The sequence below is a fragment of the Anolis sagrei genome, chromosome 6, assembly GCF_037176765.1.
Source record: "Anolis sagrei isolate rAnoSag1 chromosome 6, rAnoSag1.mat, whole genome shotgun sequence".
Lineage (NCBI taxonomy): Eukaryota > Metazoa > Chordata > Lepidosauria > Squamata > Dactyloidae > Anolis > Anolis sagrei.
This window is the reverse complement of record NC_090026.1, coordinates 71,624,107-72,057,599: the sequence shown is the minus strand read 5'-3', so window position 1 is coordinate 72,057,599 and position 433,493 is coordinate 71,624,107. Positions and strand designations below refer to the sequence as shown.

General features: G+C 38.3%; 7 protein-coding genes and 2 long non-coding RNA genes across 13 annotated transcripts; 6 read left to right on the top strand and 3 right to left on the bottom strand.

Annotated features, from left to right (window-relative positions):
* The first annotated feature begins 404 nt into the window (after positions 1-404).
* AVL9 (AVL9 cell migration associated) lies at positions 405-41,701 on the top strand. Its single transcript, XM_060781639.2, has 16 exons — positions 405-615; positions 11,721-11,841; positions 13,710-13,795; positions 14,102-14,173; positions 16,062-16,151; positions 18,047-18,113; positions 18,646-18,686; positions 20,640-20,678; positions 22,285-22,354; positions 23,773-24,302; positions 28,976-29,110; positions 30,750-30,969; positions 32,396-32,513; positions 34,184-34,237; positions 34,683-34,771; positions 36,953-41,701. Exons 1-16 carry the CDS (start codon positions 421-423, stop codon positions 37,045-37,047), a joined length of 2,022 nt encoding a protein of 673 aa, XP_060637622.2. The 5' UTR covers positions 405-420; the 3' UTR covers positions 37,048-41,701.
* Positions 41,702-43,401: 1,700 nt separating this feature from the next.
* KBTBD2 (kelch repeat and BTB domain containing 2) lies at positions 43,402-55,374 on the bottom strand. 2 transcript variants are annotated; one of them, XM_060781637.2, is made up of 4 exons: positions 55,241-55,374; positions 49,960-50,491; positions 48,568-48,733; positions 43,402-46,086 (listed from the first exon to the last, which is right to left on the bottom strand). In XM_060781637.2, the coding sequence occupies exons 2-4, from the start codon at positions 50,127-50,129 to the stop codon at positions 44,551-44,553; spliced, it is 1,872 nt and encodes a 623-aa protein (XP_060637620.1). In that variant the 5' UTR covers positions 50,130-50,491; positions 55,241-55,374; the 3' UTR covers positions 43,402-44,550. The 2 variants fall into 2 exon arrangements, with proteins under 2 accessions (XP_060637620.1, XP_060637621.1); XM_060781638.2 differs by lacking the exon at positions 55,241-55,374 and adding an exon at positions 55,099-55,228.
* Positions 55,375-66,885: 11,511 nt separating this feature from the next.
* LOC132779655 (uncharacterized) lies at positions 66,886-76,509 on the top strand. The gene is made up of 4 exons (XM_060783329.2): positions 66,886-67,030; positions 69,364-71,247; positions 73,958-74,104; positions 76,232-76,509. The coding sequence occupies exons 1-4, from the start codon at positions 66,886-66,888 to the stop codon at positions 76,267-76,269; spliced, it is 2,214 nt and encodes a 737-aa protein (XP_060639312.2). The 3' UTR covers positions 76,270-76,509.
* A 2,379-nt stretch (positions 76,510-78,888) lies between these two features.
* RP9 (RP9 pre-mRNA splicing factor) lies at positions 78,889-93,065 on the bottom strand. The gene is made up of 6 exons (XM_067470187.1): positions 92,754-93,065; positions 89,440-89,470; positions 87,099-87,228; positions 85,674-85,765; positions 84,208-84,269; positions 78,889-81,229 (listed from the first exon to the last, which is right to left on the bottom strand). The coding sequence occupies exons 1-6, from the start codon at positions 92,978-92,980 to the stop codon at positions 81,052-81,054; spliced, it is 720 nt and encodes a 239-aa protein (XP_067326288.1). The 5' UTR covers positions 92,981-93,065; the 3' UTR covers positions 78,889-81,051.
* Positions 93,066-113,524: 20,459 nt separating this feature from the next.
* Positions 113,525-128,965, top strand: FKBP9 (FKBP prolyl isomerase 9). The gene is made up of 10 exons (XM_060781634.2): positions 113,525-113,890; positions 117,207-117,352; positions 118,314-118,503; positions 119,095-119,240; positions 119,951-120,140; positions 121,642-121,787; positions 122,751-122,937; positions 124,656-124,801; positions 125,240-125,403; positions 127,317-128,965. The coding sequence occupies exons 1-10, from the start codon at positions 113,667-113,669 to the stop codon at positions 127,494-127,496; spliced, it is 1,719 nt and encodes a 572-aa protein (XP_060637617.2). The 5' UTR covers positions 113,525-113,666; the 3' UTR covers positions 127,497-128,965.
* A 1,193-nt stretch (positions 128,966-130,158) lies between these two features.
* On the bottom strand, positions 130,159-164,199 carry NT5C3A (5'-nucleotidase, cytosolic IIIA). Of its 3 annotated transcripts, none has more exons than XM_060781632.2 (10): positions 163,947-164,199; positions 145,936-146,042; positions 140,730-140,828; positions 139,993-140,062; positions 138,228-138,274; positions 137,310-137,395; positions 135,260-135,349; positions 133,096-133,258; positions 132,030-132,230; positions 130,159-130,745 (listed from the first exon to the last, which is right to left on the bottom strand). In XM_060781632.2, the coding sequence occupies exons 2-10, from the start codon at positions 146,035-146,037 to the stop codon at positions 130,644-130,646; spliced, it is 960 nt and encodes a 319-aa protein (XP_060637615.2). In that variant the 5' UTR covers positions 146,038-146,042; positions 163,947-164,199; the 3' UTR covers positions 130,159-130,643. The 3 variants fall into 3 exon arrangements, with proteins under 3 accessions (XP_060637615.2, XP_060637614.2, XP_060637616.2); XM_060781631.2 differs by lacking the exon at positions 163,947-164,199 and adding an exon at positions 146,533-146,643; XM_060781633.2 differs by lacking the exon at positions 145,936-146,042 and having other exon boundaries at positions 163,947-164,173.
* Positions 153,659-156,911, top strand: LOC132779748 (uncharacterized). The gene is made up of 3 exons (XR_009631811.2): positions 153,659-153,904; positions 156,220-156,315; positions 156,824-156,911. It is a non-coding gene; the product is annotated as an uncharacterized lncRNA (long non-coding RNA).
* On the top strand, positions 157,965-160,236 carry LOC132779747 (uncharacterized). Its single transcript, XR_009631810.2, has 2 exons — positions 157,965-158,082; positions 160,136-160,236. It is a non-coding gene; the product is annotated as an uncharacterized lncRNA (long non-coding RNA).
* A 241-nt stretch (positions 164,200-164,440) lies between the features above and the next one.
* On the top strand, positions 164,441-394,741 carry BBS9 (Bardet-Biedl syndrome 9). 2 transcript variants are annotated; one of them, XM_060781629.2, is made up of 23 exons: positions 164,441-164,660; positions 169,238-169,361; positions 170,690-170,840; positions 171,819-171,883; positions 175,350-175,463; positions 187,775-187,949; positions 188,665-188,746; positions 190,588-190,768; positions 193,541-193,670; positions 204,301-204,482; positions 207,190-207,266; positions 208,553-208,606; positions 212,625-212,721; positions 215,575-215,679; positions 220,419-220,433; positions 223,156-223,296; positions 224,431-224,526; positions 229,617-229,789; positions 231,710-231,862; positions 254,065-254,247; positions 257,251-257,473; positions 282,704-282,814; positions 393,661-394,741. In XM_060781629.2, the coding sequence occupies exons 2-23, from the start codon at positions 169,250-169,252 to the stop codon at positions 393,699-393,701; spliced, it is 2,661 nt and encodes an 886-aa protein (XP_060637612.2). In that variant the 5' UTR covers positions 164,441-164,660; positions 169,238-169,249; the 3' UTR covers positions 393,702-394,741. The 2 variants fall into 2 exon arrangements, with proteins under 2 accessions (XP_060637612.2, XP_060637613.2); XM_060781630.2 differs by lacking the exon at positions 220,419-220,433 and having other exon boundaries at positions 164,442-164,660.
* Positions 394,742-433,493: the final 38,752 nt, after the last annotated feature.

Genomic DNA, 433,493 nt, shown 5'->3' with positions numbered 1-433,493 from the left:
TGTAAGCCGCTCTGAGTCCCCTGCAGGGTGAGAAGGGCAGCATATAAATGTAGTAAATAAATAATAGTAGCAGGACTTTCTTTCTATGGCGTTCTGAGGGTGCTGTCCCTTTAAGAGCAGAGCCCTGGCAACTGGTTGCCCAGAGGAACCAGCCTGAGGTAACAGGTCAGGAAACTTTCTTCTTCCTGTGGCCCTAATTTGGCCAAGGCGGCCAGTAACTTCCCTCGGCTATTGGACTTTGTGACTAGAGACCTTCACGCCCAGGTTCCTCGTTCTGTCCTCTCCCTCCCTCCCTCCTCGGGACTGGCTCGGCCTCCCGGCCCTCGGCGGTGACTGAAGTCCGCTCTCTTCCGGTTTCCTGAGCTCTCGGCGCGAGGGCTTCGGTAGGCGCCACTGCGCGTGCGCCCTCCTTCTTGGCGCATGCTCAGTGGCCGCCTCGCGCCGCTCATCCGGAGAGTGGGGAAGGAGCCTGTCAAGAGTGGAGGAAGGCAGGCGGCTCTCCTTCCCTTCATGGAGCGGAGGGGCCGAGCGCAGGGCGACCTCCCGCCCCGAGCCTCCAAGGGGCCCGTGCTGCATATCGCCGTGGTCGGCTTCCACCACAAGAAGGGCTGCCAGGTGAGCAGGAGGCAGGCAGGGAGGGAGGGTCTCTCGCTTCCCCATCACAAGTTCCCTTTCCCCAAGTCTGCGCCTCCAGCTCCTTCTCCCAAAGGCTGCCATTGGATTCCTCTGCTTCTCAGTTCCCTCCCCCTTCATTCCTTTTCCACCCTCAGGGCAAGATTTGGGAGTATTGCTTAAGACAGGTATCTCAGGAGTATTGTTTCTTTCAATCTGGACAGGTGTCTCAGGAGTATTACTAAAACAGGTATCTCAAGAGTATGATTCCTTTCAATCTGGACAGGTATCTCAGGAGTGTTATTTCTCTCACACTTTTGACTTCTATTGCTACAAAATATAGATCGGGTATTTATTATTTATTTACTTACTGTATTTGTATACCGCCTTTCTCAGCCCGAAGGCGACTCAAGCCAGTTAACAGGGTAAAATTCAATGCTTACAATATCATAAATACAATTAAAAACAAGACATATAATAAAAATTAAACATATCAATAAAATATAAATTCTTAGTGTCGCCTTGTTAAAAACGTTGTCCAGTCTCATTGTCGTCTTTCCATTTTTCTATGTCAGTTACTCTGCACTTGGAAACGCTTGTTCAAAAAGCCCTTTTAACATTTTCTGGAATGTTAAAAGGGAGGTGGCCGATCTAATATCTATAGGGAGGGCGTTCCACTGCTGAGCGGCCACCGCCGAGATGTCCCTGTCTTGTCTCCGCCAGATGTACTTGTGATGAAGGCGGTAACGAGAGCTGGACCTCCCCAGACAATCTTAAGGTCCTGGTTCATAAGGGGAGATGCGTTCGGACATGTAAGTTGGGACAGAACCGTTCAGGGCTTTATAGGCTAAAGCCAGCACTCTCAATTGTGTCCGGTAGCAAACTTGCAGCCAGTGGAGCTGGCGCAACAGAGGAGTTGTATGCTTCCTGAGCGCTGCACCTGTTAGCAATCTGGCTGCCATTCGTTGGACCATTCAAAGCTTCCGGACAGTCTCCAAAAGCAACCCCACATAGAGTGTGTTGCAGTAGTCTATATGGGATGTAACCAGAGCGTGGACCACTGTAGCCAGATCAGACTTCCCAAGGGATGGGCGCAGCTGGCGCACAAGCTTTAACTGTGCAAATGCTCCCCTGGTCACCGCCGAAACCTGGGGTTCCAGGCTCAGCGATGAGTCCAGGATCACTCCAAAGCTGCAAACTTGCATCTTCAGGGGGAGTGCAACCCCATCCAACACAGGCTATGTAATCCTATGCCCTGTTCGGCCTTACGACTGACCAGGAGGACCTCTGTCTTGTCTGGATTCAGTTTCAATTTGTTTGCCCTCATCCAGATCATCATAGCGGCCAAGCATCGGTTCAGGATCTGAACAGCCTCCTTAGTTGCAGGAGGGAAGGAGTGATAGAGTTGGACATCATCTGCGTACAGGTGACAGGTATCTCTTGACAAGAGGGCCAGAATCCTCCAAAATTGACTGCTTGGGTGACTGAGACAGTGATACTTCGGCTTTTCTGATCCTTAGGCAATCCCTCATAGCTCGAGGATGATTGTCTTCCAGATGTGGTGTCTTGGCGGTGGATCCGTAGGTGGCTGTGGAGCCCAGTTCTTGATCCACATGTTCTTCTGCAGTGAGTTTCCAGATGGGAGGCGGTCCAATCAGGGTTGGCTTGACACGCCTTCCTTTGGGCATGTTTCTCCCTTTCACCCTCCATTTGTGCCTCTTTGAATTTTGCAGCACTGCTGGTCACAGCACTGCTGGTCACAGCTCACCTTTAGTTAGAGTGCAATATGAATGGGTTCCTGAGTTAGTATGCTCAACAAATATCCCCCTTGTATAGAAAATAGAAAATAGAATTCAATGTATAATTGTATAAACTTGTTATACTGTTCAAGTTTACAGTGATCACAAACAATATTATATGAGTTTTTGTACAGTCACTTTGAAATGGTATCAACGTCGTGTCTTCTTATGTTGAGTTGCATATGAATCAGCCATCCACGACCGGTTTTGTTCTTTCTCCAGGCCTTCCTCTAGTGGACTAAAATTATTATATACATCAAAATTTGCTGCAAATATATATATTGAACATCATATACTGAAATACATTTGAAGTTACTTCCAAAGTTATAAACTTAGCACTTATTATATACATCAACATTTGTTGCAAATATATCCATTAAACATCACATGTTAAAACACATTTAAAGGTACTTACAAAGTTATAAACTTGACACTTGTTAGAGTGCTCAAGGGCCAGGACTTTCCAGTTCTCGGTGTCTATGCCACAGTTTTTAAGGTTGGCTTTGCCAATCTTTAAACCTCTTTTCCTGTCCTCCAACATTCCGTTTTCTGTTCTTGAGTTAGGAGTATATTAACTGCTTCGGGAGATGGTGATTGGGCATTTGAACAACGTGGCCAGTCCAGCGGAGTTGATGGCTTAGGAGCATCACTTCAGTGCTGGTGGTCTTTGCTTCTTGCAGCACGCTGACATTTGTCCGCCTGTCTTCCCAAGAGATTTGCAGGATTTTTCGGAGGCAGTGCTAATGGAATCGTTCCAGGAGTTACGTATGGCATCTGTAGACAGTCCACGTTTCACAGGTGTATAGCAGGGTTGGGAGGACAATAGCTTTATAAACAAGCACCTTGGTCTCCCTATGGATGTCCCGGTCCTCAAACACTTTCTGCTTCATTCAGAAAAATGCTGCACTCGCAGAGCTCAAGCGGAGTTTTATTTCAGTGTCACTGTTGTCTTTTGTCTAGAGGTGACTACCAAGGTAGCGGAAATGGTCAACATTTTCTAATGTTACACCATTAAGGTGTATTTCTGGCATTGGAGAGGGATTGGCTGGTGACTGCTGGAAGAGCACTTTGGTTTTCTCATCGTTCAATGACAGGCTGAGCTTCTCGTATGCTTCTGCAAAGGTATTTAGAGTAGCTTGTAGGTCTTCCTCTGAATGCGCACAGATGACATTGTCATCAGCATATTGGAGTTGTATAACAGATGTTGTTGTAACCTTGGTTTTGGCTTTCGGTTTGCTGAGGTTAAATAACTTGTCATCTGTTGGATAGATGATTTCCACTCCAGTAGGAAGCTTCCCACCAACAAGATAGCTGATTATTTATTTATTTACGATATTTCTACCCCGCCTTGTTTGAACCCGAAGGTGACTGAAGGCAGCATTATGACATAGGTAACTATTTGATGCCATTAAAACAATGTAAAAATTACAATAATTTTTTTAAAAAAAAATTATAAAATACGTACATTAAAACTTTTAAAAACGTATAAAACCACTACCTTCACTATTAGCCTCGTCATTCAAAAACATTGTCTAAGCCGTTTCAGTATTCGATTTCACATAGTTCCATGTTATCTATTGCACTAGGTTCCCAAAGCCTTGTTCAAAAAGCCATCTCTGTTTGTCCTTGTCTTTGTCACCCTGTGCCGTCTGCTAGATAGCAATAATTAAAAAAAAAATGCCAGGTGAGATGGACTCCCAAGAATGCTCTAAGCTTTCTTAAGGCTGCAAGACTTATAAAGTTCTTCCAAAGAAGGGAGAGAGCAACCAATGATTCTCTGTGCAGCAGTGGTGACCCTTTGGAGCGTCTTCCTATATGCCACTGTGCAATTACCAAACTATGTGCAGTTGCAGTAGGTCAGGACACTTACTATGGGACAGCAGTAGAAAGTCACCAGAAGTTTTTCATTCAGTTGTCGTTTCCTTAGGTCCTTTCCACACAGCTGAATAAAATCCCACATTTGCTGTTTTCAACTGGAATATATGACAGTGTGGACGCAGATAATCCAGTTCGAAGCAGATATTGTGGGATATTTTGCCTTGATACTCTGGGTTATATGGCTGTGTGGAAGGGCCGTTAGAAGTCTCAGGTTGTATTGTCTCTGCTGGGCTGTCTTAACCATTGCTGCTGTATGAATGGTCAGATCCTCCTTCACAGTGACACCCAGGAACTTAGGACTAGCCATGTGCTGCACTATGACCCCTTCTACACAGCTGTATAAAATCCCACATTATCTACTTTGAACTGGATTATATGGCAGTATGGACTCGGATAACCCAGTTCAAAGCAGATATTGTGAATGATCTGCCTTGATATATCATGGTCAATACAATCTCCAAAGCATGCTAGAATTCAATCTCCACGGCCAAAAGCAAACACCTTGATATATCAAGGCAGGTCATCCACAATATCTCCTTTGAACTGGGTTATTTGAGACCACATGTGGATTTTATACAGCTGTGTGGAAGGGGCCTGAGATGCTCTGTGGAAAGGCAAAGTAGGAGATCATGCCCAGCCTTCTGTTGTTTGCTTTTGGCCGTGGAGATTGAATTCAAGCACACTTTGGAGATTGTGAGTATTGACCATGAAAAACACTTAGGAGGGAAAAAAGCTCCACCCAGTATAATAGGATTTATGGTTATGCATCGGGCTCTGCAGTAAGAAGCATGAATAATAAAGGTGTGTTCTCATCAGCTAGTGTTGGGTAAGTCTGTGCCTATATACAATCTAAGCTTGAATTTGTATAATTATATTCCTGCTGTTTCTCTATAGCCTTGCTAGAAAAGTTCTAGTGAGGAAGGAATTACATAAGGGAGAAGAAGTATGATAATAATAATAATGTTAAAGAATTGACATTTCAATTGAATTTCTAAACGTTATTGTGTCTTTGAACATTCCCTGCCAATGATCTTATATAAGATGAGTTGGATCAAACCAATGCTCAATTTAATCTAGTGCCCAGTGTCTCATAGCTAGAGATTTCTGGGAATTCACATTCAAGACAAGTGTCTGTATGAGGTACTCTATAGGTTAAGATAACAGTAAAGCTGAGCTTCATTTGAAGTATGATGCCAGCCAGTGGTTTTGACTGGCATCTTGTTTTGAGTCAGATAACATTTTCTAGCTCCTAGTGGAAATGAACTGCAAAGTTAGAAATTTTAGGGAAGATTAAGAGAGGAAAAACAAAATGCTATCTTACCAGCAAATCCAAAATGCATTCCTTAACTTTAGATGTATTTGCTAAATGCTGTAGGACAAGGGGATGTCTATTTATATCTGAAGGATACGTCAGAGTCTGCACTCCTACACATGCTTACCTGTGATGGGAGTAAGCCTTACTGAATTTAGTGGAAGTTGCTTCTGAGTAGGCATATATAGATTATGTTATAAGTGGATATCTGTTTTAAGGCTGCATATTTTTCATGCTTTTAGTATAATTCGTCTTGGAATTGTCTCTCTATTTAAACTTTTTTTAAAAATTCAACCGTTGCTTTTTTGTATGTGAGTTCTGCTTATTCCATCTGCCATCAACAAGACTTGCTTCCTGGAGATGCAGTTACTCAATTGTCAGCTGTAATTAATGTTTTGCATATGGATGTGGGAATAGTTATGCAATCTGTATATCTTCCCAGTTCTTAAATTTCAGGACTCTGAACTTAGCTAAAATTGAAAATCTTTAGATTATAATTTAAGCAAAGCAAACAAATGAGTATTATCAGATGAATGCATCTTTCAGTTATCTGTCTTAAAGGCAAAATAATGACAATGGATGTACAAAGAAAGGATTTTTTAAAAAAGACATATGTAATAATAATAATAATAATAATAATAATAATAATAATTTAATTTCTTACCTGCCTTTCCTCGCAGCCCGAGGCAGATTACAACATATCTAAAAACACTATTTATTTATTTAAAACTTTTATATTCCGATCTTCTCTACCTCCATAGAGGGACTCAGATCGGCTTATATATAAAATACACTTATTAAAATGTGTGTTTTAATGCGCATATTAAAATACATAGAACAAAGATTAAAATGTAATAAACACAAGATGCAAATTGAAAATTTGTGATTAAAACTGGCTGGGTAGACTTGCCCCAGGAGAGATAGGTCTTCAGATGTGTTTTCAATCCCAACAGCTCATTTAGCTGTCAGATTTCTTCCAACAGGTTGTTCCACAGTCCTGATTAGGACATGTTCATAAAATCAACAAGGCAGTAATCAATGAATTCAGTGCAATTTGTGTCTAGGTAAGTTGAAAACCTCTTTGCTTGGTCACAGCTAGTTTGGTATTTATATTGTTGTTATGTAACTTCAAGTTGTTCTGACTTATGGGGCCCTAAGGCAGACCTATCTCTGAGATTTATTGGCAAGTTTTGTTCAGAGGGAGTGTGTCTTTGCCTTCCACTGAGGCAGAGAAAATGTGACTTTCCCACGATCACCAAGTAGGTTTCCATGGCCAAGTGGGAAGTCAGACCCTGGTCTCTGGAGTCATAGTATGGTCTAAACCACAACACCTTACTGGTTCCTTATTCTTTGTATACATTGCTTTATTTGATGGCTCTAATTTCTCCTGTGCATTGTATTGTCAAAGGCTTTCATGGCCGGAGTCACTGGGTTGTTGTAGGTTTTTCGGGCTGTATGGCCATGTTCTAGAAGTTTTCTCTCCTGATGTTTCATCTGCATCTATGGCAGACATCCATACCTCTGAGGATGACTGCCATAAATGCAGGTGAAACATAAGGAAAGAATTCTCCTGTGCATTGTTGTTAAATTTGTTCAGAGTGGTATACACTTTTTTTCTGTTGAGCACTTTGTTGACTGATACACGTTAGCAAAGATGTATGATTCTTGCATATTGTAAATGTTTCTTTAGAGACCAGTTTCCTTCCCTTTGCTTTAATAGTGTGGAAAAATGGTAAAGGAATCAATGGACCCTGAACTTCCTTTGTAGTAGTATCTTTAAGAAGAGTACTCAGCAACAATCAGAAAATTATCAAAACATATACTTTTCAAAGTGATTATTGCTTTTCCAATGAATATTTTAACCTAGTTATTTAATCTTTTTGGCCATTAGATTCTGTTAGATTCTATTTCCCTTTACTATCCAATACTCAGGGCCATTTTGTTTGTTTCCTCTGCGCGACAGTGTTCTATATGGATATTTTTTTTCTATGTGGATAAAGCTCAGTGGCTTGAATCCAAAGAACTAGATATCTAATTCCATGCTATTTGGATATTTGGACCTCATCACACTAGAGCAGGGGTCCTCAAACTAAGGTCCGGGGGCTAGATGTGACCCTCCAAGGTCATTTACTCGGCCCTCACTCAGGGTCAACCTAAGTCTACAACGACTCAAAAGCACACCACAACAACAACCCTATCTCATCAGCCAAAAGCAGGCCCACACTTCCCATTGAAATACTAATAAATTTATATTTGTTAAGATTGTTCTTCATTTTAATTATTGTATTGTTTTTAATTTTTATGCACTACAAATAAGATATGTGCAGTGTGCATAGGAATTCATTCGTGTTTTTTTCAAATTATAATCCGGCCCTCCAACAGTTTGAGGGACTATGACCAGGCCCTATGTTTAAAAAGTTTGAGGACCCCTGCACTAGAGAATGAATCTACTTTAAATCTGATTGCTGCCTCCTGCAGAATTCTGGGGTTTGTAGTTTAGGGAGGAGCCTTCAGCAGCCTCACTCAGCTACAAACCCCAGAATTCTGGAGGAGGCAGCAACCGGATTTAAAGTGGATTCATTCTCTAGTCTAGTGTGATGTAATAATCTGAGTTTATATTCATGAAACAGTAGGCTCTTTGCTATTTAGAGGAACACCAAACACAATTTGTGATACAGTATAAATTGTTTTTATAGTTCCAGTGAGTCTATAGTTGTCTTGACTCCATGTTGCTAGAGTCAGTTTATATTTTTTCTTCAAATTTGAAAAGCTAACTACATTATATACTCCTAAGTCTAGGATTTTTAATAAAAACCAACCCAAAAAAACTTTAGTCAACTAATCTATGGGTCAGTTTGAATACTGCATCTTCACTCTTATATAAAAAAGGAACTATTCCATTCTCTGTGAAGAGTTGCAAAGAACAGAACAAATCCATCACAGCAACAAATCCTTCTGTTCTCTGTTCTCTGTGTCTTGGCCTTTTTGATTGCTTGAGTTGGAATATGACAGCAGTGCCCGGAAGTGGCTGGCTGTCCAAGTTGGTCGGTGCTTTCCCTTCTCCATGCATGCAGTGACCCCCAACTTATTAGTGGGTCATAACAAAATCCATAATTTTGTCTCCCAAACCTGACTATTACTATTATTACTATGTTTATTGTGTTTACTTATACCCTGCTTTTTCTCTCTGCAACAGAGATTCAGAGCAGATTACAATAAAACCAATACAATACAATTTCAAACTTAAAATTATACAAACATTAAAATAGAATTAAATATTAATGATATTAAAAACAAACAGTTAAACTCTTTATAAACAAATCCTTATATATTGGGTAAACTTGTACAAAGTAAATACCGTATATTTATTTTCTGCAGCTAGTTTAATTTGTTTCACGCCCTCCCCATATGACAGGAATGGCAGACCTAGTTTCGAAAGCAAAGACTATTCTTAACACACACATCGCTTAGTAGCCTGTCCCACCCCCTTTTTACAGGTCAGTCATATGTTATCACTTTTATCAACTGTTCAGGGCAGCATTCCTTGAGAACACAAAACTGTAATTGTTTTTCAGATGATCAGTCTGAACCAGTTTTGCTACAAGGCCACTTCTGCAATTAGCTTAGTAGTTATTTGATCTTTGGGTGCTACTTGTTATTTGTGATATTGCCAGCTGGAATTACAATCTAGCATTGCAATAGATACTCAGTTGCTTCCTGTAAGAATGAAGATAAATCCAAGTTATCTTGCAGAGCTCATTAGTATAATGTGTGAAATCACAACATCTCTTCATTATCGCCTTAGCTATAAATATATTTTGCAAACACATTTTTGACTGTGTGTTGTTATTATTGAATTTATGCATTGTCTTGTTTTAAAATGTACACAAACTAGCTTGTGTAAAATCAATACAATCCGAACCAGGATTTTTAAAAATCAATGTAAAAATAAACGTTAGGTAAACTAACAGTGGTTTAAAACAAACATTAATCTTAAACAGTTGCAGAGTAGACAACAAAATCAAGATTCTCCAAAGGTCTATTTAAATACAGCTGGTTTTTGAAACAGGTAATAGTGGTGGCCCAGGTATACTTCTAGAAATCAATTCCACTTTCTGAGCACATAACCATGATGCTTCTCTTTTGGAGATCTACTTGCCTAGTCTTAGAAATTGAGGAATCTGAACCTCCAATGAGTAATGAGTGTTCTGATGGGTTTGTAAAGGGTGGATTGCGTCCTTGAAATAGTTGGATCTTAAATTATTTATGGCTGTGGTTTCTAATCCTGGTTTGCCTTGTGTAGTTGAGCTTCAACTCACAGAATCTTCTATCATGAGCGAGATATATGTACAACTTCTGGGAGATGGGGTCTGACAACATCTCTGGATCCAAGATTAGGAACTCCTCATTCAAAGTGAGGTTTAAAGATTAAAGACAGTGGTGGAATGAACTTTCAGGCAAACTTGATGCTCAGCACATCCAATTATACTTTGAAGATGCATTATTTCAGCATTGCAAACAAACTTGCTAGCAATGCATACAGGAGCACTTCCACTCCATTGTTCTGTGTATACTTGCTGTAGCCAAGTCTGGTTTTGTTGTTGTTGTTGTTCATTCGTTCAGTCGTTTCCGGTCCAAGTGACTTCATGGACCAGTCCACGCCAGAGCTCCCTGTCGGTCGTCACCACCCCCAGCTCCTTCAAGGTAAATCCAGTCACTTCAAGGATACCATCCATCCAACTTGCCCTTGGTCGGCCTCTCTTCCTTTTTTCTTCCATTTTCCCCAGCATAATTGTCTTCTCTAAGCCAAGTCTGGTTACAAGATTTATATCATTAAGAGAACAACAATCACAAAGAGAAGTTGATTTATGTGATTCGGCTTAAATAAATTGGATACATGTTAACTTATTGCATACTGATATAAAGTTTGAGCATTCTTTCTCCAAAATGCAAAAGTCTCCAAAATCCAACCTTGTCCATATCAGCTTTCTGATGGCTTTGTGTACATGAACTGTGTTTTATGCACAAACTTATTTAAAATATTGTATAAAATTAGCTTCGTGCTTTTTTTATATAGGTGTATATGAAACATAAATGAACTTTGTGTATATATTTGGATCCCATCTCCAAAATATCTCATTATGTGCATATATACATATATGCAAATACAGAGTTTCCGCTAAGTTACAGACAACCTGTAGTGAATGTATGCATTTGTTGAAATCTATTCCTGCGGGTAAGACATAATGCATCAATGGAAAGTAGTGAAAGATGGTTCGCTGCTTACATTTTTGAAAGAACAAGGTTTTATTGTGGTTAATTGCTGTCAAATCAACTTAGACTTATGGCAAACCTATGTATGAATGATCTCCATCATCAACTGCCCTACTCAGGTCTTGCAGACTCAAGACTGTGGCTTTCTTAATCGAGTCTAACCATCTAAATGCTGTCTTCCTCTTATCCGTAGCCTCCTGCCTTCACAAGATTGTCTTTTCTAGTGGATCATGTCTTCTCATATTGTGTCAAAAGCATGACCGTTTTAATGTACTTATCTTCTAGGGAGAGGTCAGGCTTGATTTGGTTTTTTTGGAAACATCTATATTTGCCCTTTTAATATTCTACATCTATAGAACTCTCCCCCAATATTTTAAAGTAAAATTTATAAATATCTGTAGAACTCTTGTTTCTATCAGCCTTCTTCACTGTCCAACAATATATAGAAATTTGAAAATATAATGGTATGAACAAACCTAAGGTTATATTCAGTATTTAATATACCTGCTTTCTATGCAGGTGGAACATGCAAATCATATGCAAAGTGCTTTGCTTTCAACAATTGTAACAATGTGTAGACCCTTGAAATGTATTCTGTTCCTCTAAGATTATTGGGAGGGGGTATTCCCAACCCTGCTGTCCTTTCTTTGGGTAAACAGCCCACCCATTGTTTTCACCCTAGTCCTTTGCCCTCTATGACCTACTCTTTGGGATTTTCTGTCAATTGTTTCAAGGAATAAATATATAGTTGGATTGCTGGTTCAGTTTAACATGTAAGAAATGGGAAGACTGGCTGCTTGATTTGGTGGGTGACTCATGTAATAATTCAAAAATTCTGTTTGCAGGTTGAGTTCTCCTATCCTCCACTCATCCCAGGAGAAAGCCATGACAGTCACAGTTTGCCAGAAGAATGGAAGTACCTGCCTTTCCTTGCATTGCCAGATGGTGCTCACAACTATCAAGAAGGTAAGAAGCCACCTTTGATGGTCCTATATGATTAGAATGCCTAACAAATATATAATATTGGTGAATATCTAGGCCTCACTGAGAACAGGGCCAAATACATGTTATTTTAATTACCTGGCTTCCAATAAAGTCAGGGCTCAAAAATACTCTTAATTATGGGGCAGTTCATCAGCATTGAAGTGTGTCTTGACTTGTTTTCATCTTCAACAAAAATATTTCCTTTTGATGCCATTGGAAGGAAGCTTCTTTATATAATGGGTGCATTGATTGGTGTTTTAAATTAGGTAAAGTATGAATTACAGGTAAATTTGCTACAGAAGAATAATGGGAAGAGCAGTTGATGTTTACCTGCTATCTAAAGTTTTACTAAATGTCACAGACAAATGCAAAAATAGGAGCACAGCTGCTGTCCATTCTGTTGCTGCAGCAACAAGCCATTAATTGCTAACAATTAGTGTGTAGCTTTTTTGGGCAGAAAGAGTTCTTGTAAGTTCTCATAGCAACAAAACTATTCAGTTGAAAGCATTTTCCTGGGTATTGCCGCTTTTCTTTGCCGGTTGGATGTTTACAACTATTGTCGGAGCTTGTCAGGCTGTTAGAAAGTGAGGAAACCATCACAAATGGCAGATGCAAATGACATCCTTGCAGCTCTTCTCCCCCCTCTTCTTCCCCCCCCCCCCCCCACGTGTTTGAAACATATGTCTCATTGTATATCTTGGGCCACCTGAACTAGCTTGTGAAAGAAGATTCAATTCCTAGTCCAATCTGCTTCTGTATGGACTGGAGAAGAAGTGCCATTTTGTCCTTCACCTCATATAGTGTTGGGCTGATTCTGGATGCTGTTAAGATATAGCAGAGCTGTTCTTGCGGGGGACGTCAGAAGAGGCAATTTGCTTGAGGTTTTCTGTTAGTAATACTGACAATTACGCTAAAATGTATGTTGGGCATGGAGGCTCTGCTGTTAAATGGCTGATGCATCAGAAGCTAACAGGTGAAAGGAGGGGCTGCTCCATTTCTAGCTTCTTTTGTAATTGTACCACTATGTCCTGACATCTGAGAAGAGGCATTTGTGGTGCTGAATTTCACATATTGATTGAATTGCCAGTTCTTGCTTTGATTCAAGTTCATTTATAGAGAATAATGGTTGTAGGGGGCGGAAACTCTGAAGAAGAATACATTTCTTCATCCCCATTGTTTGAAGTGTTTTCTCATCATCACCATATAAAATTCCATTGGTGGATGCATAAAATATTATTTTTCTATTACTGGGATATCCAAATATAGGCAGCTCCCAAGTTACAAATGTCCTACTTACATAGGACTTAGTAACATAGTAGCAAAAATGAGACAAGAAGAAGTGAGAGGAAATATGCCTCTAAGAAGGGAAATTTGCTCCTGAAAGAGTTATCGTGGGGAAAAGGTGTCTCCACTGAAGATTTCTCACCAATCCTTCTTTCCATGACAACCTGAAATTTCAAAATCCAATTATCACAGGAACCAAAAGTGAGGTAAAATCTTCTGAATAAGGGCACAAACAGCAAAACATACATTAATGGTGTGTTAACATTTCCCTAAGCTATCCAAAACTTTTAAAAATTTGGCTGCAGCTACACTTAAAAAGTTTCTGCCTTACATACAAATTCAGCTTAAGAACAATACCATAGAACCCATCTTGTCAGTAACCCAGGGACTGCTTGTATATACCCGTCATGTCCTGGTTCCACAGTGTGTCAGTTTTCCCTGGTATGTTACCATTATTGGCTAATTGTCAATTATGGTGGTATTGAAAAGTGTAACTCAATGGGAACGTCAAACTTTGATGTGATACTTTGCTATTGAGTCTTACCATAACCTTTCTTCTCTTTCAGACACTGTGTTTTTCCATTTGCCACCAAGAAGTGGAGATCGAAGCACAGTATATGGTGTCTCATGTTATAGACAAATTGAAGCCAAGGTAGCCTTCCTTCCTTCCTTCCTTCCTTCCTTCCTTCCTTCCTTCCTTCCTTCCTTCCTTCCTTCCTTCCTTCCTTCTGTCTCTCCCCCCCTTCCCCCTTCATAATGCATCATGTATTTGAGAACAACATCAGCCTGCAGGCAGCCTATTCTATTTCTATTTTCTTGTAGTGTTTCTTGTTTATAACTAAGTGGCCTTTTGTGGAAAAACAGCCAGACTGAGTATTTTATTTTCCAGTGAAAATGAATAAAAGTGTGACAAAAGCTTATTCTTTGCATCTCCCCTCCCCACATTCTTTTTTAAAAGGCACTGAAAGTACGGCAAGCAGATATTACCCGAGAAACAGTACAGAAAAGTGTTTGTGTTCTGTGTCAGCTGGTAAGAGATAGTAACATTTTTAGAAACAACTTCGTTTTTTTTAGATGTTTCTTTGAAAAGCTGCATGAGCACCAAAATCTCAGACAAAGGCATCCTTTCATAGTCATATCTCTGTGAAATGGAAAAAAATATGTTTGTAAACTATGAAGGTCCTGCATTCTAATAATACATCCCTTAGCATTAGTTTTTTAAAAACCTGTGTAGTAAATAAAATAGACACACAGCACTTCTGACTTTGAAGACACTTGCAATTTTTGAAAATCATTAAAATTTTGGGGTCTGTTACTGAACTGGTATGGAAGTGAGAGTAGAGAGTGGCTTGTCATGGTTATAGTTCTAAGTAAAGGAAATATAATGCGCTATGATAAGTTTCAGAACAGAGGTCTTTTCCAACATGACTCTTAAAGATCATGTGATGTAATAGCCATCTAATGTGAAAATCCTTGCATATGTGGACCCCAGATCTATTTTTAAGGTACAAGGGACCTCAACATTTTAAGATCAATTCAAGGGATGCTGTGGTTTTTAACTGAATATGTTTTAATGGTTTTTAACTGTGATTTTTAAAAATACTGTTTATATTTAATTGTTTTAATGTTTGCATATTTGTGTATTTTAAGTTATATGCTAATCCTTTTATGTTAAGCTGATTTGAGTCTCCTTCAGGAAAGTTAAAGCATGGTATAAAAATATTACTAGAATAACAACAACAGCAACGAGAGGCTGGTTGATATTTTGCTTACTTACAGAGTGAGGGTAAATTACTTTTTCTATCCATTATCATTAAAACATATGTATATATAGGGCCCTTCTACACAACCATATAACCCAAAATATCAAGGCAGAAAAATCCCACACTATCTGCTTTGAACTGGGGGCCTTTCCACACAGTCCTATATCTCAGAATATCAAGACAGAAAATCCTACATTATCTGAGTGTGGACTCAGATAACCTAGTTCCAAATAGATATTGTGTGATTTTCTGTCTTGACATTCTGGGATGTAGGGATGTGTGGAAGGACCCTGAGTTATCTGAGTTAACACTGCCATATATTCCAGTTCAAATCAGATAATGTGGGATTTTTTGAGCTGTGTGGAAGGGGGCATAGAAGACCCTTAGAAGTATAATGTATTTTAGAAGTACCATACATGTGTTCAGTATAGCTTACTTCATTATGCCTCGAAGGGCTCAAAAAAACAACAGCTGTCTTTAATTTCTTAGTGTTTGATCATTTAATTCACTTTTGACTTATAATTCCAGACTCTACTATATAGGAGTTTTGGTGATCTAGCTTTGTCAGATCGTTTCAAGACAGGGGGGCTTCAAGCCCATCCATCTCTCCATTCTGGGGTTCATATCTGCATCAGCATGAGTATGAAGCTTGTGTGGTAAATTACAGAGAAATGAATAAATCAGGCATCCTCAAACTGCGGCCCTCCAGCTGTTGGGTCTCCAACTCCCAGAAGCCCTAATGAGCTTGTTCAACTGTCAGGAATTCTGGGAGTTGAAGGCCCAAACAGCTGGAGGGCCACAGTTTGAGGATACCTAGAATAAATGAATATGGAATCAAGCTGTTTCTCATCCAGCACTTACTACCACTGCACTAGTTCTCAAATTTGAGCGGCATGGCACTATTCTATATTTACTGTTGTACTCTTCAAAAGTATATAGTAATTGAAGAAACTGTAAACTCTGATCAGATAGGAGCCAAGGCTGTCTTTGAAGCCAAGATTCTATTGAATAGAATGGCTAAAAGTCATTTTTTATAAATGGACCTTTGAGGGAAAATACAGTTATTGAGGATAATGCACATTCATGTGTACAGGATATTTCATATTTAGAACTGTATGCCTTTCTTGAAATAATGTGGATTTTTTTCCTTGCAAGCCTCTATATGGGCTTCTCCAGGCTAAACTACAACTCATTACACACGCCTATTTTGAAGAAAAGGACTTCTCGCAAATTTCAATTCTTAAGGTATGGTTTTAATGTACAAAAGTTTATGGATACTTGAGCTAAAATTAAATTTAATACTTGGTAATTCCAAGTGTGGTATGAATGACAGAGGATCTGCTTTATTTGTTTGATTACTACATATTAGCATTTTTAAGCTACTCTTTTTTTAAAATTGTCAACTCTGTCTGCCATTTGCTTTTAAGAACTTCGATCAGAATCCTTTTTAGCCCTGTCTGATGAGACTGAGTTCTCTCTCATCCAAACAGTGACAAGTCCTAACCCTTTTTAGTTTCTAAAATCAGGTGAGATCAATAAAGTACAAAAGTGGTATCATGGTAGGTAAAAAGCTACACTTATTGGAGCCCACAGACAGAATCAAAGGAAAGGGTCATTGCTGATAGATGGAGCATGTTCTCTTTAATCACAAAGTCCCAGATCTAATCCAAGGCATCTTCAAAAGGAAATGAGGAAGATCCCTACTTGACATCCTAGAACTGCACTTAGCACATGCCTTAAGTGGGTTGCATAAAGGTTTCATACAACAAAACTGGATGACCATTAGTGTTACTAAAAATCTGTTGTAAGGGGCATAAAGACCCTCCAACTTAGTATGCATGGGATAAGAGGAACTGTCAAAACACATTATCTTGCTTCTTTCCTCGAATGCGGCCTTCACTGGATCACAATTCTGATTCTAACCTAATAGAGATAACACTGAGGTAGATGACCAGATAATTTTACTGAGTATAAGTGAGCATCCTATCTTTCTAGAAAGAACCAGGCAACTAATTCTGGTTTACTCCCTTTTTCTCAAGTAGTCTCTTCTTTTATTATTCACTGCAGACTGCGTTCAAAAAAACATTTGTAGTGTAACATGCACAAAGAACTCCCATTGGGCATATGAGGGATCTGTGTATATTTCAAGTACCTCTTTGGATGCCAGTTCATGCCCATAGGAGCCTGTTGGGTAGATGTTCATGCCTTTAGTTCAGGGGTGTCAATTTATTTTCATTGGAGGCTACATCAGCCTTATGGTTGCGGTTGCCTTCTAAGGACCATTGAATCCATGAACTGAAAAGCCATGTGTGTGTGTGTGTGTAGACAGACAAATAGTGCTCAGTGCTCTTTAGTTTTCCCCCAGTTTGGGTTCCCAATTGTTATTGAATGAAAACTCCCATCACTTTTGATTATTTGCCATGCGATCTGGGGATAATGGGAATTGCAACGCAGTAGCACTTATCGCTTTGCGGTTGGGGAAAGGTGAAAGGATGCTTTAAAGTCAGACATCATATCCACAAGCCTTGTACTGACATTCAAACCCTACTATCCTAAGCAGAACAAACTACAGTCTTCCTGATATTCACAACTCCCATCAGCTCTAGCCATGATGTCTAATGATTTTTTGTGTGTGTCAGGAATGACATGAGAAACTGCACGTTGTTTCTGGTGTGAGAGAATTGGCCGTCTGCAAGGACATTGCCCAGGGGACACCTAGATGTTTTGATGTTTTACCATCCTTATGGGAGGCTTCTCTGATGTCGCTGCATGGGGAGCTGGAGCTGACAGAGGGAGCTCATCTGCGCTTTCCTTGGATTCGAACCTTCATCCTGTCAGTTTTCAGTCCTGCTGGCACAAGGGTTTAAACCATTGCTCCACTGGGGGACCCTTCTGTCTAATGATGAGGAATACAAAAACTGCAGTCCAGCCTCTGGAGGGACACATAAAATGAAAAGGAGAGCCACATTCAGCCCCTGGGTCTTGTATTGGATACCTGCACTTTTGTAACTCGTTTCAAAATAATGTCAAAACTCTTAGTATTTTATATCTTTGCTATACAAGGCTGACAAGATTTTTCATTTACTTTCTGGTAGGTATCTGTACAGAGTGTTGTTAATGCTTTATATTATTTTTTAAAGGAACTTTATGAACATATGAACAGCTCATTGGGAGGAAGCTCATTAGAAGGATCACAGGTTTATCTTGGTAAGTTACACTGACTACACATCTTAAATTGCTTTATTTTCCTTTAATCAAGTATAATCGTGCATATAAACTCTTACACCAAGTTGAATTGCCTCAATAATTTACTAATTATTGCAATTACCTTTCCCTTCACTCACGGGTAAAGAAAATTGCTTGACCACAAAAACTCAAAGATTTCCTTCTTTTAAGTGGGATTTTTGGCATTTCACTTGCTTGACTGCTTTCTTAAAATTGTGTTTATTGAGAAACAAAGGATGGATTATTAAAGGTGTATTAATAGCGATAGCAGAGCAGGTCATGCAAGTTTCCAACCTACTGTGTTTTTTCTCTTTGTGAGAAAAGGTAGCTGTCATTGGTGTTTACAATCAATTTATGCTTAAACAAAATAGTTGAGCATTTTCCAGTGAAAATACTTTGTCTTAAATACTACTAACCAATAAATATAAAATATTTTAATCCTACTGCCACCATATTTCCCCCCAAGTATAATAAATGGGATCATGTTCATCTTTTTTGCTCTCCATATTTTCAGGTCTATCTCCACGAGATCTTGTCCTCCAATTTAGACACAAGGTATGTTGTGAATTTGTGTAATGTTTACAGCTAATTTATTTTGTTTGTGATCTATAAGTATGTTATAAACACTTTTAACAGTATAAGCTACACCATGTTTTTTTAAGCATGTGCTGTTTTTTCCTTATTTTTTTCATGTGCAATCCACCTGACATTTATTTCACTTCCTGCACATATGACTCTATTAACTATACTACATGATAAGGGGAGCATTTAGTACTTCATACTATTATGTTTGATTTTTCAATCCAAAACAGAATGATTGTGTTCACCAAACTGGTTAAAGGGAATAGTATGATAACCACCCCTGACTGTTTGTGCCATGGATGTTTAATTACACTAGCCAACACACATTTTGGTACCTTTAATATTAGACCTGTTTTTGGTATATTTGACCTGATGATTTCTAAAATGGTACCAGTTCTCCCTGATGAGCTCTAGTTTTTGAGATATGGAACATATGCTATGTACAAGTCTTCATCTGCATGCCCACAGAAAACCATGATAACCATATATCATGGTTTTCTGTGGGCATGCAGATGAAGACTAGTACATAGCATATGTTCCATATCTAAGAAACTAACCCTGATGCAGTCTATCCAATGTAATTTTCTGAATAAGATCCCAAATAATCCCAGAAACGTATAAAAAACCAAGACACCAAGATTTTTTTTTTGCTGGCCTGTGTGATTGGTTGTAAATTGATTTTAAAGCTAAATTTGAAGTTCTGATTTATGGATTTTTTAAGATCTACATGATCTCGAGATCATGTAATTTATATATACTGTATACACTCGAGTATTAGCCTAGTTTTTCAGCCCTTTTGGGGGGCTAAAAAATCCCCCTCAGCTTATACTCGAGTCAAAGTTAGTTATTATTTTACTCTATTATTATTATTATTATTATTATTATTACATTTATTATTTTACTTTATTTATTATTATTTTACTCTATTATTACTGCTATTGTTACATTTCCATTATTTCACTCTATCATTATTATTTTTATTACATTTTTTATTTTACTCTATTATTGGAAGAATACGTAAGCACTAAGCACATTTACACTGAAGAAGATTAGAATAATGGTTTAATCAGAGTTGGACAGTCATAACTTAAATTACAGTTTTATGTAGGTATTCCAAAACATTGACCCTATGGATACCTCAATTAATGTAATTTTATTGGTATCTATTTTTATTTTGACTATACCATTAGCTGCTGCATTTCTCACCCCCAGCTTATATTCGAGTCAATACGTTTTTCCAGTTTTTTGTGGTAAAATTAGGCGCCTCGACTTATATTCGGATCAGCTTATACTCGAGTATGTACGGTATATATATATATATATATATATATATATATATATATATATCACAAACAAAATGTATAAGCATACATTCTTCTCTCTTTTTACAGTATCTTAGACAAAAGAATATGCCATATTATATCAATTTTAACAGTAAAAATCATCAAAAACATTTTCAATCATATTTCTTATCATTATTTTAAAATTTCCATTACAACTTATACTGCATATATCTCTATCACAAGAGATCATGTAGTTATAACTGAATTTGATAGTGGAAGCAGCTCAGAGAGATGCTTAATGTCAAATATGTATCCATTTTAGTGTGTATTAAACCTCTAGACCAAGTATGGAAATTGTGTGGCAGCTTCCAGCATTCTCTTTATAGAACTTCTCCTTCTAGAAAAATGCATGCTTTTATAAACTGCCTTATGCTTTTTGTATTTTTTTTACCCATTTAAGTTTTATAATAGAAAGACCAGGTAAAAAGATAATAAAATAACTTTTTTAATTCTGTGAGTTTTTATGAGGCATTTATGCAATACTAAATGGAAATGTTCAACAAAAATTCAACATATGGAATTATTGTTGATGTTTTCAGATATGTACATTGTTGTCTGTGTCTATGTTTTGTTTTGTTTTTAGGTCTTGATTCTTTTTAAGCTGATTCTTCTAGAGAAAAAGGTAAGAAATTCCCAACTCCTCAAAGCTGCCGGGGGAAAATGAAACAGGCATGTTAACTGAGTGGTTTATCTGAAACATATTAAAGATCTCTGTGAATAGATGAAGTGCGCAGTCCTACACAAACAGTGAGCTGATTTGCAGTAGCAACTGTTCTGTTTGCCTATTTGTAATGTTTCATTTGCAACAGCTGCCATGACAAAGGTAATTTGCCAAAGATATGTCAGCAGAAACCCAATACAAAATTCTTGGTTAGAAAATATGTAACAGGTCCAACTGGAACAGAAAAAAAAATAAAGCTGTACAAATGACTATAGGAAAGAAAACAACAAACAAATAAGTATGAGGACATACCTGAGTTTCTTTAATCATTGTCAAGCCATATCTTCTAAACAGGCAGTGCAATTACAGATTACACTCTGTACTGTTCTGCGTTTAGGTTTAGATTGCCACAATAATAGAGTTTAAATGAAAATGGATGAAGAAAAGGGTCAGCTATGTCACGCTTGTATGCCATGTGTGTAAGAAGTGATATGTTTGAACTCTTGACAAATCAAAACATATGAAAGCTCAGAAGAGATACTATTATAATTTCATATTTGTCTGTCTAATTCTGAAGTGCTGGGGCCTCCTGGAGTGGTTTCTTGAACCAAAGACAGGGAGAATTCTGAAAGGAGAGTATAGTTTGCTTCCTATTTCATCAAGCCCTGGAAAAGACAGTTCTTCCAGTACTGGGCGAACTTTGGCCCTTCAGGTGTTTTGGACTTCAACTCCCACAATTCCCAACAATCGATAAACTGGCTGGGATTTCTGGGAGTTGAAGTCCAAAACACCTCGAGGGCCGAACTTTGCCCATGCCTGGGATGTCCTACTTTGAGTTTTGGGCTAAGGGCATGGAAATAACCAGAACAAGCTTTAGTCTTCAAATGTCCCAAAAGAGGAGAGGAATAAAAAACACTCATGAGACAAATGACAAGAGTGAATATACTAGCACTTTATGTCTTTAACTCAGTCTCAGGCCTGTTGGCTGAGACATAGAACTATTTGCAGCATATAAATATTTACAGACCATATTACAAACAAGTTTGTTTACTCTTAGGCTTTGGATATAGATTTATTTATTATTAATGCTGGCTATTCCACCAATGAGCTTTGTGCTCAGTTAGATACATGGCTCTTTCACTTTCCCGTTTATGCTCATAACCATCCTGTGAGATAACTTAGACAGAAAGAGAGACTCACTCATAGTCAACTAGTGAGTATAATGGCTCATCCGGGACAAGAACCTGGATCTCCCAAGTCTCAGCCCAACCATCTCCCAAGTCCTAGCATCCTTGAATAACCTATTCAAAATGCTTGAATGTGAAGGGAAATCAGCAGTGGCTAGATGTTTATCTTTTAAACTTACTACTAGTAAATCTTCCTTCCAGAGTTTGAGAATTATACATGTTGCATGCATGTTGTCCTCTATAGCAAATAAAATCCAAATGTTTATATTAATGCTTTCTCTGGACTCTGTCAAATTGGATGTTATGAATTGGCATTCCTAAGGATTTCCTTCTTTTTGCCAAGATATTATTGTTTGTGATGTTATTTTTTCCCATTTCAGGTTCTATTTTATATCTCTCCAGTGAACAGGCTTGTGGGAGCCCTCATGACTGTCTTATCCCTCTTTCCTGGTAATTGCTTTTATTTAAGTTTATTGACCAGAACCAGTGGTTCCCAACCTGTGGTCCGCAAGAACAAAAATATGGTCTGTGGCCTCACCATTACTACACAGTTGTCTTGAAACCAAGTGGCAACGAGAGCGACTGGCCTTGCAAAACCCTCTTATAGTGCCGAGGCAAGAGGGATGTTGGGAGGGGGGAGGCTGACTACCCATGAAGGATTACTACTACCACATCAGCTCTAGATTATGAAATATGGTTTTCTATGGGTGAGCAGATGGTGACTACTGGGTGGTATATGTTCTGTATCAGAAACTAGAGCTGATGTAATATATCCAATGCAGTTTTTTGAATCAGCAACCCAAATAACCAAACCGAATCTAAAACCGATTCATAACCCTTTTGGTACTAATGTTGGAGAGTGGTCTCTAGCCAAAGTGGTGCCTGTTCAAATGGTCCCTGATCAAAATGGTCCCTGGTAAAAAAAAAAAAAAAAAAGGTTGGGAACCATTGACCTAAACATATTTATCACTAACTGTCCTCTACCATGCATTGCTGCGGCCCAGTATGTGTATATGTGTTTTATATGTGTATCTGTGTGTGTATATATTTGTGTATATGTGTGTTTGCGTGTATGTATATATATATATATATGTGTGTGTGTGTGTGTGTGTGGTTTTGCGCATGCGCTGTAATGTAATTTTGGGGTTTTTTTTACTTTTAAGTCTCTTCTGCTGTGTTTTTCAGTGTTTTTATGAGTGATGGTCACTCATTGGCCTGATAGGTGTATTGTGTCCAAATTTGGTGGCAATTCGTCCAGTGGTTTTTGAATTATGATAATCCTACAAATGAACATTACATTTTTATTTATATAGATAATAACAGACCTGGGACCACTGATTACCTTTAATGACAACATCTGCATGAATTAATGACTTAAGTAAATACATACAAGTATCCAAAACAGGAGATTCATGCTTTAATGGAATCCATTGTCCACTAGCTTGAATAGTATTAAAGAAATTAATGATACCCCTCTGTCAATTGTTGTTATCCATAATCCCTAATCTCCCCATGCAGAAGCAGTATTTTCTGGAATACTAACTTTGGGAAAAAGCAGTGCTATTGCTTTTGTAACTTTGTAGAAGCATCTGATTGGCTGCTAAGGATAAAAAAGGATGCTACACCATTTATATTGTTTCTTCACAAAGATGTAACATTTCCAAAAATTTTGAAGCCACACATTTTTCTTCAGTAAAAATGGAATTTTCTAGGGAAAAATCATTATTAGCACCTTGTACAGATTGACAGTCATTTTGTCACTTTAGAAATAGAAAATGCAGCGTAACACATTATCGTATTTCACATACTAAAAGCATGATTTATTTAGAAAAAAATACAAACTATGCTGAAATTCTTATTATTTCTAGGTATGATAGAACATGGTCTTACTGACTGTTCACAGTACCGGCCAAGAAAGAGTGTAACAGAGGATGTTGGTCAGCAGGACTTCCCCCCTCTGGATTATTACGTTTCCATGTCTTCTGTGGCACTTTCAAATACAAATCTTGGGATGACAGGGGAACAGCAGACATTGTCTGGAAACCAAGAGGGTGAACCTTTATTCCAGGCTGAGGACCACCTTCATGAACCCCAGGCCTCCAAGGACACTGAGCAGCATTTGAAGCCTCCATCCCGCACTTCTCCAGAATCCTCTGAAAGTGACTGGGAAACCTTAGACCCTAGTGTTCTAGAGGATCCCAATTTGAAAGAAGAGGAACATGAAATCCCTGCAGTGGCAGGGCAGACTGAAATCCTCCCAAAGGAATCTGCAATCTCTGAAAGCATTCCAATTACTGTGCAACCTCAACCTAACGCAGGCCATGCAGTGCTTGTTCCTGGACTTATATCCGGTTTGGAAGAGGACCAGTATGGCATGCCATTAGCTGTCTTCACCAAGGTAAGTTACATAATAAGTAGTAGGCAATGTATCAGAGGGTTAAGGATCCTGTGGCCCCAGGCCCACTTCTGCAATTTCCAAACTGCCCAAACCCCTCAGTTTTTTAAAGATATTTTTTCGCCTTCAAGCAACTCAAAATATGCAAAGCCTCTCCAAAATATACTCATATCTACTCAAGTATAATGCACACCTTTGGGGGGGGGGGGGCTAAGTTACATCGGTAAAATTGAGGTGCCCATTAGATTCAGTGGCACATTACAATTACACACCTAAACCTATCTGTGGTGTTGGGCAAGAGATCCTGGTTGAGAACAGAGGAGGGAGAGGCAGTGGTGACTGCGAAAAGGCTGGTAAGAAGCCAATGGTGGCCCCTAAAGGCCAGTGGGAAGGTTTGATGGAGGCACACTGTTTCCCCACACCAGGACATTGGAGGAGCAGAAGCTAGTGGTGGCTGCAAAAAGGCTGGTGGGGAGGCCAGACAGAGAAGTGTGGCTTCCCACTAGCTTTGTTGCAGCCACATCCTTCTTGCATTACATTTGACAACAATTTATTTTGTAATGCACACTTTCAAAATTGAGATGCACATTACCTTTGATGGCACATTATACTCGAGTAAATACGGATAGTAATTTCCCTTCCCTCACTCAACCCCACAGTTTACTAAACTCTCCAGCATTTTCCAAATCAGTCAAAAAGCCAGAAGTAATGTTACTTCCCTTTTAGTTCCAGAAAGCATGGTGATGTGGCCCACTGGACATGGAAGGAGGAAATACATTAGGATAGTTGCCTCCTCCAATCTAAAGCATAATAAACTTGGAATGACTTTAGATCATTATCATGAGTGAAGAGGGAATGAAGTGTGTCGCAAGTCAAAGCCTTGCATTATGGAGGTTTCAGGGAGAATAGGTCAGCCATTTATTATTTATTTATTTGGTTTACTTTTACCCCGCCCTTCTCACCCCGAAGGGGACTCCTGTCAGGAAGGATAAATATCAAAATGGGAAGCGGGGAAAAAGATGTTTTGCACAATACAGTGTTTTCAGCTCTTTGTATGTTAGGCAGCTCTGCCAAGAGTGCTAGTGGTGTCCAACTTTTTTCATTGGGTAGCTTGACCTAAGAAGGTATTTTTTTATATTAGAGAAAGCAAAGATGAATGAAGCAAATGAAGAACTTCACTCCGTCCCTTTGCTATGTCCAAGGGTATATTCATGATTCAGGGCTCCACTAAGATATAGCAGCAAATGCTGTCTCTGATACTATCAGATCTTACACCAAGAGTGTTTCAATCACCTAGCAGTGATTCTGGGATCTGTCTTCGTAACTCAGATTATGAATTAATAACTAATTTAAGTCCTTACTGCTGTAATTTAAATTGTCAGCATATACCGTATATATTCGAGTATAAGCTGGCCCAAATATAAGCTGAGGCACCTAATTTTACCACAAAAAACTGGGAAAACGTATTGCCTCGAGTATAAGACTAGGGTGGGAAATGCATCAGCTACTGGTAAATTTCAAAATAAAAATAGATTGCAATAAAATTACACTAATTGAGGCATAGAGCTTCTCATATCTTCTCGGCACAGCAACCCAGCTGGGTTGCTGTGCCGAGGGTAGAGGCTATGCGCCTTTCTCTCCTCCTCTCTCAGCACAGAGATCCAGCTAGGTTGCTGTGCCGAAAGGAGAGGAGGCATGCGGCTGGTAAAAGCCCTGCAAGGGGTTTCTTTCAGCCCCACACCTTCCCACCAGGACCCTCGAAAATAAGCCAAGAGAAGAAGAACTTTATTTTTATACTCTGCTTTCATCTCCCCGAAGGGACTCGGGGCAGCTTACATGGGGCCAAGCCCAAACACATGCAGTTAAAAACATTGCAAATAAAATATTAAAAAAAACATAAAACAACATTATAACAATAGAAAAACAAACTTCATAAGCAGCAACCAGAAGTACTTCAAGTCTTGGGGGGGGGGGGGGGGGGGGGCTGATCAATTAGGTGTATAGAGCATATAGCAACATAGAGATAGAGCAATTGTAACAAAGTCGTTTTAGCTTAAAAAGTACAGTAATCAAATACAGGAGCTTGATTTAGACCATGGTTGGGGACAACATATCAAGGGAATTGTCAATCGAATGCCTAGCAGAACATCCACGTCTTTAGTTCCTTACAAAACGTGGTTAGGGTGGATGCTAGCCTGATCTCCCTGGGGAGGGAGTTCCAGTGTCAAGGGGCCGCCACCGAGAATGCCCTTTCTCTTGTCCCCACAGCTGCACCTGAGATGGGTGGGACTGAGAGAAGAGCCTTCCCAGAAGATCTTAGATACTGTGTGGGCTCGTAGGGGAAGATACGGTCACGAAGATAGACAGGTCTTTTTCAGCATAAAAATATGCTCAAAGAGTAGACTTATACTCGAGTATGTACATTATGTCCAAATGACAGCAGGAGTGATATATCTGAGAAATTGTGAGCTATCTGGAAGATTTAGGCTCTGTTCTTGACAGCTATGGCAAATGCCAAGTAATAGCTTAATCCTCTTAAATTAATCTATGATAGTGGCTTTCAGAAAACAGAAAATGTAAAGCCATTAGGTTACTTGTTCAGTTATTTTACCTTCCTTCCATAAAGGTGGTTAATAATTTGGATAGTTTAAAACCAAACATTGAAAACTCAGTGTTCCCAATATAATGTAATGCTTGAAGCTTTCTCTTTTTTTACAGATTAATTGACATAGTCTCCAAGATTAAGTATTATTTTTAAGTAAACTCCTTTTCAGGCAGTTGAAAATTATTTTGAGTTACTGATCTTATTTATAATTTAAAACAATTATGTCTTCAAATGTATACTTTAAAATCAGTGTACAATTTACATAAAAGAACTTTGTTCAAAGACTAAGAAGTCTTTGAACAGTAAACTTTTCCTGGAAAATACTGGCATAGTAGATGGCATAAAACCAAAAAAACACTGTAAAGTAGAAAGCAAATGGTTTTGTTTCCTGTAATCTTAGTTTTGCTAAATGCTAGCTGGAAAACTTGAAAGCAATGTCTCTTTAGAGAAAGTTTATATACTTGATTTCGTAGGGTAACATTGTTTCATGCAAGGGACTTCCTATAATTCTTCTATGGTTGCTCACATTTATAAACATTTTTATCTCAACTATCACCATGGTGCCTCTAACCTCTCAGCAGAGGCACAATCAGCAGAGGAATTTTCCAAACCTTAAATCTCAATGCTGTTGTGTAGGGGATATTTTTAAATCTCTAAAGAGAGAGAGGTTCAGATAAAAGCTCATAGTTAAAAATACTCTGTACATTCGGTCCTTGTACCCATTGTTAAGATTTAGTTACTTTACTTGGTTCTTACTGTCAGATTTAGTCCATTTCAAATATACTGGTAACTATGGTTTGTAGCTAGATATGAAGTAAGGGCAGGGAATTAGTTCATACAAGGACGATGGGAAAGGGAGAACGGAAGCAGAACATTTATATAGTTACAAGCTATGATATTATTATCTATATAAATAAAAATGTAATGTTCGTTTGTGGGATTAACATAACTCAAAAACCACTGGACGAATTGCCACCAAATTTGGCTTCAAGACACCTACTAACCCAAGGAGTGGCCATCACTAAAAAAAATTGAGTTTGTCATTTGGGAGTTGTAGTTGCTGGGATTTATAGTTAATCTACAATCAAAGAGCATTCTAAACTCCACCAGTGATGGAATTGAACCAAACGTAGCACACAGGACTCCCATGACCAACAGAAAACACTAGAAGGGTTAGGTGAGCATTGACCTTGAGTTTGGGAGTTGTAGTACACCTACATCCAGAGATTATTATGCTCTTTTCCTGTGGACTCAAACAATGATGGATCTGGACCAAACTTGGCACAAATATTCCATATGCACAAATATGAACACAGATGGAGTTTGGGGAAAATAGACTTGACATTTGGGAGTTGTAGTTACTGGGATTTACAATTCACCTACAATCAAAGAGCATTCTGAACTCCACCAACGACAGATTTGGGGCAAACTTCCCACACAGAACCCCCATGACCAACAGAAAATACTTAAGGCCATCCAGTCCAACTCCCTTCACCAGGACAAGAAAATGTAATCAAAGTCTTCCTGACAAAGAGCCATCCACCCATAGAGATAGATAGATATGATTCACAGAGAGATATAGTATCATAGATTTGAAAGGGAACCTTAAAGAAGGACAATTATATGTTGCATGTTCCAGAGTAGGCAAACCAGACAACCTCCACATCAACACTGATAAAGAAACAACAAGAAATACTGTTTACTCACAAGCATAAAGAAATTACATATATTAGAAACCAACACTTTCTCATTACTTTATTTTCCAGATCACCAGACTGGGCCACAGCAACACATGGCAGGGGACAGCTAGTTGTTAATAATAATACATTTTATTTGTTACCCGCCTCTCTTCATGGCTCAAAGCAGGGTACAGCACAGTAAAAACACAACATAAAATGCACACACAATATATATACTGTGTGTGTGTGTATAAACACATAGCTGTAAAATACATGCAGAAAAACACATGCTGCAAAGATCAAAATAAAGTGGCAATAGAATGCAAATTCTAAATTCATGGTTCAAAATGGATTAGGCAGGCCTACCGAGTGACCTTTCCTTTCTGTTTCAGGGTTACCTTTGTTTGCCCTATATGGCACTGCAGCAGCACCATCTCCTCTCTGATGTAAGCATTCGAGGCTTTGTGGCAGGAGCCACCAACATCCTCTTCCGTCAACAGAAGCATCTAAGCGATGCTATTGTAGAGGTATAAATATTTTACATGTTCCTCAAATATTTGGACTGTGAACACATTTTGAGCAATGAGGGAAGCTACGCAGTAAATGTTATAAGAAGCTGATCTGAGAAAATTCTTATTTTCCAACAAGCAGAAATGTCTAGCACCACAAGGTTATATTACCCAGTGCTGCTCTTTTCTTTCCCTCTTCTGTTTCCTCTCTCTGCCCTCTTGCTTACTTTGTCTGTCTGGGTACTCTCATTCCATTTTTCCCTCTGCTTACTCTTTTCCTCCGCTTCTTAACCAGCAGCAGGATTCTCTATCTCTATCTCTCTTTCATTCTTTGATTAACTGCTTGAAAATGTGAGGATTCTACAGCGAAAGTATTGTGTGAAGCTGTCTAGAAACCTCCTGGAGAAGTGAACATTCAATTTTAACTTCTAGCTCTTGGATAGTTGGGAAAGGATAAGGCAGTCTATACTTGAAAAACTAAAGCTAGTGCAGCAGGCTGCAGGAAGATTTTGTGTGCATTGAACCATCAGAAAGCAAAGGTGTCAGTGTCAGGTACATTTGTGGACAAATTCAAATTTTGGAGTGCTTTGGATTTCTGAGTAAGGAATACTCAACTTTTAACTATAAGGACTTATTTATGAATAGTTGTCTGTTGCTTGTTGAAAGCTGTCCTGAGTCCTTCCTTGGAGGTTGAGAAGGACGGGGTATAAATGTTCTAAATAAATAAAATAAAATAAATTTATTGTTATTGTTATTATTATTATGCTCAAGAACACAGGATCAATTCATTTTCAGATAAACTGCTCATATACATTACAACTATAGTATAATAAAAATGACTACACAAGTCCTTTTTATTATTGTTTATTTTATTTAAAACATTTATATTCCACCCTTCTCACCCCAAAGGGGACTCAGGGCGGAGCACAGCATATACGCCACAAACATTCAATGCCGGGACATAGATTCACATACAATACAGAAACATTTAAAAAAAATGTCAAAATATTAAAATACACCATTTAAAACTGTTCTAGCCATCCACATCAAATCCAATTGGCCCTGTCATCTTTCCCACTGCCACTTTATTGCCCTGTCCTGAAAGCTTGGTCCCACAGCCAAGTTTTTACCATCCTTCTAAAGGACAGGAGAGAGGGGAGCGATCTGATCTCACCAGGAAGGGAGTTCCATAGTCGGGGAGCAATCACCGAGAAGGCCCTGTCTCGTCCATACCAATCGTGCCTGTGACAATGGCAGGATGAAAAGCAGGGCTTTCCCGGAGGATCTTAATTTCTGTGATGGTTCATAGGGGGAGATGCGTTTGGACAGGTAATTAATTGAGGACTGCCTAAACAGCTTGTATTAGTCATTTTCAAGTGTTGTTACATCTATATTCTGCTCAAGACTGAGTAAATGATTTTCACTGTATTCCCACAACAGTCTTGTGAGTTAATTCAGACTAAGAGAGGACCTGATTGAAGGTCACTTAGTGAGATTCAAGGCCTGCTGTAGAGTTTGATGGACTAGAATTGCTCCAGACATGAACTGTGGTTTATGGTATCATGGAAATGAATAGCTCCTCTAAGAAGAAGCTTGGTTTTCTTTCTTTCCTTCTCCCTGTTGGGGCTGTTTTTACACTTGGGATTGTTTTCAACAGATTGAGGAAGCTCTTGTCCAGGTACATGATCCAGAGCTCAGAAAGATTTTGAATCCTACAACAGCTGACCTGAGGTTTGCAGACTTCTTAGTGAAGCATGTAACTGACAACAGAGACGATGTGTTCCTAGATGGCACTGGCTGGGAAGGAGGAGATGAGTGGATCCGAGCCCAGTTTGGTTCATATCTCCATGCCCTGCTTGCTGCTACTCTACAGCCAGGTATGCCTTGAATGTATGACATAAATATATAATGCAGTTTTTTCAAACTAACTGACAAATGCTGAACATAAGAAGGATAAAAAGAGGACAGTAAAGAAACTAGAGAATGAATCTTGCCTGGTTAATATTTGCAAAGAAATTCTAATGCCATGTTGAAATGTACCCCTGCAACTAACAACCTCTCTATGTTTATCTATTGCCCAAGAAATCAGATATCAGTGATCAGAAAATTCTATTTTTTACAGGCATTATGTTATTCATGGATAGTGTCATACATGTATGAAGAATTGTGTGTTGTCTAAATTACATTCAGTTGCGTGTGCACAATATTTGAAAAAGCTTAGATCTTTCAGATATTTGGAACACAGTAGATCCCATCTCAGTTATACTTAACAGCAGATAAATTGCAATCAATGAGTCATAAATAAGTAGGTCTCCTGTCACATGACTAAAAGCATGCCTACAAAGAGACTAAGAAAGGCTGAGCCCTGTTTGATTTTAAAATGTGCTGTTACTTCCCATTGATTTTATAAATTAAACTTCCTTTTATCTCCAGTGATGTTGGATCTCTTGAGTATAGAATCTCTGCTGCAAAGTACACCAGAGTACGTAGATCAGATAGGGGTGCAGTGTAGGGGAGACGAGGATAGTTGATGCATATATCTATGGCAAAGCTACATGGGTTTTAAGTTGATAAATTCCTATATATTTGTATTCTATTTTAATAGGACCAGATGTATGTTGTATGTTGTGTTTGCACTGTCTGTTTTTGATAAGGCCAACTGGCTAATCAATAAAATTGTTGTTGTTGTTGCTACAAAACTACATATGGTGAGATGTCCATTTTCAGGGACTTTGATGTTCATGGCTATTGTGGCCATTGGGTTTGCTTTAGATTTGCAAAATAAAAAACTTACATAAACACTATGATTGTAGAGTGTATATTTTATCTTAATATGAGCCTCCATATTCAGAGATTTTGCAGCCAGAGATTCAACCATCTACAGCTTGCAAACATTTTTTTAAATTTGTATTGTTGAAGGCTTTCATGGTCAGAATCACTGGGTTGTTGTAGGTTTTTTCGGGCTATATGGCCATGTTCTAGAGGCATTCTCTCCTGATGTTTCGCCTGCATCTATGGCAAGCATCCTCAGAGGTAGTGAGGTCTGTTGGAACTAGGAAAATTGGGTTTATATATCTGTGGAATGACCAGGGTGGGACAAAGAACTCTTGTCTGTTGGAGCTAGGTGTGAATGTTTAAAAAACACCAAAAAGACAAATCTTGATTTTGCCATTTCATGAAAGGGGCACAATTTTATTATGCTATTGTATATATAATGAGATTTGAGCATCCAAGTACCCACTGTACATATGAAACACAAGAGTCCATAACTTTTTATTCATCAATTAACTTTTTGTTCATCAGACAGTGAAAAAATATTGTCAGATTTTGGAACAACTTTTGTAGCAGCTTGGAAGAACACCCACAATTACCGAGTATGGAACAGCAATAAACACCCAGCTCTTGCAGAGGTCAACCCTTGGTAAGAAACTGAAGAATTTGTGTATAAAAAGTGAGAAGTTAATGCTAAGGAATAATAAAGATTTTCTTGAAGTCCCCAGGGCTCTGCTTTGTTAGAATTTCCCCATAAACAATTGCAGGAAAGCCTAAAAATCATGATAGAAGAAATTCCTGTTTGGCCAGGATCATCAATTTCATAAGCATGGGAAGAAATATGGGCTTCTGTGTCCTTAATTATATTGGCCAGAATTTAAGATACAACAGAAGTTATTTCTCTTTTTGGTAGAGATACCCAGTCAATTTTTAACTTTGAATTTTAAATTCACATTCTATTTCTGTTGTGTTTTTTTGTCCCATGTATTTTAATTTCTGTATTTTATAGAAATATGTTTTAATATATGCATTTTAGTGAATATATTTTATTATGAGGATATACTTTAACTGTGCTATGCTCCACCCTGAGCTATGAGAAAAGGCAAAAAAACAAAATACTAATACAAATTATTATTGTATTATTATAAGTAGATTAGTAGGTTCTATAGAGAAGTTATGTGACTCCTGGACAAATGGCAATATGTGGGACACATAAAATATGGCAACCATAGTTACAGTGGGAATATCACCTTTCTTTGGCTAGCCAAATGTGACAGGTTCTCAGCCATTTATGACAGGAGCCCCCAGTGGCGTAGTGGGTTAAAGCCTCGTGCTGGCAGGATTGCTGACCGATAGGTCTGCGGTTCGAATCCAGGGAGAGTGGGTTGAGCTGCCTCTGTCGGCTCCAGCTTCCCACGCAGGGACATGAGAGAAGCCTCCCACAAGGATAATAAAGCATCAGACATCCGGGCGTTCCCTGGGCAACGTCCTTGCAGACGGCCAATTCTCTCACACCAGAAGCAACTTGCAATTTCTCAAGCCGCTCCTGACACAAAAAAAAAAGAGAAACATTTATGACTTCTGTCATTTGAGTCCTCAAAAGGACAAATTAGGATCTTAGTTGAGGCCCAGTAATTAACTGAAAGGGTCCCTAGAAATCACTTTCTAGAACGTCCATATTGTATATGCTTGAAATGCATTGAGTTTTTTGCACTTAGTTTTTGTTGAAAGCCAGGCAAAGCACACAATGGTATCTGCCTGGATAGTGGAAGTACAAGAAATTAGAGGTGTGTTTAGGTGAGTGTTTGTTTGTCAGCCTCTGAAGTATTCATCTAAACACAACACAAGCTAGAGAGAAATGTTTCCAAAATTTAGCTGGCCATCCCAACAAAAACCCACAATAATAGGAGAATGAATGCTATAGAGCCACCAAAGGAAGAAGGAACTTGAGGGAATGGCTTCATATAATGAGCTTGGAAGTTATTTTTGAACTAAAATTTCCAGAATCTTCCAGTTGGGATGGCTTATTCTGACAGGTAGATTCTGGGTCCTGTTTTCCTTAAAAAGTAAAATTTCCAAGCTCTGTATCTCATGCAGAAGGAAAAAAAGTAGAGAACTCATGACAAGTAGTTTGTAAATTGAAATCTCTCCTCCAAATATGTCTATCCAGATAGGAGTTGAGATATTTTAATGTGGTTTGGCAATAAGATAATGTTTTATGGTTCCTGTTACTATTTTTAATGCTAAAAATACATTTTAAATGTTAATTCTATTTTGTTTTCTTTCTTTCCTCACTCCTGTCTTCCAAAAACTTCTTAGTCACCCATTCCAAGGCCAATACTCTGTTTCAGATGTAAAATTAAGATTATCACAGTAAGTGCTATATCTATATATTCTTTTTAATGTTGTATTTGTAAACATGTGTATCATGTTAGTTCCTGCAAGCCTTAATACCCAGAACAGTAATGTCTATTGAAGTGGTGGAGTAAAGTTGTATTGAAATGTCTAAGCCCCCAATATTAAGAGAGTCTTCAAGGGGTGAGGAGGTAGGCCCCTTCTGCACTGCCATATAATCCAGATTATCACATCATATAATCCACATTATCTGCTTTGAACTAGATTATATGAGTCTACACTGCCATATAATCCAGTTCAAAGCAAATAATCTGGATTTTATGTGGCAGTGTAGAAGGGGCTGCAAAATTGCATCCATTTAAATACACGTGTACCTTTTATCATGTTTAAATATTGCCATCAAACACTTAGAAATAGAAGTATTTAGAACACCAACATTTACTATTGTTTTCCTCTTATTCAGTTCAGTTCAGAATAGTGAACGGGGTAAGAAGATTGGAAATGCTGTGGTCAGTACCAGTCGGAATGTTGTACAGACAGGAAGAGCTGTAGGTAAGAAACCCCATAACTGAAAATAAAAATTTTCTGATAGCTATATCTCACAAATGCTCTATTAACTGCTCTATTTTAATGACTTCTTTCAAACAAGAATATAAGTTTTCTATATCTGGAGGTAATTTGGGTGTATCTGTATATATATATATATATATGAACACAAACAATGCCGCATTGAGTATCAGAAGCAATTACTTCAAAGATAACTGAATTACACTGTGTCAAGTAGAACAGGAGAACTTAATGGAAAATGTTGCCCCATGTGATTGTGACAATAAGCCAAGGCACTGTATACCTCCAACTCATTCACTGTTTTCCTTGCCTGCCCAACTCAAGGCCAACAAATGGGTGCTGCATATCATGAGCCCAATGCTAACATGAGCCCTTGGCCAAATTACATTTGTAATTTGTGTAAATTATAAATGTATTATTTATTATTGTGTAAACTACCCTGAGTCCCCTTTGGAAGAGAGGCCGGCCTGTAAATAAGTTGTTGTTGTTGTTGCTGTTGTTGTTACATTGCCAAAATTGAGGTGTGCATTAGAATCATGCACATAAACCCAACTGTATTAACAGGGAGACAGAGAGGCAGAAGAGACTGTTCCCAGTGGTGGTGGCTCTATGAGACCCGGAGGAGGAGCACCTTGCAGGTGGCCCAGTCATTCTTGCCACTTAGCCACAGTTACTGCCTCCCAGGAGGTCCTCAGGGTCTTTCACCTGCTCGGCTCAGACTGGTCTCATTGACGAGGCCTTTGAAACCTCCCCCTCGGTTTTGAAAGTCTTGTGAATGAAGCCAGTTGGGAACCTTGCGAAGCTGGCAAATTGGGAGCATTACATTCAAGGGCAAATTGGGAACATTACATTTTTTGTAATGTGCACTTTGAAAATTGGGGGGCAATACACTCGATGGTGCAGTATATTCAAGTAAATATGGTAATTATATTTCTATAAATATATATTTAAATATTTATAAATATATACATGTGGCAATTGTGTAACAAAAATTGGAAAAAAATCTGTTCCTGGTTTGAAAGTGTTATTTCCTGTTTAATTGTGCAGTACTTACGTTAAAAATAGTTGTTATACTCCAGAAATTTCATTTTTGTAGCTGCCACAAACCATATTAAATTGGTAGAGACTCTATGAGATATTCATTGAAAAACTATAGCAAAATTTGCAGCACATAATCAATTTTATTTTGCAGTTTAATATTTTTTTCCATGTTTTAATGGTAGAACCAATTAGGAAATTATATTTGTCACCCAGGAACAAAAATCGTGATACATGGTGTTATTGGCCACTTGGACTCATGATCTCAGTACATATGCTGAGCTGCTTTCCCCCTTAGGTTTCACAGCAGTCAGTAACACTTCCTTTCCTTTTTATTGTCCTTTTTTTTTTTTTTGCCTTTTCTGAAGCCAGCTTGCTGTGGGATCAGACATGGGTCTATTTTTTCCACAATTCTATGCAAAATAAGTCTTTCCAGAACTTTGTAGAGGTGGCACAACAGGGAGATTGGTCTATAGCTTTTTGGGTCATTACCTGGCTTCAAGATGGCAATGACTCTTACTTTCCTCCAGATTTTGGGGTCTGACAGGATGTAGTGCAGTTGTTCATCAGCTCCAGCAGCCAGCCAGCACCTTGCTTTTGGACCAAAGTTCTTGATTTGTTCCATCCGTAGTTCATCCAGGCCAGCTGCTTTGCCATTTTTACATTTATTGAGAGCCATGTCCAATTCAGTAGATGTAAAGGGTTCATGAAGGTTGTTGTTCTCAATCTCTGATTGTCTAGCTATTGGTTTCTTTCCTACTTTGGTGGCAAAGTTGGGTTGTCCCTGACCACTAGTTATTACTGACTAGGGCTGATGAAAATTGTAGTACCATCTGGGCAATAACAGTGTGTCACTCCCTTTAGAAGCCTAACTTAATATAAAACAGCTTTAGAAGCATGCTTCGTTGTGCTGGTTGCTAATTGTTTATCTTCCTTCACAGAGAAAATCAAAGTTTGAGCATAATATAGTACAATAGCGACGCCTTGATTAATACTCTTGTTTGGCGGTTCTGTATATAATTCTGTGAGAGTAAACAATTGTTTCTGGGTTTATATCATCATGTTATTGGTTTCTAACTAGCCCTTCCCTCCTCCTCCTCTTCCCCAATCCTTCATTTTAAAATACAGGTCAGTCAGTTGGAGGAGCCCTCACAAGTGCAAAATCAGCCATGTCCTCATGGTTTTCTACTTTCACCCAGTCAACACACAGCCTTGGAGAGTAAGTGTTCGGCAGGGAACCAAATCCATGCGTATATTTTAAGGAACCAAGAGGATTTGCTTTTAAAATGCACAAGAATGTAGGTAGCATGAAGATGACGATGATCTTGGAACCTGTATCGCAGGATGTCACTTTGCGTTTTGCATTCATGCCTATTTGTGTTTTAAACCCAAGCCCTGCTGTAGGAGAGGCTTTATTTTCCAATGTATGCTGTTCTCTGAGTGGTGGTGATATATGTAAATTTTGCTGTATTTTAAGTCCAATTGTCTAGACTTTTAAAAAATGGAGCAGAATCGAGCTGAGTCAGACTTCTGCTTGAAAGAGAATATTCCGCTAAGAAGCTCATGCTTTACCATGTATAAATGCATGTACACGCACGAACACACACTTCAATTCTATATGCGGAAACGAGTACCTTTTCATTTCAGTGGAGCATATTTCCACAAACGTATGCAGCGAAGTGTAGCCTAACTCTGCATTTCTAAGCCACTTGAAAATATAATGAAGTGAAACAGATGAAATTTAAATGAGCCAAATTAAGATCCCAGGTCCAATACTTTAAACATCCATAAGAAAGCTGACAGAACCACCCTGATTATTTTGTATCTGCTTGTAATTGTATTTAAGTTTTATTAATTAATTAAGTTATAAAAAGCAGAGGATTTAAAAACTAAGTGAAAACTATAGCTTCATCATAACTTATACAGCCTATTTCAAACTTGAAAGAGTTGTCTGGGAATCTTCTCAGAAAAACTGCTTGCTCAGTCCATACAGGCTCCCTTTTTCATAATATCCATGTAAACTTTTTTGTGTGGTCTTTTTCCAGTCAGTGAGAGACACTGTGATTTCATGTTCCCTCTTGATTGACCAATATTCTTGCAAGTGTTAGGGGACTTTCACCTATAAGCAAATACCTACCTCTTAGGCACGATTTGACTCTTAAGATAATGAGTCAGTGGTGCATCTTTTTTGATCCTAGCTGCTATATATTTTTTTAGTTTGACACATGGGTTCACAGATCTGAGAAATAATTGCAGTATCGGTAATTATCACTCCCTGAAATCTAAGTGGAGAGCCTAACTCAGTTTGTGAGAGTAGGTCACACCTCTGAGCAAAACAGTAATGCACCAAAAGGAAATTATTTCCTTGGCCTAAATTGATTGTGCTACACACTGTAGTATCAGGTTTTTCAGCCCCCTCTTTTCCCTTCCTGCAATCCTTTAAAATACGGTTTCTGTTTCTCTGGAGACGCTCTGGCAAGATTGTGTCCCTCTCACTTGTATTCTTTAAAGCAGTGGTTCTCAACCTTCCTAATGCCGCAACCCTTTAGTACAGTTTGTCATGTTGTGGTGACCCCCAACCATAACCCTAACTTTATGAATCACCATGTAAATAATGATTTGCAGGATGTATTTTCATTCATTGGAACAAATTTGGCACAAATACCCGGTATGCCCAAATTTGAATACTGGGGCGTTGGCGGGGGGATTGATTTTGTCATTTGGGAGTTGTAGTTGCTGGGATTTACAGTTAACCTGAAAACAGAGCATTCCGAACCCCACCAACAATGGAATTGAACCAAACTTGGCACACAGAACTCCCATGACCAACAGAAAATACTGGAAGGGTTTGGTGGCCATTGACCTTGAGTTTGGGAGTTGAATTCGCCTACATCCAGAGAGCATTATATACTCAAACAATGATGGATCTGGACCAAACTTGGTACGGATACTCAATATGCCCAAATGTGAACACTGATGGGGTTTGGGGAAAATAGACTTTGACATTTGGGAGTTGTACTTGCTGGGATTTATAGTTCACCTACAATCAAGGAGCATTCTGAATACCACCAATGATAGAATTGGGCCAGAGTTCCCACACAGAACCCCCATGACCAACAGAAAATACTGTGTTTTCTGATGGTCTTTGGCGACCCCTCTGACACACCTTCGTGACCCCCCCCCAGGGGTCCCGACCCCCGGGTTGAGAAACACTGCTTTAAAGTTACTTCCATGAGCAACAAGAGCATTGGATACAACCTCTGGGTACAACTGTTAAACCTCCATCCCAACTATCTTCACAGACCTGAAATTACCTAAATGTCAGAGAGATAATAGAGTTCCCATGTAACTTGTGTCTACCACTGATGGGTGACTTCTAGTTGATATTAATTTATGATTCTGCTGTCAACAGTTAACTTTGCAGAGATTCTTGTTTTCTACCAGACGGTTTTTAGGACAGGCCCTGGTTACGCTAGGAAGGTCTTCAAATAAGCAGTTAGGACCATAGCATTTTCCTGTTCATGTACCACAGAAAAAAAAATCCCTGCCATTACTGCAGACAGCTGCATTACTTTGCACATGTAACACAAACATTTGTGGCCAGTTCTGACATTTTATAGATACAATTATAAAAGTTTCACTTATACATTCACACACCAACATACAATATTTGTACAGATGCGCTGTTTTACACATGTAACAGATGCTCTGTCCTTTGTATAATAAGCCTATTTGCAAGAAAGCAAGTTTCTTCCAAACATATCCTAATATCTGAAACAGGACTTAGCCAAACCCTTATATATTGAATAGAAAATGCTATTCTTTTTTCAGCCAGTAGTGCATTACTATAGGAATAAATTAAAATGTAGTTCAGTTACTCCTTCACTGGATATATAGAATAACTGGACATACCAATGCAATCTTTATGTAGTAAGCAAACTGAAGTAACAGCTAGGATCCTCTCTCTGGATCCGGGTCCTGGAGGGATTGAGAACTTTCTGAACCAGAAACCTCAGAGAGGGCTGGATGGGAGAGAAAGTTCCCAGTGGTCAAGATGTAGAGCTATGGTGAACTTCTGTAACCATCACTACAAAAATATACTGCATTTCTAGATCTAGGTCAGAGCTTGTATATTGCCTCCTTTTACTTGACAGTTGTAACATTTAATATCACATGTTCCCTGTATGTTTTCATACTTAGAGCACATCTTGATTACCTTGTAAATGAGGGCAAAAGCTCTGGAAAAATTGACAAAAGCATGACACATGAGATGGTTAAATCTAAGTTCATTATGCAATTTATAATAACCACCATTTTGAGTGAATATTCAGTATTTTGCATACTTCTAAAACATCTGTATATTTCAGTAGGGAAAAAATGGCAGTGCTTAATTGGATAAGTAATGTTGATGCAGTTTATAAAGAGTATTTGTGTTCTTGAATAGTTAATTGGCTACTTTATATTAAGGAGACAGTCTGATACATACTGAATTGTTTTAAGTACACAATGTGGTGTATTCAATTTTTGGAATAGCATACAGTAGTACATCCAGAAAAAAAAATTCAGATTCATCCAAACTAGTTTGTTTTAGTGGAATACAAAGGAGGGTTGATCTGAGGAGTATTTCTGTATATTCTATCAATTAATAACTTCCTGTTTGGATTGTGGGACAGACACGTTTTGTCTATTTTCAATAGAAGGTATTTGTTATAAGTTGTTTGAAGCACTTTGGATGAAAAAATACCAGGTAATATATAGTATTGTAGCACTGGAATTCATGTTTGCAGTAAGCGGATAAATGTAACATACAATTCTGCTTTTATAGTTTCTATCTTTTTTATTTAAAAAAAAAAACCTTGCTGCTTGCTGAAATTGTTGGGACATTTCAAGAAAGTGAGGTAAAAAGAGAATATAGTTTCATAGTACTTCTAGAGATTTCCTGAGAGCCAGTTTGAACTCTGAGCAAAATCGGTGTTGGGAGCATAGGGACAGCTGAGACTCAAATAAACACACTCCAGATGGACCCAGGTAGTAAAGTTTAAAATTACAAACTGCATACCTGTTCTAGAGATAATAAGGGGTGGTAAAAAATAAAAGTATGTGTAAGAGCAACTCACCATAGCCATGTTCTGTTGTTATGTGCCAGGTATACTTCAAGGGATCTGGGTATATTTAAGCCTTTCCCCAGTATTGTCACATTTCTCACATGGAAAGCAACATATGTTAAGAGTAGTTTTTGTCCAGGCTCTTGAAGCAACCAATACTTTACAACAGATCTTGCTCATGTGACTCACTTTTTTTTGACGGAAGGGATGATGGAGGGGTTGGGCATTCCTGTGCCACAAAGCATAACCACTGAACCATCTCTCTTTTTTTAAAAGAACCATCAATAACAACAGCCAGACTTGCTCGCATGTTCATTAGAGAAACTGATTGGGGTGCCAACACTGCATAGTGTATTTTTTCACAGCTTTTGCAGTATTATGCTGCTGTCAAAACTTCTGATCTTACACACAACTGATCAGGCTGCTGACTTATTTCTAGAGATTTTATGTTGTAGTGTTTCATACTACAGAAGTTTGCATCATGCATAAATGAACATTGATTTTTAAGCTCCTGCGACTATTTGGAGATGCGTACCATATTACACCATCAATTTCACAAAGCTGGCATTTAAATTGGTTGCCTAATCATGGATTAATGTTATTAAACACAACACAGGTTACTTCCCTTTCAATTTTTGCTGCTATCTGTTGTGGGGAAATTGTCATCTATTGTCACTGTGCAAAGAGTTTCTTGTGTTCAAAGATTAAATGCTTCTGCTGTATATTTTGTTCTATAGAAAATTATAAAAAAAAACCTCATTCAACTTCAGTGTCTGCCTGGTTATTAATTACCACTGCTAGAAGTAACATGTAGATATGTCAGAAGGAACTGGCAAAACTAGTTGGTTACCCCTTATCTAAGAAAACTATGAAATCCATATGGTTTCTATAGCTCATGGGTTGACTTCAAGGTGCATGCATATGGATTTAGAAGTGGCCTGAGAATTATTCTGATGTATGACTTTGGACATGTTTTCCTTTCAAGACTGGTAGAGGTTTGCTATTAACTGTGGTTTCATGCAGAAAATGGGGGACGGGGACATGTGGATATGGGGCAGTAATTCTGTATGAGAACTAATGATAAAGGACAAAAGAGAAGTATCTATTATAAGTCGTGGATGTGCATAAAAGCAACCTACAAACTCTGTTTGTTGTGAGATAATTTCCAGCAACCCATCAAATGGAGGGCTTCATGCTCCCCAATTCTAACCTATAACCTGAAATTCAAAAAAGCATTCTTAATATCAGCTATCTAAGCACTGACCAAAAATCCTAACATTTCCCCCTATTAGTTGCATTTTTGTATTTGCTGCATTACAATCAAATCATACTAAATAAAACTTCAAATGTATTCTAAAGGTGCTCAATGGACTCATTCTGAAAATGAGCTGTGAATATATGTGATGTCAAATATACAACCTTATTAGTGATTCTTTAAAGAACTATCTCACTCAGGATGTGGCTAGTTAGCTACAAATGATCAAATACTGTACAATCCTATCCTGTTATCTAAACAAATAAAGGACTAAATCCAGTTTAGAGTAGTCCATAGCAATTTGGTTAGGCAACACATCATTGAACTTCCATTAAACTGTAGTAATTAACTGGAACAATTATTCCCTATACTTTCTGTTGACAGAAAGGAACAGATTTACTCATAGTAACATTTACAACAAAACAAACTTTCTTCTTTGTGCATAAATTCAGCAAGCGGCAGGGGTGGGGATTCATAACAATCAACATGGGAAGAATACAAAGCAGTAGGAACTTTTCAGCTATGATTCTCTCGTCCTACCAAGTTTATCCTAGCTACAGGAGATCAATTCTTACTCTGTGTATAGTCCCCACAGTGTTACCTCTCATTCCAGTCCCAGGTTTGCTATCTAAATTTTTATTTTCTAAATTTCAAAATATCCAATAAAGTAAGCTTTGGTTCATGAAAGACTAAGTCACAACAAATGTGTTTTGCATTTGTAGGTAGCTCACGACTCCTGCCTTTGCTATTACAAATTAACTAGAGCACCTCAATGTAATATTTCTAGAATTATGTATTCTACTTTTAGTAGTACATTCAAGATGTGGTTGATTACTTTGTTCAGAAAAAGATGCAGCAGTAAATGCAGGTTGTAGCATTTCCTCAAAATTTTAGATGTGAAATTGTTTCCGCCAACATTGCAGATGGAAACAACAATTTCACATACAAATTTTTAGGGAATGCTACAACCTTTCAGTAGATTGAATAACGCAGGAAAGGATGCAGGAGGTATTTCCACTTCCTGTGGTCTTGTGTTTTCTGAACGGCTGACATTTATCTACCAGTACATTAGTAGAAAGTGGTTGACACAAATGTTTAGGGTCACTGGCAAGAGATATACTTTCACACACTTTGCCAATCATAGTAGCAACACACTATTGTGTCTAAAAAGTGTTGTAAAAACAGTCTTGGAAAAAAAACACGTGAAGAAAGAAGGATCAATTCAATTTTTTTAATAAATTAATATCATCCAAAATACAGTGCCAGAACATGATGCAGCTGAACATGCTAGTATGATCCATCATGAAGCACCTGTGCTCATGTAAGATTGGCGGCTCCCCGCTACTGCTAGTGGTTCCTGGGATTAATGCCAGAGCAGCACAAGTTTAACTGCTCTCCTGCAGAGTATTCCTGAACAGAATTTGCTCCCCTCAAAAAAAGTAAAGGAAAAAAAAGACAACTAAGGGATACCTATACACAGTCACACTACAGTAAATGCTTGTTATTAAATTAACAAAAATAAAGACCTGGTTAATCCACACTAACTCGTAGTTTACATTGGGGCAGGGGAAAACATAAGCAGCAGGAAGTAATATGCATGAGCCAATGTTTTTGAAACAATGTAGAGCTATTTACTGATCAAAAGCTCCACGCAAACCCGCACTAGGAAGGGCTGGCAATCAGCACTGCAAGCCCAGCAACATAAGTTCACACGTGGTAAACTATCAGCTGCTCGGAAGACCTGTATTCTAAATAGACAGGTATAAGTTAGTGAAAATACATGCACCTAATAATAATTACAATATTAATAATACAGCTTGACTGAGCCTGCAGTCATTTTGCCCTGCATGTCACTGAAAAATGGAAGATCTACCCTTCCTACCACAGGTAGATCCATGGGATTTGCTTCTTCTTTTACATGGCATAATTATACCAACACGGCTGCAACACAAGTGCAGCACATTCCATTAGGCCACACAATTTAGATAACTAGCACATAGAGAAATTTCCAGAACTCACTCAAATATAACTGGAAGATACTTTGAGCAATTAATATATCCTAGAGACAGAAGCTGCTTTTGGGAAATTTCCTGAACTAAGTCTTGACTGGACTAAAAGAAATTTAGACAATAAGCAGATGCTTTAAGCTTGCAATATACATATAGATCCCATCAGCTCTCAGAGCATTTTTATTGAGATTATGGAAGCGTGTCTGCTTCTAAATTCACTGATTTAAACTCAATGGCCACAAAAGGTTATGTAGGGCATACAGACAAGACAGCTTAAATGTTTCAGTTTCCAGCCCTCTTTCCTCAAAGAATTGTCATGATAACAAATTATAGGCATGCATTCTCTGATTTTGGGGCCTATACAGGTGGTAGTGTGACCATCTCTCCATCCAGCTCAAATTCATCAGCCCCATCTGGTGGAAAGAGATAAGGAGGAGGCTTCCATGGGGACTCTTCAAGACAAGATGGGTATAGCTTTCCCACAGTACACCGAAAGTCTTTCCCCAAATCCCAGAGCACCCGTTCAGATATGTGTTGGCGCAAGAACCAACGGTCAAGGTCCATATCATATTGGTAGGTTGCATACTTGGCTCTCTCATTCATATGGGTTTCTCGTATGAAGACACACAAAGTGTTAGAGATCACAACAGCTCTGACGCAGGGGTCAGAATACCGTTTGGCAGGGATATTGGCTGCCATCTGCCATTCATTTTTATTCACATCATAAACCTCCACAGTTACGGAAGACCCATCTACAGTGCTAGTCGGGAGCCGAATACCAGAGTTGCCGCCAACATGCAGGCCTCCAATATAAAATATTTTATCTCCAAAAGCAGCAGCTGAAGCAAAACATCTACTAGTTTGTCTCATAGCCATTTCAACCCAAGCATCGGACCTGGGGAAGTAACAGTACATCAGATTGTGTGCCATTACATAAATGCAGTTATGAACAGCAACTGCTGTATTCCATTGCCACGCACAAGGCAGTGGGCTTACCATGGTCCATTCATCTCTCTCAGTATCATATCTTTCCACAGTTCTTCTGTTGAGCTCTCCACCTACACTATCTCCTCCAATTGCATAGATGTGGCCTTCACAGCAAACTAGGGATGGCTTTATGCGAACAAACAGCATTGGACTCTTTGGAAACCAAGTGTTTTGCTGGGCATCAAACCAGTAAAAGCAATTCACAGTTCGGAAGGCAACCTGAAGTTTGCTTGTTTTACTGTGGTTGGTTTTTGTGTTTTTCAGTGGGATTTGTCCACCTGCTATATAAATATCATTATCAGGAGTTACAAGTGTTCCAACCTTATGCAAATCAGCAGGAGGGCTGCAGAGCTTGTAAACTTTCTCAGCCTGTGGGCTGTAGCATATTGAAGAGTAAAGACTACCAGGGTTTTCAGCAGCAGCTTCAATGAAGATCATCATTTCTTCTTTAGTCATTCCAAGTCTTGGTTTAAAAAATTTCGGCATGGATTTATATAATCCTTGAACCACTACCGATTTATCATTTGGTGGTAAGCCTTGAAACCAAGCTCTTTGTGTAACTTCAGAAAGCGCATCAATTCTTATTTGGCTAAGAACAGATGATAAATACTGTGATCGAGATTCTGTGTTGTACTCCAGCCACAACATAGCAGCTTCGCGAACTGTTTCCTCTTTTTCCACATTTAAATTGTCACTACTCAAAATGTCTATCAGCAGATCATGTGAGAGTTGTATGAAAGCCTCTTGGTGGTATACAGCAGTGAACTTGTGTTCTACCATCCGTTTAGCATTCTGTTTCAACTCCTCACAACTGAAAAGATCAGCAAAACTCAAGAGCCGCACACAGTTCTCTGCATTTATTTTTTTGATTAAGTATTCTCTACAGCGTTGTAACACATCTTCTACCTGCAATGAAAGGTCAATGAAATAAGATCAAACCGATGGTTAGAGTAAGTTCATATCTATCTGTAAATCAAGACAAAAAAGGAACACGTATGCAATAATTTCTATACCATTGGTATGGGATCTAGGGTTCAAATTGGAAAAGAAATAATGGGGCATAATCTGAAAAATTCAAGAATATGAATGAATTTTAACACGAGAGAAAATACTTGAAAATTATGCATAGATGGTACTATTATCCCCTAAAATTCCATAAAATTAATAATGGATTTCCAAATTATGTTGGAGAAAATGTAAAGAAATAGGGGATTGAAGCCACATGTGGTTAACATACTCAAAAGTATTAATTTTTTGGAATTAAATTCTATCATGGATAAGGTAAATAGAGGGAGAAACAGATCTTCTCCTATTTCTCCTTTTGCTAATCTTAGTTTATAACTTACACAACTTTTCCAATAGTGCTACAGCCCATACCCTATTTAATAATAAAACAATAATAAAACTTTATTTATACCCCGCCACCATCTCCCCAAGGAACTCGGAGCGGCTTACATGAGGCCAAGCCCAACAGTACATCAATAAACAAAGCAATAAACAAAAACAATAAATACAATACCATTAATATAAATCACATATAAACAATAACAAATAAATAGTAACACACAAGAATTTAAAAACCTATGGCTGGACCAAATGTAATAGTTTAAAAATTAAAAAATAAATGCTGGGCATGAACAAGGTAGGATATAACTGGTATAGGGTTTTCAAAGAGAGATGAGGGAACACAGTCAATCCCAAACAAACCAGTAGTAAAGTGCATTCTGAGGGCATATTGCTGAGAATTTTCCTTATTCTGGGAAGGCACACTGGAACAGCCACGTTTTCAGGCTCCTCCTAAAAACTGCCAGAGTTGGGGCATGCCTGATGTCCTTGGGAAGTGAGTTCTAGAGTTGGGGGGCCACTACCGAGAACTCATTCTTTATTGTCAAATTACCTAGTTTTTTTCAAGTGTTGACTATTTTGAATCTTGCAGCACATAACATGAGTAATGTTTGTTTACTAAATCCTTATTCTTGTTTTCAAATACAGAAATCAATCAGTAGAGCTCTTTTGACGTACACTGTTTATTAATATCTGGAAACCATTTATTGGCTTCATGTGTCAAAATAACGGCGAATTCAAACTGCCAAATGATCAAGAAAGACTGTGGATGAACAATTAGAAAATATATTACAACAATTATATGTAATGGATAAAGACAGAATAAGTAGTAGTGTAGAATTGGCACAGATGTATATAACACTATGTGAATGAAAGTGTGGGAGGTATAGATCTGGGAACAGATGATGTAACAAGACAATTGTGTGAAATGTTGGGGGAAAAAAAGTATGCAATAATTTACCAATTTCTATAGAATCAATCTCCCTGTGATTTATTAAGTAATGTCTGCTGATGTAAGAGCCTCACATCCAAAGCTACTTTTGAGATTGTACCACGAAAGTAGGGTGCGAAAGAGAAAGCATTCCCAATAAAGTAATGGGATCAGCATTGCTTTATTGCTATCGAGAATACGGTGTCAAAACATACATTAACTTCTTTGCAATCTCTGCATTCAAATGAGCATTAACTTCTATCAGGCTCTGTTGAGAGATTGCCAGACAGAATCTGCAGTAAATTAAGAAATGCAAAAAAGTCTTCTAACCAAAGGACAGTATGGCAGTAAATTGAAACAAAACAATCCCAAATGAAGCAGTTTCAACCCGTGTCCTTATTATGGGCAGCACAGTTTTTCAGACTTTCATACTTGCACCTTACAGCATCAGAGTGAGTATAAATGTCCAATGTCCAGTATGTTGAAAAGGTAGTATGTGGAGAGAAATAAATGGAGAATCAGTGCCTTTAGGCTGTGTTTGGACATCACAAAAATTGAATCAACAGGTACTGCTCCAGCAGGAAGGCAACAGTGCTCCATGCAGTCATGTTGGCCAAATGACCTTGGAGGGGTCTACGGACAACACCGGTTCTTCGGAGAAGAGTACCACCCCACAGAGTCGAACACAAATAGACTTAATATCAAGGGTAAACCTTTACCTTTACTTACTCTCACTTGTAAAAAGTGCAAACCGTGACTTTAAAAATGGTTAATTTTTTTGGTTTGTTTAGAAGGAAGCAAAACAGAAACTTCCTGCCTTGTTTATACAACTCTCTGCTTTGCCAGACAGAATCGAATCAGGCAATACAAAGGAGCATTCTGGTCATTTGTATAGACCAAGATTTCTGTAAATCAGTTTATTATGATGAGTAAATTTTTCTTTAGTGTGACAGAAATTAAAATTTCTAATACATCCAAAGACGCCTTTCTTTTTAAAAAATTATTTAGAACAAGTTCCCCTGAAAAATCTTGTTAAAATCTATTCATACAATTTAATCAAAACAACCAAGCACTAAAGAATGTACTTGCAATATAAATGGGGTCACTCCTACCTGTAAGAAGCAAGCTGTTTCATAAAGCTGTTCGACTGTTGTGTCATTTATTGCCAAATTACCCGTGTAAGCATAAGTTATTATGATTTGTAAAGTGGCTGCATCAACATTCCTCAGATGGATATGTGTTTGTTTGCTTTCACTCAACCCACTCATAAACATAGCCCTAAAGGATGAAAAAAACAACAAAACAATAATTACAGTAATCATCATTTCTATCTTAATTTCCCCAACTTTCTGGAAACCACAGGACAATAAAGCTCTGAATATTTTTTAAAATATGCTTTGATTCACAGTGTATGCATTCTAAGTTGATGGTGCACATAATCCCTTTTGAAAATTGACCACATTTCACTCAAGTATGTTTTAAATTGATTACATATGCCCTATCCAGTATATCAGCTTGACTTTCAATTTGGAGTGGAAGATTTCATATTCAACACTATGAAGATTATGTAAATCCCCAAATACTAAGGGAAAAATATGTGAATCATATCATCTGCTTTGTGGTTTTCAAGGTTTAAATATCTAAAACCATTCAAGTTTGTTCAAGCTAACAAAATGTACAGCATATCTTTACTTAAAATGTTCTAAAAATCAGAAGAATTTTAACTGAATGTGCAAGTTTGATTTGCAAGAATGTGCAATAATTCTCTAAAACCTTTACCCTCTTCTTTTCAATAACTTTGTTTAAATTCAAACCCTTACTGCAAAAGTAAGAACTTTTCAACAGGCAAGATCCCAAAATCATGCTACACCAGCTCTGTACACAAGTTGACCTTTGAGCAAGTATTTCTCAGCTAATGTTTAAGACTAAGGTCCAGTTCCTACTAACAGCCAAGGCATATAGGCTATTCCTGTGGCTGGATATGGAAGTGAGACTCAAGCTTTTATTCCTTCTCCACCATCTGAGCATGTATATGTAAAAAGAACCAACACACAGCAGTGTAATATAGCAAAGTTTGATTGCACTGCATGGATGGCCTACACGCCTAAGCATGGGCAAGTCAGCTTATTATTCTGATCCTGTTGAGATACGTATCAGTAAGCCTAACACATATATATCACTCTGCTACCTCCAAACTGCTCTCAAGCCAAAGGGCAAGAGTGCAGTCAGAACTGGCATTTTGAGGAGCCAACTTTCTGCTTCCAGAGTTTTCTACAGGCCATTACACTGCCAAAAATTCAAAACCCTAAAATCAAATGAAAAGCAATCAGAAGTCGTGTTATAGTTTTGAAAAAAATGGGCAGTGTTTTAATGTAGCTGATTATTTTAATCACTGAATTCACCCTTTTTTGTTGAAAAAGTGTGGCCTGGGAGAGTCTGGGTGGAATCAAGGACTGCAAAACACTACATTATCTCAGAAGTAAAATACTATTTTAAGTACTTACCTGAAATAAGAGCTACACGTAGCAAGAACCATCTTATGGCATGGGAATTCAGTGCCCTCAACAATTAAAACAATGTCAGTTAGCAACTGCTGTTCATAGAACAACTTCAACTGCTCCAGTAAGGATACAGCATATTCTGTGTTGATCTGCCTTTCTTCCTGGGTAGACATGACTGCATTCCATTCATATGTTCAGGACCAAAATAGAGAAGCCACTTTGTTTCAACAGGAAAGTGGTCAAGCAACAATTTCTTGAAAAACTCAGAAAAAAATACGGGGGATACTCTTTGAAGCCTTTGAAAACGGTATTAAGACATAGATGGACTGTACTTCTGGATTAAGAATACTTCAGATTTTGATACATTCCTAGAGTGGAATTTATTGACATGATGTCCATCTGTTCTCCTGAGACGTTCAAAAATGACAGGCGAGTTATTGATGGGATTTCCAGTGAGGCAGCACACAGGCAAACAAACAGAATTTTTGAGGTAGCTGTTCTTCAACCATCGCTCAATCAATGGCTGTACTTGTGACTAGAAGGGAAAAAATATGTTAGTCATTTTTATAAAGTCATCTAATTATAGTTCCATGTAAAAATATTTGTATCTTGTTAAACAATTACCAACATGTTTTTAACAATTAGCATTCTTGGGTATGTGAACAAAGGAAAAAAGTGAAATCAATACTTTCTGCATCTTTTAATATAATAAGAATATCTACAACAGAACGAATAGTGGTTTGAGTATTGGGACCATGTTTCAAATCCTCACCCAGTTCCAAAAACTTGCTGTTTGACCTTGGGTTTCACTCTCAGGTTAAGGCATTAGCAAATCGCCTCTGGCTAAATTGTGACAAGAAAACTCTATGATACAAATGCAAAAAAACAAAAACAAAAAAACCCCCACAAAAAACAGTCAACTTGAAAGCACATAAGTACAACACAATTTTTAAAAAGATACTGAATGAAGCTACAAAGAAATGTTATAGGATTCACCCAAGTATGTGGGCAAACTGGTTTTGCCTCTGTGCTTCCCAACAATCCCAACACTTTTGCATTTTCCCTAAAATATATAAAATGATAACAACCTGTGAATGTGTAGAGCCAACTATACTAGAAAAGGAAAAAAAGTTGTTGAGATATCTTGGTGCCAAGCAATTTACATTAATGACTAAGATCCAGCAGCCTCTTTGGGCTTAGAAATTAATTGTAATCAGTATAAATCAAATAGGATATTATAGTAGTATTTTCATATCCCACTTTCTCTCTCTAAAAAAAGACACAAGGCACTAACAAAACTAAAAACAATACAATATACAATTTAAAACCTAAAAAAACATACAAACACTAAAATAGGATTAAGTATCAAAACTATTAAAAATAAACAGTTAAAACAATTAAAGCCATCTCAAACCAACAAATAAACTTTAAAATACCATACAACACACTCTGGCTCAGTCTTAAAAACCTTCTGAATAAGGGGGGGGGGGGGTTTGCTAGCAAATATGTACGTTATTATGCATTAATATCTACAATCAAGCACATCTTAAGAGTGCAACTGATATATTAGTCAAAATCTGTAAAAAAAAATTAAAATTACTTAGTGGCACAGATCCAGAAGGTATCTCATAAACCAGCAGGCCACACCAACTCCAGATGGACTGGACTAACCTCAACATGATATCCATTCTTCCTCATCCTATCTTTGTATGCGAGGTAAATGTAGTGGGTAATGGTATCAAAAGACACAGACAAATCAAGAACTGCTCTCCACAGTAACCGAGTTCTAAAATGTATCCTGAAACCAGAATGAATGGGCCTTAGGTAAACAACTTCTGTGTTTAGTATTTATAGGCTCGTGTGCACTTCAAAACAACATTCCTGCATCTGGAACTTGATTGAGGCTGGTGTGACTGGATCATGCATGTCCTCAGCATGCTAAACAACTCATATTCCAAAACTGGAAAGAATATATTCACCATTAAATGGCAAAATGATCTTGCAGCTTATGTGCATTCTACTGATACCACTTCCAAGCAAGCCTGTTTTAGATATGATCATTCTATACATACACACACATATATGGTGGTGGTGAGTGTGTATTTATAAATAAGTTCATCCAGGTCACCTTCAAACTGTGAATAACATATAATCTGCCCCTAAAATGGAGGAGTCAAAACAAGAGAGTCAAATTAGGCAACTGAAGAGTTGTTTCAAGTAAGGGCCTACAACTACCTCCAGGATTGCAGATATACATACATAGACCCTTCCACACAACTTTAAAAAATCCCACATTGTCTGCTGTGAACTAGAATATATGGCAGTGCGGACTGAGATAACCCAGTTTGAAGCAGATATTGTGGGATTTTCTACCTTGATATTCAGGGTTATATGGCTGTGTGGAAGGGCCCATAGAACTTTAAAACCAGCAGAACAAGAGCCTATCACACACATAACTAGTCACACCTGTGTGATGCGCTAGTCTCTATTTGGCTTTTCTCAATTATTCAGCACATCTTTCAAAAAATTTATTACATTTCTACTTCAATGAACTCACTGAGATTTTAGCCAAAGGGCCCTTCCACACAGCCATATAACCCAGCCATATAACCCAGAAAACATTTTATATAACCCAGATTTTATTCAGCTGTGTGGTAGAGGCCCCAGACGGGACCTATATCTCAGGCAACAAGAAAGAGGACACGTCCTCGGTAGCCACCTTTGGAATTCTCTCCCCATTGAAATTAAAACTGCCCCTTCCCTGTTATCTGTCAAGAACCAGTTGAAAACCTACCTGTTCAAACATGCTTTTGACTAATGAATTCAATTGCTAATGACAGCAAGGTCGATTTGCAAAATATACTATGCTATTGATAAATCTGCACAATAATTGTAATTGGCTTTTAAATGGTTTAAAGCTTCATATTTATTTATACCTTATTTCTGAACGCTTTGTGTGATTTTTGTCTTGCATTGTATGTTAAATGTGCTTTGGTTTGCATTGTATTGTGTTGTGAGCCACTTTGGGTCCTGCTAGGGAGAAAAATGGGATATGAATAAAGATTTATTATTATACTAGCCATCCCCTGCCACGTGTTGCTGTAGCCCAGTTTGGTGATCTGGAAAATAAAGTAATCAGAAAGTGTTGGTTTCTAATATATGTAATTTCTTTATGCTTGTGGGTAAACAGTATTTCTTCCTGTTTCTTTGCCTGTGTTGATGTAGAGATTGCCTGGTTTGCCTACTCTGGAACATGCAACATATCATTGTCCTTCTTTACGGATCCCTTTCAAATCTATTACACTATATCTCTGTGTGTGTGAATCATATATATCTAATCTATATCTATGGCCCCGGTGAAGGCAGTTGGACTGGATGGCCTTAAGCATTTCCTGTTGGTCATGGGGGTACTGTGTGGGAAATTTGCCCAATTCTATCATTGGTGTGGTTCAGAATGCTCTTTGATTGTAGGTGAACTATACATCCCAGTAACTACAACTCCCAAAAGTGTGGGTCTATTTCCCCCAAACTCCATCTGTGTTCATATTTGAGCATATGGAATATTCGTGCCATTGTTTGAGTCCAAAGTGCTCTCTGGATGTGGGTGAACTACAACTCCCAAACTCAAGGTCAATGCCCACCAAACCCTTCTAGTGTTTTCTGTTTGTCATGGGAGTCCTCGGTGCCACATTTGGTTCAATTCCATCATTGGTGGAGCTCAGAATACTCTTTGATTGTAAGTAAGCTATAAATCCCAGGTACTACAACTCCCAAATGACAAATTCAATTTTTTGAGTGATGTTCACTCATTGGCCAAATTTGGGGTCAATTCGCCCAGTGGTTTTTGAGTTATGTTAATCCCACAAACGAACATTACATTTTTATTTATATAGATTTTCCAGCTGCATATTTTATCAGCTTTCCAAAATGCACACTTTAGCTTACATCTTGTACTTATCTCTGAGTAAACCCACTGTGGCCCAGTCTGTGTATATATGTGTGTATATGTGTATATATGTATGTGGCTTTGCACATTCATTGCAATGTATTTTTTTGTTTTTTGGCTTTTTAAGTCTCTTCTGCTGTGTTTTTCAGTGTTTTTATGAGAGATGGTCACTTGTTGGGAAGTCTGCCCCAAGTCTTTCGTTGGTGGGGTTCAGAATGCTCTTTGATTGTAGGTGAACTGTGAATTCCAGTCACTACAACTCCCAAATGTCAAGGTTATTTTCCCCAAACTCCATCTGTGTTCATATTTAGGTGTATTGAGTACTTGTGCCAAGTTTGGTCCAGATCCATCATTGTTTGAGTCCACAGTGCTGTTTGGATGTAGGTGAACTACAACTCCCAAACTCAAAGTCAATGCCCACCAAATCCTTCCAGTATTTTCTTTTGGTCATGGGAGTTCTGTGTGCCAGGTTTGGTTCAATTCCATCGTTGGTGGAGTTCAGAATGCTCTTTGATTATAGGTGAACTATAAATCCCAGTAACTACAACTCCCAAATGACAAAATCATAATTTTTTGAGTGATGGTCACTCCTTGTGTTGTGAGACGTTTTGTTGCCAAATTTGGTGTGATTTCGTTCATTGGTTCTTATGTTTTTAAGGTACTCATTATGCACAGAGCATTTATATATATATATAGATTATCTGATCCCAAGTTTTCTGTTTATCCCAGATTATCTGGCAGGGCGGACTCAAGCAGAAAACATGGGATCAGATCCTGGGATACAGGGCCTGTTTGGTAGGGCTTGTAGTTTGTAGTGACACAGCAGGAAACGAAAGAAAATCTACCCCTAGGAAGGGAAATTCACTCCTGGGAGTTTTCGTGTCTCCACTGAAGCTTTCTCATCAATCCTTGTTTCCACAAATGTTTCAAGACTCAATTCAGAAGAGGCGAAATCTTCCTAACTGGGGCGCAGAGAGCAAAGCAAATGTCCCAGGGGCCTCAACCCTTCCTGCCAAGGCTTCCCTTCCTGAAAGGCCACCCGCGCGCCAAACAAAGCGGCCTCGTGCCCGCGCCTCCCCGCGGAGTGACATTGGAGACAAGCGGAAGCCCCCTCCCACTGAGAGAGAGAAGCGTCTCCCAAAGAGGCCTGCCAACGCTCGGCCCCTCGCCCCATACATACATACATACATACATACACACACTCCTCGCCGCCTCTTCTCCTCAGCGGCAGGGGAGGCCGCAGCCTGGCTCCCGGGAAAGGAGGGGATGCAGGCTCAAGGGGTGGGGCCTTTCTTTGCCTCTCAGGCCGAGGCCTAGCGACCCTCCTCCCTCACTCACCTCCGGCCTGCGCCGCGGAGTCCCTCAGTCTTAGAAGGCGGGGGTGCGGGAAGGGCCCACGGCGCCTGCGCGCGCTCTCCTCCCCGACATCCGTTGGAGCGCCGCAGAGCGCACGAGCCCCGCGCATGCGCACAGCAACCGAAGCGGGCGGGAAAGGGAGGGGCGCGCGCAGGGGAAGGAAGCGGCGATAGAATCCAACTCCCACGCTCGGCGCGCATGCGTATCTTCTAACCGCCCCCCCTCTTTTCCTCCTTCCTGACGTCAGTGCGCATGTGCGGCCGCCGTTGTCGTCACCCGAAATGGTTCCTCAGAAAGAAAGAAGCCAAGGAATCAGGCCAAAGCGCCTTTTTTGCGGTCCTGCCCCCTGCAGGCCGACTGTTGTAACTGCAACAGCGATTCTCTCCACATAGGCGCTTAAGGGCCCTACCACAGAACCCAGGCCCCTTCCACACAGCTGCTTGGAATCCACATTGAACTGGGGCCCCGTCCACACAGCTGAATAAAACCCCAAATTATCTGCTTTGAACTGGAATATATGGCTGTGTGGACTCAGATAACCCAGTTCAAAGCAGATATTGTAGATTATCTAACTTGATTTTCTGAGTTAGATAGCTGTGTGGAAAGGCCCTAAAGGGCCATATAAAATTCAGATTATCTGCTTTGAACGGGATTATATGGCAGTGTAGACTCAGGGCCCTTCCACACAGCCGTATAACCCAGAATATCAAGACAGATAATCCACAATATCTGCTTTAAACTGCGTTATCTGAGTCCATAAGTAAAAGTAAAGGTTTTCCCCTGACATTAAGTCCCGTTGTGTCTGATTGGGGTGTGGTGCTCATCTCTATTTCTAAGCTGAAGAGCCGGCGTTGTCCGTAGACACCTCCAAGGTCATGTGGCCGCAATAACTACATGGAGCGCTGTTACTTTCCTGCACCTATTGATCTACTCACATTTCATAGAATCATAGAATCAAAGAGTTGGAAGAGACCTCATGGGCCATCCAGTCCAACCCCCTGCCAAGAAGCAGGAATATTGCATTCAGTGTTTTGAATTGCATTGCATTGCATGTTTTCGAACTGCTAGGTTGACAGAAATCTGAGTCCATACTGCCATATAATCCCATTCAATGTGGATTTTATACAGCTGTGTGGAAGGGGCCCCAGATAATCCAGTTCAAAGCAGATAATTTGTATTATCCACCTTGATAATCTGGATTATATGGCAGTGTTGAAAGGCCCTAATTGGTGGCCCATATGCTTCATTTTAGGCCTCTTTCACAACACCTGTATAAAATCCACATTGAACTGGATTATATGGCAGTGTGGCCTCAGATAGCCCAGTTCAACGCAGATATTGTGGATTGTCTGCCTGGATATTATTGATTATATGGCTTGAGTAAACACTGTCATATAACCCAGGGCCCTTCTACACAGCCATATAACCCAGAATATCAAGACAGAGAATTCCACAATATCTGCTTTGAACTGGATTATCTGAGTCCACACAGCCATATATTCCAGTTCAAAGCAGACAATGTGGGATTTTATTTAGCTGTGTGGACGGGACCAGAGTCTACACTGCCATATAATCCAGTTCTTCTGTGAAGGTGTTTAGAGTGGCTTGTAGGTCTAAACATCCTACAAGCCACTCTAAACACCTTCGCAGAAGCATACGGGAAGCTCGGCCTGTCTTCCAGCAGTCACCAGCCAACCCCACTCCAATGCCAGAGATACAGCTTAATGGTGTAACATTAGAAAATGTTGACCATTTCCGCTACCTTGGCAGCCACCTCTCCACCAAAGTCAACATTGACACCGAAATACAACACCGCCTGAGCTCTGCGAGTGCAGCATTTTTCCGAATGAAGCAGGGAGTGTTTGAGGACCGGGACATCTGTAGGGATACCAAGGGGCTTGTTTATAAAGCTATTGTCCTCCCAACCCTGCTATACGCCTGTGAGACGTGGACTGTGTACAGACATCACATGCAACTCCTGGAATGATTCCATCAGCGCTGCCTCCGGAAAATCCTGCAAATCTCTTGGGAAGACAAGCAGACAAATGTCAGCATGCTGGAAGAAGCAAAGAACACCAGCACTGAAGTGATGGTCCTCCGCCATCAACTCCACTGGACCGGCCATGTTGTCCAGATGCCTGACCACCATCTCCCAAAGCAGTTGCTCAACTCCAAACTAAAGAATGGAAAATGGAATGATGGTTGGCAGGAAAAGAGATTTAAAGATGGGCTCAAAGCCAACCTTAAAAACTCTGACATAGACATTGAGAACTGGGAAGCCCTGGCCCTTGAGCTCTCCAGCTGGAAGTCAGCTGTGACCAGCAGTGCTGCAGAATTTGAAGAGGCACAAATGGAGGGCGAAAGAGAGCAATGTGCCAAGAGGAAAGCATGTCAAGCCAACCCTGACCAGGATGGCCTTCCACCTGGAAACCAATGCGGGAAAAGATGCAGATCAAGAATAGGACTCCACAGTCCCTATGGGCCCACCGCACACTGCACACTGACCCTGGAGGACCATCCTACTCGGACAACAAGGGATCGCCTAAGTAAATAAGTAATCCAGTTCAAACAGATAATCTGGATTTTATATGGCAGTGTAGATGAAGCCTTAAAGGGCTACATGGCACTCTTATTCATATCTACTCTAAAGTAACTCCCTCCAAATTAATTAAAAGTTAATGGTAGGCTTGTAATGCCTGGCCACTTCCTTCTCATTCAATATTTACCAATCCTGAAGGGTTGTAACTCTCTGAAATTATTCTAGATTAGCCCATGCTAATAGCCCAGTGCTATTCACAAATGCACACTTAAGCACCCCCTTTAAATATAGTTTATACTAGCATGATACACCCATGTACTGGCTGTGTAAACACAAACAATGCTTGGGCAGATAGACATCACAACTGTCTTCACCAACAAAAAAAAAGACATACAGAAATGGCTAGTGTCATTTTGGAAATAACATTGAAAAAGCCTTTTGTTTTTCAGGTGCTAACATACTGATGAGTTAGTATAATTTAACCCATTAGGTGAGTCACCTACTTATGGTTTGCCTCTCCAAAGTCAGTCATGTGTGTCATTAACTCATAGTAAAATGTAGCATACCACACCCCAGACAGATAAGGAAGTTGTCTGTTTGTTGTTGAAAAATTGACAGCCCCCCTCCCAAAAGAGAGTCCCAGCGTGAGTTCCAAAATCATATGTGTATTTTGTTATATTTTCTATACTATGTGAAGTTTCACAATATCGAAATAGTAACATTTCCACCAGTGAAGCCGGGAAACTGTCAATTCTGATAGGGATTTGCTAACCTTTCACCAAAGATAATTGAAGAGGAAATGTGTGGCCATGTACCCCAGACAAAGAACCTATCCACAAATCCCCAAACAAAAGGGGTTTTGCTCTGTGCTACAAAACTATACATCTCTGTTTCTTCAAAATCATTTGTAACACCCACATGATCGTAACACCTTTGAGACTCACACATATATGTTATGTATTAAAAAAATAACTAGGTTGTGCTGGAGCATGGAATCATATGTGCATGCTTGCAGTCCGGCACTTTGCGAAACCTTAAAACAATATGTCCTGTTTGTATGTTTAGCCTGAAGAAGAGAAGGATGAGAGGAGATATGATAGCCATGTATAAATATGTGAGAGGAAGCCACAGGGAGGAAGAAGCAAGCTTGTTTTCTGCTTCCATTAAGATTAGGACAAGGAACAATGGCTTCAAACTACAAGAAAGAAGATTCCATCTGAACATTAGGAAGAACTTCCTGACTGTGAGAGCCGTTCAGCAGTGGAACTCTCTGCCCTGGAGTGTTGTGGAGTCTCCTTCTTTGGAAGCTTTTAAACAGAGGCTGGATGGCTATCTGTCAGAGGTGATTTGAATGCAGTATTCCTGCTTCTTGGCAGGGGGTTGGACTGGATGGCCCATGAGGTCTCTTCCAACTCTTTGATTCTATGATTCTATGCGTATGTTCTTGCGGGGCTTTTCTGGATCCCCACCAACTGTGAGATGGGTCCATCAGGAGGAGACAATGATAATTCCATCAACAGAAGTTTAAATCTCCATAGGGAATCAGAGATGAGTTGCTGCCAGACATCAACCTCATACAGGTAAAATCTGGGCTGACTTTTGACCAATCGGGGGAGGAAGCTGGAACTTTGAATGGTTCTCAAAGAGAATAAAACATCTTGTACTGTACTGCATGCTTTATGTCTGATTCTTTTGAGTGCAGACTTCGTTTCAGACATCCTTTCAGGCCTGAAAGCAATAAACCTCTGTTCCTTTTGCCTTCAAACAGCGTTTGTATGTTGATCTGGTCTTTGATGGCCTGCTGAATCTTGGCTTCATGTTCACAAAGGAAAAGTCTGCACCTTTGACAGGAGTTCTTTTAAAATAATTTATGTACCATGTGCTTAGAAGTAGAAGCTATCCCATATAATTCAATATTAAATATTGAAAGTTGTATATCGTTCCTCTAGAATTGTCAAGTCATAGGCCATCTCCAGGCGGGAGAGGAGAGTGAAGTTTCTGCATTTTGGGGCTGTGTGTAAATATCCAGCTCAGCTGGTACAGCGTGCCACGATTTGTGGGGATTGATTTGTTGCTGAAACTTGCAGAGACCCTTGAGTGGGATAGTGCTTGTGTATTTTTACTTACTGTATATACTCGAGTATAAGCCTAGTTTTTCAGCCCTTCTTTTAGGCTGAAAAAGCCCCCCTCAGCTTATACTCGAGTCAAGGTTATTTATAATTTTACTCTGTTATTATTATTATTATTATTATTATTATTTTAACTTTATTATTATTATTATTATTACATTTATTATTTCACTTTATTTTTGTTGTCATTACAGTTATTATTTTACTCTATTATTAGTGTTATTATTACATTTCCATTATTTTACTCTATTATTATTTTATTACATTTATTATCTTATTTTCTTGATTATTATTGGAAGGATACATAAGGACATTTACATTGAAGAAGGTTAGAATAATTGTTTTATCTGAGTTGGACAGTCTTATCTTAAATTACAGTTCGATGTAAATATTCAAACACATTTAACCTACTGATGCCTCAATTAATGTAACTCTATTTTGAAATTTACTAGTAGCAGCTGCATTTCTCATTCTTGCCTTATACTTGAATCACTACGTTTTCCCAGTTCTTTGTGGTAAAATTAGATGGCTCAGCTTATATTCGGGTCGGCTTATACTCAAGTATATACAGTAACTCTTCTTCCTTCCCTTCCATTCTGCTCTGCATCAACTGCTCTGCATCAACAAAGCAGGCTAGATTAAATATTTCTTATCCCATCACCCTAAATAGATAAAAATAAGAATTCTTTATTTCACTTTGATCTGAGAAAAGCCCATTTAGTTAAGATTTATCTTAATCTCTCAACCAGGAGCATACCTTCTGTGTGTGTGCTTAAGTGACAAGCTGTAAGTAATTACACTTGGAATTTAATGGCATGAGCAGAGACAGAATTTGACTTGGATACCTCAAAAAAGCAACGAGGATTGCCAATACCCATTAGAAGGAATGCAGAAAAGAGACACAGTTTTAGAGTAATTAAAAATATAGTTTTATTCTTCAAGTTAGCCTAACATATTTCTGCCTAGTAATATTTAATGGCTTTTTCTAGGGGCTGATCAAAGTTTATAGACAGAAAATGGATAATATATAAACAACAAAAAATATAACAAGATACAAAAATGATGGACCTGGCAGAGATGAACAAACTGACTATGCTTATTTAATTGCCAGACCCTCCCAAAATTGGCAGACTTCCATTAATTTCTTAAATGAAACAAAGGAAATAAAAATATTGTTTTTAAAAATAACACAGTAAGTCAGTACTATAGAGATGTAGGGACATCAAGAAAAAATAGGGAAAAGTAGTGACAAAAATATCAGGATCCCCAATTATAGTCAAAGGATCCTGAAAATTAAATCTACTATAAATAAGAAGATAAAGGATAAGAATATAGACTTTTTATTATGAAGAATAATTTTTGTGTACATATATCTAACATCAAATTTATGTAAAATGTCTCCGTTTTGAAAACACCCATTAACCCAGTATATGTTTATCTGGGTTAATAGGTGTTTTCAAAATTTCCAAATTCTACACAGATTTTGTCATACATTTAAAGAAGGTAGGTTAACAGTAGGAAAATAGTGAGATAATCAAAACTGGTAAAGATCCTATAACTCAGTCCTGTGGTTACTTACTTGCAAATAGTTCCATGGACTGAAATCAAGAAAGTTGAGGAATTGATACCTCAAATATGTATTTTATTATCAATCTTGCACATTCTGTGCTGGCTGTGGCTTCTGGGATTTGATCTTGGCACTTAATGATGCTAATCCCCGCAACTGCCATCAAGTGTAGACAGCGTGGGCTTCACGCAACAGGATCTTCAAAGCTTTGGGCACCTACATACTTCGAACTCTAATTGAAATCTGTGGGACCTCTGGGTGTTTTGAACCATGTTGTTGGTGAGTTCCCTAAGCAATCTGCTATCTCTTAACTCAGGCTTCCAGCTATAAACATGGGAATAACAATGCATTAGCTCTGAGCAATACTGGAGTAAAATGTATAAAGCATTTAAACACTCTAAATATGTATCTAAATGTTAAATGTATTATACGTATTTGGATTATACATATCTCTGAATGAACTCAATGTATATTTATTGTTTGCAACTGTATGTAGTTTTAGAGCAGATGATGGGAAACAATTGGTTCTCCAGATATTTTGGGCTGTGGCTCCCATTCTAATGTAGCCAGTGGTAAAGGATTACAGTAACTACAGTCCAAAACATCTTGAGGGTTCCCACCTTCTCTGTTTTACAACCAAAAAGTGTTTCATATGTGTCGAACTCAAGGCCCACAGGCCAAATTCGTCCCATCATGTTATTTTATGTGGCCTTCCAGATGCTGGACTACCACTCCTGTATTCCTCATAAATAGACATAATGACTAGGGCTGATGGGAGTTGTGATACACCAACACTTGGAAGGCTGGGAAATTGATACTTCTGTTCAGTGTTTGATGTTTTGTTTTATGTCTCATATAACAGGTTGCATTTTTATTTAATTTTAGTTGTTTTGACAATTTGTTTTTATATGTTGAGTTGTCAATTTTCGTTATTATGGATGAAGTGTTGTTGTGTTTGGGCATTGAATGTTCGCCTTTTATGTTTGGAATCCGCCCTGAGTCCCTCCGGGGAGATAGGGTGGAATATAGATGAAGTATTATTATTTGAAACACAACAAGATTAGTACACAGCAAACAAGATCAATATGCTGCCTGTTGTATTGCATCACACGCTGGACACTTCCCAAGTGTCTAGGACTGTGTGATGTTTTGCCTAATAATGCGTGCAGAGTAGGGTGGCCTTTTTGCAGCTGACAGATAGTGATTTTGTCAGCGCAGATTGTGTTTAAGTGCAGGCCAAGGTCTTTAGGCACTGCACGCAGTGTGCCAATCACCACTGGGATCACCGTGACTGGCTTGTGCCAGAGTCTTTACAGTTCAATCTTTGAAACCTCATATCGTGTCAGCTTTTCCAGTTGTTTCTCTTCATGTCTAGGACTGTGTGATGTATTACTACTACTACTATCAAGGCTGCAGTTTGTTCTATGTAGTCAGGATAGTAGGGTTTGAATTTGGATTCAAGGCTTGTGGATATGAAGCCTGACTTTAATATGTCCTTTAACCTTTCCCCAACCTCGAAGCCACAAGAGTGGTTGGGTTGCAATTCCCGTTATCCCAAGCCTACATGGTAGATAAACAAAAGTGATGGAGGTTGCTGTTCAATAATCTTTAGGGACTCAAATTGGGTAAAAACTAAAAACCACCAACCCCTATGTAAAAAAAAAAAAAAAACATAGTTGGCTCTCTGTATCCATGAATTCAGTGGCCTTTTGAAGGCAACCATGAGGCTCAATGAAAATGAGTTTGATCTCCTTAATTGATTCAGTGGAACTAAGTGATTACAGGACCAATGTAGTTATTTTCTTATTAAGAAAAATAATGGGACATTCCTGAGTCTTGAAGATCTGAGTATGATCTTATGGAGGTTTAGACACACCTGACTCCACCATCTTCCAAGTAAGTGTGGCTTGAGAGTGATGAAAATGAGCGAGGTGTGGTCTTAAATATTTGCAGGACCAATGCCTTGAGTATCAAGGAAAACTAATTTCAGTGATTCTGCTGTTGTGGCATTTGAACATTAAAAGCTGAGAGACTGTGACTGCATCTAGTCCTATATTATGCAGAGTAAGTTGGATCTAGACACCTTAAAATCAAATGTCTTAAGCACTATTAAGTCTGTTTAAGACCCAACTGTTCTTTGTTAGTTGCCTGTTTGGCTGGGAAGGACTTGATGTGCTTCAGGTGTTTGTGGAAAAACTCCCCCTTAAGAAAGATGGGAAGCCTCTTCTGATAGTTCTTTTCTGGGCTGTCTTTAGAGGAGGCAGCAACAGCATGGACCTTTGGTTTGGGGACAAGTACAGTAGGGGTGGAAAAGACTTAGCTTCCTAGAGCTTGTGTTGGGGGATTAAATATATATATTCAAGGTGGAGATAAAACTGGTTATGAAAGGGTGTGGGAAATAGGTGAGGATTTCAGACAGGAGGCTCTTGGCATTTCGTTGAGGCTAGCTGCTTGTTGAAAAGGTATTCATTGACTGTCTTTTGCTTCCAGAAGAGGTCTGTACATTTCTATTCCCTTTGAAAATGTACCATCTGCTTTTTATTCCTGCATAATCTTAGTTTTTAAATCCTTAAACTAGTTCTAAACTGTAGCTCCAATTGCCTATGCTTAATAAATTGTTCTGTGGGTAGCTGATACAAAGGATTTGCATTCTGTTAATTCTCAGCCTCAGAAGTAACGATAGTGGAGTAATACAAGGTGAGAACACTACTCTGAGTAGTGAAGAAGGTAGGCGTATATGCTGTAGTAAGTTTGTTATGAAGTAGTTACTTTGGTGATTGGCAACTATCAAAAATGATTTGGTAGTATTAACTGAATACCTTCCCAGGAGTTTTTCCTCTTGAATTTATTCAGAATTAATTCTGGATAAACATATGTGTACTTAAGCTTTTTAAAAAATCATGACTTATATATATTGCACATAATAAGGAAAGTACGGAATGTTGCCTTGATTGTACAATCAAACTGCAAACTACCTTATTTTCAATTTATATTGTTATTTATTGATATTTTTATTACATACATTTTCTGTTGATATTTTTATGACATACTAGCTGTACCCACCACGTGTTGCTGTGGCCAATTTTCCCTCCCTCTTTCTCTCCTTTCCCCACCCCCTTCCTTTCTCCCTCTTTCCTTCCTTCCTTCTTCTTTCCTTCTCTCCTTCCTTCTCTACCTTTTTTCCTCCTCCCTTTTCTTTTCCTTCCCTTTCTCTCCTTTCTTCCTTCTCTGCCTTTTTCCTTCCTTCCTTCCTTCACTTTTTGCTTCCATCCTTCCTCCTGTCTTTCCTTCCTTTCCTTTTTTTCTTCTCTCCTTCCTTCCTTCTCTACTCCTTTCTTTCCTTCCCCCTTTCTTCCTCTTCCTCTTTCCTTCTCTACCTCTTTCCTTCCTTTCTTTACTTTTTGCTTCCATCCTTCCTTCTGTCTTTCCTTCTCTCCCTCTTTCTCTTTCTCTTTTTCCTTTGCGTCCTCTTGTTTCTTTCCTTCTCTCTTTCCTTCTTTCTCTACCCCTTTCTTTCCATCCCTTCTCTTTTCCTCTTTCTCTCCTTTCTTTTCTACCTCTTTCCTTCCTTCCTTCGCTCTTTGTTTCCATGCTTCCTTCTCTATTTCTTTCTTTCCTTCTTTCTTCCTCCCCTTCCTTCCCTCCCTCTTCCTTCCCTCTTTTTTCTGTATCGTCATTTAGCTTTTTGTCATGTAGCTTTTCGAGGTTTTAAAGTCCTTTCCACTGTTTTTTTTTTGGGGGGGGGGGTTATGAGTGATGGTCACTCGTTGGTCTGTTAGGGGTGTCGTGTCCAAATTTCATGTCATTTCATCCAGTGGTTTTTAGTTATGTTAATCCCACAAACGAACATTACATTTTTATTTATATAGATGAAGAAAATATGTATTTGTGCTTTCAAGTCATTGTATGAAGACGCCCTTGAATTCCATAGGGGTTTTCTTAGGCAAGGTATACTCAGAGGGTAGTTTTGTCTGTTCTGAATGAAGCCTATAGCACCTGCTAATTCATTGGCCTTCACCCATCTGCACAATGTAATTAAACAGCTGTGGTTGACTGAGCTTTGCCTTGCAGAATAGGAAAAGGTGTTTGCTTGTGTGTCTGTATTGATGTTTGTGAAATAGCCATAGAGGATAGTGGTGGTTTGGACAATACTTCCTAAAATCTCTTAGTAAAGACTCCCCTTAATCAACTGCTAAGCATATATATAATCTCTATTCTCTGAACAACCTAGGAATCTAGAGAGAGATTAACAAAAAACTAGGTATTTTTATTAGGTTCACAAGGCTGCTCAAAATTCTTAAAAGCCACATAGAAATGCAAAGAGAACTCTATCACAAATCTCTTCAGCGGTTCTCCATTCACCAAATAAAGATAACACTTGCTGGGGATGTATGCCTCCACAGAAAACTTTCGGTTTGCATTAGCTGTCAAATAGTTTGGTGATAGTATGTGTTGTTTTTTTAAAGCAGCATTTCTCAATCTGGGGGTCACGAGGAGGTGTCAGAAGGTTCGCCAAGATCACCGGAAAACACAGTATTTTCTGTATTGTCGAAGGCTTTCATGACCGGAATCACTGGGTTGTTGTAGGGTTTTTCGGGTTATATGGCCATGGTCTAGAGGCATTCTCTCCTGACATTTTGCCTGCATCTATGACAAGCAACCTCACTACCTCTGAAAAACTCTACAACAACCCACAGTATTTTCTGTTGGTCATGGGGGTTCTGTGTGGGAGGTTTGGCCCAATGCCATCATTGGTAGGGTTCAGAGTGCTCTTTGATTGTAGGTGAACTATAAGTCCCAGCACCCTCAACTCCCAAATGTCAAGGTCTATTTTCCTCACACTCCACCAGTGTTCACATTTGGGCATATTGAGTATCTCTGCCAAATTTGGTCCAGATCCATCATTGTTTGGGTTCACAGTGCCCTCTGGATGTAGGTGAACTACAACTTCAAAACTCAAGGTCAATGCTCCCCAAACCTTTCCAGTATTTTCTGTTAGTCATGGGAGTTCTGCATGTCAAGTTTGGTTCGATTCCATAGTTGATGGAGTGCTCTTTGATTGTAGGTAAACTATAAATCCTGGCAACTACAACTCCCAAATGACAAAATCAATCCCCTCCCAACCAGTTTTCAAATTTGGATGTATTGGGTATTTGTGCCAAACTTGGTCCAGTGAATGAAAATACATCCTGCAGACCAGATATTTACATTATGGTTCATAACAGTAGCAAAATTACAGTTATGAAGTACGAATGAAAATAATGTTATGTTTGGGGGTTATCACAACATGAGGAACTGTATTAAAGGGTCGTGGCATTAGGAAGGTTGAAAACCACTGTTTTAAAGGGACTTTTGCTCAATGTCAGTTGTTTCTGTTTTTGTGGCCTAGAAAATGAACACTCCTGCTACCTCCGAAAGTGGGCCTTACTCCACAAACCAAAGACCCTTTTTTTATGCACATGCAACAGCACAACAGCGCTTCTCTAACCCATGGCTCCTTGGCCCTGTGTACAACCCGTATGGCATTCCTACAGCAGGTAAGGCAAAACAATATATGGATGATGAGCATTTGTGGGTGAACTGCACACCTTGCAAGAAGATACCCTATTTGGGCTTTCTATTTATTTTCAAGATGGGTCTTATACCTAGAATTTCCCTTCCTTATTTATAATTGACAGTGCTTTACAAAATATATTTTGTAGTTCTCTATTATTGCATGTTTACATGTGGCATTATAAGATCTCCTGGAAGGGATTTTTTTCCCCTTAGCGGTTGTATGGTAGCAATTTCTCAATGAATGATGAGTAATAAAGAGACGGAAATCTGATTTAAAGTGGATCCATGCTTTGGTGTGATGAGGCTGGAAGTGTCCCTCAGATATAGCTGTGTAGTGCAAGGTGGTCTTCCAGGTATTCTGAGGCTACAACCCCCATCATATCATACTATTGAGTAAAGTGGTTAGAACTGATAAGAATTGTAGTCTACTACCTGTTTTTTTTTAAAGAAATTAACCACAGCAATAGAATGTATATGTCAGCAGCAGTCTTTTGAATTGTGTTATTTTATTTATGTGATAATAGTGGTTGTTTTAATAATTTTATATGATATTGTTTTATACTCATGTACCATTTATGTTATATACTGAACTTGGAGTAACTTGTAAGCCACCCCAAGTCCCTTTTGGGAGATGGTGGTGGGATATAAATAAAGATTGTTGTTGTTATTATTATTATTATTAGTAGTAGTAGTAGTGCTACTACTAGGGATTGTATTTATCATGTCAGGAACAAACCAAACAGTTGTATTGCATTTTTTAACAAACAAACAAAGCACAAAGTTTACAAGCTTGGTAGTTGATTAAATGTCCTTTGACCACATGGAGTGCCTCTGGTGTTACTATAAGAAGGTCCTCCATTGTGCATGTAGCAGGGCTCAGGTTGCATTGCAGCAGGTGGTCTGTAGTTTGCTCTTCTCCACACTCGCATGTCGTGGATTCCACTTTGTAGCCCCATTTCTTAAGATTGGCTCTGCATCTTGTGGTTCCAGAGCACAGTCTGTTCAGCGCCTTCGAAGTCGCCCAGTTTTCTGTTTGCCCAGGGGGGAGTCTCTCATTTGGTATCAGCCATTGATTGAGGTTCTGGGTTTGAGCCTGCCATTTTTGGACTTTTGCTTGCTGGGGTGTTCCAGCAAGTGTTTCTGTAGATCTTAGAAATCTATTTCTTGATTTAAGTCGTTGACATGCTGGTTGATACCCAAACAAGGGATGAGCTGGAGATGTCACTGCCTTGGTCCTTTCACTATTGGTTGCTACTTCCCGGTTGATGTCAGGTGGTGCAATACTGGCTAAACAGTGTAATTTCTCCAGTGGTGTAGGGCGCAGACACTCCGTGATAATGCGGCATGTCTCATTAAGAGCCACATCTACTGTTTTAGCGTGGTGAGATGTGTTCCACACTGGGCGTGCATACTCAGCAGCAGAGTAGCATAGCGCAAGGGCAGATGTCTTCACTGTGTCTGGTTGTGATCCCCAGGCTGTGCCAGGCAGCTTTTGTATGATATTATTTCTAGCTCCCACTTTTTGCTTGATATTCAGCCAGTGCTTCTTATAGATCAGAGCACGGTCCAGAGTGACTCCCAGGTATTTGGGTGCGTTGCAATGCTCCAGTGGGATTCCTTCCCAGGTAATCCTCAGAGCTCGGGATGCTTGTCTGTTCTTAAGGTGAAAAGCACATGTCTTTGTTTTAGAATGGATTAGGGATCAGATGGTTTTCCCTGTAATAGGCAGTAAGAACACCTAGAGCTTCGGAGAGCTTCTGTTCTACCATCTCAAAACTCCCTGCTTGAGTGGTAATGGCACGATCATCAGCATAGATGAAACTCTCTGTCCCTTCTGGCAATGGCTGGTCATTTGTGTAAACATTTGCAAAATTTACTATTAGGGATGATAGCACATTAGCATTACAAACCGAAGGTCCCCCGCTTTTCAGTCACCTGGCTTGCTCCTGAAGAATTCAGAGAAATGTAGTTTAGGGAAGCCAAGGATCCTTCCAAAGGCCCTGTCCTAAACTGCATTTCCCAGAATTCTACGGGAGTGAACTGGGCGATAGGGAATTGAGTGCCTGCACATTATAAAGTTAATGTATCGTCCTTGAATTGCAAGGCCATAAAGTTGGTCATAGTGTCTCTGGCATTCTGTAGGAAAGAATGTTGCACTTATAAATTCTGGCTTGCGGGATCGTGTATGCAAATAATTTGTTCAAGGTGACATGTACTATTGGGGTTTCTCTGTTATAAAGCAATGGCTGTTCCATGGGGACATAGGCAGGAATTGTTCTATTGGGGGAAAAACACGTGTTTCTCTTCTTCACAGGCATAAGAAGCGGCAATCCGTATTTCCCATTATATTCTGTTCCTTTCCACGAGTATCCTGGATACATAGTCCCACAGCATCCCATGCATGTAAGAGTTAACCGAAGACCTTATTTTAACGGTCACCCACCCTCGCCCATGTTTTATCAGGCCACACGTTTCAGGCATTATGGCCCTGGAAAACGAACAGAGACCAAAGAAACACAGACTGATGTTAAGCAGACTGACAGTAAAGCAAGAAAACATCAGGACCACGGCATAGAAACAAAAGGTTGTGATGCTGGAAGTATGGCCTGTGTTTCATCAGCTGCTGGAAAAGGAAGTGAAAGTTCTTTAGAAACACAAGAGATGATTGTGTCTTCTCCTGTTTCAGACAGGGACTTTGCCAAGAGCTCTTCAAGTTCAGTACAGTTTCGAAGCCTTCCTCCACCAGGCTACGCCTTTGAGAAAGAAGAAGTTAGAATAGAGTATGCCAATGATGGTGCACCTTCCATTCAACTATGGAAGTCTGTCAAAGAAACAATCCCTTTGTATGATGTGGCAAAGAAGGAGAATGTAGTGCAAAGAGATGTGTTCGCTCTGAGTTCTTGTGAAGAAGTCATGTATGGGTCTTCTGAACAGGGACAATTGGTGCCCAGTATTTCTTACCCAGAGGAGGAAAAGACTCTAGAAGATATGCAGGAAGAAGAGACTCAATACAAAGCAAAGCTGGATTCAGAAAAACCGGGATCTACAAGTTATAGAGTAAGCACTCCTGTAGATGAAAGTGGAACAGTGCAACTGTCTGAATCAGCCAGACCTGACCAGCCACTTACAAAGCAAGATGTGCTAATGTCCAAACGATCCTCTGGTGTAAAGAGGTTGAGGAGTTCAAGAGCTCCTCCAGATGTGTCAAACCTTGTTCAACAAAGGGAGCTATTTCCATCTGGCATGGAAATAACAAAAGATTCCTATTTCCCAAAGAAACTGAATGAAAATGGTGATGTTACCAATAAAGACTGGGCAACTTCAGAATCAAGTGTGTGGTGTAATGAGTCAGAAAAATACCTTCCTTCTGAGAGCTGGTTGGCTTGTTTGGATAATACAGATGCTAACTTAAACTATGAAAAATATATGTCCCGAAGAAAGCGCCCAAGTATACTCAGTGTTACTTCTGATGAGATGTCTTCCATTGAAGAAGAGTCATCCATTGACAATGGAACCATGCCTTATTTTGTCCCTGACTACATGCTTCAGAAGGGTATGTGTACCTTCAAGAAAAGCACAGAGGGCTTGGGAAGAGAGAGAATTAAAAGTGGGGGCTCCCTCAATGAAGATGAGGAAGTGGAAGGGCATGAGAAAGCCAATATTGGTTATAGCCAGAATGTGAAAAAATGTTCAAGAGTCAAGGCTAAAGAGATCTCAAGTCGAACTAAAAAAATAGACAATATTTTCAAGTCTTCTAGCAGTAGGCAGCTCTATCCTCACAAGAAAAAGTCTTCAAAGAGCTTATCTCCATCAGAAGCTGATGACTCTGAAGAATACTGGGTAAAGGAACCAGAGGAGGATGAAGAAGAAGATGATGAGGAAGACGAGGAGGAAGAAGAGAAGGAATACTTGATTCAAGAAGCTGCACCTTATGGAAATTTGAACCCTAGTAAAAGTAGCCTCTACTGGACAAGTGGCCAGAAGGTGTTCTGGAGAGTCCCTAAAAATGTTGTGCCAGTGCATGCTCTTAATTTCCCATTACAAGAAAAAGTGAAAATATCGGGAGTGGCTACTAAATTGAAGAAGGAGCGAAAGCAAGATGAGGAACTCTGTGGTGATTTCAACTTCAGCCTGAAGAGGCCTACAGCAAGCCAGCTAGAAATGTTTGAACCCAGACGAAATTTGACACGTTATACAGGTAAGTAACAAAGTGAAATATATGTTGATATGGAGTTATAAAAGAAACATTTAGAGTAACATGCACATTTGTTTTTCACATATAGAGAGTGTTCAAAAATCAGAGAGCGAAGGAAACAAAAACTATAAATGTATCATACCTTAAAGAAAAAAAGATATTTACCGGGTTGTTGTAGTTTTTTTCGGGCTATATGGCCATGGCCTAGAGGCATTCTCTCCTGACGTTTTGCCTGCATCTATGGCAAGCATCCTCAGAGGTAGTGAGGTCACTACCTCTGAGGATGCTTGCCATAGATGCAGGCGAAACGTCAGGAGAGAATGTCTCTAGACCATGGCCATATAGCTCGAAAAAACCTACAACAACCCAGTGATTCCGGCCATGAAAGCCTTCGACAATACAAGATATTTACCATATATACTTGAGTATAAGCTGACTTGAATATAAGCCAAGGCACCTAATTTTACCACAAAAAACTGGGAAAACATATTGACTCGAGTATAAACTGAGAGTGGGAAATGCAGCCACTACAGGTACATTTCAAAATAAAAATAGATACCAATAAAATTACATTGAGTCATCAGGAGGTGAAATGTTTTTTTAATATTTACATAAAACTGTAATTTGAGATAAGACTGCCCAGCTCTGATTAAATCATTACATATCTTCAATGTAAATATACTTATGTATCCTTCCAACAGTAATAAAGAGACTAAAATAATAAATATAATAATAATAAAGTTAAATAATGGAAATGCAATAATAACAGTAATAATAGAGTAGAATAATAAATGTAATAGAGTAAAACAATAAATGCAATAATTATAAAATAACATAATGTAATAATAATCATAAATAGTGTAAAATAATAAATGTAATAATAATAATAGGGTAAAATACTGTAAATGTAATAATAATAATAAAGATAATACATGAAATAAAAATAATACTAATAGAGTAAAATAATAAATTACTTTGACTCAACTATAAGCCGAGGGGAGCTTTTTCAGCCTAAAAAAGGGGCTGAAAAACTAGGCTTATACTCGAGTATATACAGTATAACTGCTCTTACATGAGGACTACTTTTTGCTGTTAGCTCCTTATCATGCCTAAGTTCACAGTTGATCATAATTCAGCAGTTTCACCGCATTTTTATTTTTGTCAATTTGTTCCTATTAATGCAATTTCAAATTAGTGCCACCCTGGAAGTCTTCCCAGAAACTAACTTGAAATAAGTTCATTTTCTGGCTTCTGTTTCCAAATCACATAGCAAATGGCACTGCTTGCAACAGTATTTGTCCAGCTCTGTAGATCTCCAAGCTCTTCTGTTAAAATCGTAATTAAGGTGGAAAGGAAAATAATAAATTAGAGATGTGTGAAGCTTGAAATCGAATGGTCTGAATTATAAGGAATTTGTTTTCTCGTGATATACTACATTCAATGAGGGTGCCTGGGTTAACTAATCTTTCTAATAAGTCTGGGTGCGGGGATGCATTTGTGTTTAGTGAAGCAGTAATTATATAGTGACTGAGAAAGATTTTATATCTTTATGTCTTGACCAGAAAGATTACAAGAGGAAGAAAGAAGGATCATGGAGGATGATTACTGGATCAAAAGTCTTATAGCTGATGACTACTGGATGAAAAGTGGTGCAAGGCCCAAGTTTGCAAGCCTAATGCACAGTGGTCCCTCAACCACAGCCAAAAGCCGAGAAAAGGGTATGTTATTTTCCACTTAAACTAATGAACAAGAATGGTATATTTAAATAATCATTTACTGCTTTCTTCTGGTGATTATATTTCATTGTGGGTTTGCTTTCCAGGGGAGGGAAAATTCAATGGCAAAGAGACAGTCCAAACCAGTGGTTCCCAACCTGTTGTCCGTAGACCACCAGTGGTCCACAAGAACCAAAATATGGCCCGCATCTCACCATTACTACTACAGATAATAACATAGCCCACACATTTTCTTCCTTTGTGTCTTTGTTTTTAGGCCTGTTCCTGGGGTTATTTGGGTTGATTCAGAAAATGGCACTGGATTGACCACATCAGCTCTGATTATTAAATATGGTTTTCTGTGGATGAGCAAATGGCAACTACTGGATGGCATATGTTTTGTATCAGAAACTAGAGCTGATGTGATCTATCCAGTGCAGTTTTCTGAATCAGCACCCCAAATAACCAAACCAAATCTAAAGTTGACTAAAAACTGATTTGTAACCTTTTTGGTACTAATGTTGGAGAGTGGTCCATGGTCAAAGTGGCCCAAAAAAAGGTTGAGAACCACTGGTCTAAATGTACGAAGAGACTGAAAAGGGAACTTTGCATGCAAAATAGATTCGACACTAAACGTAAAATGAACAGTTAGCTGCAACCACTTGTGATTCTCTGGCTACTGACATGACTTGCCTTTTTGTGTGACTGATGCCTACACCATTTTGAACCACCTGGTCACAATAACTTTTCAATATTCTGAAAACAAGTTAACTGCAGTGACCCATAGTTGTTATTGTCTGTATTTTTGACTCATGGTAACTCTAAGGTGAACTTATTACAGGGTGCATTATTTTGTCAGACTTTGTTGTACATAAACTTGGTAACAAACTAGTCCATTTTAAAGAATTAAAGTGAATTTGGGGAGAAGGGAGAGTCCTAACTTGGCAGTGTGGAGTTGCCTGGTCTGTTCTAATAAAAATTGGTTCTCTTGACTGCAGATGTACGACCTGTTGCTGCAGACAATTGGCTTGTAGTAGATTCACCAAAGAAGAAAGGGGTGCATAAACCTCCACATAAACGTAGAAATACAAGACATGATGAAGACGTTCAAGAATGGGAGAAGCCAAAAACATCCCATCGCAAGGGTAAGTGTACTAGGCGACTGGAGCAAGCCTCAAATAGTCATGGTACCACTTCATGATTTTAAACTTTAAGTTTCAAGTTGTGACTGAATTCAGAGTATTGTGGGCTCTCAGCTGTACACTGAGCAAACTTCAATATATAAGGCCAAGGATGGGCAATTGTCAGAAGAGCTGCATTACGTGCCCCACAAACCCAGACACACAGGCAACCTTGCCAAAACAAAATCAATCTTGAATGCCTCCAAATGCCATTTTTTTCCAGCTGCAACAAACCACACTACTTTTGGTTTCATTCAGTTACACATAGAGCACGGAGAAGCAGCTGCATACCTACATAGGATTTCCTTGTGAGCCTTGCCTGTTGAGCTAATCAGAACTGAAAAAAGCCATTGTGTATCTTTTAGCCAAGCTGGAACTCCATTTTTCTGCTGTGAGCAGGTTTGAGAGAGACAGATCATGCTCCGGTCTGCTGGTGATGTAATTTCTCAGTGCTGACTCAGTTTTGACTCAAATAGCAATAAATGTTTACTTTCTACACACTTAAGAAACTGTCACTGATGGTAACCTTAAAACGAAGCAAACTTCAAATGTGGGGTAGAAGTATCTTGCCATTTCTAAAGCCACCATAAAATGAGGAGGTAATTTATATCTTTTCTAAAGAATAGCTAATGCTCCTTCAGGTGATGTGGCTCCCACTGAAATAAGTATTTTAAAAGGATGTCTTAGCTTTGTTGAAAGGGGAAATGATGCCAGAAAAGATGGTATAAGTCTGATGCCTTAAACCCAAGTGTTATTGAAGGATATAAGGAGAAAGGATCTCAGAAAGGGTGGTTTCTTAAGTCTGATGCCTTAACCTAGGTCTAGTTGAAGAATAGGAGGAGAAATGAATGGGTATTGTAGTAACTGTTTATTAATTGTGTAATGTCTTAGGTTGTTAACTGTTTCTATACTGTAGCACTGAATTTTTGCAGTTCGTATTTGTTGTGAACTGCTGTGAGTCGCCTTCGGGCTGAGAACAGCGGTATATAAGTAAGGTAAATAAATAATAAATAAATAAATGATCCCAGCAAAAGTGGTTTCTTAAGATCTGATGCTCTAAAAATGACAAAAAGGGGAGCCTGGGAAATTCTCTCATTGCCGCCAATGGGTTGGATCTTTCCAGAGCAAAAACAGATCTTTCAGCTGCTAGATTAAAAAATGGATTTTTGTCTGCTCCTGGTAGAGGCCTTTTTTTTTTTTTTTTTTTTTTTTTTTTGCAGCAAGGTTGCATCATATTTGAATAAAGGCTTCAGCAATGAGAAAATGGTCTTGGAAGACCACAAAACATGTCAAAATGTCACCTTACTCCTAAAGGCCAGATGGGACAAAAATTGGTCTCTGTGGGAGTTCTGACCTTTCCATGAATTGAGATTTGTTTATGTACATTCATACATGCAGTCCTCCTCCTGACCAAGCTTGCTCTGAAATGGTATCTTAGGAGGCCTATACCAAGTGTTTTACATTATTTGAATTGCCCTAAGTTGCCATTAGTTTTAGCCTCGATATACCTTGGTAGTGACAGAGCTTGAAAAATTTGTATTTCAATATAAAGTCCAGAATCACCTTTTCCAAGGTCTGGCTAATGTGTAGGGCTGCACAGTGAAAGAGAGATATAACTTTTAATGGCAAAGTTTATGAGCTCTGCAATTTGGCTCTTGGATTTTTAGAATAGGTATTGTAATTGTAATGGCCTTATATATGGACTGTGTTTAGGTTAGATATAGGATGCGTCACCAGGCATTATAGTTCCTATAATTCCTATTTTCTATGCTGGCTAGGGTTTACTACAACCCAACCACATCTGAAAAGTTGCAAGGGCCAAAATAAATTGATAGTCTGATAAAGTAGATCAATTGAATTAATTGGTTTTACAGAAGTGGCATGTCATCCAGCTGATCTCCTTTATCTGGTACAAATAGCTGTATTTAGTACAGAGCATAGCTGCTGTGGTCTATGAATTATAGATGAATCATTTAGTAAATTAATGTATATGAAAACATGAATGGCTAAAAATGAAAAGCCCCGTGAGTGTACTACTAGAGGGATTTAGTAAAAATGAATGCTAACATTCTGTAATATCTTTTTTTGCAGGGCGTGAAACAAGGAGATCTCTTTATAAAAGAAGATAATCAGAATGGTGAAATGTGTATATATTTGCCCATATTGTTCAGATGAGTCATTAGTAATTTTTTTTTTTTGTAATTATATTAGCAGGGTCAAAGTTGCACTTGAAGGATTCCTGAGTGCACATTTAAAAGATGTATAAAAATAAACTGGGCACTAAAAGAAAGGCATGGGAATGTAAATAAAACAATATTTAAGAAGGAAAATAAAGGTGAAATTGCACTAACAATGTTTGGTGAATAGTTTCTTGCGAATACATAGGTAGTCTAAGTAACATACCGTATTTGTATTTGGAGTTGAGTGAAGCTAGACTAACAGCAGGAAATGCAACCCTCATGGTCATTAGCTGGAAAATAACACCCCAATATATTCGGAACAAGACTGCCTGAGTGTTTTTAGTAAAAACTATAGGGATATCTGTCTTAACTGTAAGGCAAATTCGAAACTCCACCTTATGCCAATACTGCTTTTATGCCTCCCAAAAATGCACAAAAACATGTCCTCCTGAAACTTGTATCATTATTACACTGTTTTTAATATATTTTTATAGTGAATCTCCAGCCTTTGGGGGCTCTGAGTAGCAGATATAGGTATACATGATGATCACTTCTCATATCTTACCTGCACCTTTAAGAGCTGAAAATGTTTGAAGCCTATCAGTCAGAAATCTCCAATGATGGTGCAAATCCAGTCACAAAGTTTTAGCATGCCGTCTGGTACCATAAAGTGCATTACTGATATGTTATATGTATATGGAATATTGTTCTATATCATAGCAATCTCTCTTTAGGAGGGACTTCCATAGTTGTGATTTCATCACATGGAGTCCAGAGGTATCATTACATTTTATGTAGAATTTTCTAGCACATTATTATGCTTGCTTCCCTGCTCTGGTCTGCTTTCCAGTTCCAAAATTTGCCTCCTTGGGCCAGATAAGGTGGCCAAAAGGAACACCAGTATCCCCAAGTGCTTCTCCTTTTCTGCTCTGCCCTGGGGGAAGTCATTTAGAAGGGCAGGACTGCCCTCCTCAGCCTAGTGCCCTATAGACTGTTTACAACAGCCAACACCTTCTCTAATGCAGGTTGACAATCATGTGATCTTCCAACATAGACAGTGGTGAAGAATGGCAGGTGTTGCAGTCCAATAACTGGAGAGTTGCAGGATTCCCACTCCTGCGCTAGTGAATCTGGTATTCTTCTGGGAATCTTAGTTCAGTTTAGAGTGCATCTACACTGTCAAATTAATGCAGTTTGGTATCAATTTAACTGCCATGACTCAATGCTTATGCAATCATGGGAACTGGCATTTTAGGAAGTCTTTAGACTTCTCTGTCGAAGAGTGCTGGTACCTCACCAAACTGCAAATCCCAGGATGCCATGGGAGTTAAAATGGTGTCAAACTGCATTAATTCAGCAGCGTAGATGCATCCTGAGTGATCCTATTTATTTATTTATGACATTTATATGCCACCCTTCTCACCCTGAAGGGGACTCAGAGCGGCTTACAAGGTATATATTACATACAATATATTATTAGCATAGTACAATATCAGCATTAAGCATTGCTATATTGCACCATATCACTATATCGTAATATTATTAGTAATATAAATATATTATTATAATATATTATTATTACATTGCATTACATTATAATATTATAAATATTATATGTATATACAATACATTATATTATATTATTAGACTAGCACAAGAGACAAGATGGAACTGTCCCCTGGCCTCCCCTCTCTTCACTCTTGGCTGCATCAACTTCACAGGTCAGTTGATAGGATCAAGTGTCAGAACTCTCCCAAATAAGCCACTGTGCTAGGAGCAAATGTGACAGATAGGACAGGCGGATGTATTTTCTCCAAATCGATATCACTTGACTAGTCCCTGTATACTATGCCATATTATTCTAGTTTAAAAGAGCATAGAACTTTATGAGTAATTGACACCTATTACACTTTTATTTTCAACTCTTGGTGCAGTTTTGTCCCCAGGGCAATTGCTAATAGTGGCATTCATGACAGATGTAACTCTGAAAGGCAAAGGCATGCTATTTTTTTCTTGTAATCGGTCTTTCCATTATATCTGGCCATTGACTATAGGGTTTATAGAAAGTATAGGCCATAACTTAAGATTGCATGAACCAGGGATTTTTCTCCCCCTTTGGATCATTTTACTGAATAAAAACTAAAATTAGCAGCTGTGATATTGGTGAATTTCCCTAGGACTTCCCAGATTTGTGCTCTGCAATTTGTATAGCTATCAAACATAACCACAGAAGTTCTTTATTATTGTAATGGGCAAAGTAGCTGCACCACTATTACCATTTCAACTTCATTAGGTCTCAGTACTGTTGGCATTCTTGAAGTGACTGGATTGACCTTGAAGGAGCTGGGAGTGGTGACCGGGAGCTCTGGCATGGGCTGGTCCCTGAGGTCACGAAGAGTCAGAAATGACTGAACAAATGAACAACAACAAAATGTTTGGACCCACTTAAAACTACTTCCCAACCCTTTGTCACTACCACAAAGTGGCATACTTTACTCATATTATAGACTTCTTTGCTTGCATTTTCAACTATGTTTGTAGCAGTCAATAATAAACAAGACAATACAATTTTTAAGATTCCAAGACTGGTTTTAATGTTTGGGGGTTAAATTCTATAGGGAATCAACATAACCATTTAATGCTCTCATTAATTAAGAAAACAAGATTCACAGTATATAGCAATGCTGAAATCACAGCCTAGGTTTACATCTTGGCTACCTTTTCAGCTAATACTTCAATTTCAGGGGAGAACATTGTATGTAGATGTATACTGGTCAGCCTTTAAAAAGGCTTTTAATGATTTCACAGCAAGTATACATGAAATTTTCAAAAGTTACCATAAACAGTCTATCAGGAACTCATTTGACATGGAGGGTTTAAAGGTCTGTGCAACTTGTGATCCAACAAGCTGCACACAGAGTGACTCTTCTGCAGGGTTGCTTAGAAAAAGCCCTTCTGCATTATGTTTGGTAACTCTTCCAATGCTGCTTGACTGTGTCTTCCATCATCACTCAGCATTGGCTTGGAATCAGAGGACCTAAAGATGGTAGTGCACACACTGGCAACCTCAAGAATGGACCTTACATGTGTTTTACATTGGCCTACTGCTGTACTAAGTTCAGAAACTCCCAATTAGTTCAAAACTTCGCAGCCAGATTTGTTACAGGAACATCTAGGGTCACGTTAATCACCAACAGCAATAGATCACACCAATCGAAAGATTGGCAGTTCAAAATCTGGGTCTAGGTTAGCCCCTGACCTTCAGCCCAGCTTACTATCCACCTAAGCAGTTCTGAAACAGCTGTGAGCTGTGAGTAGAAAAATTAGACACCACTTAAGCAGGGAGGTATTTTACAGCATCATAAAAAGGAAATACTAGAAAATACCAGCAAGGAGGAAGTCTGTGATCAAGGACTCTTGTCATAGAGGATGGAGTGACAGCACCCCCCTGTGGCCGGAATTCAGCACAACCTCCAGGATGCCGAAGTTGGGGAAAATGCCAACATATACTTCTATCTGTTATCTGTCCTGTTTGCCGTGTATGTGTTCTGTGATCCACCATGAGTCCCCATTGGGGTGAGAAGGGCAGAATATAAATGCTGTAAATAAATAAATCTAGGAGTGAACATATAATCCCTATACTAAGGTCTGGCAATTAGTCTCCAGGCAAAGTACAGTGTTGTTGTTTTTTAACATTAAAGCCCTACATAGTTTGGGTCAAGATTACCTACATGATTGCCTTCACCCATATAAGCCACCCCATCCAGTTAAGTTCCTGGTGGACATTTACTCCAACCAGCCAGAACCTGAAGGCCGACCATCACCCAGAGAATGTTATCATCGGCTGTCCCATGATGGATTGATCAGCCAGAAGAGATCTGAAATGAACTGTTGGAATTTAAAACACAAATAAAGACCTATCTCTTACATCAGGCCTGCCAGTCAATTTCAACTATGAATTTTAAACTTATGTTTTGTGTTTTTTCTTCTGTGTATTTTAATATATATATATATTACACAGAAATGTGTTTTAATATGTTTCTTTTATGTGTTTTATGATTTATACGTTTTTAGCTATGTTGGCACCCTGCCTTGAGCCACAAGGAGAGACGGGTAGGAAATTAGATTATTGTGAGTATTAGTATTATTGGTGGGAGCTGAAGCCCAACAAGTGGAAGACTAAATGTTCTCTATCTCAGGCTTGGCTGCCCAAGCAGCACAACCTCACATTGTTAAAAAAAAGTGCAACTCTTGTCTATATAAAATTCAAAGTGTGTTCTTAAACTGTAGCAGAGAAACCAAGTTCTATGACTGGTATTGTGTTTAATCACACCATTCTGTTTTTTTTAAAGTTCTTTCTAAAGCTAACATTCAGCTGAAGGCAGTCAGTCCACACTAAATCACTTTATAGCTCTTGATACTTCATGCCTTTCTAGCCTACTCATCATCCAATCTTGTGCAATTTGGGATGGCAGGGCACACACACCAAAGCCACTTTCTCTGAGTAGCAGCTCTTTTACCAAGCAGCCACACTTAAAAAAAACACCCCTCTCAAAGATGCAAAAAAAATCAACATGGAGGCTCAGCGCGAGGACTTGGGGTATTTCAGAAATGACAAAGATGTAAATATGTCTGTGGTTGTGCCCTGAAACTTTCCAAAGCCCTTTGTAGAGGATCGTTCTTTGGATGCTTTACTGCACAGCATACATTCACTACAGAAGCAGTCTCTCCTCAAACTGATTTGTCCGATTTGGATTTGTGCTTTCTTTTCTTCTTTTTCTTCTTCTTCTCTTTCTTTTTCTCCTTCTTTCTTTTTTTCTTTGCCTTTTCATGGCACCCAGAAGAACTGGAACTGTCGCTGCTGCTGTCCGAAGTAGAGTCCTCCAGCAGCTGTTTCAACTGCTGTATTCTAAATGTATGAAATGGCCAGAGAAAGGTTATTTCCCCCCATTTTTTTCCCTGGGTGAATATGCTACTTGCTACATATTTACTTAGGTATCAGTTGTACATCATAAATAAACAATTTACAAAGTAAATGGGTCAGAGAAATCACTCTTGAATTGGCACTCAATATTAGATTCATTATCATTGCCTACTGAAATACTTTGTCAAGCATATTGTCACAAGATCTTCCAGCCTCATCCTCACCAATCTGGAAATAACACTGTTTACAATTCTTTAGTACAGAATTGGGGGCAATAAATTGTGAGGGTACAAAGAAGAGGGTCTTCTCTGCTGTGGTACCTGAAATATCCTCCCAATTGTTACTAATACGGCTCCGCCCCAGCTTACTTATCCGAACGTATATCTCTCTCTACGTTCCACCTCGTAATTTAAGATCTACTGGGGAGGCCCTGCTTTCAGTCCCACCGGCACCACAAATTCATCTGGTGGGGACGAGGGACAGGGCCTTCTCAGTGGTGGCCCCTCGCTTGTGGAATCAGCTCCCCAATGAGATTAAATCGGCATCTTCCCTCCTCACTTTTAGGAAAAAACTAAAGTCATGGTTTTGGAGTCAGACTTTGGCTAGTGAATTTAGCAGAACTTAGACACTGAACTGGACCACAGGATTATGACAATAGGAAACGGATATGTGATTTTGATTAGGCGACTATGTTAGTATATGAGTATGTGATTTTAATTAATGTTATTGTTAACTTTTTATGTATTTGATTTTATGTTGTTGTATTGATATTATGGCATTGAATTGTTGCCCATGTAAGCCACCCTGAGTCCCCCCTTGGGGTTGAGAAGGGTGGGATAGAAGCGATGTAAATAATAAATAAATAAATAAATAAATAAATAATACGGGTGTCATTCAATGTCATGTTAAAGCCTCTGAGGCCTAACTGATTCACACATGTGTTATGCAACATTGTGTGGCCAGAATCGAGCACAACCTCCAGGACGCCGAAGCCAACATAATACCTCTATCTGTTGTCTGTCTGTTTAACGACATTGAATGTTTGCTGTGTATGTGTTCTGCCCTCAGTCCCTTTTGGTTGGAATGCAAATGCTATAAATAAACAAACAAACATGATTTCATGTTGTTTTAACTTAAGTTATCTTGCTTTTAAATGATAAATTTTTAATGTTTTCACGGATGTTATTTTATGCCTTCCTAAGGTCATCAGACATAGAGTGCAGCAGAAAGTTAGTCAGGGAGTAGATACTATAAAATTTGGAGTAGCAAGTAATATACTAACTCCCCCTTTCCTCTGAATGCAGCTGAAATCCTAATAGCTGCTAATGGGATGGAAATCATTTTCCACAGCAACCATAACCATAACCATAATAATAATTATTTATTTATTCCCCGCTATCATCCTCCCAAGGGACTCGGTGCGGCTTACATAATAATAATAAAAAAAACTTTATTTATATACCGCTCTATCTCCCCGAGGGAACTCAGAGCAGTTCCCAGGTAAAAATCACAGAACATACAAAGTAAACACAACATAACAATAAGATTAACAAAACAAAATATGCATAAAAATTGTCGCCATAACACACATATATTAAAGGTAATCCTGCCTGTTCAAGGCAATTAATTTTTTTTTAAAGGCCAGTCCAAGATTTGTGCAAGCCCAAAAATTCTAGGGGGCCCGGGAATTAAATGCAATGCTATGGCAGGCAACAATAATATTAGGTACAGGTCAGTGGCTGTTCATTCCAGTGCCAGAGGAAATGATCTGGGTAATTGGTAGGAAGAATAAGGCCGTATTCGACAATGTATAGGGCTGAGTTAGAACTGGCCATTTTCAAAGGCTTGTTGAAACCACCAGGTCTTCAAGCTCTTATGAAAGGCAATAACAAAACAATCAATACAAAACAGTTAATATAAATCTCATAAACAAAAAATAAACGATAAACAATAACAATAACACACAAGCATTTAAAAATCTATGGCCAGGCCAAATGCAATAATTTTAAATTTAAAAAATAATGCTGGACGTGAACAAGGTAGGATATAACTGGGATAGAGTTTTCAAGGAGAGATGAGGGTGCGCAGGCAATCCTAAATCAGTGGTAGAGTGCATTTTGAGGGCGTATTGCTGAGAGTTTTCCTTATTCTGGGAAGGCACACTGGAACAACCATGTTTTCAGGTTCCTCCTAAAGACTGCCAGCGTTGGGGCATGTCTGATGTCCTTGGAAAGTGAGTTCCAGAGTCGGGGGGCCACCACCAAGAAGGCCTTCTCCCTCGTTCCCACCAATCGCGCCTGCGAAGGAGGTGGGAGCATGAGCAGGGCCTCTCCAGATGATCGAAGAGGTCGCGTGGGTTCGTACACAGAAATGCGGTCACACAGGTAGGCAGGTCCCAAACTGTTCAGGGCTTTGTAGGTAAGAACCTGCACCTTGAATTGGGACTGGAAAATGAACAGCAGCCAGTGGAGCTCCTTAAACAGGAGGGTTGACCGCCCTTTGTAAGAAACACCAGTTAGTAACCTGGCTGCCACCCGTTGTACCAATTGAAATTTCCAGGCCATTTTCAAGGGCAGGCCCACATAGAGTGCATTACAGTAATCCAATCGATCCCTGGTTTAATTTAGAATATTTTGGCATGGCCTGGTCTTGAATGAACCGCTGAGCTCTATTAGATATAAAGAAGAGTTACTCATTATACAAAAGAAAAGTGTAAAGGTATGTTATGTTGTCATGGAACATCAGCTATCAGCATTTTGGAGTCTCCTCTGGGAAAGAGTTAGAGGCAGGCCTGTTATGATTTCTCCCTGCACTTCAAATTTGAGCACTTCATCACTGCTTATCTTACAGATACAAAATAAAAGGAATTCCACATTTGAAGTTACTGTAACATTCTAAAATGTGTATTATTGGTTGTCATTATTATTAAAGAGTTTTAAAAGTGTAAAGACAAGCAAACGTACCGCATTTCTTTCTCATGTCGCTTATTTTCTCTTATTATATCATACATGGGGTCTTCATGGGCCTGGTGGGGGAAGGAAAATGAGCTCAGTTTCCAATACAGTTATAGCAACTTTTCAGGATTACGCAAAAAATAACCCATGTTTAAGATGAGCCTTGTGATTTGACTTTAATATTGAATTGCCCCGTCTAAGTAGTAACTATCTCTGTCCTATAATCATATACTCACTGTCCTTTCATGCAGGCAAGACGGAGGAATGGTGGCATTTATTATGACGGGCGCCAATCCTTTCGATCCTGCCTATCAGTATTTGTCTTGGAAATAGCAACCTTCCCAAGCCTCCACTAGTTATTTGTTATGTATATAATTGCTTACTGTGTTGTATTTGTGTATTAGTTTGCAATTTTACCTAACCGCTTGTTGTGGGAGGGGCTGCAAACCATGTGATCAGAACTAGACATGTTCACAACTCTGACTCCGTTATAGAGAGAGTAAAAGCCATTAGACCAGTAGTTCTCAACCTGGGGTCCCCAGATGTTTTTGGTCTACAACTTCCAGAAATCTCAGACAGTTTACCAGCTGTTAAGATTTCTGGGAGTTGAAGACCAAAACATCTGGGGACCCACAGGTTGAGAACCACTACATTAGACTCTTAGAGAAAGTATAAGCCATCTGTTATGCTTCAGATTTCAGTAGGAACAGAAGTATGCTTTAGACTTCAATGCAGGAACAGTATGCTTAGAAACTTATTAGAATCTCAGAACAGATAGATTCTTTGGATTATGGATTATTGGTTCTAAGGAAGATGCCCTGTGTTACCTACAGAAACTACTTAAAATTCTGTTGTAAATAGATTCATAAGAAAAGTGCCCATATGCTGTATACATGAAGTTTTGTGAGCAAACCAACTCTTACTTTTAAACAAGACTGTTTCTTTTGTCTCTTGAGAGCATAATTAAAAGGCAAAGATATTTTAAGGGAGAGTAGATTTTTTTTGGGCAACTAAAGGAACACTTCTGAAACTCTGCTGTATATATGTGTGTGTGTGTGCGCGCACTGGCATGTCTTTGTCCCTGGCAGTTCAAAGACACACCTAGGTACATCAGTTTAACAGCTGAGAGACTTTGTTGCCTTGCATGAATATTGGTGAATGTCATTTTTCCAAAAAGGTTGTGACTTCTAACAAGGTCATGTCTTTCCTGTGACCAGCAGTTTTCCAAAAAAGGTTATGAATTCCATTTCCCAAATGGTTATGGAAGTTCACATTTTCTAAAAATTTGAAACTACAGGATTTTTGCAACATGTTACATCATTTTTTGGCATCAAGGCCTGTCTTTGATTTATGTTTGAATATATAAGGTAGTCATACTCTCATATTGTTAAAAAAAAAAACCCTCAGACATGCCCACTTGGAAGACTTTTCATAATAATTATCATTCAATACTGATGCCACAATATTTTACTTACAACTCGAAATTGTTCTAATTTCTGGTTGCCTTTAATGAAGAATGGACATTCTTTATCCCCCGTTCGGTGTCCATAACGTTTACATCTCCAGCCTTGAGGAGAAAATAACAAGCCTTCTTTAAGAAATGTCAAAACATTGTGTAACAGAAAAGAAGAGGAAAATCTTCAGGAATCTTTTGTAAAAGAGAAAAAAAAATCTCAGTTCTTCAGAATTGCTTAACTTTAATAGAAACCAGGCAATTAGTTTAGTGAAAAGCTCCTTAACTTTCCCCTTTACTACATGTTGAGTAATAATACCATTCTCATGTGTATTTTACTCATCATTAAGTCACACTGAGTTGAAGGAATATGTTTCCAGATCACTGTATAAAAGGACTGAAGGCTCTTATCCTCTAATGAATGTAGCATTTATTGAATTTTCTTAGTGGGTCTGTAGTTTGTTTGAAGATTGTGTTTCTGATGAAGGGAAACTGATGAAGAAATACAACTTCTAAACTATGTACAGGCCACCAAGAAAATTCAACAAATGTTACATTCAGCAAAGGATAAGAGGGATCCTCTAACCACTGCAGGAATCTACAGTATATCATATTTATTATTTATTTATTTACTTTGCTTATATACCGCTGTATCTCAAGCCCGAAGGCGACTCACAGCGGTTCACAAACAGTAAAAACAGTAGAAACAGCAGTGGTTCCATGCAACATATAACAATTGACTTAACACATTATCCATAAATTACCAATAAGCAATTACAATGCACAATTATTACGAAAAACAACCGTACCCAATCTTCTCATCATCCAAGCGTAGTCCAGGTTCGTCGTCCATTGTTCCATTCCTATGTTCCATTACCAGATTGCACTAAATTACTCAAACGCCTGCACAAACATCCAGGTCTTCACCTTTTTGCGGAATACCATTAGAGATGGTGCTAGTCTAATGTCCGTAGGAAGGGCGTTCCACAGCCGAGGAGCCACCACCGAGAAGGCCCTATCTCTCGTCCCCGCCAGCCGAGCTTGAGAAGCAGGCGGGATCGAGAGCAGGGTCTCCCCGGAAGATCTCAAAGACCTGGTGGGTTGATAGGCAGAGATGCGGTCAGATAGGTAGCTTGGGCCAGAACCATAAAGCTGTGGAGAAGTCTACATAGGGACTACCAAATGCAGCACTGCCCAGAAACGAATCAATGAACATGAAAGGTACTGCAGACTTATTCAACCTGAGAAGTCAGCCAGAGCAGAGTTGATGACCCAAGCTGGACACAGCATATTATTTGAGAACACAGAAATGTTGGACCACTCTAACAACCATGTCAGACCACACAGAGAAGCTACTGAAATCCACAAGCATGTGGACAACTTCAACAGAAAGGAGGAAACCATGAAAATGAACAAAATCTGGCTACCAGTATTAAAAAAAACTCACATTGCATCACTTTGACCTCTTTCCCAAGTGGCATCCAGAGTCCTTTGGTGGGAGCATGTGCTAGGAATTCCCGGGCGTTTTCATTGCCAGGAACATCAGGAATGCAGTCCTCTGGTTTAGTCTCATCTTCCTGCACGAGAGAGAGGAATCCAAGAAAAGCTTTGAGGAAAAACCACAAAGTGGCAGGCAAAACATCTCTATTTGGGAGAAACACGTTGGGCTTGTTGGAATTCAACCCCACACTGTCCAAGTCTCAAGTCCTCAATGAGGAAGTTAGTCTAATATAGGCTAAACTAACTTCCCTTCCCCCATGTCTCCTGCGTGACAGTTAGGAATGTGTCTTTTTCCTCTCTCTTCTCTCTTTCTGCTCTCATTCTGACTGGTCGCTTAAAATGTATACTTTTCTAGTGCAAGCTTTTTGAATCTGACTTCTGTCTTACACTTTTAGTATGGAGAGTATGTGCTGTGTGCTTTGAGATCTCTCTATATATGCGTGTCAGAGAGATGTAGTGATTGGTGTTTTTTCCCTCTCTTTGAAACATTAAAAGAGATGGGTGTTAGAGTACATGAGAACCAGCTCTTAACTATGAAGAAATTTAGTTAGTTCTTCCACTGGATGAATTGACACCAAATTTGGACACAAGACATCTATCAGGCCAACGAGTGACCATCACTAATAAAAACTCTGAAAAACACAGCAAAGGGGACTTTAAAAGCCAAAAAACAAAATTTACATTGCAACACATGCACAAAACCACATATATATATGCAAACACACATATATACACATATACACAAATATATATACACACACATATACACACACACAAAACACATATACACAGACCGGGCCACAGCAACGTGTGGCAGGGTACGGCTAGTCTATGCAAATAAAAATGTAATGTTCGTTTGTGGGATTAACATAACTCAAAAACCACTGGGCAAATTGCCACCAAATTTGGCCTCAAGACACAGACTAACCCAAGGAGTGACCATCACTCAAAAATATTGATTTTGTCATTTGGGAGTTGTAGTTGATGGGATTTATAGTTCACGTACAATCAAAGAGCATAGTTCACGTACAATCTGAACTCCACTAATGATGGAATTGAACCAAACGTGGCACACTGGACTCCCACGACCAACAGAAAACACTAGAAGGGGTTGGTGGGCATTGAGTTTGAGAATTATAATTCACCTACATCCAGAGAGCCCTGCAGACTCAAATAAAGATGGATCTGGACCAAACTTGGCATGTATACTCAACATGCCAAAATGTGAACACTGGTGGAGTTTGGGGGGAAATATACCTTGACATTTGGGAGTCGTAGTTACTGGGATTTATAGTTCACCTACAATCAAAGAGCATTCTGAACCTCACCAATGACAGAATTGGGGCAAACCTCCCACACAGAACCCCCATGAACAACAGAAAATACTTAAAGCCACCCAGTCCAACTCCCTTCACCAGGCAAGAAAATGTAATCAAAGCCCTCTTGACAAAGAGCCATCCAGCCATAGATATAGATATATATATATGATTCACATACAAAGAGATATAGTATCATAGATTTGAAAAGGACTCCTAAAGAAGAACAATTATATGTTGCATGTTCCTGAGTAGGCAAACTTGACAATCTCCACATCAACACTGACAAAGAAACAGCAATAAAGACTGTTTACCCACAAGCATAAAGAAATTACATATATTAGAAACCAACACTTTCTCGTTACTTTATTTTTCAGACCACCAGACTGGGACACAGCAATGCGTAACAGGGAACAGCTAGTTGTAAATAAACCTTTTATGATTTTTAAGATTGGGCCCTGCATGTTTGCCTAAGCTCTGAATTCTTTACAGCCATAACCAACAGCATATCACGCTTTGCTTGCTCTGAGCTAATACTCAACTTTAAGTATCCTGTTTGATTTTTGGGTGCTCTGCTGTATATTTTAGGGTAGTTTTCTCTAACAGGGCACACTTTGCTTCCAATTCAGACCTATATTGTATATTGTACAATTAACACAATTTGACATCACATTGACATGGCTCAATACTGTGGAATCGTAGGAGTTGTAGTTTGGAAATATATGAGCCACATTTGGCAGAGAAGGCTAAAACCCTTGTAAAACTCCAGCTCCTAGGATTCAATACCATTGAGCCATGACAATTAAATTGCTATCAAACTGCATTAATTCTACAGTGAAGTATATAGACATAATATATAGAAATAAACTCACCGCAAGGGACTGGCAACCTCAGAAGGACGTTGAAAGGATGAAAAAGTTGAAAAAGATATGTTGAATTTTTAAAGTAAAACATTTACAGCTACTGACCTACCTTAATGAACCCTGGAGGAAGTTTCTCGTAGCTGAAAAACAGATTGAAAACATAACTTCAGTAACTTAATGGGAGAAATTGAATGTTGCCTGTCATTCTCTTCAGACTTCCCCTTTCCTTCCTGTCATCCTGTCAACAGCTGGAAGAAGAGGTGGATTTTTTTTCCTCAGCACTGATATATTTCTGTAATAATAATAATAATAGTAATAATAATAATAAACTTTATTTATACCCTGCCACCATCTTCCCAAAGGGGACTCGGAGCGGCTTACATGAGATGATACATTACAGCAACATAAAATATAAACAACAAAATAACATCACAATAAAATAAATAAACCAATCAAGTAAAATAAACAGTAAAAATAACATAATGGAAAATAAAATACAGTGGGCGGGCCAAATGCATGACATAAAATGATAAAACTCTGGATGAGATACAATGAAAAGGTACATTTGTGAGGGAGGAGCTCGTAGGAGACTGAACAGTGGAATTAGACTTTCAATAAGATGGGGGAAATGACAGAATAATCTGATATGGTTACCACTAGTACACAGTTACTTTAGTACTTTTAACTTAGATCTGTAATCTAAGGATAATATACTCTATTTCCTTTGTTGCTTTAGCTATTAGAGTTTAATGTACTAATTTGTATTTATGGTTTCGGTTTTATGACTGCGGTGACGCAATGGATTAAACCCTTGTGCTGCTGAACTGCTGACCTAAAGGCCGGCAGTTTGAAACCATGGGACGGGGTGAGCTTCCGCTGTTAGTCCTAGCTCTTGACAACCTAGCAGTTCGAAAACATGAAAATGTGAGTACATCAATAGGTATCGCTTTGGTGGGAAAAGGCAAAAGATGCTCCAAGGAGTCATCCTGGCCACATGACCAGGAGGTAACAACAGATGCAAACTCCTTGGTTTGACAATGGAAATGAGCACCTCACTCCAGAGTCGGAAATGAAAAGAGAAGTCTTTGCCTTTGTCTGTGTATTAGTGTCTCATTGTATGTCATTGTAATCTAGGAATGAATGATTGCCTGTGTCTGTTTATATACTGTAATCCACTCTGAGTCCCCTTGTGGAGAAGGGCAGAATATAAATAAAGTGTTGTTGTTATTATTATTATTATTATTAGTATTAGTATTAATTTAGTGTTTTAGTATAATAATATTTTAACATTTAGTATAATATTTTTTATTTATTACCTGCCTCTCCTTATAGCTCGAGACAAGCACATATCATCGTAATAAAATTATAATAAATAAATATATAAAATCATATAAAATATATTTTATTATTATTTAGTACAATGATATATAAAATAATATAGAAAATATCATATAAATATAATTTGTTATTTAGTATAATAATAAGAAAATAGATATAAATAAAATAATGCATAAAATATATAAAATATAATTTATTATTATTTAGTATAATAATATATAAAATACCATATATTATTATTATTAACTTTATTTGTACCCCGCTAACATCTCCCGAAGGACTCGGTGCGGCTTACACAGGCCAAGGCCCTCAATAAAACAACAGCATAACAAATACACAATAAAACTCAAGCAAACCAATAAACATTAAGCAATAAACAATAAAACATTAAACAATAACATCATGACACAGTTAAAACTAGGGCCGGGCCAAATGTAATGAATAAAAATTAAAAGTGCTGGACATGACAGATAAATGTAAGGATTTTAGGGTAGGTGCAATGTGCAGGCAATCTTAAATCTCTAATAAAGTGCGTTTGGGACATGATGCTGGGAGTTTCCTATTCTGGAAAGGCACACTGGAACAGCCAGGTCTTCAAGCTCTTCCTAAAGATGACCAACGTTGTCTGAGAGAGAGAGTTCTAGAGTCGGGGGGCTACCACAGAGAAGGCCCTGTCCCTTGTCCCCACCAAACGCGCTTGCGACGCAGGAGAGATCGTGAGCAGGGCCTCTCCAGATGAACAGAGTGATCGTGTGGATTCGTATACAGAGCCCAATATAGAACATATAATAATATATGTTCTATATTATTATTATTTAGTATAATAATAATAATATAGAACATAATATGTAGATAAAATATCATAAAATATAATTTATTATTTAGTATAATAATAATATAGGAAATAACATATAAAATATATGTACTATTATTTAGTATAATAATTTATTTATTTATTATATTTGTATACTACTCTTCTTGGCCTTCAGGCGACTGAGGGCGGCCTTTACGTGATTCATATTATTGTTCTTGTCTCCTGCATTTGCCATCCTTTGGGGACCCCTCCCACCAGCACCAACTGCCGCTCTGGGCCGGAGTGAAGAAAGGGGGGCCAGGGGACAGTTCCACCTTGTCTCCTGTGCTATTCTAATAATATGTTATAATATAATATATAATATATTGTATATCCATATAATATTTATAATATTGTAATGTAATGCAATATAATACTACTACTAATAATATATTATAATTATATATTTATATAACATGTAATATTACTAATAATATTACAGTATAATTGATATAGTGCAATACAGCAATATTTAAAACTGATATTGTACTATGTTAATAATATATTGTATGTATATATACCTTGTAAGCCGCTCTGAGTCCCTTTCAGGGTGAGAAGGGCGGCATATAAATGTCGTAAATAAATAAATAAATAAATTCTATAATAATATAGAAAAATATAAATTAATATAGAAATATCATTAAAAAAACAAAATTTATCATTATTCCGTATAACAATATAGAAAATATTATTTAAATAAAATATAGAAAATATAATATACAATATAATTTATTATTATAATAATAATTGTAGTATTTAGTATAATAATCATATATTGTATTTCTTACCTGCCTGTCCTTATAGCTCGAACTAGGGGACAACAGTGTGAAAACCCATCCTCATGATCAAATGCATTCAATGAAAACATGTGTGACAACCTGATTCTATAGGGACAGGGATCAAAATACATATTGCAAGTTGTCAGAGCTTGAGCACAGCTTAGTTGTGTTGTGTTGTGTGCTTTTTCCTTGTTTGCTTTGCTTTGGATGTTGGTTCCATGAGCTGAAACCCAACACATGCAGGTATGGGCAAGCTTCGGCCCTCCGGGGGGTTTGGACTCCAACTCCCACCATTCCTAACAGCCTCAGGCCCTTTCCTTTCCCCCCTCAGCCGCTTAAGCGGCTGAGGGGGGAAAGGAAGGGACCAGAGGCTGTTAGGAATGGTGGGAGTTGGAGTCCAAACCCCCTGGAGGGTGGGCCGAAGCTTGGAGGGCTTGCTTGAGTGCTGCTTACAAGGACTCCAGGTGCTGGATCTGCTGGATGTGCTGGGCATCGCGGCTCCGGCGCCGCTGCTCCTTCCTCTCCTGCCCTCCATGGCCAGGGCGGGTCTTGCTGCTGCTGCTGCTGGAGGAGCTTCGGCGGCTGCGGCTGGCGCTGGGCTCGGACTCGCTGCGGCTCCGGGCCCTCTTGGGGCTGCCGCTGCCCCTCGCCTCCCTCCTCCGGCTACTGCCGTGGGACATGGCGGGCCCCTTCTCCTGCCGTCACAGCCAGGCCCAGCCCGGGAAAGGCGCTTCCTCCGCCCGGAAGAGGCTCCCAAGTCGCAGCTGCGCCCCCTCGTGGTCCGCCGAGGGAAGGACCCAAGCAAGAGGACCAATGGGAAGGCCGCTTACAAGCAAAGTAGTAAAAATGTGAGCTGGACAAGACAACTGTTGGGGGGAGATAGAGAGAGATAGAGAGAGTGGTTGGTAGGTTGATAGGTAGGTAGATAGGTAGATAGATAGATAGGTTGATAGATAGGTAGATAGATAGATAGATAGGTAGGTAGGTAGGTAGGTAGGTAGATAGATAGATAGATAGATAGGTTGATAGATAGATAGGTAGATAGATAGATAGATAGATAGGTAGGTAGGTAGATAGATAGATAGATAGATAGATAGATAGATAGGTAGATAGGTAGGTAGATAGATAGATAGGTTGATAGATAGATAGGTTGATAGGTTGATAGATAGATAGATAGATAGGTTGATAGATAGATAGGTAGATAGATAGATAGGTAGATAGGTAGGTAGGTAGATAGATAGATAGATAGATAGATAGGTAGATAGATAGATAGGTTGATAGATAGATAGGTAGATAGATAGGTAGATAGATAGATAGATAGGTAGATAGATAGATAGATAGATAGATAGGTAGGTAGATAGATAGATAGGTTGATAGATAGATAGGTTGATAGGTTGATAGATAGATAGATAGGTTGATAGATAGATAGGTAGATAGATAGATAGATAGGTAGATAGGTAGGTAGGTAGATAGATAGATAGATAGATAGATAGGTAGATAGATAGATAGGTTGATAGATAGATAGGTAGATAGATAGGTAGGTAGATAGGTAGGTAGATAGGCAGGTAGATAGATAGATAGGTTGATAGATAGATAGATAGATAGATAGATAGATATGTAGGTAGATAGGTTGATAGATAGAGAGGTAGATAGATAGATAGGTTGATAGATAGATAGGTAGATAGGTAGGTAGGTAGGTAGGTAGGTAGGTAGATAGATAGGCTGATAGATTGATAGATAGATAGGTAGATAGATAGGTAGATAGATAGATAGGTTGATAGATAGGTTGATAGATAGGTTGATAGATAGATAGATAGATAGATAGATAGGTTGATAGATAGATAGATAGATAGATAGATAGATAGATATGTAGGTAGATATGTAGGTAGATAGGTTGATAGATAAGTTGTTAGAAAGATAGATAGGTTGATAGATAGGTTGATAGATAGATAGATTGATAGATACATAGGTAGGTAGATAGGTATATAGATAGGGAGGTAGATAGATCGGTAGGTAGGTAGATAGATTCATTAGATGGATGAATACTAGATAGATAGAGTAGATAGATTGATATATTAAATAGATTAGGTAGATCAGGGGTCCTCAAACTTTTTAAACAGAGGGCCAGGTCACAGTCCCTCAAACTGTTGGAGGGCCGGATTATAATTTGAAAAAAAAAACATGAATGAATTCCTATGCACACTGCACATATCTTATTTGTACTGCAAAAAAACACTTAAAATACAATAATTAAAATGAACAATTTTAACAAATATAAATTTATAAGTATTTCAATGGGAAATGTGGGCCTGCTTTTGGCTGATGAGATAGGATTGTTATTGTGTGCTACAATCAAAGAGCGTTCTGAACCCCACCGATAGAATTGGGCCAATTTTCTCACACAGAACCCCCAGAAAATACAGTGTTTTCTGATGTTCTTTGGCAACCCCTCTGACACCCCCTCGTGGCCCCCCCAGAGGTCCTGACTCCCAGGTTGAGAAACACTGCTGTAAATGGATGGCATTCAGAAACCTTAAATTTTTTGAGATCCCAACATTGATTTAAGTAGACCCCATTTGGGGTCAAGATCAATAGTTCAAGCAGCATTGCTGTATAGCACATTGTTTATGAAGTTTGTTGTACACACTACTCCTTTATTCTTCTGTCTCTGTCTGGGGTACCACATTATTTGGTACCACAATCATGAAGCCTACAGTCCTAATACCCACTTCCTTTTAATCTCATTATATATAATAGGACTTATTTCTAAGTAGATATGGATAGGGTTAGACAGCTGAGCTTGTTGCATCCCTGACATACTCTCTCATTTACTCTTATCAGGAAGAAAAAGGCAGTGTATTTCCTAGCAAATATCAGCTTCAAATGTGGGTGCTCATTGGAAAAAATGTTATTCTGTAGTGAGAGCTACTATAACAATGCATTGCAGAAAATCTAGTTTATATTCCTCTGAAGGCACCTTAAGAGGAATACCCCCTACTTTTCAGAGCAACTGCCCAGTTTGTTAAAGGGATACTTTATTATTATTACTATTATTATTATTATTGACACAAAAGCACAGTATGTCACAACAAAAGAGATATTTACGCTGGATTTCGTATCACAAAATCACAAGTCGAACACTTCCCAAGCGTCTAGGACTGTGTGATGTATTTCTGAATGATGCGCGCAGATCCAAGTAAGGTGGCCTTTTGCAGTTGACAGATCGTGATTTTGTCGATGTTTATTGTTTCCAAATGCCAGCTGAGATCTTTTGGCATGGCACCCAGTGCGCCAATGACCACTGGGACCACCTGCGCTGGTTTATGCCAGAGCCTTTGCAGTTTGATTTTGAGGTCTTGATAGCGGCTGATTTTTTCCTGTTGTTTTTCCTCAATGCGACTGTCACCTGGTATGGCGACATCAATAATCCAAACATTTTTAGGTTCTTGTGGGTTTTTTCGGGCTATAGGGCCATGTTCTAGAGGCATTTCTCCTGACGTTTCGCCTGCATCTATGGCAAGCATACTCTTGTGTCCTCTTTCTAGGACACAAGATTGGCACAGCATTATCCTCACTACCTCTGAGGATGCTTGCCATAGATGCAGGCGAAACGTCAGGAGAAATGCCTCTAGAACATGGCCCTATAGCCCGAAAAAACCCACAAGAACCTAGTGATTCCAGCCATGAAAGCCTTTGACAATACATCAAACATTTTTCTTTTCCACAACTGTGATGTCAGGCATATTGTGTTCCAGAACTTTGTGAGTCTGGATTTGAAAGTCCCACAGTATTTTTGCATATTCATTTTTTACGACCTTTGCGGGTTTATGACCCCACCGATTCTTTGCTGCTGGTAGGTGGTAATTGTGACATAAGTTCCAGTGAATCATTTGGGCCACAGAGTTGTGTCTTTGTTTGTAGTCCGTCTGTGCGATTTTCTTGCAACAGCTGAGGATATGGTCCATGGTTTCACCAGCTTCCTTGTACAGTCTGCATTTTGATGATGATGATGATTATTATTTATACCCTGCTTTATCTCTCCAAAGGAGACTCAAAGTGGCTTGACATAAAAGCATTAAATATACATTTATTAAAACAGAATTAAACACAAACAGCACTAAAAAAATTCAATTAAAATCCATCAAAACATATTCAAAGTTAAAACCACAGCACTTTCACTGTAACAGTGTCTTCCTAGCTGTTTGTAGTGATATCACAATCCAAATACACATCCCAAGATTAAAGGATGTTAGCCCAAGTTCAGCTGCGACCACTTTATAATGCTGTGCCAATCTTGTGTCCTAGAAAGAGGAAGAGAGAATCTTAATTAAGTAACATGTAAACCATATTTACCTTCTTTGTGGGGGTTCAGGTAAATAGTATCCCAATAACTGCCTAAATGTTAAATACTGCTCCATTCCACTGTACAGCATAAACTGCAGTTTCCCATGTTGCTGTGAAATTTGGCATTGTCCCTTTCACACTATGCAATTTAACACTATGATCCAACTGTAACCGCTATCGTTGTTTTCTGTGGAATATTGGGATTTGTAGTGTGGTGAGGCACTACAGCTCTCTAGCAGAAAATTATATTATGAAGCTATGGAACTGATGGGGTGAAGGTAGAGCATTCAGTGTTTTTTCAAACTGCTACAACTCTGTGGTGTGAAAGCGATCATTGCTTCCAGTATGAATGAAAAGTCATAGTGGCCACTAAGATCATACTGGGGTCTCTTTAGGCTTTACAGTATCTTTGAAAAATGGTTTAATAGAAGGATGGAAATCACATTCTTCTTCAGATATTGTTAGGCTGCAATGAGTTCCAGCCACAACAACCAAAAATGAGGAATGCTGGGAGTTGCAGTTCAACAACAGCTGGAGGGGTGTGCAATTCCCACTCCTCCATTAGATAATGTGCTGACATTTGTAGTTAATCACAACTGATGGAAGAGGGGAAAGGCTTGTGGCCCTGGAGACTAGGACTCAGAGCGATGAGTTCAAATAACAAGAAAGGAGATTCTACCTAAACATCACGAAGAACTTCCTGACCATAAGAGCTCTTCAACAGTGGAACTCACTGCCTCAGAGTGTGATGGAAGCTCCTTCTTTGGAGGCTGTTAAGCAGAGGCGGAATGGCTCCTCGTGGATTTAGTCTCAAGCAATGTACTGAACCCTACCTCCAGAATAAGGTGATAATCTTAGCAAAGCTCTTTTAAATTCAGACTAAAAGCCAACGTATATTTACCATTTTACTCACAAGGAAGCCACCAGTTTTGACAGTGCAGAAGACCTTTCAGTAATACTTTGCAACCCCCAACCCTAACCTCAACCCTAATCCTCTGCCCAAGCTCTACTTCACAGGCATTACATTTCAAATATACCAGTATTACCACAGATGTAAGGACTTATAAGCAACCATCTTATTTTTAAAAACCCACAGAAAATAACGTTGTGAAAATTAAATGTAGAGGCATCATAGATAAAACAAATCCAGAGGTACTCACTCTGATTCCATGGTAAGGGAAGGGATTCTGGGGCAATGTGGCCAGTGCAAGTTCCAGGCAATAGAGACATAGGGCCAGTATTGATACTAATGTGCTAAGAATTATAGTAATGAAGGCACATCTTTCCTTTGAGAGAGAGAAACATTCTATTAATTATCCATAATCATATTACTTTGGAGTCCTGTAATCATATTACCTTGGAGTCCCCAGCCATTCTCTTGTTTTGACTAGTAAGTCAGGGATAATTATCAGACAATTGACTAAAAAGTAGGAGCAGAGCTGCATGAAAAGCAGAAGCCAAGGAGACAATATAGGAAAGCAATAATTTGCATAAGGCAAATTATTTTAGGGAGGGAGGTGTCATGGTACAGGTTGAGTGTCTCTTATCCCAAATGCTTGGGACCAGAATCATCATCATCATCATCATCTTTATTTATACCCTGCCACCATCTCCCCAAAGGGGACTCGGGGCGGCTAACCTGAGGCCAAGCCCAGTATGTTGGGTTTTGAAATACCTGCATTGATATATATGTACACAATAAGATAGGGTTGGAGAAAGGACCCAAGTCAAAACATTAAATTTATTTATTTTATATATACCTTATGTAGCCTGAAGACAATTCTATACAATATTGTAATTAATGTTGTGCAAGAAGTAAAGATTGTGTACAATGAAATATCAGAAAGCAAAGGGGTCCCTATCACAGCCATCCTGAGAGTTTTGGATTTTGGAGTCTTTCTTATTTCAGAATTTCAGATAGACATAGGTAAGAATGTTTTATGCATGAATGTGGGATGCGAAGTTGTAAAGAAAGCTCATGAATCGGGACCACATAGCTGTGATCATCCCTTGTTGTTATATCAAATTCAAATTACAGAGATATGGTACTAGAACCACTTCAATTGCCATGGCAACATCCCATAGTATCCTGGTATTTTTGCTTTAGGAATTGGCCTTTGGAATGAATGAATTGTTTATTGTACCAGCTATAGGCCATGACATCAAATAATATACAACTTTAAAAAGTACAGTATACACTTTCCAATATAAACATTAAAACTAATTCAATAAACTAGCTCTTTCAAATTACAGCAGCAGTGACAATCCCTGCAGGCATGATAAAAATAACAAAATCTGATTTGTATTATCCCAAACCGTTTCCATTTCCATTTCTTGCTTCCGCTGTGTACTTTACAAATTTCGGAATTCTAGGTAAGGGATGCTCATTCTATACTAGTAAGAAAGAAGAGAACATGTAAAAGCGGGTAATTGGATGCTGTAGGAGATGGACCCAAGGGGTTCTAGGTAGATGTACATGATAACAAATGCCCTCCTAAAAAAATAAAAATAGAAATGCTATGACTCAAGTGAGGTGGATCTATTTTTACGGCTGTTGACTTATCTAGATTATCCAGACTGCATTTTCTGCTCCCTTTAAAGGGCGAGTTGCTTCTCCTGGAAGACAATTCACAATTGAAATAGGTTGTTGTAAGAGTCTCATGCTCTGTTTTAACATTACCTCCCCCACAATTTTCTAAACCACTTGTGGATTTCTAGCCACTTTCATGGGAAAGGGTTGGCATTATTGGCAGTCTGTACAGTCCCAGAGAGTTGAGTTTATTCGTATTATTCTCAAGTTTCTTTTTAAAGTATTCATACAATACTTCTGTTGTCTCAAGCATTTTTATGGAAATTCCCAGTACCAGCTGCAACATTTTATTCTCACCCTTGAGTGGGTTCCTTTCCAATTCTAGGATACTTTATAACAAACAAACAAAAATCTGTTTTCTTCCATTTTCTTATATATTTTTTCCCCCTAGAGTAGTAGCATGTCAGTTAAAAGGTTCACCGTAGCAAATCATTCCCCTTGTTTTGTTTTTTTAATTTTTGGAAAAACCCTAGCACAAGTCTAAGACATCACAACAAACATCCTCCCAGCAGTAGAATAAGTGGACACAAAAGAGTCAACAACTTGCAAGACTTAACACCCAACGACTTATATTACAAGAAATCACACTTGTTTGATCTGTCTGGATGAACCCAATTATCTATGGCAGTGGGTCACTCTTAAGGGCTGCAGCTATGTTTGAAAATGCTCTGTGGATCTTACCCATTTCACTGTCTGCTTCATCAGTGTCAGTATGAGAAGAGAAGTGGCAGATATAAGAAACTGCAAGAACAAGTTAACAGTTTTGTCACTAAATATTTTAGAAACCTCTTGCTGATATAACTAAGTACTGTATTGTATCATCATCATTGTAAGCTGCCTAAAGTCCCTATGGGGAGAAAGATGGAAGCTTTGAAAAAAAGTCACCCCTGGGCTTACTTTGGAAGAAGCTTTATGTGGAGTGTAGAAGATGCAAAATGTTGCTTAAATATTCAAGGCTCCCCTATTCTTCATTCAACACCTCCAAATGCCATATATAGTCGAGTATAAGCCAACCTGAATACAAGCTGAGGCACCTAATTTTACTGGGAAAATTTATTGACTCAAGTATAAGCCGAGGGTGGAAATCCAGCAGCTACTGGTAAATTTCAAAATAAAAATAAGTATCAATAAAATTACATAAATTGAGGCATCAATAAACATTTTTGAATATTTACATAAAACTGCAATTTAAGATAAGACTGTTCAACTCTGATTAAACTATTAGTCTAACCTTCTTCAATGTAAATGTGCTTACGTATCCTTCCAATAATAATAAAGATAGTAAAATAATAAATGTAATAAAATCATAATAACAATAACAGATTAAAATAATGGAAATGTAATAATAATTGTAATAATAAAGCAAAATAATAAATGTAGCAATAATAGAGTAAAATAATAAACTACTACTAATAATAGAGTAAAAGAATGTAAATGTAATAATAATAATAATAATAATAATAATAAGAGAAAAATAAATGTAATAATAACAACAGAGTAAAATAATAAATGTAATAAAAATAATAACAACAGAGTAAAATAATAAATAACTTTGACTCACGTATAAGCCAAGGGGGGGGGGGGTTCAGCCTAAAAAATGGGCTGAAAAACCAGCTTATACTCAAGTATATAAGGTAGTTAGTTTTGGATAAAAGGTATGTTGAAGCACAATAAACATATTGAACTGCTTTTATTGGGTTTTTTTTTTTTGTTACAAGAGGCTACTTGCCTTCTTTCCATGTTACTTTTGCTGCTGCTACCATTTTTTCTGTTAAAGTAATGTCCAGGAACACATTTACTTTGTTAACTGAGGTCTACTTGCAATAGACAGACAAATGACAATTCCCTCTATTTTTTAAGCCACCATAAGTTCTTGTTTAGGAAAAAAATGTGAAATAAATAAATGGATGGATGATCTGCATATGGGCTCATCTACACTAAATACTTAAGTGAGTTTCAAATTGCTATTGAAGAAAAATGGTTCTATCATGCATATTACATGAGAAATTCTGTAATCAATTTGAACCCAAACTAGTTCCAAGTTGAATTATAATGTAGAAATGCGCATAGTCACAGATACCACTGAGGAAATGAACACCCAAAAACATTTGTCAGTTCATTTTCTAGCTGACAAAAATGTGATTTGACTTTTTATGAAATCATTATTTTCTTACCACAATTCCAGACCACCATGGCGTTCCAATTCCAGCTTCTCCAAAGCAGCCAGTTACAATGATTGCAATTGCAGTTACCACCTGTAGTATCTATAATGGAAAAATGTTACGGATCAGTTGCAAAAGTCTGTATGCAAACCTCTAATCAGAAGGGTTTTGTTTTTGTTTTTTGTTTTTTTTTAAAACCAATACAATTTCTCTTGCATTTAAAGTCATAGCATCAGTTGTTAGAAGGAAAGTCTAATTGATTCTAAAGATCTTGATAGCAAAGCTACTGTCTGCGGCCCTTCCACACAGCTTAATACAATCCCACATTATCTGCTTTGAACTGGAATATATGGCGATGTGGACTCAGATAACCTAGTTCAAAATAGATATTATGGGATTTTCTGCCTTGATCTTCTGGGTTATATGGCTGGGTTATATGGCTCCCCTGGTTCAGACAAGATAATCTATCCTTCATTTATGATCCCTTGGGAAATCCTCAATTACTTTGTTATACAATATTGGAGGAATACACTGAAGGTCAACACTAGCCTCGTTTTTAAAGGCAGACCCATTCCAAAACAGATATTACATTATCTAAGCAGGAAATAAACATTATTCATTTATACATCACAGAAAGTCATTGTCTATCTCAGGCTACATAACCTGTGGCCCTTCAACTGTTTTGGCCTCCAACTCCCACAATCTCTGACTATTGGACACTTGGCTAAGGCTTCTGGGAGCTGGATGGCAAAATAGCTGAAGGACTAAAGGTTGGGCAGACCTGGTTTATCTTAATCAGGGTTTGCTATTTAAGTGAAACATTGCATGGCATATGACCAAATTAACAGTGAATTGTTGTCCCCATGTATGGCTTGTGTCTCCTATCTATTCTTGCTTTTGTTTCCAGCAAGTGTTATGGGCCAGTGAGAAAGTTCAGTTGCAAACTCAACCTTCTTGACAAGCCATGGTTTAAGAAAGTCTCAATGTATTATCCAACAAAGCAGATTTCTTAGCAGAGCTGGGTTTGTATATCACAACAAGCCAGATGTCAATAAATTAACAGTGGCTTTTCACAACAGTGGAACATTGTCAATGTGTATAAACATCAGCAGGAGATGCAATCCACCTCTTTGGGTATGTGTTCGCACACAAAGTTTAGGCAAAAATATGATAGTTGGGACCCTACACTGGTAGTGCACTGCGGGTCAGAATTCATGAAGGGAACATGTAGGCGAAATAGCGCAGTGAGTGAAAGACGCAGCTGCGAGGGAGGGAGGAGGTCTACGGCTTACACGTCCTGCCCTCCTGGAGCCCCGGCTTCTCCACTGTCAGAAAGTGGGCGAGGGAAAGGACAAGAAGAGGGGAGAGGGGGAATCCGGTTCCTGCCACTCTGTTTGCACTAGGACCTTGTAAAAACCTTCCCCAGCCACCAGCACACTTTCCGCCCTTTGAAGAAAGCAGCTGCAGCAGCTGGGAGCAGTCCAAGCGAACTTCCCTTCATGAATTCTGACACATGTTGCACAACCAGCGTATGGGTTCCAGCTATGCGTAGGGTCCCAGCTATCATACTTTTGCCAAAGTTTACCCATTTGCTGCAAAACATGCTAATGAAGTATTGATTAAATACTCACACCCGGTATAAGTGGTTTCCTTGTTGCAAATTCAGTCTTCCAGGTTTCTGGTAGATTATTGTTTGCACAAGTAGCTTCCATTTTTTTGTGTGGAATTGTTGCTGTAGAAATATTCATTTATTATGTGGGTGAGGAAAGGGATATCAGAGGATCCAAATAATTAAGAATTGTAAAAAGGAAGCTCAGAAATGCAAACTGAATGCAGGAGGAAACTTAAAGTCAATTGTGACATACAGTAAACAGAAGGTACATGAGAATAAACCAAAATAGATTGAGGATTAAATATGTTATATTTCTTGATCTTAGATTTAATTGAACTCGATATTACCTATGAGTAGAGTGTCACAAAGCATTGATATTAAACTGAGAAGAAGGCAAATTAAACAAGACAAACAATATTGAATGATTCAAGGGCATTAACTACGAGGGTTGAATGAAAAGTAATGCCTCCACCTTCGTAACTTGGGTTTGGATGGGAATATTTTCATAAATCAAACGCAGAAATAATCCTTAGAATGTGCTCTTTAACTACCACTATTCACTTTTTGACATAATCACCAAACAATTGGATACATTTCCGCCAACTATGAACAAGTTTTCTGAAGCCATCACGGAAGAAGTCAACACTCTGGAACCCATCATGCACAGATCTTCTGATAGCCAAGCAAAGCAATAATGTCACCCACACATTCCTGTGAAATGCTGATTATGCTTGAAATTTCTCTCTGAGTGATACGACGGTCATCTAGAATCAATCTGTCAACCTTTTACTTGTGAAACCCGGTGGTTGCTGTCACAGGATGTCCAACTTTTTGTCATGCAAGTCAGATGTTCCCACCTCAACATCTTTAAACTTACTGGCCCAATGACGCACAGTACTCACTTCAACACAATCACCATAAACAGCTTGCATTCTCTGATGAATCTCCTTTGGGGTGACACCTTCTGCTGTGAAGATTTCAATGACTGCATGTTGCTTAAGTCACATTGACCAACCATTTGCGCAGGGTTCCATACTTCGCACTTTAACAACACAACCATTCCCAGCAAAATGGAACTGTAGAGGAGAGTCTACTAAACAAGCCAGTACCTGCCGCATACCAGTACTGCCATCTGTTGAGGAGTTACGAAGGTGGAGGCATTATTTTTCATTCAACCTTCGTAACTTACAGCTCTAACCAATGGCTGAAAGCTGTGTTGATGTATGATTGACCGTAATAATATTATTTTTAAAGCTTATGCTCTGCTTTTCTCCACCAAATACACAAAAACAAAATAAAAAACATATAAGCATCTGTCAAATAGAATACCTGACTACTGTAAGGATCTAGGGTTGTTGATTTCATCTCCTATCTACCCCAGCAGCATGGCCAATGGTTAGGGATGGTGGCAGTTCTGGTACAACATCTAGAAGGCCACGGTCTTTGTACTACTGATTTCAAGGAAGCAAATTATGGGAAAGTACTATGTTTGTAACAGCATTTTATAGAACTGACCAGTATTGCACTCATTAAGGCTAGTTACATTACAGACTACTTAAATCAAGCATGGACTGAATCCATTTCCCTCCTCAAAGTTTTTGCAATAATATTTCAACAGCCACCCCAATTTTGCCTTACCAAAATTTCTTTTAGCCAAAAGAAAATTCAGTTAAGTACACCAGGGCCTGGAACAGGCACAATGAGGGAACTCTGGTTCCATCAAATTAGCAAAATTTCTGCACTTGTTCTGATCCTACTTACAGAACCAGCCAACAAAACTCAATCTTAACCAATAGGGACCCTCTTTGAAAGCATTAAAATACCAGTAAATAAACTTTCTGCAATACCTATAAAAGCACAAGATGGCAGGATAACCACAAGAAGTATTCTGGGAGTATTTGCCTACAACATAACCATATTAAGCAGATTATATTTCATTTAAGTCATTTAAGTTTTTGTCTTTTAAAAAAGGAGAAAGATAAAGTGCATATTTTTAGATTGAGAAAGCCTGGCCGTATTTGAATTTACATAACTACTGCATACCACTCTCACTTGAAGCCTAGTCTAAAGTATCAGGTTTGAGAGGAAAAATTCACTTTCAGTGCCAGTTTTTACATCTGGGGCATGTATCTCTAACAAAATGCCAGGATGTTTGTGGAAAGTTGGCTGGTATGTTTAAAATATCACCAAAGTGGTTGAAAGTAGTTCATAAGCTGCTGAAGAATGTAGCTAAACAAGTATTAATGATGTAGCTTTAAAGTGAAGATACTGCAACAAAGCATCACCCATCCACTACTGACAGCATGAAGTTCACCCAAACTGGTGAACAAGTGTCCATATGAACAGCCCTTGAGTCTCGTCCTTTTAAGGCTTTATGGCAGCAGAAGTGGCTCCCCTAATGAGCCTTTCCTGGGCATCAAACTCACGTTCTCACCATGACAATGGAGTATCAGATCACTCTTCATCAGTCTGACAGCAAAGACTAGATCCAGGATATGGTCTGCTTCATGTATTGAACCAACAACACACTAAGGTAGTCCAATGATTGTCCTGCTAGCCAAGAAGTTCTGTTTTGGCCCCTTCAGAACAGCTCCATATATGTTGAAATCCTCCAGAACCACAGTCCTTGGTTTCTCCCAGCCCAACCTCTGAAACCACCTCAGGAAAGGAGACTAATGGGCAGCATGGTAGCCAATATACTTGTCTTTCTTGGCTAGTATACAATAAAAACCACTAAAACTGTTGCTTAAATAAAATTGATTTCCTCATGAGGAAGATGGAATGTTTATGGATGAGGGCAACTCCTCCCCACAGACCTCCAACTTAAGTTTGTGCTGCACTGAGTATCAGGGTGGACAAAGCTAGGACTGATCAGCTCATCTAACCGACTCCACCCATATCTCTCAGATACACATGAGGTCAGCCTCTTCAACCATAAGTAACAGCCTCATCCCACTAGCGTGATGAGGTCCCAAGTCATGGATAGTAGTTGCTTTGTTATGGAACCCCCTGGCATCCAGGAACAGCACTAACCTGACATAGCAACCTGAATCGTGAGGGACTGGAGAAAAGACAGGAACGTGGGAGAGATCTTAAGTATTTGCCCCATCTTTCCCTTATCTGGCACATCCAATTCCCTTCTGTACCAACCGTGCCAAATAAGCTCTTGTGAGAGGTTCACCAAGGTCAGAAACACCTTACAGACATAAAACAACAACAACCCATCTCCAAGATATCTGATATGTAAGCACAGGTATTCCAAAACACAACAAACCCCAGATTCTATCCACTAAGATCGTTCTGAGGACACTAGGAACTGGAAAGCAGCACTGGACTCCTGTAAAACTTTGTCTCTCTCTCTCTCTCTGTGTGTATACTGTGTGTGTGTGTGTGTCTTTTAAGTTTCTTTGAAAGGAACCCCCAGTGGCGCAGTGGGTTAAACCCCTGTGCTGGCAGGACTGAAGACTGACAGGTTGCAGGTTCGAATCCAGGGATAGGCGGATAAGCTCCCTCTATCAGCTCCAGCTCCTCATGCGGGGACATTAGAGAAGCCTCCCACAAGGATGATAAAACATCAAATCATCCGGGCGTCCCCTGGGCAACGTCCTTGCAGACGGCCAATTCTCTCACACCAGAAGCGACTTGCAGTTTCTCAGGTGGCTCCTGACACATCAAAACAATTTTTTTACATGGGTTGTATTACTACTGTATGTGAGATTTTATTCAAACTGCATGGGGACACAATTAGTAGAAATGTTTACTTTCTGACTTTTAAACAACATTGTGCTTTGATAGGAGGTTGAACAGTTAAACCTTTGTTATAAAAGTTGTTTCTTTAATACAAATACATCTTCAAAGTCAAATTAGAATACTTTTCATTAAATACACTTTTAGTAAATCAATGTAAATGATAAAAGGCAATGAAATATATAAGTACTCACAGCACTCTGCCTCTCTCCTTTCTTTAGGCACAAGCAGAACCTTCTGAGTTTCCCTCTTATATATTCTAGCAATTTGTTTTCTAAATTTCCTGTATTGCAGTAGCAGGAGAATAACGAAAGTTAGTCACTGAAAAAACAAATGGATGACTGTTATGGGGATGAAATCATATGACACTTATCAGGATGTTGAAACTTGCTCTCAGAGAACATACCACAAGCGTACCCTGTTGAATAGGGAGAGGAGACTGGCGAGTTATATCTGCCAACAGGCTGATTTTGAACGCATTTTTACGTGTTTATTTCTGAAGATAAATGCACTTACGCTGCTCTTTGTTGGAGTGAAAGAACTATGTGGCTCCTCTTTCAAGTTTTAACCATATCTGAAGATTCCTATCTTCATGAAAATTGAGAATGACTCTTTTATATCTTCTTTTGCCAAAGAACACCAACAAATGGCAAACAATGAATCCTCAGCTATGCTTTCTTTCCAGTAGAAATTAACCTCTAAATTCTGGAACTGTCTAAAATATTACTTAAATACAGAACCGATTTTATGTTACAGTTCTGTTAACCCTAATTCTACTTCACTTCTCAGAAATAGTAGCTCTTTAAACATTTTATAAATATAGCATATATGTATCAGTTGGGGGACAGTATGAAATATTGATAATGAAAACAACACAGAATATTCAAGATTAAAAATCCCAGGATATTTTAAAGGCATGTATCTCAGGCTATCCAATGTGGAGGTTTTATTTCTCCTGTGTTCAACAGTATCATATTTGTGCCCATTGGAAACAGTTATTTCCAGAAGATAATGTGATGCTACTTGAGATGAAATTAACAATCTGCTGTTATTCGGTGTCGCGGTTAGTCCTTGGTTAGGCATATAATGCAGGAAGTGAGTGCACTAATGTTTGTATTCCACTAAGTGTCAGAGTGGAATATTTATTTATGTAACATGGTCTTCATTCCTTGTAATCTGTCTTTGTGCCAAGCTGCACAGAATAGATCAAGGAAGTTGGAACAGACTGTTTCTTCAGATGATACAGCATGTCCCTCTGGACAGTCTGCGTTTGGCTTTTTCTGCCACGTCACTCACTGTGTAAATGCTATGAATGTTTGCAGGCCACTGAACAGTTTCCATCCCTGCAGTCAGCTAAAATACAGCAGATTATTATAAACCACTGACTGCAAGCTAAATGCAGGCAAATCACAAAGCACTAAGCAGTGGAATAGCTGTCTGCTAACAGCTTCCCTATACTTACAGGCTTCATGTGTCACTGGCATGGAAGAATGGGCACATAATAATCCCCTTGTGCTTCATTTCAAGCATGACCAAAGAAAGATATTTCTCAATGTATTTGGGGTATTTAGTTTAGTTGGCCTATATTGGAATTCCTACAGTTGAATGCATCATTTGGCTATTAATGCCTACTGGTGTCAACCACCACTTATGAACTGAAACTCTTTGCAGTTGACTTTGAAAAATAGGTATGGATAGAAGCAGGCAGCAATCATATAATCATATCTGCCAATGGCACAATTTGTGCACAATGAATACAGGATATAGAACAGTGGTTCTCAACCTTCTTAATGACACGACTCCTTAATACAGTTCCTCATGTTGTGGTGACCCCCAACCATAAAATTATTGTTGTTGCTACTTCACAACTGCAACTTTGATGCTGTTATGATGTAAATATCTGATATGCAGGATGTATTTTCATTCACTGGACCAAATTTGACACAAATCCTTGATACGTCCAAATTTGAATACTAGTGGGGTTGGGGAGGATTGATTTTGTTATTTGGGAGTTGTAGTTGCTGGGATTTATAGTTCACCTACAATCAAAGAGCATTCTGAACTCCACCAACGATAGAATTGAACCAAACTTGACACGCAGAACTCCCATAACCAACAGAAAATACTGAAAGGGTTTGTGGGCATTGACCTTAAGCTTTGGAGTTGTAGTTCACCACATCTGGAAAGCACTGTGGACTTGGCATGAATACTTAATATGCCCAAATGTGAACACTGGTGGAGTTGGGGAAAATAGACCTTGACATTTGGGAATTGTAGTTGCTGGGACTTATAGTTTGCCTACAATCAAAGAGCATTCTGAACCCCACCAACGATAGAATTGGGCCAAAATTGGCACACAAACCCCCATGACCAACGGAAAATACTGTGTTTTCTGATAGTCTTTAGCGACCCCTCTGGAAACCCCTTGCGATCCCCCCCGGGGGTCCTGACCCCCAGACTGAGAAACAACCTCAGAAATATATTGCCACCCTCAGTAAAGCCAGCTCACTGAAATGGCTAAGTCGCTTCAAACATACTTTTCAAACAGCTGAATACCTAAAGACAGAAATGCCTAAACATATCAGGAGGGTATTCACTAGAACCAGATTTGAACAGACGGATACAATGGTTAAACATGGAAAGTTTAACCAAGTTCCATATAACGAATGATTCTATATCTGTGGGGTGACACAGATACAGAAATGGCAGAGGATATTACACATGTGCTGTTTAGTTGTATTTTGTACAAGAAAGAGAGAAATCAATACCTCAGACCATTCATTACACAGAAGACTCATTGGGATCCCCATATCAACTACATTTTAATGGCTTGCCAGAATGCTAAGATAACACACCAAACAGCCCTTTTTCTTCATAAAGCAAAGCAGCTGAGAACTGCATATTTGGAGGCGATTGGGGTAAATTGTAGGCGTGACGCAGATATTTGAACTGGATTGGGATTGTCTAGTTGGACTATTTTAACCTTTGTTTTAACCTTCGTTTTTAACTTTTGTGGTATGAAGTTTTACCTTGGCATTTTAATGATGATATATTAAAATAATTTTAACTTTTAACTTAATCAAGTTCTAATGTATATTAGTTCACTATCACAGGAGTCTTAGGATAGTGATTACTGTTGATATGGTCAGTGGACTAATCAATAAACGTTGTTGTTGTGTTGTTGTTGTTGTGAAAGGGTCACCTCCTTCCGATAAAAAATCAAACAAAATATAATACATTTAACATCATGCTTATTTGGTCTTTCGGCTGCCAAAATATTGAATAGAATTCCATCTCAGCAAAGACCAGACAATAGCCTCCCAAAGGAATTACATGGCATACTTCTTAGTTTGAAAAGCCATTTCAACAAGAGTAATTGAGTGGAAAAGGGATGCTTCACTCTTTCCCTGCCACCCATTTCCACGTCCCATTTGACTCCCTATATTTAAAAGGAATCTGCTGTACATGGAGCTTAAACTAGCACTGCACATAATACTTCGCTGTCCAGGGATTCACTTAGACCTAAATGCCCTGAAGGCACCAGATCTTGTCTGATGCTGGAATTTAAGCAAGGTCAGGCCTAGATAGCATTTGGAGAGGAAATTATTGGGGAATGCCAGGTGCTGTAGGATATATTTCATACAAAGGCAATGATAAGATGTGTTGTCGAAGGTTTTCACGGCCGGAATCACTGGTTTGCTGTGAGTTTTCCAGGCTGTATGGCTATGTTCCAGAAGCATTCTCTCCTGATGTTACACCCACATCTATGGCAGGCATCCTCAGAGGTTGTGAGGTCTGTTGGAAACTAGGTAAGTGACATTTTTATATCTGTGGGAGGGAGAAAGAAGTCTTGTCTCCTTGAGGCAATTTGGAGCCACGGAGTAGAACTTCACAAGTTCCTGGACCACCTCAACAGCATCCACACAAACTTCCAATTCACCATGGAAAAAGAAAATGAAGAAAAATTGCAGTTTCTAGATGTCGTAGTTATCCACAAACCCAATCAACAATTGGGCCACACAGTTTACAGATAATCTACACACATGAATAAAAACTCCAACCAGCACCCAAGTCAAAAAAGAAGCACCATTAAAGCCCAAAAAGAATATTTGAACCCTGCATTCTCCAAGGTGAACAGAACCACCTAATCTGGGCTTTACAGGCCAGTGGATACTCCACCACAGACATCAGAAGAGTTGCAAGACCGAGAACAAGCCACAAGAGAAAAGACAAAGATCAACCCAGAAAAAACATGTTCTTACGGTACCTCAAGGGAACCACTGACTGCATAGAGAACCTGATGAAGAAACACAACCCATAAACTATCTACAGATCCATAAGGAAATTCAACAAATGCTATGTTCAACAAAGGACAAGAGGGATCTGCCCACCTCTGCAGGAGTCTACTGTATACCATGGAGCTATGGACAAGTCTACATAGGGACCACCAAACACAGCATTGCCCAAGCACAAATCAAGGAACATGAAAGGCACTGCAGACTACTTCAATCAGAGAAGTCAGCCATAGCAGAGCATCTGATGAACCAGCCTGGACACAGGATATTATTTGAGAACACAGAAATGCTGGGCCACTTTAACAACTACCATGTCAGACTACACAGAGAAGTCACTGAAATCCACAAGCATGTGGACAATTTCAACAGAAAGGAGGAAACCATGAAGATGAAGAAAATCTGGCTGCCAGTATTTAAAAAAACCCTAAAAAATCAGGACAATAAATAAAAAGAAACACTCAAAAAGCCGGGAAATTCCAGAGGTGGTCCAGGAACTTGTTGAGTTCTTCTTCTCCGTGGCTCCAAATTGCCTTAAACAGACAAGAGTTCTTTCTCCCACCCTGCACAAACCTTATCTGCTTAGTATCTAACAGATCTCACAACCTCTGAGGATGCCTGCCATAGATGTGGGTAAAATATCAGGAGATAATGCTTTTGGAGCATGGCCATACAGCCCAGAAAACTCAAAGCAACCCAATGACAAGACATCTACCGTGTATTCACTGAAACCTGGCTGACAGTTGTTTGCCCAGTAGCTCTCTATGGGGCAGAGTGCTGGCCAGCAACAAAGGGCCTTTCCACCCAGCCCTCTATCCCAGAATATTAAGGCTGAAAATGCTACGTGATCTGAGTATGGACTCAGATAACCCAGTTCAAAGCAGATACTGTGGGATTTTCTGCCTTGATTTTCTGGGATACAGGGCTGTGTGGAAGGGTGCTTAACCTCATGGTTTTTTTTTAATTGTGTCAGGAGCAAACCAAAACAGTTGTATTGCATTAAAAACAAACAAACAAACAAACAAAACACAAAGTTTGCAGGCTTGGTATTCTATTGAATGTCCTTTGACCAGTATCTGGCCACTTGGAGTGCTTCTGGTGTTGCCGCAAGAAGATCCTCCATTGTGCATGTGGCAGGGCTCAGGTTGCATTGCAGCAAGTGGTCAGTGATTTGCTCTTCTCCACACTTGCATGCCGTGGATTCTACTTTGTGGCCCAATTTCTTGAGGTTGGCTCTGCATCTCGTGGTGCCAGAGCGCAGTCTGTTCAGTGCCTTCCAAGTCGCCCAGTCTTCTGTGTGCCCAGGAGGGAAGTCTCTCATTTGGTATCAGCCATTGGTTGAGGTTCTGGGTTTGAGCCTGCCACTTTTGGACTCTCGCTTGCTGGGGTGTTCCTGCGAGTGTCTCTGCAGATCTTAGAAAACTATTTCTAGATTTAAGTCGTTGACGTGCTGGCTGATACCCAAACAGGGGATGAGCTGGGGATGTCTCTGCCTTGGTCTTTTCACTATTGGCTGCTACTTCCCGGCGGCTGTCAGGTGGTGCAATACCGGCTAAGCAGTGTAATTTCTCCAGTGGTGTAGGGCGCAGACACCCCGTGATAATGTGGCATGTCTCATTAAGAGCCACATCCACTGTTTTAATGTGGTGAGATGTGTTCCACACTGGGCATGCATACTCAGCAGCAGAGTAGCACAGCGCAAGGGCAGATGTCTTCACTGTATCTGGTTGTGATCCCCAGGTTGTGCCAGTCAGCTTTCGTGTGATATTGTTTCTAGCACCCACTTTTTGCTTGATATTCATTCAACGCTTCTTGTAGGTCAGAGCACGGTCCAGAGTGACTCCCAGGTATTTGGGTGCGCTGCAATGCTCCAGTGGGATTCCTTCCCAGGTAATCCTCAGAGCTCGGGATGCCTGTCTGTTCTGAAAGGCACGTCTGTGTTTTAGATGGATTAGGGATCAGTTGGTTTTCCCTGTAATAGGCAGTAAGAGCACCTAGAGCTTCGGAGAGCTTTTGTTCAACCATTTCAAAGCTCCCTGCTTGAGCAGTGATGGCACGATCATCAGCATAGATGAAACTCTCTGTCCCTTCTGGCAGTGGCTGGTCATTTGTGTAGATGTTGAACATGGATGGAGCAAGCACGCTCCCCTGAGGAAGGCCGTTCTTCTGTTTCCGCCATCTGCTTCTCTGGCCCTGGAACTCAACAAGAGAGGTGAGAAGGCCGGTATATCAAACTTTTAAATAAATAAATAAATTCTCAACAAATGGGGCGCGTGGACGTTTCTGTGAAGCGCGGATTGCAATGTGGCGCGCGCTCTCTCTCCTCCTCCTCCCCCCTTCCTCCTCTCCCCTTGGAGGAAGAGGCCTGAATGGACGCGGAGGAGGGGTGGGCGCCACGTCGCCACCCGAAGAGGGGGAGGAGGGGGCGGGGCTTCGTCATTGGCTTTGGAGACTTCGCGTTGAGATTGGACGGGCTTCTCCTTCGGGCGGGACTTTGAATTGTTGCATAGGCACGCGCAGAGAGGCCGGCCTATCCAGCCCTGTGGGAGAAGCCTCGCCTCTGAGGGAAGCGGGGGGCCGGCGTTGGTCTCTCTCTCTCTCTCTCTCTCTCGGCCCGCCATGCCGTCCGGCCGCCCCCACTCGCCGCTCTTGCTGGCGCTGCTGGTGAGCTGCGTGGCCTGCCAGGCCCCGCCAGTGCCGGAGGAGGAGGCCTGGGACGGGCAGGACGTGCGGGTGGAGCGGAGCGAGGTGCCCCCTCAGTGCCCGCGCAGCGCCCGCGCAGGAGACTTCGTGCGCTACCACTACCTCGGCGCCTTCCCCGACGGGGCCCAGTTCGACTCCAGGTAGCCCGTCTCCTCCGGGGAAACGAAGGGGGAGCCTGTGGCCCAGGCTTGTTTCCTCCCTGGATTATCTGGTACTCTTTAGGACCCAGAAGAGGAATGGGCAAACTTGGGCCCTCCCTCCAGGTGTTTTGGACTCCAACTCCCAGAATTCCTAACAGCCTCAGGCCCCCTCCTTTTCCCCCCTCAGCCGCTTAAGCGGGGGGAAAGTCACATTCAAAGCACCCCGGCTGAGGGGGAAAAAGGAAGGGGCCTGAATTCTGAGGTGCCCAGAATTGTGTCCAATTCTGGGCACTACAATTCAAGAGAGATATTGACAAGCTGAAATGTGTCCAGAGGAGAGCGACTAAAATGATAAAAGGTCTGGAGAACAAGCCCTATGAGGAGCGGCTAAAGGAGCTGGGCATGTTTAGCCTGAAGAAGAGAAGGCTGAGAGGGGATATGATAGCCATGTATGTGAGAGGAAGCCATATGTGAGAGGAAGCCACAGGGAGGAGGGAGCAAGCTTGTTTTCTGCTTCCTTGGAGACTAGGACGCGGAACAATGGCTTCAAACTACAAGAGAGGAGATTCCATCTGAACATGAGGAAGAACTTCCTGACTGTGAGAGCCGTTCAGCAGTGGAACTCTCTGCCCTGGAGTATGGTGGAGGCTCCTTCTTTGGAAACTTTTAAACAGAGGCTGGATGGCCATCTGCCAGGGGTAATTTGAATGCAACATTCCTGCTTCTTGGCAGGGGGTTGGACTGGATGGCCCATGAGGTCCCTTCCAACTCTTTGATTCTATGATTCTATGAGGCTGTTAGGAATTCTGAGAGTTGGAGTCCAAAACACCTGGAGGGAGGGCCCAAGTTGGCCCATACCTGACTAGAATCATAGACCTCGTGGGCCATCCAGTCCAACCCCCTGCCAAGAAGCAGGAAACTCACATTCAAAGCACCCGGACAGATGGCCATCCAGCCTCTGTTTAAAAGCTTCCAAAGGAGGAGTCTTCACCACACTCCGAGGCAGAGAGTTCCACTGCTGAACAGTTCTCACAGTTAGGAAGTTCTTCCTAATGTTCAGGTGGATTCTCCTTTCTTATACTTTCTAGAAACTACTTTGATTTTTTTAGACATTTCTTTTAAGTTTCTTTGAAAGGAGCCCCCAGTGGTGCAGTGGGTTAAACCCCTGTGCCGGCAGGACTGAAGACCAACAGGTTGCAGGTTCGAATCCGAGGAGAGGCGGATGAGCTCCCTCTATCAGCTCCAGCTCCCTATGTGGGGACATGAGAGAAGGATGATAAAAACATCAAAAAATCATCCAGGCGTCCCTTGGGCAACGTCTTTGCAGACTGCCAATTCTCTCACACCAAGAGTCACTCCTGACACAACAAAACCTTTGAAAAGCTGCATGAGCACAGAGATCTCAGACAAAGAGATCTTACAATCTTATTTATTTATTTATTTATTTGCTATATTTATATACCGCCGTTTCTCAGCCTAGCCGGCGACTCAACGCGGTTTACAACATAATATAACAATCAACAGTATACAGTTAAAAGCATAAAAAACAAAAAACATAAAAACACAATTCATGCATCAATACCAATCCAGTTCGACTCTTAACTAAAAACGTGATCCAGTTCGTCATCCATGTTGCCAGTCCTTTAGTCAGTTACCATTCGTTGCATTGGGTTAACCAAATGCCTGCTTAAACATCCAGGTCTTCAATCTTCTTCGGAATATCATCAATGAAGGGGCTGATCTTTAGTTTGAATCATCTTTATTTCTGTTCTCTCCCCCATCTCCCCAAAAGGACTCTGGGTGGCTCACAGAATAAGTAAATCCAATATATAAACTATACAAAATGAACAACAAGTTAATAAATGAAAAACAAAATAAAATGAAAGCTGTAGTAATAATAATAATCCTTATTTATATTCCGCTCTAGCTCCCCAAAGGGACTTAGGGCAGATTCCAAACATAAAAGGCAAATATTCAATGCCTGAATACAACAACAATACATCCATGCTAACAAATTTATAAAACCCAATATATAAATACGAATTGTAACTTAACAAACTAAAATTATATAAAATGCACAGCCTTTTATAACAGACATAAGACAAAACATCAAATACCCAAGTATAGCCATAAAGCAAAGACTTCGTCCTCATTAAGGGGGATATTACAAATCATTTTCAAAGGCCTTCAATTCCTTAAAAATCGTGAGGGTGGCTGCTTGTCTGATCTCCCTTGGGAAGGTGCTCCAGAGCCAGAGAGCCACTCTTGAGAAGGCCTTCTCTCTTGCCCCACAAGCCTGGCTTGTGATGGGGGCAGGATTGAGAGGAGGGCCTCCCCCTCCCCAGATTCATAAAGGGAGATGCAGTCACAAAAATAGGCAGGACCTGAACCATATAGGGTTTGAATTGGGCCCAGAAGCAAATAGGCTGTTGGAAGAAGCAATCTTCTCAAGCCTCCTCTATGTGATGTTTTTCTGTTTTTATAATGTGTTGTTTTATAACATGAAGTATATGTCTTACTTTGATTTGCAGTTTCCTTATCTCTGTATACCTAAAGCAGTGGGAGGGGCTGCAGGTCACGTGACTGACTCCATGACAGTTTGTGTTGTGCCTTGAATGAGCTTGAGTATAGAAGTCTGTCAGAGTGCAGAACCTCATGTTAGGAAGTTTGAAACTGTTGAAGCTTGTGTTTTTATTTGAAAGTAAACTCTTATTAAAGAGAGCTGTATAAAGAAACATAGTTTATGAAGAACTGTTAAAGATTGTAAGTTCAAGATACAAACTCTGAAACATTACTGAAGTTTTTAACCCTTGACAAGAAATGTGCCAGGCTTCCAACTCCTTAAAAATTGTTAAATACATGAAGTTATCAGTACACAAAACTTGTTATCTTTAAAAGAAGTCTACTTGCATCATTGTCTGCTGAAAGCATCAAACAGAAACAAAATCTCTGCATGCTCAGCAAACATCGTTACCAAAGTTGCACAGGTGAATCGGGCTGTTACTCCTAATCAGTTATCCTTAAATAGTGATCTAGTCTATTAATCCTGATCCTTTTCAATCCTTTTCATCACAAAACAAAACTGCAGGGCAAAGTGTGGGTGTTTTTGGTGTTCCGCGACCTTTTTGCAAATTGGTAGAATGGAGCTTGTAGATCATCAGTAAATTTTCAGAACCTCTGAATTAGATAAATTAATGGAGGATTGGCCATCCATAGCTCTTAGCCACTGTAAATGGAGAAAAGAAAATTAATGTAAACAATATGTTAAATAAGTTACACATAAATATGTAAGTGACCTTTTTACATTTCTTTCTAGCTATGATAGAGGCTCCACATTCAACGTGGTTTTGGGTAAAGGTCAACTTATTCCTGGAATGGACAAAGCTCTGATTGGCATGTGTGTGAATGAGAGGCGTTTTGTAAAAATTCCACCCCATCTTGGATATGGAAGCGAAGGGGTTGGTAAGTATCATATCCTGTTTATAAAGCATGAATTTAGATGTTATGAATCAAGGCGGATTGAATAACTTCAACTTCAGTGAAAGGATGTTGGAAGTGATGGGGATGAAACTGGTACCAGCATCCCCAACATGCTATCATATACTGTGGTGGCTAGAGAATGACTCTAGAGACAACTGTGTTTGGCTCCGAGAGGTCATAAGAATCAAGGCAGTGTGTGAGGAAGAAATAAGATAAATGCTTACAGCACAACATATACTATTTTCCAACTCACCCTTCCTGTATTGTCTTGACTTTGAGGATCCAGTAATGCGAACCATCTAAAAATAGCACCAAAGAGTTTTCTGTAGCAGCTGCCCTCCAAAGCAAAACAGGCTCTTCTGAGTGTAGCAGGAGTGACACATTATCTGTCCCTATGTACCCACGCTTTCTACTACAGCTGGCCTTGTATGTATCAGTTGATCTGAAGGCATAGATAAGTTAGGAAGTTGAATCAGAGTGATGGAGCTGCTGCTTCCACATGTTTATTATAAAGTATGGACTTCCGAGCAACATAGGTAGGGCCTTTGGGTGTGATCCTGCTCCCTTCTGCTCGACATGTTTAGATCCACAGTTAAAGAAAGAAAGAAAGTTGTATGTTAGCAAAGGGGAGCAAAGGAAGAGAGGCTCCATTGTTCTGCTTCTGCAGCTACAGCCATATATTGGATTTAATCTGTAAAGTTTTAAATACACCATTGCTCCTTTGTCTGCATGTTATTGATAACCATATTGAGTACTATTTTTAGCAGAAAAGTAGGAGGTAAATTTTATAAGTAAATGAACATGGTTGAAAAAAGCCTTGATATTTCTGTTGTGAATATGAGATTTCTAGATAAGTTTAGAAAAGCAAGGACTAGTGCTTGGTGAGGACATTGAATTTTGTCTTTTGTTCGTATATTTTAAATAATATATTTTACATCCACAGCTGGTGTAGTTCCTCCAAATTCAATACTTCATTTTGATGTTCTTATGGTTGACATTTGGAATTCTGAAGATCAAGTTCAGATTCAAACTTACTATACGCCAGAAAATTGTACAAGGACAATCCAGGTGTCTGATTTTGTAAGGTACCACTACAATGGGACATTTCTTGATGGAACACTATTTGATTCAAGGTAAAGTTAACAGAACATTTTTATTTATTTTTATGGAAAAGTGCATACACACACCTTTATCTTTAGGAAACATTTTTGAGGATAGCCTTGCAGCAAAATACTACAAAATACAAAATCCATAAAACAGTGATACCTGAAGGCACATGCCACTGCTCACTTTGACCATGTGAGGATTAGAAAATCAAGAGCAGTAAAACATATGGACCCCCCTGCACTGACCATTAAGGCAGACTCAAGGCTTTTTTGTGACCCAATAGGATTGATAACAATTTGTGAGCAAGACCCAAAAGAGCTACTGCCTGTCAGAATGCATAATTCTGAGTTAATATATCAAATAGTCCAATGCAGTATAAAAATGAGTTTCATATGTTGCTCTAGCAACAAAAGCTTTAAAGGTAGAATGTGAATTCCTTCCAAAATTAGTGCTATTGCCTTGACTTTTGCTATGGTTTTATTAATATGAAACTTTGTTATATGCAAATCTATATAGTAGATTGATCCTACTTTACTCAAATTTTCCAAGATCTCATTCAGATGTTGGTAGAATGAAGCTGACCACTATAAGTAACTTGTACTTGTTTATATGTTCAGTCACAACAGGATGAGAACATATGACACCTATGTGGGAATCGGCTGGCTCATCCCTGGTATGGACAAAGGTCTCCTTGGAATGTGTGTAGGAGAAAAGCGCATAATCACAGTGCCACCATTCCTGGCATATGGAGAAGATGGAGATGGTAAATGCCAATATTGCTTAGACTCATAATCACTGAGAAAGTTATTATAATATATAAACTGACAGGAAATAATTTGAAAAAATGTGAATCTGGAGTGTTTTTATAGGAAGCAACTGTTCATTCATTAATCATAATGTTTGATTGTAGAAATGTTGCTTCTTAGTTTCTTAATAGTTTTCCAGCTAAATTATTAGAATTACCATTTTTTAACAAAATAATATCATTTAACATTTTCTACACTTTTTCCTTAAACCACAATTATTGATAGGATTTGTGGGATCGATTAGAACCATAAATGCACATCCAGCTGCTAATCTTAACTGGTAGACCAGTAAAATCAATGAGAGCATTTAGATGATGATTTGGACAAGCAATTAGGAATAATTTGGCAGTTGCAAGAAAACCAAGCATAATGATGGTACTTACAGAGGAAGGACTCGGGATATAGTTCTTCGTTCACTTCCCTGGAATGACATCCCAGAGTGAACATGCATATGCAAGCTTGGGCTGCAAGTAATAGTAACGTATTCTATAATCTAGATTGTAATAGGAGATGGTGTTTCTCACACTAATTAATAAATGTTGCTTTAGATACGGCTTTGGGGGAAAAATAAAACTTTTATGTTTGTATGAAATTGATATGTGGGCACATTATGTGTCATATTAGCAGAATTTCTAAATAAGTACACTGCTTCCCACTTTGCACACAGGCAAAGAAATCCCTGGACAAGCTTCTCTTGTTTTTGATGTGGTTCTGCTGGACCTTCACAACCCCAAAGACACTATCACTGTGGAAAAACAATATGTGCCTGAGTCTTGTGAGCGCCAAAGCCAAGTTGGGGACTTCCTAAGATACCATTATAATGGCACACTGCTGGATGGCACATTGTTTGATTCCAGGTAACCAGATAATTCAACAAGTAGTTCCTCCATCTACTCTTGGCAATCATTGGTTGCCTTTTGGCAGCTATCTTGAAAAATCTTTATGTAATAGAAAGGAAACTTAGAAACAACATTTCTGAAATTGGATAATTAATTCAGTGCACTTACATTTGATAGGAAACATCTTGAACTTTCTTATTTTGATTTTGCCTTTGCGACAAGAGATTAAAATAACAGTACAGAAACTGGTATTGTGCATTGTTGTTTTTTTAAAAATAGCTAACAGACAACAATGTAAAAAATTCAAGCATATGAAAAATTACAAGCATTTAGATAGTCTTCTTTTAGAGAAGGCATGGGCAAACTTTGGCGCTCCAGGTGTTTTGGACTTCAACTCCCACAATTCCTAACAGCCTACCGGCTCTTGGGAATTGTGGGAGTTGAAGTCCAAAACACCTAGAGGGCCGAAGTTTGCCCATGCCTGTTTTAGAGCAATTATAGTCTGCAAATTTTTGTGTTTTATATTGCCAAGTTAAGAGATAGTGATATGGTACTGCAATCTAATTTGTAGTAAAAAAGCACCCTGTTTTATGCATTTATACTGTTTTACACATAGTATGTCAATTATGCTAAATTAGAATAGGTTGCCTTTCTGAATTGTATGTACATACTTAACTTGTTACAGTGACATGAACTTATGAATATGCTGCTAGCAAGAGAAGTATTTTAACACATCGTAGTGATTAGAATTAAATTATTTCCCTGATGTTTGGAGAAAATTGCACCCAAATCACATCAGGGAAATAATTTAAAATTGGGAACTGGAAGGCTTCAGGGGAAGGCAGAGTACTTTGAGGCCCATGGAAGGGATCAGATGCCTCACTTTTCTCATTCCTGTTGAATGCTCATTTAAGTAGCAGCTTTATTATATTTGTGATTAGTTTCTCACAAATATTCCAGTTAGATGTTTGTGTCATAGGGGAAAAGACCTGCATTATCTCCATACATTCCCAGCCCCAGCACATGTATGAACAGGCCTTTCTTCCTCAAATCAAGTATTTCTGAAAATGGAAACTACATTCTTTTCTTAAGTATGGGACATCAGTCCCATACTTTTTGACTCCTACATTTTCTACACATATTCCCCAGCTGTTGACAGCAGATTTGTACAGTCTTACTGTAAAAAAAAAGTTTAACTCATCTTTAGCATAGTTAATCGCTCTTTAGTCCTTTCTAGACCATTCTTTCTGTGATGTTTTTGTTTCCTGTTTTGTGTTTTTGCTTCTGGTATTACTGGATCACTTTTTGTATCAGTTGCTCCATTATACCTTCGCCTTTCTTCTTATTGGAAAACAGGAGAGATAAACTAAAGATATAGTGAAAATTATTATTAAGAATGTCATAGAGAGCAATGTGCAGATTATAAAACAACTTAACACTATATTTGATATAGTGTTAAGTTAGCTTTCAATGTCTTGTTGCTGATTGTGGCCTCAATAAAGCAAAATGTTTTCTGTAGTTACTCTCGGAACCGAACATATGATACATACATTGGGAAAGGTTATGTGATTGCTGGGATGGACGAAGGCTTGCTTGGTGTATGCATTGGAGAGAAGAGGAGAATAACAATCCCACCTCATCTTGGGTATGGAGAAGAGGGAAGAGGTGAATATAGATTTGTATTTAGCACATTCTTTCCGAGTACCGCTGTCCAAGCATTTCTTTATTTACCATACTTGTACCCACCCTTCTCACCCCAAAGGGGACTCAGAGTGGCCTTACAAAGGCAACATTTTGATGCCACATATACATATACATATTGATAAATAAACAAATGGATTAAAATTCAAACCATAAATATTAAAATATCAATTAAAATCACACAATCCGAGTCATATTCCAGGACTAATCCAAGTTGTCATGTTATTTTGTAAGCTCATATTGCACTGCTTCAATTCACTGACCAAAAGCTTGGTCCAAAGCCATGTTTTTAGTTTTTTCCTGAAGGTCAGGAGAGAGGGGCTGGGGAGGGAGTTCCACAGCCAAGGGACCAACACTGAGAGGGCCCTGTCTCTTACCCCATCAGTCGTGCTTACGAGTAGCCTCTGAGGTGGATCATAAAGGGAGATATGTTCAGACAGGTAGAAGCTGGGCTAGAACAGTTTAGGGATTTATAGGCTAAAGCCAGCACTTTGAATTGTGCTCGGAAGCAGACTGGCAGCTACTGGAGCTAGCATAACAGGGGGGTTGTGTGCTCCCTATACACTTCTCCATTGGACCACTTGAAGCTTCTGAACAGTCTTCAAAGGCAACTCCAGATAGAGCATATTGCAGTAATCTATTCGGGATGTAACAAGAGTATGGACTACCATGGCCAAGTTTGACCACGGTCCCGTCCCCCCCAAATATCAGGTTTGATAGATATTGCTGATAGTCGAAGTAATCAATCAAACATTGGGGAGATCAATATGGGCTGAGTAGCATAGTTTTACATAGAACTATAGTATCAGCTTCACTCCTACATTTTCTACACATATCTTATTTATTGATACTTTTTTGAAATATGCTTTGTTTTAATACTTCTCTAGGAGCAAAGCTTTCTGTTCATGTTATGCCTTATCATTACAGGGAACATTCCAGGATCTGCTGTGCTGGTCTTTAACATCCATATAATAGACTTCCACAACCCTTCAGATTCTGTTGCTATTACCACCCATTACAAACCCAGTAACTGCTCAGTTTTGAGCAAAAATGGTGATTACTTGAAGTATCACTATAATGCCTCGCTCCTAGATGGTACTTTGTTAGACTCAACGTAAGTATCTAATTTATTATATAATTTTAGAGTATTCAGGCTTGGAGAATAATAAAGATAAATCAGTTTTTGCGGCTTAATTTTATATAATATGTGTATTTCATTAAAGCATGTTAGAGGGAAAGGTAGTGGAGTTAGGAAGGAATAAACTAGACCAGGAATGATGTCCCTTGAGTTCAGAGCTTCTTAAACCTGGGGTCCTGACCGCATTTGGGGTCCCCTAACTAAATTTGGGGGGTTGTTATGGGTGCCTCATGTCCCTTGCCACCCTGCTTTTACTTCTATAAAGGATTAGGTATAGAGTGTGCACACCATTTTTAATTCTGTGGCTGCCTGCTGAAGAATTTTGGGTTTTGTCATTTAGTGAGGCACAGGATCTCTCCAAACTGTATAAAAGCGCCTCCCTAAATTACAGACCCCAGGATTCTGCAGGAGGCAGCAACAAGATTTGAAGTAGTATGTGTGTCCTTGGGTATCTCCTTCTCTGGAACTGTTTAGGCAGAGGCTGGGTGGCCAACTGTCAGTAAGGCTTTGACTAGTTAGCATAGCAAAAGTGGGGTTGGATTGGATAGCCTTTTTTGGTGTCTTCCAGCAATAGGAGTCTATGCGACTCTGATAGGAGCAAGAAGGGGTTGAGTATGGCTCCATTTCAGGCCCATGGCCTGCTCTGCAACCTGAGACTTTTCAAGTTGGAGGCATGGACCCCAAATTTCTTTATTTGTAGTATTTATATTCCGCCCTTCTCACACCAAAGGGGACTCAGAGCGGATCACATAATACTTTCAGAATACGACAAACATTCAATGCTGTTATGCACTGACAAGACAGGCAAGGGTCCTAGCTAGAGATAGAAATATAGGCATACCCATCATCGACATCTTGGAGACTGTGCTTGGTTCTGGCCACGGAAAGGTGCTGTCATTCCATCTCCTGCCAAAAAGCTTTTGTTTGTAAACTTCCTCCTTGATTGGATCACCGGTATTTTTCTGGCATTTCCTTGTGGGTGCCTTTAAATACCTCCCTGTTTAAAGTGGTACCAATTTATCTACTCACAATTGCTGTTTTTGATCTGTTAGGTAGGGAGAAGCTGGGCTGAAGGTCAGGAGCTCACCCTGACCTGGGCTTCAAACTGTCAACCTCTCAATTGGCAAGATTTATTACTGCAGCTGGCAGTTAACCTGCTGTACTAAAGCCCGGCCCTCATTGTGGTTCACTAATTCAGTGGAAAAATTGAGAGCCAACAAAGTATATTTTGCCACTTGAGCCTGCCAGCAAGAATGCCAACATGGCATGAAAAACATCAAAGGTGTTCTATGCCTTGTAGTATCAAATAGTCATCCAATATTTAATTCTTTATATAAAAATATAAAGCATAGCCACCTCATTAGTATGCAAACTGTTTTTCATCTTTAATAAATGGTAACATTCTGTTTAGCAAAGAACGGGTTTAAATAAATTTCTGTATTATTTATTGTCAGTAAATGCTTTATTCGTATGACTATTTTATAGACTTATTACCCGGGGCCATGTGAAATGTTTCCATAAAAGTGGGGTCGCAAGAGGAAAACTTTTAAGAAGCTCCACTCTAGATATTAGTGGATGCAGATTATCACACAAAAATGATCACATGTGGGAAAATGCCAGAATGCCAGAAAGTGACATTCCAATTCTGTTGCCAGCATATTTCAGTTTGAAAACCATTATGTTCTTTTTTTCAGGGTTAGCCTTGGGAAAACTTATAATATAGTTCTAGGTTCTGGGCAAGTTGTATTGGGCATGGATATGGGTCTCAGAGATATGTGTGTTGGAGAGAAAAGGACAGTTATTATTCCTCCCCATCTTGGTTATGGAGAAGCTGGAGTTGGTAAGTATGTAATGTTTTGCATAGCTTCAATTGTTTATTGTATTGAAACTTAAGAGGCCAGTGGAAACTGATGCACGAACATGGTTTGCAATCTTCCAAATTGGGTTACAATAGTTAACTCCTGTGATGCATCTTATCTTTATTGTTCAAATATATTAATTGGTCCTTGGGCACAATGTTGGATTTTAATTGTAATACTATATACTGCAATTTGTTTTTAAAAATTGCTTAAAATTAAAACCTGAAGCATGCTGGGAAAATAGGGGAAAAATCCAACTTTTTTATCTCTGTAGGTAATTAATTGTATGGATGAAATAATATCTAGTAGCAGCTAGATAACTTTCCTTTGCTTGTAGTGTATGAATTAGATATGCCGCATCTCCATGCCCTCACTAGCTAAATTGGTTCCAATAAAACAATGTTACTTTTTTTATACAGAAGGAGAAGTCCCTGGTAGTGCCGTATTAGTTTTTGACATTGAACTGCATGATTTGGTATCAGGATTACCAGAAGGTTACATGTTTGTATGGCATGATGAGGTATCTCCCAAACTCTTTGAAGAAATAGATAAGGATCACAATGGAGAAGTTCTTCTTGAAGAGGTAAGATTTGGGTTTTTAAAATTTCTTTGCAAATATGTTTTTTGATAGCTGGCAGCAATACAATGAATGGAAGAAATTATATCTTGAATTAAGCCAGGGTGAGTGAACCTGTGGCCTCCTAGATGTTAATGAGATATTATTCCCATCAATCCCAGTCAACAAGAGATGATGCTGGAATTAATTTGGCTTGCTTCTGCTTTCAGCAAAGGATTTCTGTTTGGGTTGACATTGTGAAAGAGAAGGATTTCTGAAAAATGGAACCAACATAGTTGGACATTCTACATAGATGCAGAGATCTGCACATGCTTCCAGATCTGGTTCAACAAATCTGCACAATCAAGCCATAGAGAGTGTCTGCTTTAAATTATGTTCAATGGCACTGAAAATTATTAAAAAATCACCAGTGCTTTCACTGAAGATGTAAATTTTAACGCCCATTAGGATTTTGCTAAATACCTTTTGCAACTTTTTTGTCCAACAGAAGTGACTATATTTCCAAATTTTCCTATTTTTATCTTATACCCTGAGTGAGTCATGGTGAGATGGCAGAGGCTGTTTGAAGTTTGATGCCCTAATGAGTTAATCTTGGATTTCGACATAGTCTGCGCCTAGATTGTCAAATTAATTGAGTTTGATACCACTTTAACTGCCATTGCATAATAGTCTCCACATAACAACTGCACCCCCATTTTGGGGGAAGCAAAAATGGTATTGTTATGTTCCTTGCATAATAGTCTCAGAGCCCTTTGGGGCGATTCTCTTTTCCTTCCTTCTTTCTCCAAAGGGAAACCAGTTTTAAAAAAACCCTGAAATTGAGGTCTCTAGAACTCAGATCTTCTCTCCTCCTCTAAAGAGTTCAGTTTCAGATTTTGTAAACTGTCTTGCCTTCGGAGAAAGAAGGAAGGGAAGGGGAATCTTCCTTCCTCTAAGACAAGGATGTTTTAAAAAACAAACATGAATGGAGCTGTTTGTTTGATGCTAGGTCATCCCTCCAGCTCCTGTCTTGGAGGTAAGGCAGTTTATTTTTTTAAAAAAAACCAAATGGAGAATTAAAGGCAGACTTTTTGTGTAATAGTCACACTCCCTTTGGATAAAAAAGTGTGACTATTATGCAATAAAATACAGTATAGGCAGTCCCCGAGTTACAAACATCTAACTTACAAACAACTCAGTTACAACAGGGCTGCGACAACAGACGTGAGAGAAATATACCCCTAGGAAGGAAAATTTACCCCTAGGAAGGAAAAACTCTTGGAACAGTTATTATGGAGGAAATGTGTCTAGAAAGTTGAAGCTTACTTACCAATCCTTGTTTCTACAACATGCCAAATTTTTCAAAATATAATCTCTACAGGGACAGAAAGTGTCGCAGACAGCAAAACAAACACTACAGGGGTGTTAACCCTTCCCTATGTTATCAAAATCTCCATCTCCCCCTCTCCTATATAGGGCTGGAGTTACACTTAAGAAATGTATCTGTTCTGACTTACAAACAAATTCAACTTAAGAACAAACCTACATAACCTATCTTTTTCAAAACTTGGGGACTGTCTGTAGTTTCTTTAGGCAGCAGCAGCCTTTGGCAGAAAAGGCTAAAGGCCTTGTAAAGCTACAACTCCTATTGTCTCATAGCATTGAGCCATGACAACTACAGTGGTCTTGCACTGCATTAATTCTACAGTGTGTAGATAGTTTTGCTTAGAACAGGCATATGAAATTGACAAGATTTAAATATATTATAAGTGACATCACTCCCATTCATTTCAACAAATACACTTTAAGCTTGGATCCAATCCACTGCAAGAATTGGACTTTATCATTGTACATGAATGTGTGAGAGTACATTAAGATCCCAAGATATCAGTTGTGAGCATTTCTAAGAGTTTTACCTCCCTTTAATTTTTAAATCCTAGTTTACTACCTATATCGATGAACAAGTAAAGTCTGGCAAAGGAAAGCTAGCTCCCGGCTTTGATTCCGAAACCATCGTGAAAAATATGTTCACCAATCAGGACCGAAATGGTGATGGCAAGATTACAGCTGAAGAATTCAGACTGAAAGACCAGGAGCCAAAGGAGCATGATGAACTGTAGGGGAGTTTTTTTTATGTTTATAAGTGCCGAACTGCTGCTAGAGTGTATGCAGCACAGAAGTGGTTTGAATTTTGTGTTCATACCTTCAGGCAAGTACACCTGTTTCTATGTGAACTCCAGGTTAAGTTAAGTTATATAATGGAAAACCTTTCTTTCATGGGGTCTGTATTGTGCATTATAAAGTGCCTTCAAATTGGTTTTAGTGACTTTAGAAGTTTAGAAGTACACAATTTGAAACATAGAATTTCCGGAGAAGGTTGTGGTCCAGGGTACAAGATCAATTAAAAATTATCTGCATCTTGCACTGTTGGTACTCTTCAACCACATGCTTCTGTATCACAGATGTGCATAATCTAGTGTTTTAAGACAGATTCCTAGAATCTGCTCAACTAACAAAAACTATTTATTTTTGCTTAGTAAAAAGAAATCCTGTTTGAGGGAAATCCCCCTACTAATCATTTCGAAAGTCAATGCTCAACTTGCATATTACCAGTCTATAAAAAGTTGTATTGGTACCTGGGCTTTATGCTTGTCTTGGTATGGGCAACAAGTATAAAATATTTTATATAAAATATAAAAAAGTGCTCATCCTTTCGATGAAGGGTACAGAAAGTGCTTCCGTCACTTCTGGGCTGTCATGTACTCCATGGTCAAATTGATCACCTCCCAATGCTTCTTGGGGCAATTTGATCCTTGGGACCATTTCTGGGATACCAGAGGTTCCTCCACAAAACCTAAGTCAGTTTCTATTGAGAAAAAAACCCTCTGTTGATCTTGAAAAGGTACAGAGAAGACCAGAATAATAGAAAACATAGAAAATGTTTTAACACATCCTATGAATCATTAGCTATCTGAACAACAAAGTTGTTTTTTTCAGGGAAATTCAGATCAGTGTAGACCAGGCAGGGACTAACTTTGGTCCTCCAGGTGTTTTGGACTTCAACTGTTAGGAATTGTGGAAGTAAAAGTCCAAAATACCCGGACGGCTGAAGTTTGCCTTGCCTGATGTAAACTCATATAATGAAGCCCAATCTGCATTGTAATGGCAGTGTAAATAGAACCTAACATGCATATGAAACAGGTGGCTATCCATCTACTTATGGAGTAGTAACCATCAAGTAGGTTGAGAAATTTATTATAATTGGTCTTCAGGTTAAATCTCACACCTCACCTGCATTTTGTGGATGGGTTAATCTTTAAAGCAATGACAATAAATTATGGGAAAGGAACATAACCTCACTCACAGGGGCACTAATGAAAATTGACAATTTTATTTCCAGGGTAGTGAGAGTTCCTTTAACTTAGAATGGTGCTAGCTTTAAACTTGAGACAAGCATTTAAAATGGTTTTTTTTACAGAAAGTAAAGTTCTGGTTTTTTAAAACATATTTTGTAATACTAATATGCCACAAGGATTTGTCAAATGTGATAACATGCTGGTATTTTTATTAAATAAAATATTGACAGAAACCTTGTGCAAGATGCCTCCATGTATGTGTGAACAAGAGTGTGCAAAAGTTTAATGTTAACAATCTTGGTTTCAGTACCTTGTGAACCATGCATGTTGCTGGAATTGGAGCCAGACTTATGTGGGATCATATCATGTGCACAGAAGGAACTTTTTTCTTTGCCTTTTACTGGCCATCAACAAACAGAAGTCCTCAAAACTGATCACAGTTCATTAAGAATAGAAATTCAGTCTAAAATCTTCCCTTGCCAATATATATATATATATTAAAAAAAACAACAGAATTTCAGAACACAACCCCCACACCCTCAGATACGTGGAGCAATGCTGACATATACCTCCCACCTAGTTCCTTTTAAAATTGGAAGCCTTTAAAAACCCTTTTTAGAACAGGAAAGGCTAAAACGGGGAAATTGTCCTCCAGCTGCTGGTAAGGGTTCTTTGGGATGGGGGTACAAAAAAAAAAAGTAGGGATGCCTCAAAATGGCTTGAGAGTGCTTAATTTAGCACAATGACTGAACATTTTCTATCCTTCCCTCTGTGATAACAATTTGTCCCATTTTTTCAAAAATTTTGGAAGCAATAGCAGCTTTGAGTTCTCTTCTTTGTTCATTATATGTCCTCTGACTTGGATTTTTAAACTTCAGATTTGGATTTTCAGTATCACGTTTACGCAGATGACCCAGAAATTAGGTTACTGTGGGTTTTCCGGGCTGTATGGCCATTTTCCAGAAGCATTCTCTCCTGATATTTCACTCACATCTATGGCCGGCATCCTTAGAGGTTGAGGAGCCTATTTGTTTAAGTCTGTAAACAGATGGTTTACTGAGTGTTTCTTTTTGGATGACCACCACTGTGTTACGATTAATATGGATAAAATTGAGATCTTGGTGTTTCAACCTTGATTCATCTTTTAGACTTCCAACTGGAGAAGAATCTCATCTGTTAAGAGGTTGAAGAACTCCTATAGAGTTGTGTCCGAGGTGCTGAGATGAGCAGTGGATGGTGGGATGTTGGGGATTTTATGTACATTTATAGCGTTATGTTTTATTATCTTTGATGATATATGTTTGATGTTCCTCCCTTTGGTGGAAAAGGTTCTATAAACAAACATTATTAACAAATCAGACGCAAACACATCCTTGTATAATTACTATCATAAAACATTCTAGAAGAGTGCTTCAGGAATCATTAGTTATGACCAAAGGGATTTTAGGAATTTATTGTATAGAACTACTCTTTCCAGTACAAAAGAGTGAACAGAGAGCTCTTTTATATGTGCTCTACCATAAAGTATTTTTTTCAGGGTATACAAAAAACCCCAACTTTAAAAACACAAATATGCAGTTTAAAATAAATAAATTTAACTCTTTGAAAATTTACCCTTTTACAATTTTTCTATCAGGCTCCATTTCAAAAACATCCCTTTATTAAGCATGAATAAAAAATGAAATCCTTGGAGACTTACTAACATTGGAACCAAAAAATAAGGGATGCAGTCAAAAATGAAGTGTGTTTAACAGCAGCAAGGAGTGTCCAAATGATGATGGATACAGTATTCTTTTCAAACAAATTGCAAGAAAAACAGTTTCAGCGGTAATATTCCAAGACAGCGCAAGCAAACTGATCTGTTGTATTGCTTCCATGAGGATGAAAACATGCCAACTGCAATGATGCACGTTACAGAATCTTCTGTAGGATTGAGTTGGCCACATCCAAGGAATCATCTTTCACCAAAACAATGTCATAGGAGTCCATGTATTTTTCCAGCAATTCTTCAACCTAGTTATAAGAATGAAAAGCAAAGCCCAATTGTCAGAAAAGTTAATACCTCTAGAAACAGCTACAATTAACTAATGTTTTTATTTTTCAAAGTAGTAAAATATCTGTTAACACTAAGTAATGTAAACATTTTTTTGTTCAAAGGTGTATGTAAACATGTCTGAATACTCTGGGAAGGTTTTTAAATATAAAGCAAATCAAACCCATTATCATAATTCTGAGCTGTGGAATACCAATGAATACTAACTTGAATATAAACCATGCAGCCTATTTATATGAAATTGTACAGAAAAAAAACATTATAATGTTGTGTAACCCACCATCTTCCAAAACTAGAATGCAACACAATTTGCAGACATACAATAAAGCAGAGAATTGGCTGTCTGCAAGGACACTGCCTAGGGGACCCTCCAAAAACATGGCATAATTTGTGTGTGTGTCCATCCAAGCAGAAGTCCACCAACCTCCTACAACTGCCCATCCTGGTTGCAAAGCAATGAGACATACATTAGCTTATTTTGCAGTTTAATAAAAGCTCTTCTAATGTAGGTTCCAGCTAAGTTTTAAAATAATGCTACATCCATAGTCTGCTGTAAAGCAAGAGACAGTCAACTTGGATCTGTTTCAGTATGAACTTTAGGAAGGTGCAATCTGTCTCTCTTCCATCAGCCTGCTATTTGGGGAGCCAGACAAAGCAGGGATGGGTGAAGAAATGGGAAAATTAATGACTTAAGAGAAGAATGAGGATGACAGAAAAGGAAAAGACTGTAGCTGGCACTATCTATAAATCATATGCCCCCTAAAATGTTGCCCATCTTTAGCAGCCTAAACCAAAACACAATTTAGGGTGACCAATTAGTAATACATGCCAAAAACCTTAGTCTGGAAGGAATCTGGAAGCTTTCACTTTTTGATGAACTACAGTTTCTGCAGTGTTGGTTAGCTGAAACCAGTAACATCTAGTATGATGTTGACATGCTTGAAAATAATGACAGTAAATTCTGCCCATTGTTAGTTGGTGCAGACAACATAATAAAGTAGTAAAGCAAAAGCAAGACCCCTGGAACAATATCTGCAATCTTAAGTAAATGGCTTTACAATCGGACACTAAAATAAGAATCTATAAATATTCAGAAGACGCAAGAACAGTACCGGGCTAAAAACATCTGCCCTTGAATGTGCGATGAAATTGAAAAGACTCTGATCATAAAACTTGAAAAATGTAAGTGAGCCCAAACTTGCTGAAGTCAATTTTTGTGATGGACCAATAAGATTCATACTTACTTTATCATTGAGAAAACCAATCTTAAGAATGTGCTCAACATTTGCCACTCCATCTGCCATAGTTAAATCTCCTTGGGAGTCTCCAAGCAATATGATGTTGCTGTTGTCTTTCAATTGTTTGAAGTACTCTGTATTCTTCAAGGCACCGTCATGTTTGTTATAAACGTGAATTAATTCTCCTTTAAATCCCTTTAGTACGCCCTATAATTCATGACAAAATTAGCTCCAAGGTCATGCTTTACAGGTTTAATTCTCCCCCCCCCCCAGAATTCTCCAAATATTGTATGCAGTTTATCATCATGTGAACAATGCATTGTTAATTATTCATTCATTAATTAGTTCATTACAGAAATATTTTATTTGACTTAGAATCTGAAATCAGATTTAGATATTAACTTAAAAATAAAGAAATAATGATTTGGGTTGTTGTGAGTTTTTTGGGCAGTATGGCCATGTTCCAGAAGCATTTTCTCCTGATATTTTGCCCACATCTATGGCAGGCATCCTCAGAGATTGCGAGGTCTGTTGGAAACTAGGCAAGTGGGGTTTATATATCTGGAATGTCCAGGGTGGGAGAAAGAACTCTTGTCTGTTGGAAGCAAGTGTGAATATTGCAATTGACGACCTTGATTAGCATTAATAGCCTTGCAGTTTCAAAGCCTGGCTGGTTGCTGCCTGTGGAATCCTTTGTTGGGTGGGCCAGCTAACACCTCTCAACAAAGGATTCCCCCAGTCAGCACCCAGCCAGGCTTTTAAGTTGCAAGGCCATTCAGTGCTAATCAAGATGGCCAATGTCAGAAGAGAATGCTTCTGGAACATTAATTAATTTATTTCCTATATGTATGCCCGCCCTTCTCCCCCCCGAAAGGGGACTCAGGGTGACCATACAGCCTGAAAAACTCACAGCAACCCAGTGATTCTGGCCATGAAAGCCTTCGACAACACATATAATGATTTGTTTCTGACTGGGTTGAAAGATGCTTGAATTGTCTTCCTTAACAAATGATTTGCATAACATAAAAGTTACAGTGAATTAATGGTTTGAATTTGAAAGGTTTATACCTACATTTTCATCAAAATCCATGAAATTGGAAACTACTTTGACATTTGGATGATACACTCCTGCTTGTTGAATAACTTCTTCTAATACGTCTCCAATTCCAGCAGAAAATATGAATACAGGGATATTATGTTTATGGAGTTTATCGAAGAAATGTTCATATCCTTCCCTGTAAAAGAGAAAGGTTTTAATTCTTGTGGGGTTTTTTTTAAACCTGAGAGCAGTTTGTTCTTTCAATGCCAACATTGGAAAGTAATTGCTTTCTATTCAATCATTCTGCAAAAATAAGAGGCCATCATTCGAATTGTGAGTTCAAGCACTCAAAATGCATTATCAAAGGTTTGTTATCTTTAAAAAAAACATGTCGTTCAAATTTTCCATGGAAAAACCTACTGTGGGTTAATAATCTCCCTTTGCCTTCTATTTTTACAGACACAAGAGGTTAACTTGGTGAATATGTATGCAACTAGAGGCAAAAAATTGCTTCAGAAAGAGCAAGGGTGAGCAGGGATTAGGGCTATACCTTTCAGATAAAGATAAGAGGGGATAGAAAAAGAAAAGGTCAACTTGTTCATGCAACATCAGCTTTCCTATTCTTAAGGCCTGATGACAGGGCAGAAAGATGCAGTAAAGGTGACATCTTCACCTCTTTGGCAAAGAGGTGAAGCTTTAATGATGCATGAAAGTGGGGCAAAGAAGGTGATCCCAAAAATGTATTATTATTTATTTATTTAAAACTTTTATATTCCGTCCATCACACCCCAAAGGGGATTCAGGGCGGAGCACAGCATATACATGGCAAACACTCAATGCTGGGACACAAATTCACATACAATACATAAACATAAAAAAAGGATTTATCAAAATATTAAAATACACCATTTAAAACCGTCCCAGCCATCTGCATCAAATCCAATTGGCCCTGTCATCTTTCCCACTGCCGCTTCATTGCCCTGTCCTGAAAGCTTGGTCCCACAGCCAAGTTTTTACCATCCTTCTAAAGGACAGGAGGGAGGGGGCCAACCTCATCTCACCAGGAAGGGAGTTCCATAGCCACGGAGCAATCACCGAGAAGGCCCTGTCTCTCGTCCCCACCAATTGTGCCTGTGACAATGGCTGGATGGAAAGCAGGGCCTCCCCAGAAGATCTTAATCTCTGTGGCAGTTCATAGGGGGAGATGCGTTCAGACAGGCAACTGGGGCCGTTTAGGGCTTTATAGGCCAAAGCCAGCACTTTGAATTGTGCCCAGTAGCAAACTGGCAGCCAGTGGAGCTGGTGTAACATGGGAGTTGTATGCCGCCCCAGTTATTAACCTGGCTGCCTCTCGTTGGACTATTTGAAGCTTCTGAGCAGTCTTCAAAGGCAATCCCATGTAGAGTGCATTGCAGTAGTCTATCCTAGATGTAACGAGAACATGGACCACTGTGGCCAAGTCTGACTTCCCAAGTTTTAATTGTGCGAATGCTCCCTTGGCCACCACTGCAACCTGGGATTCCAGGCTCAATGATGAATCCAGGAGAACTCCCAAGCTGCGAACATGTGCCTTCAAGGGGAGTGTGACCCCATCCAGCACAGGTTGTGACCCTATACCCTGTTCGGCCTTGTGACTAACCAGGAGGACCTCTGTCTTGTCTGGATTCAACTTCAATTTGCTTGCCCTCACCCAGACCGTCACAGCGGCCAGGCACCGGTTCAGGACTTGGACAGCCTCCTTAGCATCTGGTGGAAATGAGTGATAGAGTTGGACATCATCTGTGTACAGATGGCATCGAACTCCAAAATCTCCGGATACACATTCAAATAGTGCAAAAGCAGAATAAACATAAAGAACTCAGCACAGTTCTGCTTCTATGAAAGTACTAACCCAGCCTCATTCAGATGATATGCAATCATAGCATGGGAAGAACAACAATGAGCACAGAGGTAAGGTGTTTGGAAGCATTTGCTTCTGATTTAGATTTCCTTCATTCTGTCATAGTATCCCAATTTGGATAAGCTGTGTTTATTATTTATCATGTCTAACTGAAACAAATATTCACTTCAAACAACAGTTTATGAAACTAGCATAAATGAATGATGGTTTTGGTGCATCTTTCTATTTCTAAAATTCAAAGGAATTTGTTTTCTCTTTTATTTTATAAAACTACAGAAAACAATATTAAAGGCTTACTTTAGCATAACATCGGACTCCCTCACAATTTCAGAAAGTTTGTCCTTTTGCAATCCTTGTTCAATAAGTAAAGCATGTGATTTGTTGTACCTAAAATGAAAAATAAAAACAGGGCAGCTTATACTTTATTTGTGTTTGTTTAGGCTGCACAACCTGTGGCTCTCCAGTTGTTTGGGACGCCAACTTCCAGAAGCCCTAGTCAGCTTTTGCAATGGTCAGGAATTCTGAGAGTTTGAAGTCCAAAACGCCCAGAGGGCTATAGATTGTGCTAACATTCATTATCTCTTATTGGAAACAGAAGATATTCATGGAAACATCTAAACAGCTATTAATTGTTGCTGAAGATATATACATAAAATGAACACAAAGAAGTCAAAGAACTTTTCAGCCAATGCTTCACAGATACACAAAAACTGCCTTGCACAACAAACTAAATTCTAGGTGCACATTGTTTTCAAAGTTACTCTAAAATTACTCTGAAGAACAGCTTGAATAATCGACCACTGAAAACAACAGCTCTAAAAAGGAAGTGTTACTAAAATGTTTCTAATTTTCATTTGCCTTTTCCACTGGGAAATAATTTACATATATTTATCACTTCCATAAGATGCCATTTAAGTGCATTTCATTTTTTTCAAAAATATTTTAGTACCAATAATAAAGGGTTGGTTCAGAAGAAATGTTTTGAGCCGCTCTTGATCACCTCCATCCCCTTCAATGTTGCCAGAAGGAGCTTGGAGGCACTTGTTTACATTTTACATTCAACACAACTTAATGTGCTATCGATACTTAGGTAAACTATGGTTCATTTTAGCTATTATTGGCTGACACAAATTAATCTTAAACCAGACTATGAAACTAGCTTGTTTTAATATATTTTATGAATTAAGATAAATGACGATAGGGTGACATAAAGTGTAATCGGTCTAAAACATGTGGAAATGTCCAGTATCCTCACAAACTTGCTTGAATCAGTCCAAGGCTTGCTGAGGATCACTCTCCAAATGTTAAACCATGGCTTAACATTACAGGTAAATGAAACCCTGGCATTCGGTAAAGAGCCCTTTTAAACATACCACCTTCCCTCTTGCATGCATCATATTAGAAAAGGTTTCTAAAATTGTCTTCAACTCTGACATCGAGAAAGTAAAAGGCTAATTTTGAAGTGAAGTCACATAATCCTGCCACATGATTGTGGGCAACAAAAGGGAACGGAGAAAAAATGAGAAGCTTTTATCAAATGTAATCTTAGAATTTATTTTATGATATAGCCAGTCCCCAAGTTACAAACATCTGACTTACAAACAACTCATAGTTACAAACAGGTGAGACAACAAGTAGTGAGAGAGATCTCACTTCTATGAAGGTAAAGAGACAGGGCCTTCTTGGTGGTGGCCCCTCGGCTATGGAATGCCCTACCTGCTGACATCAGACAGGCCCCTTCGTTGCTGGCGTTCAGGAAGAAGGTCAAGACGTGGCTCTATGAGCGAGCGTTTGGCTAAACGGTGCAACTAAACTTAAGAAGACGGCATATCGAACACTGGAATGGCATAAGGATATTGAGAACGGATTCTGATTGTATTGAGGCGTTGATAGGATAATTAATTGTTGTTGTCTGTTGTTTATGATGTGTTTTAACCACTTGTTATTGTTATGATAAATTGCACTGTGTAAACCGCATTGAGTCGCCGCCTGAGGCTGAAAAATGCGGTATAGAAATAAAGCAAATAAAATAATAAATAATAAATAATAAATAAAGTCACCCCTGAAAGATTTACCATGGTTTATCTATATGGCTGGAGTTACACTTTTAAAATGTACCTGTTCTGACATAAAAACAAATTCAACTTAAGAACAAACCTACAGATCTTATCTTGTTTGTAACTTGGGGACTGCCTGTACCCAGCATAACATTGAGGATAAAATGCATTTGAGCAGAGGAGTAATCAAAAGTGGGGTTCGGAAACCTGAGAAATTTGACAATTGAGAAATTAATATTACGAGTAGCAGAACCTACAGAAAGGGAACTGGTCACCTTTCATAAACTCACCACTCAACCATATAAGGATACTTTTCTTCAATGGTAAGACTAGGATCAATTTCAATAGCATAATATATTTCTTTCAGTTGGAGTAACTGAAAAGAAAAAAAAGTTATTCTTGATTATAATTCTTGGCATTTTTTGTGATTTAATTAATTTGCAGCCTTGATTCTTATATACTATATATTTAATTTCATTTCATTTCATAATAGTCTCCATTGCATAATAGCAGCATCCTCCTTTTTGGGGTTCCGGTTTTGGTATTTTGTGATTCCTTGCTAATAGTCAACCCCGCCCGTGCACCTGCAGCTGAGAGAAGCCCCAGAGCTAAATACGAATTTATTCACATAATTGTTGCATCCCACCTTTTTTAACAAAAAAAAAAGGGAAAGTGTGACTATTATGCGATGAAATACAATATTTTACCATATACGGAACAGGCAAATCCTGAATTTTGGTAAAGTGGCAATAGAAGAATATTGACTTACCCACTACTCTATGTTAAAGCTAAAGTTAAAATCAGGAAACAACAGTTGTCACCTAAAATATGTTTCATTTAAACTTTCTATTTTATAGTTCAAAAGTTAAGGTAATAATAACAATAAGTAGAATAAAAGTGACAAAAATGGCAACCATTATTTGAGACTTCATAATGACTAACAAAATTATTGTGGCACAAGCTTTTCTATATTTGAGCGTGCTTTTTCAGATGCATGAGATCGGGTACATATAGATGGTTAATCATAGAAATGCAGATACAAAAAGAAAAAGAAAAGAAGAAGAAAAGAATCCAAATAACCATGAAATCTAAAAGGTACACTTTGAGACAATTCTAAAAAGAGTTCCAGCAAATTATTCATTCACAACAATTGATCACAGAATTCCAAAGAAACTAACCACTCAACTCAGTTCCAGTTTTAGGATTACCTTTTTGCGACTTTCATCTGTTATGAGTTTACAGTTGTCAATGATATCTAAAAGATATTGAAAAAAAATATTAGAAACTTTGTTTGAGCAAACAATAAAGCATTCCAACTCATCCTTATTTTGTATAGTAGTCTGAAACTATTCAAAGCATAAGCATCACTATTGTTTAAACCAGGCCTGTACAAGCTGCGGCCCTCAGGTATTTGGGACTCAGACTCCCAGAAGCCCTAGCCAGCTTGTCAGATGGTTAGCTTGGAGCTGAAGTCCAAAACACCGGGAAGGCCACAGAATATGTAGGCCAAGTTTAAAAGGTAATTTAAAAATAACAATTAAAATAATAAAATCTAGGAGTTATATGAAGTTATGCACTCGAAAAGGAATCTAAATGAGGTTTTCAGAATAAAATTTTCTCAGCATCCTTCATTTAATAAGAATCTTTCAAATAGGAAACTCCTGCAAATGAGTAGGGATTACTATTTTTTCATAAATGGAGAGCAGTTAGAGACAAAGTGTAACTTAACATACATGAGCTAAGTAATAAAATGCAAAGGAAGGAGTTAGCAACATAGTGTAATATCTATGAGCTAAATTATTTATTTTGTATCAAAAGCATTGGATAATTTAGTATAAAATTGATAAAAATAGAAGAGGCACAAGCAGCTAAATATCTTTTGACCAAAAACAGGCAACAGCAACTGCATTGTCTGTAGCCTCAAACGATTCTTCCTCTGTACATAAGGCAGGTCATTGCAGACAAGCATAGAGATGTGGAGTTGTCTGTTCGGCTCCACAGTCACACAAGGAGGATGATTCTTCTAGGTAATGCCATGTAGCCAGGTTGTCTTTTGATCTGCCCACTCTACTTCTGAGTTTGTTCAGGGACTTCCAAGTTGCCCATTCTTGATTTGCCTCTGGAGGCAGACCTTCACGGGGGGCCATCTAATTGGGAATTCCTGGTTTAGCTGCCCAGAGGGATACTCTTGCTGTTGCTGGGGGAACGTTAAGAGGAGTTGTGGTTCTCATGAGGTTTTTCCTTGATTTGAGTCTACTGGGAGGAGGCTGATAGCCATGCAGTGGGTGGCTTTCACAGAGTTCAACCTTATTTCTCTCACAGTTAGCAGCAACTTCCCATCACACATGGGGGGGGGGGGGAGGGGAATACTAGCTAGCTTGTAGAGTTTATCAACAGGTGTAGGTTTCAGACACCCTGTGATTATTCTGCCTGTTTTAATGCTATGTTCACCTGCTTTGTGTGGGCAGACTTGTGCCAAACAGGGCAAGCATACTCGGCAGCTGAGTAACAAGGGCAGGGCTGATGTCCTTATTAATTCTGGATCTGCACCCCATGTGCTGCCAGTAAGTTCCGCAGGATGTTATTGCGTGCAGCTACTTTGTGCTTGGTGTACATGCAGTGTTTTCTATATGTTAGTATGCAATCTAAGTTGACACCAAGATATTTAGGATGGAAACAAAGTTCACACTAAATAATAAAAGGCAAAGGAAGCACTTAGTGATACAGTATAACATTATATGAGTTAAGTAATAAAATGCAAACATTTTAAAGATTACTGTTAAGTAGAGAGAAAACTTCCTTGGATCAAACATTATCTATTTGAAAACACCGTAAGACGATTAGCAGAGCTATACTACACATGTAACAAAAAGTTTATTTTGGATTAAATCATGCTTTTTCCTAGGTAAATGGGCTGTATGTCTAAATCTTGATGAAACAGGTCTTTTTTTATAGACAGTGAACAGAACTCACTATGGCATGTTGGACATCGTTTACCATTGTGAGAAAATCTACTCAACGTCATATCGAAGTCTGTAATTATCTGCAAAAAGATGAAGAACATGTTATTAGTACAATATTATATCTTATGCCCATCACTTAAAAAAGCAAGCTAATGCAATATTGGTGTTAAATCTAGGAGAATAAATCTTTCTGAGCCTTGGGTTGTTGTAGGTTTTTTCGGGCTATATGGCCATGTTCTAGAGGCATTCTCTCCTGACGTTTCACCTGCATTTATGGCAAGCATCCTCAGGTAGTGAGCCTTGATTCTGTACCTTGATCTCCTCTTCTCTAGTGATCATAAAGCCAAGTGTAAAAAATCACATCAGTTTTGATTAACTGCACCCTAGTTTTGCATTTTAGTTTGAATAAACTAAAGCTTACTAAAATTATTGAATTTTGAATCATAATTTGTGGAACTTGTTTGTTTTAGTTAACCACAGCTGATTAGCCATATGTTTAGGTTATTCTGTAGCTTCTAAACTTTTCCTTCCTGCTATAATTTGTCCTCTTCCAACAGTGCTACTATAACTGCAGTGTCATCATTCCTCAAAAGAGCCAATACTATAACAGATAAAATTACACTATTGATTTGTGCTCTTTTAAAAAATTGTTAATATAAGCATTATTAAACGTTTTTATTCTTTCTTAAATCTTAATTAAAAGCTAAGATTAGTATTTCATTTCTACAAATATGTTTTGTGCTTCACCTGAAGTTTGGTAGCTCCTCCCTTGATGAGGCCACAGATAATTTCTTCCACTCTCCCTGGGTCCTTGATATGGACAGTTTTTTTCTGGAATTCTGGCATCTAGGAAAAATAAAACAAGAAGAATGTTCCTTTTTAATGTTGTGTTGCTGTTATGCAGGAAAAGCCAGCAAAGGAAGATACATGCACATTAAAAAAAATCAGATTCTGACCCAGATAAATAAATGGAACACACAGGATGTTCAGACACTAAAAATGATAGGCATATTAACCTAAGCTTCTCACAACTTCTGAGCACTTCTCAAGTTACATTTTCTCAGAAATGTCTATTCTGTAATATAAATATGTTGCTGGCAACTGGAGAGGTTACTACGTCCAATGTCACTTCTGCTGTTATCAAGTTGGCAGCTACAAAATGAGTGTCCCAAGCCTTCTCATGGCTCTTGAACATGCTCCTAAAATGTATGAAAAACCATTTGCCAATACAAAAATATAATGTGCTCGTTTCATTTATTACATCTCTCCATAAACACTTATCTGAGATTATTCATGGTTATTATGACAGATATGTAAATTCCCTGAAAAAACAAAGAAAGCAAGGAGTCAATACTGATGGCACAAACTGTAGAGGGCAGGAAGAATTCAAAGCTTATAGACAAGATCCACATGGCTTCATGGAAAATGCTGTGAGGAACAGCCAGAACATTTTTAAAGTGGCAGTTGGCCCGAGAAAGGATTAGCTAAACATTGATTAAGTTGATATTGTACAAAGCAGCTGTTCAATTATTTTATCTCCTGACACTTAGGTAATGGACATTCATTTAGAATGAATACATTTGGAATACTGTACTAAAATGACATCACATGACAACATCCTTTAGGAAGGATGCCAAACTTCTTACTTTAACAGTACTTAACTCATTAACCTATAAGCGCTCAGTCTTAAATCAGCACATCATTATGATTGTACATAAAGATGCTTGACATAAGCATGAAAATATCCTGGGTGAAGTATATGAGTCAGTATTAAATGGATTCAGAAGTTGTATGGTATACGTTGGACACAAAGTTTGCACGTGCATAGCTGGTTCTGTGTTAGCTGAAGCTCCCCAACCATGGTATTTGGCCACTTTTTTCTCTATGGCCTGCATTTCAGAATACAATAAAACATCTGAGATACAATGCCTGTTTTGCTGAGTGAAGAATGAGAGACTGTGGATCTGAATAAGCATGGTTAAGGAAGAGGAAGGCTTACATGGCTGGGACATGTTAAGTAACATTCTGAGTTCCCCAACATCGTTTGTGTTGCTGTTTCCCAAATTACTGTTTCAAGTTGCTACAAAAGGATGTAGAAGTTAAATAGAAGAGACAGAGTTTAGAACAAACCCTTCCTTGATCACTTGCGTCAAGAAATGACTGCATTAAAACAGGAAACTTTGTTGACTGGTAGGCTAGTATGAACTTCACTTAAGACCTTGGATAGATGATTATTTCATTTCTTGCCTCCAATACAAAATCCAGCTCTATAAGATTAAGGAGAAGGAAGACTACACTTTCATATTACAGACAGTTATCTATGAAAGCTATCTTCTGAAATATATTGCATTACATTCATTTTAAGGCTTAAACCTAACAGAACATGTCAGTTAAAATTCAAATATTCAGTGGGATACATTACAAAAGATAAGGTAGGCAAAGATACATTTATATGTGTGTGGATATTTCAATATACAGAAGAAGAGCAATTACAATGTAACAGCAGGATAAACTGGATATTTTAAATATAAAATGAAATCAACATTGATTTAAATATTCTCTAGAGTAGACTATCATTAAGAGATTATGGAAATAATCTATCACAACACACTAAGTGAATCAGGGTCAACAAAAGGTTACACCAAATGTTAGTCCAAGATGCCACAAGATCCTGGGATCATGACACAGGCAGTAAGAAAATCCTATGCAGCTATTCTATCTTTCACTCTTTTATGATTTCCACAGAAAAGATGCAAATGGAAGAAGCAGGCAGAAAACAAATAAGAATTATTACTGGAGGATGAAGTTATTCAAAACTGCATAAACATCTGTGAATGAGCCAGAGCTATGATGTTATAAAATACTAATCTTTTTGCTGCAGTAAAAACTCAGCTAAGCATGGCTACCAAGCCAAATTCTCAAAATGCAGCTTCAGAATTTTGTTAACTCTAGCTAATGATAAAAATTATCTATGAAATATGACCAATATAGGTTACATTGTGTGAAATTTCACACAATATCTATAATGTAAACTTTTAACATAGAGTGAAAACTGGAAACAAAAAATGATATTCTAGAAATTATTACTTGGGACAGGCATGTAGCCGGGGGGGGGGGGGGGGCTTGGGGGGCTTCACCCCCCCCCCCGAAATTCTCATGGTAGTCCATGAGAAGGCCTTACTGGTACATTATTTTAACTGTTATGCTTATTCAAATCATGATCTGATCACCATGCTCAATAGCATGGGGGTATTGGGGTAACGATACAAAAGGTTTGCTAGGGTAGATCCTCTTTCACTCAGACTCAGCCTCCCCCGAATCAAATTCATGTCCTCCCGAAACAAAATCCTGGCTACGGGCCTGACTTGGGGTAATTGCAATCCTTTGAATTACTTGTCCAGGTAGCATGAACACAGTGTGGCAACTTCTGTTAAAAAGTTTATCAGTAGCACATCCTAGAAAGACGTATATGTCAGCATAAGATTATCTAAATCAGAAGTGGAGATTAGAAAAATATGGATACTTATCTCCTTATGGTATGAGGATATTTTAAAACATATCTTGCCAGTTCTATCCCAACAGGTCCATAGATACCTCTCACCAGAGCAAACGTTCATACATAACTTTGTATTTCATGAATTTGTAGGCTGAAGGAACACATTTATGCAGCAGAGTAGCACTGACAGTAGGGCACTGTCTTTCTGTACTAAACAGATTATATTCACAGCTGTATTTTTATTTTGTTGTGCCCTGTCTTGAGCCATGAGAAGAGGCAGGTAACTAATAATAATAATAATAATAATAATAATAATAATAATGGCTGTGTATTTTGTTGAGCACTAGTTAAAAGCATAACATTAGTTAATTATCTAGGGGGAAGAATTGACATTGAGCTAATAGGACACTGTTTTCGAAATGCCCTGAAAAAAACTCTCAGTGAAGGACAAGCAAATATAAACAGAGAGCCATGTAAGATTAGACTTCTGGTACATATAAAGTTCACACTTGCTTTGCCAAGTCCGTAACTGTTTATTAATGCTTCCACATGTGAAGAACTGTTTTAAATGCCTCATATGAAAGAACTAACTTGACTTGCATTCTAATAAATCTACTTTCGACTTCTGGTAGAATCCCTTCTCAGAAAGCTATTTACTAACTTAAAAAATATTTTTATCGGAAAGATAGGAATGACAGTATCTCCTACACAAACTACATCAAAACTGAAGGAATTGCAGGAAGCATTCATTGTGGTAGGTAATAATTACTAGTCGCATTTGCAATGTGTGACAATGTTAATATAAACATGCCATCAAATTAATGTACATAAAGAACCAGCATAGTATAGTGATTTGAGCGTGGGATTACAATTTTGAAGATCAGGGTTTGAATCCCCACTTAGCCATGGAAATATAGTGGGTGATATTGGGCAAATCACACTCTGGCCCTTTCCATACTGCCCCTATATCTCAGGATCTGATCCCAAGGCCCTTTCAGACAGGCCCTATATTCCAGAATCTGATCACAGGTTTTCTGTTTATCCCAGATTATCTGGCAGTGCGAACTCATATAATCCAGTTTAAAACAGAAAACCTGGGATCAGATCCTGGGATATAGGGCCTATCCGGAAGAGTCCCCAGATTATCTTTTTATCTCTGATTATTTGGCAGTGGAGACTCATATAATCCAGTTTAAGGATGATAATCTGGGATCAGATCCTGGGATATAGGGCAATGTAGAAGGGGCCTCTTTCAATCACAGAGGAGAACAAAAGAACCCACATTCCCTGAAAAACCTTGCCAAGAAACGCCTGTGATAAGACTTCTGTTTGGGTTGCCATAGGTCGGAGTTGACCTGAAAGTACACAACAACAACAACAACAACAACAACAAGTTACATGTTTTACAATTCTGCAGTGTAGTTGAAGAGTTCTGGGCTGCCTTTGGGTTATAGAGACTCAGATTAAATAGGATTGTGCTCTTAACTCTCCTAACTGTAATGCAAGATGTGTCCTTCATAATGCATTGGTGGTTTCACCTGAGGAGAGGGACTCAACAAAACTACTAAATGCGCTTCTCATTTAACTCATGGAAAATATTTCTCACAAATAAATGTAGTGTTCAAAACCATAAAACCTTGTAATTTAAAGGATCTATGTTATTACAATGCCTGCTTGCAGCATGAAGGTTTTTCAATACAATGGCAGCATTTGATAAATAGATAGCAGTTCTTTTGAAACTTTTACAATTTTTGCGCATGCCAATTGCAACAGTTTCACTTTGCTAAGCGCTAATAGTTACAAATGCTTCTAACTATGCCATATATATAATTTTGATCCAAAATTACAAAAAGAAGAGCAAGGGGTCAAATAATACTGAGAAGTTTCAGTTGGGTCTCTTGGGACAACATAATCCATTTTTAGATAACATCCAGTTGTGTCAAAATGACTTTAGATTGTATTGACATGAGAAATAAAGTCCATTGTTTTATATGGCCTGCAGTCACGGACATTTGTTATTTGCAAATTATTGATGCACACACACTCATACACACAAAGAATACAGGCACTCTGCAACATTTAATTGTTTTCCATTGATGGCATGATGCAATCGACAGAAATGTCATTCAAACAGAATTCTGAACAGACTGGATGCAAACTATGCAAAAATAATTCTGTATAGGCTTTAGGCACATTAAAGAAGGAAAAGAGTAAAAGGTATTTCAAAAGGAAACAGGAGTTTGCTAAGTCTTTTTGAGCTTTTTTCTTAAAGAACTGCCATATTTAAGTCTCTTGGTCTCAACATTTTTGATGTTACAAAACTAAGCTGTCTTGAACTTTGGATTTGCAACACTTAATAAGAAAAAAGGGTTGAAGTATAGTCTATGGTCATTTTTGAAAATGGGTTGTCAGAGTTTTCCTTTGTGCTTAGAAGATATATATAAAAAGAGAGAGTACCTGTGCGCTGAGCTTAGGGCACTCTTTCTTCTTCTTCTCTTGATTCTTTCCTACTGCAACAGCACAGGTCACAAGCAGACTCCAGAGATGCAGGACTTGCATACAGGCTGCCAACAAAAACCAAGCAAACCCCTTAAGAAATGGCCTGCCACATTATCCAATTCTAAGTAATTGTGTGTATAAATATACTATACACAGAGATTGATCTGAATCATCCCAGAATTACCTACATATATTTTGATGCATAAGCAGTTATAGGTAGCTCAGATCAACCCACAAAGCGATGCCCCCCTTTTAATTCACATTTTAAAATACCTGCAGAACAGTCTTGTGCATTAGGACTGAGATACAAATTGTATTGTGTTCAGTGGAGTTTACTCCATGGGAGTGTGCACTGGACTGCAATCTAAGTCGACAATCCCATGCATACCTATTAAGATATAAGCTCTGCCAAACATGGTACAATCCACCACTCAGTAAAAACCCGAAGGACTGAACAGCATTTAAAAACAGAATCTACAGCTAACATCAACATAATACAAAACACCACAAAGGTCACAACCATGGCTTGCAAGAATTAGCTCTATTACAACTTACCAGATGGCCTTGCTGAGGCAGCTGCTCCAGCCAAAAGAAAAATTCCTCTTGCTATGTAAACACTAATATAGCAGCACAAGGTGCAGCTGAGGGCGTCTCCAAAAGCAATCTGACTAATCCCTGAGCAACAAAACCCGATGCCTGTGACGTATGTCAGGAAGGCACGGCACAACAATCCAGCCTGTCATATCTACAGCTGATCAGTTGGGAAATCAACAACAGAATCTCAGCTCTCCAATGAACAGGCATTCTGATTGGAAATGCTATAACAAGAGAAAAGTCCCTATGAGGAAAGTAAAATCCCTTTTAAAAATGATTTCAATCTTAGTATCTACACTTCCTAATGTGCCATTCGCTGGGAACAACAGTATAGCTTTATCAATACATCATGGGTGCTCAGCATATTCACAGAGAGGAACTTAATCAAGAGGAAGTAAATTATGATTACTATCTATAATAATTCTAATTGAAATCACAGGATTGAAATTAAGAATGGTCAGTGACAGGTATTTGATATTTCATACTTTCCACATGAAAAACGAGAACATTTCAGGAAGCCTGAAAACTATCTGGTTTGGTAACTTCTGGGATTTCCTTGAGGGCAAATTCTTCTATGTATATTACCATAAATGCACACATTGAATAAATTGCAAAAGTAACTATAGAAAATATAACTATAGCAAATGAGGCATAACAAGTAAATATGGTAAAAGTTATTAGTGGATCACTTAGGTGAAAGCCCATCAAATCCAACATTTGTTTCTAGATTGGCCTATTAGATGTGCATATGCAGGACATGAGAACGAGTTTCTCTTATTCTGTTATTGCCCTACAGCAGACATGCAGAGTTACAATGCCTGCGCCACTTATTTGTGTTTTAAATGTTATGTATCTAATTTATTTATGGAGCACTTAAACTACTTTAAATACATTGCCATCAAGTACAATATATTTTGGGGCATGGTTTTAATGTACATTTTAATAACAACAACAACAACAGACTACAAGCAGAGGCATAACACCGTTGCTCAGATGATTCATTGGAACTTGTGCCACAAATACCATCTGCCTGCAACAAAGAACTGGTGGCATCACATGCCATAAAACGTTACAGAGAATGAACACATCAAGCTACTCTGGGAATTCCGGATTCAGACAGACAGAGTTTTGGAACACAACACTCCTGACCTCACGACCGTGTTAAAAAATAAAGTATGGATTGTTGATGTTGCAATCCCAGGTGACAGCAGGATTGAAGAGAAACAAATGGAAAAGATGACACGATATGAGGATTTAAAGATCGAACTGCAAAGACTCTGGCACCAGCTAGTAAAGGCGGTCCGAGTTGTAATCGACACACTGGGTGCAGTGCCTAAAGACCTTGGCGTGCACTTAAATACAATCGGCGCTGACGAGATTACCATCTGCCAGCTGCAAAAGGCCACCTTACTGGGATCTCCACACATTATTCGCCGATACATCATACAGTCCTAGACACTTGGGAAGTGTCCGACGTGTTATCCAATACAACAGCTAGCAGAGTGTCTGCTGTGGACTCATCTTGTGGTGTTTATAATAATAATAATAATAATAATAATAATAATAATAATAAATCTTTATATACCGCTTTATCTCCCGGAAGGGACTCAGGGCGGTTTCCAAGTATCAACACCAGCACATACAGAATCACAACATAAGCAAAAATAACAATACCAACAACATAAGCATAAAATTATCCCAATAACACATATATATTAAAAGAAATCTTGCCTGTTCTCCATACCTTTTTATTTGTTAAGGCATGGGAAGGAATGGGTTAGAACAATTAAACAGGCTGGGCCAAGACTGGTACAAAATCAAAATAAGATGGGCCCAGAATTTGGGTACAATACTGTAATAGGGTAACAAAAATAGCAGCAACGGGCCTGTAGCTGCTTATTTCCAGGGGGCTGTTAGAAGAATGACCAGGGTAATAGACAGGGGGTGCAAGGCCGTATCCGACAATGTCTGGGCTTTGCTAGCACTGGTCACTTTCAAAGATTTGTTGAAACTACCAGGTCTTCAAGCTCTTATGAAAAGAGGGAAGGGACACAAATAACAGACTTTTTCAAAAATACAAAGTTATATATAGCGTTTTAAAATAAATATAACTAAAGTGATTTATTCTGTTACACATGCAATTGATGTGATTTAAGATTATTATTTGATATATCTCAGAATTTATCATTCATACTAGTATATTGAAATACATTTTCTCTATATCATTTAAATAATTACTATTTGTATCATATTCTAAAGGTAAAAGGTAAAGGTAGTCCCCTGACATTAAGTCCAGTCATGTCTGACTCTGGGGTGTGGTGCTCATCTCCATTTCTAAGCCGAAGAGCCAACATTGTCTGTAGACACCTCCAAGGTCATGTGGCCGGCATGACTGCATGGAGCGCCGTTACCTTCCCGCTGGAGCGGTACCTATTGATCTACTCACATTTGCATGTTTTCGAACTGCTAGGTTGGCAGAAGCTAGGGCTGACAGTGGAAGCTCACGCCGCTCCCCGGAATCGAACCTGCGACCTTTCGATCAACAAGCTCAGCAGCTCAGTGCTTTAACCCACTGCGCCACTGGTATTCTACAAGTTATTAAAGTTATTTGTATTATTTCCATGAACAGAATAAGGATGAAGCAGAGTAGTTTAGTTTATGTGATTATACATTTCTCTTATAAATGTGGGGCTATAACATAAAATTATTTATTCTTGAAAGGTTGAAGTGTTTCTCATATATTTAAATAATACAACACCACCAAATTACTGTAATTGAATAAACAATGCAGTACATTCTAGAAAAATTGTATCTTTTTCAAGATAGGAAGTCCAGCTATCTGTCTCATAAATGATGTTGGCATGTTTTAATTTTATTATAACTACCATAACTGACAGTCATTATACAAATACAGGTATATTAGAACATCACCTTTGGTCTTTGCATGCAAGCATAAGGCCAAAGCCAAAATTTTGACAGTCTATAAATAGTACTAAAAAGTTGTTTTTTTCCAGCAGCTGCTAAGAGGCCCTCCCGCCATCTTTAACTGCCATACCACTGACTGCTGAGTGGGAAGGAGCCAATCTACCAAGCAGGCACTCTTCACCAGCCGCTGAGAGGCCCTCCCGCCATCTTTAACTGCCATTCCACTGGCTGCTGAGTGCGAGGGAGCCTGTCTACCAACCAGGCACTCTTCAGCAACTGCTAAGAGGTCCTCCTGACATCTTTAACTGCCATTCCAACGGCCGCTGAGCGGGAGAGAGCCAGTCTACCAATCAGGCACTCTCCAACAGCTGCTGAGAAACCTTCCCGCAATCTTTAGCAGCCATTCCATTGGCCACCGAATGGGAGGGAGCCAGTCTACCAACCAGGCACTCTCCAGCAGCTGCTGAGAGACGCTCCCACCATCTTTAACTACTCCAGGGTGGCCTTTTCCATTGACTTCCTGGCTGACTAGCGTTCTACTGAGGATCTGATTCCATCAGGGTGCCTATGGTCTCACGCAGACACGACCACCGGCAAGAGCAACGAGTGCTGCGACTCAATTGGTGGTTTCCCTGAGCTGTGCTCTACTCGGCCTTCTCTCCCACTGCCCAGCATCAACCTGGAAAGGTTGGTGTGACAGAACTGCTCTATTGTAGGGGCACAGGCTCACCAGCACTCCACACAACCTCTGCATGAGCTCAGGAGTTCCCCAAAGGCCTCTGGCAGCTCTGTAAGGAGGACGCCGCAAGTTGGATTCTGACTACAAGCCAAAGTAATAGGCGACAGAAGGTGCCCACGCTGCAGGGTGCTGTTGCCCTCCGGATCAGGAAAAGCTCTTTGACTTTAAATACCACACAGTTGAGTAGAAATGCAATCCGTTTATTGAAGATACTTAAAAAGCAGTAAAAGTAAAAAGCATTTTAAAGGAATAGGTAAATCCAATTAGGTAGGAAGGTAAGCCGGAACAAAATAGTCCAAGGAATTAGTCCATCAAAATTCATGAAAAACAAAGGCAGAAACTTCTATAGTAAAATCCAAAAACACTGGAAACATGAATCCAAAGCACTTGCACACATAATCATAAAAACAATGAATTAAAACCATGAATCAAAGGCACTTAAACATGAATCTTTCCAAAGCAAGGCTTCCAAGGAACAGGGACGAAATCTTGACTTGATTCCAAATGATGCTTCATCTGACTAAATATCCTGTACTTGGGACTTTTATCTCCTTGTTAAGCTATATCCCAAGTGGTCAGAAATTGGTTTCATTTTAGCCTTAAACCCTTATCTTTTTTTCTGAGCCTGGCAGAACGCCTGAGCCACTGATCTGCTTTTATATTTTGACTAGTAACATCCCGTCTATCTATTTGCTCATTAATTTCTGCAGCTGGGACAGGTGCCAAGCTGTTCTAAAGTTCCAAATCATGGGAATTCTCTGGTAGTAATTCAGGGAGAACACCAACATCTCCACACTCTTCAGGGACATTCTCATGAGAAAATACACTTTAAACAAGGATCTCCTGGTCATTCTCTGCATCAATATCATTGGAAACACCATTTCCTTCTCATTGCCATCATTTGCCACATCCAAAGCACCCTGATCCTTAAACACAATCACAGGCTGAGCTCCAACAGGGGCAAAGTTTGTTGCACCTGCAACGGGGTTGCAAGGCTTTTATCACTTTAACAGAAAATTAAAAACTCATTCTCACTAGTGTTCAAAGATCAATTATTCCATTGGTCTAAGCTGGTTAATAGAGATTTTCATTGGTTCTCTATAACTCTAACAAGCAGGTCAATAGCACAATTATGCTTTCACACCTCTGACCCTGATGGTCTACTTTTCTGTTTCAAACATAGACTTCAAGTGGCTGAGAGAAATTAGGGAGTGTTAGCTGGTACCAGAACTACTCATCCTTGAGAATAATTCACCTCTCTGTGGCAGTTCTTTATGTCTTATTTCTGGATATGATTATGCTTTGTGTGATTTTTGTCTTGTATTTTATGTTAAATGTGCTTTGATTTGTATTGTATTATATTGTGAGCCGCTTTGGGTCCCATAAGGGAGAAAAGCAGATTATAAATAAAGAATTATGATTATTAATGCAACAAAACTGGAATTAAGAATTGAATATCCTCAACAACAACAAATTAGAAATGGAGGCAAAAGCTGCACTCAGAACACTTGGGAGAAATAAATAACCAAGAAGAGCTGGCATGACAATAGAGCTGTTGCAAGCTACAGTGATGACAAGTCTGTCAACAAATATGAAATGAAAGAATGGCACAAAGATTGGAGATATGGCACAAAGATTCCAAGGTATGGCAGTTACCACAGGATCATAGCATTAACTTACCCTGAAAATAAAGTCACACTAAAAAGTCTAAAACAAACACTTTTATCCTACATGGAGCACAAAATGCCAGATGCTGAAGTTGGGTTTAGAAAAAGAAGCAGCACTAGGGATCATATTGCAAATGTATGATGGTTAGTACCACACATCAAAGAATTCCAAAATAAAATTACCATGTGCTTTATGAGCCTTTGATTGTGTCTGTAGACCATAAGAACTGTATTTGGGACAAATAGCTACTGCCAGAACCTAATATGCAGAAATGGAATGATTGGTCAGGCAAGACTGCATATCTCAAGCAGGTTGGGATATAGAGGAAGAAGGCACGAACATTGAAGGAATGAATATCAATATATTAAGTTATGCCAATGACACCTTATTACTTGCTGAAAATAGCAAAGATTTGAAACACTTACTGAAGAAAATCGAGGGGAAAAGTGCAAAGGCAAGTGTCAGAAACCTTGTGCTGGACATAAAGTCTAGATTTTTCAAAACCTTCCATAAACTGACCCTGACTAACTTGCAATGCTTGCTAAAAGACACAACTAATTTCAGTTATAAACAAAATCAACTTGACCTCTGGAGAAATTCTCACTTTCACATTGTTTATTAAAAACAAATAAGATTGTAGAGAACTATTAATCTTTCCACAGGAACACTAACAATAGTACTTTCTTTGTTATTAAAATACTGTTTGACAGTTTTCATGTAAACACTAGAAGAAGTTTTATTAGTACTTTTTTTTCCAACTGTTCCTTATATTCTCTTTTACCCAGGCTACCGATGGGAAACATGTAGTGAGCTAATTGCTGCTCGACTGCAACTCCCATCTGAGGAACCAATATAGCAAATGGTAAGCAATTAAACGAATTGCAACCCAGCATCATCAGGAGAGTTGCCTTCTTAAAATACTTTAAACTAGAACTACTGTGCTGAGCCATGTAACAGGCTACCTGTTTCCCCTTGGCTTTGTGCACACCCGCCTGATGCGTGAGACACCGCATTTATCTGTTACGGATTCTTCTATATAGCAGAGTGTCTTTTTTAGATTTAAGCTGGACATGGTTCTTGTCAACCAGAAAGACCATAAAGGCTTTGTATTCAGATTGGGGCTCTGCCTGGGCAAAACAGATTTTAGCCCTGGTTCACACTGGATGTCTGTTTATGGTTCGGCTTTAATAACGTAACTTTTTAGTAAAGATCTGTCAATTTTCTAAAACAGTTATAAGTAGGGTTCCCAGGTCTATACAATCTAGTTTCCTAAGATTTCAAGGCAAATATGTGAGTTCTAGAAATGACTTGTCTTTAATTGCAGAGTAGGAGGGCCCTCGGATGTTATAACAGGAAGTCCCAGGTAATCTCATCAAGCATAATACATAAAGATCCAACCTGAGTTGTAGAGTATCTGTTCAAATAAAAAAATCAAGTATAATTTGCTCTCTTATTTCTCCCCCTTCCCTTTGGGCTGAAGAATAGAGGCCAGACTCTAAGATCAGAAGCAGCCCACCAGATTTTGAAGTCTAGTGCTTAAGTGCTGCTTGCAAATGAGAGTACATCCATAATATATTCTGCAATACTAGGGTCAACTGATCCAACAAAATGACCTTTCTTGCTTGTGTCTCAAATGGCAAGTATTAGTCAGCACATTTGTGAAAACTAGCAAGACTTCAAGATGAATCAGTTTACAAAGTAGGACAGGCTAAAGGGGTATTCAGTCACCCAGCAATAGTATTTTTAGGCTTCTGAAGTTTACACTTCTGCACTCATTACAAGGAAGTAACTGGGATACACTTCTAGGATGGGTTTTCAGAATTTGAACTATCAAACACACTAGTAAAATACGGTCAGATTACATTCAATTAAGAAGGAACAACAGACCAATTGATTCTTCATTGAATGCTGATAAGTAAAATCCTGAAAAAAAGAAATAAATGCAAATTTTGTACAATGGCGAAAAAAGAGATATGGAATAAAGCTTAAAAGAAAATTAAGGTGAGTCAAAACGGTAAATATTGAAAGATTTAGTGGGGGGGGGGGGGGGGGGAATTGAGAACACTAACAACAGTTCTACCAAACAGTAAGAAAGTATACAGAAATATGCATCTGTGGAATTGGACTTAGCCTATGAACGTTAATGCTACCATGTTCATCTCTTCAGTTAGTCTATAAGATGTTATAAAAACCCTTTTCACATTGATTATTCCATACTAACATAGACATGTATTTGAATTCTATCCTCATGGAAACATTGGGAAGGATTGGTGTATCTGTGCATAACAAAAACAAGCAAACAAACAAACGTGGTTTCTTTTTCTCCTGCCTTACACAGACCAAGGAGACCAAACTACCTCAACTGATGGAAAATTAGTTTATTGAGTCGCATTTGAGTCTGTATCATACTTTTGATTTCTGTGATCAAAAAATCCCTTATATAATAGCTTGGAAAGTGATATTTTTAAACCATTAGTAATTAATTGTTGCTGTAAATGATTTTTCCAAACTCTGATCATATCTATATGGAAGAACATATTGTGCCCGTCGCCCTGTGGTGGAACTTCTGGCTTAAGTTCATTATAGAACTGCACTGGAGGCATACACATAACGTTTCCCTGTGCCCTGCTAGATTCTCCAAAGGGAAATTGTTGTATTCAAACAGTACTTAAGAAGCTTGCATAACAAGTGGGCCTAATATACATGTTTGCTGCCTTTCTTTTCTTTCCCTCAGCTTTTCAAGGGTATTTCTGTATAGTTGCTGGCAAAGCATTTTAGAAGGCATAAGGGCTTTGAAATACATAATTACAAAAATGGTGTTAGTAATCCAGATTATCCTCATGTGGATTAGAATTCCTTTTTGCAAATTTGGTACTCAGCCAACCCAAAATTCTGCTGGTCTTGGATACATTATGAATTCAGTGACCATCTCACTCAGTTTAATAGCCTTGGCTATGTTTTCTTTCTACAGGTGAGGCAGCATAACTTCCTTTTTTAAAATGCGCACCATTCAGTCGGTTGAAGATGTAGCGGTGCACTAGTGGTCTCATTCGAGAGGCGGGAGTATAAAGTTTTGTCCTGACACAGTTCAGTCGCCATCATGCATTGGAACAGTGAGGAGCGTGCTTTTGCTGTTGAGGTCTACTTTTCAAGCAGGTTTGGAGTGGTCGGCCCGCTCTCCAGATTTGGCCCCTTGTGATTTTTTTCTATGGGTCTTTTGAAACCCCATGTTTATGTGAACCGTCCAAGGACCCTACAAGATTTGAAGACCAACATCCAGGAAGAAATTGCCAACATAACGCCTGCTATGCTGGCAAGAATCATGACAAACGCCAGAAATCGGTTTACTCAGTGTATGGAGAATGGGGGATGTCACCTATCTAATTTGATCTTCAAAACTACGTAAAACAAAACTTTAGGTAGACGTCTACATTATATTTTTTTTCTGATTCATACAATGGGTTTTATTAAGTTTTGAAAAAAGGAAGTTATGCTGCCTCACCCTGTATGATGATAAAGGGAATATCAAACTGAAGAGCGGAAAGATACAGTCTGAAGACACAACAGCTCCCTCTACCAAATGTAACTTCTATTAAATGAGCATTCAGTTTCCACCATGGTCAGCCAAATACTGCTGGAAAGCTCACAAGAGGGAAACGAGTATACTAGTAACACTTCTTTATCCGTTTCCAACAACTGATATTCAGAATACTAACTCTGATCATGGAAGCGATATACAACCATCACATATGGCCTTATCTTTCATGAATCTGTCTTGCTCCTTTTAAAACAATGTTTTAAAACAAGTCAGTAGCTGTTGCTATATCTTGTAGCAATGTACACAAGACATGACTTAGGACATGTTAAGAGAAGTATTTCACACAACACACTGCTAAACTATAAACTATGACATTATATATGGTGTAAAGGGAAATGTTCCTCTTTACCTTACTATAATCAGGAAATATCCAATTAAGTTTAATTGAACAACCCTTGACTTTAATAAGATAAGGGAAAAGGGTTTTTCCCTCCATACTGTGTGCATAACATTATAGACCTCTATCAAGCCACCCTTGGGGCTGTAGCTTGACTTTATGGGAAACAACTTTGGACAAACAAGTGGCAACAAACTACAGAAGTCTTTTTGACTCAACATAGCGGAGCAGCTCACCTAATATTCACAAGCTCTTCAATTGAGCCTGCTCATCTCTTTGAGCAATCTGGGTTCATCTTTTGAGGCAGTTGTTCTTTATGTATTTGTTATATTCATCTGCTATTGAAAACAAAAATTCTTGAATGCTCCATTCTGGTTTCAGAACATGAAGCAGAAGATTATTGAGTCATCATGTTTAAAACAATGGTCAAAATAATGACTGAAATGCCCCACTAAAACTTATGTGGTTAGCATCAAGGTGAAGTCCTCTCTTGTTCCTTATTTCATTGAATTGAGAAAACAGCTTTACAACTACTTACTTAATTCCAGAAGAAATGTAAAATTTAATGGAGGTGTATAATTTTTATCCTAATAACGTAAGCCCAAGTTCTTTTTCAAATTGCATGCAATGTTCTGTGCTTATGTCAGCATATTCTTTGGGTTCTAGTGTGACATCACTGTTTCTATAGGAACTATTCTACAAATGTATAATCAGAAATAAACTTCAGCTGCCCAGCAATATTTAAGCTACAATTCATTTTTCTACTTTTGAACCACCCTGGAAATTTCTAATGGGAAATTAGGTAATATACACAAAACCCAATCACAGAAAAAGCATGAAAATATCCTGAAATGGATGTTTGTAATAGTATTGTTTCTAATGACATAAGGTTTGGGATCGAAACATACAGTGCAGTCCAATGTATTCAAAAATAAGTCCTATTCTCCAGGGCCACAGAAAACAAGCCTTTTTCCTCTTCCTTCAGTTGTGATTTAACTACAAATGTCAACATATTCTCTAATGGAGGAGTAGGAACTGCATAGCCCTCCAGATGTTGTTGGACTACAACTCCCAGCATTCCTCACCTTTGGCTGTGGTGGGTAGAACTCACTGCAGCCTAACAATATCTGAAGAAGAATATGATCTCCATCCCTGTATTAAACCATTTTTCAAAGGTACTGTGAAGTCTAAAGAGACTCCAGTTTATATAATTTCTCAAGCAAAGGGAAAATGTCTAATAGCTTCCTATCAGTAAAACCTATAGCTGCTAAATGGACAAGTACTCATTTGAATTATCTTTAAGTAGATACTAGCAGACATGTTTTAATATCAGTAAGCAGCAACACACTTCTTTTTACAATTAACCTTATTTCAAAATTAAGGCAAATTATTGTTCAAGATACCTGGCAATTACATACTTCTTTTCGGAAACATGTTTTACTAAGTTTAGTGAGGCTTACTCCCAGATATGGTTGCAATCCTTACGCGTTTAAACAATTCTAAACATTGAAACCTCGTCTATAGTCATAATCAGAATGGCAAGGAGGACAGACTTTTAGAAACCTTTCAGAGTATGTAAGACATATGAAGAATTACAGTATACATTGGCAAATTGGAGTCCTGAGATCCAGTGTGACCTTAGTGGCTACTATGACTTTTTATTCAAAATAAAATGGGAGCAATGATCACTTTCACAGCACAGAGCTGTAGCAATTTGAAAACACACTGAATACTCTACCTTCACCCCATCAGTTCATGGAATTTGAGAATAAAGTTATAATGTATTTAAAAATCCCCACAAACAAAGTTAAGCACTTGGCATTATACTACATTTCCTTTGACCAGAAACTGGCCACTTCGAGTGACTCCGGTGTCGCTGTAAGAACGTCCTCCATTGTGCATGTGGCAGGGCTCAGACTGCATTGCAGCAAATGGTCTGTGGTTTGTTCTTCTCCACACTCGCATGTCATGGACTCCACTTTGTAGCCCCATTTCTTGAGATTAGCTCTACATCTTGTGGTACCAGAGCGCAATTTGATCACCATCTTTCAAGTCACCTAGTCTTCTGTGTGCCCAGGAGGGAGTGTCTCATCTGGTATCAGTTTCTCATCTGCTTCTTGGCAGGGGGTTGGACTGGATGGTCCACAAAGTCTCTTCCAACTCTATGATTCTATGATCAGCCACTGATTGAGGTTCTGGGTTCTTATCTGCCACTTTTGGACTCTCGTTTGCTGCGGTGTTCCTGTGAGTATCTCCATAGATCTTAGAAACCTATTTCTTGATTTAAGACATTGTAATGCTGGCTGATATCCAGACAGAGGATGGGCTAGAGATAATAGTTATAACTTTATTTTTGTACGCTGGCTCCATCTCCCTGAAGGGACACGAGGCGGCTTACATATGGCACAATGTGCGTAAAACAATGCATAATAAACACACAATCTATATAAATAAAAAACAATGTTCATTTGTGGGATTAACATAACTCAAAAACCACTGGGCAGATTGACACCAAATTTGGACACAATGCACCTAGCAGACCAACGAGTGACCATCACTCATAAAAACACTGAAAAACACAGCGGAAAAGACTTTAAAAGCCAAAAAATAAAAATTACATTACAATGCATGCGCAAAACCACATATATATATACACACACAAATATACACACACATATAAACACAAAACACATATACTGGGCCACAGCAACGTGTGGCAAGGGACGGCATGCATACATACACACACACACACACACACACACACACAGTGATTTCACATTGTTCGAGGTGCTTATTTATATTGCTTCTTGTATTTTATTTTTATATTTTATTGTTGTTGTTTGTTGTTTTATTTGCATTGCTGTACTGTTGGGCTTGGCCTCATGTAAGCCACCCCGAGTCCCCTTGGGGAGATGGTGGCAGGGTATAAATAAAGTTGTTGTTGTTGTTGTTATTATTATTATTAATCTCAGTTCAAAGCAGAAAAATGTGGGATTTTCTGCCTTGATATTCTGGGATATAGGGCTGTGTGGGAGGGTCCTAAGTCCACACTGTTAAAAAAGCCAATACAAGATAAAACCAATAACATATAAACCAAAGTTGTCAATGCCTTGGTCCTTTTCATTACTGGCTGCTACTTTCTGATGGATATCATGTGGTGCAATACCAGCTAAACAGTATAATTTATCCTATACAACCCTGGCGATCAACGAGGTGACAGGTGTCACAGTCTGATCGCCCTCACATCCAAACAGCCACATCCACTGTTTTAAACATGGTGAGACATATTCCACACTGGGCATGTGTATTCAGCAGCAGAGTAGCAAAGTGCAAGGGCAGATGTATTCACTGTAGCATTTATTTATTTATTTATTTATTTATATCCCACTTTTCTCCCACACTGGGTATTCAAAGTAGCTAACAATAATGTATAAGGTATAAAACATACAGGCACATTAGGACAAAAAGGAAATAGATGTATTCATTAATAACAATTAAAACATAATAAGACAATTAAACCATAATAAAACACATTACAGATTGAAATACAACCAGGACTTCAGGTATAGTTAAAAACTAAATAAATATAAACCAAAGTCATTATTCTTACCATTGCCACTTGCCCATAAGGTACTGCACAAAAAGGTTCAGCCCCAGATGTTACTATAGTGCCTATTGCTCTTGTATTAATCTTCATTAAAGACCTGATTCCAGAGAAAAGATTTTATCTGACACCTGAAAGTTAGTATGGAGGGAGCCATTCTGATGACTTTCAGAAGGGAGTTTCAGAGCTGTGGAGCAACCACTGAGAAGACCCCCTCTCTCATTTCCACCAATCGTATTTGCGACAGTAGTGGGACTGAGAGAAGGGTCTCTCCTGTTGATGTCAGGGTTTGTGCAGGTTCATAGAGGGAGATGCAGTCTTTTAAGTAGACTGGGCCCGAGTCGTGTAGGACTTTATAGATCTTCCTTCATTATCGGGACCAGATGGAAGTCAGATGGTGCTAAATCTGGACTGTATGGAGGATGTCGTGTGGTGGTGAGATCTAGTCTCTGAATTTTCAAGTCTGTGCACTTTCATTTCAGGCGTCAGCATCCTGGGTACCCATTGTGTACAGATCTTCCAATAGGCAAACAAAGCAATAATGTGATCCACTAATTCTTGTGAAATGCCAATTATGCTTGAAATTTCTTTCTGAGTGATACGACGATCATCATGAATCAATCTGTCAACCTTTTGCTTGTGAAACGCGGTGGTTGCTGTCATAGGACTTCAAACACTTTGTTTGTCATGCAGGTCAGATGTTCCCACCTCAACATCTTTAAACTTGCTCACCCAACGATGCACAGTACTCACATCAACACAATCACCATAAACAGCTTGCATTCTCTGATGAATCTCCTTTGGGGCGACTCCTTCTGCTGTCAAGAATTCAATGACTGCACGTTGCTTAAGTGACATTGACCGACCACTGCGCAGGGTTCCATACTTTGCACTTTAACAACAACACTGTTCAATGCTAAGGCTTCCTGCCAAAATGAAACTGTAAAGGAGAGTCTACTGAACAAGCCAGTACCTGCCACATACCAGTATGGCCATCTGTTGAGGAGTTATGAAGATCATCATCATCATCATCATCTTTAATTACTTATTAATCGCCCTCCATCTGAGATGCTCCAGGCGATTTACATTGCAGAAATTATACAGGATAAAACACATACATACAAATATTAAAATTAACATGGGTCAAATGCTGTAGTAAAAAGCCAGGTCTTAAGTGCCAGGATAAAATGCCCTAAGTCGCGCATGGCTCTCAAATAGGGAGGCAAGGAATTCCATAAGGCAGAGGCAGAAATAGAGAAGGCCCTGCGTCTGGTGCTTTCCAAGTGTACTTCCCTAGGACTCGGTATACAGAGCAAATCGCGTTGGGATGGTTGTGGCGACCTCCAATGATGGTAGAAGGAGAGACGGTCTCTAAGATACAATGGACCCTGGCCATATAAAGTTTTAAAGATCAGGACCAGCATCTTATACAAACCACGATACTCAATTGGGAGTCAATGTAGATGCTGCAGCACTGGTGTTATATGGCATTTCATGGGCGTTTTTGTGAGTAACCTGGCTGCAGCATTCTGGACAATACGGAGCTTTCGGGTAGTAGAAATAGGAAGGCCAACATAGAAGGCGTTACAATAGTCCAGCCTAGATGTGACCGTGGCATGGATGACTGTTGCCAGAGCCTCATCCAACAGGTAAGGTGCCAGTTGCTTCGCTTGTCGTAGATGGAAAAAGGCCTGTTTGCTGGCAGCAGCAACCTGGGCCTCCATCGTCAGCTGCGAATCCAAAATGACACCTAGGCTCTTAATAGTAGGCGATGGAGATAGAGCAGCGCCATCAAAAGTAGGTAACGGATGGGTCAGACCTATTGGGCGGCCATGCCACAGGATCTCAGTCTTCGCCGGATTCACCTTCAGTCTGCTAGCACGTAGACAGTTCGACAAAGCCTCCACGCATAAGGTGAAATTGTCAGGTATTGACGTTACTCCAGGCTCCAAGCGCAACAGGAATTGGGTGTTGTCCGCATATTGATAGCAGTCCAGGCCGAATCTCTGAGCCAAACTGGCAAGGGGTCTAACGTAGATGTTGAAAAGAAGAGGGGAGAGAATTGCACCTTGGGGTACCCCGCATATTGAAGGTGAAGGCATTACTTTTCATGCAACCCTTGTATGCTTGAGTTGCCGCTCCCAAAACCTGCTACAGGAAATGTCCCCCCTTCTTGTTCAACCCAAGCTCCTTTGTCAATCACATAGTGCAGAAGGAGGAAGAGGTACTGCCAACTATGGTATAGGTGGTCCTCTGGTTGATGCAGCTGGCAGCGAATGAAGTGGAAGAGGGGTGGCAGTTGGGCCTCTAACTAGCCTCAGACAAATGTCAGCATTCTGGAAGAAGCATAGATCACCAACACTAAAACACTGATTCTCCGCCCTCAACTTTGCTGAACTGGCCATGTTGTCGAAATGTCCCATCACCATCTACCAGAGCACTTACTTTATTCTCAACTCTAGAATAGAAAACAATCTCTTAAAAAGAAATTTAAAGACGGACTTAAAGCTAACCTAAAAATGTGATACAAACACTAAGAAATGGAACGCAATTGCACTGGAGTGTTGGAAGGCCAGCTGTTACCAACTGTGCCATGATATTAAGTAAAGGTGAAGATTTTCCTTGACATTCAGACTAGTTGTGTTCGACTTTGGGTGTGTGTGTGTGTGCTCATCTCCATTTCTAAGCTGAAGAGCGGGCATTGTCTGTACACACCTCCTAGGTCATGTGGCCAGCATGCCTGCATGGAGCACTGTTACCTTCCCACTGAAGCAGGATCTATTGATCTACTCACATTTGTATGTTTTAGAACTGCTAGGTTTATTTTATTTATTTATTCATTTATTTACTTTATTTATATACCGCTTTTCTCAGCCCTCAGGCAACTCAAAGCGGTGAACAACATCGATACAAAACATCATGAGACAAGTATAGGGCAATTAAAAACAATTGTATTAAATCATTAAACATCAGTATAACAATAATTAGCGCCTCAACAGTAAAATCAGAATCCAGTCTCATCATCCATTATTCCGTATTCCTATGTTCAATTACACTGTTTAATCAAATGCTTGTTCGAACAGCCAGGTCTTCACTTTCCTCCGGAACGCCAGCAGTGAGGGGGCCGATCTGATATCTGCAGGCAGGGCGTTCCACAGCCAAGGGGCCACCACTGAGAAGGCCCTGTTTCTACTCCCCGCCAAGCGCGCCTGTGCTGCAGGCGGGACAGAGAGCAGGGCCTCCCCAGATGATCTTAGTGTCCTAGTCGGTTCATAGGAGGAGATGCGTTCAGAGAGGTAAGTAGGGCCAGAACTGTTTAGGGCTTTATAGGCTAAAGCCAGCACTTTGAATTGTGCCCGGTAGCAAACTAGCAGCCAGTGGAGCTGGTGCAACAGAGGAGTAGTATGCTCCCTGAGTTGCCTCTCCTGTTAGCAACCTGCTGCCGAACGCTGGACCATTTGAAGCTTCCGGGCAGTCTTCAAAGGCAACCCCACGTAGAGAGCGTTGCAGTAGTCTATACGGGTGTTTGAGGACCGGGACATCCGTAGGGATACCAAGGTGCTTGTTTATAAAGCTATTGTCCTCCCAACCCTGCTCTATGCCTGTGAGACGTGGACTGTCTACAGACGTCACATGCAACCCTGGAACGATTCCATCAGCGCTGCCTCCGGAAAATCCTGAAAATCTCTTGGGAAGACAAGTGGACAAACGTCAGCGTGCTGGAAGAAGCAAAGACCACCAGCATTGAAGCGATGGTCCTCCGCCACCAACTCCGCTGGACCGGCCATGTTGTCCGGATGCCCGACTACCGTCTCCCAAAGCAGTTGCTCTACTCCGAACTCAAGAACGGAAAACGGAATGTTGGAGGACAGGAAAAGAGATTTAAAGACGGGCTCAAAGCCATCCTTAAAAACTCTGGCATAGACAGTGAGAACTGGAAAGCCCTGGCCCTTGAGTGCTCCAGCTGGAGGTCAGCTGTGACCAGCAGTGCTGCAGAATGGAGGGTGGAGGGTGAAAAAGAGAAAGTGCCAAGAGGAAGGCGTGCCAAGCCAACCCTGACCGAGACCGCCTTCCACCTGGAAACCAATGCCCTCACTGCGGAAGAAGATGCAGAGCAAGAATAGGGCTCCACAGCCACATACGGACCCACAAGAATATTGGAAGACAATCATCCTCGGAAAGCGAGGGATCGCCTAAGTAAGTCTATACGGGATGTAACCAGAGCGTGGACTACCGTGGCCAAGTCAGACTTGGCGCACAAGTTTTAACTGTGCGAATGCTCCCCTGGTCACCGCTGAAACTGGGGTTCCAGGCTCAGCGACGAGTCCAAGATCACACCCAAGCTGGGAACCTGTGGCTTCAGGTTGGCAGAAAGAAGCTGTGGCTAACAATGGGAGCTCACCCAGCTCCCTGGATTAGAACCACTGACCTTTCGCTCAGCAAGTTCAGCAGCTCAGTGCCCCTGGACACAGGTGACTGGCCCCTCCCGCCTTCCCTCGCTCACCATCTCTATAATCTTGGTCTTGCGGCCCGTCCTCTTCTTCACGGTGAAGATGTACTGGGCCAGGACCACTCCTCCGACCAGGGCGCACACGCTGGCGCTGGCCACGGCTCCCATTCTGGCCACCGCGCTCTTGTCCATGGCGGGAAAGAGGAGGCACGGGCAGCACTGAAAGACCCGGCAAAGGGGCAGAAGTCCTCCCTTCCTTCGCCGCTTCCGCTCCCTCAGCCGACCAACTGTGAGGAAAAGGAACTGCCGGGTCTAGTGGGCGATACCATTCCGACCCGAGGAGGCTCCAAGTCATTTCTTTTTAATTGTCTCTTTAAATTTGACATTCAAAACCCTTTTGCCACTTTTGAATATCAGCTGGAAAACAACGACGGAATGAGCCTTACCGATAGTGTGGCGGACCTTTCTTATTCTCTTCACCTCCCCTTAAAAACATAATGGTACAATCCACAGCGTTCCCTCAGCGCACGGCGCACGGAGACTACACCTCCCAGAGTGCACTGCGCCGCCTAGCGCCTTTGGTTTGGAGGCGGGCGCGAGGCGGAGTCGCTATTTTGGTTTTGTGGGGCGCCATGACAACGGGAGGAAAGATGGCGGCGCTGAGGAGAGGCTAGGCTGCAGTTGCACCGAAGAGGTATTGCTGTTGCTGAGGGGAGCCTCAACTTTCGCTAGGCTTCCCTCACGGGCGGGAAAGAGGACCGTCTCTGGGTGAGTGGAAGGGACTCCTTGGCAAGCAAGCAGCCTCCCGAGCCTCTGCACGTGTTCTCGGTAATTCAAGGCGGCTTAGCAACAAAAAAGCATGGATTAACAGAGCAGCCTGACAGTCCAGTCTTGCAAATTGGTACCCAGAAGCGAGTCCCTTGAACAGAGCTGCAGCGACAGGAATCAGCGCCATGGGAGCTTAGTCGCAGGGTGGACGTTCACTTAGAACAGTGGTTCTCAACCTGGGGTCCCCAGATGTTTTTAGCCTCCAATTCCCAGAAATCCTAATAGCTGGTAAACTGGCTAGGATTTCTGGGAGTTGTAGGCCAAAAACATCTGGGGACCCCAGGTTAAGAACCACTGACTTAGAATCATAGAGTTGGAAGAGACCTCATGGGCCATCCAGTCCAACCCCCTGCCCAGAAGTAGGAATATTGCATTCAAAGCACCCCTGACAGATGGCCATCCAGCCTCTGTTTAAAAGCCTCCAAAGAAGGACTCTCCACCACACTCCGGGGCAGAGAGTTCCTCTGCTGAACAGCTCTCACAGTCAGGAAGTTCTTCCTCATGTTCAGATGGAATCTCCTTTCTTGTAGCTTGAAGCCATTGTTCCGCATCCTAGTCTCCAAGGAAGCAGAAAACAAGCTTGCCCTATGACTTCCTCTCACATATTTATACATGGCTATCGTGTCTCCTCTCAGCTTTCTCTTCTTCAGGCTAAACATGTCCAGCTCTTTAAGCCGCTCCTCATAGGGCTTGTTCTCCAGACTCTTGATCATTTTAGTCGCCCTCCTCTGGACACATTCCAGCTTGTCAATATCTCTCTTGAATTGTGGTGCCCAAGAATTGGACACAATATTCCAGGTGTGGTCTAACCAAAGCAGAATAGAGAGGTAGCATTACTTCCCTAGATCTAGACACCACGCCTGTAGCGAGGGGGTGGTTTTAGGGGTTCAACCCCCTCCCCGAAATGTTTCAGATTTTTAAAAAAACCTGGTTTACTCATGAATTTTAACTGGTTAACCCAATCCCCATGCTAAGTCTATGAGATGCAAAAAATTAAGAGTCCCTCCAGAACTGCAAGCACTATCTCAAGCAAATATTGACAATTTATTCACACTGTGATTACTTACAGCAATAGCCAATGTAGCGAAGCAACCAACTTTGGGGGGGGGGGGTATTGAATGTTCTCATTAAGGAGGCCAGACTTGGTGGAGGTGGTTGACTGGGGCGGAGCTGCAGGCTAATGAAGGCTACTCTGCCCTGTGTTGTGCTCTTTGCTTCAGTGTGAGCTAGGAGGCAGGTTTCAACCCCACCCCCCTGAGAAATTTTCAACCAGCCCCCCCCCCCCCCAAAATTTCAACCCCTCCCGAAATTTTCTTCTGGCTACGGCCCTGCTAGACACTATGCTCCTATTGATGCAGGCCAAAACCCCATTGGATTTTTTTGCCACCACATGACATTGTTGGCTCATGTTTAACTTGCTGTCCACAAGGACTCCAAGATCTTTTTCACATGTACTGCTCTCAAGCCAGGTGTTGTCCCCCATTCTGTATCTTTGCATTTCGTTTTTCCTGCCAAAGTGGAGTATTTTGCATTTGTCCCTGTTGAACTTCATTTTGTTGAATGAGGAGATTGCAAGGCCCCTTCCACACAGCTGGATCAAATCCCACATTATCTGTTTGGAACCGGGATATATGGAACGTGTGGTGGCTTCGCAACTCCAGGGGTTCTTGGTAGACACCGATTATCTAGAACCAGCGCAGTTTGGCTTTAGGCCAGGACATAGAAATGAAACAGCCTTGGCCACCTTAGTACAGGGGTCCTCAAACTTTTTAAACAGAGGGCCAGGTCACAGTCCCTCAAACTGTTGGAGGGCCGGATTATAATTTGAAAAAAACCATGGATGAATTCCTATGCACACAGCACATATCTTATTTGTAGTACAAAAAACACTTAAAACAATACTATAATTAAAATGAAGAACAATTTTAACAAATATAAACTTATTAGTATTTCAATGAGAAGTGTGGGCCTGCTTTTGGCTAATGAGGTAGGATTATTGTTGTGTGCTTTCAAGTCATTTCAGACTTAACTTGACCCTGAGCGAGGGCCAGGTTAATGACCTTGGAGGGCCGTATCCGGCCCTTGGGCCATAGTTTGAGGACCCCTGCCTTAGATTATCTTTACCAGGAGCTAGAAAGGGGGAGTGTGTACCTGTTGGTTCTGCTGGACCTCTCAGCGGCCTTCGATATCGTTGACCACGGTATCCTTCTGAGACGCCTCACAGAAATGGGACTTGGAGGTACTGCTCTGCAGTGGCTCCAGTCCTTCCTGGAGGGACGGTCCCAGAAAGTGTTATTGGGTGACACCTGTTCGATTCCACAACCATTATCTTGTGGAGTCCCTCAGGGTTCAGTACTGTCCCCAATGTTGTTTAACATCTACATGAAGCCGCTGGGGGAGATCATCCGGAGTTTCGGAGTACAATGTTATCTGTATGCAGATGACGTCCAAATCTGTCACTCCTTCCCACCCGTTACTAAGGAGGCTGTTCAGACCTTGAACTTGTGCTTGGCTGCTGTGTTGGACTGGATGAGGGCTAAAAAATTGAAACTGAATCTAGACAAGACAGAGGTCCTCCTAGTCAGTAGAAAGGCCGAACAGGGCATAGGGTTACAGCCTGTGTTGGATGGGGTTACACTCCCCCTGAAGACGCAGGTTTGCAGCTTGGGAGTGATCCTGGATTCATCGCTGAGCTTGGAACCCCAGGTGGCCAGGGGAGCTTTTGCATAGTTAAAGCTTGTGCACCAGCTGCACCCATACCTTGGGAAGTCTGATCTGGCAACAGTTTTCCACACTCTACCAGTATTTCAGTGGGAATGGTGGGCCTGCTTTTGGCTGATCAGATAGTCATGTTAAATCAGATTCTTGTTGTTGTGTAAGTTGAAGTTGTTTCAGACTTAGGGTGACCCTAAGTCTAAAGTTTAGACTAGGAGCCGAGAAAATGACCTTGGAGGGCCGCATGTGGCCCGTGAGCCTTAGTTTGAGAACCCCCTGGTCCAGTTCAAAGCAGATAATGTGGGATTTTTTCAGCTATATGGGCTCCAGTTCAAAGCTGATATTGTGGCATTTTCTGACTTGATATTCTGAGTTATATGGTTGTATGGAAGGGCCCTCAGTTATGATAATGCCAAAAGTTTATTTGTTACCCACCTCTCCTCACAACACAGTTAAAACACCCAGGTAAAATACACAAAAAAACCCACATAGATTAACTTTCCAAACAATTTGTCATGACACAAGAGCATCCTTAGTCTCCTCATTGACTCCGTGTTGTGGCACTTTGCGACACCATATTTTTTGAAAATTGCATTTAGAACTTTTTGGAAAACAACTTTTGGAGTACATAAATTTTATGGAGAAGCATGACCTTCCAGAGAAGAGCCAAAAACCCTTTAGAATAGAACCTTCTCTTGTGGTATACAACCAAATATAATTACACAAAGCATTGGTTTCAATTGTTAAACTGAATAACCTGTTATCTCTGCTCTATTAGGAAAACAGAGATTTGAAAGTGCATAAAACAGCTGAGCTTTAGAAATGTTTTTCAGTGCCCAAAAATATATACTCTCCCGTAAAACAACTTGTTTCGTATCATGCACCCAGGAGACAAAAATGAAGTAGAACTTAATGGTACGCTAGTATTTATAAAACAAACAACCTCCTTGATATTGCTGAAAAAGCCAAGCTCATTCTATCATTGCGCAAGGAACTTTTGCAGAACTTTCCCTGAAGAATTCCCACAGTTAGTTGATCTCGGATACTGTCCCCAATGTTGTTTAACATCTACATGAAGCCGCTGGGGGAGATCATCCGGAGTTTCGGATGATCTCAGATCAACTAACTTTCATTGGTGGGTTGGTGTTTGAAGGTAAACTACACTCTCCCCTTCCTGTGTATTAGAGAGTTGAGTGTGATTTTATTATAAAATCAATTATAAATTTGATTTTTAAGACTTTTCATGGAGCCCCTTCAGCGCTTTTGCAAAAAATGTTGAAAAGTGTGTGTTTAAAGTATTTGTTTAATGTGTCTTTCTTAGTGCTGCTGAGCCAAGTGAAGGATTATTGAATCTTTAGCCTCTTCTCTTTCACCACGTGCTAGATAACTGGAGGCAGGTATTAGAACAGCCTATTTGTGTCCTGCTGGATTGAGTTCCTTATCTGAAGTCACAAGGGCAACTCCAAGGCAATTACAGTAGAGATCTATATGGAATACATTTAATGACTTTTAAAAAGCTACTTGGGATCTAGAATGAAAAACACTACTAGGGCATCCGTAGACTGGAATATTTCTGCCTCTCTGTGACAACAGCTGCATTTTCAAATTGAGTTGTACTTGTTCTTTTGTAGAACATGAAAAAAGTACTAAAAACATCACTGTATAGTCTGTTATTAAAGAAAAGAAGTATGGGGAGGTTGAACAAGTTGTATAGTTAACACAATACTTTCATGCAGTATTCAGAAAAAAATACCTTATTAATGACAAGTTTGCTTAAGCATTTTGTTTTTTTCTCCAACTAGGCCTGAGGGAAGATGTCTTTATTTAAGGCCCGTGAGTGGTGGTCTACAGCAGTTGGCAACAATGAAGAATTTGATCAAGGATGTTTATGTGTTGCTAATGTTGACAATAGCAGTAATGAGCAAGGTAAGTGCATATTGCTAGATACGTAACTGATACTGTTTATACATGTTATTACTTGTAGCCACATGTGTCTAATGACATTTTCACAAAGTAGAGATTGCAAATTCCAAGTGAGTTTTTAAAAACTCACTTTTAAGAGTGTGGGGAAAGATGCCTTATTAGGCTTACTGGGATATAAATTTGTGTTGATATGCTTAGAATGAATAAATTGAGCCTTAATCTAGGCTCATAGCCAGCCAAAAGGCAGATCAGAGAACAGGGATTCAGGCTGTGCTGCATGAGACAACACTTTATCTGAAGGTATAGGTTCACAGGCTGAGTGTATTCCTGGAAATCAAACCTAGAGCCAGAAATCTTTAGTATTGGCAAGGAGAATATTTACTCAGTTAAACATGGTGAGGGTGTGAAAGTGGGCCTTCCTGTTGTTGCTCCTTTGTTCACACACTGCCATAACTTTGTTCACACACTGCCACTGAAGCCACAGTCATTGCTTCCCTAGGCCATAAATAGTGAGAGTATATGGCACATATTGGTGCCTTGCTTAGTACAAAATACTTTTTCAGAATTAATTTTATGCAACATTTCAATAGAGTCCTCTTGCTCTTTATTTTATTAGTTACTTTCAACAGTTTATGGTTTTTTCTGGCTGAACTTTTGCAATTACAATACAAATTATGAATAATACTCCTGCAATATTTGTAGGTGCAATATATTCTGCTTATTCCATTCTGTAGTCCCCTACAAAGTTCTTGCTTAAAAACCATATAATTGAATTCCCCAAAATTCTTAATATTCTGAGTAAGTTTGTGATTTTGTCGGGTTCTTGGACTGCAAGTTGAACAAGCCTGCTCTAGACTGCTGCCTTCTTTGCTGACCCTCTGTTGGCAGAAAATATTTTGTTTTTGCAGTCTTGAGAGAACTGTCTGTTTTTAAAGAAAGGGCCTTAACAGTGCACTCTATTGTGATTTATTTTTTTTAATTTTTCTAATTTATGTTTTAATTGTCTTTAATGTTAGAGTTTATTTTAATGAAACAACTTTTTTAAAAAAATATACTGTGTTGTTTTAGTGTTGTGAGTTGCCTTGAGTCTTAATTTTGAGGGAAAAGGTGGGCTATAAATAAAGTTAATAATGTTAGCTAAACATTTTTTTGCCATCTGATCTATTATATGTTTATTTGAAAGTAAGTCCTACTGAGGTTTTTTTACAGTGTATTCTAGAAAATACATGGGATTGCAATAATAGAATTCTGTCTGGTACAGAAGAACAAGGGTAACAGAAAATATTTTTGTACAAGCTTATTTTTATGACTTGGATACATTTATTTTTCAGATAAAATTATTGTGGGCAGTTATATGGGGTTTCTTAGAATCTATAATCCACATCCAATAAAACCAGGAGACTCTGTGCAACCTGAAGATTTGTTGTTGGAAGTGCAATTACGTGATCCAATACTGCAGGTGGAAGTAGGAAAATTCGTTTCGTAAGTAAACAGTCTTGCTGCTAATGATCATGCTAATTGGGAGACTCGGATGAAGGGAGTTTATCATCCCAGCTAATTTGGTTCTCTGGGGTAGACTAGATATATTTTGTGAAGTGTTTCGGGATTACTTTGTGGTAGTTACACTAGAACCAACATGGATTTTGGTACTTCATTTCTTGATGACATACTATATGTTACTGATGCGTCTGGCCTGAACTCTAGTAAAGTAAAGAGGATATCAGCATTCAAAAGGAGATAAGGAAGCATGTGAATCTGAAGTTTTCTTATTCCTAAATTTTAATGCTTAGTGAGATGGCCTCAATTTTTATTTGTATGGCAGTTTAAATATTAATAGAGATTTGAAATAAGAGATTAATTGCATTGTAATCAATGTAGAGAAATGTGCAATTTTAAAATATTTCATTAATATTTAATAAAATACAGAATATTTGTTGGTATTCTCAGTTTATAATGGTTGGGATGTTGTAGAGGTGCTCCAATACATTTCCTCCATATAATGAGAAAACTGCTGTGCATGTATGGTATATCATAAAATAATAGACGAGCATGGTTTTTCCCCTCATGCTCCCAAAGATAAAAACTGTTTTTGGAATTAGAAGGAAGTTGAGAGGCTTGAACATAGATGTAAATGCAGATCCTACGTTGGGCTTGTGTATGGTAAACATCTGCATATGAAACTATGCAGTAATTGTGCTACATAACCCATGTTGACTAGCAGTATTGCTTAATTGACCTAAGACACTAACTGCACAGTATATGTCCAGTCATTTCTAGAACTCATTGGCAGCAGAATTCTGGTCATAATTTGTGATGATTCTTGCATTTGCATGCTCTTTGAAATGCACTGTGTGCCAGAGATTTTAAAAGTTATATACTAGTGCCACTGATCTGCTACAATTAATGCAATTTTCTTTAAAAGGCATCTTACATTTTTTTTCTTTTTTCTTTTCTTGGCAGTGGTACGGAACTGCTTCATTTAGCTGTACTACATTGCAAAAAGTTGTGTGTATATGCTGTCTCAGGTAAAAAGCAAATGTCTTTAGATTATGATGATCATTCCTACCTCTTCCCAGATTTTCCTTGTTAAGCAGTAATAATATTTCAGATGCAGTTTACATATTTAGTATAAGCTATTGGTACAAAGAACAAACATGCATCCTGTTCTTGAGGACTAATAATAAATATTAATCTTTGGTGGGATACAATATATAAAGCGCATAGTAAGGTGAAAATTTTGTGTCAGTTGAACCCGTAAAATCCTTTCTAACAGTAGCAAATATGTTTACACGGAGAACTAGAGAGAGGAGAAAAATGTTTTTTGCTAAAGAGTACTGATTAGTAAAAGGATAAAAATAAACATGTAATACTTAGCACAGCAGGTGAATAATAAATATGGATACACTGTTAAATGTGTTACTCAGATCAGTGTTCCCAAATTTTGGTCTTCATTATGTTTTGGACTTCACTACTAGAATTACTGCCTGTTGACAAAGCTGACTGAAGTTTCTGAGAGGTGAATTCCTACATAGCTGGAGGGCCAACATTTTGGAATGCTGATCTGAGAGGCCACACACATTGCTGTTTTGATGCATCCATCTTCATTAGTCATTAGTTGTGCTCACGTGTCATTCTAATGATGTTGGGCTACAGCTCTGAGCTTCCCTTATGATTGTCTGATCTGGTTGAAGTGGTGGGAGTTCCAGTCCAGCAACATCTGAAGGAACGTACACTGCCTGTCTTTGAAGGCCAACCTGTGTCCCTCTATATCAGGCCTGCACAACATTTGGGCCACAGGCCAGATGTAGCCCACAAAGGGCTTTGACCCACAGAAGGCAGGCAGGGGAAGTGCCGATTATAGTGAAGGGAAGTCCTTCACCAGCCTCATACTGGTGAAGAGGGGTCGGGGCATACCAGTAGTCATGTGATGAGTTGCAACCAATTGTGATTAAGTGTGTGTGAAGAGGGGGGAGGAGGAGTGGCCCACATAAGTTTATTTTTAGAAGTGGCCCTTTACAACTGCCAAGTTGCGCAGGCCTATTTTAGATGTTTTTTGACTCCAACTTCCATTAGTCACAGTCAGCATGTCCAGTGGCTAAGAATTGTGAGGACTGGATTCTAAAATTATTTGGAGATCCTAAGAGTACTTATTGGTGATTGAAAGGATACTTTCATTTTTGGCCTATTCAGCATGACATTTCCCCATCCTCATTGTCATGAATAGGAAAACTTTGACTCTTTAGATCTTTTGGACTTCAACTCTCAGAAGCTCCAAAAAGTATACATTTTGAAAGATCCCTCAATGTCTACAAAAGTATTATGGTCCTACATGCTACTTCTGAATGTTAAAACTTGATCTTGCCATTAGCCATAGGCTAAATTGAAAAATTACGTAACTTGCCACTTGTATGATTTTTAGTGGTGGGCTTGCTCTGCACTATGTTTAGAACATTAGAGGACAAGGACATTTAGGAAGTTGACTTCATATGTTATCCCACAGAAAAATACAGTAGTCAAGATTATACAGTCAGCCTCCCACTTTCATGGTTTTTGTGCTCATGTTTTTGTGAATATGAAATGTGGCTCCTGGAGTTGGAGTTGCCATGTGATCATTCACATGGCAGTCCTGTCCTCAGGAGGTGAGTGATGGGGCTGTTTGGGTGGCCTGTGTGCCAATATTTGGAACAAAGATTTGTGATATGCAAGAAGCACCAGCCCTACATGCCACTTCACTGAGCCCACAGTTCCAGCTCCTCTTTCTTTTCCTGTGTTTTGCTAATCTCTCTTCTGCTCAACTAAAAGAGGGAATACTGGCAAGAACAGGAACACACTGAATAGGTGACGGATGAATAACCAGATCCTCCAGCTAAGTGATATTGTGGTAGACATGGGGCCAGTTCCTCCTCTACAGGTTTCTAGTTTTTCTAAGTATCTCCCTTCATTTGCTCAAGCTAAAGAGAGACTCATACCACACATGAAGTAGAAAATGAGGCATGATAAAAGTGATTAATAGCATAGCTGGGAGGCGAAGTCTAAGCCTTGCAAGAGCCTGTGATGGCTGACACTGTAGTTAAAATTCCTTATTCAAGTCTTTATCATCTCTGACTAGCTCTGGCTCTATTTCAGCTTTTCCTGAGCTTGGGTTGACTTGTTCGAACCAGACTCCCCCAGTTTCTCTCTTTACAGAGACATTATGACATATTGTAACTCTAAAATGTGTAAAATTACAACTAAAAAAGCCCCCACAAAACACAACTTTGAGCATGTTGTCTTTTTTCTGACTCACACCAGTCATATTCCTGACTTGTACCTCATATCGCTGGAAACGGAGAGCAAAGCTGCTAAGTCATTTGAGTGAATCTCTTCCATGGCATCTTTTACAACGAACTGCTGGAAAAGTTTAGATTTGTGATGATGTACACTGATCCAGTTGAAATCTTAAGACCAAAATTTCTCTAAGTTTTAAAAATGATGTTCTCAAAGATGTCCTTCAATAAGTGGAGCCATGCATGAATGTGTATATCTGTATATTTATAGATATAGTATTACACTTATTTTGCAATTAAGTTTTTCCTTTACGTATCAACTAGTAGGAAATAATCTCTGGAAGTAACAGAATTACTGGAGGAAATGCAGGGCTCAAGTTAGAATATTTCTTAACGGTTGAATGCTGTTGTCATAGTAATTTGATGTATTTTAAATTTTCATTCAATTTGTTGTAAGTTCAATTTAATATTTAGGCTATTATAGTATGTCAAGGGGCCCTGGTGGCACAGCAGGTTAAACCACTGAGCTGCTGAACTTCGGTCAGCAGTTTGAATCCAGGGAGCGGGATGATTTCCCGCTGTTAGGCCCAGCTTCTGCCAACCTAGCAGTTCGAAAACATGCAAGTGTGAGTAGATCAATAGGTATTGGTTTGGCAGGAAGGTAATGGTGCTCCATGCAGTCGTGCTTGCCACATTACCTTGGAGGTGTCTACAGAGAATGCCAGCTCTTCGGCTTAGAAATGGAGATGATCACCACCCCCCAGAGTTGGACACGACTAGACTTAATGTCAGGGGAAACCGTTATCTTTACTTATGAATGCCATATGGAGTAGCAGTACGTGATAAGATGCAATGTAGTGTTGAGTGCAACAGTATAATCATAGGTGAAATGTACATTATATAATCATGTATAAGTCTAGAAATTTTAGTAAAAAAATAAACCCAAAAACTTGGGCCGGCTTATCTACTGGTCATAGTGAATACTGTACCTTAAATCTTATAAAATGGAACCACACCCTTCTCTGTGTGGCAAAAGGCAAGAGTTCCTCCTGGGAGAACCTAAAAGATCATATTATTTTGCCCCAAAGCCTGTCCTCAACTCATAAATGAGGTTGATTCATATATAAGTATATAATCAGAGCATTATATTTTTCGTGACATGATTTTTGCAGAAAGAGGATAATTGTACAAGCATAATTTGTGTTTCCTTCTTTGTATTTAATAGGAAGCTTGGGAAATATTGAACATGGCAACCAATTTCAGTTAAAACGTATGTATGAGCACACTCTTCAGCGAACAGCCTACAACATGACTTATGGACCATTTGGAGGCATAAAAGGTAAATTCAAAACTAAGACTAAGTTATTTTCCTTTAATAACAATTACAGTTCTCTTTCAGATACTACAGGATGCACAGTGGGGAGATTATCTCTTGCTGTAAGGAGGTCCTGGGGCAATATCAGTGACATCTAGAGGAGAAAAAATGTTAAATTATGAGGTCTGCTCATAATAAACAAAACAGCTTTGTACATGCTACCAGGTACAAAGGGTAGGACATCACTCGTAGTAATATTATTTTCTAGGCAGTTGGAAATGGTGAGGTAAGCATGATAGGAATGAAGCATGCTTGGCATATCTTGCAATAAGTGAAAGGTGCTGTTTTTTAGATTACAGTATTCATAATCTCCTAACATCATGACCATGTTACTCAGTAGGCTGCAGGGGATGTGGAGCCAAGATTATCAAGAGTCTGGTACAGTATGGAGAGAAAAATAAAGATTACTAACATCATAAAACTATGCAAGATTGGATTTCATTAAAATCCTATATTTTTTTCTGGATGCTGTTCACATTTTAAAAAATCTTTTATTTAAAAAAAATGCACTGTGCACTCATAGTAACATTTGGTACATGTACTTTTCAAAAGTCCTGGGAGAAACACACATATAACCTAGGAGGTAAACACACTTTGGCTACAATTCCTTTTCATAATATATTAGTCATTCTATGTATGTGAAGTGAATTATTCATCATAGCACAGTGGACATGTTCAGCTGCCAGTAGTGGGAGCAGAATTATACATACAGCTATTGCACACGATAGCTTCCTGTCATTGACATACATTGTGCAATGTTGCTATATTTACAAATATTTATTCTGTATTGAGAGGATGTTAGTTTGCAGCCATTATCATCTTAAAGTGTACATCATGGTAATGCTGGTTTTCAGTTTATGTAAAATTATGCTGATCTCAGCACATTTCTGTTGTCATGTGTTCATGCATATTCTCACTGAAGTTTTCCACGGTGATCTTGGAAATATATGCCAAAATTGCCTGTAGTCTCTTTTTGATACCACAACACATTACATAATCTGTTGTATTTGTTTTAGAGCACAAGAAAGCGATAGAAATGAAAGAAAAATGTGAAATGATTTTTTAGAAACACAGCTTCATAATTGTGGAGTTGCACAATCATTTATTAGACTTCTAGTTTTATGTTTCCATTTCTGAAGAGCATCTGGGAATAAAACCTCACATTACTTTGTAAGGTACTGCCCCATGTCTTGTCACATTACCTTTTATGTCAATTTTAACTGAGTGTATAAGGTTGTGTCTGTCTTTATACTGTGCAGAAATATTAAACTTTGCATTGACTTCTTGCATTTTGTCGATTCACAAACTCAAAATGCTTTTAATTGCACTGTTACTATCTAATATACATCAGATGGTTAACACTACAAAGGTGCAAAATATTTATATTATAGTACAAATGTTAAGGGAAAAAACCAAAAGGGTGTTTGGTTGTATAATATTTCCTCTCCTGAGGTGATATTTTTGGAGCAGAGGGTCCCAAAAGAAAGAATGAAAACCTGAATTAAAGGCAAGCCAGCCACTTGCCCCACTTATTGTTTGTTAGTGATGATGATTGATGATGATGATGTATTATGTATCCTAAAAGTTTAAGCTATAGTAATCCTCTTGTAAGGACAGAAAAGGTTGAAGAAACACAGGCACAGCAGCAGGTAGTTGGTGGTAAAGGTAAAGGTTCAGGTTGAAGGAGAGAGAGAGTTTCCCTCCTACCGCACTGGCCCTTAAAATTAATATGACTGGAAGGAAGTTGTAATACACCAGGTTTGGTAATGTTATTAGGAAAGGAAAGGTTGAAACGGGCAGTTTTTGGATGAATTTATTTCCAGAGAGCCCCAAAAGAAAGAAGGAAGCCCTAAATCAAAGGCAAGCCAGCCACTCCTCCCCCTCCCCATTTGTTATTGATGATGATTGATGATTATTTGTTATAGATTCTAAAAGTTTAAGTCATAGTAAGGACAGAAAAGGTTTAAAGAAACACAGGCACAGGCACAGGACAGGCAGGCAGCAGTTGGTAAAGGTTATAGGAAGAAGGGAGAGAGTTCACCCCACCCTTAATCCTGTTGTGAGTGAATTAATCCTAAAAGTTAAAGTAAGTAGCTTTATTATAATATTTTGAAAAAGCTCTCTTCCTTCCCACACAAGTAACTTTCTTTCAAAATCCCTTCAATGCTGACTGATGGAAGATTAGAAATAAAATGAGAATGGGGTTGAAAGAGAGTAGAGAGAGACTGAAGGAGAGAAAGAGTTCCCCCCAGAAAAGAGACTGACCTGGCTGCTGCCAGCTGGCTGCTTTGCTTCTTTTCCACTTTTGGAGACGGAGAGGAGACAGAAGCAAGAGGCTAGGCTGACTGAAAGCCCTTTCCAATTCCTACCACCCAAACACGAACGCGCACCCCACCTACCCTCACGTTCCCGACAGTCCCATTAAAAATAAATAAATGGAATAAAGTAAGATTAAATAAATATAAATAGAAAAAGAAATAGATTGCTTTGCTTTCTTTTTGAGTCTGAAAGCAAGGCACTGGCAGAAGGCAAGCTGAAGCTAGACCTGTGAGCGGCAGCAGGAAGTCAGTTGCAATTGAGAAGATCTGGAGTACCTTCTCCTTCCAAAGCCCAGGTGCAACTGAAAATGGAGGTGGCCGCCCCTATGTTTATAGACCTGACATGTCACGGCTTTCTTCCCTTCAGAGTGGTTCAACAGGCAGCAGAGGATTGGGATACCCAATTCACTGTACGTGGCTGGCCGCAGCTTGCGCTCCATGTGGAAGAAGGGAAATCAAAAGCAGCAGTATTTAATAGCCTCGTGGTCTGCTGCATATGGGGAAAAATGCCATTTCAGTTGGACAAAAGAGCCAGAAAAGCTGGACCAACTGGAGTCCGTTTTTCAAAACAGATACGTACATACGTGAAAACTTTTGTCATTTTGTCATTTTATTTATGTGCATACATATATGTGAACACTAGAGGGCACTAATGTATTTCTTGATACTTAAAAATATATCACACCAAAGATTTTGGTGACAACTGACAAACTGAATAAAAGAAAGTACCTGAAGAGTGGTAGCATCATAACGATCAGGAAGTTACGTTAATCTCCTGCATGGAAAAGAACCCTTAACATTGAACTATGAAGAGTACTTTTTAATTTTAGCTTTGTTTACTGTCTTTATGAATGGGGATACATTGCAAGGTTGCTGGAATAGAAAATATGTGAATGAAATTGCTCAATACTGCAAACTTTACAAATTGCTGCCTCCATGGTGAAACTGTCCAAGTGTATGCTATTTTATTGACTGTATTTCTGTCCTGGCTTTTCTGCAACATGGGACCAAAGACAGTTTACAACAAAGTGGCTTACAAGATAAAACACAAACCTGATGAGTTAAAAACAAAGAAACTATCATATTAAAGCACCAATCAAGAATATAGAATTCAAAAGTACAGCACAGACACCCACCGAAAAATATTCATTAGCAATTTACCTATCCGATGTCTATTTTTTTAAAAATTACCTGATGGTGAATGGAGAGCAGAGAGGGTCCAGTCTAGCTATCTCTGGAAGAGGACTCCCACACTGGTAGGGCTGAAAAAAACTCCTTCTCTGCCCTTCCAGATAGTTTAAAATATGTTTTCCCGCACTTTACACTGGCATACATTCTACCTCAATATGTGTTATATGTGCATTTCCTGCCCAGTTTACCATATTGTTGCACTTTTCTGTGCTACTGTAAAAATGTATTTCACTCATTGAATCTGTACCTCAGCTATGTTTCTTTTAGCCGTATTGTTTTTATATTGCTTTCTATTGTGTTGTTATTTGTTTTATCTGATGTAATTGGTTAAAGTGTTTTACATGTGTGTTTTAATTGTAATCTTGAGTGTGTCCCTTGTAAGCCGCTCCAAGTCCCCTAGGGGAGATGATTGGCGCGGTAAAAAAATAAAGCTATTATTATTATTATTATTATTATTATTATTATTATTATTTTCAGATGTGTAAAACAGATGAACATGGAGGTTGCCGTACTGCAAAGAGAAGCACCTGTGTTTAGGCTGTTTCTTAATTTGAAGAATGTCTGTAGGTCACAGATGTGTCCTTAGAAGCGTTCTTAGAAAATGAAAGTAGTGGGTAGCAGTAGTGCAATGCTGGAAGAAAATGGTAAAACAAAACAGCAGTATCGACTAGTGGAGGTGATGGGCAGTGAAGATGGCTACTACTTTTAGTGTATCATGTATCTCATGATGCTTCAAATATAGAACCACTTCAAATGTGGACAACCCTCAAGCTTGGAAGAATGTCACCGTTAGAAAGAGACACAGGACCAGGCAGCCTCCTCAGAATACGTCTGCTCAGTGTTTTGAAACTTGAACTTTACTTCTATCTTACACTTAGAATCTTGAGCAAATTTCTTGTGTTTGGCCAGCTGAACCAATGGTGGTTGTCAGTTTCTGGGTGGACAATCTCTTATCATTACCTCATTTTTACAAGTCTGTCAATGTGTTCTCTAGATCCCAAAGACCAAGGGCTCTATTCAGATGTGGGCTGAGAACATCTCCCCTGTCTTTTGTTGTTACAAATGTCTTTGGTTTTGTTTCAGTATTGCTGAACTATCATGTATCTTTTATCATACCCATTTGTTTTTCATTCTTCGTAGTGGGCTTAATGCCAAAATCAGGAATTTGGAGATTAGATAAAGTATTTCCACATTGCGTTACATTGTTTTTACAGCATCTGGAATAAATAACTAGATGATAATACTGTACAACTATTGGTTAAGCCAATTCAATTCACCAGCATCTCCATATTGCATCTGTAAGGTGGATGTTCACATCATTTCTTATGGCTATGATTTCCTCTAGTTGTAATCAGTGGTTTGATATTTGAAACTGTAACAACTTGATTTGGTTTCAGTATATGGACTGCAAAATTTAATATTAAGGCAATAATTTCTAAAGTTAACACCACAGTGTAGGTCTGCAGTGTTCCTGGATTTATGAGTGGTTCATAGTGGTGGCTAGCTGTCATGGGCAGACTTTTTGCTTCTTCAGTTTTTATTGACCTGCATTTATAAAGCCACAATCATCCGGATCTTTGCAATTAGGGATCTACAAAAATCGTATTAAAATATTTCTGTGATGAACTGAAGATCAGCTCACGTAAATCTGGAGCAAAGTTCAATGTCTCTATGCATTGTTCTTATGTGTGTTTGCTTCGACTGTGTCTCATGGCTCCTCCCCCTCAATGTCTGTGCATGGGGATGGACTTTTTAATTTTTAGAAAATGACCATTGAGTGCTGTCTAGTGTTTTTAGGGCCACTCTGCAAATTTTAACACAAGTAGCATTGTAAGGACTTCTTATGTTATTGAAAAATATCAAATGGCTTCTAGAATTACACATCTGTTTTATGTTAATCCATGGATCCAGCTAAACAAAAGAGAAATAATAAAAAAAACAATTGTATTTTTAAAACAGTAGAAAATCTTTACAAGAAAAAAAATACAAGGGGAAAAAGTCTATAGAAAACCAAGCTTTTCTCAGCCAAATGTCTGAATCCACTTTACTTTTATTGTAGTTCAGCCTGGAGGCAAAGCATGTTTTGGTCTTAAAACAAAGAAGGTGCTATGAGGAAGAATTCTTTTTAATAACAAAGTACTACATATGTAAAAACCATGCAATCTTGTAACAGGAAACTTATAAGAGAGGTAAACTGGGGTTTACTTTTGCACAATTTTGCAAGGGTGGTTTTTATTAGGTGCTAGTTAGAAAAAAGATTATCAGCTGAGTTTTATGTTTCAAGGTTAAGTGTGTCTTTTGCTTCTATTTAAACAAGACAGTTATATAAATTTTGATTTGGATTTATCAACAATTTGTCTCTAGATCACATTTAACCATTGCTATAATACTCTTAAATATTGCCATTCAGTACACCATTATTAGATTTTTTTCCAAGAATGTAGTGCAGTCTTATGGAATCTCCTTTCTATTCTGTGTGCAACTGAATGAGATTAGAAGTTTTCATTTATGATTTGCTACAAACTGTGGTTTCCCATGCTGTTCAAAGAATAGGAGTCATGGTTGTTAATGGAAACCTTCTGTCTCCTCTTCATGTGCAGAGAGGAAGAAGTAGGATGTGTCAGAGGCACTTGCATTGCAGTGAGCCACTATTTCTTATATCTAAATATGACTATAGTAAAATTATTTCTGAAAAATTGAATTTTGTGAACTATCTTGAGTGTTTTTGCCATCTCAAGTTGGTTTCAAAATGGAGGCAGAAACAAAATATTGCATTTTCTTTTTTGTGGCAGGTTGTAAGTATTGCTTGGGTTTGAATATTTGTTATATGATCCTCAATCCATTGGCAAGGTAGTTGCTGGAGGAGTAGTAAAGGATGAAGTTGGACCTCTTTCTTTATGTCCACTTGTCTGATGGTAGTTATCACTGAAAACTGATCTTATGTAAGAGCAGTTAAGACGTTAGGGAATGTTAGGGGCGTTAGTGGAAGTTTTGCAGGAGATTGGCAGGGTAATTTATTCCTCATTCACACTGTGGCATCCTGTGAAGCTTTATCCAGTAATAAAACAAAATTATGATTTCATTGTAGATTTACAGGTCAGTGTGACTTTTATTGTATCTGAGTTTAGCTGAGATTTATTTGAGGATTTTCCAGGGCAAAATCCTAAGGGATACACTTCTCAAATGTATTCTCAGTGGGTTAAAATTATTTCTTGATTAAGTGCACCAGCCACTTTTTCCTATCTGTCATATCTGTCTGAAACAGCATGCTCCATGTTCTAATAAAATTGCATGACTTCTTCCCATGGGATTAGGGTCAATTAAAAGAATTACTAAGGAGTAAGTCTGCCTCCAAGCAGTTGATACATAACCACTTTGAATATATGTAATACATAAATATAAGCAATTTGGTTTAGCCAACTATTTATAAGGGACTACTATTTTATTGATTTTAAAATAATTATTTCCTAAAATATCAAAATATCTAAATTCAAACCTGCATTTTCATAATTGCAGTATGTGTTTAATAAATTAGCATCAAAGCAATAAACAGTAGCATGTGCGTGCATACATGCACATAGTACAAAGTGTTTTTTCAAACAATTTGATATAATAAAAATACAAAAAAAAAACCCACTAGCTGGTTAAAGTGTTTAGGTAAGGGGTCCCCAAACTTTTTGAACAGAGGGCCGGGTCACAGTCCCGCAAACTGTTGGAGGGCCAGATTATAATTTGAAAAAAAAAATGAATTCCTATGCACTCTGCACATATATTATTTGCAGTGCAACCCCCCCCCCCCCCAAATCAAAAAACAAAAACCCACACTTCTATATAAATAAAAATGTAATGTTCGTTTGTGGGATTAACAGAACTCGAAAACCACTGGACGAATTGACACCAATTTTGGACAAAAGACACCTAACAACCCAATGTATGTCCTTCACACAGAAAAATTGATTTTGTCATTTGGGAGTTGTAGTTGCTGGGATTTATAGTTCAACTACAATCACAGAGCATTTTGAACCCCACCAATGATGGAATTGAACTAAACTTGGCACACATTTCTCCCATGACCAACTGAAAATAGTGGAAGGGTTTGGTGGGCAGTGTCCTTTGGTTCTGGAGTTGTAGTTCACCTACATTCAGAGATCATTGTGGACTCAAACAATGATGGATCGGGATCAAACTTGGCACAAATACTCAATATGCCCAAATTTGAACACTGGTGGAGTTTGGGGAAAATAGAATCTTGACATTTGGGAGTTGTAGTTGCTGGGATTTATAGTTCACCTACAATCAAAGAGCATTCTGAACCCCATCAACGCTGGAATTGAACCAAACTTGGCACACAGTTCTCCCATGACCAACAGAAAATACTGGAAGGGTTTGGTGGGCAGTGTCCTTTGGTTTTGGAGTTGTAGTTCACCTGCCTCCATAAATCACTGTGGACTCAATGATAGATCTGGACCAAACTTGGCACTGATACTCAATATGTCCAAATGTGAACACTGGTGGCGTTTGGGGGTTATATTTGCTGGGATTTATAGTTCAATCAAAGAGCATTCTGAACTCCACCAATGGTGGAATTGAACCAGTCTTGGTACACAGAACTCCCATGAACAACAGAAAATACTGGATTTAGTCGGCATTGACCTTGAGTTTTGGAGTTGTAGTTCACCTGCCTTCACCACGCCGGCGTTCCCTGGCCACGCCCACCCAGCGCCGCTCCGTCAATTGCGGACACCCTCTGCTCCGGCCGCTCTGCTCTGCAGAGGACCCACCTGGGAGGCTTCTCCCTCCCACACAGGCAGAGCGGCCGGAGCAGAGGGTGTCCGCAATTGACGGAGCGGCGCCGGGTGGTCGTGGCCAGGGAAGCCGGCGTTCCCTGGCCACGCCCACCCGGTGCTGCTCCGTCAATTATATCTTCATTCTTCTATTCAATATTTGTATCAACTGTTATCTTCTGTCCTTTATTTAGTTCTTTGCTGTTTTGTTAGGTAGTGTCCATTGAACTAGACCAGTGGTTCTCAACCTGGGGTCCCCAGATGTTCTTAGCCTTCAACTCCCAGAAATCCTAACAGCTGGTAAACTGGCTGGGATTTCCGGGAGTTGTAGGCCAAAAACATCTGGGGACTCCAGGTTGAGAACTACTGATCTAGACTGATGTATGATTATTTACTAAACCAGCTCTTTCTCTCAGACACTAGAATTGTATGTATATGTTTCTGTGAGCTGATTTTTAAGCATAGGTGTCACTGGAACTTTAAGCAATCTATATAATGTTAATATCAACAATTATTATCGATTCGTGTAGCATATTTAACTATATTTAGCAAATATCAGAATGGCAAAGGAACTATAATGAATCAAAATACTCTGTGAGTCTGGGTAGACTAGTATAACAACTATAAATGCTCTTCATATTTCAAAAACAGACTGCCTACCTACTGGAGTATATGTAAACTTATATATCTGATCTGTTCTTGATGCTATAAACGATTACCCCTGGATTGAACAGAAGCCATATATGCTGTTTTATAATTTAAAAAATGTGTCCCACTATAGGAAAGTCATAACCATAGAACAACTGGCCTGTTTGAAAAAGGCTCTAAGAATTCTACATGCTATACTATAATTTTGTTAAAATTATTAAATTTAGTAATGGGAAGCATTTGTTCATTGATTTAAACAGTGGAGAGTTTACATATTCTAGAAAGATGGATGAGTTTTTAAGCAACAGGAAATTCTTAAAAATTACCGCCACTTGGAAATATAAAACTAGTTTCAAAATGTCAGGTATTAAATGTGTTGCGATGGGAACAAATAATCAAATTTAAGTTGTTAGTGAAACGTATAGCCAGAGGCTTAAAGGAGCAGAATATAATGATATGAGATATTTTGCCTTTGTCACGTACAGTTATAGAAAATTGTGAAACAAAAAATTATTATTTTATCTTAAGTCTTTTTTTTAGAGAAGCAGATGAGTTGTGTTACTGAATGATAGTTTTTGAACTTTATACTATATGTATACTTCATGGTTTTTTAAAAAACAAAATCCCCCCCCCCCCTCTCTCTATATATGAAAAGATTAATTTTCCTTGGTTAGCTATCTTCTTTTAGAAGTCATGATTAATGTGTTGTTTTATTCAATTTTATGTTTAATAAGGGAAGCAGGATTCTTTTCAAATGTGAGGGAAGTACTTTTTAATACGCTGATTTACGATTTTGTTAACTCGAACTGCTTGCTCTTTTTTATTAAAGCTCTTGGTATAATGGGAATGTGTTTCCGATCAACAGTCAGTAAAGGGATAAATAAAAAACCCTTCTACACCTTGAGATAGTGTACCATATGTTTAATAAGGCAGATGGATTTTTTTCTTTTAAAAACAGGGAGCTTTACTGGAAAGATCTGATTGATATATATGCTTGGATTTGCTTGACTCATTTTTAATAGTATCATACCTAGATATGCTTCAGCTGCAGAATAGTTACTATTAAGAAAGATATTTAGCAATACAGTAGGATTCTTGAGAATAAAAGAAATTTCTCAACCAAAGTACACAATTATTGTTAGGATTGTAAATAATTTAAACTGTAGTCTTGTTCCTGCTTGTCTTGGAGAAAGTTCCCTTGGAAACAACGGAGCTTACTTCTTTTTTTCTTCGGTTTTAAATAATAAAGTATACAAATCACACACAACTAACATTAACACAAAACATATAATAAATCATATATTTTATACATGTAATCTCTACGTTCACCCACCACCCATGAGACAAATATTCATCCTTAATATTAATGATTCTTATATCAATCTCTTCTCCAAAATGCTAATGTATGTTGATTTGATTTTACCCCTTTCTCTTTGACAAGTATGTATTCTAAGAATTCAGCCCATATTATCTCAAAATTATATCTTTTCGTTAATCCTTTAAAAAAAATTATTTCAGAAGTCAGTTTATTGTTTACTGTGATTCTTTATTTGTTGTTCATTCATTCAGTTGCTTCCGACTCTTCGTGACCTCATGAACCAGCTCATGGCAGTGCTTCCTGTTGGCCGTCACCACCCCCAGCTCCTTCAAAGTCAATCCAGTCACTTCAAGGTTGCCATCCATCCATCTTGCCCTTGGTCGGCCTCTCTTCCTTTTTCCTTCCATTTTCCCCAGCATCATTGTTTTCTCTAAGCTTTCCTGTCTTCTCATGATGTGGCCAAAATACTTCAACTTTGCCTCTACTATCCTTCCCTCCAATGAGCAGTCGGGCTTTATTTCCTGAAGTATGGACTGGCTGGATCTTCTCGCAGTCCAAGGCACTCTCAGAACTTCAACCTCCAACACCACAATTCAAAAGCATCTATATTCCTTCGCTCAGTATTCCCTATGGTTCAGTTCTCACATCCGTAGGTTACTACGGGGAATACCATTGCTTTAACTATGCAGATCTTCGTTGCCAGTGTGATGTCTCTACTCTTCACTATTTTATCGAGATTAGTCATTGCTCGCCTCCCAAAAAGTAAGCGTCTTCTGATTTCGCAGCTGCAGTCTGCATCTGCAGTAATCTTTGCGCCTAGAAATACAAAGTCTGTCACTGCCTCCACATTTTCTCCCTCTATTTGCCAGTTACCAATCATTATCAATTATCAATCATTCTTGTTGCCATAATCTTGGTTTTTTGATGTTTAGCTGCAACACCTTTTTATACCAAGTATAAATTTTGTAATCATGGCTATAATGTCTTAAAGCAATAACAAAAATTACTATTGATTCTTTATTCTGTCATTTTAATCCTATATCTCCAAAATTTAATAGAAGTGCCATATTTGAATTTTTTTTGTAGATTTATCGATAGTTTGTCATTAATTTCAACAAATACTTTATCCCAATTTTTTTCATACTCCCACCATAAATTTATATAAGTTTCGGTTTTCTTAATGCACCAGCAACAATTTTGTAGATTGTTTCTATTATTTATTTTTTTAGTACATTTGATGTCAACCATGCTGTGTGGATACAGACCTATGTTTTCAAAGAGCATTACAGGCCTTTGTACAACTCTCCTGTAAAATGAAGAACATAAATAAAACTTAGGATCCAATTTAAAGCCTGTGCTAGGACTTCATCAGAAGGAAGAAAGACTGTTCTGTGGGTAGTAAATATAGGATTTATCATCATTTGAACATCTTATTCCTCACAATGTAATATTGTGTATATAGAGTGTTGAGTTAAATGAAACAAACATGCTTCAAAGATTTAAAATGCAATTAATTTTTAACGATGGGCTGCTGGAGAGTAGTTCATAAGCTGTAGTGTACAATCAGGGACATGATGGTAATTTCATTTCACAATAGGATTCAGGACATTAAACTTTCTTCTCCAGGTGGTTCACTTCTCTCCTTTTCTGTTGGAACGGTTTGGTGAATAGATACAATTTTGCAGTATGTTGTATAATTTAGTAAGTACTCATTCTTCTTTGTGGTGTCTGTGGAATCACACCTATGGGTTTGTTCTGTGCATGCTCAGCCTTTCGGAACTGTCTAGGTCTTTTAGACTGAAATATTTTGGCGGTAGCCCCGCCCGCACTCCCCATGTATTGTAAATGCTTGTGGTGGAGACTGAGTCTCAGTTCCTTTTTTCCGCTGCTATCAGCAGTTATGCATGAAGTGGTAAGAACATACATGTGTATGTATAAAATATCAGTAACTATCCAGTTTAGTATTTTACAAAATAGAATGCCTAATGTAAACAACTTTGCTTCTTTCTTGTTTAGGTCGTGATTTGATCTGTATACAATCTGTAGATGGCATGCTTATGCTGTTTGAACAAGAAAGCTATTCATTTGGACGTTTTCTTCCTGGCTTTCTTCTGCCTGGTCCACTGACATATAGTTCTCGAACAGATTCCTTTATTACTATTTCTTCCTGTCGACAGGTTGAGAGCTACAAGTAAGTATTGATATTAAATATATACTGCTCTTTGTTCTTGTTAGAATTCCAGAGCCTAAAGCGTAGTTGGTCATTTAAAAAGTAGCATTTGATTATTACAAATAATAGCCCTCCCATCTTCTTCATTGTCATCTCAAAACCCTCTACAGATCACAAGGAAAACAAAAGACTCTTGAATCATGAGATATTCCTTCTTGGCCATTTATTGAGGCCCAACATCTGCAGTCCTACAAAAAATAAAACAGTCTAATTCTACTACAAAAGCAGCAGTTTTCCCCTTGTTGAAATTACAGTAATAATGAGATTTCATTATCCCATTGTTGTTGGAAAAAGGAATTAGTTGCAAGTTGTTTTTGTGTGATTAGTTGATATACAAATACTTGTGTTGGTTCTGTTCTTGTTGGGACTAACCAATGGGTTTCAGCCCAAATTTTTTATTCATATTTGATAAATACTAAATTTATATTTAAACATTACATTTAAATACCACATTCATATTCATAAATGAACCCTCGGAGTACTTAAATAAACCTTTACTAATATGATACTGACTAAAATACATTGGTTAACCTTTCCCACTGATTTTAGTTCATTCAGTGCTTTTCCACAGAATTTTAATGACAAAGCACAAAGACTGATTTTTAAGAAAAGTAAAACTCCATGAAACACTAGACGGCCACAGTGTTAAATAATTTATTTTCTTTTTTTACAATAGATATGAAGTGCTTGCATTTGCAAAAGATGCTGAGACACAAGAAACTGAACAACAAAAACTTGGCTCTGGAAAAAGGCTTGTGGTAAATCTGCTTATTCATATGGATGGTCAGATATATATATGTAAATTGCAAATGAGCTTCTGACTTAATATCAAAAATTCAGCTCAGTTCCTCTTAATAGGACCTGCTGAAAGTGCAAATATCAGATTGTTCTATAAATGGATGTCTACATTCACAATTTGTAACCCACCAGTGAAGCTTTCTTTTTCTAATAAAGAGTGTTCAACTTTTTAAGTTGAAGGCAGCTGTATTTTTAAAAATGCTTTTAATTTTAAAAGTATCTTGTCTTGAAGCATTACATCTTGCTGGTTTTAGCAAAGTAATAAAAATAATAAAAGCTTCACATTATAGGCATCAATATGATGTCTGCTCAAGTTTGTATTTTTGATTGTATTTATCCTGTTTTAATTACTCTCCATTTGGCATTTGTGCCATAATGGAGAACCGCCATTCTTTGAGTGAATTTAGAGGAGACTGAGCTTCTGAGGGAAGAAAGGGGGAAAAAAGGTTGGAGGAAGCATAAAACTTGGGATTCGTGACCCAGTTCCTTTCTCTTTTCATAATAATAAAAAATACATTATGTTGAAAGACTTTGCCATTGGAACAAAATGGAAGAGTCGCGTTTTGTTAAGGTACTTCATTAGAAGTTTGAGGGATTTCGACGCCTCCATTTCCTTCTGGTAGAAGAGGAGATACTAAAGACGTTTCCCTCAGTATCAACCCCGGAGGCACACCTCTAAAAAACTTTGGGAAATTTCGGGTGGATTGAAATTGGAGAACTAAAACCATTGTCACTATTTGCAGTCAGTCTGTGGTTAAGTTATAGAAACCCAGTATTTATAGCTTAATTTCCTATTATAGTGTTCAGCTTATGGTTGAGTATCCAGACTAAGATAGTTGTACTTGGTTGATATTGAAATCGGTACGGCAATTGCTAACTTGTTCAGTGAGGGTAATTGCAGTATTAAATAGATATCTTCCCACAGAAGAAGTGGTCCTCTTTCCATCTACTCTCCTGTAACTTACTGCATTCTGGTCTGATATGCTGCCAAGAGACTCTGGTCTGTAGATTTGGCCATACACAGGGGATATCATGGAGAGAAGGAATGAATCTACCATGGACGTCTGTTCTGTTGGTGGAAGTTAGAAAAAACCCATTGGTTTGAGTGGGACTCAAGCTGGATTTACTCTAGATCTCCCTATGTAAGATACTGTATTTCACAACATTATAGTCACCACCACGTAATAGTCACATCCCCTTTTTTTGGGGGGGGGGGCTGATTCCCCCTACCTCCTTTCTTTATCTGAAAGCAAGGCAGTTTTTAAAACCCGAAAAAGAGGTATCTGGAACTCAGATCTTCCATATTCTTCCACCTTCTTCCACCGAGCTTAAATTCAGATTTTGAAATATATATATATATATATATATATATATATATAGAGAGAGAGAGAGAGAGAGAGAGAGACAAAAAACAGAAACAGAGTTGTTTGTTCGAGACTGGATCGAGACTGCAGTAAAATACAGGTAGTATAAATATAATGCTATATCCTGGGAACATCACACTCTCTCAGTTTTAGGGAAGGGAAAGGCTCCACCCCAACAGATTTTGCCATGAAAATCCTATGTTAGGTTCATTTTGGGATCATCATAAATCATAAATGAATTGAAGGCACAGAACAGCAAAAACGTATTACAGCATTTTGTACACTTGTGATTTCATTTAATAGTAACGCATAATGACTGTATGGATGACTGTGGTATTTTTCTCATGTTGAAAAGCTATTTAATTCAAGTTCAGTTAAGCTACTTTGTTTTGCATAATATATTTCTGTCTGCTGTACACTTACTTTCTTTTTTTAAGGTGGATTGGGTTTTAAACATTGGAGAGCAAGCTCTGGATATATGTGTCATTTCAGTCAACCAACTTATCTCCAGTGTGTTTGTGCTTGGGGAGAGGAACTTCTTTTGTCTTAAAGATAATGGGCAAATTCGGTTCATAAAAAAGCTTGACTGTAGCCCAAGTTGCTTTCTTCCATATGCAGGTTTGTAAAATAAAACCAGTTTTTAAAAATTAATTTAATTTTGAATGGCATTAACATATTTTAACATTTCAACCAATGCTACATATCTTAAATTGTTTGTAATGCTCTCTCTAACTTCCTATTGAAACATAGAATGCTCAAGTCTTTAGTATATTCAGTTAGTTCATTATGTAAATAAGTGATTGTTCTGTATCAGTTTACAGCTATATAATTAGACCCCTGCCAAATGCATTAACTAAAGGTTTGTGAATACTGAAAACATCGTAGTTTTTAAAAGTCTCAGTGATTAAGGTGTTTTTCACACTCCATATCACTTGTCTTGTCTTTTTCCAGTTTCTAAAATTGAGTCAAGGAAGTAATTTTAAGTTGTATATTTCAAGTTAAGACAATGTAGGAATGTAAATAAACATCCTGCATATTTGCCCTTTGAGTAATGGATTTTTTTTTCTCACAAGGAATGCATGTTCCAAAAATAGCATGGAACTCTTTGTTATTAACTCTACAAAAATACTAGCCTGCCATTTTTTTTTACATTGATGCTGTTTATGTATTGGGCATGGAAAGGGGAAAGCTCATTTCTCTCAAAGAAATGCCTAGCTGGGTAGTTTTAAAAAAACTAAAAGAAAGGTCTTATGGATGGCTTTGGAGGAGTGGACTTTTCATTCATTTTGGTAGAGGAGGTGAGGAATGATCCCATGTGTACATGGAATTCTTGTTCTTTTATGGTATTATAGTGAGTTGTTAAATACAAGGGTACTGTAGGATCTTCTTAATTCAGCTGGTTTTGACTAAGGATTACTATAATGTTTTATATTGATATTTTTACAGAATATATAACATATATAATAATATTATTATGAAATGCTGTCATAGGGAGCCCTGTGAATGAGATACCTCCAAGTCACTCAATCATCTTACAGACTCTGAGCAGTTGCCTCCTTGATTGAATTTATCTACCTGTATTGCAGTCTTCCTCTGTTCCTACAACGTTCTACCTTACTAAGCATAATTGTGTCTTCTCAAGACAGTTATAACATTTGGGGGATGTTAGGGTGTTATCTTTTGGAAAATGTCATTCATAACCTTTTGGAAAACACCATTTGGAGATCATAACTTTTATGGAAAAGCATGATCTTTCAGGGAAGAGCCAAAAACCCTTTAGAGTGGAATCTTCTCTTGTGGTATAGAACCAGATATAATTATACAAGGCAATGGTTTCAGTTGTTAGACTGAATAACCTGTTATCCTGTTTCCTCTAAAATACGACATGCCCATAAAATGAGCTATAGCAGGATTTCTAAGCATTTGCACCCTATAAGCCATACCTCGAAAATAAGACATAGTAATAGGCGTGGCTATGTAGCGTACAAGGTCAGCTCCCCCTGTCAGGTCCCAGTCATTCTGTACTTGCTGAAAACTGTGGCATAGAGGGAGACATAGAAAGTGAAAGTAAAAGTCTTAGTAAAGTGAGGAGTGGGATGCTCTGCTCTCTCTCATCCCACACAAACGCCAGAGGATAGGGGAAAAGCTTCAGCAAGAAGTAGCAGCAATAGAAAAAGGAAATTTGGATTTTGCGACATGGATTCTCCCGGCTCGGCTTGGTTTCACTGGCACTTTAATCTATTAATTTATTGTTAAATTTTACTGATGATATTGCACAATGTTTTAAAATCATTTTATTGTGAATTGTAATTTTTATGGTATTTATTCTGTTAGCATCCTCTGATGTTCATGTGAGGCCGCATTGAGTCCCCCTTGTGGGGAGAAGGGCAGGATATAAATATATGGAATAAATAAATAAATAAATGTGCTACTGAGCCCAGAGAGATCATCCCATAAATGCAGAATGTTGTACCATACTTAATAAAAATAAGACACCCCATGAAAATAAGCCATAGTGTGTCTTCTTGAGGAAAAATAAATATAAGACATTGTCTTATTTTCAGGGAACATGGTATCTCTGATCTGTTAGGAAAACAGATTTGCCAGTGCATAAAAACAGCAGAGCTTTAAAAGTGTTTTTCAGTTGCCCAAAAATATATACTACCCCATGAAACAATTTGTTAGATATCATGCACTCAAGAGACAAAAATGAAGTAGATTTGAATAAAAATAATATATTTGGTTTACTCACAACCTTCATTTATTCAGCATACATAGGTACAAAAACGTACCAGTCCAGTTTCAGATATATTTGAGATAATTCACTGTACCATCCGACCAGGGTATCTCTCTTATTGCAAAACAACTATCAACAGGTTACATAGACAAAAGAGAGAGAGAGAGCATGTAGTCTGCAGCCCCTCCTACAACTTCTAAGGAACCATAGAGTAAAGGAACCTGCATACCAGAACATACATATGAAGAGTGAGCAACAGGATCATAGATAAACAAACATTTCTAGAGAAGGCTTGAAGAAAGTTGTCATTTCCAACACTATCTTTGCATAGAAAAACTTTTAATTGAGACTGATAATAAAAATAGGTATTCTAGTTTATCTAATCTTGTCTCTCTTTGTTGCAGAGTATATACAATTTCTTATTTACCTGTCAGCTGCTTGGTACTAATTATACTCATAATAAAATATTCACATTTATTGTGGTCTATAATTGCTGTCCTTTTTGTATTTATAATGGATTGAAATTGTATTTTTGAATATATTTGTAATGTGTTTACATTGCTGTATGTTCTAAAAAGTGACAAAATAGTTCAAGAATAAAGAAACATGGATGGAAATTGATAGATCTGTCTGTCTCTCTATTTACCTTATAGTCTCTGGGACGGTAGTAAACACACTGATTGGAAACCATAACAGTCTCCTTCATATTTATCAAGATGTGTGCTTAAAGTGGGCTACTCAGCTTCCTCATATTCCTGTTGCAGTAAGAGTGGGGAAATTACTGTAAGTATCCTGGCATAATTTTAGTTTACATTATTTTTGTAGTGTTTTTACTAGAATGCACGATAACTGATTTTAATTGTATTCTTAATTGACTGTTATAGCTGTACTGCTTTAGGATACTTCTAAAATGTTAATCTGCAATTCTCAAGGTAAAAACGCATATATGTTGCATGACAGCAGTGAGTCTGTGGTAAACAATACACTAAAACTTGAGGTAGGTCAGAACAGAACAATACTCTTGTTGATCCCACTACAGAGGTGTGTGCTTGCCTACAATAGGGGAGGTGAACACTAGCTCTCTCCAGCATATTAAAAATGTAGATGTATACGTTTGAACATTAACTGTTAAAGTGCAATCCATGTTACTATGGATTGCATATTCAGGCTTATGGATTTTGATGTGTTGATACTGGCCCACACTCAATGTTACAAGTTGCAGGACTGAACAACTTGGGGCCTCCAGGTGTTTTGAACTTCAGCTCCCAGAATTCCTAACTATTGAACAAGCCGGCAGGGCTTCTGGGAATTGGAGGCCCAAATGGTTGTGCATCTCTACGTAGGGAATATTCAATGGACAAAGCCTTCTTCAAAGAGGATGCCCATTCAGCAACAGGATAATTAATTCCTCTTATAGAGTCCCATGCCAATTTCAAGTGTTGCTGTTTGGGTTTATTGGTTTGTTGTTGTTTTTTTGCCATCCAGTAACAAGGTTTTGTTCATCTGACCAGTTACTTGTTTTCATATTGGCTGTTTCTACTAATCATTTCCTGTTTTGAGAACTGTTTTGTTTCTCCCTTACATAATTGCTTTATGAATAGATTGTTGAACATGCATCCACCACATAGCCTACAAGCACCTTTCTGGAGTGTCTTGGTAGTGTAGATTGCACTTAATGAAGCCAACTAGGGGCTCTTCTCCTTTCCCGCCACATGCACTGAACTTGTGGATGTATAAGAATAGTCATCTGGAGAGTAATCGTTACAGGTGAAAAATCTGAGGAATTCCATTGTTGCTGTTTTGTTTTGTGAGCAGAATTCTTTAAAGCTTGTTAGATCAGTTTAGAACAATGTCATGAATATTCATTTATTTATGACAAGGTTTCACTCACATCATCTTGCATTATTATTTTAAGTAGTTTTAACTTGTCACTTATGCTTTTCTTTTAACTCATACCTTCTAATGTTTATAGCATGGGTATTTATTTATTTACAATATTTTTATTCCGCCTTTCTCAAACTCGAAGGCGACTCAAGGCAGCTTACAAATTGGCAGCAATTCGATGTGTTGGGAGATAGAAGGGGGAGGTGCGTCATGGGAAATGTTTCTACTTACTTAGAGTTTGCTGAAGGATTCGAATCACTAATTTTGGAATATGCTTCCACGGAGTAGACTTAATTATCACAGAAGATAAAGAACATTACAATCTTTGTAGCTGTTTTCTTTTTAGATATGGGAGTTGATATATGGAAGGAATTTAGCTGTCAATTCTGTAGTTATGAAATCTTGAGGCTATTTTATTAATTAGTAAAAGCACCATGCTTGCCCTTCATGGTAGAGAGATTTTGCTGAAACATGTTAAAGACACCTAAATGTGCCTTCAAGAAGGTATTCATTATAATCGTTATCCTTATTATCAGGAGATGACAGGGATGGACAAGTTCATGAACATACATTATTTTTTTTGTGAAATAATATTCACAAAACAGTCTGCTTCTTCCAAAGTAATTTTGAAATTGTGTTTTGTCTTACTATAAATTTTGTTAAGTCTGCTGAATATATTTTAAAGCATTTGTTTTGATCCAGTGGTATGTTTTTAAAGCAGTTCAGGTTGCATCAGAGAAATCCCATTAAAAAACTAAAATTGAGCTGTCCATTGAGGGGTGACCTGAATTTCCCCTTGCCAATCAGTTTCGAAGAAGGGCTCTCCATATACAAGGGGTCCTCAGACTTTTTAAACAGAGGGCCAGGTCACAGTCTGTTGGAGGGCCGGATTATAATTTTTTTTTAAAAAAAAACATGAATGAATTCTTATGCACACTGCACATATCTTATTTGTAGTGTATAAAACACTTAAAACAATACAATAATTAAAATGAAGAACAGTTTTAACTAATATAAACTTATTAGTATTTCATTGGGAAGTGTGGGCCTTCTTTTGGCTGATGAGATAGGGTTGTTGTTGTTGTTTTGTGCCTTCAAGTTGCTTAGGACTTAGGTTGACCCTGAGCGAGGGCCGGGTAAATGACCTTGGAGGAGGACCCCTGCCATATATTGTCATACCTGGTGATTTGGATAGGGGAACAATACATAGGACAGCATAAAGCCCTTTTACTGGTTCAGTTCCATTATTTTGAGGCTCTTCTTCTGCTCATTGTTCTCAGGTTAGCAACACTTGAACTATAGTTTGCTTCTTTCTCTTGCAACTTTTTGTGCATCCCTGAGAGCCCAGCATTGCAGGCTCCTCTTCTGGCTAGCCAATCTCCACCAGTGAACTTTCGTGGAATTATGCTCATTCCCTCAGTCATTGATCAATCATTGATCAGTTTGGATCCTCTCTAACTTTATAAATACTCAAGCTCACCTTTGGCCTCCAGCTGCACAGTCCTAGAACTACTCTTATATGCATGTTAATATAAACATGTATACACATAATATATTGTTCTATTTATCAGGGCTGTTTCTTTATAGACTGAAATTTTTATGTTGCATGTGATTCATGGGTTCTTCTAACTCTTGGGTTAATTAATTGTGCTGATCCTTTAAAGTGGAGTGAGGTAAATACATGACGTTGGTTGACTTACAACTTGATGAACTCGGATCTCTGCTTCGTAATGTGTGAGAGTCCCATAGTTTAGTAGTGATATCTCAGGATAACTGAACACTTCATTTTTTACAGGGTTTTTTTGTTGTGTTAGGAGTGACTTCAAGTCGCTTCTGGTGTGAGAGAATTGGCCGTCTGCAAGGATGTTGCCCAGGGGATGCCCGGATGATTTGATGTTCTTATCCTTGAGGGAGGCTTCTCTCATGTCCCCGTAGGAGGAGCTGAAGTTGATAGAGGGAGCTCATCCTCCTCTCCCCGGATTCGAACCTGCGATCTGTTGGTCTTCAGTCCTGCCAGCACAGAGGTTTAACCCACTGCACCACAGGGCCCCCCATATTTTTACAGTACTGTTAAAAGAAAGGGGATTCTTTTTTGTAGCAACAATCTTCTGTGTGGTGAGGTCTGGCATAGGTGACAGAAATCCATGACAGGAATGGGAACTAGAAAGATAGAAAAAAAACCTGATTTTTATTAGAGAAGAGAAAAATGGTCAATCAGAAAGGGGGAACTCCAACAAACTATAAAAGAGAACATCAGACCAAATTGGTAGGTGGAGTTATTCTTGAAACTATTACATGTTCAGTTTTCATCATCCATATGGAGAAAAAAACACTTTGGTCTTTATCCCAAACCATCTGTTACTCCTTCTTATAGATGACATCATCACAACTATTAAAGCATCACCATATAAAAATAGCAAAACTCTCATATTAAAAAGGGAGAACTTAATATTTATTGAGGAATTTTATAGAAGAAAGATGGCAGGATTTAAAGTTTCCTTGAGTGATGCTAGTTTAACAGAACTTCTGCCAGTTACCGCACACATTAATAGTTGAATGTCTATATACACTTAGTGTTTTTAAAGAATACACTCAGTATTAAAATCTCTCAGTATAGCATAAATGGAACTGATTTTTTAAAATAAAAACCCCTAAATTTATTTTACATTAAAAGATGCTAAGGGATGAGGTACACTGACTTAAGTTACACATCCCTTCTGCAACCCTCATTGGTTTACAGCATCTTATTTAAGAGTTTGTATGCAATAATATACATGCATTCCTAAAGGTTCCATAGGTGTCTGAAAATAAGTGAAACAATAATTCTTTTCTTAATGAGCAAATGCTGGTCATGAAAAAAAGCTACCATTATCAAAAAATTTCTGTCTCACGTTAACAGCTTAATGCTATTAATGTTTGATCAAAAGTTAGCCATAATGGGTTCAGTAAAGCTTACTCCAAGAGGGAGTAGGCATAGAGCAGAGAGAGATAAACACAGAAAACGTTGAGGAGTTGCCTCGACTAAGAGGGAGGGAGTGGGCTTCCATGGTCCCACAAGGAGGCACTATGGAAGCCCAATCCCACACCAATTTCACTCTCCTTAAAATTAAGTTCTCTTTTTGGTTTGCTGGATGTTTTTTATACTTCACTTTTAAGCTTCTCAGTTCTCTTTTTATCCTGTTGTTATTTGCCACAGAGGAAGTATGTTTTTATACATAAATAATGTAGGACTGCATGGCTTAGTTTCCTGACTTTTTTTTTAAAGAAATGATTTATTCAGTGGTTTCAAGTGATCATTTCCACAACTACAGTTTTTGGAAGCTATAGTATAAGTTACATAGAATGCTGTACTATATATATATTTGTCTATATCAAATAGACCTTGTATTGATATAGTATTGTCTTAAAGCAGAAGAGAATAATTAGATACCAGGTAAAATTATTCTATTATTTTTTTTGGGGGGGAGGGATTAGATATTTTTGGAATTGTAGCAGGGGCATATGCTTCTAATTTAGAAGCTCTCTAAGAGCTGTTAATTAAATTTTGTAACAAGCTCCAATATCAGTTACATGACCTGGAAAGTGTAGTCCACAAGCAGTGCTTTTAGACATGACCCATTAATGGCTATGGTCTTTCACAGTGTGACTACAGTGGATAGCACCTCTGGTAAAATTGTACTTTGATTTAAGAATTAATGGAAAGTATTACACTATGTATCGGTATATTTGCAATTCTAGAGTTTCATCTTATGTAGACAGTCTTGGTGTGACTTTGACCCTGTTAAATGCTTGACACCTATTTAATTTAACACAGCAGACACTTCGTAAGTACAAATTAAGCTTTTTGGCTTTCTTTTGGTTTAGTCAATTTAATGAAACCATTTTATTACACAATATGGTGTTGTTATCACGAGTGGGTGGCAAAAGGCAACTAGAACTTGTTGGCCTATCCTTGGAAGGATTTTTCCAGTGGTTGATCTGAGTTGTCAAAAAAGAGAAAAAAACATTTTAATGAAGTGCTTTCTTTAAAGCTTTGGGAAAATAGTTCTTATGTTCATTTTCGAACTTTCGATCAATTGGATGGTGCTTTATATTTTCAGTCTTGATTATTATTCCTTAAACATGCAGCGTGGATATTATGTTTAGGAAATAGATGCTAGTCGTTGTTTAGAAAGGATTAACATAAGGCAGCAATCAAACAGACTTGCATTAATTATGAGAGAGATTATTAAGCTTATGCAACCCAGGTAAACTGCTATCTGTTTTGGTGTCCCTAACATTTTGGTGGGGGTCTTGATCCATAGTGCCTTTCCCCCCTCACTTCAATCTCCTTTCTGCTTTGAGTTTAATGCTCAATTAAAGCTGTTTCTACTCTAGAGGAGATAGGTGCACACACAGTGCTCTCTCCTTGAAGCACACAGCTTTCCAAGGCATTTTAAGGAGGCAACCCCACTTCCCAGGGAAGGAAGAGCAATTGACCTGGAGCTATCCTACCCTGGGCTTCCTTTAAAAGGCCCTCTCTTTTCTCTTGATTTTCAAGGCCTGGAGGGGTGCCTTTATTTTCCTTTGGCACTTTCTAGTAGCTGCCTCCTCCCACACTCCACTTGTAACCGAAGGCAGCTGGTTTTCAACAGCCACTGTTCTGTTGTGGCTGGAAAAAACATGGAGGCTGAGCCCTTGCCATTACAGGCAATCCAACTAGCCGAACCAGTCGGATTAGCCAAAGGGAACCGGCCAATCGAATCCGTGCACAAGCCTAATGACTGAAGCTCTTGGTTGCATCTTTTTTTAAAAATCAGTTATTGGATAGCTTTCAAGAGGCACAAATTCCCCCTAAACACCATATCCTTTTTGATTTTGGAAGCTAAGCATGGTTATGCATGGTAATACTTGCATGGGCCCTGCCATGGGAAACCAGGTGTTACAGACTACAGAGAAGGGCCCTACAAAATCATTGGTCTATCTTATGTTGACAGGCAAATTGAAGGCACATGTTTATACATATGAGTTTGAAAAGTCTGGGTGCTATTCCTGGCATTAGTATCAATCAAAATTCTTCTTTTCTGTTGTAGCTTGTCCTGTGAGGAGAGAAATACAGAGATAGTTATTATTTTCAACCCTACCCCACATGGCAAAAATCATTGTGGAGGTAGATTTTCATTGGGAAAACTGGGCAGAGGGAAAGAACTAAATAACTACTTCATAGCTGCTCTAAACACGTTGATGGGTCCCTGAAATAAAGAAACGCGGTGTAGGAATTAAAAAAGAAGCAAGGGGATCCAGTCAGTTTTCCAGTGTTATATATTGTTTGGTCCTTTAGTTATAGTAGGTGAACAGTAAGTAAAGATCATAGCTGAATCAATTGGTAACATAGACCAGATGAACTTAAGCCAATACAGAACTTGGCAGAAACATACATTTTTGTTTTATTAAGGAACGATATTATCAAGACATTAGGAGACTTGAAAGCCCCAAATGAACTACTGATTCAGTGTGAAAATTGGTTGGCAGAATAGGAAACCATGTGGAAGCTTCTGTATGGAAAGAGTAGAAAGAAAATACTTTATCTCATCCCTGCCCCATATTGAGTCATACACAGCGTATGGTTTGTTTCTGTAGTTATAACATTTTGCAGGATGTTCTGAAACACAGAAAAGTTTTTCATGGGTGAAAAAAAGTTTCTGTCTTTTAAAAAGCGAAGTTGAGTGTTAAGACTTTCAAATCCCAAGAATACAGACTCTAGTGGCAGTATGGATCAGTGGTTAAAATGCAGCTTTATATTCTTTTTATTGCCAGCTCCTTATTTGAACCAAGAGTGAAAATAGTAGACTCAAGGTCTACTTATAAATAGAAACACACACTAACTCCAATACTTTTTTTAAAATCAAGGCTTATCTGTATTTCAAGAACTGTATGGATTGTGAACTTGATTTTCGTTTTGAGAATGCCATGTGAAGAATTAGCAATTAGCCATCAATACCTAGCAACAATAATAGTAATAACTTAATTTTCATATCCCGGCTCCATCCCCCGAAGGGATTCGAGGTGGCTTACACATGCAACAAAATGCTCACAGAACATCAAAGCAAAAAACATCAAAGCAAAAACAATCAATTAAAACAAAAAAAATACAATTAAAATAAAACAATCAGATAAAATCCAATTAAATAAAACATAGGGGTATAAAAACAGCAGCCTTAAAGCTTTAAAATGAGACACATCTGAAGTTTTTAGACATAAATTACATTTGTCCCAGGATGGGAAATAGAATGGCCTCTGGAGAAATTTATGTTGTAATTTTGATGCAGTTTTGTTTCTAAAAATCCAAATGCTTAAATTATAGCTTTGTCTTCCTCTGAACATGTGATGTACTCAGGTTCATCCTATGGCTCAGTGAGGATTTCAATCCTGGGTCCCTTCCACACAGCTGAATAAAATCCCACATTTTTTGCTTTGAACTGGAATATATGGCAGTGTGAACTGTGATAAAACAGTTCAAAGCAACGGGCGGCAGCCAGATTACTAACTGGTGCGACTTACAGAGAGCAGTCAACCCTCCTGTTTAAGGAGCTCCACTGGCTGCCGTTCATTTTCCGGTCCCAATTCAAGGTGCAGTTCTTACCTACAAAGCCCTGAACGGTTGGGACCCACCTACCTGCGTGACCGCATTTCTGTGTACGAACCCACACAATCTCTTCGATCATCTGGAGAGGCCCTGCTTGCGCTCCCACTTCTTTCGCAGGCGCGATAGGTGGGGACGAGGGAGAGGGCCTTCTCGGTGGTGGCCCCTCGACTCTGGAACTCACTTCCCAAGGACATCAGACATGCCCCAACATTGGCAGTCTTTAGGAGGAGCTTGAAAACGTGGTTGTTCCAGTGTGCCTTCCCAAAATAAGGAAAACTCTCAGCAAGTTGCCCTCAGAATGCACTTTACTACCGGGTTAGGATTGACTGCATTCCCTCATCTCTCTTTGAAAACCCTATACAAGTTATATCATACTCTACTCATGCCCAGCGTTTATTTTTTAATTTGTAAACAGTTACATTTGGCCCAGCCATAGGTTTTTAATCCTTTTGTGTTGCTATTTTTTGGTTATTGTTTATATGTTATTTATATTAATTGTACTGTATTTCCTGTTTTGTTTATTGCTTTTGTTTATTGATGTACTGTTGGGTTTGGCCTCATGTAAGCCGCTCCGAGTCCCTTGGGGAGATGGTGGCGGGGTATAAATAAAGTTTATTATTATTTATTATTATTATATTGTGGGATTTTCTGCTTTGATATTCTGGGTTATATGGCTGTGTGGAAGGGCCCCTGGTTTCCAATCACAGTCCAACACTCAGATCACTGTGACATGCTGCTTTCATTACCAGCAATAAAATGGTCACTCCTTCAATCAATTTGTTTTACATGTAGTAATGTGGGGACATATGTGCCATGTCTACCTAGAATGGGACCCCCCCCCCCCCATTTTTCTTAAATTTCCAAGGTTGAATGTTCCAGAGCATGTAGATTTGAGTATGAAGAAACAACAGAGTAGAAGGAAAAAAACTAGGTCTGTTTGAGAGTTTAATAATCAGGGAAAGAGGTACACCCGATAGTTAGCACTTATACGACTCCTTCCAGCCATGCTACATTACCCAGGAATGGTCAAAAAGAATGTTGTAGCATTTTTTCTCAAAATCACAATGTTTATCAAGACCAAAATGGGTTTAAAGTGTAATTCGTTACATGTAACAATGTTGCTGTAACAAATCACTTCAAAACTCTGACAGTACAAAGCACAGTATCATGCTTTTATAATTCAGTAGAATGCAAAATATTCCAAGCCTCATTAAAATGGTATGGAAAACAAAGTCACAGAAACGAGCCCTAAATCATTTGCTAGTTTTTCTTGAGCTGAGTAGACTCATCGAATCCATTGCAGAATAATGTCAACACTTATTTAAATTTGATTCACTGGGACTACTTTTATTGGGGCTAATAACTGGATTGAGACTAAAGTGTTTACAGGTAAATTGTAACTTTAAAAAAAAACTGTAATGTGACCTCAGTGGAATAGTAGAACCAAAGAATCATGGAATAATGTAATCTAGGAATAGTAGTGATTAAAAAAAATAACAGGCAGCCAAATAATTTATGGATCAATTACTTTATTAATCCATCTGGTATGATGACTGCTTTATTTATTTGACTAAAAAGTATGTGAAGCATTTGAATTTGTTAATATGTTACATTGTGAGCAATTTGTTTTGTTAAGGGGACAAGCAAAAAGCGTATGCTATTTATTTTTGTCCAAAATCCAGTAAAAGGTAGATTCCAAATGACTACCATATGTGTAAAGCATTTGCTTTGAACAGTAAAGTTATTATAGATAGCAGAATAATTTGTTTCAATTACATTTCTTCAATATATATGTGTGTTATTATAACTTTCTGTTTTACTGAGGTAGTTTAGAAAATCTTCTATTTTAAAAAGAAGTAATTGAAACTGGTCAGTGTTTCAAATCTATAAATTTAATAGAGATCATGGTGTATAAGGCAAATACAGTAGTGGTAGAGAAATAAAAGTTAAATCCTCCTCCACAAATGGTAACCAAAACAACTGATAATGTTCTAATTTAAATATTTAGAAAATTACAGAAAGCTATCTGGATCAACAACAACAACAACAACAAAACTTTATTCAGAGCGGTTTCCAAGTAACATCATCATACAAAGTAGAAGTTCATTTTATTCTAAGTTCAAAATAAATGGCACTGTATTCTACTGTTCCATTCTTCTTTCAGAGTTGGTTCAAATAACTGTGTCGGTGCAAGTAATTGGGCTACTGTGATATCAGTCACTCGCCAATTACACTATGTGATGCCACAATACAAATCTTGACTTCATTGCTTTTTATCAATTTGATTAAGTTATTGGAGATGCAGATAATATCACTCACCTCTTTTTTTGGTTATATCTCAGTAAGATTTAGCCAATACCATGCAGCTTGGACGGGTACCTGGGTGTAGGAATGAGCTGGATATAAAAATTAAATCCCAGAAAAATGGAGGCTTTTTGAAAGAGTGATTTTCAGTCTGGGTGCTGTACAAATGAACTGTTTGGCATATTATAACTGAGTTTTTCTTGAATGAAGAGACCCCCGTGGATTACCTTTAGGGTGTCTTACAGCAGTGCCTCTGATGTGATTGTGGTTCATTTTTCAAGGTAAAGGAATTTTGTAGCATACTGTGTGTTTTTTAATGAATGTTTCATCTGTTGAAAGAGTGGAGAGGAATCTCCAAATCAAAGTTCTTCGGTGTAAATGAATGCCTGAAAAAACATATTTTAACAATAAGAAATTACATAAAATAAACTGAGTGCAGTTCTTTAGTCCTTCGAAATAGGTTTGGTGACATTTTCTTACATTAGACAACAATGTACTTAAAAATATTTTAGAAGCACTTCTAAGAAAAGAAAAGAGAGGCAAACATTAATGTTTTGTATTATTTTATGATGCTGTTCTGCTTTTTTCTTTTTGGAGCAGAAATCTGAGAGGAGTGATAGTCACACTGAGTGATAGTGGCCATCTGCAATGTTCTTACCTTGGCACAGATCCTTCTTTGTTTCAAGCTCCTAAAGTTGAAGCTAGAGATATAAATTATGAAGAATATGATGCAGAAATGAACAAACTGCAGAAAATAATTAGAGAAGCCAGAAAAACCAAAGGTACATTTCATTCTTTTCTTAAAAAACAACAACAAAACATTGATACAATGTATGCGTATCTCCCTGTTAAAAAGGAACTGAAGAAATTACATTCAATTCTTAATTAGATGAGTTTATTTTATTTTATTTATTTCTAGTATTTCTACCCTGTCCTTCTCAACCCCCGAAGGGGGACTCAGGACAGCTTACATTTGGCACAATTTCATGCCATTAAATATAACAAAACAATATAACATCAGTTAAAACAATAAATATAATATTAATTAAAACAATAAAAACAGCATTAACCACCATATCACCATTCCAGTCAAATTCCATATCCAAAGCACTATTTGTGCCTGCTGTCCAAAAGCCTGGTCCCAGAACCACAACTTCAATTTCTTCCTAAAAGACAGGAGGGATAAAGCCGATCTTACTTCGTTGGGAAGTGAGTTCCACAGGTGGGGGGCCGCAGCCGAGAAGGCCCTGTCTCTCGTCCCCGCCAGATGTATTTGCGACACTGGCGGAAACGAGTGCAGGGTCTCCCTGGGTGATCTTAAACTGCAAGGCGGGACATAGAGGGAGATGCATTCAGACAAGTAAGCTGGGCCAGAACAGTATAGAGCTTTATAGACAAAATCAGCACTTTGAATTGAGTTCGGAAGTGGATTGGCAGCCAGTGGAGCTGACATAACAAAGCGGTGGTGTGCTCCCTATATGTCGCACCAGTTAGTAATCTTGCTGCAGCCCGTTGGACTAGTTGAAGTTTCTGAACAGTCTTCAAAGGTGGCCCCACATAGACCACTGTTGTCTCCTTTTTGATGACCCACTCCTTCAGCTGTCTTGAATTATATCCAAAATGTGTATGTTCAACGTGTGGTCTGCTCTTTCACAATTTATTAAAACCAAATTAAAACTCAGTTTAAAATACCCCAAATTAAACGATACTAAATTAAAATTTAACCAATTGTTGACAGTGTGCTGGACTCTAATCTGTTGAATAAGCTAGGGACGCCTTTATTAAGTGACATGCACAGATATAAAGTATATGGTTTCAGAAAATGTATCAAGATAGTTAGATATAGGTCATTCAGTTTTTATTCTTACATAGAATATAGAATAAGTTGATAATATGCTAATATGTTAATTTTAAGAATATTATACTTAAGAGTATGTGTCTGTTGCACTGCAGGCCTGGAAACACCAATGACCACAGCACCACACAAGAGTTCAGAGTATAAGCAAACGGTTTATTGTAAAAACACATAAAATATATGAAAAATAAGGAATAAAGAAAGAAGCTGTATAATTAAAAAGGGTTAGCAATAGGTGATAACCAAACAATAATCCAAATGTCTCATGTAGATCCTGAGGTAACACAGTCTAGGAATAGCCAAAAAGTCACAAGTACAACAAAAGTTATACTTAGGCATGTCTTCCCTGTTCCACCTTTGGGGCTGTTTTTGACAACCCTTTCCTTTGGAGGCCTGATCACTCTGGCTTCACTTTGGTACAAAATTAAAAACGTGGTTTTCTTAAATCATGACAATCTAATGGTTTTATCAAAATCTGCACAGACACGTTATTTTGCATTCTTGTAACTTACCATAAATTGTTAAATTGATTAGTGTGTTTTAATGTGAAAATTATTATTTTTAATTTTAAAAAATATGGATTCTGTTTGCATGCCATTTTGTGATACAGGTGGCATATTCTTTAATAAGTAAAACAAATAGATTTGCATGCCATGCAGATGGGACCCATATAGAATCATAGAGTTGGAAGAGACCTCATGGGCCATCCAGTCCAACCCCCTGCCAAGAAGCAAGAAAATTGCATTCAAGGCACTGCCGACAGATGGTCATCCAGCCTCTGTTTAAAAGCTTCCAAAGAACGAGCCTCCACCACACTCCGCGGCAGAGAGTTCCACTGCTGAATGGCTCTCACAGTCAGGAAGTTCTTCCTAATGTTCAGATGGAATCTCCTTTCTTATAGTTTGAAGCCATTGTTCCATGTCCTAGTCTCCAGGGCAGCAGAAAACAAGCTTGCTCCCTCATCCCTATGACTTCATCTCACATATTTATACATGGCTATCATGTCTCTTCTCGGTCTTCTCTTCTTCATATGCATATTGGGGTGGATCTGATGTACTGATGTCTTATTGTTTCGTTGTGTCTTATAACCTGTTTTTAATTAATTTTAATGGGTTTAATTATCTCAAATTATTTAATCATTTTACAATTATTTATATATTTTTCTTATGTTTGTATGCATGTTTAATTAATTATGATTTTAATCTTCTGTAAACCTCCTTGGGAAATAGGCAGGGTATATATCATATTTCATTGATTCTTCTAAGACACACTTCTCCCCATCAAGGTTTTGATGGAATCCTACAGTCTTTTTAAAAATTTCATATGTTTTGCTGTCATGTTTATTTAGCATGTATATGCCACCTGTATCACAAAATGTCATGCAAACAGAATCCATTTTTTTTTAAATTTAAAAAATAATAATTTACACATCCTAGAGACATTTTTTAAATTTCATATGCTTTGCTCTCATGTTTATTTAGCATTTTCACCATATGTGTTGTACAGGGGATATCATCGATGATTATAAATGTTACTGGTGATTAAATCATTTATTTTCAGCATGTAGTTGTTTAGTATGAACTATTGTATTGAAATGTTGGTGTAAATTTCCTGATTTGTTTTATTTCTTGCAGACATTGTGCCTAAATCTGAAAAAAGTGAAGATATTTCGCTCAGTGTGACTGTCTTGCCCGATTTGGATTCAGTGTCTGTGCGTAAACCTGAAAGTTTGTCTGTCTGTCTGTCTGTCTATCTATCTATCTATCTATTTATATGAAACATTTATATTTCGCCCTTTTTACCCTGCAAGGGACTCAGGGTGGAGCACAACATATATACAGCAAGCATGGACGTAAAACTATAAATAAAAGCATACATTAAAAGCACTTATATCTACTTTAAAATCAGCTGTTTAAAACCATCTCTAAACACCCATTATTGCCTCATTGCACTTCTCCAAAGGCTTGGTCCCACAGCCAGGTCTTTACCATCTTTGTGAAGGACAGGAGAGAGGGGGTTGATCTAATCTTGCCAGGAATGGAGCTCCATAGTTGGGGGGCAATCACTGAGAAGGTCCTCTCTCTCATCCCTACCAAATGTGCCTGTGATGGCGTCGGGACCGAGAGCAGGGCCTCCCCAGAAGATCTTAATCTTCGTGGTGGTTCGTAAAGGGTGGTTCGTAAATGTTTGGACAAGTAAACTGGGCCAGGGCCTTTTAGGGCTTTATAGACCAAAGCAAGCACTTTGAATTGTGCCAGGTAGTAAACAGGTTCTGTGCTAGCAAATGTCTGTGCTAGTTCAGTAGGGTAATCTTGTTCCCATAGAAATATATTATTCATCTAATAATATGAATATTTGCCCAGTAGAGAAATTCCTTCTAGTTATTGCATCTTAAGGATACATGTGATATTTTAGAAACGTCTTTAGTCCTGAAACTTGTAAACGGACTGTTTATGTCAGGTTTTGATCCATAACTGGAATTACTTTTTTCTATGATGGAGAAAACTATAATCCAGAAGAGTTTCCCCACTGAAGGAAAGGGGTGACATGATACACAGAATTAAACAAATTCTGATTTCTGCCTGCATCATTAAACAAAAGCTGCAGAAATCTTTCGTATGACATATTTTTAGAAGTAGTAGTGACCACAGAAAAGGAGAATAGCTATCATTCCTGTTCTACTTTTTTCCTGCAGTGAGATTGTTCCATTTGTGAATTTTGGGACTAGTCCACAGTTTTGAAAAATATAAGAGCTCATTCAGACCAGTAAATTAAAGATTTGTCATTGGTTTTTAATACCTTCTTTTAAAACAAATGGAAAGCAAATTTTGTTCTTTCTTTCTTTCTTTCTTTTATGAGTAATTTTAAACAGATTTTGAAGAGAAACCACATTTTTGTATATTTGAATCTTGAATTATTTCATGACTTCAGATTTAAAATACAGTATAATGTATTCACTCCTGTGTGACACTTGCTCTCACTTTATTTTGTTCACAGCAAGCCACTGATAGTGAGGTTACAGGAGAGGTGGTTCCTTCCTCATCTATTAAGGTATTGTGCCTTAATCAGTAGAAAAAATTTAAAAAGTACTACCATTTTATGTATCATCGCCTTATTCATTTCCCCAGAATTATTATGCAGAAGATTTTTCTTTCCTTTCTCTTTTTTTGTCAATCTTTCTATTAAAATAAAAAAATCCCACTTATTCTCCTTCCGGCTTTTCTTACCCGCTCCCCTTGTTCCTGATTTTTTTACTTACAGTTTCCTCTTCTAATTTCTATAGCCTATAGGCTCCAATTTCAAGTTTTATTCCTCCTGTAATTGGAAGGTTTTTTGCTGACAGATTTTTGCCATGTTTGTTCTGCCTTGGTGAGGTCCATTCTATTTCTAATGGCTTCTCATTTAAATCTACACTTCTTCCATAAGGAGGTGGGCATGTTGATTAGAATCAAATCCAACAATATTTAATTTAACTGTTGTTTCTTCCACGTTCTGAAGAATAGAATAATATGCAAAGCTGGTGAGAAAAAATTTGTACCTTACATTTTTGGCTCAATTTGATTTTCCACAAATATCAAGTTGGTGGAACTCTTTCATGTTTAGTTATTCATCTTAGAAAGGTACCATCCAAATCTTTGGTCTGGCTTAGAGGCCTATAGTAGGCCCCACACAATTATGCTCCATTGTTTCTCTCATAGGTTACCTCAATCAGGCTTCCTTGGTGGTGGGAATAAGTTTAAGTGATGTGTAGAGATCACAGTAAAGAAGAGCAGGTTGCTTTCTGTACCTCTGTTCCTTTATATAGCCATTTGTACATTCATACAGCCCCTATTTCATATATGATTTGGTGCCATGCTGTGTGAGAGGATTTTCTTTTTTCACTTAGTTTCAACAGGCCCTTGTGGCTGAAACAGAACTGAGTGGAAATATGCATTGGGAGCATGTGCTCTTTGATAGAGCGCAGATGGGTCACTTCCTAATTTGGGATGCTCTCAAATGAGGTCTTCCACAGGCAACCCCACCCCCCTCTTTTGACTAAATGTCCAGATGCCATTCAGAGAGTCAGTTACAGATAAGTGATTCTTAATATCAATTTTACTCAGAAATACTGTAATTCTTCTATATGATCTATGACTCACACTAATTGGGTTTTCTGCATGTGCATAGTACATATTTTGGAACCTTTTAGAACAATGTAATAAATACTTTGCGTATAACTTGGTCTAGTCCCTATACAGTTACACAGAGGGTTTCCCTCCTAAACCCTCATTCCCTTTTCATCCACCACAGCAAGAATGTTTCTCATTTTTCTCGCTGATTAAGATTTGGTTACAGTTTTTTTTTTCTGAAAATTGCATTTTGGCCTTGATTTATGATGATTTGATTATTAGAATTTGGATTGGATTGGGCATATTGTTGGTGCCCATTTGTATCTTGGTGATACATCTTCCAGGGATGGAGAATGTCATGGCAGACTGTCTGAGCCAGGCAACTCTGTCATGTCACAAATAGAGAGTATAACCAGGCACTGTCTACAAGATCTTCAATGTGTGTCATCTCTGAACAAACAGCACAAGATCTTCTTTTTCAGAGCCGGCAGAGGGAGAATCTCATGATGCATTCCTGTTCATTTGGGAAGGACATGTCATGAATGCCTATTCACCATTTCATCTCATCATGAATGTGATTGCCAAGATTTGTCAGGATACAGGGCCAGATCTATTCTGGTCTTCTATGCTGACACAGACAACTGTGGTTTGCTTCTCTGATTAATTTCTCCGAAGAGAATTATTTGAGGTTGCCATCTTGCTTGATCCTTTCACAATCTGTGAGTGCATGATGAGGTTTCTTTACCTGCAGAACGTTAAGGTCACTGCCTAGAGAAGTGTTTCTCAAACTCTGCTCCTCCAGGTGTTTTGGACTTCAGCTCCTAGAAATCCCAGCCAGTTTACCAGCTGTTAGGAATTATGAGAGCTGAAGTCCAAAACATCTGGAGGAGCAGAGTTTGAGAAAGAGTTGCCTAGAGGCTTGTCCACTGACATTTTGGTCAGATCCTATCATTGAAGCAGCCCATAATCTGTCCGCACCTACAAATGGACCAGGTTCAGTGACCCTTCAGTCAAAACATGTTGCTCCAGCACGACTGCACATGTTCTGGACTTGTGGTTTCATTATCTGATGAAAGTATCTCTTTGTCCACCATTAAATGCTGTTTATTAGCAGGCTCTTAGCATTTCCTGTGCGTTGGCAAGCTTTCTTATTTCCTGAAACCCTTAGTAAAGAGATTCCTAAATGGGTATTAGAACTTAAACCCAGCTGTGCTTGGGCCTACTGCCCAGTGAAATTTGTAACTAGTCCTCTACCAACTTGTCAGGAGGCTCTTCAAGACCATGGCTTCTTGTGACTTGAGATTGCTAACTCGAAAAACTACTTTCCTTGTTGTAATTACCTCTACCAGGAGTGCAGGAGAGCCTTGAACACTAAGAGAAGGTCAACTTTACTTGTGCTTCCGTAAATACAGTGTGGTTCTTAGATCAGACATTTCCTTTTTACCAAAGGAAGTTTCACTTGAACCATTGTACTCCCTGAATTTATGCAGAACCCTACATCTGATTGGACATCTGAAGAGTGCTGCCATTTTATTTTGATTCCATAGCTTCCTTTCGGACATTGCAGAGGCTTTTTCTTCGCTTCTTGCCCAAGAAAGGATTTCCAGTCTCAGTCCAATGTCTCTCCAAGCAGCCGCTTGTTTGGCCTATCGATTTGCAGGCAGGTAACCTCCGGTCCATTGGAGGCCTTTTGACAAGGTTTGCCTCTGCATGACATCTGTAGGGTGGCCATCTGGTCCTGGCCTTTTATGTTCATTTCACATTATAGACTGGGCACAAGCTCCCAGGCAGAGGTTGCATTTCAAAGGGCCGTGCTCTTCTCCTTTGTTGCATGGCACCCCCCTATTACTATCGGGTTAGTAATTTGCTAATCTCTTGTTTGTGTGAGTCACAGAGATCACAAAGGAGAACAGATTGTTTACCTGCAACTGGTTCTTTGAGTGGTCATCTATGACCTCACACCCATCGTCTCCTCTTTGTGACCTACCTTCTGTAGCTCCTTTGCTGCTGCTTTGGTGCTCAGGAAACTGAGGACTTAGGCAGAAAGTATCTTGGGTGAGTGGGACTACTGCTAAAACGCATATTATGCTGCTTTAGAGTTTACAAAGCACGTACTGCGCAGGCACAGATAATCCCATTTGTGTGAGTTCACAGATGATATAGAGAATCACAGTGAAGAACCTGTTCTTTTTCTACCAAAGTCCTCACAGAAGTCCCTAAAAGCCTTCAGTGTCTCAAAAAATATTTTATTCCAGACCTATCCATTTTTTGTAAACATGTACTGCTTGTTTACAAATCTTCACATTTACTATTTGATTGTAGTTGCTAGCATTGTGATCAGCCTTTGCAAACTTCTTTAAATATTGCCAAATATTTCATTTGGTTTGCTAATATTCCTTTAATGAGTCGGAGCAACAGCTTGTTTGCTAAGCTATAACATTATGCTTTGAGTTCTAATTTACTAGAATTTAAAATGTTCTAAAAGTAAAAGTGTCATAAAATTAATGTAGACAGGAGAACCACAAAATTAATTAAACTACAGTTGTCCTTCCATATTTGCATTGTTGATTATGCATGGACTTGAGTTCTCTTTAGGAATTTCTAGATTCTCCAGTGCAATTCTGTGATCAACATCTGACAAAAGTCTTCCTGTAGAACCTATAGATTCCTAGAGAGGTATTCTCTCAGGTAAAAAGAGTCTTTTATGCACAGTTTATCTACTTTTGTAGTGGTCCTGTGCCCCCTAACATGTGGGAATATGGAGGGCTGACTGTATGTTCTCACTGAAGTGAAACAGAATGTTAATGATTGTATAATTTTAGTGAAGAAGCATTTGATTCATACAAATAAATATTTCTGAGGATAATCCCTATTTCTGACATAATACAGTTGTCATTAATTTATTTTGTATTTATTATTCTCAGTCATGTGCTGCTATTTTCTAATTGTAACTCCAACAGATCAGAGTTGAAAGCAGACAGCTGATGCTTATAAAATTAACAGTACATGTACAATCACCATTAGCACTGACTCAGGACAAATTCATCTTTGAATTAGGTAAGTTCCTCTAATTTAAGATACATCTTTTTTGATCTTTTAATATTACATAGCATTTGTAAAAAAATGTTTAATAAAGTTAATTAAAATATGTAATGCCTTACTATTCCTATGAAGATAGTAGGTTGGATTTTTTATTAAAAAGAATGAGTAGTTTCAACAGAGAAGAGAGCATTTGTAAATAATTCTATGGAAATGAGAACTTATTTTGTCACCATGAATTAAATTAGTTGACATCAATACGGATTCAGCTACTATTATCATATATGTCAGAAGAAATCATAAAATTCTTAGCCATTGATAGGGCTATGATTATTTTCTCCTTCAAAAAAAGAGTACTGTTGATGCCATGCAGGCAGCTATATATGCTCTAATATAAACTCTGTGTGAAAAGATTGAGATCAAGGTTGATCATGTGATATTTCATGTATCCTTGGATAACACAGTTCAACAAAAAAAAACTTTTTATGTCTTGGTTTTTAGGCTTGTTACTTGGATTATTTGGAGCATTGAATCAGAAAATAGCATTGGATAGACCACCTCAGCTTTGTTTTCTTTAATATAGTTATCTTAAAATATACCCATATTAACTTGAGTCTAATGCTCATCTTTTTTGGCTAAATTACATTGCTTCGCCACTGATCTGCCTCCCAAGTGGCCTTGGGGACTTTCACCTCCTCTATGCCCAGTCCCATGCAGTTTCCAACTGGCCTCATTCACAAGGCCTTCATAAAAGCTCTGACAGAGGGGAATGGCTTCCCAAATGGCCTCATTCATGTTGCCTCCCTCCCTGACATATGCCTCTGCTGCTGAGTGCATTGCATTCAAGGGCAAATCCATTTTTTGTAATGTGCACCTTCAGTGTTGAAGTATGTATTATGTTTGATTGTGCAATATAATCGAGCAAATATGGTAGTAATCTTAGATATGGTGACTGGCAGATGCATGTGTTTTGATCTCAAAAACTAGTGCTGATAGGGGAAATCCAATGCCATTTTTGGAATCAGCAGGTCAGATATACCCAGAAACAGGGATAACATTTGAAGCACCAAAATGTGTGTTGACCAGCCTGGATTCCGTACATGTGAAATGATCTTCATATGAGGAAGGATGCACTTGTACTTCCCAGTTAAATTGATCAATTGATTTTAGCTATCGGGACTTTTTAAAAAGTTAGTTTTACAGTACTGGGGTTTTAAATGTGGAGGTCTATAGTACCCTTTTCAATCCTGTTTAGTTAATACTGAGAAGGTCTACAGAGAGCAAAGTATATCCCTAAGAGAAGCTTCTAATGATTTAAAGAGAACCTGTCCTTTCCCTTAGAGCAATAGCTTCATAAAGGTTCTGTCTACTTGTAGGTGGAAATGTTGCCTAGCAATTGACTTCTTTTGAAGTCAAAGTATGTAACACCATTTCCATCTAGCAAATAGTATCCTCATTACCTAAGATGCTCCAATGATAATGGCTGTTTATACTTACTTTTCTTGAGGTTGGTGTCAATTCTTTTACTGGTATTGTGACAATTTTTGGCTAATGCAGCCGTTCAGAGTCCTCAGATCCCCCCATTAAAAAACCAACTTATTTTAAGACCATTTTTTGCCTCAATGCTGCTCAAAGTCTTCCCACCACCGAGAAGGCCCCGTCTCTCGTCCCCACCAATCGGGGGAGGGGGGAGGGATTATAATAATCATTTGCCGTAATCTCCAGTGGAAACAAAGTGACATTCACATTTTTACACCAAATACTTTTATTACATCAGAACAAGAAATGCCAGACTTTTAAGCTGAGCTTGGAAAACTAAAAACAACTAAAGATCATACAGAGCTGGGCATGTTTAACCTGCAGAAGAGAAGGCTGAGAGGAGTCATGATAGCCATGTATAAGTATGGGAAGGAAAGTCATAGGGAGGAAGGAGAAAGCTTGTTTTCTGCTGCTCAAGAGACTAGGGCACGGAACAATAGTTTCAATCTACAGGAAAGGAAATGAAGACCTGAATATTAGGACAAACTTCCTAACTGTGAGAGTTGTTCAGCAGTGGAACTCTCTACCCTGGAGTTTGGTAGAGGCTCCTTCTTTGGAGGCTTTTAAACAGAGGCTGGATGGCCACGTTCTAGAAACATTGTCTCCTGACGTTTCACCTTCATCTGTGGCAAGCATCCTTAGAGGTTGTGAAGCAGTGTTGTGCTCCACTAATCCCAAACCGCTCCAAAACAGAAAAATGGCCAAATTAGCAGCCAAAAGTAATATTGCATCACTTTGAATCTGCTGAAATGTTGTGGCCCACTGGTTGTGGATAAGAAGGGAAAATGATTCCCATTACATTTCCATTTGCCCATCCCTGCAATAGAGCTGAAATAACTGTTGGTTTGTGAGGAAAGAAATCTGCTGCACTGTTCTAGAGGAGTGCATTGAATTGGACAGAATTTGGTATAGCATTGGTAACAAGCTTGTAACGCTTTTACAGTCATAGAAAATAATGCTTTGGAATTTTGCACCTTAGGAGCCCATGTGCTAGACCTATGTACTGGGGAGGTGATGCTGTGCTTCGTTCGTGTGTTTGTCTGGGGGAGGTGTCCACTAAATTGATTATTAACATCTTATTATAGTGTTTCTCTGAAAATAATTAGTTACAGAATAAAATCCTCTTTTTTCAATGTATGCATTTTACCCAGCATATCAATTCAATCAATCAATTAATAAATAAATAAAGACTGTATTATTTGTAAAAAAACACACACTTGTATTAATTGGGAGGAGTAAATAATAAATTACTGTTGATGCTGTTATAGACACTTTATTTTCAAGTTCATGTTTCCAGTTATTTTTTCTGTTTTTGTTTCTTTGTGTTTACAGAACCATATGTACCTAAAACACTTCTAGTCTCTGCCTTTCTAAAAGGGAACAGTCCACCAGCAGATCTGGAAGGTAGTGCTCTAGCTTCATTCAGCACCCCAACAGGTAAATAGGAATATGTGTATAAAAAAAAAAGGGGGGGGGGTATATTTTCACTTTCATTCTTAATTTTACTTACTGTATTGGCCTTTCAAGACAAAATATTTAGTGTTTTTTGTTATAACATGTAGTATGGAATCAGTTGAATTACCCTCCCTCATTCAACTCAAATCAGTTTTTTTACAGTCCCAAACCAGAAAAGACCAGTCCTTAAAGAATTAGACCTTAATTGTAAGGGTTAGAAGTTTCTGTCTATTGTTCTGGTATTTATTTATGGTATTTATATTCCGCCCTTCTCACCCCGCAGGGAACTCAGGGCGGATTACAATGCACATATACATGGCAAACATTCAATGCCATTAGACATTTTTTTTTTTATCGTGTCAGGAGTGACTCCTGGTGTGAGAGAATTGGCCGTCTGCAAGGACGTTGCCCAGGGGACGCCTGGATGATTTGATGTTTTTATCATCCTTGTGGGAGGCTTCTCTCATGCCCCCGCATGAGGAGCTGGAGCTGATAGAGGGAGCTCATCCGCCTCTCCCCGGATTCGAACCTGCGACCTGTCGGTCTTCAGTCCTGCCGGCACAGGGGTTTAACCCACTGCGCCACCGGGGGCTCCGCCATTAGACATACAACACACACACACATATATATAGACAGACACAGAGGCAATTTAACATTCCAGCTTTCCGGCTTCATGAGGATATGCTCGATTCTGGCCACAGGGGGAGCTGCCACTTCACCGTCCACTTGTGACATCAAGTCCTTAGTGGAGTACTTTCTCATTTTTACACACGCTGCTGGAAGGTTCTTTTAATGGTTGCTTATCCTTTGGATCCATAATTTGTATTACCCTATAGTGTATCATGCTAACAGCTCCATTCCTTTTATGAGTGGCCATGATAGGTGATTGATACAGATTTTCTTTAAGAAAAAAAAGTCAAGTGCAGCACTCAGACATAAGCTTATAGCAAAACCACCGTACGCTATCTAATGATATGCTTTTAGCTTTTCAAGCAGATTATTCATTTTTAGTATACATGGTTTTATGAAATAGTGAACTGAATTGAAGTTTTTCAGAATTAAAAAGACTCTAACAACCAAGGTAGATTTAGTGCATAAATAGACTAAAATTAGTACTCGTTGAGTATCCCTTATCCAAAATGCTTAGATACCTAAGCAAATTTTGATGGCAATTTTATATAATGGTTCTAATAATTTTATGCACGAAATAGTATTTGTTTACACTGAACCACCAGAAAGCATTTCACCTACCATCTCAGCCACCCACATGGCCGTTTTCAGATTTTGGAGGATTTTGAGTTTCCAGATAAAGCCTGTACTATTAATATTTTGAGGAAGAAAAATCGAAGCTGTCTGTATATATATGTGATAACAGAAAATTAAATATGATGTCAAGTTAATCGATTGTCTGTGGAACCATGTGTGCATAATTTCTTTGCAACATATTGACAATAACAAGTAATGACTCACCTACAATTAGCCACCACAGAGCTACTGGTTGTTTACAAATTCATAGACAGATGATGGGGAACCTGTGCGTCTCCAAATGTTATTAGACTCTGACTTCCATCAATTACAGGCAGTGGTCAGGGATGAGGTGAGTTGTAGTCTTAAGAACACCTGAAGAATTAGTAGTTCTCCATTTCTGATGCAGGGGATCTACACAATGGCCCTAATGAGTCACAGGGATGGCAATTATAACAGTGTACTTACTAAATCAATTTATTTAAAGTACAATATAGTATAATGCATTGTGTTGACAGGTCATTACACATTTTTGAGAGCCTGATGCAATTCTAATAGGCATTTCTGTTGAATATTACTAAGGTACCAAGTCTTCCTTCTAGTGTTTGTAGATGACATACTTAACACTAGTAGTGCTGACCTATTATGGGCATGAAAAGACTTGGTATAAGGCTAGAGTGGAATAATGAGAACCACTGAAGTTACAGCTCCTTTCTGGCCCTTTTCCTTAGTTGCCTCTGGACAAATCATCTGAGCCTCAAGAAATCTGGAACCTAATCAGTCTTCTCAACTCTAGCCATTGATTTCAAATGTCTGTAGCAGCTTTTCTTCATCAAGATGACTAATATGTTATACATATGCTCATGCAGATAATTTAGGATTACATATCCTTTGTTAGACAAGCACCATCAGTCCACTGTGCAGCCTTTCAAAAACAAATTTTCAGGTGTTTACAGAAAATGGCCCAATCCCTCTCCCAAGCCTATGCTGGGTGTGAGAAAGTGCAGATTTTGGACTGTATGTAGCTTCTGAATCCGACTTGTTCTGTTCCCAGTTCTCCACAACATCCCATTTTTTAAAAATGGTAAGGATTTAGGGATGATTTTGATCTCTGCCTTATGTATCTCACTACTTACTTTCCTTTGTGTCCTGTCTAGACACAGTGGCAGACTTCTGAAAGTTACAGGTATACTCTGAGGCTTGACTAATCAAAGCCATACCTTTCTGCAGCCTCAGGTTATCACCACTCAAGTGGATAACCAAAACCTGGGTGGGGGTCAGAGCAATCCAAGTTATTATATCCCCCTTCTCCCAAACCATTAGACAATTGCTCATTTGTTCCGTCCCAGGTAAGAGCTTAATTGACTAGTCTGTGTTTGCTGCACTGACTAGTAGATCATATTCTACATGCGGATCAACACTAGGCTCTGGTCTGACAGTCTCCTTATACCTACAAAACTGTTTCAGCATAACTTTTACAGGCTTAGTGTCTAAGTCAGGCCTGCACAACTTGTGGCCCTCTAGGGGTTTTGTCCTTTAGCTCCCAGAATTCCTGAACATTGAACAAGCTGGCTAGGGTTTTTGGGAGTTGGAGGCTCAAACACCCGGAGGGCCGCAAGTTGTGCAGGCCTGGTCTAAATGAATAAATTACTTAATGTAAGCAATGGAATGCCAGCAATACAGGGACTAAATTGTTCTTGAGCTAAATTCAGTGATGACAGCAATGTATTTTGTATTGTATTTGTGAATTGTTAGGCATCGAATTGTGCCTTTTGTAAGCCGCCCTGAGCCCCCCCTAGGGGGTTGAGAAGGGCGGGGTAGAAGCACTCCAAATAAAATAATAAATAATAACCCCAATATGGATTAAATATGTCACAAATGTATAGTTCTCAAAGTCCAGTCTGAACTGTTGCCTGGAAATTACTAGCCCAAATTAATGCTGCATAATGAACAGCATTAGATAGTGTGTACTGAAACTATTTTCTGCCCGAGTTTCCAGAAAACCAGATAGCTCTGCAACACCCACTCAATAGAACGATGCATCACTGAACTCTCCCAGGTTCAGAATCTTCCCACTTCTTTCTTCGGTACAATCCCCAGGATTGAAGCACACAAGTTTGACACAGGAGTGGATAAGCTAAACCTTTCTAACTTGCCTTTGAATTTCTGCATGAACAAGATTTTCTACGCACACCGTGAACTGAAACACTAAACCCTAGACAGTTCAGGTCCAGACTGACCACATCCTCTTGTACGAACCTGCCCAGGCCTCGAGATCTTCAGGAGAGGCCCTTCTCTTGGTTCCAACTCCATCTCAAGTTAGGCCTGCCAAAAGTGATGTATCTTTAGATGGTTTTAAATTCCAACAGCTGATTTAGCTGTCTAAGCTGTATTGGCAGATTATTCCAGAGTCTTGACGTGGCCGATGAAAAGGTCCTTTGGGTGGTAGTTGCCAGATGTGTTCTGGGAGGCTGGAGCAGACACCCCCCAGAGGACTTCAATGTTCAGACAGATTGTATGGGAGAAGGTGATCCCGAAGGTAACCTGGACCCAACCATGTAGGACTTTAAAGGTCAAAACCAACACCTTGTACTTTGCCCAGAAACTAATTGGCAGCTAGTGGAGTAGTATTAGGATAGGTGTAATGTGCTCACTCCAAGATGTTTACGTAACAAATCTGGCTGCCATATTTTGAACCAGCTGGAGTTTCTGAACTTGGTACAAAGTTAGCTCAATGTAAAGCGTGTTGCAGAAGTCCAACCTTGAGGTTAACACTGCATTCACCACCATCTTTAGGTCTTCCAAATCTAGACGTATCAGCCAAAGCTGGTAGTAAGCACTCCTACTACTTCTGCTCACCATGTTTCAGGCTGACATGGTAGATGGATTCTACTGGACAATGTGGCCACTATGCTTAGTCCTGAGTTAATGACCACCTTCATATCGAACTGTGGCTCGGAACCTGTGAGTCTCCAGTTGTTTTGGCCCACAACTCCCAGAAATCCCAGGCAGTTTAACAGTTGTTGGGATTTCTGGGAGTTGAAGGCCAAACATCTGGGGATCCACAGGTTGAGAACCACTGATACAGAAGGAATCATCACAAAGGGGCCACATTGTCCCAGATATATTTGCATAGTCCTAGTAAAGAATAATTACATATATCTGTTTCCACTGTGTCATAGTGTCACTTACCTTAGTAGTTTTCATTCTTCCATGTTCAACAAAAACAGTCCCTCTCCATCACTGAACTTGACTTGTATTTGCTTTAGGCAACTTCTCACTTTTTCTGTTTGTTCATTTCAGTTTTCATCAGTACTTTTTTGTTTACTTTTTATTCTGTATGTTTATGTTTCTTTGTTGTGGCTGAGATTTTAAGATGCTAAATATCTTTTGAATGGTCAGTGATTATTTACTGTCAGTTATCTGTTGTGTCCACTCTCTCCTTTTCTTCTTTGCTTTCATTGGTTTTGTGATAGATCTCAGTCCAGAAGGTGAGTGAGAAACACATTGAAATAAAATATATACCTCCAGGAGTTTTATTTTGATTGAATCTATATAGTAGTAGGTTGGCTGTATGTCCTTTAGAATATATTAACAATTCCCTATTGTCTGCTTCAGTCTATTCCAGTAGGTCCTAGTGTGGTATTTCATAAATGAACAGCTCTGGTTTATTTCTGCTGATAGGTATTCATTACAATACAGTTTTCATCCTTCTCTTTAAAAAATCCTCTTGTACAATGCAGATGAAACCACAGAATTTGCTCTTACAGGTGTAAACTGCTCCCTAGATTACACAGAAATTGGTTTGTTTTGTGTAAGGATAGTTTTTACCCAGATACAGTGATATAATGAAAAGAAATCTGAATCAAATTATTACTTCCCTTATATAGATATTTTGTAATGGGTCTGCAGGTTTTTAGTTGTTTTCCCTTGTGCCAGTGAATGTTAACAACTTGATTAAAGATATGCCAGCTCCCATAATACCTACTCATTACCCATGTTTACTGGATGCTTTGGGAGTGTGGATTCCATCACCTGTCTGAAGAGCCATGTGTTCCTCACTTCCGGCATAGGTTCATGGAATTCCCTTTCGTTTTATATCCAGGTAGCTAATATCTTGTTATCTGTCTTCCTGTCTTTAGCGAGATTTTATTCTAATGTTTGGCAAGTTTCAGAAGCAATTGACAAGCTTGTTAAGATTTGTGTTCATGTTTCTTAATTTCTTTAAAACAGAGATTCGCAAACTCTAGTCCTTCAGGTATTTTGGACTTAAACTCCCAGAAGTCTCAGATACTTTGGTCAATGATTAAGGATCCTGGGAACTGAAATCCAAAATATCAGAGTTGGGCGACACTAATTTAAAGCATTTTACCTCATTGTTTAACTTTAAAAAATAGATGAGAAGTGGAAGGGAATCTAGCAATGCCTTTAACTTATATAGTACAAATGCATTAATCTTAAAGCCGCTCCGAGTCCCTTGGGGAGATGGTGGCGGGGTATAAATAAAGTTTTATTTTTTTAATTATTACTATTATTATTATTTTCTCCCATCCCTTTTTATTTTTATGCCACAACAGACCATATAGCTATTTCTTTTAAAGTTCTTGTATTACTAGATTCTCAGAGACCCACAAACAATGACGGTAAGAATCATTACCCCACAGGTTTATTATCTAAAATACTTCTTCTTAAACTGTGAGTCCTGACTCCAAATGGGGTCCTCTTAGCTCAATGTTAGAGTTGTGAAAAATTTGACAACAGTAAACTGTTTCTGAATGCCACCTAGACATTTACACTAATCTGTTAGCAACAACGTGTGGTGTTTACAGTGGACTCTGCAGAAAATGAGCTTTATTTCATAAATAAGAACATCAGGCAGTTTAACAAGCCTCACAAATGCTGATTTATCAGTAAATATTTGATTTTTATAAGGCAAAGGTAAAGGTTTTCCCCTCACATTAAGTCCAGTCATGTCCGACTCTGGAGGTTGGTGCTCATCTCCATTTGTAATCCGAAGAGCCAGTGTTGTCCGTAGATACCTCCAAGGTCATGTGGCCAGCATGACTGCATGGAGCACCATTACCTTCCCACAGGAGCGGTACCTATTGATCTACTTACATTTGTATGTTTTTAAACTGCTAGTTTGGCAGAAGCTGGGGCTAACAACGGGAGCTTACTCCACTCCCTGGATTCAAATTGGCAACCTTTCGGTCTGCAAGTTCAGCAGCTCATCAGTTTAACCCACTGTACCACCATTTTTATATTGATTATTGATTATTGAATTTTATACCTATGTATATATGTGGTATCACGTACAAATTTATTGTACACAAAGAGGTTGTGAAAAACTTCTCAGGTGGAAAGAGATCATGAGTAGAGCCCTGATCTAAACAACATGCAGTTTGAGGAAGGAAGGAAGGGAAACTAAGCAGATTTCTAAAAGTTGCCATTTTTATCATTATCATCTGGGAAAGAGACAGTTCAGAGCTCCTGATAGATTGGCTGTTGGTTACAATAAGCATAAGGCAAGAATTAGAGCGGTGTCTTCTCTATCCTTCTGCCCTGCTGCATGATAGAAGGTAGCTGCCACTTGTAGAGACATTATAGCTCTGTCATCTGCCCAGAATAAAGACTCTACACCAGGGGTTCTCAAACTAAGGCCCGGGGGCCGGATGCGGCCCTCCAAGGTCATTTACCCGGCCCTCACTCAGGGTCAACCTAAGTCTGAAATGACTTGAACACACACAACCTCAACAGCAATCCTATCTCATCAGCCAAAAGCAGGTTCACACTTCCTATTGAAATACTAATAAATTTATATTCGTTAAAATTGTTCTTTTTAATTATTGTATTGTTTTTAAGTAAATTTTGGACTATAAATAATATCAGTGCAGTGTGCATAGGAATTCATTCATGCTTTTTTCAAATTATAATCCGGTTCTCCAACAGTTTGAGGGGCTGTGACCTGGCCCTCTGTTTAAAAAGTTTGGGGACCTCTGCTCTACACCAATGCTTCAAAGGAGATCTGATGTGGGGGATTAGCAATTGAAAAAAAATGTAGCAGGAACTTGCATTAAATTTGTGCCCATTGGATATAAGTATTTCTTTCCTGAAAACTGGCCAGGGGATACGAGTAAATGCCCAGGAAACACCGTTTTGAGTAGCACTGTTCTATAACTGATTTGTTTAGGTATATATATTAATTTGTTTCAGGTGTACCAAGAGTTGTTCAATGCAAATTTCGATTACCGTTACAGTTGGTTTGCTTTCCAGTTCAGCCTTCAAAAACAGCAAACCAGAAACTGACTATTGATACTAACAAGCTTCCAGTCAGTCTTGTTACACTTTTTCCAGGTAAGACTTTAAAGAACGATATATTAGAAATGTGAGGAATGTTTAGTAATGGAATATTTATTTGAAGAAACCTAAAAGATATATACTTGTAGGTAGAATTTTATCATATTCTCTTTTAAGTTTCATTCAAATTACTTTTTTATTAAGCAAGTTAAACTACAATTTCCAACAATATTTTCTTACACATATTTTATCTATATAAATAAAAATGTAATGGTCGTTTGTGGGATTAACATAACTCAAAAACCACTAGATGAATTGATACCAAATTTGGACACAAGACACCGATCGGGCCAACAAGTGACCATCACTCATAAAACACCAAAAAACACAGCAGAAGAGACTTAAAAAGGCAAAAAATAAAAAATACATTGCAATGCATGTGCAAAACCACATATACACATATATACACACACAAAACACATATACACAGAGTGGTCCACAGCAATGTGTGGTAGGGAACAGCTAGTAATACATAAAAAAATCCTGTTATCCTATTGTTGGCTTATTAGATTTGAGTAAACACAATGCTTTGAACGGTGTTTTTCTGTGTGCAGTCTGTTATCTCTCACTTAATCTAGTCCTTTGTACCCTTCTCCACCAACCCCTTATATTGTGTTGTGTTATAAGTTGTGAACACATTGAATGAAGTATCATATATACACATGGTCATGCTTGACATTTTTCCTAATTTTAATGTTTTCTGAGTAAAACCCTAACAACCATGAATTGGATTTTAAAGCTCCATTTGTAAGCATTTTTACCTCCTATGGGAGAGGGATATATGTACATGTGTATTAAGTATGTGTAATGAGTATGAATACTTGATGGTAGAGTGCATTATGGTTAGTTTCAAAGTCCAGATTTAGTTCTACTTCTTTAGTAAGTGCTTTAAATATAACTGGATTTATTAGTCATGACTGACTACCCAGTTGATTTTCAGTTAATCTGTTCTAAACATGGATCCAAAGTCTTCACATTTATTAGAAACCATTCATGGGGGTATGCCCTCAATATCTCTCTAAAATGGCGAGTGGTTCTTCATAATAAATAGAAATATAGCTTTAGTGTTCATTAACAAGATGCCAAGAAGGACAAATTGTCTAGTTTGTTTTTTTCTTCTTCTTCTTGTAGACTTTTCTGACCAAACTGAGGAAGATCAACTAAATGCTTTAGGATTTCAATTATTAGCTGGTTCTAGAGTCACTTTACTTGCTTCAAAAACATCTCGTAAGTACCTTGATTTACTTTATGGTGTTGGCATAGTTTTTATACAGTGCAATGCAGCTTTTGGTATTTATATTGGATTCTTCCAATACTATTCCAAAGTTTTGTATTTCATTAGATTAATGGCAAGAGTTTTGTCTGGTGTTTTGTGTTTATTGGTATCTTTCATGAAATGATGCCTGGTGTTTATTGGTATATTTCATGAAATCCATACAGAATCATTGCCCAAAGTATTATTTATTCCTTTGCCATAATGAAGGGATCCTGATGAACTGCAGAGTCACATACTTGCCCTCTCTCTAGTACTTGACTAGATAGACCCAGAGGTCTGGCTTACTATAGGGTAGGTTATTGCCATATGTTTCATAAGGTATCAAGGCTGTATTGATGTTAACCACCATGGTGCACTCCAATATATCAGTATATACCTACTTTTGGGATTGACATCTATAATGATTAACGTTATAGCCATTTTTATAACACCATTGTTGTTGATGAGGATGTGAGTAATGAAAACTTGTATCGACAATAATATGTATCTTAGACCTTTAAGAAACACTAAAAAGCTGTTAACTTTGAAAGTATAGGGTTGATTTTTAGTATGTCTAAGTTATTTAATTACATACATTTCAGTAAATATATAGGCCGGTATCTCCACTATTTAAAAAAGAAGCCTACACAAATTAGATTAGGGTGGGGATCATGTAGTCCTTCACAAGTTCTTAGACTGAAGCTGCTTTTGCTGGCTAGGACTAGCGGAAACTGCAATTCTACAACAGGAACTGCAATTCTAACTTGGGGATCATGAGGACTGCATGATCCCTATGTTAAAATATTATCATTGTTGTACTTAATCACAACAGTGAAAATAATGCATGTCTGTCTGCCAGTCTTATTTTCTTATGTAAAGATACTAGTTAGGATCTAAAGAGTTACATATGCAATTTTGTAAACCTTGGATTTAGGCACTCCAGACCTTTATTGAATTTTTTTTTCAAACATTAAATCTACACGGTGAAGCATATACGTTTTGATCATCAACTAAGTTTCAAAGTAGATTGTTATGACCCATGCAAGACCACTGTTTGAAAAATATTTCCGTTTATCCGAGGAAATACAGTGCCTGTAAGTTATGGACCTTGTTCTTTTTGGTTTAATATTTATGCCAAAGTGTCTTTTGATAGTAAGTTGATAGGGTTTTAAACATTTTTTTCACACTTCTCATAACAAAACTAAGAGAAATGAAATTGCCATTAAAGTATGGGATTTCAAACTGTGAAAATATATTCTAAGCCATCTATTCTGGTTGTGGAGACGGTAGTGATGCTGTGTAGAATGCTCGATTTGGTGACTTGTGAACTTTCTTTTGTTGGCACTGATGTCAACAAGGTCCGAACTGTAGAAGACCTAAGTATCTTTCAGCAGAAATCTTTGGATGGAAAACATCTGGAAAAGTAGTTACTTTGGGATTCTTTTGGTATCAATGAGTTTATTTTTACTGGCTTCATTTCTGTTTGTTTTTAGTTGTATGAACATTCTTTGAGCGTTGTATGATAATTTTTAATATTGTTTAGGTTAATCATAACAGTTTTTAAACAGTTGAAGGAACTAAAATATTCCATAACAAGGATCTGGGAAGATTTATATTTCTTATAAATAGTTTTATATATGAGCTAAAATTAGGATTGTCTATTTGGATTTTTCTTTTACAGAATTGGTACACACATGAGTGAACAGTATCTGATGGACATTAATGGCAATTAACAAGGAAAACAGTTTTACATTATCCTACAGAAGGCTTTGGCTGTCTTAAGTGCACTTTAGTTTTTAAGCTTTATCTTCCCAGCCCTTGAGGATATCTTGTTCTACCATTTTATTTTCTCCATTTTGGCTTTGTTTATTCATAGATCTGGCATAATGCTTGTTATCTGGATATACGTTTACCTGTTATATTTTCTGCCACAAAGTATTTTTGAGAAATACTTTGTTGCCTTTGTATGTAAAACATTGTGGAAGAAATAATCTTTTAACTTTTGAAGGGAGGATTAAACATATCTAGTTTTATAATCTTGGAATATGCAAACACAAATATTTGTTTTTGGATTTTCAACCAATTTGTGCAAATAAAAAAAGCCTTTATATACTCTACAACATTTCTCAGCTTTTTCTTTAGGCTTACAATTCTATGAAATGTATAATCTATTTTATCTTTAGTTATTGCTGAAGCAGAACTCTCTGTATGGTTTTGAACCTAGTGATGACCTCAGCTTTCTCCCCAAACTCCCAGTTTAGTGTAAGGGGTAATCTAAAGTTTTGTCAAAATATCCAGTCATTATGCTAGAAGTTTATCTAGGATGAATAAAAATAAGGTTGTATATCATTATTAACAGATGTTTGAAAGGACATGTTTTAAAATAAAATCCTCCTATTTTCCTTGTACACTATAAATAGAATTTGTCATTGTCCCATCAATGAATTGCATTTTCTGGGAATTGTGCCAGTAGAAAAGCTACACAATCTTAGATTACTAATCTTATAAAATCGCTTAATGTTCTAAATCTCTGCTTTTGGTCAGGGGGAGGGTACTTGGCAAACTATCTGACAAGGAGAACATTATTTTAAAAGTTATCTGTATTTTTGTTATTTTTACCCCTTACTATTCCCTAGAACTGTGCAGAAATGTATTGAATGAATCAGCCTAAATATAGTATTTTCCAGAATGTATTGAAATCATCATTGTTCCACAGCCAGTCCTTTCAAGTGGCCTCTTTCAACTAATGGATAATGTGTGTGCTGCCTGACATGGCATGGTGGAAAGTGTCAATGTTCCCTTATTCAAATGCTAGCAAAAATATTCCTCTATCCACTTTCCAGGTTTCAAGCGATTTATCCCGTTTCCTTTTCAGAGATGATAATACAATCCTGTTAAGATATTTACATAGGAGTGTTGTGTTGTTTTATTAGAATTCTTCTGATCTAGTGAAAATGGTGTTTGACATGGACATTTAGGATAAACATTAAAATTCACAGGACATATTCATTTGATATTTTCGATCAATGTAAAGAAAGCTGTCCTAAATACTTGCTTTTAAATCCTGTACAGAATTATTGTCTAAGATCTGGTAATTCTGACTGAAAAATTGCCATCCGATTTTGTAAATTTTTCACTGGTGGAAAAGAAACATAATGTAATGGGTTGCTCGTCCTATTTACTTTTATAGCAGGTGTGAAACAAAACCTATTCTTTGTTGTTTTCTCTCCAAACATCACTTCTTCTCGCTTCTTTGCTCCTAAACTCACCCCCAACTTATCACTCCTCTTTTTCTGTTTTTCTCCATTTCATACCCCTACTCTTCTTTCTTCTCTCTTGAAGAGGCAGAACCTTTTCATGTGATTGACAACAGTCGCAATGCAATGATGATATAATGGAGATGAAAGTCCCAGTGTGTCTGGGGATTTACTTTTTCCATGTAGTTTAGTTTCAGCAATGCTGCTTCAATTGCAAAGGAGATCGTAGAAAACAAAGCATTTTATACAGTTGAAAGAAAGAGATTGCTCCATCCTTAAAAGAGCATTTCATGCTACTCATGGGATTGATGTGAGGAAAGCTCCCTAGTTTTAGTATTGTTAGATTAATTATAGACTAGTATACCTCTGTCTCAGATGTCTCAATCTTCCCCTCTTCTTATTAAATACTGTCCTGTTATACCCTGTATACTAAGCCTAGTCCATCAGGATGCTCAGAGAAGATCACAGTATTGGAAAGAAGACATCCTTGTCATGTTTTCCCATGTTGTTCTTCCCCAAAGCCTCAGCTGTTTCTCATTCTAAGCACAGCGATTTTGGCTGCTGTATTTGGAGAAAAGCAGAATATAAATCAATCAAACAAACAATTTAGAATACACAGACACTATTATATTTACCAAACAATAAAATGAAGTGTTTTCAAATGTTCCAATAAACAACATGCAAGGCCAATTCATGCTCTCTCTTGGGTTTCTATAGACCCACACATGTCATAACACTTCTCCAATGAGAAATGTTCACTCCACTTTTGTTTGACTTGAGAACTATCTAAAGTGGAGGATGATCCAGTTTCCAAGACTTTGTTTTATGTCAGGCTCTTTTAAGTTTTAAGATTTCAATCTCATTTTCTCCATTACCATTTTTGCCCCACAAATATCACCCAGCCTCAGGATCCTGATTCACCTCACTGAAAAGGGAAAATGTTACCAAGAAAATACTTCTGGAGATATTCTGTTTACCTCCAATTTTATGAAAGTTTTAGTGGTGGAGTGGGCAAAACCAACTTTTTATCAGTCCAACAAGCAGCTGCCAAATCTTTTACAACCTTCCTAGGGCAGTTATGTCCAAGTGTCAGATTGCTTTAGTAGTTGGCACAATCCCAGCCCATGTTTTATCTAGCATCTGTAGTAATACTTACAGATGTAATTACAACTCTTTCAAGAACAAGATGCTACAGATATGTCAGATAGCAGCGATCTGATTTGTAATCCCTGTTGATGCAAGGTGCCTACACTGTTTGAGACTGGTGGCTGGGTTTAGACCACTAACTTTACATTGATACTTGCTTTAAATTACATTGAAACAGTTATGTTTATCATGACATGCTACTGTTAGAGAGCCATTAAGTGTTTATGTTGTGCAAATAAGTAATATAGGATGAACTTCCTCATTTTTATGCTGCCTGCTGATATTGTATGATTTTCATTTAGCCAAAGACCATTATGGTTGCTGCAGTAAGGTGGCCCTGGAGCCTGTTTTGTCTCGTGCAAATTACATATTAACTGTGAATACATTCAATTTTGTGATACAACTATCTTAACTATAGTGATAAAAAAAAGCTTCTTTGCGTAGACTAAATTGTGAAGAATACAATTATAAAGCAGAAACATTAAAGTTGAATTTAGAAGTTAATTACATGGATGGAAGTAAAAAATTACTATGTTAAATATGTGGATATCAATAAAAATACAATTTGTAAATCAATTTTGTAAATCTGTTTTCAAGAGTGTTAGTTAATAGTCGAGTGTGAATTTATACTAACTTTGGTTTTGTCTTTATTTTTAAAGAGCGTTATAGAATTCAAAGTGATTACTTAGAAGATCTTTGGCTTATTACAAAAGAACTTACGCTTCGCCTTGAAGAACATTTTAGGAAACAAAATTGCAAAGATTTTGCGTGTAGCTTTTCTGGTCCAATCCCATTACAAGAATATTTTGAAATAATTGATCATCATTTTGAGGTATGCTTTTAAATATTCCTGACTTTATTCTTGTGTTTGTCAGTGTTTATTTTTCCCCCAAATGTTGTTTTGTTTTGCTCTTAACATAATAGCTAATATTATAAGAAATTTTGCATGATAGGAATGTGAAATTACGAATTTATAACTATTTATGCCCTATTTATGTCCAATTAAAGATTCACACAAGTGTGCAAAGCTTTTGAATTCTCCAAATGATGGGCCCATCTCTAATTCCTCACAAAGGGGGAGAGATCTGTGTTTGTGTTGAGAAAGAAATACCGTCTTTAACAGGTTCCAAGCCATATTTAGATGGGCTTCTGATGAGTTCACTGCTTGATCTTCCCTCTCATAATATTTGCTAAACCAAACATGTATTAAGATAGTCTTCAAAAAGTAGTTCAGAAAGTGTTCACTTGTATGTACAACATTGAATTTTACCATTATTATGTAGGAAAATGATTTGAGTCCCCCAGGGGGAGAAAAGTGGTATATAAATGCAGCAAATAAATAAATAAATAAATAAATAAATAAATAAAGTATTTTAAATTTGTAATTGCAATATAATTTGCAATATTATGTGATATATAGTTAAAGTTATAATTCTATGCATATCTCTCTGGGAGATGTTGCTAAACATGCTTAATTTGGAGCAGAAAATTACAAATGTGCACTGTCAGATGGGGTTTGAACTTTAGCTAGCCTGGAGGATATTAATCCAATTTTCAAGATTCTGCAGTGCACAGTGACAGACTTGCAATCCTACACATTTCTACTCAGAAGTAAATCCAGTTGAATTAAATAGGGTTTACTCTCAGGTATGTGGATATAGGATTGCTGCATACATGGTTTGAAGTGTAGTGATCATTCCATTTCGTACATTGAGCATCTGTGCTACAGAACCAGTATACTGGAACACCTCATAGCCAGCTGATGACAGCTTAATTTCATTTCTGTCATGAAAGTTCATGGCAAGATTACATGCATTATTGTAGATTACCTAGGCTGTCAACAATTATTTTCAATTTTGGTAATAGCTGGAATTATTTTAGCCTGTTCATAGATCTTTTGATGAGTGTGACATTACCAGTCCTCCGGTTGGCTACATCGCATGGCCTGCAAAATGGAGAGTTATACAACTTTTTAAAAATGTATGCTGGTATTATAGGAATGTGGTGTTCTATATTTAAAAAATTACCTCATATTTGCTCTTGCATGTACGGTTTATTTCACAAGTTATTTGGTTTTTATTTTGTAATATGTGGCTAAGTATTGTTGTTGTTATTCTTGTTATCATCATAATCACTTCTCTAAAGAGGAGATTCAAAGTGGATAACAGTAAAAACAATACAATATATAGCTTAAAACCTGGAAAACATATTAAAATAGAATTAAACATTGAAACTATGAAAAAACAAACAGTTAAAACCATTAAAACTTATTCTAAAACACTTTAGAAGCCTGCCTGAAAAGGCAAGTTTTAGTCTTCCTTGGTCAGGGAGTTCCAGGGTCAAGTAAAGAGAAAACAATAAGAAAGAGATTCAAGTCTTCAGAATGACTTTCTAAACATTTTAATCTGCTGATATAAAACATCAAAATCCATTTAAAACCACTGAAAGGATTCGCATTGCAACATTAGTGTCCATACTTAAATCAAAATTGAGTAACAATTGAATTGATAAAAAATAGCATACTTCTGAAAAGACTGTGTGGCCTGATATTTTAATTTTGTATTTTTTAACATCTAGAACTCAGAAATGTATTAGTAATATCTACAATATTGAAAAAAGAGTGTTCAAAATCATGGTAACTCACGAAAGTTTCAAAAGTTTCATTTTGCTTATAAGCCTGTGATGCAAAAAATATTTTATTCTGTTGGGAGTAGCCTTAACATTTGCTTTTAAAAATCTTTATGAATTATAGCTGCGCTTGAATGCTGCAAAATATGAGCAACTATTATCTGAAAGAGCAATACAGTTTAGAGCTATTGAACGACGCCTGCTGGCACGCTTTAAAGATAAAACTCCAGCTCCTCTTCAACATCTGGACACCTTGTTAGAAGGAACATACAGACAGGTCAGTATAGTTGGATTATGAGCATGTCTTTTTTAATATTTCCCTCTACACTAAACATGTAGTTTTAGAATACATAAGCTATACCTTCCTGGTTACATTTACCATCTGAGAGACCATGGAACAGTAATATGTTTAACCTAATATTTCCCTGCAACTTTCCAGATGATCTGCAGAGGTTTTTGTTTGATCTTGAGATATAGAATGGCTACTCAGAAGCCTCGCAAATTTTAACAGTGCATCATTCTTTCCAAGCTGAAATAGTTATGTGAAAATATTTTATAGTTCAGACCTTGTGTAAACATTTATAGTATACTGTAAACTAGTGGAATGGTTTAACTGATGTAACATTCACAACAAAATAATCTGAGACTAACTGTCTCCTTTTGTAAGTGTATTTACATCCTGGGTGTTTCGAAGGCAAGAACTGAAGTAATTGAAAGCATGCTTACTATTCTGTTGCGAAAACATGCAAAGTTTGAGTTTGTACCTCAGCCGAGTATTAAGAGCCCAGGAAGAGTCCCTTTGGATCAGAGTAAAGGTCCATTTTATTTCCCGCATTGGTAATCCAATTTGAAACCTGATGTGAAAAGTTCATAAAAAGGACTTGTGTTGTTATTTCCCAGCAACTTGTATTCAGTAGTGATATTCAGACCAGGGAGATTCACTATGACCATCATGACTGCTAGCTATTCATGAACTTGGATAATAAATGAATGCATTTGAACTAAACAAATTTACAGTAGTTTTGGGTATGACAATGGAATCTTGCTGAATGAAGATAAAAAATCCAGTTTGTTTTGCTAAAATCATTCTTGAGAAGTAGGATCTGTTACTCCTTTTCTTTCAGATTTTTAAGAAACTTTATCTGGACAGGCCAAAATTCCATTTATATGCTTTCTCCTCAGTATACTTTAAAATTATGATCCATTTTGTTTGTTATCCACATACAACCAAGTTTTCAACTGCAAGAAAGAAAAGAAAAATGTACAGCCAAACAAAATAATAATTTACATTTACATTTAAGGAAATTGTCAACTATCTAAAAATCCAGTTGTCAAAACATTTTAGGGAGATAGTCACTCGAGATGGATTTGATCAGCTCGATACAATGTTCAGATATGGGAGATTTAATAACATCCCTTATAATGAACAGATTTTAATTTGCGGAGCACGTGAAATTGAGCATATAGCACACATATTATTTGATTGTATCAGAAGGTGAGAGACTTCTACCTTGATCTATATATCAAACAGACAATGTATTGGGAATCTCACATTAGAACAATCTGTTTTATGTGTGGCCAAGAACCAAAAATAGGATATAACACAGGGCTGTATTTATGCAAAATAATATGTTTGAGAACCATATATATGGGCTGATCGGCGTAAATTGTAGGGGTAATAAGGAAATATGATGTATATATTCAGTTGTAGTTACATATTTTTGACATCTTTTCTTTATTTTCTTCTCAGCTTATGGCATCTAGATAATTCTTCATGGTGTTGTTTTCTTTGTTAATCAGACAAAGCATTTGAGAAAACTTCCTAGACTCTTTTTCTTCTCTAGATCTCATAAGCAAAGTTATCATGCCTCCTCACAGCATATTTCTAAATGGGTGGCTTCTGCCATCTTGTTTGCCTATGAAACTGTCTTCCTCTATCTTTCTCATTTGTGCATCTCCATTTCATTTTTGGGTTCAACCATTCATAGAATCATAGAATCATAGAATCATAGAATCAAAGAGTTGGAAGAGACCTCATGGGCCATCCAGCCCAACCCCCTGCCAAGAAGCAGGAATATTGCATTCAAATCACCCCTGACAAATGGCCATCCAGCCTCTGCTTAAAAGCTTCCACATCTTCATAAAGTTCTACAGGCTTGAAGTTTAGGCAAGAGACTCTGCATCTTTTGGCTTGTTTATGCTTCAGTCCTCACCTTCCTTTCAGGTTTGTGTAGCTTGCCAATCTTTTATATATATGAGTCACAAAGACCATAAAGAAAAGCAGCTGCCCTCCTATAACTGTGGTTCTTTGGTCATCTGTGAACATCTGCAACCCACTGGTCTTTTCACTTACTAGGACCATCTTCCTTGATTATTACTAGTCACTCTGGCAGATATGGAACTGATTGGGTGTGAGTGGTAACTGTACTGAACATGTATAGTATGGGGTGGACTTTCAGCCAAATTTCAGAAATTTCTGAAACTAGTCTACACAGATGCAGATAATCCCATATATATGGTTCACAGATTACCATTCAAATAATTGTTTCAGGTAAGTAAGTAGCCTGTCTTTTGTTTCTTTGTAAAAAAAATGTTTAGTAAAATGACTTCCATGCAAAGACTCTGTAATAGATTTAAATTTATTAAAAAGCATAAAGAAAGGATCAGTCTGTGCTATTTCCTCTGTTTATTTTTCTTCTCCTGGTTCCAAAACATGGGACTGAAATATGAGTTTAACAAGTATTCGTAGAAACATCAGCGTATATTATACAGTGCTGGGGAAAGTACCAATGTATTGATTAGGGATAATCGGGTGTTCCTCATTTACCTCTGGTACATTTTATTGACTTCTGGTGTTTTATAATTAAAAGCAATACCAGTGCTTATTGACAATAATGTAGCATAATTGAGAATATGTTTATCTGGGTAATGAAAAGGGCTTCAAAATATTTTAATACTGAAGCGCAGTGCTTCATATATAAATATATAAATTCATTTCTCTTGCAGTATCCATAGGGTATCTGTATAGGAAATAGAACAATTACTTCCAGCAGAGAGCAGCAGTAGACAGTAAATTGTGTTATATCGTAGTTACTTTTTTAAAAAAGAAATGTTGTTATAGCATATATCCAATCTGTTAAAGGACAGAAGACATGTATGATTTATCAGCATTAAATAATTGTTCAGAAAGTTGTGTTAGAGTGCAATTTGCTTTTTTCATTTCTCTGATATCAGATCTAATCTGGAGGCACCTGAAGCAGCAACAGTTGCAAAAATAGCATGCTTAGTTATTAAAATAGTCTTCCATTTCATTAGTATTACACATATTTAAAGGTGAATAAGAGTAAAACTTTTTCCCTACATAATTTTCTTGTCTTTACAAACCTACATATTTCCTCTTTATCTTCTTTATAGTGTTATACAGATACACCCGTGGAATGATTTTTCTCCACAAGTACTAATGATAATTTAACAACAACAACAACAACAATAACAATGTTATTTGTTACCTCTCCTCATGGCTCAGGGTGAGGTACTACACACTCAAAACATATCAACATAAAAATAGTACGATAAAATGCATATATCAAAACACACCACAATAAAATACATACACCAAAACACATGGTTGGTACAAAGATCAAAATACAGCAACAATTGAATGCATATCTAAAACTCATGGTTCAAAGTTGAATGTTTTCTGACAGGTCATTGCACAATCTAAGTGACAAGGGACAAGATCGTTGTTACCTCAAGAGCTCATCAAACTTCCAATTAAATTTGGTTAGATTTACTTTTAAGAAGTAAAAAAGGGCTTGTCTTAATTTTCCACGTTTCCAATCTTCATTCTTCTGTGTTGATTTATGAAGCCAGTGGAAGGGAGAGCTCGTAGCGCTTGGCTAGCATAATGCTGATGCAGTTTCCACAGGAAGGTAATATGATGATTTGAGTTGTTGGACTTTTCTGTGTCTACTTTTGATGAATTTGTGTAATACTTGAAACAAATTTTGTCGTTTTGTCCTTTTACTTTCTTCTGTTCCTAGAAGGTGTCTCTTGCTGATTTTGGGGCCCCAAAACCAGCATTTCTTTGGGGATTGCTTCTCTCCCACCTCCAGCTAAGTGAGAGGGAACTTTCACTCTTTAGCTCCTCCCTCAAAGTCCAAGTATTAGCATTTTTATGTTTCAGAGTCACTGCAATCAAAATAAAATGAATTAAAAGAAATATAGAATTATTTTCTGGCTATGATTATATTATATTATAGTTCCATGCTATCAGATTGAACAAAGTGAAACCCATCCATCAAAACTGGACAAACATGTAGCTTACGTATGTGTGTCTTCATGGAATCAGCCTGCAGTATGGAATCCAAATCAAAATGCTTCTGATATTTTTCTTTGTAAATGTTATACAAATATGTCATAGTATGTTTCACTACCATCACAAGCATGGCTCGAAGGGACGAGGGAAAGGGCCTTCTCAGTGGTGCCTCCCTGACTTTGGAATACCTCTCCAGGGAGGTTACACACATTGGCCTCCTTTCATAGGGATTTGAAAACCTAGATGTTCCAGCAATCATTCGAGATTGATTAGTCTCAGTTGTATTTGCACTTCATCCACTTCCCCAGCCCTGTGGTACGCTATTTGCACTATCCCTTGCCCAGCACTTGTATAGCTTGGTTATGCCAATTTTAGAAATCTTGGTCATGGTTTTTGTTTAACCTGGTTTGATGGAGCTCCAGTGCAGTTCTATTTTATTCTGTTATGTTTAGTCTGTTTTATCTTAGTTGTATTTTATGATGCTCCTATTTTAATGCTTTTATGTCTTGTGGGCATTTTGTCCCATTTGTAAGCCATCCTGAGTCCCTTTGGGGAGATAGTAGCAGGGTATAAGAATAAAATTATTATTATTATTATTATTATTATTATTATTATTATTATCGGCATCATCATTATGTTTCTGAGGTTGCCTCAGTACTCTGATGTGTAGCATGTAATTGCCTCTTGAACCAAAGGATTACACCATATGAGATTGTAGTCAAAAGAGGAAAAATCCAGCTTTTTCACAGTCTTTACAACTTTGAAATAGTCCCAACCTGTTTTCAGTTAGATTCATTCTGAGTAGCTCCCCACCACTGCTATAGTCATTAAACAAGTGCTTCATTGTTTTGAACTCCTTAGTGAACCATGGAGACTTAATGTTCTACATACATGTAAATAACAATTTGGACAGATAATGTCTCCATTCCAGAATTGACAATTAGAAAACCCAGCAAAGCATTAAGGAATCCTGGATCAATATGTTCCTGAGATTAAACCATTTTGCTTCCTTCCAACTTGCAAGGACAGTCTCAGTAAATCCTATTAAGTTAGGATCTGTTTTACCCCACTACCTATGCTCAACATAAACCTGCCACATGTGTAGGGCAGATAGAAATTGAGACAGACCCCATGATTACCATGTAAACCTGAACTTACCTTAGTGAGGTGTGTGTATGTATGTGCTCAACATGCATTACAAAATCCTGCAGTACAATATACTTCTATCAGGCCAGGGAGGTATACAGTTGAGCAGCAGAGTATTCACTACCCCATCAGAATTGCAATCTTATTTTGTTTGCATTTCCCTGGCTACATCTATTATTTACTTTTAAAGGAGGGACCTGCAGGGATCACATATTATGTTAATTAATTTCTTCAAGGATTTAATAAGGCAACGTTTGCGATACGAGCAAAACAGAATCCATTGCCTTGCTTTTTACCATTTGCATTACTTAAAAAAAAATCTTGTTCTATTGTTTACTGCCATCCTTATTTTCCTTTTAGTTTTTGGCCGCTGTTTACCCGTTTGCTTTTAATCACCATTGTCCACAGGGCTTTGGGATTATGTCTTCCAAGCAACAGTTTAAGACATAATGATCCAACATGGTATCATTGTTCTAGTGTTAGATTACAACTCTGCAGAATGGGGTTTGAATCCCCATCCAGCCAAAGGACTCTGGGCAAGTAACTTTTTTCCGAGGAAGACAAACGCAACCCATCTCTGAATATATTGCCATAAACCAGAAAGAACTGGAAGGCATCCAACAACAACAACATGAGATGTAGGTGTGGGATTCCAGTCTCTAGCAGGTGTTCCTGCTGTTTTAACTGCTGCAACAAGAACCACATACTTGGCAATTGAAAACATTGCCAAAGTTTTACCAAGGAGATGTTCAGAAGCCAATTAAAAGTCTGATATTTGGAGGATATTATTAGAATCTCAGTCTTTATGAAGATGTCTCCTGAAATATCAGTGTATGATTATTACCACAATGGTATTTATTAGTGCATATTGCTAAAAGGATGAGGGCTTTCTTCTTTCTGATTTGAGTGACTACCATTAAAGCCTGAAGAAACTTGTTTCTTTCTGACCACATATTAAATGGATTCAGACTAAGAACTTGATTTCTAAATATTTAGTATTTAATTTACTGTAAGCTATGCCAATATTGCCTGGTTATTTTAGATTCATAATGCACTTCTTGTATAAAGATGTTTTGTAAATTTAGTTGTTCAGTTGTTTCTAGAATTAATAACTGTAAAACAAGGTTGAAATATTGCCAAACTGTAATCTAGTGAAAACTAAAATGTTAATCCACTGGGTTTCTGGTTTTTGAAAGGGGCAGTCAATTGCTTAAAAATGCATATTTGAATTGGAGGAAATGCTTTTGATGATGCAAACAGCATTCTCCCCAAGTGCATAATTCTCAGTGGAATGTTGTATGGACGATGTGTTGACACATTTATTTATTCTTTTGATAATTAAGAAAGGACTTTACTTGCCCCATAAATGCCTATGAGATCAGTCCCGTATAAATTAGACAGTACGTGCTGTGAGTTAATAACTTGCATCATTCATTTGTAACTTTTCAGGGTGTATTAACCAAGCAGGTGGCACTGTTTGTCTCTCTGGAAAATGTGAATGCTGTGGCTGTTCCCTTTCTCTGTTTTCAAGCACTGCTTTAAACACCTTAGATAAGTAATTAGAAGCTAAAGGCTGTAGTTAATTGTCCAGAACATAGGATTGGAATGCCAGTCCTGGCATAACCAAAGTGATTTACACTAAATTTGGCATTGCACGTAAGAGGTTGAAGTCACTTTTAATGACATGTCCCTATTCGTAAACAGGTGTTTGCCCAAGGGGAACATGCTAGCATTACTTTGCAAGTGTTATGGAAGAGTGATTCAGTGGAATATGTGAGCATTTCTAACCCCCACATCTCAAATATATTATGTCAAACCTTTTAGCACTTAGTGTTCAGTGAGAGATTGCTTGCAGCCTTTGAGGAGATTGGATTCCAAAGAGGGTGGCACCTTTCTATCAATTAGCTTTGTTTAATGAATAGAATGTCTTGATATGATTGGCAGGCTCTTGTCCGTTCTTAATGAAATTGCCTCTTGACCTAGAGTCTTTGTTAAAGTTGTCAGGCTAGTATTTTATTACTAGTTTCTATGAGGAGCTGTTGACCACAGAATACAAGAAATAATATAGTTATAAAAATAGTGCTAAGGAAGAAAATGTATATAATTCTTTTACTTCCATTCTTTTAGGAGAAATTAACAGTACATTGTAACCTAACTTCTGAAAAATTTAGTTTATATAGAATTAAATAAAATCACTTAATCAAATCATTTCTGGATGAAAAATGGATTCTGTTAAAACGCATATTCTTCCTTTTAACTTTACGGTTCTTTTATCAGAATAGTTAAGCATTTTAATGGCAGTTATGGGGGCAAAGATATAGTTTGCGATAGAAATTTCCTTTTGCCAGCCTAAACTCAAAATACATTTTGGTTAGCAGTAACATATTGGTTGTACACATATATACACACACATACATTGTCGCCTTTCTACAAAATGACCTCTAACTTATCCACAGATCATATCAAATCCATAATTTGCCCCCCCCCCCCAAACTTTCCCTGATTTATATATGAGGTCACCTTAAACACAAGAATATTCAGTGTGTTAACTTGATTTTTAAATAAACAAGTATATAGAGTATACTGTATTACAACCTGTTAATGAAATTCAGACAGATTTCAGGAACAGTTGTTGACCTCTCACAGAGTTTCTTCCTTCCAGTTTTTCAGCTTCTCCTAAAATAAATACTCAGTGTTACTGGGGATGACCAATATCAAAGTTACTCTGAAATGTTATTATCTAAATAAATACACAAACAAACAAACATTTTAAAAAATAAACAATGTTCAGACCAGAAGCAATAACCAGAAAGCAACTGGGAAAGCATTCTCAGGTCCCTTCTACACTGCCTTGTATCCCAGAATCTGATCCCAGATTATTTTCTTTGAACTGGATTATATGAGTTTACACTGCCAGATAATCAGGGATAAGTAGATAACCTGGGATCAAATCCTGGGATATAGGGTAGAGTAGATCCAGCCTCAGTGTGTTTTCCTAGGTAATATTTGTTCAGAAAAGGCATTTGGAACTTTTATTTTCCCCTAGATTTCTTTCTAGTGCCTTCTCTCTTCCCTTTTCGCCTTTGTTCATATATGTGTTTATGCCCAGCAGATACTAATTTTCTCATTGGGAAGCCACTTTGCATCCCATCCCTGGTAGAAAACGCAGGATATAAAGTTATATAATCAGTAACTAATCATTTCAAAATATCGTCCTGTGAACAATATTTTTATGCTAATTTATTACTTAGATGGCAAGACGGAGAGAGAAAAGAAAAAGAAAACAATAAAGGGCTTTTTGAAACCCTTAACAGCACTTCTGATCTTCATCCCAGAGGGCAATGCTATTTTTAATCTAATACTCAAGAAGCTGAGCTATGCATATCAGAACCAGGCCATTCTTTACAAAATTGCATAAAAGCATGGTTGCTGTTGACCTTGTCAACAGGTTGTTTTGTTGCATTGTGTTTTCTTGTAAACTGGCTTATTCTACTTAAGTGTTGTTTGCTTTGAAGCTTAAGAAGTCTTTTTCTTATTTCAGTGTAAAACACTGAGATCATCTCCTGAATTAAAAGATTTCCAAGACAGGAATACTTTCCTTTGGGAAAGTAGCTGGCAGCAGGGATTCATTGTGCAATGTAGATAGTTGATAATTCTTCAAATTAATTGAATAATATTTTTTCAAATAATTATATTTCTAATGTTTATAACAATCTTTATTATAATAATTTCTGCAACAATACAGTAAGGTTGGCTCAGATTAAAAATGAGTATATAGTATATATTCCAGTAGCAGTACTGACTTGCTAAGTGTTACAAGACCATGTTATGCAGTATTTCATTCCAGTTAAATCTTAACAAGATGTTGTTTGGTAATAAACTTCCATAATTAAAATCATGTGTAATTTTTAATAAGAAATCTGATGCCATTCCAGGAAGTGGAGTTGGTAGCTTTTGATGTTAGGTAATAGAGTACAGATTACTTTAACTCCTTGTGTTTTGGAAAATAAATCACAGCAAATTATTTGTACTGCAGTTATATTTTCAAAATTTTGGCAGTAAAGATGTTCATGGTGTATTATTTATTTATTTATTTTTATTTACAGTATTAATATTCCACCCTTCTCACCCCGCAGGGGACTCAGGGTGGATCACAATATACATACAATGGCAAACATTCAATGCCATAGACACACAACATATATAGACAGACACTCAGAGGCTATTTGACATTCCAGCTTCTGGTAGTGAAACTGTCTATCGTGTGTACAGCTATTTAATTAGTTAAGATGATTGCAATCTAGATCATATATTACGAACTTCACTAGGGAACAGAATGAAAGATACTAACAGGAGCGGAGCGCAGGGAGCATACCACTCCTCTGCTGCACCAGCTCCACTGGCTGCCGATTTGCTACCGGGCTCAATTCAAAGTGCTGGCGCTGGCCTATAAAGCCCTAAACGGTTCTGGCCCAAGTTACCTATCCGAACGTATCTCTGCCTGTCAGCCCGCCAGGACCCTAAGATCTTCTGGGGAGGCCCTGCTCTCTATCCCGCCTGCTTCACAGGTGCGGCTGGCGGGGACGAGAGACAGGGCCTTTTCTGTGGTGGCCCCCCGGCTGTGGAACGCCCTTCCTATGGAGGTAAGATCAGCCCCCTCGCTAATGGTGTTCCGAAGAAGATTAAAAACTTGGATGTTTGAACGGGCATTCGGTTAAACAGTGCAATGAATGTGATGATTACAGGAATGGAAATTTGGACGACGAATTGGATCACGACTCTAGTTATGAGATGCATTGTGCTGTCTATTGTTCTGTCAATATTGTATATTATGCTTTTATGGTTTTAAATTGTATATCGTTGATTGATTCTTATCCTTGTTGTAAACCGCGTTGAGTCGCCTGTTCGGCTGAGAAACTGTGGTATACAAGTAAAGTAAGTAAGTAAATAAATAATAAATAAAAACTTCTTGAGGGGAGAAAAGTTAGAACATCAACTACTTTTGAATTGCACTTTTGATGTGTTTGCATTGTAAAATATAATATTAGTATATTGTTCTCACCTAAAATATAAGACAATCTTATGTGCTCCTGGAGAACATGCACACAATGGTGTCAAACAATGTCCAATCAATTTGCTTCAATGAAATATCCTTAAATAAAATTGAAGAACTAATTGAGAAACAGGGACATGTTCTTCGGTTTATGCTTCCCTTTTTATAAAGTTGTAATGACCTAATTATAGTTTTGGATATATGTCACATGTGTTTAAGATGTTTAGTTTCTCACTCGTATATCTTCTTAAGTGTTTCTGTGCTGGAATTAAGGTTTCTTCACAAGGTCATAACAAAGGGGTGTGGAGGAACTGAAGATGTTATAACTTCATCTAGGAACTGAAAGATCAAAGGAGGTATTCCAGGAGTAAATTTAGGTAGGGGTGTGGATTTCCTTAGCTAAATTGTTCATTGTGGATTACAGTGACCTGAAAGCGGTGCAGTCAGAGGAGAAACACTAGACGCAGATAAAAACAAAACAAAAATGCAGAAGGGGAGGCCCTGCTGATCCCACTTACACTTAAGCTAATTAGTTAATAGTGTTGTTTTCTCTTAAAATTACACTTGGAATGTTAGGAAACTAATTTCTGAAGAGGCAGTCTTTCCTTTGAAGTCACAGGCTCTGTTTAAAGTTTTAAACATTATAAAATAGTTAAGGTTCTGGGCCAACAATGGTCTTTTCAGTTCCATTTCACATTATCTATCGAGTACGTTATCATTCATATACATTGTTTTCATCTGTACTCTTTTTATAACTGTAAAAATAATATATTTTTAGTTATAACCTGCTTCTCCTAACAGCTTGAGGCAGGGCACAACACAGGTAAAACACATCATTATAAATGCATACCATAAAATATATCCAAAATACACCCTCACAGAATACGTATTTTAAAATATATTAAAATATATAGCACAAGGATTGAAGCACACACAAAATAGGCACAACTTATTCAATGTTTTAGTAATTCATTCAGCAAGGCTACATTGATCACATTTTCCAACAATGCTCAGTATAGAGAAATGTGCAAAAGCTGCTAAGGAGGATATATATAATTTCTTCAAGATCAACTTTAAAAATAAACAAGCCAGCTCTCATAACAGTTTGGATTGATTTTTAGTTGTCCCCATTAGCTGATGGAAATTAATTAAACCATAATTTGTTTTAGAATATGTCAGATGGTGCTGTGTACACTGTTAGTTTTGTTGTTCAGATGGTTTGAGTTATGTCCTACCTATTAGAATCTAAAAAAGACCTGAAGATACATTTATATTAGTAGACTAGATTGATTGGTCTCTATATTGGTCCGGCCTTTTACCAGATGCATCCAAATGAAACTGCTGGTAAAAGCGAATTAATTTGAGAGAATGCATGTAAACCCTGCTTTGTCTTGAATAAATTTGATGCCCCATTATATTTGGGGCCCTTCCTGAAAGGCCCAGATCTCATGGGGTATTGGGCCTATGGGAACTGATTACCGGGTACTCCTGGGGGTCAGTCCTCATAGCCATCTCGCACTTTTGGGCTCCTGTAGCCCAAAGGTGAGAGATTTCCCCCCCCCCCCAAAGCCCTTAAGTTGCTGCTACAGTCCTCCTGCCATGTAGAATGAACATGCCAGGAAGCGGGGAGGGGGGAAGAGGAGGGCCAGGAGCAATTTTGTGGTTAACAGAAGACACCTTCTGGGAAAGCTCGAATTTTGGGGGGAGGTGAGACAGAAACCCACCTCGAAGCAGGCTTTTAAAACCCACTTCATCGTGGGTTTTTCTCCTGTATGGAAGCGCCCTAAGTCTGCCTTGAATCTTCTGTATAATCTGATAAAATGTCTTGGTTCCAAAATATTGTCCCTATAATTGTTCTGTTGGGGCAAGTCTCAATTTTAAACCTATTTTAAAAGTGAGGCCTTTTTAATGCCTTTCAAAACTGGAAATGACTACCTGGTCACTTATAGTTTTAGTTTGCTCTCCTGTTTCCTATAACTTTTCTGTATGTCAGGACACCATCTAGAAATCTTGACATTTAAGCGTAGCTACTTATTTGCTACATGTAATATAAAAACGTAAACTAGCTGTCAAATGAATATCCAAATTTAATAACAAATAGGATATTCAGCCAAATGCTGAGAAAGTTACTTTGAAAAAGTTGCTCATATGCTGTTTTCTTTACTATATAGAGATGGCTCCATACAGCTACTCTATGATAAAAGCTATTTCATATTTTCAGGCAGAAACAATTTTCAAACAATCTTAAATATCACCCCAAGTTTAAGATCTTTATAAATTTTGATTTCAATACTAAATCTCTCAGATATTTGTCTTTAAGAACTCCGACTTGATTTCTCATAATCAGGTTGCACTACATTTTTCCAACTTTTCTTAATTGAGAAACAATGCCTACTGTTTCTGTTTTTTTTTTATGTTTTCATCAACTTTGTTTTCAACTCAAACCAAAGCTCTCCATATCTCTGTTTTATCTTATGCAAATACCTTAAGACCAGTTCTATAATTTCAGTTTTTCCTTTTTAGATACTCTTAAGAGTAAACTCAATTGAACAATAATACGAATGTATACTGGTATGTACTTGCTATATTCTAAGAGTGTCAAACAGTGTTCAATGGGAGTTGTTTTAAGGAGAAACAAAGGTTGCCCTCATTCTTTGTGTGAAACTTTACAGAAGGTTTAGGTTGTAGTTTTACATGAATTAAATATTGGGGGAGAATCAAGATGAATTGTAAATTTGAAGTAAATTGAAAACTGATTCTTTATATATTAATGTCATCAACACCAGGAGGAAAACTGTCTACTTCTGCAACAAAGTGTCATGATCTCTTCCATGTTCTCTGATTTAAACATCTGATAGCATATTATTTGTTTTTGTTTTGTTTTATTTTTGACCTATGTTCTCATTTGCTCATTTGCACATTAGAATGTATGTCTCAGCTGCTAAATGAAAGGTTTCTTCAAAGTCAAGTTCCCAATTTAGGCATCTTCTTTTACAATCTGCAGGCGCCAAAGATAAAGAAAAAGAGAGACAGACAATTACACATTGTTAGTCTTGTGCATATTTCATGTCACTGATACATTTGTCAGTGGCATTGCTGAATTGTCCTTCAGTAGCAGTGTGTTGACTGAGAGATATTATAGTGACATGTATACTACTGTAGCAACTTTTACCTACTAACTAGCATTTTCCTCTTCTGTTCATATTAGAATTAGCACTAAACTCAGAAGTCCCAGTTTGAAATGCTATCTTTGAGGGGAAGAGTATGTGCTTCTCATCCCATTGCATTTATAGTATGGGTGAAATGCCCAAATTCAAAACCAATTCAAAATGATCCAAACTCGGCCAGAGTCCTCTAAGTCTTATAATCATCACACCTGTGGTACAATTTGAAATCAATTAAAGCCTTGAGATTTATCAGCTTTCTGTTGACCTCCTAATGCTAGTCTATGGAACTGGCAAGCTTAGATAGTTTGTTGGTGTGCCTGTAGATGCTGTTGTGTCCATAGTGCCAATTCAGGAATATAAAGGCCTGTATTAATGTCAAGCCATATGTGATGAACTTGGATGTAGATTTAAGCATCCGGAGCCTTATGTCATGTGGTTCCTCTCCTGGTGTAAACTAGATGATGATGATGATGATTTTTATTTCTTAACTACCTCTTCTGGAGGGTTGAGGCAGGTCACAACATAGCTAAAAACACACCATCATAAACATTATATAAAATACACATATTAAAACATATTTCTACAAAATGCACATGTGAGTAGATCAGTAGGTACTGCTCTGATGGGAAGGTAACAGCACTCCATGTAGTCATGCTGGCCCCATGACCTTGGAGATGTCTATGAACAACACCGGCTCTTCGGCCTAGAAATAGATATTAGGCCTGTGCGGTTTCGTTCGTTAATTTCGTAATTCGTAAAACATTCGTTAATTTTTGCATTTACGGTACGATAACAAAACATATTTTCAAACCCGGAAGGGTTTTTAAATATCGAAACGGCAACTCCCACAGTATTTACGAGCTTTCGCCCGTTTTGTAAATGGGGCGGGCGGGGCGAAGGGGCGGCGCGAGCGCACACCCAGTGAGCCAAGCACCGCCCCTGCCTGTTGGGCGCCCGGCCCGCGCGCGCTCACCCTTACAACTGGCCTCCGCGCGCCATCCAATCGGCTCCGGCTCCTGCGCCCTCCTCCTTCTCCTCCTCCTCCTGGCACTTCCTGCAACACAGCTGGGGGGAGGAGGAGGAGGAGGAGGAGGGCGCAGGAGCCGGAGCCGATTGGATGGCGCGCGCGGGTTCACCCTTACAACCGGCCTCCGCGCGCCATCCAATCGGCTCCGGCTCCTGCGCCCTCCTCCTCCTCCTCCTCCTCCTGGCACTTCCTGCAACACAGCTGGGAGGAGGAGGAGGAGGAGGGCGCAGGAGCCGGAGCCGATTGGATGGCGCGCGCGCGCGCTCACCCTTACAACCGGCCTCCGCGCGCCATCCAATCGGCTCCGGCTCCTGCGCCCTCCTCCTCCTCCTCCTCCTCCTGGCACTTCCTGCAACACAGCTGGGAGGAGGAGGAGGAGGAGGAGGGCGCAGGAGCCGGAGCCGGAGCGCAGGAGCCGGGGAGGGGATTCCTGCAGCGCCGGCTCTGCCTCCGTGGCCCGCCTGAGATGAGACCAATACCATCTGATTGCCACAAATTGAAGGCTGCATCCATCCAGGCTCTTTTGCTGTGAGTTTTCAGGGCTGTATGAGTGTATGACCATGTTCCAGAAGCATTCTCTCCTGACATTTTGCCCACATCTATGGCAGGCATCCTCAGAGGTCTGTTGGAAACTAGGCAAATGGAGTTTATCTATGGAATGTCCAGGGTGGGAGAAATGAAAGCCATTCAATGCTAATCAAGGTGACCATTACTGCAACATTCACACTTACAAAATGTTTTGTAAATATTTACGAAATTTCGTAAATAACAAAACATTTTTTTGGAAAGTTTTGTAAATATTTTAAATATCGAAACAAAAAAAACCCCAATTACAAATCGATTTTAGAAACAATTTTTTTCTTGATCAAACAGGCCTAATAGATATGAGCATCACCCCCCCCCCCCCCCCCAGAGTCAGACACAAGTAGACTTAATGTCAGGGGAAACCTTTACTTTTATCATATTAGAGCAAGAAATGCCAGACATTTAAGCTGAGTTTGGAAAACTAAGAACAACTAAAGATTATAAATATATACTAAGTAATTGAGCACATCAAAGAACTTCAGAAAAAAAACCAAGCCAATGATTTATACATTACAGCAATGTCTTTGGTTGTTTAGATCATGAAAAACTATATCTTCCTATAAGAAATGGAACTGTCACAACATGATTGTCCTAAGGCTAAATCATGCTCTAGTAGCTGCTATAGTCTAACCTGTACTCTGGAAATGACAGAATATGGAGAAACAGAAAACTCTGCATTTGATAACTATGTCTATTTGATTGATGGGTATAGCATAATATACAGAAAGTGGGATTAAACTCGGATTATGGAGGTGCGAAAATTGAAGGAAAACGTATCAGTCATTTTAGGTGCACAGATGAAACTATATTTCTAATAGAAAATAACAAAGACTTGAGAAACCACAAAAGAAAGTAAACAAAGACAGTACAAAGTAGGGCTGTATTGTTATTTTCTCTTATCTTCTTTCTTTTCAGAATTACATTTATTATTATATTTATCCTACATATGTCACTTCCTCTGCTTTCTCTTGTTTTCCTTCTTTCTCTTTTTTCTTCTTTCTCTTTTTTCCCTTTCTTTTCTTACTCTTCTTGGTCTTTATTTCCTATTCTTCTCCCCTCCTCCAAAGTGCATCTAAAGATGCAGTTCACATGATTTTGGAACCAGTGGTGGGAATATTAACAGAGAGACTAGTTTTCAAGTTTTACCTCTGTGTAGTGCCTTGTGAAGAAATTTTACTTGTTTAAAGAAGCAGCAGTCGTTATAAAAATATGCTGGTGAAAAGCAGCATTCTTTGTTGCCATTTACCCTCACAAGTATTTCCCTCTTACTGTGTCTCCCCTGTAGAAGGGTTAAGGTCAGAGTCAAAAACCTGGTTTGACTTTGTGAAATAAATTAGAGGGCTGTCATTTGTGGTGGAGTTATAATTTATGGTTATTTAGTTAGGGAACCAGGCAACTAACGGAGTATTGTAATATAATATATGTGTCTAATCTTCAAGTAATTTCTTTTAATGTTCATGGCATGAATACAATTATGCAGTGAAAAAGAACACAAAGATTTTTTAAACAAGAGGAAGAGAGAGCAGGCTTCTTTTCTGCTGCCCTGGAGATTAGGGTCCCTTCTACACTGCCCCATATCCCAGGATGTGTTCCCAGATTATATTGCATTGGAAACTCATATAATCTAGTTGTAAACTAATAATCTGGATGGGATCCTGGGATACAGGGCAGTGTAGATCCAGCCTAGGACTCAGAGCAATGGGTTCAAATTACAGGATAAGAGAGTTCACCTGAATATTAAGATCTTCCTGACTGTAAGAATTGTTTAAGTCAAGTTCTTTGCCTCGGAGTGTGTTGGAAGCCCTTTCTTTGTAGGCTTTTAAACAGAGGCTGGGTGGCCATCTGATGGGGGTGTTTTATTGCACTTTTCCTGCATGCCTGAGGGTTGGATTGGATAGCCTATGCGGCCTCTTCCAACTCTACATCTTCATGATTATGTGTCTTAGAAACCATTGTGATTCTGTTGCAGAAAACATGCCACAAGAGGGACCCACAGCTGCTTATTTGAAATATCAATCCAAAATTATATTTCTGAACTAAAGAATTGTCTTAATCCAGAGAGTATTAATAGCAATAGCTGTAAAACTCACATTTTTGACTATAGATACTCTCCTTGACCCTAATTGCTATTATGTTTTTCTTGAGGGCCTCATCAACCAAACGAAAGTCACATTGGGATCTATATATTCGTCTAATGTAAACCAGGAGAGTTTCCTGAGGGATACTTTACAATTGATTAATTACTTTAAAGAAGGAATAGTTATTATTGGGGAAATTTAAATGCAGCTGCTTCTAATTTAGATAGATCTAGCGGAGACTCTTCAAAATATGTGTTTTAAGATTTAGTGCTCACAGAATTTGACTAGTATAGATGGAGACAACATGGAAATAGGAAATACTATTTCTGTTATTCAAATAGGCATGCGACTTTTTATATAGGTTATGTTTGATATAAAAAATGATTGTGTTTTGGGCATAGACATTGTACAAATCTGGATATTTGATCATGCTCCCCTAAAAACAACTTTTACACTGGGCTTCTCTTGGAAGTTTGGCTTTGACTTTAAAACAGGATAAAGACTGATATTAACTACATCAAAAACATCTGAAACTAGGAAACAATAATCTAAACACTATTGGAGCTGCTATTGTTAGAATGGCATGTCTGAAATATGGTAGTCTGCAAGAGACCAGTCCAATAAGTTACCAAAAATTTAAAAGTCTAGAACACATAGAGATCACATTTTAAAAAATCAAAGCACTGTTGGACATAAAATAATATACTTAATTATTTTGGAAATCTACAAGAATTCTAAAAAGTTATTTACAAAATAAATGTTTCAAAGTTAATAACAAAAAACCCTCAAAATTATTTGTTCATCTAATTAAAAGAAAACCAAAGAGATCTTATCAAATAAAGATATTAAAGAGAATCAGACTTTAAAGTTAGAAACTTTAAACTGTATACATCTAGTTACCCAAACAATTCCAACATAGCTGATTATTTTTCTCATTATATAACTATATAAAATTTGAAAAAGAGCATCAGGATCTTTTGGTTCAAAATGTATCTGGTCAAGAAAGTAATAATGTTATTAAAAATTGAAGCTTAATACAGATGAAGGCACAGATAATTTTTGTTTTCAAGAACAGTTAAGTCCAGTATTGATAAACCTTTTCAATCTGTTTTGGGTGGGATCACTATGCCACATGTAATTTTAATTTTCAAACTAGACAAGTCTAATTTATCTAATTTCTCATTCTAATTGAGTCAAAAATATTTTGCCATCTGCTCAAACAGATTAATCTCTGTTGCAGGAAACAACATGGAGTAGATCAATGTGGCTTTGTTCTGCAATAAAAAAATTGCTGGCCCAATCAGAAGGTTCCGTAATGGTGCGTCAAATCTTAGCCCGGTTTCTGGGAGGTTTTGACCTGCTGGTTCCAAATTTGGCACCAGTCTTCTACAATGTCTAGTTTTTGAGATACAAAACATATGCCATCTACCAGTTGCCTTGCTTGCCCATAGAAAACCATGATAGCTACATCTAACAAACTTGAGCAGATGCGATCTATCCAATACAATTGTCTAAATCAGGCCTCGAATAGCCCCAGGAACAAGCCTAAAAAATAAGATATTGAGAATTTTTTTTGATTGGATTGTGTTATGATTCTGTTTAAAGGCATGCAGTAATAGTTTCATATAAGTCAGCAAAGACTTTTGGTAAAATAGAATGGTTAACTATTGTACAACTTCTGTTTGCTCTAACCATGGGAGTTCCTGATGAATGCAGTGGAGATTCCTGGAGTAAAAGCAGGGAATGTGAAATATCTCCTTAGCCTTTGTATGATGACCTGGCGGTTTTTGTAATCAATACTACAATTGTACTAAAATATTTTCTAAATTACAAGAATTTGGGGAAATATTAGGCATTCTGGTACATAAAATCAAAACATTATCTAAGAATTTTAAGGATCCAGAAACTCTACTTGTCCAAAACATTTATAATATCTTTCTGTACTGAATTTATGAGAAACTTACAAGTGAATGTACTAAACCGAATAGGAAAAACATTTTCTCTTCAAGCTTTCATTTGGGGAACTGAAACACACCAAAGAAAGAAAGAAAGCCAAATGGAAAAAAAGCTTTCCTGACTATGAAGGATTGCAAATACTACACTGCCTATTCTATTTTTAAAAAGGTCTAGGGTATCAAAGAATGTAATATACAGAAGTGGTAAAGTTGTGGGGCTCAGAGTCCCAAAACTGATTTTTCTTCTATGAAGCTTTTTAGATGAAGTAAACGATAGGAATAATTCACCACAGTATTGTAGATGCCTGGATTAAAATGGAATGTGAAAACTTCCATATGCAGTGGATCACATCACATCTTGAAATTAAAACATAGAGTGATTTTAATTAAAATTATTTTTTAAAAGATACTTTCAAGAGATAAACATATGTTGACATAATCATTATTTATCCTAATTGTATTAGGTAAAGCTAAATGTTTCCCCTGACATTATGTCTAGCCATGTAAACCCTGGGGGGTGGGGCTCATCTCCATTTCTAAGCTGAAGATATGGCTTTGTCTGTAGACACCTCCAATGTCTTGTGGCTGGCATGACTACATGGAGCACTGTTACCTTCCTGCCTAAGCGGTACCTATTGATCTATTCGCATTTCATATGTCACCCCATATTTTATCAAGATTAACCTTTTTTTATTTAAATCCTTGGAACAGAAGCAACTATATCAGCTACACTTGTACAAAAGCTAAACATAGGTCTAGCAAACAAATTCAAGATCAACTAGCTGCAACTAAACTAATACTTTACCCTACGAACCCACACGGTCCTAAAGATCTTCCGAGGATGCTCTTCTCTTGCTCCCACCCCCGTCTCAGGCGCGATTAATGGGGATTTCCAGGGCCTAATAGAACAAAGTGACCTGGGTAATTGGTAGAAAAAGATATGGCCAATTTCAACAGTATCTGGGGCAGAGCTAGAACTAGTGGTTCTCAAAGGTTTGTTTAAACCACCAGGTCTTCAGGCTCTTACGAAAAGAGGGCAGGGATGGGGCCTGTCTTATTTCTCCAGGAAAGGCGTCCCAGAGGTGGGGGGCCACCACTAAAAAGGCCCTCTCTCTCATCCCCACCAATCGTGCTTGTGACAGTGGTGGGAGCGAAAGGAGGTCCTCCCTGGAAGTATGAGATACTGATCTGTGAGATACTGATCTGCATACAAACTTTTAATAGAAAATATTACGGAAAAGGCTTCCAATAAATTCTATATCTTCCAAAATGAGAGAACATGCTTTACAGATACTATATTGTTGGTATCTAATCCAGTAAAAATGAACTTTATAGACAAACAATCATCTAACAGATGCTGGAGGAAGTGAGGAGAATACAATTCCAGATGTGGTGGAACTGTCTCAATGTTCTGAATTTTGAAAAAAAGTATTTCTAATATTACAAAGAAATTGGGTCAAAATATTAATAATATTGTGACCAATTTTCTATCCATATTTTGTGTAAGCTGTGAGGTATTAAATCAGAAAGATCCAAGTATATATTTTTGAAAGATTGATAATAGATCGGAATGGGAGGTGGGGGATGGTACTACCTCTCAAATTAAACTTGGTTCCAAAAATTGGAAAATAGTGCCTACTATAAAAATGATAGAAATGATCAGTCAGAACTAAGCTTCTTTTCAATGGTTTCCTTTTATTATCTTTATCAATGAATTTGAAGTTTCTACCTCCTCCTTGATCATATTTGGACACATGGAGAGATGCTTTAGTTGAATGGTACATTTATTGTTATTTTCTCAAGCGGAGAACTAGTGAACCAAAGATTTCATATAAACCTTGAAAATCTTACCTTTGGGGAAAATAATATGCAATGCCTGGTGAGTTTCTTGTTTTCTCCGTTAAGAAAATAGTTACATTATGTCACTTGGGTATATTCTCCACAATTTAATATTTTAAAAATGATAAAATCTTCAACCAGTTCTTGGACCAGGATAGTGTGCAACCGCATTGCATAATCAATACAGTTTGACACCACTTTAACCGTCTTTGCTCAGTGCTATGAAATCATGGCAGTTGTAGTTTGGTGCAGCATGATCACACTTTGGCAAAGAAAGCTAAAGACTGTAAAACTACAACTTCCATGATCCCATAGTATTGAGCCTTGGCAGCTAAAGTAGTGTCAAACTGCATTAATTCTACAGTGTAGGGGCAGCCTTAGTCGTAAAGACAATTGAGATGTTAGTACTCTAACCCTCAGCGTCCTATGAATGAAGCTATTAAGCAAATTGGTTTCTAAATCAATCTATGTGTCAGATTCTTTGTGTGGCACACAGTTCTATAATCTATAACCTTTATTGAAGGCAAACCATGGTAGTTTTTCCCTCTGCTTTTGGCATGTGTAGGAGGTGGATAATATGAGAACAAGACCATTTAGAGTTATTAAGTCCAGCTCACTTTGGTTCTGTTTCTAATTGTAGTTTTTCCATTTATGTCCTGAATGTGTGAATAGGGATAAAATATTATTCCAGTTTATAAAAGGAAAAGAGTTGGCATTTCAGTTCAGCACACCTTTAATTTCCTTTTCACAAGCTTTCTACTCTAGTAGCTATGTCTATGCTATAAACATCAGCACACTGAACGCATGCCAGATACACTTATAGTTTTGTATGTATGGACCCATGCATATATAGAATGATGTAAATGTTCTGATAAGAAGTAGTATATATATATATATTGTAAAATCAAAGAAAATGTACAAATAAAAGCTACACTTTGGAAGTTATTGTAGAAGAGATGATACACAGGGATTAACATCATAGGTGGTATTTGAGTGCTTACATGTCATTAAGGATTATTTCTTTATGTTTTGATAATCAGTTTGAGAGATCCCTTATTATATAATATACATAATACAGACCCTGAAGACTTCTGCATTGATTGAACTAATAGCTTAATCATACTGCCATATGGAGTTTAAATTATATCTCATTCAGAAGAAGATGGTAAATAATAACCGGTTTATGTTTTTGGAATGGAAAGTTCATCAGGTTCTTCTAAAGAAAACTAAGAGCTTGCCAAATGTAATGTTAGTGTTGAGTGCTCAAAAATGGTTAAAAAAAACCCTAACAGAAGTTTGTAATTTCTGCAGGTAATAGCTCTAGCAGATGCAGCTGAAGAAAACCAAGCCAATATGTTCCAGGCATTCACAAAGTTGAAAAGTGCCACCCAGCTGGTAATTCTCCTGATTAGCCTGTGGCAGAAACTGAGTGCCGACCAAGTTGCTATTCTGGAAGCTGCATTTTTGCCATTAATACAGGATGCTCAAGAGCTGGTAAGAAACTTCCAGGTTTGTTGAAAATCTGAAAAAAGTATTAAATCTACAGGGTCATGTTCTCTGTGAGGTAGTTTTTCAAATACCATTTTATTTTCTATTAAGCCTTTTGTGTTTTTAAAAACAAGATAGGCATGGGAAGAGTGTTTGCTCCCCTCCCCCAATAGTGATCTGAACTAAATATTGTGGGGTTTTTGTTTTGTTTTTACTGTGTGCAGTAGCTATTCTGCCTGGAGTTTTTCCTTTAATTAGCTATATGGAATCAAGCAAAAGGTAATAGGCAAATTCAGCTAGTAGATCAGAGATATCATTAAGGGTAGGGGATTTTCAGGGTTTTTTTTTAGTTATACGAAGTTATGAGAAGGAGCATGCCCCCCCCCCCCCAAGGTTTCAGGTCAACTGAAACTACTAGTGTGAATGCCTGATGTTGACCAGGTTTGTATTTTTTTTTTTGTGGCTCTTTCTTTTCACATATCATCATATACTATGTCCCTCTCTCTTTTCTTCTTTTTTCCATTTCCCTTGCTTTCTCTTCTATATCTTACTTCCTTTCTTCCATCCTTCCCCTTCTTTTTCCTTGCTCTTTTCTTCTCTTCCTTTTCTTCTCTATTCTTTTCCCCTTCTTGTTGAGGCCTGTGAAGCCTCTGAGGATGAGGATGAGGATTTTCTGGTTGAGCCCACTGTTTTTATGGTGGGGAAGTGAAAGTACTTTTGATATGATGGTAAAGTTTTGGATAGATCTGTTGTCAGGAAAACAGACATCAATTCTCATGAGAATCGGCCAGGGATTCATTCTGAAATGAATGTGGAGGAGACAGGAGGGTTACAGATAACCCAGCGTTTACAGAGCAGAAGAGATAGTGTGAAACAGAGACAAATTTGGTGTTCCCAGGGAATGAAAGATAAACAAAGGGAACCCAGATGTGAGAAAGAGTGATGTCATGGGTAAGAAGGAGTATTCTTAAGGAATTGGAATCAATGGACAATTAATATAATTATGTGGATTTAATTCATTCCAAACTTCAACAGCACAATGTCATCCATAGGATTTTTTTGGGTGCATGCAAAATATTGTATATGTACCACCCACAAATACTCTGCACATGGTATTGGTAATAGTGCCAATATTTACATTGGTAAATAACTCTGAGGGATTTTTTTTTTAGTTTTCTTTTTTCCGGTTTTATTTTGAAGCCCAGGTGAACTGAATCTGAAAGAGGTGGTGGTTTCTCATAAGGAACGGAATGGTTCAGCATGGCTAAAACTGTTTGGGTTTTGCCTAATGCTTTGAGACATTTTCTTCTTCAATGTGACGAAATATATTTGATGTTTTAAGATAGTACTCTTTTGTGGTACTTACATAAATCCCAGAATACAGTGTCAAATTCTAAGGCATTGGGTCTAACTATTGCTGTGATGTGCCAAATTGAAAGCCTGAAGATGTTAGTGGATATGAAATTAAAATAAATGTAGAACATTTCACCAGAATGTTACAATAATTCTATACTGATGCTATTATAAAACCACAGAAATCTGATTGTAACTTAAATAGAAGGGAGTTTATAGTATAGAGTTGGATACTTTACATTCCTTTAATGTATCCTTCCCACAGAAGCTTCTAGCTTATGTTTAATTTTTCCCTCAAGTAGTTGAGTGACACTTTGGTTGGAAATATTCTGATGATTTTTATTTTATATTTCATCATAATGTAAAGTCTGTTACTGTGGTAAAAATTTACTTAATGTTTAGTGTTTGTCTATAGTGTGTGTGTGTGTGTGTGTGTGTGTGTGTGTGTATATATATATATATATATATATATAGGTTTTATTAAGCTGTAGAGAACTATAGCTCAATATCAACAGCATTCTCATGGATACACATCTGAAAATAGAAACACAATGGCTTATGTTCTGAACATTTATTTGGTCAACATAGATGCCAAAATATAACACCATCTCAACTCTGTGATTGCATCATTTTTCAGATGAAACAAGGAGTGTTTGAGGATTGGGACACTCATAGGGAAACTAAGATGCTTGTTTTTAAGGCAACTGTATTCTCCACCATATAAGATGGGTGGGCGTATAAGATGACCCCAACTTTTCAGTTAAAATATAGAGTTTGGGATATACTTGCCATATAAGACTACCCCTCTTCCAACACACACCAAATAAAAAAAATTAAAAAATCAGATTTTATTTCAATATGGTAATTTTTCTAATTCTTTTAGCTCTTGGTTCATGGCAATATCAAACAGTACTTTTCATGCCTTGGTCCTTGGTATGCCCTATTGCACCTGTCAGGGAGGTACCTTTTGTAGTTTTCCAACTTAATCCATTATTTTTGAAGGGACAATCTTCCAGGTGCTGTACTCCTTCGTTTGTACCAGTTAAGGAGGCATCACAGTATCAAAACCCCATGTTTTATTAAGGAACAACAAAGTTGTCCTCTGCTTTAAAAAACAGACCTGATTGAAAAGGGTTTGTGTAACTGATGTCATTTCTAAAGTGCCTGCAGTTGCAACAGTTGTCAAGGACCAAGTAAAGATATACCCATAGTGGTTGGAGTGATGAACAGCTAGTTTTGGTTTTCACATGAGCTTTTATTGATATAAACCTATTCTTTTAGATGCAGAACAGGGTCCTGCATTCAAAGAAGTGGGTTTATATCATGTGAAAATAAAAATAATTTACTCTTAAAGGTGCTGCCACATTTCTTTTTCTTTTCCACCTTCTTCCCATTCCTTAAAAAAGTAAATAACTTTAAAAAGAATTGTGTACAATTTTTCATCTACTGCTTAATTCCTTTCTTTTAAAAATTACCATTTTTTATCTTTATGTAGACTTTACATATCATTTAGATATATTTTGGAATAATTATGAAATGAATATTCTGTTTTATATTTTGATAGTGTGTTGATATTGTTTTTCTCTGCAGTAAAAGAGCATGTTTAACCTCTAGTTTATCTTTGATTTACTTTCCCCCCCCTCTTCCTACTTGCAGGGTTGGGAAGAAAGTGTGGATGCTGCTGTCTCACATTTGTTGAAAACCTGTTTATCCAAGAGTTCTAAAGACCATGCCCTGACACTTTCCAATCAGCTGTGTATTCCCAAGGATACTAATAGGCTGAAGAAACACATAACTGTACTCTATGACAGATTGGCCAAAGGTGGTCATATGTCTCTAAATACAGACGTTGACTCTCAGCAAACTATGATTTCACAAGGTAAGTTATCCGGTTCAAAAATGCAGGAATGAAACTTTGGTTAAGTTTAGTGCTTAAGTTTCCTATTAAAGGGGTGATAGTTAAGAGAAATGACTTTCTTCTCCCCCTCAAAAATTCCAGAGTAACCACTGAATAAATATGCTAGTATAATTTTGATGCCAAACGTTTTTAGAATGGCATGTATTTCTTTGCAGTAACATTAAATATGATCCATTATGTTTTTCTTCTAACCAATAAAAAGTGGATTAGAGAATAAAACCATTTGAGCTAACGTTTGTCTAAACTTGATCAGGGGCTGCTATATTTCAAGTACATAAATGGACTACTCCAAAAGGTAATGTACGCCAGATGATCATTTTGTGCTGCCTTCAAGATAATCACTAAGTTCAGCTGACAGGCACACAGAGACATGCATTTTTTTTCCTTTGAGGACTTCTGTCGATGCACGTAACTAACTTTTGGAGTTTCCTATAGTGAGTTCCCAGAAATGGTATTAAACTTTTTATGCCTAAGGAAAGCAGTTTCAGAGAACCTGTTCATAATCCTCATAATCTTTTGGACATTTATTATTTTCCTTCTCTAATACATTATGTGGGCCCATCTAACAGGAGTAGAGGGAATGGGGTCATTCACAACTTCATGTACAAACTTTGTTGGAACACATCTAAGGTGAGGAAATTAGCTGATCCCCCTGAAGATCAGCTTGTTAATTATTTGGGACTTCAACACTTTTTTTATATTGTGGTTCATTACAATGAATTATGCTCCTGTGAACATTTTGTTGCATCAATACAGATAACTTGTAGTTTGTTTTCCAAAAAGGTTTTAGGAGGCAGTTGTGCCAGAGTAGTTAATGCGTTCTTCAAGATATGTGGCAGGAAATGTTCAGTATTTATATCAGGAATCTGAGCCTTTCACATATTGTTGTATTCGGATTCCTAATCAGTATTGCCACTGATGAGAGAAATGTTCATCCATACACATTTGCAATGCCATCCCTGGTTTTGTTTGAAACCACAAAGAAAACTCAGTCAGAACCTTGGAGTGCTGTGTTGTTAGTGGCAGTGTTGGCTGTAGGTTGGTTAGATTCTGCCATTTACAGGATCCATCATGAGTTGGACCAGTAAATATTGGGACTCTGTCATTCAAATGTATTATAAGAACAACTGTTTTATGAGAACGTTCTGTACCCACTTCGTCTTTGGTCAAAAGACATCTGTACCAGATCAGAAATCTAGTTTGCTATGGATTTCTAATCTTTGGACAACTAGATCGACAGTGAAAGGAATATCCCGTTAGAATGCCAGAAAATGTGGAAGCAGTAAGAGAAACGACTCAGCTATCACTAAGGCATTCTGCTCATAAGCATGCCATGGAGATATGAAGTCGGAGTTTGAGGAGGATTCTGCATGTCTGTTTAAAACTGCATCCTTACAAAATGATTTGTCTGATACGATTTTTAAAACCTATTAAAACAAAATTGTTTTATGTACTTTTCAGAAATATATACATTTTTTTCTAGATAACGTGGTTTGTTTTTTATACTCCTTCAAAATGTGGGAGATCTTTATGCCCAACCCTCTACATAAAGGTTGGCATGTTCTTCCAAGTTCAAGTACCGAATAACAGCTGTTTTCTCATTCACCAAACTGGTATTTAGTGGCAGCATTTTAAATACAGAGATTGCTCCATGTCTATCCAGATTATCTTGAATGGAAGACAGTTCGAAGATGTCAAATACCCTATTGGGAAATCTACCCCCAGGATAGTGGAACTGTCTCCTATTCCCATATATCCCACACTTTTAATTGTGTGTTGTCTTATTGTTCATTGTTGCATATTTTATTGTCTATGTTTTTATTTTTAATTGCTTGTATTGTTGTTATTATTGCTTGTATTGTTGTATTGGGCTCGACCTCATGTAAGCCGCACCGAGTCCCTTGGGGAGATGGTAGCGGGGTACAAATAAAGTGTTGTTGTTGTTGTTGTTATTATAATTATCCCCCTACTCTGTATTACTTGAAAGGCTAAGTCCTGAGCACCTTTGCCTCCCTCCCTTTGTTGAAAGCGCATCTCATCTCCCTGCAAAAATTGAAACCTGTTTATTTCCACATGGTAGTGCCTGTTAGCAGATCCCCTTTTTCTTTCTTGCAAAGCAGCAGCAGGACAAACCCTTCTTTTTGTAACACCCCCCAAAACAGCACCCTCAAAGAGACAAAACCATTTTGGTCTTCATCCCTTTGGTGGCAATTCCCTCCTCTCCAGTTGTGAATATGCCTCTGCAATAATCCTACTTACATTTCCAAGTCCAGAGAACTAACTTACTCAACTAGGGAACCTGCCGGATATTAATGGCTGGGCAAAAAAGGCTGTGATGCTTTCATAAGACCTAGAGGGAAGGAGGAGATGACAAAGGGTTTGTGCAGTTTCTGGAAAGCTCCCAGATGGATTCTAGGTCCTCTTCTCTCTCTGCAGGGGTGCTGTTGAAACTGTGTTTTAATAGGATGTAGTATACACTGGAGGTAAAATTTTCTGCTATGGCCTTTTCAAAATTCCATTGTTTGTTATGCTGAGGGCAGCCTTTAAGCAATGCTTTAGAGTTGCAGTTCATGAAACTTTGAAAGCAAGTACTAGTATTGACAAGAGCAGTAAAGCATGATTAGAAATCTTTCTCTAAAAGTGGTGATAAAAATCTGCAAGTCACACCAGTGTGCTTTTTCTGCTTTGTTGTCTTTGGCAGCATCTTAAACAACTGGCTGAGGAAGGAAGTAAAGGGGTCTGAGGAACTCTGCCAATCATTAGCAAGGGTCAGGGCCATGGAGGATCCACAAAATAGTGGTTTAGACCACCCCAGTGACTCCCTGTGGGTGGGCAGAATTTGTGTATGTGTGTGTAAAGTACAGTAAATGAATTCTATAGACTTTTGTAGTGACATATTAGTGGCTGTTTACTCTTGTGTCTTGTAAAATCAATGCATTAAATGGTAGCTTCTAGATCTATTTGTTTTATAGATGCTTTAATTTTGAAAAATCAATTGAAGAGATTTTCCAAGTTTGAGATTCGAGTGGGGGGAGGGAACATGATTACCTGGCTATATATTATGTTTTTCAGTTTATTATATCTAATTGTTAAATGTGATCAGAAGACGGATGAAGTGTGAACCCATATGTCAAGCCTAAATATAATATCTCTGGACTGTGTTAAGGCTTGTAACATGAGCCCTTTATCCTCTTCTCAATGGGAGGCCTTTTCTGTTTTAAGAAATTGGAGGATTGATTGGAGTCATTTAGTCTTTTAGGACCCTATATGAAATTAATGTTTCTGCACTAATTTGTATTTATAGTGTGACATAGCAGTATGGAAGGAATATAAATTATATGAGTAGCAAATTCCTTCTGGTTAATCATCATGTGATCTAAAATGAGTCCTGTGGTACCTGGTGGGCAGAGACCTAATTCAAGTAGACACATAGATGTTTTGCCTTGTAAATCATACCAGCGGTCCTATCATTTAGTCCCTCTGGCTCTAAGACCCTGGTTCCCATTGTGGGACACATGCCCCACAGAGGGGCAATTTGATTTTTTAGGGGAGCAATTCAAGAATGAGTTATTAATTGAGTTTTTTTGCATCTCTTATGGTTCTAGGGGCCTCATATACATATATAAATATATATTGTGACATACACATTTTAAAAATTAAAATCAGATTGTACATGGTGGCTAGATGGTGGCAATGGAGAGGAGGAGACCTAGCTAATAGAGGGGTAGAGAGAGCACAGAGTTCACTAGAGAGTGCATGAGCATAGAAAAGTGAGACAACTTGTATTCCAAACAACCACACTCCTCTCAGTGTTCTTTTAACATTACAAACTATACAAGATATATAAAAACATCTTTTTTTCTGCATATGAATGTAGCAAGAAGTCTAAAACAATCTAAAGTAAAATTGTTATTTTCATATTTTTAAATGAAAAAAAATGAAAAAAATATTATTAGCCACAAGAAAATTAACATGAGGATATTCTCGCATTTTCTCACCAAAGACACACAATGAAGTTGGACACTTAAGTTACCCTGAATTTGATACATAAATCTATTGTGTCTCGAATATTACTACTCCCGATGTGACAGTTCTATTTTATTACTTAATTTTATCAAGCATGAAGGGTTTTTATTAGCAAAAACCTATATTCATCAGGTTTGAGCATAGAAATCTCACATTTTCCATTCAGATGAATTTTTCTTGATATTTTACTGCTACTTAAAATACCTGCATTATTTTTTTTTTAGAGAAAATACCCTTTTGATCAGCATAGAAAGAATATGCATTGGTACATCAATAACTATCAACAAATGACATTGACTGAGATGTCAGAAAACCCACAAGCTGAAGTTTTGAACCTATCTTCACTGCCTATGTCTATTTCTGCTTTCAAAATCCTATGCTAAAGAGGATACTAAAAGGTTATAAGAACCTTCATCCTCTGGTGTTGGGCCCAAAGCCACAGTGGAGCCTCAAGATTGTTTTGTCCCAGCTCTGTGGGTGGCCCCTTGAATCTATGACTACTTATAATCTTTGCTGTCATGAAAGACTGCTTTCCTTATGCCCATTGTTTTAGCCAGATAGGTTAGTGAGCTTTATGTTTTCCACATGGTCTGTCTGTACCTGCCTTTCAGGGACATATTGAGGCTCAGTATTACCTTTTTACTTAAAATTGTGTCCGTCTAACAAAAATTAGACATATAATAGAAGTTTAAAATTAGTAATTAAAGCTATCTGGGTAGGCCTGACTTGCGTCTTGAATTCCAACAGCTGATCTACCTGATTTAGAGGAGACATACTATCCTTAACTGAAGCTGTTTTTGAAGGCATTGCTGAATATATTTGGGTGTCATCAGCATACCGATAACACCTTACCCCATGCCTGCAGATGATCTGTCCCAACAGTAAATATTAAAGAGCATTGGGGATAGAATGGCACCTTGTGGAATGCCAAATAGCAGCTCCTTTTTTGAGGAGCAGCTATATCACAAAGGACCACCATCTGGAACCTGCCTGAGAGGTACGACCGAATCTATTGTACCACACTGACTTTGATTCCCAGCCCCTCCAGGCGTTCCAGAAGAATACTGTAGTTGATGGTATGGTAGACCGCTGAGAGGTCTAGAAGATTCCAGATGATGCATTGCGCAAGTGCAGGATAACCCATTTGTGTGAGTTCACAGATGACTGCTTGAAGCACTACGATTACACATATGCAACCTGTAATTTAGTATATGAAAGTAATGAGTGAGATTTTCACTGAAATAGCTCAAGGCCCTGTTCAGCAAAGCAATAATTTACTTGCAAACCCATATTGATTTTTTGTGTGTGAAATGAAAACTTATATGGGAATAGAGTTACTTCGATTTTTTAGTCTTTAAATCCTTCAGCTTTGCATGACTTGAACATTTCTTATGCATTCTTATAAAGTATTATTAGCTTTTGTAATTGTAAGCCTTTTGGTATATTGCAATTTTCAGTGATTTTGTAACAACTTAATAATTGTATAGCATGGTTGATTTCCAAGATGCTTCATAATCTTCTCTTTTGTAATAGTTTTGTTAGGTAGATTAGTGTTAATGTGGATTTGGAGCTGAGTATCACACACTAGTATTTATTTATTCCATCAATTTAGAGTTCATATTATGGGAAATAAAAGCATGCAGAAATCAATTCAATGCTTAGATAATCCAAAGCACAGAAGAAACAAAAAATACTACTCTTTTTATAGCTACCTGTCTCCATTTTATGTTTTAGCAAAGTGTATGGTAAGACTCACTTTTTTCATATAAGTAGGATTAATTAATTTTGGAGATTTTCCAGATCAAACTAGAACCTGTGCTTTTTCAGGTACACATTTTCCATTCTTTCAGAATTGTGTTTTAGGAAATTTTAGGAAGTTTCAGTAGGGTATTAGAAGTTAAGCTTCATTTTTCTGGGAGAAATATCAATGAAGTCTCCCTTTTTCCTGCAACATGTAATGAAATGGGTAGAAGTTCATTCTGCAAGAGTTTGGCAAACTCGGTCATCAGTTCATGGTGTTTGCTTTCAGGGTTTATAAAATGTTTTATATTTAATGGGCAAATATTAAAATTCAGACAGAGAAAGATGATGCAATTCCTGCCCAAATTGCATCCCTGCAGCAGCTGTTGCCAAAGACTTGAAGTCTAATGTTATGATTACAGGTATTGAACTTGGCATATATCTTTCAACACACAATGAAGACTTCTAGACCCCTAAGCAACGATTGGAAAATGTTTGGGGCAGGAACATTGGAATATATTTTGTAAAACTCTTGGGAGGTGTCTTATTGCTTGTTAAAGTAATTGCAACCCTTATTCCAGATTTTGTTCTGTAGGTATTAGTGCAGCAATACTAGAGGTCATAGTGGGTTTTAATACTGTCAGCATGCAGTGAGAACCAAGCAGTTTATTATGTTAGACTAGAGCATATGGTTCTTGCCCCCAAAGAGTTTATGTAGGAATATTAAGATAGTGATAAGGAACTCTTTAGAGGTTTAGAGAAAATACACAAAACAGCTAATAAAATATAAAAAACAGAAAGTCATAACAATGATATAATAATAATAATAATAATAATAATAATAATAATAATAATAATTTCTTACCCGTCTCTCCTTGTGGCTTGAGACAGGTTATAACATAACTAAAACACATAATCATCATAAACATTATATAAAATACACATATTAAAACGTATTTCTACAAATACATATATTACAATACACAGAACAAAGATTAAATATAGTGAACACAAGTTTTAAATTAATGATTGAAACTGGCTGGGTCTACTGGATGCCATGGCTGCTCTGGATGCCAGAGATGCCTCAGCCGTTCCCATTTCTGAGTCCCCTTGGGGAGATAGGGAGGGGTACAAATAATTTATTATTATTATTATTATTATTATTATTGCATGAACATGTGACTCCAACTTTTCAACCTTCTCAGCCAGCTTTCTTATTGTCTGAGATAAATCTGTTAGTGCATATAGATCAGTGGTTCTCAACCTGTGGGTCCCCAGGTGTTTTGGCCTACAACTCCCAGATATCCCTGCCAGTTTACCAGCTGTTAGGATTTCTGGAAGGCCAAAACATCTGGGGACCCACAGGTTGAGAACCACTGATCTAGATCTTTTTGGTTTTGGTTGTTCTTGCCATTGCCATCTGCTTCATTGGTCTGGATACCCTGCAGCCCCCACTGCCTGATGGGAACCGTTTTGCCTCCACTTCTTTGGGTTCTGGAATGCTGCCCATGAGGCCCAGTGGTGTTCTTCCTAAACAGCTTCTACTTGACAACAAAACCTAAATTTTCAGGGAACAACTTATCAATGCACTTATGCCTAAGTGCAGTGCCCCACATAGTTATTCTAACTGGGTGAAGGTCCTGAGAGCCCGTTTATATACCAAGGTGGAGGAGAAGGCCATCTTGTCTGCTGTAGCTGGTCCAACCACTAAAACCGGAGGAATTGAGGTTAACATTCCCAAGTTAGGAGTGGTTGGCAAATCCTCATAGCTCTTTTGTGACAATTGGTCAGGGAGAAGACAGAGGGATGCTGAGTGAAGTTGTAGTCTGTCCCTTATCTAAGGCTAGTCAAAACAGGGAAGAAGAGGGTAAGAAGACAATTCCCTGAATGGAGGCTAGTACCATTAAAACTTTCGAGTGGTGGTAATAGGGAAGATGGGATAGGATGTTGGAGCTAGTAGCTCACTACCCCCCATTGGCCAGTGAACTGGGTCTCTGGCAAGAGGGTGGATTAGTCATAGTCCTAAGCAACTCCCCCCACCCCCATTGATTTCAGCTCCTAAGGTTTAACCAGCAGATCTTGGCTCTTATAAGGGTTGTATGTTGCCTCTTCCATAAGGTGCGTGTGGGGAAAATTACCCCTTGTTGTCTGACTACTTAGTTTTCTGCTTCAGTGCTGATGGCTTTGTTTTCCAGCCTTGCTCTTGTTGCCACTGCTATTGCTTCCACCTTCATTGTTGCTTCCTCCTTTTTGCTTCTCTCCTGTCCTCTCTGGTGGTCTTTTCTCAATGCCATTCGGGAGTCAACTAGTAGGGGTATTTGAAGTAACAGCCATAGCAATTGGTGGTTTGAAGTACTCAGTTGATAAATGTGTCTTCTTTTTTGCTTTTCAAAATATGGTAACCCTAGGATATTTACAGTTAACATGGTATAGTGCATTCATTACATTCACCCAACTGCTTTAGGCTTTTGACATCCCGAGGGTTACAAAATCCTGGTATTTAAAACCTTTGACCTCATGTGATCTCAAAACCTGGTCTTTAAAGCTTGACAAATTTATTTATTTATTTATTTATTTATTTATTTATAACATTTGTATCCCGCCCATATCAGCCCGAAGGCGACTCAGGGTGGCGTACAAGTTGGCAACAATTAGATGCATATATAAAAATACATCAATAAAAAGCAAAAACATCACAATACATTTAAAAACCATAAAAGCAATAATAATAAAAATTATGAAAGCTATGCCTTCTTGTTCAAATCCTCAACCGTTCCATCATCTTAGCCTTTCCTAGTTCATATTCCGATTTGAGTTTATCTGGTCATGCTGAAGTTCCAAATGCTTGCTCAAAGAGCCAGGTTTTCACTCTTTTTCGAAAGGTCAGGAGGGAGGGGGGCAATCTAATATCCCTAGGCAGGGAGTTCCACAGCTGAGGGGCCACCACAGAGAAGGCCCTATCTCTCGTCCCCGCCAAACGTGCTTGTGAAGCAGGCGGGATCAAGAGCAGGGCCTCCTCAGATGATCACAAGTTCCTGGAGGATTCATAGGGAGAGATGCGTTTGGATAGATATGCTGGGCCGGAACCGTTTAGGGCTTTATAGGCTAAAGCCAGCACTTTAATTGTGCCCAGTAGCAAATTGGCAGCCAGTGGAGCTGACGCAACAGTGGAGTTGTATGCTCCCTGAGTGCCACTCCTGTTAGTAACCAGGCTGCCGCACACTGGAGCATTTGAAGCTTCCGAGCAGTTTTCAAAGGCAACCCCACATAGAGTGCATTGCAGTAGTCTATACGGGGTGTAACCAGGGCGTGGACTACCGTGGCCAAATGTAAGTGCTGGGGAATCACATGCATGGTGATGAATTCTAAGGACCCACTTCAATCTGAGTGATATGTTGCATAGGTTTCTGAAAAACCAAAAACCATTTTGTGAAGAATATCAGGCCTACTTGAGAGGGTTTAAGGAGAGTGGAGATATTAAGTTTGATGAAGCAAAATTTTGTGATTTGATGGAACAGCTCTATCCCATCTCTATGATATCCTGTGTACAGTATATAGCTGATCTCCTGACAAGGGCTAGCATACTATACCTTGAACCTATATTTCTGATGTATTTAAGTCATAACATATTTTGCAATGTTTCCAACTTGTGTCCTATTTTTGTTTGTCTCATGGCTTTTGTGGTAAAACCAAAATATATTTATAAAGGCATTATGTTCCTATAGTTGTTACATATAGTATTAGAGCACACAGTTGAACTGGCCTACATCTATGTAAGTGCCAACTATTTGGTGCAAGTTCCAGCCTTTATATATAAACTATTGCAATTAAAATAGTCTTACGTTTAATCTTTTTTGCGTTACATCTCTTGCATATATATATATATATTTCCCTCTGTAAAGTCTGGAAGCAGTAGCACACTTGGTAGGAACTCTGTATGGTGAAAAGATATCTATTTGCTTCATGAGGAAACTCATTGCAAAGTTCAAATTGCAACTGTCAAATACTACATGGTGAAGGACCACAAGCATTAAAATGCAACAACATTTTAAAAGATGAATAATTCAAAGAGGAAAAGCCATGCATAATTAAGTAGTTTAAAATCCCATTGGAAGTTTTAGACTCATTGTTTGGACTGTGGAATTTAGCTGGCAGCCTTTCGTGTACAACTCTTCTCCTTTAAGTACACTTTGGATCAGCACATTGATTTGTTGATGTATGGAATCTTTCTACTGGCTCTTAGAATTGAAATACGTTTTTATGATTTTGGAATGCAGGTAGTTGTAAAGGATTAATCATGTTGATAGCAGATGAAAGTTGGAGTTAAATAATATTCCAGTGATCATAATAATTGCCAGCATACTTTATTTTCTGTAGTTTACTTTCTTAAATATATAGCTCATGCCATCTCCCTGCCCCTGATACACTGAAAAATTCCTTTAAAGCAGAAGGGAAATATGTTTATAAGGAATAAAATCCATACATTTTGTCTCTTTTCTTAAGTCAATAGTTATAATAACAAGGAATATGTAATGTGGAATAACTGGAATAATTCAAAGTCCGTGAAGGCATATCCATAGAGCTATGTCAAACTAAAAGACAGAATCCACTCAAATTCTAACTAAAATCTGCCAACATATATATATTTCATATACCAGAAATATTATCAAATTACAGACATGTAGTAAAAGAGCTGTTAGTTGATACATCTCACATTGTATGAGATTTGCTTATGGAATCATAGATAGACATACTGAGGAAGCAGGATAAATGGAACACTTAACAGATAGATAAATTAATGAGAGCAATAAGAAATTGAGGGTATAGTCCCTACTGCTCGTTCTCTGTTAGTGAAACAATTTTCATAGGAACACAGGAAGCTTCTCAGAACATTTGACAATCTAAGGCAGTATTGTTTACATTGATGGGCCACGACTCTTTAGAGCAGTGGTTCTCAACCTATGGGTCTCCAGGTGTTTTGCCCTACAACTCCCCTAAATCCCAGCCAGTTTACCAGCTGTTAGGATTTCTGGGAGTTGAAGGCCAAAACGTCTGGGGACCTATAGGTTGAGAACTACTGCTTTAGAGTTTTAAATAGGTGTCTTTTCCTTACAAATGTTATTCAGATATGAACTGTGGTATCATAAATAGGTGGTCTTCTCAGTGTTAACTGAGAGGCCAAGCTTTTCATATGCTTCTGCAAAAGGTGTTTGAAGTGGTTTGTAGGTCTTCCTTTGAATGAGCACAGACTACGCTATCATCAGCATATTGGAGTTCTATAACAAAAGTTGCTGTGATCTTAGTTTGGCTTTCAGCCTGCAGAGGTTAAAGAACTTTCCATCTGTCCAATATGTGATTCCCTGTACAGGTGGGAAGCTTCAGGAATTCTATTTTCTCATTGTGATAGATCACATGGATCCACAGTCACTTATAAACCCACCGCCAAAACTCTACGCTTGGAAGACAATCATACTCAGCCAAGAGTGATCAACTTTGGTAGTACTAGTTGGTAGGTGGGTGAAGTTCCATCTCTCCTTTTTATGCAGTTCTGGAGAAACGGTTTCTGTTCTAAATTTGGGTACAGTAATATAGATGAGGACTAATAAAGTGAAACTTAGCCCAAGCAAAATAGCAGTGCTGTTAGTCGGTGGTTTAGTGGCGTGACTGACTGGTGTTCACCCTGTTTTGGAGCTTACCAAAGGTCCAATTTCTGTACTTCTCAGAATGTAGCTACATAATTTAGGTTCATCAAGCCATGGGGGACTATCAGATGTCACTGTTGGTTTTTATGGAAGGTCACAAATTGTACAGGATTTTAGAAGATTTTCTGTAATCTATTGAAAGTTATTTGATTGATTCAAGCATTTTAAATAGCAATCAGTGGTGGAAATGGGAAGAATCCTGTCTCAGTGTTAACCCTCTAGAAATCTCTGGAACCAGTAGTTTTTAAATATTTCCTAATCCTGTGGAGTGGTATAATGTACTGTACGTTGCACACTTATTTGATTTTATGAACGGAGTATTAAGAAGAAAAGCATATTGACATGTAACCTTGAGAAAGTTAGCAAAATGCCCACAGGGAGTATTGGTTTAAGGAAGAGAACCTGAACTAATCTTCAACACTTTGAAAATAACTTTTAAAAAACCCCAACAGATCAGTTGGCATTTACTGTGTCTTTTCTGTCTGTGTTTTTGCTGCTTTTCTATCATCACATATGATATAGTGTTAGTTCCTTTGCCTTTATGTACAGACTACCCCAGAGTCTGAAATGCACTATTGTACATTAAAGAAAGAAAAAAAACTTGCAGAAAATATATAGCTGTTATTCAGTAGAATAATTTAAAATAGGGTATTATTGGGAAACAACTGTTTTTGGAGCTTTCCTTGGAACATTCTGGTCTTTTGGGGGACTTCCAGTGCAGTGACCAACAACTTTATTATTTGAAACACCTCATTATGAACTGTACCCCAGCATAATAGTCTATTTTGTTATGAACTGAAGAAAAATAGTGTATTATTCTTGTTTCCTGATAGAAATTGAGGTTGGAGCCACTGCCTCATTCTGCTTTTCAGGGCAGTCTGTTAATTTGAATCACTGGTCTGTTATTTTGAATCAAACAGTGAACTGCTAAAAGATGTCATTTCAACTGATTTTAGTATAAAATGATATGGTTGATAAAGATTTTATATAAGGAAACTTCTTGACAAAATACATAGTGGGTTGTTGTAGGTTTTTCCGGGCTATATGGCCATGTTCTGGAGGCAATTTTTCTCCTGACGTTTCGCCTGCATCTATGGCAAGCATCCTCAGAGGTAGTGAGGTCTGTTGGAAGTAGGAAAAATGGGTTTATATATCTGTGGAATGACCAGGGTGAGACAAAGGACTTTTGTCTGCTGGGGCTAGATGTGAATGTTTCAGCTGATCACCTTGATTAGCATTCAATGGCTTGGAAGCCATTATCAGGATCTCAAATTCGAACTGCAAAGGCTCTGGTGTAAACCAGTATAGGTGGTCCCAGTGGTCATCGGCACACTGGGTGTCATGCCAAAAGATCTCAGCCGGCATTTGGAAACAATAAACATTGACAAAATCACGACCTGTCAATTGCAAAAGGCCACCTTACTTGGATCTGTGCACATCATTCAAGAATACATCACACAGTCCTAGACGCTTGGGAAGTGTTTGACTTGTGATTTTGTGATACGAAATCTAGCATGATCTCGTTTGCTGTGACATACTGTGTTTTTGTTTCAGAATAATAATAATAATAACAACAACAACAACAACAATTTTATCCTTATACCCTACCACCATCTCCCTGAAGGGACTTGCGGTGACTTACCAAGGTGAGGCGTGAAATAAGATTAAAACCCACACAATAAAAGAAAACAACAACAACATCAAATAACATAAACCACAATACACAAATTAAAAACAATATCATGGCTGAAAGATTAAGTGCTGAGTACGCGGGGGGGGGGGGGGATCAGTGAATGTGCAGTCGTTCCTGGGTAGAGCCAGGGAAAGTGCAAGATTCAAAACTATATTTGCTAATCAGATTGTGCCCTCTGGTAAACTGGTCCATTTTCTACTGATGGACCTGTTTAGCAGAGTTACAGTACTTATGTCAGAAATAATTCAATGTTAAACTCATTAGGAATAGATACGCACACACAAAATCTGTCATTTTCCCTGTTCTCATATCAATGCCTTGCAAGGACAGGGAGGTTAAAATTTCTTTCTGCCCACTGAGATCTAGGGATTGGGCAAGAAAAACCTTTCCCCCAGTGACCTCATTAGTGTCCACATCATTTGGGGGTGGAAGTAAAACATGTCCCATCTCCAGCAATCCCAACTATAATAGCTATTTCCCCACAATCACAGTAATATCAGATACTTGCGGGGAAGACATCTAGAGCCTCTTTCCCACTCCACAGTAATCCCAATGGGAACTGATCGTTCTGTATAGTAAAGTAGCAGACTGGGTTATATCAAGATTTCTGGGATGGGGAAGAAATTAAAGGCTCTAACTACATCCTCCACAGTGATCCCAGTCAAGATTATTATCCTATTATTGTTAGCATTAGAGCAAGAGCAGCTCTTTTTCCCCTGCCATGTAGCTAATCTTCTAGGCATCAGGGAAGGGTGAATGGGTTTCCCTGGAGCTTTATACCCACCTGAAAGAAGGAAGAGAGGGGAAGTATCAACATATGGTGAAGGAAAAGATGAGATTTCAAAAGTGGACTTAAAACTGTTTTTAAGATCTATCACATTTGAATGTTTTTCAAGGGCAGTTTAATCATTTCCATCACGGTAGAGCCAGGATGTACTTGTACAGTGTTTGATAAAGAACCTATCACTTGCTTTGGTTGGTACTTTGGAGATTTCAGGTTCCTACTTTGATTCTGCAGATTAGGTTCCTTTCCCTAAATGATATTTCCGCTTTAGGCTCTTCCTCAGGCTAAGGAGCATGTTGAGAATGGAACATTACCAAAGTGTAATTTCACCTGCCCACAGGGCCCTTTTGCTTCTTACATAGGACAAACAACTGGGTCTTTATACCAACGATTAAATGTATACAAATATGACAGCAACATTTGAAAACAAAAGGATAGATGGCTTGAAAATTGCCATTCCTCTTCAAAAAATATCTTAAAGGAGATACACATAAAGGAATTAGCTAAACTTGACATTATTAGAAAAAAATATTCAGTTTACCTGAATTGAGAAAATGCTCTCTTCCTCCTGTGAAATAAATAAAGGGGGTTTTGCACTGAAACTTTTCTAATGTCCTTGTAAGACTTGATTAACAACACCTCAAACTTGTGGAATATTTAACAATAATAAGCTTGCTTTAATTTACTTTTAATTTTTGTTTTGTTTTCTGTTTAATCTTGGTACTGGATGATATGCTTCCATAGTATTTTCACTTAAATGGAATCTTATTTTTTCCCCTGATGTGTTTGTCAATATGTTAAGAATTACTTGGAGTTTGTTAATGGTTCGATAGAGAATGGTCTAGCAGTCTAAACGAACTGAAGGCTTATAGTCTTTATTTATTTGTTCACTAGCTTTAATTATTCCATAGCAATATTTCAGGAATAAAGAAAGCAATTCTTGTCTCCCTTGCAAATACTGGTTTTGATTATTGCTGTTGAATGCTTGCCAGTAAAAATTTGTCTCATGTTTTTATATTCCTGATGTCTCCCTCAAGGCAGCATGCATTCAGAATGCAAGCTGGAGAAGGAAATGGTCAGGAGAGGAAGGAGAGCAAATCCACACATTCTACAGTAACACCTGTAGCAGCCTTTTATACAGTTTATCTTTGGTAAAGTGAGTGATAGTGATATTAGCATTTAAACCACTCATCCAGTGGGAAGTGCATTGTCTTCTTTTGATTATTGGAAAAATTAGGAGCACCTCTCTCACTTTAGTGTTATTTTGGCTAATAATCAGCAATTTAAATATAATGTATCAAAGCTCAAGCTTGATTATACAAATCCTTAACATGAATGTACAATAATAACTGGTTTCCAACCATTTAAAATTTGGATAGCATTCTGGATAATTTGCCTTGAACCGATTTTCTCAGTTCACCTCTTTCTTGAAAAGTGCCTTAACTTAAAGTGATTTTTCATAACCACCAGTTAAAGGAAAAGAGAACCTTTCTATAATAGATAAACCATTCCTGTGTTCCAATTAGAATGCAATATATAGCAGTTTGGTGCATTGCAATCTTATAGAATTTAAGAATTGTGCAACAGTCTTATAATTTCATTTAAGAGGAAGTGGCTTTTAGGTAGTCAGGAGAGCTTATGAAAAGTGAAGATAAAATTATTGCATCTTCCACCATGCTTTACTGAGATACTACTGAGTGTTTATTGTGCTGATACTATGTTTATAAAGAAAACAGCTGTTATATCGATTATTTAGTGGTTCGATTTCCAGTGCCATTGCTCTGAGTTACATACCACATGTTTTTCAGCCTCATTTTGAAAGGGAGGCCAAAAACCTTAAAATCATGTTAAACTTTTGCAGTGTCTTGCTTATTCAAGGTAAAGGTAAAGGTTGTCCCCTGACGTTAAGTCCAGTCATGTCTGACTCTGGGGTGTGGTGCTCATCTCCATTTCTAAGCCGAAGAGCTGGCGTTGTCCATAGATACCTCCAAGGTCATGTGGCCGGCATGACTGCATGGAGCGCCGTTACCTTCCCGTCGGAGCGGTACCTATTGATCTACTCACATTTGCATGTTTTCGAACTGCTAGTTGGCAGAAGCTTATTCAAAGATTATGGTAATTTAATAATTTCAAAGAAGAATTTACATACAGAAGTACGTGTTTGACGCAGCAATTTGCTGTTTCCATTGGTTGTTTTTAATCGATTCTAGCCCTAAGAATATGAAGCCTATTAAAAATGCACAGTATACTTTCTGCTAAAGTAGATTCCTTTGGTGTTTACTAATAACTGCACAAATCAAACAAGCCATAAGACCAGTGAATTAATCATTTCGGACAAAGCACCACTCGAAGAAAGATGGTCACTGGTATGTAACCTACCATTTTTCTTCATGGTCTCTGTGAATGCACACATGTGGATGCAATGCGGGTGCTGGTCACCGAACAGCGGATGTCAAGGTCGGGGCTGGAGGGCAGGAGCTGAGGGAATCAGCATGGTAGTGGCATCTGTAACGAGCGACGAAACGATATCTTCCGGGGGGGGGGGGGGGCGTCAAACACGACGTCTAGGGTGATTTCTGCCCGAAGCTTGGCGAGCTCTAGGGCACTGCTGCTGCTGATGGGAGCATCAATGCTGGGGCTGTTGATGTTGCTGGGTTTGCTGCTGCGGGCCTGGCAACGGGCGAAGAGTCTGACGGTACGGGTACTGTCGGTACGGGGCACTGCGCTTGGTGTACTGGAATGTCAATAAGGCTGGGCGGGTTTGTGTGAATTCACAGAGCACCACTCAAAGAAAGATGGTCACAGGTATGTAACCTACCATTTTTATTTGTGGTCTCTGTGAATACACACATGTGAAGACTAGCAAGCTGAGGTCCCAGAGGCGGGAAGAACAAACCGACCCCTTTATGAAGGACCAAACAATTTTATTGACATATCAAATAACAGTAGCGCATGAACAAATGATTAATGCCTTGGCCTTCTAGCTAATATATACCATAGAATCATGCAGGAGGATCTAGTGATGTCAAGAGAAGTGTTCTCTCTAGCCTTCCAGGGTGCATCTGTGGTCAACTTCTGGTGAAATGTCTAGTATAAGATGGAAGTCTAGAGAGAAAACTTCTCTAGGCACCGCCAGGTCCTCCTGCACAATTCTGTGATATTCAAAAGCTTCTTGCATATATCTGAAACCACATTCAACACTCATATAATAAGGCCTATATAGTTCTATTTTTCCCTACATGCAGGATGCTGTAGTCAGGATCTTATTAACATGTGTTAGACATCTGCCCTGAAATATATGAATAGTTTTATCAGTCCTCCCATAAGGATGGATGCCTCTTTCTCTGGTGTTTCAACTTCGAACATTGCACCTTGGATGACCTTACTCCTTGATATACTCTAGTCTCTTGGCAGTATTAGTATTTGTGAAATACTCAAACCTCATCACATTAAGTTATACATCTAAGAGAGCAAGTGAAGATTGTGCTCTGGTACCATAAATCTCTAGAAATGGGCTCCTGTCAATATCTCTTCTGTTGTATTATGAACCATCTGAAACTTCTAATGTGTTTCAAAAGTGATTCCCATTTAGAGCACTCCTGATTTCATAGCTGGAGGACTTGAAACTGTATCGATGAGAGGGTGGCCGTATTTCTCAATCTCCACATGATATTTTGTTGAGAAAGTATGAATAAATGTATCTGTCAGGAAATATCTATCAAGAAGGAGATGCGGCTTCGATACAACACCTTTAAGAGGATGTTTCGATCAATACCATGCTAGGAATAAATTGATTTCCCGAGGTCATTTCTTTATTTTGTCTCCAGATTAGTTCTTCTCAATAACTTTACAGCCGATGAGGGCTTTCAACAGGAGGGCTCCTACCTCAGTCAGAATTGATGTATGCTGTGGAGATGACCTTGTCATTTGAAATATGGAAACAAGAAAACAGCATGCAAAAAGAGGCAATGCTAAACAGGTAGCTACCTGACATGCCAAGGTCAGGTTGTTAATATTTTTCCCAGTAGCTGGAAGGCCGAATGCAGGGGGGAGGGGGATACCTGTAGGAAGGTTTGTAAGGCCCCTCACCACTTCTGCCTGGCAACAATGCCAGCCGGAACCAACTGGTCCTTCACAGGGGGATTCAAGTGCTCCCCTCCAGCCATCTGTTGGCTCCTTCTGTCTGGAAGTTCGTGTTCTTGTTGCATGCAGGTTATTTGATAAACTGGTAGATGATTTTGAACGTTCTTGTTTATATGGAAGTCGTAATAACTGGACAAGCTTTAAGGGGTATGCCTTGTTTTTCTCAATCTTTGGCTGTGTACCTCGTGACTCCTTGTTTCCAGTCATTGATTTCAGAACATTGAGGCCTTGTAACTGCTAAGTTCATGGATAACCACCTTAGCTACATATGCATGATTTCATTTGGACTAGCTCTGCTCTCCCCAGCACTACTTTTTTTCCAAATACAGATATCATTGTTGGTAGCCCCCAGAGTGCAGTGTTTGCTTTGCTGGTGGGTAAGAGGTCATCAGTAGCAGTAGGCCGATTTTAGGAAATCAGTTCTATATTATATCATACAAATGAGCGAGCACTTAAACCCTTATAAGACCTTGTTTGTATCTTCCCATATAAGTCTGTCTGAGTTTAAGGAGGCAGCTCATCTCACTGCATTCACAGATAGGTGAAAATGTGAGAGGGAGTCCTCTTGATGGCTGCTGCTAAACTCTAGAGCTTCCTTTCTTAATTAACATATGGTGATTACGTCCTTCATGGATATTGCTTCAAGACAATACATTTGCCATCCATTTGTGTTCATTATCACAACATCTGCAAAGATCCTTTCCACATCTTTCTCCAATATAAAATTACTTCTAAAAATTATATTAGAATAACACATTTCCTTAGTTGTAAGATTAAGTAAATATTTTTTTTCCTGAACTGCAAATGGTAAGACCTTTCTTAACAGTCCAACCTTGTGCTTATTCATACACTGTTACAGTATTGTGTGTTTTCTTTAGCTTGTGGAATCTTGTCATTTATTTGAGAATCTTAGTATTCATAAAGAAGCACAGTAGCAAATAAATTCTCGCCCTTGCTTTAGGGGAAATTAAAGAATGTAAAGCCTGTAGGAAAAGCTTTAAAAATTGAATAAAAACTTCACCGAGCTCTAAATTAAATTAAGCTAATAATATTAAATTTACAAGAGCCCATTTTTTTCTCAATATGTTGCCTTCATAACACATTAAAAAGACCTTTTTCCTACATAGAGAATACTGGCTACAAGCAATTTGAGTTACATTGCAGGCACAACATCATATCAAAATAGTCAACTTCATGTTAATTTCATTTCTGAAAAGCACCCATCTAGGTATCAGGCACTGTGTTCTTATCCTTTCCCAAGGTAACATTTCAATGATGAACACACACATGTAACAAAAAGAACTCTTACCCTTTCAACTGATTTGCTGCTTCCGGCTTATTCTGTCATTTCCCATCATTCTATAATAACTTTATAGGATGAGAATTTTTTTTTCTTTTGCTTTGTGAAAAGATGTGATTATGTCAGTCTTCTCCAGAAAAAGCAGTAGAATCCTGTGGCACTTTCATGGCCAACTTTTATGTGAGTGGTGTTAAGTCCAGTAGTCATTGTAGTCATGGATGGATGGATGGAGATATATATATATATATATATCAAAAGAATCAGTTTATATTTGAATGCTGCTGGAATACTACCTTTATATGTATTGGACTTATACTGAGTTGAATCTAGAAGTGATTTTCATCCACATAAAGCTTTTGCTCCAGGAGAAGGGTTCAGCTGGCTAGGGGGGGCACCTACATAGGCCACATATGTCAGTGCTGATTCACAGTAGAGTTCAGAGTAATTGATACCACTTGAAATCCTTGAAATTTGTTTCACAACATTATGGGCCAAAGGCAGACTTGGTTCTTTTTTAAAGGGAGGGGAGAATGTTTGCTTTGAAAAACAACAACCAAGTTTGCTTTCTGACCTCAAACTTATGCAGAAACATTTGGGATGTCAAATTATTAATATCCTATCATTCTGCCTAGCAACTGGCCTCCAAATTGAGAAACAGGAGAAGAAAACATACAATAATGTGGCTACTTTAAAAAAACGCAATAAATGGCTACCTGATAATGATGTATGAAGAAGCAAGATCTACATTTACTTTTCCCTCAGTGTTAATAAACTTATGCCATTCCAGCTACTACCTTTTTAATTGGCTTCACGTTTGTAGGGATCCCTCCCTCCGTTCAGTAGCCCCAGGACCAGGATTAACCAAAGCCAGCTATCACCAATTTTTATTTTGTCTTCAGAAGTGGCATGCTTTCTTGAGTAATCTGAAGTATTGATTATTACTGAAGTCATGAAGGCAAAGGTAGTAAGAGGTAAATTATTATTATTATTATTATTAGTATTATTATTATTATTATTATTATTTACTGCTCTTATATACCACAATTCTCAGCCCAAGGGCGACTCATTGCGGTGTACAACATAAAAACAGGTGCAAATTACAAAACATAGTGCAAGATATCCACAATCATCATTATCAAAAACATCTTATCAAACATCAACAATACTACAAAATTTCTACTACATTCCGAATCGTCTCATCGTCAAACCCACAATCCGATATCATTTCCGTTGTTCCATTCCTATGGTCAAATCTCCAGTCATTGCACTTCTTGATCAAATGCCTTCTTAAACAGCCACTATTAACTCCCACTCCTTTTGTTATAGTCATTGTTGGGAGAGTATGGTGTTACTATTGGCTTTTCTGTATCAGATCTTTTGTTTTATACATATTTGCTCCAAAATATTCTGTGTCTCAGTCCAATCTAAAGAATATATTACTATTTACTGTTTTGCAAATGAGAAGCTATTCCTGAACCTGTTACTTGCCAAAAGACACTTGGTAAGGCCATATGAATCCAATACTCCCAGATATGAATGAGAAAATGGCAGGCTTTTTATATTGTGATGGAAGCTAGTAACATGTTAAAAAAGGGCAAGCCATTCAATCTCAATATAAAAAGCAGAAAAGGTTTTCTGGCGGAGGGGCTATGTTGTTATAGTGTCTTTTTTTTTTTTGCCTTATCATGCATGTTATTATTTATTAATTAATTTGTTTAAGATATTTCTACCCTGCCTTTCTCCACGACTGGACCCAAAGTGGTTTACAGCATATAAACACACAATATCTGCAATAAAACATAAAATGCACAACTTAAAACATACTAAAAACACATATACAATAAAAACCAACTACCGCCTCACCCATTTGAGCCCCTCAATAAATAGTCATAAACCTTAAAACTCAACCCGTTCCTATAGCACATGTCTTAGTTAAAGGTCTTCTTGAAAAGAAATGTCTACCCCCTTCTTGAAGCTTAGGGGGGATGGGGATGATCTTAGTTCCTCTGGGAGGGAGTTCCACAGTGCTGGAGTTGCTCCTGAAAAGAAGCCATCTATCATTTTATGTAAAGGCATTTTTGGACAGGACCGAGTGGCAACCAGGGCCTCTTAGGTGGACCTCAACTCTCAACCTGAAGTGTAAAAAGGGAACACGATGTTCCAGGTAGGCTGTATTGAAGTCATGTAGCGTTTTATAGGTGAGAACCAGCACCTTGAATTGGGCCCATAAATGGATGGGCAGCCAATGGAGGTGTCCAGGAGCAGTGTAGTGTGCTCCCTGATACCAGCTCCCGTTACCAGTCTGGCTGCAGATCTTTGTACAAACTGTAATTTCCAAATGCTTTGCAAGGGCAGCCCTACATAAAGTGTGTTGCAATAGTCCAGTCAATTGTTGAAACAATTGTGTTACTAACCTGCAGTGAAGTTATCATACATCTATATATGTAACTTGTTCACTTTCGATATGGGTCTTTTTCCAAAGCAAGCACAAAAAGTGGTGTTGAACACAGTACATGAAAATAAACAAGAGAAGTTCTGTTTCCCTCCATGACTAAAGTTCACAATTGCTTGGCTGTTACTTTATTAATGTTATAAGATATCAAACAGTTTTGCTGACCACGGCTTGCTGTCTCTGTTTATCACGACTGATAAAAGATCTGTACTGTCAAACAAGAATTTAGCTATACAGAAAAGGGGAAAAGCGGGAAAAGAATGGGTCATAATACAATAACATATTCTGAAGGTTATCCTTTCTTGCCAACAATTAATGGGGAAATTCGTTTTATGATTCTTTTTTTACAGACCTACATCTGGAGAACTTTTCAACTTGAATCTTTTCCAAAATGTTGGATGTATGAACCAATCTCCCCTCCTATCATTTATCTTACTCTTACTATGTATGAGTTGTTTCAGTTGTTATCAGCAGATGCAAATAATTTTTGCTCTATTTTGCAGTCCTTTGGGTAGGAAACTTTCCTCAATAGTTGTCTTCTACATTCCAAATAATTAAATAGTAATGTAAAATTTGTACTGGAAAGCAAGCTCAAATGCTGATCTAGTTGAGATAGCTGTTCTTGAAGGCTGATAGCTGAATGTGTAATACGTTCAGTGCTCGACTGAAAACAAGGCTCATATGTATAGTGTGGTTTCTAGTTTGAAGCAGAACAATGTCAAATTCCCTATGGTTCATACTTCATTCTGAATGTTGCCAAGCCAAAGCCCCCAACTGAGCTCTGTGATGGTCCTGATTTTGCAGTGCTGATGGAGATCAGATTGACACTTAAACTATATTTTTCCTGGTGCCAAATTAAAGCATTCCTGTTTTCCTAGCCATTTGGAGATCTGAAATTTTAAAGCATAATTAAAGTCACAGTTTAAGTTGATGTTTTGCTACAATTTTTCAATTTGTTAGAATGATATAAGGATGGAACACACTTCTAAAAACAGTATGTTCTTTCTTTTCAGTATGCTCTGTGAAGTGATCTAAAATGATGTGCTAAAATGATTTTAGAATTTTAGTATTTTCAGACTTGAAAAAGTTACTTTATTATAGTTCTTAGAATCCCCCAGCTAGTATGGTCTATGCTAGCTGGGAGTGTGAGAGAGGAGTTTGTGAATTGCACTCCAAAAAAATCATAACATTTTGACTTCAGTGTTTTACTAGCCATGCATTTTTAAACAAGGAAATAAAGTAATTGCGTATCTGTAAAAGAAAAGTAAGACAATGGGGAGAACATGGCATTTCCTTTTAATATTGCTACATTTTGACAGTATTGTTTGGCAAGTATATCCGGATATGTCATCCAAACCAAAATCAGGCTTCCAGCCAATTGGATAAGGTGCCTTGGGGCAAAGTGACATTTAAAAAAAAGTGATAAAGTTACCTTGGATGGAAAAATTGTGCTGATGCCTAATGAAATACTTTGGTATATAAGGTATTAATTTTCATGGCTATATATAACCTTTGGGAGTTGAGTTTTCAAAATAAGCTTTCAGAATTTTTTCGTGTACACGGAAACTTTATATGTGTTAATGAGCTACATGACATCTTATTCATAATCTCACTATTAGGAAAGATAATTTTAAGGGTGTTATTTCTATGAATCTTTGTTGTTATGTTCACAAAGTTTTTATCTTGGGTTTTATCTGAAAAACAAGAGTTCCATACATAAGAGGATTGAAGGAATCGTTTTCACATTTTTCTTTAAATAAATTCCTTTCACACAAGAAAGGAGGGGCGTAGGTCAATGTGACTATTGACAGTATATTGTGTTGGAATGCTTTATGTTCATGTAATTGTCAGCAAAATGCGACAACTCTGTAGGCTTAACAGCCCATAAGGCACTTCTGTATTTTATCAATGGGCATTTGTCAAATGGAATGATTCAAACTCATGGGCACCTTTTCCTTTTTTTTTTTGGGGGGGGGGGGTAAGGTGGATGTTTTGTACATTGGGTTTTCTCACGCTTCATATTAATCATAATATTTCTTTAAGATTAAACTTTCAATTTGTATTCTATGCATGAAAGCCATAGGTTATGGTAGCTTCGCTTTCTCTTATTTAAAATGTTTAGGGAACATATGGAATTTTTCCTACTTTATAAAGCTTCTTTCTTTACTTTTTTTTTTACTTTTAGCTCCAGTTTTTAAAATTTGTTTTAAAATATACCAGATTTAGCTGTATATCTGTGAAGAAAGAGCAATCTGGATATTAGAACTCATGCCTTATTATGATAACCAAGGAAGGCTCCCCTCCTTGTTCATGCAATTCATGTACAAGGAGGGGAGGGTGGGAGTGGGATAAAACAATAAAACAACAATATTTTTTAAAAAGAAAAAATTAAATAACAAAGGAAGGCTCAAAAGTGCCATCCTTTCCCTTGTGTTACAGTTCAATGTCCTTTTTTCTCCTCTTCCTCAGTCCACACTGAGGTGGTAGATATAGCTATTGCACCACTTCAAATAACTGCTCTCCACAGCTTTTAAATCCTATATAAAACACATATATAAAATACATATATAAAACACACAGGGAAAGTGAATGCAGTCCCTACTTTTGCTTTGAAATTATGGGAGTCTTTTTGGAGAGCAGGATCTAAATATTCCATCTTTTCAGCCTAGCCTTTAGTCTAAAGTTGTATACTTCAGACAGGGCTGTGTCATTTTAGTTGTTGATTTCTTGGACTGTGTGGTTGGTTTCAGACATTGATATTATTAAAATCCTAGAGAAGGACAACATACTAATTGTGCTTCAGCATTTTTTAGTTGTAGATCTCCCGGTGGCGCAGTGGGTTAAACCCCTGTGTCGGCAGGACTGAAGACCGACAGGTCGCAGGTTCGAATCCGGGGAGAGGCGGATGAGCTCCCTCTATCACCTCCAGCTCCTCATACGGGGACATGAGAGAAGCCTCCCACAAGGATGATAAAAAACATCAAATCATCCGGGCATCCCCGGGCAACGTCCTTGCAGACGGCCAATTTTCTCACACCAGAAGCGACTTGCAGTTTCTCAAGTTGCTCCTGACACGACAAAAAAAAAGAGTTTTAGATGATACTGGTTTGCAGCTCCAAGACAAAGAACAGCTGCTTGTGAACAGAGGTGGCCTGGGTCTTGCCTCCTCAATATTAGATACTAGAAATGGCAAATTATTTTGACTTGCTTCTACAATATTTTTTGCCAATAATAATTAAAGAACAGTTCATTCTTATTATAAGTTTTGTAACACTAATAATTTTGTGAATGTATCATTTTCTTTTTTGCTTTCTAAATTATTTCATATACAAATATTTTATTTCCACATAGGTGGCTGTGCTACCATACTAGAATCTGACCTTGAAGAAAGATCAGCCTCACAAGACTCCCCAGCCATGTTTACCAATCACAGGCACCTCATGAAGCAGAAGACCAAATCTGGTAAGAAAGAATTCATTGTGAGAGAGAAAAAAATGATATGTGTATGAGAGATATCTAATTTTTTTGAAGTTCCCATTAGTTGTTTGTTAATGATTTATTTTTACTTTGAGTCCATCCATCCCCATTCTCTCTCTCCCCTCTACCCCCCACCTGATTTATTAGTTCTAATTATTATTTCCATAAACTACCATAGTGAAGATATAGAGGCGATGCAATGGTGGCTCCTGAATTTTCATGGTCTTTGGTGTGATGCTCATATTGCCCTTGAGATTGAAATGTTACTTTTTTGGACAACTATCAGAGGCAGTGGTGACTGGGGAATCTTTGGAGTTAAACTTGCATATTGTGTCCTGCTGTCAATTTTAAATAGATACAATCCCAGGTGGTTATTCCCAACTCCGTCTTACTTTCTTCTCACAACTCTACTGATGTCACTCTGTAGAACTCTCCAGAAGAAGTGGGCAAGGCAAGTGAAGGCAGCGCTTTTCCCTTTCTTGTCACTGCTTGCACTCTACATGAGATGAACTGAACAGGCAGAATCATTGAGGAGGAGGAGATGGCGGGGGGGGGGGGGGGTCAAGAGGATGGTGCTGAGGTATTGGCTCAGCAATTTCAGTTCCTGAGGACAACCCTGTACACAACCTTGTCAGAGAATACTACAAATATTGCAACTGTGGATTAGATACTTCAGCAATGGAAATTTGACTTGTGCTGTATGCAGAAATGAATGCAAGGATAATGAATTAGGTGATGTTTTTCACTGTAAATTATGAAAACCCATTCATATTTGCAATTTTTTTAAAAAAATGTTCTTATATTAGATTGAGTGTTGATGACATAATGTCTGAAAGGACAATGTGAGCTCTTGCGAACTCTAAAATAGTGCTGGATTGTGTATAAAACTGTATACTTCAGCTAACCTATTACCACAGTTAATAAAACCTCCCATTACAGTTTTATTTTCTGAGTCGTAGATGGTGTCCCTCTGTTTAGAGACTCTCAGGCCAACTTTATCAGTGACTAATCACATCTTTGTTCTGTTCTTTTAAATATAAATTCATACGTTGCAAGGCTGTGTTGGTAGTGGTTATAAAAAAGAAAATGTATTTTAATGTTAGAAAAAAAATCTGCTTTTTAGTTGTATCTGACTGCACAATAGAGATTTGATAAAACAAGAAAAAATGCTGTGGCACCTTAAAGAGTAATAAAGATTGTGAACTGTCTGTTGGGTTCATGAAGTATAATGCTGAATTTCAAGCAAACAATTAAAATGTGTAAGACTTTCATGGCCAGAATCACTGGGTTGTTGTAGGTTTTTTTGGGCTATATGGCCATTTTCTAGAGGCATTCTCTCCTGACGTTTCGCCTGCATTTATGGCAAGCATCCTCAGAGGTAGTGAAGTCTGTTAGAACTAGGAAAAAGGGTTTATATATCTGTGGAATGACCTGGGTGGAACAAATGCTAATCAAGGTGGTCAGTTGAAACATTCACACCTAGCTCCAGCAGACAGGACATTCCACAGATATATAAACCCTTTTCCCTAATTCCAGCAGACCTCACTACCTCTGAGGATGCTTGCCATAGATGCAGGCTAAATGTCAGGAGATAATGCCTCTAGAACATGGTCATATAGCCCGAAAAAACCTACAACAACCCAATTAAAATGTGGTTTGAGGAAATTGTAAGCACTTGACTATATTTAAACATATTAGTCTATGGCCCTATGTAACATTGTTTTTGTTCCTGGGTTATAAATGTCATTTCCTAATTTCCGAATCGATCATTAAAAATGAGAAAAGTTTATTAAACTGCAAAAACTTTGTCGTGGTCTGCACATTAAAAGGTTAAAAATGGCATATTTTCATTAAGGAAAATTACAAATGAAGCGCCTAGACGGAAGGAAATTATAGTACTATCCCTAGCCACAAAAACGAAGTTTCTGGAGTAGAACAACTACTTTCAAAGTACATACTGCACAGCGAAACAGGAAATAACACTTTCAAACCAGGAACAGAACATTTTTCAAATTGTGTTACCTTATGTTATCAAAAAATTAAAATAGATAGATGGACAGATAATTAGAGATATACACCCACGACAACCCAATTCCCCTTCTTTATTAGAACAGTCTCTTCCCAGAACATACCCAGGCATGGCAGCCTAGTGGAGACTTCTAATCCACATATTTCAGCTTATGTTTCATAAAGTGTTAATTACATATTTCTGCTCATTAGATTTTAAGAGCAACTATTTCTGAACTTTTCTTACTTAATCCTTTAATGATATACCTTTAAATGCATTTGGTGCTCTTGCCAAACTTGGGGATTGGTTTCACTCATGCATTGGACTGTTTGGCATGTTACGGTGTTTAAAAGAAGTTCTGGAAAGGAAAGTTATCCATAAGTGGTTTCCTACATACGGTATTTAGGATGTAAGCCTAAATAATAGTTGCAGTACCTTTCAGGAATGTAAACAAAGGGTGCGTTGCGGTGTCCTACTTCACATATATGCCAGTTTATTACACTAAAGGTATGATAATATAAAAGTCAATTAAGTTGCCAACGTTATTGGAACGAAGCTGTCACACAGTGTTTTAGCTTGACCCTCCAACCTGTACGACCCTGTTCCACAGTCTTATTAGCAGTACCTCCAGAAAATGTTGAAATGTGGGGTTATCTCTCGAAAACCTTAGAATATATTGTGTTCTGAAATGGACTGTATTTTTATAGTTAAACTGCTGCTACTCTGTGGTGGGATATAAATACAGATTAGTGAGTATTAAATATTACAGCCTGGTTATAAACTTGTCAGTCAGCTCTTTGCATTTGAAAAGTCACTTGTCTGGCAAATTTCCTAATACCTAAGTATAAACCAGCAATCTGTCTAAAGTGGTTTCAGGATGACTTATTCTTCATTTATTTTTCTTTAAAAATATTTTTTTTCAGTTTAGTTGATGGTGCCTACAGTGTTATTTAAGGAATGTCTAGAAATTGATTTTATCTTAATTCCTATTGCAGTTGTATTGTTAATTTAAAACATGCTATCTGTTTCATCTATTTCTTCATAACTGTATGCATTTCCCCAAGTGGATTAAATGTTCTAATTTAAATCCATGCATTTTAGTACTGTGATTTTGAACTTAATGTTAGATGAGGTCTTGAAAATTGATTACTTGCACTGAAATGTTTATGATTTCATTACCTTGATCTGTGTTGGGGGGAAAAAGACAACCCTTCTTACGCTTTTTGAACCTCTTACTTGTATCCAGTACCATCAACTCTTGTCTCAGAGGACTGGCTGTCCAAAATGGGAACTAGTGGTACAAAGGTTCTGTGGTTTTGCCTTTTATCTGGCTCCATATGTGATGCTGAGAAGCTCAATCTAGACTAGAAGTTTTTTTTGTTAGGTTGCTCATCCAGTTGTGAAGATTGTATTCAACCAACTCCCCTAGTTAACTCCCCTAAAGTTCAAATTCACAATCTTGGTGTGCTGTTATACTGAGCAATATTGTTGGATGATGATACATGTACCACCAGCTAAAGCTTACAAAAGATCTGTAGTTCCTTCCAGTCATAATGTCCTGCTCATTGATACCCACTATTATCTAGTAAGTACCAGATCACACTATTGCAATACATTGCATCTGGGGACATCTCAGAAACCTATATTCAGATTGTAACTGACATCAATCTTAAGAGTTTTTCAGTAAGTCCAGTACCTCCCAGTGCCTTTCCAAGTACAATTCATAATGCTGGTTTTACTCTTCAGTTCTTTTACTTTTAATATTCTAACCTTTAATGTTATACAGCTATTTGTTGTTTTAACGTTTAAAATTGTACATCAGAAGGAAATGCATGCTCCCACATGAATACTAAGACCTTTTTTTTTTTTACATTAGGTGGTTGTGATTGAAATAAGCTTCTCAACTGTGGCACTCCTTTGGCAGGGTATTCACCCTAAGGAGATGCTCCTAGCAGCAGATGTTTTACATATATCTGAAATTAAATGAAAAAATCTGTATTTGTCAAAGCGTTCATGTGATACTGAACTAATTGTAGTAGTGTTGACAAATGTTATTGATTTCTTTGGTTGTATTGGTTTTATTTATTTATTTTATTATTGGAGGTATCTATGGAAGTTGCAAAATGAAAAAAGGTGGGATAAGATACAGTTTATTACTATCAGATAGACATAAAATAGTACTTAAAATGGATTAATGAGGCTGTTGCGAAAACATCATTTTAACTTTTATATTGTTCATTTATCCGCTTTGTCTCAGCCCCAGTTCAGACATGAAAGTATTTACTCCATGTCATATGGCAGTGATGGCGAACCTTTTAGAGACCAAGTGCTCAAACTGCAACCCAAAACCCACTAATTTATCGCAAAATGTCAACATGGCAATTTAATCTGAATATTGAGGTGTTCGTTTAGAAAAAAAAAACAATTAATACATTAACATATTTTGTATTAAAAGAAAAACACAATAACACAGCTTCAATGATACAAGCAACTTTTTATTGAAAAGCAAGAGTTTGCATTTGGCGTGCTTTTGAACAATTAATGTGAGTTTTGCTGTTGCATGCATGCTGATGTCTAACCTTGGTTCATACTTTGTATGTTTGAGGTTATCTGTTAGTCTGTTTCTGGTGTCAGATTTGATATAATTTAAAGCTGGAAACAGCTGCTCACAAGCATAAGATGATCGAACCAAAGTAAGGAAAGCAATCCCAAGTGTTTTCATTGACTTAAAATTATTTTATTTGGCAGAGAATGCTACACTTTAAGGATTTAATTTTCAGACCTTATTGTGCTGTCCTTTGTCGTTCCTTCTCAAATGTTTCATGCAGGGCATATAATATATTTCTACAGTTTAAAAATGTATTAAATTATGTTACAAATTAGGAAAAGCTTCAAAAAAGTCAGAATTTCTAGGAAATCTTCTTTGTTGTAAATGGCCAAGTATTCTGATGTACCCTACTTAATCACTCATGCTTCGTTCTTCCTGTCAACTCAAGACAGCACAACAAACCAAGTTTGTTTAATGGTTTGTGTAGTATTACTCTCCTTTCAAGCCAGTATTAAAAGCAGACAAATTGGAATAATAGAATCATAGAGTTGGAAGAAACCTCATAGGCCATCCAGTCCAACCTCAGCCAAGAAGCAGGAAAATCACATTCAAAGCACCCCTGAAAGATGGCCATCCAGCTTCTATTTAAAAGCCTCCAAAGAAGGAGCCTTCACCGCACTGTGCGGCAGGGAGTTCCACTGCTGAACAGCTCTCACAGTTAGAAATTATTTCCTAATGTTCAGATTGAATCTCTTTTTCCATAGTTTGAAGCCATTGTTCTGCATCCTAGTCTCCAGGGCAGCAGAAAATAAGCCTTCTCCCTCCTCCCTAAGACTTCCTCTCACATATTTATACATGGCCATCATGTCTTCTCTCAGCCTTCTCTTCTGCAGGCTAAACATGTCCAGCACTTTAAGCCACTCCACATAGGACTTGTTCTCCAGACCCTTGATCATTTTAATCACCCGCCTCTGGACATCACCCTTCAATTGTGTTGCCCTGAATTGGACACAGTATTCCAGGTGTGTTTGACCAAAGCAGAACAAAGGGATAGCATGACTTCCCTGGTTCTAGGCACTATACTCTTATTTATGCAGGCAAAAATCCCATTGGCTTTTTAAGCTGCCGCACCACATTGTTGGCTCATGTTTACCTTGTTGTCCCCAAGGACTCCAAGATCTTTTTCACATATACAGCTGTCGAGCCAGACTTCCCCCATTTTGTATTTTCTTTGTATTTCAGTAGTGAAAAATATTGGTGTTAGAATTTAAAATAACCCAAAATCAATTTCTACCAATATATCAGATTTTTTTGTAAAATGAAGATAACTGATTCATTTTATCTGTTAAGATGAATAGTCAGCTCTTTTGTTGTTTGATCCTAATACCCCTCACATACTACTAATACCCATTAAAATTAGTTTTCAGGACATTTAATTTGGCCAGTTAAAGGATTTTCCTCAAAGAAAGTGCACATGGGAATGATGAAAGATTTATCCAAAATTCACTTATAACTTTTATATAGAGAAGTTACACCATATTTCAATATAAAGGGAATTTCAAATAACGCATACACAACTTTCCATAACCAACAGAAGGGTTTATTGTATTTCCATAATTATTACATCCCTTCTAGAGGTATCATTTTTAAATCCTTTTCATTGTTTCACTCTCATTTAATTAAGATAGTCCCTTCACACAGAATGTAGTTGTAAAAGTATCCTACTTGGCATAAAATGTTGGATCTTGGTAATTCTCTGGATATTACTGTTGCAGAAAAATCAGTTGATTTACCATTAAAAGCTGTTGTTTTGTGTGAAGAGAAATTACATTTCTGGCACAGAGCTTAATTGTTTCAGGGGTCTTCGAGAATGTAATACTGGGTACACCTTCTTCTCTTGGTGTAATGCAAGCATTCAAATTAGACTCTTAACTACGTGATTGATACTTCATACAATGAAATTTAACTTCTCAAACATGCACTTGCAAAAATAGAAAGCCATTTCATTTAAATGTATTAGGTTTCCTATTTACTCTTTCACACAAACAAAAGCAATCAATGCTGCAAAAAGGGAGACATGAAAAGCCACTGGTTGATCAGCCAAACAAAGAACCAGTCCTAAATTTGTTGATACCTCTCAGAGGGCATAGTTTATACAGGTGAGAATCACAGATGATAAATGTATAAACTCCATACACACTGTGCTGTCCATACTTCCTCAAACCTTAGTGAAAACGGAAACGAAAAAGAAGGTTTTATCCTATTAAGCAAAGAGAAAACGAAATCTCAGTGACAAAAAGGGATGAGAATATGACACCCCACTGTATGTGCTGACCTCTAATGTATACTAAGACATGCAGACTTAATTTTGACATTATTGTTCCTTTGTACAGAGAATTTTGATTACTCATTAGTCTTTCAGATAAGACTTTTAGAGGAATTCCATAACCTCCAGTTGGATTAAAGGAAGAATGAATTATTAATATCCATAAGAATTATGACAATTTATGATGATCGGTTGGAGGGCTAATTCAGTCCCAATTATTAGCAAATGAAACACATGCATGCATTTCAGTACTCTCTCTCCCCCCCCCCCCCCCCCATATATGACAATTATTAATAGAATTTATTTATTAATTAGTAAATTTCTTTATTTACAGTTTCTAAACAAGACACATACAGTTAAGGTCATATGAGATACATTAAATGTAATTCATTCACCCATTAAAAGGAGAATAATTAACTGTACAATCTTTAGCCATAGTAACTCCAAAATGTGCATGATTTGGTAAAATGAAGGTTCATTATGAAGTTAAAGTTAATTTTATTATTCTAATATGTGATGGACACAGTTATAATCAATGATTTTAACATTAAAAACTTGAAATTGGGTGCTCTGTAAAGGTTTGTTCAGCACAACTGAAAGGATACCATTGTTCCCTCTTTCTTGTTATTTTGTTGACAAACATTCAAGCTGACATTTTAAAATGAAATTTGGCAGCTTTGGAGTTTATAAGATAGATCTGGAAAATAGAATTAAATTGGATTTAAAGATTTATGAAGTCCAGATTTGGACTAAACTTTAACATATTATATTTTGTGCGACAGAGCGTGCCTTTATGTGTTAGAATACTTTCTGTGGGACCCTCTTATATTTTAGGTAAACCACAACTTCATAACTTTTTTATCAAGTTGTTTTCCATTTTTGAAATAGTACCAGAAAAAAATTAAATTACAATCTTAATATAAAAAGCCATGGTCTTCAGATCTTTCCAAAATCAAACTCTTCCATATTCAGACCACCATTTGAGCAGTGCAGAGGAAATTATTTTAGAAATCTCTGCTTCCTTTTTGTTTTTAGACACATTTTAGTCATAGTTAGCCATGGCACTAACAGTGTCTATGTATACATACACCTTCAAGTTTTCTGTCAGCATATGGTGAACTCATGAATTTTTAGGGAATGAATATTCTTAGGCAATGAATGTTCAGAGTTGGTTTTGCCAGTTCCTTCTTCTGAAATACAGTCCACAGGGCATGGTATTTATTTGTGGTCTCCTGCCCAAGTGCTAATTAGAGCTGACCCTGCTTAACTTCAGAAATCAGGCAGGATCTATTGCCTTTACAAGCTTTACTAAATTTACATTGCTCGGGTAATTATAACCTATCCTTAACACCAGTTAAATGTGCATGTTTTCCCCTAAGAAGAAAATACCATATTACATGACATAATAGTCACCATCGCATAATCGTCACAATCCCCCCCCACCCCACAATTATTGATATTTCTGTTTTTCTCGCATTAGTCACACCTTTAGTTGACAGGTGCGACTATTGTGCAAGGTAGCAAGCTTCTGTAACTGGGAAGAGAGTAGGCAGGCAGGCAGGTGAGCCATCACCCATCTGTTCACTTGTCAGCAAGAGTTTTGGGGCATCCTTCGATTGGTGGCAGCCAAAGAAGGCATTGTAGCTATCACTGGCAGGCGCACAAGTGGTTTCCCTTTATAACAGTTGCACCCTCCCCCCCCCCAACCCAAGGAAAAAAAAGTATGACTGTTATGTGGTGAAATACGTTACTTAGTTTTCAGTTGTAAAGGTTTGAAATATGAAGTAGATAAATGGAAAGAATGAAGTTAACAAAGCAGTGTCATTAAGAAAGAATACATAACCTTGTTTCAATTTGGAATAATAATTCAGTTTATTGATGGCAATCATTTCTTCAAAGGAAGAGAATTTTCAAATGGAATGTGTGGTCTGACATGTAAGTCCGCTTTCCAAAGAAAACATTTATAAGTTCTACTGGGCACACATCTAGGTCCACTTAAAGTAGTTATTTTATCTAGTGCAGCAATTTTCAAAGTGTGCTCCACAGACCCTTTGGGGCTCCGTGAAGCATACTAAGGGGTTCTGCAGTTCCCTTCTCCTCCTTCTCCCCTTCTCCCCCTCCAAGCTTTCACTCTTTCCTGCACCCAAAAGCTGTTTTTACTTGCTTCCCTCACTGCCAAAAACTTTTTTTCCTCACCTCCCAGAACTTTCCCCCCTCACCTCGTTTGCTTCAAAAAACCCATTTCCCTCCCACCACTTAAGGGGTGCTTTAATTATGCTTTTCCTGCATGGCAGAAGCGGGGTGGACTGCATAGCCTCTGGGGTTTGTGTTGTTGTTGTTGTTGTTGTTGCTGTTGTTGTTGTTTTGTTATTGTTGTTACGAAGGCTGGATGGCCATCTGTTGTGGGTGCTTGGATTGTGTTTTTCTTGCATGCCTGCTATATATGCATCATATAATATATAATATAATGTAATATATAAACATTTTTGGTGCTCCACAAGAAACGTTTTCTTCAAAAAGGGCTCTGTGGCTGAAAAAGCTTGAAACCCCCTGGTATAGTGGGTGTGATTAATGTATATAAATCTAGACATTTTAGTCAAAAATCAACCCCAAAACCCTGGTTCCATGTATGTATAGAGCCTCAATTCTTCTTGCAAAAGGAAGCATCCCCATCTCTGGCTAGAATGGCAAAAGGTGAAAACTTGGTCCATCCCAGGAGAACATAAAAGAAGCACTGACCCCCTCTATTCTTATCACTGAAGCACCATTTCATGCCTTTTTGAATGTCTTGGTGGGGAAATGTCAGTGGCCAAGAGTGGCTGGAGCCTGAGGTGGTGATGTCGCTTTCTTGTCTCTGCAAAATGACCCTCAACTTATTCATGGGTCTGAACAAAATCCATAATTTTGGTTACAAAGCCTGTCCTTGACTCACATCCAGGGTCAACCTACAAATACGTATATACAGTAAATTAGGTTCTTGGTTCCTTGCCATTGCATGTCCCTACACCATTATTTTAGGGATTGTACATAGGCTCAGTTTTTTTGTGTATGAATGTGTCCTTATGAAATCTACCAAGAAATAAAGATATGTATATATAAAAATAGAACGGCATTTATACACAGCCAGTTACTCTTAAGCTCTGTTCAGAAGATGCCAACTGTGAGGTGGTCTGACATGCACTTTAGTAGTGATAAAATGAGCTTTCCTGCATGAAATATTAGCTCTCTTGTATACATTTACTCCTTACTATGTTCAATTATCTTAATGCATGTTGTAAATGACACTGATTCATGAGCTTAGTGTGGGCAGACATTCAAAGACCTACATCAGGAAAATATCTGGGTACAAAACCCCCAATTGACTCTATAATTAATTAACTTCACCATCCTGCTTCTTAGCTCTTGACAGAAATTAGGATTTGGCTGAAGGGGAATATTTTCTTTCTCTTCCTGCTCTTCACTTTAAATATGCGTTAGGACTTGCTATTCAAAGTATTCACATATTTATGGAATTTCTGGGTTGAAAGAAGAGTAGAGTGTATTTATACTTGGGGGAGGAATCAGTAATTTAATAACTTAAATCCCAAAGTAAGAGATGTAAACCTCAATTAGAGTTTCTTTTTAATCTGGTTTGTAGATTAATTTGGCTCACTTGGATACCATCTGCTATTATAAAACTACAGCAGATAAAATAAAAGCGTGTGTACGTCTTACTAATGCACCTACCACAGGCCCCTTTTATTTTATTTTTTTAATTTTACATTTACTTGCAATACAAATGTCTTACAGCAGCTATTTGGCCATTTGTAAATGCTACAGAAGGTTTAGCAATCATTTTCCCTTTTGGTAACTAATATTGTTAGGTACCTTCTCCTGTTTGTGTGTGAGGATTCTTTTGTTATATAAGTCTTGGAATATAGAAAATTATAGGCAAGATGTTGAACAGCTATTCATAATTATAAAAAAGTGAATACAGGCAATTTCCGAGTTAAAAACGTGCAACTTACAAATGACTCACAGTTAAGAACAAGCCTGAGACAACAGGAAGTGTGAGAAATCTATCCTGGGAAAGGAAATTCAATCCTAAAAGAGTTATCATAGGGAAAAGGTGTCTTCACTGAATGTTTATCAGCAATCCTTGCTTCCACAAAAAGTCGAATTTTTCAAAATCCACAGGGACAGAAAGTGAGGTGAACACTTCTGAACAAAGGCACAGACAGCAAAACAAACACCACAGGGATGTTAACATTTCCTTGTGCTATCCAAAACTTACACACACACACACACACATATATATATGGAGAGAGAGAGCGAGAGAGAGCTAGAGTTACATTGTAAATTCTGAGAGTTTCTTGTACCGCAAGAAGATCGAACCAGTCAGTACTCCAGGAAATAATGCCCAACAGCTCACTGGAGGGAAGGATATTAGAAGCAAAGATGAATTACTTTGGCCACATAATAAGAAGATAGGAAAGCTTGGAGAAGATAATGATTGAGGGAAAAAGGAAGAGGGGCTGACCAAGGGCAAGATACATGGATGGTATCCTTGAAGTGACTGGCTTGACCTTGAAGCAGCTGGGTGTGGCGACAGACTATAGGGAGCTCTGGTGGGGGCTGATCCAAGAGATCACAAAGAATCTGAAGCGATTGAATGAATAAACAACAAAAAAGTTACACTTAAAAATGTACCTGTTCCAACTTACATACACATTCAACTTAAGAACAAATCTACAGAACCTATCTTGTTCGGAACTTGGGGACTGCTTGTAATGTAAAATATGAGGCAGTAGTGATATTACTGGTTTCAGCATAACAACTTACACAATTATCAGGGGTGGCTCAACCCATTATGTAAAGTAAGCATTTGCAGTATAGTTGATTTTGCCCAGGGGCGCTCTTGATGCGCTCTTGGGGGAAAATAGACCTTGACATATGCGAGTTGTAGTTACTGGAATGTATAGTTCACCTACAATCAACTCCACCAATGATAGAATCGAACCAAATATGGCACACAGAACTCCCACGACGAACAGAAAATATATATCAGTGATTAGTTGGGGGAGGGGGGAGCCAAAATACTGTTTGCTTACCGTTGAAAATTACCTAGGACTGCCTCTGACAACTATGATATCTATATCTCTGACTGCATGGATAATAAAGAATATATAACTGAGCAAATGGCAAAGAATGTTACACCCTTCACTTTAAAATGTGCAATTCGACACTTTAGATGTAAAGGTTATTGAACTGTTTAATAATAAATGCAGTTTGCACATTAGACATTAAACCAATGTCTAACATATGAATCAAAGTGAAAACTACAAACTGGCACAATGAGCAGAAGCAATTGATGAAACACCATTCCAGAAATTAGTGTAATATTATTGGATCACATACATTCCAATTATTTTATGATCAATTCTGCATAGGCTTAGCCCAAGGCATGCACAAACAGGTTGGAAAAAAAAATAGCTTAAACAAAATGCAAATTATGTATCTATCTCCTGAGGTGTGACATCTCTAGATGAAATTCAGCCACAAAGATGTCAAAATTAGGAAAAAGAATTTACACAAAGAGCCAGTTTGGTGTAGTGCTTTGAGCATTGGATTATTACTTGAGAGACCCCACTTGGCCATGGAAATGCACCACGTGACCTTGGGCATGTCACATATAGAGTTAGGCTCCTCAGAATACATGGTCCCAAGAAGACCCTGTGGTAAGATCACTTTTGGGACGCTGACAGCTTTTCTTTGCTTCTGACACTCAAAAATTCACAATGTTACATTTTCAATTAGACATTTGTACAACATTTTGCTTGGGAGATGAAAATGTAATAGGAAATGGGGTGACAGTGATAGGGAGGAGAGATGTTGCAAAAGCATATTTTAGAGTGTGACCAAATAATATCAATAAGATGTCAAAGAAAAGCTGTGAATACAACCATAATCAAAGCTCACACTCCCTGTGTTATTTAGTATTTTTCTCCTAAAGCAAGGCTGACTGACTAGGGGTATATCAAAATGGTTGACATGTTTCATTTCTATTATCTTCAAAGAGATCATTCTTAATCAAGATCTCTTTATTGTACTGATTAAAAATGAACAGATAATATTGTATCTTTGATCTCTTTCTCTGTGTAACATTTAAATCCTAACAATATAACTTCATTGTCTTATAAAGCAGCAGTTTATTCTCTTCCCCCCAAATAAACAGCTCCTCTCTGTAAGAACTATCTGTATACAGCAAAGAAATCTTTTAAATGTTATTACTCAAACAACCCCATTTATAACGGTGAAGAATGAGCAAAGCTTGAAAAGTAGCAAGAAGTCATTTTGTCAGTGAAAGACAATAGCATGAGTACCATTTCCTTCCTGTCACTATACTGCATCCATCAGGGCAAGCTACACACTGTAAAGCAAAAATATATATTAATTAACTAGTTCAGTAATTTAATTAAGAAGAGATATTATCTCAAGAGTGGAAAGGGATGTTGTGGTATCTGTGCAAGCAGAATTGCCCTTCTTCAGTCATTGGGCATGAAGGGAAGGAAGGAGAGATCAGGAGAGATCAGTGATGTTCCTGCTGAGTCTATTCCTGACCATTGTGAGTATTATGAACAAATTCTCCATGTTACATATGAAGGTCATATCTTGGCAGATGGGGGAAGGTACTGATCATATGCATAGGATTATGAATATATGGAATATAGAGCTTGGCTCTTATCTCATTTTCTTAAACAACTCAACAGGGCTGTTACCACAACCCCTCAAAAGATTTATGAAGAGAACAATAAATAACTTATCAAGAAAAAGCATACTGATCTTGAAAAATTACCCATAGAAAATATACTGAAAAAATAATATATCTGTATTTTGTATTTTTCTTTATCAAATTACAAGCTATTTCATCTCATAACCATTTGCTTATATTTCAGTTTTTACTCAACTATTGGTTAATTAGCACTCACAGCATGGAATTTAGTTCTATGAATACTCAAGACAAAAGTAGTATCTAATTATGATGTTCTTTTCTCGGTAATTACACCAATTATGAATGGAAAATGATAGAGAAAAGTATAAACGGTAATATAAATAGAGCATCCATAATCTAGAATTCAGAAATCTGAAATATCCAAAATCTGAAATTGTTCACATAGTTGGCTGAACCAGTGACACATTTGCTTTCTGATGGTCCAGTGTACATACAGAGCCCCCGGTGGTGCAGTGGGTTAAAGCACTGTGCCGGCAGGACTGAAGACCGACAGGTCGCAGGTTCGAATCCGGGGATAGGCGGATGAGCTCCCTCTATTAGCTCCAGCTCCTCATGCAGGGACATGAGAGAAGCTTCCCACAAGGATCATAAAACATCAAAAAATCATCCAGGCGTCCCCTGGGCAACGTCCTTGCAGACGGCCAATTCTCTCACAACAGGAGGGGTTGCTCCTGACACAACCAAAAGTGTACATACATTTTGTTTCATATGCAGCATTATTAAAAATACTGTTTAAAAATGCCTCATTATTAAGTTTATACCCTGATTTTTCTCTCTACAAAGAGACTCTAAGTGGCTTACAATAAAACCAAATAAAATCAATTTAAAATCTAAGAATATATATTAAAATAAAATAAAATATTAATGGTATTAAAAACAAACAGTGCAAATTCTTAAAATGGATGAAAAATTTAGTCAGAGCTAAATCTGTGTCTATGAAGTATAAATGAAATATAAATGAATTTTACGTTCAAGATTTCACATCTCTAAGATATCTTATGTATGTATATGCAAATAACAGTTATTCAACAATCAGGAAAACCCCAAAATCGAACTCTTAGTACATATGAAAGACTTGATAAACTTCTAAATCTGAACCTAATAGATCCATCCTGGTTTCAATTCCTAACATTATAGGTTTTAAGCTGTCTGTGTCTATTCTGGTGTCCAAACTGCATATTTTGAGAAGTACTCTTATGATTCTTTGTTTTAATTATGCATGCTGGTTTTAAGTGGCACGGTAGGCATTTTATTTCATACAAATAACCTGGAAATATATTTTGTGTTTCTCTGAGTTTTATACCTATAGTTGTTGTTAAAAACTGAGTCTTAAAAATGGAGGGGTTATGCAAATAAATAAAGTAAGTACAACCACTTAAAATGACTTACAGAAAAGAAAGCACATTGAGGTATATAAACACAATTAAGATTCCTATTTTGTGTAAGCAGGTAGTTTTATGGGGCACAGACATATTTATATTGCTTTTAAATGTTAGACACAAGGTGATGTGGTAATTAATCAATAACGTTCTTGATAGATTTAATGTGAAAAGGAAGGGGGGAAATGAACAACCTGTAATGCATGACTTCTATGATAAACAACAAGAAACTATACTTTTATCCTTGTAATGTGACATATTTTTTAAAGTGGCCAGATAACACTATAGGCTGAGTAGGAGTGTGGTGATGGCAACATTGAAATGTGAAGAGTTTAATCACTCTGTGTCAGTAGTAAATATCATAGCGCAGTAACCAAATCTCACTTTTCCATTTCACACAAGAAAAATCAATCAAGCAAACCAAGCATCCTCAATCAAGTCTTCCAGAAACCTATTTTCTTTAAAAGAGATATGGCAATTATAAAAGATATATACATATAGAAAAGTTAAATATAAATGAATTTTCTTTTGACTGATGGTATTATTTGTTTGTTTTCTGTTAGTGAGATCAAGCTTGTCTATGTCATATACTGCTATTTGTTAAGTATGTGAATGTTTGGCTTAAGAGTGAAAATTTCAAAGTTTAATCTTCACTGGATGGGATTGCTGCATGTTTTGCATGTGGAGAATCTTTTTGGCCGAAGTATAGAAACATGTGAAGATAACTCGTCTTTACAAAGATGAAAACATTTGTAAATTTTCTTTACTTTCCTACTTTTGATTCAATTCATGCCTCGACATATGTACTGCCCTTGGACTACTTTGGGTGAAACAGAAAGGATGCAGAAATATGTAATGTTCACTGTTACATATGTTATACTTTTATGGAAGAAAGAGAGGGCATGAGCTCCCATATCCATTGATATGGGATGAAGGCAATTTTTCTGGGGTGAATAAAATAATAGGAGATATGTAATTAGGGGTGAGTGAATAAGTGAAAACGTATATATTTGTTGTTTATTCATTCAGTCTCTTCCGACTCTTCGTGACCTCATGGACCAGCCCACACCAAAGCTCCCTGTCAGCTGTCACTACCCCCAGCTCTTTCAGAGTCAAACCAGTCCCTTCAAGGATACCATCCATCTATCTTGTCCTTGGTTGGCCCCTCTTCCTTTTTCCTTCAACTTTCCCAGCATCATTGTCTTCTCTAAGCTTTCCTGTCTTCTCATGATGTGGCCAAAATACTTCATCTTTGCCTCTAATATCCTTCCCTCCAGTGAGCGGTCGCACTTTATTTCCTGAAGTATGGACTGGTTCGATCTTCTTGCGGTCCAAGGCACTCTCAGAATTTTCCTCCAACACTACCTTTCAAAAGCATCTATCTTCCTTCACTCAGCCTTCCTTATGGTCCAGCTCTCACATCCGTAGGTGATTATGGGGATATATATATATAGGTAATACTCCAATAACAGGAGAATTACACAGCACAATGTTGAAGAGGAATTCAACTTAGAAGTAGAGCATCAGTTTTCCATGTAAAAGATCCTAGGTTCAATGTTTGGCATCTCTGAATAGAAGAGAAAAACTCCTGTCTGAAACCCAGGAGAGTTGCTCCAATTCATTTCGACAGTACTGGACATGCCTGCCTTGGTATAAGGCAGCTTCTTATATTCAGTCATTGAATCATAGGGGATTTTGTTGTATATTTACTATCTCTGTATTCAAACTCTCAACATTCACACTACAAAACTTGAAGTAAGGACATAGCAACAATAGGATGTGCTTCACTATTTTTACACCACTTAATCTCCCACTCTATCTCATACTTCAAATCGCACTCTGTTTTTAAAATTAATTTTTATTAAATTTTCACAGCAAATTAAAAAAAGAACAAATAAACATAGACAGTAAAATAAGAGACAGAACAAAAGGATCCATTACAAAATAACTCCATATTTCCAACCCATTACTTCTCTCCATCCCTGCCAACTAAAACAAATAACTAAAATCAATCCCTGCCCAAAACATTGTACTTTGCCCAGAAACTAGTTGGCAACTAATGGAGTGACTTTAGTATAGGTGTAATATGCTCACTCCTAGATGTTCCGGTAATGAGCCTGGCGGCCATGTTTTAAACTAATTGGAGTTTCTGAACTTAGCACAGAGGTAGCCCAATGTAAAGCACATTGCAGAAGTCCAACCAGCACATGCACTGCCATCTTTAGGTTCTCTGATTCTAGGAAGGAGTGAAGCTGGTGTATCAGCCAAAGCTGATAATAAACACTTCTGACTGTCACATCTACTTGGGCTGACATTTGGAGAGACGGTTCCAGGAGCACTCCCAAGCTCTGAACACAGTGTTTTAGGAGGAGCGTAAACCCATCCAGAAGTGCTTGACACACCTCCATCCACAGGTTCGGACCTTTACTAGTAAGAATCTGAACCCAGTTTCAATTTGTTTTTCCTCATCCAGCCCATTACCTCCTCCATACATTCATTTTTAGGAGACACACTATCCTTTGCTGAGGCTGTATTTGGGTGTATTTGGAGAAATATATTTGGGTGTCATCAGGGTCCTGATAACATCCCATCCCATGCCTACAGAGGAACTTCTTCGTGGTTTCTTGTGAAACTTAAAAAGCATTGGGGATAGAATTGTCTCTTATGGGATGCCATATAACAGCCCCTTTTTAGTGAAGCAGCTCTCCCCAAACACTTGTGTAACCCAGTGTGATTGTTTCTAATACCTGCCATGCATGAATGATATGAAATTGAAAATAAAGTTTGGCGGGCGGGGTAGGTGAGACGAAAAGTTAGGAATCAGTTAAGGATTGAGATTTGTGAAATGTTTATTGGGAAACTAGAATTGAAGGGAAACCTGTCTTGGGAACAAAATTACTTTAAAAATCCGCATCTGTTTCTGAAGAGTAACAGATACTTGATTTTCCAGTCATTTAGCAGTGTTTATGTATACAGTACTGTAATTACTTAATGGTTCCTGCTTTATAAGCCTGCTTTAAGATATAAATGGAAAAATGTATGCAAAGATTATTTAAAAGTTGGTGGAAATTCATAATCGCACCCAATTAAATTTTATCTTAATTTTATTCTTGCAAAGTTGTTTTAGTTGTTTCTTAGTTGTTTTCAGCAATGAAGCTTTTAATCATTGTGAGTCAGAAATGAGGAAACTCATTTTGAAAGCAGTTAAATTTTAGGTGATGTTAATTGTAACCCGCCTAAAACAGTCCACCAGTTGTTTGTATAGGGCAGGGGTCCTCAAACTTTTTAAACAGAGGGCCAGGTCACAGTCCCTCAAACTGTTGGAGGGCCGGGTTATAATTTGGAGAGAAAAAAGAATGAATTCCTATGCACACTGCACATATCTTATTTGTAGTGCAAAAACACTTTAAAACAATACAATAATTAAAATGAGAAACAATTTTAACAAATATAAGCTTATTAGTATTTCAGTGGGAAGTGTGGGCCTGCTTTTGGCTGATGAGATAGGATTGTTGTTGTTGTTGTTGTGTGCCTTCAAGTCATTTCAGAGTTAGGTTGACCCTGAGTGAGGGCCAGATAAATGACCTTGGAGGGCCGTATCCGTAGTTTGAGGACCCCTGGTATAGAGTTTGATAAACCACATGGTCTAACTGTTCTGGTTGGACTTAAAAATCTGTGTTTGTGGAGGGCATTATATTCACATGGCTAGATAGGAGATCTAACTTTTTGCATATATTTTAAATACTTGGTGCATGTTTAGAGCTACCACAAACTTCTTGTTTGTTCACAATTTGATATACAATTGTACAAAGAATGTGAACTGGGGGGGAAGACTTAATTACAATGTTATCACTAAATATTTTGCTGTGTTCTTTTTTGTACAGTTTTTAAATCCAGGGGAATGTAAAGTGGAAAGTGTAATTTTTTGCATTAATATTAGTTGAGTGAACTAAACATACTTGAGGTTGTTAAGATGTCATTCTTCTAATTTGGGTTATCATAATGTGGAGGTCACAACTCTGTATCCCAACCCATCTATGTGATATTTCTATACTATTATAAACCTTTTAACCATGTTTTACAACTGTTTTTTGCAGGGGTAACTTAAGACAGCATAATAAAACATATTTAAGCGTATTTTCCTTGTCCCTCGCAGCCCATTTCCTTTCTTTTTTTTCCCTTCCCCTTTTCCATTTTTCTTTTTCCTGTGTTTTCATTCCTTCATCCTTCTGCTCTGCATCCTGGGAACTGTAATTACCAAAACACAGAAGCTTCCCACCCCCAAACTTGGCAACTGTGAGAAGGAACTTTACACTATTTGGATAGAGTGCAGAACAACCGAGCCATGTTTAACATGTGGTACCAAAGATTTTTCTAAATGGTTCTCATACATTATGTGCTTCTGAAAGACCAATAAAACCTTGCCATCACAGAGCCTTAACTTCTATAAAAATGTACGGAAAGAACAGTCTCAGTTCTACTTCTGAAAAGTATGTTTCCCAGGGAAAATCACAGTGAGCTGAATTAATACAGTCATCCCAAGAACAAATGTTTCAACGTGTTTGAAGTTCAGAAGCAAGTGCTCTTTGGTCTCATGTCTGCTTTGAAGATGAAAAAGGGTGAAGCATTAGATTTACTTGTCAATGAAATTGTGCAAATGTCGTTCTTGAACAGCCAGATTGACACAATATTCAGTTTCACAGCTTGGCATGTGCTTCCTTGACTGCTATGTATGCTGAACATTGTTTCGGTATGTAGCATTTTCGTTTTGATGCAGAATCTGCATACTGAAACAATGTAGCCAGGCTTAGCACAGCAGGCTAAACTGCTGTGCTGGAAAAAAATCATACCGATCGAAAGGTCAGCAGTTCAAGCCCGGGTCAAGGTGAGCACCCACCATTAGCCTCAGCTCACTTGCCCATGTGGCAGGTTGAAAACAGAAATGCAAGTAGATAAAATAGGTATCGCTTTTAGCAGGGAGGTAATAAAGGTACCCTTAAGGACTTCGATGAATCAGAGAAACGCTCCAAGGCATGAAAGATGGCATGACAGCAGAACCCTTTTTAGAATCAATTTCTATCATGGAGCCCCTTAGGCCTACTCTATGCCTTACAAGTTAATGGTACTTACTTACTTAGGTGATCCCTCGTTGTCCGAGTACAATTGTTCTCCAAGTGCAGTGTCCTGGTGGTGGGTACGTAGGTAACTGTGGAGCCCTATACTTAACTGCATGTTCTCCTGTAGTGAGGGCATCAGTTTTCAGGTGGAAGGCGGTCCCGGTCGGGGTTGGCTTGATTCGATTGATGGAATGTGGAAGCAGGGATAGATAGTAAGGGAATGTAAGTGAAAAGATATATAATTTTATTATTTTGATTCTATTTTTTGTTTCCTATTCTTTAATTTAATAAATTATTTTATTTAATAAAATGGAAGTGCATGTGGAGCTCTTAGGGTTCCGTTGACCTCAGGATGGGACTCAGTAATCTTGATTAATAGTGGTGATCATTTCACTATCCAGGTCATAGAATCATAGAGTTGGAAGAGACCACAAGAGCCATCCAGCCCAACTCATTCCTCTGTAGGAATACACCGTCAAAACATTGTTGATAGAAGACCATCCAGCCTTTGTTTAAAAACCCTCCGAACTGTCAAACAGCAATTACTGTCAGGAAGGTCTTCCCAATGTATATGGGGAATCTCTTTTCTTATAGAATAAATCCGTTGCTTTGTATCCTATTCTGTGGAGCACCAGAAACAAGTATGTTCTACTGTCAATATGACATCCTTTCAAATAGTTAAAGATGTCTATCATGTCACATTATCTTTTTCAAGATAAACATACCCAGTTCTTTAAGCTGTTCCTCAAAGGGCATAATTTCCATGTATTTCCATGTCTTCCTATAGATATTTTCCAGCTTGCTAATATCCTTATTGAATTGTGTTGCCCAGAATGAGATGCAGTACTCCAGTGAGGCGAAACCAAAAAAGAATAGAGTGGGACTATTCCATCATTCCAGACAGTACACAGCTACTGAATCAGCCGAAAATGCATTGGCTGTTTTAGTTGCCACATTCTTGAATCATGTTGAACTTGTTATGTTCAACAGCAGGAAAAGATCAGTATTTGAACTGTGAAAGACCTCTGAGGCATCTTTCAAAAAGAAGATGCGACTAAAGAGTAGCAATGGGTTATTGTGGACCTGTAGTAGTTGTTGGAGCCAAATTAATACCACAAATATTTAATGCCTCATTCCTGAAAAAATTCCACAGGGATACAATGGGCCCTTGGTATCCATTGGGATTTGCTTCCAGGACCCTCCTTGGATGCCAAAATCCTTGGATCTTATAGTCACAATATATATAATGATAAAATAAAATGGTGTGACTTATACAAAATGGCAAACAACTCAAAACAAGTGCCAGTGCCAGAAAGAACCTTAGGATCTGGGTAATGGCGGTAGGCTACATTAGGGTATGCCTACACATACATCAAAATCAAGGTTTGGTTTTTGGATCCCCCCACACCGAATATTTTCAAGCTGTAGTTCATTGAATGTGAGGATGCAGAGCCCATGGATATGGAGATTGACTATAGCTTGTTCTTGATATATTTCTTTTAATATGTTAACATTTTTATTGTTGTATGTTTGCTTTATTTCCACGATTTTCCGGTCTTTTCATTTATATTCATATATTGTATTCCATGTATACTCAGATGGAGGTTAACATGATTTGTATTTCTTACATGAGACAAATCATAGAGCATGTCAGAAGCATCCAAGGAAATAGTGTCACCATGTTTCAGTGTTTCATGTTTTTCTCCACATCACTGGCTGTGCTGATAAGGACTAACACAAGTTGTTGTTCACAACAATTGCTCACTGTGGTCCAAAGCTTAAGGCTAAGTTGTTTATGGGAATACAAGTGGAAATTTTGGAGAAAAACCTCATGTATTAATTAGAAATATGTCAAGAAATCAATGTGTCGGGGGTAATATATGCTTTTGAATAATTGTCATTATCAACAGTGTCAAAAAGCATCGATAATGGCAAAATCATTAATAAAAGCTTAAAGATATAGATATAGATATAGATATGGTGGCTTAGTTCTTGTTAAGGAGAATTCAGAATGCTCAAAGAAAAATTATGATCATACTAAAGTTTGCAGAACAGTGTGTGTGTGTGTGCATGTATATATGTATATAGTCTATGTTTTATAAAATCTAGGGTTTTCCCTTAGAATCCTTTACACCATGTTATTGATACTGTCAGCAGAACAACTATTCTGAAAAAGCTGGTGCTGTTTTAATAAATGGCTACAGTATACCACCTGGGAGTTTATTTATAGTTGAAGTAAATCATTCTCAGTAATAATTTATAGAGCACAAACACCGAATGCTCTGCAGTTTACCCTTAACAGTAACCTATTATAGTGGAAGCAACTTGCACTTTAAAAATAGCAATAGTATTGAGTTTTGGATTTGAAACTTATCACATGAGTTTTAGACTGATTGATTTATGTAAAAATACTATTGCTAATGTTGTAATGTAGTAAGGTCACCTTTGGCATTTCTATCACTACAGCCCAAATTCTGTTATTTGTGCATTATGGGGTTTACACAGGAAATGGCACAACCACTCATTTTTCTTTACATCTGTGATGAAATCTTTATTTAATGATTAGGTCTATTGGATTACTGGGATCTTTATTTATTTATTTATCATGTCAGAAGCAAATTGAGAACACAGTCACAATGTATAGAAAAGCCATAAACAAAGTTAAAAACATGGCATTATACTTAATTTCCTTTGACCAAGGCTGGCCATTTCGAGTGCCTCTGGTGTTGCTGTAGGAAGGTCCTCCATTGCGCATGTGGCAGGGCTTAGACTTCATTGTAGTGGATGGTCTGTTGTTTGCTCTTCTCCATACACGCATGTCATGGACTCCACTTTATAGAGCGCAGTCTGTTCAGCGCCTTCCAAGTCGCCCAGTCTTCTGTGTGCCCAGGAGTGAGTTTCTCATCAGGTATCATGTATGAGGTTCCAGTTTTAACCTGCCACTTTTGGACTCTTGGTTGCTGAGGTGTTCCTACGAGTATCTCTGTAGATATTAGGAAGCTATTTATTGATTTAAGCCATTGGTTTGCTGGCTAATATCCAAACAGAGGAAGGGCCAGAGACGACAATGACTTGGTCCTTTCAATACAGGCTGCTACTTCCCGGCAGATGTCAGGTGGTTCTATACCGGCTCAACAGTATAATTTCTCCAGTGGTGTAGGGTGTAGACAAAGGGGCCCAGATAATGTAAGGCATCGCTATTGGTCTCAAACAGTTCATCATCATCTGAATTTATGGAGCCCCCGTGGCACAGTGTGTTAAAGCCTTGTGCTGGCAGGACTGAAGATTGACAGATCGGAGGTTCGAATCCAGGGAGAGTGTGGATGAGCTCCCTCCGTTAGTTCCAGTTTCCCATGCGGGGACATGAGAAAAGTCTCCCATAAGGGTGGTAAAGCATCAAAACACATCCGGGCGTCCTCTGGGCAACGTCCTTGCAGACGACCAATTCTCTCACACCAGAAGCGACTTGCAGTTTCTCAAGATGCTCCTGACATGAAAAAAAATCTGAATTTATGCTTGAAAGATCTGGAAAAAGTGTGGCTACATCAAGGGGAAGTTATAGGCAAGTGGGATTGGTTACATTGCACAGAATAATTACCAATTAAAGGATGTGGACATAGCCTTACTTTCCAGTGTTCTGGCTTTGCAAAGTTTGCTGAGTTAAATCTTAAACTGGAAGGTTTTAAATCACTGGGAGAAGGGGAGAAAGTTAACATGAACTTTTATACAAGCAAAAGGTGGGTTAGAATTACATGGAAGTCCTTCTGCCAGTGGAATGCTGTTGTGCCAGCAGAGCGCTCTTCTGCCTACTCATTTCACAAATGCCAGCAGAGTGATTCTGGTAAAAAAGCAGGGTCTAAATTGAATGAAAGAATGAATGAGCAGTGTACCAGTAACTACTTTGCTGGCAAAGTGCTAAATAAGTTTCAACATCAGTAGACGGAGATGAGTTTTGATTCAACACTAATTCAAGTGGTCTGGTCTTTATTCATGGCTGTCATCACAAGTTAGAATTATGCTCCTATATCTGTATTCACCAACTCCTACTCTGCTGGAAACTGCTCTCACAGTTTGGTCATTGGAAACACTACCTTAAAGTCTTGATGTTTTGGTAGTGTCAAGACTGCTGTACCATGTTACAGTAATATTCCTTCTGTGCATCCGTGTTTTGAGATTAAATAAAATTATGCAGTTTTCATCCGTTCGAAAACCCTTCAGTACCATTATGTGAATTTTTTTTGAATAATAGAAAACCCAACATATTTCTAGGAGTCAACGCTTTCAACTGGAAATATGTGATCTTCAAATATATGATTGAAATACGTGGTTGCAGTTATTTACATAATACCTTATGTTATAAATGTTAACTCAAACTGAATCGTTTAACTGCTTAATCTTTTGCAGATGTAATGGCCACTGAAGTTTTTCTATAAACTATTTCTGTTGGCATTCTCTGGACCTTTTTAAAGCAGAGATTCTGTTTTATCCAATTGTTCCAGTTTTACCAGGATACTTTTGTGTCAAAGTGTGCATCTATGACATATGTTTTTGTAGATGCCTCACACAATTGGACATTTTTCCAGCCTGCACCACCAGTTTGTACCTAATTAGAGTAGACGTGGCACTAAAGAGAAACCACAAACACAGCAGTGTACTCTTGATAGATATTAATACAATCCAGGATCTTAACAAAGTGAACAACTGCTCAAATAATGATTTCCTGCTGTGGATCTTTTATGCTTTGTTTGTTAAATCCTATTTTCCTTTCTACTTTCCTGTTGACAACAGCAGAACTGAATCCTCATACGAGGTCAGCAAAGCCCTTCATCTTTTTAGAAACTATGTTAACTCATTAAATACTGGCTTCCTAAAGAGCATTAGTAAAATGGAGGAGGTAATATGGTTGTGATAGAGCAGGTTGCACATTTGCTAGTGTAATTCAACTCAATTCAATTTTATTTAATGCTTAGACCATGGGCCTTTTGCATACACAACGAACAAGTAAGTACAAACAAACCCAGTTATAAAATTATAAATTGCCAAACAATGCAACATTTAACATACTACATAAACTAACTCTTGCATCGTTAGAAGCCATGTAAAATTCAATATTATTGAAGAATTACACAAGAGTAAATCAGCCACACAACGGTTAGATAAAAGCATCCCTAGCACAGTCAACTGCAATATCAAAAGGTAATCTTGTCAAAATTTTCTGTGCTAAAAGATGGAAACTCTTTTCTGAAACATTGTTAGATTGTAGATGAGACAGAATAGACCCCAGAATTTTGCTTCTTGGCTCAGTATATAAAGAGCAGGAAAACAAGTAATGAGGCAAATCCGCAATTTCAGGGGTCCCACAAACACTCCCTCAATCGCGTTTGGTGGGAACGAGAGACAGGGCCTTTTCTGTGGTGGCCCCCCAGCTATGGAACTCTCTCCTGAATGAGCAATTGACCAAAGTTATCAACCACATATACAGAGTGAATTGGACATTATTTTATCTTGACAAATTTGCTTATGTAATTTATTTTATATGTATTTTAATCTATTGTTGATGTATGATGTTTTAGATTGTATTGTTAGCATTGAATCCTTGCTGTTAGCCAGCCTGAGTCCCTCTATGGTGGTAGAGAAGATCGGGATATAAAAGTTTTAAATAAATAAATAATGAATAAGGCTGTCTCTGCTTTCTACATCAGCCAAGGCATTGTTCCCTAGAATCCATCCTTTGCATTTGAGAGAATAATTCTCTGTCTTGACATACTTCGGGCTTTGTAGTTCTGCATTGATAGAACATCAGACTTTTCTTCTGCTGCATCTTGAATGCACTGGTGACATTTCAGTTTGCCTTACATCTTGTGATGTGTATTAACTGACTTGACTGGAGGTGGTCTTCATGCTACACTGTTGCATTGATTTGTGAACATTTTACTATGATACTCCCATCTACTTTGTGTGTAGCCTCCAGTTTGTTTGAGGAACAGAGACCATGAAGAAGAAGGACAGATCACATATCTGTGTTATTCTTTGAGTGGTCACCTATGAACCCACATAACCCTGCCTAGTTCCATCATTTTATTGTGCCTGTCTTTGGATGCCTGTTTTGGCATCCTTGGAATTGGTAGGAAATCCCTTATATGTGGTACCTGGATGTGGATGGAAAACCATCAAAAAGTTTATATAACTTTCTAGAGGGTTTTGGAATGATGTCTTGTGCAAGCAAAGGACAACCAATTTATGTGAGTTCACAAAACACCACTCAAAAGTGTTAGAGATACAGATAAGCAGCCTGTACTTTTGTTGGGTTTCTTACACATGCTTTTCTATAACTTAGTAGCTAGTAGCACATGACATCTTCCTTTGTATCAGGACATTTATCACTGTTATACAAAACGTACTTTATATACATTTAATAGCAATAAAGCTTGATGATTAGTATGGTGTTTTGTGACTTGAAGTTTTGAATTACATTGGATATAATATGGTGGTATGGTTTTTCAGCGCTACTTTAGAGGTTGGTTGTGTTCCACTCCCAAAAAACCTTTCTCTCATCTTATATTACAAAAAAATAATAGCTTAGGTTTCCATTGCATCAGGAAATATCAAGCAGGAGTATTTCTGTTAGCAAAGAATTCTGGGCACAATCTATTAAGAGTTAGTTAAGTCTGTTCTGTTAAAATAAATGGAATTAAGGTCTACTGTAAAATGCTGGCCTTTTAGTGAGACTTGGACGTGATTGGGCCAGTCCACCCTTTCAGGCTTTTCCATCCATCAGATACACAGCCAAGAAAAAGGTAGTGTAAATATCTAAAATCGTTATACAGTGTTCTTTGCCAAAGCCACCCCCACTTTTAATATTTTATAATGAACACTGGAGAAACTGTTTTACACACGGAATTAGTTACCTTTGTTAATAACAGCCAAGCTAGAAATAGACCTTCATTGGAAATCTGCCACATATAACAGTTATACTACTGTGGAGAATAGAGTTTTTGATGAAATGTGTTTTGAAGGAATTAATAAACTGGGTGCAACCCATCATTGTTTATCTAAACAGTAACAAACTCTGCTTACAATTCCTCCCAACTTCCACCATCCCTTTAACTGTTCGAAAGGATATGACTGTACACAACTTCTGAGTGTGAATCTTTGTTTGAAATAGCATAATCAGGTTTTTCATGTCCTTGTTATGATAGCTGACAGTTCTTCCTGCTACATTGTTTAGTGTATTCCTTCTGTATTTGTTACTACTTATCTACATAAGCATTTTAAAAAATAAGTAAAGTAAATTGAGAAATCTGTTCTCTTAAAGAGCCAACCCATCGTAGTGGCTGAAATGTTTCCATTAGACACAGGGCCCTTCCATACAGCCCTATACCCCAGAATATCAAAGCAGAAAATCCCACAATATCTGCTTTGAACTGGGTTGTCTGAGTCCATACTGTTTGCAGTTCAAACAGATAATGTGGGATTTTCTGCATTGATATTCTGGGATATAAGGCTGTGTGGTAGGGCCCATAGTTACAGAGATGAGTACTTATTTCTCCACATTTAGTGCCTTTCAAGTCCCTTTTCCATCTTATGTATATAACTGCTTGGAGCCACACTACTGGACAGCATGCGTATCTTTTCCCTCTCAAAAGGCACCAGTTAGTTACTGAAGAGATAGCGTGATCTTTTTAAAGACCAAGCCCACCTTTTAACAAAACAGACTAAATATCTTCACTAAAGGGCTTTAATTTTTTGACTCCACTTTGATCCGAACCCTGATCCCCCTACTACCAATTTTAGTGGTATATAGTACCTGTCCGAAAGTATCTCCTTCTACGTCCCTTCTACATCCCGCCTAGGAATTTAAGATCTTCTGGAGGGGCCCTGCTCTCAGCCCCACTCTTGTCACAAACAAGGTTGGTGGGGACGAGGGACAGGGCCTTCTCGGTGGTGGCCCCCCGCCTGTGGAATTCACTCCCCGGGGAAATTAGATCATCGTCATCCCTCCTCTTTTTCAGAAGGAAATTAAAAACATGGATATGGGACCAGGCCTTTGGATAATCTGGTAGACTGACAATGGACAATGACGACTAAAGCTTTGGAAACAGACTATGATAAGCGGAATGAATTTATTAATTATGGACTTGGCAAAACGATGGCCACCAGGCTGGCATTTTATTGTATTTTTATTGTATTAATGTAATGTTTTAACTATTATAATTTATTGTTACTATGTATTTTACTGTGTGAATTGTAGGCATCAACGTATGCTGGTTGGAAGCCGCCCTGAGTCCCCCTTCGGGGGTTGAGAAGGGCGGGGTAGAAATACCCGTAAATAAACAAATAAATAATAAAATAGTGGAGACATCACACTGGCAACCAAGATCCGCATAGTCAAAGCAATGGTATTCCCCATAGTCACCTACGGATGTGAGAGCTGGACCATAGGGAAGGCTGAGTGAATGAAGATAGATGCTTTTGAACTGTGGTGCTGGAGGAAAGTTTTGAGAGTCCTTTGGACTGCGAGAAGATCCAACCAGTCCATACTTCAGGAAATAAAGCCTCACTGCTCATTGGAGGGAAGGATATTAGAAGCCAAGATGAAGTACTTTGGCCACATCATGAGAAGAAAGGGAAGCTTAGAGAAGACAATGACATTTGAGAAAATGGAAGGAAAAAGGAAGACCAAGGGCAAGATGGATGGATGGCATCCTTGACGTGACTGGATTGACCTTGAAGGAGCTCGGGGTGATGATGGCTGACAGGGAGCTCTGGCGTGGGCTGGTCCATAAGGTCACGGAGAGTTGGGAACGAATGAACAACAACAACAAGTAAGCATCCAAGTGTTCTTAAGAAGACTTCAGCTTCCCAGGGAGAAATAAAACCTTAATGATTTTGATTTATGACCCACCAAGAATAGATTCCCTTTTTTGAGAACCCATTGAAAAGGATTTTTGACTTTCTTGGTAAAATATTATTTTTATGCAAGATTGGAATTCCGTAATTTCAGGAAAATTAGACAGAAGATTTGATAAAGTCATAAGAAAACAGAGTAATATATCCAAGTCTTTCTTTTGATTTGGTGAATAATTTGGGTTTGATTGTTTCCTAGAGAGCTAAATATGATTAGCCTGTATACTTTCTTCTAAGAAAGGCATTCATCCTTTAGAGGATTGATATGTATCTGATCTCAAAATTGTTTGCTATATGAATTGTCAAAGTAGAAAACATGCCAATAACTTTTAAAGTCCACAATCCTGCAGCATTACAGCTGTAGGGAAGATTGCAGGCTGGATAAGTCTATTTTGCAGACGAAACAGTGGTTAAAAGGGATAAGAAGAAATGTAAAGAATCATTTGGATAAAATAATGGAAATTAGAATTGTTTGGAGTGCCAGTAAGCGGCTCCGAACTGAAGAAGTGACAAGGACATATGCAAAAGATTATAAAGGAAATATGAAACAAAGGAAAAAAGCCACAATGCTATTCAGAAATAGTTCAAAAGTTTAAAAGCACAATTCTTAATGCTGACAGTGAAGGAGAATGAAATACATAAAACACAGAGAAATTTATTGTTGAAGGCTTTCATGGCCGGAATCACTGGGTTGTTGTAGGTTTTTTCGGGTTATATGGCCATGGTCTAGAGGCATTCTCTCCTGACGTTTCGCCTGCATCTATGGCAAGCATCCTCAGAGCTAGTGAGGTCTGTTGGAACTAGGAAAGGGGGTTTATATATCTGTGGAATGACCAGGGTGGGACAATGGACACAGCATTTTATTTGAAAACACAGAAATGCTGGACCACTCTCACAACCACCATGTCAGACTACACAGAGAAGCCACTGAAATCCACAAGCATGTGGACAATTTCAACAGAAAGGAGGAAACCATGAAAATGAACAAAATCTGGCTACCAGTATTAAAAAACTCTAAAATTACAACAGCACAAGGAGAGGAAACCACAAGGACATCTAATCACCTCTCAACAAGCGTTTGCTCCAGGCACTGTCAGGCCATTATATGCTAATCAAGGTGGTCAGTTGAAACATTCACACCTAGCTCCAGCATACAAGAGTCTTTTGTCCCACCCTGGTCATTCCACAGATATATAAACCTTTTTTCCTAGGTCCAACAGACCTCACTACCTCAGAGGATGCTTGCCATAGATGCAGGTGAAATGTCAGGAGAGAATGCCTCTAGGCCATGGCCATATAGCCCAAAAAAACCTACAACAACCCACAGAGAAATTGATTTTTCAAATGCATGTGGAAAATGGTTGGCCTATAAGATAAGGAACAAAAGAGACAATAAATCGATCACTATAATATATGATAATGATGAACTGATCACAAATATGAGAAAATTTCAAAAGTATTAGTCTAACGTAAAATAACCAAACCTCAATGAAAAAAAAAATAAGGGATCGGAATTACAATAGATATGAGATGTAGAACAACATCATATCAATGCACAAATTACTGTGGCCAAATTGAGACCATGGGCCTATCTGCACTGACAATATTATGTGGCCTCAAGACTACATAATATTGACTCAAACCACCGGGGCCACAAAATGCATGTCACTAGTGTGCACCACAGCACAGATTTAGGGATTTGCATTAAGGAAAGTCACATGAAAATCCAATTTCAGCTTTATAATGCACTGCAGCAGATCCCAGTGTATCCCAGATCCCAGGCTGATATTGGCTCTTCAGAAAGTAAAGCACATTGCAAACACCTGCACTTCTGGTTTGTGGCCATGTTCCATGATTAAGGTAATCACTTATCTGGTCTCAAACCAGTTCCAGACCTATCAATCGAATCGCTTGAGCAGTGAAACTGAACCTTCCCAAATCAGTTCTAAGTTCCGTTATAGTGTTAGTATAGATATGCCCAGATAAAAGCAAATCTATTTCTATTGTAGTTGATTTAATGAACAGATATTAATCTGTTCATCTGACAAATTCAGGGTCAGAAGTATTGAGTATGATTTTAGCAGCAATATGCTCAGAAATGGAAAAATCGGGAGATTTTTGAAATGGCAGCAATACATATCTTATCCTTTCTGACCAGAGAGAAGTCCCTGAAAAAAATTTGGAAGAGTGGAAACCCATTTTTTATAAAGAAAAAGGGGAAATAATGCATGGATTTTGAATATTATGTTTTTCTCACATCAGAAGTATAAATCTATATAAATAAAAATGTAATGTTCGTTTGTGGAATTAACATAACTCAAAAACCACTGGACGAATGGCTGCCAAATTTGGCCTCAAGACACCTTCTAACCCAAGGAGTGACCATCACTCAAAAAATTGATTTTGTCATTTGGGAGTTGTAGTTGCTGGGATTTATAGTTCACCTACAATCAAAAGCATTCTAACGCCACCAATTGAACCGAACTAGGCACACAGGACTCCCATGACCAACAGAAAGCACTAGAAGGGTTTGGTGGGCATTGACCTTGAGTCTGGGAATTGTAGTTCACCTACATCCAGAGAGCACTGTGGACTCAAACAATGATGGGTCTGGACTAAACTTGGCACAAATATTCCATATGTCCAAATATGAACACAGATGGAGTTTGAGGGGAATAGACCTTGACATTTGGGAGTTGTAGTTACTGGGATTTATAGTTCACCTACAATCAAAGAACATTCTAAACCCCACCAATGACAGAATTGGGGCAAACTTCCCACACAGAACCCCCATACTTAAGGCCATCCAGTCCAACTCCCTTCACCAGGACAAGAAAACATAATCAAAGCCCTCCTGACAAAGAGCCATCCAGCCATAGATATAGATAGATATATATGACTCACACAGAGAGATATATAGTATCATAGATTTGAAAGAAACCCCTAAAGAAGGACAATTATAAATTGCATGTTCCAGTGTGGGCAAACCAGACAATCTCCACACCAACACTGACAAAGAAACAACAAGACTGTATACCCACAAGCATAAAGAAATTACATATATTAGAAACCAACACTTTCTCATTACTTTATTTTCCAAATAACCAGATTGGGCCACAGCAACGCGTGGCAGGGGACGGCTAGTGTCTTCATAAAGAGAATGAGGGAAGTGAAAGGTATTTTGGTCTTTGTGTCTTTCCTTGGAAGATGGGATGCGATTTTTAGATTTTATTCTAATTTTAAGTGGTGGGGTAGTCATATTTTTTTGTGTGCTGTTTTTGTTTTTTCTTCTATGTTTATGTGTTTGTAATCTGTTGTGTTTTTTTTCTTTTTTGTATATATTTTATATTGTAGTAATTATATAATATAAAATTAAGTCCTCAGCCAATTACTCTTTTTAGAAATTATTTTGTGAATCATAGTACATTTAACTTGACTCCCATAAACACCTTTAAAATACGTTTTTAATACTGTAATTGACTGAATATTAATATATTTTATTTCACACCTTATTTTAATCTATGGTTAATGTTTTTCACGTGTAAAGTGTAAACACATTTGCTGTACTAACATGTATTTACATGGTACTTTAAAAGTGATAAAATAATGGGCAACATTCTTTCTAAAACTAGCATGTTATTTGGCTGTGGGATAGTGCTAACAAAGGGAAAATATATTCCTATTTTGAAATGTGCAGATCCATTGAAAGGTAAGCATTGTGTTTCATTGAGAATGAATAGCATATCATGAGTTTAAACATTTCATAGACATCTATATTATATCCCCCCTCCTTTTATGCCAGTGTTATGTGTTAGGTTAGTAGGAAGCTTTCATCTGTTCAGGTAGTATTGCTTGAATGGAAGTAAGGAATTTGAAATACAACAAAGAAAGGTAAGTGGTTGAATAACAAGAAAGATGAAAAGTAAGCATCCCAACATTTCTTCCAATGTGGTGTTAGATTCAGTTGAAAGAGAAAAACCTACATTTTCCATAGTCTACAAAATCCTTTGAAAGGTGAAGCAACACATGGCCAGACAAAGCTGAAAGTTTAATTGAAAAGTATTGCCAGCTGTTTATGACCAACCAAATGATACCTTTCAAAGATAATGTTTTAGTTTTAATTATATTTCTATTCAAGATATAACATTAACACTGTGATTTTATTATTTTAAGAAATAATACAGTAGTAAACTCAATTTGTTGTGGATCTTGAGATCTAAAAAAGGAGTTTGTCCCTTTTAAAATAAGATTGCATTTCTCCAAAGGAGCATATACATTTTTCATTGATTCTGAAAAATGGGGGTCTTTGATGCAGGGAATCCATAGGGCAATTGGGCAAATCATGGGGCAGCAGGGCAGATCCGTCGCCCAGCCCCCCTCATCACCTGCTTGCCCATCACGTGCCAAGAAACATACCATTCCAGCTTGCTCCCTTGCTATCCCCGCATTTTCACTCTGAACATGGGTCTCTCATGTTCTGAGTTCCTTGTAGAGTACTTCGCCAACGCAGCCAGCACAGAGCCCTGCTGGAAGTAGCTGTGTGTCATGTGATGATATCTAGTGGGCTCTGTGCTAGCTGCATCGCCAAAGTGTTCTACAACAGGGACCACCAGCATTGAAGCGATGGTCCTCCGCCATCAACTCCACTGGACTGGCCATGTTATCTGGATGCCCGACCACCGTCTCCGAAAGCAGTTGCTCTATTCCGAACTCAAGAACAGAAAACGGAATGTTGGAGGACAGGAAAACAGAAATATGGGATAAAAGCCAACCTTAAAAACTCTGGCATAGACACTGAGAACTGGGAAGTCCTGGCCCTTGAGTGCTCCAGTTGGAGGTCAGCTGTGACCAGCAGTGCTGCAGAATTTGAAGAGGCACGAATGGAGGGCGAAAGAGAGAAACGTGCCAAGAGGAAAGTGTGTCAAGCCAACCCCAACCGGGACCACCTTCCACCTGGAAACCAATGCCCTCACTGCGGGAGAAGATGCAGATCAAGAATAGAGCTACACAATCACCTACAGACCCACCACCAGGATACTACACTTAGAGGACCATCATCCTTGGACTACGAGGGATCGCCTAAGTAAGTAATATAAGTTGGTAATATGTTAAATATTGTATTATATAAGCTGCAAAAACAAAACAAAAAAACGAAAAACCATTTACCTTTGTGATTTATGTACTATGACTTGTAGTGGATTTGTGTTTGTTGCAATTTTGGGAATCCATTGTTTTTTGGTTCAATTCAAGGCACTGGTTTTGATCTTTAAAACTGAAATAGTGGGGGGGGCGGAGTTACCATGGCCAGTTGAACAGACGTCTTTCCTCCAGCTCTTGTGGAAATATAAGCAAACAAGCAGTGAAAATGGATGGATAATTGTCCTTTCTGGATCAAAAAGGAGGTGAAAGTCTGGTGCATGTGGAAAGGTAATTTATTACCAATTAATTGCTTTGATTTATGAGCTTTGGCAGAAGCTGCCTGATAGTGAAAGTTGCTCGGAACTGCTGTTGAAAGTGAAACCAACTTGCTAATTAAAACTGCGCACTGACTCGGAGAAGATAAACAGCTTGCAATTTAAATACAATATTAAAATATTAGAAATATTGGACTTAATGACTTAATGATCCGGGAAGGCAAAATAAAGATTAGAGGCAGATTCCTCCTTTGAAGAAGGATCGAGCTAGTCTCGTCATATTAAAGGCGAACCCTCTTGGCATTGCAAGGCATATTTGAGTGGGACTTTCTTGTACTGTGTGCTGTGTAGAACGGGAAAATTAAGTAATTAAAAAATTGATGAAAGCAGGAGGAGTAAAGCTGAGGTTGAATGAGAAGGAATAAACAAAGTCAGGATACCTCAAAGCCAAAGCCAAAACCTCTTTGGTTGCGTTCCAAACCTTCGGACAGATCGCTTTCAAGATTAGAAAGACTGGAAAGGGCCCCTGAGGAAATGAGCACTGTCAGGAGAAGTCCTCCCCTCCCCACAATTAAGGGAAAGCAGCTAAAACGAACACCCCCCCCAAACCCCCCCTCAAATGGAAGGGGGGGCAAAAGGGGGAGGAACTATTTCTACCTCGCTGCCATGTTTAACAGTAGAGCCAAAAGAAAGCAGGATGAGCAGTGAGAGTGAAGAATTGGGGATGGGCAGTAGTCAAATGCTAAGTAAAATTGCAGAAATGATTAAAGGAACGGCTGAAAGACAAACAAAGGAAATGAACTTGAATTTGAACCTGATGTTTGATAAAGAAAGAGAAATAAGGAAGGGCGAAATTCAGGCATTGAAGCAAGAAATTCTGACCAGCAATAAAGAAATGAGAGCAGAGTTGGACGCGGAACGAAAAAGTTCAGATGGAAAATTTCAGACAATAAGAGAAGCCCTGGAGATTGCACAGGGAGAAATACGAAAAAACAAAGCAGAAATTGAAAGAAGCACACAGGAACAACTGGTACTCAAACAACAAACGCAAAAAAATGAAAATAGGCTCTCTGATGTGGAAAGAAAGTTTGTGTACATGCAAGACAACCAAAGAAGAAACAACGTAATAATAAAAAATTACCCAGAAGGAAACAAGAAAGAAGATCTGAAATCTGAGATCTTGAAATGGTTGCAAAAGATTTCGCCAACACTAAGCTGGTCAGAACTGGATATTGAGAGAGTTCATCGCCTTCCGGCTGGAAGAAATAGAATAATTCCTAGGAACATAATAATTCGGTTTCACAATTTCGTAAAGAAAGAAGATTTGATGAAAATATTAAAGAGAAATCCAGATCTCCTAAAGATGGGCGACTCAAAATTGGAAATATTTAATGACTATTGTCCTGAAACTAAGAATTGGAGATACTCAATGAAGCCTATTACGACGCAGTTAATGAAAGCTGGAATTGTGTACACCTGGGGATACCCTATCTTTCTTAAATTTCAATGGAAAGGCAAGAGATATAGAATCGATACACTGGAACAAGGTTATCAACTACTGGAGGAGCTTGGCATAGTAAGAAGACAAGAGAGAGATCGAAAGGAAGAGGAGGTGAAGGATCCGGATGGAGGAGAATTGGAGGAATTAATCGGTGCCGTTGGAGGAATTGAGATGTAAGAAGAAACTATACGCTGCAATCAAGCTTTTTATTGATTTAAAATGAGCACTCGGGGGGAGGGAGACTCTGGGCCACGGGATGACTTCGCCCCCCCCTCCCCAATTGGGAAGGCCGGGGGCCATGATTGGGACGAGCAGTCCCGAAGATTGGAAGGGGAGGAAGGGGGGAACGAGGGAAGTGGGGGGATTGGGGGGGAGGGGGGAATGGGGAGTAAGGGTAGGGGAGGGAAAGGGACAAGGGTTCACGTTGTTTCAAGCCACAAAAAAGCTTTTAAAGGGAAATGGAAATGATGTCCCATAAATTAAGAATCTCAACACTTAACACGAGAGGGTTGGGGACGGTAATTAAGAGAAGGCGGATTGAATCTTTACTGAAGAAGGACGCAGCGGACCTCATCTTCCTACAGGAAACACATCAAAATAGGCGGGGCTCAAACGAGCTAAAGTCAAGCTGGATAAGGGACTATGAAACATCTTTTGGGTCATCAAAGTCAAGAGGAGTAGCAATAATAATAGCTAAGAAATGTAATTTTGTCATAAACAAGGTATTGAAAGATGAAGAGGGAAGATATATAATAATATATGGGGAAATAGGGGAGGAAAAATATGTATTAGTAAATGTATACGCACCAAATGTAAAACAGCAAGAATTTTATGAAAAAGTGTTAGAGCAAATAGAGAATTACCATCAACAAAATGTAATATTTGGAGGAGATTGTAATTGCTGTATGGATTTAAAGAAGGATAAAACTACGATAGCATCAAAAGCTAGAAATATTGAAACAACGGAATTAAGTAGAGTAATGAATAAATGGCAATTAAAGGATGTGTGGAGATTGGTAAAAAGGAATGAAAGTAGATATACATATTATTCATCGGTACATAAGGTATATACAAGAATTGATTATATTTTTGTCTCCAAAAATATGACAAGTAAAGTACTAAATGCTGATATAGGTATGATTAAGATTTCGGATCATGCTTTGGTTTCAATTGAGATTGTGTTGAAATGTGATTATGACAAAATGAAAAGGTGGAGGTTAAATACAAGAATACTAAATCACAAAGAGATAGTAGATAAAGTGCAAGCAGAATGGCAAGAAATATGGGGCTTTAATGAAAAGGGGGTGACAAAGGGAGTTCTATGGGACACTATGAAAGCAGTGACCAGAGGGTTATGTATAAAAGAGACAATTAACTTAAAAAGAAGGCAAGAAGAAAGGAAAAGGAATTTAGAAAGAGAAATAGAAGAGATTGAAAAAGCATATGTAATAAAGAGAGATATACGAATTTATGCTAGGTTAAGAGCAAAAAAAGAGGAATTGGATAAAATGGAAATAGACGAAGTTCAAGAAAATTTAATCTATTTAAGGAGGGAATATTTTGAGTTTAGTGATAGGAATTCAAAGATGCTAGCCAAATCAACCCAGAAAAAGAAAATGGAAGGAATGATAAACACGATAAAAGATAAAACAGGTAAATCATGTAGAGCTATGAAAGAAAAATTGAAAGTATTTGAAGAATTTTATAAAGAACTATATCAAACCAAAGCAAGCCCCATAGAGGCAATTAGGAAATATGTGGAGGAAAATTGGGAGAGTAAGCTGGAGGAGAAAGATAAAGAGTTACTGGAACAACCTATTAAGAAAAAAGAAATAGAGGAAGTTATTAAGAAATTAAAAGTAGGGAAAGCTCCGGGCTTGGATGGTCTAGGGACAGAATATTATAAAAGCTTTAGAGAAGTTTTAACCCCAAAATTATTAGAATTGTACAATGGAATAATGAAGGGAGATAAAATACCCGAATCATGGAGGAAATCATTAATAATATTAATACCTAAACCTGATAAAGACTTAACAGACCCAGGGTCATATAGGCCCATATCATTAATTAATCAGGATACAAAGATATTGTCCGCGATAATAGCCAATAGAATGAATAAATGTATGTATAAGTACATAAAAGAAGATCAGTGCGGGTTTATAAAAGGAAGACAAATGTCAAATTTGATAGGGAGAGTATTAAATAAAATTCATTGGGCTAAAGAGGGGAAAGAAAAAGCAGGGATATTATCATTAGATATTTTTAAAGCGTTCGATTGTGTAGAATGGGAGACATTAAGGGAAATATTGAATAAATTTGGAATGGGAAATAGAATAAAAGGAGTACTAAAACAATTTTACTCAAGGAACTCAGCAGTGGTAACTATAAATGACGGAGTGACAAACGAAATAAAAGTGACTAGAGGAACCAGACAAGGGTGTCCTTTGTCTCCGATACTATTTGCCATGGTGATAGAACTGTTTGCTAATAACATAAGGAATGATAAAAATTTAGAAGGGTTAGGAAAAAAGGAGAAACAGAAGGTGAGTTTATTCGCTGACGATACATTGTTATTTATAGAAAATATAGTGGAGAAAATGGATAGAATAAAAGAACACTTGGAGATATTTGGGAAAGCAACAGGTTTACAAGTTAATTGGAACAAGTCAGAAATGATGCTACTCAATTATACAAGAGAAGAAGAAAAAGATTTTATAGAACAGAGCAAAATGGGAATAAGAATTAAGAACAAACTAAAATACTTGGGAGTAATAATAACTAAGGATTTAAAAGAGATAGAGGAAGTAAATGTAGTAACATTAAGGAAAGAAGTCCAGAAAAAATTAATAGAGTACGAAGGTATACGCTTATCCTGGTTTGGAAGAATAGCATTAGTAAAAATGAAAATACTTCCAAAAATAAATTTTATATTTAGGATGCTACCACTTCAAATTACAGAAGAAGAACTAACTAGATGGCAACAAATGATTAATAAGTACTGTAATGGAAGTAAAAGAAACAGACTAAATAAACAATTATGGTACAGATTGCAAAAGGAGGGTGGACTGGCGCTACCTAATATAAAAAAATATTATGAAGCAAGTAGATTAAGTTTGGTTATAGAAGGAATGGTCAAAAAAGAGGGAATAGATTGGCTTAGCAATGAATCAGGAAAAGTGGAAGATGAAACTTGGAATATATTTTTTAAACAGTTTACTAGAAAAGAAATGAGGGAAATTAGAAACCCAATGCTGAGCAACATACTGAAAGTATGGAATAAATATAAGGGGAGGTTAATAAAGGAGGGATCAATTATAACCCCAATAGTGATGGAAAAGAAGTTCCCAAAAAATTTAAAAAAAGTAATGGATAAAAAGGTAAGGGAAATAAACTTAGATAGGATAGGGGATTGGATGAAGGTGGAAATGAAGAGGGAAACGATGTTGGAAGAGTTTAAAGAAATAAAATTGTCATGGTTTCATTGTATACAATTAGAACAATGGTTGATAAATTGGAAAAAAAATAATAGAAGTGGAAGCCAACTCAATCAATTTGAACAAATAATACAGAAGGGAAGGGCTGTAGAAGAACACGAAAACTTGAGAGGTATAATTAGCAAAATTTATAAGATACTAATTGAAATGAAGGATGAAAAAACAAAAAAGTGCACCCTTAAAGAGATTTGGGAAGAGGATTTAGGGATAAAAATAAGTGAAATAGAGTGGCAACAATTATGGGGACAAAGACATTTAAAAAATTTATCGATACGAGTTAAAGAAAACTATTACAAGTTAATATGGAAGTGGTACTTGACACCGGTAAGAATAGCATATATGAATAAAAATAACTCAATAAATTGTTGGAGAGGGTGTCAAGAACCAGGAACATATATACACATGTGGTGGCAATGTAAATATGTAAATAATTTTTGGGAGAAAGTATTTAGAGAAATAGAAACTATAATGAATATAAAATTAGATAAAAGTCCTAGTATAGCCTTACTATCATTATATAACGATAAGCAATTGAAAAAGGAGGATAAAGAAGCGATAACAAACTTACTAACTATAGCAAGACTGCTTATAGCAAGGAATTGGAAAAAAGAAATGAATATACAAATAGAGGAGTGGTATAAAGAAGCATGGAAAATAGCAATAAATGATAAATTGACATGTATATTAAAGGTTAAAAAAGGTATATGGAAACAAAGCGATTTTGATGCTGTATGGGGAAGATTTGTGGTAAATGGATTAAAAAATAAGGAAGGAAAATTACCGTCACAAGAAGAAATGAAATTTTGGACAGATGAAATGTAAGAATGGTGGCTTGAGACGGGTGGAGGGGAGCGCTGTGGTGAAAAAAGGAAAAAAAAAAAAAGAGAAAAAGGGGGGGAAATGTCAGAGCAAAACAAAAAAACAACATGTTAAAGAGGTTGATGTACAAAATGTAATAGTATGTAATAAATGTGATAAATCAATAAAAAATTATTTAAAAAAAAACTGAAATAGTGTGAGGATCTCCCGTATTAACGCCTTCTTCTTTTGGACTATAACCCACGCTGTTTGCTGCCACTCACTTTTTTGTTGTTGTTTCCTTTAGCTGCTCTTTTGTGTTGGTTCTTCTCTAGAACTTGGCAAGTTAGTTTTAAACATTAATTCTTTACACTTACAGTTCCAATGCACACAATGTAGTTGCCTTTACAACTTCGGTTTATCAAAGTAACTGTTGTTTTCCCACATCTCAGAAGTCAATAAATACATTACATTTTACTTACAAAAATAAATACAACTGATTGCTACAATACTATATTTTCTCGTCATCTCAGAACCATAACATAGTATATGATAGCTTGAGCATATACCTGTCATCTTGGTCAGTGTACTCTGACCAAGGTGATTAAAATAATAATTTCATGAGACAGCACGACAGTAACTATATAGGCAAATTTAAATGTCATCGTTACCACAAAATGAATGTAACTATCCCTCATCAAGTTATAAAGAGGCTTAATTATACATCTTTATTAAAGGGAGAAACTACAGACACCCCTCCCCCCCTTATCCATGCATGCTGCATCCATGGATACCATCCCTCATGACTTAAACATATCCCCCCCCCAAAAAATTCCAAAATGTAATTCATAATTTTGCCATTTCATATAAGGAATCTTATTTATTTTGTCACTTTATTTATTTATTTATCGTGTCAGGAGCAACCAGACAGTTGTATTAAATTTTTAACAAAACAAACAAACAGACAAAACAAAGTTTGCAAGCTTGGTAGTTGATTAAATGTCCTTTGACCAGTAGCTGGCCACTTGGAATGCCTCTGGTGTTGCTGCAAGAAGGTCCTCCATTGTGAATGTGGCGGGGCTCAGGTTGCATTGCAGCAGGTGGTCTGTGGTTTGCTCTTCTCCACACTCGCATGTTGTGGATTCCACTTTGTAGACCCATTTCTTGAGATTGGCTCTGCATCTCGTGGTGACGGAGCGCAGTCTCTTCAGCTTCTCCCAAATTGCCCAGTTTTCTGTGTGTCCAGAGGGGAGTCTCTCATTTGGTATCAGCCATTTATTGAGGTTCTGGGTTTGAGCCTGCCACTTTTGGACTCTCACTTGCTGAGGTGTTCCAGCGAGTGTCTCTGTAGATCTTAGAAAACTATTTCTTGATTTAAGTCATTGACGTGCTGGCTGATACCCAAACAAGGGATGAGCTGGAGATATCTCTACCTTGGTCCTTTCACTATTGGCTGCTACTTCCCGGTGGATGTCAGGTGGTGCAATACCAGCTAAACAGTGTAATTTTTCCAGTGGTGTAGGGCGCAGACACCCCGTGATAATGCGGCATGTCTCATTAAGAGCCACATCCACTGTTTTAGCGTGGTGAGATGTTTTCCACCCTGGGCATGCATACTCAGCAGCAGAGTAGCATAGCGCAAGGGCAGATGTCTTCACTGTATCTGGTTGTGATCCCCAGGTTGTGCCAGTCAGCTTTCGTATGATATTGTTTCTAGCACCCACTTTTTGCTTGATGTTCAGGCAGTGCTTCTTGTAGGTAAGAGCACGGTCCAGAGTGACTCCCAGGTATTTGGGCACGCTGCAATGCTCCAGTGGGATTCCTTCTCACTGTTTTTTGCATTTTGCAATTGTTATATAATGATATGTTCAAAGTACAACCATCTCAGTTTAGTCATCATAGCTTCTAGGTTTAGTTCTCATTTGTTCTGTTGAGGACTAAATTGTTAATGATGTGTGGTACTGTTTTTAAATGTGTCTTTAATGTGTTGTAATATTTTAATGTTTTGATGTGTGTGTGTATATATATAACTTTTATTCTGCTTTTTCCCTCTTTTTAAAGTTTGTATTGTTTTTAATATATTAGCCATCTGGAGTCCCATTATCAGGAGAAGGGCAGGATAGATATGAAAATGGCAATAACAACAATGATAATAATTTGCTCTAGAGCTTTTTTTTTTTTGCTGTCCATGGTATTTACAGAACTTTCCTCCAGCACCTCATTTCAAATGAATTGTTTCCCTTTCTATCATCTTTCTTCACTATGTATTACTTTCACACCCACAGACAGAAATGGAAAATGACATTGACAATCCCCACTTTAGTATTCCATGATATATCTTTACACTTAAGGATGTTATCTAATGTCTTCATAGCTACCCTTCCAAGTGAGCAGGAAGCATACCACCCCCCTGTTGCGCCAGCTCCACTGGCTGCCGATCCAATTCCGAGCACAATTCAAAGTGCTGGTCTTGACCTATAAAACCCTATATGGTTCCGGCCCAGTGTATTTGTCCGAACGGATCTCCCACTACATCCCACCTCGAAGCTTAAGATCTTCTGGGGAGGCCCTGCTCTCGACCCCGCCACTCTCACAAGTGAGGTTGGCGGGGACGAGGAGCAGGGCCTTCTCAGTGGTGGCCCCCCACCTGTGGAACTCACTCCCCTGGGAGATTAGATCGGCGACCTCCCTCCTGGCATTCAGGAAACAATTGAAGACCTGGGTCTGGGACCAAGCCTTTGGACACACTGGCAGCTAAATTAAGGATCTGACGACAGACAAGGACAAATGAAATGGAATGGAATGGATATATGGACTCTGAACCCGAGCATGAGATTGTTTTAATATTTTATTATGTACTGATGTTTTAACTTTAACTGTTGAATTGCTTTTGTTGTATTTGTATTGTTGTCATTTGATTTAGGCATTTAATTCTGCCTTCTCTGTAAGCCGCCCTGAGTCCCCCCCGGGGTGAGAAGGGTGGGGTATAAGTAAATGAAATAAATAAATAAATAAATAAATAAGTGCTAGTCTTCTGATTTCTTGACTATTTTGAGTTATGTCTGACCCAATCCATAGCAAATCTTTCACTGTCTCTGTGACTTCCTTGTCTACTTTAAAGCTATATAAATAATCTGGCATCATTATTATTTCTCTTCATGTTTATCTCCAAACATGTTCTTGTCTAATACCTTAAGCTTCTCCCATGATTATTCCCCCTCATCACATAATCGTCCTAAATATCTCTTATAACTGACTGAACACTAATGTAGAAGATACTTTGCATAATTTAAGCCTCTGTAGCCTGAATTGTAAAGAAATAAGTATGTCTGGCACAAAGCGGGAATGTTTGTTTGTTCAACAGCATAATATTAAGAGTGTAGGCCCAGGTCAGGTCCAGGCATGAAGCCAACCTAACCAAAACAAAGTGATGTTTGAGAGAGAAAAAAATCAAAAAAAGCAACTGCTTGAAAAGAAGTTATGAAAGGGTTGCTAATATCTGATGACTGTTGTATTTGAATGGCAGGCAGCCAGGAAATAGTGGTCTTTACAGTGTTCTCACAAAGAACGAAATATTGAACTTAGGCCAGTCAAGATCTGCATCTGATTGGGTAGATAGAGATTAGCGATATTACAGTATAAAGACAATTTTTTAGAGATTGAAGTTAGGCTGACTCCCATGTGGATGCAGCTGTTCATAACAGCTCTAATGCTGTTCCTGGGTGATAAATACCCAGAAAATGTTGGCAAGAGGGAGGAAGAGAGAACCCTTGCCCTCAAATTATAATGATGTAATTATTATTTGAATAGGGACTTTATAATGGATGTCTGTTGTGTATATATAGCGAGTGTTGCTAGGTATAGCAATGCTGATTGAAAATTGGATCAAATGGATGTCTCTGTGTTTGACATACAGTTGTATAGCATTCCAGGGGTATCCAAACTTTTAAAGATGAGGGCCAGTTCATGATCCCTCAGCCTGTTGGGGGGCCAGAATATAGTTTGACAAAAAGCATGAACGCATTCCTTTACAGATTGCAAATGTCTTATTTGTAGTGCAAAAAACCCATGAAAGAACAATCTATATAAATAAAAATATAATGTTCGTTTGTGGGATTAGCAGAACTCAAAAACCACTGGACGAATTGACACCAAATTTGGACACAAGACACCTAACAACCCAATGTATGTCATTCACTCAAAAATTGATGTTGTCATTTGGGAGTTGTAGTTGCTGGGATTTATAGTTCACCTACAATCAAAGAGCATTCTGAACCCCACCAATGATGGAATTGAACCAAACTTGGCACACAGAACTCCCGTGATCAACAGAAAATACTGGAAGGGTTTGGTGGGAAGTGTCCTTTGGTTTTGGAGTTGTAGTTCACCTACATCCAGAGATCACTGTGGTCTCAAACACTCTGGACCAAACTCTACATGAATATTCAATATGCCCAAATGTGAACACTGGTGGAGATTGGGGAAAATAGAATCTTGACATTTGCAATAGAATTGGACCAAACCTTCCACACAGAACACCCATGTGGGCCACAGCAACGCATGGCAGGGGACAGCTAGTACAATATATAAAACAAAAAAACAAAACAATTTTAACCAACGTAAATGTACCAGTCTTTCAATGGGAAGTGCAGGCCTGCTTTTGGCTGATGAGAGAGTCAAGTGAATTAGGACTGTTGTTGTGTGCCTTTAAATCGTTTCAGACAGTAGCATATGCTGCCTCAGAGTCTGGTGGAGTTTCTTTCTCTGGGGGTTTTTCAGCAGAGGCAGCAAGGCCATCTGCCGTGAGGGCTTTGATTGTGGCGGGGGGGGGGCACAATCAACGTTGCTGTCTGGTTCTCCCCTTTTCTTCCCAAGGGAGGAGACTTTTTGGAAAATGAGGGGTGGCCACATTGGACAAAGACGGGCGGAGAAGGAAGGGAGGGGAGGAAGTCAGGCAGATGCTCGGCCTCCAGGGCCCGCCCTTCCTGGTCATGAAGCAGCAGTGGTGATGGCAGCAGCTAGTGCCTTCCCAAATGCAAGGCAGTTGGGAAGCCTTCCTTTGCAAAGAAATAGAGAAAAGGGGGAAGAGAGAGAGAGAAGGGACCACTGGGATGGGATGCCCAAGGCCGGAGCCACCCAAGGAGATGGTGACACTTAATTGGGGAGAAGGGATGCAAGAGGCCTCCAGCTCTCCTTCTCTCCCACCTTGGACTGTGATCCCCAAGAAGGGAAGAAGAAAGGAAGGAAGAGAGGAAGAAAGTCAAGAAATGAAAGGGGGAAGGAAAGAAGCAAGGGAGGGCTGGAGAGAGAGGACAAATGGAAATTTGAACAGGGGCCACAGTTCTTCCTCATGTTCAGATGGAATCTCCTTTCTTGTAGTTTGAAGCCATTGTTCCACGTCCTAGTCTCCAGGGAGGCAGAAAACAAGCTTGCTCCCTCCTCCCTATGACTTCCTCTGACATATTTATACATGACTATCATGTCTCAGGAAAGATTCACCACCCCACTGACATGAAAGCCACTAGCTGCTATTGTATAGGTTTGTTTTATTACACATAGAATTAAAGGCCTCCCCAATACCAAGTCAAAGGATATTCTAAAGGCTCCGAAATATTGTCAGATAAAGAAGTTTCCAAGCTTTTTATAAATTGGATTTAAAAGCTTGAGCAAAGGAAAATAAATGGATTCCTTGTTTTTTGAAAGGGAATCCAGCAATCATTTTATAGTAATAACAATAAGAATAATTGAGTTTTTTTCTTTTTATAACTTGGAGTTGGCATTTGATGTTATAATTACTTTTCTGTAATTAGCAGCAGACCACACTAAATGTTTTACTAAAGTCAAGAATGAAGGTTGTGCCAAGAAGGGGTAGAAATGACCACTGTGCTGAGCCAATGTTAAAAAAACTTCAATTTGAATCCAACTGGCACACTTAACCATGACTAATTTTCTCCTTGAGACAAGCACATCAGTGCGTGCTGTCCCTGTGCCACTGCTGCCTGTGTTGTCAAGAAAATGTCTTTTCAGTTACTGATTTACTGTTGCTCTTTTGACTTAAAACAGTAGTTTATCTGGAACTATGTCCAAAAGACTTTTGGTTCTGATATCAGCTTTGCTATTTAAAAACCGCATAAGCCACCACAATGATGTCATTCACTTTCAGGCACTTGCTTTTTAATCCTGCATGAAACCTTTTGATATTAATGGCATTATTATATTTTGCCAGTATCACCCATTATGTCTTCAATCAAGTGCTCATCATAATCCTTTGGGATTTAATTGCAGAGCGGATTTCATTTACTTTGATTTACATACATAGCAAAGCTCTTTGTCCTGTTGAGAGAAGAGGCAGGGAAATTCTTTACCATCTTGTTGTATAATAAGATCTGGAGCCAGCAAATTTTCCTTCCTCGGGAGAATTACTACTATCTGACCTCCTATTGAACTTGAATTTAGTAGCTGCCACTCCCCTGACATTTGCTGCTGTAGACTAGGAAAGCTAGACTTATGAATAAACTGCAATTCTCCAGAGTAAATTTTGACAAATCCAAAGTACATCAAAGATAGGAAGAACAGCTTGTCATCATATAGCGAGCACTCTTATTATTGCTCCTGGCAACAAGAACTGTTGCTTCCACAGTCTGAAAAATCTAGAGCTGTATGGGAAATACAATGGCTTGGAAACTGTTCTTTGCATTTATAGGTTTCAATAATAACAGTGTAAAAACATCTGGAGAAGATTATGAAAGGTGTAGAAACAATGGTTCTTCTCAGCCATGTTTGTCAACCCTCTTGCCAATTCTGCAACAGCAATAAGTCTGGAGGACTACTGCCCACAGTAGTCCATGCTCTGGTTAGATCCCAAATAGACTACAGCAATGCTCTCTACACGGGGTTGCCTTTGAAGACTGTTCAGAACCTCCAATTGGTTCAACGGGTGGCAACCAGACTGCTCACTGGAACGGGGTACAGGGAGACATGACCCCTCTGTTACATCAGCTTCACCAGCTGCCAATCTGCTGCTGAGCACAATTCAAAGTGCTAGCTTTAGCCTATAAAGCCCTAGGGCTGAGAATTGTGGTATATAAGCGCAGTAAATAATAAATAAATAAATAAATGATTCCGGCCCAGATCACCTGTCCAAACGTATCTCCATCTATGAACCATCTCGGAGATTAAGATCATCTAGAGAAGCCCTCTCACAGTCCTACCTCCCTCAAAGGTGCGACTAGTGGGAACGAGAGACAGGGCCTTCTCAGTGGTAGTTCCTCGCCTGTGAAATGCCTTCTCCAATGAAATTAGATCAGTGCCCCCCCCCCTTCTCAGCCTTCAGAAAAAAAGTAAAAACTTGACTACTAAACCTTTAGGCAGTAAGCAATGCAAGAAATGATCAGATATTATGTGCAATTGATATTTGACATTTGGAACGGCCTTGGACCATGATTTCTGAATTATGTGATTTTAATCTATATATTGATATGTTTTTTAACTCTTTGTTACCTTTTGTTGTTACCTTTATATCTAATTGATAGTTATATGTTATTGTTGCTATATGTTAGGTTTTATATGTGTGTGAGGCATTAAATTTTGCCATAAATATGTTGGAAGCAGCTTTGAGCCCCCCTGGGGTGAGAAAAGCAGTATACAGTTTCTACATTGCTAATTTTACAATGAGTTGGTGATAGTAAGTGAACCATCTTACTTCAATAGTTTTCAATTTTCATTATTTATAAATCATATTGTTACCAAACAGGGGATCCTAAAACCCCTTTTAACTACACAGGATTGCAGATCCTAACCACAAACTGTAAGTGAATTTACTTTTGAATCAATGAGCTTATGGATCCTGTAACTGCACCAATCATCTCTGTCCACAATATTTCCAAATGTGTGTAATTCAGTGTATATAATACCCATGCTTCTAATTGAAGGACACACTGGATTTGGGAATTACAGTCTCACAGTGCCCATTCTGGCTAGGCGCTGAATAAATCAATTTCTGTTTCTGTCTTCAACTTTGTGTTTAATTGGACCATTTGGGAGCTATAGCATGGCGAGATCTCGGACAACAAAATAAAGAGAGGCAAAAAGTAAAACAAGAGGGCCCAAGATTTCGAACAAGAGGCAAAAAGATATAATGAAGTTTGTAGCAATGAAAGAGAGCCAGCACGGTGTGGTGGTTTGAATGTTGAACTACAACTCTGGATATTAGGATTCAAATCCCCACTCAGACATGGAAACTCATCTGGTGACATTGAGCATGTCATACTATCTCAGGGCCCTTCCACACAGCTCTGTATCCCAGAATATCAAGGCAGAAAATCCCGCAATATCTGCTTCGAACTGATAATGTGGGATTTTCTGCCTTGATATTCTAGGATATTGGGCTGTGTGGAAGGGCCTTGAGATAGTATGAAATGATCAATGTAACCAGATGAGTTAAAAAATTAAAAAGCAGGATTGGAAGTGTAGGGTGTAGGGAGGGGAAGAAGGACAGAAGCTGAAAGAGAAGAAAAGGGGATGAGTGAGGAAAAATGCTTAATTATCCAAATGCTTAAGACTGCGTGAACAATGATAAACAAACTAAAGTATTATGAAGGAGTTCTTTGGGACTTGATTCTGAGTGGACATGGGCAATGCATGGATTTTGTTAAATATTTTTTTGGCTCTAGACTAGCAACTCCAACCTCAACACTGTCTTTAGTCTGTGAGACCTTTTGAATTGGGTGGAAAGCATGATAGGAAGAAGAGAAATGAGAGGAAAATGGAGAATAGTCTTTCTAGGTTATATGAGAGAGCTATTCTGTAAGATCCATGGCTGCTTGAAAGGGCTAAGGAAACAAACCAGCTCTTTACACCATTTCATGCCATACTAGGATTTCTTTCACCTCCACTTCCTTTCCCTTGAACTACTCATCTCCGTATAGTAGATCGTAAAAAGTAGGGTACAGAAATGATAACTTTGTTCAGGTTGTTCTGTTTAGGGTCAATTTACGCATAAACCCTAGAAGCTTTATTAATTAAATCTCATTTAATTCAGCAAAATATTCCACTATGCATTCTTTCTTGGTTTGTGTATAAACAGAATTAACTGAAAGGAAATTTATACACAATGGACTCTCAGTCAGGGGTGGCTCAACCCATTACACAAAGTAAGCATTTGCAGTATTGTTGATTTTGTCCAGGGGCGCTCTTGAGGCGCTCTTGGAGGAAAATAGACCTTGAGATATGTGAGTTGTAGTTACTGGGATGTATAGTTCATCTACAATCAAAGAGTATTCTGAACTCCACCAATGATGGAACTAAACCAAATATGGCACACAGAACTCCCACGACGAACAGAAAATATATATCAGTGATTGGTAGGGGGTGTGTGTGCCAAAATACTGTTTGCTTACCGTTGAAAATTACCTAGGGCCGCCTCTGCTCTCAGTTAACTGGATCTCTCAAGCAATCAGCAAAAGAAATGGTATATTAAATGAAGTGATCCATTTATCTTAATTTAGTTTTAATTACTGTATTCCAATATTAATATCAAGTCAATAAAGAGATCATGGTATGGCATCATATTAATACAGTATTAGGTCTATTTTTAACAGTAACTCTTAAGCAACCAGGAACTAAATTTATCCAGCATCTACCAATCTGCATAGGTGCCAGTTAAATGAGAGTCTACTGTATATGATTTTCACACTAGTGGGATTCTAAAAGATTTTTGCTATTAGTAGATAATACCTAGAAATTGAAATACAGGTTAATTTCTCAAGTAAACACAAGACGGCAGTGTTTGAATAAAAATTTGACAGGTTTGAAGTGGTATAGTCCAGAAAGAACTGTCTCTGTCTCGTTCTTTCTCTTTGGTAGTAAGCTCTTAAATTCCTTTCTATAATCCATAAACGTTCATTCTGCTTTATGTGTTTTGTAGCTTACCAAAGCATATGATGAGATGACATTTTAAAGCACTTTTCTCCTAGTTCTCGTTAGTCCTTAGTAAAAAACTTGTAACTATGCAACTGTGTCAGGCTTTAGTAGTATGACAACAGGTTTTTGAAGCCATTTCAAGTTTTATAGACTTCCAGGATGGTGATTAGCAGTGATTGAGGTTGTTAAAATATTTTAAAGACATGTTATATTTTATTGTTCCTTAATTCTTTGATAAATGTTTTTGTGTTGCTTGTGCATAGTTTAAATTTAATTCTCTGGACAAATGCGGAATAGATCTCACTGAAGTACCTTTTTAAGGAGGTGACTAATTATGCGCTTCAGACTCATGTTACGTTGGATTTAGATGTATGAATGGTTTTCTTTCTCATTCCAATTCACATTGTTGATTTATAGCTTCAGTGCTTGCATGCAACCATGAACTGGGACTTATTTATTTGTCAAGCTGAAAGTGCTGCAGCTATTTCTTAATATTTCTATAGCTGTATTATTGTGTGTATTAAAGCTTTGGGCCTCTGAGTTCGATGGGACCTCTTATCAATTAGTGGTCTGTAAAACTGCATATAAATATATTCTGAGAATATTTGTTTCCTAGCTAGAACTGCTAGTGATAGCCTGTGTGTGCTCTTTAATGTAAAAACCAATTGAAGTTAGTGTCTTAGACAGAACAAGCCTCGAGATCAACAGTTTCATTGTCTGCATCTTCGATTTCCTGATTGTTTTTAATTCATAGTTTTATTGTGTTTCCCCCCAGGTTTTGTAAAGCAATAATATAAACCAGATGGGGAAAATGATGGGGACGGGAAAATAACGAAATGGAACATGATAGGAGTATGATTACAACAAATGAAACCGCCTATGCCATTAGCTGAGATATATATACACACATTGGTATACGCTGTCCATATATCTAATGTTCTATGAAGTATTGCTGTCTATATGCTGCAAAAATAGTGAGGTTATTTTGTTTGTTTTGCCATTCAGTCTTCATTAGCCCAAACTTTGAGGAAGAAGGGCATTGCCATATCCCAAGGGGATTTGTTATATCTTGTCATCAATACTTACTCTTTCTTTTCTTTAGCCGAATTCTTTACAAAATGTTTTGAGCATGCAAGACTTCAGTGTGACTGGCAATCTCTCTAAAAGTCTTGGGGTGTCTGGTGGAAGAGAGAAAAGCAACCATTACCTATTCCACTGTTATATAGTTAATATTTTCTGAGTGTGTAGCAGTGGGACTTCTCATGAAAAATACTTTGGAAACAAAGTATTTCCCATCTTTTTAAAGTGCTAATACCGTATATTTCCAGAATAGTTGTTATTTGGACAGAAGAAAGTAATTCACACATTGCTTCCGGTGTGAATGTTTTGCATATGATTACTATGTAGAGATTCCCCGTTAGAGCAATGGTATTCCCAGTAGTAACCTACGGACTGCAGAGGGCTAAGTATGTGAGAAGACATTATTCAGTCTAAGAATACAGCTTCTCGGGTTGCACTATGCTAATGGCCTGTATATCCTGGTAGATCATCCCTTATTACCCAGAATTCTGAAAACGGAAAGACTCCAAAATCCCAAACTGTCTGTTTGGGTGGCTGAGATGGTGACACATTTGTTTTGAAATATACATGCAACTAGTAGGCATGGATAGAGTCGCTCGGATAACTCATTGCTCGTAATAATTTCATTAAAATTACCCTTTTGAAGTGATATCGAAGCACTTTTAAAAATTGGAAGTCCCTTTGCCCTTTCAAAGCTTTTTCCGCCATTTTTGTTACAACTCAGAAACAAGTCGGAAATTATTCAACCTTTCCCCGCTTCTGGTCCCTGGCCTCGGATCAAGCCAGAGAAGCCACTTTTAAACCAAAGAAGGAAGGATTTTGCTGGCCTCAACTCAAGCCAGAGAAGCCAGTTTTAAACCAGAGAAGGAAGGAATTTCCTGGCCTCGGCTCAAGCCAGAGAAGTCAGTTTTAAAGCCAGAGAAGCCAGTTTTAAACCAGAGAAGGAAGGAATTTCCTGGCCTTGGCTCAAGCCAGAGAAGCCAATTTTAAACCAAAGAAGGAAGGATTTTGCTGGCCTCGACTCAAGCCAGAGAAGCCAGTTTTAAACCAGAGAAGGAAGGAATTTCCTCCGCTTGCTTTTCCCCGCTTCTGGAGTAAAACAACTACTTTCAAATGAAACAGAAAATAACACTTTCAAACCATTAATGAAAGGATTCAGAAGTCTCCGAAGTTTCAAAAAGTTTTGATTTTTTTTCTGTGAAAATTGGAATTGACTTTAGAATCAAACCACCAGCACCCCCTATGTCCAAAACTAGTTTTGAACCTTTTTTTTTTATCAACCAAGCCTAGTAACCAGGTACCTCAACTAGAGAGCAACCTTAACCTTTTCACCAAAATGAAGAACATGAGGCCATCCAAGTTTGGTATTAGATGGAGGGGTGGATTATGTTGGCAAGGCCATTAGGAGGCAATGGTAGATTGAAACTAGAAAATACTTGGGGTGGATGAAATTATGGACTGGGGCAATCCCGCACCAGGATGAGACATACAGCAGCAGTACTTTTTGGAGGCAATAGCCACCACTGCTTCTAATTCCAAGTCCCTTGCCCTTCTGTCATAATTCCACTATGTCTCACTGTGAAAACAAGGAAAGTGGAGAGAGTGCTACATGACAACTTGATTTTTATCACACCTGGGCTACTTTTTCAGCAAGCTATACTGTGAGGGGCTCTCTGTTTGTGTATAAAAGCATGTATTATGTTCAACTGAGAATAATAAGTTTTCTCTTTTGCTGTATATATAGCTTTGCCATTTTCCTCATGCCAAAAGAAAAGGGTAGCCGCCAGCAGACACTATATATAGCTTTCCTTGACTGGTCAAAAAGATAAGTGGGTTGAATAGAGACAAGTGTTGTTTCTCTATAAATTATGTGCTAGCAGGTTTATCACTGAGGACTGTAGATTATGTTGAGTGCAGCAATCAAGAGGAAGAAAGGGAGGCTAAAATAACAGAGTAATAGAACTATTTTGATTCCACAATCAGACCCTCCTTGACTCCTGCCCTCTGGGTGGAAAGTGCTTATGTTACAAAACAATGTGAAGCTAGTCCCCAGATATTAGTGGTCCTTTTCCTTCTTACTGTTATTAATTGAGGTGGTGTTTTCATACAAACTGCCAGGACTGCTGCCATCACATTTAGTTTGCACCCAAGGGTGAGAATTAATGAGTCAAGCCCAGGGTCAGTGAAGAGAGCAGCTGAATGAAAAGGCGGCTCTCAGAAGCATTGTCTTCCTTTCATATATAAAGCTTTGCTTGAGAGGTTTCATAGAGACATTTAAATCAGTCCAAACAATTCACCTAGACACATGCTATTTCCGTAACAGAAGTAGGTGGAAATGTTATATTTTGAGAGTGTAAATCAAATCTTTGTAGTCTAAAATTTATTAGAAATATTATCTGTCCAGATTTAAAGCTGTTTGTTTAGTGATCAGTGATATGAGAAGGTGTGGGCAGACATGTGTGTGGGCAGACATGTGTGTGTGCACACACAGTTGAATTGAAATGCAGGCAGGAACCATATCTGGAAACTGATAATGCAGACTGATCAATGTTTCTTTGGAAAGGAGATAGTATTCCCCCAAATAGATATACCCATTTTTCTTGGATGCCTGTTGAATGACAAAGGGTCTAGTCTTGGGCACCCTATACACCAGGGGTCCTCAAACTAAGGCCCAAGGGCCGGATACGACCCTCCAAGGTCATTTACTCAGCCCTCGCTCAGGGTCAACCTAAGTCTGAAACGACTTGAAAGCACACAACAACAACAACAACAATCCTATCTCATCAGCTAAAAGCAGGCCCACACTTCCCATTGAAATACTAATAAGTTTATATGTGTTTAAATTGTTCTTCATTTTAATTATTGTTTTGTTTTAAAGTGTTTTTTGCACTATAAATAAGATATGTGTAGTGTGCATAGGAATTCATTCATGTTTTTTTCCCAACATTTTGAGGGACTATGAACTGGCCCTCTGTTTAAAAAATTTGAAGACCCCTGCTATACACCCTAATTTAGGTTTGAACTAGGGCGTATATCTATTCATCCTCCCTACGGTTACAATTGCTTGTCAGAGTAATATCTCTTAATGCCTCCCACAGGTATTAAGGTCTTGTTTTCATAAGTAACTAGCCTGTCTGGCCTCTCAGATATGGAATTTCTCATTGTCTAACCATAATCTTGTCCTCTTCAGCATTGCTTCCCAAGCATTTCATATTGGAGACACGCTTTTTAGATATGCATCATTTTGTGACATGAGATGTATGGGGACATAATGAATCGCATAAAAACCTTTCATTTATATATTTGAAAATATATAATTTATTGCTTATTTCATATAGACTTGAAGGTTTTTCATTAAGTTGGTGTGATACCTATACACTGCAACTAACACTCTAATGTGTCACGACACACAATTTGAAAAAACTCTGGTGTGGACATTTCCCTTTGTTTTATTATTCTGCTTTTTGGGTTGGTTTATTTTCCATGTGGCTTACAGAACACTGGCTAATTTTGAAACAACATTTCTATAGAATCATAGAACCATAGAATCATAGAGTTGGAAGAGTCCTCGTGGGCCATCCAGTCCAATTCCCTGCCAAGAGGCAGGAAAATTGCATTCAAAGCACCCCGACAGATGGCCATCCTGCGTCTGTTTAAAAGCCTCCAAAGAAGGAGCCTCGACCGCACTTCGGAGCAGAGAGTTCCACTACTGAACAGTTCTCACAGTTAGGAAGTTCTTCCTAATGTTCAGATGGAATCTCCTTTTCTGTGGTTTGTTCTGTGTTCTAGTCTCCAGGACAGCAGAAAACAAGCTTGCTCTCTCCTCCCTATGACTTTCCCCTACGTACGTCTCCGCTCAGCTTTCTCTTCTTCAGGCTAAACAAGCTGCTCCTCATAAGGCTTGTTCTCCAGACCCTTTATCATTTAGTTGCCCTTCTCTGGACACATTCTAGCTTGTTTTGCTCATGTCCTTACATATATTTTAAACTTTATTTGTTTTAATATATTGAAGTTACCTTGATTCCCAGGACTGGTAATAAATAAATAACCACCATAATCCCCCTTCACTGCCTCACCAATGATTCTGGGAAGCCCTGTCTCATCCATACTTGTTTCCTTTGTCATTTCCGACACTCCTTAGCCTCTGCAGTTTCTATCTTCAAAATAATGATTGTATCTGTAGAAAATACTTAGAGAAGATCTGTAGAGATAGGGCTAACATTCAGACCGAGACAGGAAAATATCATTCTCTGCTTTATTGAGGTATTAATCCTGCTATTTTATATTTTTCTTCTCTTTTTGAATACTGCCTCTTTTGGTGGATCAATCATATTTTTGGTTGTTGTTCAGGCGGAATCTCCTTTACTGTAGTTTGAAGCCTTTGTTCGGTGTCCTAGTCTCCAGGGCAGCAGAAAACAAGCTTGTCCTTCCTTATATTTTTTGTTTTATTCATAAAGATATTATTCAACTAAAAACACTAACAACAATGTCTTACCAAACAAAAAAAGCAAATATACTTTATTTGAAAACACACCATCCCAACTGCATCTTAAACTGGTGTTTTTCCACAACTCCAAAAGAAAATCACGTGAATTACTCACTGGTAGATACTTGTTTTTTGTGAGTTTTGTGATTTCAAAGTTTATTTATTTACCCTATTTATACTCTGCCTTTTTCAACCTCAAAGAGCACTCAAGGCGGCTTACAAAGTTCAGCCCACATTGTCAGATATTGGCCTTGATTTCTTCCTCTTAATATTGCAAAGATTTGATATTTTCTCACCTTTAACTATTGTAATTTCTATCAATCAAAATTTGGTTTTACCATCAATCCCATCATTATTCAGAAGAACTTTCTACCTCATTCCTTTGTGTCTGCTTGCCTTCAAATGTATTGCTGGACCATTGGCAATCTTCCTGTAATCCAGTGGTAGGTCCTTATACCACACAAAAAGTTAGTTGGAAAATTGTGTATGAAATATTCATCTTTCCACAAGTCTGGATTACTTGTGTGCCAAACAGCAGGGGGAGGGCAGATGATGGGAAACGTAAATAGGCCCAAAAGAAACAGTGATTACATCCTGCTGTGTTGATTTATACACACCACATGGCTTCAGAATTGGCACTTTATACATATTATAAACCAAAATCCTAGTTTAAAAGGTTTTATTTTTAATTATTCACATAAGCCTTTAGAGCTACTGAAAGGTTCATTCAAAAGTGTAGGATATAGGAAGTAGGAGTGGTGACATTAAAAACCTGGCTTTGATGCACATGATAGGAACTGCTGATTTGCAACTGAAAGGCATGCATTAAAATACAACTTTGAAAAGAAAAATATACTCACAGTGTGTGTGTTTGCCTGTTCGGATTTGGATAAGGAGATTTAATTCAGAAATATTATGCTTTTATTACTAAAATTTTCAACAGTGCTACAGAGTGATGAAATAGTTTGGATTTTTTGTTGGCGGCACAGGAATATTGAGCAGCTGCAAAATAAATAGCAAATGGGGAGAAAAGGAAGTGGGTTTTAAAGCTCCATTTAAAATAAATCCCTGTGTTTATCACTATCAGTACTATTGCAGTACAGTTATACTTCTGTATGATTATACTGTTGGCCACATGTAATACCTTGGAGAAGATTGAGTTTTGAAACACAGTTTGCTGCTTGGATTGGGTAATTTTTAAAGAGGACATATTCAAAGATCCAACCAGTCCATACTTCAGGAAATAAAGCCCGACTGCTCATTAGAGGGAAGGATAGTAGAGACAAAGATGAAGTACTTTGGCCACATCATGAGAAGAAAGGAAAGCTTATAGAAGACAATGATGCTGGGGAAAATGGAAGGAAAAAGGAAGAGGGGTCGACCAAGGGCAAGATGGATGGATGGCATTCTTGAAGTGACTGGCTTGACCTTGAAGGAGCTGGGGGTGGTGATGGCCGACAGGGAGCTCTGGCGTGGGCTGGTCCATGAGGTCTGGAAGTCAGAAACGACTGAACGAATGAATAACAACAACATTCAAAGGCACAAGTATCATCTAAATGTGCAATAGTCTAACCTTGAGATCTCTCCTCTAGTCACAATAAGTGCTGGCGTTAAAACAATTAAGAATTTAAAACTATCAATTCCAAAGCATGTTTAGTTTTACTTCTGATAGCAATAATAAACTTTCAAAATTGTCCAAAGCCTAAAAAATGAATAGGAATTGATAGTGCAGTCTTTAATTTAATAATAATAGTAATAATAATAATAATAATAATAATAGCTTTATTTTTGTATCCCGCCACCATCTCCCCAAAGGGACTCAGGGTGGCTTACATGGGGACCAAGCCCAGTCAAACAGGGTTAAAATATAACACAATAAAAATACATATACAAAACATCATCAAATCATAAAACATCATGCAACAACCAGTAGCTGAGCATAGTGGACATTTCAGAAACTAAGGGGTGAGGCAAGGGCTTGTGGAATACAACTGCAAGGACAGGGCTGATAGAAAAGTGCAAGAGCCAGGTAATAAGTTAGGGCGAGAAGGGCCAAGTCAATTAGTGCAATACAACTACAGGACCAGGGACAACAGTAAAATGCAAGAGCCAGATAATTAAGTTATGGCTAGAAGGGCCAAGTCAGTTCGTGCAATACAACTATAGGAGCAAGAACAATAGTAAAGTGCAAGAGCCAGATATTAAATTATGGCTAGAAGAGCCAATTCATCTAGTGAACCGATTAATCAAAGGCACATTGGAACATCCAATTTCCATCTTCATTTGCATGGAAAAGTGTTTTTCTGTTTCAAATTTTTTTTTTTACAACTTGAGTTAGTTTATGATTTTCAATGTGGATGCTTCCATTACAACTTGAGTTGTATAGAAATACTGCAAGATTATCACCTTTTATAAACCGCTTGCCATCTTTCTGCGTTTGCTTTAAAGGACAAAACCAGTACTTTGTAGTTAATAAAATGTTCTTATAGTCACTAAAACAGGGAGTTTTAGAACTCCCATCTATAGTTCCCACTACTCAGGAGACACCAATAGCTCTCCCACCATGAACATGTACAAGAGCCCTGCCAATGTCCTGGGAGTGTTTTCAAACCAAAATCATCACCGTTTTCAAACCAAAATCATCACCGTTCCTCTCCTTTTAAACATTCTTAGAGGGAACGTACCAAAATCATCACCGTTCCTCTCCTTTTAAACATTCTTAGAGGGAACGTACCAAAATCATCACTGTTCCTCTCCTTTTAAACATTCTTAGAGGGAACGTACTTAGGAAGACCTAAAGAAAAGAAAAGGATCTGTTTGAAGACTTACAAGGGGGAATCTGCATCGCGGATCTTAAAATGTCAACATCCATACAAATATAGAGAAGGAAAGGAATATAAATGACCAGATGTCTCTCCATGAACCAGCCCGAGCTCGTAGATCCTTGGGGGAGGCTCCTTTTTCCTAGTTCCAACAGACCTCACTACCTCTGAGGATGCTTGCCATAGATGCAGGCAAAACGTCAGGAGAAAATGCCTCTAGAACATGGCCATATAGCTCGAAAAAACCTACAACAACCCAAAGAAAGCAACCTTGGCTATTAGGGACACAGTATAAAGGTGGAGGTGAGAAGCCTTTCTTGCTGTGGTGTATGTGGAGGCAGCACTTCCATCTCACTATCCCTCCCCTGCTGAAACTGAAAGGGCAATCTTCCTTCCTTCCTTCCTCACCTTTTTCATCCTGAGAAATGCTAAGCAATGTGGGGGAGTCTAAAAATGTAGTTTGGGGCATTTGAGGTGGGGTGGAGTGGCAGCAACCATTTTTAATACGGGCTTACTGTGTAAGCATTACAAAGCTTGGCAGAGGGGCTTATACAGTAAGACCTTATTAAAATGGCCACCATGGCTCTGTCTCACCATAAATGCCTAAAATAATGAGTGCACCACATTCTTTGGGCTCACCCACATTGCTGAATGGGCCAAAAGAGAAGACGAGGAAGGATGAAGGGCTGCATTTCTTTTTCCGGTTTGGGCGAGGGAGGGGAAATGGGGAGAGAGTGCTACTTACACACCATGTCCTCTCAAGAGGGGACTCTGCCTTTTATCACTGGCTTCACAGAGGTCTCTATTTCAGCATTCACTGGTATATAAATTGGCTCAGGATTTGGAGGTTGACTTTTGGTCATTTTTCAAACTTATACATCGGTATATACAGTACCATGTAAATCACTAAATATGTGTGCTCCAGGAAATCAATAAACTGCAAGCCTCAGCCCTGACTGTGAATGAAATGCCCATAAACACAGGACCTGCATATAACACATTTTTACAAATTAAACATTTACATATGTTTTTCATTGATGTGGGATTTTTCCTTCTAAATGGATTCCATTCCATTTTTAAACATGATTTAAATGAAACAGACACCTAAACTTTTTTTAACAAGTATAGGTGACCTTTGAGTCAAATTTGACCAAAAAAGACTCTGTGTAGTTGTGTTTTCCAACGTGTGCTTAGATCTCATTTATGGAACAAATAAAGAAATCTACAGTCTTTCTGTTTTATGAAACAAGGAGTAAAAAAAAAACTATAAGGGTAGTGTGTGTAAAACAAATAAATAACATTCTACAGCATAATTGCCAGACATAATGAAAACATTGGCATTAGTCTAAGATGTATATAAGTGATGCGTATAATGGCTTGGCTGTTCTGCTGTGTGTGTTGCTAACGTGCATAAACTACAAACTAAGGGAGACTGGTAATCAGGAGCCATTGTTTTTATTGGAAACAGGAAATATTAACTCCTGATATGTCAGAGAAACATGTCCTGTGCTATAATAGCATCAATGTATGTCACCACTGCATCAAAGGTGCAAGTCAGATAGGAAATTTGAAAGATCTTTACAGCACGCAGGAAGAATACCAGATAATATTGTTTTCTCAAATGGCAAACAAACTGCTGAAAGCTTACGATTAAAAAAAAGAATTATTCACTGCCTGAGTTGTATCCAGGATTTTTTTGATGCGACTGTTCATATTAAATTTTTTCTTAAATGTTTTGGAATCAGAGATGAGCAATGAGTGAGCTGTTGCTTGATATTAAATTATGGCACTCTGTCAAAAACCAAAACTGTCTTAAGCAGAGCTGTAAACAGGTTACAAAATAGCAAATGATGCATTTTGGATCAGAAAATCCATAAAAGTACTCGCATGTAGCCACAGCAAGGAGAAAACAGATAGCGTTCAGGTCAGGTTATATTTGATCATAATATCCAAGAAGCAGGAATCAAGGATACATGCAGAGTACAACTTATCACTAAAATGCATGGCCAGAATTCCTAAAGCAGTTCAAGGCAACTGAAAGGAAGTCTGCTTGAACTATAAACAAGGAAAAATAAGATAAGATTTGGAATACATGTTTCCTAAAAGCAGGGGTAAACAGGGTAAAATGTTGTTATGCTCCATATTATGTGGTAAAATATGTGCTTTGTGTAATGCACGATTTTCAGAACTTGGTTACAGTGCTAGGACACCAAGGACCAGATGGGACAGTGAGAAACCACACTTTTCCAAACAGTGTGTGTCCTGTCATTCCCTTTTTATTCTCTCTTTGCAGCTACAAACACAAGTCTTAAAGGCTACCAATGTCTCAGTACAGGAACTATTGTAGACATAGACTTTATTTGTATTGTGGCTGTTGGAACTGGATCTTTAAAAGAAAGAGATTCATTTGTTAACAGTAAGCTTTAAAGATCTGTGCCAGAACCCATTAAAATTTTAATATGACCCCTGGTTAAGTATTCCTGAAGAATTATGTCTCTGCAATACAGTGTTCCCTTGCTACTTCGCGGTTCGCTTTTAGCGGACTCGCTGTTTTGCGGGGTTTTAAAAATATTAATATAAAATATATACATCCAGTGGAGACCAGGGACCCCGGAAGTCCAGTGGCCTGAGGAGCGGTGGGGAAAGCCTGCTTCCCTGGTCTCCACAGACCCCAGAAGTGCACAGCCTGAGGTGCGGCGGGGAAGGCCTACCTCCCTGGCCTGCTGCTGCCTTCATGGCTCCGGAGGCTTTGCAGGGGTCTGCGGAGGCCAGGAAGGCAGGTAGGCGCCCTTGGGATGGGCCAGGAGGTGGGTAAGGAAGTGTGGGTAAGAAAATAATGTATAAAATAATGTATAAATATTAAAATTAACATGGCATCCCTACTTTGCGGATTTTCACTTATTGCGGGTAGCCCTGAAACGGAACCCCCGCAATAAGTGAGGGAACACTGTATCTGATTTAACCAACCTTGATTTGCACTTCTCAAATTAATTGCAAATCAAACTTTAGGTACCTCTGGACTTTTCATTCCTCATGTGTTCCAACATAGTTCTCTGATCAGGAGTATTATAATTTATAGCAGAATCAATAACTAGGGATCATCTCAACCTGTGGGTCCCCAGGTGTTTTGACCTACAACTCCCAGAAATCCCAGTCAGTTTACCAGCTGTTAGAATATCTGGGAGTTGAAGACCAAAACATCTCGGGACCCACAGGTTGAGAATCACTGATCTAGATCTAGCCTATTATTCTCATAAATAAATAAACTGCGAAAAACATTTCAGAAGATTTAAGGATAAAAGAGGGATAATCCTAATGAGAAAACTGAAATTTAGTAGCAATGTTCTGAATTAAGTGGCAAATGGAGGGTTGGGTAGGTTGCAAGATAAAGGACTGGGAAGATGTAAAAAGCCAGTGTATTAAAATACATAAGTGGATGAGTGCAGCTGAGATATGGGAATCGATCAATTCACATTTGAATAGGCCTATCAAGGTACTGAAATGATACATTTTTCACGACATGGTTGCATATAATGGACTATTTTTGATTCCCATTTTATATAATGAATAAACAAGAGATTGGTTTTCTTTCCACTCTAAATGGCAGGAAAGCGAAATTATTTGTTTATTATTTGTTTATATTTATTTTCGTATACATGTTCTAGTTGCTTTTCCAATAAAATTGCCCATGGTGGTCTGGAAATCTAGTCTAAACCCAATGGGCATATATTTTCTTTAAACTGATATAATCATTTATTTAGTTAGGATTGGTTTTATTTGGATGACTTACATTGTGTTTCATAGAAATAGTTTTGAGCCCCAATACAAGCATTCCTAAGACATCAACTAGGAATAAAACAAGGACAGAACTCTGGAAGTCAGTGGAGTCACACTCAGTAATATAAGCTGAGGATCTTGTCTGAAGCCAAGCATGAAAGACCCTTCCTTTTCACAAAGTTTGCTTTCATTGAGACTTAATAGAAAAATAGCACTGGATATATTACATTTGCCTGCCAGTCAATTATTGAAGTTGGCATTCACTATAGTTGTCCATGGAATATGTAAAATGTTGGCTAATAGTGGTAATACCTGACCCAAAACCTAACTGAATAGATCTGTGAACAATCTTGGCATCTAAATGTAGTAGGAGATCAACATGTTAAACTGTACTATGTATTTTAAACAGAGTTTGACTTGCAGCTACCATATAAATAACAGTATGCTTCACTGAACTGCAAGATATACAGCCAAGCATTGCTTTCCATTGAATGGAATGCATTTGGGGGCTTATCCTTTTTCTCCCCAAAGTGGCAAACCCTTATGTGTTTTTTTTTTCTATATTGATAAGCCATTGCTTGTTTCACTCTATTAAGCTGGTCTAGACTCCGTGTTTGAGCCACAGAGTCTCTTGGGTTTTGGATATTGTAGCAAGTCTTCAGCGCTCACCCAATTCGTATGTCTTAACTATACTACCTGAACGAATGATAGATTGCTTCAAAATGAAATCATTCTGTTCTTAAACCGGATGATTCTTTTTTTGACTTCAAGAAACCACTCAATAAAATTATGTGCCAATCCTGTATAAATAACTTTACCACAAGAATAAAGGAAACCGTAATTTCACAGACATTTTGTTTTATTCAGTTCATCTGTTTGCATTTATGAATAGTGAGAATAAGGAAAAGAGCGCTGGAATAATAGGCAGTGAGATAATGCAGCTTCTGTTGGTGGTGAAATGAACCATAACGGACTGGAACAGTTTTGTTCAGTGGCATCTTACTAGGCTCCAGAGAGGCTTTGATGATGTTTAATAGATTTTTACCATTATTATTGGGGAATGGGCTTTTTTATTATCATCCTGAATGGAGGAGGAATAAAATTATATTTTAGACAACATTTTAAAAGTTCCTCCCAATATAACTCTAGAGATTATAAGTTCTATTTCTACTCTAGGTATGACATATAGTTATGGACTAGCACATGTATCAGTTACAATTACAGTGTTTTGAATGATGGTTCATAACCACCATCAGAGAAACAAAGATAACCAGGGATAATATGGGTGAAATGCTTATGGGTGAGATCTTTAAATCTGGACACCACACTTGAAAGGAGATGTAAAGAAGCTGGAATGTGTCCAGAGGAGGGCAACAAAAATGATCAAGGATCTGGAGAACAATCCCTATGAGGAGCAACTTAAAAAGCTGGGCTTGTTTAGCCTGTAGAAGAGAAGGCTGAGAGGAGATATGATGGCCATGTATAAATATGTGAGGTGAAGTCATAGGGAGTTTTCTGCTGCCCTAGAGACTAGGATGCCGAAGAGTGGCTTCAAACTACAAGAAAGGCGATTCCACCTGAAGATGAGGAAGAACTTCCTAACTGTAATAGCTGTTCAGCAGTGGAGCTCTCTGCTCTGTAGTGTGGTCGAGGCTCCTTCTTTGGAGGCTTTTAAACAGAGGCTGGATGTCCATCTGTCAAGGGTGTTTTGAATGCGATTTTCCTGCTTCTTGGCAGGAGGTTGGACTGGATGGTCCATGAGGTCTCTTCCAACTCTATGATTCTATGAGTCTTTAAAATGGAGTTTTTTTTATTGTGTCAGGAGCGACTTGAGAAACTACAAGTCACTTCTGGTGTGAGAGAATTGGCCGTCCGCAAGGACATTGCCCAGGGGACGCCTGGATGATTTGATGTTTTTATGATCCTTGTGGGAGGCTTCTCTCATGTCCCCACATGAGGAGCTGGAGTTGATAGAGGGAGCTCATCCGGCTCTCCCCGGATTCGAACCTGCGACTTATCAGTCTTCAGTCCTGCCAGCACAGGGGTTTAACCCACTGCGACACCGGGGGCTCCTTTAAAATGGAGTGAGAAAGGCTGATATAATTCTTATCCAACCCATGAGCTTATCTACACATTAGCTCCAGGCTTGTGTTACAAGTTACCGCATGGAGAATATTTTGTTATTTTATGGGGAACAACAGTGTATCCATATTTCAAAAGTACAACCTGGAATTCCCCATGAAAAGTAGGGTTTTTTTATATTCTGAATGTGGGTAGCCAGCAACATTAACCCCCAAAGCATAGCCAGTTCATACAGTCAGCCACCCTTCACTGCCATGTGTTTGTGTATCTACGTACCTTTAAATTGCCTGTTAACATGTGGGTTTTCTCAGGCAAGGAACACTCAGAGGTGGTTTGGCCAGTTCCTTCCTCTGGAGTATAGCCAAGAGTATGTAGGATTCCTTTGCAGTCTTCCTTCTAAGTAATTACCCAAAGCTGACCCTACTTAGCCGTCAAAATCCGATGGGATGTGGTGCCATTCGAGTATTTAAAACTTTCCTTTATTTCTTGCCCAGGTTTTAATGTGCTTACAGCAGAGACAATTAGAACATTTAGGGTAGCCCTGTCCTCTGGGGAGATCATTTTGCCAACATTTAGGAGTGGTCTGTTACAAGTGGCTCCTAGACGGAATATGAGTCAATAATAAGATGCTGCAAAAAAGTTTTTAAAATTACTAGAAAGGATAGAGGGCCATTGTTCAATACAATCCAGTTACTGTGCCTGAGACAAGAAACATTGTAATGGCCTTTGGCTGTGGAATAAAAGTTTTGGTTAAATGTCAGGCAAATAACGTTGGTTTAGTAGTGGAATGGATTTTTAATACCTTTACTGGAAGTATAAAGGCAGCAAGAGAAACATCTGTCAGTGGTGGTTGAGGCTTAATTCTTTCTGCATCAGCAGAGAGGAAGATCACTCTGCGACCTCAGCCAAAAACCTAGGGTGGGGATGTGTGGGCAAAGCACTGAGGTTTAGCAAGGAAAGATTGTCTTGGTTCTCAGTGATTCCCATTAAGTTTGGTGGGATAAGGAGTACAGGTTGCAATCTGGAAAGTAAATAACCAGAGAAGAGGGCAGGTTTTGCTCTCACACCAGTGGGATTCCTGAAAAACAAATCAGCCATGAGCACCACCCAAGAGAACCAAGGAACATCAGCAGCAGGGAGCTTGGAGGAAGAGGCAGTGTTTGTCTGTTGCAGGCTGCCTTTGACCTCGGCTCCTGGTGATTGGCTCCTTGTAGACTCAGGCCCTGACTGCTTGGCTGAAACACCTGCTTGCCTCCAGAGGCTGGGGCATAAAAGGAGGATGCCGGCAGAGACAGGGCCAACACCAAAGGGATGATACTAAAGGGGTTTGGCCCTCTGGGGGAGCCACTTCAGGGGTGGTACAAGGATGAGGGCCTAGCCCTTTGCTCGGCTGACCTCAAGCACATTACCCTGTGTGATTTTATATAGGGTTTTATTTTCACCTGTTGGCCTGCCCCATACAGGAAGGATGTGTTTTTCTAAGGAGGGAGGGAGTTCCCAGACTCGTGAGAGAACCATTGGAGTCATATAGGGTAAGGGGAGATGTAGAAGGGGGAGACTTGTTTCAGTACCAACAAAGTGGGGAGTTAAATAGAGTTCTTATTGTCCCCAAACAGTCTCCTATATCCAATAGCCTGGATAACCAGGGTGACAGCCCTCCTAGGTCGAAAATGCTGCTGCTGAATGCCAGGCCAGTAAATGGAAAAACAACTACCATCCAAGACTTGATTCTGGATGAGCATACTGACCTGATTTGTATCACAGAGACCTCGTTGGATGAGACGAGCGGTGGGGTGGGGGTGTTAATCTCTCTTAGCTCTGTCCACCAGGATTCTCTGTGCATCGTCAGGTGAGGCCAGGGGCGGGTGGGGAGATGGAGTTGTAGTGGTCTATTGTGATGCCATCCCCTTGGCCAGGTTCCCCATCCCACAGTCAATAGCGTTTGAGTGTATTTACCTAAAGGTAGGTAACTGGGACAGTATAAGGATTCGGTTGATGTACTGCCCACACCACAGCTCAGCTGTCTCCCTTCCTGAGCTAGCTGGGGTGGTCTTGGAGTTGGCGTTGGAGTCTCAGTAGCAAATAGTGCTGGGACACTTCAACATCCATACTGAGACTTTCCTGTTGGGAGTGACTCAGGGCTTCATGGAGTCCATGACAACCTTGGATCTGCCCCTAATGGTATCAGGTCCTACCCATGCTGCTGGACACACTTTATTTATTTATTTACTTACTTACTGCATGTATATACTGTCCCTCTCAGCCCTCAGGCAACTCGGGATGGTTTATAGTTGGTACCAAAACTATAAAATACAATTTCAATATAATAAAACAATCGAATAATAAAACCATGACAGAGTCCATAAAGTCAATAAAACCATGTATCATTAGGATCTCCTCATTAAAAATACCGTCCAATCACATCATCAAACCAATCCATTTTCCTACGTCTGTTACACTGTATTTGCAAATGCCTGCTCAAAAAACCAAGTTTTAGCTCTCTTCCGAAATGTTAAAAGGGAGGGGGCTGATCTGATGTCCTTAGGGAGGGTGTTCCATAGCCGAGGGCCACCACTGTGAAGGCCCTGACTCTTGTCCCTGCCAGCTGTGCTTGTGACGAAGGTGAGACCAAGAGCAGAGCCTCCCCAGACGATCTTAAAGCCCTGGAAGGTTCGTAAGGAGAAATGTGTTTGGACTTTGGACCTTATTTTCTGTGCAGGATGGGATGATGGTGATTGAGGTGTGGAGGAACTTGTCACAGTTCTGTTGTCATAGACAGATCACTACCTGGTCAGGTTTAGACTCACTGGGACTCCAAACCTCTGCGGGGGTGGGGACCAATTAAGATGGCCCAAACCAGCATCACCAACCCCTTTCCAACTACAATGCTTCACGTGGCCAAGTCCAAAAGCTCTCTTTAACCCAGTGCTTTCAGACTTAGCTATATGAAGTGCCCATAGTTGAAAGCGGGGCTGAGTAAAATGCCATAGCTGAAAGGGGTGGGCAAAGCTATTTATATAGTGCAGCAAGACATGTGAAGTACAAAACCTACGGTAGGCTATCTTCCTCTTCTAGCACACTGCATGCGGGTCATTTGTAGGCAATACTTAGTGGCAATTAATCATGGCTGCAGCTAGTGATGAAAACAAAAATACTGATTTGGGGGCCAAAATGGGACGATTATGTGGCAACTATTATGTGGTGAAATATGTTAGTTACTTTTAAAAATATTTGTTAAATGAGTCACAGTGAAAGGAACGTGTTTTTATTGATATTGTACTACTGTTGTCTTGCTTGTTGTGCTGCTTTGTTGTTACTTGATTCCTATTTTGGATAGAAAGTTGTTACTAAAAAGGAAAGTACCCTAAAATATTGGGGGGAGGGGGATCTCAAATTCCTCACAAAGTATTTTGTCACAGAACAAGGTAACAAGTAAAAGTAATTAATTGCATATACAGGGATGACCCTATTTCCAGTCAACTGTCATTTTACCATTTTAATTTTATTTACATTTCCCCCTTTTCCCAGTACAAGTTTCCAATTATTTATTTAATAAAGCGCATAATTATGTCCTAACTATCCTTAAAACACATGCACTTGCAGGTGATATTGTTAATTGGAGGGGGTGGTTTGTAACTCTGGACAGTATCTGCCTTGTGTCTTTTGTGCATTCACAATGTTGCATCTTTTATGTACTTTGGTGTAGTGCCAATGTGACACTTTTTACAAACGATTCATGATATTTGGAAATGGTCAATCAGATGAATAGTTTAATCACACGGAGAGTCACCATGGTCAATAGCCTGTTCCAATTTCAAATATGATTCTTAGCAGATGCTTAAACACTATAACACCTGTAGTAAATGGTAAAAAAAAAAAGAAAGAAAGAAATCCCCCACTGCAGCAGTCACTGGAAATGGACCGTTTGATACAGTCCTGACTTTTGGGGTGCCAAGTTCTTGATTTTATAGTGGGATCAATAGCACAGCAGTACCTCTGCCAGTTTCTGTACATCATATTGGGAACCATAAAGGAAATCCACTTTAGAGTACTATAGAGCTTGGATCTTTTCATGGGATTCCAGGATTTCTCACATTGCTTCAGCAATCTTTTATCTGTTCTTTTCTGGAAACGCAAAATCAAAACAATATTTATTCATAACTAAATGCCTCATTGACAAATACAGTAGATGAATAAATAGACTGTTTGAAGGAAATGCATGGATTATAGATTTCCTGATCAAACAGGCTTGTAAGGCCAAAAGCTACTCTATTTTTGGAGAGACTTTATTTGTAACGTATTTGAAATTTGTTATGGTCTGCAAAATGCATATTCTTAGGAATGTTTATAAGAATAGGCCTGGCACAGTCCCTTTTTTAGCCTATAAAATATGGTATCGCTATACCACAACTCGTTTCAAGCCATTTTTGAACAACAAAAATGACTGTGTTATACGGGTTGAGTTCAAATGTTCATGAACAGATCTGGCTGTAATGGTATATCAGTGGAAAACAAACCCCAAAGTTTGTGGTGAAGTTGGAACCCCAGTGCCAAAGCACAACATATAATTGGGCCTAATTTTTTCCATATGTATCAACAAAAACAGCCATTTCTGCCATGGGAGATGAAAGCTTCCTTTTTGTCATATTTTTATATTCTATATAATTCCAAGCTCCTTACAGTTCTGTAGGCTTTCTACCAAATCATGTCAGAATGAAAGGGAGATGAACAGTTATTCTTGACTCAAGCTTATGTTTCTAATAGAAGAATTCTGTCTTGGGGATGATTGCATGGGGTGGGGGGTGGGTGTCCTTTATGTTAGGTATGAACCATCCAGCTTGAAATGAAACAATCCTTTTGTTCATTGTTTGAACTAACTGAATATTGCCTTGGTAGTCGCACTCTCAGTAGACTCAACAGCCAATTTTAAATGGAATTGGGGAAGCATTAAACGTGCGTATTTGACTAGTACTATTTACATTATAGACATCTTAGTTAACAAAGCTTCTGACAAAGAAGCTTCTTTTAATGCCGGCCCAGCTTTCCTGTCCCCTTATCCTCTTTCTAGCTGGAAGTTTTTTTAGCAGCACACAAATTGAGAGGGTGATGAAAAAGGTCTGGAAAAACATACACTTTATAACAGAGTTCTTGATGAAAATGTGCGTACTCTCTCTTTCAATATATGACAAAAAATTAAAGCATTCACACTAATAATAATTGACCGCATTTGTAATAGTTTTCTTCATTTCCTTATAAAAGGCAAAGGTTTCCCCTTGACATTAAGTCTAGTCGTGTCTGACTCTGAGGGGTAGTGCTCCTCTCCATTTCTAAGCCGAAGAGCTGGCATTGTCCATAGACACCTCCTAGGTCATGTGGCCAGCATGACTGCATGGAGCGCCATTACCTTTCCACAGAAGCGGTATCTATTGATCTACTCACATTTGCATGTTTTCAAAACTGTTAAGTTGGTGGAAGCTGGGGCTGTAAAGAAGTCTTTATCCCACCGAATGCCACCAATAATGTAAAGACGTATCAATGCCACCAATAAAATGTAAAGACGTGCGTTAATCCCACCAAATGGGATCACCAAAAATGTAAAGAAGTTCCTAGACTGCTATTAAATTAAACTGCCACCAATATGTTTAAAGACGCTGGTCTTAAAGTCTCTGTTTATCCCTATTTGCGTTGTGAGGTAACTTTGGTAGAGTGGAATGCACCGAACGTAAAATCAATGGAGGAGGCAGGTTTAAAATACAAAGAGAACAAGTTTATTATTAACAAAGCGTAATTGTTGCAATATTGAGATGTTGAACTTGGCACATGCTTGATGGTTACAATATGGCTTGGTTGAGATACATTCAGGCTTCTGATGTTACAATCTTATAAACTCCTTCTTCAGTGAAGTGCTTTATTATTTCAGTGTTCCCTGTTGTGAATATTCACACTGTTTGTCCTATACCGGATCAAACCACCGATCTCCAGTCTTCCACTACTGGCGATCCTAAAACCCCCTCTGTTAGATTCTTTTTCACTCAAGCAATCTAACGAGGTTTCTCCTTCAGCTCCCTTGCTGAAGAAATATTCACAAATACTAAGAACTAACTGAATTTACACTACTTCACACCACAGAGCCCTAACTGACTCTGCCCTCTTCTCAGGGTCTCTTCCTCCTGACTAAACTACTTTTCCAGAGTCCTATCTGACTCTGCTCCTCCTCTCAGGGTCTCATCCTCCTGACTGAAAATTAACTGTCACTTTCAAACCTTTTTCTCCTTAAGCTCCGCCCACCTCCTCTTCTGCCTTGTCACCATGGCAACCTATCTCTCACAGCTAGGACATGGCAACCAATGTAAAACATAAATACAGTTTAAACACAGTATAATAAACACTTTATAATAAACATATCTCTACAGGGCTAACAGCGGGAGCTCACCCTACTCCCCTGATCTGAACTGCTGACCTTTTGATCAGCAAGTTCAGCAGCTCAGTGGTTTAACTTGCTGCGCCACCAGGAGGCCAATCCATTTCTCTATAAAAACTATAAATATGAGGAAACTATGTGAAGTAATGGTCCTATATTCAGGCTAGGGTCCAGTTTGTGGCTAATGAAGGTAAAACTTTGAATTTGCAGTGGAATATGGCTCTTCTAACATATAAAAGCTGGTCCTGTCATCTTTTGTCAGTCACTCTTTTTGACCATTTATTGTTCTGTATGGCTGGCTATTGCTGGGACCTTTGCCAACTTGCCTGAGAAGTGATTGAGTCTCAGTTTCTTCTCTGATCAGTAGTCAGCACTAATAACATTTGCCTGGTTTTACTTTATAGTTTTGGGGAGCTGCTGTTACATTGCTTGTAGCCTACTTAGAACAGGCTGCCAATTGTGTCTTCCATTCTTCACTTCTCACCGAGATCTGTTCATGCATATGTGCATGTGCATACACACATGAACACAAATGATTTTTGTTTTAAAAAACCCTAATATATACACTGGTAAGCCTACTTTAAGTGGCATTTCTGATTAGATCTAAGCCATCATTTAAAAATATAAGTGTTGAAATCAGTGGGATAACTATTTCATTAGAATAGTGTTTCTCAACCTGGGAGTCAGGACCCCTAAGAGGGTCATGAGGGGTTGCCAGAGGGGTCGCCAAAGATAATCAGAAAACACAGTATTTTCCATTATGTGTGGAAAGTTTGGCCCAATTCTATCGTTGGTGGGGTTCAGAATGCTCTTTAATTGTAGGTGAACTATAAATCCCAACAACTACAACTCCCAAATGTCAAGGTCTGTTTTCCCCTGTGTTCACATTTGGGCATATTGAGTATTTGTGCCAAATTTGGTCCAGATCCATCATTCTTTGAGTCCACAATGCTCTCTGGATGTATGTGTACAACTCCCAAACCAGCACAATTCAAAGTCCTGGTGTTAACCTATAAAGCCCTAAACAACTCCGGCCCTGTTTACCTTTCCGAACATATTCTTCCCTATGAACCATCAAGATTATTAAGATCGTCTGTAGAGGCCCTGCTCTCAGTCCCACTGGCCTCGCAAGTGCGCCTGGTGGGGACGAGGGACAGGGCCTTCTCAGTGGTGGCCCCTCGACTCTGGAACTCTCTCCCATTGGAGATCAGAACTGCCCCTTCTATCCTGACATTTAGGAAACAGGTGAAGACGTGGTTATGGAGGCAGGCATTCGACGAATGAGCCAATACCCTGAGATATGGATGGAGGATGATGAACAACGATTTTAGTGTGACAACTGACCATTGTAGTTATTGTATGTAATTGCTGTTTTAATGTTTTACTGTAATATGAATTATGATGTTTTATTGACTGTATGTGATATTATGGTTGGAAACAGGTCTGAGTCCCTCAAGAGAGGTGAGAAGGTCAGTATACAAAACTTTTAAATAAATAAATAAACTCAAGGTCAATGCCCACCAAACCCTTCCAGTATTTTCTGTTGGTCGTGGGAGTTCTGTGTGCCAAGTTTGGTTCAATTCCATCATTGGTGGAGTTCAGAATGCTCTTTGATTGTAGCAATCCTAGCAACTACAACTCCCAGGTGACAAAATCAGTGCCCCTCCCCCCAACCCTGCTAGTATTCAAATTTGGGCATATTGAGTATTTGTGCCAAATTTAGGCCAGTGAATGAAAATACATCTTGCATATCAGATATTAACATCACGATTCATAACAGTTATGAAGTAGCAATAAAAATAATTTTATAGTTGGGGTCACCACAATATGAGGACCTGTGTTAAGGGGTCGTGGTATTAGGAAGGTTGAGAAACACTGCATTAGAAGCTTAAGCCTCACTCAGTTATATTTATTCTTAACATAAGTAAATGTGGATCCAACTCAGTATCAGTAAGATCTCCCTAAGTTTAAATGTGGAGTTATGGCCATCCAGATATTATTGACTCACAGCTCCAGTCTTCCCTACAACATATGTGGGGCTGCAGTTCTCCGCCCCTACTATAGGGGCTAAAAGGAAAGAACCACTAATTTATTCAAATAAGATATGAATATGATATATGCAGTTCTTTAATTTGTGTTTGTATGTTTGCCCTATACATTTCTGTAACCTGCCTTATATACTGTTTGTAAAAGCATGCAACATGGATGTATTCATTCATTAGACATATACTGGGATTATGGTGGAACTCGCATTTATAATACAAATCGTGTGTGTTTTTACATTCTGGGTCTTACTTCTGTGTCATTTCTTCTCGGGCTTCTAATGAATTAAAATTTGAATATGTTTATTAATGTTACTAAATAATAACTATGGTCTCAGGTTCCATGAGAACTGGTCTGTTATGTGCTCAACAGTGCATCACGTAGTACGTTGAGGAATTTTTGCTTCTTTTTTCACTGCTTTGTAAATGGCAGTATTTCAACCCTGTTGAGTATAATGGTGCTATGATAATTATACTGTCCCCCATCTGTCTGCATTTCTCCTGAACTAAGACGGGTTAGTTGTACTCTCTTCAAAGGCTCTGTTTGAGCTGTCAGTTGGCGAGGCAGAAATGGGCGCAGAGCAACAGACTACACCCAGCTCTAAAAACTTTTGGTATACATTTCCGTCATCATTTATATATCCCATTTCATCATTATCCATATAATAACAAGACTAGCCCATGCTTAGAGTTCTTGTTGACAGAACAAGTAAATCTGTTCTTCTAATGGTACAGTGTCAAGGTGGTTCTTGAGGCATCTTAACCAGCTCTTAAAAGGCAAGGTTGTGCTGGGCAAACTTAGTTTGCTTTGGTGGAGTTGGATTTGTTCATAAATTTCAAAGGATTTTTCCTTGGTATGAAATAATACAAGGTTTTGAAAACAAACAGTTTATTTGTTATTAAGTGCCTCGTTGATGACTCATTGACAAGTACTATTGTGTATTTGTCTGCATGCGGTGCTTCCACTTATCTTATGTAGACATATTGTTATGAGTATTATTTCATAAAATTGTACATAGTTTATTCATCCCTATCACCCACATCATGCTTTCTGTAATTGTATTTCTGCAATTTTTGTGGACATATATATCAGCAGTTCCTCAGATTCTGTAGAGATTAACATAAGTGTTGAGCACCAGTAGGAAAGGTGTTTTCCATAAAAAGAGCCAGAGTATTTGTGTGTGTCAGGAGTGAATTGAGAAACTGCAAGTCACTTCTGGTGTGAAAGAATTGGCCGTCTGCAAGGACATTGCCCAGGGAACACCTGGATGTCTTATCATCCTGTGGGAGGCTTCTCTCATGTCCCCACATGAGAAGCTGGAGCTCACAGGTGGGAGCTCACCCTGCTCCCCAGATTCAAACCGCTGACCATGTTTTAACCCATCGCACCACCGGATACTAAATACTAAAAATGATAGAAATGCTTTCGGTGCCAAATTCTATCCAAATGTGGATGTATTTTTGCTATTTTTTGAAGTGACCTCAACAATAAGATGTCACTGGACATTGAGTAATATCTTTCCTCTTCTTTTTAAAAGGGACTTGTGCTGCATTTGTTGTTGTTGTTCATTCATTCAGTCGTTTCTGACTCTTCGTGACTTCATGGACCAGTCCACGCCAGAGCTCCCTGTCGGTCGTCACCACCCCCAGCTCCTTCATGGTCAATCCAGTCACTTCAAGGATACCATCCATCCATCTTGCCCTTGGTCGGCCCCTCTTCCTTTTTCTTTCCATTTTCCCCAGCAAAATTGTCTTCTCTAAGCTTTCCTTTTTTCTCATGATGTGTCCAAAATACTTCATCTTGGCCTCTACTATTCTTCCCTCCAGTGAGCAGTCAGGCTTTATTTCTTGAAGTATGTGCTGCACTTACTGCATTTTAAAACTAAGTGCTACAAATAACATTCAGATTTTTACCGAAACTAACACGTTTTGGACACAGAAAAATTTAAGTACCACTTGAACTTCAGGTAAGAATTATTATCTGAAGATCATTTGGGAAGTTTCACTTCCACATTCTGCTTTGAGTTTCTGTTACTTACACAAACATAACCATGGAGATATGCATATTTTTCAAGCTGAATCGCATTCTTCAGCATTGTATTACATATTCTTTAAGAATGAGTAGTAAATGAAATGTCAGACAAAGAGAGGAAAAGTCAACAAAGGGAGTATAGTTCTTGAATCTGCAATCCAGCTTTAACAATTAGGATATGTAAATCCTGAATGCCTATACCCCATCTATAAACGAAAACATTTGTGTCCATTGAAATGCATAGCCCATCAGATAGGATTCTGAAGAACTATTTAGGCTCGTATAAGAGGCTTCCACTACATCTAGGGAATTTTTTATCATTTCAACTTCAGGGAGAGATTCCAATATATGCTATTTCAAATTAAGTATGTTGGCTTCTAGTTTGCAGGAATATGCAAATCATACAGGATGATGAGTCACATGTTCCAGGGAGTCTGTTCAAATAGAATAAATAAAAGAGAGAGGGAAAGAACATAATAACTGAATGATGAACCCTGTTTCTGTAACATATGTGTTCACCTCTTAAAGTGCAGCTGAGGAGAACATTCTGTACCATATTCAGAAGCCCCATTCACTCCTTGTTCATATTTGTCTTACAGGCTTGCCAGACAATGAGTCTTTTCTCTCAGCTTACTTCTCTTCCTAAGATCTCCTGCTTTAGAACACTGCAGCTACAGAGATAAAGAACATCTCCTCCACCTCCCTCTTGATTTGAGTAATGTAGTGCTCATAGATAATTTCTCTCCACTTTCATCATACAGATTTGAATAGAACTATTGGAGCATTCTAGAGAGGATTTGGCCAGATTCTGAGAATCTACAGTTCACCGACATATTTAGGAGTGACTTAATGGCTAACCGGAATTCATGTAGAACCATGAGAAGGGTCTGAACATAGCTCTGAAGTTCTGAACATAGCTGTACCAATGTGTAGTCAACCAGATGCATCTGCAGTGGAATGGGTAAACTACAACCCACTACCTGCATGCACTCCACATCATTTTTGCACCCCGTAGAACTCTTATTGGTTTCATTTTAATAAAAACAGCCCCGTATTATCTACCCCCTGAAGGCACAGGTTTGCAGTTTCGGAGTGATCCTGGACTCATCACTGAGCCTGGAACCCCAGGTCTCGGCGGTGGTCAGGGGAGCTTTTGCACAATTAAAACTTGTGCGCCAGCTGTGCCCCACCCTTGGGAAGTCTGACTTGGGCACGGTGGTCCACACTCTGGTTACATCCCGTACAGACTACTGCAACGCTCTCTAAGTGGGGTTGCCTCTGAAGACTGCCCGGAAGCTGCAATTAGTCCAACGAGTGGCAGCCAGATTACTAACAGGAGCGGGGTACAGGGAGCATACTACTCCTGTGTTGCGCCAGCTCCATTGGCTGCCAATTAGCTTCCGAACACAATTCAAAGTGCTGGTGTTGACCTATAAATCCCTAAACGACTCCGGCCCAGTTTACCTGTCCAAACGGATTCTCCCCTATGAACCATCAAGGTTGTTAAGATCTTCTGGAGGGGCCCTGCTCTCGGTCCCACCACCCTCGCAATTGCGTCTGGTGGGGACGAGGGACAGGGCCTTCTCGGTGGTGGCTCCTTGGCTCTGGAACTCCCTCCCACTGGAGATTAGAACTCTCCCTTCTCTCCTGACTTTTAGAAAGCTGGTGAAAACCTGGCTCAGGAATTTAGCATTTGATGAGTGAGTCAATAACTCTTGACCACACGGACAGATGGTGATGAATTGTGATTTCATTTTGACGACTTGGCCTTATGTAATTATATGATTGCTTTTTAATGTATTTTATGTATTAGTGTGTTATGGGGTGTGATGTTTTTAAACTATTGTCTATGAATCTTTGTTGTAAACCGGCCTGAGTACCTCTTCGGAGGTCGAGAAGACCAGTATATAAAAGTTCTAAATAAATAAATAGTACGTGTGGGCAATTTTGCATGTATTTCTGGGGGGTACAAATGTTTTCATCCTGGGAATGGCCTTTGTGAAACTACAAAGCAGTCATTTTGGACTATCTTCATAATGTTCCTGAACTTCCAGTGATTATCTCAGGTTAAACCCAGTTTAGTCCCACATTAAGAGAAGTTGGTGGAGGCTCTGTTGTTTGGCTGAAACTCTGAAGCAGCCCTGTGGCTTCATCACAGTGTGGAATGCAGGATTGGGTCAGATTCATGGGCCACCACCACCATCCTCTTTTCCTTATCCACATCAGCACAGAGAAAGAGGATGGATCAGGTCTGTAGCAGATGTCCCATGCTGACATCAAAAGAAACGACTGAATGATGAAGGAAAAGGGGTGGGATGGAGCTCTGCAGCTATCTAGGAGCAGTAATAGCTCCTGGTAAGCTTCAGTGGGGCCAAAACAGCCTCAACCAGATTGGATCATTGGGGTTCTCCCCTTCCAGTGCCATTAGTTGGGAACAGGGTGTGTAGCTCCCTCCAGGGCAAGTCTGGAACATTGGTGTTCTGGACTGGTTCCAGGTGTGTAGATGAGACCATAAAGGGCATGGGATTTTTTTTTTTTTTTTGCATTTTTAAATTTAAAAATCAGGTTTGTAATAAAAACTGTTATGGATACCTGGAACTAATTCCAGGTAAAGGTAAAGATTTCCCCTTGACATTAAGTCTAGTCATGTCCAACTCTGCAAGGTGGTGCTCATCTCCATTTCTAAGCCAAAGAGCTAACGTTGTCTGTAGACGCCACCAAGATCATGTGGCTGGCATGATTGTATGGAGCACCATTACCTTCCCACCTGAGCTGTACCTATTGATCTACTCACATTTGCATGTTTTCAAACTGCTAGGGTTGACAAAAGCTGAGGCTAACAGTGGGAGCTCGCCTTGCTCCCCGGATTCAAACCGATGACCTTTCAGTCAGCAAGTTCAGCAGCTCAGCAATTTAATCCGCTTCGCCACTAGGGGCTCCTATAGTTCCAGGTACCAACTAATTTACACATCCCCCATAGATCTGTCTAATTCCCCTTTGAAGTTTTTTGAAAACAGTACAAGCAGTTATTGAGTTACAAACATGACTTACAAACAGCTCATAGTTAAGAACAGGGATGAGGTAACTTGGGGATTGCCTGTATTGCCATCTACATTCATTCTACGGTGGAGATCTAGGTTTATAAAACTACTAGCTGTCCCATGCCACAGGTTGCCCAGTCTGTTGATCTGGAAAATAAAGTAATGAAAAAGTGTTGGTTTCTAATATATGTAATTTCTTTATGCTTGTGGGTAAACAGTATATCTTGCTGTTTCTTTGTCAGTGTTGATGTGGAGAGTGTCTGGTTTGCTCACCCTGGAACATGCAACATATCATTGTCCTTCTTTAAGGGTCCCTTTCAAATCTATGATACTATATCTCTCTGTGTGTGAATCATATCTATCTATCTCTATCTGTCTGTCTGTCTGTCTGTCTGTCTATCTATCTATCTATCTATCTATCTATGGCTGGATGGCTCTTTGTTAGGGGGACTTTGATTACGTTTTCTTGCCCTGATGAAAGGAGTTGGATTGGATGGCCTTAAGTATTTTCTGTTGGTCATGGGAGTTCTGTGTGGGAAGTTTGCCCCGATTCTGCCGTTCACGGGGTTCAGAATACTCTTTGATTGTAGGTGAACTGTGAATCCCAGTGACTACAGCTCCTAAATGTCAAGGTCTATTTCCCCCAAACTCCATCTGTGTTCATATTTGGGCGTATTGAGTGCTTGTGCCAAGTTTGGTCCAGATCCATCATTGTTTGAGTCCACAGTGCTCACAGTGAACTACAACTCCCAAACTCAAGGTCAATGCCCACCAAACCCTTTCAATGTTTTCTGTTGGTCATGGGAGTTCCGTGTGCCAAGTATGGTTCAATTCCATCGTTGATGGAGTTCAGAATGCTCTTTGATTGTAGGTGAACTATAAATCCCAGCAACTACAACTCCCAAATGACAAAATCATATTTTTGAGTGATGGTCACTCCTTGTGTTGTGAGACGTTTTGTTGCCAAATTTAGTGTGATTTCGTTCATTGTTTCTTTTGTTTTTAAGGTGCTCATTATGCACAGAGCATTTTTATAGATATAGATGTGGCTTCTTTCACATAAGGAACTAAGTAATTGTCATCTATCTCTTTCTTGTCTTGTACAGTAATTCCTGTATTCCAAACATTCTTTCTATTGCAGCTCACTGTCTTAATCCAGAATATGCATATCATGTATCATCACCAAAGATTAATTTGTTGAACACAAGTGTGTTCCGACTCTCAGACATCTAGAACAGTAATGCATTTTTGTCTGGATTGCTTCCAGAATGAACTCAGCAAAGTTTTGTGTTGTAGTGACAATGTCTATTGTTGTTGCTGTTTTGTTTAAAAGAGTAATTAAAAAATAAAATGAAAATCTAAGACATTCTGTATATAGACAATCAGCTTTGTATACAGTAGTTTTCAGACAAAAGCGAAGAATTTCCGTCTTTTTGATCAAGATCATCTTTCCCTATATAATTAGAGTGCCATTAAAAAGCACCAAAGAATCTCAGAGTTTTATAATGGTTTACCACATTCAACCATGTTAATGATTCTGTCAGATACTTTGTATTGAACCAATTTAAACTCTCTTGATCATCACACTGCACTGATCAAGGGATTTGAGTGTCAGAAGCAAAATTATTTCATGATCATTTTATGAAAGCTCCTGCAGCAAAGACCATAGATGTTTTGCTTGGCAGTTCCTGCCACATCAACCGAATTACCTGTGGTTGAACTAATTTCAGAACGTCCTACAGTTTCATCCCATAGAGTTAGAAACATGTAGCACACTGATAGAGCTGGAGCAGGGGTGGAAATCTAGAAAGTAAATGACTACAATATGTGCTTTGTACATGGAATTAAGCGACAGACAGAGACAAAATCAGAATCAAAATAATGCTTTAAACATTTTGATAGCAACTCTTACTTGTGTCGGTCTCCCAACTTTTCACCACTTTTTAAGACCCCTTCTCTAACATGCTTTGCACCAGCATAAGTTTTTTTCTGGTTCTAATAACTCAGCTTCCTTTTTCTTTTTTCTTCTTTAGTACCTGGTGTTTTCAGCCGTTTGCACACTATCCCAGAACTAATGACACATTTTTATTGTTTCCCATATCCATATCTCTCTCTGCAGCTCTATCTCTACCTGCCTCTTTTTATCTCTGCACCTAAGGACTATATTACCACAGATCTTCCTGAAACTGCATCTCTCAGCCCTTCCGCTCCTTCCCACCTTCCTCTTAAGGTTTCCTTCCCCTTTATGTTTTTGTTTCCTGATTATCTCCATTTCTCCTTGTTGAATAGCAGTATAGCCACAAGATTTCCATTCTCTTGGTAAATCATACATTGAGAGTATCTTGGATATATAACTGCCTGAGCAAGCTGTAAAAATTGGTCCCAGATTCACTGCACACACCTAGATTCAAGAGGTGAAGGAATGTAGTCGTAATGGAATTGACATTCTCCAAAGGCAATTTTTGATGTTTGAACAAAGATGGAAAAGTTTTATGAACTCAAGGTATTGGAATTTTCTTAGAGCTCTACAGAGTCATGAGCCTTACATGTGTTGATCTGTGCTCCTGCAATCAGTGAACCATTCCAAGTGCCTAAGCAATTTAACTTTTAAGTTTCCACTGGAATAGAATTGGTGAACTTCTTAAAAAATGGCAAAGGAGCTACTCAAGCAATCAACCATGTATCAAATTGCCCACCCTCCCATTTAGAACAAGTGTCCCCTAGGTAATCTTATTATGGTTTTAATTCTGGAGCTATGAGGGGTGTTCATTAAAGATTTCCCCTGACCTATTTCCTGTGGACTGAGAGCAATGAATCATGGCACAATTATTAGTCCTTCTCTACATAGGTGCCACCTAGGGACACACACTTCTTCCATCTTTTTAAGCAACTGTAAACACCTCACTTGTAGAAGTTGACAGGATGCTCCAAAAGCCACATTGTGACTTTGGAAATCAGAGTGAGGTCCTCACAACCTCTGAGGATGCTTGTCATAGATGCAGGCAAAATTTCAGGAGAGAATGCCTCTAGAACATAGCCAGATAGCCTGAAAAAAATCTACAACAACCCAGAGTCCCATCATCTGAAAAAAATACTTGCCCTTCAAAAATAACTTCCTTGTTGGAAAGAGATGGAAGTCCGATGGTGCAAGGTCAGGTGATTAAGGGAAATGCGGTAGAATTTCAAAGCCACAGGAACATGCTTTCATTTGGGCAACATGTAAGTTGTGAACTGGTGCCTTGTCTTGTAGAAGGCGGACACCTTTGGTGAACATGCCACATCTTTTGGTTTTGATGGCCTTTCTGCAGCAGTGAAGCATAGTATGTCCCAGTTATCATGGTACCCTTTCCTTGGAAATCCATCAATACTACTCCATGCTGGTCCCAAAATATTGTGAGCATGGCCTTGCTTCTGAGAGTTGGGCATGTGTCAGTGAGTCATGATGCTTCAATTGCATCAACTGGACTTTAGTCTCAGGATCATAGTGATGGACCCAGCTTTCATCCTGTGTGAGCAATCTGTTGAAACAACCCTCTTGGTTTCCATGGCACATCATCAATAGAGCCTGAGGACATTCAACTAGTTCCTGCTTCTGGAAAGGTGTGAGCGAGCTGATACCTTATGCATGTGAAGACGGTCTTGGGTGGTTTATTTCCACGGACCCCACACTAATCTTGACATTTTGGGCTAAGTGGTGAATGGTTATGCGGCAATTTTCCAAAATGGTGACATCCACTTACTGGATGAAGTGTTCATCAATAGCATAGTGGGGTCGTTCTGGTATTGGAGCTGTTTGCACCGAAGTCTGACCACATTTGAATTGACAATGCCAGTTCTTGACTAGATCATATGATGGGGAATCATCACCATCTCATCAAACGTCTCCTTTAATGTGTGGCCTTTCAAGTAAAGGAACTTGAGGACTGCTCTGTATTCCACTGGGTCCATTATCAAACCTCACACCACTTCAACACCTGTAAAATCAAGACCGTTATCATTTCTGGGTTGTAAATTGGCATGTAACCTATAGAGACTTATATCATTACACATGTGCAGTTTCAGTGTCCTGTGATAAATAGAAGTGGGTCAGGGGAAATCTTTAATGAATGCCCCTCGTAACAGTCTCAAATATCCATATTCGAGACCATGAAGTTTTTGCAAGACACTTTTTCAAAGACTTGACTTTCTAACTTTACATGTGAAAATGCAGGCAACTGAATTTAGGCATCTGTATTAAAAATCCTTTGCTGTGTGTTCACTCCTGAGCTGTTCCTCACAGTGTGAAGCCTTTAGAAGACAATACTTTCCCTTTTCACAAAATTCATGTTTTCCATCTCTCTATTTTGCCAGATCCTTGACTTCTCTAATGCCCTGTGATGCTGAATTTCCTGCTCCCATTAAGTGTTGTGTGAAAAATTGTTTCCTTTGATCAGTTTTCAATTTGCTACCTTGTACATTTATTGAAAATCCTCACTGCTGCCAGTTGCATAACACAAGAATGTCTGTTCTCTGCATTTTGTCATCTTTATGCTTTTTCATTATATAAACTTTTAATGGGAGGGAGGGAGGGAAGTTGAAGAAAAGGAGCATTCTCTACATGTTAGAAAGGCTTGCAATATAGTTGTATCTTGTTTTAGCCCTTCGTAATTGCACTTTCTGCTCTGGATGGTGAAACCAGGAAGAAAAGAATTTGCAAATGTTAGAAATCCTCAGACGATAATTGAAGCATTGAAAGGTTACATAGTAGGCAAAGACCAATGTAGATGTTTATCCAAATATGCTTTACCAGACTGAAAATGTTGCTACTACTCTGGACTTCTATCACATCTTTCATCTGAAAACCCAAAGCACTTTAAAGAAATTAATCTAATTAAGGTTTGTAGCACTCCCACGAGTTAAGTAATGTTTAAACAAGGAACACTTCAACCAGCATTGAAATGTAGCCACCCTTAGGGAAGAATGTGGTAACCATTCAGTAGTGCATAGCAACGTTATACAGCCATTTTAGAAGATAAAGAAAAGAATCTGTATCCAATTGAAACTACAGGGGTGGGGGGACTAGGTGTGTTGACTAAATTACCATCCCTGGAATTTGCCGAGAACAATAAGGGTAATGCCTCTTAATTATCAGCTGCCATAGAACCTTGCCACTTAACAGCGCACACCACAGGATTTAGTACAAAAGTATAGAAGACATCCATCCTAGTGTGACTGTCTTTAATAGATAACTGCTGGGTTTGGTTATGTTAGTTGCGAAAATTGGGATGTTTCTTAAAATTGCTATGCTTTACTGAAATGGAGACCAGACGGGTTGTAAAGATGTAGTTCTTGCAAAGATGCAGTTGCCCTGCACCTTTTTTTTTAAAGGATAAAAAAAGTATTTTCTGGATATTTGTAAACGCTACAAAAGAAAAGCAAAATGCAAGCAGAATTCCTAGCAAATGTTTTCTGTTAGTTGTAAATGTTATCATTGAAATATGCTGCCTTTGGTTTCAAAGCAAGATTTTGGTGGTTAAGATACATGACAGTTACCATCTAAAATGATACCAATTGTGATATTATATAGCAGGTATGGGCAAACCCATGACTGGGGGGCGGATTTGGCCCCTTGGACTCTTCTCCCAGGCCCTCCTCTCTCTCACCATCCTATCCCTAAGTTTTTTCTTCCTTCCTTCCTTCCTTCCTTCCTTCCTTCCTTCCCTCCCTCCCTCCCTCCCTCCCTTCCCTTCCCTTCCCTTCCCTTCCCTTCCCTTCCCTTCCCTTCCCTTCCCTTCCCTTCCCTTCCCTTCCCTTCCCTTCCCTTCCCTTCCCTTCCCTTCCCTTCCCTTCCCTTCTTGTCTTTCCTTCCTTCTCTCCTTCCCTCCCTCCCTCCCTTCCCTTTTGTCTTTCCTTCCTTCTCTTTTTCCCTCCTTTTCTCTTCCCTCCCTCCTTCCCCCTCCCCCCCTCCCCCCCTCCATCCATCCTCTTCCACCCTTTCTTCCTTCCTTCCTTCTCTTTTTTCCTTCTTTCCTTCCTCCTGGGGGATGTTTAGCTGGGAGAAGAGATGGTTGAGAGGGAACATGAGAATCAGATTTCAAGATTTAAAAGGATTGTCCCATTGAGAAAGAGGGGGAAAACAGACTTTCTGCTGCTCTAGAGACCAGGGCACAAGGGAGCAATGGTTTCAAATGGCAGGGAAAGAGATTTGACTGAAAATATTAGGAAGAACTTCCTGGAGAGTAGCATAGGTTGCTTCCGAGTGTGGTGGAGTCTCCTTCTCTGGAGGCTTTTCTGCAGAGGCTATCTATTGGGAGTACTTTGATTGTACCTTCTTGCATGGCAGGAGATTGGACTGGATGACTCTTGGGGCTCTTCCATTTCTAAGATTCTATATCAGGAGTAGGCAATACAGAGTCTAATGGATACACTTTTTCTCTTCCATCCATCATCTCATCCTGACAAAGGCTAACCCCTTTGGGATCCAAACGTTTCCCATCTTTCCTTCAGTTTCTGCCTTCAAAGGAGAAGAGGGAGGAAAGGGCAGGGGGGACGGGACTTGGGGAGAACCCCCGTCCTCCTGACCCGCCCACCCCACTTTGGCCCGGCATGCGGCCCCCAAGTTAGAAAGTTTGCCCATGCCTGTTATATAGTCTTCAGTAAAGTACAAGTATGCTAAAGCAGCCAAGTATTTAGCTTGATAATTACATCAAATATTTTGCTTAACAATGCGATATAGATAAAATCTGGCTTTTAAAGCTCAAATCAACTGAAAGCTCTAATATAGCTTACCATGTCCAATCCTATTTCTTTATATGAACTGATAACAAACTGAATTCTGGACTGCCCCATTCCTCCCTCTTTCTCATTCAGTCAGCATGTACATCCTGGTTTCCTCCTATTTAAAGTGCCTCATTAAAAATGTTTGGTGGGGAGAGTATGGTAGTATTCCCCAGCCCAGATTTTATGGGATATTTGCTCTGTTGAGGTCTGTGCACTCCGGTCCCATGTTTGATCTGCTGCCCTCTAGTCTGGGCAGGACTAGATGCTTCCAGCTGTGTTGTCTCCATGTGTTTTCTTTAGCTGCATTTAGTGTTCTCAGTTAGTTTTATGACTTAGGGGGTCTCAATATGGCAAAAGTGTCAAATCCCTTGTCAAAAGTATTTCAGCTTTTTAAAAACTGTATTGCAGTGAAGTGTACTTTTGGAGCTCCTAGTGTAGCATTTTGATAACATTTATCTAGTACTTTCTAGATTGGACAGACTTTTTTTGGAAAATCTTTTCAATTAAACACAAACACTTCATTGTTGTCAACATGATTAATTATTGAAATATACTCAATAGTTTGGTTTCATATTCATATTCTGTCTGTGTTAATAAATAAATAAATAAATAAATAAATAAATACAATTTCCATCTAGTAGAGCTTCTTACTATAACATATTGTAGTGATAAACTGATATTTGTTTCAGTTCCCTTATATTAATTTCCTTCCCTCCAAATCTCTCCATTTTTTCTCCACAGTGTGTATAGTAACATTTTGTAGACTTAACTAAAATTTATGTCCCAATTCTTTTTCTTTTAATCTTTTATAATTTGATACATAAAGGACCATAACTACTAGTATTTATCTCATTTTCTCTTATAGACAGCTTTCAGTCTTCTGGCTCAGTAATAATGTTTCCTAAGATTCTGGTTCATCCTGAACTTAAACACTCAATATTTGCCCTTATTTATTGTCAAGTCAATTTTGACTTACAACAATCATGTGAATGAGATACTTCCAAGAGTCCTGATCACTGACTGCCCTGCCTAGGTCTTGCAAACTCAGGGCTATCGCTTCCAAGATTGAAACCATTCATCTGTGTGCCGTCCTCCTTTTTTCATAAGCATTCAACCTTATTTAGTCAAAGCAGCACACTTGTTTTGGATGAAGGAAATATCAACGTACTTGGGTAAAATCCTTAGGGGGGGGGGAGGGGGGAGAATAGGCATTTGTGATGCCTTCAATAATCTCATAAGGATTGTGATCACCAAAAGCATTTCTTTGGTTTAGTTGGCAAAATAGAGAGAAGAGATACATCTGAGCATCCTGAAAGGAGGGCTGATTGGTCACAATTTTGAACAGGAGTAGTAGCATTCTACTGTAGGCCCCACTTTGTATTTGGTTGCTTTTTAAATAAAGTCCTTTGGCAGTTCTTTGTCCTGATGTTCCCTGTAATATTTGCACTCAATTGCACACTGCCAACCATGACTGTGGACTGTCTTATGAATCTATGCTTGGAACAGGAATATCTACTCTTGGCCTCTTTGACTGTCTGGACTCTGCCCTTTGGAGCTTTCCCATCTAAAGATATTCTCACATTTAATATATTAATCCTTTATAAAATTGTCATTCAAAAGATCTACAGAACTAGAACAGATTTTCTACTTTGTTGTGCTAATGTAGTTTACAAGTAATGCACGTTGTAATACATACTGTAAATTGAAGAATCTATTTTATGAAAAGGTCTATTGGCATTTATACTCTCTTAAGCAAAGGCTTTTCATTATGTTTTGGGACAAAAATTCCATAGCAACTGCTTTTGAAGACAAGGAATTCTGTCATCACCTGCTTCTATAGATCCATCAGCAGTAACTGGCAAGTGAGGAAGTTAAATTCATAATGAGCATATTTTTGTGAGAGATATTCCATATAGATATAATCCTTCTCCTCTTCATAAGTGAAACACATTGATAATCAATTATGGAAGATAGCATAGTAGAATTTAAAAAATGTGGTATTGAATAATGCTCAATGTTTATTTTTAGATTATTTTTAATCCTTAGTTATGATTTGCCCCCCCCCCCCCCAAATTAACTTGAAGTAACTAAAATATGCAAAGAATTTTTATTTGGTGTACAGTATATTGACCATGTTAAGCTGAGACAATTGGAGTACATGGATTTGTATTATTAATGTAGGTTCTGCTCATCTGATAGAAAGTTAGTTTTTTGGAATACAGTTGGTCCTCTGTACCCACAAACTCTGTTTCTATGGATACAACCATAGTTTCTATGAAGATTTTTTTTAACCCAAAAGCAAACCCAGAAGAGTTTGAGTTTTCCTACACCATTGTATATAATGGGACTTAAGGATCCATAGATTTTGATATCCAAGGAAGTTTTGGAACCAAGCCCTAGTGAATACCAAGGGCCCACTGTACAATCCCATAATTCCTTATCCAGTATGGCTGGGAGATTTGAAGTTCAAGTCAAAAAGCAACTTTTTTCAACTCCACATAGAACTCTTTGTCTGTTAATATACATATTATGGTGAAAAGTGAATGAATTGTTTTCAGAATCTTAGAAAGAAATGTCATTTCTTTGAAGTATTCCCTGAAATACTTCAACCACTAGTATTCATGAAGCAAGGAAGTAGCTGTTTCCCAGTATTTCAGCTTCCAGTGTTTTCTGTGAGAGCACTTGCATACGTGCTAGGGCAAATTTGAACTAGTCTATATATTGATTTTATCAGCTGCTAAAATAATCCACACAAACTACATGAGTAATATATGTATAGATTAATAGCATTTCTTATATTTTTCAGGTATACAATCAAGAACTGTGAATTAATGTTAAAATGTTCCTTTAACCCCTTCAGTTCTATATGGCATCTGTGCTTCTTGTCCTTTGGTAAGAAGTGCTGAAGATCCAGAAATTATGATCCACATGGAAATATATTAAGACTATTCTGGCTGTCCAGTCTATATTTATTGTGTCAGGGCAACCAGTCAATTATATTATATTTCTAACAGAACAAAGCAAACAAACAGACAAAATACAAAATTTGTGAGTTTGGTAGTTGATTAAATGTCCTTTGACCAGTAGCTGGCCACTCGGAGTGCTTCTGGTGTTGCTGCAAGAAGGTCCTCCATTGTGCATGTGGCAGGACTCAGGGTGCATTGCAGCAGGTGGTCAGTGGTTTGCTCCTTTCCACATTCACATGTCAAGGATTCCACTTTGTAGTCCCATTTCTGAAGGTTGGCTCTGCATCTTGTGGTGCCAGAGTGCAGTCTGTTCAGCGCCTTCCAAGTCGCCCAGTCCTCTGTGTGCCCAGGAGGGAGTCTCTCATTTGGTATCAGCCATTGGTTGAAGTTCTGGGTTTGAGCCTGCCACTTTTAGACTCTCGCTTGCTGAGGTGTTCCAGCGAGTGTCTCTGTAGATCTTAGAAAACTATTTCTAGATTTAAGTTGTTGACGTGCTGGCTGATACCCAAACAGGGGATGAGCTGGAGATGTCTCTACCTTGGTCCTTTCACTATTGGCTGCTATTTCCCGGTGGATGTCAGGTGGTGCAATACCGGCTAAGCAGTGTAATTTCTCCAGTGGTGTAGGGTGCAGACACCCCCAAATTAATACTTAAAACCCTCCAAAATTTATGAGAGGATTTGGTGAGAGCTATTCAAGGCACAGGACTTCAAGTACCATTTATTGTATGGTTTCATTATTTCTATATTGCTTCTCTTAGTGGTAGGAAAACAGCTTGGCATCATCAAGAAAGTTTACAAGAGTTTTTGTTATAAATATTCATTTATAATAACAAGAGCAGGAGAGGAGCATCTGATACAGAGACAGGAAATACTTTAGTTGTTCTTAATGCTGCCACCTTCACAGAGATAGCTGGTCAGAACATCAGGGATGGCCTTTTTGGTGGCTGCTCCCAAACTTTGGGACTCTCTCCGTAAAGAGGCTAAACTGACTCCTTCTTTGTTGTTCTTCCATAAACAAATGAAAGCTTTTCTATTTTGATTGGATTTTAGGAAATGATCACAACAGTTTTTAATAATGTGACGTTTTATTGACTTTTATGTTTTGTATCTTTTAATGGATTTGTTTTTACTTGTCTTTATTTTATGGTCATTTACGAGAAATAATTGCATTTTGCCTTAAAAAAAATTCTGTTGCCAGCTGCAGTGTTGTTTGCATGACTTGCATTATGCTTGTTGAGGACTCCTTTATTCCACCCCTTTCTCTCCTACTCACTTTGTGGAAAACATATGCTATGTCATACAAAATACAGAGATATGAAAACACCTGAAAAACTGTGAAATATGTTGGGTGTTTTCTTGTAACGGTACAACATAATGTTTTTCAGCTGTGCTGAGCTGTGCTGTATCATATCTCTTTCAGTGGATCCTCTCTCCTTCCATGCTGAATCTTAGGGAGAAGCTGCACAAATGTAATAACATGTCTTGAGTCTGGAAAAAAATGTGGCCCTTCCATCAAAACTCGAAATCTATTTATTTCTCTTTCATTACAGATAGTGTTTGTTTTTCTTGCCGAAAGCACAGAAATCCAGTAGAGCGAAATAGTCAAAAAGGCCTTAGTGTCCGCAGTTCATTTGAAACAGGACAACACATAATTTAACTCACTTCTGTAGCGTGCATTAAGAAAGACCATAGAAGCATAGAGACTTCATTATTTCTAAGAAAACTGAAGTTTACCAGTGAAACAGATCAGAAACGCTTGAACTAATGCTCACCTGCTTCCAATCTGCTTTAATAAACACTGCACATAACAGTACAAATATCTCAAAGAAAAATGGCTTTGCCTCATGTTACATGTAGGTGAAATATTGGATGGTTTTGCCTTTTCACCTACTGTATTTGTGTACACAGAGAAGTTTTAGCTTAGAAAAATAAAATAAGGGAAATGAATGCATTATACGATAAAGGCATTCTTAGAATGAAGTAACCCACACTGATTTTTTTTACCTCTTCCAAAGACAACTTGTTTTTGTTTTTATTTTTTTGAGTAGTATTTCAACTTCATGACTAAAGGAACATCTATATTAATCTTCTTTTAACAAATTACAAATATAGCAGATCTTACCATTTTCTTAGACACAAGGTAATATAGCAGTTATGGTGTTTGTACATAGAGATTTACAAGGTTTCCTAAACAAATAATGACCCATAATTCCAAGAATTCATTCTAATTACGTGTCTGAAATAAGAATTAGAATGACATCAGTTTTACTCTTCCTTGCCTTACCTCAGAAGACACTTTAACATTACTACAGATCATTATGTAGTAGGCTTGTGCACAGATTCATTTTGGATGTTTGCTTTCAGCTTGTTTGGATGCCTGTAACAGCAAGGGCTCGGCAGCCATGGTTTTTTCGACCAAAACGGAGTGCCGGTCGTGGCTACCTTCAATTTCTATTTGGGATCACACAGCTTGCAGAGAGACTACTGTGTGCTCGCACAGGGTTTCCCTGTTAGCCCTGCCTGTTGAACAAATCAGAATAGAAGAAAGCTGTGACTTGTCTTATGCAAGCTGTGTCTATTTAATGGGCCAAGCACCTCCATTGTTAAGTTGCATCCTGGCTCTAGAGATAGATGTTTCAATAATTGCAGTCAGATTGCCTTGCCACTTGCTCACAACTTTAACTTTTGGCATGGCTGATTGGATCTAATTTTAAAAAAAAAATTCCTAAGTTTTCCTGGATTTTCCTCTATTTCCTGGATTTTTTATTTAGGGACTGAGTGTTAGAAAAAATGGTTGGATGGATGGGTGGGTATGCGGCTCTGAGCTTTGAGTCACCTTTTAGCCTTTACTAAATTCTTTAGCTTCTTGTCTTCTTTCCTTATATTTTTTTTTCTTCTCCCTTCTCTCTTTCAGAAAGTACTTTTAAAAGATTATTAATATTATTATTACTAATAATAAGAATTCAAGCAAACAGCAAAGCTTAATTCTCAGAAAAACTACCTATCTAGTACTCTACTGCCTACCTAACCTTACCACCAATACCTAATAATTTCTTTCCTTTGCAGTCTCATCACAAGTTCTCTCTGTTGTTTTATTGTATTTCTTTATTTCATTTAATAATAATAATTTAGCTGTTATCTAAAATAATAAACTATTGGGCTTCTGTGGAAGCTTTGTCAACAAAACCAATTGTCTCTCTTTACTTTAACTCCAACCTCCTCCAACAGGAAATAAAAGATTATTGTTATTATTGTTTGTATTCATAAGAATTTTACCAGCAAAACACCAAGAAATTCCTAAAAATCAGGGGCGGCCCAAACATTATGACATTTGTTGGGCTAACAGTGGTAGATATATCCTCCAAGTGTGGCCATTTCCATCCAGATAGCCCTAATAATGATGGGAAGGGGAGCCCGGGGAGCCCGGGAAGCCCCCTCCTTGCCGCAAATGGATAGGATCCTACAGCATTTCTTGGCTACGGACCGAAAACTGCTTTTCAGATAGTCGTTTTTGGGAAGTTTGTGAAAAACGGATCTGCAGGTCCACCGAAATTTGGATAACAGTAATGGATCACGGTTCAGCTGAATTGCACAAGCCTAGTATTTTGTTGTTATGTAAAATCAAGCATTAATTACTGAATGGATATTAGATATACACCTGAGAATATGGAATAACATGTTTATACATATGGTGTATACTCTTTTCAAATGCTGCCTTTTCCATGAATGCAATCTGTTAGGGAAATGTAGGAGATTATGGACATCTCTCAGAAACTTTATGCAATTCCCTCCCTCCAGAAGATCCAAACAATTTTTAAACAAGTCCCAAAGTTTTTGAAGAATATTGCAAAATATTATACAAAATATTACAAACCTGAATCCTGGATTAGCACATTTTCATCCTTACCCTGCCTCTCTAATCTACTTTAACCTTCTACTCTTTATAGCTACTCTATACAGCAACACTAAGTTAAGTTTGAAGATGTTAATATGTGGCACATCTGCAGGGTATTAAACACCTTCAGGCTAAAGTAATTTCAGGAAAAGGACCATCTGAGTGAAAAATTACTCTCCTGGCGATACAGGCTAAGCCCCATAGAAGAAGAGAGCCCTTGTGATGAGATTTGGCTTCTTCTGAGAAGAAAGAGCTTTGATATTTAGTTGTGATGAAAACAGCTAGTAAGCCAGAAGCCAAAGTTAATAAAGGTTTTGGAATTACCGAGACTGGTTTAAGACACAGTTGGAATTATTGTTATTGCGGCACTAAATCAGAATTCTCAAAAAGCCAAGTATTACTTTGATTGATTAACTGAAGTGGTCATGAATGAGAAAATTCGGATGATTTTTTTCAGAGTGTGGTTTCAAACATACATATAGATGTGGTTGTGGCCAGCGCAGGCAGACATTGCTTTGGGTACTGTTGTAGATTGAGAACAGCATTTTAATAAATATATAGAGCATTTTCAGATTCTGGCAGGTCTTAGTTTGGTTTGGATATCTCTTATGTGTCTTGGCAAGCATGTGTATTGCCTTGTCCACAGAGCAAGCTTCATTAATGGTTGAAGCAACACCTACGGTGAGGCTCATTCAATCGGCTAAGGCCACTATTGATTCATGGCTTCAGTTAACTCGTATTTCACTGAACTGTGTGATGGCCCTGTGTTTCCCACCCGCAATGCCAACTCTTGTTAGAATTTGAATACATGCTGACTTTTTAAATTAGCCATGCTAATAAGGCGAAACATTTCTACTGCGTTGCAGGCAAATGAGAGATTCTTAACCTGTGTTGGAAATGATCAAATACCTATGTGTGAGGGTATATGTAATCTTTAAAATTTAAAAGTAATAACACAACCATTCAAACTGTCAGAACATAATAAATTCAGAATTATGTCCAAATATGTTTCACAATGTGAACACTACTGAACTCCTTGATAGTGAATTGCCTATACAGATAAGGTGTCTTCTTTTTGGTTGATCACTTGGATCCAACAAAGTTTGTCTGGCAATCCAAAGCTGTTCACATTAAAAGAAGTGATTTGAGTTTTAAACTTTGAAAATGAGTTGTGTTTTTTTGGGCAACCATCAAAATGAGTGGTGGATGAGTTCAGTAATTGCAGATATTATTTTCCTGATTTTGTTCAGTTCCTGTAATGGCCTAATAGTGGTCTCATAACACTTTGATACCGACAATGTTACTCATCCTTCCACCACCGCTAATCAAGCAATCAATGACAAAATTGGAAAACAATTCGTCGTGACTGTTTTGCAAGTTTAACTCCAAAACCATCCTTAATTTTTCCTTAGTGGTGGTGTTATTTGCCATCAAATAGGCTTTGACATATAGTGACCCTTTTTAAACCTCCTAGAGCTCCAATCATCAGTTCTTCTGCTCCGGTCTTGCAAACTGAGGTCTCATTAAATCAATCCACATTTAGTGCGGTTTCCATCGTCCCCTGATTTCTTTTGCTTTACTGAGCATTACTATTTTCTCTAATGGGTCTCCAGTTTAGTCATTATTAATATTCTTATGACACGGATGCTTCATTCCATGGATGTACAATCTACGGATATTGTACTGGCTATGTTAGCAGAACCATGGTTTATTTAGTGCTGATACTGGTGGGATCTGGTTTGTATCACTTTGAATGTTATACATTCTGGCACCTTTCATATGTAGTTCCTTCTACCTCTTCGATGTTTTAATGTATCCCACTAATAAATATCCTAATAGATAGGCGGTAAATCAGAGGGATCATCCAGGCTTAGAGATTGACCCAATCCTAAAAATAGCATGCCAAGATTGTAAATTGTCCCTTAAAATGGAAAGTCAGCTTTTGAGGATTCCCCTCCCCCCCCCCCCCCCCCCCGCCCAGCAATAAGGAACTCCAAATTTTCTAACACTTGCAGTACAATATTAAATCTGTTTGCATTTTTGCAGTGTAATTGGGAAAGATTATTGTATTTGGGAACAATGGATCCTTGTAGCTTCAGAAGTTCTCTATTATGGAAATGGCATTTTACATGCACAAATTGGACAAAGGCCTCTCTTGGCTTATCTCTCTCCTTTGGTTTACATGTTGTGTATTGTAACTATTTTGGCAATGTTACATTATGGAAATACATCTTTCAGCATTAATAGATGTAAGATTGCCTTTGAATCTCCTTTGGAAGAGAAAACGTGGGATATAAATACAAATACTAATACTAATAATATATTTCTCAGTAATAGATTCATCTGTCTTTTGAAAGTGTCTGCTTTTATATGCTCTAATTGACTATCAAGATCGGCTGTACATGAGTCCAATATTAAGACTGATTTTGCTTCTGGATGCATACATATAAAGATTGACTAACAATGTCAAAGATAGCTCTTAAGTTTCTTGCCAGTCTCTCAGGCCCCTTCTACCCTGCCCTATACCTTAGGACAATGATGGGCATCCTTTTGAGCTTGGTGTGTCAAAATTTGCCAAAAACCTGACTTGGGTAGAGTGTCACTTCGAGGAAAAAAACCCCATAATTTTGCAATATTTATAGTTTAAATAAGAAAAATGCGTAATCCATGCTGAGTTATGGAGTGAACAAGGCTCAAACATGCAGGTGTTAACTTTGTAGAGCCTTTTACAAATTTAAAGATAGAATTAGATTGGCTCTTATAAGGTGTACTTCTCTGTATGTGGCCGCATGTGTCTGCGTGTCATCAAAAATAGCCATGCGTGTCAGTGCTGACACGCGTGTCATAGGTTCACCATCACGGCCCTAGGATCTGATCTCAGGTTATCTGCTTTTATATATGAATCCCCACTGCTATATAATATGTGATAAGCAGATAATCTGGGATCAGATCCTGGGATATAAGGACAGTGTAAAAGAGACCTTAGACTTCCTACTAAGTGGGAGGATGTCTTCTTCTCAATCCAGATTTAACTGCTTAATGTGATCCATGATCTCCAGCATCACCATTAAAATGTCTCTTCCCACTGGGCTGGCTTAATCATTTATTGCATTGACTAAAACATTAAAAATCTATGAAATCTAATCAAATCCAATAAAAATACATCTATACATGTATCTCTATACTAAAAAAAAACCCTAATAAAAACTGATTAATGAATCCCCTGCTTATTCTATAGCAATAATACCTGGATATTACCATCTGCTAAAATGTCCTATTTCATAGAATCATAGAATTATAGAGTTGGAAGAGACCTCATAGGCCATCCAGTCCAACCCCCTGCCAAGAAGCAGGAAAATCACATTCAAAGCACCTCTAGCAGATGGTCATCCAGCATCTGTTTAAAAGCCTTCAAAGAATGAGCCTCCACCAAACTCTGGAGCAAAGAGTTCCACTACTGAACAGCTCTCACAGTTAGGAAGTTCTTCCTAATGTTCAGGTGGAATCTCCTTTCCTATAGTTTAAAGGCATTGTTCCATGTCCTAGTCTCCAGGGCAGCAGAAAAAAAGCCTGCTCCCTCCTTCCTATGACTTCCCTTCACATATTGATACATGGCTATTGTGTCTCCTCTCAGCCTTCTCTTCTGCAGGCTAAACATGCCCAGCTCTTTAAGCCACTCCACCTAGGGCTTGTTGCCAGACTCTTGATCATTTTAGTCACCCTCCTCTGGACACATTCCAGCTTGTCTACATCTCCCTTCAAGTGCAGTGCCCAGAATTGGACACAGTATTCCAGGTGTGGTCTGACCAAGGCAGAATAGAGGGACAGCATGACTTCCCTGGATCTAGACACTATACTCCTATTTATGCAGGCTATATGGAGGATTTGTTCCTCCACGTAAATGTGCAGAATATTTGTGTGTGTGTGTTTTTGATTTCTGGCTCATTCCATAATCAAGAACATAAGCTCTGTAAAGTCTTTGTAATGTTTTCATCTCATGTCGTGGTCTAGGAGCGTCAATTTTGCATTGAGCCCGGAATGAAGGCAGGAGAGAGAGAGAATAGAGGGAAGGGAAGCAGAGCACAATGATTTCTGGTTTGGCACAGTAGTCCAGCCTCTTTATAGGAAACCATTTTATAATTTTATGTTATTTTCTCCTTGTTACAATAGATCAATTAGTTCAACTCAACAAAATTCACTTTCACAAGTAAAAAAATATGTGTATATCTGAAAAAGTACATAAGTAATTCTGAATTAGAGGCCATTTGTATGAATTACATATCTGGCCATATGTGTAGCTTGAAGACTTTAAAGAGGATCCAATGAAGAGGGAAGCAGTGTTGAGAACCTTCCACTGAGATATTTCTCTCTTGATTTCAGTTGTTATTAGGTATTGAATCCCTTTCTGACTTCAGCTTAGCAACCTTTAACTTCCTTTTTAGTTTGGTTCATAAGCTCCCAATGTCCAAAGCACTAGCTCTTGCCTGCATCTCTCCTGGCACATACACCCCTTGACATTATATGAGATTCCTCCAGCTCCATTTAGTTCTTATTACTTCCTAACTTCAATTACAATGGCATGTGAATTGTCTATTCCTTTTCTTTCCTTCTGATTCACAAAATTGGTTTTTAAATATTATTTCATAATACAGAAAACAGCGGTGTCTCCAAGACCAGTTGCTTCTAGCTGAGCAGGACAACTTCTATTGCATGGGAATAGCAGCGGGAGGGAGGTGTGGATCAAACATTTGCTAAGTTTTGATATCGTATTTATCTTTGGGGCTGGTCCACATTGTCAAAACTGTCTGCATATAGTACAACTATGTACCTTTCTTCCCGAAATGTGGCATGGGAAGATTCTAGGGGAGCTTTTGGTGTTCTGTGTGAACTCTGCTGTAAAAAATCTCCTGCAGAGCGTCTTGAACTGCCTTGTGTAAAACCAGAAGGTCCTCTGAGAACAGTTTGGAGAGCTCGGAAAAGCAGTTCCCAGGGAAAGACACATTTTAAACAGAACAATCCTGTGTGGAGCCAATATGTGACACAGTTATTTATTGCTCAGTTTGAAGTATGTCATCATGTTTTATGCAAAGCTTTAAAAAATGACTGAACTTTTAAAAATATTCATTAACTAATGTGAATGTGTGTAAAGATTTTGTTTTATTTTTGATTTTTTGTTTGTTTTATTGCGATCTTTGTATGTTGTTTAGCCAGATTTAATGACTTTTAATTTAAAGGCCAATTTTGCTACTATTCTTCTCAGAGTGGGGTTCTGGTCTAAAAGTCTTATAATTATTGTTCCTTGTAATGATGTTAAACTTCAAAGTGCATAAAATTAAGAATACAACAAATATTTTAAAATTTGATTTTGGATGAAAATAATGCTCTTGGGGTGTTTGTACGTTTTCCCAAATAATGTTTACTACATCATCACAATCATCGGCATCATAATTACTACTTCCCCTTCTCCTTCTACCTCTTCTTTCAAAGACTAGGATTCAAGGCAGTTCACACATTAAAAAATGTACAATTAAAAATATATAAAAACTCGGCATTGAAACTGATTTAAACTATTAACCATATCAAAAACAAATATTTTTTTAAATGTCATCAATTGCATAGCTACTGATTATTGTTGTTTTCAGTGTCATTTCAGGCAGGGGTGGACAACTACCAGATCACACACCGGCCCCATCATGTCTCAACCACTTTTTTTCATAGGATTTTCATAGGCAAAGAATACTCAGAGGTGCCTTGCCAGTTCCTTCATTTGAAATACATTTACCATTTGACAGAATTTCCCAGTGCCTTGAAAGTGCTACAGTCACTGCTGCCAGTTTCATAAGCATCAAACAGCCTGTTCCTTTAGCTGGGCATTAGGCTCCTGTAATAACGGGCCTATTTCTCACCAGATCATGTAAACGAATAAGTTTTACTGTTCCCAAACATGCTAAGTCTACTAAAGTTTCACAATTTCCTCTGCCCATTAGAATGCCATGCTGCATTTTAAAATGTGATTTTAATTTCTCCCTAGACTTATTTGCAGCCTCCTTGACTTCAGCCAAATGCTCTTCTAAGCCAACCATCAGATAACAGTCCAAAATGTTATCTTGGCAGGGAATCGAGATTCAATTTTATAACAAGTGTTTAGGTCCTTTCACTGTTTAAAATTTTCTCTGTCACTTCTTGACATTTTGATTTCAGCTGACAATTATTATAATGTCAGAGCACTGAATACAGTAATATGGTTTCTTCATGTAAAAATTTCCACAAGTGGCTGTCCGATGTAACTCAGGGGAAACAGTGTTGTTTGTTCTTTGAGTTCTCTGTGAATGCACACTTACATTTTACCCTCCTTCAATGCCCTTGGGCTCTTTTTAGTTAAGTGGGGCTTCCAGCCTAATAAATGTTTGTGTTTATGTACCACAACTAACTACCCTGAGACCTTTGACACTTTCAGAATGCATTCATATGTGTTAGTTATCACCCTGATACATGTCCAACCTTTTCGGACATGCAGGGTTATTGAAGTTGCAATTTCTTAAATGCCATTTTGCCTATTGTGTGCTAATGTGTAATAAACTTCTTTTGTATGGCTTACATACTAATGTCGGTTTGATGTCCTTCTCCTCAGCTTGCTAGTCTCCACAAGTGTACATTCACAGAAAACACAAAGAAGAAGGACATGTTGCTTACCGTCAACTGTGTTTTTTCGAGTGGTTCTCTGTGAATTCACACAAACCCACCCGTCCTCCCCTCAACACCAAACCTCCCCCTTTCTAACTGTGACTGCAGCTCAGGAACTGGGGAGTGCAGGACTAGAGTGCCTTTTATGCCCTAGGGAGGAGTGGGCAAGGTTACCGCCAAAAATTGAAAATATACAGCTTGGAAAGCTTCCGTTAGAGCCTGTGAGGTGCAGTATACTCCTCAAGTGTGTATTCACAGAGAACCACTTGAAGAAACACAGTTACAGGTAATCAGGTTGTCCATCCTTAAATCCTTCCACAGGCTCCCACATTCACATTGCTTAATAAAAATGGTAACTAGTTTCTACCAGCTGGAAATGGAGGAACTCAACTTCTGTTTCTCCAAAGCAAGGTCCAGGAATTATTACAAGCCAATTAAACGGCCGAAGGTCTTTGATTAGATCCTTATTGAAAATGGGATGTCTTCTCAAAGCATCTTCTCTTTGTATGAATATGGAGGAATGTTTACTGCCGCATTACTGAAATTCGGCATCACACCACAAACTTCAGAAGTAAGAATTGAGTAGTTACGTAGCTTGTAGGGTTTCCTTTTCACGATTATCCTAGGCTCTGTGATTTCAGTGCCAAAACCTGAGACCAAGGGACAACTCTTTGCGATATTACCAGAGGTCAGCCCTGTTGATCCGGAAATGATCTGGAAACTCTCATTCCATAACCTCTGCAATCACTTCAGGAAAAGGTGCAGTAGATCGCCCCTGCTTAGCTTTAGCTCTAATTCCCGGAAGCCCTTCAACAATTCCAATGAACACCAGATTATTAGAAGACTTGGGTCTTTTCTTAGGGACATGGAAATGCTGAGCCTCAAATAAGCATACAGAATCCCCTTCAACTCTCCATCCTTCCTAGCATATCTGTGTATATTTTAAAAAGTCTTCTCTATACTTTTTATATTACTTTTCTGTTCTTTCATTTAGTAGCCATGAGTGAAACTTATTAAGAGATTAGTTATGGAAAGAAAGATCCCAGAGTATTTATTTTCATATATTGCAGGGTAAAAAACAATGTGTAAAATTCAAGTTGGGAAAATGTTACATCAAAGTCATTTTCCCTGGCAATTGTTCTAAGCACATTTTCCTCCAAATCCTCCCAATACTTCCTTCTTCCAGTTACAACTCCAAAGGAAGGAAGAGAACAAATGGTTAAAAAAATATTGTTGCATGTTATTTCCAGAAGAATTTGTGGAAACCATGAATATGATTTTTTCTTTCATACTCTAGTACAGTCCCTTGATACAAGAAGAAACAATATATTAAAGATCAGCTGTTCTTTGATCATATACAGCTCCATACACTGATGACCCTATGACTGTTTTTATACATGCTGTGTACAGAAGTGCTCTAGCTAGTTGGGAATGCCAGAGCTGCTATAGTTTTTTATATATATATAATGCAGCATATGAAGAAACCTCTCACTGCATTTATATTTTTATTGCAGTACATCCGAGAGCAAGAGACATATCTGTTTAATATGGAAACATCATTGCATTATACATGTTTTCCTATGGAAACTAAAGATGCATCCTAATTCTAAAATGTGCTTCTTTATGATGGAGCAGTAACGTTAATCTGTTTCACCAGCACTGAACAGCCGTTTCCGTATTTTAAATGCTTATGAAGCACTTGAATACCCCAGCCAATTGTCATTCTGGCTCAGGGACTCTGGAAGTCATTCTCCAAAAAAGTAAAATTTCTAAGATCTGCCTATTGACTTAAAATCAGAGTTTAGCTTCTATTACTTCTATTGTCTTGGTGTTACTTCTATTGTCTTGGTGTAAGAATTCTATGGCTGTGGCTCTTACCTGTGATCAAGGCATTCCCATTCACTTCTTTCAAAAAGCAAGTACTGATGTAGTGTGAACGCACAGACAGATTGTCTCCCTGGCTTCTGTGGAAATAATTTGAGAAACTGTGCCAGGTAGGGAGGTTCTATGTATGTGCTGGAGCTTCAGCACAAGGAACAAATTACTTTAACTGGCCATTCATTTTTATCCTTCTGATAAATCAGATAATCAAGGAACAAAGTATAATTTAAAAGGTAAAGGTTTTTCCCTGACATTAAGTCCAGTCATGTCCGACTCTGGAGGTTGGTGCTCATCTCCATTTCTAAGCCAAAGAGCCGGTGTTGTCTGAAGACATCTCCAAGGACATGTGGCCGGCATGACTGCAGTGCCGTTACCTTCCTGCTGGAGCGGTACCTATTGATCTATTCACAGTTGCATGTTTTCAAACGGCTAGGTTGGCAGAAGCTGGGGCTGACAGGAGGAGCTCACACCACTCACCAGGTTCAAACCTGCGACCTTTCGGTCATCAAGTTCAGCAGCTCAGTGCTTTAACCCACTGCACCACCGAGGGCTCCTTATAGTATAATTGGTATATAGTAGAATTGGCATATAGTAAAAAGTATAATTGGTATATAGTAAAAAGGTTTCCCCTTGACTTTAAGTTAGTTAAGTCTGACGTTTGGTGCTCATTTCCATTTCTAGAGATGGCGTTGTCCATAGAAACCTCCTAGGTCATGTAGCTGGCATGATTACATGGAGCACCGTTACCTTTCTGCTTGAGCAGTACCTATTGCTCTACTCACATTTACATGTTTTCGAACTGTTAAGTTGGCAGAAGCTGGGGCTAACGATAGGAGCTCACCCCGAACTACCAACCTTTCTATCAGCCAGTTCCACAGCTCAGCAGTTTAACCCAGTGTGCCACCACGGCCCCAACTGGTATATATTTTTTATCATATTTGTCCTTATTTTATTTCACACTTCCTGTCTAAATTCAGTAATCATTTCTTTGTTTATTTTGTTGGATGAGTATTCAAACAAAAATTATCACTCTTCATGTAGGTTTCAGTGATAACATATGATTGATTAATTTTTTTTACATTAGTGACTTCTCATTAGAATACACATTGCTCATATAGAAGAAATAGATGCTATTATAATGAGTTAACAGGATTAGTAGTAGTAGCTCAGCTCAAGCTGCCAAAGGTTACTTAGATGAGTGGGAAGGTCTACAGGTTTTTAATAAGGAGGCCCTGAGCTTTTAGCTCTGATGTATGAACTGCAATCAGCCAACATGAATGGAAAGCTGTTGTAATTCACATCTCTTTAAGAGGTGTTGGCTCTTCTTGCAGGCAGATGTTGGGTGACTGCTTTTGCAAAGAGCAATCATATAAAAATGTAGGAAAATGTTGCCCTTAAGTTAATTCTTTCCCATAGGTTGTCTTTGAGTGTAGTGACTTGTTGCATGGAACAAAGAAGATTATGGCAGGCAATCTGCAATCTGATAATGCTTTTTTGGTTAAGAAATTTCTAATGATTGATAATCATTCAATTAATACAGTGTTTCTTTCTTTCTTTGTTTGTTTGTTTTTAAAGCATGGGAAATATTATGTAGAATAAATTCTACAACCATTGCATTTTGAGTCATGGAATAAATGGCATGTGAAACCAGGGGGCAGTTATCCACAAGGTTTTGTTTTTTTTTCAATTATGTGCAGAAAAAGTTGTTTCCCAGGCTACATTGTTGACATACCATCCTGAGTGGTTGACAACAGTTTAAAGCAATCCTAAATGTAATAAAATGGCAAAATACAATAGTATATAGTTCGGTTGAAACATTATGGAAAACTCAAGAAATCAAAGACTGCTTGAGTGCGATCTTGAAAACGTAGATAAAGCACATGTCAATGTACGAGGGTTATCTGGAAAGTAAGGTTATAAGGAACATAGCTTCACGGGGGAAGTTGGTATTATTGCTGTGTAATAGGAAGCCAGCGGAAGTGAACAAGCAGTGCCAGTCGACAGTAGCTCATCGACTGGCATTGTGGTGAATGTTAGAGATGAGCGTCTTCATTCCATTTCCCTCCAAGTGTGAAGTTTGCGCTGTAATGTGCTATCTAAATACTAAGGGCATGTACGCCGCTGCGATTCATTGCGAAATAATTTCAGTTTATGGAGAGGATATAATGTAAAGACAGCATGTGAGAAAATGGTTACAGAATATATTGTGAGACCATGAAAAAACTTTGCAGAGCCATCCAAAACAAATGTTGTGGGATGCTGACGGCAGGAGTCTGTCTCATGACACACTGTTCATGCAATACAAGAGTTGTTGATCTCATTTGGTTGGGATGTTTTAAGCCACCCCTCTTATAGTCCCGATCTCACACCCAGTAACAAACATCTGTTCACTAAATTGAAGGAACACCTTGGTGGAAAACAATGATGACAAGGTGAAAATCAAAGTGCAAACTGGCTGAAAAAGGCAGAGGGAAACTTCTATGATACAGGCATCAAAAACTTGTCCCATGGATGACAAAATGTATTGAACTGAATGGTGATTATGTGGAAAAATAATGTAATACCTTATACTACAATCCATGTAAGTTTTATTAAATGATATTCATTCTTTGTATTAAAAAAAAATCTTGTAACCTTACTTTCCGGATAACACTCGTAGCTTCTTGGAGCAAATGTGTTCTGTTTCAGTGTGGCTACTGAAAATACCTTTGGTTTTGCTGCAATCCATAGTTGGTCATCAGAATGCAGACAGGCTAGTGCAAAAGGATGCCAAAGGAGGCCATCTTTAAGGTAGGGTGGGCAAAGTTCACTCATGGCTACAAAAATAAAAATAAAATGTTTTGACGCAGTGGGGTTAAGGCCCTCCCAGGACTCCTAGGGAAGTAATGTGGTCCCCTAATTTCCTACCACTAGCCCCCCTCCCCCTAGTCTAAGGTATTCTTGGACTAAGCCATTTAGGGTTTTAAAGATAATGGGCAACTATTTAAGATGTGCCAAGAAGCAATTTGTTAACCCATGCTGCTGTTTAGACCTCGCAGAACAGGAGTGATGTAATTCTTTAAGCAAGTCCCCTCCAGCATAACCAAGGCTTCATTCTGGACCAAATGCATTTTCTGGGATTCTTCAAGGCTTGCGCCATGTAAAGCACATTTCAGGAATTCAGCCTATATGTAACAAAGGCATGTGCCACAAGGATGAGGTTTCAATTTGTCAGGAATGGATGGAATTTGCGCACTAGCCTAAAATGGATAGAGGAACTTCTAACTACAGCTGCCATCTGGTGTAAAGCTACCCCCTCCCCAAGCACATACCTCATTGTTTACAAGAAGATTTTGATGTAAAACATTCATGTGCCCGTCTTTTTTCTGTCTTCTCTGGATTATGTTTCAATTTATTAATCCTTATCCAATCCACTAAGAACATCTATTCAGGGCATCTGGTAGTGGATAACATGGAGAAATTGGGCTGTGTGTTATCTCTGTGTTGATAAAAGTAAACCTTAGAATTCAGTATTATACTCTCAACATTTTCATCTTGATATCAGATATTATATAGGGAGTAGTATAGGGCCAAGAAGAATGCCACAAACTGACAATGCCACCTTGAGGAATATCATATATACACAAAAGATTATCTTCTCATCATGTAATATGGAAATAATAATATTTTTTGTTACCCACCTCTCTCTATGTCTCGGGATACAATATGGTTAAAACACACAGATATAGCACCATTAAAATGTATATATTATACTCAACATAACAATACTTATAGTTATTCTAGAAACCATATCCTAACAATTTTAAGAAGTAACTATCCGCTTTCCCATTTACCAGAAGTAACTGAAATAGTAGCTTTGGTTATTTTTTTTTTAAATCTGAATGCTATAAGGAGCTGCCCTAGCTACAAAACACATCTATGTAACTTGTACACAAATAGAGAGCTAGCATACGGTAGTGGTTGGATTTTTGTATTAGAAATCTGGAGACTGGGGTGCAGGTCCCTGCTCAGCAGTGGTATCACTGCTTTAGGAACAGCCACCAACAGACTCCTCACGCTTTCTATCCCGTCCTTGGAGGGACTCAGAACGGCTTCCAACAGCAAAGATTCAGTGCCATACAATATAACCACATAATAAAATAACATACATAATAAATAATTATAACATACATAATAAATAATTATAAAATACACACACACACACACATATATATATATATAAACAGTTCAGAAAGTTAAAACATCATCAAACTCAATCCAAAATAGTGGTCCAATAAAACCTTTGTTTTTACCAATTAAATCCCTCTAATCTACAAATGCCTGATTCCATAGCCAGGATTTCAGTTGTTTCCTGAAGGTCAGGAGAGAAGGGGCAGCCCTAACCTCATTGTTATTTTGATTAATAATCTCATAATTGGTGTTTTTTTAAATGTACATTGATACCATGATTTTGTAATGTTCGTAAGAGCTTGGTTAGCTCTTGCAACTACTTATCTCTCTCATTTCTACCATGCCTCCCACCCATGCAGAAGAGTAGGTGGGAGGCTAGATGGGGATTTCATACATGATGCTCAGGCCCCATCTACACTGTCATATCAAGTTTCAAACTGCATGGTATGACAGTGTAAATGAGTCCAAGGAGAACAAAATGTGCCTCCATACTCCCTTTAAAGCAATAGGCTTTATGGGGCTGATGTCATTTGAGAGAGCCCTGCATTTGCCATGGAGCTGTGAATCCCAAACTATTTCTAGCAGGGTATTGCATGGACAGTCCTAACAATCTTGTAAATTCTGATGCCATTTCATTGGACATTGACATTTCCCAATTTAATAGTCTCCAGATGTTTTAGCCTACAGTGCTCATCAACTGCATCCAGCATATGGCATAATGAGAAGGCAAAGCTAAATGTAGGTCAGGAGGGAGCCAGGTTGGGAAAAGCTATACAACAAGGAGGTTGTTATTCATCTCACTTTTCCTACTACTCCCAAATGGTGGCAGTGGGTTATCAGAAGGTATGGGCTTAGACGTGCCATTCTCCCTCCTCTCAGATTGATTCATTCTTTCAGTCAAGGTTTAAGAAAAAATCATAGTTTGACCATTCATTTCAACCAATGTACATTGCTTTCCATTTCCCTTGCAAACCAGGACAAGATAATTCTGGACTTAATCTTCTACAGCTTCACTATAGTTTTTAATGTATACTTATTTTAGTACAATATGTCAAAACTTTCATTAAGTCAAGTTAAAGGCATGGAGTCTCAAGTCATTAGTCAGCATCTAACTGTTTGCTACTCAACATGATGCTTCAGTTCATGTTGTCCAGTTGTTGCTTCTGAAGATGAATGCTTCCTACATTAAGGTAATGGTAAGGAAGAGCTTCAGTGCATCCATTATACGTTTGCTCAGGCATCCATTATACAAAGTGAACACACCAAAACATTTCAAAATTAATGTTTGTGTTTGAGACTTAGAAAATATATTTCAGTAATGAAGCTTTGTTTTGACATGGAAGAAGATGAAACCTTTCTTTCGTTAACATATTATTATATTATGGTGATAAATTCCTCTTGATATGTATCTAGAACTTTATTTAAGATATTGATATCTCATCCTTCTTTCATATATTTTCATTTCTGGACAACTTGCATAATTAAAATAAAACATAAAAATAGGGCTGGTATATAAAACATTATATGCTTTAGATATGTAAGTCCATTATTTTTGAAATATACTTGATGGATATAAATTGAGATTTGAGGCTAAAACCGACTTTCCCAACCCACCTGGAAGTTCTAGAACAGTGGTTCTCAAGCTGGGGTCCCCATATGTTTTTGGCCTACAACTCCCAGAAATCCTAATAGCTGGTAAACTGGCTGGGATTTCTGGGAGTTATAGGCTCAAAACATCTGGGGACCCCAGCTTGAGAACCACTGTTCTAGAAGCTTCAGTTGGTCCAAAGAACAGCAGCCAGAATATTAACAGAGGTCGTTACAGGGGACACACAACCTCCTTGTTGCAGTAGCTCCACTTCCTCCAGTACCTTTCTGGGCACAGTTCAAAGTCCTGGTTATGGCCTATAATACCCTACATTTGCTCATCTGGCCTGTCCAAGTTCTATTATCTTGTTTCCTTTCTCTTCCAAGGCAATTCTCTGTTGCTTTCTTGATTTTTATCTTTTTGTGTTTACTGTATTTAAATGGCTTTAAATTCATAATTTAATTGTATTTTTAAATAATGTTAATGCATATATTACTAATGTATTTTATATTTTACTTAATTTTTTTTCTTTTCTTTTTAGTGCAAGCCATAGATTTATGATCTTGCCCTAATATTGCACAGCTTTCTAAATATTACTTTTGTTTGTGCCATCACTAGTTTTTGAGAAATAAATATATTTAGCATTTCTTCATGGGAGAAAAAAATACATACAAAGAAAAGGAAAGCTCTATCTTTTATCTCAAGGTTTTATTGTTGCTAGAAACTGTGAACAATATATGCATTTTTTAGGAATCAGTATTATCACATTTATGTTAGATTCATTGTTTACGGATGATAAGAAAACAGTAAATCTGCCAATGGGACTGCCAATAGCTTATTTTTTTGCCACTTTGCACAATTTTGTAATTGTGACCATGGCAGATGTGAGTGATTTTATATAAGGCAAGGAGATATACTGATTTACTCAAAGTTTAGAAAACTATGATATGTGGTGTGTCTGTGTTTTTTCCCAGACCAGGAGACAAAGTTTTCTTTTTATAAGTTTTCTTTTGTATAACAGAGCATATTCTAGACTTTAGTAATCTCCTGCCTTTTCCCCAGATTTGTGGTTCAAGGTGGGTTCCAAATTACTAATTAAAACAGATGCAGTACAGTTAAAACACACAAAGGGTTGCTATTAAAATAGAATTAATTGATCAGCATGTATAAAGCCATGTATAACCTACAATTAAAAATCTCCGTTTAAAGATAGTGAAAAGTAATATATCTTTTTAAAAGTTCTTCAAAATCATACTGTTCTCAGTGCCTGTCAAGCCAAGAAGGGCTTCACTTTTCTGACAGAAGGAAAGTGAGGAGAGGGTTGTTGTAGTCTCCATAGGAAGGAAGTTCCAGAGCATAGGGACAACCACTGTGCCAGCACTCTCTCACATCTCCATCAAATGTGCCTGTAAAAGTGGGAGGAATGGGAGAAGTGTCTCTCCAGAGGATCTCATGGTCTGGTCGGATATAAAGAGAGAAAGGATCTAACCTAAACAAAGTCATTTGTGATTGGAAACAGACTGGAAAACAACAGATCTGTTTGTAGCAAGGGAGTAACATTCTTCTTAAAACCAGCCCACGTTAGCAGTGCGACTTCAGTTCTCTGCAGTATATCAGCCAAAGGTTCCAAATTGACTTCAAAGGCAGCTTCATAGAAAGAAAAGAAAGACAATGACCACAAATGGACAATGAGAAAAGTTATAGGTATAGATCATAATGAACCATCAGTTTGTTTCCAGATTCAGACAAGCAGCCAGAAGATCTATTGCAAAAAGGATAGCATGGTCAGTGGTATTGAGTACTGCTCAGAGATCCAATAGGATCAATATTCTCCTGTTCAGTTCCATCAAGGCAACCGAGACAGTCTCTATAGCAAAATCAGGTCTGAAGCCATATTGAACTGGTTTTGAAATGGACTAGTCCTTCAAGTTCTAGGCCATGTTCTGAGAGATACATTCAGAGCCAACTTTGCTCTAGTCATCACCTTATAGTTCATTGCTGTCAGCTCACTAGAGAAACAGCATCCTCTCTGGGAGAGGAGATGCTTGGAAGTGATCATATCCACTGCCCTAGCCATTGCCTTGTTCAAGAAGTGAATCGGGATATTGCTAAAGCAAAAGGAAATTCAAGAAATCCATCTGGACCCATAAGCCTTCTGCGGTGGACCCTCTTAAGAGCAGAATCCCAGTGAGTCTAAATCTGACCACATAGTGGTTCTCTTTGACAATGGAACAATGGAAAGTTAACCCACTTATCATCCCACTCAGCACAGGAGACAAAGTCCAGACACTGCCCAGCCGCATGAGTATAGCCAGATACCATCTGCAGACTGTGAAATAGGGCACTGTGTTAAAGGGATGGAATCACAACAGGCCTTTGCAACTACAGTTCCCCATCCTGCCTCTTGCTTCACAGAGAAATCTAGTTGGGAAAACTGAGAGAGAGATTAAACTCCTAGCCTCATTTAACCAGATATCTAAGATACAGGCCAGGTCATCATGATAATCTAGAAGCAAATTCAGAATTGCAGTTTTTTTCTTCTTATTCACCAACCAGACATTCACCAGTAATATTTACAAACCAGGGAAACTGTTACCATGAGTGTGCAGACTGTTTGGAAGAGATGATACCTTAGGAACAACCAACATCCTATTTTTGGTTCTTCTCCCATTGTGGTCTCTTACATAGTTTCCTCTACTATGTACCACTGCAATGGCTGTTCCATGAATCTCATAATTTCCCTCCCTTTTCCACAACATATAATCAGCAAATAATATTTCCATGTTTACTACTAAATATATATGTAAATAAGTCCTATTTTGGCAAGCAGGAATTAAAAATGAACAAGTTGCCAGGTCCCCATCCTTATGTTCCTCAGAAGCGACTCCCCCAAAGGAGCCATGTATTTCAGTGTTGTCTTTTTGGTGGTGACATAACCAGTGATTGGCTCTTCTCTACCAGAATTTAGTTTGTAAAAGTTAAATGTTCTAAGCCAGAAGTGTTTTGGATTTCAGGTACTTTTAATTTTTGAAATACCTATACACGCAGCCCCCAAGTTACAAACAAGATAGGCCCAGTAGGTTTGTTCTTAAGCTGTTGTTTGTAAATCGGAACAGGTGCATTTTAAGTGTAACTCCAACCAACACTTCTTAATTATCCATCTCACTCATTTCATCACTACCAGCTGTTTTGGGCCCTCTCCACAAAAGAATAATTCTTGGGAATGGTCATGTCCATTGCCCTTGCCACTTCCACATTCCAGAGGTTAAACAGGTGTTTGACAGCATTGCCGAGGCTGGATGTTGGACTAGATGAGCCATGTGGTCTCTTCCAACTCTACTATTTTATGATTATATTATTCTAAAGCACGTTACTAATGGAATCAGTACCAGCTATGGAATACTTCCTCCCTAGAAGATAGAGGTGTTCGCATGGGTTAGTTCTGGAGACTTCTTTTGCTCCAGACCATCAGAACTATAACTGAGTGGGGCAGTTGAAACGGTGGTATCGTTTCCATTTATATTAACTGATTGTGTGTGTGTGTGTTGAAGTCACCTCTTGACTTATGGCAACCCTATGAGTTCCATGGGTTTTCATAGGCAAGGAATTTGCAGTGATGAATTTTTATGTCCCTTCTCTCAAATTTGGGCAACAGTGGTCTTGCATCCAAGTAACAACCAGGGCTGACCTTGCTTAACTTCCAGGAGAAGACAGGATCTGGTATCTTTACTAGCTGATAGATGTGTATTTTTTAATGATATACTTCTGGACTGTTGTATACTGGGACCACACAATGACCACTTTTAAGATGGGCAGGTCATATTTTTAAATATAAATTACAATACATAAATAAAAGAAGCCATCTTCAATAAAAGGCGAACTTCAAATAATTGATTTCTAGACTTCGGATGCTCAACCCAACTATTGCTAGATTTCAAACTCTTTGTTTTGTTTTTATTCTCTTGATTGGTATTTGTGGTTCTTCTCAATATAGTATAATCTGTACTTTTAATTAACCTGTGGTTTGACTCCCTTCTTCTGGTCATTAATGAAGTTATTAAAGAAGACAGGATCATGTGGTGATCCCTGAAGCACCTCAGCATGTGCTAAAGGTGCCAAACAAAAGAAACTCCAGGGAAAGCTGACCTTTGCCAACCTAACCCAACCCCACATGGTCCTTTTAATTGTCTTTTTGAAAGCATACATTTCAGACAAAGGAGCCTGAAAAACCCTGAAGGAATTAATGATCTTACTGAGACTTCATTGCTTTGGTCTTTTGTGTCATACCAGTATTTTTCCACTGAGCTGCTATTCTCTATTAGCCTTTAGGGTGCTTTGCATCTGTAGATCTTTAGTGAAGTTTGTTCAACCTCTTAGCAACACTTCTAACCACTTTCTCATCTACCCAGGTTCTTGAGAACAAAAAAACAGAGTTATGTTGTGAGGATGGGGACATTAAAATCTGGATTCAATTGGATTCACCATTTAGAGCTTTCAGCTCATCTCCAAAAGGCTGCTTATATTCCCACTTTGTTTACTGCCAGCACACTTACAAAGAGGATTGAGGAATAAATAATTTTAAATAAAATGTTCCCTGGACTAATAATTTGTTGTGAACAGTTCTCCAAATGTGACAGTTAAAGTGAGATGGTATTTCTGAAATAAACTTCAGTTCTCAATTTTATATCTTTTGTGCTTAGGCACATTTAATCAAAGAGGGAGAAGGGTAGACTGAAGTGCATATGTGAGAACCCGTATAATTTACAGAGTAGTGTAATACCAGGAAATTAAATCATCGGAAATCATTGGCTTTAGTGATGTACAAGACTTTGGCAAATGATGGTAAGGTATTAACATCAAGGCTGCCGGGTATAACCACATTTAGTTACAATCTTCCTTTCTTTCTTTTTCTCTTTAGATTTGCCACAGTATGAATTACAGGAAGCAGAAAAGCCATGAAAAGCACAAGAGAACTCTCAGGAGGATTTTTTAAAAGCTGTGCATTTACAATTCAACAAGAACAATTTATTTTCTTGTGCAGTAGACACAGTCAACCTCAAGAAGGAAGTCCACAAATAGTGCAAAATACTTCCAGTTGCATCTAGGCCTCTGGTTTACTCCTATTAGTACTTGACATGCTTTTTCATAACCGAGTTCAGGACCAGTGGAAGGAGTAAGCAGTCTTATAGTAATGTGCAGGTATCAATGTTCTGTAGAACTTATAATTGAAAGACTTTTGTGAACCATGAAATGCACACACACTCTTTTGCATATGTATAACTTATGTTTAAGAGTTACACATTTTACATCATGTGGTATTATGCAAATGAAGTATGGTTTCTTGATAGTAAGATATGGAGAAAGGTTAGTGAGAGGGGAACAAAACAAATTGAAATCTCCAGATTTTGCGTGCTGATCGGTTCCAAATTGCATATAATTTTTTTTGCATGAATTTAAAATTTATTTGGGGTTTGTTATACAGGACCAACAGAAATTTTGAAGATCTTTTATCCAAAAAAGAAGTTAGGTATATAGATTGAAAGAGAATGCTTTATTTTAGTTGGTGTAATTTGGTGGTAGATGTTTGCCAAATATACTTGGTGGAACCAAATAGGGCAAATTTTGGCTTTTTAGATGTTTGACTGCAGTTTCCATAACCATGGTCAATGGTAAGGAATTATGGGAGTTACAATCCCATCCACAGAGTCTCACTTGGTCTAACTTTTCATGGACCAGTCTTACAATGTTGGATTTTCAAATGAAATTGCCATTGTTTTTACAACCTGGGCATTTAGAAATTACAGCCCAAACAACTTTGGCTGCAAACAGACTTTGGCTGTAAAGTTTTATATACAGTAATGCACACCAGAAGAAAGCATGTTAAATGAGTAATGAAGTCAAGATGAAAACAGTGTTAATTCAGAAACGTGTACAACCATCTGAAAATAACTCAGGCCTCATTCCAATGCTACATGCTCCAATTAAAACATATGATTCTCTTTTCGTTTTGGTCTAGTTGTTGTACCACATCAAATTACAAAATTGCTGCTTATTTGGCAGTATATATAACATGAATTCTAAGCAATCCTCCCAGCACTTTCTTGGGCAAATACAGATTTTTAAAAGACAATCTCTGCATGCAATATTGTGGCAAATGGTCCAGATCCCATAGGTTGAAACGATACATACATGTTAACAATATTAGCATGTTAAATGTACAACTAGACATTTAGAAAAATATTTTTTTCTCAAATAAGTGAAAGTGACTTTTTCAGTAGTACATAAATCTGTGCACAATTGTGCATGAAAACACACCTATTTCCCTCACAAATAGTTAATTTTATACTTTTTATAGTAGGAATGAAAATCATGCAACTCTCCAGAAGTTGTCAGATTGCAATTATCAGTATTCCTTGTGAAAAGTTATTTTGTATTCTGGAGTTTGCAGTCTAACAACATCAGGAAGGGCTGCAGTGATTCCCACCTCATCTTTAGAGATCTGATTGAATGCAACTACTTGCTATTTGTCCTATTGCAAATCAGTAGTGACTTATTGGTCAAGTGGGTGGAAATAAAACACAGTTATTCCCAATATACAACTTTTCTAATTTTTCTACAAATTGATTATAGTTCCATTTCTTCCCCGTAAATACAGGTCAGCTCAGATATCTGTACCATCAATGATACAAATTTCCAGAGTAAGCAGGCCACTGAAAGTCCCTGTCACAGTTTGAAGGCACAAATAAGTACCAATTAATCCATCTTAAAAGAAGCAGTTCTTGTTTACAAGGCACAAGGAATGTAGGTAGAATTGATAACTTCTATATCCTCTTCAATCTAAGGGAGAGTATTAAGTTGCAGGCATCAGTCTTCCACTGAAATGCTTTTCTTCACCTGAATTATGCCCACTGTCATTATGTTCTATTCTTGTGTCTGGTGATTATAGTACTACATTTTGTTATTCCCACATTTTTTCTTGTTCCATATATTTTATTCACGGTTCTAGTTCAGCTTTTTCTCTGTGAAATTCTCACCAGCGTGGAATTTGAGAATTCAATGACATTCCTGTCACCTTTTTCTATACATTAAATTCTTTAATTCTGTTGCTGCCATTTCTCAGAATTGACTTTTTTGTCCAGTCCAATTCAGACAAGGGGACAGAGGTTTAAATCATCATTCCAGGAAGAAGCTTGCAAAGCAGGAAGCTTTCTTTAGTAAATTTGAACATGCTGCCTTCTCTGTACGTTGATTCAATCCCTATTTGCACCTATGATTAGCAATTTTGTAATTTAGTGAAATAAATGTTAGACATTTCCAGTTTGCTGCTTATTGGTAATAGTAATCTACATAAATTGTGCTCTATGGGGAGTTCTATCTGCCTGGCTTTTTGCTGACTATAGTCCTTTCTGTTCCCCCCTCGCATTAGTGCTAATTAATGTGGAGTTTGACTCTTGCTTTACTACTTGATCTTTTTTTCAGATTTCTGTTTGTTTGCCCATAGCATCCTTTGAAGGAGGCCATCTAAGTAGGCTGAGATGTATTTGGAAACAACTCGTGCAGATTTGCATAGTATTAATTTTTACAGTATTGTAGTGTTTCAACTTGAAAAGTCAGTTTGTCGTTAGCTCTGGAATTTGTTGTGATGTAAAAGAATGCTTTGAATGGAAACATCAACATTCTTTAGGCAAGCTTTTGTTTGTGGGTTATATCTATGCGTCTTTGTTCTCTTTCTGCTTCTGGAACTTGGTTTCAACAGATGATTCTGAAATGATGTTTAATGATAATGGCCTCATCTTAACAGTGTATGAGTTGGGCCCAGATTTTATGTCACATTTTTATTTGTATTTTCCAGCGAGAGAAATTTGGAAATTGTTACGCAAGCCAAATGACCCGATTGTACACAAAAGGGATGCACATATGTGTGTGTGTCTCTGTCTCTCTTTTTCAAGGACCACCGAACATTCATGGGGAACTAATCCATTCCCTGAGCTTTTCAGTTTAAAATTAAACACAGTTCGAAACCTCTTTTTTGTGGTCTGTCACAGTTCTCTTCCAGATAACTGATAAAAACCCCAATTTCGGAATTCTTTATTATTGCATGTGATGGCCCTATTGTGGTTAAAGTTATTTTGAAATAAGAGTGGTATCTGATTTTTTTTCCTGAGTACGTTCTTTTAAATTTTGAATGTCCACATTTTCAATAGATCAGTATCTCACAGAAGAACCAGTAAAAAGTAACATTAGTTATCAATATTTTCCATCAACCTTTACATATCTTGTTATAGTTATTGAACAGGGGAACATGTGAATTCAAGAAAAGGGAAAAAGCTGGTTGTTCTGCCTTAGTTCCCACTGTGACTGGATTACATGAGTTCAGACTCCATATATGAATGCTTGTCCATCACTCTCCCCCTACTCCAATCCCAGATATGGAAGTCACTGTGTTGGCAAAGAATTTCATTCAATCTTCTCTTGAATAGCTTGGTGTTTTTAATATTTTCTTTCCTGGAGTGCTTCTTTGTGAGGGAACCTCCATTTACTGACTGAATTGGAAGAATTAAAATGAAGGCTTACCATTTTCAGCAAGAGGTAAAGTATTGTAGGAAATGTAGGGGTCAAGGAAATATTGTGCCCATGAATTCTGTGCACAGATATTTTTGTTTTTAGAAGGAATCACAGAAACATATAAATATTACTTAATTTCCCTTAAGACCTCCATGTATTTGATGGCAAGTTTATTTGTCTTGCCTGCCCAAATATCTCTTCATTGGAATAAAGAAGCAGAACAGAATAAATACACAACTCACCGATATGTTAGGTTTTTAGAAAATAATTTTAAAGATTCAGAATTACTAGATCAGCCCTGCCCAATCTGGTGTTTTTCAGATATTTGGGGGCTTCAACAGCTTTACGTAGGATCACTGAAACAGTTCACAAGTTCAGAGAATTGTAGTCCAGAACAGCTGGAAGCACTTGCTAGAGAAAGTGAAGCAGATATTTAAGCAAAAGAATCTTCTTCAGAACAGTTTAAATACATTTTTCAATTGTATGAAGACATCATGCAAAATTCTAAGACTTTTAAAAGCCATGTTTATAACATAATAGAGCAACAATAACTTTCATTTTGTCCAAACACATTATTCTGGATTACAAAAGAATATCCGGGAAATTATTCCATAACTCCATTATTGACAAGGAAGTTCCATCTAGATTTGATTTGGAAATTTGAATGCTTCATGTACTACATACCCAAGCACTCAGAGCCATAACCTCTGAAGTACAGACTTGTTTTCCACTACTGATGCAGGGTTGCCAAGGCTTAATTAAATAAATAATATTTTATAATTAAATAATACTAATTTACCTCAGCTAGACGGTTGGATCTTTGCCTTTAACAAGGTTGATTAGCATGGAAAATAGAGACACTATGCTGAATTTATTGAAATATTTGAAATTCCCATGGAAATTCAGGCTATAATGAAAACTAATTTCACAAATATTGAGCATTTGGATAGTTTCTGTTCCTTTTACACTCTTGCATTTTGTGAGCCAACATATCCCTGACTGGAATCGCTTTTATCGTCACAGGATGAGTGAAAACCTTGTCATTCTTACTAGGCTTGGGCAATCCATGGTTCTAAATGGTTCTAAAGTAATTACAAAACTAAAGTTCTGGTGGTGAAAATTTCAGAACTCTAACAAAACACTCAAAATTTCATCATAAATGGCAGTTCCTAATTGGTTCTGTCATTAAAATCACTAATAATGAAATAATAATTAAATTTTGAAAGTTTTGTTAGAGTTCTGAAATTTTCACCACCAGAACTTTAGTTTTGTAAGTACTTTAGAACCATTTAGAACCATGGATTGCCCAATCCTAATTCTTACACATTCTTAGGTGGCTGGTATGTTCCACCCTCATTGTTTGCACCTCTTTTGTTATTGTTGTTTTTTTTGTTTTGTTTTTTGTTTTTTTGTTTGTTTTGCAGTCTTGGTGTATGATGTGAATGGGCACAGTCCAAAGATACAGAGAGACTATTGTGCAATCCCCATTCACATACCTCTAGGACCTGACCTGCAAAGAAAATATGGGTATGAAAAGACATTGAAAATATAGGTTATGTTCATAGACAAGCTCTTGTAATAATTTAAAGAGCTCTTTATATTTTTGATAACACAAAGTCATATGTTATACAAATCTGTTATACAAAGGAAACATTTGAAGTAGGGGCTTTGGAACCATTTTGGAAACTGATTTTCAATATAAAGAATAGCATGTCTGAATGTCCACAAGCATAATGTCAGTTTCAATAAGATAAATTTGACTGCCAAAACCAGAAAAGCCAAAGTCAAATGACTATGTGTGTGCAAAAGTTGTAACAATAATAAGCCAAATTGATCATTTTGGAGGACTACATGTGCAAGATGTCAACACATTGCAAAAGCCAATGAACACAGTACTGCTGACTAAAATGTGATGTTGTGCAGCAGTATTAAGTAGTTACATGGTTATTAAAAAAACACAATCATTTGGATATAAACCCAGTTTTCTTATGTAAAGTTTAATTACATTTTGGTAAGGAATAAAACTGTAAACAGCTTTCATTTTTCCTATGAGAAAATTTTTATTTACACAAAATAGGCATTAGTTCATCAGCTTATTTAAAATATGTGTTATATTTTTAAAAGAATGAACTGAAAATATATAGATACATAATTGTGGACACAGCATTATATGTCCCAGCCAATCCAGCACTGATGACAACTTGATTTTTCTCAAGGTTACTGGATTAGATTCAGTCTTAACCATATGTCCAGCAGACCTACTGAAATCTATGAGACACGAGTTAAGACAAGACTGAAGTTCCATTGATTTTCATTAGTCCAATCTACATATATATGACTTAAGTCAAGATCTAATCCATTTTTTAAAACTTATTTAAATGTTGTAGTTTTTTCTAAATCGCATCCAACATTATTCAGTTTGATTTTCTTGGAAAAGCTGACTATTTTGTAAAACTAATTTGTTGCAGAATATATGTATAAGAATATTTATATTTAGTACCACTTAATGGCACAAGGAGCTAACTACATAAACAAGCTGACTTGAAGCATTAGTTATTTCAATTGTAAAGTGGAAGAAGTTTAAGGGTTTCTATACAACAGTAATCGGTTTATGAATTATGCTGTAGTGATTGGTTGTTTGCCTTCCCACTTAGAACAGTAGACAAAAACTGATTATTTTCTTCATAGATCAAAATATGTTATTGCAACAGTATATTGTCAACAATTTTCAACTTTGTTGAAACCTAAAAAAAACGGATAGCTGCAAATAGTTGGTGTCCATTTATACTTTACTGTTCAAATAACAAAGGTAAAAAGTAGCAAACATCTTTTTCTGATGAACTAGATTTTACTTCAGTAACACAAGCTTTGTCATCTTTGTCCTTGTTTGCTATTAGATGCATGCTTGATGTTCTTGTTGCTGTATATGAAAAAAAAATACTGCCATGGACCAAAGAATATTGTGTGTAGATAATGATCATTCTAAATGATCAATAAAATAATAATAATATTTATGTACTCTGCTGAATAAAATACTTTCTTTATCAAATGACTAATTTTTCTACATCTCTGAAATAAGTTTATTTTCCTATGAAATCTGTGTGAGATGAAAATATCATTTGCTTTCACAGGAAACTACCTGATTTCAGCTTGTGGTGCAGCTGATTCCAAGTGACATTTAAACATTTAACTGTACCTTTCCAAGTAAAAGAACATATTAATTTGCATGGGTTGATTGTTCAATATAACTCATCCATTAGATCACCAGTTAAAATTCACAGTTTACCTATTAGATCATATTAACTGGTTATGAGATGTTGATCTCTTTCTTATTTCTTATTATCCATTTGTTAAATATTTGCCTATCATTTGCTCCCTTTTGCTCTTTCATATGGCCATGAGGGCTGTCCTATTTGCATTGCTGTATTGAGGCTTCTATTTATGATGACTCTGCTAAAATACAGGGTTAGTCAAAATGAATAGGCCAATAAGAAAATTAATTGTACCCGAATGTATGTTTACTGTAACCAAACCACAGCTACGTAGCGACAGATAAACTATCAAAGTTTTTTTTGAGCAACACACATGTACGTTAATGCCGCTAGGCGTCGCTAGGAGTCGCTGTTTTCAAAATGGCGGAATCAGGCAAAGAGAAGGCGTTTTGTGTGATGACATTTGCTAAAACAATGTCAGTAATTACGGTCCAGCGAGAATTTCGAGCCAAGTATGGCAAGGAACCACCTCATCGACATTCCATTGCGAGGTGGGTAAAGCAATTTGAGGAGACGGGCTGCTTATGCAAGGGTAAAACCACAGGACGACCGCGTGTCTCCGAAGACACAGTGGAATCCATTCGTGCATCCTTTCAACGAAGTCCCCAGAAGTCGACAAATCGTGTTTCCATGGAATGAACTGGACTATCGCTTGGACGTCTGCCGTGTCACACGGGGCGCTCATATCGAACATCTCTGAAGGTGAGACAAAACTTTGATAATTTATCTGTCGATACGTAGCTGTAGTTTGGTTACAATAAACATACATTCGTCTAAAATTAATTTTCTTATTGGCCTATTCATTTTGACTAACCCTGTATTATCGGGATGGCATGGGACAGCAATCCATTAATATGTGTTTAACCCCCATGGGCCAACTTATTTTCTTTTCCGTTGCAACTGTTAAGCCCCTTCTCCTTTCTGAGAGGTTTTAAAACCCTACTGTATCAACCAGACACATTTACCCTTTTCTGTCAAACACAGGCAGGCCTGTAGCGAGGGGGGGGGGGGTTAGGGGTTCAAACACCCCCCCCCCCCGAAATTTTTCAGGTTAAAAAAAATAAACCTGGTTTACTCATGAATTTTAACTGGTTAACCAAATCCCCATGCTAAGTCTATGAGATGCAAAAAATTAAGAGTCCCTCCAGAACTGCAAGCCTATCTCAAGCAAATATTGACAATTTATTCACACTATCATTACTTGCAACAATAGCCGATGTAGTGAAGCAACCAAGTTGGTGGGGGGGGGGGGGGGTCTTGAATGCTCTCATTAAGGAGGCCAGACTTGGTGGAAGTGGTTGACAGGGGCAGAGCAGCAGATAGATTTAATAATACTCGGTGATTGTGAACATGGACACAAAGAACAACATCACAAGTTAAAAGTAAGGACAAATCTGTTCCCTTAATAGCAGAGCAGCCAGTCAAGGGATATGAAAAAATAAAGACAAATCTTTCTCAGAGGCTGTCAACCCATATGTCTCCGAGGAGGAGAAAAAAAGAGGAGCTATGAAGAATTTCCTTGTCCTCAAGTGAAAGTGGGGCAGATTACTTAAAAACACAAAAAATAGTGATAAAAATGGAGGGGTTAAAGAAAGAGCTCAAAGTTGAAAGGTATTGTAGCAGTGAATCAACAGGGAAGTTAAAAAAGAGGATACTGGGTTGAAAATGATGAGCTCTATGTCAGGAGAAAAATACTGTACTAACAATGAAATCTCAATCATTCAGAGCACCATTTTGGAAAGTATTATTATAAAGCAATGGGGGTGGGCGGCTTCTTGGAGACAGAACTTCTCCAGATGAGCATTCTCAGTGTCTTCTGCATCTGTGTTAACAAATGCTTGCTTCAGAGACATGAGAGGAGCACAGTGCCTTCAAGAGGTTGGTATAAATTATAATCCATAAAAATGTATGTGTTTGTAACTGTTATGCTGTAATTGTTTGAGTGGTTCAGAGATAATGCCGAGTCTTCCAGAATGGATAAAAGAGGGTTTTTTAAATTTTCAGCTGGGCTCCTAAGTAGGATCACTCCTTCAGCCTCGAATGCCCTGAGATTAAGTTACAGATGGTTATATAGCTGGTGTGTGTTCAAACATTCAATCTTTATTTCTTCACTGGACTGTAAAGACACACAAACCTCAATAAAAAATTTATTCAAAAACAAACAAACAAACAAAAACCACTCAATTGTCATTTGGTCTACTTGGTATCGTTGGGTCTCTTGATGAAGCCACACACTCATTCCTTAAGTATTCACCGATCATACTTTGCTACTGAGTCTGCACAACATTTACAGAAATTCTGGGCAGAAATGTACCCTTTCAATTCAGACAATGTTTCAGGATATAACAAAACCAATCAATATGAGTGAAGTAAGTAGGCAAATATAAAGTTCTAATTCTGAACAGTTTATGTTTCTGAGTGCTCTTGAGTCAATCAAGATGTTTTCAGAATGGATGCAATAACAAAGGAGAACAATCTCAATACACGTAATAATAGGTTCAGTGATGACACATCAATCATTAGAGAGACTGTAGCTAATTAAATAAAAGTCATCAGTGTTATCAAAACATTCATTTTAATTAATCAAAAAATGTAAATCAATCAAATGAGCTGTCCATCAAATTCAGTGAACTTTGGAAGAGTCAATTGGATGGAAATCATGACTCATGGCTGGTAGAGGAATTGAAGTTGAAGAAAGGGAATAATTTACAAATAAAATTGACAATAACAAGTGGAAAAGCAGAAAATTCAATGCAAACAAGGACAAGAAAATTACATATAAAGAGTCTGTGACCCAAATATCAAGGAATATGAAGAAAAATGTAGGGATGGTCATGAATACTTGATCATTGCACTTAATCATTACTTGAAGACAGGAGTTGCCACCCTTCTCTATATGAGTATTTGTCTATTGCAAATCACTCTTAAATAAGCATGTCTCTGAGTTTTGCATGTTTAGTGGACATTTAAAGGGCACCTCACCCATGGTATGTTCTCCCTCCTATTACAGAGGAAATTGCCCTAAGGATTTCTCAGATGAGTATCTCAGAAAGTCATATTTCAAAGTCATCAGTTCCAGTTATCATGCTCCATTCTCAAAAGGAACCTCTAAAAATACACATGTTGCAAGGTGTTGGCCTGTGATTCAAAACACACTTTTCTCCAAAATACACAATTGCTTCCTGAGAAAAGGAGCATGAGGCACAGCATAAAACAGGTCTTAGAGCATGTGGTAGCTTGTTTCCATTATTCAGCAAAGCTGCCCTCAGAATTATAAAAAAATAGCTAAAAGTTATAGATATATCCCAAGAGGAGTGACAACCTTCCCTAGCTATACCTTAGATCGGTGTTTCTCAAACTCTGCTCCTCTAGATGTTTTGGATTTCAGCTCCCACAATTCCTAACACTTGGTAAGCTGGTTTGGATTTCTGGGAGCTAAAAGTCCAAAACACCTGGAGGAACAGAGTTTGAGAAACACTGCCTTAGATCTCTCAAAACAAAATGAATGTACAAAACAATTACTTTCAAGCCCTGCACCCATTTGAGACAATTTTCAGTCAAGAGGGCTTCAACAGAACATCTATGAAGTCTTCCATTCAAAAGTATAATTTGATATGTGTTGATTAGGACTGAAATCATGGTGAATCAAAACACCATTATGGGTAAAGCCCATAAATGCCTGCTCTAGTTGTTCTGCTAACCTTTGTAAATACAATTACTTGGGTTCTCTAATGTATATTTGGACTGTAGGAGTAGGTAAAAAAAGAACTAGAAGAAAAAAATGTAATCATCAAATGTTTTTCCAGAGAATTTCTTCAGCTAGGTTGCTCACGGGAGTGGGATACCGAGAACGCACAACACCCTTGCTATGCCAGCTCCACTGGCTGCTTATTAGCTTCCAAGCACAATTCAAAGTGCTGACTTTGGCCTATAAAGCCCTTAATGGTTCTGGCCCAGTTTACCTGTCCGAATCTATCTCCCGCTACAAACCACCAAGGACTTTAAGATCGTCCGGGGAGGCCCTGCTCGTTGTCTTCTCACCATCACAATCACTGCTTACAAGACACAGGGTCTTCTCTGTGGTGGCCCCTTGGCTATGGAATTCTCTCCCAAGTGAAATCAGATCAGCTCCATCCCTTCTAACTATCTGAAAAAAAAGTGAAATCCTGGCTGTGGGATCAGGCCTTTGTGGACTAGACGGATTTGATGGCAAAGCTATGGTTTTAATGGACCCTAATGGACTGTTCTTAAGACGACAACTTAAATTGGCGATTGTTTTAATGTTTTTATGATGTTTTATACTGTTTTTACTTAATTTGTATATCTATGTTGTTGTTAGCTGTCCTGAGTTCCTCTGTGGAGGTCGAGGATGGGATATATATGTCCTAAACAAATACATAAATAAATAAATAAATAAATAAATAAATAAATCTTACAATTTTAAAGACTTCAGCCTTAAGGAAAGACAATATCTATTCCTCTCTCTTAATTGTGGCACTGCAATAATTTCAATATTTACAGAAACCCCTTCAGTAATCACTCCTACTAGCCACTTTAAGACAGATCAAAATCTCTGCTGTGTTTTGAAAAACACAAAACATATGGTATGAAATATGAAATCGATCACTTTTTATCTCTAATGCTGATTTCCTTTGTGCTTTTTGAAAAGTATGGCCAAGAGATCACAGCACAGCTATCTCTAGTAGTGTTTTATTAGGGCTCAATGTAAAAACAAGTGACTTAATTTGTTATGGAACTGAAGCAAAACAAAGTTAAGTGATTTGACCTGATACCTTCTGGCAGCATGTCTTGGCCAATATATCTTAACATCTGCTCTGGGTGAGAGAATAAACGATATATAGAATAAACACAGTGAAGAGGTATGTCCTGTCCCGCTACCACTTATTAAATGGCATTGTATTAAACAGCACTGTATCTCCCAGATGATTCCAAGTTGTGGGAATCTGAAAGTACTCTGTAACAAGCTTGTAATCACTCACAGACTAAAACCTTTTTGAAGGCTGAATGCTTCCCTTCCTATTAGAGGCCTGCTCTCTGAGTCTGAACTTTTTAAAAGTAATTATTGGCATAACTTTTAAAACCAAGGAAAATATGAGGTAATTACACGGATTACAGCTTTATCTACATATGGAGCAAAGTAAAAAATGGTAACTTATAATTAAAGTCAATCTTCGTAATAAATCATTTCAATTCAAAGTATCATTATAGTGGCAGCTGGAAGAAGTGTTTGCTGTTTTTTCAATAAATATCCATGATAAATTTCAGATATTTAGCACAGTTGATACTATGACATAAATCCTATGCCAATGTGTAAGGCTGGGTCTACCAAATCCAAGATGCAAAATTAGAACAGCGATCTAAGCAAAATAATTTGCATCCAAGACCACACAGCCATGGCTGCTGTGGGTGAGGAAGCACCTTTGATGGTCTTCCCTTGATAGAGACCAGGGTTGTGTGTGTGTGCCTGCTGAAGCAAGTCACATGGAAAGGATAGGGCCAAAGGTTTGTAGAAGCCTTGTCTGCTCTTGTCTGGCCCTCTTTCTGCTCTTTTTTGAGGCTTCATCGGCAGGAGTGCTGTGTTCCTCCACAGAATTCCTGGCCGTGATTTGTGTGGATCCTTTTTGCCTGATTTGTTGTGGTTGCAGAGTTGGCCCGAGGATGAAAATGGACCTTTGAACTGGCAGCACTGCAGGAAGTGGGAAGCAGGTTGCTATTTTTGAACTAAACCTTTCCTTTCTTGCTCCATCTCCTTCCCTATTCCAGTGGTTCTAATTACTATGCTTTTGCCTTTCAGGCATTTACCCTACAATTTAAGCTGTTTCTGCCCGTGGCAATTTTGGCATGAATTTCCTAGCTGGGCATAATAGAATGAGGGTTGGGTGGCCACAATAAACAGAGCCTGCCTTCTCATCTGGCCTCACAGCTGGCTGGATTGCCTTAAACACGTGCTGGTCATGGACCGTAGTAAAGTGTTGTTGTTGTTGTTTGTTTATTGTTGCCTTAAACAAGTCACACACAGTCCCAGAGGAGGCTTGTTCCCCCCGTTTTTAAAATAAATCCTTGCCTTGGGCAGGTCACACTCTCTCGGCTTCAAGTCATACTTCCTAGGCTGCAGAGGAAGGTGAAAATAATTCTGTTTGTTCTGTCGCCGCTGGGCCTGTATTTTGTTGGCTTTCAAGATAGGATGTGTAACCTTTGCCCAGCAGGAAACCAGGGGGCCCAAGGAGAAGTTCTCAGGGGCTTCCTTTACAAAGAATTTTCAGATGGCTTGAGAAGTACAACCAAGTCTTTTATTAATGAAATCAAACAGGAACTTCAAGGCTTTCTTGATAAAATATTAGTTCTCTCAATCTTGTCCACAGGGGACAGGCACTATCTTCAATAACTTTTCTTTAAAGGAAAATTCCCCTTTCTAACTTCTCCCAGGCTGACTAAAATCCAACCCTCGCTGATGCGTGCTCTGCTACCGGGCCGAACTGCTTTTCGGACGCCGAGTGGACCTACCAGCAAGGCAGTGGATGTTCTCCAGCTGGAGATCTTTAGTCTTTAAGGCTGTTTTCCTGGAGTTCTTAAAGCTGTTCTCCCCTGGATTGCTTAAAGCTGTGGGAATGCTTCCCTGGCATTCTTTCCCTGGAGATTCTTAAAGCTGTTCTCCCTTGGAGATTCTTAAAGGTTAAAGCCTTTGTACAGGGGAAGTTACACACATCTTACACATTGGTTAACCTAGCTTAGACTAACTAACAAAATGGCTCACTTCCCTCCAAAGCCCAAAAAGGGGGCGGGACTAGGGTACGTAATAATAATTGACAAGCAATTGACCCAATAACTGCAAAGTAAGGAAAGCCATCTAACTGCAAAGGCATAGAACTTTAAAATACATGCAGCAATCAACAAATAGCAAGATAAGCTGGAGCTCCTGGTGCGGCTGTCCCAGAACACTGTTTTAAAATAAAGTTTTAATAACTTGTGACCTTGAAGGGATCCCTGTTGTTATCTTCAGTCTCTGGTGCATAAGATGCAGACTGAGTCAAATTAGGCTTAAAGGCGATGTTTCTTTTTCCCTGTTATAAGCATTGTTGTTATACTGCTGCTTTGCCCCCAAATGCATGTAACCTTTCATGAGGGAAAATAAACACCAACCGTTGCTTACATAGAGGCTGCTAGGGAATGCAACTATATGAATGCTTATCAAAGTAATGTCTTTGGGAGTCAAGGAAAGTATAGATTCGCCATGGAAATGTTTACACATTCATTCAGTCTTCCTGGGAAAATAGTTTCAACAGAGTGTCTGCTTTACATGTGTTCTGACTGTGTTCTGCTGTGTACATATGCATGCTAATTGTACATACTCATGAAGCCCAAATGCTGTAGGATGAATCATTCAGTAAATGTCAGCTGGCTGTCAGATGAACACTAAGTGGTAACGGACACACTCATCTGGCAATCTGTAGGTGTGTCAAGATGTGTGGCACATTCCAAGAGAATACCAAGAGAAGAGAAAGAAGTGAAACAATGAGTGCATCTAAAAGAGTGGTCTAACATCCTGCCCCTCCTAATTATTTGCATATGCTTCACTAGCTAAATAGGAGTCTAACTACTGATGGCCCTACGCAGAGCTCAGGAGAGGATCTGGTACCAGTTTAGACATTTTTCCTCCATTTTTCCCTGTGCCACTGGATTGGCTGGATGAAAGCTGGAATGTGCAGTGAGGTGTGATGAAAGAGGAATACTGGCTTATAAGATGCTGGATCTGTCTCTTACCAGCCTTACAGAGCAGTGGGTGTTCACAATGAGTGCTTTTCCAGAGAGAACAGCTGGTACCCAGATTTTACCACAGTGTCTCCAAAACTTCCCAACACTGTGTGACATTTTCCTTTTGCGTGGGACTGGGCATATTTTGAAGCTAATTACAGCTTCAGGCATCCTTTCAGTTCAAGGAACAGGCTGTTTATAAATACTCCCATTAAAGGTGAAGTGGCTAAGACGGCAGCAGGATTTAATCTGCTGCAACCCTAGCCTTTCTCCTTCCCCAACTGAAGCCATTCCTTCATGTTCACCTGGTTCTTGTCCTTCCACAAACGCTTCCTCCTTTCACACACCCATTTCCCCCATTGGCTCAGTGCCACTACTAAAGCGAAATCATGACAAAAATATGTTTATAGCAGCCATGTACAGAACATTTTATAGAACATAACTTCAAAAGATGGGCTTCTGCCCTAAGATGCTCAAAATCTCGTTTCTATTAAGAACTTATTTATGCCTAGACTGTTACCATACTAGAAACAGAAAACAATTCACTCTAATTCAAGAAGACGTGTGCTTCTGTGATGCCTGCAGAGAGAGAGAGAGAACACACACCAGATAGTTAGCTAGTAACTGGTTTCAGTAGTTAGATGTCTGCATGTGAAATACATCCTCTCAAACTGAATAATTGTATTGAATTGGGTACTGGAAAGATGGAGCTATGCATGCTAGCCTTGCATCTCAAATTCCTTGCATTTATTAAACAGTTTTAGTATCACAGAGGATCTTGCCTTATCAAGCTTCCCTAAGAATTTTATACAAGCAAATGTGAAAACAACTTGCAGCAGATCTTTTTGTTTAATTGCCCACCTCACCTACTGACTTGGGGTGGGAGTGTAGCTAGGGAGCCACCATTTCCCATAGCTGCCATCTCGTCCTCTCCCAGCATGCTCCACTCTTGGGGAGCACAGAGAGATGGAGCTGGAAGCTGCAGCCAATGTATTGAACCTGTAGGTTCAAATTCACTGGCAGTTCTAGTGCCAACCTGAGTGAAGAATGGAAGAAGTATATATAGGTAGCTGCCTATAGACCCACCCTGGGTTCAGAGTTGTATGATGTGGTTGCATTACCTTAGTAATACCTTTGGGAGCCAGTTGACATGGGTCCTGGATTTGGTATTGGGATTTGATATTGGAAGAATCAGTGCTCCCTATGGCACTGATTGGGGATGGTGGTACTTGAGGTGGATCTGCAATGGTGGCATGATGGAACTCTACAGCAACTGTGGGTTGGTTGACGGTTAGGATTAGAGTTGGGGTTAGGGTTAGGTCCCATGTATTGGGCCAGCCCTATTATCAGCTATAACTGATAAAAATTCTATCTATCTTCTGGTTTGGACAATGGAGGTCAGGTAACCAGAGCTTTGTTAGCTGCCAACAAGCAACCGCCTTTGTGGCTTCCTAGAGTCCTGTAATGGGCCAGGAAGGTTATCTAAGCTAGATAAATTAAAGATCCAGATAACTATGTAAACTTCTTGCATAGCAACTGTCAAAGAAGGGCTGCCAGACCAACGGAATCACTTTTGACAACAGACATAGATAGCACTTTGGGCATGGAATTGGATATGGAATTGACTGGAATGATGTTATGGCTATTAATACTGGGTTTTTTTTTACTGTTTTAATGAATGTTTTACTTATTGTTTTAACTGTTATTATATTGCTGTGCTATATGTAGTGGCATCGAATTGCTGCCAAATGTGAGCCGTCCCAAGTCCCCCTTCGAGGGTTGAGAAGGAATGGGACAGAAATACCGGAAATAAATAATAATAATAATAATAAATAAATAAAAGGATTTCTGACAGCATGGCTGAGAGAAGAAAATAAGACATTGAAACACACACGAGTCAGATTGCAGCTATCTGCCATAGCTCTAATTGCCATTCTGATCCAGGAAGCTTTTTTTTCTTTCATTCCTTTTTACACCCCTGAAGATTTAATAAATTAAATTGGGCTCCAATATTTGAGACATGGAAATTTGGCTTTTAATCAAATAAGGATATATAAGAACCAGGAAAATGAGAACCCAAGAGATGTGGATGGATAATGTTATTAATATTTTAGATATATACTCATTGTTTGTATTAAGCATCCACCCAAATATGGGCCCCCTGTGGCACAATGGGTTAAACCTCTGTGCTGGCAGGACTGAAGACCGACAGGTCACAGGTTCGAATCCGGGGAGAGGCGGATGAGCTCCCTCTATCAACTCCAGCTCCTCATGCGGGGACATGAGAGAAGCTTCCCACAAAGATGATAAAAACATCAAATCATCCGGGCGTCCCCTGGGCAAGGTCCTTGCAGACGGCCAATTCTCTCATACCAGAAGTGACTTGCAGTTTCTCAAGTCGCTCCTGACATGACAAAAAAAAATCCACCCAAATTTTAAGAAATTTTGTGAAATGGCATCAGCTAATAAGATTGGGATGGACTATATCAAAATGGACTGGTTACATAGGATTGTATAAATTTGATGTAATACAAAAAGAGCAAAAGCATTATACTTATAAAATGATACACAATAAAAGCTTGTTTATATACATACCAATCTACTAATAGTTTGCATGAAAATTGTAGAATTTTTTCTAGGTAATAATAAATAATTAAAATAATTAAGTGAAACAATTTGCTATGAATAATCAAAATTAATTTTCATTGAAGAAGAACTGGAAAAGAAGATTTGAAGATCACGAGACAATGTGAGAACACAAAAGATGTAATCAATAGACCTGAAATAAAAAAATGTTCAATATTTCATGAAATGTGTGTTAAAGGAATAGAGAAGAAAACTAGTTGTAACAATGATAATTTTGTAAAAGAACTCCTCATACCCCAAATAACCCCCATCCTCTTTGTTCTTTCCTTGCAATATACTGTATTACGCTATTCTAATGTGCACCTTTTTTTACTATATTGCTTAGCCAAAATTGGGGTGTGCATTATTTTTGATGGCGCATTAGAAACACGTCTAAGCTGGGGGCAAGGGAGCCAGCACAAGGCGGCCAGCCTTCTTTCTATTTTCTTTCCCACTCTCTGCCTTTTATTTCAAGACTTCTTTCTCCTATTCCTTCTTGTACCATCTTTCCATTCTCTTTCCACTGCACATCACATTTGACAGAAAATCCTTTTTTGTTTTGGTTTCAGGGTCTTGAAAACTGAGATGTTCATTAGATTTGATGACGCACTAGATACGAGTAAATACGGTATTAGATATTTGTAAAGATGCAACTAACTAATAGCAAAGCTACTATCCCCAAATTATTATTTTTCCTTCTCTTTTTCCCTCACTCCCACTCTCCTACTATGATTTTTAAATTTCTATTTGGAAATGTTTAATAAAAATTATTTGTAAAAAAATAAATTATCTATTGTCAGTCCAATGCATTGCTGTGCATGTGTTATTCTTCAGACAGTGTGGAATCGTCCTGTTCATGCAAACAGCCCACCACCCTCTTATGAGTGTTTCTTGGATTGTTTTTAAGAACAAAAGCATTGGAATATATATTTAAAACAATTAGTTAGAGTTGCAATTACAAGACTCTAAAAGTAGTGCCTGTCTTGCATAGCTATCCTTTTATCTTTATTTCTCAGAAGTAGTTTCCGAATTATTTTTTAAAGCAAGTGAGTGTTACAAGTTTGATTTTAAAAAAATCCCAGTTAATGCTTACTTACTTTCTGGCTTGAGTAACAGTGGATCTGCACTTCCTAGTCACAGATCACTCCTGACTTGTTTCCCACTTTGAATTTTACCTGCCCTGTCTTTCATTGCATAGGAGTCAGGTATGATGCAACTTGCCCTTGCAACCATTTTCCAACAGCTATTATACAGTGAACCATTGTACATCTTCACTTACAGCGTCTCAAGGATAGGGAGAGATAATGCAAGTATTTAATACCTACAATGTATTATTTATTAAGTACACAACCTTCTAGGTGCTGTCCAATCAATAAAGAATTGCATTAGGAGACTCTTTGTGCTATTATGCTTTAACTGTAATCATCACAAGAACGGCAGAGCTCATTTCAGCTCTTAGTTCTGTGCATTACAGACGATAATGTTTTTAAAATTAATTTTTTGCAATACTGTAATAAACATCTGGTCTCAATACTGTGTACTTCTCTGTGTGTGTGTATAAAGAATTAAGATAAGATGATCTTAATGAAGCAACTCATTCAGCACCAAGAGAGCAACATTACTAAGAGCTCCATTAAAAATTGAGAAAGAATGGATCAAGGTAATGGCTCAGCCTCTGCTAAGTACCTTCTGGTAGTCTTTTTAAAAATTGAGTTAATTTTTAAAGCCATTAATGGCACTTACCAATCCTGCAGTCTTCAAGGAAAATTGATTTATAATTTCACAGATCTTCCATGTCATTTAGACAGATTAAAACTGTTAGACAGATTAAAACTGTTTGGTTTAACACCGTTTCATATCCCCATCATTTCATCTGATTGCTCATATGACTGTTGTTGCTTCTCTGCTATAAGTACATCTTTGATATTCAGTATTTTGTTTAAATAACATTTCTATCTTCTACAACCATGGCCACACATTTCTCCAGAACAGAAGAAAGAATTCAGAAGAAAGACATAGCATATTATTTGAGAACACAGAAGTGCTGGACCACTCTCACAACCACCATGTCAGACTACACAGAGAAGCCATTGAAATCCACAAGCATGTGGACAATTTCAACAGAAAGGAAGAAACCATGAAAATGAACAAAATCTGGCTACCAGTATTAAAGGACTCAAAAATCACAACAGCAAAACAACAGAGGGGAAACAAACAGGTACATAAAATCACTCTCAACAAGGGATTCCCCCCGGGTACTTCCAAGCCATTGAATGCTAATCAAGGTGATCAGCTGAAACATTCACAGCTAGCCCCAGCAGAAAAAAGTCCTTTGTCTCACCCTGGTCATTCCACAGATATATAAACCCATTTTTCCTACTTCCAACAGACCTCACTACCTCTGAGGATGCTTGCCATAGATGCAGGTGAAACGTCAGGAGAAAAATTGCCTCCAGAACATGGCCATATGGCCCGGAAAAATCTACAACAACCCAGAAGAAAGAATTGTTACCAATTTGGACTACAATACTCAGAATCCCCCAGTCACTGGCCCTGTTGGCTTGAGATCTTGTATCTCATGAAATAAGAAAGGCTAGCCTGGTAGTTAGTCCTTGATTATGTCTTTACTTTTTTGTAGACATTGCAAAAGATCAAGGCCATTCGAATTTGGATTAATAGCCATTACTTACTGTTTAAATCAACTTAATTTTCATACATTCATCAATATCTTCCTAATTTTTTAAATTACAGAACAATATAATTGGAAAAGACTCCAAGAATTATTTGGTCTAACTTCCTTTTTATGTGAAAATATACATTTAAAGTGGAAAGAATACATTCCAATGCATTTAAAGACTGACAAATAAGACTCCAAAAGTCTCTGAGGCTGTCTAGTCTACTGTTGTACAACTCTTAAAATCAGGATGTTTTTCCTTATGATTCCTTCCCTTGATCAGCTTGTGTATCCTAGAACTTCATCGGCCTGTTTCCTGTCACATCACATTGTTGGTTAATATTTACTTTGAGGCCACTAACATACCTAGATAATTTTTACACAAATTGCTGTCAAGTCAGGTATCGCTTCTATCCATCTGATTTTCCAGCCCAAGCATGGAATCTTACACTTGCCCCAGCTGAAACCCATTTTGGTGAGTTATAGTGTAGTTCTCCAATCATCCTTTCTTCTGGGGTACTGAAGTCAAAAGCCTTATTGAAATTCAGATACACTGAATCCAGGCATGTAGCCAGGGGGGGGGGGTGTATAGGGGCTTCAACCCCCCCCCCCCCAATTCTCATGGTGGTCTGCGAGAAGGCCTTACTGGTACATTATTTAAACTGTTATGTTTATTAATATCATGATCTGATCATCATTCTCAATATATCCCATATGCATGGGAGTATTGGGGTAACGATACAAAAGATTTGCTAGGGTAGACCTTCTTTCACCCAGACTCAGCCCCCCCCCCCCCCCCCGAATCAAAATCCTGGCTACGGGCCTGACTGAATCCATAGTATTCCTCTTCTCTACCAAACTTGAAATTAAAGAAGAGATAAGCTTAGTCCAGATTGACTTGCTTTTGAGAAATTCATGCTGCATTTTAATAATTATAGCATTTGTTCTCAGCACTTACAGTCTTGTGGTCTAATTGTATGTTTTAGACCCCTTCCTATTATCATTATCAGGATGACTGGTCAATATTTGGCCATGTCGTCTTTTTCTGAGTCTTTGAGATCACGCTTGCAAATTCCTTTAGTATCCTTAGATAAAGTTCATTTGGCCTTTGATCTTTGGATTCATTACAAGTATTTTGGTGGTTCTCTACCATGTCTACTTATTCTGGGCTTCAGTACTTTCAGTCTCTCATTATTCTGTTTTCACCACATCTAACATTATTTTGCTTTTGGGAGAAGACAATGGCAAAGTAGATGTTGAGCAGTTCTATGTTCTAATTAGCACTCAATGATATTACACCACCATTTCCATGCAACAGATCTATTGCTTCTATATTCTTCTTCTTGCACAATATTTTATTAGTTTCAACCTCTCTTAGAATCCTGGGTTCATTCTAAAGCCCTTCTGACCCTTTTCTTGCAAATATTAGCTCTTCAATGTTGTTCTAACTTGGCAATTTTGCCCTTCTACCATTTCTCATGCATGGGCCTACTTCAGGTCACTCTGTTAAATCTCAGTTCATCCTGAGTGAGGATCAATCTAGAAGAAAGATTATCACATTAACACAATACATTATATAAAATTAATCCCAGCATACAAATACCACCTGTGTAACACATGAAACAAACTTCAGTGATGAAAATTATGTCCTTGGGAGACAAATATTGTCTGTGGGTTGGATGAAAAGGGTTTCCACTGTAACTTTCTTTTACAAACCAAACAAGGGGTTTTAAATTAAGAGCTCCTGGAGGAAATGACTTGGGAGGGAACTGCGTGACCTCAGTTCTATTAAAGGCTTTTTATTGGTCCCACCAAGTCAAAATGTTCAAAGAGCCTGCTAATTTTGTATATCTGAAGACTGATTCATGAAACCACCTTTACATGGCAATGCTTCCACAAGTTGGCTTTTTTTAATGTGCTGGCCAGTATGCTAAATAACCTTATTCATTCCAGAATCTTGGCCCATTACTTTCCCCTTCTGGCCATGCAGATCTATGGAAAACCCTACTTGGTGGGTTCAAGTGCCTTGCTTGAACAGAACACATTACATGAACATAGTCAGTCTCTAGAAAGAAGATCCCTGCAAAATCTGCAATGCCAGTCGTAGCTGTGACTGTGAACATATCCCTGTATTGCTTTCTTCCTTCTGGCACTATGTCTTCAAGGCAATTCTGGTCTCTTCTTTGGAAAGGAACCTTATGGTTGACCTCATGACACAAAGTAAACACCTATAGCTTTCCCATATAAAAACATATATCTTAACTTATTCCGTTTATTCCCACTAGAACAGAGGCAGGGTTGGCCTAGGTGGCAGGCAATCAGATTGGCAGGGCCAAGAGCCAGCATTAAGAAAGTGCCAAGAATCTTGCTCCTCAGATTTTAGGTGGTGGTGCTAGAAGTCTGGTGTGGAAGAGCCAAAACAATTTTCCATCTTGGGTGCCAGAATGTCTATGGCCAGTAATGTTCTTAAAGTCAGCCAGAAGAACCATGCAGAATGTATGAAGTACAGTTTCCCTTTCACAACAGAAGTGAGCTTCTGTCTGTTTCACACAGATGGAAATGTTTTCTACAACAGTGGACTTCAGGTTTGGAAACTGGGATTTACGTATATAAAGGAGTCTCAGTTCAGCCCGAGCTACATAGAAAACAGAATATTACAAAAGAGAAACATTTGCAGCTATAGGAGAAACTATGAAAACAAAAAGAAATTCTAATTCCTGGGAATGCTGGGAGTTTTAGGTAAAAGATAGCAAAGGATTATGATATTTTAAAAAGTCTTCTGATAGGGAGGAAATGGTGAATGAAGACAGGAGACACATTAGAGTTTATTAATTGTGCTATCCAGGTTTTTCAAACAGATGACTTCGGGTCAAATTAAATATGATTATTTCAATTCATGATATTATTAACATAGATAGATAGATAGATAGATAGATAGATAGATAGATAGATAAGAGACATGAGAATCTTGTGCTGCATCTTGCGGTGGTGAGTGAAGTTTAAAACCCCACTCTGATTCCAATGAAAATCTTCTTCCCGACCTGCTAATGCGTCAAGAGTGGAACCTCCAAAGGTGCCTTCTTTCTTTCAACTATGGGGAGGTTTTAAACTCCATCTCACCCCTATGTTTTTATGCAGTACTGTGGCCATTTAAAGGCTAACAACAACAAGAACACCCATGCAGTTAGCATCATGGCTGGAATCATGGTTTGTCCCAACTAGAATAGAATCAGTTGTTGAATTCTGGGTCAGCACATATGTAAAGCCCATTGATCTACAGTGGCTCTACTGTAGTGAAGAAAAGTGAAATTGTTTAGATTTGTAAATCTGGGATCTTTTTGTTAACCCCTACCCCCCACCCCCCAGGTTACTCTCTTGGGAGGGCAGGCCTGGCCCCTCTTCTGATTCTCAAAGAAAAGAGGAGGAATCTCAAGAGTACTGCCTTGAGCAGTGTGTGGGTGCGCACACACAGACACACAAACAGACAAACCACATTACTACTGTATATATTGATGATTCCATTATAGACTGTTGCGGAATGATTGTACAGTCTTCAGGGTGTCCTCCTTCTGAACTATTACTAGGAACTGTTCCTAGTCCACAGGGAAGTTCCTTGCCTGGTAACCCTAGTTAGTGTGAGAGTGCTCAGTTGACTATCAAGGATTTGGAAGTAATGCTAAATGGAACCTCCAGTGACAGAGGCATCTGGCAGGCTTCTGTTAGAGAGAAAAAGCTAGGTGACTTTTGATTGAGACAAGGCAGTGTCTACATCATGCAGAAAGCTTCCCATAGTCCTGCCTGGATACTCTATGGCAGTATCTACTGGTACATAAGAATGGGTGAAATATTATTCCACCTTCTCTTACATAAAAAAATTACCCAAAATTTTAGATTTTTTAAAAATATTTGCAATGTAAAGAACTTGACATTCATTTTTACAAACTGGGTGTGGGAGAAATCGAATGTGAGAGATTTGTCTTGTCAGGTTCAGAGCTTTTATAATTTAAAAGTTAGTGTCTGAATGCATGTGTACTGCTTAATTTGGGGCTTTGATTCTCATTCTCTCTCTCTCTCTCTCTCTCTCTCTCTTGGGAGCAGGCATGTAGCCGGGGGGGGGGGGCTTGAGGGGCTTCAGCCCCCCCCCCCCGAAATTCCCCCGAACCCCCCTGAAAGAAATTCAGCCCCCCCTCCCGAAACGAAATCCTGGCTACGGGCCTGCTTGGGAATCATCTTTGGTACAACATAGTCCTTAACGTACTAGGAAAAGCTGTTCCTACTGCAATTTGTCAATTGCAAATGAAACAAAATGTTGTTTTGTTCCTTTTAAAGAATCGTACATTGGAATAGAAAGAGCTTGAATGAAGTAGAAAGTGCCTGCTGATTGATCTTTGGTAAATTTACAGCATCAGAAAGAATTTCTGCCTCCCATTTTAAAAAGCAAAACTAAAAACAAAAAGAACTGTAGAATTTTAGGATGTCTCCGAACCATGCAATTAAAACACTTTGATCCCACTTTAGATGCCTTGGCTCAGTCCTGTGGAATTTGGGCGTTTGTAGGTTGGTGAGCTATGTTGAATTCTCTCCAGTAGGTTAGGATAGTGCCATAGAAGGGAGCAGAGAAATGTGAGCAATTCACCAGACAACAACTATCACAATTCCATAGGGCTGAGCCATGGCAGTTAAAGTGACATGAAGTGCTACAATGGTGTGGTCTCAAATGCAGCTGCATGCTTGCGCTGATCCCAATTTGTAGCTTATAAAGTAAAGTAGTAACCAAATTATTCCTGAGCTGGCATTTTTGGATGTCACAAAGTTTTTTTAGGGGGGAAGTGAGGGGGGGGGGGGGAGAGGCCACAACAATTTAAGTCTTAAAAACATGAATGTGGAATTGTAAGAGTTATCCAGATGCACGCCTGAAGAGTGCCACTGTTTGCTGTTTCCTGCACTAATTTAAGAAGCCAGTCATAATTACCTGACCATCACTCTCAGCCTTGTGACAAGAAGCAGACTCAGCTGCATCCTTTCTGGAGACTGCAGAAATACCCCCCTCCCACCCAACACACAGGCACTCCCTGCAGTGGGAACCATCTGGAAGTGCCCTAAGCTAATGCTGTCCTTGGTGGCTTTTTATTATCAGCATCAAGAAGGAAGAGAGAATATTTCCTTTGAAAATTTACCACAAAGATGCAAAGATGCAAGTCATAGACAGCCACTTAAGGGAGGGTGATGGAGATCATTTTACAATTGTGCTAACTTTTGTCTCTGGAAACTAATGGCAGAGATATAATCTCTGTAATGCACTCTTTATTTGATTTCTTGTCCAAGTTCACATTCAAGATAAAAATAAATGTACCTAGTATACAAAGAAAAATAGTCTGGAAAATAAATCAAGAAAGCAATTCTACTCATCTAGGAAAAACCCATTAACACATTTGAAATAATACCCAAAGCCAGATATACAGCTGTAGCTGAGACCAGCTGAAAGTGTGTAACCTCTTATCTATTTTGCCTTGAGGCTGAGTGTTCCCAACACTGCCATCTATAGGCAGAATCAACACACAACACCTTCATCTAAATGTGAGGATTATTTGGTGTTTCTCTTTTATCTAAAACGTTTACGTAATTTATTTTATTTTGTCAGCCATTACACCAATAAGGCTTTAAAAATGTATTATTCAATTCAAAACCATTGTGGCTGGATGGGTAGGGAAGTGATCTCAACTTTCACAATTCTTGATGCATTTAACGTTAGTGCAGTTACTTCTACAGGATAATATAGAAATGAAAGAGGAAAAAATGTGGACAAAAGACTGATCAATTTTTTCCATATAAATAATATTTCTGATAAATAATATGCAACCACATTTCCAAAGATATAGGTCACGTGACAGAGGTAAACAAAAAAAATGAACAAAAATCTGCAATATTGTAGTTTTATGGGATTATTGCTAAATTAACTTTCTGTGACTTTCTAATTCTGAAGGAAGACTGCCTCTTCAGATTTAGATGTTAATTTCTTTCTCTCTACTGATATTTTAAAATAATGTATCTAGCAAACCCAAACTCCTTTGGGGCTGTGGGGGGAAAGGGCTCTTCCAAGTTGTCTGGCAAAAGCTTATACAGACTTTGGAATGAAGACCTCACCAAAGTGCTTTGTCAGGTTCTTCGCCTTACAGTATTTAAAATGGCCTTTAAAAAAGAAAAAAAACCCTACAGTTTTTATGTAACTGAGTCAATCTGAAATGTACAAAACTGACGTTCTTCTAATACTTTATTCAGTTGGTGTGGTATTTGTTCAAAATCCCACAAATTATTGAAGAAAGCATTTTAATTACAGTTGTCTCTCTGTATTCACAGATTCCATCATCCACAGATTCTATCGTCCATGCCTTTAAACAGGTTTTTTTTTTAAGAATTCCAAAAAGTAAATCTTGATTTTGCTTTATTATAATAGGGGCACCACATTACTATGCCATTTGATATAATGGGATTTGTGCATTCATGGATTTTGGTATCAAGGGGATCCTGGAACCAAACACCAATGGAAACCAAGGACTCACTATATTAATTATTATTTATTTATTTCATTTATATATCGATTTTCTCACCCCTAGGGGGACTCAAAGCAATGCACAATATAATACATGGCAAAAAATTCAATGCCTCACATCCAAATAAAAGAAATACATTACAAATCTAAAAACAATAACTATAAATAAAGATCATTCGAAACTATACAAACCTTCAGATATAACCATAAAACATTAAACATTAAGACATTTAGTCACTGCATCAATCCCGTGGTTTCCTTTAGCTGCTTGAATATTGCTATCATTCGTCAAATGCCTGCTTGCCCAGTGAAGTGTTGAACTGTTTCCTGAATGCCAGGAGACAGGGATCAAATCTTTCTGAGATGGAGTTCCTCAGCCAAAGGGCCACCACCGAGAAGGCCCTGTCTCTCATCCCAACCAGATGTGCCTGCAAAGGCAGCAGGACCAAGAGCAGGACCTCCTCAGCTGATCTTAATGCTCTAACTGGTTCATAAGGGGAGATACAGACAGGTAAGTTGGACCTGAACTGTTTAGGGCTTTATAGGCTAAAGTCAGCACTTTGAATTGTGCTTGGTAGCAGACTGGCAGCCAGTAGAGTTGCCACAACAGGGGGCTGTATGCTCCCTGTACACTGCTCCAGTAAGGAACCTGGCTGCTGCCCACTGGACTACTTGAAGCTTCTGAACAGTATGTATTTGAGATGTTGCAGTATGTATTTGAGATGTAATGAGAGTGTGGACTATCATGGTCAAGTCTGACTCCCCAAGGTATGGGCACAGCTGGCGCACAAGTTTTAATTGTGCAAATGCTCCCCTAGCCACGGCTGAAACCTGGGGTTCAGGCTCATCGATGAGTCAAAGATCACTACCAAGCTGCGAACCCGTTTCTTCAGGGGGAGGATAACCCCGTCTAGCACAGGCTGTAACCCTATACCCTATTTGGCCTTACGACTGACTAGGAGTACCTCTGTCTTGTCTGGATTCAATTTCAATTTGTTTGCCCTCATTCACACTATCATGGCTGCCAAGCACTGGTTCAGGATCTGAACAGCCTCCTTAGCTGCAGGTAGAAAGGAGTAACAGAGTTGAATGTCATCTGCATACAGATGGCATCGAACTCCGAAACTCTGGATGATCTCTCCCAACACTTCATGTAGATGTTAAACAACATGGGGGATAGTGCCGAACCTGGCAGAATCCCACAAGACAATGGCTGCAGGGTCGAGCAGTTGTACCCCAACAACACTATCTGAGAACAATCCTCCAGGAAGAACCGGAACCACTGCAAAATAGTGTCAACAATAACAATAACTTTATTCTTATATCCCACCACCATCTCCCCGAAGGGACTTGGAGCAGCTTACATACAGATGGCACAAAGTGCCAAAAAAAACAAACAAACATAAAAATGAAGAACAATATAAAATAAAATAAAACACACGTATAAAAACATCAACTCAGACTCAATACTGAGGTGTAAGCCCCATTCCCGTGAGGTGTCCCAGAAGGATACCATGGTCTACAGTACCGAAGGCTGCTGAGAGGTCCAGGAGAACCAACAGGGACACACTATCACTGTCCAGTTTCCTACGTAGATCATTTACTATGGAGGCCAAGACTGTTTCAGTTCCATGATCCGGCCTAAAGCCAGATTGCGACGGATCTAGATAATCAGTTTCTTCCAAGAACACCTGGAGTTGCGAGGCCACCACTTGTTCCAAGACTTTGCCCAAAAAGGGGAGATTGGAAACTGGCCGAGAGTTGTTCAAATGAGTGAGGTCCAGTGATATCTATATTTTTATCCTGAGGCCTGAGCTCTGCATCCTAACCATGCATACCTAGGCTGGATCTACACTACCCTATATTGCAGTTTCATAATGTGGATTAACTGCATAGAACTGGATTTTATTGCAGTGTAGATTCATATAATCCAGTTCAATGCAGTTAATTTACAGTTTAAAACTATATTATATGGCATTGTAGATCCAGCCTTTAAGTATCAATGCACATTGGATCATGTTCTAATAAAATCCCTGAATCTTTTTTGTCAGCATCTTCAAAATATATCTGTACTATACTGCTAAAATCATTTCCCATTTTTCTCAAAACATAAAATGATAGGATATAAGAGGCATGGGCAAACTTTGGCCCTCCAGGTATTTTGGACTTCAACTCGCACAATTCCTATCAGCCTCAGGCCCTTTCATTTCCCCCCTCAGTCTCTTAAGTGGCTGAGGGGAAAAAGAAAGGGGTCTGAGGCTGTTAGGAATGGTGGAGTTGAAGTCCTAAACACCTGGAGGGCCCAAGTTTGCCCAATGCCACGGTTATAAGTAAGAGACAGAAGCCCCATTGAAAAGTACTGAAATACATCCTTGGCCATTACAGATCAAAAGTTGACACCATTCCAGCTTGTAGTTGCAAAAGCAAAAACAACCATGATTGTGGGTTTTTTCGGGCTATATGGCCATGGTCTAGAGGCATTCTCTCCTGACGTTTTGCCTGCATCTATGGCAAGCATCCTCAGAGGTAGTGAGGTCTGTTGGAACTAGGAAAAGGGGTTTATATATCTGTGGAATGACCAGGGTGAGACAAAGGGCTCTTGTCTGCTGGAGCTAGGTGTGAATGTTTCAACTGATCACCTTGATTAGCATATAATGGCCTGACGACAATACATTGAACAACCATGATTACTTTCTAGCTCTGTTTTCTGCAGTACTGCTTTAAAAGGTATGTGAAGAATAACCTTGTCACAATAGCAACCTTCTGCCTTAACTATCCATGTATGATTCCCACTGACTTACAGTAATCAACAGGGGATAGAAGGGTATGATGGTCCTTCATTAGTGTGATGTGAAGCGGGTGCTCAAATAGCTATCCCTGGAATGCTACCAGGGCTTACTCTTGGGCCATTTATCCTGATCTTCATCAGTTAAACATTGGATGATATGGAGAATATACTAGCTGAATCAAATTGACCAGCTGAAAATCTTTAGGAAATGACAATAAGGAGATTGATGTTGAATACTTTATTGGTGGTATATAATGGTATATAAACTTAGATTGATCCTAATTTTTCAAATATTTTTTTATAAAAAAAGTATTGTGGGTCAGGCTATTCTCCCCCACCCCCACCCCCCCGCCAACAAACATACAATTGTTCACAATTCCAACATATTCTTCATTAAGAATCTTAAGTCCCAGATCAAGTGAAGAATATATACACCATGATAATTCGTTTGTGTACATTCTAACAAATATAAACAAATACAAAAAATGTAGTGCAAAATAGCATTACAATGATTAGTGTCCTCTTGCATTCCAATACTCTTGGTATCTATGCTTTTCAGGATCTTATCTAGTATTTGGCAAAATACAGACTTGTTGTCTGCCCAGGAATTTTCCAGACAAAGAATTGCACCTTGCTTGTACTCTTCAGCATGTGACTTTGTTAATTCTTGTGCCTTATCAGCTCCACCAGCTGTTCAAGGGCAACACAAAGAATCTAGCTTTCAGAAAAAAGTGTTTTTATGACTGTGAGAAGATGTTTTGTTTACAGCAACTAAAGTCACAATAACAAAATACAAATGCACCCTCATTGTTGTGTTTGTTGTGTCTGTGGCCAATTTAATGGTATCTCCTATCACTCCTATAGTTAATCATGTCAGCATTTCCTTTTTGTCTGGGGTATACGGAGATGTGAAAAGTGCAAGTATCCATTGTCTTCATATGGGAGTGATTTTTATTTTCGTTAAATTAAAAGTACTTGTCCGGGTTTCAGATCCCAAGATTACTTTTGCAAATGTGTATTGTCGTTTTGTTTTTGGTTTTTTTCTTTTTTTGTTAAAGGATACTGATTTCAGAAATAAAATACAGACAACTATTCATTTCTTCCATGAACAATAGCCTGTTTTGTTTTAAAGAAAAAATAATTATGGCAACCCAAGTGTTTAATAATGAGGCATATCTACACATTGCATCTATATTAAATATAGTATTCATATGCATTTATGAAGTGTTCTGTGCTTTAACAACTGAGAGTTGATTGCCCAAATTAATCAAGACTGTGTGCAAGCTCCTCAAAATGACATTTAGAGAAATCTCATATTGTTAACTAGCTTTTTAAAAAATCACTGACAAATATCACTTTAAATCAGAAGTTTTAGAAACACTTTTAAATATTGTTTTATTACATCTACTTAATTTTGCTTAAAGCATGGTTTCAGCAAATGGTTAGTGGACTATTCCAAGCATTTATTCTAAACATGATTATATTTTTATTGGACACCGAAATCCCATTGTGGCCATTCCAATTGCTGCAATCCCATATGTGTATGCTTGAGAGTAAAGTTTTGCTGTACACTTTGAGTATCTTTGAGCAGACACATCCAGGACCATGTTTTTTGAAAAGCAAATAAGAACAATGTAAGTTCTTAATTTGTAAGTGTTGTTTGATTACAGTATTATAATACCAGGGGTCCTCAAACTAAGGCCCGGGGGCTGGATGCGGCCCTCCAAGGTCATTTACCCGGCCCTTGCTCAGGGTCAACCTAAGTCTGAAATGACTTGAAAGGACATAACAACAACATTCCTATCTCATCAGCCAAAAGCAGACCCACATTTCCCATTGAAATACTAATAAGTTTATATTTGTTAACATTGTTCCTCATTTTAATTATTGTATTGTTTTTAAGCGTTTTTTTACACTACAAATAAGATATGTGTAGCATGCATAGGAATTCATGGTTTTTTTTTTTTTAAATTATAATCCGGCCCTCCAACAGTTTGAGGGACTGTGACCTGGCCCTCTGTTTAAAAAGTTTGTGGACCCCTGATAATACTATTGATTTTGGATACACATATTTACATCTGATTAGATATCCATGAATGGTACTACAATTCTTGGTGAGATTAGGGAACATTACACTCACTGACCCTTTATCCTGGGGGGTGGGGATCATCTCAGTGGTGGTTGCAAGAAGCATGAGCTCATTCAGGTTAATGTGGGCCAAGGCTGCTTAACATGGCCTTGAATCATGTTCTAAAAAACATGGATTGCACCAAATTTTCCCTGGGAATCCAGAGCAAACATAACTTTGGGTCCGTATATGCATTTGGGCTGGTGTTGCTCTGGTACCCTGGCCAATGTTTCTCCGGGCCTTGAGCAACTGACACTAATCATATTGCACCTAATGGGAGGGGGACAGTAAGTGCTATCCTGTGTCCCTTACTGTCCTCCTGGGAGGGCCGTATAAACAATTGCTGTAAGAGTGGTAGTCTAGTGGCACCAAGCTGGGTTCAGCCTGCTGGACAGTCAGGGCTCCTCCTCACCTCCACAGCAGCCCAAGGGCTAGCAGTATGAACTCTCTCACACCTCCACAGCATAGACTTATGAGCAGATAAATTGCATTACCAAAAGCCACTATAACTATATGGAGACATCAAGGAAATTATCCTTGTATCAATTTGGGGTGGGTGGGTGGTATCTTAATTTTGGGGTGATATCCTTAACTTGAAATGAAGTCAGACATGTTCATTAAGCACAAAGTTCTAGCCCAGCCAGCAGTGTAGAAATCTTAGTATCCGCATTGAAATTGTCTTTTTCTCCAAATATTAAAATAGGAAAAAAATTACATATCTATTAAAGACACAGAAAAAAAAAATCAAGTTTGAGATTTTAACAAATTCTGCTACTTTCTTCCTAGCGTTCATTACTTTTTGACTATAAAGGAGAGAAATCCCATGCTGTGCTTCAGTTAGTGTTGGGACTTTCCTTTCCTTCCCACTCCTCCTGCTGGCAATGGAAGTCTATTTTAGAGTGTTTCCGAGCCACATGAAACATATTTTTAGACTGCAAAGAAACCCCTGTTAGATCTTGCCTAGAGTTATTCTACACAGATAGTTTATCTCCTGACATTTATGTCTAAGAAATGACAAAATACTTTTAAGAAATACATATAAAGTAAAATACCTGGCTAAAGTGTATACACATACACACACTCAAACATATCATTATCTAAGTTTTAACTTGACACCTGATAGCAGATTAAACTTGTATATTACTAAACAAAGCTTTCCTTCTTCATCTAGGTCTAGCACCATTTTATCACTGATCAAATTAAGCATCACTGGGAAATGTTTCTGAATGTAATGGTTCCAACTAGCATCCAAAACTTCTGAAAGCCACAGAAGGTGTTTGCAGTTTATCTCCATATCATTGTTTATGGTGGGCCAGAATAAGTGTTCTGTATGATTCAGAAACCCAAATCCCACATTCCAACTTCCAAGTGGATTACTGCCGTGTGTCTCTGAAAACTATTTTACAAAATATAGAAAGTAATTGTGTAGTTGCATACTCAGCTATTAAAGGACTAGGATTTCCACATGACTTATTTCTTGCCTCAGTATGAGGTTCCGGGTTTAGTATTTAAACTCTATACTGTTTGTGATTGGTATATTCTAAGAGTAGGCTCCTCCCACATCATGTCATTACATGGCTATTGAACTATCCCTCAGGTCCCTCCCACACAGCTGAATAAAATATCACATTTTCTGCTTTGAACTGGAATGTATGGCAGTGTGGAGTTAGATAACCCAGTTCAAAGCAGATATTGTGGGATTTTCTGCCTTGATATCCTGGGTTACATGGCTGTGTGGAAGGGCCCTCAGTGACCTTTCTTTTCAGAGGCATTACAAAATATTCTGGTGTCAGATGGAGAGGATTTCATCAGCTGCCGTCCTAGTTGAAAGGATACGCTCAAAGCCAGGAAAAGTATTTTAGTATGTGTAGAGATGTGTTTATTATAAAGTGTTATTTATAATGTGTTTAAACTGTATTTATAATGTTTATTATAAAGTGTTATCTATAATGTGTTTGAATCTGTATTTATGTATTACATTTGTTGCCAGGGCCTAGCTGAGAGAGATAGGTTGCCATGGTAACAAAGCCTCAGAGGAGGTGGGCGGAGTTTAAGGAATAAAAGGTTTGAAAGCGTCAGTTAATATTCAGTCAGGAGGAAGAGACCCTGAGAAGAAGAGCAGAGCCGGTTAAGGGCTCTGGGGAAATAGCAGAGTCGGGAAAGGACTCTGGGAAAAGTGGTTTAGTCCGGTGGATGAGACCCGGGGAAGAGGATCAGAGTCAGTTAGGGCTCTGGGTTGTGAAGCTGTGGAGAATTCAGTTAGTTCTTAGGATTTGTGAATATTTCTTCAGCAAGAGAGCTGAAGGTGTTACCTTGTTAGATTGCTTAGGTTAAAAGAATCTAACAGAAGGGGTTTTAAGGGTCGCCAGTAAGGAAAGACTGGTGATCAGTGGTTTGATCCGAGTATAGGACAAACAGTGTGGAATATTCACAATAGGGAACTCTGAAGTAATAAAAGCACTTCACTAAAGAAGGAGTTTATAGAATTGTAACATCAGAAGCTTGAATGTATCTCAAACCAGCCATTTTGTAACATCAAGCCTTGTGCCAAGTTCAAATTCTCAAAACTGCAACAATTATGTTCTGTTAACAATAAAACTTGTTCTCTTTGTATTTCAAACCTGCCTCCTCCATTGCTTTTATGCTTGGTGCATTCCATACTACCAAAGTCACCTCACAACACAACTAAAGATAAACAGAGACATAAACCAGCGTCTCTAAACATATTGGTGGCAGCTTAATTGATATTTAAAAGAAGGTTCCTCACAGAATATTGGTGGCATTAAAGAAGATTAATACTTCCTCACATAATTTTGGTGGCATCTAGTGGGATTAGCGCTTCTTTACATAATGTAAGACAGAAATGTTCATAAGTCTCTTGCTTTCTCTCTCTGTGGCAGTAATAATCAAATATAAATTTGATTATTAACAATTTTCTGCCCTTCACATAATGTTATCCTAATCCCAACCACAGTATGCCATGATGCTTTTAGAGAGTCAAATACCTTGTCTTCCATGTAATATAATAATAGTTATGAGATGCAAGATGCAAATTTGTTTTCTTTTTTCTTGTCATTACTATTTGCCAATAAAGTAAATACTGAAATAAATGCTGTGTAGATGTTGATACACAAAAATAAAAATTAAGTTACTCCGTTTGTTATTACACATGAATAATCTAGATAGATTTTCATCAAATTCAGAGGGGTTTGTGGGACAATCTGACTTAAAATATATGCTATAAGATACAGTTTTTAAAAATAAAACCATACAGAATAGTGCATTTGAGGCCAACTGGGGAGGCATGCTCTTTCAAGGGCCACTGCGGAAGATGTGCCGACTGAGGAATGTTTCAGCATCCTACAGGAACATCTCCCCAGCATAGTGAAAAATGACTCATCATTAACTATGGTTAATGATTCTCCCAAGCAATCGTAGGTACTACAGCTAATTTACTAATAGAAAAGGGTGTATGATTTTGTGTATGTGCCTCCAAGTCACTTGTCAGCTTATGATGCCTCCAATTAAGCAATGGTTCCCTCAAATATTCTATTTCATTCTCTTTAGCAAAGGTACATCCCTTCTTCTTCTTTCTGGTCATACATCTCCAGATAGAGCAATAACTGAACATTTGTGGAGTGCTGAGAATGCTTTTCCTTAAATAATGTGATGTGTATACAATATGTGGTGATTTAGAAACAGTTACTTCTACAGGAAGCAATACACTTTTTAACACTGGGGCTATTATGTCATGAGTCTGGGATGCCTGAGAGAGCTATCTCCTTTAACGTCCTTCCTATATATTAGCATCTGCAGGATACATTTTCCTCTGTGCTTTTTTAAGCAAAACAATTTGTTTGGCTTTATTTTTATTTAGAAACTATTCACTCTGCTAGAAATATTGTGTGTATATATATTATTAAAGGTTCCTTTATGTAGGATCTCAAAACATTTTTTAATATATAGCTGTTGGTTTAACATTGAACTGATATTTGAAAAAAAAAACAGTTTAAATTGTACCATTTGCAATGTTACGGAATCACACATTGCTTATCATAACAGGGTTTTAGAAGTAACTGTCCACTATTAGTAAATATTTTAAGCACTTTGATATGTATCTCTTAAAACATAAAAAATGTACAGTACCTTGCTTGTTATAGACTTTTAGGTTGCTCGTCAATTTGTTCTGTCAGACCTAAATATAACATGAAAGAATGAACAGTTTTTGTTTTTCTTCTCTGTGTGTTTGAAGAGAAGAGATAAACAGTAATTTCAGGAACTGAGTGCAACTTTTTTTTCAATTTACAACAGATGTTTATTTATATGTTGCTGAAGTATGGCTATCAAGAAAACTAATTACTTTTAATTTTCGATGAAGGAAATTGGTTACATCCCGTATAGACTACTGCAACATGCTCTACATGGGTTGCCTTTGAAGACTGTCCGGAAGCTTCAAATGGTCCAACGGATGGCAGCCAGATTGCTAACAGGAACAGCGCTCAGAGAGCATACAACTCCTCTGTTCCACCAACTCCACTGGCTTCCAGTTTGCTACTGGGCACAATTCAAAGTGCTGGCTTTAGCCTATAAAGCCCTAAACGGTTTTGACCCAACTTGCATGTCTGAACGCATCTCCCCTTATGAACCATCTAGGACCTTAAGATTGTCTGGGGAGGCCCTGCTCTCATTATTGCCTTCGTCACAAGTAGGTTTAGCAGAGATGAGAGACAGGGCCTTCTTGGTGGTGGTCCCTCAGCTGTGGAATGCCCTTTAACATTCCCAAAAAAACTCAAGACGTAGCTTTTTGAACAAGTGTTTGCAAATGCAGAATAACAGACACAGGAAAATGGAATGACTAGACAATGAGTCCAGACAATGTTTTTAACAAGGAGACCCTATGAATTTATATTTTATTGATACGTTTAATTTTTATTATAAGTTATGTTTTTAATTGTATTTATGATATTGTAAGCATTGAATTTTGCCCTGTTAACCACCTTGAGTCACCTACAGGCTAGAAAGACGGTATACAAATACAATAAATAAATGTTCACGTGCCCCAGGAACTTATGTCACCACTATAACAATGTGTATTGCTATAATTTTAAATGTATTTAAAGCTGCTAACCTAGCAATTTGAAAACATGCAGGTGTGAGTAGATCAATAGGTACTGCTTTGGAGGGAAGGTAACAGCACTCCATGCAGTCATGCCGGTCACATGACCTTGGAGGCATCTATGGAGAAATGGAGATTAGTACCACCCCCTACAGTCAGATTAGACTAGACTTAATGTCAAGGGGAAACCTTTACCTTTACTTTTACCCTTTACAGATCATTATTTGACTCATTAGGTATCACTAATGAGTCAAAATCATACATATAAATATCCATAGGGAAATACTTCTAACTCAGATATTTTTATGAAACATGTCATGATTTTTTCAAAAAATAGTAAAATACCTGATCCGTTGGTCTTATCTATTTGGAAGGGAAAAAAAGGCCCACCCATGTTTAAGACTGCTGGGTTAATATTTGTAAGTGTTGATATTTTAAAATTTAAAGTGAAAGAAAACTCACTCACCCCTCACCCACCCCAAATTGCCAAGAAATACCTATGAGCTTCTAGGTCTGAGAGTACAGAGATAAGAAAAGTAACTAAACCTATTGTCTGAAGACTGCCTAATCACAGCTTTGCAAAAATCCTAGAGTTCACCACTATTTACTATGGGCAATTCCCAGTTATGCTTGTAGGACAAAAACAAATCTAAAGGAACCAGAACTTTGATGGAATGTGTGAAGCTAGCTATTTATTTTTCACTCAAAAGTATTTGAGATATAGAGTTTGAATGTAAACTTCAGAGATGAGAAATAGATGGCACAAGGAGAGTGGAAATTGTCTTGCTCAAGATTATAACAGCTTCGAATCATGGACATTAGGAGGAAGTGTTCAATGAGATTAAAAACATTCTCTTTGTGCTTTAAGGAGATCTTTTGGGAGGAAAGGGGGGGGGGGTAAGTAGAAAGAAAGTCAACATTTGTTTGATAAATGATGCCACTTCCACCAAGAATCTCAAAGGGATTATTTTATTACTATCTAGGAAGCTTGTACAAAATATAAATGGATGAATATAGAAAATGTGCTGTATTGTCAGTTATAATATTGTCTGTATTATCTTCTGATTCATTTGAAATGCTCCAGAAACTTGAAAAGGGTACAACATGTGTGCTTCCTTGCAAGAATACATGGTCACTATACTCTTCTTTTCAATCTCTGTGGCTGATCCTTTTGCTATTTTTTCAGACACTGGAGGAACAGAGAATGGCTGCTTAAAATAAACTTTCCACAGAGATGCCACACACAAAAAATCAATTATCTATATTTACTTAAGTAAAAGCTGCCAATAAACCTAAAACAAATGTATGGAAACAGCCCATCATTGGCAGGAGGTGGGATGCAATAAACATGATTGAATGGAAATATCAGTAGCGATAGCATTTTTGCAATATATTTTCGGAAACACAGGAGACCTGTCCTACTTTTTTTTTTGCACTTTGTCAGTAATTTTCATAATGTGAAGATGTTTAAAGTATACAACTAACTTTTCTAAAAAGCCAAGTGATATATTGACAGTTTTTTGCTGCCTGGCTTTGCTTTGTTTGGATCCATGAGATCCAAGAAACAAGTTATTTATATCACATGTTCATATAAGTATCCAAATGTGATAATTGTGTATAATAGCATTCTCACTAGGAAATGAAACATATGAATCAGTTTTATTTGGCATAATTAACAGCATATTGAGTGAGAGGAAATGCATCTAGCAGTCTCAGCTTCATTGTGAAAGATATTTTGTATTATTCTTTGTCTCAATATTATAGCAAAACTCACAAAGATAAGTAAGTTAAAACTCAAAAGTAAACAAAATACAAATTTGTAGTGGGATGCTGTAAGTATTATAATGTAATGATAGCAAGTGCAAAAGAGAGTGCAGACAGGGTTCAAGAAGAAAGATGATAAGGGAAAGTCAGAATGAAGTTTCTCCGGCCAGGACTGAATGAATTGAGAAACATGGAACATTTGCTGGAAAGTAGCTGTGAAAGTAAATAGGCCATGAAGGACAGAAAAACAAAGGAAGCCCGAAATCTTTCCATTTCACCTGAAGCTCATGCTACAAGGTAATCATTTTTCTTGCTCACCAAATGTTTCACAATGGCATTTATTACTGAAAATACATTACAAGGCACAGAGTTCCCAGAGCTGGAATGACATGTGTAATGAAAAAAGGTCGATATGCAAAGTAGGTAAATGTATTGGGGAGACCATGGGCACATCTATACTGTAGAATCAATGCAATTTGATATTCCTTTCACTGTCATGGTTCAATGCTTTGGAATCCTAGAAGCTGTAGTTATACAAGGTCTTTAGCTTTCTCTGTGAAAGAGTACTGGTGCCTCACTAAACTACAAATCCTAAGATTCTATAGCCTTGAGCCATAGCAGTCAAACTGGTGTCAAAGTGCTGTAATTCTACAGTGTAGACGCACCATATGAGTACATACTGGCAAGTATGGAATCAGTATTTATCAGCCTCCATTCTTCATAGGTGAAAATGTATAATAATGATCCCATAGAGCTATTGCAAGGATACAAAAAAGTGATATTGTAGAACAGAAAAAAATGTTTTCCAAACACATACGCCTACAATTTAGACTCATGAAAAAATGGCCCAGTCAAATCATTCATTATGAATCATCGAATCAGAATTGGAAGAAACCTCATGGGCCATCCAGTCCAACTCCCTGCCAAGAAGCAGGAAAATTGCATTCAAAGCACCCCCGACAGATGGCTATCCAGCCTCTGCTTAAAAGCCATCAAAGAAGGTGCCTCCACCACACAAAGCCTCACAATGCAATGGCAGTTGGAAAAATGCATGCACAGTGGTTGTGTGAATTTGCCTAGCATGAGGGAACAGAATAATAATAATAATAATAATAATAATAATAATAATACATCACACAGTCCTAGAAGTGTTCGAATTGTGATTTTGTGATATGAAATTAAGCATGTATACCTTGTTTGCCATGACATACTGTGTTTTTGTGTCACTAAAATAATAATAATAATAATAATAATAATAATAATAATAATTTTATTTATATCCCGCTATCATCTCCCAGAAGGGATTCGGGGCGACTTAGGACTTAATGAATGCATGTTCTGGCTGCCTTTAATCATAGATGAACTTATCCCTAATTGGTAATACTGTTATATGTCATCTATGCTTTATTGAGAATTCTCTACTGGAAAGCCTTAATGCCTCATCTCACTACAGATCCCAATATTTCCTCTAACATAACTACACCAGTTAAAGTGGC

Coding starts and splice junctions, on each gene's coding strand:
- AVL9 (XM_060781639.2), top strand. CDS start 421: ATGCTCAGTGGCCGCCTCGCGCCGCTCATCCGGAGAGTGGGGAAGGAG. Junction 18,114..18,645: donor AGGATCACAGGTTTATCTTG/GTAAGTTACACT, acceptor CCATATTTTCAG/GTCTATCTCCACGAGATCTT. Junction 34,238..34,682: donor GTAAAATTAAGATTATCACA/GTAAGTGCTATA, acceptor CCTCTTATTCAG/TTCAGTTCAGAATAGTGAAC.
- KBTBD2 (XM_060781637.2), bottom strand. CDS start 50,129: ATGTCTACCCAGGAAGAAAGGCAGATCAACACAGAATATGCTGTATCC. Junction 48,734..49,959: donor ACGTGTAGCTCTTATTTCAG/GTAAGTACTTAA, acceptor TTCATCCTTTAG/GGCTATGTTTATGAGTGGGT. Junction 46,087..48,567: donor AAACAGCTTGCTTCTTACAG/GTAGGAGTGACC, acceptor CTTTCATTGCAG/GTAGAAGATGTGTTACAACG.
- LOC132779655 (XM_060783329.2), top strand. CDS start 66,886: ATGAACACTCCTGCTACCTCCGAAAGTGGGCCTTACTCCACAAACCAA. Junction 67,031..69,363: donor GTATGGCATTCCTACAGCAG/GTAAGGCAAAAC, acceptor TCTTCTTCACAG/GCATAAGAAGCGGCAATCCG. Junction 71,248..73,957: donor AAATTTGACACGTTATACAG/GTAAGTAACAAA, acceptor TCTTGACTGCAG/ATGTACGACCTGTTGCTGCA.
- RP9 (XM_067470187.1), bottom strand. CDS start 92,980: ATGTCCCACGGCAGTAGCCGGAGGAGGGAGGCGAGGGGCAGCGGCAGC. Junction 89,471..92,753: donor ATCCAGCACCTGGAGTCCTT/GTAAGCAGCACT, acceptor TCTGTTTTTCAG/CTACGAGAAACTTCCTCCAG. Junction 87,229..89,439: donor TTCCTCCAGGGTTCATTAAG/GTAGGTCAGTAG, acceptor TCTCTCGTGCAG/GAAGATGAGACTAAACCAGA.
- FKBP9 (XM_060781634.2), top strand. CDS start 113,667: ATGCCGTCCGGCCGCCCCCACTCGCCGCTCTTGCTGGCGCTGCTGGTG. Junction 113,891..117,206: donor GGGGCCCAGTTCGACTCCAG/GTAGCCCGTCTC, acceptor ATTTCTTTCTAG/CTATGATAGAGGCTCCACAT. Junction 118,504..119,094: donor GGAACACTATTTGATTCAAG/GTAAAGTTAACA, acceptor TTATATGTTCAG/TCACAACAGGATGAGAACAT.
- NT5C3A (XM_060781633.2), bottom strand. CDS start 164,084: ATGGACAAGAGCGCGGTGGCCAGAATGGGAGCCGTGGCCAGCGCCAGC. Junction 140,063..140,729: donor GAGGAGCTACCAAACTTCAG/GTGAAGCACAAA, acceptor ATCTTTTTGCAG/ATAATTACAGACTTCGATAT. Junction 137,396..138,227: donor CAGATGAAAGTCGCAAAAAG/GTAATCCTAAAA, acceptor TTTTCTTTTCAG/TTACTCCAACTGAAAGAAAT.
- BBS9 (XM_060781629.2), top strand. CDS start 169,250: ATGTCTTTATTTAAGGCCCGTGAGTGGTGGTCTACAGCAGTTGGCAAC. Junction 187,950..188,664: donor CGACAGGTTGAGAGCTACAA/GTAAGTATTGAT, acceptor TTTTTACAATAG/ATATGAAGTGCTTGCATTTG. Junction 282,815..393,660: donor GAAGCAGAAGACCAAATCTG/GTAAGAAAGAAT, acceptor TTTTCTCTTTAG/ATTTGCCACAGTATGAATTA.